Below are 555,968 nucleotides of genomic sequence, written 5' to 3'. Positions count from 1 at the left end.
CAGAGCAGCTCCTCTCTTGGGTGGAGGCCTCTCACGCCCTCCACCCAAGGTCATCGCCTTCCATAATGCACCCTGCTCTTCCCAGCACTGGCCTGGCCCGAGGACCACGCCCTCCTGCTTGAGAAAGGCAGAGATCTGCACCCCCGCCGAGTCTGTCCCCAAGCTGCACCCCCCAAGGCCGTGGATCTGCGACACGTTTCTACAATAGGGACGTCCCCTCCAAGCCACGGGCCGCTTTGGTGGAGCTGGAGTTTCCTCCCCTCAGCTTGCCACTGAAGCCGGCACAGGTCTCGAGAGCCCCCCGGGCCTGAAACCTAACTGTCCGGGGAACTGAACAGCCAGCGGGCCGAAGACAACAACCGCAGGAAAATCAGAAAATACTAAAATGAATGATAAAACATGCCCGAATCACGGCCCCGAGAGAAATCGTAGCCGGGACTGCGTACGTTGAAGATGGAAAGACCTTGAACTAGTCTAGCTTCACGCCGTGGGGAGCTAGAGAGCAGACGCGCAAAACGGACTCCAGCTGCAGCGGACGGGAGCGGCGGGCGCTGCGGCAGGCGTCGTAAGACACGGAAGAGCAAAAGCACGCGGGGGTGGGCGAACCCCACGCGGGCTCTTTACAACTGTCCACAAAACCGGTTGTGACTGCCAGCCAGACTGACTCAGAGAGAGAAGGTGAGAGACGGAGAGAGAGAGGGGGAGAGAGAGGGGGAGACAGGGTCCTGTTGTGCTGGAGGTCCCCGCCTCCAGTGGGGAGTGATTAGGCAGGAAGAGTTAAAATTAAAAGCGGTCTGGACAGGACATGTGTCCCTGTGTGCCGATGACGGGAGCACACACACGCCTGCACACGATCCTAAGGCACCCACAGGAAAGCTCCCGGCTCTGGGAACAAATCCAGCCGGTCTTCGGGACGTAAGACCAACACACAAAGTTCAGTTGTGCCCGTGCATGTACGCGATGACCGACCCAAAGGCAGAGAAGACGTGCAGCATAAAGCGTTCCTGAGGAAAGAGACCGAACCCAGGCCGTGTGGAATGTGCGTGCTGACAGCGGTCCGTGTCCCCAGCAGAGGTCTCGTGGACCCGAGGACACAGACAGCCGAGCTGTGTTTACGGATCGGAAGCCGTAAAGTCCTCGTGTCAACCTCTCAGCTCCCAGGGCTCTGTTGGGGACGGCGGGCTCCACCAAAACCGCAGGGACCAGTTTTACAGAAATGGAGAAACGGATCCTAATGTCCACACGGAATTGCGAGGGACCCTGAATGGAGGAAACGGGCCTGAAGCCGAGAGCCTCTGCCCCTCTGCTCCCTGAGCCAGCCTGACTCGAAGGCAGCACGTCTGACCCCAGACCAGGGGTCTCAGCCTGGCAGCGCAGGCCCCTCCCCCAACCGCTGCGGCTGAGCAAGGATCGCCCCCAGGGCTCAGGTGGGGGGTGGGGGCCAGTCAGGCCCGAAATGCTCTTCCAATCCAGAATCTTGCAGTGTTACATGAATGGGAATGGGAATCTCTGAATGGGCTTGGTTCCCCCAAAGCAGCGCGGAGAGGGCCTGTGCAGCGAGCGAGCTGACCTGGTGCCAGAGCGGGGAACACAGGGCCCTCCCCCGCAGCAGACCCCTTCCCGCATCTCTGCGGCCACCTGGCCACGTGAGCAGTGAGACAGCTGGCCTGTTTCTCGAGCAGCTGCTCTGAGTTCACACAGGAGGCCCGAACGCAAACGACTTCCGTTCCTATTTCCCATCGGAAGACGGCAGAGCAGGGAGGACACAGGGGTGCCTGCTGCCTGCAGACGGTGCACCCCGGGCCCGCCACGGGTCAGCGGGACCTGCTGTGCAGCTCTGCCCAGCATAGCGAGAGGCTGGGACAGCACGAGTTCTGGGGTCACTTCCCTCCCCGGGGACTCAGGAGCTATGGGCCTGCAGAGGCTGCGCCCAGGCTACCTGCTGCCCTGGGAATGGGATCAGGGACGCAGATGAAAGGATGGTCCCTGGGGGCCAGTCGGAAGAGCCATGGCAGGTAAGGGTGCCTCTGGCTGGGGAGGTGTCTGGGAAGACTCTGGCCCCCAACCTTTGGGGTCCCCATGACCACCCCCAGGCCAGGCCTGGCCGCAGAAGGCAGTGGAGGTTTCAGGCCCTCTGCAGAGCCCAGAGCCAGCACCCAACCCTTCCGAGTCTCCTCCTGCAAGAGGGGTCCTCACCTAGGGAGCTGCCGGAATCATGCCCCCCGCACCCTGCCCCCAACGTCGAGCATTTGCGCCAGGGAAGGGGACATGGAGGGAGAGGTACAGTGGTTTCCAGATCGCACAGCAGGAACAGCAAGTGTCCCAGAGTGACCCGCAGGTGCGACACGCCAGCTTAGGGCACAGCTGCCGAGCCCGTGCCCCTCTTGTCTAGGCCCCCTGAGCCCACAGCCCATGGATGCCCGGGGCCCTCTGCCCCCGGAAGCAGCCGGGAGTCTGGTTCATTATGTGTGTGTGACCATCAGAGAAAGGCTCTGGAATATTCTGAGGCTCCATGTTTTCCTTCAAAAATCCGGGCAGGTTTTCAATCGAGGACAGACCAGGACGTTCCTTCTCAGATTCTTAAACCACAATGAGCAGGGCCTCCCTGGAAGGAGGAACAGGGAAGGACACGCGGGCCCTGCCAGCTGTGTGGCAACGGGCATGCGAGCTCCGGAAACTCCGCGTCAGAAAACCTAGCGAGGTCACCGTTGTTTATTAAACAGCACAGGGCGCTGTTTAATCTGCCTCGAGATGAGTCGCTCGGCCGAGTTTAGGTCACTGAGGCCCTCCCAGCTTAGACGTGGACAGAGTTCAGTCCGAGAGGCTGCGTGTCCACGCCCCTGGGTCCCGCCACGGCCTGGCAGCAGAGGCATCCGCCGTCCCTCACGGGGACCACCTGCCCGTCCCGAACCCTCCCAGCCCCACCGAGTCCTATAGGCCCCCGAGCCACCTGCCACCCAGCCTTGAAAGGCCCAGGCCGCGTGGCCACCTCGGGATTGGTAACTGAGCTCAGTTTCTCCCAGCTGAGGAGCCGGTGCCTCAGCCCACGGAAGCCCTTGGACGGGCTGGAGCCCAGACTGGAGAACTGACCCCACCCCGGAGCTCTCTCCACCACAGCCCCTCGTGGCCTGGAGCTCAGTAGCACAGAGACATGCCCACAGGCCCCAGGCCCCCTGCCTCTGGCTCCAGCCCCGGCACCCCGACATCCCATCTCTGACACCCCACCTGCCCCCGGTGCCCCGCCCGCCCCTGGCCGCCTGTGCAGACTGGCTTGTCCTTGGAACCCAAGTTTCCCCGTGAGCCCGTTTGCCGAGACCCCCGGAAGGGAGCCCAGAGCCGGGGCCCGCGGCCGCCGGCGTCAGACAGGGCAGGGCACGCGTGCGCTCGGGTACCTGAGCAGGGGCTGCTTGGGGTACGGCGGCTGGTCTGCGGCCGGGCATGGGGGTGCTTTCTTGGTCACCTGCTCGTAGATGTTCCTGGCGGCCACCCCGATCCACAGCATGCTGGCGAGCGTGGAGTAGTGCAGCAGGACGCCCACCTGCCGGGAGGGGCCGCTCAGCCACGCCGCCCGCCCAGCATGCTGCCCGGAGACCCTGTGCTGCCCTCAGAGACCGTGTGCTCCCCAAGCTCTGGGTCCGGCCCTCCCGCTCCCTGTGCTTTCTTAGGGGCCAACTCAGTAGTGGCAGGGAGTGACCAGCAGGAGGGCACGTGGGGTCCCCAGTGAAGGCCAATGTCCCCTTCACGGGGAGGTGCGTGGGCTGCTGAGGCTCTGGCACGGGTTGGCTCTGCTGTCCTGAGGGGAGACGGGGCTGGGAGCTCATGGGCCTATAAACACGGGCCCAGGGTGTGTGGCCAGGACGTGGGACCCCGAGGGCTCCAGGAGGGCAGGTGCCCCCAAGTCCCGCGGCAGGGATCTCCTCGGCAGGATGGCCTTGTGGGGTGAGTTGACAATTCATGGTCAGATGTTCAAGTCCACTCCCCACAAGGCCAAGTTGCTTGTGGCTCTCAGCCGCTGCCCTGGCTGTCCCCCCGCTGTCCCCCGGCTGTCCCCCGTCTGTCCCCTGGCCGCACACACTTCCCTAGCGGACTGTGCGTTCCCCTGCTCGGTCCCTGCCTGCTTACCTGTGAAGCGGTAAGCTGACATTTCGCAATGACAAGTAAATTATGGCTGTCGTTGGAAAGGGCACAGGTGTGTAAGGAATACGGAGACTCCGACTAACGCTAACGCTGTGTCGCAATGACTTATCAAATCCAGATTCCTTTTTCACTTAGTGGAAAGCTCTAGAAGGATCGATGAGAATGGGACGGGTGGAGTGGGACCCCAGAGCTGTCTGCGGTTTCGGGGGGGCTCCCCGCGCGTACCTGGCAAGTCCAACCTTCTCCTTGGCCTGGCCGGGGACCTGGGGGGTGAGCGCTCTGCACCCGAACCAGAGGGAGAAAGAGGCCCGTCTGCCTGGTCCTTGACTGAAGTGCAGTGAGTCTCTCTATTCAGGGGACAACGTGGCTGTCGACACACATGAACAGCAATGGCCACGAGTCCCCGGAGGAGGCTGGGGGTCCAGAGGAGAGCAGGAGGGGCTGGCTTCCAGCCTCGCGAGGATCCAGACCGCGCGCCCACGGGGGCTGCGGGAAGGAGTCAGCCCCAGGACCCTGCCTCCCAGCGCCTGCTTCAGGCTGGACACAAGGGGAGGTCCTAGGGACCCCGCCCTGGCTTCCGGACAAGGCTGCCGCCACTCCGGGAAGGAGGCAGCCACGCGCCATCCCACCGCCGAGCCCGGGCCCGCGTGGACGCTGACGCACGCTGTCGCGTGGGACCGCCGGAGGCCAGCTGTCTGTGCTCATGATGTCACTTGGGACTGCAGTCAGACTCCCGGTCATCTTGTTGCCATGGCAACCGTCTGTCCTCCCGCCGACCAGCGCTTCAGGCCGCGTGCCGGGCGTCATCTTAGCCTGGGTCCGAGCCACACCGGGACAGGGGAGGGGGTCCAGGGCGCCCCGTGTTCAGGCGCAAAGGTGGAGGCGAGCTGTCCCTTGTCAGGGTGGGGAAGGCCTGGCTGTGCACAGGGGAGGGGAAGCACGTTTGCTCGGGTGAACTGGTTCACGGACACGTGGAGGCTGAGACGTCCCATATCCGAGGGGGGCAAGTCGGAGCCAGGAGAGCCGAGTCCAGGGGCTGGGCAGCGATGTCGCAGCTGGACAGGCGCACGGAGAATCCCTCCCTCCCTCTGCCCTTGTCCCCAGGCCCCCAGGGGAGTGGATGAGCCCCGAACGGGGCAGGCTCCCGCACACATGCCCGGAGTGACATCTGACCCAGTGTGGGCCCCGCACAGAGTCCCATCGACACAGTGACGCGAACTATCCCGTCTTCAGACACCCCGTGTTTCGGCTGCGTCTCCTTGGGCCTGCCCCAGCCCCGCACGCAGTGGGCATATCTGGGCCAGGCGTGGCTTCCATAATAGTGACTGACACTCCACGCGTGTCTGCTGGTCACACGCCTGTGTTCCGGAAACGTCGGGGGACAGCAGGGAGAGTGGCACCCTGAGGGCTGGCCGCCCCCCATTCCCTCACCCGGGGCCCAGCTCTGCTCTCTCGATTGCACCAAGCTCTTGGTCCCTCCTCGCCTGCCGGAGAGCTGGGCAGCCCAGCCAGGCCTCGCGTGGCTTCATTCCCGAACGTGGGCCAGGTCCCGATGCATGTTCGCAAATGAATGACGCATGACTCACTGTCCTGCTCACTTGTGGGAATGTAGTCAGGAGGTCGGGGGGTACCCACTGCTGAGCTGGTTGGCTGCCTCCCTCTGGCGGGGGGGCCTGGGGCCTGTCACCACAAGGCAATCGACAGTTTCTCACACACGTCCTCTCTGCAGACCACGGTTCTCTGGACCCGACCAGGCCTGCGCCGTCCCGAGGCTGTCCACCCGGCTGACCGGCCGGGCCTCAGGTGCTGTGAGGACACCAGCATCCGGGAGTCCCCATCGGGGCTGGTGCGTAGACACCGTTCCCAGGTTTTGGGGAGGGAATGGGCTCCCCAGTGGGGCCGGGGAGCCTGGGGGGCGGGCTGCGGGGCCCGGGAGCGGCAGGCTGCTTATCGCCAGGTCCCGGCACGGGGCGCGCTTGAGTGGCCGAGTGAGGCCTGAAGACGGAGCCCATTCCGTGGCTCGCCGCCGACATCGCTCCTCCACAGGCGCTCATAGGTGGAACGTAGGTCGGATTTTGCTGAGCCCCGACTGCCTCCATGCCGCTAAGGAAACGGCTCTGCCCCTCGCTGTGCTCTCCACATGTGCGTCGGCAGCTTTTCTGCAGGGGCCCGTGCGCGGGGTCTGAATCCGACCTCTGATGGGGCAGACAGCCTGGGCGGGGGTTCTCAGGCCAGCGTGCCGACCTGCAGGTGCCAGGGCTCCGGAGCGGGAGCTCAGCGACCCATCCTTCCCCAGGGCCCCCCGCGGGAGCAGACCCTCACCGCCTCTGTGCAGGGGCCAGGCCACCTCGTGTGCACAGACCATCATCAAGGTTGGCACTGTGGCCCCTGGCTGTCAGGTAATCAGGCCCCAGCGGCTCCCACAGCCGTCAGGAAGTGCCGAATGCACAGAACAAAGGCTGTAAGGGCAGCGGCCTGACGGTCCGCGGACGCCAGGCCGAGAGCTTCCCTCTATGTGGCCTAGGCGGGTGACAGAAACCCAAGAGGGGAGTCCTCGGTAAGACTCTCTTCAGTCCATGGGTCAGCCCCCATCTGACTCCTGCCTGGGCACTGGAGGGGACCATCCATCTGGAGGTCACTGTCCACCTGGAAGTCACTGTCCATGTGGCGGTCACTGTCCACCTGGAGGGGACCGTCCACGTGGAGGTCACTGTCCACCTGGAAGTCACTGTCCATCTGGAGGGAACTATTTACCTAGAGGTCACTGTCCACCTGGACGTCACTGTCCATGTGGCGGTCACTGTCCACCTGGAAGTCACTGTCCATCTGGAGGGAACTATTTACCTAGAGGTCACTGTCCATCTGCAGGAGACGGTCCAGCATGGAGGCCACTGTCTGCATTGGAGGAAGCTCTACCTGGAGTTCACTGTCCACACAGAGGTCACTGTTCAGCTGGGCTTAGCCGGGGCTATGAGCAGGGGGCCTAGGCAAGGAGCTGGAGAGAGGAGCACGGAGAAACCTGGGTTTGGGGCCGCCTCTCCTGGGCCTGCGTCACACTTGGCCGCACAGGGAACCAGGCTGACTGCTGGGGGAAGGGTCTCTTCTGAGCTCTGACCAAGGGGTATTTCCCTCCTTTTTAAAGAAAAGCCGGGTGAGGCCACAGGGAGGGAAGAAGACCGTTTGGTGACTTGTTCTCAAGGCTGCGATGCTCTGAAGCCCTTTTACCTCAGAGGTAAAACCTTCCAGGGCGAGGTTGGGAGGTCTGCCACGGTTCCACATGGGGGCTGTGCCTCTGTGGCCCACACTCCCTGGCCAGTGGCTGGTGCCGGGGCTCCTCCTGCACGACCAGAGCCGTGCGTCAGCACCTGTGGACTCTCATCTGGCCGGGGGCCCCTTCCCTGTGCTCCTGCCCCACCAGGCCGTGGGAGGGCAGCTCCCGTCTCTAACCCTGCGACCAGCATCCGGGGCTGGACCGTGAACGTCCAGTTCGCTGGTCACGTGGAAAACACATTCTCTGACGTGATCTGGTGCTGAGCGGAACAACGGGCGTCGCTGGGGGAGAGGCCGCGATACGGGCACACGGGGCGCCCGACGGTGCCCTCCGGGAGACGCACCTGGGCAAACCCTCGAGCGTTAGCTCATAAACAAGACCACGATCACAGCTTTCCCCGTTGGTAGCAGGGCGGACACACACGAGGACGAGGAAACACTCACCGCCTGGCACAGGACTGGGAACTTGCTGCGGTTGACGCCGCCGGCAAACGCCGTGAAGGTCAGAGCCGCGTGGAAGCAGAAGTTCAGGAGCGTGTGCCGGCCTCTCCGGCTGATCCGGATGGCGCTACGGGCAATGGAGAGGTCCCGTCAGGCCCCCCATGAGGGCGAAGCGGCAGGCCAGGCCCCCGCAAGCGCTCAGCTGCCCCTCCCCCACCAGGCTGAAGGGCACAGGCGAAGGTGTGCGAGGGTCCTGGCGGCTGCTACGACCTCCCCAGGACGTGGGCTCTTGGAGCCCGTGACCTGACCTGGGCCATTGGAGGAAGAACCTATTTATCTGATTGATAAGAACAGGGAGGCCCCGGGGGAAGACCTAGACGGAGGCCTAGAGTGGGAGGGCATGGCGGTCCCTGAGCCCTCGGCCACCCTCGGCTGCGGTCAGGGCCACCCCCGGTGCTAGGCCGGTCCCCTTCCAGGGACGGTCGCCACGCGAGGCTGCGCTCACTGCAGGGCTTGCGTGCGCCCCGGAGGCGGGGGCCTTACTTCTGGTGCACGACGTAGGTGAGGACGCAGGCCAGGAGGCAGAGAAGCATGACGGCGGTGCAGGCGTACACCACGGGGTGCAGGAACTCCCCTGGGTGCTGGGGCAGGGAGAGGACAGTCTTCAGATCCTGGGAAGAGCACAGAGCAGAGCGTGTGAGCAGGAGCCAGGCACCCGCGGAGCCGCCTGGACCCCCCCGTCCGGCCTGCGCCCTACGAACCATCGAGGATGTCTGCGTTGGGGACAGGGGCCCTGCTTCCTGGGAATGCGCTGTCTGAGGGCCCTAGACCCGCAGGCCACGAGCGCCCGACGGAGCCCCCCAGAGAGGCAGCGATTCAGGGCAGGTGGCCGAGCCCCACTTCCCATCCTCGGGCACCCGACATCCTACTCTCTAGAGTCTCCCAGGAGAATTCCGGGTCACGTCCGGGGAGCCGACACCAGTCCCGGAGAAAGAGCAGTTGCTGGGCCGGGATGGTGTGACAGGAGGGAGCTGTCCTGAGGCCCTCTGGACAGTGCTGCAGCCCCGGGTCGAAGGCTGGAGGGCAGGGGGCACGTGAAGCTGGGGGGCGAGGGCCCTGGCCAGACATGGGGGCTGACGACTCTGCTTTTTTGTCCGTCAGACTGGTGAGGTGAGCTCTCGTGATGTCGGCATAGGCAGCCCCGAGGTTTACCGGCCCCGGGGCCAGGTTCCCAAGCCACCAAGAGAAAACGTGGCCGCCAAGCAGAGGGTCACGTGGGCAGGCCTCGCACACCCCGCCGGGCACGCGGCAACCAAGCCCCAGGATCATGTGAGGGAGGAGAGGGCCCCGGGGCACAGACCCTCCTCTGCGGCGCAGGCCCTAGAGGTGCCGGCGGGGACCCTGACCTCGTGCGCCTCTGACCTCTGACCTCTGACCCGCACCGAGCAATGTTCCAGACCCTTCACGTGCTGTACCTCGCCGAGTCACGAGGACACCCGGCTGTGGACCGAAACCTTTCCCTACGATTCAGGGGTCGGAGTCCTCGTGCCCCATGTGCCTGCAGAGGAGGTGGTGAGCCTTTATGGGGGTGACCAAGGTCACAAGAGGTCACAGGGTGAGAACTGGTTCAATAGGACCCGCATCCTCACGAGACGGAGACGAGGACACAACCTGCCCAGAAGGAAGGCCGTTGGAGGCCACGGTGAGAAGGTGGCGGTCCACGTGTTTAGGAGGGCGGCCTCCGGAGAAACCGCCCCGTGACACCTCGACCGTGGGCTTCCAGGCTCCGGGACTGAGGCACAGTGTATACATTAACTGGCTCTGCCTGGGGGGTTGGTTAGGCCTGCCCCCCGCCCCGGGCTGCTGGTCGCGGCCCCCAGAGCAGACGGACGCAGACCACGGGTGCTTATTCCGGTGCTCACTGTCGGGCCGGAGGGTGAGACGCTTCCTTCGCCTCTCCGCTGTGCTCTGAGCCGCACGCTTCCACAGCCCCGGGGCCGGGCCGGCTTGGGGGGGCAGGTGGGGGCTGGTGTGCACAGGGGACTGCCCAGGCGTCCTCTGTGAGACGACGTGGAGCTGACCAGGCGCGGCAGCAGGTGGTCGGGGTGGGGGTGTACGCGGCCAGCAGGTCCCGTGGCAGACGCGCCCCCCAGGCTGACACGGGCTCTGGGTGGGGGCTGGGCCCCTCCCTGCTCGGTCAGGGCAGCGGGAAGCAGCTGGCGCTCCTCCAGGATGATGCCCAGCCCTCGTCACGCAGGAAAGGATGGAAATGCCCTTGAAGGACCCTTGGCCTCGCCTGGTCTGGGAAGGCAGCGTGTCCACGAGCTACGACAAGGCCCTGGCCCATCAGGGAAGGTCAGACTCAGACGGATTTCCAGGGACAGCCAAGGATCACCCAGAGTCCAGCTGTGGCCTCTGCATCCTGATCGTGCTCTGCCCAGGGACCTTTCCGAGACCTCTCTGATGTCATGGCAACAGCAGACGGAACCCTGTCACCATGGAAAAGGTGTCGAGCGACCTGGACACCAAAGGGACTCCTCCCAGTCTGACTGCGAATGACCTGGCTGACCACCGAAGCCTGAATTACGGCCCCCAACCCAGCAGCTGGCCTGGGGTAACCAAAGGAGGAGCGCGTGTCACGTGCCGGACCATAGGCTGGATGCGATGGTGGCCCTCCCACTGTCCTGACTGTTCACGGGCCAGAAAGCTGGAAGGGCACATACGGACACAGAACACTCACGACTCCCCTCCAGATGACTGGGGTTTCAGCAGGACCCACACTGCGGCCGTGGCCTCAGTTCCTGTGAAGTCATGGGCTCAGGACCAAGGACAGTGGAAGGATGCCGGCTGCAAGGTGACAGGGACGCCACTGCTGCTGCGGGGCCCCCTGGGGACAAGGGCTGCGGCTGGCTGTGGCCAGGAGCCCCGCTGGCACGGCCCGTCCTGGTCCCCACGCCCACGGCCAACAGAGGTTTCTCCAGAAGGCACCCAGGTCGCCGCAGGCCTTGACGGCCCTGGCCGGCCCCCGCCGGGCGCTCCGTCCTGCAACGTGGAACTTGGTCTGCAAGCACAGGTTTCCGAGATTGTCGCTGAGGTGCTGGGAAGTCGCGGCCCAGCTCGTCTGTCTCCCCGGGGCTCGCTCGGCTCCCCAGGACGTGCCGGCTGCCGGAAGTCTCACGTCTCCTTGCCTGCCACCCCGGCTTCGGGCGTGCTCCCTGTGGCGCTGCAGAGGTCCGAGGTTTTTGGCACCTGCGACCGTCCGCCCGCGCCAGCCTCCTGACGACTGTAAACCACGGCGAAAGTCGAGGAAAGTGAGTTTTCCTGGTCACATCCTGGTTTGTGATTATCTCCTCCCCGCCGTTTCTTCTGAGACTGTCTGCTGACGACGGGTGGCCAGCGGCCCAGCCGGCAGTCAGTCAGCGCCCGGAGGCCACCCAGGCCCCCGCGTATGCCGTTAGCTCTCTTCAGAGCCGAGGGCTTTGAACCTGGGGTCTGAGGGCCCTGATACTCGTGACCTGAAGGCCCGGGCTGCAGGGACGGCGTCCTGTGCACAGAGCCCCGGCCGAGTTGAGGCCAGGGGTGGGCCTACGCCTCCGGGGACTCCCAGTCCCTTCTTGGCCTTTCGTGGGGTGCTGTGACCTTCCTGCTGGGGGCGGGGGGGGTGCTGTGACCTTCCTGCTGGCCGGGGCAGGGTGGCTGGCGGAGAGGGGCTGAGGAGTGACCGATGCCCGTCCTGGAGCAGAGCGTGCTGCGATACCCGGAGCCCGTGGCCAGGCCTAGCACCCAGGGCTGGTGCCCGGGACCTGCCTCAGAGAACTCCCGCTCAAGGGCATCCTACCTGCCAAGTTGAGTCCCCACACCCCAACCCCTTTCTGCTAAGCCAGTGGGAGATCCATCCTCCCTCCCGTCCCAGGCAAAGGCTTGAGTGCGTCAGCTCAAGACTCAGTGTGTCCCGAGCACACGCCCCGTCTGGCGCACTCAGCCGAGGTCACCCTGCTGCGGGGGCCCTTTCTCGTCCAAGGGCCCGGTTTTGAGGCTGCAAGGGTGTGGGGGGGCTCCTGAGCCCAGAGCAGCTGCACCAACAACGTGTGTTTTATTCAGTTCCATTCGGGCTCCTATTTTTTGTCTCCAAGTTAGTTATCAACTGTGCCTTTCTACATTTTTAGAGGTGACATTTAAAATTCAAAGTAGGTAATGCAGAAAGGAGATATTATTCTATATTTTAAAGTTCATACGTATGCGAGTTCTCCTGGAGGAATCACTTTGCTAGTGTCCCGCAGAGAAGATCCTTGAGGCGTGTGGGGCTGAAGCCCCGGGACGGGTCCCTCGGGCGCCGTTGGGACCGGCATGGACTTCCCATCGGAGAGTCTGGGCTCCGTTGAGAACCCGTCCCTCGGCTGTGGCCCGCAGTCCGCGATCTCCGCTCACGGCTCTGCCTTTAGAAACCTCGCGAAGATGCCGCTCCTCCCAGGAAATCCAGCCCCGTCTTCCCACGGGCCACCCGTGTTCTCTGTGGAGCCTGGAGGCCGGGAGCTCTTGCCCGTGGTCCGTGGATTTTCACCTTCCTTTTCTGTGTTAGTATTATTTCAGTTGGCTGTGTCCTTTTTGGTATGTTCTGCAAATAAATCAACTTGAATGTTAAGACACAAGAAGAAAGAGGAAGGAGGTTTTACGTGGGTGTCAGTCGTCTGATCAAGACGGGACCATTTTGCCAGAAGGGGGAGGGTGTGGAGGAAAGAGGCCTCTTCTACCCCAGAGTGCAGACCGTCCTCGGCGTCTCCCCGCCCTGCCGGGACCGGGGTGGGGGGATGGGTCTCATCACTGGTGCCCGCTGTCCCTTGTCTGTGTTTTTGATGATCGTCGCCTCCCATCGGTCTGTCAGCCGGGCATGAGCGAGTCCCAGGGGAAAGGCGGAGGCAAAAGGTAAGTAATTTACTCATTCAGCGCACAAATTACCCTAACTGGCCATCACGTTTGTACAGTTTGTTACAGTTTTGCCTTGGCGGGGTGTGTGGAAAATAGCGCAGGGACTCCCACCGGCCTGGGTTGCCGGCTGCAGGGTTTGCGTTCAGACAATGTTGGGGTCACACAGTCTCCGTTTCTGGGGTGAGGGTAAGTTCGCACGTTTCAGAAACTTAGATCCGAAGCCGAATGCAAAGCAGCACTGGGGAGAATGCGTGGGATTCTGGGTGCGTGCAGGTGCGGGCAGGTGCCTACGGATGCGTGCAGGTGCGTGCAGGTGCGTGCAGGTGCCTACGGATGTGTGCAGGTGCGTGCAGGTGCGTGCAGGTGCGTGCAGGTGCCTACGGATGTGTGCAGGTGCGTGCAGGTGCGTGCAGGTGCCAGCCGGTGGGGCTGGCTGGAGGTTGTCAGGTGCAGCCCGGCTGAGCGGCGGCATATACACAGGTCAGGCTGGGTCCTGCCCTGCCCAGGTGCGGCCTCCCTGACCCCCGCCCGCTCAGCAGTGTGGCCGGCACCAACCCAACTTCCACGTCTCCATCCTGCATCCGCCCCTGGTCTTTTCAGGGTTTTAATTCCACTGTTGCCTTTTCAAATGTGGGTCCTTATGTGCAGAAAAGGGGTGTCCTGAGCATGCGGTGTCTTTGGGATTCTGTGCTGCAAGCACAGCCGGGGAAGGCCTTGCTTTTTCCCTGTCCCGGCTTCTAGCCCCTGCTGGACATGCCACAGGAGAGTCTGGTGACACAGGTTAGCCCCGAGTTCAGAGCGAGTCGGGCTCTGGGGTGTTCTCGACGGCTGCTGGCTCCTGCTGGGCCTGGGGCACATCACAGAGAAGCCGCCGACGTGGGGTCTCTTCCTCTCGGTTCGACATCAGTGAGCGGCCGTCTTGTCCTCTCAGACCTGCTTGATGTCCCCGTGATCAGAGGAGTCCCGCCACGCCTCGCCCGCCACCGGAGGTGTGGCTGGGAAGACGGGCTTGTGCAGAACGAACGTGGCCTCCCTCACAGAGACCACAGTGCTCCTCGGGGATCCACCAGACCTACGCTCTGAAAGGAAATGGGGGGAATGTGCACCACTTTGGACAACTTCTTACTCGCTTCCAACGCCTGTCACTGCGTTCCCTTGGGGAGGTAAGTGTGAAAACCACAGATCACGGAGTGCGAAGGACACAGGTTTTGGTCGCTGCTTGAATCTGAGCAGGAGCAGGGCCACTGTACACACGGCCTCTTCTGTTTGCTCACAGCTATGGTGGCCGCCTGGGTCCCGCAGGCCCTGCAGGGGAGGGCTCTGCCCGAGCATCGAGGGCAGGTGGGCGCACGTCCTGAAGGGAGGACAGGGACCTCCATACAACAGGGCTCCAGCGTGGCGCCAGGTGCCTGCAGAGACCGTGTGTCATCATGCTCCGGAGCCACAAGGCTGACTGCCGACCTCAGGTGTCGGGGAAGCTGGCGGCCTTGTGGGGCTTGCAGGTGTCATGAGTGTGGCCGTGTGGCGAGGCCAGGGTCGGGCCACCCTGCTGGCCACAGCCTCTGGTCTTCGTCCTCGTACCGCCTGGGCCCCTGGGGTGCAGTCTCCCAGCGTCCACACCCCAGACTCAGGGACGCGTGCGGAGACGTGCTGGCTGCTGCCCCGCAGGGCCTGCTCTGCGTTTCTTTAGGGGATCTCCGGGGAACATGTTGTTTGTTAGGAATAAAAAACCAACAAACTGCTGAGACTCTAAATAAACCCTCCCGGCAAGTGTGACCCATTGGCTTCACGGTCCTGGACTGGGCCAGTGTCCAGGGCCAGGCCGGGGCAGGGCCGCACGTGGGTGCAGCCACGGGAGGTGGGACGCAGGGCAGACCCGCTCGGTGGGGCCAGGGTCAGCCCGGAGGAGGCTGTAGGGCTGCTGCTTAGGCCGAGGCTCCCGCCTTGCCCCCAGGCTTCTGCCGCGGCTCCTGGCTCGCCCCCCCCCCCCCCCCCCCCCCCCCGTCTGCTGACAACAGGTTCCACTTTGCAAGTAAGGCTCTAACCTGAGGATGAAAACCTGAGAACGGGCCGACCTAGAGGCCCCAGCCATGCTGGCAGGGCGCCGCGCGGCCACAGGCGGTCCCTTAAGGAGCCGGGCATCTGGCCAGGCCGGCCTCCCGAGGAGCAGGGGAGTCGGGACGCCCTCCCGGCCGGCGGGGCTCGGAGCAGCCCCCGCAGACCACGCGGAGTCTTGGCAACGAGCGCCGACCTTACTTGGGCGTCTCGAACGAACAGGAGGGAAACGGACAAGCCGCTCAGACGGACGCCGCTCTGGGAGCAGACACTCGGGGGTGCGATGGACTCAGCGCTGGCACCCGAGCCGCGGCTGCTGCCGGCCACGTGTCCCCGGGCCATCGGCATTCCCCGCACGTGCCGGGGCTTCCGCTGCGCCCGACCCTCCCAGACACACACAATGCGTTACTGACTCGCCGCCGGCCTTCCCGGAAGCGGAGCCGGCAGGGGCCGCACGGAAGCCGCACCAGCCCGCTTGCCGGGTCCCTGACGCTCGCGCAAGCGCGGCCCCTGCCCTGCTCTGGGGAGAGGACAGTGTCCTCCCCGTGATTGCTGCACGCGCCGCCGAAGCCCACCCACGTCCCCCCACCATCCGGCCAACTTTCTGAGGGTGGGGGAGGGCCCTGCGATGGCCTCGCCTTGGGCAGGAGGGGCGGGGACCCCCGCCGGGGCCAGGGGGGCTCTCACGGGTCCTGGGCGGGAGCCCCGGGGAGGGTCGCATCTCCCCTCCTCATTACGTGACCTCACACTGCGGCACCCCTGCCTGCCGCTAATTAGTGTGATAGACAGCAGCGTGGCCGGCTGGCAGCCCGGGAGCCCGGGGACTGGGGGACCCGAGGCCGCTGACGGGCCACGCGGTAACGGACACCCACAGACAGGGGTGGCCGCCCTCGGGATGGCTGGGCGCTGCCGCCCGGTGGTGGCTCGTACTCACCATGAGCCCTGCCAAGCTCCTGCAGCGCGAGCCGGACGGAGGGGGGGTGCCGCCGAGCCGATTATGTGGCTCCTTCTTCCCCGCCGGCCTCCATGGCCGTCCCGAAGGTCAAGGTCCCACACAGTGGCTGTGGGGTCGAGCCCTGGGCCAGCTGTCTCAGGGCGATGGCGGGGCAGGTGAGGGTGAACAGGCCGTCCCCGTCTGTGAACACAGGCCATGGTCAGCGCAGGGCGGAGGGGCCCCTGGCCTCGGCGCAGGGCTGGCCCCACCCGGCCGGTCTGATGGAGCACCTGGCTTGGGGCTTGGGGCTTGGTGGCCCGGGGCACACGGAGTCTGCGTGCCGGCTTGGGACCTCGGGCGGGACGCGCAGAGCCAGACGCTGCCCCTGGGAGTGCTGCCATGTCCCCCGGCACCAGCGTCTGCTGGCCACCCTGCCTGGCGAGCTGCTCTGCCTGCAACGTGTCTGTCGGGTTCCAGGGCAGCCCTGGGCCAACCCTGGGTCCCCCCTGAGGAGCAGCCCGCCCCGGGGTCCGGCGTGGCCCCCCAGACGATCCCCTCGGCCGTGGAACCCAAAGTTATTCAGCGTTTGCCTGGGGAACAGCACCGGGGACGGCAGGAACCACCCCGGCGGGATCGGACCTGGGGCGAGCAGCGGCCGGGGGGGTGGGGGGCTCCCATCTCCCTCCTCGACCCACCACGTTCTGCAGGCCCCCGCCCCCCCATCACCACCTTGCGGGGGGCCCCCCCAACCCCCGCCCAGAGCCGCAGCTCAACTTCTCACCTATTTTGGCAAAAGGCACCGTGGGGGCCCCGCTGCGCTCCTCCGAGCTGACCCGCTGCGGCGCGAGCTCCGTGCCCGGGGACGGGTTTCCATGCTGAGGGGCCGCAGGCGGGAGCCGGCGCGTGGACTTATCAACAGATTGCAGGACCGCAGCCCAACCGGCGCCGCGGGCTCCGCACGGGGGGATGAGTCAGAGCCGGGACCGCAGACGTTCCGCGATTCTCAGCAGGCGGCTTCCAGAACTCGGCTTGGGGACTGCCAGCCACCTCTGCGCCTGCTTGGAGGGCGGGCGACAGCCGGGGGACGAGGACCGGCCGGGAAGCAGGAGCCGTAACCATGGGGATGGGGGAGCGCGGATGGCGGCAGGGCGGGCTCCCTGCGGCAGGCAGGAATGGTTCTTCCCAGCCGGCCAGCCGCCCGGCACACTGCAGAGCCGATTTAAAGAGACAACCGGCCAGGTTTGGCCTTCGCTTCCAACAGACTCAGACAACTCGCATTAAACATCTCCCTGAAAGGAGGCAGGAGGAGGGCCGAATGGTGTTCGTTTATTTATTTTTAAAGGGAATCCGTGTCTGTTGAGGGCTCCAGGCACAGAAATGGGAGCAAGATAATTGATTTCAGAGGAATTTTCACGGGTCTTATGTTAAAATACTCTCGAATCCTAATTGCCCACCCCAAGCTGAGCTCACATGCATCTGTCCCACGAGCCAGCAGGGTGATCCAGGGGTCGGGATGGGCTGCAGCCCTGCAGAGAGAGCCCCTGCCCCAACCCAGGGTCCTGGTCCCAGCAGGTGACCGGCCAGGTGCTGAGAGGGGCGGCGAGGGGTGGAGGACAGCAGTGAGACCAGGCACAGGGGTGGGCTACCCGCCCAGCACGACCCCTACCAGGCAGGTGTGGCTGGAGGCCTGGGGACCGCTCTTGGCACAGGCAAGCCCCGGGGAGCCCAGAGCTCCTCCTTCTAGGCTGAAAGGTCCGGATACCGGTGCCTGCTTGGGAGAGTCACCATGTTCTGGAGGGCCTGGGCCCGGACTAGGGGGGGCATCGTTAAGAATGAAGCGCCACCGGGGGTCCTGCAGGCCTGGCTTTCTCAGCCCGCGGCACCTCGCCTCTGAGGGGCTGTTCCCGGCTCTCTTCCGGGGGCCCCCGGGAGCCCTGGGCTTCAGACGGCCGCTGTGAGACCGGACAGGCTGTCTGCCGGACTGCCCGAGAGTCGGTGTTCGTGTGCGTCCACCCGTGGTCCCCGACCACCCCGGCGTCCTGGGGTCACTCTCCGGGGAGGGCCCGGGCTGCTGGCTCTGGAGGGCACGGCGAGGAGGCGGCGGGAAGGCTCACGGTGAACTCGGGGTTCTGCCTAGACTCCTCCAAGCTGGGGCTTGTCCGCCTGCAGCTCCCTCCACAGACTCTGTCCACACGAACACAGGCCTCCGCCCGCGGGCTCACAGCGCGGACGTGGGTCTGCCCGCTGTCCACGGCGGAGGCGGCGCCGGCCGGTGCACGTTCAGCCCTGACCACCTGTCGGACGCCTGAGCTGCTTTCCGGCAGAGGGTGGTTCCTTCCGTCTGGGAGAGCTGCTTCTGACGCAGAGGTGGGCGGCGGGACGGCCTGCCAGGCTCCGCGTGGGGCAGGCCGTGTGGGCTCTGCCTCGTCAGGGAAGGAGGCCTGCGGGGGCCGAGCCCACTCTGCTGCTCCTGCCCTGCTGAGCGGCCAGTGTCCTGGGGCCCCTCGCCAGGCTCCATTTGGGGGCCGGGGTTTCTCTGTAGCTGCTGGGAACCCACAGGCCTTCGTGGGCGAGGAGGAAACGTCCTGGGGGAGGATGGTGGGATGGATCCAGGTCGGCCTCACAGTGGCTGCAATCGAGGCCTGACTGGTGGTCTGAGGAGGTCAGCGAGGACAGAGCCGGCACGGTGGGGCATAGGGAACGCAGGGGCCGGCTTCCCTCTCTCCGAAGTGAGCGTCTAGCCCCCACCCTGACACTTACTAAAAATATGAGGTCGCTGGGATGAGAAAGGTCCCGGGGGCTGACGTCGCCAGCCAGACTCGCCTCTCCTCAGAGCAGGCGCCTGTTTCCAGCCCCCGCAAGGGCCCCGGGAACGCACAGGCAGAGACCCTGGGACGCTGGTGCTAGCGTCTCTGGGCATGAGGGCAGCCGGGCCCTGGAGGGTGCGGGACACTCTGGCAGCCCCCCGCTCAGTGCGCTCGGGAGCCGAGGCTCGCAGAGCGGAACGGAAACGGGCTCTCCCGTTGCCGTGGCAACCAGCCCCCACCCCAGGCATCGGTCGGACGCATGCAGGCGGTGTCTAACCAAGATCGGCCTCAGCAGATTAACTCTGTCCTGAAGTGGAGCCTCATCTCAGACCTAACCGTGAAACGAGCAAACGTGTTGGGCCCCAGGAGGACCCAGGCCGCCATCCAAGGCCACGGGGAGGCCACGGGGAGGCCACAGGGCATGTGTCGTCGGCAGGCCCCAGAGGAAGGAGGGCCTCGGCGGGCTCCAGCTCTGAAAGGTGCCCTGAGAGTTGGTGCTCACGGGTGTCTGGGCCTGAGGGCTGGGCGGGGGCGTGAGCAGCCCACCCTGGCCTCCTTGGGCCATGGGCAGGTGCAGCCTTTGGTGTCCGGGTGCCGGTGGGCAGAGGCCCTCCCCTGGGTGCGTCCTGACGGCCCCTCTGCAGACACTGGGGGTGGCGGGGGGGTGTGGTGCTGGTGTCCACAATTAGTCTTTTCTCCCTCGAATCACATTTTTCTCTTCCTCCTTAGACTCCAGACCCCCAGGAGTGTCCTTCAGGGTGCATCCCAGGACTGACACGCTGGGGCAGGGGGTCTGTGGGGGGCACAGGGCTCCTGGAGGGCCAGGCTCAGGAGGGCGGTGCGGGGGGATGCTGCGGCCCTGCTGGGGGCACGCGGGCCCGAGGAGGTTCGCATCGGGAGGAAGAACGGCTGCGATGCTATTTGGAGCCGGGTGGAGAGGGCAGGTGCGCGAGGAATCCTTGCCGGTTCTGTAGGCCTGGGGAGCCACGGTGGGTGTTGGCGGAGAGCAGCCCTTAGCCGCACGGGGGTGTTGGCTGTGCCGGGACCTCGCTCCAGCTCCTAGGGCAGGGGTGCTGCCTCTCAGCTCCTCCCCATTCTCCTCTGAGGCCCTCCTGTCCGTGTCTGCTGACCTGTGTGCACTGCGATGGCCGTCCCCGTCCCTGTCGCCTGTCCACATGGTCCACCGACTAGCCCGTTGGAGAAGGACCGAGCTTCCCTCGGGAACAGGGGGCGGCCTCAAGGCACAGACCAGCATGCAATGTGCTCGCCCTAAGCTCTCTGTGACCGGTGACCCAGCCACCCCCTCTCACCCCGCGGACCCGCACCACACGGACCGGTGCGCGGTCAGTCCTGGGCCAGCACAGCGAGGTCGGACGCTCCACACGGAGCAGGTTCAACAAACCGGAGCGACCCGTTGGTGCCCGGAGCAGAGCACGTGGCATGGGCCGCTCGCAGCACAGTGCCACGCTGGGCCCCTTGCAGGTGCTGTTAGTGACGGGGCCACGAGGAAGTCAAGGTGACTCCAAAGCGCGTGCAGTCCACACATCCTGGGGCTGGAAGGGAGCCAGGAGCCCCACAGGCCCGGGGTGAGGCAGCATCTCCCACGCTCTGCGGAGGACGTGTTCGTGGCGGGAATGCGGCTCCTCTCGCGGCCGGTGTCCAGCGGCAGAGCAGGCACCGCTGTGGAGAGGAGGGGGCGTGTCTCCTGCAGACCCAGAAGCTCACGCGAGTCTCGGGAGGAGGGGCAGCACGCAGCCCCCGTAACCAGGCCTTCTGCCCGACCTTCCCTTGTCCGGATCCCTGCTTCTCGCCCAGCCGGCGGCCAGGCTGTGCTCGGGTCGAGACTGAAGTGTAGACACCCAGCGGTTCGATGGTTTTGTAGTAGGTCTAGTCCGGTTTCTAGACCTGAACCACTAACCAGTAGTTGATGTTTCCTGAAGGGTTAGGGCCTGCTGGGACGGGAGCCTGTGTCCTAGGGCCTGGATCCCAGGTGGGGCCCCCGCAGGTGGGGTAGCTCCGGGGAGTCCCCTTCTATGGGGGCCGTTCTCTGCCCATCCCCATCGGTAAGGGCCGGACACCTGCCCCGCAGCCCCGTCCAGGGTGGTGGGTACAGGCAGAGCTGGTCCTAGCCCACGTCACGGCATAGGGTCCGCTCGGTGGGGGAGACCGGGGCCCTGGGAACTCTGCCCTTGCACACACCACCCTCCAGCACCCTCTTCTGGCTCTGGTGACCCTGACCACTCCCTGATACTCGCTCAGCACCTGCCCTGACCTCGTCGGCAAGGCCCTAGCGCAGAGCAGTGCGTGATCTAAGGATCTAAGGCTGTGGCCCCTTCCTGGCAGCCGGCCCAGGAGACCCGCCGCTCTGGAGCCCCCGGCCCAACTCTTGGTCCTCTTGGTCCCCCATGCACCCACTTGGCCTGTCTGCGTCCCAGGGCACGTGGCCTGGCCAGGGCCACCCGTCCAGCTGGGCTGTGGCCGGGAGGCTTCCTGCCAGAGCTCTGGGTACTTGAGCCAAAGCAATTTCACCAGATTCGATGTGCTCAGAAGCACGTCTCTCCACCCAGCAATTCTGTTAGGATCGTGGTTTGTGTGAAGATTAATGTCCCGCACTGGCCGCCGGGCGGCCCCGAGGCTGTCTCCCAGGGCTTCGCATCCCGAAACGGCTCCTCCGCGCCTTTTAGAACATCTGTAAGCATAAAAGTCATCTTTAATTTCTAACCGTTCGTCAGCCGTTCCTCCTTGAGCTGCTGGAACAGCTGTGGTTCAGAACCGACGCGTGTGAGAGCCAGTGTGTGCGAGCGCCCGGGCCGGCCGACGAGAGCCCGGGCGGCGGGGCTGGTGCCCAGGGCCGGGCCGGAGGGCGAGTGTGGGCGACATGTCTTTGCGTCCCTGCTTCAGCCGTTACTTTCTTGAGCATATAAGGTTTCTTTTGTTTGGTTTTTGTAAAAAAAAAAAAAAAAGAACAATAAAATCAGCTTAAACAGTAAGAACGTGAGAGTTTCACGGCAGGGACGGTCGGTGTTTTCACGAGCTCCCCCGTGGGGCCGTTCCGTTGGCTCCGCTGTCTGCCGGGATCATGAAGCAGGACGGGAAAGATAACGAAGACGGATTCCGAGCGGAAACAAGTCGAGCAGCGGGGAACCGGAGACCCGCTGAGTCCCGAGGAAGAACTCGTGAGGATGAGTGCACGTTGGCCCAAATACGGTCCCACAGGAAGCTGGCGCGGTGCCCTCGGATGCCCCACCGCCTGGGGTCTCCTGTGATGCGAGCACCAGACAGACGGTGTGCAGGACCGCGGGGAGGAAACTTGAGGCTTCGAGGGAAGCTCGTCTGCAGGGAGACGAGCCGCAGAGCCGATGCCAAGCCCCGGGGCCTACCCCTCGCGGCCAGATGCCCACAGCTCCGGCCACGCCGCGCGGAGCTGCCTCCCCCCAGGCTTCGACTTTGCTCCCGGGCCGGCCCACGGATCCAGCCTGCAAGTCCATGAAAGCTAAGATCCTCATTAATTTCAAAACACAGCTCACAGACTCCAAATATTTGACCAGGACACCCATATGTTCTGCAGCTTCTTCCCGCTGACGTGGCAGGCGGAGGAGAGACTCAGGGAAATGTAGGTGAGTGGGAGGCGGACGGAAGGGCTGGGAAGTCGGGAACCCATGGCCGTCCGTGGCGGGAGGACCTACCAGCGCCTCACACGGGCTGCCAGCCGTGCCCAGCCGTGGCCAGCTCCCCGCTGCCCTGAACTCGCCTTTCTGTTTGTGGGACCAAGGTGCCACCTGGCCTGTGGCCTTCCCTGCCCTCCCTGACCTCCCCAGGCCGAGCTCACAGGCCCACGCTGGCCTCTTCCCTCCTCACCCCTCACGCTGCCCCTGCCCATCAGCCTGGACCTGCCCAAGCCCCAGCCTCACGGCACCCCAAGGGGCTGGGACTTCCGCCCCTGCCAGGCCTCCTCAGAGCTGCCCCGAGACCCTGAGGACAGCCCACTGGGCATCCTTGCTGGCCAGGCTATCGGCCTTCTCCTGGGCGGGCAGAACCGGTCTGTGGGGCGGCCTGCACACGTTGCCCCTGCTCAGATGGTCCAGCCCCGCTGCAAAGAGCAGGGTGCCTGCGCCTGTGCATGCGGGATGTGGGGAAGCAGGTGTGTGCAGCGTCTCGCGGGCATGACACCCCTCGGCCTGGCCTCCGGGTGGGACACCCCTGCTCCCTGGGTTTGTGGGGTGCCTCCCGCAGGGACAGCATGTGAGGGAGGAGGGCCTGGGCCTCCCAGCCATCCGGGGCCATGTCCCCCCTCGTCCTGACCATGCAGCGCCTGTCTGCAACCGGTGGTACGGGAAACGACGGTCAAGAACGCGTGCGGACACGTACTGGGTGGGGAGAGGGCTGCACAGGCCCCGAGGCTAGGCCTGACCGTCTCCCTGGGCAGAACGCCCCCCTGGGGATCTGGCTGAGACCCCCGAGCCTCGGGTCCCTGGTGCCGGAGCGTGAGGGTGCAGCTTTGCGGAGAGGTCCTGTTCCTCTTTGGAATCTCTGTGGGGCAGCTTTAATCCTGTCGCTCCGGAAACGCGATAAAACAAGCCTTCTTAATCCCTGGTTTAATAAAAGATTTTCCATCAAGCAATTTTCTCCAAATGCAGCCAGATCCGTCAAGTCGGCCTTTCCAGATGACTTTCAGAATCTCCGCTGTGTCCAGCCCTCCTCCCGGTCCCGCGTCCACCGCACGGACACCCTGCGCGCACACACCCCATAGCCTGGAGCGCCTGGGTGCTGGGGAAGGAGAGGCCCGGGAACGTGGCCCCACAGGCAGGTCCTGGACCCAAACCCTGCCCGCCACAGGTCACCGCTGCAAGGACACGGTGCTTGGTGCCTGGGTGAGGCCAGACCACGTCCGCTGCTGGTGTTTCCTGACCGGGGGCTCCGATGGGGCCGCAGGGTGTGGTCGGGAACAGCGACCACATCCTCGACCCCACCCTGGAGGCCACAGAGCCCCCGCTCCCGCCGTTCCCACAGATGTGCGTGGCCGCTCCCTGACCTGGCCGTGCCGGCAGCGGGGAGGAGAGGGACCTGGAAGGAGGAAAATGATCGCCTTCCCGGCCGGTGGCTAGCCCCTGGCTGTTCCTCGTTTTCTGAGCGTCTGCGCTTCCGTCCGCGCGGCTCTGAGCTGCCATCCGGGGGGTCGTACACCCCTGCGCTGGGACCCCGGGTGCGGCAGGACGAGCGTCCTGGCAGACGGGAGAGGAGGACACTGCAGAGAGGGTGTTACACTCGACCCTGATGCTCGAATCCTGCGAACGGGAAACGGGGCCTCCTAAGTTCTCGAGGCCTGAGCAGCGCGTGTGAGTCTGATGCTGCGGAGAAGCCGGTGAGGCGCCCTCGAGTGCACGGCGCCCAGGGCCCCCTTGTCCCCGGCAGGCGCCTCCCCCTGGGGCCCCAGCAACATGTCGGGCTGCTCTGCCACCGGAGGGGGTGCCGGCTCCTCACAGCCCCTCGGGCACTGCTGCCCGGAGCTCGGTGGCTGCTCTCGGTGGAGCTCACCGTCCCTGCAGTGACGGCCCAGCTGCGTCGGCCGCTGTCCCCCAGACTGACTCCCCGAGACCAGCCGCCCCCAGGGAGGAGGCTCCCGTGCTCTCGCGTCTCTGGGTTGCCAGGAACCCCGGTGCCCACCCGTAAGCTCCTCCTCCCCTCACTGAGCGCTCGCGCCACTGGCCTCCTCTGGAATGGTCTCCTCCGCTGGTCCCGAACCCGTCCTGCCTGACAGCCGCCCTGCCGCACCTGGACGTCCCAGCTTGGGAGGCGTCCCCAGGGGGAGGCCGGCCCTGATGCCTCTGAGGCCGGCATAAGCCCGGGAGTGGCCGAGGGAGCCTGCTTCCAGGAGCACGTCACCTCTCAGTTGGTGGCCACGGGCCGTCCCTTCCCTGTTCCCACCTGTCCTGGACCAGCTGCTCGGGGTTCTGCCTTTCATCCCACGTGGCCTCGTCAGAGGCACGGGGCTCCCAGGTCAAAGCTGTGGACGCCGGGTCGGGGGGCTGACTTTGATTCTTTCATAGGGCATGTTCCCTCTGGAAACCTCTCCTCGCTCTCCTGGCCACGGGCTCCGCCCCCCAGGGCCCCGCTTCGCCAGCTGTTCTGCTCCCCACGACGTCCACTCCCTCCTCTTGGGCCTCTGAGAGAACCTTTGGGGCCAGGACCAGGGCTGCTGTCCTCCCTGCTGGGACTCTGGATGCCAGGCCCAGGCCAGACCCTGCCAGACTCCACAGGCAAAGACCTCAGTGGTCATGAGAGAGAGAGGGACAGAGAGACAGGGGACACAGAGGGACAGAGAGACAGAGAGAGGGAGACAGAGGGACAGAGGGACAAAGGGGGAGGCAGAGGGACAGAGGGGGAGAAAATGGAGAGAAGGACCAACCCTCTGGGTCTCTCTGGGGAGGCCCCATGGGGAGGAAACTCTTGGGGAGGTTGTGCCCTGGAGAGGCTGGGGGGCAGTTGGATGGAGGGTCGCAGAAGCCACTTGTGTGCGGACCCCTCCTTCCTTCCCCCTTCGGTGAGCGGCTGGTGTCAGAGCCGCGTTCCGGGGCCCTGGGCTCTGGTCTCTCAGGAGCACTGGCCCTGGGCGAGCTGATGTCACTGTGCTTGTCTGGGTGGCGCCCAGGAGGCACCGGCCGCCTGGCCCTGGGCGTCCCCACCGTGGCTGGCCTGTGTCCCTGCTGCCCAGGCAACTGTCAAGTCCCGTGCCCCCAGTGACAGAACTCACGTGCCGTGTGTTTGCTTCACAGCACAGCAAGCATCTGGTTCACGGCAAGTGGTTTCCGTGGTGATGCTTCCCTCCTGGCAGGTGGTCCCCCCTCGCGGAGAGGGCAGACTTCCCTGAGAGATAGGGGGGCCCTCCGCTTGGGTCTGGAGAGCCTGGAGCCGATGGAGGAAACGACTGCTGTCTATGGTGTGAGGGACAGCATTGAGCCTGAGTCAAAGGGCCGGCCAGTCTGACTATCCAGGAGGAGCAAGCAGGGATGGCTTCCTGGAGGAGGCAGCCTCTGAGCTGCACTCTGAGGGATGACTAGGAGCCCACCGAGTGGAGAGAGACCGCTTTGGCAGGCGGGGAGCCGGCCTGGTGGGCGGAGTGTCCGAGGCAAGAGGAAGCGGCCGGCATCTCAGCAGGGGAGTGGAGATGATCCTAACCCCCCAGCGTGGGCCCGGAGAGCCGGGCCGGGCCGAGAGCTGCACAGCAAGGGTCCGGCAGGAAGGGCCCAGAACACGTGTTTTCGGCCTCTGCTCCCGGACCGCACCCCTCAGCAGCTTGTCCTGTCGAGGCTTGATCCCAACAGAGGTGCCTGATCTTGCGCTCTGCATGGGGTGACTCGAATGCTCTCAGGCAGACACAGAGGCATTGAGTCCTCTCTAAGTGAGCACCGGATCCTTTTCCGTCCCTTCATTTGGGTTCAACACACATCTGTGGAGGGCTCCGGCGGCCGGAGGCGGGCTGGACCCCGGTCAGGGTGTCTCTATGGGAGTCGCTGCCCCAGACGTTCCAGGACGGCCGCCGGCCGCCTCACCAGCCTGCTTCCCGGCTTTGGGGCCAAAGGAGCCAGGGGTGGGGCGAGCAGGGGCAGGGAGCCGGCCAGCCCGAGGCCGGGGCCGCTGCGCCTTCTCTCCGCAGGAACTTGGCCCTGGCAGGACGCGGCCTGTGAGGGACGAGGCTGCGCCTTCGGGACCGCCTGGAGCCCTGCGGCCGAGCCCTCACGCAGCGCCGGGCTCACTTGTCGGGTTCGGTCCGAGTAGACGAGAAGTCGCTGGAGGGTTTGCCGCAATCGAACACCGGTCACGCTGGCCAGAGCGGCCGTTCGAGAGGTCGCCCCTGCAGACAGAAACCTCCCCTGTCTCCCCCTGGAGCCCCAACGCGGGCTTCAGAGAAGAGCCGAGCCTTACTGGAGACCGGAGGGTCTGGAGACGCGGAAACGGCCCCGTCGAGGGATTACGTGGGGGTCTTCATGGTCCGCCTGTGTGGAGGGGTCTTCTGGAGGGGTCTGTGGGGGATATTCTGTGTCAGGGTCTGTGTTAGGGTCCATGGGGCGGGGTCGGTGCGGGGAGGCATCGGGCGCGGGGCGGGCACAGGCGTGCGGGGATGCGGCAGGCACGGCCCCCACGTGCCAGGAGGAGCCCCTCTGAGGGTCTGACTCTGCAGGAGGCCTTTTTCCAGGGGCCTGGAGTGTCAGGCGGTCACCACGGCCAGGTCAGTGAGGTCCGGGGTGCCCCCAGCCTCAGACAGTGGCCCTCTGCCTGAGGTCACCGCATACCACAGGGCGGGGTGGGCTGAGCCTGCAGGCAGCTCTGCAGCCCAAGTTAACCCTTGACAGGGGTCCCAGGGGATGTGGGACAAAATCCCACCAGGCTGTTCCCAGGGACAACGAAAACCAACAGCCTCAGCCCGGGGTGGGGTTCGGGGGCCTGGAGACCCCTGGAGCCCCGATGTCCGCTCCTGTTGCGCAGAGGGAGGGAGACAAGGCCTCCGGGGCTCTCAGTGGACCCCCGACAGAAGGCAGACTCGCGCTGGTTCGGAGCCAGAGCCCCCGCCCCGGGCAACGCTGCGCACGGCTCTCTCGCACACGGTGCTCCGGAGCCCCTGCCCACCGGCTTGAGACCGCCCACCTCCACCTCGTGCCCACCCAGTGGCCCCCACAGCCGCTGGGGAGAAGACATTCCTCCAGCCTGTCCTGTCCGAGGCCTGCTGGACGGCCCTCCCACGGCACGAGTGACTCCTTCCACTAAGCCTCCTGCGGTCTCCTATTGGTCGCGCACGGGCCGAATCCTGACGTTTCAGGAAAAGGCTCGTCTGGGCATCCCTGACCCCTGGGGGGACACTGAGGCCCAAGGCCATGCTCTGGCCACAAGTCCAGGCTGGAGATGGGTGAGTGCTGAGTCCGAGCCCTCCCGCCTCACGCTGGGTGCCAGCCGTGCCCTGCATGCACAGGATTTCTCCAGAAGCCCACGGTGTACCCCTTCCGCCGGCGTCCACACGACAACCCTCCGCGTGAGGACTCCAACCTCCGGCAGACGGCACCAGTCACGTGGCTGCTTCACCTGAAGAAGCCCTCCAGTGACCTCCGGCCCCCTCCTGGGGGACAGAACAGCCCCCAACAGACCTGTGAGGCCTCGGGGGTCAGACAGCCCCTCCCCCAGCAGGGAATAGCCGTCCCCGGCCTGGCGGTGTGCGCACTCAGGTGCCAGATCCGTGGTCCGCACCTCTGCTCTGGGGTCCAGGCATCACCAGGAACCCATTCGCCAGTCCCCGCCGTAAGCGCCCCACACCTTCCTGGTCTTCAGGCGCTCGGGCTGCCAGGACCCCTGGAAGAAATCAGTACTCAGGAGAGACTGACAGACGCGTCCCCTTCTGCCCTGTGCCCGTACCTCCCGGCGCCAGGGCCCTGCAGCATCGCCCCATCCTCCCGCCTCCCGCCTGAGTCACCTTCTTGTCCCCTGGGCCAGCAGAGGGTGAGGCAGGGCAGACAGCCGGCGGCCAGGTCCTGCTCTCCGTGACCCAGCCCACTGATCTTGGGAATGACCCAGAGAAACTGGGGCTGCGTCTTAAAGCCAGGCTGGGTGCGCTCCCTGCGCTGTCGCTCCTGATACGCCCGCTGGGGGGCATGGGTGCCCTGTGGGTCTTCCCAGGAGGAGCCACACTAGAAGGGGGTGTGGGTGGCCCGCGGCGCATCTCACCGCACCCAGGAAGTGAGCCGGACAATTCCATCTGTGGGTTCAAGGGCATCCCCAAGACAGGCCCGACGGGGATGTATCCACAGGCCAGGCTTACGCCCTGCCTGCCCTGGGTCACGCCCCGGAGAAGGAACGCCATTGTGGGCAGGTTACCCCCCAACTCAGGGCCGACTCACCCCTCCAGAAAGTTCCTGGAGCAGAGAGGGCCCCTCCAGCGAGACGGAGGAGAGGTGCCACGAGGCAGAGAGGAGGTCGGCCTTCCTGGTGGGCGGGTGCGGCCACCGGCTGTGCTGGACGGGCGGGGGACGGGGATGCCGGGTCCCTGCCCTACACTTGGAGGCTGAAGGTGGCCCAGAGCATCGGACTCTCTGCGGAGGGAACGCGACCCGCCTGGAGCCAGAGAGCCTTCTCCGGCGGAGCTCTTCTCCGTTCCCGGATTCCCACGATTCACACTCGTTTCACTGCCGTCACGCTTCACCTTTAGAAGACCCGGCTGCTGGGGGCATGTCTGCAGGGAACGCAGGGCCATGCGGTGACTTTCGAAGGCCGTCTGCTTCTCTTGCGCGTGACGTGCCGCCTCGGCAGAGCGGGGGTGTCCTCCCGGCCCGGGGACGTCCCCTGACTCTGGATGTCCCCGTAGCTCCTGCTCCCTGTGCTGGGACGTCTCCGCAGAGGCCGCAGGCCTGCAGCACGGGTCCCAGGGCCGAGGGAAGGCACTAGGGGAAGTGCGGAGGCCACCGGTAGCCCCGGTGGAGGCCCCAGGCTCGGGCGGCGAGCGGATGGGCAGCTGCGTGGTGGGCTGTGCTACCCGCTGGGCTGGGAGCCTCCGGGAGGCGGTCCTGCTCCACCGCAGACTCCACAGGAAGCCCAAGTCGCCTCCATTCTGTCACCTGTGACCTCCATCGCTTATCCCTGAGCCGTCCTTGGGGCCTGGGCCAGGGCAGGCGGAAGGCACAAGCCCGGTTGGGCCGAGGACGCCTGCCAGGCTCTCCTCGTCTGGCTGCACAGTGCCCGAGGGCCAGGCCACCAGATGGCCGCTCAACCATCCCGCGAGGACACTCCTCTTGGAGACAGCACTGCAGCCGGTGGCCCTGACTGCCTCTTCGGATGACGCACGTCCTGGTCAGCCAGGACCACTGAGGACAGGCAGCTGGTGTGACGCTCCGGACTTAGTCCCAGTGGCCGGCCACCCGGCCACTCCTCGGACCCCAGCCTGGGACTGCCCCACCCTGGGCAGCTCGGGACGTGCACGTGTGGGTGGGGCACTCCACAAGGAGCAAACCCCAAGAGACAGGCATCCGCAGCAAATGGGAGCAAACGTGCATCTCTGAGGGCGCGGGGGTGCAGTCCAGGGAAACCCGCTCGGCACCACGGGGCGGCGGAGGTCAGGCCTGCCCCGGCCCTCCTCCCCGGGAGGTTCCTGCAGGACCTCACCTTCCTGCCAGCACCCACTGTCCACCGCAAGCCCTCGTCCCCCCTTGGGGAGCCGCAGGGAGCGTCTGGTGAACTGGACACTTTAAATATCCCACCTGACATTCTCGGCACCGGGCACTTGGCTAACTTGGGGGCTGGAGCCAGGAAGCCTGTCTGGAGGGGAAGGAGCCCCCCCGATGCTGTAGGTGAGAAGGGGCAGCTCAGCCCTGGCCATGCTGTACAGGACCCCGGTTCCTCCTGGAGGCCCAGTGTCCTCGTCTGTGTCTGCCTTCCTTGCTCCACAGGGGACACCTCGCTGGCTGGGGGCTGGTCGCCCCCAGGGTTCCTGCTCTGCCCTCCCACCCCCACCCCTGCTGGCACCGATCAGGCCTGCCGGGCACAGGGAACGCATCGTGGCCGAGGGTCGAGGTCCACGGCCCGTGCGATGACACAGCCATCGGGAGACGGGGAGTGCTCATCCTACCTGCTCCCGGGTCTGCTCCCTGTCCTGTCCCCCAGACAGCTGCCCGCACAGCGTGGCAGAGAGACAGACCTCAGCCAAGTGGGCCCTGCCCTCACCGCGGGTCCCAGGGTCTCCCAGGGCCATGAGCCGGGAAGGTTATTCTCTGCCAGGTTTTCACCAAGTCCGTGTCATTCATTTCACTCTCTCTGACTCTCCCCAGGGAGCCTTCGCGAGAACGGTCTGGAAGCCGTGGCCTGGGGCTCTGATGGGCTCTGCACAGCCACTGTCCCCACTCGTTGCTGCCACCTTGCCGGCTGCCCAGCGTGGCATGGACGGCTCCCGTGTGCACAGTGGGTGTGCACAGTGGGTCTGCCCAGTGCCGTCCTCCAAGGTCACATTCAGCCAGCTCTGAGCGAGCCCCGGCCTGGGGGGTTGGTGCTCAGTGTGACTGGTCCCTGCTCTGACTTGGAGCCACTGGAGCGGGACAGAGCTCGCTGCCAGCCTGCGGTTGGAGCCCGTGCCAGGCGGCCCCGTCTGGTCTGTGACCTGTGGCGGTGCCCAGCACTCCTCACCTCCGACAAAACCCTGTGTGTCCCCTCCGAGGCCCGGGAAGGTTGGGAAGGCCATAGCATGACCCAGAGGAGCCGTCTTTTGGCTTGTCACGGAAACCAGGGTCCCTGTGGTCCTCCTGAGGCAGGGTCCCCGAGACCTCCTGGAAGGGGCCTGGCGCGGAGGGCCGAGCCTTGCCCTCTTACGTCCTTGGCCGCCATAGAGCCTGCAGTGCCGAGCCCCCCAAGCCACGGAACATCCGTCCCGGGTCCCCTCTCTCCTTCTCTCCAATGCGCCGCAGAATGACGTGACTCCGCGCTCGTGTCCCCTCTGGCCCCGGAGGCCGCGTCTGTGTCACTCAGCCCACATCACCGGCAGGTGTGTCTGGTTTTGGGGGGACGGGGTCGCCCCAGTGGAAATCCTGTCTGTGTGTCCGTGATGGCCTCGTTCTGCGAGAAGCGATGCCCACAGAAGTCCTGCAGGGATGGACAGGTGGCCAATGCAGACAGGAGCACCTGTCTTGGGGACACGTTGGGGACAAGGAAGGGGACAAAGCGATGTCTGCAAACCGGAGGCCCCAGCCTCAGACACCCCAGGGGTGAGGGTCCCTGTCCTCCCCGACTTGGGACCCCCAGAGACGGCTCCCGGGATCCCGTCCCAGAGGGGACGTCAGAACTGCCAGGGTCCCCCCTCGGCCACATGATGGCAGGCGCTGGACCTTACCTGGGGCCCACGCCCAAGCCTGCCTGCTGGCTGGAACCAGGCTGGCCACAGCCGGTGGGCTGCAAAGAACCATCCGGCTCATGTGGACCAACCACGGGTCACAGGTCAGACCCGCAGTGTGGGCTCCCTCTGCCCTCTTGGCTCCGGCCCGGCGAGCTCGTGAAGATCTCAGCCCGGCGTGGAGCACGACTTTCCCGGGCGGGCCAGCATGGGGCCGCTTCTGTCTGGGACGGTCGAGCCCACCGTGGGCAGAGGATGCCCGCTGTGGGCTCGGCCCTCGGGGTCACAAGGGCCGGGCCAGGGGCAGGGGGGACGGGCACGGGGCCAGAATCCCAGCTCCCGCCGGGTCCCCAGAGCTCGTCCAGGCCCACCCATGCCTGCGCCGCTCACCCGGCCCACCCGCCGGCCGCGGATCCCAACCCATCCCCTACTGCCCCCCCCCTTGGCCTGGCTACTTCACGGCCCACGACAGCCTCTAGGTGGTGCTCCCAGGGCCAGTGGGCACGAGGGGTGGGCACAGTCCCCTGCGTGACGCGCCCCTGAGACCCGGACGTGGGTGAGCTGCTGCGGGGGCGGCTGGACTTCCACAGCCCCGAGGGGCCTCCGCCGGGGGAGCTTGCCCAGGTTCAGCCGCGAGTCCTTCGGCCCCGAGCGCCCATGAGGTCTGAGCTGGGCAGGTACGTGCTTCCGCGGGGACCCGCACTGGAAGCCGGTTTCCGAGTCCGTCCCGTCAGCCCCGCAGTTCGGCACACGCTCTCACTCGGGCACTTTCTTTAGAGGAAAGTGCTCTGGTTTTGTCTCCAAATCTGCACTTCGGCGAAGACAGAACTCACCTGACCTTGGCACCAGAGCCGGCCCTCGGGGCAGAGCGGGGCTGAGAGGGGTCCGACCTCTGCCCCACCCGGGACGCCCGGCGGGACGCGTGCCTGTGCCTGGGCTTCCGCCACGACGGATGGCGGGGGGCGTCCTCCCGGCTTCGAGAACGTCGCGCAGGCGAGCGGCCTGTGCACAGGTGCCACGTGCTCTGAGAAGGACGATGCCGCTTTCTGCCACGGAAGCTACCGCCAAGCTAGGGCCATCTCAGGGACCCGGGGACACGGGGCTGCGTGAGGTGGATGGGTCGCCCAAGCCCTCCCCTGGTCCAGGCCCAAGTGCTGCCCCTGTGTCCCCGCCAGCGGTGGGTGGGCTCCCAGAGGGGCAGGTGGCGGACCCCGTGCCGTGTGGGGCTGGGGAGGGGGACTTCCCAGCAGGCCTGCCTGAGCCCCACCCGCCTTCCCATAGGGAGCCCCACAGCCCTCCAGAGCCGACCCCCGGGGCTCCCAGCTGGGCAGGTGTGTCTCCCGGGGGTGGGGGTGGGCTTGGCACCAAGGCCGGGAACGTCGCCTTCTCCATGTGCTCCGTGAAGCTCTTCCCGGCTCTTCCTGGGGGCGGCGACGGGGAGGCAGCCCGCCGGCTGCCCTCCCAGTGTCCCAGTTCGTGGTCGTCGGGGCTGGGAGAGGTCCGGCCCGCCTCATCCGCCCCCTCCCACAAGGCTTGGGGTGGACGTGAGGGAAGGCCTTCCCCCAGGGTCCTCGCCTCCACCCGGGCCAGGAGAGGGGCCCCATGGTCATCTCTGGGTGGGGGACCGTGGAGAGTTCTGGAAGGGCCGGCAAGGCCCAGGCAGGGTCTGCAGAGTGGGGCGGACGGAGGACGAGGGGCTGGCCGGTCAGCACGCCCTGGGCTGGGACGCACGATGGGTGAAGAGCTCTCCAGAGGCCTGAGCGAGGAGGGAAGGCATTTTCGTCGGCAGGACAATGTCAGATTTGTTCGAGCCGGAAGCCAGGCCCGCGAGGCCAAGCTGCTGGTGAGCGAGCGGCCTGTGGGAACCCGTCCTGTCGCCGCCCCTCCCTGCACTCCTTTACTACAGAACCCGCGGGTGCTGCCCCGTGCTCATCTGTGACGTCCGACGGGACAACCCAGGGGTGCTCGCTCCCCGAGTCTCCGGGAACCCGGCCTTCCCCGGCAGCTGTCCTTGCCCGGGCGCGAGGAGAACCCATCCCCACTCCCGGAGACTCGGAAACGCTCGTTCCCCGTCCGCACACGGGAGGATCCGGAAGTTCTGAGAGGCGTCCTCCCGGCCGCTGTGACCCCAGTTGGCCGATCCCAAGCGTCGCTCATAGGAGAAGGGGTGCGTCCGTCTGTCCCCTCACCGAGCCTTCTGGGTTGTGTCACCGCAGGTGTAAGTCCCGCCCCCCTTCCCGCGGGACGTCCGCAGAGATGCACGTTCACTGCTTCTCCATAAGCTCAGGAAACAGGACCAGGTGCTGGGGCCTGAGACAGCCGATAAGCCGTTCGGGAAGTGACCTCTGACCTCACGCTTGTCCTGGCTCAGGCCCACAGGAGGGACCCAGAGCCCTGGGTGCCGGCTCGGTGTGGACGTGGCGGTGCAGAGGCCTCCTGGCTCGCCACCGTTGCCCTCCTGCCCCAAGGGGTTGCCACTGCCCCGGGGCCTGCGTCTCCTGGTGCCCCACGCCTGTCCCCAGACGGGAAGGACGAGCCACGCCCCGCTCCACACGAGGCCCACAAATTCCAGTTCAGCAGATTTTGTTCTCTGGGGACAGAGACCAAACCTAGCAGATCGCAGGCCGCTCTCCCCCACGTGCGTCACGCACGGCCGCCAGCTGCCAGACACCTGAAGGCAGAGGGTACGTTCGTGACTTCCGAGCCGATCGGTGGGCTGGGTCGGGCCTGAGGGTCCCCCACGAGGGTCAGCGAGCTGGGCGCTCTCATGAGTGGGCCCGAAGCAGTCCCTGCTTTCCCCCAGGGCAGGCACCCGCTCTCCATGTTGCCCCAGCAGCCCGCGCGGTCGGCCTCCAGGCTGGAGGACGCCGGCAGACATGGGACGCTTTCGGCTCTGCCGGTGGCCCGAGTGCTCAAGCCCCGTGGGTGGGATGTGGGGACTGCGGCGGCTTCGGACGCAGGAGCTCGGGGGCCCAGGTGTGGCGGAAGCCAGGGGTGTGGAGGCTGGCTGTGGGTGCCGCAGGGTCTGTGGCAGAGCCCAGGGCGTGTGCGTCTGTCCCAGGCCACGTGTGGCCCCCTCGACCACTGTCCCCAAGCCGCATGACTGTGGGAGCCCGGTGCCCCTCTGACTGGCTGTACCCTGCTGTCCCCCGCCTCCCAGAGCCCTGCTGTCCCCGGTGTGTGGGGTCAGGCCCCCGGATGGCGACTATGCCCTGGCAGGTAGGACGCCCCCCTGGAGGGGTCCCTCTGGGATGCCAGACAGAAGTGCACGTTGGCAAACGGAAAACAGGCGAGAAAGTGTTTTTCAGGGAGTGAGCTGGTGTGGAGGGGGCGCATTAGCAGCAGACCTGGGTGTGTCGGGTGACTCCCAACGTGACCGGGACAGAGTCAGAGAAAAAGTGCCAATGGACACAGTTAGGGGCCACGCGAGGGTTACTGACGCGGCAGGACCCGTCCCCTCGCCCTGGCCCCCATCTCGCTGCGGGGGTCACACGCTGGGCAGCCGGGATGGGCTGTGAGGGGCCCTCGACTCAGATCCCAGGAATCTGGGGTCTTAGGGGCACTTGTGGGAGGCCCAGGGAAGCAGGATGGGGTCTCGGGCCCGGGTGCAGGGTATGTGAGGTGCAGGTCATGGTGCACCCCTGAGTCCCCACCCGGTGCACCTGGGGGCCCGACGGGTGTTAACAGGGACGGGCCGGGCTCCGAGCTGTGCGTGGCGGTGCGGCCCGCGTCGTGAGCAGCCCCGGGCTGCTGGTTTGGGGTCACTTCCGGAGGTTGGGTGAGAAAATGCACAGCTCTGACCCGACGGACGGCGCTTTATCTCTCCCTCAACACTCCCCCAGCAGCCTCTGCATTGTCTCCTGGAGAAGAAATCCCTAGACAGAGCCGGCGGCTCGGGTGACCTGGCCGAGCCCTGTGGAGCGGCGCAGGAGGAGTGGACTGACCCTGGGGCCCCGAGACGCCCGAGAATCCCAGCTCCGCAGCGAGCATCGGGCTCTCGTCCGCACACCGGGTGCGCACATCAGAGCGCTCTCGGATCCCGAAGGAACCAGCAGGTACAAACGAGGCCGTGGCCCGGTGGGCAGCCTCCGCCTGCGTGGGGAGCTCGGTGGGGCGGCCTGCGGGAGCCCGGGCGGAGGCGGACCAGTGGGCATCTGGCCACGGCTCAGACCATGGGAACGTAGCCGGCAGAGCTTGGGGGGAGCACAGCCAGATGGAGTGTGGAGAACGTGCCCCGGAGGGGGTCACCTGCGGGTCACCTGGCGGGAGAAACCTGGGGGTCACCTGGGGGGTTCCTGCAGGGGGACTCCCAGGGCTCTCCTGACTCTCCCAAGGACGGCTCCGTGCTGCCCAGGGAGCTCTGCTCAGACCTCTGCGGACAGGTGTCCCCAGGAGGAAGCCACCTTGGTGCTCCGACACATGAAACAGTTGGCTCTCTGTCGTGACTGCGTCCTTGGACACCCCATCCGCGCTCACCCTGAGCGGGGTCTCTCCGGGGCTGGCTGGCTCCGTGCTCCTTCCTGCCGGCTCGTTCACGCGCCGTCGGCACCCATGACCCGACCGTATGGCTGCAAATTCCATTAGTCTGGGTACCGAACAGTGACACACAGAAGACTTCAAAAAATTAATTCCAAGTTTTCCCCTTGATTCATACTTAATTCACTAAAGCGGCTTTCTTCTCATCAAAAAAGCAAAACCAAAAAAAGAAAAAAGGCTCAATTTGTCTGTGTGATGTGAATATTTTCGTGGCAAGGCCGCACACCCCGCGGGTGAGCAGAAGGAAGAAAGTGGTGGGCAGCCCTTGGGGGGACGCGGCCAGGCCCCCCCACGAGGGTCCCCTCAGAGTCCCTTTTCCGGGCGGACGGCAGGTGTAATGAGCGTACACGTTGCCGGCGGCTCCGCAGCAAAACCATTCCCAGTTGCCGGCAGCTCCGGGGTGTCTCCCCACGGGCCAGATCAGGTGCGGCAGCGTCTCCTCAGCACAGAGGGCCTCACCACGGGCCGCCGGCGTGTGCCAGGCCGTGGGGTCACAGGCTGTCCCCAGGTGCACCTGTGGAAGGCCCCATGGGGGTGCCCTGGGGTCACGGCATGCAGCTTGGCCGCTGCGCCCTCTGACATTAGCAAGCCTGTCTGGGCGGCCGGGGTGGCCGGGGACGTGCGCACAGACAGGCTCAGCTGCAGCTGCCGCCCCGCACCTGCCGTCCTGCTCAGGCCGTTCTGAAAAATACCAGCCTTCCTGAGCAAGTGGAGCCCTCCGGCCCCCGCAGCCCTTTTGGAGCTGGTGGCTCGCGCGGGCGGCAGCGGTCCCTGGAGAGGAGGACTCTGCCCCCACCGGGTGCGGCCCCACCCACGGCCCCACAAGGAGGACGCTGCACCCACCTGACAGGGCCCGGTATGCCCAGGAGCTGCAGTCCCGGAGACCCGAGTCACGTGGCTGTCGACCGCAGGCCCCCGGTTTGGGGCCTCCCTGATGGTATCCTCGCCCGGAAGTGGGGCCGCGGCTCCTGAAAACACTTGGTTGGAACTGCCAGGGGCAGAGCCTGGACCACACCGGGCCTGAGTGGCTCCCGACAGCAGCGTGGTCAGAGTTTGGACAGCGGCAGGCTACGTGGTTTGAGGGGCGGTCGGGTGCATCGGCCAGCGAGGGGGGAGAGACAGAAGGTCCAGTGAGCCACAGCCCAGGTGGACACACGTGCACGGTGGGGATGAATCTTTCCATAAAAATACTTCCCACTTAAGAGCAGCTAACGTGGGGCGCCAGGGGCTCAGTGGGTCGATCCTCTGCCTTCGGCTCAGGTCATGATCCCAGGGTCCTGGGATCGAGTCCCGCATCGGGCTCTCTGCTCAGCAGGGAGCCTGCTTCCCCCTCTCTGCCTGCCTCTCTGCCTACTTGTGATCTCTCTCTCTCTCTCTGTCAAATAAATAAATAAATAAATAAATAAATAAATAAATAAAATCTTAAAAAATAAATAAATAAATAAATAAATAAAAAATAAATAAATAAAATCTTAAAAAAAGAAAAGTGACTAATAGTCTGCTTTGTCCTGGGGTTTTTTCTTTCTCTTAGTTTCTATGGGGAATGTGCTCCCGGGGGCGTCGTCCCAGCGCCCGGATCAGGGATGGCCCCTGTGGACTCCAGCTGCCATCAGAGTGGCTTCTGCTTGGTGCGTGAGTGGGCCTGGCACGCTGCTGGAAGGGCGAGGCCCTGGGCGGGTGACCCGGAGCCACGAGGCGGAGGCCGTGGTCGGGACACCGGGGACCGCCCCAAGGCCAGGATGGGCGTCTACTGTGTGCACCTGTGGTGTCTGGGTGTCCCCCCCACCTTCTCGAGCCCTAAAGACGTTCACTGCCTCAGTACGGGGTCACTCGGCGGGCAGTGGTAGAGGACGTTTGAATGCGGATTTGACCCCAAAGCTGTGCGCTCGTCACTGCCCGTGTGAGAATTTGGGGGGCAGATGGCAGGAGAGGGTGATGGTCACCGGCAGGCCAGGCCCAGGTGCGTCCGGACGGCAGTGATCAGGCCGTAAGCTGGGCCCGCGGTCAGAGCGAGCGCCACCGAAGTGGGAGAAGCTCTAGAAACAGGCCTGGGACTCACACATGACAAAGGCCAAGCTCAGGTCAGCTCCGAGCGGAGGGCGCGGCGGGCAGTCGGGCTGCGGTCCCGGCCTCGGGCGCTGGGCAGGGTGACGGCGCGGACAAGGCGGCCTCTGCGGTGTCCAGTGAGTGGACCTGACGGCGTCCCAGGGCAAAGGGCCCAAGAGTCGTGGGCGAGGAGTGTCTTCCGTCCCGGGCCTCGGCGGGCTCAGGGGGCATCTGTGCCCCAGACACGGAGCGGGCAGCTCGGCCACAGCCGGCTCTCCCTGGGGCCAAGACCACCCTGTCCGGCCGAGGTCCGTGTGGCCCCCTGGCCCTGGGCTTGGACGGGGGTGGTCCAGGGACAGACAAGCTGATGTCCAGGGAGCGGGGGTCTGTTGGAACAGTGTCCTGGATGGCCGTGGGTAGTGGCCATGGGCCTGCCATGGCCTGCAGAGGACACGTCCGAGTCCGTCCAGCTCCTGTCTAGTCACATCCCGACATGGCTTGATGACGTCGGGGCTGGCGACAGGGGTCACTGAGGCCCCGGGGTGACTGAGTGACCTTCAGTGGGTGGACACAGTGATGGGGGTGATGGCATGAGTCCTCTGTCCCCGAGGCCCGGCGAGGGGAGGCTTGGGGCCCTCCCTACTGCCCTACGTTCCCAAGGACACCCTGTCGCGGCCACCCCAGGCGCATCTGCCGTCCCGGCCCTCAGACCCCTTGGTTCTCCCGCAGAGCCCTGCCCTCCCTTAGCCACACAGGTCCCAGCTTTCTGTTCCACCACTGGAGGCCCCGCAGGCAGGCGGGGGCTCAGCTGCCCCCAGGACACGCTCGGCAGATGTGTGCACAGGAGACTGTTGTCCCTGCCCGCTCCTGGGCTCAGGACCAGACGCCCAGGGGCCTCTTCAACGCGTCCTCCCGGCTCGGGACCAGAGCCCCTGGCACGGACGGTCAGAACCCCGCAGACACGCCCACGATGGACGCCCCGCGAGCCTGAGCCGTCCTCACACAGGGCAGTGTCAGGGCTGGTCTCCCGATGGGTGTGGGCTCTGCACACGGAACACGGGTGTGGGCTCTGCTCACGGAACACGGGTGTGGGCTCTGCACACGGAACAGTCCTTTCGGTCCCAGAGAATCCCACTGAGCCACAGGCCCTTGCGAGCTCCTCTCGGAGCGAAAGGCCCCGCGGTCGCCCCTGGAACGTGCGGGGCTGGCGTCTCCGGCCTGCGTCCCTTAAATCAGGGCCTCCTGGGGTGTGACCTGCCTTCCCCTGCGAGGCTGCGGATTAGCGACGTGCTCCGTGGAAGGGAGAATTAGGCTTGCGAGGAGTGTCACTGTGTGCGGCTTTGATCAGCGTTTCAAGCCGGGATGTCTATTTGGGTGTCTCTGCTGAGGGGCTTCTCGGGACCCTGTGATGCGGTTTCACCCACGGGACAGCACCCGGGGCCCCCGGCGAGCAGGACAGGGCCGGGCAGGGCTGCTGGGAAGGAGGCGCCTTCCCAGTGGCCACGCTCTGCTAGGACTCCGACCCAGTCATGAAGGGGGGCTGGTCCGGGGGCGAGGGCCTGGGCAGCAGGGCCTGGGCCCCCTTTCCCTAACACTTGCCCCACTTACGGCCAGTCTCCCTCCTGTCCCGAGCGTTTGGACTCCGTCCACGTCTTGGGGACAACTGTCCACTGTCAGCTGCTTGAAGGTGAACGTGGTCTCCGGGCGGGGGGGGGGGGGGGCGCCTGCTGGGTGTAGTTGCCGTCAGCCCTGCCCCGCGGAGCCACATCCGTCTCGGGGTGCTGTGTCCTTCCAGGGAGGTGCCTGGGGGCAGCCGGGCTCGGGTTCCAGAGGCCAGCGCCAGCCTGGGGCCGGGAAGAGAGCGGAGTCTTTCCTCTAGGAGGTGCGGGGGCTGCGAGAGGCCTTGGAGGATGCCCGTCCCCACGGAAGGATGCCCAGAGGGAGGAATGGCGGCGCAGCGGGCAGCCGTCACGGCCGTGCCCCGGCTCCCCCGTCCGTCCGCCCGGGCCCTAGAGCCCCAGTCCAGCAGCCGCCCTGGGCCGGCTATTGCCCCGGGGGTGCGTTTGCTTCCTTGACCCCAGGGCTGAGCAGAGGACACAGAGCCTCTGACCTGCACGGCCCCTCCTGCTCCAGCCCCAAGGGACAGCGTGATTAATCACAAGAGGCAAACGGTCTATTTAAAATTCCACCACGCCAGGATGGTTTGATTCATTATTCAGGGTGGGAGGGAGTGCGGAATTCCCAATGATCCACCAAGTCGAGGGCCCGGACAGTCGCTTTGGGAGAAGACACCCGCGGCTTTGGGGACCGCCCTGTGCCCCAGGCCCTGCTCCCACCCCACGGGCACGGTATCGGAGCTCTGCCCTGTCTCCCACAGATCCGCCAGGCTCCTGGGCCCAGAGCCTGACTCGGGCGGCTGGTCGGCCGGCCAGGACACAGGCTCTCAGCTGGTCCATCCAGAAGGCACAGGGGGTTCTGGCATCTGTACCACCCGAGCCCACTGGCCGCCTCTGCCCGCACGGTCCCCGCCTGATCCTGCAATCCTGGCGGTGTGCCGAGTCCCACGGGAGGCATCCTGCCAGGGCGGCGTGTGCACATTCGGCCACCACGGCTCCCATCTGCAGGTTTCCCGCGGAGACGAGAGCGTGCCTTTTTTGAGCCCACGCGCACTCCGGCAGGCTCCGGGTGGACGGGGCCGCCTCCAGACCCCAGTGCTGTCCTGGCTTCACTCTGGGGCCAGCCTGGGCCTCCTGATGGGCCAGACGCGAGGGGCGGTTGCCCCAGGGTTGGAGGGGAACCGGGGCAGGAGGGCAGGAGGGAGAGCGAGCGACCCCGTCCCTGTGTCCCCTTCTTCCCCATCCCCGTCCCCGTCTTCCCACCGGACTCCGCAGGGCGTGGCTCACTCAGGCCCACGGGGCCACCCGGGCCTTCAGGTGGCTCTTCTACATGGTCAGTGGTCGCAGCAGGGTTGGAAGGAGAAAGAGACGATACCCCCTCGCTCAGGGCCCCCCGTTCTTCCCCACCCTGCGTGGGCACGTGCGGCCGGATCCCCAGGGCCTCCTCCCAACAGGGGCACGAGGGTGCTCGCAGGACATGTGCCGCCCCCCAGGCCCCCCAGCCTGCCGCCCAGATGCCCCAGCCCGGCCTGGAGAACTGTGGGCTCTGGCGGCGTCGGCTGGAGCACAAAGCGGGGCTGCCCGGTCCCGCCCACACTCCGTCCCTCCGTCCCCGGTCCGGCTGCCCCGGGAGCTTCCGTCGCTGCACTTTGCTCATAACTGATGGCCCGTGTTCCCTGGGAGGACAGGTGCCCTGTGACCCCCGCACCCGCCACCCGCTTGAGCAGGGCCCGGCCACAGAGCTGCGTGGGAGCAGGACGTGGGCCAGTGTGTTTGGGCAGGGCGAGCCCGGCTGCCGAGACCCGCTGGCTCCGGGTCTGCAGATGAGAGCCGCTTCACAGACTGAGGTGGTTTTCTGACGCTTCTCTGCCACGGTGCCTCGTCCCCGTGGGCCAGCGGGACATGGCCTCTGAGATCGCTGGGCCGGGCCGCGGGAGGTGGGGGTGGCCACGGGGCTATGGGGTGAAGGACAACTGTGTTCACAGGGTCGGAGGCTGTCGTTCTGACGACCGATGGAGCACAGGGTTGACAGAGGCCCCGTCCCTAGCGACGACGGGCTCCCGGCGCCCTTGGCCTCCTTTGACCGTCCAGGCTGCCAGTCCAGAGCAGCCCCGAGCCCAGGGCTCTGGCGCAGGACCTCCCTCGCCCGCTGTGGTGGGTCGTGTGTGGAAACAGCCGCGTGCTTGCCTGCTCGGTGTCTCTCCGCTCTTCCTCTCACCCTTGACTCTGCTCCTCTGTGGCCAGCCGTGGCCAAGGGGCTGCGGTGGTGCGATGTAGCCCCTGCTGGCTGTCCGGAGCCTGGGACACTGTGCGCTCAGGTGAGCTGGTCCCCAGGGGACAGGAGCCGGCGTGGTGGGCACGAGCCGTCCCGGCCGGGGCTGGACGCAGACGCCTGTGTGAGCCCAGCGGAGACAGGAGAGCCTCCGGCCGAGCCCCTGGGAACCACGGGCTGTGGACACGGTGTTGGCTTCAGTGTGGTGGGTGTGGGGACGCTCACGGGGGACGCGTTCACTCCCTGAGAAACCTCATGCCAGACTGAGATGTGCCCCAGCCTGGTCCTGACTTCACTCTGGCCTCCGTCCCGCATCTGCTGCCCTTCCAGGAGCCTCGGCCGAGAGGTCCTGACAGGTTCCCGCAGCACGTTGTCGGCTCGGCCCGGCCCTCAGGCTGTGGGCTGTGCTGGGCCACGGCGCGGGCGCCTCCGTCCTGGGTTCCAGACGCCGTGTGGGCGCCCCCCACCCGGGGACTTGTGCAGGAGCCCGCGGGGGACAGGGACCAAACGAGGTTTGAGGTGATGGCGCGCCTGGGCCTTCACACGGCCAGAGCCCCCCGCGGGCACGTTCTGCCCCCCCAGACCCTCAAAGCTGAGAACGTGCTATCACCTAATCGCTTGTCACGGTCACGCGCGTTTCCCTGCGGGTGGGACAGAGCCGCAGCGCTCGGGAGCCGTGGAGCCGAGATACTCCGTGGCGCGTGGAGGGCAGAGCCAGGTCAGGAGAACCGTCCCTGAGAGATGCTCAGAGCAGCACACAGTGACCCGCGCACGGCCTCTCTCAGGAGTCCCGCTTGCCTCCGCCAAGGCAGCCCATGGCCGCCAGCACCGGCACCAGAACCAGAACCAGCACCAGCACCCGTTTCCAAACATCACCGAGGGGCCAGGGCTCACGGCCCACGCGATGGCTGAGGGGCCGGCCACACGGACGTGTCCAGGGCTTGCCTCCCAGGGTCGCTGGTGCCGTGAGCGGAGACCCACTGGTCTCAGCGGGACCGAGCGGCTCCGGCATCTTCACAAAGTGCCCCTCGCTGGGGGAGGCGCAGGAAGCCACAGGCGGGCTCCGTGGAGGCTGAGCAGGACTGCACGGTGGCGGGTGTGCAGCGGGGCCAGGCTCGCCGGCATAGGAGTGCGGCTTCGGGCGGAGTTAGAGCTGGCTGAGGCCCGGGTGCTGAGGGCCGACACCGCCCCACCGAGCTGCCGGGGGAGAGGGACGGTGTCCAGACGGGGCCCCTGACGCACCACGGCTGCCCTGAGGTCTCGTCTCGGCTGAATGAAAGCAATCGTGCTCGCTCACTGTGCTCGTGTTTGAGAAGCGGCTCGTTCGCCTGAGACACGCGGGTCCAGAAACGGCTGGGACCAGCCCAGGACGAAGGTTTTTGTATTAGTTGTCTAGGCTTGGCCCTAACCAGTCACCATGAACGTGGGACTCAAAACCACAGAAATGCCGTCTCTCACAACTCGGGAGGCCAGGACGCCAAAGTCGAGGTGCTCCCTCCAGAGGCTCGGGGGGAGATTCTGGGTTTTGCCTGCCTTCGACAGCCCCGTGCCTGTCGGCTTCCCTGACTTGCTGGCTGCACGACCCGCCTCTGCCTCACTCAGGGTCCACCTGGACGAGCGAGGACCATCTCACGTCGGGACCGTCATCCTTTTCCAAAGGCGGCCGCATGCACAGGTGTCGGGAGACACGGCCATGACATTTGGGGGCCGCCACACTCCACCACACTCTTCGGTCCTGGGGACCCACTGCCTGGGTCGTCGGGGTGAGGGGGACGAGTTGGCAGGCGAGGGCACGGCAGCAGCGGGAGCAGGACAGCCTCCCTGGGGATCCTGCCCGGTGGACAAGACAACCCACTTGGGGTAATGCAGGCTGCAGTCAGCATGGGCCCCGAAGACGGAGCGCACAGAACCCACAAAGCGTTGACATTCTCCTTGGGATCCAGCTCCGGGGACAGCGGGCGAGACGCGGGCAGGCCTGGAGCGGGCGAGGTCCCCTGAGCTTGAAACCCGAGATGCGGACTTTCGGACCCATCCCACAGCGCCCGGGTTTTGGTGCTCCCCCGGGGGCAGGTGCACGGCGCTGGGGCTCTGCTCAGCCCGTCCAGGCGGCATGCGTCTGTCCTCGGGGCACCTGCTTCAGGGCATCCGTAACGCTGCACTGACAACCAGGGAAGGCTTTGCTTGACTAACCTTCTGGACAGGCGGTCTGCTGGGGGAGGGGACTCCGCCGGCCCACGACTCCGTGGGGCGCCAGTACACGAGGTGCTCCGCACGCAGGAGCCGAGTCAACACATGGCCCCAGCGGGGACGCCCTGGGAGGACTTAGGCAGAGCCGTGCTCCTGACCCCTGCTGGCTCCTGACCCCTGCTGACTCCTGACCCCTGCTGGCTCCTGACCCGCGTCGGAGGCAACCACTTACTCGTCCTCACCCCGAAGAGAAGGAAGTACTTCTGACAAGATACTTAAGACGACCTCCGGATTTCTCCCGGAGCGGTGTCGGAGAGCCGTTCTGCAGAGGACGCTCCGCCTCCATGTCGACGGGCAATCTTGGGGACGTCCACACGGACATGACGGACCCCGAGCCGGGCACACCGGCACTTGCTGGCTGTCCGCGATGCACTGATGGCCCGATCTGGGACGTCCACTCCTCACAGTGTTTTCCGTGGACCCCGGCAGAGCCCATGTGTGGAGACCCGGGCGGAACCCACCGTCCTGGGCCCTCATGACAATCAGGGATCCGGGTGAGGGTCCCTTGGCTCAGAAATATAAATGCCCCCGAAAGGAAGGACAGCAGCCCCATTTCCCCCGAAGGTTTGGGTTTAGCATTTCCGCCATAAATTTCTTGGTCACAACTTCACTATTTATTTGGCATTATTTTGGACCTGAAAATTTGAGGTTTTTCTTGGGAAAGGAAAATGTTCCTTATTACTTCAAAATTTTTTTCTTACTTTCCCAATTTTGGAACGGGACATATGAATTAAATCTATAATGTGGCATCATCTTTTTATACTAAATATAATTTTAAATGTTACATGTTGGCAGAAGTGGAAAGTTTATCATAAAAGGTTTCCCTAAAATATTCCAAAACTGCACTTCCTTGAGACCAGATTGATTAAAAATGTATTAACTTTCATCTGAGACGCTCCAGCATTTCAGTGCCGTTACACCGGGTAAAGGATTCTCTTCCCTCGTCTCCACATATTTTAAACATTAATGTGTTTCTTAAAATGATGTTTTCTCTGCAACACAAAAATGTTTACCCTTTTCAACATGTATATCCTAAGGAATTCTTAACACGCCCTTCTCGGATGCTCACCCTGGCTGTCCTCCCGTGCAGACGTGAAGGTTTGTGGAAGGAACACATTCATTCCAAAGCCCCGTGGCCGCCGCCGGGCCCCGTGAAGAAAGCAGGGATGGTGGATGGTGGCCGCGTCTCTTTGCCAGAACCGTCATCTCATTCGACTGAAACCGCCGGGAAGGGGAGGCCGTCGTCACTTCTCTTCATGGAGGAAAGGGGTCCTCAGCCCACCAGGGTCACCGGGCGCCAAGGTGAGGACCCCGACCTCCCCCGTGCCCGCTCCCTGGGTGGACACTGAGCGGACCCGGAGCAGGGCTCAGCCCGCCAGGAGCCCAGGTGTGTCAGCAGGACACGTGGTGTGCTTTCGTGGGATGTTCTCAGCCCACGGTAAGTTTCCTTCAGCGGTGAGGATTTAATGATTTCTGCAAAATACGATACATGCTCTTAATCAAACTACACAAAAAAACACCAAGAAAGTAAAAAAATCCCCAAAATCCAACCACGCACATACTCATAGCTAGAAAGACATCATTTTTAAAAATTGGGCTAATACATAAAACATACAATTAATTTTACTGGAAATTAACCGGAGAGGAATCAGCTGAAGCAAACCGGAAGCAGCGGAAACGCCAGAGAAACGGCGCTTTCCGGTAAGAGGGGTTTCGGGGACCCGGCCGTCCCGGGGCTCACCTCGAGAGGCACACGGGTCCTGAGGGCTTGTGCAACCACTGATCCTGGGGCCACAGCCGCGGAGCCCTGACGTTCGCTCCTGTTGTTTTCCTGCTTCTCTGTCAGCCGCCTTGAATCCTGTCCCGAGCCAGGAGGCTCCGGTAAGCCCGCGGCGCCGCGTGCTTGTGAGCCTGCCCTGCTTCCTGCCGCGCGGGCTGAGCGCTTCACAAACGTTCACGCGCCTCGCACACAAGTGTGCACACGCATTTGCGGGGACCCCGTCGGCGACTCTGCGCTCTGACCCCGTCCCGCGGTGTCTGCCCTCGGCCAAGCAGAGCCACGGCCGCCCGTTCCAGGCAAACGAGGATCTGGGGGGTCCAGAGATGCCCCAGGCAGGCGTCTCGGGCCGATGCCTTCGGGGGCTCGGCGGAGCTCCCGGCGGCTGGTCGGCGCACGTGCGGTGCGGAAGCTCCCGGCCAGTGACAAGGCTTCCGAGGGAGAAGCCACGGGAAGGCATGAGTGTCACCACAGCGGGAACCAGTCTGGTTTGCTGAATAATTCATTTTCTTGAGCTAAAGCCGTGCAGGAAGGATCAGGGAATTTGGCTGAGAAGTTTATCGCAACGGCCCCTTGGAGGTCACGGGGTGCGGGCACGGTCGCCTGGGTCCTCCCCACCTGAAGCCACAGCTCCCACAGCACGCGGACCAGCCATGGTCACTTCTCGGGTTTTCTTCGGTGTCAGAAATCTCCGCCAGTTGGAGATTCTTGACCCCTACTTCCCTCCCCCCGGAGCTGCCCTGGTCCTGGTGCCAAGGGCAGGAGGGGCCGTCCCCTGGAGGAGGGGCTGTGTCGCTCTGAGAGGAAGGGCCCCCCAATACAGACTTGGCCCAGAGACATGCCCGATGGCACCGTGCCCTGCCTTGGGGACCCCTGTGACTTGGGCAGACACACGGGGCCCCCGCGCACAAGGACCCCACATTTCCATCTTGCGCTGGACCTTGAAAATCAGGTCACCAGCCCTACCTGCGGGCCACGAGGGCCTGTCCTCTGGCCAGTAAGGCAGCTGCTGAAGGGACATCCAGAAGACCTGGTGGGGGCGGGCACGCGGGCACGACAGGCCTCACGCGTCCTCGATGGGCCTTGCTCCCACTCTGTCACTAGCCTGAAGAATGCCAGGCAGGACCAGGAGAGAGGATGCCTGAGGCCCCTACCCTGCCAGACACATGGCTGGGGTCCTGTCGCTCAGGGGGACATTCCCTGCTCCCCAGGGGGAGGGTGGGTGACCTTGTACCCTGGCTGCTCTCACTGTCCCAATGCCAGGAGGGGCGGCCGCACCTGTCGTGGTGCTGCGTGATCAGGGCCCTGATCGTGGGACAGGGCCAGCCCCTTCTCTGTCACGGGGGACCTCGGGATATGACTGCGAGATTCGGGGACAGTGAAGTCTGAGCCCGGGTGCAGGGGTCGGAGGGGGTGGCCCCAGCCCTCATGGCCCCCCAATGTCCCCACCCCTTGCCCACGCCAAATGCACTGGAAAATGTCCGGTTGTCACAGCTACTTTCCACGTACAAATAGTTTAGGCCTAATTGTCAACAATGATTCCTACGTCTCGGCTGTTAAAATCCATTAACCATGGAACATTCTCAGTGTGAGTCAATACGTCTATTCTCTTGGCACTTTTTAACAGGAGTTTTCTTTGTTTTTGCTCCAAGGCAAAACGGATCCTTTTAAAAAACCTCCTTTAAAAGTGTTTTGAGAGCATACAAAATGTGCATCTAGAGAAAACCACAAACAAAACACAAATCAAGACTGTAAAACCCCCCGGCACTGTGTTCTTTTCCGGACTTGGCCCTGGGACAGATGTCAGTAGGGGCACAATGTCTCGGGCGACTGCAACAGAATTAACGCTCACAGACACTTGAGTCGGGAGGTCCAAGCCAGGCTCCCGCTCACCGTGTCAGTCAGTCACTCCTTGGCCATCTGGACACCGGCGAGCAGCAGGCAAGTTGCAGGGGACGCGCGCCGACGCGTACGCTGTGGAGACTGAACTGGGCCCGGTATTAAACTCTGAAAGAGCAGGAAAATGGAGACAGGACCTCCGTGTCACTTAGTGTCACGGGAAAAATAATCTCCCGTTCAATCAGCCTGGATACACGGGCAAAGCAGACAGACCCGGACGGCGTGGACTGGGGGTCTCGGGTCGGTGGCAGCATGTGGGCGGTCACATTGGTCTGCAGAGCTGTCCTTCCTTTAGTGGCTCGTCAAGGCCACGCTCAGGGGCTCCTCTGAAGGGGGCTCAGTGCCCTTAGGTCACTGCCTGCGGCCAGAGCGGCGCGCATCCTACTGCCGTCAGCTCTGGCCCGGGCCCAACTGCATTTTGTCCTGAGGCTCGAGGCAGGGACACAGGACTTGTCCCTATACCAAAGCTTCTGGCCATTCTGCCCCCGGATTGGATGGCAAAGTGGAGGGGTTGTAAGGGCTCTGTATCCGTACATGAGGCTGGTTAGAAAAGAACATTGAAACCCACCTGGTTGAGCGAGCCGCGTTTACTCAGCCGTCGGCATGAGGGCCGGCCCCACCGTGTGCTCTTGGGCCTGTCGCACCGGCACTGACGTAGACGCTGCGATTTTCACCAGTTGCCAAAGCACCCCAGTTGGAGGACCAAGCCCAGAGGACGAGGGCCAGATCCTGGCATGGACGAGCAGCGGGACCCAGTTTCCAGGGGCCACTCAACCGCCTGGGCCGGAACCACGCGCACCCGAGCCGTGGGCTGGCAGACGCAGAGCCGGGCAAAGTACAGACACTAGAAGTGAAAAAGCAGCAGATTCTCCAGAAACTGGCAAAGTCATCCTGTTACACGGAGATGCCATTCTTGGAGAAGAACAAAGTCGGGGACTCACGCGACCTGGTTGCAAAGGCTGCTACCGTGTGGCGGTCGTCACGGCTCTGTGGCTCTGGCGTGGACCGACGCGTGGATCACTGCCACGGGATCGAGAGCCAGAGGTCCGCCCTCACACTTAGGGCCAATGGACTTTCAGCAAAGGCACAAAAGCAATTAAAAGGGGGAAAGGATCACCTCAACTCACAAGGCAAGGAGCACCGGGCGGCCCTTGTAAAAAGAGGGATTTATATGAAAGGGACAAATCTGATCAAAATGGATAAAGGACCTAAATGAACAAATGAGAATTATAAAACTCTTCAAAGAAGGCACGTGAGAAGCTCTCGGTGACCTCGGCTCAGGCAGGGACTTCTGGGATGTGACGCACAACACACGAGGGATGACGGACCAACACCGGCCCCCAGAGCCTCAGCGGCCACCTTGCCGGGAGGGAGAGCCGCGTGCCAGCCCCGCACCTGCTGGGGGCTCGTGTCCGGACACCGGAAGAACCGCGGCTCTGATGACCCAGTACCGAGAGCAAATACCGGAGCAGAGACGTCAGCGGCAGGGGGGCTGGTCTGTCCCCGTGACACCCGCGCCCACATTTCCTCAGCTGTCCCTGCGGAACCCCCAGACGCGTGCTCGGCGTGGCCCTCGGGTCCCGTGTCTGGGAGAACGGCCTCCCTCCTCGGGCTCCTCGGCCGCCCTTCTCCGGCGTGACCCCCGTGTCCCATTCCGCTCAGACTCCTGAGCACAGGGGCCCCTCCCGCCTCTGTCAGAATGTGGTCGGTCCTCCCTTCCTGCACCGGTCAGCTTCGGGGCTGACCTGCCCCTCGGCGGAGGCCTCTGCCGCGGTGGCCGGCGGCCACGCCCCATGCTGTCCAGCAAGAGCAGGGCTGGGGGCCTCTCTCCTGGGCCTCTTGGCATCTCCGAGAGACGAAGCCAGCTTGGTGCCCTCGCCAGTTTCTGGGCCCTGAGGTGGGGGGAGGGCTGGCCACTGTCCTGGTCACGTGGTCCTCACGCCTCCACCATGGCTGCCGTCCTGCAGGCCAAGTCCCCTCTGCACGATTCCTCTCCGGACGAAGGTCCTTCCCAGGCCGGGAGGCACCCGAGCCCCGCACACGCCCATCGCTGAGACGTTCTCTCTCCTGTGCCGCAAAGCCTTGGATAAAGATCTCGTCCCCCTTGGGTTTACTTTGTTCGGAGTAATTAAAGCCAAATTTAGCCCTGCACGTTATCACGCGTCTCGCTGCTTCTTGAGGTGCGCTGAAGCGTCGGTTCATCCTGCCTGAGACGTGGGAGGGAGCACACCTGCTTGCGGGGGCCCGGCGGGACAGCTGGCAGCGCGGCGTCCTGGGGTGCGTCTGTGTGTGGGCACAGCTGTCCCCAGCGCGCGCTGGTCCTGGAGGAAGGACCCAAGGTCGTGAGTTCAACGCAGACGTGTGGGTCCTGGGGGAGGGGGCGTCCCTTGGAGCGGTGGCCCGAGGAGAGTCTGCTCTGTGGTCATGAGCGTCCACCTGGCTGGTGAGAGAGCTCCCAGAGCACAGAGGGGCTAGTTAGGACCCTTTAGTGCCCCCGGGCAAGCAGCCCGTCAAGTGCAGAGCTGGCCCCGCCGGGCTCAGGGGCAGCTGGGGACGGACGCTGGCCCAGGGTTGTTGTGTCTCTCCCGGGCCTGCCCGGGCTCCTGTGTCCTGCCTGGAGCAGCAGCCCGGAGCCCACAGTTAGAGTGATTTCCTGCCCACTCCTCCCGGGACTGGGGGCTGCTGCCCCAGCTGGGGCCCTTCTGAGACCCTCCTGTTGGGGCCCTAGGACCCACTTGCCTCCTGCCCACTGTGGAAGGCCCTCGGCCGCGAGGGGCTTGGCCTGGTGGGGACGGGTCTGCGAGCACGAGCCATCAGCCGCTGCCCCTCGAACGTTCCAGGCGTGAAGGGCACATGGAAAGCAGCGTCCGAGGACAGTCTCCAGAGGAGAAAGCCGGGGTGAGGACAGAGCCCTTTAGAGCGAAGGCAAAACACACCCGTGATGTATTTCCTAAATGTGAACGCTCTTCCTTTTTAAGCCAGTTTTTTTCCATTTTCTCTGTTTTGATGACAAGTGCTAAGTTGTCCATCTCCCCCCACAAGTCCTATTCTGGGAGACTTCACCGCAGCTTCCCCGCGACTATGAGCAGTCTTTCGTCCTGATCACAGTCTGCATCTGCGAGCTGCTCGCCACACGCGCGCGGCCGGGCCGGGTGCCCTGCGTGTGGGGACCTGCCGTGCCTACGCTGGGCAAGCGGCAGGCGCCGCTCCTGTCAGAGCCCCACTCAGGCCAGCGGAGCTGCCGCAACCTGCCCGAACCCTGTGCCCGTCTCCGAGTTCATCTTGTGAGGCTCTCGTCCGCCTCTGCCCTGCACTCTGGGCCTCTGGGCAGCTTCCTGGCCAGGCCACCTCGGCCCCGTCCTCCCAAGGGACGGGGGTCACCATGGCCAGGCAAGTCCTGGGTCGGGGGGAGCTCAGGGGAAAGGCAGGGGCCCGGGTCTCTGTCTGCTCACGGGCGCACCTGCGGCGGCTCAGGGCAGCGGCTGGGAGGACTGAAGCCTGCGTTTAGCGTAACGGAACCTGCCCAGGGGAGGGACAGTCTTGTTTCCAGACCAGCGGGGAAGGCAGACTCGTAAACTGGACCTGCCGTCCCACTGGAGCCTGCAGGACACGTACTCTCAGGACAGTGACGGCTCATCAGGAACCTGGCTGTGTCCTTGCCACACGCAGCCTTCTCGCCGGGGCCCGCGTGCTGGGCGGACGGACTGCCGACGGCCGCCGGTCCCCCACACCCACGGCTCCCACGTGCGGCCCCCAACGGGCCGACGCAGGATGTCCGGGGTGGGGTAGAATCGGGGGCTTGGCGGAGGGTCAGAGCCCAGTCATCTCAGGCCGGCAACCCGAGATCTCACTCTAGTTAGCACGGACGAGACACACGCCCTCCAACAGGCCAGATCCCGTTGTGAAAACCGCAGGAGCGACCCGGAGGACAGGGGCCTCCGGGAGACCAAATAGACAGGCCGGGCGGTGGGCCGTGGGGGCCGCCTCTCTTCTCCTCACCTTCTCTAGTTACCAGAGTCCCCAGGAAGAAACGCCTCGTAGAACAGAGAGGCTCTGGCCCTGAGGGGGTGGGTGGCAGGATGGGGGGCGTGAGTGGGATGGCCCCGGGGTTCCCGCTCCTCTGGCGTCTGCTCGTACAGCACACAGGCCGGGCCCCAGACGCCGGGGAGCCCCTCTCCAGGGGTCCTTCGGGGAAGCTGGCCGTGGGCTCCGGGAGACGTGGAGATGTGCGGGCAGGAGGGGCGGACGCCAGGACAGGCCGGAGGAAGCAGGACCAGGGCGGGAGCAGGTGGAGGGTTCCCGGAGCTGTGGGGTGGGGGAGGAGCTCCGTGTTCTTGTCGGACAGAGGCGGTTCGGGGCGCGAGGGGCGAGGAAGGAGGGGCTTGGAACCTCGCTCAGAGCACGTGGCCCTCAGCCGTGTGGACCAGGGTTTCGAGGTGGGAGCTGGTGCCCACACTGGACACTGTGGTCGTCCTGCTGGCACGTCCGCATTTCCCACCCGTCAGAAACCGCTGCGGAGGTTGTGCAAGTGCTCGGGTCTGAGAGCGGCCAGCCCTGCCCCCGTGAGAGGCGGGCATCCACCAGCAGCGCCTGGCAGAGAAACGCAGGCGGGTCCCGGCGTCCGCGGACCTCACGCACAGTTTCCAAGCAGACGGAGCCACCGTTTCCATTTGAGAGGAAAGCGTTGCGAGTGCTCCCCTGGGTCTCAGAGAAGGGTCGAGCCTGGGCGAGCACTTGCGACTGTGGCCCCATCTGAGAGCGGCCGGGTCGGCGTGGCCGCGACTGCAGGGACGTGGCTGCGGTGTTCCGTCAGCTCATCGCGGGTCCCATCCCAGGGTCCCTCTCCCACGGCCGTGTTCCCAAGACGTAGGCAAGGCGCCGTCTAAAACCCAGACCCCTTGGCAGACAAAGCCATCTCGGCACATAGGCCAGAGGGCTGGACCCCCGAATGCCCGGTGCCTCCCCAGCCGGCGAGGTCGCTGTCGGTCAGCTGTCCTGGGTCCCCGGGAGCCCCTACTGTAGGGTGCGCGGGGGCTGCACTCTGTCATCCCTGGGTTCGGGGCAAACCACTGTGGGTCTGAAAACTGCCCGGGACCCTCTATCGTCCGGGTGCCCGTGCCCGGGGCAGCCCCGAGCAGGCAGGGGGTCCCCTCAAGGCCCAGACAGGACAAGATGCCCCCCCAACAGGATTGCCGGCCCCCGGGGGGCGGGGCTGCTCCTCTGTCTGCTTCTCCCTGCAGTCAGCACCGTCCAGTCCCCAGGGACGCTCTGTCGCCGCCGTGGCTCAGCCACACAAAGGGCGCTCGGGAGCAGGTCCCCCGGGGGGAAGCAGACGGGCTCCACCTGCCGGCCCTTCATGAGCACCGCAGGGGCGGGGGCACATGGCACGTGCGACCCACGCTCCCTGCACCCCTGGGGATGACGGGAGTCGGCCCCCCTCACCCTGCCACTCCTCCCGAGGCCCCCAGGGGCCAGACGCTTGGGAAGTGCGCGCCGAGTGCAGCGGTGTGACGACCTAACAGCTCGTCTCTGTGCCGAGGCCTGGCCTCCACCCACCCTGAAGCCGGCAGGCCCCGCACGGCCCCACGTGCCCACGTGGACCCGGTCTGTCTGTGCCAGGGTCCTCAGCAAGGGAGAGGCCGGCCTTTGCTTGTGTTGGCTGCGGCCTGGTGGGCGGGCCGGGGCCAGGGGCATGGTGACCATCCCCCACTTTCACAGGTCAGGGTTTCCTTCTGCAACTTTGCAAAGAGCAGAAATGCCCCCTGTCCTCGTCGGGAGGCCTCCAAGGCTGCCAGGAAGGAACCCAGAAAGAGCCAGGCTGACCTGGGGACAGGGTGACAAGGCCTGCATGGGGACAGTAGCTCCCGGCTGAGACACGTGCAGCCACGAGTGGATGAACCACGTGGATGGACCCCGTCCGCCCAGTGACCAGCTGCGGGGGTGACCAGCCCGGAGGGACACACGCAGCCCGGGACGGGCCGGTGCTCACAGGGGAAGGGCACCCCCAGCAGCTCCTGGCCTGTCCGTGTGCCGCCTCACAGCAGCCTTGACGGCCTCCGCGTCCGCAGGGCCGGTGAGGGCTACGGTCTCACCTGAGCCCCCGGGGAAGGAGCTGTTTCCCACTCCCAGGGCTGGAGGCAGCAAACGGGGCGCTTTGGGGCTGGGGCCTCCGTTTCCCACCGACAATCTGCAGGTGACTGCGACCCCCGCCTGTGGGCGTCCTGGCACCATCACTTATTACGTCCGCGTCGGCGGGGGGGCGGACAGAGTCTCCCTGCAAAGTCGGCATCGCGATCCGATGTAGCCTAAACCACATGCGACACGCCATCCGTCTTGTCCTATTTCACCGCTTACGAGCAAGTCGCGGGCCCCTCAGGTCAGCCGGAGGCGGAGGCCGTCGTGTGCCGAGCGTGCCCGCCACACTCTGCCCGAGATCGCGAGGCAGGGGACGACAGAGCCTGGAGCTGGCGTCTCCCCACATGGCAGTCCCCGACCCAAGAACCTCCTCCGGGGGGGCGGGCGCTGGTGCTGCCGGCGCTGGGGGGTCTTGCTTTCCGTCTGCGTAGCCCAGGCCACCAGAGCACTGGCCACCGCCCTGAGGCTCAGGCCAGGACCACGGGGGCGGCCATGACCTTTCACACATAACACCAAAGACACCAGCCACGCAAGAAAGGCCCGGTCAGCAGGACTTCATTCAAATTAGACTTCTGCTCCCGAAAGACAGTTTGAAGAAAACAGAAGAAGAAGCCACAGAGAGGGAGAAAAAAATTGCAAAGCACACATAACGTAAGGGGCCGTTTTCCAAAATATGCAAAGATCTCTTAAAATTCAAGAGTCAGGAAATAAGCTGCTGATTAAATGGCCGAAGACCTTCACAGACAGTCACCAAAGGAGATGCATGCGTCGTCAAGAACACAGGCAAGGTGCCCCACATCGCTGGTCGTCACGAGTTACGGCAACGAGGGGTCACCACTGCACCCCTGTTCCAGGGCTCGGCGCGCGCCAGCCGCCCGCGGGGGTGACGCAGCAGGACTCCTGCCACGGCCGAGGGCAGCAGCAGGGCACAGCCCCCGCAGACAGCCCTGCTGCCGTTTCTTGCAGAATCCAACATACGACCCAGAAGTCGTGCTCCTTGGGGTTTACCCAGAGAAGGGGACCCTGGCGTCCACGCGGGAATCTGCACGCGGATGTTTACAGCAGCTGCCGAAACCCGAGTGCTGCCCAGATGTCCTGCTGCGGGCGAGCGGGAGATGCACCGCGGTCTGTCAGGCCGTGGGGTGTGATCAGGGATAAAGGGAACGAGTGCTCCGGCAGGAACGAGCCCGGAGGGCCCTGACGTGCACGGGACGAGGCGAAAGAAGCCAGAAGGACCCGACCTGCCGTGGATTCCACACCCGCGACGCTCCGCAGGGGGCCGGCTCCGCATTTGGGAGAGGGTCCGCGGTCGCCAGGGCTGGGGGAGCCAAGCGCCCACGGGGTGCAGGCCATGAGGCGGGGGCCCATGGCTGGAGCGCTGTTGGCGGCATGTGCAGAAGCGGTCAGTTCCGCCCCGAGAGCCCCTGGCCTGGCTGCGGCCCTGCGTGGGCCCAGGTCGTGCGGCGGGCACGGGGCTCCCGGCCCCCATCCCCGGCATGGGCCAAGAACATATGTAGCCGCAAAAGGTGAGAAAAGCATTTGTTTCTTCTCGTGATGGGATTTTGCCGTTTTCCTCTATAAGGTCCGGAGACACCCTTGCTCTCCGTTTGTGTGCGCGACGCCTGCTCTCGCTGCGATTCTGATAAAAACACCGAAGAGCTTCCGACCCCTCGGGTCCGCCAGGAAGACTTCCCTGCCCCGGCGTGGACAGCGACTCGCCTCCCGTTCTGCAGTGTGGACACACAGACAGAGCTCACCACCGCGCCTTTCCAGAAGGTTGTCTGTTCCCAATCCTTCCCCAGATGCGCTGTAATCCCCTCCAGGATCACGATGGAGTCAGGTGGTCTACCATCGCTTCGAGGGCCCTGCTCCTTTGGTCGAGCTCTGAGCACACCCACGCATGCCCAAGCAAGCTAAGAGGAGGATGAAGGCCCGTGCGGGTCGGGGGCAGCCTCTGGTGGGCATCCGAGGGCCACCCCGACCCAGCCGTGCCCAGACCCCTGCTCCTGCCACAGAGATCACAGCGGCTTCTTTCCTGCGACATTTAATCTGACAAGAGTCCCAGTCACGGCCTGCCGTTCGGACGTCGGCAGCGGCATCACTGGCTCCTGGAGAATGCGTCCTCCTGGCCTTCCCGCCCCGGGGACCACTGCGGGTCGACAGGCACGCAGGACACGGGAGAGAAGCCAAGCCCCACGTCTTTGCACAATGACGGCAGCGCCGACCACGAGGGCGTCCGCCTGGGGGACAAGGCCTCAGGGCCGCCCCATCATGGGGAATGGCGAGGCCCAGGGCCCCTGCCCATGGCCACACGGTAGCAGGCTGGGAAGCGTGGCTAGTTCTGGGCGACCACGGGCTTCCCATGCGGGCCCCTTGCCCGGTCTGGACCAATTGTCCTCCCAGGGTTAGAGGGTCTTCCTGGCTCAGGATCTCGGAACCATGTTGTCAGGCGCTGGTTCCCACCTTTGCTCCCTCAGCCCCTGGACAAATCCATCTCGATCACTCAGGGCAATGCTTCCCCGTAGAAGTGGTGGCATCTTGCCCATCACCTGCCCGTTCCTCTCTACAGTTAGAAGGAGGTTCCAGAACGCGGAACAGCCCGGCCACTCGGGGCTCCCACCGCAAGTCATCCAGGCTCAGGCGGCTGGCTGCTGCCTCTGTCTGCCCACCCACCCTCCAAGGTTTGGGACTGGCTCATCCTTTGTGCAATTAATCACAGTCCCAAATTTTGAACGATGCTCCTTCACGCAGAATCCCAGTCCCTCACAATCTACCTCAAAGTGGGTCCACGCTGACCCAGGAACAGGCTGGGATTCAGCGGTGGACACCGTGGAGACCGTGCCAGCCCTCCCGTCCCTGGGCTCAGTTCACCAGGGAACTGCCATGAGGTTCCCAGGCCCCCCGAGAAGGCGTCCTCTGGGTGGGAGGCCTCTGGGGGACCCACCATGGGGCAGTACAGCCTCCACAGGAGACTCTCCCCTAAGTCTTGCGCTGAGCCTCTCGCCTTCAACGAAAGTTAAGTCCAGATGCGTCAGGGGCATAGATGTGAAGCGGATCCGAAGCCCACATCTGACAGTGGGGCTGGTACCGAGACAAAGAACTCCCAAAAGTCCGCGTAAAAACCGACAACCCAATTAGATGAGCAGGGGCACGGCGAGGCTCTCGGCGAAGGCGTGTCAGCGCGTGGCCGGCGGCCGGCGTTGGGAGCCACCAGGAAAACGCACATTAAAACCGCAGCCGGTCGGCAGGGCTGGAGCGGGATGTGCCTGGGCCGGCGGGTGCCGAGAAACCGGCTGCTGGCGCGGCCGTGGCGTGGCTGGGCGCTGGGAGGCGCGGAGCTTCCTAAAGCACTGAACACGCGGTTAGTACGACCCACAGCGGCACCCGGGACTTTATCCCGGAGAGACGGTTTCCTTCACAGAAAAATCCCTGCATGGATATTATAACACTTCTATTTCGGAGACGTTATTTATGTATTTGACAGAGAGGGGGGAGCATGTGCACGAGCAGGGCGAGGGGCAGATGGAGACGCGGGGTCCCCGCCGAGCAGGGAGCCCGATGCGGGACTCGATCCCAGGACCTGAGATCATGACCTGAGCCAAAGGCAGAGGCTTGACTGACTGAGCTCCCGGGCGTCCCCGATATAAACTTTTATCCAGAATCGCCCAAATGTGGGACGGCCCGGTGCTCTTCAGCCAGCTCAACAAGCCGAGACCCCCGCACCGCGGGCCGCAGCTGCACAGCGGGTCCCCAGGTGACTGTGCCGGGGACCGTGCTGAGGGATAAAGTCCCCGGAGGCTGCACAGAGGCCCCACGTATGGGACGGCCTTGAAACGGGAAAACGTAGAAACTGAAAAACATAGAAACTGACAGACTCAGAAACGCCAGGGGCTGGGGACGCGTGGGCGAGCGTGAGTGTACAAACATGGCTCTGAGTGTGCGCGTGAGTGTGAACACGTCTCCGAGTGTGCGCGTGTGAGTGTGAACACGTCACTGAGAGTGCGCGGGGGTGGCTCGGGTCATGCGAGTGTGTCTCGAGGAAGCCCGCTGCGAGCGTATGTGTGTGCGTGAGTGTGCGCGCACCTGGACGTGCCGGTGTGTACGCTTGCGCGGGTGTTCCCCTCTGTGCACACGCGTGTCCACCTCAGTCCAGGTGCCTGGCCTGGGACGGGCGACCTCATCATGTTCTGGGGTCAGAGTGCCGTCCGGTTGAGAGCGTGACTGGCACCGGGAAACGGGACCCTGGTCCGAAAGCGTCCGTTTCACTCAGTGTCCCTGGCCCCGCCCTGTCGCAGGCTGGAGGGCGCCGTGCAGGCCTGGAGTGCCCCTGTGGGTCACCGCGGAAGCCGGGTCCCGGCCACGCTCTCGCGACCTCCTGCCGTGAAGACCGCAGGCTCCTTGTAAATGGAAGGTTCCCGAGAACACACGCGGCACGTCACTCGACTAACCAAAACCAAGTCATGCGCAACCTGTCCGAACTGCAGCCACCGCGTCGAGCAAAGCCCAAGCCAACCGGGCTCGCGTCCCGGGCTGCGGCTCGCACAGCTTTATGAGCTGTGACGGTGTCCCCACCACCGCCGGATGGCGGGGGCCCCGTCTGGAAAGCGGCTTGGGAAGGAAAAGACCGCCCTGCCACATCAGAGCTGGACTGTGTCGTGTGTCTCTCTTTCGTGCATGAAGACAAACCGTTCACGACAACGGAGCTGAGTCACGTGAATCCTGGAACTTCGGGGCGTTCCCGAAGGACGTGGAGTCCCTCACGTCTCTCTGTGTGCGTCCCTGGTCTGCCCCACGTGGGACCACGCTGCCACACGCTGCCACATACGTGACCTGCCCCGCCCCACAGGCTGCGCGCCTCTGCACCTGCGGGGGCGAGTCGGGGAGACAGAGCCGGACGGCACGGGCTGCGGGGCTTTGGGGGAGAGTGTCTCCTGGGCTGGGGGCGTCCCGTGGACAGAGCAGCAGTGACAGGGTCCAGGGAAGATGCAGCTCCGCCAGCCGTGGCCCGGAGTGCTCAAAGACAACGGAGGACGGCGATGCTGCAGACATCCGAGAGCCACACCAGGGGACAGAATCGCAGGTCAGAGCCGTCTCTGCCGGACGAGCTCGTGGCCGGAAAGTGCTCCTCGGACGCCGGCGGCTGCCGGGAGAAGCTGCTACGGGGCGTGACCCCGAGCACCACCAGCCACCGAGCGGCAGTGGCCATTCCTCCGGAGGACAGAAACGTGGCGCGAGCTGGCTCGTCCCCTCTGCTGCCCACTCCTCCCCGCCTCTGCCTCACAGCCAGCCCCGGCTGCCGGCTCCCGCCTGGCCCCGCGGGCAGCAGCCGTGCCAAGGGTGTGAAGACGACCCTGGATGAGGGCTGTGGGGCAGGGCAGCCTCTACCCAATGTGTTGGCAGCCGCCCTGACCCTGAACCTCGGGTCCTCCCGGGGCTGCCAGGAGCCTGCGGGTCTCACGGTCGTGGTTCTGCTTTGACCGACTTTGAAGGCAGCTCAGTTCCGGAGGCTGAGCGGGGCCCGGCTGGTTTCTCACACAGCGCGACAGAGTAGCCCGGGAAAGCCCCGTGGGCCACGGACAGCCACGCGCCCCCGCTGAGGGGCTGGCATTGGGGTCAGGTGCCGGAGAGCTGGGACCGGGGCTCAGAGCCGCTGGCACCTTCCCTCAGGCTTTGGCGGCTCATTTTATCCTCAGGAGTTCTGAAGACACTTCCGAGCACACGTTCGCACCAACGGCCCATCATACAGAAAACGAACACCCAGAGCCTGGCCCTTCAGAGTTCCTGGGACGGCGGCTCCGTCCCTGACCTGCAGACCCCTCGCAGGAGGCCCCGGCCCAGAGGCCTGCTGCCCTCCCTGTCCCTGAGCCTGCACCGCCCGGTCCTTTCCCGGGAGCCGCGTCTCGGGCCTGGGGCCTCCTCTCAACGCCAGTCCCCGGCGCAACAGGCCGGCCCGGGAGAGCGGGGTCCCCGCTGATGACAGTCAGCGATGACGTCCCGGTGAGTCATGACTGAACACTGTCCTCGCTCCTCCCGTGACCCCCGCCCCCCCGCACGCCGTCCGCACCTGTGCCTTCCCGCAGGCAGGCGCTCCTCGAGCGTGGACAGCAGCGCCCACACCGGCCGCTGGTCTCGCACTCACCACCCCGGCGGTGCTGGCTTCGTCCCGGTTTTACAGATGTGGAAATGGAGGCACCGAGCGCCGCGGGGCCCCCGAGGTCACACAGCTGCCGCGTGAGAGCAGCCGGTCGGGCTCCGCGGTGGACGGTCAGTGTGGACAGCACCACCGGCTCTGAGAGCTGCGGTGACAGCGAGACTCTCCCCCAACGTGGGGCGGGTACGGGCCAGACTGCAGTGAACAGAGCTCCCCGCGTCCCAGAGGCCTGGAGCCGCCACTCGCTCGTCCTGGGGCTTCTCATGGGCTCCCTCGGGGCCCAGATGCGGGGACGGCCCCGAGCAGCCCTGCCGGCGTCACGACATGCCCGGGAGGACCGGTGGCTGCCGTTCACGCTTCGATGGCCCAGGCAGGTCAGGTGGGCCCAGGAAGGAAGTGTGCAGGGACAGCTGTTCCCTTCGGTCTGTCTGTCTGCCACCGTCCCATCCGTCTGTCTGCCACCCGTCCCCGCTGCACCCGCACACGTGCACACTCACGCGCAGACGCATCGCACGCACACACTCACAAGCACACCCACCTGCGCAGACCCCCACGCGCACACATTCACACCCGCACACGCACGCACAGACCCCATTCACACTCACCTGTGACACACTCATCCGCACACCCACACGCACACCCATCCACGTCCACACACACGGACACTCACCCCCACATGCACACACTCACACCCACGCGCACACCCACCCGCGCACACACGCGTCTTATTTCTTCACGACTGCGGTTGAGGTCAGAATGCACCGAACCCCGCCGCCGCGTGGCCGGCAGCAGGACAAGTCCCAGACGCGGCGAGGCAGCGGCCGCGGCGGAGGCACCAGCAGAGGGAACCGGGAGCCGCCGACTCACCTCCCCCGACCGGGCCTTCTTCCTTGCTGGGAAACGGGAACCCACCGTCGATCGGGAAAGCATTCCTTTCTCGGTTTCACAAGTGCTCGCCTGTGAAGCATCACAGGCAAGAATTCCTAAAATCCTGCGTGGTTCTCTGCGCCGGCCCCCACGCGGGTGAGAAGACACGTTTCCACGCCGGCGACGCGAAGGTGCAGTTCTGGACACTCACATCCTCCCATGGAAAGCACGGCCCCGTGTCGGTCTGCAGACTCTGGGCTCTTCACCGCTCAACGAGAACCACTCTGGAACAGGGGTCCTGTGCTCAGGGCAGTGGAGACCGCGGCCCCCGACAGGCCTGGCCACAGCTCGGTCGGGAAGCGGGTGCTCCCGGCCCCACAGTGAACCCCACATGGGCAGGTGTGGCTGCGGTGGGGGCCGCCGACCCACCGTCAACAGGGTGCGAGGCTGCCGTGGCCCAGGGTCCTCACAGGACGGGGAGGAGTGGGCTCACGTGTGGCCCCAGACACCCCTGCACTCCGCCCCACGCCGGGGCTCGTGGTGTCCCTGATTAGACCCCCTGAACTCAGGAAGCTCCCAGAAGCTTCCGCCTAACTACTGACTTTATGCTTCGGAAGCAGACTAGGCACGTGCTGGAGCAGGACAGAAAGGCTTGAGCCCCTGCGCAGCCGCGCCGGCCCCGTCAGGACGTTAGAATTCCCAGCCTGGGAGGGGCGCGAGCTTGGCCAGCCTCACGCCTGCCCACTGGGACGCGGAGGCCTCTGCTCTGACGATCCGTCCCGAGTCCTCATCGAAGCAGCTTATCCGTTCGGGGGCCGGCGGCTTTGGAAATTCTCGCCTGTGGTCTCCCGTTCTGCACAAATGAAGCCGACCTTGCAGACGACTCCTCTGCTGTGGCCTCTGGGGTAGCTCGCCCAGGAGCAGGCCTGTCGCAGGCCAGAAACAAGGGCTCTTTTATCTTGGCTGCAGGATGTATCCACGGGGCGTCCACGGCGTGCCATGCCCACGGTTCTTGCCGGGCTCTGCTGGTGGGGACAGTGGGGACGCCATTCCCACCCCTCGCTTCACAGGGCCAGGAGCATGGACACCTTCCCAGGGCAGGGGCTGACGAGACAGCCGCTGTGCTGGACAACGTGGGGTCTGAGCTTTGTCCCTCCTGCAAGTGATACGGAGAGTCCCCGGGGTCCTGGGAGGTAGTGCCCTCAGGGACAGAGCCTGGCGGGGCCGGCCTGGGGGCGGCTGCTGTGTCCACAGGGTGCCCAGAGTGGGCGGTGCAGCCAGCCTCCTGCCACGTGGCGGATCTGGGTTCTGCAGAAGCCGCCCGGGTTGTACAGCCCCCGGGTCTGCGTGTCGTCTGCCTCCTTGTTAACCGTCAGCGGCCAGACCCAGGGCCTCCCCAGCCCCTCACCGTCTCCTCCTTCAGCCCGACCTGCAGCAGCACCGGGGTGGGGACACCTTCCTCACAGCATGTCGGGGGTTCCGGACCGTGGAAAGCAGCGTCTCACCACCCGGCAGCTGCTCGTCGGTCAGGGCTTTGCAGGAGCTCAGAAGGCAGCCGGCGAGAACGCTCCGGGTCCTGACTGTGCTGAGTGCGGAGGACGGAAGCCCGTAAAGCTCGTCAAGAGAGCCCGGGCTGAGCGTCCCTCTCCCTGTGCACGCTCAGCGTGGCAGACGGTAGTTGCCAACTTCTTAACAAGCGAGTGCCTGGGGCCTGCAGGGGCCGTGCCCATGGTCACAGGCGTCAGGGTCTCCGGCAGCTGCGCGTACCCCTGGGGAAGGCCCTCCTTTATCCTGTGTGTTCTTAGTGGACAGACCTTCACCAAGCAGCTGGGAGTTCAGGGCACAGATGCCGCGAGTCTGGAGTCCATGGTCACCGCGGACCTGGTGTGGGCCGGGTCAGAGGGCTGGTCACCGTGGGACCCTGATGTCTTGGGGCCTCGCACGTGAGCAGGTCTCCCTGCTGGGGGAGCTCGGGGAGGGCTTCCTGGAGGAGTCCTTTGCAGAGGCCACCGCCTGAAGGAGGTCAGTAGAACCTACATAATCTGCACTGATGTACGTGAAAAATGAACCAGCACCAAACACGCCACAGCCTGTCCCACGTGGCCGTGCCTCCCTCCCGGGCTGGCTGGCCCCGTGCCCTCTGCCCTCTTCAGCTCGGTGCCCACCCCCCCCCCACCACAGAAAGGAGAAATTCGGGTCTCAGGCCATAAGGCCTCCCCACCCCCTGGGGACGTCGTCGTGGGGAAGGGGGAGGCCCTGGTTTCCCATGTGTTCTCATATATGAAGTCCCACCAGGGCCAACTGCAAGCTGCCGGCGGAAAACCATGTGCGAAATTCCTGAAAGTGCGACAGCACCCCTCTGCTGCCGGTGCTGCCCGATATGAGCTACCGTGAGCCAGCGAGAGTGGACCCGGCTTACCGGCTGTGGCCAGGCCTCACACGAGCTCTTCACGGCCCTGCTCTCTCTGCAACACCCCCAAACTGCCTCAACCTGGCCCTAGCCCTGGGGTCTGCCCCTGCCCCTGGGGTCTGGCTCTATTCCTGGGGTCTAACCCTACCCTCGAGGGTCTGGCTTCACTCCCAGAATCTGGCTCTGCTCCTGGGATCTGACTCCTCCCCTGGGGCTAGTCCTTCCGCCTGGTCAGTCGTCAAAGGGCCGGACAACCAGTCAGGCCACAACCCCCACGGTTTCCTTTATCAGAGGCTCACTGGGCACGACTTGGAGCCAGGCCCGCTCTGGGAGGGGGCATGGCCCCTGGGCCTCGGAGGCAGGTGGCAAAGTCCAGCAGGGAGACCCCCATCTGAGAAGGTGGGCACGGAGGAGTCTGGTGCCAGGAAGGCCCGAGTAGGCATCCAGGACAGTGTCCCCAGGGAGCAAAGCCCACGTCCTTGGACCCTCTGCCCCACGTTTATGGGCTTAGGGAGCATCCAAACCGCACCAGTGATTGTTTCATTAATGGTGGGAATTGGATGTAATTGGATAAGATGCTTTTGGAAATGTGTTTATTCAACCGACGACACAATCTGGGCCACGTGCCATCTGCTCCGTCTGCCTTGGGGACACGTGTGTGGGAGTGGCCAGGCTGGCGAAACAAATCACCTGAAGCCGGGAGGCTTAGACAACACACACTTGTCATCCCGGAAGTGTGACATCGAGGTGTCTGCGCACTGTGCTCCCTCCAGAGACCCCAGAGGACACTCCCCGTTCCTTCCAGCTTCCCCTGTCCTGGGTGCTCCTCCCCCTGGCCCCCAGCCACCTGCTTCTCCCTCTGCCTCTCTCAGGGACACTCGTCACTGGGCTTGGGACTCCCCTAATCCCGTAACTCGACCACATCTTTACAGAACTTTGCCAAGCAAGATCCCATTCACAGGAGCCGAGTAAGGGTGAGGCCTTGGACATATCTTTTGGGAGACATTATTTAACTGACTACAATGTGCCTTAACTGTATTTTGCTATAATAAAACAAAGAAAACATCAAACCCGCAGGACACCACCTGGTGAGATTCCAGCCTCTGCAAGCCCCCTCTGGCCTCCTGCCCTGCCCTGTCCAAGAGCGATTCCCAACCAACAGAGCGGGTGTCCTCATGGCACACAGGCCCGTCGGCGGGCCCCAAGGATGGAGCGAGGCCCTTGCAGACGTCCGGCTTGGTGCCCATCACTCAGAGCGGCCTGCAAAGTGACGGCCTTTCTCTGAGTGAGTTTGATCGATCTCCATGGGAACATGGTATGAAATCTCAGAAATGCCACTGGCTTCCCAACTCAGGGAAACAGGCTGCTGTGGAAACACCTACAGAACACGGAGCTGATTTGCAGTGCCCAGTAACGGGAGGAAATCTGTCGCTGTGGCTCAGCATCCAGGGAAGCTGGGCCTGCTCAGCCCTGAGCTCTGCCCCTGAGGCAGCGTGGGGCGCCGGGGGTGTTGTTCACACCGCCTCATCCCGGTCCACTGAGCCCAGTGCTCCCCAGAGCTGGAAACCCACGGCGGGCAGTCCAGGGGCAGGGAGGGCAAGGTGCCCACGGGACCGAGGCCGCTACATGCCTCTCTGGCCGTCCCACCCTCAGTCCCCAGACCTGCGACAATCCCAGGGCAGGGCTGCCTCCAAGATGCCCCAGTCCGTCACAAACCAGCTGTGCTGGTCAAACTCTGCCCCTTCTCGCCACCTGCAGAGGAACGAAGCTGTACTCTTAGCTCATGCCGCACAGAAATTAATTCAAAATGGGTCAGGACCGAAACGTGACAGCTAAAGCTCTTGGAAGACAACCCGGGGTGAGGTCTCCATGACACGGGCCATGACGGTGATTTCGTGGACATGGTAGCAAAGGCAAATCTGACCTCATAAAAATGTCAAATTTGTGCATCAAAAGACACTATCCACAGAGCAAACAGGCAACCCACGGAGTGGGAGAAAGTATTTGCAAATCATGTATCTGGTGAGAGGCTAGTATCCAGGATATGCAGCAAGTTCCTGGAATTCAACAACAAAACCCAGTGAAAATACAAGCAAAGGCTTTGAACAGACACCCCTCCAGAGAAGAGGTGCGGATGGCCAATAAGGCCGTGAAAAGATGGTCAGCATCACTAGTTGCCAGGGAAACGCAGATCCAGACCACAGTGAGATGCCACCTCAGTCAGGAGGACAGCTCGTTTCAAAGAAGCTGGAAGATATCAAATGTTGGGAGGAGGTGGAGAGAACGGTGGGAACGAAACAGCGCAGTCACTGGTAGACAGAATCGCCACGTGGCCCGGGGTTCTACGTCTGGGCGTGCACCCAAGAGTGGAAAGTAGGATTAGGGGAGATACCTGCACGTTCACGTTCACTGCGGCTTGGTTCCCAAGAGCTAAGCCGTGGAAACAAAATAAGCATCCGTCAACTGACTATGGACAAGCAAATGTGGTGTGGGCATGCCCTGGAACGTTATCCAGCCTTAAGAGGACATGGATTCTGCAACAACGTGGCTGGACCTTGAGGACACTATGCTGTGTGACAAAGACACAGACACGTGACTGCACTTCTAGGAGGTCCTCAGAGTGGTCAGAGCCATGCAGACAGCATGAGAGAAGTGGGGCCAGGGGCTGGGAGAGGGGAGAAGTCCGGGTGTAGTAGGCCAAAATTTCGTCTTTACAACATGAAAGGTGTTTCAAAGAACGGTTTGTGATGGCTGCACAAGCTAATGTACTGAGTATCAAGGAATCATACACTTAAGAACTGTTAAGATGGTAAATTTTACTTTTTTAAAAAATTAACATATAATGTATTATTTGCCCCAGGGGTACAGATCTGTGAATCATCAATCTTATACAATTCACAGCACTCGCCATAGCACATACCCTCCCCAGTGTCCATCACCCAGCCACCCCTTCTCTCCCTCCCACCAGCAACCCTCACTTTGTTTCCTGAGATTAAGAGTCTCTTATGGTTTGTCTCCCTTCCGATCCCATCTTGTTTCATTTTTCCCTCCTTTCCCCCATGACCCCCCACCCTGCCTTTCAAATTCCTCATATCAGAGAGATCATATGATAATTGTCTTTCTCTGATTGACTTATTTCGCTCAGCATATTACCCTGTAGTTCCGACCACGTCATTGCAAATGTCAAGATTTTGGTTTTTGATGGCTGCATAGTATTCCACTGTGTATATATACCACGTCTTCTTCATCCACTCAACTGTCGACGGACAGGATGGAAACTTTGATGCTATGTGTATTATAGCATAGTATTAAAAAGTTGGGAAAAAATCCAAACACCTAGTAAGACATTTGAAATGGGTCTTCAATAAGTGATATAAACATTTTTTAAAAAGACAGTCACGAACAAATAACAACACGACATATAAATCCTATCAGTAATTACATTAAATGCAAATGGGTTAAACACATACTCAAAAGGCAGAGATCAATCAAATGGATTTTTCAAGTGATGCAACTCTGTGCCGTCTGCAGGAGACACACTTCAGCTTCAAAGACACGGACAGATTGAACGCAGAAGCGTGGAAGGTGTGCACCCTGCAGATGGTGACCTGGAGCAGTCACACTAACGTGAAATGAGACTGAGTTTAAGACAAAAATTGTTACTAGACACAGAGAAAGACATGTTTAGGTGACAAAAGCCTCAATCCTTCAAGGAGGTAGAAGAATCATAAATGCACACACACCCCACAACATGGCTCTGAAGACAGGGGCAACGAATGGCAGAGTCAGGGGTCAGCATGTGGTGCAGTGCTCCTGCGCCTGGCCCCCACCATCTATGCTGCATAGAATGGCCGGACAGAGGATCAGCTGGAAAAGTGTGGATGGACAGTATAGGGAGCTGCCTAACAGACACCCAGAAACCCCACCCAACAATGGAAGCCATGTTCTTCCCACGTGTTCCTGGCACGTCCTTGGGATCTCTCCAGATTAGGTAGTAAGTTGGGCTCATAATCGTTCCAGGACGTTGGAAAGGACCGAACTTGTACAGGCTCTGTTTCTGACTTGGTGACGGAGTGAAAATCGAAACTGATAACAGAAGGAATTCCAAATGTCTGGCCGTTGAACAGGACCCTCCTGATAACTTGGGTCAGGGAGGACAGCACATGACAAAGGCCACGAGATACCACGAAAGCCGCGCTCTGGGGAATGCAGGTCTTAACAAGGGGAGGGTGTGCAAACCAGTCATTCCATCTTTTGCCTTTAGAAGCTAGAAAAAGAAGAGGAAGGTCAGTGTGGAGTGAGCAGAGGGCAGGCGGGGTGTCTGCCTTCAAAGATGAGAGCACAGAAATCCAAGTGGGGAGCAGGAGAACAACGGAGAAAATTAGCAAAGCCAAAAACAGTTTCCCTGAGAAGATCAATGATGCTGACAGCCTTTAGCTGGAAAGAGAGGACTCCAGTGACTGGCGGAGCCTTACGGGAATGAAAAGGATGATAAGGAAACAAGAAGAACAACCACACACAAAAATAACCCAGGTGAGGACAGACATGGCCCTGGGAAGGCAGCCCCTGAAATGGGCTCGAAGGGGACAGAGGATCTGGACTACACTACAGCCCAAGGGGATGGGAGGAACAGCGTGCAAACCTCCGGACAGAAGCCCAGCCCAGGTGGCTTCTGGGGAGTTCTACCAAACAGTCAAAGGAGAGTTAATTCCAGAATAAATAGGCAGGTCTGAGTCTCACCATTGTCCAGCCGACACCCGCAGAGCTCCCCCAACGGCGGAGGGCGCGCTCCTTTCCAGAACACGTGGGTGTTCGTGGAAAGAGCAGCCTCTGGGCCAGAAGGAAGTCTCAGGAAATCCAAACTGGGCGGCGTGTTCTCCAACTGCTGCGCCGTAAGACCAGATGTTAGTAACAGGAAGGGCTCCGGAAAGTCTGCAAGTGTTCGGACGCCATATAACCTGGAGTCAAAGAGGAAATCAGAAAGGAAATTAAGAAATATTTGGAACTGAATAAAACATTTCAAAATTTGTGGGATGCCACTAACCTCACCCCTGGGGGTGCATGGATCACAGTAAATGCTTCTATTAGAAAGTAAAGAGTCTTAAATCAATGAGTTCAGCTTTTACTGCAAGAAACACACACACACACACACAAAGGAGAAAATCAAATGCCGAGGAAGCAGAAGGTAGATCATGAAGATCAGAGCCGACGTCAATGAAACAGAAAAACAAGAAAGCAATAGAGAAATCAGTTTAAGAATATCAATAAAATTGATAAACTCTTGCTAAATTGACCAGAAGGGGGGCAGAAAACACCAATTCAGGAATGAGAAAATTATTTAAAATAAAACATTGGAAAATCAGAGTTGATTCAATAAAACTTTCGCTCTTTGAAAAATTCCGTAAGTGGCAAAACGGCGAGTAAGAGTGTGAGTGGTGTGTTTGTGACATTGTGGCCAGGGTTCCGGGAGTGGAGCAAGCCCTTGGCAGTCCCCTGGCCGTGGCCATGCACACAAACCTATGGTCCTCCCGTCCCACCTCTCAGTGTCCACTCAGGACAAATGACGGCACGTCCCCCACAGACTTGAACAGGAGCGCTTGGAGCAGCTTCTCCATCCTGGCTGGAGCTGGGAACAAGCCAGCTGTCGCCGGGCAGCGGAGCTCAGGCTGCGGTGCGTCCGGAGGCTGCGGTGTGTCCGTGTCCAGAGCAGCAGGAGTGGGAGCTCCAGCTGCTGGCTCTCATGCAGGACGGTCCCCGAGATCCACCCTGGGTGCTCCACACACAGCAAGTCCACGCAGGCAAGACTCCGCTACAGGTCAGGAGGGGGTCCGCGGCGGCCCGGGGCTCAGCATGGGGCTGACGGGGCGTGAGCACACCGGGGTGACAGTAGACGGGATCCCGGTTGTGACGCCGACGCCCGGCGGACTGTGTCCTGGCGCGTGTGCATTTTATTCTGTGTAGATTGTGCCGCAATGACGCTGCCGCAAGGTGAGTATTGGCCGTGACCAGCTCCTCGCCACGGGCTACCCGCGGTGCCGAGGATGCCGCTAGGATGCCCTGATTTAGCCTCTTTGCCTAAGGCCCTCCTTCCCGACCTGCTCTGCACCCCAACACCGACACGCTTCCGTCTGGGGACAGCCCTCCCTGAAGACCTCAGGTCACACTGTCCATGCATGTCCATTACCTCCTCTCGTGTCCCCGCCCCGTGGGTGAGTGACGGGTCCCGCACCCCCAGAGGTCCCAGTGAAGAGGAGCCAGCCTCCCGCCCACTGTGACCTGCGTCGGCTGGGAAAACCTCACAGCAGGTGCAGAGTGACTCCCAGGACAGGGACACAGGGGTCTCTGCAGCGGGGACTAAGGATCTGTGCCCGACGGTGACCAGCTCGCCCTGCAGTGGCCAGCACCCGAGGAGACGGTTTCTACACGGACCCCAGCCCATCCTCTCAAGCAGGAAAACTGGTCCCAGTGCTGCCCAGAACGCCACCCCACGGGCTGTCCCCAGGACCGTCCGGGGAAGGGTGGCCCATGCGGAAGCCTTCATATGAGCACTGTGTGTCCCTATGTGGGCAATGCCGTGCCCTCGGCGGGGTGAATCAGGGCCGCCGTGGCCTGTCCTCGAGGTGTCCGGGGTCAGAGCATCGGCGAGGAGGAGCAGCGGCCGGGGAAACGCACAGCCCCCACAGGTTCCACACTCAGGGCTCAGGTGAACGAAGGACAAGAGCAGGTTGGGCCTGACCCGAACTGCCTTCATGAAATGAAACGCCGTCTAGCAGAGAGAGAGCTCCGTGTCCGTCTTCAGGTTTAAGCCTACGGTGTGACTAGAAGAGTGAGTTTTAATATTTAATGCTCTAGGATTTGGAAAATCTCTTACTGTGTAATGTTGGGAGATACTTCCTTGGGTTGAATAAATGTAACAGCCGTGTGCACGGTGCCAAGCGTCCCTCTGAATAAACCCATGTTTGAGGGCGCTCTGGGAGCGCACAGCTGGCCGACAGACAGGGCCTGAGACTTCTACCCCCAAGACGGTGCGTGACTCCAGAGCCCGAGCGAAACGGAGTTGTGGGTTTCAGAATCACGTCTGGGCAGAAGCTATTTTATCAGATACACAAACACACACACGTGCCACACACGGCCATGTATGCACGTGGGTACACATGTGTATATCCTTCGTCATGTTTGAATTTTCAATCTAAGAAAACGTACACACAATACCTGCCAGAAATCTGCCCCGGGGTCTGCCTGCATCTTAATCTGCTTGAAAATGCAAAATGAAACCCTGATGAGGACATCAGCTGGGAGTGTCCCAGGGAAAAAGGAGCAGCTTAGGTTTAACAAGAGAAATGTCTGTTTCTTTTTCACGTAAGGCCATCCAGGACCGAGCAGCTGCCCCACAGCCAGGAGACCCAGACTTCTTCATCCACGTGTGGAAGTCATTGTCTCACGGCACAAAATAGCTGCTCAAGCTCCAGCCTTCACGGCCACATTTCCACCAGCAAGCAAGAGGAGGACCCACCGAGGGGTTGCTTTCCCTGTGAGAATTCTCCCCTAAAATCGCTTTCAAGTGACCAGAACTTGGTCACTTGACCACACTGGCTACAAGGGAGGTGGGAAGTGAGGTAGACTTCTGCTTGCCAAGAATCGGAGCCTATTCCTGGGAAAGAAGAAGAGACAAACAGAACGTGGAGCAGCACGGAATTCCACACAGTCTGGGAGGCGAGGCAGGGGGGAAAGCTAGCACTTGAACAGCGCTCAACATTCTCTTCTGTCTGCCCTCCCGGGCTCATCCAGACAGCACCCCGACTCCTCCAGGTGCCAGCGGCTCACAGCTACCCCGTCCTGGTGCCCCAGGCCGGTGCTCCTCCCCACGCAGCCGGGTCACAGCTCGGTCCCACTGGCCCTGGGACCAGACGCCTCCACGACCGCCCGTGGGTGTTCCGCTGGCTCTCTGCTGTGAACGGCGACTGCAGGGAGTCTGGAAGGGAGTACGACCATGTGCCTGATGCTCCAGGAAAGAGGAGGGCCCTGCCTGCCCCCTCTTCCCTCTGAGCCGCACCCTGCTCTCCCCGGCCTTTGGTTCCCTCTGGCCCAGAACCGGGTGGACACAGACTCGCAGAGAGGGCTTCTGCATGCCGGGTGCCGCTGTCCTCCCTCGTTCTCGTGCCTGCATGTTGCTGGTTGGTGCCCCGGCTCAGTCCTCCTGCCCGCGGGGAGGCAGCCCATCGTGTGCCCACACCACACCGGGCTCCCCGCTGGCTACGTGCGCTGTTTCCACTTCAGGGCTAACAGGAACTGAGCTGCTACGGACATCCTTGAGCACGGCTCTCTGCGGACACGTCATCCGACTTGGGTAAACCCCTAAAAGTAGATTGTGGGGCTTTAGGGTAGCAGCTTGTCTAACTTTATTAAAAACCTTCTGTTTCTCAGTGACTGTACCTTGTTTCATTCCACTGGCCGTGGGTGAGGGTCCCCGTAGTGTATCTCACTGATACTCATCACGGTCAGTCTCTCCCGTCTCAGCAGGTCGCCCGGGCTCACAGCAGAATCTCGTTGCGAGTTAGATCTGCATTTCCCGATGACTTGGGGTGCCAAGTGTCATTCCGTGTTGCTCACTCGGTGATCTTTGCTCTTCCGCCATCCAGTGCCTGTCCACATCTTCCGCCCAGTTTTTGGCGTGTTGTCTTTCCTTACAGAGTATTGGCTTTTAAAACTATGCCCTGGGGCGCCTGGGGGGCTCAGTGGGTTAAGCCTCTGCCTTCAGCTCGGGTCATGATCTCAGGGTCCTGGGATCGAGCCCCGCATCGGGCTCTCTGCTCAGCGGGGAGTCTGCTTCCTCCTCTCTCTGCCTGCCTCTCTGCCTACTTGTGATCTCTCTCTCTGTCAAATAAATAAGTAAAATCTTTTAAAAAAAAATTAAAACTTTAAAAACAACAACAACAACAACAAAAACCTGTGCCCTGGGTGCAGTTTGCACGTCAGGTTTATTTGTTGTGAACATTTTCTCCCGGTCTGTTCATTTTCTTTGCAGTCTTTCGAAGAGCAGGGATTTTATTTTTGACGAGGACAGCTCTATTGTTTTCCTTGATGGCTTCTCTCTGTGTGCCCTAGCCAGGATGCTTCCGTCTGCTCCAGGATGGTGCACTATTTCCTTTCTGTCCCACATACACGGCCTGCGACCTGGCTCTGACGAGGGCTGCCTGACGGGGCGGGGGGCTGCGTGTCCCGGTGCCCACCCACCTCCAAGGTGTTCTGGCAGCATGGTGGGAAAGACCGTCCTTTTCCCTGCATCAGCATGTCGGCCAGATCAGCAGACTGCGGACATGGGATCTGGTTCTGAACTCTGTTCTGCTCCGCTGGTCTACACTGTCTTCTGCACTGTGACGGCCTTACTGTCCGTCTTGAAATGACGGAGTGTGAGTCCCCCAACGCTGCTGTCCCCCTCGCGGGCGTCTCGGCCACTCCAGGTCCTTTGTGTTTCCGTGGATGGGTTAGGGTCAGCTGTCGATTTCCAGGAAAAGTCTGCTGGGCTTGCAGCGGGGCTTGCGCTGAGCGAGAAGTGCGCCTCCACGGGAAGGGCCGCTGGCAAACCCCACTCGGGCCCTCGCTGTCGCCCTCTCCGCACGCTCTCCCCTTCTGTCCACCTTCTGTCCACCGGCTTCGCAGCTGCAGTGCCCGGAGAGTCCCCTCTTTCCTTAACTCATTGCACACCGGTGTGTGTTCGGTGCTCTCCTCGGCGGGGCTCGGCGCTCTCTGCTCCGGCGGCACTTACCGCTCGGGTCCGCACCCCGGCTGGTGCCGGCCGTTCCTGGCCACTTCACTTGGGCCGCGCGGGTCTGGAGATGCGCAGGACTGGCTCCCGCGCCGGTTCACCAACAGAACCATCAACCTGGAGGGGGTCGACTCTCCCCTCTAGAGACGTCCCTCCCGGACCGAGTCCCTGCCTGGCGCTGGCCCTCCGTGGGGAGCCCGTTTCCGGGGAAGGGCGTGCGCTCCGGTCTCTACTGCGGGCCGGCGCTGCCCTCAGAAAAGCGGCTGTCCCGGTCGCTCCAGGCCTCCCCGGGGCTTCTCGGGGCTCATCGCAGCGGCGCCTCCCCCACCCCTCGGCTCCGCGGTCCTGCCCGGCTCGGCCTCCGGCTCCGCGCACCGCCCCGGCCCTTCCCGCCGCTCGCGGCCCAGGCGTCTCCGAGGCCCGGGTCCCGCTCGGGCCGCAACTGGGCTCCGCCGGCGCGCGCGACGCTCTCAGGACCCGAGCCCCGACCCGAGCCCCGACCCGAGCCCCCGACCCGAGCCCCGACCCGAGCCCCGACCCGAGCCCACGGTCGCGGCCGCTGCGCCGCGGCGTCTCCGGGTCGCTCAGCCCCGCCAGGCCGGCCGAGCCACGGCCGCCGGACCCCGGGGCTGCAGGACGCGCGACGACGGACGCGAGCGGCCCCGGGCGGGCGTCGGGGCGCGAACGGTCGGGTCAGACCCAGGGGCGTGCCCGGCCTGGGGGCTGCTCGGGCGCGGGCAGGGCGGCCGGGCGGGCGTGGGGTCCAGACGCGAGCGCGCCCAGCCCTGGCCCCGCCCCCGACGCGAGCGCGCCCAGCCCTGGCCCCGCCCCCCGACGCGAGCGCGCCCTGCCCTCCCCCACGGCGCCTGCGGGAAGCGGCGGGAGCGAGCGCTCAGGGCGGTGCCGGACGGCGGTTCCCTCCGCCCCGTGCGGCCCCGTCGCCGACCCGTAGCCCCGGCCGCGTCCCCCGGTCGCTAGGCAACCAGCCGCCGTGCGCTCGGTGCGGCGCCATGGACCTGGTCATCACGCAGGAGCTGGCCCGCGCCCAGAGCCAGCAGGGTGGGCCCCGACCCCCGGCCGGACCCTGCCCCCGGGGAGGCGACCCCCCGTCCCAGCGGACCGCAGAGCCGGGCGGCCGGGTCCCGCCGGGGGTTCCCGCTGGGGGTCCGGCCCGCGCCCCACCCCCACCGCAGGACCCCGCGGCCCGCGTCCTGGTCGTCCTCGGGGGCTCGGGATCCGCCGCGGCCGGTGGAGCCTGGGGGTGCGGCCGCGGGGGGCGGAGGCCGGAGGCCGGATGGCGGGGGGGGGGGGGGGGGGGTTGCGGGCGGAGGCCGGGCCGGGCGGCTGCGGCGTGTAAGCAGCCGGGCCTCGCGCAGTGATGCCCCCGTCGCAGTGATGCCCCGGTCGTGCCCTAGATGAGGCCTCCCTGCAGCGGGCCTATGCGCTGATCAAGTCGGCCAGCCTGGGCCGGTCGGAGTTCGACCCCATGGAAAGCTTCAGCCCGGATCTGTTTGTTTTGTGTGCGGAGCAAGCCCTGAAGGTCCTGAGCCCTGGGGCGGGTCGGTGTCCTAGGAGGGCCACTGTTTCTGGGAGCAGGAGGCCAGCGGAGAGAGCAGGAGCACCCAGGTGGGGGTGGGGGATGCGGTCCTCAGTCTGTCTTCCGAGCTGTGCCTGCCAGGGGCTCTGCAGACTCCCCTCCTGGGGTGCGCATGGCCCCGACTTGCGGTGTCTTGCAGATGGGGCACCCCGAGATGAGCGACGAGTGCCTTCAGATGTACTTCAAGGTGAAGGGGCCCGTCACCCAGTTCCTGGGCCGAGCGCACCTGTGCAGGGCCCAGCTCTGTGCCCCCAAGTCCACCGAAAACCTGGTGAGAGACGCCCCAGAGGGCAGGCCTCTGTTTGAGGGCGAAGCTTTTCGGGGCACAGCCAATCCCCCACTGCACAGACCTGCCCCCGTGCTAGGTCCCCGTTCCCAAACAAATACCTAAGGGTTGGTGCCATCCAGGTTTTCCCTGAGGCTGCCTTGATTCTCCTCAAAATTTTGCGTCTCCTGTCAAAAGACTTAGAGTCTCACCCTGCTTCCGAAATTGCAGTCGAGTCAGACAAGCCCTAAAGAACTGTAGGGGAAGGTCAGTGAGCGATTCCTCGTCAGTGGTGGGAAACTGGCCTGTCCCCCACCTGTGCTTTCCCCAACTTCCCATTTGACCTTGGGCATCTGCATGCTCGTGCTCTGGTCGTGTCCGGACAGCTGCCCTGGACCTGAGCCGGGTGTGCGTGTGGACTCACGAGGTACCCCGGCTCCGGCTGCTCACACACAGGCTCCCAGGCCAGTCCGCAGGCGGCTTAATGTCCACGGACGTGGCCACGACCAATGACTGATGTTTCAGTGGCAAATTCAATATAATGATGCATTTTTATGTTGTTTTAGGAGGAATTTGAAAATTGTGTGACTCAGTATATGAAGGCAATAAACTTTGCAAAAGGGGAACCCAGGTAGGCATAATAGAATGGGCCGTTTCTGACTGGGATTGGGTAAAAGGTCTGGACCAGGATTTACCATGTGCTTCTGCCTGTTGAGACTGTGGGACTTGTCCTTGCGGTGCCCTCGCGGAATGCTCTGTCGCTAACGCATAGGGCTGGGCCACGCTCACGAGTCCCTTTTGTCTGTCCTGCGGTTCCTGTGATCACATGGCTTTTGTCTGTGGGAGCTTCTCCCTTGGCCGGTCTCCAGGGCCCCCTTACTTTCTGGGCCTCTGTGAGGTTCAGCATTAGGGTCCCTCCCTCCCCAGCCCCAGTGGCCCACATCCCCTCTGGCAGACGGGCGATTCAGCAGCAAGTCCCGCACACTTTCCTTCATCAAAGGGAAATGTTACTGAAACCGTTACGTTTGCGTGCAAAGTCGTAGTAGCATGGCCTGTCGGAGTCGGATGCCCCATTGCGGGAGGTGCAGGTGTGAACCTGACTCGCTCCCTGGGTCTCCGGATCAGTGCTCTGAGAGTCTCCTCCCCAGGCACCTGGGGCCTTACAAGGCAGCGCTGGCCTCTCAGAGGGGCCGGGAGCAAGGAAGACTGATGGGCCCCTGTGGGACCCCCACTCAGATTCCTCCAGGCTCTGCCCAGCCTTCAGGAAAAGCCACCATCTGAGGGGTGTCCCTGCTCCCCTCCTCACCCCTCCTCCTGCCCGCTTTGCACTTCATGCTCAGGCACGGGGACTTTGGTCCCCAAAGTTTCTGCTCTCCTTTTTTATTTTTTTAAACCTGCCAGACCCTTTCCCTATGCTGCTCTCTAGGCCGATTTCTCGTCACATTTCCGGTCTTAGCAGGATGTTCCTTCCTCCAGGAATCCTTCCTTGATTCCCTCTGCACTTGCCTGTTCTAGTGTGTCTCTTGGGAACCAAAGGAGACCTTGCCGGCTGGTGTGTTTTCACAGGGAGCCGATCACTTTTGGAATGACTGAATGGGTGAAGGGATCTCAGGTCCGGCCTCAGGACTCGCGTGGCCGGGTCATCGTGGCCGGACTTGACCTGCAGCCTCCACGCCCTTCTGCATGGGCAGTGTGGATGTGACTGGCCTAGAGTGGCTCAGATCGTGCTGTGGCCATCTGCTGGAGACAGAGGACTCGGGGACGCAGGACTGGCTCGGGATGGGCTCCTGGCGGGCCGGGGACCTGCTCTCAGGTGACCCTCGCGTGCCCTGCAGGTACTCCTTCCTGGTGTACAATGCGTCGGTCCTCTACTGGCAAATGGTGAGGCCGTTTCTCAAGCCGGGCTATCACCACCATCTGGTCCCCAGCCTCGCCCAGATCGTCAGTGTGTTAAACCAGACGGAGGAGGAAGACAAGGAGTGGCAGGCAGAGCTGATGCTGTGAGTCGAAGGCCCAGCCGCGGGCGGGTCCCCAACCAGCGCACCGGCAGCCTCCGACCCCTGCCCCTCCCGCTCGCTCCTGGCAGGACGGTCATGTCACAGGGCAGGGCGGGTATCACTGCTTTCCAATCTGTTGCTACAGTTACGTTCTGTGTGGGTCTTGCCTGATGGGGCCTGCAGACGAAATGACAGGGTCCTGATCACAGGGGTTATAACAGGACGAGTGCTTGGACTCAGAACACAGGACATGTGAGCTTGGGTCATGATCCTGGCTTGTGGTTTTTACTTGGTTCAGTAAATTGTTAATGGGGTAGACACTTAGCAACGTAAAGCGCGGCCAGGACGGCCCCGTTTAGGGAGGGGTGGGGTAGCGCCTCACCGGAGAGAAGCCCCGAGAAGCCCCAGCGGGGTATGTCAGCGTGTGGTCCTTGTGCTGAGGGGCCCCGGGGCGAGCAGCCAGACTTTGCCTTCCTTTGGGGAGCACGACATGCGGGCCAGAGCCTGGGGGAGTGTCTGCAAGCGGGACCCAGAGGATGTGCCCTGAACTTGAACCCAGAATCTATAGGCTATTTTTACCTGCTTTCTGGCTATTTAGGGAGCTTCTAACAGAAAATAAGTATAAATACAGTCTTTCTGAAAAATGCTGTTTGACGTGTTCGAGGTAGTTACGGTGCAGACGTTTCCTTTCCCCACGGCCGAGGGCGGCGGAGCTACAGGCGCTGCCCGGCCACCTGCCGCGGGTGTGCGGTGAGGAGCCGGCTGAGCCCCGTCTTTCTGAAGTTTGCGAGACGTGGTAAACGCATAACAACCTGCGGTGGGAAACGATTTCGTCGGGTCTTACTATCCCGTCGGTTTCCGTTTCCCAGGGAGCTCCTGGACTGTCACCTCCAAGCCGGAAAGAAGGAAGAGGCTACAAAGTTTTGTGTCACCGCAGCGCCGTTTATAAAGGCTAACGTGCCGCACCGATACCGACACGTCTACTCCGTCATGGTGAGTCGGCGTAGGAGAGACGGCGGCAGAAGTGCCGTTCTTAAATGTCGCCTCTGGGAGCTGCGTTCAACAACAGCCAGGTCCCTCACCCAGAGAAAAGCACACGGGCGTCGTGCATCCACTGACAAAAACCCCAAATCTTTGCCTTCGTTGTGATCTTTGAACATTCACTCGTGACGGCATCGAATGAAGAACAGGCGGAAGGTTTGTTAAGATTAAGGAGTCATAAACCCCAGAGCGTGTACGAGGAGCGCATCGTTGGCTGACTTTGCTTACCGGAAACCGACTTAGGTTCTCCGTGAAAACTAAATATAAAACATAATTAAGGAAGAGGTACTTGTTCATTATAAATATTGTTTTAAAGGAGAAATAGTTGTAAAATAATAACTCATGTCTGGATTTCTACGTAATTATTTGTTTAAATCAATTCTCTTCCCTTTTGTAACAGGTGCGACACGGACTCGCGGACGAGCTTCAGTTAGAGGAAGAGACGAAAACCTCCACCAGCCTGGCCGTCACTTACCACATTAATATGCTGAAAGCGTAAGTGGTTTAGGAGTTTTAGGTGCTGACTCAGGGTCTGGGTGGTACCTAGAGGGGATATGGCTGTGCCAGGGGTGGGTGACGGTGGAACCTAGGGAGAGGCCTGGGCCCAGAGGATGGGGCTCTGCCTCCCTTTACTTAGAAGTGGCCAGAGAAGCTGCCGGCGGGGGAGTGTAGCTTCTAAACCAGCGAGGAAAGGGCAGAGGAGGAGAGGCGGGGACGGGGCGAGGTCCGTCTGACAGGCCCTTCCAGACGAGCCTTCACACTCGACCTTGACGTTGAGCGAAACAGGAGGAGCTGACTCGGACGGCACCTGACGGTAGTGGTCTGAAGTGGGGAAGAACGGACCCGGGTGCGGGCAGACACCTGCCGGAGCGGCAAGAGGGATGAAGCGGGTGCAGAGCCGCCCTGTGCGAGGAAAGAGCCGTGGGGGGGTCCAGAGCGCGGGCGGCGAGGGCCGTGGGGAGATCGTCGTGGTCTGAGTAAGGGAAGCAGTTTGCTGCCCGGGGTCCTGAGCGCGGGAGGCACGAAGGGCCCAGGCAGCCTACAGGTTTGCCCTCCCGTGGCTCCGGTTCCGGCACAGGCCTGTGCGGGGCGTGAGGGGCGTGAGGAGGTATGAGAAGTCACCTCGGACGGTGAAGGAACGCGGGGGGAGGCTCTCCAAGGCCTCTGTTCGGTGGGAAACACAGGTTCCTAGACGTGGTCTCTCTCAGGATAATTGGAACAAATCTGACAGGATATTTTGGTTTTATTTAACGTTTGAATAAATTCTAGGAAACTGGATAGGAACGAGTTACCTGAAGATGTGGACGCAGTCCTGAAGAAGGCCTACGGGCTTCTAAGTTCTTACAAGCACCAGCGCTCCGCTGCGGTCAGAGAGGAGAAGTGAGTGTTGGCGCCGTTCCGCCGTCTTGCCTGCGCGGTCATCGTGCCGGAGCAAGCGTCGGCCCGGCCCAGAGTCTGCCCCTTGGTCTGGCCTGGAGGTCTGTGCCGCGGGGGGAGCATTTGGGATATGTAACTGCACGTCGCACTTTTAAAACCAAATTCAGCTTCCCAGCAGAGGCACGTTTCAAGGGATCGAAACGTCTCACAGCTTTCTGGGCAGCAGTGGAAGGCGTCAGCGGCTAGACCGCTCTGCCCGCGGACTGCCGCTCTTCAGTCCCGCGCCTTCCTCCGTGCCCTGGTGCCGCTGGCGTTTGCAGACACCCCGGGGGACCGGTCCCGGCAGCGGAGAGCTGCGCCAGCGGCTGTCGGCAGGAGCGGGAGTGCGCGCTCTGTGTCCTGCAGGGAGGACGGGCCGGCTTCCCGGTCGGGCCGCTGTCCGGTCACGCGCTGGCGAGCGCTGACTCAGAGGAAAGAGCACCAGCCCTACCCTCGGGCGTGGTGGCTGAAGTGACCTCCCTGCTCTGGTCCCCTCTGTGTGCCCCGATTACCGGGCGGTGTACGCTCTGCCGTGGGGGCCCTGAACGCCGGCTTTCGAGTCCTCAGTGATGGTCTCACCCACTTCTCCACACTCCCAGCACAGGAAACATTGTGGCCACGGTCTGTAGTCATTAATTGGGTATCTTTTCGCGCTGTCGCTCATTCGTTAATTTTGGGGTGTTATGGGTGGAATTGTGTCCCCCAAAAGACCATTCAAGTCCCAACCCTTGCTTCCTGTGAATGTGATTTTGTTTGGAAACAGGGTTTTTACAGGGTCGTCAGGCTCGGGTGAGGTCGTACTGGACTGGGACGGGCCCTCACGGACGGCTCACGTCCGCGGGAGAAGAGGGAGGTCTGGGGTGCAGGTGCTCACGGGGCAGACGGCCAGATGACGCCGCAGGCAGAGAGCGGAGCACTGTAGCTCCAGGCTGGTGAGCACGAGGCCGCCGGCGGCCGGCAGAAGCTGGCAGAGCAGGACGCGTCTTGCCCTGGACCTCAGGCTCCTGACCTCCCGAACCGTACGAGATGGAATTCTGTGGTTTAAGCCAATGGGTGGCTGGTAGCCCATCACTGCCGCCTCCGGAAACTCGTCTGGGGGTGTGATACCAATCGCCGCGTCACAAGTCACCCCAGAGCCAGCGGCGTACGACACGCGCGCTCATTGTCTCATGCGGCCTGCGGGACGGGCATCCGGGCGCAGCTGCCGTCTGGGAGTTGGCGGGCGCGGGTGCTGTGTCCGAGCCAGCTGGGGACCGCTGACCTGTGCACGGGGAGTCAGGATTGTGCGGGACGTGGTCAGGCCCCAGGCTGCGCTTTCCTAGAGGGACGGGGTCACACAGGCTGTGAGCACCAGGGAGCAGGGGCCCCGGGCCTCTGGACGGTTAGATGGGACGAAAGGGGCCCCAGATGTCTCCTGTCCATGTTGTCACTTCCTGGAGGAGCTCCTCCACGGCTCTTGGATTTATACAGACTTCGTGGGCCGGAGTGGTGTCTGTACATATTTGTAAAATGATTTTTATCATTGCGGTGCCTGGGGACACAGTTGGCTAAACATCTGACGCGCAGGTTTCGGCGCAGGTCACGATGTCAGGGTTGTGAGACCGAACCCCTCGTTGGGCTTCCCGCTCAGTGCCAGGTCCGTTGGCGACTTTCTCTCCTGTGCCTCACCCCGTGCTCACGCTCTCTAGAATAAATACATCTTTAAATGGATGGATTCCATCATTTTTCTCTTATTTCAGATTGAATATGCGATAACTGTAGGGAGTTTGGAAACGGGTCAGTGTGTAGTTTTCCAGCATTGACGCCTCACAGGTCGTTCGCCTACTTTTCTCACAGAAATCGTGAGCCTGTTCCCAATCACACTCTCTGCAGCTAAGTTCTTAACACGGGCTTTCAGGCCCTCTGGGGGGTCGGCCAGAGCACTTCGGGTTGTGAGAGGCCACGCACACGCATGGCACGTGTCTGCACGACTGCCGCGTCCCCTCCGGCCGCCGTGTTACGGCCGGGCCCTCCCCTGCGGTCTTGCTCCTGAGACGGGCAGCTCCAGGACGTTTCGAGACCTGGGACTCTGGGGTCCTTGAGACAGGCTGCAGAAGCCCTGTGGAGCCCACCTGTGGAGCCCCTGGCTTCTGACCTCTCTGTCGCCTCAGGGCAAGCCGGAGGAGGGGGCGAGCCGCTGCTCCTTCCCCGCCCTCTGACTGCGGCTGTTTGGTCCTGTGTTTCCTGGCGTCTTCCCCTTTATTAGTTTCCTACACACTTATTTTGCCCATTTTTTCATAAGGGTATAAACCGTTTCGTTACTGACTCGCAGAAGCTTTTTCTGTTTTAAAATTTGAGCCTCCGGCTCCCATGTATGTATCCCTTGTCCCAGTTTGTGTACCTTTTAGGTTTTTAACCTTAATTTTTGATGTGCAGAAACGTTTCCTTTAATGTGAGACTAATTCGAACTCACGTTGATCCCCGCCAGTCCGGGGCCTGTTGCGGGGTCCTTCCCTACAGCGGCGTGAGTCGAGGCTGACCTGGGTCCCCCAGAAGCCCAGGGCAGTGAGCTCCCCGCAGCGTGCGCCAGTCTCGGCCTGGCGTCCCCACCTCCCTCTGTGCCCTGCAAGGCCCTCCCACCCTCCAGGTTGACAGACGGTTCTCGTCCCGCGGTGTCGCTCTGGCTTTCCGTTCCCAGGTACTTCTGTTTTTCCCGTGTGTGGCCAGAGGGGCTGCGCCGCGGCTTCTGACGCGGACAGCTGTTCCTTGGCTTCCCGCTCCGGGGGCCTTCGCCAGAGGTGCTGCTGGGGCTGGAGGAGAGGGCGCGTCCGTGCGGGCTGGGCTCCTGTCCCACCGGCCGCAGCTGCCTTCCGGGCGTTCGCTTGGGGTCCTTCCTTGCCTGGCAGCCCGCGGCTCCAGCTCTGAGGGAGGGTCTCTGCTGACCGCCTTCCACCCCGGCTCTGCGCCCAGAATTCTGGGCGGGAAAAATGTTGTGTTTAAAACTAAAAGAAAAAAAAGGACTGAAACTCTGTGATTTGTACCTTTTCGGGTTCTCCCTCTTAACCTGTGCAGTGGGTCCAGGCGGCGAGAGGTCCGGGAGCGCGGACGGGCTGGATGTCAGGAGGCGAGGTCTGCCGGGGCCCTTGGGGCTCCGGGGCTAAGCAGGTGGAGGAGCGGCGGGCCGGGACAGCGGGAGCACAGCGGGGAGGGTGGCGAAACCGCGGTCGGTTATTACAGCAGACGATCCACTTGGGGTCCTGAGTAAGACGGCGATGGTTCGCTAGCAAAGGGCAGAAGGGGCACCGGCTTGTCCCAGGGGACGTTTGGCATGTCTGGAGGCCGCTGGGGGCCACGGCGGGGGGCTGCTGGGGTCCCGGGTGTGCAGGTCTCCCGTGCCCAGCGAAGAACTGCCTGGGCTGGGATGTCAGATCAAGGCGGGGGACCCGGGCCCGTCCTGCTCCAGGCCTGCGCCCCTGAGGTCTTCCCCGGTCTCAGATCACGCCGTCTGGTCTCTGGCTCGTTCCCCAAGTTGCCCTGGCGTCACGGTCCCTTGCACTCCCAGGTGACGTTAGGTCAGCCTGCCGCCTTCTGCCGAGACGGCGAACAGCGGTGCCCCTGGATGCGTGTCCCGCGGCCGGAGAAGAGGCTTTGAGGCAGGCAGTTTGTGTCTGGTCCCTGTGTTGCTCCCACAGAGCTGCTGAGTCAGACAGTGACACTGAGGTGCTGATGGGTGCGGGGCTGCTTGTCCCCGTCCCCTCCCTGCGCTTGTACCCGCCGAGCGCGCGGGAGGAGGAGCGTCGCCCGAGCCGACCGCGTCTTCCTTTCCGCCAAGCGTGGCGTCAGGGCCTGGCGGGGGCCGGGCTTGGGGACCGTGGCCGTAGGAGGTTTGTTTGGTGTTTATCTCCCGCGTGGGGTTAACCAGCGTCGGGTAGAGGAGCACGTGGCCGTGCCCCCCGGTGCCCGTACCGATGCAGGCTCCTCTGTTTCTTCACTCCCAGAATTCTTCTGCTCTTCGAACTGGCCCGGCTTTCTCTGGCCTTGAAGTGCGAGGAGATGGCGTCCGCCTGCCTCTCCGACCTGCAGAGTGTCGACAGCAGGGTAAGCGGCGGGCGGCTGTGGGCAGGGAGGACAGGGGGAGGGAGAGCCGGTCGGAAGCCCACAGCTGGGGGTGTGGTGGCCAAGAGGCCAGGTCGTGCAGGGGTGCGGCCCCGGCGAGAGGGTGCGGCTCGTGCCCCCAATCTCGCCGCCCTTGAGGCCGCGGCCCAGGTGACCGCCGGCTGCCCCACGGCTCACCTGAGGGGCTGCCCCGTGTCTCATAATGTTCCCGACCCACACTTCATTGCCAGCCCCATGACTGGACGCTTAAATCCCGTCCCTCTGCTTTCACAGAAAGGGCTGAAATCAGCATTTTGTACCTAAAGCTCTACCCACACTTAACGTTTGTTTCCTAAAGTAAGTCCGCGGACACAAAAGTACTCGGGAATTGCACTTCCAAGGTTTAAAAATACGTATTAAAATACCGCCTCCAACGCAAGATTCACCTCCTGCCCGGGGTTCCCGGGGTGCGCGCCTCGGCGTGTGCCTTGACTGCGGGGCTGCGAGGGCTCTTGGCGGAACAGACGCTCCTTGGCTGCCCGCGCCGTGGAACGCAGCTCCCCGACACCAGCAGGCGCCGCGGTGGGCGCCGCTGCCCGTGAGGGCGCGAGAGGGGAGGGAGGGTCGCCGGACGCTGGGGCCTTTTCAGCTCCGCCGCGTCCTGCGCTGTCCCCTGAGCACCTGCCTTGCTTGGTCCCAGAGTCTCAGATCTCGGCTGCTTCTCCGACGTCTGCCTCCGAATACAGCCCCAGCACGGCGTCCCCTCCGCGGTGCGGGTCATGAGACAGCTCAGCAGGGAGAGCAGTCACGTCCGTGGTTCTGTTGGTCTGGAAGTTGTTCCGAAAAGGGAAGGAAAACTTCACCCGGACCTGGACAGTCGCTGGTACTTGGACGGCTCTGCGGGCAGGGAGGGCGGGACGTGGCAGGGCTGCGAGCCGCTGAGGCTGGACAGCAGCGCGGCCAGAGAGCGCAGGGGCCGGGACCAGCAGAGGCCCATTTTGGAAGGACTTCGGAGTTCTTTACGGAGCCGTTCCCATCTTCTGTTTCCACACACGGTGGCCCAGCCTTACCACTGGGGTCTCCCCCTGCTCAGGCCACCCGCAGACAGTGACCTCCCACGACAGGGCCGCTCCCCCGGGCAGTGCTGCTGCGTGGCCTGTGGGGTCCGTGGAGTGGCCCAGGCCCGCCTCTTTCTTCAACGCGGAGCGCCAGTGCGGACGGCCCGTGAATCGCGCCTCTGGGACCACAGCCCCCTCTCCTCACTGGCCCTTTGCAACGTACTCGGTGTTTCTTGCTCTTGGAGTTTGTAAATATTGTGCAGACGGGGAGAGGAGGTAGTGAAGGGTTCTGTATGTATCCGCTAAACAGCCTCAGCGTTACTTGCTTCAGATTTTTACAGCCACGCTCGTTTTCATCTGTGTGCTGAGAAGTGTGTTAGGTCTCTTCCCACAAATACGAGTATCTCAGTTTTACGTCGTACGTGTGTCCTTTCGCACGGGTACCGGTTCTCCTAGGTTTGGAATCGCGCTGTTTTCCTGGTAAGTCGTTAGTCACGTTATTACATCTTGACCTTTATGTGTGATGGTGACGTCTATGTGTTACTTGGTGATCGTCCATTTTCCCTGTGAGGACGCAGTCTCTTGGAGGACAGGGACCTGTCTGACCTGTTTGCTGCTGTGACCCCCCCTTCCCAGCATAATGTCTGGCACTCATATTATTACATATTATCGTATATGTGCGCACACACACCACACGGCACACAGAGGCGATCCTGCCATTTGTGACAGCGGGCACGCGTCTAGAGGTGTCGGGCCAAGTGCAAGAAGCCAGACGGGGACACGATAAAACGGGCCTTGCGAGGGCCTGGCGTGCAGGGAGAAGGAGATGTTGGTCCCGGGGCGCTGTTAGCTGTGAGGTGAACGAGTTCGGAGGTGCTGGTGGTCAGCCTGACGACTGGTTAGTAACACTGTGCTGTGTACTGGGAAGTTGCCCCAAGAGGAGATCTTAGGCATTCTCGCCAAAAGGGAAAAGTAAAACAAAACATGTGAAGTGATTGATTTGTTAATTTATCTCATTACGGTAATAAAATCCGAACGTGTACATAAATCATCACATCCACTCCACATGTACGAATTTGTCAGTTATACCTCAATAAAAACTTTTAAAAAATAAAGCAGAACTGACCTTTCAGAGGAAAAGATTAGCACTACCAGAATGAAGAGGAGAAACACGGAAATAGCCGAGCTCCCGCGAGTCGCGGGGCAACTTTGGGCAGCTAACGTGTGCGTAACCGGAGTCCCCGAGGAGAGGAGAGAGAAGGGCGGAGAAGAAAGGACACCGGGTAGCGATGGGTCAGAATTCCAAACGAGGTCATCTTTAAAGAGGGGCAACATTGGGTACTAAGGAGCCCTGGTAAGAACAGCAGCTAACTGGTTGTTGGAAACGATGCAAGCCAAGACATGTAAGATCAACAGCTTTACAATATGAAAAACAGAAAAACTATCCGCCTAAAAATCTACGCTCGGAAAGTATCTTTAAAAACCAGATGTCAGGGGCGCCTGGGGGGCTCAGTCAGGGAAATGTCTGCCTTAGCCCAGGTCATGATCCTGGGGTCCTGGGGTTGAGCCCCTCGTCGGGCTCCCTGCCCGGTGGGGAGTCTGCTTCTCCCTCTCCTTCTGAAGGCTCATGCTCTCTCACTCTCAAATAAATTTTTAAAAATTTAAAAAAGAGCTAAATATTTATTAAAATATACAAAATCTGAAAGCTCTGACTCAGACTACAGGAAACGGAGGGGAAGACAGTGGCGCGGGAGGGAAGTCCGGGTCGGCAGAAAATAGGGAGGGGCCGGAAAGGGCCACGGCGGGAGCAAGAGTGAAAGACTCGCCACACACTTAAATCTCCTCAAAAGGTCATGGCCTGCTTAGAGGGAGGATACAGATGTGAATCCCCAGACCCTGTCCAGGTCGACGGCGGCGCTGGTGCTGTCCCAAGCAGAGGCCCAGCAGGAGAGCTCTGGAGACGGGCACGCGGGTCACAAAACCTGTGCGGAGACACGATGGCACCAAGATCGCCACGCGCAGCGCCGGAACTGCAGCAGGGTGTCGAGGACGGCCACTGCCTCGCCCGTGGGGGGACGGCGAAGGCGCCCACGTCCACTGCAGTGGCGCTGCCCTGAAGGACGCGATGTCCCCGGGACAATCCAGCGTTAGACCTGCGAACGTACGGCCAGTTGCCTTTTGACAGAGGCGTGACGGCGTTCGGTGGGTGCAGAAGTTGTCCCTTACACGGAAGGCGCTGGAGCAGCCCGCGTCCGAGCCGGAACCGGAGTGGAGCAAGCGAGTGCACCGGCCCCCGCTTCCCACCGCACATGGACACGAGACCTAATGGGAGACGTGAGAGTCGGGAGACAACTCGAGAGCAACAACAGCAAATCTTTGTGATTTGGGGTTAGGCAAAGACTTCTTAGATTTGATGTCAAGAGCGTAATTCATATAAGAAATTGATACATTCTGTCAAATAAATAAATCTTTTTAAAAAAATGATACATTTTGTTACAATGAAGAATCTTTGTTCTTTGGTACTGTTCAGAAAATGAAATGCCAAGTAGGTCCTGAGTGAAGATGTCTGCGAGTCCGAGTCCGACCAAGGGCTGCGCACCGGAATGTGCGGGGAGCTCTCAGTGCTCGAGAAAACAGCCGAAAAAAAGAAAGAAAGAAAGAAGGAAAGAAAAGAAAAGAGAAAAGAAAATGGAAAGCTCTGGATAGGCATTTTCCCCAGAGAAGACCGTGGACGGACCAAAGAACGGACTCTCAGAAGCGCTGGTTTCCCGGTCCTCAGGGCTCCTCTCCACTCTCCCCCCGAACGGTGCGCTTCCCGCACCCCGCGTCTCTGAGACACCTGCTGCGTGTGCTCCCGTTGTAGACAATTCTCATGCTCTCACTGGGGACAGCACCAGATCCCAAGCTGAAGGACTGTGTCCCACAGAACTGCTCTCCCACTTTGGTGCCAATGGCAAGTACAAGGCCCCCAGGGTTCCCACAACTTCTGTCCTTTTGGTCTACAAATGAGGGGCTCCCACAACCCCCTCCTTGGGTTTGATCAGTTCTCCAGAGCAACTCACAGAACTCAGGGAAACACGTTTACCGATTTATTCTAGGATAAAGGTGCGGATGAGCGGCAAGATAGAGGTGTAGGGTCGAGCTCGGGGGGGGGGGGGGTCCCAAGCAGGGGCAGGAGCTTCTGTCCCCGTGGAGCTGGGAGGGCCACCCTCCCAGTGTGTGGACGTGTTTACCAACCTGGAGGCTCCCTGGACCCTGTACTATTGGGGTTTTATGGGGGTTTCCTCACGTGGGCACGATCCAATTAGTGATGTGTTTCTGGAGGGTGGGGTGGGGCTGAGGGCCCCAAGCTTGTCATCAGGGCTTGGCCTTTGTGGGACCAGCCCCCAGGCTTCGGAAGGAAAGATGACCCCCCGTGCTCTGATGCTCAGAGCATCACAAGCGTTTCAGGAGCGCTGTGCCGGGAACCGAGGTGGAGTCCCGTGTGCGTTCTGGACTAACTCACGCCGACACGCGTCCTAGATGGCTGCACACACCGACCGACCACACTCAGTGTGGGAGAGGATCGGGGACGCCACAGCTCTCCGGCCAGCGGGAATGCAGAATGGCACAGCGCCTTTGGAAGAGCTTAGCAGTTTCATAGAAGCAAAATGAGGCCGCGAGACAAATCCTGGGTTCCTACTGCCCACGCCTCTGCCCCTGCCAAGCAGGTGCTCTCATCCCAACCCCGCCAGCGAGGAAGTGAAAGGAAACCTGTTTGCCAAGTGTTACAAGAGTTTATCTGAAGTTGGTGTAATTATGTAAAAATTCAATGTCCAGTGAAATTATCTTTTTTCCCCCCACGATTAAAAAGGTATCAAAAATGTTGTTTGCTTTCTCACTTAAAGCTTTGCATTTTGGGGACGCCTGGGTGGCTCAGTCGTTAAGCCTCTGCCTTCAGCTCAGGTCATGGTCTCAGGGTCCTGGGAGCGCGTCCCACGTCGAAGCCCACTTCTCGCTGTGTCTCTGTCTGTCAAATAAATAAATAAAATCTTAAAAAAAAAAAAAAAGAAAGCTTTGCATTTTGGGGGAATATTTAACATTTTTGTTACATGTCTTTGTATTCTCTTGTTTTTGTTGTTGAATTTCTACCTAGTACGTTAGTAGTATTTTAAAATGGTCTTTGAGGTTAACGAATGTGTGTGATTGCTTCCTTTAAAAATCTCCTATACATGCAGAAACTCTGTGTGTCCCGCAGGATCCTGGGAAGCTGATTGAAATCGAGTGCCTGGAGTGTGAACTAGAAGCTTTAAGTCTCGAAAGTAAACTTAAAGTCTATGTCCGAGCGGCTGTTGAGGTAAATCCCTGAACAGGAGGTGGCGTCACTCAGCAGTTTTGTGCATTTCCTGGAAGCTGCCGGCCCCTCGGGCGACAGGGACACAGGGCATCTGCTGTTCGATGCAGTAGGTTTGGACCGGCAGCCCCGGCCAGGAAAGGAATCCAGACATTGTTTTAGACGACTCGCTAATGAGAGTTTTGCAGCTTAGAAGGAAAAACAAGCGGTTGGCACTGAGTAGTGGTGGCTAGTGGAGCTGAGGTGGGAGCTCCTGGGGTTTGCTCGGGGCGCCCCAGAGAGCCTTCGGGCCAGAGAGCAGCAGCCGGCCGTGGGGCTCCGTCCTCCACGCCTGCAGCAGGCTCCGCGCCTTCACTGCTGCCTGGCGGACGTCCGTCTTCCTCTCGGACTTGCTCATGGGGCTCCTCTAGCCCTGAGCTCACCTGGCACCTGGCAGGAGCCTGACCAGGGCAGCATCGGGGGGGGGGGGGGCAGCGTCGGGCGTGGTTTCCCGAGCGCCCCGGCCCCACGTCTGGTCGCGGGCTGCAGCGGCACGGGTGGCCCGAGGGGCTGCGGCGGGCGGCTGTGTCAAGCTCAGTCCCTCTGCTGCTGCCGACTGGTACCGGTCAGGGCGCATTGGCTGCCAGCTCGGGAGGCAGAGTGAGGGGAGGCCCTGAGGCTGGCGGCAGCCAGAGGCCGTGGGACCAAGCTTCGGGTCAGCGGGCAGCCCCAGGGGACTCTGAGGACGCGTGGGCCGTAAGCCGGTTCCCCACGTCCTCAGAGGTGAGACCCGAGCCTGTCTGGTGGGAAGGGCGCATGTAGCACAGGGCAGAGGAGATGGTCTCTGGGCCGTAGACAGCCGGCCGCAGGCCACAATGGTCGCTGTACGAGCCCGAGAAACACACACCCTTGAACGGAAGCAGCTCGTGGGAGAGAAGCGCCGCGTGGGTGTGCAGGGCCCGTTCTGGGCTTTCAGGGAAGCTTCATACAGACAAGCAGCCCCTTGTAGGAGCCGTGAGCCGGGCCCCAGCCAGAGACAGCCTCAGACACCGGCCCCCGCAGCCACCCGAGCCTCCACTCCCTGGGGGGGGCTCGGGACTTGCTTCCCGTCGGCACAGGCGGCCCGTGTGTCGCGCAGATGCAGCTGAGCACGGTGCAGAGACTCGACGTGGCCCTGCGGCGAGCCGTGCGCCTGGGCGAGCCTGGGCTCCTCCACGTGGTGTGCGCTACGCAGTGGAACACGTGTCTCCCTCTGCTGCAGCACAACCTGCGGCGCCGGCTGCGGAAACCGCTGAGCAACGTCGCCGACGTCCTGGAGAAGGCGGACAGGTAGTCTGTGCCCCCGAGAGGTGGGTGCTCGCGCGGGGAGGCCTGGGGCGGATCCCTCAACCCCGGGAGGAAGCTGAGGGCCCACTCACGTCCCCCCAAAGTGGTGCCAGCAGGAAGCTCTACCTGCATCAGAAAGGGCTTGGCCGGTGGCGACGGGGTCACGAGTGTGCCCTGGGCAGAACAGGGTGGCCCTCCCCACTGGCTGGCATAAAGTTAGGGCCAGCCCGCGTCCCGGCACCGAAGCTCTGACCGCCTGCAGCCACACGCCGACGGCAGGATTCAGGGCCGGTCCGACCTCCTCCGCAGACCGGTGCCGGTGCCCTGTTGCCTCCGTCCCACGGGCTCTGATGGAAGAGCCCGCCACGGCCATGGTGCCCGCTGGCCATGACACCAGGTGCATCATCCGGTGTCTGACGAACGGGTCAGTGCTGAGGTGTGGGACTCCAAGTCTTCCGTCCACACTGGGTTGGACACACGTGTCACACACTTGCTGAGCACCTGTCCTGGGCCAGGCACAACAGTAGGCCCTCAGGATACGCTGTGAGGGTGTACGGCCGAGCACCTGCACCTGCTCCCACGACTGCACCTGCTCCCGCACCTGCACCTGCTCCCGCACCTGCACCTGCTCCCACACCTGCACCTGCTCCCGCGCCTGCACCCGCTCCCATGCCTGCACACGTACCCACGCCTGCATCCATACCCACACCTGCACCTGCTCCCGCGCCTGCACCTGCTCCCACACCTGTACCCGTACCCACACCTGCACCTGCTCCCACACCTGCACCCGCACCTGCACCTGCTCCCGTGCCTGCACCTGCTCCCACGCCTGCACCCACACCTGCACCCGCACCCACACCTCCGTCTGCACCTGCACGCACATCTGCACCTGCACACCTTCAGCAGGCCGGCTGTGTTCGGTGCCGGGAAGATAGAAAAGCAGGGTGAAGAGGGGCAGGAGATGCTGTTTCAGGCTGCGAGGCACACGTCCGCTGGGCAGTCCACCCATCTTCCTTTCGTCTACTGGGACCATCTGTGGTGCCTGGAGCTCCAGCCCCTCTGTGTTGGGTGTTGCATTGAGCTTGTCTTGACCTCATTTCTTCCTGCTCATCCCTTTGGCTTTTGGCTGCTCCTTCCCTGCCTTCCTTGAGGTTAATTTTTAGAATTCTGCTCCACTTCCTCCCCTGGCTCGTTTCTCCACCCTCCCTCCCAGGGCAGAGGGCTGTTCAAGGGCCAGTAATGCAGGTCCTCAGGCAGCAAGGTCCGTGTGGGCCACTCGCGCACCGCACCCCTCCGCACGTCCTGACCGTAGAGCTCTGCAGCGCCCCTCCCGGCTCCCTGCACCCTGCCCTTGCGTCTGGACGTAGCGCGATGTGGCTCACGCATAAACAGATCCCCCTCCCCTCACAGAGCTGCCATCTGGTCTCACAGCCCATGGATTTGTTTGTTTGCTTGGTTGGTTTTAAGAAAATTACAGAGGAAAGTGGTAGTTTCTCATGTTTACCTACTTCGCTGATCCCACTGGCTCTTTCCTTCCTACACATCCCGGTTCCCACCTGCTTTGTTCCAACCCGAAGACCTTCCTGCCCGCGAGGTGCCCGTGTTGGTTGAAATGACTTTCCCGTACTCTCGTCTGTGACGGCTGCCGTCGTCGCTGTCGGACTCCGGGCTTCCAGGCATTTTTCTTCTTTAAATACGTTGAAGAGTGTGTTCTGGTTCTTCTGGCGTCCGGATTCCTGATAAACATGTGCACTGTTTGCAGCGGGGTCGGGCCATTCGCCGTCCGTCCCTCTGCTCCTTTCCGTTTTCAGAGTTCTGACTGCAGTACCCCTGGAGCCTTTAACGCTCCTTGCTGGGTCCGCTGAGATGCGCAGACACGGGACCGGGCCTCTCAGCGGAAAGTATTCGCTGTTACCATTCATCCTCTCTCTCTGCCTCCTGGGACTCGAGCTTCGCACGTGCCCTGGACATGGCCGCCCCCAAGTCCCAAGCCTCTGCCCATTTTAAAGATCTAGTTCAGTCTGTCCCTCCGATGCGTGATTTCTAGGCTGTGGCTGGCTCGTTTCCAGCCTGCTGTGAGCCGCAACAGGAGCTTTCCAATGTCGCATGTTCCGGTTCCGAGCTCTGGTGTCTCGGTTCCTGTGGGTTCTCCCCTCCTGAGCGTCCGTATCTGTTCCGTCCTTAGTATTGTCTTCCTTCGGGTCTTTAAAATACATTCATATTTGCATTTTAATATCTGCACTGAAGGATTTATCTGGCAAACCCAATGCCTGGCCCTTGCCATATCCGGACTGTGGGTCACATTCTTCCCCTTTCCTCGCAGTCTCGAGTTACTTGTGTGCCGGACACTGGGGGGATGTGCCATCAGGCGCTGCCTTCTGCCATCCTGTCCGGAGACGCGCTCTTTCTTGCTGAGTTAACTGTGGCGGGGACACAGGCTGCTGCACGTCCAGTCTCCGGCCCCGCGGAGCCCCTCACCCCGTCCCGCCTGCGGCTGCGGTGCCACCTCCTTGGCTCCGTGGCCCCGTGCTCTGCCGGACTGTTCCCGACTGTCCCTCTGCGTAGCCCCCCGTGCCGTGTGTGTGCCGGCGGCTTGCTCAGTCAGCGCCTCGGCGCAGTCCGCCCTGGACGGGTCTCCCGCTGTGGGGCCCGGGCTCCTGCTGCCCAGAGGAGCACAATTCAGGGCAGGGCCTGCCCCAAACTGTGGCGCGTTCTGGGCAGAACCTGGTTCTCTGACGAAGAGCAGGGACCTCAGTCTGGCACCACCCAGGGACCCCTCACGGGCGTGGGTGAAGCCACAGGCATTCCTTGCCTCCGTGTCCCCAAGGTCACAGCCGTGTCACACGGCATTTACACCTCTGTCTGCGCTCGGTCAGCTCATGGGTCCTGCAGAGCTTGTGTTCGGCCGAAGCTGTTGGATTTGTTGATGCTGGTGTCCCAGGGCGGTGGCTGTGATGTGGGTCTCTGCCTCTTGTTGATGGAAAAGCTCCGAGGACACTTCTGTGACACGTGCAGACACCGGCAGAGGCAGCAGCCGGAGCAGCAGCCAGACAGGGGGCAGGGCCCTTGGGGGGTGTCCCTGAGCTGCTGAGACCAGAGCAGGGCCCCATCCCAGGGGGCAAAGAGCAGGCATCTGTCCCAGGCAGCAGGCAGCAGCGGGCACGCAGCTGGGAGGGTTCCGACGACCAGAGGCGGCCGCGGCAACGTCGCCTCCCGTGTCTGCTGAGCCCCTACCCCGCAGGTCCCACCGCACCGCTCCCCGTCCGCTGGCCTGCTGCTCCGAAGCCCCGGAGCCCAGGCGCCGCAGCTGCCCTGCAGGGGCCTCCCTGCTTGTCCCCGAACGAGGCCTCCAGGCAAAGCCGGCGGGAGCCGAAGCACGCTGGGAAGCCCAGGCTCCGGGGGGTCTCACGGCAGGTCAGCGCACCCAGGCCTGCGTCACACCGTGCTGTCCTCCCCAGCCTCATGGTCCTGCTGCGCTGCCAAGTGCACATGGAGATGGCGCACATCGAGGAGGACGAGGACCGGCTGGAGCCGGCCATCCAGCACCTGCAGAAGGCCGTGCTCCTGGACAGCCTTGGCCTCTACCAGGACAAGCTCAGCAGGGCCTTGAACCGGCTGCGCCTGTGCACCATGCTGTACCAGTCCCCCGAGCGTGCCGAGGACAAGGCCATCATGGCCATTGAGCAGGTGCCGACCCGGGCTCCGTGGGGCTGCCCAGGGAGGGGGCCGGCCGAGCAGCCCGGGACAGGGTCCGTGCAGGTGACGTAGTAGCCCGCCACACCGTGCCTTCCTGCTGCAGGCGAAGAAGGCTATCCCCAAAGACAGCGTCAGGAAGAAGCGGGCTCTCCTGGTGAACGCGGGCCTGGCGCTGGCCCCTGACACCTTCCAAATTGTGCTCGACAGCGAGAATGAGGCCAAAGGTACGCCCGCCTCACCCCTGGAGCCCAGCGAGTTTCTGCTCAGGAGCAGCCCTGAGCCTCCTGCCGTCCGCAGGCCGACCCCCCAGCCCGGCACGTGGGGCCCACGCTGTGCCCCGCCCAAGGTCTGAACCCCCCCGTCCAGGCCTTGATATGCGTGCAGTCTGGGTCTCAGCTCGGCCGCTGTCCCCCAGGACCTTCTGCACAGCTGGACGAACCATCGTGCGCTGGAGGCCAGGGCTCCTGATGAAGGGTTGGCAGGGCTAGGAGCTCCCCCCGGGCCAGGCAAGGGTGGCTTCAGCCCCCTTTGGCGTGCAGACGGCAGTCTTCTCCGAGTCTCCACACCATCTTCCCTCTGTACCTGCTTCACTGGCGCCAGAGAATGTCCGGATTAAGGATGTTGTGTCGTAACAGATTAGGGCCTGACGATCTCATCTGAACTCGATTGCCCCTGTAAAGACACAAATAAGGTCACTAGGGTCCTGGGGTGAGGGCTTCATCGTACCTTTCTGGAGGCACAGTTCGGTCCACGTCACTGACGTGCCCAGCGCCTCATATCCTGTGGATGGCAGGGCGTGACTGACTGGGGAGCCCACCCAAGGCTCTGCCTGCCCCGGCCAGCACGCCCCGGCACTGGGGAGAGGACTGCTCTGGGACGTGGCCTTCTGTCGGCCTCAGGCTTCTCGGGGCCTGGGGGTGCCACCTTGGGTTTCCACCTTGCCCCGGCACGTGTGGGGCTGTGCTGACCCTGACAGCCCCACTGAGCCAGCGACCCGGCCGGAGAGGGCCCCATGGCTCAGCCTGGTGAGGCCTTCAAAGGGCTCCTAGGGCCGGCTGCCAGCGGTGGCTGGAGTGTCGGCTGCGAGGGGGCAGCTCGTGCACACGCCCTGAGCCACTGGGCACGTCCACCACCCAGCAGACCGCGGGGTTGGGCGGGTTGTGGGCCGGGGCCGGTGTGAGGGAGACCCAGGCCTGTCCCCGAACGTTGCGACGCGAGCCTGGCATCTCCACGTCCACCCTCAGTGTCCATGGGGAAAGTCAGGGGCCGGTTCACCTACCTGTTTGCGAAGGCGCGGCACCACATGGTCAGTGTGGACAAAGCCGCCGGGCACCTGCGGCGTCTGGGGACCGAGAACGACAAGGAGAGGTGGGTGATGTGGCGCCGGCTGGGCTGGGCTGTCGGGACGCACCTGTGGGGCGGACGGTCCTGCGGGAAGCTCGTGGGGCAGCCGCCACCCCATCGCGGCTCCACCAGGTGCCCCCGCGCTGGGGGATTCCTGGTGTCCTCCCTCCTCCCATCTGGCGAGCAGAATCCAGATCTGGGCGGAGCTCGCCAAAGTGGCCCGCAAGCAAGGCGTGTGGGACGTGTGCCGGGCAGCCAGCCGCTTCTGCCTCCTGTACGACCACGTCAAGGTGAAGAAGCTGGCGCGGCTGAAGAAAGGTACCCGGGCCGGGCCTCGGAGCCGCGGGCAGTGGCGGGGCCGGGCCGTCTGCACGGTGCTCGGTGGGCCGGGCTCCCGCCAGAGGCTGGGGTCCAGGTCGGTGCGCCCGTGCTGGAGCCCAGCTCCGTCGGGCCGGAGGGCAGGGGCGACGAGAAGGTGGGGCCGAGTGTGGGCCGGTGGGCTTCTCGGGAGTGCGGGGGCAGCTCCCTGCAGCAGCTCTGGTCTAGGGGACACGAAGGACACAGGGACGTGCCAGGTCCCACATGGCAGGGGGGTGTGTGTACCGCCTCCCCGGGGAGCCCCGCCCGCTGTGGGGTTTCCCCGCCCCTTCCCGGCCGGGAATGCCCGTACGTTGTTCGCTAGTAGAGACGAGCGTGTCGGACCAGAGCTCGAGCGTCACTCTCCCCCCAGGAAAGAAGAAGGGCGGAGAGAGCCCGGCCCAGGACGCGGGGGGCCCGTCGGAGGTCACCCTGCAGAGGCAGGCGAGCCCCAGCCTGCTGCGCACGTTTGCGGAAGTGGGCTTCATCAGCGCAGAGGTGCGCCCCTGCCCCGTGGCTCAGGATGCGCACTCACCCGCTCTCGGCCCCCGTGCAGAGGAGGGGCGCCTCCCTGGGTTCACAGACGGGTCACGATCTTGCGTCAGTCACGTCCTTCTGTGGAAGCCTTTCTGTGTCTGCGGCCGGTTCGCAGGCACGGAGGTGACGGCTGGGCTCTGGGGCGTCCCCCCAACGGCGCTGACTGAGCTGTGCGGTTCCTTCTGCTCGTGCCTGCCCCTCTGGGGTCCACCGGTGCCTCCCGCAGTGAGCACAGGCAGACCCCAGGGTCGGCGCCGGGCCTGGGACCGCGGTCTCCACCGCACCACCTGCCCCTCCTCCCAGGGCGGTGTCCCTGCTGACGTCTCATGGTGTCATCGTTCTCGGGGCCACCTTGGCCTGTTTGTCTTGGGGTCAGTGGGGACGTGGCTAGAGCCCTCACTGGGTGACTGAGTCTGGGCCGTGAGCTGGGGCCACGGTGGTGCCTGGGGCAGAGCCCGGTGCAGGGGAGGCGACAGCCGGTGGGGGCAGGAGCGTCCCACCCGACCCGTGTGTGCAGCCCCTCCGCCCGCGCCGGTGCCCTCAGCAGCCACAGTGTCTGTGCACACTCGCAGGGTGACGGGGGCAGACGCTCAGACGTGACGTCCGAGGGATGTCGTGACCGGGACGGTGGTCCTAGAACGGGGCCTCCTCTCCCTGAGACGCCGTGGGGGGAGGGGCGTGGGGCAGGTAGGGGTGGGGAGGACCCTCTAGAAGACCAGGGGCCCATCGCAGGGTCCGCCCCCTCAGGCCCGGCTGTGCGTCCCCACCTGGTGCCCGGTGCCCGCGCCTGTGACCGCCTGCGCCCCACGCTTCCTTCGCAGGCCACGGTGCACTTGCTGCGCTCGGAGGGTGTGGAGCTGAACAACCGTCCCCGCCCCCCGGAGGACCTGAGCCAGCACTCGGCCGGCTACGCGGTCGAGTCCCCAGAGGACAGCGCGCAGTGGGTCACGTACCGGTAGGTGACCCGACGGGGCCCAGGCGACCCTGCAGCTGCGGGCACGGCCTGGCCGCGGGGCGCGGGCTGGGTGGCGGGGGGGCGGCAGGGCCCAGACTCAGGGTGTCAGCGCCCGGACCAGGGCCGTGGCTTGTGTCGCGTGTGACACACGTGGTCCCTCCCAGTTAGCGTGTTACCAGAGACGGGTAGGAGTGTAGGGAGAGGCTCTGCCCGCGGCGTCTGGGCCTCAGTCAGGGTGCGTGTGGACGGGAAGGAGCACTCGTGTTCAACAGCCCAGAAGACGCGCCACGTGAGCCGCCGCCACGGAAGCACTCATGAGTTCGCGGGGCTGGTTTCATGGTGGTGGGTTGTAGCCATCTTCAGTCTGAAGCGGAGTATTCCTGCAAGAGAACGTGGCACGCACGGGCGTCCTCGCATCTCGCAGGAGCCGCGACCCTTCTCCCTCACTGGGAGGGGGTGAGCCTCTCCCCTGCGGGATGCACGCAGTGAACAGGCTCCCGTGGGGGGCGGAACCCGCGTTCAGCACTCAGAACGTTTGTCTCGGTGTTTGTTACGTGGACGGCGGTCTGCCTCAGTCCTCAGGGTGTCCCACGGAGCACAGCCCAGGGCCCCGTCCCCGGGAGCCTGCTGCCACGTGGCAGGGGCCTGCCCGTGGTGGAGGAGGGTCAGTAGTCACGGCCCGGGCCACGCCTGACCCACGAATGCTTCTGTACAGCCTACGTGCTGAGTGGCTTTGATGTATTAAAAGTCTGTGAAGTAAAATAGAGAAAAATGGGCAACAGAGACTCCCACAGCCCACAAAGCCTAGGATACTTGTCATCTGGCCCCTTACCCTGAGGCGTTGGGCCCATAGGTCTAAGAGAACGGGCCTCCCGCAGAGGGCGAGGGGCGGCTGGTGGCCCGGAGGGAGGTTTGCGGGTGAGGCAGAGTAGGGGATGGGATTTGGGAATTCAGTGCCGAGGGAGGACGTCCAGCTGGGGGACGGGATACGCCAGGCAGGGCTGCGCCCCGGCAGGGGCCCCTTTGTGACCCCAGATGCCGCGGAGAGCTGGGCCGTTGGCAGGTGTCGTGTTTGCGTCTGTGACGCCCGTCTGAGCAGGGGCTCGGTGGGGTGCGCTGTCCGCAGGACCTGGATCGAGGGTCTGTCGCAGAGCGCCATGAACAGCTGGCTGCGGTCCGCCGAGATCGGGCGAGAGCTCCGGGAGGGCTGGATCGTGCATAACGCGGCGGTCTACGTCCTCAACCACAACTTCCACCTCATTGTGGCCGGGAGGCAGAGGGAGCTCGTGGACACCTTGGACCACCTCCTGAGCATCGTCAAGACCACGGGCCACAGCGGGTAGGTGTGGCCTGTGGATGCTTCGTGCACTCCTGACCTCCAGGGCTGTCTCCCTCCTGATGCCCCGAGACTCCGATTCGGACCTGGCAACTGTGGGTCACACATGGGTCTCTTGTGGGGGCGGGTGCCCCGAGACCCGCCCCCATGGTCCGTGCCATCCTTCCAGTGAGCGGCGGGGCCGCTGTTGGCTGGTGTGTGGCGGTGATGGGGACACAGAGGGCTCTCACGCACCACCGCAGGCTCTGTTTCCGAGCTGTGCACCCCGAGCAGAGGCTCACCCCTGCCCCCACAGCGCCCCGTGCAGAATCCCGCCGGCCTCACCGTTTTCCAAACTCAAGGATTTTAAGCAACATTTGCTGAGACCTGAGTCCCCTGGGAGAAGGGACGGAAAGAGCAACCCCACTAGGAGCCTCGTGCTGGTTTCGGAGAGGGTCAGAGAGGGTTAGGATCTGGGCCTGTGATTTCTTGTCCAGCTGGACGTGAGTGAGGCACTAAAACGAGACGCTGGGAAGCATCAGGTCTGGTCCAAGTTTTCTGACACGGATGACGCTTCCAAACTCTCTTTTCTTGTTGTTGGTTTGGCTTTTGGTCGGAGTAATAACTTCATAGTTTCGCATCGGAGGCTGAGGTAGCGCCGTTGTCGTGGGTTGGGACACGGCGGCGTGTGTGGGTTTTTGTAAGCGACGAAAGTGGATCCTGAGGCCCAGAGCTGCTCAGCAGGCCCCAGCACGCCCCTCCGACTCGAGCGCCCACTGGGACCCCGTGCACAACCCCCTCCCCTCTCGTCGCTCTCCTGCGGACCACCGCCGTGGACGGGAGCAGACTGAGTCCTTGACTCGACACGTGGAGGCCATTTCAGCAATTCTAACCTGAGCCTCGATGGGGCCGGATGGACAGATGCCCCAGCCCTGAGGAGCCCGCCCACCTGGCCTGGGGGGGACCCTCTCAGTGCGAAGGCTACCTGCGGTGGGGGACTGAAGTGTCCCCAGTGTGGCCCTCGTCATAGCCAGTGTCCCCTGGAAGGTCTGAGAACAGCCCCATGACCTAGGGCTGGAACCATGAGCGCCTGTCGTGGGTCCCCGTGAGATGGGAGCCGCGTCTCCTGAGGCCCCGCGTCTGCCTCTGTGCGAGCGGCCGCGCCCTCACTGCCGGCACGTTGCTTTCCAGACCCCCCACCGTGCTGGCAATGCTCTGTAACACGCTGGCCCGGGGCTTGATCATCAAGTGGATTCCAGCCCAAGTGCCAGAGAAATCGAAAAGACCCGCGCGCGCAAACCTGCTCCATGCCCCGCTGGACCCGGTGGCCAGCTCCGAAGTCAGGACCGCCGTGGAGGTAGACGTGAGGCCGGGGACCCCCACCCGCAGCGGAGGGACCGACGGCAGAGCAGCTGGGGGCTGGAAGCAGGGTGCAGGCACGGAGGGGTGGGAAGCGTGCGGAGCCCGGACGTGCTGGGGACGCTGGGGCCCCGGGGGGAGGGGGGTCGGGCCGCCAGCATCGGGACTGGTGTCTGCTTCGGCCACCGATGTGGCCACTGATGGGGCCACGTTCTCTTTTTGTCATCATTTGGGTCTTGGCTCGGGCTTCCCTGTAACGTTCGGGCCACGGGAGCAAGGACCTGTCCGCTTTAGGTGTGCGAGTTTGCCCTGAGCCTGACGGACGGGTCTGTGCCCGCGGAGGTGGTGCCCACCAGCGCCCGGCAGCAGCTCGTCGCCACCTGGGTGAAGGGCAAGCAGCTGCTGCAGCAGCAGGTCGGGCCGAGGCTGGGCGTGGACGAGCAGGTGCGGCCGCCACGGGGTGCGGGCCAGGGTCGGGGCCCGGGGGCTTGAAGACGCTGGTCCCCGCGCGTCCAGACCTGCTGGGTAGGAGCCTCCTGCTGGAGTCTCCCCCACAGGACAGTGGCGCGCGTGGGGGAGGGCTCCCTCAGCCTCTAGAGGAGCGCTGCCCTCTGGGAAGGTCCGTCCCCGGTGCGGTCACTGCCGTGGGCCACAGCATCCTCTCCTTAGTTCTGTGGCCTTACCTAGAGGTGCACCCAGGCCAGAGGGAGCCCCCCGAGCTGTGAACCTGAGACTGTGGGAGTGGGGCGGGGGCCTGCAGCCTCTGCCGTGGGCCATCAGAGCCCTACCCGGGCCACGGCCCAGCCCCCAGCCCTCCTGCGTGCTGGCGGCTGAACACGGATCTCGGAGAGACCCTCCGGTGGCTCTGGTCGTTGCCGCTGTGCTGCTGTGTCCCAGCGTGACGGCACCCCTGGGCGGAAGATGCTTATGCTTCCTTCCCCTAGAGTCCCAACGAGGACATCAACTCGGTGACGCGGGTCCTCGTCGCTCTGGAGATGTACTCCTGCAACGGGCTGGGCCTGATGGACTTCGCCGTGCCCCCCCTGGCCCAGGTAGGAGTCCCCTGACGCGGGGCCGCTCATCGGAACCTGCGACTCCAACGTGGAGCCAGGGTCAGGGGGCCTCGCCTGAGGGGACAGACTTGCGCCCCGTGGAGTGACCCCGTCCTTGCCACAGCACTCCGCACCCGGGTGCGGGGCCGTGGTTTGGGCCCGTGTGGGAGCTCCCCCGAGTGCCTCTTCCGCGCTCGGCGCCGGGCACCGTAGCCACGCTCACGGACGCACCTTTCCGCCCTGAAGCTGGTGAGGACGGCGTCCGAGGGCAGCTGGGCCGAGCCGCTGGCGCAGCTGCAGGCCCTGACGCGGCTGACGCACTTCGCCCACGCGGCGCACGACCACGAGCTCACCATGCTCTGCTCGCAGAAGGCCACCCAGATGGGCATCAGACACCTGCGCGTGTGCGACCCGTGAGTGCCCTCCCGACCCAACGCGCTGTCCCAGTGACGCTCGTTTCCCGGCGGCCGGGGTGGGGGCATGTCCCGTGGAGCCTCCGTGTCGCACGTCGGTGTGCGGGGCCGAGGAGCGCGGCTGGCGGGGGTCACCGAGCGAGACGACCAACCCCCTCCGGCCCCACCAGCTGCGACGTGAGGGGCACAGAGGCAGGAAGGGGCTCCCGGCTCCGTCATCTGCCGCTCCCGAGGGACCCAGAGCTCTGACTTGGTCCCCGAGGAGGCCACAGGCTGACGGCGGTGCCCGCCTGGCGCCGGCCGCAGGCAAGCAGAGGCCTTCCCTCCCCTGAGTGCGAGGCTGCTTCACGCCGGCTGCTCTGGCGAGTTTCTGAGGCGAGGACGGGTTTCCTTGAGGTTCTTTTCAGGCTCTTTCCTGGAAACGATGAAATCACTAACCCAAGGGTATGAAGACACTCGTGGCGGCCAAGCAGCCGAGCCTGACAGCTACGTGTCCCCAGGCTTGGACCGTGTCCCCATCACAGGCTGCCCGCTGCCGCAGCGTGACTGGCCGTTGGGGGGGATCTGTCCCACACGCCGAATCCCGGGGACGGGGACGCGTCTGCCATAGGTCAGCCGCTCCACGGCCCTCGTCAGACACGCCTGATGTACGTTTGGGGCCCCGGGTGAAGGCCACCCGAGAGGTCTGCACACCGCCAGCCCACGGCCAGGGCCTCAGTGCGGGGGCCGGCACAGTGCGCTTGAGGGCCCTGCGGCGCTGCCTCATTCCCTCCCCGGAGCAGCTCGCTGCTAGGCACCGTGGCTCCCGCGATGATGGGAGAAACTGAGGCAGGTTGAGGGTGATTCAGTGGCCCTGCCGGCAGGCGCACAGCTGGGATGGGGCCCCAGCGTCTGGCTCTACAAACCCACGCTCCTAGAGACCACCAGACGCTGCCTCTCGGACGTGAGCACAGCACCCTCTCTGTCAGCAGGAGCACGCTGGAAAGTTCCAGAAGAAGTCAGCCACGGTCCCTGTGAGTGTGCGTCCCCAAGACGGGCGCCGCACAGGGTGACTGACGGGACTTCTCGGAATGCGGGGCAGCTGGGGGCAGGAGAGGTCCCCCTCCCATGAGGCAACTCCAAGGGCCTGGGCCCAAGGAGCAAGGTCCGATTCTGGAAGGTCCTGGGAAAACCATCTGCACTGGAGCAGGAACCCCGCAAACAGAAGACAGGCTCACGCACCCCAGCCGCCGACTGTCCATTCAACCCCTTCCCTGGGGGTGCCACAGCCTTGGCACCTGGGACAGCCTCAGCCCCCAGGACCCGCCCTCCTCAGACAGCCAGCAGAGGCCTGGTGTGGGGAAGGGGCGGGTCGAGGCAGGAGACCCAACACAAAGAGGAGCTCTGACCACACGGGGGCACAGAAAGCTCGCTCCTGGGGCGGCCAGGGTGGGGACAGGGTAGACACACGGGGACGGAGGGCCGGTCTCAGGCCGAAAGGCTTGAGGGCTGCAAGAAGACTCCACCCGCCGTGGCTCCTGGGCGGCCTCCCCGAGCACCTGACTGCCTGCAGGATGTGGGGCCCCAGGAGCGCCCATCCGGCAGTAGGTGGGCCAAAGCCCTGTCCCGAGAGCTCTCCAGCAGCATCTTAGACACACGCTTAAATAGGGAGTTACTGGGATGCACAGTTGCACGATGATTCGAGAACATGGAGAAAACCCTTTTGGCGTACCGGGAAAGATGCAGCCCCCGGACTAGCGCACAGCATTGCTGTGGGACGGGAGCCGCACGGGACCGAGCTCTGCGGGGCGCATACTCCGTGAGGACGTGTCATGGGAAATGCGTGAAAAAGGACAGACATACAGAAAATGTGACAGAAGCCGGAAGACACGTGGGGAGTTTAACTTTCGGAACCGGAGCAGGAGCAGAGAGTGCCCTTGAGAAAGAAGTTTGAGTGGGGCAGACGCCAGCATCGTGAGCGGCCCTGCCTCCCACGAGCAACAGGGCAGGGGAGACCCGCACGTGTGGACCTGCCAACGGTGTCCAGCAGGGTCGCAGGAGACAGAAGGGCAGCAGGCTTCTGAGAACCCATCGCTGGAAGGTGGAGGAAAAATGGAGCTTTCTGGGTGGAAATAATTTTGAACCTAGACTTCTAACTCGTCCGAACTTGCAGTCGAGTCTGGGTATGGAAAGCCATTTTTAGACGGGCAGAGACCTAGAATATACTGTACCACACACCTGCTTTTGGAAAGTTCCTTGAAGGATATGCTCCAGAAAAACAAGGGAATAAACCAAAAAAAGAAAAATGTGGGATGTTGGAAATAATAGATTCAACCCAGAAAAGTTGTCAGGCTGTGCTGGCAGCTGAGGGCCACCTGCGTAAAGGACAGCGGGACGGAGGCGGCCCGGCGAGTCAGGGCAGGGAAGACGCGGACCCGACGTGTCGTGCCACAGGAAAATAACACAATGGAGAAAAGCCAGTTGGAAACTCCAGAAGACACAAGAGTCAACACAGCTTGAGTCCTCGGTGGAAAACATTTGCCTTATCACAGTGTTCACTGGTCTTTTAGTTTTAGGACTAACATTTTGACAAAGGAAGCCTCTTTGGTTATCAGGTCTGACAATACGAAAGTCGACGTCCTGACGATGCACTTTAGCAGGGCAGGGGAGTGTCTAGAAGGAAGGAGAATGGTAACGTCCTTGCTGAGAAGGGGAGCAGTCGGGGGTCACCGGCTCAGGGTCCACGAGACCTGGAGCTGGTGTAACCTTTTAAGGTACAAAGATGATGAATAGGGAATTAAAGTCATGCTATAATCAACCATACTCCTAAGTTGGGAAGAGGGCAAAGGGGGAGTCTGAGTGACGTAAGCTTCCGTGGATGGCCCTCAGAGCCCCACGGCTAACGTGTGACGTCGGTCCGCTGGGCAGCGAGTGAGAGGCGAGGGTCCGGAGACCAGCACATGCCTGCTGGCGGCCAGGGCTGTATGTCGCAGTCATTCCCTCCGGGGAGCGGCCCTGGGGGCCAGGTAGGAGGCCTGTCTTCCCAGCCTCGTGCAGGTGCCACCGGGATAGAAATTCAGAAGTTGTCTTGAAAAGAGACACCGCAGAGACGTTGTAGGAGTTGGTGTGGGCGGGCTGCTGCCTTGGTCCTCCTGCCGTGGGGCTAAAACGTCCTTCACTGCCGGCTGCAGGCTGGTCAGGAGGACATTGCGGCCAGGTAATGAAGGACGTGGGCCCTGGCTTTGCCATTCCGCATCAGTGATTCTTAAATCGAGTTTTATCTTAAAATGACAAATCTTATATGAAGATAACAATTAGCTTCCCAAAACTCATTTGTAGGACGTCGCTGCCCTCTAGTGGTAACGGGTGTCACTGCACCCCATGGACTTGCCTACCCAGCGGCTGGGTTTGACGGCGGTTCTGACCGCTTGTCCAAGCCCACGTGGGTGCTCGCCGTGTCTGGGCGTGGTACTGGGTGCTAGGCGGCTGGAGAGAGTCGGGAGCGCTTCGGTTCTGTAAGAGGTGCCACACTTGTGGTGATCTTGCTGGTCGCTCAGAGCGCTGGACCCTGAACCTGGGCAGGATCCGTGGTCACACTCAGCCACACGGCGTGCTCTGCTGATGGCTCATTTGTTTTAATGACACATATTTCAAATTTTTGTGCTAGTTTTTCCATTCTGCTAGTTATTTAGAAACTTATGTGGGATTGGTCACAGTAATTTTATAACAGCCCTTGTATTAAAGAGTAAATGTAATTTTTAGTTCTTAATGAAAAATTTCTGTTGCTAATCAACTCCACCTCCAAGAGTTCAATTACTAGAATAATTTTCACATTCACACTATCAGTGTAAACGAATACACATTAATGAGAAATTTCATGTGGATCCCTAAAATAGACAGAAAATAGATTAAAAGGATGTAGTCTAAGAACATTTGGGAAATTTCTACTTTGTTCAGCATTTTTATTTAACATTATCATCAATGTTGGGTCTTTATATAAATTTGAAAGTCCCTTTTCTACCATTTCTGGCCATGGTATAATAACAGATATTATAGTCTTATTCTGGGGGGGGGGGGACTGTAAGGCTTAACAAAATACATGAAGTAATCATTTTGGGGCATTGGACAACAGATGGTCCAAAGCAGAAAGTTTTGCAGGAGGGAACATCAAAAGTGGGCTGGCTCCACGTTCACGCTCACGCTCTGCCAGGTGGGGTTGCAGGGCTGTCCTAACACCAGCGCTGAGGAGTGGAGCCCAGACAGAAGACACACTGCGGTGAAACAGGGATCCTTGCAGGGGCTGCCCAGGCAGCAGGCTTTTGCAGGCTGTGATGTGAGAGAGGAGGTTCCTGGACAGAGCACGTGTGCTCACAGGCACTGACGTGTGGTCTCTAAGATCAAGAGAGATGATGGAATTGACCAACGCGGGTCAGAGGGGCTTCACTGAACTTGCCAGGCATTCCTAGAGATCACACATTAAGAATAGGGCTATAAGGGCTTCTGTAGACTTGCCCTAAAAAGCCCCCCTCAGGTCTTGAGAAGATAAGCTGAACCACCACTAGATTGACTGCCTGTCAGAAGAAGTCCCAGCCCTCCTTTCAAGGAAGGCCACACCACCCACACTCTCACCAGTGTTCTCTCAACAATATAGCCCTTAAGTGTCCAACATCAGATAAAAAATTACTAGACACGTGGGAAAATGAAAAAATGTCCTTCCATACCAGGAGAAAACACAGTCAATAGAATAGAAACAGATGCCTGTGTGGCTCAGTGGGGTTAAGCATCTGTTTTCAGGGCGCGGGACTGAGCCCCGCATTGGGCTACCTGCTCAGTGGGAAGTCTCCGCCCCTCTCCCCTGTTCTTGCCCACACGTTCTCTCTCTGAAATAAAAATAGATCTTTACAAAATTGACTAGAAACAGTCCACAGACCCAGATATGACACAAATTTTGGAATTAGCAGACAACAAATTTAAAATTTAAATTAAAACTATTATAAATATAAGAATGTATTTTTAGTGGAAAAACTAGTGTACAAGTGGGGAATTTCAACAAAGAAATGAAAAATGTCATGAACTAAGTGGAAACTCTAGGACTGACAAATGTAGTCTCTGCAAACATTACCGGGAGAGCTTAGTGTCCAAACACTGAGAAAGTGGTGAGTAGCCCTGACGGCAGGTCAACACAGCAGTGAAGACGAAGCTCAGGGAGAAAAGACAGAAAAGCAAAATGAACATCACTTCAGCAGCATGCGGGTCAGAACTGTGGCCGAACACACACGTAATGGGAGTCTCAGGACAGAGGCAAGAAAGGGAGGCAGAAATAGACATACTTACATTTTCTCAAATTCAGTTAAAAACATCAACCCAGAGATCCAAGACTTTCTCTTTTTTTTTTAAATTTTATTTATTTATTTGACAGAGAGAGATCACAAGTAGGCAGAGAGGCAGGCAGAGAGAGAGGGAAGCGGGCTCACTGCTGAGCAGAGAGCCTGATGCGGGACTCGATCCCAGGACCCTGAGATCATGACCTGAACCTAAGGCAGTGGCCTAACCCACTGAGCCACCCAGGCGCCCGAGATCCAAGACTTTCAATGACCCCAGGCAGGATCAGCACACAGAAAACCACATCATGTTCACTGTAGTCAGACTGTTGCAGACCAAAGGTAACGAGAAATCATTAGAAAGGAGTCAGGAGGCAAACAGATGCACTACGTACAGGAATGCAAGGTCAAAACTGCAGACTTTTCTGCAGAAACAATGCAGACTGCCTGACGCATTAAGTGCTAAAAAAGAAAAACCTGTCAATCTAGAATTCCATGTCCAAGAATAGCCTTCAGGAAATGAACTCAAAATCAAGATGTTTTAAGATAAACTAAAGGTAAAACAATCCATTCCTAGAAGAGATGCCAAAAGAAATTCTTCGGGCTAAAGGAAGACGATAGCAGGTGAAAGTTGGTCTAAGGAGCCACGGAGAGGACCGCAGTGGAGAATGTGTGGGCAAACAGAAAAGGCTCCCATCTTCATTTCGTGGGTCCCTTAAAGGACACTTGCCTGTTTGAAACCAAAGTACATTGAATTGTGGGATCACTAATAAATGTAGGAGTAAAATGCATGACCGACCACGACAACACAAACGATAGGAATGAAACTTCCACAGAAGTTTGCTGTGCAGAGTTCTGACGTCACCGTGAAATGATAAAACGTCAATTCAGGATAGACTGTGACTAGTTAAGGATGTACGTTGTGATCTCTAGAGCAAGTCCCTAAAAATAATAAAACAAAAAGTGTACCTAAAATCCAATAGAGGAGATAAAATGGAATGCTAAAAAATATTCAATTAACCCAAGAAAGTGGAGGAAAGGAACAACATATGGGACGAAAGGACAGCAAAACAAAGTGGAAGATTCCACCCCAACCGCATCCATGTGTCCACTAAATGCAAGCGGACCAGCACTCTAGTTAAACGTGCAGGGTTTATCCCACTGGATACAATAAGTAAGACCCAACTAGAAGCTGTTTTCAGAGACACTTCAAAAATAGACTCAGGTGGCCCTGGAGGGAGTCCCCGGGAGCCAGTGTATTTCTCTCAGAGTAAATCCAGTGCCCCTAAGTGGAGTTTCAGGGATTTGCTCCCCTCCAGCACTGGACAGGGGGTGACCTCTTAGTGTATGTGGTGTTGTATGTGCACAAGCCGCAGTGTGTCTAAGATAGGAAACCTTGAGGAAGAAGGGATCACACAGCATTCTCGACGTTGCTTTGAGTTGAAACCGTATAGGACTGGGCTCTCAGCACACAGTGGACGGCCCCTGGGACCAGACACACTGGGGCACAGGGGATGGGGCCCATGACTCCGGGTGGCGCTTGGCCATCCTGCAGGGGGAGGTCCCAGCAGATGGGCTTGTAGTGCTTACTCACTGCTGCTGCACCACAGAAACACGAGTGAGTCATTTCCACACCAGTTCATGATTCGGTGTCACGGTCCCGTGGGTTGACCCGATTCGGCCAGTTAGCTGTGGCTGAGGGACTTTCATGAGGTTCCTGTGGATGCCCCCAAGACTCATTCACCTTCCTGCAGAGCACCTGTCTCCCCCGAAGGCCATCCTGCATTTGAGGCCCGTCTCTGTCTCCAGGGTCGACACAGAACTGGTGGCGGAGATGCTGAGCACCACAGCCTGCATCCAGGGCAGGAGCATCATGGAGAACCTGAAGGGGAGGGAGCAGCTGCGCCTGGCGGCCGCCAAGGCCTTCATAGACAGTGCCAGGTACGCCGCGCCGTGCTCCTGGCCGGGGGTGTGGGGCGCGGCGCTGTGCGCGATGAGTGGCGGCTGCAGTACCACGAGCTGGCGGGCACGATGCTCAGTGGGGACGGCCGCTGAGGCTCTCCCTCGGTGGCCCCATGGCCAGGGCTATCTCACCTTCGTGGTGACACCTACCCCAGCCCGCCCGCTTGGGCACGGGCAGGTCACCAAGGCCGCATGGCCATCGGAGGGAGGGAGCGCCCGTGCGGAGGGCGATTCCAGGGCACCCAGCCCCACCTCCGCCCCTGTAAGCCTCACGTGTTGCTGCTGCGTTGTCCATCCCTGTCTACACCTGTCCCGGCCAGCAACTCCCTTTCAGGTTTGGGGGCATTGCAAGGAGCAGTGCGCTGGTGATGGTGGCCGCAAGGCAGTACTGGAACACCTGGCTTCCGTTGCTGTCCTCGGCGGCCACCAGGAGGAGAACCAAGAACGTCCTGCAGCGGATCATCCGCATCATCAACAAGACAGAAGCGAAAAAGCAGGTGTGCTGCGGGGGGCCACGGCGGGGCAGGACTCTCCCAGAAAGGGTGGGCAAGATCCCAAGGAAAGGCAGACCCTTGCAACCAGGAACGTGAAGGCCAGCAGAGTGGGGGGCCCGGAGGACGGGGCATTTCCAAAATCCCAGCTGGGCAAACCCCACCCCTTCCTCCCTTCCTCCCCTAGAGAACATTGACCCATACCCAGAAAAGCCCAGCAGGAGAGGGGAAGGGACAGGGGAGGTGGGAGCAGAACAGAAGGCTCCGACTGCTGAGGAAAACTGTAGAAGAGCCAGCGTCCGGGCCTGGCTCTACCCCGTGCCCACCCCTTCACCAGCATGGGCGGCCTTGGTGAAGGCATCGTCCCTGTGTGGCTCCCTCTGTCCACCAGTCCCCGAAGCTGGCAGAGCTGGGCCCAGACCCAGCTCGAGAGGGTGTGTGCAGGTCAGTGAGGACTGTCCCAATCCCCTGCTGACCACGTGTGTCCTCTGCCCATCCTGGAGACTCCCAGCCCCGGGCCTCGGCTCCCCACAGGGCTTCCGGCACCTTGCCTGTCTGCCAGGGACGGCCACACTCCTACTGTAAACCTGCAGTTTGCAGCGGGATCCTTCCCAAACAACGGCCCGCAGGTCGGAGTCGTTGCAGACAGGTCCGTGCTCAGACCGTGCAGGAGCCCGTGGACAGAGCTTCTTGAGCCGGCAGCCCAGGGCCCAGTGACACCGCCGAGGCCGGCGGACAGACAGGCTCTGGGAGGTTTGGCGGGGACCGGACGAGATAGGGAGCTACCCTCTGTGCTGATTCCAGAGCTGCGCCTTCCCAAGGCTGTCCCTGGCCTGGGAGACTGCTGTTCAAGAAAAAGCAAGAGGAAATTGAGAATCATGGCCTCATAGAAGAAACTGGTCGGTGCTTCCTGTTTTCTTACTAACAACTTACGACCTCTGATGGTCTAAGCGAGGTGTGGGCAAAGCACACCCACAAGCCGAATCTAGCCTGGCTCCTGTTTTTGTCAATAAAGTTTTATTGGGACACAGCCATGCCCATTCATTACATGGCGTCTGAGGCTTGGCTAGAGCACAGCGCGGAGTCCCTGTGACAGAGGCCCTGTGACCTGCAGACCTCGAGCACTCACTGTCTGGCACTTTACAGAAAAGTTTGCCAAGCCTGGGTCCAGACATTTATAAAACTTAACCTAAAGTTCAGTTTTTGCCAATTTGCTTTTTAAAGTGGTGGTAAATTACATAATTATTTCCCATTTTAACCATTGGAAAGTATACAATTCAGGGACCTTAATTATATTCCGACTGTCGTGTGGCCGTCACGTGTCTGTGCCTGAAACTTTTTCGTCAGCCCCAACAGACGCCCCCGCCCTGTCCCCATTTGCCAGCAGCCCTACGTTCTGTGTTCGTGAACGGGACCACGCTGGGTCACGTGCGGGATTTGTCCGGCCGGGTCTGGCTTATCTCACTCAGCACAGCGTCCTCCGGTTCATCCGTGTGGCGGCAGGTGTCAGGACTCCCTCCCTTCTTAGGACCGAGAAACAGTCCGCTCCGCGGTTGGACCTCGTTCTGTCCGTCCGTCCGTCTGCTGGCGGGCATGACTGCTGCAACCGTTTCACTGCTCGAACGTGCGGCCGAGAGCACGCAGGTGTCTGTGCCTGAGGTCGGTTCTTTCCGCGTCACAGTCGGGAGTGGAGTTCCCGGGTAAATGGTAGCTCTGTGTTCAACCTTCGGAAGAAATGCAAAACTGCTTCCCAAGCCGTGGCACCGTGTACATTCCCGCCAGCACGTCCTGGTTTCTGCACCTCTGCGTCAGCACGTGTTCATTCCCATGAAAAACGCTGTATCCATCCCAGCAGGCGTGAAGTGGTCCTCATTGTAGTGTGGGGTTTTTTTAAAGATTTTATTTATTTGTTGGAGAGGGAGAGCGAGCGAGCAGACAAGTGGGGAGAGGGTCAGAGGGAGAAGCAGGATCCCCGCTGCGCAGGGAGTCCAACATGGGGCTCAGTCCCAGGACCCTGATCCTGACCTGAACCCACGTCAGATGTTTAACTGACTGAGCCCCGGGGCTCCTGGACCTGTCTTGGTTTTGATCTGCATTTCTCTTAGGACTAGGATAGAGATCTTTTCATGTGCTTATTTAGCTCTTTGCATATTTTCTTTGGGAAACCTCTTTTCAGCTCCTTGCCTGCGGGTCTTTGAACTGGTTTGTGTTTGTGGAGTTGTGAGGGTTGTCTGCACGCTCCGGATGTTCACCCTCCCCAGACCCAAGACTTGCAGATTGTTTTCTCCATTTGTTGACTGCCTTTTCGCTCCCTTGCTGGTGTCTTTTGGTGCACAGAGTTTCTTCATTTTGACGAAATTCAACGATTTTTGTTCTTTTGCCGGTTTTGGTGTCATATCCAATATCACGAAGAACTTTCCAGCGTTTTCTTCTAAGTTTTATAGCTTCGCCCCTTCTGTTCAGGATTTCCCCACTTGAGTTGATTCCGGCACCAGCTGTAGAGCAGGGGACAGCTTTGTTCCGTCGCGCGTGAAGATGCCGTGTCCCAGCGCCCGTTGTTGAAAACGTGGCTCTTTTCCCATAGAATGAACTTGGCGTCCTCGTCAAATCGCACTTCACCATTTACGGGAGGGCTTCCTTCCGGGGTCTGTCTTCTGTTCCACGGGTCTGTATGTCGAAATGCCAGGGCCGCACCCACTGGCCGACTGCAGCTCTGTGACAAATTTCGGAGTCAGGAACAGGAGGCTTGCAAGTCGATTAACCCTTTTGAGATTGTTGTGGCTCCTTGGGCCTCCTTGCAATTCTACATGAGTTTGGGGATTGGCTTTTCCATTTCCTCTAAAACCGGTGTTGGGGTTTTGAGGCGGGCGTGTTGAACCTTCAGATCACTTTGGGTAATGCGCACAGTTGAACATATCAAGCCTTTCTATGCACGAACATGGATGTTTTTCCATTCATATTGGTCTTCCTTAATTTCTTTCAGGGATGTTTTCAAGGTTTTCGGCAGATACGTCTTTTACCTCTTTGGAAGCATTTAATTCCTTTAGGTGCTAGTATAAATGAATTCGCTTTCTGTCTCAGCTCTGGCTGCTGTATGAACGTGCCGCATGACTGGGCGGCTTACCTGACCGGAAACGTGTCACGTTCTTCTGGGGTCTGGAATTCTGAGACCAGGGAATCAGCGTGGCCCGGTTCTGACGAAGGCGCTTCTGTCTTGCGTCCATCTGCCTCCCTGCTGTGCCCTCCTCTGGGGCAGTGTGGGGCAGAGCAAGACCTCTCCTGTCTCATCTGATGGTCTTACGAAGGACCCTTCCCCCTCGTGACCTCACCTAACCCTAATTACCCCCCAAATAGCAGCACACTGCAGACAAAGACTTCTACACGTGAATTTGGTGGTGGGGGGGACACAAATAAGTCCACAGCACATTCCTAGTTTCCTTTCTGGATTGTTCGTTGCTGATATATAGAAAAACCACGGGTTATTGTGTCCTACAGGTTTTCTAAATTGATTTATTAGCTCTAATGATTTTCTTGGGAACTTTTTGGGATTCTTCTATATATAGGGCCATATCATCTGTGAATGGAGAGAGTTTCACCTCTTTTTGTCTTCACCTCTTGTCTTGTTCCAGCTCTGGCTGGAATTTCCAGTAGAATTTTGGACAGCAGCAGGGAAGCATCTTCATCTCATTCCTGATCGTGGGGGAGCTTCAGTTGCTCACACTGAGTGCACTGTCAGCTGTGGGGTGTTGATAAATACCTTCATGTGTTGAGAAATGTTCCATTTTTCCCAGTTTCCTGAGATTTTATGAAAAGCTGTTGGATTTTGTCTAATGCCTTTCTCCATCAGTTGAGATGATTGTGGAGCTTTTCTCCTTCATTCTATTAACGTGATGTTACGTTGATTGATGGTGTGTGGAAGGACTCTCGTACTCCTGGGATGAACCCCATGTGGTCATGGATTTGATTTGCTAAATTTTGTTGAGAATTTTTCCCTCATCTAAATTCCTAATGGGGATTGGCCCATGATTTTTCTTGTTGTGTGTTTGTCTAGATTGCTTTCAAGGTAATGGTGTCCGAATCAGTTTGGAAGTATTCCTTCCACTTCAGTGTTTCAGAAGTTGAGGAGGGTTAGTGTCGATTGTGGAGACATTGGGTAGAATCCAACCACGAGCCATTGGGTCCAGGACTTTTCTTCGGGTGGTTTCTGATTATTGGTTCAGTTGTTGCTTGCGCACATTTGCTGAGATTTTCCACTTCCTGTTGAGTCAGTGCAGGCAGCGGGCATGTTTCAAGGTATTTGCCATTTCTTCCAGGTGATCCCAGGACCCCGAGATCAAGACTGAGCCAAAATCCAACAGTCAGACTCTTAACTGACTGAGCCACCCAGGCATCCTTCTTCTTTTTTTTTTTTTTTAATATTTTTTATTTATTTGACAGAGAGAAATCACAACTAGGCAGAGAGGCAGGCAGAGAGAGAGGAGGAAGCAGGCTCCCTGCAGAGCAGAGAGCCTGATGTGGGGCTCGATCCCAGGACTCTGGGATCATGACCTGAGCCGAAGGCAGAGGCTTTAACCCACTGAGCCACCCAGGCGCCCCCCAGGCATCCTTCTTAATAAGCTTTTTCTAATGTGCTTTTGATCGCATTGATTTCAACCTCTAAAATGGATTTGGACACTTCATGTCATTGAAAAAGCTGCTGTCTACGTTGGGGGTGGCCTCTGTGTACAGGCTCTCACAGGCCCTGGGGAGATTCTTCTCCTGGGTGAAATATGACTTCACTTTTTATGACTTAGTATTTCAGAAATTTAGTTGCAATTTCTGTACTTAGGTACTGAGCCAAAAAAACCTCAAAGCGGTGAAAGAGTAATTCACGACGTCCTGTGTCTCCTTGTTTCGCCGCAGGCAAAGGGGAAAGTGCTCCCTCTTCACCAGTGGCCTACGGCGGACTCCCACAGCGGAGGGGTGACAGAAGGTCACTTTCGCCCAGGTTTGTAGACACAGGACAGACACGGCCACAGGCATGAGAAGAGGCGAGTGCTCCGCGCTATGAATTCCGGCAGCTGCGTGAAGCCTGCTTAATCCGGACGGAGACCACAGGGAGGGTCGGCTCGTCACTTGGGGTGTGATGGGCAACAACCTCATGGAACCCCCATGGTGTGCACAAGGACACCAACTAGGGGCCCTGTCCCAGACGCCCTGGGGTCAGGGACCGCTCGCTCAGCCTAGTAGCTGCTGTGGAACCCAGTCCCCGGATACCCAGCAACAGGTCACAGTCGTGCACTTCCGCACAACAAGGCGGAGATGTAGTCTTGCAAAACCAAACCAAAACAAACTGAACTAGGACGTAAAACCATATTTAAGAATTCAAGTTTAATTCTGCTAAGAAAAATACTCATCCCCACATCTGCTGGGGAGTGTGAATGCCGGGGACGGCCTCCGGTCCCCGAGAACTTCAGCTCTGTCGGAGAGAGAAACTTGATTTAAAATAATGCACGAGAAGTAGGACCACGTGTCACTGACTTGGGAGCACTGAGCCCCAACAGTTCCCAGTCTCCCGCTGCAGAGCGCGCCGCGGCTCCTGGCAGGACGGAAGCGACGCGGGGCACAGGGCAGGACCCCCAGCCGGTCAGGCCTGAAACAACAGCCAGGAGCGGCCCTTGCGGCCCAGTCCCAGAGGCTGACCAGCGTCTCGGTCCCGCTGCTGGGCGTGGGTGGCGAGGACCCCGTATACTGAGGGCCCCACGCTGGCCGTGCAGAGGTCACGGGGGCGCACAGGCCCTACGCAGCGGGGGCTGGTGCCAGTAGGGTCCTGGCCATGGCCTTCTCTGCTCTGGGGTCCACCATGCAAACAGAGCCCCCGCGGGTCCTGTGCCCATCGCAGGGCCTCTGCTCAGGCGCGACCCCGGGGCGGAAGCTCGGGCGTGCCCTGGGGTGTGCGGTGGCGAGTCCACAGGACGGCTTGGTCTCCATCTCTCTGCAGGCCGCTTCCACACCCAAGGGCGCAGGCCCGGCCGCCCGATCTTAAAGCCGCAGAGGAGGGACAGCGCAGGACCTGGGGTGGGTGGGGGGGGGGGGGCGCAAAGTCCGAGCTCAGCGAGGGCGGGCGGTGCGCGGGAGGCACCTACGGGCGGAGGAAGCTCCGGGGGACTCGGCGAGGCCGACTGGGCTTGGGTGGTGGGGCCCTGGGCAGCCCAGCCTCGCCCCCGCACACCGGCTGCTCCCACCCGCAGGTGCCGAGGACGACCTGACGCTGCGGGCCGCGCTCTACGGGCTGCTGTTCCACTGCCACGCAGACTGCGGGGACTGGGAGGGCGGCCTCAAGGTGCTGGGCGAGGCCGTGCAGGTGCTGCCGAGGACCGCCCACCGCCTGTGAGCGCTGCCCCCTCCCCCTTCCCCTCTCCTTTTCCTCCCCCCCACCCTCCCCTCTCCCCTCCCTGCTCCCTTCCCCCTCCCCACCCCTTCCCCACCGTCTCCCCTCCCCCAGGACACCCTCCCCGACTCTGGCTCTGCAGCCTTCCCAGGTCCGCTCTCTCCCCACCCGCAGGGAGTTCAAGGCAAGGAGCAGGAGCACACACAGATGCCGAGGACCTGGGGCTCCTTTGTCTTTTGTCTTTGTCATTAGGAAAAGGGACACGAATTCCTTAGTTTTAGATACATCATCTACACTTAATTGTTTTCCTTTCAAGCACTAATTTCTCTCTTTTGCTTTTTTAAGCTTGATTTTTAAACATATGGTCATTGTGAAAGCCAAACTGGGCCAGAATTTCACCATGGAAATCCGGAAGTTCAAGGACGAGAGGGAGGATTACCTGGCCCACCTGTGGCACCAGCTGGCCTGGAACTCGAGCAGCGCGTCCGGGCAGCTGGTCTGCCGCTACCACGCCATCCGCGCCCTGCAGGTCTGACCGGGACTTCGGGTGGTGTGACTCAGCTTCGTGACCTGTGGAGGGAGGCTGAGCCCCTCCTCGCCTAGCAGAGGAGCGGAGGGAGGGCATGTGCCCTTCTGATGAGTCAAGGACACTTGACAGACCGCTGTCCGCTGTCGCACCTCCCCCGCGTGGAGGGACGCACCTGCGGGCCGGCCATCCTGTTCTGCAGGGGAGCCCACCCGAGGAGGGGACGCCCGAGGCTGGTCTGGGCTGCGGAGGGAGCAGGGTTCTGCAGCCTTCTGAGACTGCCCGCCCCACAGGAACCGAGCAGACTGGGAGCCACACGGGGGCAGAATCGGGGGAGGGGAGGTGCCTGGCGCAGAGCAGGTGGGACTCAGGGAAGGACAGGGAAACCCGTGGAGGCAGGGGGCACTGCGGTTGTCCTGAAGATGCTCCCCGGCCCCCAATACCTGTTCCAGAGAGCACCTCTCGTCTGTCGTGGAGCATGTCCTGCTGGGAGGGTTCTCGACTGAGCCAGGGTCCCAGGGGTGGGGCGTCTCTCGGGAAGGAGTTAACTGGGACGGGTCAGGACACTGCTTGTGTGGTCAGTGCTGAGTGGACGGTGAAGACCAAGGTCCCCGTCAGGTTCACCGGGACCAGGAGCGCGGCCCCCCCTGCTTCAGACAAAGGCACTGGGCTTCTTGCAAAGGCTCTCCATCGCCACTGACCCCACGTGCCCTCCTCCCTTGCTCCCTGTTTCTCAGGGGTACAAGGTGTTTGTAGAAAGCACACACGGCCACACGGCCGTCACCACAGTCAGCGGTACAATATTCCCTCACCGCCCGCACGTCTGTTCTCACTGTCCTGCCACCGCCAGCCCGTGAGACACCAGTCCACTCTCTGTCCGTAAGGGTTTTTCTGTCCGGACATGTCATGCACGTGCAGTCGCGCACGGTGTGTCCCTGTGACCGGCTTCTTCCATGTAGTGAAGGTGTCCAGACGTCGTGTGTGAGGCCGTGTGTGCCTCTGCCTGCTGGGGCTGCTGGTCTCCCGTCAGACGGGTGTTTGTGTTCTTTCCGTGGGGGGCTGCTTCCGTGTGGACACACGGCCACGTTTCTCTTGGGCTCTGCCCAAGCAGCGTAACTGTGGGACCCTGTGGGGTCTCCCCACAGAACCTTCCGGGAGTGCTTTCCTACCAGCTGGGTGAGGGCTCCGGTCTCTCCACCCCCCGGGCGACACTGTCACCTGGCCGCCTGGTTCTAGCATCCTGGTGGCCACGGCGCCATCTCGCTTCCCGGGCGACTGACGCATGTATTTTCATGCACGTATGGGCCGTTTGTCTATCTTTTTTGGGAAAATGTCTATTCTGATGCTTTGCCCAATTTTTCATTTGGTTACCTTTTTATCGTTGAGCTGTAGGACTTCCTCGTGCATCCTGGGCACGACCCCTTGTCAGATAAAAGATTTGTACATTTTTTCTCTCCTTCTGCCTCCCTCCCCCACCCCTCACTGAGGTGGGGGGGGTCTCAGGGCTCGGCTCCCCGCCCTCCACAAGCCTTCCTCCCTGACGATCCGGCTAGGCTCCTGGGCTGAACGCCCCCTGCCCCTGAGTCGCCTCGCAGCTTAGTGTCTAGCCTGGACCCATTTCCTCTCGCCCCGCACGCCCCGCTGCCCGCACCCCTTCCGTCTCTGGATGTGTCCACCCAACACCCGGAGTCGAACTCCCCCTCCTCGGCGCCCCCTCCTCCTTCTTGCCTTTCCCGCCCCACGGATGGCGGCCTCCCCTCCCCGTGCTGGGGCCAGGCATGGGGCAGTTTGGGGTTCGGGGCGTGGGACGCAGCAGGTGGAAGCAGAGGGACCATGGGCCAGGCTGGCTCTGCTCTGGGCAGGCGGGGGAGGCTCCACTGCGGTGTGGGACCTCGTCTGTGCGCGGGCCGGGCCTCGGGCTGGGCTCTGGGGCTGCCGGAGGGATCGAGCGGCGTCTCCCCTGACCCTGGCGCTCCGCTGAACCGCAGAACCATCCAGAGCCTCCCGTACGGGTCTGGAAGCCCGTCTGAGGAAACAAAGCTGTGCACGGACCAAAGACAGCCCGGCTGAGGAGGCCGGGGGCCGGGAGGGGCAGGCGGGCACAGGCCGGGGACTGGAGGACCCGGAGAGACCGTGCCAGGCTTTGGTCTTGGGATAGTAGTGTGAGCGACAGGAAGGTTCTAACGAGTGTGGGCAGCAGATGTCCGCTAGCGGGTCCGCCGCGTGGAGGCGGGGTGAGGGCCCACCACGGGCTTCCAGAAAGGAAGCAGCGGCCGCCGTCTGTCTCAGCGTTTGGGGTGCTGAGCGGTAAGCGCGTCTCTTCTGTCCTCTTTTGCTTCGTCCCGAAGAAACCAGAGAACGAGTGGCAGAAGGTTGAGTACATCCTGGAGCTCAGCGAATGGCTGTACTACGAGCAGTTTCCCATGGAAGACGTGACTTTCCACCTGAAGTGGGCGGTGGACATCCTGATGCTGATCAGCCCGGCCGGGGACGCACCGGAGGGGGCAGGTGCGGGTGCCGTCTGCTCTGCCCGGGGCCGGCCTGGCGTGGACGTGACCTCGCGGCCGCCGCTGCAACCTGCAGCCGGGGCAGGAACCCTGGGGTACTACCCCAGAGGCCAGCCTGGCCCCTGACGGCAGGGACGCCTTCTAGAAGGGCCCGGTCAGGACAGCTCATGGCTGGGGCCCCCCTTGTGTTACAGAGGAGCCACTGTCCGCCCAGGAAGCCCCGGAAAGCACGGTGTCCAAGGACGTGGGGACAGTGTCTGTGGAGAAGCTCTGGAACGTGCGACAGCTGGAGATGCTGGCCCGGGCCCACACCCTGCTGGCGCTGATGGTGTCCCCGAGCGCCGCCGACCACCAGGACCACTGCCTCCTGGCCTATGCATGCCTCAGGCGCATCTGGCAGGTGAGGCACCGGGCTGCTCGCTGCCCCGTCCCCAGCTCTGGGCCAGAGCTGCCACCCCCCGTGCAGCTCACGGGCTTCGCCGGCTGGCGCAGCCCTCGGACAACAGCCCTGACCCCCGCAGTGGCCGAGGACACTCTTCTCTGAAACACACCCCCACCCCGGCCCGTCCACCAGGAAGTACCCCAGGGCAACGGTGTGTGGAGGGGACGGCCAGCCCACGCTTGCCTCTGCCTGCCCCGCTGCACCCTGGCACTCAGCTTCCAGAACCTTATTCCGTGCATCCCCCCTCCCCACCATCTCTTTAGGGCCCTCCCAGGGGAGCTCTTGGAGCCTCTGGTTCTCGAGGACATTTGAGGGCAGTGCCCCTGACCCTCCCAGCAATGTGCCTGGGGACAGTGGGACCGTCACCCCTTGGCAGTGGGAAGAGTGAGACAGACTGGGAAGGCATCCTCGGTCTTCAAGATGCGCCAGCCCACTCTCCCCCCGTCCCAGGACAAGGGTTCCTTAGCCCTTCCGTTAGGAGAACAGCGAAAATGTCTACGTGTTCTTACTTAGAGACACGCACTCACTTCGTGGAGGTGACCGGCACTCCTTGGAGGTCAGCTGTGTCCCCGCTGGTCCAGCATCCTGGAGACTGCGGTGTCCCACCCACTGAGGGACACTACAGTCCCTGTGCTTGGGGCCGGCTCACTGGTGTGGCCCTGGTGCCCGAGGAGACACAAGGTTGCCCCTCAGAGCCGCAGGACCCCCACCACCCCTCGGATCTGGCGGGTGCAGGAGCGTGTGCTCGGCGGCTCCTCAGGCTGTGCCGCGGTCTCGTTTTCTGCAGGTGTCTTTAGTTACAGCAGGAAAAGCAATTTCCGAAAGTGAGATTCCAGAGGCAACAACTGGCTCACACTTGTTATTGCCTAAAAAAGAGAAGGAGAAGAAGAAGGGGAAGGAAAAAGAGAAGGAGAAGGAGAAGGACAGAGAGAAGGACAGAGAGAAGGGCAAAGACCCCAAGCAGGTACCGTGTGCACGTTCGAATGTGGGACTGTGTCTGGGCCCCCCCAACAGCGGAAGGCCAGGGCCACAGCCTGCGTCCACGGGGGTGGGCCTGGACACACCCAGGCCGTGGGGCCTGATGGACCCCTTGTCCCTCAGTGTCCTCTTCCGTAAAGTGGAGGACACCCCCGGACTGTTAGGAGGGTGACCCAGGATGCGTGTCTCCTCTCTGGCCGCAGGCGTGTGGGTGAGAGGCCGGCTCTCTGGAGCAGAGGGGAAAGCGCCGGCATCCCGGGGTGGCCATGCAGAGCGGGCCTTCCCCCTGGGCTCCGGCACCGCGTCCTCCGAGCGCCGGGTGGCCGGTGCTGGGGGCACTGCGAGCCGGGCTCCCTGGGAAGACTCAGCGTCCGCATTGCGCTCTCGCAAGTGACGTCAGAGCGCGTTCGGCTGTGGCAGTGAACATGGCTATGGTGTGGGTCACAGGGAGGGCGGCCACGGGCAGGGGCCCCGTCGGGGCTGGGGAGGGGCCCAGATCCAGGCAGCGCTGGGCCCCCGAAGGCAGTGCCGTCTCCGGGTCCAGCCCCCACCGGCTCAGGCTGTGCGGGATTCCGAAGCGAGTCCCACCTTCCTGCTTCGCCGCAGCAAACCGCCGCCGCGGGCAAGCGGCTCCAAGACGTGCCGGCCAGCGTGGAAGAATGGGGCTCCTACTCCTGCCCGGAAGGAGTGACGGCGCTGTTCAGACGCGATGACGGCGACTTTACCATTAACCCGTCGAGCATCCGGAGGCCGGTAAGCGACTTCGAGGGGCGCGTGCGGGCCAGCGTCCCGAACCCCGACTCCCCGCCCCGTGGCCGTGGTGCCGTGAAGTACATCCGGAAAGAGGGCACGTACGCAGGGCCCGGCTCGGTGCCTCATTGAGGACGCACCTGTGTGCGGCCGCCCAGGCCTCTGCCGTCCCGGCCGCCCCCGTCCCCAGGCGACCGCCCGTGTCGGGGGGAAGCACGTGCTCCCTGTCGTCGTGCAGTCCCCTCCCCGCCGGGAGCGCGGCCCGTTGCGGAAACGCCGCCGGGTGGCCCTGTCTGTGGCTGCTGTGGCGCCGAGCCGTGGCCGTCCCCCCGGCTCCGGCTCCGACACCAGGGCCCACCTGGGTGACCCACGGAAATGCTCCCTCTCTGGACTTTTGCCGACCGCGCTGGCAAGGAAGCCATTTGCTGTTAGGTCGCAGGGGTCAGACCTGATGACAGGGACCTTCATCCTGTCTTTGGTGCTCAACCACGTGGAGATCGTCCTCGTGCCCCTCCTGCGTTTGGGCTCGCTCGCCCCGTCTTGCCCGTGTCTCCGTCACCTCTTGGCTCTCACGGCTGTGGAGCCGTCCCACGGTCCCCGGACCAGACCACAGTCCGCTCGGCCGTGCGGCTCTGGGTGACCCTGTGTTGTCTCAGTCGGTGGCTTCACACGCGAAGCTGCTTTGAGCATTCCTGACCTAACCCGCGGTCGTGGAGCGTGGGTTTGGCCGACCAGGTCACCTCTGGCCAAACGGCCTTCCGAAGCGGCTGTGCCAGCGCCGTGGGCCCTGCAGCGGGCGGGAGGGCCGTCGTCCACAGCGTGCCGGCCTCACGCGGTTCGCCGTCCTGCCTGGGCCGTTCAGTGGCCGCACCTCACTGTGCCCTCTGGCCCTCGGATGTCGTCTCTGTGGCCTTTCCAGTCTGTTGCCCACATTTTACTAAGGTTTCTGTTTCTTTCTTACCAACGTGAAGGAATCCAACCTTCTGTGGCAACCACGCTCCGGCAGGGTACGAAGGCCCATCGCCTTCCCCTCTCCGCGGGCTGTCCTGGGGTCTGCGCGGGACTCGCGGGTGCGCGTGCTCTCCTGGGGACTGGGGACTCGCGGGCGCGCTCACGTGACAACTAGAGACCTGCTCCTTTGTCACCAGGACGTCGTGGAGCTGGTTGACAGGACCGCTTCCCTCTCCAGAGGCCGTGAAGATGCGCGCTTACAGCGTCTTCCCGAAGCTTTCTGGGGTCTGCGCCAGAGTCACACAGGCCGCCGCCTGAGCTGGCGGGTGTGGTGTAGGGCGAGGTCGGCGCAGGCTTTCCAATCTGGGGATCAGAATGTTCCAGCCCACCTGTGGGAGGAGCATGAGCCCATCTTCTCCGCGGAGCCACGTTGGCCCTATGGCCGTGTCCACACGCACGCGTCCGCCCCTCACGGCCGGGATGCCTGAGCCTCGCGTGACCTCACACTGGTCTTCGAGAAGATCCTGGACGTTCCTTCCGTTCCGCTCGCATCTCTGCGTGCACGCTAGGGTCCGTGGCTGGCGCCCGGCTCGTGACTGCTCAGAGTCTCGGTGTCGGCAGCCGGCTCGGGAGTGTGACGCCCTCGGCCCTCCAGTGCGCGAACGGTCCGCCCCCCCCCCCCTCAGGCCTTCCTTCGACACGTGGCAGGGGGTGCGTTTCCTGGGCGGGGCGTGTGCACGTGTCCAGTGGGTTTCCGCGTATTCGACGTCTTTGATCCTGTTGCAAATAGCCCTTCTGGGTCATGCTTGAACGCCACGGTAAATACAGAAATAACAGTTTTGTTAACTTTTAGTAATTGTGGTGACTTATCTGTCACGTCTTCTGGATGTCCTGTGGGCCCGTCGCTCCGTCTGCTGCTCGTCTCCGGACTCCGTCTCCGCTCTCGCCACTCCTGCACCGGGCTCCGCGGGTCCAGGCCCGGGCAGGTGTGGGAGAGACGCCGGGCATGGCACACTGCCTTAGCGCTGCCGGCTCTGACGGGAGGGTTGGCGACTCTTGCTAGGGGTGCGGTGGCTCTTTGTTGGGGGTTCAGGGAGATTCTCAACCCGCTAGAAAGTTTCCCGTTTCTCGCTGCTCAGCTTAATCGTGAGCGGCTGCAGACGACGACCACGTGTTTCCTCCCACCTGTTCGCGCGACGGCGCTGCTTCCCTTCGTTCTTTCAGCGGGTCACGTGGGTCTTCTGCCGACGATTATCCGGAGACGGTCAATGTGGCCAAAACCTATGATTCGTTCCTGCATCATCGCGTTTCCACTTTGCGGTGCTGGTGACCACAGTCGCGTCCCATTCGTCCAGCGTCAGGATCCGGTGAAACGTTATCCAGATTCTGGGCCGTTTCCTGTTCCCAGCCGGCCCCAGACGTGCGGCTTTTCCACACCAACGTCCAGCTCTCCTGCTGCCCGTGGACGCCTGCTGGGTGTCCCGTGAATTCACCCAGTCCCGGCACGGAACACCCAGGGTTGGTGGGTGTGGGCTCCTCGGCCGCAGAGCTCAGGCTCTCAAGGCGGCCCCCGCGTCCACAGTGTCGGGTCCCTAGGCCACCGCATCGCCATCTGATGTGGCCGCGGGCTGGAGGTTCCCGTGACGCCCCCTGCAGGGGTGACGATGTGCTAGGACAGCTCACGGAGCTCAGGGCGACGCCGTGTTCTCTAGATCACCGGGTTATTAGAAAGGACGCAGTGAGCAGCCGGGTGAAGAGGTCGGCGGGTGGAGGTCTGGGCGGGGCCGAGCCGGGGAGCTCCTAGCGCCTGGCCCCGGGGGCACCGCCCGCGTGTGGGTGTGTTCACCACCCTGGACGCGCGCCTCGCTGCTCCGTTTAGCGTTTTAGGGAGGTTCCGCGACGCAGGCGCGAGTGAGGGAATCTGGCCGTCCGGTGACTTTTCCGCCTCCGGCCCCTCCCCGTCCCCGGCAGTAGGGACCGGGACCAGACCTCCAGCCTCTGGTCACAGGGTTGGGTCCCCGGCACGCAGCCCCCATCCCGAGCTGTCCGGGGGCCGCCCGGGGTCACCTCGCGGGGGCAAACTCAGCTGCTCGGAAGGGCCTCCTGGGTCTCGAGGTCCCAAGGGTTGTCGGAGCTCGGTGCCAGCAGCAGGGACAGAGGCCAAGGGTCTGTGTCCTTGTGGGTCCCAATGTGACACTGACCTTTCGTCGGTTAGGAAGTGTCTCCTTACCCCTCCTTTTTCTTGAACGGCTTCGTGTTTCTACTGATGCTTATTTTTTTAAAAAGTCTGGAATGTGGCAAAATGCCAGTGGTTCTTTACTTATTCTGTCTGTTAATAACTAATAATTGAAACATTTTAATGTTAATGGAACACGATCTAAGAAAAGTTAATTTTTTTTAACATTTCAATATTAGGGTATTAACAAGAGATAATAAAAATAATTATGATCAAAATTACTACGTCACAACAAACAACAAATGCTTGATATTAGTCTACATACAGTTTAGTGTTTGGCGTGAAGTTTTTTGTAAGCGAGAACACGAGAGTCACGTCGCTGGGGGGACGCCTCCCGCTGCCGGGGCGGCCGCTTCACGGTGTCCCCGTGCGGCGGCTCTCAGCATGCTTGTCTGCGGTTGTGGGAGTGGAGGGCGGTGGAGGGGCTCTCGCCACCCCGTTCTGAGTAAGAGCACGTCACCGGGCACCGTGGGAACGGGGAGGCAGACAGGAGCGCAGCTGCCCCGTGTGTTTGAGGCCCATCGGTCAAACCGAGGAGTTCGGTCAAGGCTCGGGTGTAACCGTCCCACGAGAGAGAGCGCGAAGCCAGCCTGGGGGCCCGAGAAAAGAACAAACCATAAGTCACTCTTCCCGGCAACGGTGACAGTGTCCTCTCTGCCATTTTCCCTGTGACCTTCATCTCTGCTGACCTGCGGGTGCGAGGGGTGCGTGGGGCCACCGCCGATGGCCCCCACCTTTATTTTCGTTCCTGGGGAGGTTTGTAAAAGATTGTTCTTCCCTCCTCAAGTTTGGGAGAGTTCCCTGGTGGGAACTTCTGGACCTTTTCTTCTTTGCGGGAAGGTCCTAAGTTATGATTCAGTTTACTTTGTAGTTCAAGAGCTTTTCTGATTTTCTGTTTCTCTTATAATTTGGTGGATTGTGTTTTCCTAGGATATTTCCACGTAATATGAAATTTCAAGTTTGTAAAGTGATGTTGTTCTTAATGTCCTTTTATTAGCTTGTAGTGTCTGTAGGGTCTGTAGGCTGTGTGCCTCCTTCCCACCCCTGCTTCCTGACCGGCCTCACCAGGAGTTATCGGTATTAATCTCTCAAAGAAAACGCATGTTCTCCAGGCCACCCAAAGCCACTGGCTTTTGGGAAGTCCCTGAGACGGCTGCTTTGCATGTACATCACCCTGAACCCTAAGGTGCAGGCCTTTGGGGACCCAGGCGGGCGCGTAGCTTACAGTGGGCCCTCCACGCGGCTGGTTGTCTCCTCCCTACAGGAAAAACCCCAAACAAGCAAACAAAAACCAGAAGCTCCACCCAAACTCCCAGCCGCCTCTTAAATCCTCACAAAGCCCCAGACAAGTGCACCCCAATATGGTTCACTTCTTGAGGTCCCCATTGTCTTCTGGCCCAGTAACTCACCGCCCCTGTCCTGCGCTTCAGGCACGTTGCCGAAACACTTGATCCAGCTTCTCAAATTTTCCACCGCATATAGTAATTATGTCAAACCCAGTCTGTCTTGACGAGCGTGACTTGTTCTCTCCCTGTACTCGGTTTTAAGGCCGTTATATGTGTTCCTAGAGAGATTCTGTCTGCAATGGATCGGCAGTTTCTGTGGAAGAAATCCAACAAACACATTAATTTGAGTAAATGTGTGGATGGGTTGTTTCTTGTGAGGCCTTACAACTGCGTTGGGTGGGGACGATCAAGGGTGATCGCACGTGACAAGACGAAAGCTGTGCGTGAGGGAGAGAAGGGGGAGGGCACAGCGTCCGTTCACTCAGCAAACACGGCTTGGTACCAGGTGCGCGTCGGGACCTGTGTGTGGCGTGGGGAAGGGGGAGGTTGCGACCTTATGAGCCGGCGGCTGCCGTCCCTCCCGTCCTCGACCTTACACGTCTGTTGTGTGTTTACGTAGACGTACACTTTGTACTATCTGGACCATTTGGTCAGAGCCCTGCAGAAGCTGTCCCTCCACGAGCTCACGGTCCCGCTCCTGCAGCTGGGCGCAGCCATCGCGGCCGCCGTGGTGGACAGCAGGAGCCTCGGAGACCTCTACCACCTGCGGTCAGTACGGCCCGCGCGTTCCGGGAAGCTGGGGAGCACTTGGGAGGCTAAGGGGAAAGCTCCAAAGCAATGTAAGAGAAAGAGCCTTTCCAAATACTAACTCTGCGGTTGGCTAATTCCGTCAGCAAGAGCCCAGTGATTTGTAGAACCCAGTAAGTCCACATACTTGAGCATGAAAATACTCTTTTTGTTTTGAAGTTTCGACCTGGTCCTTAAGGGAAGGTGGTTGTTCTAAGGACATGTACGCTGGTGTAGTAGAACGAAGGGCCGCCGTGTGGCCTACTCTCCAGTCATCCAGAGAAAATGTTTACAGGGTGGCGGGGGGCAGGGAGACACCCCGTGAGGCGGGTGCGGTGAGCGCTTGTGCCCAGGGCTCTGGGCGCGGGACGTGCTGTCGGGCTCTGAAGCGCTCGGACAGCTCTCCTGTAAGCTTGACGCCCCTTTCCCACGACACCGTTTCACGCCGGAGCCGAAGCAGACCTTGCCCTGCTCGCGGAGCTCGGGGCCCCACGCGGGGCCACATTTTCCCTCTGAGGGTGACCTAGACGGTGAGTCCGGACGGAGTCCGGTGTCTGAGTGTGAACGTTCCTGCGTCATTTTGCTTAGGTCTGAATGTTACTGAAAACATCACTAAATTACACGTTCCTTCCTCGTTTACCAGTTCTTATGAGGCGCACTGAGCCCAGTGCAGCCTGACCCTTACCCACACGTCCCGTGTGACCATGCGCTCGCTCTGCCGCCCCGTCCCCAGACTTGCCCTTGCGTGTTCCGATTTGAGACTGGGAGCAGCAGCCACTTACCACGAGGAGCAGGCCGGGCAGACGTACATCTACGATCTGGAGCAGGCGAGGTGCCCCCCCAGCCCCCGCGGTCCCATCCCGCCCAGGGGACACCAGCTCGCCTGAAAACAAGGAAGGATTTGGCCAACACGGAGCTGCTCCCGGCTGTGTCCTCTGCAACCCCAGGCCCATCCTGCATGACACACAGCCAGACAGTGGGGGTGGGAAGACCCTCGGCCTGGGGGGGCAGCGCCGGGGGCAGTCATGGGAGTTTTGTGTCATCTCCGTGACCATGCGAGTGGTTGGTGGCCGTGTTAATTTGCATTTCTGGGTCACTAATGACACGAGCATTTCAGATGTTTGCTTCTTGGCCATTGCATCTCTTTGGCACGCCCCCGTGTTGCTTACGTTAGCTGCAGGAAGGACATCGCCCTGAGAAAGGAGAAGAGCAAGGAAGCGGTCTTGGATGACGGTGCGTCAGCTCCGGCTGAGCCCGTACCTGCAGTGTTGCCCCCGGAGACGAAGCCCCTCGTGGCCCAAGACAAGGTACCCTCACTCTGCCAGCGGCACCGTGTCCCTAGTCCCGCGGGGCAGCGCCGAGGCCACAGCTCGGCCCCTAGTGGGATAAGACTTCACCGCGAGCTGTGTGCAGACCCTCATGCCGGGTTCCCTGGGAAAGCCGAGGTGTGTCCCCTCCCCGTGCGCCCTGGGTGTCTCTGGGAAATCGGGGCTACAGGTCACCTCGGAGTGCGCCCACCAGGGGCCCGGGCAGGATTCAGAGAAGACGGCCGGGGGGCAGCGCAGAGGGATTCCCAGGAAGGGTGGCCAAGGCCGGGGTGGAGAGTTGTCCCAGAGGCTGACCACGGCCCACACAGCGGGTCACTGGTGCAGGCTTGCGCCTCAAGAAGAGCAGCCGTCTGGCCACCACGCTCCAGACACCGGTCATCCCGCGGCCGCTGGCCTTGGGCCTTGTTTGCGAGCCCCCAGCGTCAACCATCTGGGAGGCGCGGTAGGAAGGTGCCAGGCCCCGTGTGTCTTGAAGAATTCAGGGGCTCACTAACACCTCCCATGCCGGTCCGGGTGCCGCCTGGTACCGGAGACCGGGGTCACAGAGCACGGGGCAGCAGCCGGAGCAGGGGCGGCACAGGACCTGCTCTGACACCCTGGGGGTGGGCTGGCAGGTAAGCAGAGGCGCCGTCCCAGGAGACCGCTCGCGGCAGGGGCCCGGGGCCCGGCCTGGCAGGAAACATGGACGGCGGGCGCCTTCCGCCAGCCTCCGGCGCAGACCTGCCTCCCTGCCTTCCAGCTCCTGAAGGTGAACGGAGACACCGGGAGGGGCCTGGAAGGGACGTCCTTCCCCCAGCTGTGGATGCTCAAAGCCGACGTGCTGCTGGAGATGGACCTGTACCAGCCCGCGAGGCTGCTGCTGGCGGAGGCCTGCCTGGCCTTCCAGGTGAGGGGCCACTGGGCCCCGGGTCAGGACGGGGGGCGCCTGCGCAGCACGACGGCTGTCTGGGACGCAGGCTGTCTGCTCGGAAGCTGGCTGGCCTCTCGCCATTCTGCAACGTCCATCCTAAGTCTCTGCCCTTTGCCTGTCGTTTCTCTGGTTTTCGTTCAGTCTGTGGAGAGTTTGCCGAAGCCCTTGCTTCCCGCAGCGGCTGTGGGTCTGACCCCGCGGGTGCTTCCTGTTGTCGTGTGCAGGGGCTGGGAGACCGGAGGGCGCCTCCTCAGCCATGGGCCCAGCCCAGATGTCCGTGGTCTCTCGGGGGCCTCGCTGGAAGCCTGAGGTTTTCTGAGCCCCCGAAGGGCTCGCACTCCAGCCTGGCTGTTCACAGCTTCACTCAGCCCCCAGCCCCCGTCATCCCGTCTGCTCCTTGGACCTGCCCTACCCCAGGCACACATCTTCAGGTGTCCCCATGACTGGCGTCTAGTGCCAGCAGCTGGAGGCCCCAAAGCCCCAGCTGGGTCCTCCTGAGCTCCGTCCCCCATGAGAAAGGTTGCCCGTGTGTGCGTCCCTCCCCGCAGAGAAGGGGGTGCCCGGGATAGGCGGTTCTGTCTGCGTCCGGCTCGGAGAACCGCATTTGCTGGGGGTCGAGGCAACGCTACAGGACCAGACGGGCTGTCACTGGTTTTAAAGGACTCTAGAGAGAAGGATCTATTCACAGCACAGAATTCAAGGCCATGGGAGTTTCAGGCCGTGGGCAGGGCGCTTGTCCAGCACAGATCGCTGCGTGCGGGCCAGACAGCGGAGGGGTGAGGTGGGGGGCAGGAGGGGGAGCGCCCGGGTGGGACTGAAAGGCCACACCTGCTGGTGACGGCCGCTTCTGAGCCCGGCGGGCGGAGGAGGCGGCCGTCAGAGAGCTCCTGGGGAGCGTCCGTGCCCAGATGGTGGCTGGGGCACCTTTGCGTCCTCCAGACGCCACACTGCCCCTCCTGAGCCTTCTGTCACGTGTCCCACACACGTGGACGGCGCCTTGCCCGCGGGCTTTTCCTTCCTGCCCCGAACCACGTCTCCGTGGGGCCGTAGCGGTTGGAGCCTGGTGACGTCTCCCTGGGGCGTCTGCCTGCCCCGGCCGCTGTGTCCATCCACAGCCGCCCGCAGTCCGCCGTCCGCCGTCCGCCTCCCTGCTGCGGCTGCCCCCACCGCCCCCACCAGCGCGTCTGCCTCCTGTGTGCGTCTTTCTCTCCTCGCCTCCAGCCTGCAATGGCTTCTGGGGCTCTCGGGACCACGGGCCCCAGGCCCAGCAGGCCCTTCGGTGTCTTGGAGCCGCGCTCGCTGCTCTGTCCGGAGCCAGCCACCGCGGACTCCCGCCCTTCCTGCCTGAGCACCCAGCGTTGTCCTGCCCGGGAGGGGTTCAGAGGCCAACCGCACGCCCAGGCCGCCTGCGACCACGTGTGACGGACGGGGGATGAGGCAGCCCCGGCTGGCTTGGGTACAAATGTCCGCCGTCCGTGGCCAGCGTCTGGACGGTGGCTCCCAGGAGCGCACAGGGGACCGCTGCCAAGGGTGGGCTCAGGGGCCCTGGACATGGACATTAGCACATGCACAGGCCTCAAGCCTCCCAGCCCCGGGCCCTGAGGGCCCTTCAGAGGGGGAGCCGCCCAGCGGCCACTGTGCGGGGCGAGGCCTGGTGCCCCGAGCTGCCGTCCCGCTCCCGCACCCGCACCGTCTCCTTGCACGTGTCTGTGTTCCAGGAGCTTGGTGACCCTCATGCGGAGGCAAAGTGCCTGCACCTTCTCGCACGGCTGGCGAACAAGGAGAAAAACCACGCGCAAGCCCTGAAGCTGCTGGAGCAGGCCCGGCGTCTGGGGGGCGACGAGGAGTTCTGGCACAGCTCAGCACTGACCCTGGCAGACGCGCTCCTGGCCAGGGGAGGCGAAGGCGGCAACGCGATGGTAGGGCCGCCCGGCCCGGGGGGTGGTGTGGCGGGTCCCCGTGGCCCGGAGCCGCCCGCGGACGTCAGCGCCCGCCCTCCTCAGGCCTGCCGCGAGTTCCAGAGCCTCACGGACGTCTTCAGGGCCCTGCAGAGGGAGAGACCGAACCGAGCGCCCGTCTTGGAGTTGATGAGCACAGACCTGGAGGCCAGGTAGTTCTGTGTGCGGAAAACTGTGAATTCACACCAAGTCGGGGCTGACGGTCCCTCACGCGGCTTTCCAGACCTCTGAGGCGCAGAGAGTCACCAACACCCCTGACCCAGCCGGCCTTCTCCGAAGCGGAGCCTTCCACCTGGGGACCCTTGTCCGCAGCCCATGGCCCCGGGGTGGGGGGGGGGGTCGCCAGAGCCTGACCTTCAGCCTTCTGGCTCCCGGGGACAGTGTCTCTTCCTTTCCAATGCGCCTTTTTCTTGGGACAAGGATGCAGGTGGCTCCTTTGGTTCCTGCATTCTCTGGGGACACGTCTGAGCTCCCCCAGGTGTGTGTGGACCCCGCGGGGTGAGGGCAGGCACAGCCCCAGCAGGGGTCTGGCCGCAGAGTTTTCCCCTCCTCCTCCCCCCCGTGATGGTGTGGATCTTTGTCCTGTGAGCACGTGCCTCTATGGCGTCTGTCCTGTCGGGGCCGATGGCAGGCTCTTTGGGTAAACACCTTCAGAGACCGACACTCGTCTCCTGGGCTTAAGGGTCGTTCAGATGTTCGCCTTCTCTGTGGCAATTTGTATTCTTCTAGAAAATTGTGAACTCTGGGTTTGGGGTCGTGTTGGTGTGTCTGTTTCTGGACTCTTTTCCTGTAACGTTACAGTCTTTGTCACAGGTCCGTCCCCTGCCCCTGCCCCTGCCCTTGCCCTTGCCCACTCTTCTCCTCGGTCAGACTCGTGCTTCGCCTCCCGCTGACCTTAACAAAGTAGCAGCCGAGGCTTGTCCTCCTCGTCTCCCCTTGTTTTCCACCTTGTGTTTGTTCAGTTCTGGGTTCTCCGTCCACTGGTTCGGGCTCCCAGGGCTCCAGCCGGCCGCACCCGCGCGTCGTCCTGGGTGCCCGCGTGCGTTCCTGCCCCTGCGCCACAGGAGGGCGGTGCCGGGGCAGGACAGTCTCGCGGTGGAAGCACGTGGCCCACGTGCTTTCTGGTCCGCGGGAAGCGCGCCCCGTGTCGGGGTGACACAGACCAGACTGCGGTGGCCGCATGGGACGGTCCACGCCGCCCGCAGATGTGTGAGCCTCCGGATCAGGGCCGTCGAGGAACTCACTGGCTGTGATCCTCCCGAATGCTTGGTTCTGCTGACTGAGCTGCACGAGCGCTTGGCGGAGATCGAGGAAAAGCTCACCGCCTGGGGCTGCAAAGAGAAGTGTGTGGACATAAAGCTAGAGCGCGCAGAGATAAAGAGGTGAGCATCCCTGCGGGCAGCCCTGGGCGGCGGCTGAGGGTCTGCCCTGAGCTTCTGCCCCCTAGCCCCCGCCCCCCGCCCCATGTCCTGACCCCGAGCCCGGCTCTCCTCCTGGCTCAGGACTCCTCGGGGCCCCTTGTGTCCCAGCAGAGCCTCCTCCTGGCCCTGTGGCCGGCTGCACATCCCTCCAGGACAGCGGCACGGGGGGAGGGGGCGTCTGCACTTTGTCCCGCCCCCTCGCTGTCCCCCCCCCCGCCCCCCGCGGCGTCTCAGCAAACACAGCGGACGTCGTGTGCCGCCCCGCTCCCCACACACCCCCGCACAGTGTTCACACTCTAGTCACGCTCATGCAGACACACATCACACCCGTGTGTGCACTTTACTTGTGGTCACTCACAGCCACACACGGCCCCGTGTGCCCCTGCAAGTGCTCGCCCTCGCTGGCCCTGCAGCAGCCCGCTGTCAACCTCCCTTGTGCAACCGCTCAGCGTCCCCTCTGTCTCCGAGGGCAGGGCCGACCCAGAGCCAGAGGAAGGAGGCCAAGCCTCAGCGAACGGCCTCCCTCTCCCACATCCCCTCCGTCCCCCCGGCCCTGGCTGCCCACCTGCTTGGGGTGCGCGCGGGCATTTCGAAGCGCAACAAGCAAACCTTGTGTGAAGGTGTTAAACCAGCCTGTGTGAGGACGGAGCCCCGACACGCGGGGTGAGACTTCGATCCGGTAATGACAGTCGCTGTGTGGTCATTGTCGGACTTTAGAACGTGCAAAAGGCACGAGCAGGAAAACAAGGCCGTTAAATCAGCACAATTAACGTCATGGCGTTGGTTCGTTGGATAGATTTGATTTTACAAAAATAGAATAAAGCGCGTACGTATTTTTGGGCCGAGATATAGTGACGGTATCTTTCCGTACAGAACGTCTAATCATGAAACTTGAAGTACTAATAAAGATACAATAGGATTATTTGAAATTTATACACTGTGCACTTCGTTGTGCACTACGGATGGTTAGTGCTGGAGATTTTTGCTCTAAAACCACCCTTCCCTTCTCCAAAGATTATGTGCCCGAAACGAGAGAGGGGAAGAGCAGAGAATGGCGTATCACCTGGAGGCGTACGACCTGGTCCAGAGAGCCGTGGCCGAGGCAGAGGCGCTGTTCCTCAGCGTGCGGGGCTTAACGTCCTCGCAGGAGGTGAGTCTGGGTCCCGGGTCCCTCCCTGGAACCCCGAGCACCCCTCGGCCTGCACACGCCCCGCACTTGCCCTAAACAGGCAGCCTGCCTCCTTGCCGCTTGGCTGGATGCAGCATCGCAACAAGATTCGCCCTCCCTTCCGAAGTAACCAAAGAGTAGACAAAAGTGTGAAACGGATTTTCAACACACTAGAGGCCCACATGGGCATCATCGTCCCTGAGCAGCGGCTCAGGGCCGCACTCCCCGCGGAAGCAGGGCCCTCAGGAAGGTGTCGGGCCCCCACTCAGGTTTGGAGCAGCACCTGCTCCCGCCAGCCAGACGGGACAACCTCATGACCCAGGCGCTGCGCCAAGCAGAGGGAAGGTCTTGTCTCGGTTGGGGATGCTCCGTCCGGGATGAGCTCTGCCCTGGGTCGTCCTGCACAGTCGGAGACCTGGGAGGACCACAGTGTCTGCAGACGGCTGTCCCAGAGGGAAGGCAAACCAGCAGCTCAAGTGTCCCCTGCCAGACGAGGAGGACGCACAATGTCTGGCAAGCCGTGAGAAGCACCACGCCAGGAAGCAGGGAAAATTTACTTCCCCACACGCAGAACAGTCCGTCCGGACCGACCGGAGCCAGCGCGGGTGTCAGAGTGCGAGGATGAGGACAGGGACAGGGACAAGGGTGCAGGTGACTCAGAAGTCACTCTTGGGGACAATGTGTGTCGAGAGCAGGATGCAATTAGAGTAGAAATCAGAAGGCTGATTAGTGGTGGCTGGGGTGGGCGTCTGCTTTGGGAAGGACGAGGTCATTGTGGAAGTACCCGAGGGCGAGGCCGTACAAGGTGCTGAGAGCACGAAGGGCCGCTGCGCCGCTCGCTCAGAGCACGAAGGGCCACGGCGTCGCTCACTCAAACATGGTTTTATGTCATGTGAGTTTTACCTCGATTGAAAAACCCAGAAAGCTATGGGTGAAATACCCAAATATTTGGAAAGCAAATAGCGTCCATCGGAATAACTACGAGCCAGAGAACAAATCAAAAGGGAAAGTATTTCTGAACTGAAGGTGGAAAAAGCTCAGGTTAGAATTTTCATGACGTCTCTAACTGCAATGCTTAGGGGAAAATTTGCAGCGCTGTTTAACCACACAACAGGAGAAGAAAGATCCCGGACTAGCGACCTTAGCCCTCGCCGTAAGGATGCAGGAGAGCCAACTGCAAATGAGCGGAAGGAAGGGGCTGAGGATCCAGGCAGCAGGCAGTGAAATCGGAGACATAAAGATGAAAGGTAAAATCAATAAAGCCACAGGTTATCATTTGAGATAAAAAAGTTCCTACACTTCTGTCCAGACTGATGGGGGAAAAAAGGACATAAATGCTCGGCATCTGAAATAAGAGTTGTAGCATCACCAGGGAGCCTACGTGTGTTAAAAGGATAAGAGGGAGTATTCTGAGCAACTTTGTGATGCTATAGAACGATTCCTCAACAGACACAAACAACCAGAACTCATTCAAAAAGAAAGAGATGACCTGAACCGCCCTTCCTCTGTTAAAGAAAGGGATTTTTAGTTTAAAGTCTTTCCACAAAGAAACATTCAGAGCCAGACTGTTTTACTGGTGATTCCTAGCAAACATAACACCAATTCAACGCAGAGTCTTCTAGAAAATTGAGAAGGAGGGAACCCATCCCCATCTGTAAGGCTAGTACGACTGGGACACCAAAACAAAACCTGCAGATTCATGAGCACAGATGCAGAAGTTCTAAACAAAAACTTCAGCAAATTAAATCCAATAGTATGCCAAAAAGATAACATATCAATGCCACGTTGGGGTTATCCTGGGATTGTTGTAACTTTCAAGAATCAATTTGGCTCACCGTATTTTCCTAAAAATCAAAAAACATAGGATCACCTCAGTAGACAAAACCCAACACTCATTCCTGATTGCAGGGGGGTGGGGGAGACTCTTAGCAAACAGTTACCAGAAGGAAAGCTCTTCCAGCCGGTGGACTGCCTCTGAGAACACGCTAGGACGCACGTCACACTTGGGGGAAAGCAGAGCACTATGATGGCAGTGCCCCTCCCCCACCTTCATCTGACTCCTACTTGAGTCGCAGTCAACTCAGTAAGTAAGAGGAAGAAACCAAAAATGCCTGGTCTAGAAAGGAAGGAGTAAAACTGTCTTTGCGTACCGAGGGCATGATCGTCTGTGTAGAAAATCTCATGCAGGGACACCTGGGTGGCTTGGTTGGTTGAGCGTCCGACTCTTGCTTTTCGGCTCCAGTCCTGACCTTAGGGTCGTGAGACGGAGCCCTGAGTTGGGCCCCACGCTGGGTGAGAAGCCTATTGAAGATTCTCTTTTCTTCTCCCTCCGCTCCTCCCCTACTTGCTCGCACGTTTGAGCGCTCTTAGAAAAGAAAGAGAAGAAAGACTCTCATGCAGTCTACAAAAATGGTAATGTACTAGGAATAACACGTTATTACAGCCAAGCTTAGGACACAAGAACCATATGAAAAATTAGTTTTATATTTCTATATACTCACAACAATCGATCAGGTATTAAAAATTCAAAAACAAAAAACCACTGGACAGCATGAAAATGAAATTTGACAAAAAGGGGAAATTTACCCCTGAGAACTAGAAAACATCCCTGAGAGAAGATGACTCAAGTAGATCGGACCGAGGCTCGCCACGTTCACGGACCGAGGCTCGCCACGTTCACGGACAGGAAGACTTGCTGTAATCCTGACCAAGAAGCTGCAGGCTTTCCATAAAAATTTGAAAAAAAAATTTTTAATTCAATTAAAACTGCAAAAGATGTAGCATAGCAAACATAGCAAAAAAAAAAAAAAAATAGTAAGCAAGCAAACTTAAATAAGAAAAACTGAGTTGGAGACCTGACACTACCTGCTTGTAAGACTTACTGTAAAGTGACAGGGACCAAAGCCGGGTGGTTTTAGTGTGGAAGTAAGACAAGCGGACCAACGGCACACAGCAGTGAGTCCAGAAACAGAGAGAGGAGCGGGCAGCTCAGTGAGGACAGGCCCCTGTGTACCGCGGTGGTGTCGGAGCCGCTGGAGACCCAGACGGCAGGCTTCAGTGCATTCCTCACACCAGACTCGGATTCAACCCGAGAGCACCAGAGACCCGAAGCCAAGAGCTGAGACGGTAAGGCTTCTGGAGGAAAACACCTCGGGGACCTTGGGTTCAGCAAAGATTCCTTACGCGGGGCTCGAGGGGAGAGAATAAACGGAGAGACTGGCACCCGCTCTTCAAGAGACACTGTTCAGGGCATGGAGAGACCAGGCACGAGCCGGTGGAAAATAGTTGCAAACCGTGTGATGGACGAGGTCTTGTCTCCAGAGTCGAAAACCCTCTCAAAACTGAGTGATAAGAGAAACACCCCCATAAGAAGTGGGCAAAGAGTTGAGCAGACATTTCTCCAAAGAAGACATGGGGCTGATGAATTCCATGAGGGACGATGACCTCACCAGCGCGTCAGGGAGACCACCGCGCACCGCCTAAACGCCTGCAGCTTGGAAGACCGGGCGCGGCAGTTATTAGCAAGGACACAGGGACCGAGCTCTCGTCAGGGCTGCGGGGGCTGAAGCACGGACAGCAGCCTGGCCGTTAAACAGGGCCCCGGAGGAGCCGGCACCCCACACCCGGGAATTTGCCTGCAAAAGGTGAAAGCCCTCGCCCATGCAGAAGCCCGTGCACACGTGTTCACGGCCGTTGTGTTTGCAGCAGCCGCGTGTGAGCGGGTCCTCACGCTGGGCCCACCTGGACTACAGGGGCTCCGTGTCCGTGGACGGGTGTGAGCACAGCAGCCGCGTGGGCGGGTCTGAGTAGTCACGCGAGAGGCATCGGCCAGAGAGCACGCACCGTGTGACGGTCCCTGTGCGGACCCCAGAACCCGCGAACCGGCTCGTGGGGCTGTAGTGTGGCCCTGGGCTGCGTGGGCGGGAGGGACCAGCTAGAAAGGGGGCCGAGGATGTGGGGCACGGGGACACAGGCGTGGCCTTGCCTGTGGCGCTCTGACCGCGTGTGTCCGCCCGCCCAGGTGCAGAGCGTCAGCACGCCCCTGAGGAGGAAGCTGGCGGGGCTGAGGCTCCGCCTGGCCGAGGCGTCCCTGGACCTGCTGCAGCTCACGTGGGCGGAGGCGCAGGCCCGGCGGCTGGAGCAGGGCTCGGCGGACCAGCTGCTGGCCGACTACCTGCAGAGTCTGAGCGACGGCACCTCCGTGGGCCTGGTAACCGGCCCGAGAGCCAGCGTCCCGGGGCTCTGGGTCCCACCTGCGGGGCACCGGGGGCGTTGGGGAGGCCCGGCAGGACCGACCAGGGGATGGCTGGCGTGGAGCCTCCGACGCGGGTGTGTGTCCTCAGCCCCCTGGCTCCCGGGCCCCCCCACCCTGGTCGGACGGCCTTGGGGGGCTCCTGGGGGCTGTTCCCGAACGCACTGCTCTCTCCTACCCGGGCATGCGTTTGCTTGGGCCGATTATCTCCGCACACGGAAGGGCTCGGCAGGGGTGAGTTCATTCTAAAGAGGCTGAGGTTGAAAATCTCCGAAGGGAGCTCCTTGCCGTTTCGGATATTTGCTCAGGCGTCACACACTGTGAACCAGTGTAACTCGACGTCACCGTAAATACATCAAAGATAGCCCTAAAATTGAACTCGACGTGACCTTATCTATTTGTCAGTGAGCCCCAAGCCAAGGATCTCCAAGCAGATTTTAGTGACTCCCCAATACCTAAGCCCTGGAGACTCCCCCCCGCCCCCCGCAGAGGCCAGAGGGTGCATTTCTCACCCGGGATGTCGCCACTCCTGGGGTGTCAGACCAGGGAGCTCAGGGACGGGCGGGTGGTGGGGAAGGTCGGGGTGTCGGGTAGCCTCTGGTGTTGCTCAGGGCAACCCCAAGGCGCTCCTGTCCCCACAGAAATGGTTCACGCTGCGGCGGACCCTGGCGCACACGGCGCTGGCGCAGCTGGGTAGCCTGCACTCGCTGTCCGCCGGCTGCGTGGAGACCCGGGCGCAGGTCCTGGGCCTGGCGGGGAAGGCCGTCCGCCTGCTGGCTGTGCACACAGACCCCGAGCGCCCCACCTGCTACTGGGAGGACGGCCTCTCGGTACGTGCTCACCCGCAGCCCCTCAGGAAGGAGAGCGATATGAGACAGGCCTCGAACTGTCCCTGGCTGAGAAGGGTCGTGTAGCCTGAGAAAGCAAGAAAAAGGCGAGTAGTCTGTTCGGCGTGACCAGTGGGTGGGAAAGAAACACGGACTTCTGGGCACAGACTGGAGAGAAGGGGGAGCGAGCACACGCAGAGTCCAAGGGCAGGACGCCCCAGCCCCCAGTGCAGGTGTCCCGTCTGCATCTCGGCAGCTTTCCTCCAGGAGTCTGGGGTCTGCCCGAGTGCTGGGTGCAGAGAACCCCCCTCCTCACGTGCTACAGGGGACCCCAAGCCCCCTTCCAGCACCCACAGCGGCTGGTGTCCTGCGCTTCTCCAGAGCCCTCGGCAAGGCTGCCCAGGCAGGCCTGGTGGTCCCAGGCCGGCACCGCAGCCAGGAAGGAAGGCTGGGGACAGCTGGGCTGGGGAGAGCTGCTGGCCACCGTCCTAAACGCCTTCTTCCGCCTGGAAGGCACCTGCTCAGATGCAAAGTCAGGCTCGTCCCCCGGACTCTGCCCTTTTAGGAAGACCCCAGCCCCGAGCAGCTGGGCTCCACACCCCTGTGTGAGCGCCAGTCCCAACGCCTCACCGGTCTGGATCCCAGGACCTGGGACTGGGCCACATGCAGGTGACATGATGGAGCTCCGGCCCCTCCCTCCGTCTGTGTCCCTTGAGCGCCTGCGCAGGCGGCTCCGAGGCAGGCGGACGTTGGCCAGCGATGCCGGCAGCCCCCTCCCCTCGGGGCTGGTCATTGCCTACGGAACGGCCCTGGGGACGCTCCCTCTCAGAGGCCATCAGGGGAACACATGCAGGCGGCTCCCAGGAAGGGTGCCCCCGCAGCCCCGGCCCTGTCCCCCAGCCAGGCTTCCCCCTGCTGCTCCCGGCCATGACCACACAGACCCAGGGGCTCCCCTGTGCCCGCTGCCGCCCCCCGGCAGAGTCCCCTGGCACTCCGAAGGACCTCGTCTGCGTGGCTGGTCCTGCGGTCCCCGGAGTAGTGGGCTCCGGACATGCTCAGTCCGGGCTGCACGGTGCTGGCCGCGGCCCATGCCCAGGAAGGTGATTTTGAAGGACTGAGGGAAGGTCGGCACAGAATTCGATTGTTCTGAGACCAGGGACACTCAGGCATCTCTAGAGCTGCTTCCCCACACACGCTGCACCTGCCCACCACCGGGGGTTCTGGGCCAGGGCCTCGGGGGTCACCCTGGCTGGCGAGAGGCCTGACCGCTACCTGCGGCATGCCTCACCGAGAGGTCCCACGGAGACGCCCCAAGGGCGACAGGCACACCCAGGCTCGGCGGTGGGACGGGCGCCGGTGACAGGAGGTACCTTCTCCACAGGCCACCGCTGAGCTGAGCGGCCTTAAGCATCTGGAACCCATCCCCGAGTTCGCGGCCGGCAGGGGTCACGACGACGAGCACAGCGGGAAGGGTTCGGAGCAGCAGGTACGGCCCTCGCCCCCACCCCGTGGTTCCGGGCCCGCGGAGCCCGCCTGAGCCCGAGCCCTGCGCCCCGCAGAGGCGGCTGGTGCTGGCCCGGCGGTTCCTGGCCCAGGCCTCGGAGCTGCTGCTACAGTGCCTGGGGCTCGCCCTGGGCAGCCGCCTCCTGGACGCTGCCGCTGCCGCCAGCCTGGAGATGGTGGAGTGTACCGGCACCCTGGACCCCGCCGCCACCTGTCAGTTCCTGGCGCTGTCTCAGGTACGGTCTGCTCGGGGCCCTGCCTGAGGCCTTCTCGGCTGCCTGGGGAGGGGGAGTTCCCGGAACACTCCCTCCTACTGGTGGGCTGGCCAGCCCGGCCGCGGCCGGCCTCTCTGCCTCGGGAGCGCGGTGCAGGCTGGAAGCGGAAGCCTCCGGCGTCCGGAGGATGTAGGGAAGGCTGCCCCCTCCTCCGGAGGGTCCCCTGGCCCGTCCCCTGTTACTGACATCCTGCAGATCTACCGAGCCTCATGCTCTGGAGGCTCAGAGTAGAGAAGTGGGCGGGTGCTGGGGGCACCATGGGGCAGGGCCTGGTGACAGCCAGTGGCCAGGAGAAGCACAGCGTCCCAGGGAGCTGGTGCCGGGAGACCCTGAGCAGCCCCCCACCCCCCACCCTCAACAGGGGCGCCCATAGGGCCCTGGCAGGGCTCAGCTCCTTAGCCCCGTCCCGTGTCTATTTTAGAGCTGCTCGGCTTCAGAGATGATGCGGGATGTCCTGTCCACGGCCACGGCCAACACCAGCAGCTCGCAGCTGGCCGCCCTCCTGCAACTCGAGCACCAGCTGAAGGAGAAGGGGAGGACGTCCACCAGCTTGTCTGCGAGGGTGGAGCAGAGGCTGGAAGTCATCTCCAAGGTGAGTGGCGAGCCGTCCACGCCTGCCCTGGCCACGCAGCCCTCTGGGGTCACTGCGTCACCAGCCCGAAGATAGCATGCACCAGCGCGGCCTCTCGCCAGCTGTGTGGTTCTGGGGGTGTCCCTCGCCCTCCCTGACCTCCGCCTCCTCGAGGGCCTCCTGGTGACCGTAAGTGCCCAGGCCTGCAGCAGGTCAGGGGGGCACAGGGCCCCCGAGGGTCTTCTGGAGGGGACGCACTTCCTCCAGCCACAGCAGAACACCGTGGACGCCAGCACGTCCTCCTTTGCTGGGAGGAGCAGGTGTGAGGGGGAGTGTTTAGAGAAACGGACCTCGGTGAAATGCGACGGATCAAGACGGCGGCCTGGGCGCTCTGAGGGGTCCCCCGCTGCCCCCTGCTGCTCTGGGTGCACCTGGTGGGTCTGACCTCGGCCCTTCCTCCAGAGCTGGTCTCTTCCCTCTGATGCTTGGGGTCGGGCCGTCCTTTGTGGCGGAGCGTCCCGGGCACCGTGGGTGCTCTCCACGTGCTGGCGGCCCCTCCCCAGCTGCGACCGCTCTCAGGTCCCCAGAATCACCGCAGCTGAGACCAGTGCCCTGAAGAGCCGTCAAGCTGTCACAGGCGCAGGGACGAGCAGGCCAGGCCACCAGGAGAAGCAGCACAGCCCAGGCCCCACCCCCGGAGGACACATCCACGTGTATCCACTAAAGCGGGGGTGGGTCTAGCCCAGCGCTCATCTCCCAGGGGAAATGAGGGACCAGACACACGGACGCACGTGCAGTGCTGAGGAGGAGGCCGGATGCGGGGGCATAGGATGGGTCCGTGGCAGGACGGGACCGAGGCTGACTCCGTCCCGGGTGTTGTGACAGCTCCGCTGCCTCCTGCTGCTTCAAGAATCCTCGTGGAAGACCTGCGTTGACTCAGTCGGGGGCACAGTCCCGTCAGGGACTCGGGGGTCGGCTGCCCAGGGGGGTGGGGGCGCACACCACAGCCAGGCCCCCATGGGCAGGCACGGCAGGAGCCCGACGACCAGCAGAAAGTGCTTTCATTACAGCCTCTGCTGTGGATGGGGGGGCAGGCTGAGCTATAGCCCCTGAGAGGGGAAGCTGTCCACAGTGACCTGTCCCCACTGCCCCCACCCCGTATCACGGCGGAGCTGCTGGGACACGCAGCCGGCCTGTGACGACCCACCTGGGGTCACAACTACGTCCCGGGCTGCAGGGAGTTGGCCTGAAAGCTCGTGAACGGCGGTGAGATCCCTCGTGGTTCTCGTGGCACCTGGGAAATAAGGACTGTCCTGGGAGGAGGTGGCCTCAAGGACACTGGGTCTGGAGAGATACCACATGAGGGCTCCTCAGAGAGCATGAGCCCGCGTGCCCACCAAACCTGTCTCCCAGGGCCGGGAGAGCATGACACGGAGCTGAGACAACAGTGACATGACACGATGACTGCAGTTTCCCCAGACTTAAGAGGCCAAAGGCTCAGGAGTGCTGGCCTCCCCACACAGGAGAAACGTGAGAAAGCAGCAGCGCCCCACGAGCCCGGGACAGACACCCCGAGGACAGCCAGCAAGCAGCCATGGGCACCTGCGCGCGTCCAGGAGACTGCTACCCACCACGGCCACCCAGAGACACATTTGGATGCGCAGACACCGAGGGTGTGGACCACCAGGCAGCCTGCAGCGCAAGAAGCTGGGGGAGGGGCCAGGCAGAAACAGTGAGTGCACGAGACAGCCAGGAACAGCACAGAGCAAACAGGTGCAAGGAACAAATTCTAAGAATGTAAAACCGTCATTTTAACACCTTGTGGAATTGAGCTTATTTTGTGGAAGACGATACAAAAAGCAGGAAGGATTAGAGCTTACAAAGTATGGGTTCTGTCACTCCTAGGGAAGGGTAAAATTACGTTTTTATTAGATCACAGTAAGCCAAAGATGAATGTCATGGTTCCTTAGGGTAACCACTAAAATAATGTGTAACAAAGGTAATAAAAAGAGAAAAATCAAATGATAGCATTTCATTATCCCAAAGATAGGCAAAAAGAGTGGGGGGGAGAGAATATAAAAAATAATAGTCCCAGTAGGAAAAAAGCAGGAAGAAAGCAGTTAGAAACCCAAATATAAATATAGAATTACAATAAATGTAAATTGACCAAACCCTATAGGTCAAAAACCAAGACTGTCAGGTTGGCTGAGAAGAAAAACAAAATCCAATTAAATGCCACTTAAGAGAGACCTGCTTCACATATAAGGACACAGAAATGTCGGAAGGAAAAGCTGGCTAGGTCACGAAGATCCTCGTCCGATGAAAGCCAGGTGACCCGAGGATCAGCCAGCAGGGAATCCGCGTCCTTGGTCCGTACGTACCGTCATCAAGCTTCACAGGCACGAAGCAGAAGTAACGGGAATCAAGGAGTGCCAGACAGGAGGTCCATGCAGCTTCGGCTTCCCATGGAAGCCACAGACCCTATATAGATGAGTAAGCACGCAGGGACGTGTAGGAGAGCCGTTCGCATTCGGGTCTGCCTGGACAGTCACAGAGACATCCCCTGAGCACAGCGCTGACTATGACTGGCTTCTCTTCTTTCCAAGCTTGCAGGGAGCGTGCACGCAATGGACCAGTACTGGCCATAGCAAAGCCTGAAGCCTCTCCAACCGAGGGAAATCGCTCCCTTTGTCGTCCTGCCACAATGCAATTAAGTTAGAAATCAACAACTGAAAGATACAATTAATTTGAAATTAAACAATATCCTTACCATCATCAAGCAGTCAAAGAAGAGATTACAATGAAATTTAGAAAATATTTTAAGCTGACTTAAGAGAGTGAAAATATCATATGTCAAAACCTATGAGACTTGTCTAAAGCAGGGCTTAGAGGAAAAATACACTGTTGAATACAGGGAGAAAATCTTACGAACAGTAATTTAGGTTTTGACTTCTAGAAGCTAGAATGAGAACACCTCTAAGAAAAAGAAACGGTAGTAAGAACTACAATAGAAACAGTGGGATTAAAATGGTAGAGGACACCAGCAGCGGTAGAAGGGTTCCAAAGAGAAGACTAGTGAAATTGATGAAAATGTAGAAGATCTGAAAAGGAAAAAAAAGAAAGAAAGAAAACCCCAAATTCCACTATCAGTAATAAAAAGACATCACGGAGCACCTTCAGACTTCCCAAAGCCATTAGGAAATAGTCTATATAACCATACTCCAGCCAAGTTTGACAATCTGGATGGAATAGAGAAATTTCTCAAAAAATACAAATTACCAAAGCTGACAGAACAGAAACGCTGAGTAATTTATTATCTGTTAAAGAAATTGAATCTTTTATTAAAAACCCCGCAAAGAAAAATCCCAGCCCACTTGGTGAGGATGTGGAGAAAGGGGACTCTCTTATTATGCTGTTGGTAGAATGCAAGCTGGTGTCCACTCTGGAAAACTGTATGGAGGTTCCTCAAACCTCAAATACCACTTCCATATGACCCAGGGCTTGCATGATGGGGTATTTACCCAAGAGATACGGAAACACCAACTCAAAGGGACACATGAACCCCGATGTCTACGGCAGTATTATTTACAGTAGACAAGATACGGAAGCCACCCAAGTGTCCACTAACTGTTGAACGGAGAAAGGAGAGGGGGTCTGTGTATACGATGGAGAATTATTAAGCCATAAGAATGAAATCTCGCCATTTACAACCACAAGGGTGGGGCTAGACAGTGTTGTGCTAAGCAAAGGAAGTCAGAGAAAAACCATATGATTTCACCCACATGTGCAATTTAAGAAACAAAATGACCCGACAGAAAAAGACAAGCCAAGGGACAGACTGTTACTCTAAAGAATGGGCTGATGGTCACCAGCGGGGAGTGGGGGGGACGGATAGGTGACGGGATGGAGGCGTGCCCTTGTGCTGAGCTCGGGTGACGAGCGCGAGTGTTGGATCACGACGCTGTGCGCCCGAGACAAGGACAACACGGTGTCAGCCGCACTGGAGCAAAAATAACCTAAACAGTGAGCGAGCGCCCGGGCAGACCCCCGGAGCACGTGTTCTGTGCTCCCTTTGATAAGAGACAGACGGCCGCGCCCACAGACGGGAATGTCACGAAGGATAGCAAAAGGCCCCCAAACATTCTGAATGGCGCCAGCTCCGTTAGTTACCGGGGAAGTGCCCCAACGGAGGCGGCCTCAGTCACTGCCACACCACCAGACAGCTGCCGCAGGGTTGGAAGAGCCTCAGCACCCCGGTGGGCGGCCTGCCCCCGGCACAGGTGCTCCCCGGTCCCCAGGGCCCGTCCAGTGGCTTCGGCCAAAGCAGACACGGCCCGGAGCGGACACAGGCCACAGGCGCGCACGGACAGCCCAGGACTCCGCGCCTGCGACCCCGACTTCTCATTGGCGCTGACGGGCGCCGCCCGCTGAGGGTTTGGGGCGAGGCCGAGGCCGGAGTGCGCTTGCAAACGCAAAGCTGGTTTCATCAGCAAGTGGGGAGCTGTGCTTGGGGCGCGGTGGCTGCTCTGGGAGGGCTGCGGGCAGCGGCGCAGAAGGCAGGGGGACTCGGGCATGTCGCCTGTGGCGCTCGGGGCACAGCGGAGGGTGGGGGGAGGCCGCGAGCTGGCCGGGACGGGCTCCCCGCTGCTCCTCGCTGGGATTCTGGGCTCGCCGGTGCCGCGGGTAGGCTTTGTGCGGGACACCCTGGGGGATCCCGCGGGATTCCTCGCGCGCCCTCTGCCCCCTTGTGGCGGCCGCGAGTCCTGCAGGGGTCGCGCCCCAGCCCGGCCGTGGGGCACCCGGTCTGAGCGCCCCACCCCCTGCACAAAGCCTCTGCGGACGTCTCGGCGCGGTCAATGATTGCTGCCGTTGCCCACAGGCTTGGCAAAATCTCAGGGTCACGGAGCAGCACTTGAACCTCCTGAACGAAATCCCACCCAGCTTTCGGGTCCTCACTCTGCAGCACTCGCCGGACAGGTGCGCCTTCCCACCCCGCTGTGGGGCCGCGTCCCACCCTGCTAGCAAGTCCGGCGCGGCGGCCGAACCCAGCACGGGGCTGCCAGGCTGGAGGGCATGCTGGGGTGGACCGAAGGCCCCCAGGCTGGCCGAGGCTCCCAGCTGAGATGGGCGGGGCAGCACGCCGCTGGGGGCCCTGCTGCATCTGCTGTCCGCAGCTTGGCGCCCCTGCGGCGGCTGAAGGCCACCCTCACCGCGGAGCAGGAGCTCGCGGGGCGCAGCCTGAGTGGGCCTGTGTCAGTTCTGGCTCCCGACTTGGCCAGGGCGATCCTGGGGAGGGGCCCCGGCCGGGATGGGGGTGTGCGGTTCACCGAGTCTGATTCTCCGGGGCCTCGTCTGGGACCCCACGGTCTGGTGACCCCGCCCTGCGTCCCGCCACAGGGCGCTTCTGTACTGCGCTGCCTATGAGAGACCCAGGCCTGTTCCCGCGGCCAAAGGGAAGTTGCTCCAAGTGGGAGGTGAGTTCCGCGGCCTCATCTGCAGCCCAGGGGCGAGCACACGGCCCGCGGACACCGGCTGCAGGCGGGTTCACGACCCACACTCGGGGCCCAGCCCTTCGTATGCTTGCACAGGTTGTCGAGCTCGTGAGAGACAGGGAAGGAGGTGGGGGGGGTGCTTCCTGGACCCCCGCAGCCCTTGGGGCCAGTGATGCACAGAGATGGACCAGCTGCCCCCGCCCCCCTCCAGGATTTCTGCTCCCCAAAACACTACATTCCCACTTTCTTCCTTACATCTCAGGCGTGTAATTCCACTTAACATTTCATGGAAGGCAGGGGAGGCTGTGGGACGGGGACCTCTGTCTGTGTCCGCTTCTGCCGGCCTCATGAGCCGCCGAGCAGGCTGTGTCCACACCAGGACCTCCTGCTCACGTGGGGAAGCCCTGCGCCCGCCCTCTGCTCATGTGTACCCACTCCCCGTGCTCATGCATGCCCCATGCTGTCCTCTGCCCCAGAGGGCGGTCTGTTGGGCCGTGTGGTGGGGACAGGCGGGGTGTCGCTCTCCGCAGGCTCCTGCAAGGTGGCACGGGCGGCCACGAATCCAGACGCCCTCTCCTGCCTACTGGCCAGTGCCCGGCGGTGCAGGGAGATGGCCGAGGTCAACAGTGACGACGCGGCCCACAGCTCAGGCATGGTGAGGTCCCTGAGCCCAGCTCCCGGGGTGTGCGGCCACAGTGCAGGGGGCCGGTCCCGGTCCGGCTGCAGCAGGGTGGGGCAGGGAGGGCGAGGTGAGTGGCACCATCCAGACCCCAGCACTGCTGGACGCCCAGGTGGGGGTTCCCACAGGGCAGCTGGTTCTCGGAATCCTTGAGCTTGGCTTCGTCCCGGTGTCAGCAGAGACACTGCCCGGTGGGGGGCGGGTGGCCTCGTGGAGGAGCACTGTCTGCGGGGGCTCGGGCGGGCCCTGGTCCTGGAGCAGGTGGGGGGGTGCGGGAAGCCCAAGTTTTGGGGGGAAGGGCAGGTTCGAGGGCTCTGCAGGGCCCTTCCCACTCTTTGCTCTACCTGGGGCGGGGGGCAGTTATGAGCCCCCCCAGACGCCCCTGATCCTGGCATGACGTCTGGGTTGGCACAGGAATTGGAAAGTGCGTGCCCAGAAAGGGAAGGACGGTCTCTGCAGCGGTTCAGTGACGTCCTCGCGTCCACGGAGGATTACCTGAGGCCGCTCTTCCCAGTGCTCGGCTGCCCTGAGACCAGGTGCCTGCTGTGGGCTGCCGGCTGCCAGCTCCGAGGGCAGAGGCTGCGGAGGGGGAGGGGGGTCCGGCCATATCTCCTGGTGGGGGTGGGCTTCAGGCCCCCAGTTGGCATCCTTCTTAGGACAGACAGGAGGGTCACCATCTCTCTGTCCCCAGCAGGGCCTTGAAATGCTGGGAACAGTCAGGGATAAGGTCCCTGGGAGCCGGGGCGGACAGGATGGGGGGCTCAGCCTGCAGGCCCCCTCTGCTGCCTCCCTGAATCCTGGAAGGAGCCGGCTGTGGGATGGGGATGCTGTTCCCACGTGGACGTCCGAGCCTCGGACGCCGTGAAGCTGAGTCCGGCCGTGCGGAATTCGCATCCACAATGCCCGACTTGGGACCCTCTCTTGTAGGGATCAAGCCCTCGTGCTGCTCCAAGTCTTCTCTGGGGGTGCGTCCTGGCCACTCTGGTCCCCTCTGCTGCTGCCGCCGGCGGCAGTGGGGGGGGGGCGCGGCCCAGGTCCCGAGCCCTGCGATTCAGGCTCGGTAGAGAAGGAGTTGGAGGGCTTGGGCACGTGGTAGTTTTGAGACTTGCCAGGATGTCGGAGACAACCCTGAGCCCCATTTGTTCCTGTGTGTGCTGTGATCGGTCCCCAAGAGTGAGCCACGGAAGGGCCTCGTGGCCCTCGCTGCCCTGCTGTTCCTCCTGTTCTTAGCACGTGTGACGTTCCCGTGTTTGTAAGAGCCTGAGGACATGCCTTTGACTTCCAGAGCGCAGACCGCCACGGCCGCTGCAGATTCCCACGGGAAATCAAAGGGCAAAGACAAGGGAAGGAAAGGGTCCCTGCCCCATGGTGAGTGGGGGGTCTGAGGGGAGCTTCTGCTGGAGAACTCAGGCTGGGATTTGCCCACCCCTCTGGGAGAGCCCAGGCGGGATGGGAACAGGCCTCCCCAGAGGGGCTCCCCGAGAGGTGGGAGGTCCCGTGTGGGGGTTTGGGGCCGCTGCAGACAGCCCCGCCGATGCCAGCGTGTTCGCCCTTCCCGGAGACGGGGCGGCCTGGGGTGCGCGTGGCAGCGACCATGTGTGCTGGTCGTTTGCCGCCCCACTGCCCGCCTCCGTCCTGAGTGCACGCACCCCAGACGACACGAGGGGCAGAGAGCTTCTGTGTGTGATCCGCTGACCTTGAAGGAGGGGTGACGTGCCCCGTGCCGCCGCTGCTGGGCTGTGGCCTGTCTGCGCGGGTTCCGCCACTCAACCCGGCACCTGCCATTTTATAAATCACCTTCTCGAGCGCATTTTCATTGGTCGACTTTTCTGTCGCCCCACGGAGTTATTCAATAGAAGGGGAGACCGGCTGCTCCATCCAAGGGTGTTTTGATTCCCAAAAGCGCCCGGCGGTGGCTTCGGGCCAGCAGCCTCAGACGCGGCCGCTCTGCTCCCACGCCGGGGCCCCAGCCCCCTGGGCCCAGGCCTGAGGGCGAGGGGCCAGAGTTCGCCCACCTGAGATCACTTTTGTGAATGAGATTCTGCCCTAAAAATTCCCCAGATTAAGGCCTTTGATCACTTTCAAGTGATTTGCTTTTACTTCGTGCGCACAGTGAATTCAACTCAAGTGCGGTGCCCTTTCCCCTTGCACCTGCCACAAAGAGCAGGTTTCCGCCCAGGCCAGGCGGGTCTTATAGCTCCTCCGAGGGCTGCCTGGCCCCTGGAGAACCTGCCTTCGTTCTTTGAAAGGGGGGCTCCGAGGTTGGGAGGGGTCATGACATTCCTGCCCTGGGAACTGGCTGCCCCAGTGGGGGCAGGTCCTCGAAACACGGAGGACCCGATGGCCCTGTGACCTGGGCCCTGCCTGGGTCTGAGCTGTGACTCAGCCTGAACCAGCGTCCGCCCCCCCAGGGAGGCCTGGCACGCCCCAGGCCCCACTCCTCACACGCCGAGCCCAGCCCAGACTTCTGCCTGTGAGTGCGACCCAGCGGCCGCCCCGCGGACAGATGGACCCAGACAGACCCACCCAGGGGTTTGCTCGTCCGCGGGAGCGTGTCTCCTGCTGCCTCCGTAGCTGGTGTCCCCCCGGTCCACAGTTCAGCTCGACGCTGCAGACAACGTCGTCCTCCTTGTGGACAAGCATCTCCTGGAGCTGCCCCTGGAAGGTCTTCCCGTGTTCGAGGAGGGGACGGTCTCTGCGCTGTCCCGAGACTTCTCCCTGCAGATGCTGTGCAACCGCCTCCGAAAGGAGGAGACCGGTAAGGGGCGCCCCGGGCCATGCTCACACTGACCCCGTCCGGGCCCGGCTGAAGTACCTCGCGTGCGCCCCGGCAGACGCCGCTTGTCCCGCCGCTCTTTTCCAGGCCCTGGTCTGCTCGGAGGTGGTCAGAGAGCCCCTGCCGTGCGCCCGGTGTCCGCGAGGGCTGAAGGGGAATGACACGTTGTTCTTGCCTCACAAACCTCCGTTGGAAAGGCGGGGATGGGTGTCACCCACCGCAGGGCTCCTCCTTTCCTAGGTGGTGGGCTGCGGTGAGGGAGGGCCAGGAGGACGGAGGGCACTCAGGCCAGGGCAGCCGCGCACTCGGGCTGGCCGTGCGTGTCCCGGAGGCTGTTCGCGCCCACGTGCCCAGCGCTGGACGCCTGTGCTCTGTGCGGGCTGCTGCTCAATGAAAGACGACTCGCTTGGACTTAGGCTTCCATCAGGAGGAGGTAACAGGGACCGAATTTGCCCTCCAGCGGAACAAGTGAAGACCAGAATAGAAAGAGCGTGGGTTCGGACAGCGGAGGACAGGCTGCGTGGAGCCCGGTGCCTGAGAACACGGCCGACCCACAGAGGATGGGCCGTGCGCCCGGAGAAGCTGACCACCTGGCGTCAGAGCCCTCGGAGGGGACACAGGAATTAGTAAGGGCCAGTGTCCCCCTTCCCCCCAGATCTGATGAAAACCATAAGCCCATGTGTCCAGAAGTTTCCATAAACCCCAGACACAGGAAGCGGAGAGGAGACTCCAGGGAAGGTGTTCAGAGGGACGAGAACTCAGCAGCAGCCACAGGCCACGCAGAAGCGAGGGCAGGAGAAACCCCGACTTCCGACGGAGACAGCCCAGCGGCGAGCGACAGCTCCCTGTCCCCCACACACCAGTGAAGACGAGGGGAGCACAAAGCCCAGGAGAATGTGGAAAAGGCAGGAAAAGGGACTGGGGGAGACGGACGGCAGTACTTGCCCTCCTTGCACGGCGCCGGCCGCGACCAGCAGCGAGGGCCCTCCGTGGTCGAGCGCGCGGTGTCCGAGACCCTCAGGCGACAGGACGGGGAGCACGGCGCCCCACGTTCCGGGCTACGTTGTGGACTTGCTCGTGTCCGTGTCGAGGGCCAATTTGGCCGGTTATCTGGTTTTTCTTTACGGTTTGTGGGGTTCCTTGGGTTTCCATATGGATCTTCTTCTTTGAGTGAGGGACAGGGGCCGCCTCCCGCTCTGTAGCTTGTCCGTTCACGGGCCTGTACGGTCCCTTTCCAGCACGATGTTCTAGAGGACCCGAACGTATCAATCTTCTCAGTTGCTGGTGCTTTGGGTCTTTCTTAAAACTTGTTTTACCTCACGACCATGAGGCTCCCATGACACGGCGAACGCATATCTGTTTTCCCTCCCTGCCCCGCAGCGGGAGGTGCGGCTCCCTTTCTCCCCGTGCGCACCCTCCACGGCAGTGTCCTTTCTCCTCGGCTCCGCGTGGCCAGGGTCGGCGGCAGCGGCCGAGAAGAGCCACCCCAGGGTGGCGGGGGGAGCGGAGGCCTGGACATGTGCACGGCCTGCTTGCTGGAATCTGGGAGTGGGACCGGGGGCCGAGCGGACACGGGAGAGTGTCCTGGACGAGCCGGGAGGCCCGAGGACAGCACCGGCTCCTCCCAAGACGGAGGCAGGAGGGGCGCAGAGACTCGGGAGGAGGCCAGCTGCTGCCTCTGAGGACAGGGAGGCCGCGCCATGGCCACCAGAGGCTGCAGGAGACCGGACCCGATTCTCCCCAGCGTGCCGCCCACACCCCGAATGTCACCCAGGGGGGCCCCGTTCGACCCTGACCTCCAGGTCTGTGAGACACCACACGTGCCGGGTGTCTGTTGCAACAGCCACGGGAAGTGCCGGCCAAGCGTGAGCTCAGGGTCTGCTCGCGTTGCCGAGCGCTGAGTGCCAGGGCCCTGCACACCCCGAGGCCGGGTGCTGCTCTGGCCGCAGGCACGTTTGAGGGTGAACCGTTCCTGGTACGTGTTTCAGGAGAACCACCAGAAACAGAATCGGTGTTTGAACTCCAGACCGACAGAGGAAACCGGCAGTGAAAACAAACGATGCGGACACCTCGCCCGAGCGGCAAGCAACTGGCAAGAGGACGAGCGGGAAGAATACAAATCAAAGGGCAACGTGGTGGGAATTAGTCCACGCGGGTCATAAGGAAGTGGCCACACCAGCCAGCTCCATGACCGCGCGCGTGACGAGGTCGTCATGCGGAACAGACCCAACCACGGGTTCACGGTCAGGGCTGGGCTCATTCCCGGGTGACAGCGGTCGGGTCACCAGCAGGATAAACTCTCTGCACCTCACAGCATCTGAAGCAAGGGGCAGCCCACGCCCAGGGCAGGACCCCGGGATCATGATGTGAGCCGAGGGCAGATGCTTAACGACTGAGCCCCCCAGGCACCTGGAAATAAAAATTTTTAAAAACTTGTAAAATAGACACATTCTGGTAAGAACGACCAAGAAAAAAAGCGGATGGGGATGTATGTGTTCCTAATACACAAAGTTAGGAATGAAAAGACACCAACTCAAAGACGCATCAGAGACTTAAGAGGTCCTAGGAGCCCTGAGGACAGCGTATTCGAACCCTCAGGCAAAGCGGACCAAGCCCTGGGAAAAAGAGGTCCCAGACTCAACAAGGAAAAGCCGGCGTTTGGAACCAGCCCGGAAAGGAGAGGACAGAGCTGCTCCTCTGAGATCATCAGACTTTCCAGACACAGTTCACATCAGTCTCAACAGGCCTCCCTGAGAGGAGGGAAAGGGGCCAACCGTCCTAGGCTTCTGTCGGTCCCTGACACCCAAATGGCCAAGAACAGCACAAGAGAGAAAAACAGAACTCGCGTCGCCCAGCCTGCCCTCAAGAGCTCACCGGGGTCGTCACATCGGGTTCCGGGAAAACAGACGTCTACGCGGGTCCGTCGCTGCAGGGAGAGCGCGCCGGGTAGACGTGTGCATTGGTGACAGGTGTTCTCCACCAGCGGGACAGAGGGAACATCGCGTGCCCCGGGGAAGCCGTGCAGACCTGGGGCGGACGGCACAGCCGGGGCGCTGGCCCGGCACAAAGGAGCAGCACCGGGGCGGGAAGAGGGGAAGGGAACTGTCCTGGGTTTTGGGCCGACCGCGGTCCTGCCGCCGAATCCGGCAGCTGCTGGAACAGAGACGAGCCACCCGCGGCAGGCCCGGGAGCCACGGTGCCCCGGCCTCGGACGGAGCCGCCGCGGGCGTGCTGGGCGAACGGACAGCCAGGTCGGCCACGGGCCTCCGGTGACGGTTCCCGCCCCGGGGCGTCGCGCCTTCACGTTCCAGAAACTCTGGCTCTTTCGGCTTCACGAACCTGGAAGTCAGTTGTTCTCACCACTTTATGCATTTTTCTATTAAGGTGAAAAAACTAACCATTTTAAAGTGAACCGTTCGGGGCGTTTCGTGTGTTCAGAAGGCTGGTGCCGTCACCGGAGCCAGCCCCAAACACCCCTTCTTCTGCTGTCCACAGCCGAGGGGGCCGCGAAGAAGGAAGCCCGAGGCAAGAGGAGGAGCCCCGTGAAGAAGGGACAGAAGGTGGCAGGTGGGCGTGGGGGGCAGGGGGCGGGGCCCTACCCCAGGACGCAGGCCCCCCGACGACCCTTGTCTCTGGTGCAGGACGCCCCGCCCCGGCTCCTCCCCCAGGACTGCATCGTTGTGGACGCGGACAACTTCAAGTGTATCCTTGACCGCCCCGCTGCCCAGGACACCCTGGGGGCCAGCGTTGTTTCTCCTTAACCCAGACCTAGTCGTCGTGGACCCCTACGGGGAGGCGCAGGGCATCGGTGAGCACCTCCCGCGGGCCCTCGACGCGCACACAGGTGCACACACACGCCACACGCCACCCTCCGGGCTCTGCCCTCGGCTGCCTCCCGTTCCACGGGCCACGGGACGTGGGGGCAGTGGGGTCCTGTGGCCCGTGGCCATCACAGCCATGTCAGGACGATACGGCAGGAAGAGTGAGCCCTGAAGTGAGGTCCGCTGCCCTCTGCCCGGAGCCGGAAACCCCTGCCTCCGCAGCCGAAGTGTCTGATTCCTGCGGTTCTTCTTTCCTAAACGTGGTTTTAAAGTTTCTTTCCATCACTTGTCAGCCTTTTGGCCAAGATCAAGTGTAAAATCTCTTTACAAAGGAGGGAAGGAGCACGGGCATTTCCACAAGCACCAAACACCAACTCCAGCACATCTGGTATCTCGGGCCATGCCAGGGGCCACGCCAGGGGCCACACCAGGGGTCATGCCAGGGGCCACACCAGGACCACACCAGGGGCTGCCTGCTGCCCACCCCCCTCAGAGTCCCACCTGTGGGACAAGCTCCGTGTTTTGTGTCCGTTCAACTCCTGCTGCAGAAAAGCTGACTCCCGTCTTCGTCACCCGGGACATCTTGGAAAGATACCGAGACTCCTTCACTGCTTTCTGGGCGGGACATCTGGGAAACAAGCACGTCCCCAGGTTGGTGTCGGGGTGTCCGGGGACACTGCCCTGCAGCCAGCGGGTCGACGCGAGCTAGCTGGGGGTGCTGCACACATGGGGGGAGGGACTGCTGTCCTCCGTCCCCCTCCCGTCCCTCTTTCCTCTTTCCCTCATCTCCTCCTCACCCTGACCCCCCCATTCTGTCCTGTCAACCCCCCCTCCCCGCCACCCCACCCGCAGAGGATCCCAGTGTCTGGCCTTCCTTCACCACACAGTAGGCTCCTTGGTCCTCATGGCGCCTGCACGGAGGCCTCATTGTCCCTGTCCCCACTTCACAGACGAGGACCTGTCCCCTGGGAGGGTGCTGCTGCCCGGGGTCCCCCAGCCAGTCCAGTGCAGGGCGTGCGCGGGCTCCGGAACTTGAGACTTGCAGAGGGGGGTGGGGGGGTGGGGAGGTGGGAGGTGGGAGGGGTGTGTGTGAGCGAGAACCTGCGAGTGAGGGACGGACTGCCCCACTGTGGACTGCGAGAGAGAAGGTGGGGCCCCATGGGGCGGGGCTGCGGGAGGGAAGGGCGGGGTCCGGGGGGGCGGGGCCTGAGTGGGCGGGGCCTGTGAGTGGAGGAGGGGCAGCATTGCAGAGGGGCCTGCTGGAGAAGGGCGGGCCTGCGGGGGCGGGGCCTGCTGGAGAAGGGCGGGGCCTGCTGGAGAAGGGCGGGCCTGCTGGGGGCGGGGCCTGTGAGTGGAGGAGGGGCAGCATTGCAGAGGGGCCTGCTGGAGAAGGGCGGGCCTGCGGGGGCGGGGCCTGCTGGAGAAGGGCGGGGCCTGCTGGAGAAGGGCGGGCCTGCTGGGGGCGGGGCCTGTGAGTGGAGGAGGGGCAGCATTGCAGAGGGGCCTGCTGGAGAAGGGCAGGCCTGCTGGGGGCGGGGCCTGCGGGGGCGGGGCCTGCGGGGGCGGGGCCTGCGGGGGCGGGGCCGCTCCCCGCGTGCGCTCTGGGAAACCCGGGGTGGATGGCCGTCAGGGAAGAGCCCTTCCAGCGCCCCCAGAGCCACCGCAGAGGAGAGAGCGGCGGTGCCCGAGGTCCGTTCCCGGGAGAGCCGGCGGCTAGAACCCAAGACGGCGGTGGAAGCTGCTCCAGGAGGGCGGACGTTAGCCTTGTCCTGGCAGGGGTGGGACGGGGAGAGCGCAGGGCAGGCTGTGCTTTCAGAACACGTGCTGAGCTGCGGGGGCGATGCGGTCCAGCACCCGAGCCCTGACTCCCGCTGCCTGCCTCGGCCCGCCCGCCGGCACCCTCTTCCCTCCGCAGCCAGGCCGAGTGGGAGCAGCTCCTGGGCAGCTGCAGCGGCTTCTTCTTCTACGGGATGGAGAGCTTCCTGTCCCACGTCCTGGTGGAGCGCCTGGCTGCCATGAACCTACGAGGTGAGACGGTCCCTCGGGGCCCCCAGAAGCCCCCGAAGTGCGTGAGATGCGTCCACTCAGGGACAGGGCAAGGCCCCCGTGTCCCCATCGGTCACTGTCTGAAGAAGGGCTCAGGGGGCCCCGGCAGGCACAACGCGGCTCTGGGGGACGTCCCCTCCTACTCTCGTCCCCCTCCTCAGGATTCCGGAGCTGGCCGGTGCAGCCAGAGGCAGGAGCTGGGAGGGTCACCCCCAGAGCTGGGCCTGCAGAGCCCGGGAGGGCTACGGTGGGCATTTCCAGACACACTGACCAGAGCCCCCCCCCCACTGTAAACAGGGGCACTCTAGGCCTTGCAGTCCCTCTGGCTGCCCCTGAGGACTTCTGAGTGGGCGGTCTGGCTGGCTCTTGAGTGACCTTGTCCCGAGGCAGGGGCTGACCGGCCGCACCACGCCGTCGCTAGGAGAGACTTTTCAGGGACCCTCGAGAGGCACGTAGCCCGGTGGCGACAGCATAACGAGCACGTGGACATGTGTCCCACAGTCAGGACACCTGACCACCCTCACGTCACTGCCGTCTAGCTCCCTCCCAGCCCCCGGGAGACGGGCCATGCAACAGCCTGCCTGGCCCTGGAAGCCTGCCAGCGGCACGTTCCTTGCCCCAGGTGCAGGTAGAAACAAGGCCTTCTCAGATGTGGAGGTCAGAGCAATTCTTAGGCCCGGCAGGCTCGTGCGGGAGCGACCACTCTCCTGGACCCCCTGTTCCCCACCGAGGCGGATCCTGGTGCCTGCCCTCAGCCAGGCCGCTGCAGGCATCGGGGCGTCGACTGCGCACACGGGGCTCCCGGCGTGCCCACGGCCGGATGTGGTTCTCTCATTGCGCACACGGGGCAGTGTGCCTGAGCCCATCCCCGGCAGGTTGGGGTGCCGGAGCTGAGCCAATTGCATGAGACGACTGGAGGGGTGTGGGGTTCCCGAGGCGGATAATGTCCCCGTGTGCTGATGCAGCCGGTGGGTCTTGGGAAAGGGTGTCAGGTCTGAGCCTCAGACATATTGGGCTGCGTTTCCCTGAGGCTCCCACACCCCGGGCAACACCCCGGGCTGCACTGGCCTCCTGCTCCTGGGCATGCCACTGCAGGGCTGTCCCTCCTGTGCCCGCAGAGTGCCAGATGATGATCCTGCTGGGCCTGACGCGGTCCTCTGAGAGCATGCAGCGGCACACGGAGAACTCCGAGAAGAAGAGGTGCCTGCCGCCCCCCACGCCAGCCGGAGCCGGCAGCCTGGCCTCCACACGCCGAATGGGGGTGTCCAGGGCCTACGACTGATGACGTGCTTCCCGGGGGTGGGGGGCAGAGTGTCCCTGTGTCTCATGGGCAGAGCCATTCGCCCCCACTCTCTTTCCTGGAAGAGTCTGGTTGTGGGGGGGGGTGCAGAGGAGGAGGGAGGGAGCTCCAGCGGCAAACCGAGGCCTGTGGGGACTGGGCCGGAGGGCAGAGGGCTGGCAGCTGGGAGGACGTCCTGGCTTCCAAGCTCCCCACATCCCACGTACCCCAGGGCCTATGTGGACTGCCGAGGTGGCGGAGCCGGAGCCCGTCTCACCGTGATATTTTGTCTTCTGATCCCAGCGCAAGGCTGGGGCCCGAAACCTTGTTTTGTTAAAGGGCACTTCAAGCGGGCAGGGGGCGGGGGGTGGTTCTTGAGTCTTTTAAGAACGGGAAGAGTTGTCAGTCTGATACTTGGTGCCAGTTGGGCTGTGGCCTGGGGTTGGCTCAGGCCGTCCCACTGGACCTCGATCCCCCCCAGTGTGGCCCAGCTGTCCTTGGAGGACCCCATCAAGACCGCCATCCTTCTGAGTCTGGTGGGGGTCAGGAGCATCCTGGCAAACCAGTGGCCGACATTCCTGCAGGACAACGCGCTGCGGGCCAGCTTCCTGTGGGAAAGTGAGTGGGCGCTGGTGTCCCAGGCCCGTCCCCAGCCCTGTGGGCCTCTTTCGAGACCTGCCAGCAACACCCGCCAGTCTGAGGGATGTTTCCTTCCTAGACCTGCTGACCGGCGGCCGGCCAGTCGGGAGAGCCGTCCGTCTCCTTCAGAGAATGGGAGCTGGTGACCCGAGGAACCACGGTAACGGGAGCTGACCCCGTCCCCCATCCCCGCTGCTGCTCGGGCTGTGCAGGGCCACCTCCCAGCCACGTCCCCACGGCGCTGCAGGGCTGGGGTGCCCTCCCTTTCCAGGCCACTTCTGGGGCTCAGCGCGTGCTGCCCGAGAGCACAGCCCCCCAGTGAGTGCGGGCAGCACAGGTCCTCAGGGCCAGACGCAGCGGGCGCTGGAAGGGCTCAAGGTGCCCACGTTCTGGAAGGCCAGGCGTGCTCTCTGGGGCGGGAGCCTGAAACCTTCAAAACGCTCCGTGCAAAAGGAGCTGAAAACAGACGTGCCGTGGACCACGGAGCCCAGAACGTGGCCACCAGACAGTAGAGGCTGTTGAACGCGTGTGGGAGGGAAGGAGGGCGGGCCTGGCGCTGGCCGGTGCCTGAGCAGGGGGCGGCAGGAAGAATCCATGGGGTGAGGAGCTGCTAGGGAGTCGCTTTGGAGACAGAGGAAGGGGAAGCCACGGCGCCCGTGTGGCCTGTGTTGTCCCACGTGGACGTGCGCTGAGAGGAAGAGACGAAATCTTGACTGTCACGCGGGACCCCCCACGGTCGGGGCGGCCGTCAGGTGGTGGCCGGAGCGGCCCAGAGTGGGTGGGATCTTCCGGCCCCGGCCTGCAGCGCCGGGAGTGGTGTGGAGGGGCAGGCGGGCCCGGGCCTGGTGAGGTCCCTCCCTGGCTGGGTGCCACAACCCGTGGGCCTCCGTGTCCGTGGTGTCGACATGTGGCAGGTCCCCAGGGGGGCTGCGTCTGGAGGCAAGCGCGGGAGCTTGTCCACGGTGAGCCCCGCCCCCAGTGAGCCGCGCTGCCCCACTCTCCCGCAGGCGAGCCTCCGTGGGCCTCCAGGGACAAGCAACTGTCCCTCCCGCCGCAGCTCAGCGACGCCGAGCGGCTGCCCGTCGTCCTCAACTTGGTCCTGTACGGGCTGCCGCACCTGGCCATCGGGTGACTCCCCCAGGGAAGGACTTGGACTGCCCCTCCCAGGACCCCCCACCGGCCCTGCCCACCTCTAGGTGCCCCTCCTGTTCAGTCACGCCAGGGCCCTCCGAGTCTGACCTGCTCTGGCGCTTCCTCCTCAGCTTCCCCCTGCCTGGCTCGCACGGGGCCCTTGGGGGGCGAGGAGCGTCTCATGGGGGCTGACCACACAGCAGCCAGGACCCCCAGGACCCTCCCCTGCCCTGTGCGTTCCCTCGGGTCCCAGTGGTGGGGGAGCCGCTTGTATTTGGGGGAGGGGCTGGCCCTGGGGCCGAGGCCCCCGGTGGTCCCCGGACAAGGAACGCTGTCGTGTTTGGTGTAAGCGCTTTAGTAAATGACGATGTCAAGTGTCTGCATCATGTCCGTGCTGTGGTCTGTGACCCTGGGTGCGCGGCAAGGCTTGAGTCCCCGGAAGGGGACACTCTCTGTCCAGTGCTGTGCCAGGTGGGCTCAGCCAGTGTTTGCGGGATGAGCGAAGGCGTGAAATCCAGCCCGTGGATGCCCCCCAGCAGGGGACCAGAAGCTCCATGGAGAGCCACAGCGTGTCTGCTAGAGGCCGGAAGCGGGTCTCAGAGGCCCCCAGGGTGCAGCGTGCCGCAGCTGCCTGTGGGCACCGCGGCGGACCAGGGAGCCTGGGGAGAAGCCGCTGTCCGCAGAGCTGGACGCTCAGCCAGACTGGAGGGTGGCCGTGGGAAGAAGACATGCCCTGGTCCCCAGGAAGTTTCTCCCACTGGGCCCCAAGCCGTCCTCGCCCACTGGGAGACCAGGGCGAGGTACTAGGAGCCTGGGTCCCAAGAGTGTCCTGGGCTGGTGGCCAAGGGACAGGGAGAGTCGGCTCCAGGTCTCTGTCCGGCGGAGCCGTGCTGTCAGAGTCCGCGGGCTGCGGGGCAAGAGGGTCGAAGTGTCTTCGGGCACTGGGTCCTGGCAAGCAGCCCCTCAATCATCGGCCAAGGCCAGGCCACAGAATGCCCTGGGCCCCAGGAAGCCTGTGGCAAGGCCTGGGGACGCTGGCCCTGGGGGCTGCTAGGGCTGCTCCTCCCAGGCCCCCGAGCACGGCACGGTGTCCGCCCAGAGGTCATGCCTTCTGCCTGCCTCACCTGGAGACTCTGGCCTCGAAGCACCAGCTCTGGGGCCCCCGGGGAGCCAGAGACAGTGACCCACAGGCCAGAGGGTGTCAGGCCTCAGGCCAGGTGCCCACTGGTCCCCTCTGGGCTGTGAGAACCAGGAGCGAAGCGGACGGGAGAAGCACACGTCCGTGAGGTGCACGTGAGGGGTCCGATGTGTCCCGGACGCGGTGGGCGGCGGGGAGCCCACACTGCAGCCTCCCTGGCTGCCCTGGGCCATCCCGGGTCGGAGCGCGGGCCAGGCCACGTGGTGAGAAATCGGACTGCAACGTCCATCTCCGCGGGAGGAGTTTAAAAGCAGCTCGTCACTGACGACGTCCAAGCACGGTGAGTCCCTCCTCCTCGTTTCGTTTTCTCCCTTTTGTCAAGCATGTGCACATACCTCTTCCAGTTGAAAAAAAGAGCTAACTAATGATCAGGGAATAAATTCAAGTCCGAGCCGCCGCAGGCAGACGAGCCGTGCTGGCTCTCCCCCAAACAGTGAGAATAAAAGCCTCCGGGAATATTTCATCTGCACAACCCACATTTTTTACCTCACGCCGTGTCTGCTCGTGTGAGAAATACGAAACGTGAGTGCTGGTCCGCGTATCGGAGGCTTTGAAATAACTTTCTGAATTATGCCCTGGCCACATGACGAATCACATCATCCATTAGCTTCTGAGACAGACGTGGCATTCCTAATATATTCAAGCACGGAAGATTGCATGGGGGGATTTATGGAACCCTAAAAACTGTAAGGAGGAAAAAGATCGCTTGGAATTTATTGGTAATAATAGGCAGAACGTAATTGGCACGGTGGCGGCCCTCCGAGGAGGGGTGGTCAGATCTGCAGTGTCCCGAGGGCCGGGGGCTCCAGGAGACCGCCCTCCCCGCACCGGTGACCCTTGTGTGTGTGCAGTGGCCGTGGGAGCCCTTGGCTGGAGCCAGGCTTCCTGACCTGAACCCCTCGCTCGCGAGCCCCGGCCTCAGCTGCTCAGGGCTGGGGCCTGCAGGGGACCCGGAGGGGCCTGACTGCCTGTGTGGGCCCAGCCCGGCGTGGCGAGGCCCCTCGAAACTGCGCTGCTCTCTGCGTCCGGGTCGTTGCCTTTTCACAAGTGGCGTCCGTTTTACTAACTGAAGTCTTGAAAACAGTGATTTCTGGGGCGCCTGGGTGGGACCACGGGTGAAGCCTCTGCCTTCCGCTCAGGTCATGATCTCAGGGTCCTGGGATCGAGTCCGGCATCGGGCTCTCTGCTCAGCGGGGAGCCTGCTTCCTCCTCTCTCTCTGCCTACCTCTCTGCCTGCTCCTGATCTCTGTCTGCCAAATAAATAAAATCTTAAAAAAAGAAAATAGCGATTTCCATATTTTCAAGACTCGCGTGTCGTAGAGAGGTGGGGGGGGCAGAGGGCGTGAGACTCCCCAGCAGACTTGCCGCTGCGTGCAGGACCCCGAGGTCACGACCTCAGCTGAACCGGAGTCCCACGCTCAACCTGCTGAGGCGCCCAGGCGCCCCATGATTTCCATATTTTTTAAAAAAGGACTTTTTTTTTTAGCTCTATGTTTTCTTGTAGGAAATTTGGAGAATCAAAGCAAAGGGGGAAAATGTAGTCCCAGCCCACACCCAAGGTCAGTGTTTTGATGATTTCTGGGTTTCTTGGCCGCGTCCCTAACTCAGCCGCCTCCCCTGCGGTCACCCAGCAGGACCCGATTCCAGATGTTGGGGTCTTGACAGCACCTCTGGTCCCCAGGGGCCACTTGCCCACGTGGGAGCCCAGTGCGCCGGCATCGAGGGTCCTCTGGGCCTGGAGGGCGGCCCCTGTGGATCGGGCAGGCAGTATGGGGGGGGTCCCCCTCCTCCCTGGGGAGGGGAGCCTGCGGATGAGTGGGCTGGGGGCTCGGGTCACGTGGGCTCGGAGCCAGGCCAGCCGGGGTCAGTACCTCGCTCTGGCCAGGACCCTGTCGGGGGTCACAGTCACGTGGCCCGTAAGGTGGGTTGCTGCAGCTTAACACTTCACGTCCGGCCTCGGTCCCCGTGGAGTGGCATCACCCGGCCACACCCGAGGTCCCCCCTCTGTGACGTGGCCCTCGCGTGCCCCACTGCCTCCGCCCGTCCCGGCCGGCAAACGCGCCTCCTGGCGCAGGTGCTCTGGGCTCCTGGATACCTCCCCGCCCCCGGCGGCTCCCAGCAGGTGCTCCCGGGACAGCGAGTGTGGGGTCGGCAGGCGCCCGTGCACCAGGCCCTCCGCAAGCAATAAGTCCAGCCACGGCTGGAGCAGGCTCCCCGATGGATCCGGGTGAAGAAATTAGGCTGTTAATAAAGCTAAAACGTTCACAGAGGCTCGTGTATACATTTCTATTAAGTTCGGTCGTCCAGCACCCGTCTCCAATAGTCTAATTTCTATATTAAATAATTAAAACTCTATTTTCAATTGCTGTGAACAATTGTTTTCCTTAATGATCTTCCCAGAGGAGCCAGTAATTTTCTATCTTGTAAAAATGATTAACTGGCATCATTATCCCGTTTCTCTGAAATATAACCGAGCCGCTCCTGGGAAGGCCATCTGTATTCAATTAATGCTCCCTTGCATTAAGACGGACAATATTACTTCACGCCATGCGCAACCCTGCTGTCCCCTCGTTTTATTATGACGATGATGGAGATAGAAACAACCAGTTTAATTATCCCATTTCCAGCAGAAATCAATTTTCAACACGTCTTCACCCTTAAGCGGAGGAAGAAGCCGGCAGGGCCGCTCTAGGGCAGGGCTGGCCGCCCGGGCGCTCAACAGGGCCGCCGCACGCCGTCTCGGCTCACAGCCCAGGGTGGGGTGCTCGGGGCCCGGACCCCGCAGGCTGGGGACGCCCATCAGGGGGAAGGGTCTGCGCACTGGGCGAATGTGCTGCCCCTCCCTCGGGTCAGTCCCGGGTGCTGCCCGCTCCCATCGCCCTCAGCATCGCTGAGGCCGTCCCCCAGGCCCCAGTCTGGGGCTGCTGAGACCTGTGCCCGCTGCAAAGTGGGGGGTCCCGGGGGACCTGTCACCCTGAGCCGCGGCTGCCTTTGTCAGGGTGATTCAGGGGACGTGCCCTGCCTCGCCACTCAATCACGCTGCGCTGCTGGCCGGCGTAATCTAATTGTTTGACATTTTTATCACAATTCATCGAGGCCGGAGGGAGAGAACGAGATGAATGCCCCCCCGCTTGGCTAAGGGCCGGGACGAAGTTGATGGGCCAAATGACGTGGGGCTCGGAGATCTTGTTAAAGATTTAAGTCTTTGTGACAAGTGGCAGGAAGTGGTGCTGGGACAATTGTGGAGGCGCCTGCCCCTTTCTCCCCCATCCCTTACGCCCCCAAGTGGTCCCTGGGGCAGTCCCAGGAGCCCTCGCTGAAACCCGTCTCTGAAATGAGTCCTCGAACAAGAACACACGAGATGTGGGCCTCTCAGGCCCAGACACGAGGTTCAGCTCTGTCCAGGCAAGGGGACCACCGTGTCTGGGCACAGGTGAGGTGTCCTGCACTCGGGCCCAGGGTGGGGGTCACCCCTGTAATGCTGCTCCGAACCGCCCACCACCCCCCTGCATGCACCACACTGCCCTCGGCCCCGGGGTGGGGGGTCCCGCAGCCCCCAGCACCGCGGTCTGTCTGTGCCGTGGGATAGAGGATCAAGGTGACTGTGACCCTGAGGGACTCAGTGAGAGGCTCTGGAGCCACATGCCTCCTGCAGCTGAAGCCCACTCTCCCAACAACCAAGCCGGCCCTTCTCCTTGCTCCTGGCTCAGCTGCGGGGATACCCGTCCTTGGGGACACCCTGACAAGAAGTGTCTGTCCAGCTGGCCAGAGCTCGCTGCACCGTAGCAGGAGCTGGACGCTGACCAGCTGACCTACGGCCTCCCGAGTGGAGGCTGGGTCCCCCTCCTGCCTGCGGTCTCATAGAGCCACTTTTCAGGGCTCACTCCTGGCCGGCGCTTTCCAGACGCTTCTCAGGGACTGGACTGACCAGGGCTGAGCAACAAAGAGCCCTGGGCCTTCCATGGCCAGGCCCGACGGTGGAGGCCAGCCCCACGCGACCCTCGCCACCCGTTCCCGTACTGCTTGTGAGCCACTGGGACCTCAGGCCTCGTCTTCCTAGGTGCGTCCAGCCTGGAGTCCCAGGAACAGTGGCAGTGCTTGCGAGGCAGGCTGCCCAGCCCGAGTCCCCGGGAACGTCCTGCCTCGCCGGGTGCAGGACTGGCCAGATCAGACTCCTCCATGGAGGACGTTTAGAAAGTCACGTAATGAGGCTGTTAAAGAAAAAAGTGACCCTAGAGATGCCCACGCCAGGATGTAGTGGTCCTTCCGTCTGCCTCGTGCCGGACGCGTGTTCTAAGCCAAAACTGCTCGGGGCTGTAGTCTGTCTTGGCAGTCACCCTGCTCGAGACGCCACGAGGCCTTCGGCGGGACAGTCCGGCTCGCCTCCGTTCTTGTGACCTGGCACTCGTGGCCGTCAGCCCGAATCGCAGGGACACCGTTTTCTGAGCAAGAAAGCAAATCCACAGAGCCGCCACATTCACAGCACAAGGAAGACCAGATTGGGTTTGTATTTTCTTTTTCACTTTTCCAAATTTTTCTTACTTCTACAGGTGTATGAGCAGTTAATAGATCAACACTGTTTCTGCAAGCCAGCTGGAAAGAGATCTCACGCGAATAAAATTTTAATAGACCTTATAATCAGCTTAATTCCCCCCAGAGGCAGACGAGCTCTGTCAGTTTGCTTGGTCTGGAATGCATTTATGCAACGGAGCCCGCCCTCAGCTCCTGCAGAAGCCGGAGCGCAAGACAAGCCGCAGTGAAGGTCTCATCGGGACGGGGTCAGCAGCAGAAATGAAGACAGGAGAGTCCACGGGAAAGCCCTGAGCGGGACCCTGAGTGCCCTGAATTCCCAGGACGCTCGTTGAGCGCCACTCTCACAGCCAGGGTGGAAACCCTGTCTTCATTCTCCTTTTAAAATCCCGAAGGGGCATAATCTGGAGGAATTTCGCCATCCGGAGCCCTGAACATGACCACTGCTGGCTGGGGATTTGACTGCGTTGTGTCCTGGCATTTCCCTTGGGAAGAGTTAGCCAGACCAGAAAAGGCCAGGCTGCCCCCTGCGACCCCATCAACCGCTCCCTGAGACCTGCCACCGGCCGCGGTCATGAGGGGTCAGGCCGCACGGTTCCACCCCAGGGCCCCATGCCCCAGCCCCAGCGTGGACATGGGCTGCGTGGTCAGAACCACAACCGGAACTTGCTGGCCAAGGGGTTGGGGCCCGGGCTGGGCGTTCCCTGCGAGGTCCCAGGGAGAGGCGCGTGGAGCCCCCGACGACCCGTGTGGTACACGCAGGTGCGCACGCGGACGACCACGGGGCTGCTCCGGGCAGGACGGTCATCGTCTGCGAGTCACCAGCCCTCGGAGCAGCGCTCGGCAGTGAGACCCCCGGCTCTGCTCTGTGGGGATCATCACTGGTCGGGGTGCTGCTGGCTGAGCTCAGGTGTGCGGAGCCTTCTTGGTCGTTTTGTTTCATTTCTGGAGCTGTGGGTTAAGGGCCGTCGTTCTGGAAGCAGGACCCAGTCGGGATGCTCGGTTGGTCCCCCAGTGGACGCTGCCCACGCAGGCAATGCCTTTGGTTGGTGGATCCTGCCACACCGGATCCCAGACCCCGGACCCCTCGAACAGGTGGAGCACGACAGGTATGGGGACAAGCGCAGACAGAGGGCCAGGTGCGCGCCCAGGCTGTCCAGCCGCGCGGTGGGAGGAACGCATCAGGGTCCTGCGAAGTGCTGGGGCCCCGAGCCCCCCAGCGCACCCCTTCCGCAAGAGCCCCGCTCACAATGCCAGAGTCCGCATCTCCCAGAGAGCTGAGCGTGGGCACTGTCCTCAGAGCCTAAATCCTGGCATTTAGTGAGAAGCAGAGACTCATTGACACCCTGAACCGCCGTCGGCCCAGTGACCACGAAGCCTCGGGGCCCTCCGGGGGCAGAGACTCTCTTTCCAAACACCCCGATGGGTCAGGTGCCGGAGCCCCTCCTCCGCCTGCGTGTGCTCATTCTTGGGAAGCCACAGACTCACACGCGACCTGCTGGCTCTGGTCTGCGGGCGCCAAGTCAGCGGGAAACCAGGCGATGCGAGGAGCCGAGGGCCGGTCAGGAGGAGTCCTCGGCCCGCTTCTGGTCTGGGACTTCCTGCCGACTGCTCAGGGAGGGGCCCCGTCCTGCCAGGGCTGCTCCTGCTCCGGTGTGGCCCCCGACTGACCCCCGTGTCCCTGTGCTCTCCGGCTGGCTGTGCTGGTCCTGCCGTAGCCCCGAGCAGCTCATTTCCATACGATGCCACCTTCAAGGTACACATCAGGATGGCCAGGAGCTGGGGGAGGGGGCGTTGGCCGGTTGGTTTCCTACGCCAAAGCCTGTACCGGCCAGCCGCCGGGGTCTCAGGAGACGCCCCCAGGAGCAAGGGCCCCCGCAGGCCAGGCCCGATGGCGGTCGCACACTGCCTCTGCCTGGTCACACGTGGCCGGAGCTGGTGTGTGTGGACGTGAATCCCAACTGCGAGGCTGCTCCATGGGTCCACCCCTGTGACATCAACAGTTAGGGCCCAGGCACATGGGGCCCGAGTGGGGCTGGCCCCAAGTCGGGCAGATGCCAGACTCTGTTACCGCCTCTGGGCCCCTAACGGTTTACAACCAGACACCCTGTTTGCCGGCACCGAAGCCAGTGTTTGCACGTCCCCTGGCTTTCAGCTCAGCCCAGTGCAGCACAGCTTGGCCACTGAGGCTCAGCCTGTCCCCCCCAACACCCCACAGAAGTGCCCCCGACATCTACCCGTGGACAGAGCCCAGGCCCGCCTCCTGCCCTTCTCCCCTCCAGGTGGCTGTCCCGCAGGACCCCCCACCCCCTATCAGATCAGCCTGGAAAGTCTGGCCGGCCCTTGAGGCTCTCTGCCATAAACACCGGAGCTGGGGGTGGCCCGAGAGGGCCTGCAGCCCCCCGACTGCGCAGACGCAGAAACTGAGGAAAACTGCAGCGGGAGGCGGAAGGCAGGGCTGCGGAGACGCGGCGGCCGTGGGACCCAGGGGGTTTTCTTGGTGCCGCGGTAGGAACCCAGACACAGAGGACAGCTCCATAACCTACTTAGAGGACCGGCAGGGCGGAGGTGTGTCCTGGGCGCCCAGTTCGGGTTGGAACCACCTGAGTGATGTCTCCCCACCGCCCGCTCCCAGGGCAGGGCCTGATCAGCTACGGCTGCCAGGCCTGACCCCCTGACATGGTCCCCCTCCCGCCATGTCGCTGACTCCAGGACAGACCCGGAGTCGTCTTCGGGATTCTATCAGGTTCGTGTCCCTGCCCCACTCTGCCCTGGCCGCGCGGGACCTGCCGCGACAGCAGCCGCGGGCGTGCTGAACCTGCTTCACGGCCGAGAAGCTGGGCTCCGAGCGCCAGCGGGACGCCAGCCTGGCCGGTCCCGGGCACTCGCCCTGCACTGGGCCCCAGACGCATGGGCGTTGGTGGCGTTTTTATAAATGTAATGAAAGGAACGCGTGCTCGTGGGAAGACAAGCCACAACACAGCAGAGACTACAACAGAGACGCTGTGGGACTTGACCTCGCCACCGTCCCTCTCCAGAGCGTCTGGCGCCCGAGGGTCCGGCCAGGCTCCTTCTCTGGGTAAGGGTTCACAGACTGAATGATGAGGCGACCTCCGTGTTTGACAAAACAAAGTGCGCAGGATGCCAGGACGCTAGAGACACCCTCGGGGCGGGGAGTCCCCACGCACACCTCCATGGGCCCTCGCAGTCTGGACGCTGCCCCACAGCAGGAGCGGGGACCCCGCGGCCCTAAGCATTGCGTCGGCGAACCCCCCAGCGCTCCCTCCCGTGACCCCGGGGGCCCTGTTTTCAGGACGGAGAACCCCGCGTGTTTACCAGGTCACGTGTTCCTCCCTCCCTGCCCGCGTGGGGAGCGTGAACGGAAGTGCGTGGCCACACGTGGGTTTCTTTCCGTGTCCTCGTGCCCTTCTGTCACTTCCAGCTCCAAGGGTCTGGCACCAGGTGCGTCTCCAAGCCACTGGCAGCGCCCGCCGCTGGGAACTGTGACGTTGACTTGGGCCAAACCTACAGATCTGGGTCACTTTTCCAACTCGCGGCTCTGCACGTCGGGCAAGAATCGTGCTTGTCAGGGGCACGCCTGTCCCCTTCTCCCGCTCGTCCCTGAGTTCCCGGGGAGATAGCTCCGGCGCCGTCCCCGGTGCGCCCAAGGGAAGGACGAAGAGTGTAAGTGCTGAAAACCGTAAGGACCACGGAACCGGGCAGAGAAAGGAGCGAAGCACCAAGGAGAGGGCGGCGGGTCCCAGATGCTGGCGTGGCCACCGCGCCTGCAGGGGCGAGGCCGTCAGGAAGGCCCTCGCGCCAGGCCCCTCGGAACTTGCTCCAGGTCCTCAGGGGTGTCACGTATGAGGGGCCCGACCTCCGGGGAACAACAATCACTTCACCAAAGACGTCAAGAATGCTGCGTGGACGCAGGGCCGGTGAGGGCACCCCTGATGGGCAGGATCCTCACCCAGCCCCTGCGGTCAGCCAGCCTCGGCTACCGCTGGAGCCGTGAGCCCCCTGCCTGCCCTCTGCCTGCCCCCTGCCTGCCCCCTGCCTGCTCCCTGCCTGCCCAGCCCCAGGCAGGCTGTGGGCTCCCTTCTGGCCGGGGGAGGGGCAGGCTGCAGAGGAGAATCCCAGAAGCCCCCAGCGCAGCATCTAGGAGCGGGGGCCGTTCTGAGCACCCCACGCCCCTTCCCCATGGGCCCTCCTCACACAGACACCCCCCGGCTGCCCGTGTCCTCCGGATGCCGCTGTCCACAGGCCGCCCTGCAGGACGGGATCTGGCCACCCTGCCCTGCCCCCACCACGCCTGCCCAGAGGCAGAAGCCCCTGCCCAGCCCCACGCGGCGTGGCCTTTCCATCTGGGTTCTGCTTGTCTCACTCTGGGGCCTTGGGCATCCTCAAGGACCGTCCTGGTTCTGCTCCCGGGTGTGCCAGGCCCCGCGGTCGTGGGCAGCCTCTGGTGTGCCGCACACAGAGTGAGTCGGGGACCTACGCAGTCGGCCTCCGCGGTGGGTCTGAACCTCCTCTGATGACGCCTTCCAGGACCCGCCCCTGCCCTGGCCTCTGATCCCTGGGCAGCTGGCGATGTTTCTAGACCCGTATCCGCTGCTCTGTCTGGGAGTTCCTGGAGTCCTCTGCGGGGATGGATACACCAGGGTACCAGGTGCTGGCTGCGGGGTGGGCTCCCAGAGACCCCGGAGGCCTGGGTCCGGGGCGCCTGTCCTTGGAATCCCTGGGTTTGCAAAATCTTTGGGAGCAGGAGAGACCTCCCAGAACCCCAACCCTCCTGTGGCCTCAGCTCTAGGTCCTCTAGGCTCTTCACGGAGCTTCCAGGATCCCCTGGCCCAACCTGTCCATGGCTCCTGAGTCAGCTGCCCACAGGTCCCTTCCCGTTGCACTGTGCCCGCCACCGGGGGGGGGGGGGGGGACTGCCATCAGATGTCTCCAGTGTCCAGGGAGAGCGACAAGGAGGAAGTCACGAGGAACCCTTCAAGGTTACCCCAATGCTGGTCACAACTGGAGACTCCGAAACATAGATCATCCCATTCCTTTGGGCTCTGGGACGCTCCAGTCGCGCATCAGCCAGCCCCTCCTCAGTAACGCTGCGTAAAAAACATCCCCACAACCAAAGCCCCGTGGCTGGCTTCCCAGGGTCGCCCGCCCTGTTCCTTGGGTCTTCTTGCCTTGGGCTGGGTCTGAGCCGTGCCATTTTCCTCCAGAGGGAAAGAGCCAGAAAAGTGGTGGACGCACAGGGTCTCTGAAATATTCTGCTTGGGTCAACAGTCACCGCCTCTGCTCACCTCTCCTTGGCCACAGCGATCCCATGGCCGCATCATCAAGAAGGCAAGCACAGTCCTCCCAGGAGGAGCAAAGCAAGTCACCGGCTTGGCAGCAGGACTCTGGCTGGTGTGGTGGGTCAAGTTCCCTGGAAAAATTTCACCAGATGCGACCGCTCCTGGGCCCTTTGTCATCAGGCGGAGAGAGCTCACTGGGCCTCTGCAGTCCAAGCCGCATGCTGACGCCGCAGGCCGCCAGCACCTGGGGGAGTGCCCGCACCCCGGACCCCACGGCAGGCAGGGGCTGGTGGGCCTGGGCACTGCACACAGCCTCTGAGCCCCTGGGGCTCCCGTGGCCAAACCAGAGCACTGGGCCTAGCTCCCTCCCCTCCCCAGCCATGCTGAGCCCATTGCCCAGGCAGGTGGACGGCCAGGCAGCAGGCAGCACTGGCCAGGGGTCCACAGACCCCCACACATTACAAGGAGCCTGGGGGAGGGGGTGCATAGGGCCTCACACGGCAGGTGCATCCCCCGGAGTCAGAGCAGCTGTTCTCCGCAGCCTGGGTGTCCCCGCTTATTGGACCTTACGGGACAGCACACCCCCCAGGCTAGGGCAAACACTAGGGTCTCCTAGACCAAGGCCCCTGCACGCCCCATCACTGGGGGAAATGGGACAGGCCCCAGCGCTCTTGCCTGAGACCCTCTCCTGGCTGGGGTCCAGCCCTCCCCACCCTCGGTGCTTGGTAACCCCTAGAAAGCAAATTGGCTCTCATCAGAGATGTTCCTTCCCCGGAGGCAGAACCCTGACTCCCTCCTCCGGAACTCTGGGGGCCCCCAGCTTCCTCCAAACTGTCCTGTCTCCTGGGAAGCAGGCCCCTTCCCCAGCCAAGTGCCTCAGTCACTCTGTGACCCCAGGGGCCTGGGGGCCTCCCATTACAGGCAACCAGCGGCTGCGTCCACTCAAGCGACAGGCAGGTCCAGGGCCTACGACAGCGGACAAGGCGGTTCAAGTCAGGGAGCGCGGGCCCTGTGCGCAGGGAGGGGCAGAGACAGCCCCACGACAAGGGCAGCCCCTTCCACGTGGCCAAGGCCTGCTGGACACACAGGGTGAGGAAGGGGCACCTGAGGGGTAGATGCCGGCTCTGGGCTGGGACCGGGCCTGGATGGTAGCCAAGAGCCCTTCCGGAAGCCTCCACCTGGCCAGTCCCGTCCTGCCCGGGGAGCACCGTGACGGCCGCGGAGCAGAGGCCCGAACACAAATCTTCCGCTCGGGGCTCAATTAGCAGTTTGGCTCGCGGTCAGACCCCCCCGGGAGAGCTCATTACCCACGATTGCACATCTGGGGCCCGCGCGGCCCTGCGGAATGAGCTCTGAGCTGTGATTTACGGCCACTTCCCTTTGTCCTTTCCTCAAGGATACAAGATTCTTGGGACCCGGAAGAGGGCTTCTGAGACGCGGTGTGACAGCCGCCCTGAGGACTGGCCTCTGCGGTCCTGATGTGGGGCGGCCCCTCCTGGGGGGCCCTCCTGTGACTGGGACCTGGGCAGCGTTGCAGAGCTCCCCTGGCCTGGACCCCCTGTCCACACGGCACAGGGGAGGGGGTGGTTTCCAGCACGGCCCAGGTCCCTCTCGCTGGGTGCTGGGCGTGGAGAGGGAGCTGCAGCCTGACCCATTCTGGAACGTGGCGCACGGGTGTGGGGGTGGGGGCACGGGGCTCCGGGAGAGTGGGGTCCGGCGCCTCTCAGAAGCACAACCCACCGCCAGACAAAGCGGCAGGGCGGGCCTGAGGGCTCAGGTTTCCTGCGACTTCGGCATGGACCAGCCGCCGGGAATCCCGTCTCTGGCTCCAAGCTCCCTCTATAGGGGAGCTCACGCCAGCTGTTGGCTGCAGGGGTCCGCTGGGCCGGAGCCTGTGGGGTGTGTCTGTGGAGCGTGTGAGTCCCAAGGGAGGGACTCTGGAAGCGGAGGAGGAAGACTGACCACCGGGACTGCAGAGGTCAGGAAGCCACGAGGGAGCCAAGGCGCTCTGCCCAAGGAGGGTGGGGGAGCCCCCCTCGCAAGATGCTCTCGGGAGAGGCTGGTGACGGTGGCCATAGCTGGTTGTGTGCCAGCAGAGGAAGGACCCACCTGTATGTGGGCACCTGCAGCCACGAGACGTCTGTGGACTCGCACGTCCCCAAAGCAGAGGGTGACCCTGTGTTGTATGGCCGGTCACAGGTCACAGCCTTCACGCAGCCCGTACCCCCACTGCGTGGGGGCGCAGGTGCAGACGTGAACCCCTCCTGTCGAGCCCTTTGGGGCTGCGCACACTTCCAGAGGAGGGAGTGAAGCCCGCGGTGTAGGACGACACGAGGAACGCGGGCCTCACGGCCAGGAATAGGCGGGTCATTCTGTGGATGTGACGTTTTTCTGGTCTGGAGCTTTTAAACAAGGGAAGGCCCTGGAGTGAGGAGAGGCGCTGGGGCGCGGGGAGGGGCGAGGCAGGGGAGCTGGGGGTCTGCAGAGGGCGGGCAGGCAGGGCCCTGGGAGCGACGGGGAGACGTCCCCTGGCCATCTAGGTCCCATCCCCCCTTACTGCTGCCCAGATCCCCGGCCAAGAAGGAGAGGGCGCCTGGGGCTCCCCGGCACCCCAAGCCTGCTCCCAGCCTCTCGCCCCTTCCTTAGCACGCATTTGGGACCCTTCCAAGGGCCCCTCCTAGCTGCCGAAGGTCGCCCGGGCCTCACCAGCCTCTTCCTGCCCATCTCTCCGTGCCCAAGATGCCCTGCAGATCAGGGTACCCGGAGGACCCCCGCTGGCGTCTATCCCTGGGGGAGCACAGAGTCCCCCAGGACCCTGACACCAGGTTCCCAGGACCCAGACGTATGTCCAGCCCTTCATCCAGAGCACTTTTCCAGCTCCCGGAACACCTGAGCGTGCAGAGTCCTTGCGGACCTGGACGCGGACCGGCCGCCGCACCCAGAGCTGGTCACTCAGCAGATGTTGTTGGGCAGAGGGGCCTTGGGTGTTCCTGGGACTGGGCCAGGGGCCCCTGCTCAGCAGCGTGGGTGGGGTGGTGGGGGAGGGGGGCAGCTCGCTCCTCCTCACGCCTGCCCCGCCCAACCCAGGGCCTTTGGGGCAGCCCCGGTCACTCTTCCATCAAGGGAAGGGGCAGGGTAGGCGAGGTCTGCCAGCAGAGGCTCCTCAAATGTGGTGCTGGGGGGCGGGGAGTGGGGGCGTTTTGTGGGGGGAGGGGCGGGATTTGCTCCAGCTCCTCCTTCCTGAGCAGCCACAACCCTGTGGCCTCCTGGGCCTGGGCTCTGCGGTCCTGGGGGCTCCATGTCTTCCCCTACCCTGTGAGCCCTGTGGCTGCAAGGTTACATCTGGGTCACCTCAGTGGTCCCTTTCCCTCTTTGGGCTCCCAGACCCCGGGGTTAGCAATCCCCAACTCAGACCCCACTGGGGGGCCTCATCACACAGGTGGTTGAGAGCCATGGGAACAAAGCACGGCCCTCTGCCAGGTGGGGGGGCGTGTGGGGTGGGGGGAGGTGGCCCCCAGAATGCCCAGCCCAGAGCGGTCATGGTTGGGACAGGTGGCAGCTCAGGGACCTGTGAGGTCCCCTTCACTGACAGTGTCTTAGAGGATGCACTGCTTCTTCGCCGGTGGAACCAGAATCCAACCTCCGGTCCGGGGTCCCACCTGCCCCTCCCGCCTTCCCGCAAGGCACCGCTCTGTGAGGACACCTGGGACTGCCGTGCTGACCCCACCTCCCCAACAGCGGTCCCTCCTGCAGGCTCTGGCTGAAGCTTCTCCTCCAAGGTTTGTTGCCCACCCGCCCCCCGCACGCCTGCACTGCCCACCGGGGCACTCCCAGGGCGCGCCACGCACACAGTAGGTGCAGAGTGCATAAATGTCTGTACCAGGCAGCCCTCCTCCTTCAGACCACCCGGCTCTCCTCCTTCAGGCCACGCGGCTCTCCTCCTTCAGACCACTTGGAAGCTTGCAGGGAAAGCCCGGTCTTCCTTTGTAGGACCTTTCCAAGACCAGGAGGTGGCCTTCTCCAACCTCTCCGCTCCAGGGAGCACCAACGCGGGGAACCCCCAGGCCTTTCTTCCCCACAGGCCGCCTCCAGACCTTCCCCGGAGGGAAGGAGGAACTGAAGGGGGTGCGGGTAGGAGCCCCAGGAGCGGGCGGAGGGGGCGCAGGTCAGAGGCCGTGGGCAGGGAGCCTTCACACCCGGGACAGGGGCACTGCAGGGAGTGGGTCCCGAGACGAGGGTCCAGGAGAGTGGAAACCGCCCCGGTGGCCAGCTTGGGAACCCTGGAGCGCCTGGCAAGGTTCGGTGGCGGGTGAGCGCACGGAGACCCGCACCTCGCACCTCACTCTCCCAGCGCGCACTCTCTCTCCGGCCCCTGTCCTACAGCCGCCGCCACTGGCTCCCCCCGGGCCGTGCTCGCTGACGCTGGAAGAGACGCCACCGCACTCGCGACCCCAAGCGTTCCCGCCGGAGCCCAGGGAGGGTGCAACGACGTGGACAGACCCAGGGTCGCTGAACCGCAGGACAGCAACTCGGGGGCTCTTTTTCCTCCGCGGTAAAACAAACAAACAAAGAAGGGGCTGGGAGGCTCCTGCCTAGAGCGCGGCGCCGGGATCTGCTCCCAGCCGCCAGCACCCTTTGGAAGGAGAGTGCGCCCCTGTCGCCCCGCCCCGCTGCAGCCTCTGGTCGCCCGCGCCCATCCACGGGTTAGTAGAGCAAAGACGGGGACCTGAGGGGGGACGCGATCCCGCCCCCACTCGGCTCCGCCCCCACTGGAGCCCCAGCCTGGGCCACCAAGCGTCTGCCGGCGGTAGGGGGTTTGGGGAGCCCAGAGCGGCCCCAGTCCTGCGGGGAGAGTGTCCAGAGCCCAGGCTGTCCGGGCGCACACAGGCTGTTGCTTGCTCTGAGGAAGTGGGGCGTGTTCTAAGCGAGACGGAGCGGGTCTCGCGGCGGGGGCGTGGGGGGGCTGCCTCCAGAAGCTGCGCGGGAATCCGGGAATCCCAGAGGGGCACTGCCAGTGTCCTGGGGGTCAGCCTCCGCCGGGACAGAGCACCTGCGGGGCGGCCACACCGGGATTGGGCAGGTGCGGCCGGGGGAGGACACGGGGAGAGAGGAACCGCAGGGCACGCCAAGCTGAGTGGCCCCACGGCGCCCGCAGCCTCACTCCGCAGCACGGACGCCCCACCCAGGGGTGAGCACCGAAGGCCCGCCCAGCCCCACAGGCCCGTGGCTCTCCCAGCGGATGTGGCGCAGGGACCCTCAGAGCCAAGACCCCACCACTAACTGCCCCAAACGAAAACAGAGCCCCAAAGGACAGCGTGGGAGCGGACGCTGGGTCCCTGCACGGAGCCGGGAGGCTCGCTTTCATTCACACCATCCACACCCCCGCGGCCTCCGTGAAAGCGGAAAGTCGTTGCGGAAGAACCGCCGGAGGCCCCAGAGAGGCCGGCCCGGCGCGCTCTGCCCACCCCTGGCCAAGCAATGCCGTCTGTTCGCTGGCCTTCGGGTCATGTCTCAAAGCAGGCAGTGAGTAACAGGAAGAGCCGGCAGGGCGCAAGGTGACACCCCGCGCGGAGGACGAAGGCGCCACGCGCAGCATTTTACTCCGTGCCTGCTCTCTGCGGGCGCCCAGGGTCCACCGCCATCCAATTTGAATCCCACAGCCATGCGACGGGCTGGGGGGCTTTTCCTACCGGAAGGGGACACCTGCCCCCCCCCCCAGCCCCTGTGAAGGCCCCGCTCTGCCCAGTGCACTTGCAGAGCGCATCCGTCCAGGCCCTGCACGTGGCCGCCGCCCGCCCTGCGCCCTGGGCTCTGAGCCCGGTTGGTCCTTGCTCTGCCGGCTCGGGCGGCGCTTCACGAGACCGCGGCCTGTGGGCTCGGTCGGGGGGTCCGGGTCGAAGCTTGAGGCTCAGGCTGTCTCCCTGGAGCCAAGCTGCGAATTCGCGACAGGGAAATGCTGCTCCCGGAGGCGCGCCCCGACCCGGCAGAGGGCAGTGCCTCGGGCTGGGAGGGGACCGGGAACTGTCCGCCTGGCAGCGCCCGCGAGTCGCCGGCCTCGCGCGTGCCCCGGGACGGGTCCCAGCTGCGCGCCGCCGGGGTGCTGGTGACAGCCGGGCAGGTTCGCGCTGGCCCTTCGGCACGTGGACTACCGCGGACTACGCGGTCCAGCGTCCCCGGCGCGTCCGCGTCCCACAGAAAGTTGCCCCCAAATGTTCGCGGCACTCGGTGACACCTGAGCCCGGGGCGGCTGGGAAGCGGCGGGGGCGGGTTTGGAGGCTCCGGCCGTGCCCCCACGACGGCGCCGGCTGGCTCCCCGCGCCGCGCGCCTGGGGCTCTTCACTGAGTGGGGCGCACAGAGCGTGCCGAGCCGATCCTCAAATCTGCATTCTTTCGGGCGATAAAATATGTTCTCGTATTTTTTCCCGATTTCCCATTAAAACCTTTGCCTAACTAAACTCCCATCCAACGGGATTTATTTCGTCCCGGGGGAGATAAATCAGGGGGCAAATTTACAGCCGGGGAGGCACCTGCCTCGCTAATGGGCCCTTCATGGAGTGCGCGGCCGGCGGGGGCGCGCAGACGGGCGGGGCGCTGGCCAATGGCCGGGCCGCGGGCGCCCGCAGCCAATCAGCGCGCGCGCCGCGCGGGGGCCCCCGCGGTTATCAGCGCGTCCGGCCCGCGCGGCACCGCTCCGATCGGCCCCGGAGCCGCCGCCGCCGCCGCCGCTACCCCTCTGACCCCGCGGCCGCCGCCCAGCCCGCGCCGGAGCCGCCGCCCTCGCGCCTCCCCGGGCCGTCGGCGCCCGCGCCCCGAGCGCCCCGCTGCAGCCGGCGCCCCGGGCCGCGCGCAAACTTCCTGGGCCGGCGGGCGCGGGCGGCGGCGGCGGGGCCCGGATGGGCGCCCGGGCCGGAGGCGGCGGCGCCCATGGACGCTAACCGCCCGGGCGCGTTCGTGCTGAGCAGCGCGCCGCTGGCCGCGCTGCACAACATGGCCGAGATGAAGACGTCGCTGTTCCCGTACGCGCTGCAGGGCCCGGCCGGCTTCAAGGCGCCCGCGCTGGGCGGCCTGGGCGCGCAGCTGCCGCTCGGCACCCCCCACGGCATCAGCGACATCCTGGGGCGGCCGGTGGGCGCGGCGGGCGGCGGCCTCCTGGGCGGCCTGCCCCGTCTCAACGGGCTCGCCTCGTCGGCCGGCGTCTACTTCGGGCCCGCGGCCGTGGCGCGCGGCTATCCCAAGCCGCTGGCAGAGCTGCCCGGGCGCCCGCCCATCTTCTGGCCCGGCGTGGTGCAGGGCTCGCCCTGGAGGGACCCGCGCCTGGCTGGCCCGGGTAGGTGGCGCGCGCGGGGAGCGGCGCGGGGCGCGGGGCGCGGGGCGCGGGGCGCGGGGCGGCCGGCCGAGCTCACCCGCCCTCCTCTGCAGCCCAGGCCGGCGGGGTCCTGGACAAGGACGGCAAGAAGAAGCACTCACGGCCGACCTTCTCGGGCCAGCAGATCTTCGCGCTGGAGAAGACCTTCGAGCAGACCAAGTACCTGGCGGGCCCGGAGCGCGCGCGCCTCGCCTACTCCCTGGGCATGACCGAGAGCCAGGTCAAGGTGAGCGGCTGGTGCGGGGCGGCCTCCCGCGGGCCCCGCTGCGCCAAGTCGCCTCGGCGCCCGCGTCCAGCGAACGGTGTGCGCTCGGCCGCCAGCCCGCCCCGGGCCCAGCCCCGGGGGCGCTGCTGCTCTGCGGCTGGGCCAGGCTGCTGGCCTCCGCGGCCCCTGCAGGTCCACGCGGGCGGCGGGCTCTCGCGTTGCACGGGCCGGGGCGGCCGCGGTGCCGTCTGACGTTCCCCCTCCGCCGCAGGTGTGGTTCCAGAACCGCCGGACCAAGTGGCGCAAGCGGCACGCGGCCGAGATGGCGTCGGCCAAGAAGAAGCAGGACTCGGACGCCGAGAAGCTGAAGGTGGGCGGCTCGGACGCGGAGGACGACGATGAGTACAACCGGCCCCTGGACCCCAACTCGGACGACGAGAAGATCACGCGGCTGCTCAAGAAGCACAAACCCGCGAACTTGGCGCTGGTCAGCCCGTGCGGCGGCGGCGCGGGGGACGCCTTGTGAGCACGGGCGCGGCTGGAGCAACCAGGGTCGGGGCGGGCGGCGCCCCTCGCCGCCGCCCGCCCGTGTGTATATATATTTTTACAGAATAAGTTATAAAGCGGCCGGCGCGGGCTCGGGAGGGCGCGGGGCCGCGCGTCCCGGGGCGGAATCACTTTGTATAATCAATAAATTATTTAACACGTCCCCGGCGGAGCCGCGGCTCCGGAGGCTGCACCGCGTGTGTCTTCCTTCTCGAAAACCCCGTTCCACCTCCCCCGCGGGTCCCTGCCCACCTCTGCACCAGCCCAAGTCCCCGCGGAGCCGGGCTGGCGGCGAGGCGCGCGGTGCGACCCCGGCCCGCGTGTCTGCAGGCATGGGCGGCGGCAGCTCGCAGGAGCCAGGGGACAGCGAAGGCCCAGAACGGGGAAGGGCGACCGCGGCCCCGAGACCCCCTCCGTCGCCCGCGGAGCGCCGGAGGAGCCGTGAGGGCAGCGAGCGCCCAGCGGAGCCGAGGGCCGCGGACGGAAACAGCGGGCCAGGGGCGCAGCGCCGGCTGGTGCGCGCGCGGCGACAGGTGAGGCGTCCTCTCCTACCTGCGCCCTCCCCGGGGCTGCGGGACCGGAAAGTGGCGGAGGTCCGCGGCAGGTGAGCACCGACCGGCGCGTCTCTCTTTTCGGAAACCCCGGGGCGGGCGAGGGGCGGGTCCTAGGCTGCCCTGGCCGGGCGCCGCGACTCGCCGAGGTGTTGGATTTGATTACGCAGACCTTAAAACGCCTTGGCAGCTAAAGGTTTCCAAGTGCGGGCCAAGCGCGAAGCTCCCAGATTTTAATCTCCGCAGCCCGGTTCCGTAGTCTTTGATCTGTAGAAATTGCTGTTTGACTCAGACTGGGGCACCGGAGAGAAATCCCCAGTAATCCGGCGGCCCTGGGAGGGACAGCGCGCACTCCCTCTCCCTCCGCAGCCCTGCACCCCGCGCAGGGATGGGCCAGCAGCTCTTCTCCACACTCTGGCCCCCGTGGAGCTCGTGCTCTGAATGGTTGCACCGACTGTGCCCAACTCGAGCTTTAATTTTAAGAATTAAAAAGAAGGGATTACATTACTATAAGGTTTCTCCTTGAAGGCAGTTTTGAAATTGTTAGAGAAACAGAAAAGCCTGACGTTTTCTCTTCTATGCCACGTGGCCGCAGCATCAGTTTTTAAAGACCTTTCTTTTGAGCCACGGGCTGGTCTTTTTCATGGAGCAATATTGAAATGTATTTTATTTCTGTCACTGAACCATTCTCTCAGCTCAAGTTAAGGGCAAAGGCATTTCCAGTTTTAGTTTTGAGGAAGGCAGTGCATTTTTATAATCTCATCTTTAAATGCTGAGGGGCATTTCCCATTAGTTACTGCGACAGGGAAAAATCCAAAAGATTATTTTTCTGCACTTAACTACTGGCTTGGTTTTGTGTAGCGACATCGGATGGAATGGCATTCCGGGATTTCTGGGGAGCCTGATCTGAAGTCACAGCCCACAAAGGAGGGCCCTCCCGTTACTTAGCATTTCAAAGGAGACGGGCCGGGAAGGCAGAGAAACAGAGCAGACACAGAACTGTCTTCACCATGATCAATTTTATTGCTTAGGAACCGGAGCGGCCATTTCTACAGGCCTCCACAGTGACCAACAGCTGACACCCCGTTACACAGAAGCTGTGGGGCGGGCCTGCTGTGGGGCGTGGACAGAGCAGAGCGGCCACAGCCCCAGCTGGCCGCACCGGCCAGAACGGATTCGGCGAGCGGACGCCCGATCGCTCGTGACGGTAGTGATCCACTCGAAAACGAGCATCCAAGGCCTTCCCCAGTCCGGGAGTAGTGTAGTGTTCTAAAGCAGATCAATAAAACACACGCTGTGTCCCGCCCGCAGGCTCCACATGAGCTAGGAACGCTGTGCTTCGTGCTGGGGGACAGGGTCGCAGCGGGGTGTCCCGGAGGCTGGCCGCGGGCGGCGGCCACGGAAACTCACGGTTTCGCTTCTCTTAAGAGATCTACAGACAGCCTGTGTTAAAAGCGGTTTCTATCGGAAGCAGACTAGCCTATTTTGTTTCTCCCACGATATTATTGTTTTATGTAGAACACTTGGCACCATAGAACAGTAACAAAAGACGAACAGTTTACAAAGTTCTTCAAAGGTACACCCGAGCTAGCTATACACTTCACATTCGGTTCTTACCATTACACAGAAGGAAAGGCAGAGGAGTAAGACCTGCAGGTGTAGCTGTGCTGTGGTCCACCGCCCCCAGGACGGCGCCGCGCGGCCACCCGGCCCGACGGGTCTGTGCCGACGTGCGCGTCCCTGAACTCCTAGCCTCCACCCACCTGCCGACAGGACCCTCGCAAGCATCCATCCTGGAAAGTATATTTAGCATAAGTTTTGGTAAGATTTATAAATTATTTTTAAAAAGTATATATTTATAGATATTTATAGATATAAAAACGGAAAGCAGCCGCAGTGTGATTCTAAAACCATGTAACACGGCAGTAAATAACACGAAGGGGGCCACCGGAGGCGAAGACCAGGGCCCCTTGCTCTCCTCACAGTGGCCACACTGCCTGAGTCGCAAAGAGCCCTGCCTGTCGCCTCGCCCCCGGGCACTCCTCCAGCTGGCAGAGGGGGACCGGGGACACCTGTGGGGTTTCCACGCCAGAGAAGCTCTTCCCACGCTGACAGTGACTAGAAATGGAAACTCTGAACTCTGAGACTCCCTCTCCGGTCTATGGAGTTTGGCAACAGGACGGTGACTTGTTACAAAAACCCAATGTTTCTACTTAATGTCACATGAACAGACAAGACAGTGAGGTATGTGAGGCTGCTCCGGAACGGTCCGGAGGCTGAAGCGAAGTGTGGGGCCGGCCGTCTAGCGGGCGGGTTTGCCGACGCAGCTGTTAGGAGGACGGGTTTCAATGGACAGGACTTCCACCGGCTCCTCGCGCTACAGGGGGGTCTCGCGAAGGGCCCTCTGGTGTCGCAGGCATCGCTTCCCTGCCGTGGAATTGGTCACTCGTTAAAGGAACAAACACACCAGGAAAAGCTGAGAAAAGGTGAAGCCAAGGGAAGGAGTCATATTTACCACACGTCACTGCACGACACAACACTTGTGCACATGGGCGTGAGGTTTACCTGCCCCAGGCGCGATGCGGAAGGCCAGGAACACGGGCTGCGGCGGGAGAAGACGGGAGTCAGACCCCACAGCCACGCGCCGGCCCCGACCCCCGCCTCCAGATCCTGCCCTCCCCCTGCCTTGTGTGCGGGACCCCGGCGCCCTCCGACTGGAGCTGTGGCTGGACTTCTGTGAAGGGCGGGATTCCAGGCGGACGCTCACGCGGACGACTGTGCAAACCCCAGACCCGGGGAAGGACAGAGTCGCCGGCCTGGTGCGATCCCACTGGGTGCCCTTGCGGGGGGCCCCGCGTCAGGACGAGGCACCCAGGGGTCATGGCCCAGAGGCCCTGCACACGGGACAGCGTGGACATCTCCCATTTGCCTGGAGGTAAGACGGGCGGGCATTGGCCTCCGTGAGGCTGCGGGGCGCCCCTGCGGACAAAGTGCGTCCCCACACAAACACTCGGTGTCTGCCTCTAAAGGGTGGCACCCACGCTCGCCGCCGTGAGAAGGCCGTCACGGGGTCCCACGTGCACACTGGAAAAATGTCCTTCGGAAATTGCCGGCTGTAGACGGTATTTTGTTACAAATAGTAAAATTCTGTATTTTATTGTACTGTGACTAGTCTTTTCTGCCTTCTTTACCTACCTACCTACCTTGCGGTATTTCACTGCAACTGAGTAGACACAAACCGCTCGGGAGAGCTGTGTGGCCTTAGGAGGAGCCCCAGCCCGGCCCCGCCCCCACCTTCCAGCCCTACAGGACACGGACATGTCACCTTGTGGTCTCCCATGCAGACGTTGGGCCCGATGTGGTCGTAGGTGACAACCTTCTCCTCGCTCTCCGACTGGAAGAGGAAGCAGAGAGACCGTGTGGGAAGGCGGGAGTGGCGGGGCTTCCTCAGGGAGCCAGCCCCCACCCACCGCTGCCCCCTGCCAGTAGGTGTCCGGCCAGGCCCTCAGAGGGAGCCCCCAGCCAGCAGGCACAGAGTTCTGGAAGTCCTGGGAGCCCCTGGCTCTTCCTGCTTCTGGACAGGAGTTGGGCGGGGGCCCCCCCAAGCTCTCCTCTGGCACGTGTCCCTGGCAGAGGGCCGGCACTCGGGCGACGAGAGCAGCCGTGAGCCTTCTTCCCGGGTGCGCCCTGCAGAGCCGAGTGGCACACGGCGCCCGTTGGCCCTGTTCATGCTTGTTTCGACAGCCGGTTCTATCCGCCCGAACTGTGTTCACTCGAGAGCAGACGCCTCTGCGCCGAGCACTGTGCACGTTAATTAACGGCCGTGCATGGGCCCCCCCTCCCGGCGGCTCCGTCCCCCGCTCCGTGCAGACGCCAGCTTTATTGGGTGCGACTGCGAAGGGCTCGTTCCCGGCCATCGGTCAGCTCCGACTGGGCCGGATGGTTCCATCCGCAGCGGGAGCTTGAGACCATAAAGTTGAAACTGAATTAGCTTTAGTGCAATAGGAAGGTCAGTTCTACTTTCCAGCACGGTCGCCTGCCGGAAGGTGCAACCCAACCTCCGGCACCGCCTGCGCGAGCGTTTCCCATCCCTCGCGATCGCAGGCCGCCTCGCGGAAGTGGGGGACATTCATCAAACGCAGCACGGTAATTTACAAAGGCAGCATAAAATTGTGGGTTTCCAGCTGCATGATCTTGAGACATAAACAAACGACAGCCACCGCCACCGCTGGTGTCTCAGGGCCGGGGAAGCAGAACGGAACATGAGGACAAAGCAGCGGAGCGAGCCATGATGGATGAGGCCTGGCGGCCGCTCCCGAAACATCGGCTCCGCCCGCTGCCCCCGGGGAGGGCCTGGGGGACATGGGGGGGAGGCCCTCACCTCCAGCTCCGGCCCCATCGCGTCTGAAGCTCCAAGACGTGAATGAGCACGAGAGGGTCCCTGGGGAACCACCCCCACCCCCGGGCTGCGCCGTGGACACCGCACGAGTTCAACTCGGCCACCTGCGCTCAAGAACTTCCTGCAAATGCCGTTTCCTCGGTGCGGCGCGTCCCCTGCTCGTGAGACTTGTCTCTTCTCCGCCCCGGGGGCCCCATCCTGGCTACGGCTGTGCACCCAGCACCCCGCGTGTGCTCAGGCCGCAGGCGTGCGAGGCTGAGCCACTGTGGGACCGCACGCGGCCGTGTCCAGAGCGCCAGCGAGCGGGTCCCGCAGAGCGGGCAGGGCTGTGTCCAAGGCCGGCTGCCGGGCAGGCTCCCGGGGTCTGTGCACTCGTGGCCCACGCCCAGTGTAGCGTCAGCCAGGGAGGCCCACGGGGAAGCGGCTCCGGGGGCTGTTCCAACAGTGGGTCCTGGGTGCAAGGGTGTCCCAGGCGGGGGCGGGCCCTACTCACCGTGCAGGGGCAGGAGCGCTGACGACTGGGCTTGTGTGGACCCGGGGAAGGCTCCATCTCCAGCCCAGGCCCCCGCTGGCTCCTCCCCACGCGCCCACAGCGTTCTGGGCTCGGGAAGGAACACGGCTGGCTGGGCCCTCACTGAGGCGGCCAGCGGGTGCCCAGTGAGGATGGGGCAAAGGGTGTGCATGGCGGGGCTAGGAGCTGGGGCGGCACGCGGTGGGGCTCGGCCCTCCTGGCTGTGAACCCTCTTGCCCACTGCGCTCCGAGTCCCTGGCTGAGGACTCAGGGTGTGGCCCAAGGCCAGCCAAGGGGTCCTGGTGGGGGGTGGGGACTGGAACCTAACACAGAGCTCAGGTCAGTTATGGTCCCCCGAGCGCACACATCTTCTCTGAGCACTGAGCACCAGCCTGTGACCCGCCTCCGGATCGATGCACTTGCACGCGGTTCCTCATTGACCAATTCAGACACTGATTCTTCCGAACACACTCCTTTTGTATTAAAACGTGGGCACTGAAATTCTGGAAAGTGAGCAGCCACGGGAGACCTGAGTGTCCCAAGCCCCAATGCAGGGTGAATGTCCCTGTTCGTTTTTACCACGTTGTGCCCAGATGTGAATCAGGCTCTTGATTTACAACTCGGGCAAATAAGGACCCGTGTGTTCACACGCGTTACATCAGCGCGTTCGTGGACAAGAGCACACTCAGTTCCCGAGGACACAATGAACCGTGACAGTCCTGGAGGCACGAGCTGGTGACCGCGAACGCATGTCGTGGGTTCAGAAGGGCAGCGGGTGTCCCGGGGGCCCTCAGGCCCGGGCGCTGGGTCTCAAGCGGCTGAGGACCCACTGCAGGACGGCGTCTGGGCCCATCCCGGGGCCCCTTGTGGGTGGCTGGCTCTGGGGCGACTGTGGCCCTTACCTTCAGAATCAGCTCCCTGGCAGACGGGGACATGAGGACGCGGTCGCACCAGGCGGGGCATCGGGTGTTCATGTACCGCTGGCCCTGGCCGGAGTCCTCGCTGTACGGGTAGCTGCGGGGACACAAGGCGCCTGGTTAGCGGCCGGCGGTGGCCCCACCTCCCACTGTGCCCTGAGGCCCCGGGGAGGGCCGTGTGTCTCTTCCCATGACGTGGAGTGGCCAGCGCCACGCAGGCAAAGAGACCACGTAGATGTTTCCAGAACACAAAGTCAAACCCGTGATCCCAGTTCTCACTTGAATTTTAGCTACAATGGATCTTGGGACAAACCAGTGGCATCATCTAGGACGTTGTGGTTTTAGTTTTGGACGTGGTCAGCGGACAGCGGAAACCTGCGTGCGGAAGACGGGCCTCCTTCCCCCCTGTGTCCGGGGCTGGCCGAGCGTGTGGCCTGAGAACGCAGGGGTGCGGCTGTGGGACTCTCACCCACGCATCCCCGCATGGCTCTGGGGGAGCCTCTGGCAGCGGGGTCGGGTGCAGGTGCCCCCCCGCGCCCCGACCCAAGCCTGTTCCACCACAGCATCTGGTCTCGGCAAGTGCCTGGTGCCCGGGCCGTGGGTTCATCGCTGTGGCCTGTGACTGGCCACACAGGTGCCCCTTCCCACCCCTCAGCCTGGCGCAGCCCCGGGAGAGGCCCTGATGGTCGCCTGGGGACAGAGTCACCACGGCGAACCCCCAATAGGCAAGTGACACAGGCGTGGGCGAGAAGCGTGTGGGGTGCCGCGGCAGACCCCCTCTGTGTTCCTCGGCCTCCAGGCAGCTCCCTCCTGTCTCCGCAACGCCCTGGGACCACCCTGTGGGCCGGCGGGCCTCCGGGGTCACTGAGAACCGCTGGCCTCGCCCCAAGTGCACGCAAGCCGGGGGTGGGGTGGGGTGGGGTGGGGGAGGCGCGTCGCGGCGGCTGCGGCGTCCACGCCAGCGTGACGCGTCTGCTGTCCGGGCGGCGTCTCGCACGGCCATCCTAGGGTCTACACTGCTCCTTGCAAAAATCTGCTTCCAGGTCCGCTCCGGATTATATAATTATATCATTATAGCAAGCTTGTTCCCCGTCGCTCGCTGCTGGGGAGAGAGGGGCCGTGTAGCGCCTGGTCTGCGGGGGACCTGGCCCGTCCCGCTGCTCTGTGGCCTCAAGACCCACATCCTGGCGCAACTGTTAGGCTCCGTAGAACATGACGCTGCCCAGAGCGAACGGCTCCCGGCCTGGCCCCGTCCCACCGGGGGTCCCCCACACGTTCACCAGAAGCAGGGGCCGAAGGCTCCCGCCTCTCAGGGAGTCACCGCTGCACTTGATGAAAGACTCAAAGCAGCAAATATGCTTAAAAACAAACCCAACGCAGCCCCCGGCTGATGGCATCCTGCGCGGACGGAGGAGTCCTCTGCAGGGAACGTGGGGCCCCCGGCTCGGCTGTGACCGTGGGGGAGTGACACCGGCCGTGGGACTGCTCGTCTCGCACGCGCAACCTCGCCTGGGAAGCATGCCCAGGGCGGCGGCAGGCTCTCTCCGCAACGTGCTGCCCGTGAGCCGGGGGCCGGGGGTCCACACGGATCAACCCCAGTTTCCAGACAACGTGCTGAGTCATGGGACGAGAGCCCTGGCTAGGGGCAGAGGTCAGGGGTGAGGGCGGCCGTGGGCAGGCAGCTGCTAGGTGCGGGCCCTCTGCCAGGAGACAGCCAGTCGTCCAGGCTCAGGGGTAGCCTGGGAATGGGACAAATGCCACGTGCTCAGACGCCACCTGCAACGCTCAGTGATGCCCCTGATGCTGCAGAGAGGACAGGAAGACCCCTCGGGGGACCCCAGCCCATCGTGCTGGCAGGACCCACTGCCACAGTCCAGTGTGAACACAGCTGACTCAGGAGGAGAAAGCGGCTGGTCCCCAGAGATAGCCCCACAGCCGGAGGAGGGGGCCAGGCCCCTGTCCCTCCTCCCACAGTAGACGCGTGGGCCCCATTGGCGAGCACAGGGCACCGGGCCCGACGCTGCGAGCCTGCACACCTCCAGATCAAACAGTGATGGGCGCTCGCCATGCACACCTGAAAGCAAACCCCGGCGGGCTGGGGACACAGGACCAGCACCCAGCCCGTGCTCCCACGTGGGGACAGCTGTAGCCGCCGGTGGTTAAGTAGCGACTGCCCACCGGTGCTCAAGCATGCGGCCCTCCCTTCCCCTCCACCCTCAAGCTCCTTCCATCAGGATGTGGGCGCTGGCCCCTTGGCCGTGGCCGGGCGATTGGCCCTGAGGAGCAGGCTCAGGCCTCCACGCGAGCCGGCGGGCCCGGCGGGTTGAGTGTCCAAGGCCCCGAGCCTGACACACAGTCTGGAAGGCACAAAGCCCAGCCGTGTGTGCCAGCCTGCGTCCACAGGGCTGGCCGCGGGTGGGGCCGCCGGGCGCAGGAGGAAACGGAAGGTGAACCACCGGCCAGACCGGTTCACCGTGCACCTGCTCTGCCCAGCGTGGCTGGCGTGGCAGGGGTACTGCCCCGGGGACGGAAGCCCCTCCTTGGAGCCCTGCTGGAGGACAGCAGCTGCGTGAGTGGCCGCAGACACAGGGCGGGGCGGTGTAGACAGGACGCGGCAGTGTAGACGGGCCTGTCAGAGCAAAAGCAGCTCGGGACCCTGGTGTCCCCAGACGCCGCCCGTTACCGACATTCCTGGAAGAGAGAGGGGAGGAGCCCAAAGGTTGTCTGGGCCAAATGAGCGGCGCCGCGGCAGCACTGAGCCGTCCGGGGGACGCGTCCGCGGCAAGGACCTACACGGCCCTCCGCCCCGCGGCTCTCCCGAGTAGCTCACCTCTGGCTGTGCCCACCCTCCGATGCCCACCCGCGCCCCTGTGTGGGCCACGTCCAACCAGGACCCCGCGGCCAGCGGGACACAGATGTCGTGGCTCCTTCCCAACCACCAGGCCTGGCAGATGGCAGACTGTACCCCTTCTCGTCCTAACGTCACGACCCAACACGTCGCGGCAGACGGGAACCACGGGCGGCGGGACTTGGGGTAAGTTGACAAGAGCCTCTTAACCCTTAATGGAAACTGAAGGCCCCCACGGGGACAGCCGGCCCCGCCGCAGGCCCCACGGCATGTTTAACTTTCATCCTTTCCGTCTTACCCTGTAATCAGTTTGCTTGGTAAAAACGTCTCCTTCCCGCTGTGGGTTTTGTCCGCCTTGGGAAACATGGGACTGTGACTGTCCGCATCCAACTTTCACTCCTGTGAAAGCTTTGAGGAGCAGATTCCGTTTTCCTCTGCTCGCGATCGACCTCACAGGGTCGCACACACGGGGCGGGGCCCACGTACCTCCCGCACGACCCCTACGGACCCTGCCGGCCCTCCCGCCACTGCCTGGAAAGTGAAGGGTCGTGACCCCAGAGCCGCCAACTGGTCCCAGGAATGCGGGAGCGTGGGCGGCACCCACGCACGGCTCCCCTCGGGCATGGCGTGACTTCAGATCTGCTCGCAGGACGCAGCCTGTGGCGCGCTCCTTCAGCAGCGAGAACCCATCCCGCCATCGTGCGCGCTCTGGCTCCTTCCAGCTTCTGGCTGGTCTTGGAGGGTGCCGTGCAGAGCCCCGGGGTCCCTGGCTCCCTTCCGGGCGGGGCAGGAAGGTACAATCCCCCTGACATGAGGTCTGCCCCCTCCCGGCGCTGCAGCCGCGCGGGCGGACGGAAACAGTGGCCTGCGGCATGGGGGACCGTGGTGGGCATCACACTAAGAAACCCATGGCCACTGAACGGACTGCCCAGCCTGGGAGGCAGGCCGTTCCGAGGCGCGGCGGGATGAGACGGACGCACACCGCGCATGGCCGTTCCAGCTCCTTTCCGAGGAGTATCTTTGTTTTGCTAGAAAAGCGGAGACTGTTGTCACTCAGACATGAACATCGGAGGGGAGTTTTCTCAAGAAGTGAAGAAATGAGTCATTTTCCCTCTCCAGGTAGATATCCACGGATATTTGTTGTCAATGACAAAATTCAAGTTTTCAAGGAAAACCCAGAGCTTTGGAGGACGTGCCTGGGCCCCGGGTGCCTGTGGGCCACGGTCAATGGTGCTCTGCTCGGTGGTCCCGAGGGATGCGCCGTCCGGCACCTGCCAACGCCTGGGCCATGGGCACCCTCTGGCGTGTTCTGAGACTGGGGACGTGGCCAGTTGCGCACGTGGACGAAAGGCCCCTTCCGGCAGCCGGGGCCAGCGGGCCATGGACACGCAGCAGCTCGCGCTCATGGTGAGCCGCTGGGGGCCCGGGGACACCCCATCTGGCATCACAGAGCAGCATCTGGGGGGGAGGTGCTGTCCCCGGCCTGCCAGTGGGGACAGTGCCCCCACGGAGCGCAGGGTCGGGCCCTCCAGTTGGGCCCGCTCCAGCCTGGCCGGCGGCACTCTGCTCCCGGACCGCCACCCCTGGCTGGTCACTCTCACGAAGGTGCCGTCACGCTCAGCCCTCAGTGGAGAAGAACAGAGCTGACGGCTCCGTAAACATGGGAAGTATTAGCACCGTTTCTAGCAAATTATGGCGTTAAGTTCTGGTCCGCCGGGAGTGAGGTTCTGTTGGCTGGTGAGAAACGTGGCAGATGTCTCTGTGAAGCGTCGCTCTCTCCCGACAAGGCCCGTCCGCTGACGAAACTGTCGGCTCGCAGCTGTGCTGTGCTGACGCGCACCGAGACCCACTGCCTGGGCCAGCTCCGGCCACGGCGTGCCACCCCAGGGGGGCGTCTCGCTCTGTGCCGTGCTGTGGGCGGGGCCTTCAGGGAGAGCCCAGCCCGCGCCATCTGTGCGCGAGGCACTCACCTCGTGGATGGGGGCAGAAAGGCCGTGAAAACCAGGAGCGGCCGCCCCGGGCCCGCGTTCCCACCGTGCCCCCCATGCCCCCGGACGACAAGCCCCGCCGTCCCGGTTTCCGAGGCCTCACCGAGACCAGATGCAGGACAGCCTGAGGCAGCCACGGCCCCACGGGCTCAGCCCCCTTCCAGAAAGTCCTGGGAGCCTGGCAGCGAGAAGGGAGCGGAAGTCTGTCCCAACACACCCCCGAGTGGCGCCGGGGCACGGAGAACCCACTGGGTGCCTTGTCGGGCCTCATGGCCGACGCGGAGCAGCCCCCGAAGCGAAAAGCCGTTCTCTCGGAATGGAAAGGTGGGGGGTGAGATCTGGGCTGTCCACACACCCCTGTGCGCACACCAAGGCCACATATGTCCAAGTACCCGCCCGCACATGCGTGCCCGGAGTACACACTCCCTACCCACACGCACAAACTCTGCACGAACACACGCCCCGTGTACGTACACCCAGGCCCACGCAGACCCTATACACATGCGCGTGACTCACACCCTCGTGCTCACAGCACACGGGGCTGCACGGGGTGAACATACCCAGGTCCACGGTCCCCCGGACACATGCCCGTACACACGCGCACACACGTATGTGCGCACACAGCACGCCTGGCCACTCGCGTCACGGCACCACCAGCAAACACCAGGCAGGTACCAGCCCCTGCTCATCACCCGTCACTCGTCCTTTTCCTGGACTTCGCTGCTGTGCAAACTCCTCCCACGGCCTGGGGCAGCTCTCCAAACCCCACAGGACCGCCCCTGGGGCTCTGGTTTCCAAAGACAAGAGAGTCAAAGGAGGGGGCCTGGTGTGACCCAGGCAGTGGGGGAGGGGGTGACCCGAACTGCAGGGGAGGGGTGGGTGACTGGGATGGCAGGCTTGGAGGGGGAGGGTTGGTGGCCCGGGCGGCGGAGGAGGGGTGGGTGACCCGGCAGCTCACCAGGGTCTCTGGAAGCGGGGCTCTGGTGGTCGAGCGATGCTGGTTCAGCTGCAAAGCTTCCACCTTTCCTCCGAGGAGTTACAATCTTATTTCCTCATAAAGGTAAAGTATTTGATGACTTAACCAGGCGGTAGTGCTTGACCCGTGAAGCCAGGACTGGTGAGACCTCGGCGTCCCCTCCTGTCATCGCTCCTGTCCCCAGCCAGGGTGAGGGCTCTGCTCCTACGGGCTCCTAGGACTCCTGGGTCTTGCCGGGGCGACCTGCACAGCCCAGGACAGCGCCCTGCCGCGGGTTGCTGTGGCCAGGGCACGCAGGACGGGGCAGGCACAGGTCTGGGCCATTCTCCCACCGCCCGAGCCAAGCGATCCCCGAGGAGATCTGTGCGCAACAGCTGTGTCCGGCACCTCACGGACCTCGAGGAGGGCAGGCGACGCCCCCGTGCGTACAGCCCACCAGGGCGTCCTGGGGAACATGGTCGGAGGGACCCTGATGCCCAACACACACAGGCTCTCTCGAGTGTCTCCCCCATGGCACCGGGTCACCCCCTTCTCTTCTCTGGGGGCGCAAAGGACCTGACAAGTAGGCAGGGTTTCACGGCCGTGGCTAAGTCACCGCCACCACCCCAGGGAGGCCCGTGCTTTCTTCAGCAGGTAACATCAGTCCAGGGACGCCCAAGCCAGGACCGCATTACCCGACGTGGGTGAGGGCTGACTTGTCCTTCCAGACTCTTGCCGGGATACCCATAGGTCGGCGGGTCTCTCTGCTGCCCGTGTTGGTGGCAGGCTTGCTGCTCTCACCCCCTGGGGCACTGGCCAGCAGGTCCCGCGGGCTCTGGCCTTGACCACGTCCTGCTGGATCTTCCGTGGTCTGTGCCCAAGGGACATGCGAGGTGGCGGGTTTAAGAGAGACTCGAGAAGCAGTTGCCAGTGCAGGGTCCCTGTGTCCACAGGGTCGGAGCCTCTGCCCAAGAGGGTCCCCAGGCCTCCGTCCTCTCCAGCTCAGCAAAGCCCGAAAAGGAGATGCTCGAGTTTTTCCAATAGGGGCTGCCATTCAGGACATCCGGCCTACCACACCCAGGGAGAGGCAGTCTCACAAACCCTCAGAACCTCTTTGGACCTCAGGCAGACCCGACATGCGTCTGACTGCAGGCGACGACCCGTGAAGCAGGGCTGAGGCTCCGAGAGGGACACCCTGGTCAGTCCCTGGATGGGAACCACTGGGGATGCGCCTCTGGCCCTGCGGTGTTCCTGGCTGTCCCAGACTCACAGTCCCTACCAGTCTTCCCCCCTGCAACTCACGCTGCAGCCCCTCGGCCAGAGCCTGGACCCTGAGGTCAGAGGGGCACCAGCCCATGCCCATGAGCAGCTGGAAGTCCCATGTGCACTGGACTGGGCGGTCCTCTGCCAGCCTTCACACGTGTGACTGCTGGACTGTGGCCCAGGGATGGGGGCCTCTCACGGAGCATGCAGGAAAAAAACCATCTGGGTTTTGAGCCTGTTCTAGGAGCAGAGCTATTCTGTCTGATGACAGGGTGCCACGTGTCCCCTCAGACACTCCCATGCCTGTGTTACGTTTCCCGGACATGCCGGAGTGATGAGAATTTCCACCCAGGATCTAAAAAAGGACAGAGGAGTGGGGAGGCATCCTGTGATAGGGCCTCCGGGTCCTTGAGGTGCCCTCCCCGGAATGCCTGGCATGGCCGCCCCAGTGACGGAGGCTGGCTAAGCCCCTGGTCCAGCTGCAGCTCCCAAGGCCCCCTCTGCCGGCTCCTCTCTGCCCCCGGCCCTCTAAGACCCTGGGCGCCGGTGGGGCTGCGTCCGCCAGGCTGCTCTGAGGGAACGGGCTGTCATTTCCGCAGATCTCAAGATTCTGTCAAACCATAGGAAAGCCCAGAAAAGCTTCCATGCCTGAGAAAAGCCATCCAGAGCCCGCCCCCGACAGAGACTGCCCAAGATCCTGACATTCCCAGAGAGACCCAGGGCCCAGAGTTCTCGGAGCCCGGGTGCTAAACTGAGAAGGTAGTACTTTGCATATTTAAAAAAATTTTTTTTTAAGAGAATTGCTTATTGCTTCGGGTGGTGGTCTCTGGGTCGTGGAAAGAGTGGGAGGAGGCGTGGTTTGCACAGGTGTGCACACGCGAAAGGAGAAAAGTTACCTGCTCATCTAGCAAGTGGGCGTTTCTTACCTGGGAGGGAACGAGATGTCCAGTTCATACAGTCTGTCCTTAAAAACAGACAGCTCTTTGTCGAATTCTAAGAGCTAAAGAAAGAGAAGAAAACAAGGTCACTTTGGTCTGCTCACCGGGGACATGGAAAGTCTCTGGTGGTCTACGTGCAGCAGAGACCCCCACAACTTCCAGCAAACACACCGGCTGGGCCATGTGTGGGCAGCCCTGCCAACAGCTGCCCGTGCGTGTCCCTGGGGAGATCCGTGGGCACCCAGCACGCCCTTCTGCCTGGGAGGCCACACGGGGACTCCAGCCCCACTGCCCATGGCTGACTGGCCACACAGGGCCACCTTCCTCTGCCCAAACCACAGGGGCCGCAGACACAGCAGCACCCTCCCACCAAGGCACTGACCTCCAGAACGGACGTGGCTCCCACTTCTGCCCACGCTAAGAAGGTGAGCAAGGACAACCTCGCAGGGCACTGTGACTAAAACCGGCCTCCAGGACTCCAGCAGGAAGCCTGGTGTGAAGCCTCAGCAGCTCAGTGCACACGGGAGTGACCTGCGTGCCCGGCTGCCATGTGAACCGCCCGCACACCGCACACCCCACCCCGGAGCCCCGGTGCTCCCCTGGCGTGGCTCGGAGGGAAAACAGCTCAAGTGTGCAACAGAAGGACGGTCTGTGGGTTGGGTGGGTAAATGAATTCTCTTGTATACACACTAGATGGGACCTCACACATGTTCCTGCACAATCCTGGACACTCACAGACACGAATTACAAAGAGCCTCAGACCCCACTGTGGCACTCGTGAGCTCACGTCCACTGGCGTGAAGCTGCTTGGTGCTGCCCCGATGGGCACGGGACTGGGGGACGCCGGGGGGTGCAGGGTGGGTAGGGGACACATGGGGTGGAGGGCCTGCACGGGGAGGGCAGGCACAGGAGGGCGCACCGGGGCTTGGCTTTCATGCCACCAAATGGCCTTGTTGCCCCCAGGGGAGCCTCTAGCTCCTCCGGAGTCCAGGGAGGGCTCCAGGCCTAACTGCTTCCGGCAAGTTCTGGAGTCAGGTCTTCAGCTGGGGCTGGGGACGGAGAGGAAATCTCTAGGAGGAGAGATGCACCCGAGTGTGTGTGGGGACCTGAGCAGGTCCCGCAGCGATGTGTACATTTACACGTGCACACCCGTGCCGATGTGTTTCTTATCTAGACCACCCTGGGGCTCGAATTCTCAGCCTTCCCAGATGGGAGACAGGCTCCGACCGGGCACTGTGGACGCGGGGACTGCTGCACCGTGTGGCTGTGACCAACAAGGGCGGAGAAGAGGAACCCACCTGCTCGAGGTCAGGGGCCAGGGCTTCCGGGAAGGAGCCCTGAGAGCATCGGGAGGAAAAGTGTGGCCGTGGTGACCGGCGGCTCAGCGGAAACGCGGAGGGCCCCTTCCTCCGGCAGGATCCCAGAACGGGGCTTCACTCGTGGCAGTCAGCGCACCTCCCGCCTCTCCCAAATCCAGCTCGGACGCCCAAACAAACGCAGTGTCACAGAGACCAATATGCCGCAAGGCCCCCTCTGTCCCATGGCGGCCTGCGTGTGCATGCGCCTGCCCCCTCCACACACTACGGCGGCCACCCGAGAGGTCCCTGGACCGCTCTGGGTGGGGGAGGGGGGGCCGGTGCGGCACGGCTGGCCATACATCCATCCTCGTGGCTTTTCCCTAGGGTCACTGTGTTGCCGCCTGGCGCCAGCGTCCCACTGGCACGGTGACCTGTCACGGGCCTCCGCTGCTCTGGGTCACATCCTTTCTTTCCATCTGGTGTCCTGCTGTCCCGCGTGGACACATCCTGGTCCTGAGGACTTGTCTCCGGTGGTTCCAACATCAGCTTGCCAAATGTGGCCTCTCCCGCGAGGCCTACGCGCCATCCCATCCCCGCCTCCTGCTCCGGGTGCCGCCCCGGGCACACTGGGCGCCTGCGGTGGGCCCGCCCCTAATCCACCCACCAGGACTTCACCTGTGCGGCAATGTTTCTGGAGGTTCCGTGTGCTTCGATCTGCTCGTTTCTTTCTGGGCGTGTTGTTTGCTTCTGATTCTTCTGTGTTTTTAATCCTTGGAAACATACTTGGTTTACGTTTCCTACCAATTATTCCAGCACTCGCTCAGCGTTCTCAAGGGCACACCCTCTCTGTTGGCTCTGGACTGCAGGCCTGCCTCCCAGGACCTCCACTTGGGGGACAGGGAACGTGCTGCCCTCCATGACTGCCTCTGGGTACAAGAAACACAGGCGAGGGGCCAGGCACTCAAGTACAAATCCTCAGAACGTACCCCACACGCTGTGAGGTGCTAGGACTTAACTCTCTTCCTTACACCTGGAAGGACACTGGGGACAACCTGGGGTATCTCCCAGGCCCCAGCTCCACGGCGACTGCAGTGTGCCTCCCGGAGCCTGGGCTGGAGAGGACGGTCCCTGCACCTCGGGCGCCCCTCCTGTGGGGCTCGGCCTCTAGACTCACTTGCATCGGACCCTCTCCTGTCCCCAAGAGCCTGGGAGCCCCACTGGGCATGTGTCCATCTGGCACCCAGAAGGGGGCCTGGCTCCGAGCAGCACCCAGTTAACAGCCCAGAACTCTGAGAGAAACCCCAACATGGTTTATAAAGTCCCCTCGGGAAACGAGACCCTGCCTGTGCCCGCCGGAAAGGGCTTCCTCCGTCCTCATGGCGGGATGCCACCTGCTGCCCACAGCACCACACGCCTCCCGGCTGCGGGCCAAGCCTTCCGCGGCTCTGCACGCGCTGCGCGAGGCCGGGGGCCCACCGTCCTCACTGCCACGGGTGTCGTTCACCCACATGCACGTGTGTGCTCTTGTGTGGACACATTTCTGACCACGAGGATGCTGTCCACCTTCACTCCGCTATGTATCTGACCCAAGGGGCAACCGTGGGGGGTTCCCGGGTCCCCACAATCAGCCCTGGGGACACTGAGAGGGGCTGGAGGAGGACGTGACCGCGCACGGACGTCGGCTCTGTGTGCGCGCCTCGGTGCTCGTGAGAACACCATGTGAGCACAAGGCTTTCACTGCTCACCTACTGACCGATCCTGTGTCCTGTGCAGCCTCAGAAAGGGACTGTTAGCCTCCCTGGGCCCCGTGCCACCTCGCGGCCAGCCTGCCACAGGGCATCCACATGGGTGGCATCCACGTGACGTGGTTTTGGAATACAGGTGAGGCTTGGTGTGGTCTGGAGCCGCTCATCACAGAAGCTGCTGGCTGGGGTCGTGAGGAACCTGCACTACCGTGCCCGCACACGCTCCGGCGAGCACGGCCTCGCGGCCACGAGAGAAGCTGGAGAATCTGGCAGGAGCCATCGGAGCGGCTGAGAGCGGGAGGGACTGCTCTGCCAGTGAGACAAGGACGGCCCGTCTGACCAGCCAGCCTGGCCCCGAGCAGCAGCAGCACCTGCGGAGGGGGCCATCTGGACCCCATCATGCTTCTGCTTGCAACGGGTGTAAAGGAAAATTAAAGCCAGTAAATATCTGGTTTGGAATGGGTGCGAATGTTCCAGCTGCTACAACAGTAACGGAGCCCCTCTGGTGAGGACCCAGGCGGCCGGGGTAGGTCTCTGTCAGTAAGGGCCCTGCCCCTGGGCTTGGCCGGCTGCACACCCACACCCCAGCCCACATTCCCACGGCCCCAAGGCCCTGCCTGGAAACAGAGATACTGCTCAGGAGGCCCGGCCTGGAAACACGTGCGCACCCCCTCCCCCCGAGCTGACCCATTGGGTCCCAGGCCCGGTGGCCAGTGTGCGAGGGGACGGCACCCTGAGTTCCGTGAGAACTGTGAGGGTCTGGCGGGGGGTGCAGCCCCTGGGGCCAACTCCAGCTAAGAGAAGTTCCTGATTAGAAATTATGTTGCATTTCTCTTGAAACGATAATTTGTTTCTGTTTGAGATTTTTCAGAAACATGATAACCAATTTCCCATGTATCTTAAACATTCTTCTTGATTACAAAGTGAAAAACAGCGCGGGGCGTGTGTAGACAATGACAAAGCGCCGCGCTGATCGTATGTATCTGTCAGGAGCTGTCCCAGCTGCACGGATTCCACCGTTGCCGCAGAGACACCACGCTGAGAAAGAAAAAGCAGCCCAGAAAATCAATGTGCCTTGAGCTAGAGCAGTTGCTAAACACACAGAAAACATCTCTATCCAACAGGCCAAGCGCTGTGAAGATCCCCGAGCCCTGCCCTGGGACAGCCAAGGAAAATTTAATCTCTCCAAATCCTCACCAGGGCACTCCATCCTGCCGCCCTGACAACCACACTTGTAATTAATTATACAATTTCGATGGGAATATCGACTAAACAAAGCTATAAATCATAGAAAAAGTCAATAGGCATGGACACATTCAATCATGTCCCGGCCAATGATTACTACTTTTAAAATACAATAATTATTTCCAGAAGCCAGCTTGAATTAAATTTCTGTCAGACGGGTACAAGACCGGGGCGTGATGAAGGGCGCGATGGATTTCGGGGCTGCGTCTGGCGCGGACACATCCATCCTGCGGATGGGCACTTTGTTCCGGTGGCCGTGGGCTGCGCGTCTCACCACTGAGGTGACACGGCTCGTCACACCATTTATCTTGTCCCCGTGGCCGCCGCGGACGACCCCGCTTCCTGTGTGTGACGGACGTGGAGGCAGCTTTTCAACGTGTGAGGTCGCGGCCAGGGGCGCGGAGCGCGCACCAGCATGACCCTGTGAGGCGTCCCGGGACCTGCAGCGCCCGTAGCAGCAGGAGCTGAGAAACCGCAACAGACCCCCTGGGAAGGCACCAGGCCGGGCACAACGCCGCCACGTGAGGTTCTGGACACACAGCAAAGGGGCACGTGGGTCTTTCCAAAACAGCCACGCGGGAATCTACTCTAACTCTGTACCGTGTTTCTCCGTCTCTGAACGAAGCTCCAGCGGCCTCCTGAGCATTCAGGCTAATTTTCCTCCATCTTAAAAAACTTCATGTGCTAGATAAGCACAGAAATAAGAAGCGCCATGTCCAGCAGCGACGGCTCTGTTCTCTCTGACGGTAACACACGCTTCGTCCCGACGCTGACAGACGGACTGTGACTGCGGGTCCGTGTGCCCTGGCTCCCCGTTTCCAGAACGTACAACTTCTCCCTGGCCGCCCTGTACCTCCCTGGCTCAGACCCCACGGCATGCCCGGCTCCCCCGTGTTCTGCTCCTTCTGGAACATTCCAGGCCCTGGCTGCCCAGTGTCACTCCCGTGTGCACTGCTCTCCCCCTTTGTTATAGTACTGGCGGCCTCACTGCGCCTCCAGGTCAGGGAGCTGCGTCTGTACCAGGGGCCCAGGGTGCCCACTCTGCCTCCCAGTTCAGAAAGTCACGCAGCTGCGCAGAGACAGTCTCCCGGGCACTTTGCCTGCAGCCAGTGCCCCCCGAACAGTCCTGTCCCCAAACCGGTCCCTTGGGCTCGCCCGGACCGAGTGCTCAGGCCCTGAAATCACCAGACCGCTGCGCTCCTTGGCATGGACAGCAGGTAGGACAAGTCCTTGTGCCAGTGCCTCCCGCGAGGGAAGTGGACGGGGCTGTAAGCACCCGCACGCGGAGCTGGGCGCTGCCGGGGACATAGGCCGAGCGTCAGCCTTGCCAGGGTCTGAGGCCTCGAGGACGTGAGATGTGAACTGGCCAGGGCCAAAAGGCAGTGCCCACCGGGACAGGATGGTGGGACGGGCAGGTAAGGCAGCTCAAAGCATCTGCCGGGGCGGAGTTAGCCCAGCGCCCTGACCAGGGCTGAGGGGTGGGCAGGGAGAGCCGAGCAGCGAGCGAGGCCCAGGAGCCCAGAGCAGGCTCCGGGCCCGCCTGAGGTCCGTGGGAAGTGGCTAAGGGCTCGGGGTGGAGGCCTGACCCTCTGTGCACATGACAAGCCCCAGGCTGGGCTCCAGGCTTGGGGTACACTGATGGGGCGCGTGCGGCAAGGGAGATGCAGTGGCCCCGGGGTAGCCGACACCAACTCGTGAGGACACAGGGCCGTGGAGGAAGGAGCAGACATGTGCGTGGAGGCAGGAATGCAGGTCCTGGCCATTGGTTTGAAGGAGGGACATGGAGTGACAGAGTCTGCCACCCGGGGGGACACCTGCCAGCGCCCCTGCCCTCGGACCGGAGGGATCCTCCGGCACACGGACTGGAAACTGAGGTACAAGTTCAGAGCTCTCGGCACGGCCCGGCCTCAGGGCAGGGGTGACAAGACCGAGCTGGGGCTCCCCGAGGCAAAGAGGTGGGCACAGGGACAGCAGGGGCGGGGCACGAAGACCAGGCTGTGGAATAAAGTGTCCTGGAGGCGGTGACAGGAGCGTTGGGGACTTGGAGACCAGCTGTAGGGCGTGAGCTGACAGGAAGAGGGAAGGGGCCCAGCAGTGCACAAACCCCCCAGGGCGGGGCTGGGCACAGGCACGCTCAGGGTCTCCACCGCCGGACTGCCTCCCGCGTTCGGCAGGTGCCACCTAGGACCCGCCTCTGTACCCTGCGGTCCGGGGCCTTGGGGTCAGGAGCCGTCCCCTCGCAGCCTGGGACTGGCCACAGCAGGGACATCACACGGGAACTGTTCAGCCACTGGTATGCTGGGCTAGACACCCCAGAAACACACGCAAACAGGCCCAAATCCACGGCGAATGCGGCGGCCCCACGCTGTGTCTCCGGATTCCTAAGGGCCGGCCCAGCAGTTGTTCCGGAGAAGCGGCTCCCGCAGGACCAGGCCACAACCAGCACACGGTTCCCTTGGCACACGGTAACACACACACGTGCACACGGAGCCCAGGCCCGTGTCGCGTGGCAGAGCTCACCGCGGTGCCGTTGTTGTCGTGGAAAACCTCCTGGTTGAAGTAGTCAAAAAGCTTCTTTTCCAGCTGAAGCATCACCTGCAAAGTGAACGTGGCCGTCAGCGTGGGCGGAACGGGCCACTCCTCAAGTGGTGTCCCTTCCCCCTCCGCCGACGCCAGATGGCCACAGTGGCCTGCTGCGGTCACAGCCCACAGCTCGGGGTTCGCTTACCTTCCGGTCATTGTCCGACTCACGGAATATCAGCTTCACGACCTCGTTGGTGTCGGCGGCCCGCACCGTCTGCATCGTGGCCTTCGTGCAGAGAGTCTGCGGACGACACAGACAAGCCTCAGTCCCGGGAGAGGCACCCACAGCCTGCGTCTCCTAAACGCGACCCGCACTCTTCCGGGTTTCCCTCCCGGACGCCTCCATATAACGGACCGCGGACCTGCCTGCACGGCTGCAGGAGCGTGACGGGCACACCGGCCCAGGCAGGCCCGTGAGCAGGGGCTGCACAACCGAGCGGGCCCTGGCCTCCGCGCGCACCTCTCCTTCCCGAACAGCCCGGCAACTCAGCTCCCACCATGGACCGTCTGCTGGGGTGGCCCCGAGGACAGCCCTGTGCAGGGGAGGGGCGGGGAAGTCAGAGCTGCCTCATGCCATCCCCGGGGCAGGCTGGGGACACACTGCCATGAGATCTGCCCCAGGTGGGGAGCGGGACAGGACCGGGAAGGCCACACCAGGGAGGACAGAGGTCACACTGGGTCCCAGGGGTCAAGACCCTAACCAGCTGAGGGAGGGAGCAGCTGGACAGGCAGGGAGAGGGACGAGGGGGCAGGACAGCCGGACGGCCAGGGTGGCCCACACGGCCCAGTTCATGGCGAGCAGGACTACAAGCTACATTCAGTCCTGGTTTGTTGAGAAAATTCCTCCCGTCGGAACTGGGCGTGAGGCGGGAAAGGCTGGGGCAGGAGCCAACAGGCGGGGCAACCCGGAGCCCCCCTGGCAGCAAGCCGCCCCCGGCTCTGGGGAGGAAGCACGAAGGGGTCCCCGGATGACAACAGGGCCGGGAGAAGGCAGGCGGGACCGGAGAGGATGGACCCGCGAAGGGGGGCCCCACCCCTGTTGCTGACAAAACTCTTTCCTTAAGGAAAGGCCACACGGGACCGGGGTGGACGCACACGAAACGCTGAGAAAGAGCAGGCAGAGGCCGCCGGGGACTGAGGCTGGTGCAAACCTCGACGAGCTCTTCTGCAAGGACGACGGCATGAGTTGAGCAAACGAATTCTGACTTTTCAAAACCTCCTCTCAGGGCCCTTGTGAAGTTGTGAGGAGCCCCTGACCCCGGGGAGGGTGGGTGGGCAGGCCGGGTGCGGTGGAGACCCCCCCCTGCGCAGGGACCGGCGGGGCCACAGGCCGGGTTCGCTGGGGTCGGCTCCGCCCAGCGTGGGACAGGGGAGGCAGCAGCCGCTGTCCCCGTCCCCGAGGCGTCCCCTACGACAGGCCATTGACATTCAGAGCACAGAGGAGCTAAGCGGGTCAAGCCCCCGACGTGGCTTTTGGACTCATGTGTCACAAATCAGTCTGGCCGCCCTCAGGCAGCGCGGATTAGAACAAGCACCGGGACAATCCGGGGCAGAGGCGCCAGCCCTGCCCACCCCTGCGCCCGCGGGGCCAAGCCATCCAGATGCTAATACGCTAAGTGGCTTAAGCGCTTCCGTGAATGGGGGAGGGCCGGGCAGCAGACGGCATTGTGGCCGCTGCGGACCGATTCACCAGACTCTTGCTGCTTCTCCTAAGGCGTCTGCTAGAAGTTTTTAAAAAATTGCTCTATTTAGCCGTTTCAGGCCAGCTCCCAAAGGACAAACAGGCGCTCAGCCCGGGGGCCGGGAGAGGGGCCCGCGCGGCGGCTCGGTCTGCGCAGCCCCCAGAGCCCCCCGCTCCCGAGGGAAGACGAGATCAGGCCCCAGCGGCCTCCGCCCGGCTCCGCTTTCAGCCCGGCCATGCCCAGTCATGCAGAAACTCGCGGGCCGGGCCTTTCCGCTCGCCTACTTATCGAAGGGATTTTTCTTTTGAAAGGAGAGAAAAATACCCAAAACGCTATTTTTTAAGAGCCATCGGAGATGTGTTTCATTACCAGAACCACACGGAGGGGCAGCGGCTAGGACGGCCCCCACCTCATCTGGGCACCCGGGAGCGCCAGGTTTTTGTCCTGGAATTTCGCAGGACCGCTGTCCCCACGGCTGTCCGCCTGCTGTGTGGACCCTGAAATTACTGGGTTTCTTCTCAGGCCGGGTGGGCTCTGAGGCTGGTGGACGAGGCGCCCCAGGACCAGGGCCCCAGGGTCGGCCCAGACGGCTACTTCCGGGGTTTTCTGCGGACCTGAGGTTTACAGTCACAGCGTGACGGCCACAAAGCCACCGCGGGCCCTGCCCATCCAGCAGCGAAGTCTGTCCCAGTGCTCCCCCCGAACTGCCACCGCGGCCCCCCCCAGCAGCCGGCTCTTCGAGGTGCGCTCTCCCAGAGCCCACCGCGTATCCTCCGCGGCAGAGAGAGGGACCGTGGACCCCAGCAGCGTGGAGGCGAGCCGGCGGAGCCACTGCGGAGCACCTGGCCTCCCGGGGAAGCTGGTGCCGGGTCAGACGGGTCCAGAGAGTCCTGGGTTTGAGTTTCCTTCCAGGCCTTACTGAACAAAGCCTGATTTGGGGGCAGCCAGGGAAGACGTGTCTGTCAGGAGGCCCGTCCCAGTGTTCCCCACGGTGTGGTCTAGTCTGCGCTGGTGACAGGCACACAGAGCAAACACACGTGAACGTCCACGTGAAAGACCCCACCAGGGACAGGTCCCGGTAAGGCAGCTTAAACCAGAGTCTGAAAGTGTCCTTGTCTGAACGGCGCCCAGGAATGGGGAGTCCGCCTCCGTCCACGAGGCCCGTGTGGGCTGGGAACCCGCGTTTGGCTGCGCTGTCCGGCCAGAGTCAGGAGAAGCCCCCACGGGAGCAGGTAGGGTCTGGTCTCCTCAGGCTTGGAAGAAGCCCACCCCCCAGGCCCACACATGCTCTGCAAGTTCGGACGCACTCGGGGTCACGGCATGGGTAAGGACCGTTCTGGATGCAGTAAGGGCTGAGTCGGGGTGAGCCTGGGGTCAGCAGGCTCTTCATCGGGGCCCGTGACACCCCCTCCCTGGAGCCTGGGCAGAGCCATGGCGGCTGCCGTGGCCGCAGAAACAGAGTGAGCGAAGCCCCGGGCACGTGGGTGCTCAGGCCGGGAATGCACCCTTCGGCTCCTGGGACACCTCTCACTGCCCACGTCCCAGGTCCCGGCGGTCTGTACATCCGTCTCTCTGCTTTGATGCACAGTCGCCTGTTTGTGCAGCGTGAACCCCTTCCCGCAACTGAGCCCACCTGCCAGTGATGGCCTGGTCCCCACTAAGGGCTACAGGCACCCAGAAGGTTCTTAGCAGACGGTCTACGTGACTTGACCTTCCAGAAGCATTCTGAGGAGGTCCTGCTCATCTGGGAACAGGATCAGAAGGTCTGGAAGACAGTGCCCTCCCGCCCAGAGCACAAGGAGCAACCAGGGATGCACAAGCAAATTCATCCCTGCGGCCTCCGGACCTGGCCACTGGCTCCAGCAAAGCCGTCCCAAATCCGCACCCGGGGAAGGGGCTCCTGACGCACGGCCGGCGCCTCGAGGACACCAGACGCTCCCTGTCTGGCCCGGAGCAGAGCCTTCTGGAGGGGTGAGCGGGGCCATCGTCTCGGGGTCGCTGTCCCTCCCCCAGGGCTGCACAAAGAGGTGGGGCAGGGTCTAGTCCCAACTTCACTCAGCAGCGAAAACCAGTCGGCCGGACGTCCACAGCCTCTTTACCGTGCAGGGAGCGGATGAGGGAGCCTGGCCCGGGTCGTCCTCGGGACGGCCTCTGCTTTCCTTCCCTCCACGCAGGGCCGCATTCAACAGGTCGGAAGCGAGCCCCCAAGCCAGCCTGGGCCCCACGTGCAGACACAGCAGAGGCAGCCCGGGTAAAATACCAGCGCGAATTCTTAAGGACTCAGGGCTACAGCGCAGGAATCAGACTTTCCTGCTTTCACACCCGGACCCCTGGGGGCAGCCCTGGGGCCCCGAGAGCCACGCAGCCCCTATGGCGCGGACACGTGGACACGGGATGCCCTCATCTGACCTCTCCCGCCAGGCCGCCCGTGGGCACACTCCGGACGTCAGAGCTAACCCCGGGCTCTAGCTGTTCCCGTGCCTCCCGCTCCCGGAGAGGCAGAAGCCCATCTGGAGATGCCGGACTGCCGAGCAACGTGTGTCTGCATGCCCCAGACATCAACCCAGGGAGGGAAGGAGGAAGAGGAAGGAGGAAGCTTCTCTTCACTGTCCACCCGCAACACTCCCTAGGCCACAAGTGTCTCAGGCGGACGAGTGAAGGCGGCCCAGGGAGGATAGAGGAGACAGGAGGACGCAGGAGGGATGAGGGCAGGGGAGAAGCCCTGAGCCCCGCCCCTCGCCTCGTGCCCAGGGACTCCAGAGGAGATCGGGCGCGTTCAGGGTGGTATGGCCGTAGACTGCCCAGGGACTCCAGAGGATGGGCCCCTACGGACTCGTGGTCTGGCCTCCGCGAACTGGTGGGTGGGCTTGAGGACACATTTCCCCATCGTTCATGCCCTTCCCGGGAGGCAGGACCCTGCTGCGGGCTTTCGTCCCCGACAGCTCCGCAGAACGACGTGCAGGCCCTCCGAGAGCGTGAGATTGCAAACAAAGGCTCCCGCTGAATTTCAGCCACAGATGCTTGTGGGGCCGACTCCGGAAAGGCCGGCGGGAGAAGCTTGCAGAAGAAATGGCCCTTAAAACAACAAGTGCAGGCTTAAACAGGGGGGCCAAGGAAGCAGTGAGCCCAGCAGAGGGCCCGAGGGCGTGGGGAGGCTGAGGGACGTGCCTCCTTGATCCCAGACTTGGGAGGAGGACCAGAGCCATCCGACCACGAGCACCACGGGTGCCGCCCGGGTGCTGCCCAGGACCAGCTGCGGGCCCTGTGCCGCGCTCCCGGGACCTTCCTGACGAACCACTACATCAAAGTGGGAGCAACACCATGCTTTCGGGGGCCCCGGAATAAAGGGACGCAGCCAGCCCGTGACTGGCTGTCCAGGGAAGGGCTGCAGACACCGCCGGAAGCAGGGAGGCCGGCACTCTGGCCATAGCAGAGCACAGAGCGGGGAGCTGGGGCCACGGTGAGAAGCTGGACTCTGCCGTCCAAGGGGGAGCAGGGCCACGAGCCGGGAGACAGGCAGGTGCCCTGTGCGGCTTTCTCAGGTGGCCCTGAACTCTGTGTGCTCCGCGGACTTCCCGCCCAGGAAACAGCACCACTATCTCCGCCCCGTCCAAGAGCAGGTCCCACGCGCGAGCCCAGGCGCCATGCATCTGCCAGGAGCTTCGCGACGGACAAGAGACCCGACCCCGAGCGGCCTGCGCGGCTCCGCCTGCTGGCTTCACCCAGGCCTGGCGGGGATTCCCAGCCTCTCCCCAGGACGGAGCACACTCGGGACGGAGCACACTCGGGACGGAGCACACTCGGGAGGGAGCACACTTGGGAGGGAGCAGCCGTGGTGCAGGCACCCATCAGCCACGGGGTCGAGCCCCCTTCGGACCAGCTTCTCCTTCCCGTCGGGGTGAGACGTGCACGCAGCTCCCAAGGAGAGCTCACGGGTCTGTGCTGCGCGTCCAGCAGGAGCCAGACCGGGGCCGGCGGCTGGCACCCGGGTCACAGCCGTGAGCTGCCCCCCAGCCCTGGGACACTCCGCGGCCCATCCCCACAAGGGGATCCTTGGGGTTCCTCATCCCGTCTTTCAGCTGCGAGTGCCGTGAGGCCCCTGCAAACTGCACCAGCAGCCCCGACCTGGAAACCATCGACGGACCACGGGCCAGTCGGAAGCTCCCCCCTCCCGCTGTTCTTGCTGTTCCGGCTAACTCCCTCGCGCACAAGTTCCCGCAGACGCCTTCATGCGGCAGTGACCAGAGAGGAGGAAGCGTTCCTAACAGGGTCTCCTTCACGCAAGTTAGTGGAAAATCATTACCTTTTAGAATTAAAGGTTTTGAACTGGCTCGAGTGGGACGGCACCTGCCAGCCACAGACAAGCTTGTAGACGCCGGCCGGAAGGCCCTCGCCGCGCCCGGGGGAGCCCTGCGCCCGGCCGCGCTGCCCAGAGTGCAGGGGTGGCTCTTTGGAGGCCACTGCTGGGCCCACGGGTGGTTCCCTGTGAGTCGGAGTGAAGTGCCCGGTTTTGAGCAGCAGACGCCCAGCACCCTGGTCACCCCCTGGCCAGGGACACAAGCGAAGCACCGTCGGTCCCACGTGACCAACGCTCCCTAACGACCAGTGGCCGCACGCACCACTCCGATCCTGATCATCTGCAAAGGCCCTACCAGGGAACCGCTGCTCCACGGAAGCCACCGGAGGGGACGCCATCGGCTTTAAAGCTCTCCTTGGTCCCTAACCTGTGTGTCCGAGGGACAGTGCTGGGACAGGAGCATCTCAGCCGCCGCCGCTTCTCTGCCCCACGGCCAGTGTGGCCGCAGCCCTGTGGGCCTGGGATCCTGGCGCCCAAAATGGGACACTGCCATGCACACCCGGCCTGCGACAGAAGCCCTCTTCCCTGTCCCGCACGCACGCACGCAGACACGTACGCACGCAGACACGCACGCAGACACGCACGGACGGACACGCACGCAGACACGCACGGACGCACGCACGCAGCAGACGCACACGCGGCCACGCACACAGACACGCACACAGACACGCACACACGCATGCAGACATGCACGCACGCAGACATGCACGCACGCACGCACACAGACACGCACGGATGGACACGCATGCAGACACGCACGGACGGACACGCACGCAGACACGCAGACACGCACGCACGCAGACACGCACGCACGCACGCACACAGCAGACGCACACGCGGCCACGCACACAGACATGCACACACGCACGCACACAGACACGCACGGATGGACACGCACGCAGACATGCACGGACGGACACGCACGCAGACACGCACACAGACACGCACGCAGACACGCAGACACGCAGACACACAGCAGACGCACACGCGGCCATGCAGGTGGGCACGCAGGACACACACGTGCACACATAGGCAGCCCGTGTACGTGTACCCACGTGTGACCCACACTCGGGCGCACACCCAGTGCACACAGCTCCTGGGACGTGTGAAGGGGTGCGGGCCTGCGGGTCACGGACGGGTGTCCTGGTGGGGAGCCCCCGGTTGGGGGTCGGGCTGCGCTCACAGACCAGTCCTGAATGGGGCCGGGGCCGGAAGGCCGAGGAGCGCAGCCCCTACCGGGGTCTTGTCCTTCCTCTGGAAAGGCGCCCGCTGCTCCAGCAGGCACTGCCCCGGGGTCCCCTGGCCCGTTCACGCTGACCCGCAAAGACCTTCCCACAAGCTCTAGCTCTTTCAGTTTCCCCAAACCCTGTCCCGTCAGGGGAAAGAGACCTGTTAGCATGCGCTGGGGAACACCACCACTGAGGACCCCAGCGTGCGAAGCCACCGGAGGTCGGGCCCTGGCCGGCGCGCTGGGGGCCTGCGGGGGCCGCGGCGGGTCAGGAGGTCACCGTGGCGGCGGCCAGGTCCGTTTCCACCTGTGCACTGTGCGTCCACAACCCTTCCGTCTGCTCTCCCAGGACGGCTCCAGCCAGGCCACAAGGGCAAGCGCTCAGGGTATGTGGGGCGAAGCCCGCAGTGGTGGTGAGACCCATGGGACCACACAGCTGGTGTTCCGGAAGGAAGCCGCGTGTCCCCTCAGACCGGCGTCCAACAGGCGTGTGCATGCCCACAGCTCGGGCCAGGATGAGGCCCTGCCCGGGGAGACTGCACGTGCTCTCGGTTTAGTCTCCTGAGAACACCCCAGGCTTCCACAGACGCGCCGGGTCCCGATCTGGGAGGAGTGGGGGCAGGGGGCAGCCTCCCCACTGAGCCTGGGCACCAGCCTGCGGTCCTAAAATCCCCACGAGCCGTGTTGGCACGGAGAGCAGGGCAGAGGGAGCACAGGCGAGCGGACACGGACCTGACCCGGATAAGCCAGTCAAGCTCCCACGGCAGGGCGCCGGCGAGAGGAATGTCTTCTCGTCTTTTTGCTGCCATCGTGGGAATAACCATTTTGACGCCAATCTACCAACTGGAAGCACGAGCTCTCGTTTGTAAGGCAAATTTGCTGGGAGGATATACCCTACATGTGAAACCCGGAATTGTCATAATTAAGAACATCTTAAATTCTTACTGAAGAACAACAATTAAGACTAACAGTTTGCGGGCGCCTGGGTGGCTCAGTGGGTTGAGCCTCTGCCTTCGGCTCAGGTCATGATCTCAGGGTCCTGGGATGAAGTCCCGCATCGGGCTCTCTGCTCAGCATGGAGCCTGCTTCCCCCTCTCTCCGCCTGCCTCTCTGCCTACTTGTGATCTCTTCAAATAAATAAAACCTTTAAAAAAAGAACAACAGTTTGCTTCAGCTTGATGCCACAGGCCCTAAGCAGACCAGAGAGAGGTCTCTTCCCTTCTGAAACGATAATGAAATAAATGTAATGATTTGGATGACAAAACTGGTTGTTTTCAAACCAGACTCTCGAAGAGCCCCACAGAGAAGCTCATGCCCCGCACGAGCCCCGCCTAGGCCATCGCAGACCTAAGCCTCCCGGACACGCAGCCTGGACACAGGCTCCCAGTTCAGAAGAGAAACCCTCACGACCAGCAGAGTCGACAGAGACGTTGGGGCTCGGGTCTGCGGCCGCTCCGCGCCCAACGAGGCTTTCTCCGGGTGCCTCTCGGGACGTGCGCTGGCATGACCCGTCCACCTGTCCCACGAACACCAGGTTGCCCAGAGCTCCTGGGCCGCTCCCACCCGCCACTCCCACCGCAGCAGAAACACCATCTCCCTGCTAGGGGCTGTCACGGGCTGCTGGGGGCTGTCACGGCTGCGGCACCGTGGGGGGGCTGCCGGGGTGTGGCTGGTGCAGCAGGCTATGCGGACACCAGAGGCCACCAGGGTTTCCTCCTGCACTCAGTGGTGGCACAGTGACCTTTCTGGCCAGCTGGGTCCTAGGGGGCACCCGGAGAGGCTGGGCCAGGCCGTGATGGGGCAACACCCCTTCCGGGCCGAGTGGGAGCGCCCTCCCCAGGACACAGGAGCACCCTGTGGGCCGCAGCGAGGTCTGGCCCCTGGGGAGCTGGCCGCACCCCTCCTCTTGGCTGGGGTCTTCGGTGGTACGTGATGCAGGGGGCGTGCCCTGCCGAGGGTCCTTCTGGTCCGTTCCAAGGCTGGCGCAGTCAGTGCGGGGGGTGCCCCTCCCAGACAGGTCCCCACGGGCCCACCTGGCACCACCTGAGCACGGGCACGGTTCCGTCCCTGGCAACTGGCTTTCAGAACGGCCACCAGCCTCCAAAAACACATTCATCACCATCGCTGTCAGGGACGAAGGATGGCAGGTGGGCGTGTGGCCGGGCCTCGCGGAGACGGGAGTGCCTGGCACGGCCGTCACTCTTTGTCCCTGCAGCAGCCAGCTGAGAGCCCCAGCTGCCAACTGCCACCGCACAAGGCATGAAACACACCCTTGGAGCGGAGCCGCCCGCAGGGCCGAGCCGGAGGCTGCGTTAGTGATCAGCTGCGTGACGCGCGGCCCGTCAGCCGGCACGTGATGGTCATGTCCGCTTTAATTAAACTACGGCTCTGGTGCAGACAAGTCTGTCCCGGGCCGTCTCCCCGCTTCTGCTCTGCGAGCATACGGGCTTCCGTGCCTCTGAAACAGGAAGCTGCCGGCTCCCTGGGACGGGGTCGCCTCTCCACGCGCAGCAGGCCCTGCTCCCGGCCCCTCGGCCATGACACGGTCTCCCCGTCCTGCTCGGGCCCGGCTGACCCCCACGCCGGGAGACGCCTCGCCCCATCCCGCTCCGGCTGCCGGACGGACAATCGCTGCCTGTCCTTCACAGCGGCCGCGAGCCGCTCACTGGCCCCTCATTGTTCTGGAGGCAGATCGAATTAACCTCTGATGACTCCCGCCAGGAATCCGGCAGGCTGACCTGCCGCTCTAGCTGGGGGAAGCGGCAACCAGACCCAGAGCCAAGTCAGGCAGCGGCTTCTCAGGGCAGCGCTCATGGGAAGAGACCCAAGTCGCCGTCAGGCAAGAGGCACGTGCTCACCCCGATGCCCCCTTCAGCCGTCTTCCCACACGCACGCTGTCCACGGCACTCCTGGTCACCAGCTACGCGCAGCCCCTTCTCCGGAACCAAGGGGAGAGGTTGGCACGGCGTCTCCTCCCACCCCCAGGACCCAGTCTGCAAGCACTGAATGTGGGCGTCCACAAGTGGCTTTGCCAAGAGGAGTCAGGGCTCAGGGCGATCTGCCTGTCCACTCAGGTGGTGAGGTGGAGGCCGAGGCCAGCCGGTGGTGGGCAATGTGGGTCCAGTCCCACTGCCTTCTTCTGGACCGCGTCTCTCCTGGGCCATGCCGTGGTTCAGGAGGAGAGGTCGGGCACCCACTCACCTCCCTGGCCCTGCGGAGGGACAGAGAGCACCCCGGGCCCCGTGGAGGATGGAGAGCGGCCCCCTCCCCCGGCTGCCCACACCCCAGTGCCCGTCCAGGGCTGCACCTCCTACCCTGTCCGCATGCCAACCTCACGGATGCCCCCAGACTACACCTGAGAACCCGACAGGACCCACAGCTCCCAGCGGTGCCTTCCCACAGGAGACCCCACCCCAAAACAGGCTCTGCTGGCCTCTGGCCCACAGACTCGGCAGCGTCCGAGTCAGGGCTCTCCTGCAAAGAGCACGCGGTGCCAGCGAGCACGGGCGCAGGGAACGGACATCATCAGGAAGAGCAGACGCTGTGCGGGACTCCACTGTCCCCAGGCCGTCCCACCACGAGGCAGACCCACCCCCACGGCCCTGCAGGCACCAGGCCGTCACCACGGGGCCAGGCCCCACGTTCAGCCCAGACATACAGCAGGCACACAGGAAAGTCTCGCGGAGCAAACGAGGAGGGGACGCCGGTCAGGAGCAGCCAGAATCGGAGGCTCCGACCTGCCATGGGCGTCTGTGGCCCAGAACCACCCACGCAGGCCAGAGAAAGCCATGTAGCCCGACAGCACCCAGGATGGCCTCCCACGAGGGTTCTGGAAACACGGCAGCAGGAACGGGGCCACCACGTCTGTGTCCCGTGGGAGCCATGGCTCAGCAGCGCCAGCTCGGCGGGCATCCTGGTCACGTACTTGCGGGAGCCCGTCCCCCGACCCTGCGCCGCCCGTGGCACCCGGGGGACATGGAGATGCACGAGGTTCAACCTAATGCTTCTCAGCACAGGGGCCTAGGGTCTGGGGACCCGCGGACACGCGCTTCTAACCCGCTCCCGGGGACGCCGCCCGGCAGGAGGTGGTGTCCGACGGTCCCTGCACGTTCTCACTGGGCAGTTAATTTGGAAGACAAGCAAAAGCGAAGTGAAGGGGGTCAGAGGCCCGATGGAGAGCCTGCCCTGCCTCGTGCTGGGCCCTGAACCCGCATTCACCAGGGCTGGACTCAGGGTGCCCAGGTTTCTGGAACGCCGCTCCTCAACCGTCTTCTCACGGGCCTGCCTGTGGGGACCTCAGGCTGACTCAGACTCTCAGGGTTCCCACAAAATCTCTATCAGTCGTTTTTATAGTTACAGCTCCTTTAAGGGGTGCCTGGGGGGCTCACTCAGTTAAGCCTCTGCCTTCGGCTCAGGTCCTGGGATCAAGCCCCGTGTCGGGCTCCCTGCTCGGCGGGAGCCTGCGTCTCCCTCTGCCTGTGCCTCCTGCTTGTGCTCTTCCTCCCTCTGACGAATAAATAAACTCTATAAAAAAAAACCCTTTCCGAAAGCCAAGCCGTGCTGAGAGTAGATCTTGATTTTCTAATCCTAACGACGCCGTACCTAGTACCACCGAACTCAACCACCAGCGCAAGAAACTCGTTCTTTTCCAGGTTAACTTACGTTTAGAGAAACCTTTGCCAACGAGCGTGTTTACTGTTCAGCATTTGGCCTTTCGAGGGTTGTTCTGGCATTACGGGCTGTCATGGGGTGAAGCAACCCCCAAAATCCGTGTCCACCCAGACCTCAGAGCAAGACCTTATTCTGAGGGAAGGTCTTTGTAGACGTAATTAGTGAAGGATCTTGAGAGGAAACCAGGCTGGCTTTCGGATGGGCCCCAAGGCGAGGGGACAACAAGGACGGAGGGCCTGTGAAGCCGGGGGCTGGGAGAGGCCACGTCGTGACAACGAGCTCGGAGACAGTGTCCCGCTGGTCCCACGCTACCATCAGAGGCGCCTTCTGTGACCTTTCGAGGCCTCCCTGCCCCTTCCCTGTCCGTGCCAGGAGCCCTCAGCCTCCCTACGACACACCCTGGGTGACCCCGCCCTCGGCCTGCTGTGGCTCGGGCCTCGGGTTCCTGGGACCTCCAGCCACCGACGGTCCCGTGCCTCCCCAGCACCGCCACCGCGGGGCCTCCCAGCAGGGCAGTCAGCAGAGACCTGGAGGGACACCTGGCAATGTTTAAGAGAGGTGCACCGGGACTGCATTTACTACTTGACCTCAACGGAGGGACCACACCGACAGAAGACAGTTACCATCTTTCCAGGGACTTAAAACCGTACTCGGTGCCTGACGTCACACGGATGCATGGGGGTGGGGAGGGGTGGGCGCTGTGGGAACGCAGCTTCTCACCATCTGAGCCCCGGACAGGCTCAGCCTGACCTCCCCGCGTCCCCTCGCCCCCTGGCTGGCGGTGGGGTGCGACCGACGGCCCTGGGGTGGGGGGTGCGGCCAGGACCCCGAGCTGCTGGGCCAGGGCCAGTCGGGCTGACGGGAGATGGGGGCCGGGCTCGGGGAGGAGCAGGCAGGTGCGTGCTGTTCCACTTCGTCTGACAGTCTGAGCATTTCAGTCACTCCTTCTCTGGATCCGTAAACTCTGACGGGAAAATCATCAGAACCAAGACCCTCCTCCGCTTTCCTGCAGGAGAGGGAGGAGGACGTGGACAGACTTTTGGACCTGCTGGCCCTTCAGATACTGACGCTCATGGAGCCCGGAACCGTCCGGGCTACGGCAGCTCGAGGACTCTTGAAGCTCCTCAGGGACCTGCAGAAGCACGTCAGCCGTGAGGAGAACCCGCCCCGGTTTGCCACAGGCCCTTCTGCCTGCTGGGACCCCCATGCGCAGGAGCCCCTTGTTGCGGGACACAGGCCGAGCCGCTGAAGGCCACGGAGCAGGGGAGAGGCATCCGCGAAGGCACCGTGAGCCTGAGGGCCATGTTACGTGACAAACGGCCCGCGGCGTCCTTTGTCAACCCTTTGAGCGCTGCCAGCCCTCAGCCGTCCGAGGAGGAGCCCAGCTCCACAGGTCTCAGCCCGGGGGCGGGCAGGTGTGGTTCCCGGGCGGGAGGCACCCGCTCCCGCCCTCCACCGTGCGCCACGCACCCCCAGGGCAGCCCTGGCCGCCAGGAGCAGAAGCCCCCTGCTGGGGTCTCTGTTCCACAGGGAAGAAAAGGCCACGTTCGACTGTCCTCCGGCTTCCCCGAGCACACAGTCTGCTGGGTTAGGCCGGAGGGGCGAGGAAGGGCTGTCTGCCCTGCGGGCTCGCTGTCCTGAGCACCCGTCAGGAAGGACCCCTGCGGGGAGGGTCACGATCTCACAAAAGTGCGGCTTTTCCACCCCCAGTGGCCTGAAATTAACGCGGCTGGCGGCCCTTGGGGAAGGACCCCGGGGCCCTCACAGCATCAGAAAAGGGGGCACGTTTCCACGAGACTGACGAGCTCCCGGGCTCGCTGGAGGGCCTGGGCCCTGACGGACTTGCTCTCCACCCCCCACGGGGGGAGACGAGCAGCACCGCGAGCAGGACTTCAGAGTCCCGGTGGCACTCACTGGCCCGTCCTGGCGGGCAGCCCCGCCCACAGCACCGGTCTGCCAGCACCCAAGTGCGCCTGAGTGTGCCCAGCGGGTGCCATCGGATCAGCTGCACCGCGAGAGGACTCCCACACCCTCATCTCTGTGGCCCACAGGGAGCTAGAACGACGGACAGCCTGTCCCCTCTGACTTCCAGGAACAACTTCTGCAGAGGACGGACGACGGACGCGCAGTAGGGTCTGCGCCCCCGGATCCTGACCAGAAGGCGAACGCTTGAACAGCCCCCGTGTCTCCATCGGGGTGTGCTGTGCACCTGCCGTGGGCTGCCGGCCTCCCCGTGCAGGCCTGCTGGCAGGGTCTGGGCGGACTCCCCTGGACTGCAGCTGGCACTGGGCACACGGTGGACCCTCAGCCCCGAGCCAGAGCCCCAGGCCCCCCTCCCCGGCTTCGGAGGTGATGATCTGAGGTCCCACGGCTGGGGCAGTGCAGGGCCGAGGCCTTCTGTCTGTACCTGTTCTTAGTGGCGCATCCGGCCAGGGGCCCGTGGGTGCACCCAGGAGACACACGGCCTCCACGCCCCAGGCACCGAGGGACATCCACGAATCCTGCACTTGCAGCAAGGAAGCCGAGGGAGCAGCCCTTCCGGCCACGTCTCCCACCGGCCTGTCCGCTTTTCAACAGCAGACAACAGAACCGTCACAGCGGGACAGGACAGCACGTCGTTGGCAATGACCACCTGAGCACTGCGGGGTCGGCAGGACTCTGTCCCTTTCTAGTTCCGGTAACGGCCCCTCTCAACTCGAAAACCTCCTTATGAGGAACGTTTGCCTTAAATACCAGCAGCGAGAACGGCAGGGCTCATCCTGCCCGTGAGGAGCCTGACCGCGGGCTCCCGACGAGGCGGGGCAGGCGCCTACCTCCACCACGGACTTGGAGTCCAGCCGGAAGTTGAAATCACCAAACACAAAGTAGGACACTTTCTCAAATCGCTGGTCGATGATTCTGGGAGGAGAGAAGGAGACAACGTTACGGTCACACCAGGCGATCAGCCTCCGTCTGCCACACGTCCCATGCACGCACCTTCCACGCGCTCCCGAGCGGCAGTGACCACGACGCACGCCCACCAGAACACGCGGCCCTCTCCACACGGACGTGCACGAGCCACCGCGTGTCCTGCCCCGTGGGCCTGTGCAGCGTGGGAACCGCGTCTGGTGGGATGTGCAGCCTGCGCGCGTAGAGATCGAGGGCCGGGCTGGGGGCACTTGCGGGGGCGCTGGGTGGGGACGCAGGGGCAGGACTCCTGGCCGGGCCTCGGCCTGGCGCTTCCACGACCCCTCCCAGCAGGACGGACGACTGCACCGGCTCTGACGCGTTCAGGTATTGGCCCGTTTCCACGCTGCCGAGGCACAAAAGCACCCTGAGGCGCGAGGTAAGGGAGGCACTGGAAATATCTTTTCCACCTTTTTTCAATCGACCCCGGTCCTGTCCCTACTCTCGGACTGACACTCCCACACACGACGTGTGACAGCCTCCGCGCCACCCAGCCACCTCCTTCTGTCACCTCCCTGCTCACAGCCGCCTCCTCCTGTCACCTCCCTGCTCACAGCCGCCTCCTCCTGTCACCTCCCTGCTCACGGCGTGGCACGAAGACGGCTCCCTCCACCCGCTCCAGCCTTACCCAGGCCATTAATGACCACCGTCTGCCTCTGGCGGCAAAGCCAAACGCTGGTTCCTCCCACCAGACGGCAGAACGCGGAAGAGACCCCCGCGGAGCAGAGCGCGTGCTCGGAGCAGGGGGACGGTCGGGGACACTGCTCCATTCCCACCTTCCCGGCAGAGCCCCCGGCCGCCTCCCGCCTGCCGGAATCGCGGTGTGACGCTGAGAGTCTCCAGGTGTCGGTCTTCCCGGAGGCCGGCTGAGCGCTCCGTGTGTCCCACGTTCCATCCTCTTCCCTGTCGGTTCACGAAGCACAAAATCCCCCCAGTCACACAGCCTTTCGAGGCCCTGCGCTTCTCCTGTGCAGACTGACACCGACCCCGCAGGCTGGCAGGCGGCGAGACTCTCCACAGGGACACCCGTCCTGAGGACGATTCCTTCAAGGACGTCTCAGCTGTTTTCACATTTCTCTCCTACTTTAATCACTGTGTCATCGAGTCACAGTCCACAAATACCCTATTTTTCTTCTTAATTGGAAAAACTTTCAACTCATACGTGGATTTGGGAAGGAAAGGCGTGTTTAACAGATCACCGGTGACTGCAAGCAGCAATTTCCTTTACTTGTCATAAACTTTCCACCGAGGAAACACTGTTCAGAAATATGGGGGCGTCTGGGGGGCTCAGTGGGTTAAAGCCTCTGCCTCCTGCTCAGGTCATGATCCGAGCATCCTGGGATCGAGCCCCACATCGGGCTCTCTGCTCGGTGGGGAGCCTGCTTCTCCCTCTCCCACTCCCCCTGCTTGTGTTCCCTCTCGCTGTGCCTCTGTCAAATAAATAAAATCTTTTAAAAAAAGAAAGACAGCGTCAGGGGTGCTGGTGGGGCGCCTGCCGCCCCAGCCCAGGGTCGGCCCTCCACCCGGTCCCGTGTGGACTCTGGGCCTGGGCAGGAAGTTCGCCCCCTCTCCTGTCCTGAAGGGATGGAAGCTGCTTCTGCCATTAAACAGCTTCAGAAGAAAAAACTCTTCAGAGAACGAGCGTAGGGCACCTGGAAAGGTCTCCGAGCGTCCCATCAGGACAATTGAGCACGGGCCTCCCGCTCCCTGGCCTCACGGGCACAGGGTGCAGGTCGGGTGCACAGATGCCCCCGCAGCACGGGAGGCGGCCTCCGCCCTGAGAACTCGGGGCCTTCACACGGTCCTGGTGCTGTACCAGCAGGCCCTCCAGGACCGGGTCACAGGGACAGAATACAACCGTTGGGGTTTAGTCACATGATTTTAAGCACCCAAACCAGCATCATTCACAGCTTTTCACGGGGACTGATTTCTGTTTTCTGAGGTCACACCTGTTGCCCCCAAGGGCACCTGTCCCCAGGGGCTCCCAGAGGAGGCACAGGGTCACCTCGGCAAACAGCTGCTCCAGCGATCTGGCCTGCCCTGCCCCGTCTCAGGACCCCGTTGCTCCCTCCACGCCGCTCCCCTCCCCCGTAGCCCACTCCCGGCCGGGCTTCCTGACCTGGCCAGGGTGGCTCCTTGTGCTTCATTCCACCAAGGCCTGGACACACAAAGGCCGGGTGGGTGCCGTCCGGGCCAAGGGGTCTCCGAGGTCGGGACAGCTGTGCCGGGGGCGGTTTCCTAACGCTCATCCACTGCTGACCCCCAGCGCGGGCCGGTCGCTGGGGGCAGGCGAGCACGTGGTAAGCAGAACGTCGGCATGGCGTCTGGACCCCCGGGGGCCGCGCCCCTGCCTCCCCACCAGCGTCCACGGCCTCGTGTCTCGCAGACGCATTTCTGTTTTCTTTCTTTTTTTGATTTTTACTTTTTTGAGAAAAACCAAACCAAAGCACATTCCGGCTTGTGCTGCTCCCTCTGCGTGTCGGAGAATCTGCGTTTCTGACGGTGTGTCAGCTTCTGTCCGCCAAGAAGCACCGAGCGGTGGCGCTCCCGGGGGCAGCTCCCGGGTCACACTCCTGACCCCACTCTCTGCACACGTGTTCCTCCTGGGACAGGAGCACGGAGCTTGAGATGACGTGTGACGCAGAAACGTGACGCAGGAGACGTGGGTGTGCCGCGTGTGGGTGTGCGTGCACGTCCGGCGTAAGTGTTGCACGTGTGGGCGTGTGTACACATGGCTCGTACGTGCAGAGTCTGTTTCCTACCGAGGATTCTTCCTCCGTCCCCACAGCTCTCGGAGACGAATCAGGGTGGGAAAGAGAGTGAACACGCGCCCGTCAACTCCCGTGTGCTGAGCCCACACCGTCTCATAAAATCTCCATCTTAAGAAATGCCGTCTGTCCTGTGCGATTTGCGGGATGTCCCCGTCAAGCCCCGGGCTGGAACAAGGCAAGCACCTCACGTTTTCTGGGACCAATGAATATTCAGAAGGTGGGTGAAGCCACTGGATTTGCCGGGTCGTTCCGGGTCTCCGGGACACATGGAGGCCGTGGTGGGAGAGGGAACTGCCCACAGACAGAGGGACGACGGGAACCACAGGTCAGGTCCGAGCCTGGGGTTCCAGCGAGAGGGAGACAGCACCAGCGAGAGGGTGTTCGCGGGACCGCAGAGAGCCCGGGCTCTTGCACACACAGGCCATGGGCCGCCCATGTCCTCACCGGTCCCGGCCTGACGGGCCGGACGGCAGCAGAGGGACGCAGCCAGTGGCGCTGTGGGATGGGGCCACGGAAGCAAACAACTATCGGGTCATCAGACGGTATCGGGCTGAATAGACTCTGCAAAGCTCCCAGGCGTGCAGCGAGAGGAACGCTCGCTGCCGCAGGCTCTCCCGGATGGCGGGCCCTTCCTGCCCGCACGGCGCTCGGGATGCCCACAGCCGCGTCTGCCCTGGCCCCGAGGGAGCCACGTCGACTACAGGGAATCGGTCAGCAGGGCCAGATTCTTGTAATACTATCATTAAAAACCTAAATTTTATCACATTTCCATGCTCTGCTCCTCTTGATGTAATGGCCTGTGCTCATTAATAATGAGCGCCGTCCGCGGAGCTGGCGAGACGGAGAGGCTGTCACGGCCGAGGCAATCACCTGAGTGCCGGGCCCGCGGCCCTCACGGCACTCACGGCTCATTTCAATATAGTGCCGTTTGGACCAGGAGAAAAAAGTTGTTTTAAAATGAATTACCTTGTCAGACGCTATTATGATTAAAAAGTGGCCCACATCAATATCCTGTGCCTAATTCAAAAAGAGAATTACAAGAAAAGCCATAAAAATCCATTTTTTAGGCCTTGAAAACAGAGTCTCGTTCTGCTTTGACAGGCGACTTCATCACGGGACGAGGCACGCTGACATGCGTCAGGAAGGGGCCGTGCACTCGTGTCTTGAGGACGAGTTGTTCCCTGAGCGGAGTCGGACACTCCGGCGTTCCCGGCTGGTGGCCTTGGCCTTGGGCTTGGCCACCGCAGCACGGACAGCACAGGAGCGCACAGGCTGCTCGTCGCCCCCGGGAACCTGGCGTGGCTCGGAAACAAGCGGGCGCGGGCCGGACGGTCACCGCGCGCGACAGCCGCCAGCACCAGGGGGCCGGGGGACGGTTTGTGTATGATGCGTCTGAAGCGGGGACAGGGAAAGGATCTCAGGAGAGCACCAAGGGAACAATCTGTTCGCAGGGTCTGGGCCAGCGTCGGGCAGGACAGACACCTGACTGTCCCTCTGGTGTCAGGCAACGTCCCCACCAGCCGCCGAGGGCCTGAGTGATGGCCCACTGACCGGCCAGCTGTGAGTGCTCAGTGCACAACGCACTCCCCGGGGCCAGGCGTCTCGCGGGCCTAGTGACAGAAGGTGTGACTCCTGAGGCGCCCGAGGTGGGAGCAGTGTGGCTTGGCAGTGGGGCAGTGGCAGGCCTGGCGGGCACCCCTGGGGCGGTGGGAAGTGTGTGCTGGGACCTTGGCGCGTCCCTCGCTCGGGGGCGCTTCGCTGTTGGTGCTGGGGGCAGGCGGCGCGCAAACCGTCGGCCACAGGCGTGGCCTAGCTGGAGAGGCCGCAGCAGAACCCGGCAGCCCCGGGCTGGGCAGAGCTCTCGTCGCCACGGCAGGAGTCACGAAGTCCACCGTCTGCCCGGGCCCCGCTGTAGACCACTGCCTCGTTTCCAACACCTGCATCTTGTCTTCGCAGCTGGAGGCCGTGAGGCCCTGCTGAGCCCCGAGCGTGTCCCTGTCCCCAGATTCTCAGGTCAAGGCCCCAACCCCCGTGTGGCTGGCCACAGGCCTGACACGCCCCTGGGAGCGATGAAGGCGAGATGGGTGCGGAGGGGCAGCGTGCTCAGCGGCAGACCCCCCGCGTGCTCTTGGCCGCGTGCGGACACAGCGGCCAGGCCGAGGCTTCTGAGCAGGACCCGGTGAGCCGGCACGGGGTCTTGCGCTGCGAGGAGCAAGCGTGTGCTGTGTGAGCCACGGGTCTACGGCACTTTGCACCGTGAGGACACAAGACAACTCGAGTCCGTGGGGGAGTCCCCGCCTGGGCCTCCGTGTCCTTGTCGTGCGCCATGACGGGGCTGTGCGCCCGGGACTTCCCAGTGACCAAGGCCCTGCTCCTGCCACCCACCGCCCTCCCGCGGAAGCGGGGGGGGGGCAGCCCAGGATGGCAGCTCCCGGCCCCAGGCCTGGCCTCGGCCCGCAGACAGCAGGAGGGGAGTAAGCACGTGTTTTCTGCACCGAGAGCCGCTCTCAGACGGCTCCGACGCCACCACGAGCCGCACGGTCACAGAAGCTCCTCCAGCGTCAGGCAGGAGACACGAGAGCTCATCTCCTGGAAAGCCGAGGGCACCTTCCAAGCCTCCGTGACCAGCAGGCACAGGACACATGTGGGACGCGCGCCACCTACGGTCCCGGGAGCAGCGTGAGCTTGGACGCTGGCCAGGCCGAGGACGCCGGCGGGCTGCCCGTCCAGAGTGCAGAGTGGCCAGACCACAGCTCGCCACGTCGTCCCGTCAGCAAAACAAAACAGCCAGATGCCAACAAAGTAGCGGTCGGTGGTCAAGACGCGATGGGACGGGCCAGACGTCGACGCCGTGGACTGAGGCGCTCAGCAGGGATGCTCAGGAACGCGCGGTGACGGGGCATCCACGACGTGCTCCCACGAGTGACGGCGCGACCCTGTGAGCATGGGCCTGCGTGGGCCGCAGACAAAGGCCGCCCACGGAGGCCACTGGGACGGGGGTGGTGGCAGACACGAGAGTCGGGAAAGAAGGATGAGCTCGAGGATGCCGTTTTATGTCCTAACAGAAGGACACACGAGATAAACATGGACACATGGCCGTGACCAGCAACTGCAGGGCACACAGTCTGGACACTTTTTGGACGCTTGAACTTGTTTTCAGTGAAATAAAGGCTGTTTCACAGACACCGTCCATCGTGAGACATAAGGAAAAATGAGCTCATGTTGTCGGGACAGCAACTGGGCTTCCCACGTCCTCACAGCGCGCTCCCACCTGGTGCCGGGAACACGCTGGAGGCCCAGGGCCTGCAGGCTGAGCGGGGGTGAGGACACGGGCCCGTGTTGCCCCCGAGTCCTCGCCACACAAGATGCACACGACAGTGTTGCCCTCGGACACCCCAGAGGACATGTGCACGTCCGGCAGCCCACGGACACTTGGAGCAGCAGCTCTGTGGCTGGCCACGCGGAGGGAGTGTCCCGAACGACCCAAGTCTTTAGCGCTGTGCTCGCCTCTGCCTAGAGACGCAGCGGCTTTTCTTCTGCCCGCTGAACAGCCCGGCGAGCTCTGGGAACGGCCTGAAGAGAAACGTTTAGGTTGGAGGGTCTTTGAGCAGCTGACAGCTGACTGATGGCCGCCCGGGAGGCCACAAAGGGGAGCGGTGCGGCGGCCGCATCACATCGCCTCTCCCTGGGAAACTAATTGCTCCCAATTGTTCCGAGCAACATTATTTTTCTGGCCATCATTTCCTTTGAATGTCCAAAATGAGCATGAAACAGCTCTTTTGCCCGGACATAAAAGTTAAATGTCCCAATGTTGATCAAATTAACTTGAGCGCCAGGACAATGGACTGTACTTCTGAGAAAATAATGGGGGACAACGGGGCGCTTCATGCCAAGATTTCACAGCTGTAGCGTAGAGTGTTTTGTCGGATTGAGCCAGGCCACGCTCCAGAGGCACAGAAGGGACCTGTCACTTCTGCAAAAAAATCCCATTTCACGGCCCAAAGCTTGGGGAGCCGTCAGGAAGCTGTGGCGCTGGTGGCGCGGAGGGACGGTGCTCCGAGCTCCCGCCCCGTTTTGGCCACAGAGCGCGCCCCGAGTGCTCAACCGTGCGCAGCCGTCGGCACTGGGGGCAGGCCCTCCCGCGGGAGGACAGGTCCCCAGGGGCACCCAGGGCCCTGGTGCAACCCGCCTCCCAGGCTGACGCTCTTTGTTAATCACGCACAAAGAGTAAAACATTCATGAACTGCACAAAAGACGTTAAGATTATTATTTGTACAGAACCCAAAGGGCCCGCGGCCTGTGCTTTCTTAACGCTGACGTCTCAGCCAGGAGTCCTGTCCAGGTGAGCCCGGCCGGCTCAGCGTCAGCACGGCGGCCACGTCCTCTGCAAGGCGCCCTGTGGCCCTCACAATCGGCACCGCCGGGGGGGCAAACGCTTCCCAGGAGTCTGCACGCTGCAGACAAACGCTTTGCCTCTTGGGTTTCTGTACACTACGTTTTCATTTTGGAACAATCTCAGATTTACAGGAAAGTTGCCCCCATAGTGCTTGGTGCCTCCGGGTTTCCCCGGGCCTCCATCCAGGGACGGGTGTGCCATGCCGCTGGGCCACCGCTGGCTGGGTCTGACACCACGGGGAGATGAATCCGGGAGCAGGCAGGCTCCCCTCGCAGGAGCCTCCTTGCTGTCTCCCGCGTCCCCCCGGAGCGCGGCGGACAATGCTGCCTCGGGTTCCCAACGCCGTGAATGGGACACCGTTGGTGGCAAAGTCCATTCACAGGGCCAGCGCGGCATTGTCCTCCCGGGCAGCGGAGCAGAATGCAGTCTGCTGGTGGCTGCCAGAAGGTTAGGCGCCCCGATGAAAGGATGGCCCGTCACTCAGCGCCCGTACAGAGCTGCCCTTTGTGCGGGGCGGCCCGGCCCTGCTCCGTGGAGGTCCGGCTCTGCGGCGGGCTGAGCTCCGCACAGAAGCAATTCATGGGAACACACAGTCGCAAAAAAGTGCCCCGAGACCCAACGGCTGCTTTCCCGGAGGCCGCGAGGAGCAGCAGTGTGGGGCAACGACACGCATAGCAGCCGACGCCCCGGGCAGCCTGGCTGCGGTCCCCCAGACCAGACCGTTCGGGGGACAGTCCTGACCCCCGACTCTGCGGGAGGTGCTGGCGGGCGGGCGCACAGAGTCCGGCTGGCCCGAAGGCCCACACAGGGGTCCCGGCTCCCACCCACAGCACCCATCAGAGCAGCTCAGGCTGGGGAGCCGGCCCACGGTTCTCCCGAGGTACGCCCTCCCCGGAAGGCTGCTCCCTCGCACATCCCTGCCTTCCTGGCCCCTCCGGGAGATGGCTGGCCAGGGCCCGCCCAATGCTGGTGTTCCCCCCGCACAGATGTGGGGCTGCGGAGCCCTGCACGTTGGGGGCCCTCCAGGATGGGCGTGGGTGAGAACAGGACGGGGGGGGAGCCCCGCGTGGGTGGCCACGGGCCGGCCTGCTGTGATGCAGCGCCAGGACTCAGCTGCCCATGCCCCGGCGGCAGGCTGGGGATGAGGAGACCCGGTCCAGCAGTGACAGCTCTCCCAAGGCCAAGAGGGTCACCGACATCTTTGGGCCATGGAAGCTGGCAGGGGAAGGGCTGACCTGAGGACTAGGCAGAACCGGACAGCCCTACGGACTCGGGCCCCACGGACTCGGGCCCCACGGACCTGGGCCCCAAGGACCTGGGCTGTGAGGCTGAGCTTCAGCAAGCCAAGAGGGATGCTGGCCCAGGACCAAAAAACCCCCACCGCTGGTCGCAGGGCAAGGGGCTGCCTTCCCTTCCCAGGTGCTCACCAGTCCTGACCGCCAGCACGGTCGCAACGAGACCACAGAAACACAGTGTGGGCACGCGCGGGCGGCCGGCCACGTGGGGTCCAGCCCAGTGGGAGCACGAGGAGTGGACGGAACGGAGACAGGCCTGCGGGAGCCAGGGCAGTGGGCTGCAAGGCCTCCGGGCCCATAAACTCGGGATCCTGAGCCACGCGGCGCCATGGGAAGGTCCGCCTGCAGCCAGCAGAACACGCAGCAGCGTCCCCGTGCCCTCGGCCAAAGCGTGGGCGCTCCAGACACCTCCGTACGCCTGCCTCGCTTTCCCAACACGGAGGGAGGCAGGCCCCCCCCCGCCTCCGGGTCTGTCTGGCCGAGCCTGCTCAAGCCTCAGGACTGGGGCCGGGATTTGGGGCAACATCTGCAGGTTTCGTACTCTGGCAAACAGGAAACAACCCACGGGCAGCTGGGGCCTTGAGAGGGCCGAACTGCCGGCCTCGGAGGAGGTGCGGCGGGAGGGCAGCGCAGCACCTACCTGTCGAGCACGTAGCCCAGGGCCTTGTGCCGGATCCCCGAGTACACCGAGGGGCTCGTCTCCCAGGCGACCAGATTGGAAGCGTCGTGAAAAAGATGGATGTTGACCAAGTCAAAGGCGCTGTGGGGACAGAATGACACACGGTGACAAAGGGTGGGTGCCACAGGGCACCCGATGTGGCCCAGCTCCCCCGGGCGTCTTGGGGTCTGGGCCCGAGGGTCACAGAGGGCAGCACCCCCTGCGCCCAGCCCTGTCCTCCTCGGCCGCTTCGTGTCCACCCAGATCACATCCCCTACCTAGTCAGAGCAGGACCCACGTGACCTCAGTCTTTCAGTGCACCCGGCCAACAGGGAAGGGGCTGTTTCAACTCTCCTCCACCAGCAGGGAGCAGGAAGGGTGAGAGCAGGACGCAGAGGGAAGCAGAGGGAGGGAGGGGGGAAGAAAGACGGGGGTGGGGAGGAGAAACAAGGGGATGGGGGGGAGGGAAGAGGAGGAGGCAGCAGGGGCCGGGGCCTAGAGCCCAGGCACGGGCAGCGGGCAGTGTGGCCGGTGCCGCACGGAGCTGTGGGCCACTCCCCTGAGGCTGTGACCCCGCAGGAAGGACACGACGCGGTTCCTTCCATGTGAGAAGCCCCCAGGCTCACAGCGGCAAGAAGGCCCCAGGGAGACCCCGCGGCAGGGAGTCCCCGTGGCAGGGAGTCCCCGTGGCAGAGTCCCCGTGGCGGGGACATGCGCGGTGAGGCCAGATTCCGGCCTTCAGCCCTCCCACTGCACGCAGACCCCGGGCATCACAGGAGACGTGTGGTCTCAGAGGGAGGTCAGCCCACACGTACGCCACGGCTGTCACGTGCTGGACCGCAGGGCCGAGGACCCCGTGAGACGCACGTGCCGAGCTCACAGCCATATCCCGGGGCGGCAGGCGGCCGGGGGAGGCAAATCCTCTCGCCCGCACGGGGACCCCAGGACACCCTGCCGGTGCCCACGCTGTGCCGCGGCAGCCAGTGGGGCGTGAGCGAGGGCAAAGGGCACTGGCTGGACCGTCACAGTCTGCGGCTCCCCGTCCCCCCTCCCTGCCCCCGCCCCAGGGAGAGCCGCCTGAGGGCCCCAGGGAGGGCACTGTGCCAATCACAGGGGTGGCTGAGGGCCTGCCTGGAACGGGACATCTGGCAGAGCCCCCACCCGTCTGGAAGTGCCCTCAGCTGACAGAAGGCCGCCGACAGCTGCTTATGGGACACACGCGGCTCTCGGACCTCAAGACCCGTGGTCCCAGGGGGCTTCCAGGAGGAGACAGGTGTGGGGTTTCCGAAGATTCTACTGCGGCAGCAGACACGTGGCTGCTGTGGACAGAGAGCAGCCGCGGGCAGGCCGGGCCGGAAGGTCGGCCTGCCCCGTGCTCTGAGCCATGGCCGCTGACCGTGGCCTGCGCAGCACTTGGACACCGGCGCCCACGGGAGGGAGCTCTGGGGCCTGCTTTGGGCCTGCAGCGGGACCCCGGACTCGGGACCAGGGGATGGCACTGTGTCACACGAGTCTCCGGAAGCAAAGCGGGCGGGAGAGGGGCGGGTGGCCTGTGACGGGACCTGCGGTCACACCACGGGTGCGGCACGCAAAGCCGGGGAAAGCGTCCCGAAGTTTCTGAAGGAGGCAACGGGGACCGCGACAAACGTACCAGTCTGCGACACACCACCGTGTCCGAATGAAGCCTTTTCTCGACCACTTGCACTGAAAAACAGACAGGTTGCACAAATAAGCCAGCTGAAAAGAGGAAGGGGACGGACACAACTCACAAGCGGCGGGGGCGGGGGGCACCCAGATGCTTTTCAGTCAGGAAAAGCAATGCCCATCCTTCCACTGAAGGCTTCCGCGCCGCAGCGGAGGGCAAGCGTCCCGCACGAGGCTCGCCACAGCGTCTCACGCTCTGCGCCCGGGAGGCCAGGTTCGGAACCACCGGCCAGCGCGACCTTCCTGGTGAGGACGGCCCGGCTGAGCAGAGGACGGCCCGCACGTGCCCACCGCCAGTGCCGACATCACCCTTGTCCGGCGCAGGTGACCATCTCGCGCACCGCGTTCACGCCGGCAGGGAAGTGGGCGTCGCACCGCCATCTGCTGCCCCACATGGGAGCCGCGGCCAGCGGGGCCATGGAGCGCGGCACACGGTCCGTGCTGTCTGGATTCATCCCAACAGCCACGCTGGATGGGGCAGCTCACGGCCCAGGCCGTGAGAGTGGGGCTCCAGCTCCCACGCCCTGTGAGCCGCAGGAGGCACTGAGGAGACCCCCTGAAGCCCCAGTTTGCCAACACTTTGGAAAGCTGGATGGAAACGTGCAGTCCCCCCAAGCCCCAGGGGCACGTCCCTCTGCTGTGTGGGCCGGAGCAACTGGGGGGGGGGGCAGGGAAGGAGGGGGGAGGAGGGGGAGGACAGGAGGGGGGAGGGCAGGAGGATGGCCCTGGTGATGCATGTGACCTCGAGGCCCTGGGCCCGCGGTCCCCGTGGTAACCGCGTACATCCGCGGTGGAACGCTGGCGGAAAGCGCTCCCCGTGAGTCCAGAATCAGAGGCTCTAGACACCTCAGTGACGATTCTTTATTTAATCGAATAATTCGGCAGCTGAAACCCCCGGCTTGACCCCACATTCCCCTCAGCCACTGTCCTGCTCCCTCCCTTGGGACCAGCTTCACAAGGTGCCTGGCTTGGTGATGCCCTGCTTGGGGGTGTGCCGTCTTCAAGGTCACGATGACCTCCAAGTACAAATCCCGAAGCTCTGGAGTCTCCCACGGCCAAGCGTCCACTGCACCCCCCCGGCCCCTGCCAAGCTCACCAGGCCGAGCCCAACAGCCCTTCCTGGCTCTGGCCTGGGCTCTCCCTCCTCTCTCGCACAATCATGGACACTCTGCCGGCACGCGTGCTCCGTGACGCTGCGGTCCTTGCTCTCCCAATGCACCCACAGGACCCGGTGTGGGTGTGGGAGGGGAAGACAGGGTGCCCCACCCCGTTTCCACAGGAGCAGCGTGGCCGTGGCCGGGACATGTGAGACCCCACGCCCCAGCCCGATGCCGAGCTGTGCCGCTGAGCCCCCAAGCGGGACCTGACCCGACCACCACGGGTCTTGCCCATTAAAACTGGAAGGCATTTGTGAGTTTAATGTAAGGAGCCAAGAGTTAATGATTCTCAGTTGTCAATTCTGTTAACTTAGGTCTCCGTATGCGCACCCCACGTGAGTACCTTCGATAGACGCCACGTGTGTACCTTTTTTAGACTTTTTGTCCACAATAAGGGAACACTGCTCGACGTTACTAGAAGACGTGCAAACACACAAGCTGGTTTAACGTAGTAAGATCTGTAATAGCTCTAAGTTTGGAATTTTAACTACGTTTAAGGTTTTTAATTACATTGCAAATAAGTCTCAAAGGAGTTTGACAGTATAACAATACACCCAAATATTTTAAGTTTGTAGAAAATACTTTTCTACAAAGTTTGTAGAAAATACTTCACTTTGAGGTAAGTTCATCATCGCAATCACAAATGTGCTCAGGCTGCATTTCTGAGCGATTTCCCAGGACGAAACGTGGGGCAACTACCCATGCCTGTGACGTTCTGACCTGCTGGTGCCTGGGCTCCACGGGCAATCGCAAGTCCTCGGACGTCACCGGGGCCCTTCCAGAAACGGCCTTCCTCACCCGCAGTGTGTCCCCGCCCCTCCTCCTGAGGGCCACCGGTGGTCACGACAAGCATCACGACGGTCACTACGACGATCACTGCTGACCGGCGGAGCAGAACCAGAGCCGAACGCGGTCCCCCGCCCGACGCTGCCGGCTCCTTGCAGGGAGAACCAGAACTGGGATTCCCCTCATGCCCCTGCCAGGACATCCCTTTCCTGCTGTGGCTGAGCACTGAACCAGGGACGCTCGCCTGGGCAACGCAGGGGCAGGGCGGGGCCGGAACACACCCTGTCATCAGAGGGTACAAGTGCCTGCCTGGTGAGGCTTCCCTGCACAGCGTCCTACGGAAACGCACACGCACGCACACACACGCGCGCGCACACTGCTGTCCTGCACCCACCAGGACCTGCACCGGGGAAACCGGTGCCTCCGTCAGAGGCTGGGGGTTCCCTCAAACGTCGACTGATCTGTTTCATTCCATCCACGTGCAGAAACTTTCTGGTCACCAGGCACCTTCCGAAACCGCCCGGCGGGTGACCACGCACGGGCAGCAGGGGCCGGGTGCCCACCCTGCTTGCTGAGAGGCCGTCGCCACGGAATGAAACCACGTCACGCCGGGCAGGGGGGGGCTGTGCCACATCGCTCACCTTGCAGTATGAAGTCCCCGCTCAGACCCTGTTAATAGGATTCCTTTAGCCGGCAGATGGATGGTGAGTGCAGGACGGTTCATCCACTAAAGGACGGCATAAATCAGCGTGGAGAAAAGGGAGGCTGTGGGGAGGTTATCAGCACGCAGCCTTGCTGGTGAAAGCCCCGCTTTGGAGCATTAGTGAAATTAATCCATCTTTCATAAGAGCTCGGAGCAGTCCCTGTGATCTATGGTAACAACCAATTTCTCACTACGGGCGAGAGGGAAAAAATGCCTCGGCCCTGATCGACTACACAAATCTGCTTTTTAAAAATGGTCTCACATTATCTGGAGTGCTGCTCCCAGAGGCAGCATTTGAAATTCATGCCGAGCCAAACGCACCCATAAATCAGCACAGAAAGTTTTGTTAGTTTTACGCGCAGCGGGCTGTGATTATTTGGAATCGCGTTTGCCTCCATCATGGTAATTACACTTAGATTATCCTTACGTGAGGGTAATAAAAGGAGAGAAATCAGGCTGACTAATTCTCTCCCCCAAAATGTGCTCCAATAAAGCTAAAGGACTGGCTCAGAGGCTGGAGAGCAGGGCCGGCGCCGGGCAGACACACGCCCTCCAGCCCCGCCCGCACGGCACCCCTGTGGCACCCCCAGCCGCGGCCTCAGGGAACCCACGGGCCGCTGCACGCGGAGAAGCGCGGTACGGACATGACGCTCGAAGCCTCGGTATTTTTGTGAAGACGTTTCTCCTGTGCACTGAGCCTCGCTCGCTTCCGCCTCACGCGCGCGTCGGCAGTCCGCACACCCCAGACGCAACTTCTCACGCGGCAGTATCCCCTCACACCAAGGAAGGACGGTGACCCCAGGAGGTCGGGGCCGCTGCTCCGGGGCTCGCCGGAGTCCCAGCAACACGCTGCTCTCCAGTGGAGAGACTGGGGTCTGCCCAGTAACACCCCAGCTTTCCTTCCAGAAAATGTTCTCTTGCCTGCGGAGGGGGCCGTGGTCACCCGAGACCCCCCCACTTCTCTCACGGGAGAGAGGCGGCCGCTGGCTGTCAGCGCCCCCCACGGAGCCACCAGCACCTCACGGACACAGAGGCCCCTGGGGGCGTCTGCCTCTGGAAGGTGTGTAGGACGTGGCACGCCGCACCTGAAGTCTGAGACGACGGCTAAGCCACCCGCACGCCAGCCCCAAGCCTCCTCCCCCACAGGGCCTGGGCCAGCGGAGGGAAGAGTCGGGATGGGGGCCAGGCCACAGGGTCCCCATGTGCCACTGTCTAGGAAGCCGGTGTTTGCAGACGCCGAGCCCAGAAAACAGCCTGAGGGCCAGGGAGCAGGGAGCCCCTCAGGAGGAGGCCTGCTGTCCTGCAGGGACGGACAGAACTTCGGGGGCCGGGGGCTCCGCAGGCGTCCGACTCGGCTGTGGACCATCCTGTGTGGGGGCACCACCTGGCTCTCTCCTTCCTCTGGCGCCCAGAGGGACGTGGCACCAGCCATGCAGTCCTCTTCTCTGCTGGCATCGCAGCTCTCGGCTGACCTCAGGGGCCTCTAGGGACCTGGGCTCTGAGCATGAGGGGGCCCAGTGCTGGGAGGAAGACGGACCTGGCAAGTGAGCCCCACATACGAGGAGTCACGCATAGAGTAACCGGTGCGTGCCCTGCCCTCAGGGAGTGCGTGCGAGCCCTGTGGCAGATGCCGCGCGCCCCACTACACGGAGCTCGGCCTGGAGAAGCCGCGTCCGGGTGCCTGTGAGCCCCTGCACTCACAGAGGCACTGCTCAGCTCTTCTGCGTAGAGGCTGGGAACTGCGGGCCACTCACGCCCCAGCAAGCGCCGGTCCACAGCCTCCAGGCAGCCGGACACCACCGACAGACAGACATCCTCAGAGGCCCCCCCACCTGTCCCCGGGTCATCACACCCGTGGGTCCCCCCCGGGTCCTGCCTCTCCCAGGTGCACGGCCCCTTGTGTCTTAGCCTTCGGGGGTATACCCCAGCCAGCCGCCAGGCACAAGTGAGAGCCATCCTGGGCCAGTCGGGCTCTGGGCTAAGGACGGAGGAGCCAGGCGACCCCGAGTCCCAGTGCGGTCACTCGGGCTGCTGGAACAGAGCGGGCGAGGCAGCTGAGAGGAGCCTGGGGGCTTCTCAGCCACTGTGAGCCGTGCAACACCCCTGTGGCAAAGACACAGGGACACCTGCTCCCAGACCGCCCCGAGCCCGTCAGAGCAGCTCTCCCCGCTGCAGAGGGCCGGCTCTCTCCAGCCGCCGTCTCCACCTGGGCCTGTGGTCACTCTCAGTGGCCCCGCTCAGCTCTGAAGCCGACTCTGTGACCCCCGGCGTCTCAAGGGGACAGCAGCCCCGGACAGATGTGTGAGGAAGACTGCTGGGATTCACTCCACGGCTTCCAGAGCTTTCCAGCCACATCACAACATCGAGAGGGGAGGGGGCCACGGGGGCCGGGACAGAGGCCAGCCCCCGACACTGCGTCCTTGGCTCAGGGACAAGCGACGAGGGAGCTGCATCCGTCCTTCATGGCAGCGGCCGCAACGCCGCCGCCCCGGACCATAAGCACATTAACACAGCTGTGGCCTTGCGTGGGTGGGTGTCTCCGCGGACGGTGGGCAGGCCTCGCGCGGGACGGGCCTGGTGGGGCAATCCTTGCACCAAGCCGACCTCCGCTGAGCCGGGGAGCCCCCCACCCCGATGCTCCCATCACAGGCGCACACGCCCCGTGATTTCAGGTGATGGGAGGACGGGGAGCAGCTGCGGGTCAGCGCGTGAGTCACCCGGCTTGGCAGACCCCAGACCAGGAACACCGGAGTCTGAGACGCCCCGCGCCGTGTGATGACTGCGTGCGAGTAATGACCCCCAAAAGGATGCACCGAACCCGATGGAAACAGACGAGCACCGCGGGGAACAGTGTCTGAGGCCCCACGCAGCCTTCCCGGGGCACCCCTGCGCCCCAGCGGCCCCACGCGGCGGCATCACTGGCCAGCTGCACCTGCTCCCTCGGCAGGCCCCACAACCGGCGGAGGGTGACTGTCCCACCGCACGCGGGGAGCATTCCTCTGCCTGGAAACGAAGGTCACAGAACGTGGTGACTCGTGTAGACGCGGTGGTTCGCCCCACGGCCCCGGAAAGACGGCTGGAGCGCGTGGCCAGCCGCGGACGGGACCCTCCCCGGACCCACGAGGCCTGCGGCGCCCACGCTTCCTCACGGAGGCGCGTGCTCAGAGGGCGAGCGGGCCGGGGCGGCGGCCGGGACGCACCTCGGGGAAGTAGTCCTGCGGGAACTTCTCCTTCTCCAGCATGGGCGTGCTCTCCAGCGTGTCGGAGTAGATCTCTTTGCCCGTGACTTTTTTATACTTCTTGGCTGGAAAAGAGCAGAGGGGTGACATGAATGACCTCACGGCCGCATCCCACCCAACCCGTGCTGCCCCACAGGGAGCGCAGGGGGCACCCGGGGAGGGGAGGGTCCGCTGCCCGGGGGACGCCGGTGGCTCGTGAATTCCCGCTCCACGACCCGGAGCCCGACACGCCGCTTCATTCTCCTCTCAGACCTCCGGCCGCAGATTTACAAGGGCTCGTTGGCCTCCTCTGTGGAAACTGCGACTGTGCTCAGGACAGCGGCAGATACCCCTTCGCTCACACCCTCATACGGATTTACTTAGTGACACCAATTTCCTCCTCACGCGCAGCCGACATCACTCACGTCCGGGAGGAGCGGTTTTTCTTGAGGCGGACACGGGGGCAGGACGGCGTGGGGTCCCCGGACTGCGTGCCCGGCCGACACCCCCGTGGACAGGGCGTGGTCTATCCTCTCACACCCAGGCCAGGCCCCTTCTTTCCACCGATGGGTCACCGCACGCCCACAGTGGGGTCTCACAAGGGGCCCCCACGAGATGCCGTGCCGGGGGCGTGGCAGCAGCTGCCCCTGTGCCGGGAACATCTGGGACCACGTGACATTCCCGGCCATTAAGGGGCTGCCGGGGGACAAGGGATGAGGCGTGCTGTCCATTTCTGTGGGGTCACGTCCTTGTCCCCTGGCAGCCCACACCTGCCGCTCTCAGGCACACAGGCCCCATGGAGCCACTCATGGGGGCCGAGAGCGGGAATGACATCCATGTGCAGCATCTGGGGACAAAGCTCTGGCCACTGCGCGTTTGGGGGGAGAGTGAATCCCAGGTCAAAGCAAAACACCGGCAGGCAGGGACTCCGACAGTCAGCCCCACCGGTACGGGGTGGGATGAGACAGGATGGTGAAGGAGGGAACTCAGGACAGAGCAGTGACATGGAGCCGTCCCCAAACGCAGAGCTGCACACTCACTGGTCTTGTTCCCGAACATGGGACGATCACGGAGGTTCTGTCTGCTCACCAATCACCATGGTCTCCGGAGGCCCGTGGGGGGACACAGGACAGACCCCATTAGCCAGGAGGCTGGGGCCAGGGGGCAGGTGGGCACGGCTTGTGTCAAGGATCAAGTGACCACCACGTGGCCGTGCTCCCGTTCCCGACACCCACCGCCACCGGAAACGCTGCAGACACACGTCCAACGCGGGAGGCCCTTCCTGGATCCGCCCATCCGTGTCTGCGCGTGGACGGCAGTGACCGCCGTCGGCACCCTGGGACCTGGCAGTGTAAGCGTCCACGTGAGGAGGCCGGGGCCACACGGCCCGGCACCGGGGAGCTCCGCGGGGGCACGAACCACGCCTGGCCCGCCGCGGTGTGATGCTTCTCCCATGGCCTCAGCTCTCCGTGTGGGCTCCTGACCTGCCTCGCCCTCCTCCCTTCCCACCCGGGCCTTTCTCGCTCCCTCCCGGCACCGAGCCCCCAGCAAAGGCCCAGCTCTGCCTGGTCCCTCCTGGGCTCTTCCTCCAGCGGTCGGCTCCTGCAGCCAAGTCCGGGTCATGACACCAGGCTGCAGGCGGTGGACGCCCCCAGGACCGACGCCCACGGCCCCCAGCGAGGCACACAGTCCACAGCGCTCCGTGTCAACCGGGACGGGGAGAGGAGACTGTCGCGGGGAGGCAATTCTGCTTCGGACAAAAACCCTCCTTGCCTTAAAGAGGACGAGACGGGGGCAGTGAGAGTGGACGGAGGCCACCGTGCTTTGTGACAGAACAGACTGTACTTTCAGAGCAGTTTCGGCAGCAAGAACACCTGAGCGGGAAGCACGCCGCCCCCCACGTCTGTCCCGCGGCGCGGCCGCTCGCTGCAGTCCGCACGGGCGCTCAGCACTGCAGCGTGAGCTGTGTGTTCCCGGGGCTCCCCAGGGCTGCGCCCACTCACCCTGCCTCCCCACCCCTGCCACAGGGACTCTACACCACGTCTCCCGCCTTCCCGTAAACGTCCTCTTGTCGCCTACGCGCCGTCGGGAGCCTTTTCCCACCGGCCTCTTCCCCTCAGAAATACTCCTCTGAGGCTCTTCCGTGTCTCTCCAGGGCTGGTCGGCTCCTTGCGGCTTGCTGCTTTGCAGGGCGGCACCGGGTGCACCGAGCCCAGCTTGCTCCACCATCTGCCTAGGAAGGACACACCCTGGTTCCTTCGGTGCTCGGCAGTTACGGGGAAAGACGCCGGAGCTGCCGCTGCAGGTTTCTGTGTGGAGCGAAGGCGTCCGCTGCTGCGGGTGGCGGCCGCGCCGTCCGGGACCCGGGGCCGCACGGCCTCCGCGTCTGCGCCGCGTGCGCTCCGGCCGTCGGCCGCTCCGGCGGGTGCTGGTGGTGCCGCCGTACGCGCGACGCGGAGCCCCTTTTCACAGCTTTCTCTGCCGTCGTCACCTTGAGTCAGACGTCTGCTGACATTTGGGCTCATCTTTAGATCGGGCTGTTTTCTCACTGCTGAGTTTTAAGAGTTCTTTGCGAATCGTTGGTTAACACGTGTCTCTCGCAAATATCTTCTCCCGGTCCGTGGCTTCTCTCTCCATCCCTTAGCTGTGTCTTGAGCCGGATCTCTGAGGAAGCCCGGCACGTCCAGTGTCCTCGCGGACCACGGTGCTGCATTTAAAAAGTCGTCACCAAACCCCAAGTCACGTACTGTTTCTGCAACACCTTCCGGGCATTTCACACTTTCACGCTTTACACGTCAGTCTCTGTCCGCTTTCAGTTAATGTCGTGCGGCGTGAGGTCCGGCTCCGGACTCACTGCTCCGCGGCGGACGTCGGGTGTTCCAGCCCCGCTGGCAAAAGACGCCGTCTTTGCGGCACCACGTTGCCTTCGCTCCTTCTTCGACGGCAGCCGCCCGCGCTCATGGGGGCCTGTTTCTGGGCTCTGCTTTGTGCCGTTGGCCTTTTTGTCTTTTCGACAGAACGACACTGTCTTAAGGCTGTAGCGTGTGTAGGGAGTCTCACGGCGGGTGGCGTCAGCCTACAGCGTTGCCCTTCCCTTTCGACCTGGGTCTTCTCTCTCCGCGTCAACGTCAGAATCGATGTGCTGATGCCCACCACGCAACCTGCCGGAATTCGATGACGACGGCGGCGCCTCAGTGGGCCGCAGGGAAGAACCACAGGCTGACAGGGCTGCGTCCTCCTGTCCACGAACATGGGCCAGCGCTCGGCTGGCTCCGATCGTCTGATTTCGGCGGAGTTCTGCAGTTTTCCTCAGAGTAACCTTGTCCATATTTTGCTCGGTTTATTTCTAAGTCTGTCTTTTGTGCGTGTGCTAATTTCTGTGTTTAATTTCAAACTCCATGTCTTTGTTGCTGGGACAGAAAAGCCACCGGCTCTTGCACATGAACCTCGTACCCCGCAACCGCGCTTCTTTGTCCGGTTTCTGTCGGGGATGAGTCTCTCGAACGCCCGACATAACCACGTCATTGAGGACTAAGGCCGTTTTGTTCCTCGCCACCCCCATCAGCACACCCTCCATCTCCTCCTCTCTTCAGCGCATCCACGATCTCCATGCGGCACGGAAGGGACACGGGGAGGGTGCACGCCCGTGCTGTGGACCGTAAGCATCCAGGCTCTCTCCGTGACGTGTGACGTGTGACGTGAGATGTGGGTTTCCCCAGCGGCTCCTTACCAAGCTCTCCCCCGTTCGCAGAGACCCGGTGCGGGCAGGCGGAGACTCACGCAGCCGAGCGCTGTTCTGCGTCCGCTGCCGTGGCCGCGCGGCTCCCTTCCTCGGCTTGCTGACGCGATGTGTTACATGAACTGACTTTGAGACGCGGGGCCGGCCTCGCAGACCTGCGTGAACTCGGGTGTCACGGTGCGCGCTTCTCCTGACACGCTGCTGGACTCAAGCTGCTGACACTACGTGGAGGGTTCCTACACTTCATGTTCAGGAGAGACACTGGCCTATGGTTCTGCTTTTCTGGAGTCTCTGGTTGGTTCTGGATCAGGGAATGTTGGCTCACAGAGTGAGTCGGAATGTTCTCTCTGCTTCTGTTTTCTGGACGACGTGACAGAGAACTGGTGTGATTTCTTCCTTTAGTGTTTGGTAGAATTCACAGTGAACCCATCAGACCTGGTGCTTTCTTTTTTAGGAGTTTATTAATAATTGATTCAATTTCCTTAACAGATAAAGGCCTATTCAGATCACGAGTGCTCCAGGTGGGACTCTGGCCAACTGCACTTTCCCAGAACTGCCTCGTCCGCATCATCAAGCTACAGGCCCGACCCGTCCCTACACCGTCATCACCTTCAACGTCCACGGCCGGTATGGACGGCCCCTCTCTCACCCCTCCTGTCAGTAATTTGTGTTTTCTTTCTTTTCTTGGTCAGCCTGACTAGAAGAATATCAATTTTATTGATCTTTTCAAAGAATCAGCTTCGGGTTTTGCTAATTTTCTCTACTGAGTTCCTGCTTTCAATTTCATTGATTTATGCTCTAACTTTTATTATTTCTTTTCTTATGATTTGGATTTATTTTGCTCTTCTTCTGGCTTCCTAAGGCAGAAGCTTAGATTAGCAATTGTAAGTCTTATCTCTTCTCTAACACACACGTTTGGTGCCACGAACGCACTTTCCCTACGTCCCACAAACGCTGATAAGCTCTATTTCATTTTCATTTAGTTCAAAATTGTTTCAGAATTTCTTGAGATGTATTCTGACTCATGTGCTATTCTGGAAGTGTGTCGTTTCTTTTTTTTTTTTTTTAGGATTTTATTTATTTATTTGACAGACAGAGATCACAGGTAGGCAGAGAAACAGGCAGAGAGAGAGGAGGAAGCAGGCTCCCCACTGAGCAGAGAGTCCGATGCAGGGCTCGATCCCAGGACCCTGAGACCATGACCTGAGCCGAAGGCAGAGGCTTTAACCCACTGAGCCACCCAGGCGCCCAAGTGTGTTGTTTCTCATCTAAGTGTTAAAGTAAAAAACAAAGAGAGACCAGCCTTTAAAGTTCCCTGAACAAAGCCAGTTTGGTCGTAGAAACTAGGCTGAAATTAGCTTATTCTGCAAGACTAACTTAAAGTGGGTCATTCCTTGCTTATCTAAAAATCATGACGAACACTTACACTGTCTCCCGGTGTTGGTACGAGGTAACCACGAACCTATTCTCGTCATTTAGGACAGTTCTAATACCATAACCAATCACTGCTACGAATCAAGTCCCTGCCTCCACGCGGCATGAGCGGTCTTACACCAAAACACACCCAGAGCCCCAGTCCGTGCTTTGGTTTGAATGCTTGAGTGTGCAAACCGTCTTGATGTGGGCACGACACACTTCCACTAATTATTACTTCAGTGATTCACTGGTTTTACTTCTGTTATCTCTGAACTTCGGACACAAGTGTTTGGGGTTTTCTCGCCGTCTCTCTGTTGCTGGTTTCGTGTGAAAGTCCACGGGGTCCGGGAGCGTCCTTTGACCCTTAACTTGTGGAGCAGCACGTAGTGGCCCAGTCGTGGTCTACCCCGCAGCCGTTCCGGTGAGCCTGAGGACAGTGTGTGCTGCTCTCGCTGGGGAGAATATTCTACAAACGTCGGCCGGACCCCGCCACCCGACGGTGCCGTTGAGCTGAGCTACGTCCTTGGCCGTCCCGCCTGCTGGAGCTGCCCGTCTTTGGCAGAGGGGCCCTGAGGGCTTCACCTGCGACCCTGGATTCATGCATTTCTCCCGGAAGCTGTGAGTCCCCCCGTGTGCTGTGAGGCTCCGCTATCAGGTGCGTACACGGTGAGACCTGTTCCGTCTCAGAGAACCGACCCCTTTGGGGTTGTGCAATAAACAGCCTTCTCGATCCCTGGTCACTCCTCACGCCGGAGCCTGCTGTGTCTGGAAGGGCCGCCGCTCCTCTGGTGCTCTGACTCGCGTCCGTGCGGTCCCTCTCCCTCCGTCCCTTGACCTTTCGTCTTCGTGGGTCTGCGGCTCTTACGTGGGCTGCCGGCAAACAACGTGTAGCGGGGTCCTACCGTCTTGACCGCTCAGACCGTTTCCGCCTCGCAGCTGGTGTACTTGCCGCGCCTGCAGGGAGCCCCGCGGGGGCTGCGCTGAGAAGCTCGTCGGCACCTTCTCCACCTGCTGCCTTTGTCAGCCCTTTCTCCGCAGACGGCTCTGGTCTCACTGAGCATTTCACGGGATTCCGTTCTCTCTCCTCTATTGGTAACGTGCCAGCTGGATTCCGTTTTAACGATTTTTCGTGGTTGCAGGAGTCTGCGATATACGCTTACCACCGTCCAAGTCCACGCTCACGCCGCGCCACATCCCTGCACGGAGTGCGGGTCTCCAGCTCCCCTCTCCCGCCTGCCCAACGTCACGGTTACTCGTCTCACTGACACACAAGCTACGGTCACGCCCTCAGTGTTGCTAGTGACACTCGGAACAGAAGCTACGTCAGATAAAGGATGATAAGAAGTGAAATGCTCTGCCTTCGTTTATTCCTTCCTTACACTCTTCCTCTTTCTTTTAAGATTTTATTTATTTGACAGACAGAGATCACAAGCAGGCAGAGAGGCAGGCAGAGGGAGAGGAGGAAGGCGGCTCCCTCCTGAGCAGAGAGCCCGGGGGGCTGGATCCCAGGACCCTGAGATCATGACCTGAGCCGAAGGCAGAGGCTTTACCCACGGGCCCACCCAAGCGCCCACACTCTTTCTTTCTTCACGTAGATGTACGCATCTGACCTGATCATTTTCCTTTGTCAAATAACTTTCAACCTTCTCTGCACGACGCGTCTGCCAGAAACAAGTTCCTGCGGCTTTTGCTTGGTTGCTCACTTCTGAAGGGTAACTTTGCTGCACACAGAATTGCAGGTATTTTCTTCTACCAACAGAAAAACTCCACACCCCTCTCTTCACCTCCATGGTTTCTGAAGAAAAGTTCAATGTTTTCTTATCTTGTTCCTTTCTAGGTCACCTCCCCACTCCCAGCCCTGGCCTCTCACGGTCTCTCTCCGTCTCGGATGTCCCGCAGCTCGTGTAGACGCGCTTCCGTGCAGGTTGTGGGCATCTGCCTGCTCAGTCACCGATGAGCTTTCTGGGTCTACGGCTGGGTGTCCATGATTAATTCTGCAAAATTCCGGGCCATGACTTCAAATTTGTCTTGTTCCTGTCTCTCTCGGTTTCCCGGCTGCCGTCCCCTCGCGCACACACCCCTTCTGTGTGTGTCCCATGGGGCTGGGAATCTTGTTCTCCTTTTGTGTCTTGTTTTTTCTCTTTAATTTTTAGTTTGGAAAGTTTTCAAAGACGCCCTTCTGGCCCCCTGCCTCTGCCTTCAGCCACGTCCAGGCTGGCAAGCCCATCGGCGGTCAGGTGCGTTTCTGTGTTTTGAGCTTTACCTTTCAGTTCACGAGCATCTGTCCCGACTCTGGTTGCGCACCTGGTCTGTGAGCTTCCGCTTTTCTGTCCATACCCTCATCACATTCCTCACGGTTCTCTCAAACGCCCCGTCTGGCAGCTCCAAATCGAGGCCACATCCCACCCGGGCTCCGACATGCTCCTGCTCTCTTCACACTGTGTCTCCTACTTTTCAGCCTGGCTTGTAACTGTTGGTTGAAAGCAAAACACGAGTCATGGGGAAAAAGAACGGAGGTCGAAGTGACTTTCCTGCGAGGCTCTGCTTGTCTGCTGAGGAGCTGCGCTGTATTTCCGGGGGGGACTCGGGGGCTCACATGTCCCCCACGTTCTGTTCTTGTCTCCTCCGCTGTCTTTGTGCTCCCGTGAGACGCTTTCAGAAACAGACGGTGAGTTTGGCAGGCTCTGCCGTGACGCCTGGTGTGGTGACAGGCGCTGCGGCCGGGGCAGGACACGGCTCTATCGTCCGGTGACCCTGTGTGGTCCTCCCGCCAGCAGGAGCCCAGCCTGTGGCCTTCTGGCGCGCTCGCAGCCCTGCAGCTCCTCGAGCAGCGCAGAAGGCCGGGGAGGCTGCAGTCACCCCTCCCCCAGGCCTGCTGGCAGCCTGGTGACACGGTTGTCCTCAAGGGCAGGCCTTTCGGGAAGAACGAAGGACCCTGGGGACACTTCCAAATGGCTCCTTCCCTCTTCGCCGCCAGAAGCACGAGGGGGTTTTTCTCTGATCTTCCCCAGGACAACACGGGGGGCTCCTGCAGCCGATGCTCACCAAAGTAGGGGGGCGGCCTGGGGGGGAGTTTCTCTCTCCAGCCTCCGGCCCTCCACGCCGCCCCCAGCAGCTCCCACCAGCTCCAGCTCCTGGGGGCTCTCAGGGCCTGCCCGCCTGTCCCTCCAGTGTGGGGACGGTACAAGCCCCGGGGCCTCGCTTTTCTGAGGGATCGGAGAGACTTGGCCCCTCCAGTCCCGCAGCACCGTCCGCACTCTCCAGGCGTCAGACCAGAAACGCACATCCCTTTCTTCCACACCTCTGGGGAGTCCTCAACTTTCTAACTAAGTACTAGATTCAAGCCGTTTCTTCTTAAAAAGTTTATTCAAGCTTTTCACAGATGTAAGACCGTTTCTGCTGTAACTTAAGTCAAAGCACGAGAGTGAGCCTTGGCGACCCGGGGCCACAGTGCAAGGGGCGGGCGTTCCCGCTCCCGAGACCCGGTGTCCCTGGGCCCCGCACCTGCGCTGTGGGCCATCGGAGCACTGCCGAAGCAACACATACACCGGCCACAGACGTGCTCGGGGCACAGTCACCACCACCGTGTCCGCCCCCATCACCGACATCAGCGACATCGCCCTCGTCATCGTGGGGGCCGCTCGGGAGGCTCGGGGAGTCGAATGTACATCTCACAGTTTCCGAGAAACATGGGACCAGCCGGGTGTGTCACAGCTGATCTGATCTAGTGACACAATGTGGAGGGGAATGGTGACTCCCAGGAAGGGAGAAGTTCAGGGGCCAGGCTACGTGCCAGAGCTTGGAGCAGCGGAACACCTGGGGGCACGTGTCGTCTGGAGACCTCCCCTCTGCTCACTGTCACCCACAGCCCCGCTGCTGGAGAACACAGCCCGGGTGCCCAGTGTCTAGCAACATCGCGGGGACAATGCCTCTGGCCCGTCTCCCATCGGGTTTGCAAGACCACCCCAGCAAGTTCCTCGGTGGGAAAGCCACGTGCTTGGTCCCAAACCGCGCAAAGAACCCTCAGGCGATAGGACCAATGAAAAATCGTCCTGCTGGCTGGGATCCTGTTCCTAACGTCGATGAAATCACTGCCCGAGCAACTTAGGGACGACTCTGCGTCTCCCTTTCAGAAGAGGCGATCGGTCTCCTAAGTGAGCGGAGATAATGAATCTGAGCGACTGACATAATTAGTCGCTCTCCACGGTTATTACAATGTCGGTGACACCTCGGACTAACGGGATCTCCCTCAGGGGCCAAGCTGGAGGCCGAGGACTGGCGTTCGGCGTGAAGAGGGGGTGTCGCCCAAACGCCCCAGCCGGGTGGGAGGACACGGGGGCTGCGGGGCTCAGGGCTGCGGGGACACGGGGACCAAGGCCGGCTTCAGGAGCCCAGGAGCCCCACAGCCCCGCACCGCACGCACGCCGGCTCGTGTAAGAGATGCCACCCAAGCAGGCCCTCATTTTCTCCCATTTGATTTGGACACAAGGCCGTTCCCTCCCCCACTGCGTGGCTCTGCAGGAGACCCAGCGTCACTGGCCGGCCCTGCCCTGGGAGCAGGAGGGGCGCGGGCTGGGGGTCCAGGTCTGGGTTAGGGTTAGAGGGTCCAGGGCGGGGTCTGGGGTGTGATCAGGGTTAGGGTAGGGGGTCTGGGGCAGGAGTCGGGGGCAGGGGTCCAGGGCAGGGGTCTGGGGCAGGGGTCCAGGGCGGGGGTCTAGGGCAGGAGTCGGGGGCAGGGGTCCAGGGCAGGGGTCTGGGGCAGGAATGGCACGTGGATTCCAGGGGACCAGAGCGCCAGGTTTGCACAGGAGCCCCGGTCAGCAGCTGCGACCCCCACGGGGGCGCTGGGTGGGGCGGGGGAGCCCAGCCAGGGAATCCAGGAAGAGTCTTACCTTTAAAGTCAAACTGGTAGATGTTTTTTAAGGATTCATGAAGGAAATAAAAGCTTCCTAATGCCTGCAGAGCAAACAGAGAAACCGGGTGAGAGCAGAACAGCTTGGAGCGGGCTGCAGTACCGACCTAAGCCCTCGTGAGCCAGGACGGAGCTGCCTGCTCGGGGCTTAACCCCGGCCGCTGGGACGAGACGTCAGCCACACTCAGCGGCACACGCGAGGCCCCTGCCCCGACACGGGCGCCCACTCTAGCGCGGTCTCCCCTCGGCTGGAGGCGCCCAGGGCCCACAGGAAGGGCTCTGACCCCAGCGCCGTCCTCACCAGGTGCCGCACCCGCCCGGGGCTACACCCGCACCGGCTTCTCTGCCCCCTCGTCCTCCTTCTGCACGCGGGACCCCCACCCACTCCCCGCAGCGCCACCGGGCCCGCGGTCCAGTCCTGCTCTGGACCCCAGACTGCAGAGGCCAGGCTGGGGTGGGGTGACCACCAAAGGAGGGCTGCAGGGGACACCTGACCCTAACGCGACCTGTTCATCTGAAATTCAAACTTGGTGTCTTGTATGTGCCTGTGCACGCATGTATGGTCACGTGTATTCCTCTGTGCGGCCGTGGAACGCGTGTGCGCGAGCCTGCGTGTGTACAGACGCAGGCCTGTGCGTACGCACCCATGTGCATGTAACACGCGCGTGGTCCGCGTGTGCGTCCGTGTATGCATGTGGCTGCTCACAGCCGTGCAGATGTACATGTGAGCGTCCGTGTTTCACGTGTGTGCACACACATTTATGTGGACACACGCGCACACACGAGTGTGTAACCCTGTACACCTGCACAGACGCATACCCTGTACCTACGTTTTACTCCTCCGCGGAACCCGGCCACCCAGCAAGGTGCCCGGGGAGAGGGGCTGCAGCGGGGGCCGCTCTGCAGACTTGAGCCCCGGCAGGCTGTGCGGCCCCGAGAAGGCGCCCGGAGGTGAACGTGGCCAACCTTCAAGTCTGCCTCGCCAGGCGTGACCGCGCTGAAATTCACGAAGGACACGGAGAAGAGACTGTAATTCACAGAGCGGAAGATCCGGAATCGGCTCTAAAGGATACTGAAGTCAAGTTGAAGCTAACTTTCTCCCTGTTTAACCTGCTCGGTCAGTACGTTGGGGCCACGCTTTGGTCACAGGACACGGCGGCGTCTGCACAGAAGCACGCAGGCCCGTGGACGGGAGCCAGGCACTCGCCGGTCCACTCTGTGCTCGTCGCACCTGAGAATACTGACTGCTTGCCTGTTTTACTAACAACAATTAAAATACTCTCTACATACTTATAAACCGGACTGCCGAGGGCGGCAATTAATTCTCCATTAGTGACAGGCAACCTGGTCGATGCCGGACTTTTGCCAGAAGAGCAAATGCAAGGTGGGGCCTGGCCCTGCCCGCGTGGGGCCGGCCTCGAGGCGCGGCCTGATATGTGGCGTGCGCGTTGGGGAGCCGGTGTTTTCCCGCACAGAGCCGGGCCCCTGGGGCTCTGCAGCACGGGTCGGGGCGGACCAGGAATGGACACCCCAGCTCCTGTGCTCCGTGGAACGTGGCAGACGACGTGCCTCTGAGACTGGCTATGGCCTGACGCTCGCCGCCGCCATCCACCTGGGCACCTGCTGAGCCACTGCCTGCGGGGGGTGAGACCCTCCTCCCCCACGGCTCAGCCACTGGCTCAGGGCACACACGCCGCACACCCAGCTCTCGGCTCGACTGGCGGAGGCTAAGGTGACGGTTGTACCTGGTACTCCTGTGCTGTCTGGAGTTGAGCTCCGATGCCAGGAAGCCCCCCACCCCCCAAACACTCGGGCCGACGACAGGAGCGGACGGCCCCCACACATCGTGTCACTGCAGACACCGCGGGCTCGGAGAAGACGTGTATTTGTCGAGAGCTCCCCCTTCTCCCGTGGAGCGGCCTGCGCAGGGCTGGGTGACCGGGGCCGGGGCAGGAGCCGACCGGGAAAGAACACGAGGCAGCTCGTTAGAAAGGCCCCATCACTTTTCATTTGCAAACAAACCAGAGGGCCAGTAACTTATCCCTGCAATCAGGTCAGCAGCCAAAGTACGCATTGTCCACCTGGGCCTGCGTCCAGCTCGCCCTTCCACAAAACTACGCTCAAGCCAGAGCAGCAGCAGCGAAAAGATTTTTCCGGAGACCCCTGTCCTCAGCACATGCACAACTTCCCTATTATCACCCTCCCTCAACAGGGTGAAGTACGTTTGTTACAGTCAATGAACCTGCATTGACCCATCATTGTCACCCAAAGTACATAGTTGACATCAAGATTCTTTCTTGGTGCCGTACGTTCTATGGGTCTGGACAAATTATGACACGTATCCACCATTACAATGTTACCCAAAGAGTTTCATTGCCCTAAACGTCCTCTGTGCTTCCCCTACTCACCTTCCTGCCCTCACAGCCTCTGGCAACCACTGATCATTTTACCGTCTGCACAGATTCGCCTTTTCTAGAATGTCACATATATAGTTGCAATCCCACAGTACGCAGCCTTTTCAGAACAGCGTCTTTTGCTCGGTAATACGCATTTCAGTTTCCTTCGTATCTCTCTATAGCTTCTTAATGCATTCTATTTTAGAGCTGAATAGTATTCTATTGTCTGTATGTACAACAGTTTATTTTTCCAAGGTTCTCGGGGACACCTTCTTCTGCAGACACCATGGAACAGCACCTGCGTGTGATGCCGAGGGTAACAGTGTCCCACGTCCTCATCCGTGTCGGCGGCCACCTCCCTCCCGAAAGCCTCTGGAAAGCCCCAGGACCACACCCATGCCCGCCTCTCCTGGGGATCCTGCCTCTCCCAAGGGATGGGACTGGCTGTGGGGGTGGGGAGGGCCCAGGAAGCCAGCTGCAGGGTCTGGGGGGTGCGGGGTCCCAGCCCAGCGCAGCTTGGGAGTCCGACCCGCCGCAGAGGGCAGCTCCACGACAGAGGTGCCACGGGGGCCCCCGGGAGTCTGCTCCCCCAGGACGGCACACGAAAGTATCCTCGACTTGTTAGTTTTTCAAAAAAAAAAAAAAAAAGTGGGCACCTGGGTGGCCCAGTCAGGGAAGTGTCTGTCTTCAGCTCAGGTCATGATCCCGGGGTCCTGGGATCGAGCCCCGCATCGAGCTCCCTGCTCAGTGGGGAGCCTGCTTCTCCCTCTGCCCCTCCCCCACTTGTGTGCTCGTTTTCTCTCAAATCAACCAATCAATCAATACACAAAGTATTTTTTAAAAAGCAGAAAAAATAAACAGATCTAAGAACAGGAGAAAGAATTTCATGAGATTTTGTCGATAAGTTTATAACAGAGAAACTTAGTTGCTCTAAGTTAGAACCATCAGCCTTGAACGAATGATGGCTGGAGAGTGCGATGAAGCCCCTGGACGGTGGCCCACTCTGTCCCGGCGCGGGCGGGCAGCGTGGAGGACGCCGTGGGACCGGGGCCTCCCCCATGCAGTGGGGTGCGCACTGAGCAGAAGAAGCTCTTGGAGGACAGCGGCTGCACACACGCCGTCTGAGGTCCCTGCTGAGACCGGAGAGCGGCTCTGCGTGTGCAGCCCAAGACACACACCGGACACGCAGGCGGCCCCGAGTGCCGCTCTGGACACGACCCCTTGGCCAGATCTGCAGCGACTCCTGCGCACGGGGACACACGCGACGAGACGGGCGTGTGCTACGACTCCCCACAGCTCACACGCGCGGGACACGTGGCGCTCACTCAGGGGCGCTGGAGCCCCCAGAAGACAACACTTGTGCGCGGCCCTTCCAGACCCGTGACAACCGCACGCTTCACTACGCGGAGGCGGGTCGGCGACACCTGAAATCCTCCCGGAGGGCGCCCTGTGCGGCAGGGAAACCCGTCACACGCACACCAGGCGGGCCTCGCAAGGCTGAGAAAGGAGGCTCCTAAAACTTCACAAAAAGCTAACCAAAGCAGCTGAAAACCAAGAAAGGTGACATTTCCCCGCGGTTCTCTCCCCACGAGTCTCTCCCCGCGGTTCTCTCCCCGCGAGTCTCTCCCCGCGAGTCTCTCCCCGCGCGTCTCTCCCTGGTGTTGGTGCAGGTGCCATCAGGCCGCGCGATGACCCTCCCATCCCTGGCGCTTCGCGTACGCCCGGGACTGCACCCCGCCCCCCCGCACACGCCCGGGCTCAGGCGGCCGCGGTCTTTGCCGCTCGGGTGGGCGGACACGAGCACACGGCACGTCCCGGGTGCTCTCGTCTCGGCTCCATCGCAACCCCCTGAGCATCTGTGCCGAAGACCGCGGGCAACTTGGTTTTCGCCTGTGAACTCCTCACTCGAATCCTTTTCCTATGTGTCTTTTTCTCATTTTATAAGATCAGGGCCTCTAGCTGCCCTGCCTTCCCCGTTTCAGCTTCTGCTCACGCGACGCCCTGGCGGCCCCAACACAGCCTCACCCCGTCGCAGGGTGGCTCACTCCGGCCGCGGGCTTGTCTCCTTCGCACACCTGCCTTCTCCACCAGAAGGGGTGGGAATCTCCCGGCTGGTGTCTTGTTGCCTCTGATCCCCAGCTCAGCACCTGGTCACACCCGGCACCCGACAACGCCTGGTCAAGGAGACGGACGTGGTGACGTGCCTGAGGACAGACTGGTCAGCAGTTCAAGACCCAGCGTACAGGACGGCTGACTCGGGTTCCAGGGGACGAGCCAACACATCGATTCCACCGCATGGCCGCGAAAATCACGCTTTCTAGCAACACGGGGCACCGGCCTCTCGAGAGCAAGCCCACGGCTTTAAAACAATTTAGTAGAAGCAGTAATCAATCAGGGTAAAACTACTGTAACGCTCATTAGATTATCAACAATAATAAATGAAACGAAGCTTTAGAGCCTCGCCGATCCATCCCCGTATAACGAACTCGCGGGCAGCCCATCGAATCGGACGAGGCAGCCTCACCCGGCAGGCAGCCGTGGGAAAGGCCGTCACACCACGGTCACCAGCACAGCCCTCTCTCAAGGCGGCTCTGTAACCCGCTAAGATGAGAGCCGCCGTAGGTACAAAGTCCCAACTTTCCGATTTCAGCTCCGGGGGCGAACCGGGAACTGACGGCACAAGGTCCCCCATCTGACCCTCACCGCAGCCCTCCCCACGCGGCCGCCGGCTCGAGAGACGCACGGGTAATTCCATTTTGTCTGCCGTCCCACAGCCAGCAGCAGAAGTTAATTAAATTGGTTTTCCATTGTGTTCATCTCCTTACAAAGTGAATGCGATTCTGCTCCTGAATTAACGAGCATTTCATAAAGCCTGTGTGGTGGGGGCCGGCATGCTGTGTGTGCACCAGGGACCGGGGTGCTGAGCCCTGTCACGGTCCCTGCTTGTAGTGTCCCCAATTAGGCCATCTCGCGAGGGGCCGGGCGAAACACAAGTCGAGCTGACGGGGCGGGCGAGCACTCCACGCGCTCTCCCGTGCGGCACACACAGCCCCAGGGTAGGGCGCCTGTTAGCGTCTCCTATCACCGCAGCGAGGAGCGACTCACACGCAACGAGACGGACTTCAGCAACAGCCCGGTGGACGGGCTGCCCGGCAAGGGCACAGCGTGGGGGCACGGAAGGCAGAGTGAGGGTCATGCCAGACCCCCGCAGGCAAGGTCACCAGCTGGCACAGGGAGCAGCCGCCGCAAGGAATCCCACGCCCACTTGGGCACCCAGTCCCTGAGTAGATGGTGTCGGGCACCTTCTCCACGGTCTTGGGCTTCTGAAAGGTCCCGAGGGGAAACGGCCCGGTGCTTCACACAAAGGCCAGCTCCTGACCACAGGCTCCGTCCACGGGAAGTCCTCACACAGCAGCGTGAGCGTGGGGGCTGCCCCAGGACAAGGCTGGGGAGGCGGGGCACGCGCCTGACATGGGGTCTCTGGAGAGAAGGGGTCCAGCTCAAAATGGCTGTAAGACCCCCCAGCAGACAGCAGCAGACGGCTGGACGCTCGGGTCTGGGGTCCGGGACAGAGGTCTGGGAGCAGATGTAAAGGGGGGGGCATGTGACCGGGGGTGGTCGATGCCACAGACGCTGCTGAGCTTGCCGAGGGGGACGAGAGCCAGAGCAAAGGAAGGGATGGCGACTGGACCCAGGAGCACTCTTAGGGAGAACAGATGAAAGGGCTAACACAGAGACTGCCAGAAGCTGGGGTCAGTGAGGACAAGGGGCAGTCGTGGGGACAGGGAGAGGTCAGTGGGGACAGGGTGTGGACAGAGTGGTCAGTGTGGGCACCAGCGGCAGGGGCCGTCTCAGGTACGGGGGAGGAGGCAGCAGCCACGGGGCCAGGTCTGCCGGTGCACGGTGTGCACGGGGACCGACCCCCAGCCTCTGCACTCAGAGGTCGGAGGTCAGAGGTGATGTGCGCGGCCACATCTGGACGGGTGACATGGAAGGAGTTCTGGCTCTCGAGGTTCCTCTTCTCACAGGCGGGAGAGGGGGGCCCAGCCCTCAGCAGAGGAGCCGGAGAGTGGCTGTAGGGAGACGTGGGAAAGGCCGCCACACCCTGCCTGTCCGCCCTGCTGCCCACACCCGGCGGGCCATGCTGATGGGGACGCGCCGCCCACTCTGGACACGGGAAGGGCGCGCCGAGGGCACACGCAGACCGTCCTTCACTGGCGAATCCTGCCGCCTCTCCCGACGGAACAGCTCTCACAAGCTCCTGCCCCGCGCCACGCAGGAAAAGCCAGCCAGGTCCTCACGCGGTATCTTCTGGGGGACAGCAGATGGGCAGCGACGGAACCGCCACCGTGAGCCCCGCGGCCGCCACGAGCACCCCGGGTGCGCTTCGGTTCCACTCACCTCCGCGTTTCTCTCTCAAAACGAGATTTGTTTGTAATACGGATACATTTCTCGATAATACGTCATTTGCAAACTGGAAGTTTCAATAACGAGCAAAGAAAAACATCAGTGTTAAAAGAACCAGCTTTAATTACAAAATTTATTAAGTCATTTTTTCATGTCTAAGTGATTAGAAATATAATCAATAAACTTTTATGCCAATTAAGTTACAGGGAGCATTTGCATCATAATCAAACCAGCTCTGACTTTTACCTTTTCTCTTCCAAAAATCATTAGCTTTGCTGTTACGATCTCTCCCTCACATGCATTCTGGAGACATCGGTGCATTACGGACAGTCAGATGCACTTTACGGCTCACACACAAGCTGTTCACAAAATACCTTCTGCCATTAGGGAAGCTTGGGACATATAAAATGCTACGGAAAAGACTTAATTGATTTTGACATTTCAGTGATATTGCAAATGCCATCTACTGCTGTTTCAAATAACTTAACTCAGTCCCTGTGGCACAGATACGCTGAGCAGTTGTGTTCCGCGAAGAACATGTCTTCCCACCAGGCCGAGGCTCCGAGCCTCATCACCTTTCCTGTCCCCTGGGCGCACGGGATCCCGCAGAGTCGTGCCACGCTGGCCGAGTGTCGACCTCCTCCCTTCCCGGCGCTCGGTGCCCGCGTGGGTCTCCGTCTCCCCAGGCTGCGCTGGGCTCTGACCTGCAGGCCTGCTGCCTTCTGCGCGGGTCTCACAGATCCGTCTGAACCCCCCGCGCAGGCATGCGTTCCCAGCGGGCAGGAGGGCGGGACGCAGAACTCGGGGTGGCGGTCGCCCTCCATGGCCTCCGGGGCGGCCGCGTCTGCCGTCTAACTGCCATCTGTCTTGCTTCCCCGCTTCCCCGGCACAGCCTGTAAAAGTCCTGTGCGTCTCTAGCCGGGCTCAGGGTTCTCTCGTCTTTCTGGGCCATCGGGCTCTTGAATCTGTGTGCTGAGATCTTTCTCACACTGGAAAACTGTCATTTATTATCTCTTCAAAAATGACACCTTGAAACAAACCAGACCTCTGCGTCGTCGCTCAGGTCCGACCTCCCGTGCGTCAGGCCTTGCTCTCCACGTCCAATCACCTCGCACCCCATCCTTCCGTCGCCGCTCATTTCAGTGCTTCTTCCTGGCCCACGTGTGGTTCGCAGGTCAGCGTCTCAGCTCGCCCTTCCGCACTGTGGGGCTGAGGATCCGGTTCTCTTGCATGAAGGCCGCGGGGAACAAGACCACCAGTGTCCGTCAGAGAAGCCTCCGGCACACGTGGCTGTCCTACGTCCCTCCCCGGGCTAGGATCGGCTCCCAGTGAGGACGCTGTGGTTACGCAATCTCCCTCTGGATCGGCACACGCGGCCCTCATGGTCCCTCCGTCTTCCGACCCTGGGTCCTCTCCTGGCTGAGCAGTTCCCGGGGCCGCAGCGTGGGGCTCCCCACCCCGGCGATGGCCTCTTCCCGGTCTGGGGGCCTCCGTCCGTCCCGGGACTGCTGCGCACGTGACACGGGAAGCCAGTCGTGGTTCCCAGGGTCACTCGGAGCACCCGGGACGGAGATCCCAGCTCCATGGCAACGATCATTCCTAACAGGTGACGCCTCGACCGTTTCCTCTTGCCCCCAATGCTCTCAGCGCGCCGCAGGAGGGGAGGACGGCTTCTAGGGGGCCCAGGCTGACGCCAGACGGAAAGGCACAGTCGGGAGGGGCCTGCCAGCCGCCAGAGGCTTTCTGCTTCCACGGAAGGGAGGCCGAAGCCTCAGTGTTCAAACACTGTTCGGTGCCCTCCCTGGTGAGTCTGATGCCCCTCCTTTGGCCGGGCAGAGGCCACGACACGCCAAGAGCCCTAAGTGAGCCCCAGCCGCCGTGCACCCCTGCGGCCCCAGCAGAACAGGCGGGAGAAGGGCCGGACACTTCACATCGGGGGCGGCCAGCTGGCCACTCACGTGTCCCACGGTTGGAAAGACAGACCTTTACTCCCTCCCTCTCTGCTGAGGCCAAATCACGGAGGCCCTTACGGGAAAAGCTATCCCCCACTAAGAGGCCTGCGGACAAAGCCCGTGGAGCCGGGACGCCCCCCCCCCCTCCGCCCGCCCGTGTGCACTTCCTCCCGCTGGTGCTGCTGCCTGGCCACGGGAAAGAGCCATTACTTTCCTTCAAACGGGAAAGGAGAGACCAGGGTCTCCTCGGGACAGTGAGTCCAATGGCAGGCGTGGTGTCCAGAGTCTCCTCCGTAAAAAGAGGGCCACGCTCGCATGTGTGTCTGCTGTAGGGAGGATCTGCGCCCCCCACGGCTGGGGACACACCTGACGGAACCCTCTAGAAGGCCAGGGAGCCTGGAAAAGGTGTGAGTCAGACACAGCTGCCAGTGTGAGGTCCTCCCTGTACGGCCGTCTTCCCTGACCACAGACCCACAGCACCGAGCTGTGCTGGGAAACGACGGCCAGCCCAGCGGGACTGACACAACCCCACAGGGTGGGCCAGCAGGGGACACAGAGCTCCGTGCCCAGGGCCAGCAGAAGACAGATTAGAGAGGAACGGGGTTTTCCAGGAAGGATTCGTGAGCCAGGGGGTTAGCTGACGGAGGTCCAGAGACCCAGCAGGGGTCAGGGGTCAGGGCCGGAGAGGCTGCAGAGGCGGCAGGCACCACGGGACGGAAACGGGCTCAGCACAGGTGCTGGGCTGTGCAGACAGGAAGGGGGGCACGGCACTCAGGGACACGGAGGGCAGAGCTTCCTGTGCAGGAAGGAGCCACACGTCGTTCAGCACACGCAGGGGCCATGTCGGGAACCACATCTGACGAGGAGCGGGGCAGGGGTTGGCGCCAGACCCAGGTGAAAGAGGAAACGCCGCTGTGCACAGCGTGCCGGCTGAGAGCACAGGGAGGAGACGGCACCAGGCCAAAGACCCAGGCCCTAACCTCCCTGTCCCGACTGTCCCAAGTGCCGGAGGCCCACAATCGCACGCTGGCCACTCCAGATGCCGGCCACACGGGCCAGGCCGCACGCCTCACGCTGCTTGAGTCCCTGCACGGCAACGACGCTATCCCTGCAGCCCACCAGCACCTGACAGTGGAGGCCGCTCACTGTCCCCCGGCTTCCAAGGAAGAGGCCAAGCCAGACCGGCACGGCCACCTGTCCTCAGGGGTGTCCTCCTTTCTACTTCAAACAACAGCAGTCACTAAGGCTCCCCCTCGCTCTCTGTGAAGACGCGCCGGCAGGTCTAGAAGGCCAAGGTCAAGAAAAAATTCAAGTCCATTTCCCCTCTCGTCCACCCGCCAGGGCAGCAGACAGCCAGCCCCGGGAGCGCGGCACCCACTCCTCTGCCCGCCGGATGCCGCCGCCCAGGACCGCGCATCTCAGGCTCCCTGGCCGCCACCCGGGCGATCGTGGTCAGGTGTGCAGAACGATCCAAGTGCCCTGGAAAAGGGAGTCGTGCTGGGGACACGCCAGAGCCCAGCTGCTCTGAAAGGAGAAACGGACATCGCCAAGGCCCGGAGAGCACGGAGCCGCTGGAAGGAGGAAGGGGACACCAGACTTCGAAGTCTCGGGGAAGAGAAGCGGCGGGACCCGGCGCAGACCCGCGTTCCAGTCCAGGAGCAACACCAGCTGGGTCCCTTCTCCCGATCAGGTCTTAATTGAATCTCCAGCCTCCGCGCACAATGAAGCCATTGTGGACGGTGATCAGGAATTTCATCATTCCCCACTGAGCGGTAAAATCAATCACCTCAGCTTTTATCCTGTCCACTCCACGGACGCAACGGTCTGAGGGGAAGAGACCGAACGCGCTGCGACAGGAGCCAGGAGCGCCGCCCCCAGTCCAGCAACTCACCGGCACGGTCCACCCGCGGCCGGCTGGGAGGCTGAACGGGAGCCCCGGGAGGCGGAAAGGCGAGCTCGCGTGTCGCTCTGTCTAAGGAAGGGCCCGGTCATGCGTTAGCCCGGGATGTGCCTCTGGAATTTTTCAGGAGTGAAGTGAGGCGTGGCCGGACCCCTGCCTCTCGCTCCCCGTGCACGGCCGCCCCGAAGGGCCCACCGACGTCAGTGCGTTAGGAAAACTGAAAAGTTTTGTTTGATGATACCTAGAAATAAGGAAAATAAACACTTACAGAAGTTACACCTGAAAAACGCACTCGAACTTCTGCTCAATGTACTGAGCAAAAAGGTCAGCGCTCGGAATTTGCTGGATAAATAAACGTTAGTTCGGCAAACGAGTCGCCGGAGAGCCGGCGCATGGCAGCGAATGAATGAGCCGCAAGCGCTTCCCAAACCCCATTATTTCCCCTTTTCCAGGAGCCCGAGATTCATGTCCCCGCATGCCGCCAGTTCATTACCGAGAAATGCCATCCCTCTTCCGGCTCTCGCTGGGCGGCACGCGGCCCCTCGAGGACCCTTAATGTTTAATTCCCCATCATCCGCTCCGCTGAACAGCTTAATCTCTGCTTGTGTGATCAATACTAGATCAGTGTAAATTAAAATGACCATTTTGAAGTAATTAAGCCTGTTAATGCTCGATTCAAATGTCATTATTTGCACAAGGGATTGAGGAGAAATTACACGGCGTTCGAGGTGACAGGAAGTGCTCTGTGCCCCGGTGCTACTGCTGTGCGGGGCCACGCGGGGCCGCCGGAGGCTTCAGCAAAGCGGATTAGCTTCGGCCTCACCCCGCCGGGGCAACTATCCAATTTCTAAAGAGGATAACGCAATTTGATAAATTTAATTCCAGCTACAAACTCGGTTACCGGGATAACACATGAAAACGGGGAGACTCGGAAAGAGGCCCCATTTCTAAAAATACACTCAGCTCCGGAAGGACGTACAACTGGTACAGTCTGATTCGATTTGCTCTCTCTCTTTCGAAAACCCTTTAAATAATTACGGTGGCTGGAAGAGCAGCCGATATTACTAAACAGACCCGCGTCAACCCGAGAGGGGCTAGGCTCAGCCGCCACGGCTCACCGTGGCAACGCCTGCCGTGCCGAGCCAGAGACGCACACCATTACACCGCTGCAGCCCCGGGTCTCACAAGCAGACCCTAACCCAGCACGACCTCAGCCTTGGCAGCACCGGTGGGTCAGCACCCTGCGAAAGCCGCATCGGCAGTTGTGTTCCAAGCTGCGGGGCTGGGTGGGGGTGAAGACAGAGACAAGGAAGCGCCCATGATGGCCCCGGACCCTCCCACGCCCCAGGCGCCACCGCTGCACGCGGGCTGGCAGGCCATGGGACTGGTGCTCCCACCCAGGTGCCCGTCACCTGAGCCCCCTGCACGGAGCACGCTCTACACCATGGCACGTGTGGGACCGAGGGGCAGCGGCGGCGGCAGGACCTCGTCCATTAGATGCGCAATAAAAATTGACGACCCAACATTAATTTCAAGACGAAGACCAAAGTGTAACAATTTCCGTTTGAAAGATGTTTCAGGCTGTGTGGCCAATCCTTTGGGGTTTTCTGGACCATCGGAGACCTCGCCCCCCTGCAGAAGGCCAGAGGGAGCAGGACAGCCGCCCCGAGGGCCGGGGCCCAACAGCCTCCTACGGACTGGCTCTGGGGGACCCGAGCAGTTTTCGGTCTGCTTCCGTGGCTCAGACTTCATGTCTCCTGCAGAGGAGGGCAGCTGGGGGCTGACGGGGCTGCCCACGTCACGTGTGCACGAGCAGGCCGTACCCGCTGCCCCTCCCCAGGGTCGCCGTGTCCACGCACTGGAGACCACCAGCAGCGGCGCGTCCAGACCGCAGGTCAGGGCGGCCGACGGCACCCCTGGGCCCCGGAGACCACACACGCGTGAACACAAGCCACGTCCCACGCTCACAGACGAGCTACAGACAAGGACGAACGCTGTGTTAACGGCTCATCACAACGTGGCAGAGAACAGGGAACAAAACCAGGCGCACGAGGTTAGGGAAGGACACAGTCGTGACGTTCTGCTCTCCCAACCAGGAAAATACTCGCCCATGATGCAAGAAACCCCAAATCCCAATAGTAGTTTTCCTGGTAATAATTAAAAATCAGATCTTCTCCTAAAAGGTGACAGACACGAAATGGGGAAATGCGGCTGAGCCGACCGGGACAGCTGGAGACGCAGATGCCGCCAAGACGTGGGCTCTCTGGGAGCTGTCCCCGGTGACAGGAGCCCAGGTCTGCTTGTCAGCCCTTCTGAGAAACACTGGAATATGTGTCTACACCTGGCTTTTCGTTTCCTCCTGTCTGAGGGGCCTCGTGCTCACGGGGCCATCGTGGGGACTCGTGGGAGGCCACGTGGCCCCAAGCCACTGGCCGCGGCCACCCGGGGGAGCGGCGGGCAGAGACCGGGCACTGTGGGGACTGTGGGGCCCTTGACCGGCACCGGCCGGAGAGCGACAGCCCCGCCCCATGGAGAGGGACGCGGACCCGCGCGGGCCCCAGCACTGTCCCCGTGAGTCGGTGCGTCCCCCCTTCATGCCGACACGGGTGTTTCACGCAGCAAACAGGAAGCAGCGCGGCCGGACGGAGCTGGCGTAGCAAATCCAAAAGGGACATGGTCCAAACAGACCACCTGTCCGGCTTATCCCCTGCGGATGGAAATCCCGCAGCCACTAAGTGTTTGCACGTGTGGGCGCTGGATTCAGCAAGAGGCCCTGCACAGGCCACCGGCTCCCAGGACCGAGTGCCAGTGACACCTGCCGTCAGGGGCCAAATGCACCCGTGTGCGAGCGGCCAGGAGAGAGGGGCCGTGAGTGAAGCTGAGCCATCGTATAGGACCCAGCGTCCCGCTGACCCTGCCCTCGACTGTCCACCCGAAGGCTGGCCGGGGTGTCCATCAGCCTGAGCGTAACCGGTCAGTGCCGTCCTCGGGGAAGGCCTCGCCGGGCGTTGCTGCCGGCCTCCGAGCGAAGGAAGTCAAGCCCCTTTCTCCTCCCTGAGCCCTGGGACTCCCCCGGGGTGCGACCCTTGGGACCTGCCTCCTGGCCGCCAGGTCCATCCTAGCTCTGGGCAGCCTGGGCTTCTGGGAAAACCCGCATGCAGGATGCCCCTCCCGTCCCCGCTGGCAGCGAACACACACCCGTGGGGAGGCCCGGGCCGCCGCGAGCAGAGACGAGGCACCGAGGAACCCACGGACGTGCGGGAGACGAAGCCGCTCACGGGCGCCCGGAGGGAAGCACTACTGGAGGCCAAGCGAGCGGGACGAGCCAGACTGTGAATTACTGTGACTCTTTGGTTATGTTCGCTGCTCCACTGATTTTCTGTCAAAAAATGCTAACGAGCAGCAAAGTCCTTAAGAGCTTCACAATTTTTCAGTTTGTCCAGCGGCACATTTCGTATTTGTTTCTTGGGCTGCGCGTGACACGGCCCTTCATCACGCCTGTCGGAGCCTGATGGATCGGCCGGCCACGAGGCGCCTGTGCCGGGTTCCCACGGGGGAAGGCCAGACACGCTCGGAGGAAGGGGCCGCTTAGACGGGCAGGGGACCCCAGGGTTCGTACTGCCTGGGTCCCACGGGAGCCACACTGGCGAGAGGGAGGGGAGCCAGATGCCCTGGCCACCACGCTCAGAGGGACCCTGGCCGGGCTCCGGGAGAAGGATAAGGGACCGCCCCAGTGCTCCGAGGCCCTTCACCAGAGATCAGCGGCGTCCTGCCGTGACACCGGCGTGTACAGGCATCTCGGACCAGGGGGCGGCTGTGCGACCCGCCTTGGGGGTGAGGGAGCCCTGCCTGCAGTGTCCCTGCCCCTTCCCTGTCCCTTCCCACACCCTGCCCCCAAGCAGACCCCGTGCCCGCTGCTCCCGGAGAGAAGGCCACGGCAGGCGGCCGTGTGCACAGACGGGCAGAGCAGCAGGTCGGGGCTCACACAGGCCCCACGGGACTGCCCATGGAAGAACGGGTGCCCCGGCCCAGCCACGAGTCCCGATCCCAGATGTGGGGGGTGCTCTCGCGGCACCCGCCCCACAGCACGCCGGAACCACCTGCCGGCACTGCTTCAGGCTCCCAGAGAGCTGCTCTGGGTACTGGCAGGCTGCTGGCCGGGAGGCGGGGCTCCCAGACGCACAGGCAAGGCCAAGGCCATCACCGGGACCATGCACTCAGAGCGGGACGCACGAAGGCAGGAATCGGGCCAGAGACATGCACACTGTGTGCCCAGCTGGGCCCCGAGGGACACCTGCTACACACAGTGCCCCCACCAGGCCCCAGATTCATGGTTTGGCAGGGCAGAAAGACACAGAACAAGACGGCGGCAGGAGGTGTGGGTGGGATGGGGGAAGGCGCCCACAGAAAGCCAGGGGCTACTCACTCAGAACAGGAAGCGAGGGGTGTAACCGACCCCCGTGCAGGCACATGGCCCATCTGTGAGCTGACTGGCCGGCCGTGAGCTGGGAGACCGCTCCTGCCCCATGTGCCTGCCCCCAGCACACAGAAGGGCGCTGACGTCACCCTTCCATCCACAATCAACAGGGCCTTATTTCAGCGGAAGAAGGCCTTTCGAACTTCACACGGATGCTGGCTGCACGGCTCGTGTAAGACCCGGAGCCTGCGGCTGCCTCTCCCGGAACGACCTGTTTCCTTAAGCGTCAGATGCGCGGAGCGTCTGCTCACGGCTTCCAGAGGAAGTCAGCCCGTGATGCAGACACTTCCCTTTCCAGTCAAAGCCTCCGAAGTCCGGCCCCCCAGCTGCGCCCCACACGACCGGTTTGCGGCAGTGTTCCTGGTGCGCGGCTGGCGTTCTCGGGACCGCGCAGGTTGTGCGTGTGCACGTCTGCGGGGCATCGCCCGTCAGGGGTGCCAGCACTTCCAGGGCTCCTGGAGTCCCCGTCCGGGAAAGCGCTGGTCCGCTTTCGGCCAGCCCAGGTCGGTTTGCATTTTCAAGGCCATCACGTCAATGGCTTCCTGCAGAAGGATCGCTGACTCTTCAGCCTGTCCCTGACGGCTGAGCAGGACCGCGATGTGCCCACAGGCCCGTGGGTGCGGGTTCTCGGCCGAGACGCCCTCTGCACGGGAGGACTCGTCTTTGTGGGACGGGTTCCCTCACTCCTCTCGGTCAGGCTCTTGGGAGCAGACGGGCCGGCTCATGAGGTCGGTGTCTCTTAACTTTCCAAGAAAGCACAGCAGCGTCTCCCCATGTGTCTGGGATCCCCCCCCCCCCCGCGGCCCCACGCGAGGCCCGGAGCTTCCTGGCCCTCCCCAGCACGGCACGGTCCACATGTTCTGTGACGGCCCTCCGCCGTCCTGCTGACAGCCAGCGGCGCTGCGGACCTTTTCATGTGCCTGTTTGCAGCTTCTGTGTCTTACATGGTCGAGTGTCTGTTCCTTCAAAAACTCAGTTGTTCGTCTGGTTAGTGCTAGGTCGCAAGAGTTCTCGTACGCAGTGACCCGACAAAACCCCTTCGGCAGATATAATTGGCAAACATGTTCTCTCGGGCTGTGAACTGCCTGGTTTTGGGTCTTTGGAAGAACACGTTTTTTCGTTTTGCTGAATTGCGACAGATTAACGGTCTTCCGTAACAGTCGCACGTTCTGTGTCGTATCCACAGCAGCGCTGAGGTCACGGAGGTCGCCTACGTGTTCTGCTAGAGTTTATGGTTTTCGCTCTCACGCTGGGTCCATCATCTGTTTACAACAGGTGCTCATAACCTGTGACATGGGGCTGACTTTCTAGTCGCCATAGTTCCCCTTGCGAAAGGGTCGCGCCCTCCCTCCGACACCCCGGCTGCCTGACACCTCGTCAGATCCAGTCCCGGGCCTGCTCCCGGCTCCCACTCTGGCCCACGGTCTGGTTATGTGGCTTTAAATCAGGGCTCCTCTGTCCTGACGACTACAGACTTACTGCAAGTCTCCATCGGACAGCGTAAGCCCTCGTGTGCCCGATCGAAGGCCTTTCTGTGTCCACCTGAGCTTAGAACCGGTGTGTCAACGTCCACCAAGAAGTTCTCAGACTTCCACTTCCACTTCCACTTCACAGCAATGTGGGAAGAGACAACATCTGAATGGTGCCAAGTCCCCGACCCTTGAACGCGGGAAAGCTCTCCGTGTCCTCAGATTTCCTTTGGTCCCTCTCAGTGATGGGTCGTAGTGCTCACGACACAGGTCTTGCCTATCTCTGGCCTAATTTATTCCTAAATACTTCACATTTTGAAGCTACTGTAAATGGCAGTTACTCAAATCCCAACTGAATCCTTCCCAAGCCGACAGCATTAAGCCCTCACTGCAGGCCCACGCTGCCCTGGCAGAAACGGGCCGCTCCTGCGTGAGCCGACGCCTCCGACGCCGCGGAAGCACCTCACTCGCGTTCTTCTTCCCGAAGACGACTCCGTCTTCATTACTTTCAGCGTAGTCCATTCCGTAAAGCTGACCCGCAGCTTCCAACAATTCGTACTAGGCTCTGGGCTGTGTTTTTAAAAGGGACAGCACAGAGGGGCGCCGACGCGCATCGGGGGCACGGCGTGGTCTGGCTAGAGGGAAAGGGTACACGGAGGGGAGAAATGCATACTCTCCTCTAGGACGGTCCGTCCTGCTGAGATACAGAAATCCTCACTGTCTTGCGGCGTCTGGGTTTGGACCCACTTCTCTCTAGTGGTCACGGGCTACACCGCCAGGCGGCAGAGTGCGGTCGGCACCACAAGAAGACGTCAGAGCCAGATCGGACCTGAGGGGGCTTTTAAATCTGGAGCAACCGTCTGCCCTTCTCTGTCTTTCCACAGCCCTGATAAACTCACCTCTTTTCCCCAAACCACAATGGCTCCCCAATGACCAACTAATCCTCTGTAAGTCCTTTGCCTGGTGCTCGAATTTCATCAGGTTCCAGCCTCTGTCGCTGCGCATCTGTCCGACAGCCTGGGCCCCGATGGCTGAACCAGCCCTGCTGCGGCCGCGGCTGCGTCAACACTGGGGCACAGATCCACGCGGCACCGCGCTCTCGCCGCCACCTCCGCTCCCCGAAGGTCTTCTTTAAGGTACCACGAAGACAAGGAATCTTGACTTCTAGGGTTTTTTCTTTTTAAGTTGGTAAAAAAAAAAAAAAAAAAAATCACAGTTCTGCAAGTCGTCTGTGAAAACCAGCAACTCCCTGATCACTTCAATCTTCTACAAAGAGAAAATTACTTTCTTTTACCTGTTTTCTTTCGGTGTTAACGTCCATATCACTCAAACTCACTACGTCAATTCCTGACTTTCTAGTTTTCAACGTTAGCTACTGACTTTCCTGCTGGGGAAGATAAAGATCCACTGTCCTCAGCCTGGCTTTCCTCTTCTCGCACACGTCACTCACGCAGCCCCGACCCCCATCCTGGAGACGCAGACCCGTTTTACCGGAATCAGGAATCGGCACAGCACCGTAACGTCAGAAACGTGCCTTTCCTTCGGCAGCAGCTTCTGTGTTCCCTGCAGTCGCACCGCCGTCTTCCCACGTAGCCTCCATGTGTGACCTGGCTTCACCCCACACCCCCTCAGCTCACCTCAGGACCCGCAGCACATCAGAAAACCCACCAAGTACAGCTTCTTGGGAATCCTCTTAGAAGCCGAACCAGCTTCAGCATCTGCTCCCCTGCCTGGTACACAGTCCCCCTCCGGGGCTCTGTCTTTGCTACCCATCTGGAGACTCGCTTGAGACTTGGAGCTCAGGCCTCACACACCGGAGCACACTCGTGTGTTCAGAGCCGGACGGGAAGGACATCGTGTCCAAGAAGCAGAGTAAATCCCTCTGCACACTCTGGCCGCGGTGGAGACGACCCCCGCGCATGCGCGAACGGTGCCGCGCACGTCAAGGGAATCCCCTCCGCCTTCTGTGCTTCCCGGATTCGGTGCCCACTGTTTTGGATGTGGCACCTCACGACACAGCTTCTGGACACAGGGGACATAATTTTTCTCAGATCGTACGTACCTGATAGACGTCTTTGCGTCTGTGCACTTACAGACTGGCCCGATGGGAGTCTCCCGCGGTCATTTCTGGATGCCAGATGTCGAGGACACACTGTTCCCGTCTGGCATCGGCTTTGCAGTGTAGCCCTGGAAAGGGGGTCCCCAGGGTTCGCACTCCTTTGGCTAGAACTTGCCTTTCCCTGTCTTCCTTCCGAGTTGCCCTGCGGCTGGGTCTTTGTGCCCCTACCGAATAGGCCATGGCCTTGGGGGCGGCAGGGGAGGGGGTGTCGAGAACCGTGTGCTCGCGGTTGGCAGCCGGCCATCCACAAAGAGGCCCCGAGGTGCAGATCCGTGTCTACCGCGGCCTCTGCGCACACACACGTGCCCAACCGGGAATGCCCTCTCCTCCTTCCTTCCGTGGCTCGCTCCCACTCACCCTGCAGGTTCAGGTGAGACATCACCAGCCCCAAGCAGCCCGTCCGCGACTCCCACATCCGTGAGGCCCCGGGGTCCTCCTCACGCTTGGACACGACACACTCAGGGACTTGTGCCCCGAGTCTGCGTGCTCCGCGTGGGCAGAGAACTTGAAGGTGCGTCCCGTCACGTGTGGCGTGGTCACGGTCGCGTGTCGTGTGTGAGCACTGGTCCCCGGAGTCCGTCCGCTCAAGGACCAAGGGCACGAGGGCGCCGTGAGTGGTGTGTGGGGAGTCACGCACCACGTGTCGTGTTGTGTGGAGCCCAGATGCGGCGCAGGACGACTGCACTTCCCTCCTCCTGCTTCCCCCGATTCAATGGATCTAAGGACAGGCCGGCCCACTGGGAGCGGAGTCTGGGTACCCCACGTGGGCACAGAGTTGACCACGTGGCCTGATTTCTCGATGTCCCAGCTTCTGCCTCATGCTTGCCCGTAGGCGTCCTCTCTCAGGAGAACACAGGCTCCTGCCCCGTTTCGGCAACGTCCCACTGCAGTGCAGAACACGTGTGCCCGCGGCAGGGCCTGACCAGGGCGTGCGGACGGAGTGAGCCTGTGTCTCCGCTCACTGCTGCCGTGGGGCTGCAGTTCCAGTTTGGCCAAATCTGAGCACGGCCGTCCTTCAGAACTCAGGGGACACGCTGCGTGTGGACGGTCAGCTTGCTGCTGCCCAGTGCCCGGCCTTCCCCACGGGGGAAGGGAACCTCGCACACGGTCCACAGCGGCACCACGGCAGCTCTCCACCTCTCCAGTTCCGATTCTTCTAAGGGGACGCTTTTTCTTTATTCATTATTTGTTTATTTGAGAGCGTACATGCGCACACGGGAGTCGGGGGAGGGGCAGAGGAAGATGGAGCGCAGCGACTCCCTGCTGAGCACAGAACCCAACCCGGGGCTTGATCTCATGACCCTGAGATAATGACCTGAGCTGAAAACCAAGAACCAGATGCTTCACCGAATGAGCCACCCAAGTGCCCCTAAGGGAACCCTCTTTGTTAGAATTGTGTGTACCTAATGCGTCAGGTGGGAGGATCTGGGGTGCCCTTCTCAGCACCTCCCTCTCCTGCCCAAGGGCCCAGGCCTTAATGGAGACCCTCTCTGTGTCCATCAGCCTAAAGCGCGGGCTCCCAGGGCAGAGGTCGTGCGAGCACCCACGGGCGCCGGCCCCGCACAGAGAGCACAGCGCCCACGTTCCTGCAGCCAAACGGAAAGGCTGTGGGTCACCCGCACGCCGGGGAAGCCGGACCAAGCGTCGGCGAAGAGCAGACCCCGGTTCATAAGACGGAGGCCAACTCGCGGCCTCAAGTCCCCGTATCAGCTGAGGCACGAGCAGGACCCTGGCCTGGTTTCCCCCAGCGGCCCTGGGTCCCCGGGGAGGAAACGGGTTGGCCACAGCCGCAGACCACTTCCTGCTGGCAGCAAGCCCCCTGTGCACGTTTGGGGGGACACATCATCCTTCCACCGTCCGTGTCCGTGTCCGAGACGCCGTTCCTAGAAGCAGACGCAGTGCCCAGAGCAGAGAGAAACGCCAGGAAATGGCATCCCGGTCAGAAAACGGGACTCTGGGAAGGGACACGCGGGGACATCTGACAGTCAGAGACGAGCTCTCTGCTGGGGAGCGGTCGCCTTCGCCTGGGGGAGCTGGCCATGAGCACGGGGCTCCTCCTACCTCCTGCCACAAACCCTAGAGTGGGTGACCGTCCCAACAGGGCCGGCACGCTACACAGGGGGTCCCCCACATGAGCATCCCGCCAGCGTGGTCGGCCCTTACCACATCACCTCCCTCCACCCCTGCTCCCGAATCAGGCTGGAGAAGAGCAGCCCTTCCTCCACATCCCCCATCCCTCCCAGACAGGCCCGTCTGGGCCCCGCTGGTGGCCTTCCTTCTTCGCTGTCACATACCAGCCACCCTCAGAAGTGTCCGTCAGCTGCCAGACCTGTTCGGACTCTAGTTGGTCAGAACCCCAGGCCCTCGTGTGAGGCACTGGGTTCCCTCTGCCTCTGCGTGCCTCTGTGCCCTCCAGCCGCTGGGGAGCACGGGTCACCCGCAGGTCCCGAGGGGTGCCTCCCACTGAGCGCTGACCACAGCCGGCCCAGGCCCTGCAAGCCTCTGGCTATGACCTCGCAGCATTAACGACAGACACGGCATGCGTGGAAAACGCTGCGCCGCTGTTTCTCGCGGTTCAGGAGCAGGACACCAAGCAGGTGCACGCCGGGTCCCCCCCAGAAGAGGACGTGGGGAACACAGGGTGCAGACCCGGGCAGGGAGGGCTGGCGTCCCCCGAGAGGCCCAGGAACAGAACCCCCTCTTCCTGCCACCTCCGGGGTCTAGCCTGGGGGCCTCTGTGCCTGGCCGCCCCTCACTCCGGACACCAGTGAGTGGGAAATGGTCCTGGGGAGCCCGGACTCCCAGGGCAGCAAGATGTGCTATCGGCCGTGAGCCCTGTTTTAAGTCCTAAGTCTTCCCACAGACAGAGGTGGCCATCCCCCCATTTCCTGCATCCCTGCCAGGCTGCCCCAGGCACCCACAGCTTCCGTCCCCCGGCGTGGCCACAGGGACCGGCGCAGAGCTCTGGGATCTCCCCCATCCCCACCAAGAGCCACGGCATCTGCGACTCCGGCTGCCCGGCATGCCTGACTCGGCCGCGGGCCGCCGGCGCAGCCCGGGCCACGGCCCTGTGGGTATGGGGCTTGCAGAGGCCCGGGGGTCTGCTGTGGCCGGACACAGCCGCGGTGCACACACACGGAGCCCGATGAAGTGAACCTGTGGCGGCCGCCCGCCCCCGCTCGATACCCCGCGTCACCTCATCTGTTAGAGGCAAATAAAAAAGTCGAGCCTAAATGTATAAAAAATTATGATAGAAGCCCTAAGTAAGGCAGGGACTGCAGGCTGATTGAGTCAAAAATCAATCAATCAATGAGCGAGTGGGTCAGGAGCAGCTCATAAGCCCCAAAGAAATAATTTGCCCAAACACTGGGATTTAACAGTGGAAGACCAAATTCCAACACTTTTAGGAAGTAAATAATGAAAAATCAATTCAGAGGAAAAACAGATCGAGAACCCTGAGCCTGACGCACCGACACATTTATTGCCGAGACGGCCCCGCGGCTGACCCGAAAACTTCGGAGGCGCGTATTTACTTCCAGCACCTTCCAGAGATCAATATTTTTAATTTGGATCCGAGTTATTATTTTTCACATCACAGCAGCGGGGAGTGGAGTAAAGTGGCTCATATTTTAGTGCTAAAAAGATCGATATGACAGCTTCACCTTCGCCGCGGGCCCCGCCGCCGGCCGGCCGCCCATCACCGCGTCCCGCGGGGCTGCAGGTGCCGCCGAGGGGAGCCGGTCGTTACACCAGCAGAGCGGACAGTGTGATTTAGCTGAGCGCGGAGGGCCCGGCGCCCTCGGAAAACCAATCTTGCTTCTCGCACTCCATCAGGTCTGTCTGGCCCCAGCGGCAGGGCGCGGAGGCCGGGCACAGCCGCGGGAGGGGGTCTCTCCCGGAACAGAGCAGCTCCCTCATCAGAAACGCATTTCCTTCCTTCCCCTTCCTCGGATCAAAGAACATCGGTAAACTCCATTAATTTTCCATAAATTTCCCCTAAAATCTTGCTCAGGGGAGCAGAGACGGGATGAGGGGCTGACCGTGGGGGGACACCTCCTCCAGGAGCACACCTTCCAGCCTCCCCTGTCTGGCAGGCACCAGGGCCACTGAGGGGGCAGGGAGGGGCCCGGACTGGAGGGAAGGAACACAGCAGTGGCCACCTGCCCCCCGGAGCCCTCCAGCAGATCCAGGTCGGATGGGAGGCAGGCCCCACATGAGGGGGACCCAGACCCTCCCAGAAAAGCAAGTCCAAGGCCAGCACAGGGCCCCTGGGGCCTGTGCTCCCGTGAGAACACCCTCCGCTTGGCAGGGCACACATAGTACAGGGCTGGACGTGAGCACGGGTGCCCCAGAACGGGGCACGGCGGACAGAGGGAGAGGCGAAGTCTGGGGGGACCAGCAATCCAGGTGTCCCGGGACCAGGAGCCCCGAGCACGGGCACCAGAGTGGGAGTGGGGATGTACCACGAGGTCAGGGGCCAGCCCCTCCTAGGTGCAGAGAGAGCCCTCCTGGGGTGAAGCCAGTGCCCCAGGGTAGGTTGGGCCCTCCCGGGGTGGACGGAGCCCTCCAGGCCCCAGGGCCTGCCCCCAGGATACATGGTCTGAGGACAGGGGGACGGAGAGAGCGGCCTCTGCACATCCCTCGGACAGGGTGGGTTTGTGAAGCAAAGCTTTTAGGCCAGGGGCAGGGGAGGGGCCCCTGGAGGGGAGGCTTCGGGGGCACCTGACGGTCTCCGGGGTCCTCCCAGCCTCCCCTGTACACACACGAAGCCAGGCTCCCGGGATGCCACGGCGTCCTCGCAGAAAAGCAGCTTCCCCGGGCTCCTCTTTCCAAAAACCGGATCAGCCAAGGGCGGAAGGCGCTGGCCAGGACACCGCGGGCTGTGGAGGCGTCCGGTCTCCCCGCTGCAGGCTTTCCCTGGGGTCTCCCCGCTGCAGGCAAGAGCCCACACGCTTTCCCTGGGGCCTCCAGGTGCCGCCAAGTTCCCGGTGCTCAAGGACACCGACATGGCTCTGGCTTCAGACCCCTCCGCCCAGAAGGAGCCCGGCTCTGAGAGCTCCGAGAAGTCAGTGCGCGTGCGTGAAAGCAGGCCTGTGGTCACAAAAGTGCTCTCCCCTGACCCCACGTGCTCTCAGTGTGGCCCCAAGGACGAGTGTTGGCTCTGGCCGGCCGCTGCCTGGGAGCGCTCAGTCTCTCAGACCCTCGAGGGCCCACGGCGAGGGCCTCACAAGACGGCCTCCCTCCCGGGCCATCAACGGTGCAAACACCAGCCCAGCGCCAACGAGCACGGCCCCTGCCCGTCCCGCAGGACACGACACCTGGGCTGGGTCCGGCTGCCGTGCACACATCTGAGGTCGCCGGCCACACGTCAGGGACTGGCTAAGGGGCCATCGTGGGCGGCCTTCCTGCGGCGGACGTGGCCAAGCCATCCACACTCTGAGTCAAGGGCCGGCCCCGCTCCCTCTTCCCTGCCTGGCCATCCGCATATCCGGGCTCTAGAGGCCCCGCGGGGTCCTGCCCCGTGGCATGCAGGCTAGAACGGGGCACCCGGTCCTCCGGCTCCCTACCACACACACGGCCCAGCCGGTGTCTGCCGCTGACTGGGAGATGCAGGGAGGAAGCCACCGGATGAGCCCGTATGTCCCACAGCCTTCTGTTCCAGGGCACCGCTGTCCCAGAACCCCGAGGGCTCCCCAGGTACCTGGCACCGGCCTGTAGCGTGTCAGAGCGGCCTCGCCACGGCGTGTGGGGTGCCCAGGCTGGCTGGCATGTCCTGCTTCGGGAGCCGGGTGCCTCCATCCTCCTCCTCCTCGTAGGTCACCCAGTGGGGGCAGGACGGGGTTGCTGGGGCAGGGGAGGGACTGTGGGGGTGGCCTCTGGCCCGAGGAGCCTGGAATTCACCTGGATAAACGAGCCTGCCCACCCCCCTGGGCCTGCCCATCACGCAAACGAGCAGCAGGACAGAGACACTCACTCGTGCACTGAAGCAAGACGAGGAATTTATACCAAAATAAATTTGCAATTTCTTTCTCATTTGCCACTTCTGAAGCCAGAGTATAGGAAAGCCGTTACCTTCACACGCCCTATCGACGTTCAGGCTTTTCGTGTGGTAAGTGACGTGTTTTCTACGTCCCTCCCGTGCTGAGACACAACTCCTGTGCTCTCGGGTCTCCCATTGATAGACACACGGAAGGCCTGGGAAACGTCCCGGGCCACGTCCTCAGTGTCGAGGCCTGCGTGGCGGTGCCCTGCTGCCGTCAACAGCGACGGATGCAGGACGCCTGAGAACGCAGGCGGAGATTCCCGGTAGGCCAATCCTGGAAGGCTTCCTGGGGGAAGCACTTCAGAGCCTTTCAGGCATCCAAGCACACCCTGCGGGGGGGGGGGGGGGGGCGCTCGCCACAGTCCAGACGGGAGCAGCTCCCTCCGCGCAGGTGCAGAGCTCCACGTGTCCTCTCGAGACCCTCCTCCCCGAGCCTGGATGCCTGGACAGCCCCGCACGCCTCCTGGGCTGCCGGGCCCAGCACACACGGCGGTCGGGGAACCCAGGTCCAGGAAGCCCGCACCGCCTGGAGAGCCCCGCCTGCCTTGGAACCCGTCCCTGTACCCGAGCAGGTGTGCGAATCACCGTCACACGTCACGTGCCTGATGCCAACTGCTACTCCCCACGGACCCGGTCACTGAGCCGGTGACATGAGGACAGGGCAAGGGCCTCGGGGGCGAGCAGGACAGCAGGGGCGGGGGCACGGGCAAAGAGCAGGTGTGTTCGTGAACAGGAGAAGGGGGGGCCCCACGGGAGAGGCGGAGACTGTGCAGTGGGGGCGGGAGTGCGTCCAGAAGGCAGGGCTGGGGGTGCCAGTGAGCGAGGAGCGGACAGGCAGGACGTGTGGCAAGGTGGCCGCCGGCTCCTCCCAGAAGACGGGCGCCGCTGGGCCTCCGTCTGCGGGGAGCGACCACCCGATGGCCGCGATGCCTGCCTCCACCTGCCGGTCCCTGGTTTATGTGTGTTTTAGGAGGCGGGGGCGTCCCACGGATCCCGGGGATGCTGGGGATCAGCCCAGGGTGCCAGCGGTGGCCACTGGCTTCTCCACCAGATGCCGCAGCGTCCCCAGCGACCTCCGGTCTGTCCCCAGCATGAACTGCAGGTCACGTGGCATCCCACCACACAGGGCCTGGGAGGGACCCGGGAGCAGGCCGTAGGTGGAGGGCCAGGGGGACGGGGAGGGGGTGCCCGGGGTCCAGCCCCACGTGGAGGGGTGTCTCCTGCTCTCCTCTGCGGCCAGTCCTGCTGCAGCACCGGCAACACTAAGCTCCGTCCCACCACCTGGCGCTCTTTGTCCACGTGGCAAGAACAGGACAAGAGGGCCTTCGGGCCTGCCACAGGTTGACTCTGGAATGTCTGTTCTTCGTGGAAGTCTTCACAGGGGTTATGAGCTCAGAGCCTGCCAGGATGCGGGAAGACTCAGCACTGAGTCGCGGAGAACACGCCCCTCGTGGAGAGGGCAGCCGGGCTGTCCACCTGCTTCGGGCGCAATCAAGCAGCGGCTGGCAGGGTCTGGTCCTCTCGGAGTCTCTCCAAATGTGGGGCCCCAGGCCCGACCCGTGGTCTTAAACACATCGAAACCCGGTCAGGCCCCCATCCTGAGCTCACACCAGCACAGCCACAGCCCTGCACGCGACGGGGAGGGACGAAGGGCAGCCACGTCACGCACAACGGAGCCTCGGCTCTCCCGTCGCTCTCTCAGACTCGGAGCAGGCCTACTGGGCACCCAGGGTGGTGGCCGGACCCAGGCCCTGGGCCAGAGCAGGAGGGCGACCCTGGGGTTCAGGGGTGCAGGGCAGTGAGGGGCCAGCAGGGCAGCTGCCGCAGGAGGCAAGGGCCTGAGGGCACCCAGGGGCCCCCACCGCGGACGCAGATCCCGAGTCCCGGCCCACCCACCCGGCTCACACGTGGCAGTGCGGACGCCTGGGGCCAGGGTCGCCAGTCGGCCGGGAGGGACCGTGGACAGGACCCGGCCCCGCCCTCCGTGCTGAGGTCCCGGGAGAAACGGGAGCGGGCACCGACCGGGCCGCAGCCAGGTCTCCGCGCGGGGACAGCCGGTCTCGGGGAACGGCCCACGTGACTCTTCGGAGCACACGAAATCTGACGATCCTTGTTTTAAGTCACAGAAGCCTCCGGAGCGTCTCGGGGACCAAGTGCGGCTCTGGCGCCACCTCCTGGTGACGGGAGGCATCGACGGGCTCCTGCCTAGGCCGCGGGATGCCCCACCCAGCCCCCCAGGGCAAGTGCCCCAGGGCGAGTCCCCCCAGCTCAGACTTCCTCCAGTCCACAGCGCCCCCCCCAGGCAGACCCCCGCGGTCCGGCCCCCAGGCTTCGGCAGCACGGCAGACCCCCACCTGGGGTCACGCTCACAGACCAGGTGCTTCGGGTTGCCCTCTTTCTGGGAACAGACCACTATTTTCTGATCCCTATTAATACCTGTGACAGCATTTATGTACGAGACAAATTCATTTCAATTTCCTTTTTCAATTAATGGCCTATTATTTGAACCACACTCAGCGAAAAATACTGCTCCAGTCCTATTAATCTTGTAAAAATTAAATTCTTGTCCGTCCGACAGCCAGTGCAGCCCGGCCCTGCCCAGGACTCCGGGGGGGGGCAGTCCCCGCACCAGGCCGTGCGGAGAACCCCGGCCCACGGAGAGATGTACGCCACGGGCCCGGTCAAGCCCCGGGTCACCCCGTGGGGAGCCATCGGCATCTCGGTCACAAGCTGGGACGGCACACGTGCATGGACCTCTATGCCCACTCTGGGAGGAGCTCTGCTGGCGTCTGGAGCCCAGGCGACCCTTTCCCACCTGCCCAACACGGCTGTCCAGTTACCTAGTGGCCATTAACGTGCCTCACACGGGACTGCGGCTGCAGGAGGGGACCCCCCACCCCCGCCGGAGGATGGGGACCCTGGAAGGAGAGACAAGCCACAGCACGGCAGGGCCGGAGAGTGTCCATCCCCGCGGCCGGCAGGCCAAGCCCTCCAGCCTGTCCCCTGACACCGTGCAGCACCCCCCCCCACCTGCAACTGCAGCCACAGCCACAGGGGCTCAGACCTGTCGTCCCCGTGACCCCATGCCAGGTCAGCCCAGCAGAGCGAGGGGCCGCCCCCAAGCACGGTCTCAGGCTCGAACCAAGCGCCACGGCCGAGATTGTTGCTGATGCGTCATCTCTATTTCCGACCAGAAGAGGAACGTGCTGCCAATGTTAACAGAAATGCCATGGATCTTGGGGGCACCTGGTCTCAGATGCTTTAAATTTGGAAGCGTGTGGGCTAAAGAACAGACCAGGTGCAGCCTCACTGTGAAATACCTCCACGTGCCAACTGGACGGCCAGATGCCATCGGGGGAGCATCGCCGTGGGCTCTGTGCTCTCTCAGGCCGTGGGCTCTGCGCCCCCTCAGCGGCTGCAGGCGGGTCCCCCAGACACGGTCTGCCAGGCCACCCGCCACACGGCTGTCCCTCAGTGGGAAATGCTCCGGTATCTAAGGCTATTCCCAGCTTTCGTCATCACGTAATCTTTGAGGATTCAGACACGCTTTCTGCGAAAAAGGTTAACTTTTCAAGGAAACTGCTGAGTTATGGGACGGCCTCGTTCCAGGTGTCTGTTTTCCACCACAAACTGCAGAACGACGTTTTGAGATAAATCTCGGGTCGGTGGGAAACCGAAACAGCGGCTCCTGGGCCGACAGCCGCCGACCTCCTGCCCTTCCCCTTCTTACCAAGCGAGCACTTCTGCGGGAGAGAAAGGCAGCTGTGCGAGCACGGCAGTGACGCGCGGCAGAGGGCGGAGAGCGCCACAGCGAGCATTTCAAGAAAATTCGGGAAACTTCCAGAGGCCAGTGTGAGTGAGAAGGACGGACAGACGGACAGCAGCAGCACCAGGCCTTTCCGGGAGGCCCCGTGTCTTCTCACAAGACGGCAGCCCATCTGCTGAGAACCGCGAACTCCCTCGGCCCCAAGTGGCCTCTGGCGGGTCCCGGCGTGGCCCAGGGGAGCCTCCTGACCCGATGGCCGCAGCCTCATTCCCCAAACACCGTGGCTCTGACCTGCGGGGTGAGGCTCCCTGGCCGCGCTGTCCTGCTACGGCACCATCTGGTCTCGCTGGTTTTCCCTGCCCTGTTTTCTCTGTTGCATGTTTCTGCTCTAATAAGAGATAATAGTGTCATTTCTTTCCTTCTGCTTGCGTTGGGCTAATTCACTCTTACTTTCAAAACTGTCCACACTAAGCACTTAACGCTACAGAGTCCCCTCTGTGGACCCCTTTGGGAGCATCCTGACGGCTTCCGTTTGCCTTCCAGGTCACCGGACCCATAGTTCAAACTGCTCAGTGGCATTCTCTGGCCCCGTGTGCGGTTTGTTTCCAATACCTGGGAGTCTTCCAGACGCCGTCTGTTTCCTTCTCGTCTATCGGCTCCGTGCTTAGACGCCAGGTGTGTGATCCTGGCCTCACGCCAGATTCCCACGTGCATGTGAGCAGCTCACGTGGACGCGATCCGAGGCTGGGATGGGAGCAGAGGGAGCACACGGGCAGAGTCCTGGGAGAGGTGGCCTTGGGGCGCCCGAACCCCCGCGGGGCTGCTCTGCACCGTCGTCCGGAGCAGCTCCTGGCGAGCCTGCCCGGGAGTCTTCTTCCAAGTCTCCTTGACCCTCACGTCGAAAGACCTTTCTGGGGAAACGCAAGGGAAGTGGACCGCGCCCCGCCCCGTCCCGCAGCAGCTGACCGGGCCACGGTCTGTGACAGCCATTTCTGGGGCCTCTGCTCTAGTCGGCGTCCGCCATGGCGGCGGGTCGCACGGGCGGGCAGCGGGCCTCAGCCCACCGGTCCGTGAGGGGAGGCGTCGGAGCCCGCACCGCCGCCCAGCTGGTCTCCGGGCCATGGCCGGTCTCGTCCGCGACCGCAAGTCTGACACGGGCCACGCGTGCCCCGCCCACGGCGTCCTCTTGAGGACGGACCCCCGTGTCCTACGACGGTCCGGCCGCCCGCGGCCTGACACACTCTTGCCTCCGTGCGTGCGTTGGCGGGGCGCGCCCTCCTGCTCGGCTCACTTTAAACACCGAGTCTCCCGCCAAAAGGAGGCGGCGCAGACGCGGGGACGCGCCCAGCGAGGAGCGGGCGAGCAGGGACGGCCGTGCGACGTGGTGGCTTCGCGGCACAGCAGAGCGCACCGGCACAGGCCAGCGCCTGAGGGGGACGGGGACGCGGCCTGTTCGCAGGGACGTCGTGAGGATGAGCCTCGGCGGGGAATGCCACCGCCGCCGCCGAGACCTGCGACGGGAACGCACCTGCGCCATCCGCGCGGCTCGTCCAGTTTAGTAAAAGCCTCGGCCCCTCCTCTCCGGTGTCTGCAACTTCCTGTTCCCGCCCCTCCTGGGGTCCCCGGGACGCACAGGCCAGCAGCCCGACGCGCCGTCCCAGCCAGGGACACCCCGGGACGTCCTTCCGCGCTCTGTTCTGAGGGTACCCCCGCCGGGCCCACGGGCACCTGCCCCTCCTCCCGCCCCCGCCGTTCATCCAGACCACGTCGTGGGCCGCTGGCTGCGGAGCTTTTCACCAGAACACGTCCCAACGGGACACGGAACTCAGTCCCGGCACGGGGGACCATGAGGGTCGAGAGTGTCTCTGTGTCGAGGACCGGCTGAGAGCAGTGGCCAGCGGGCAGAGGCAGGAAGGCAGGGGGTGTGGGCAGCACGGGGCCCACGCGGCGTGGCTGACACGGCGGGCCAGCAGGCTGCGCTGAGCGTGGCGGAGGGTGGCTGTGCGCGAGGACAGCGGCAGAGGCTGGGGCAGCCGTGCGACGACCACTCAGCCACAGGAGCACCCCCAGATGGGCACGGACGCCCCAGATTTAAAGGCTGAGAACCAAGCGACGCCTTCCTGACCGCAGGGCGATTCCCCCTGATGCTCCCCACTCGGACGTGGTCCCAGTCCCACCCGCCCCCCGCACAGGCACCCGCGGCAGCACACAAGGGCCGAGCGCCTGCTCTGCACCAGGCTCTTGGCGACAGGACAGACGTGAGGCGACGGACTCTGGGAACAGAACGCGGAGGAAACCAAGCTAACCGAGCAGCGCTGACGCTCCCCTGAAGATGGGGACCGTGAGGCCACAGTCCTCTGAACCAACAGCTCCTCCAAACCTCCCGACAGCTGCTCCTCCCAGAAGCCTCAGCCCTCTCCATCACCGGGTTCCTCCCGGTGCACCCCAGCCGCTGCACCCCAGCAGGGCACCCTTTCCAGGTGTCCACTGCGCCCCGGACCAAGGACTCGTGCAGAGAAGGGGCAGGTCTCTGTCCCGCTCCCCTGCCGGGGAGGGCGGCTTGCACCAAGGGACCGGCCTGAGCCCTATGAGCAACTGTTTGGAGCAGACCCGGGAACAGGAGGGACCCTCATCTCTGTGAAGAGCCCCGACCTGCCCTCCTCAGCCCACAGGTTGAGCCCTGGTCCCCCTGCTGGTGGCCCCGCCCGTGGACCCCATCCGAGGTGCTGACATTCCAACTCGGGCACGGCTGCCTGTGCGGCCCCATGGGCAGGGCAGCAGCCTGTGGGCGCACGGTCAGCCCGGCACCGACCCCGACCCGGGACACGGACGCGCACTCACCGTGAAGTGCTCCTGGGACCGGAAGTTCTCGTCCAGGTAGACGCGGGCGCGGCTGTACTCCTTCATGGCGTCACTGGACAGCAGCTCTCTGGGAGGGAAGAGGGGTCCTTTAGTGCACAAGCCACATGGGACGTGGCTTCCGAGGCTGCTGGCTGGGACGCCAAGTCGCACGTCGCCCCATCAAGGCCCCGACCAGCAGTGGGGAGGGGCACGGAGTCTGAGGCCCACCACGTGCCCCGGGGATGCGCGGGACCCAGCAGCGTCTCAGGGACGGGGACGCAGAGGCGCGGGGACCCTGGGGGCTCGGCCTGGGCCACACACCACCACAGCACCACCCCAGGGTCTGTGGGGCCTCCCAGCTGTTTGTGCCCGGCTGGCACGGGCAGGAAACCACACTCCCAAGTGCCCCTGGGCCCAGGCAGCTGCAGCGCGCCCGTCCCTCTCTGGGCAGGGGACGCGCATCACAGACTGACTCCTGGTGCTTCACGACACGGACGGGGGAGGGTCTCTGAACACCGGGGACAGGGGCTCCACAGAAGAACACCCGTTCTTCTCACCATCGCCTTCCATGCCAGAACAAGCCCGTCCAGCGGCAAATGTGGCTGGGAGGGGAACCCCTGCGCCCGTAGCCCCGGGAGCGCACCAGAGCCGCGACGGGAAGGGGCCCACGGAAGCGGGGCTCTGGCTCTAGGACGTGAACCGGGGCGCACGCGGGAAAAGGGAAGAGGATTAGAGCGACCCTCACCGCCCGCAGGAAACCACCTCGGCCACGTCCGCAGCAGGACGCCAGGTTCAGACGACGGTTGTTACGTCTGGCGCCACGTCAAAAACTGACTCGGCCCGCAAAGTGGCAAAATACGACCCACCATCGGTGAAAGAGCGGTCAACGGGGACGGGCAGAGAAGGGCAAAAAGTAGCGAAAAGCGCCCGGAAGCAGGCGTCGTAAATATGGTCAAAGACGTCAAGACGCGCGGGAACGGGAGGGACGGCAGAACCAACGCCACACGTTCGACGTCCCCGGCTGGGAGGGCGTAAACGCAGCTGAAAACCTAAGGAAACAAATGAGGTCGGTGACGACAGGCCACAGCGACAGAAATGACCCAAATAGAGGAAAACGAGCCGCGAGAGCCGCGGGGACATGGGTGCCGCACGGGACGCCCTTGAGGCCAGGGTTGGGCACGAGAGAAGGGGGAGGAAAAGGGTTAAGGACATGGTGGGCAAACTGTGTCCACGTCTGATCAGAACCAGGACCCCACGCGAGGGAAACCAAACTGACACGGGATACCAAGTCGCCGCAAACCGGCCAGGAAGACGGCGTCCCGCGGGCAGGGAAGAGACGCGTCAGACCCAGAAATGAGGACGAGCCCCTGGCCTGGTCCCCTCAGAAACCACACGACAGGGGACAGCACGATGACGTCCTCTAAGGACCAGCACAGAAACGCTGGCAGCCCGGGGTTCTGTTCGCAACAAAACATCTTTCAAACCTGAGGACAAAGACGCTCTTCAGACAGACAAAGGCTGAGAGAATTCGTCACCCCTGACTTGTGTGGACATGAGCGTCACGGACAGCTCAGGCTGCAGGAACGCGGTCCCAGACAGAAACGGAGCCTGCGAGGGAACCGCGAGCACTGGGAGCGGCAGGGCAAGTTCACAGTAAATGGCGTCTTCTCTCACGCGGTCGTCTTTCGGAAAGGACAGTTTGAAGCGCGTCCCACATGGCGCAGGCAGGAGCACCAAGAACCGAGGCAGCAGCCGGACGGCAGAACCCGCACGTCTGCACCTGCCGGGGTGGGGGGACACGCACACAGGGTGGGGACACGGGGTGGGGACAAAGGGACAGGGGTCGGGACAAAGTCAGGAGGCGGGGACAAAGGGATGCTAGGTGGGGCCGCGGGGACCAGGACTTGAGGAGGGGACACACGACACAGGACACGGGACACGGGGTAGGGACGCGGGGACCAGGATGTGGGGCAGGGACGTGGGATGCGGATGTGGGGACCTGGACGTGGGGACGGGGGAGCACGGTGAGGACGTGGGATGCGAACGAGGGGCGTGGGGTCAGGATGGGGACGGCACACAGGGCAGCCTCCCGCCACGAGCCCGCAGGGCCCCCTCCGCGAAAAGCCTGGCTCTTCCCCCGCGATCCTTCTCATGGCTCCCCGGGGCCCTTTGTGCTCTCAAGCGCTGGATCTCGTCACTCGGCCGTGTGGCAGCTGTCCCTCCCACTTTGTGTCTTCTGACAATTTTCACATCATCATTCACCATTTGACATTGGAGTTTCTCAATCTTCTTTGTAGGTGACGCTTCTGCACCTCCTTGAGGACCCTCCCCTGCCCCAGAGCCACGACACGGGTCCTTCCTTTATCTCAGTGCTGAGTGACCCCATGTTTGACACCGACGCAGTGACACGGCTGAGACGCGTCCCCGTGTGCAAGGCGGGGGTCGGCGTCACCTTCTCACGCAGCAACACCAGCCACGTGGCTCACGGCCGTCCGCACACGGCCCGGCGAAGGGGGGGTCCTCCTGCAGCCCGCCCCTACCCTGCACCCCTCCCGTGACCTCACTGCGCCCCAAGGTCCTGTAGCCCAGGCCGGGGGACGCCCATCTCGTGCGTCGTCAGGGTTACTCTGGCTACTCTGGTGCTGAGCCACGCTCCCCTGCTCTCCCACAGTAATCTTAGTATTACAGTGAAATACATTTTTTTGATTAAAATTCCTTAAAATTATATTATTTGGGGAAAATTTGGCCATACTTTTAAAAAAATGTGCTCTTTAGCAAATTACCCCCCGTTTAACAACTGAAAACATGAGTGGCTTGTGTCCGTCCACGATGTCAGGGACACAAGCAGGACGGAGCATGGTGACGGCCGCTGAAACACCCCTCGGGCCACGCGGCAGGTGCCAGGGCTCTGAGCACCGACCCAGGGGCCTCTGCGGGCGCGGTGGCCTTCAGGGACCAGCCTTGGGAGACGGAAGCATCGCCTCACACTGCCGGCGGGAGCGGTCTTGGTGCCCGGAGTCCACGGCTGGGGCGCAGACAAGGCCACGGCTAGGATACCCGGAGGGCAGGCGCGGTGCTGCCCAAGGGCAGAGAGGGCGTCCTGGGCACTCGGGCCGGGCCAGAGCAGCAGGAAGGCAGGTCCCGCAGCCGCTCCTGCGACCCACAGCCACACAGGGACCCACCTCTCAGCGGGGGCCTCCCAGGCTTGCTTCTGCCCCCCCTGGGTCCACCTCCCAGGCCCGAGCAGACAAGTTGGTGCCACTCCCAGCAGCACCGGGAAGGCCTGTCCTGCACGCGGCTGCCCATGCCTGTGGCTACTTATTCCCAGTGACAAAGATTTCACTCCCCACGGACGTCATCCCCTCCCACTGCGACAAACACAGCTGAGAGCTGCAGAGCGTCCATGTGGCCATCCACCAAGGCCAGGCCGCAGCCACCAGACCACAAAGATGGGAGGGACACCCCGCCTGGAGGCCGGGCTGAAGTCTTGAGGCCCACGGGATCGCGGTCACCTCACAGGTACACCCCAGGGCCGCGCCGTCACGCTCTGCGCCGCCCCCTCCCCCGGGGTCTGCTTTTACCCCTGTCCCCGCCCCCGCCCCCGCCCCCAGCACGGGCACACCGTCACCTCCGCTCCCCCACGGGCACACATCACCCCCCGGAGCACCGTGTTCCGGGAACGGCACGGCACACCCCGCTGGGACTTACTTGACGAACTTGTCCACGTGGGACATGGAGGCCTCGTAGTTCTTCCCCCCGAACTCCTGGCAGTGCAGCGCCATGAAGTGCGGCTTGTGCGCATGCACGACCTGCGGAGGAAGCGGGACAGGCCGTCAGAGGTGGGCCGCGCGGACACCCCGAGTGGGAGGCGGCTGCGGGACAGAACGTCCCCCCGTGCCCAGTGAGTGACGGGACCCATCTGGAGGAATCAAACCCCTCCATGCGTCCGACCGTTTGGGTTCCAGCATCCTCTGCTCTCCCAATCCCCAGGACTTGAAATTTCTCCGAAACGTCTTCAATAAGTCAGAGCTGTTTCCCCCAGTTAAGAAAACTCCTGTGTCTCGCATGGAGCACCCGTTTCGACCCAAGGAACAAGCAGCCCGGCGCCATCTCACTGCCTACACGCGGGAACGTCCTCCACGAAGGCCGCTAGCCCGGTGGGCACCCACGTAGGAGGGTGCGTGCACACATGTGTGAGCACGTGTAAGCCAGCATGTGGGCACGCGCACACTTCTCCCCGGCCTGGGAGTCAGCAGAGCCCACGGCGCGCTCAGCAGGGGCTGCCTCTGCCCGGCCCACAATCAGCTCCGGACCGCCTGATGCCACGCCCGGCACCCATGTCCCCGCAGGCCCCGCAGGCCGTGTGGCCCCCGCTACAGCCGGAGGATCTGGGCCCTGGGAAGGCCCGTCCTCCGCGGGCACGGCATGCTCCGTCCCCAAGGCCGCTGCGAGCCGCAGGGCCTCCCTGAACTCTTGTTCCGGAAGACACGAGGGACGCTCCCAGCGACATCGTTGGGCAGCGAGGTCCCGTCCGGGAGCCCTCCAGCCGCCCCACGCCCCACACGGCCCAGTACCACAGTCCTCACAACCGCCTGCGTCTTCACTCTCTGTCAGCAAACCACACTGGGCATCCCAGGGTGACCCACAGGTCACTGAATCTATGTTGACCGGCACCTGCTCACAGAAAGGACAAGCCCTTGTTGGTCCCACCGCACGGGCAGAGAGGATAGCACGTCACCACTGGGCCGATGAGGCAGCCCAGCCACTACAGCCCGGGGTTGAGGCAAGGACAGGGGCTGCCTGGGAGCCATGGGGACCAGAGGGCCAAGGGCAGGGTGCAGACATGCAGGGGCCTGTCCCCACGTCCCCAGCTGCCTGTTACACAAACTGCACCCACCCGTGGCCACCACGCACCCTCTCCCAAGCACCTCTTGACTCAGAGAAGGGTTTGCCAGAAACCTGCAAAATGACCTTCCCCCTTCCCCAAATGCACCATCGCAGAGGCAGGTCTCCCGCACAAGCACTCTGATGTCACCGGCAACTCAGCCGCAAACACCGCTTCCTGCTGGGACCCGGCGGCCGGCGAGCCATCCACGGCCTCAGGGACGTGGGCTGCTCTCTGCAGACCTGACGGAAAGCAGCTGCTTCTAGGACCCAGCCAGGCGGAGCCCACGGAGCAGCTGGACGGCCGGCCACAGGGGCCGAGGACGCGGGAGCCGGGCCTGCGTGCCGTGCATCGGGCTGAATGGCCCGCAGAGCGGCCAGGGGGCAGCGGTGGCAGCCGCCCCAAACTCACGAGGGTGCGGGGCCCTCAGGGATCAGTACCGTGGGGTTGGGGACGTAGGCCTTCCAGGCTTTGTCACGGCACCTCCCAGCGGGTCCCAACGCGCCTCAGCCTGCCGCACGCAGAACACCATGCCCTCCATTTCTGCCTCCTACCTCTCCGCTTCATTCCAGGTCTTAAAGGCCAGCCCAGACGCTGGGTGACCTGCCCTGGGACGGCTCACCTGGCCCACGCCGTCCCACAGCGCCACTCAGACAGGCCACGCTGTGGTCCGCTGTGCTCCGCCGGGCCTCCAGTCGCTGAACCGGCCCCACACGCAACACTGCGCCCCGAGCTGGACTAGAGGTCAGGAAAGACCTGTGTTCAATATGTTTTAGGTGGAAAACACAACGATTTTCCAGATTAAATTTATCGCATTTGAATCTAAGTTTTAACTGATCACACAGCCAAAAAAGGGACTCCCGTGATTTTATCTCTGGGACCCTGGTTGACCGACAGCTCTGAGCAGTGACCCAACGACGCTTCGGACGACGAGCTCGACTCGGCTCTGACAACGCACCCCTGCACCGCGTCTCCACAGCGGGCCCCGCTCCGGGCAGCGACTGCGAACCGATCCCCGCTGGGCTTCGTCGCTGGGCGTGATCGGCCCCTGCGCGTGCTGAGACGCACGTCTGAGCCGTAAACACACTGTTCAGCCACTACACGAGGTCGCGTCTGTTCAAACCGGGGCCTGGACTCCCTCGGAGACGCCCCAGGCTCCAGACACGCACCCCGAGAGGACGCCCGCGGGATGCGCCAGGCCGGCAGGGGGCGGGCATGGGACGGGCAGGGAGGCCTGGACACACGGCACGGTGGCAGGGCAGCAGGGAGCGCGCTCACAGGGGCATGAGGGCCCCGCAGGTACCGGGCACCCCCGGGAGCCACCCCCGAGGCCCAGCTCGGCTCTGGTTCCAGGGCTTCCGGATGTGGCCCACGGCCTCCGCCCTGTGTTCCCAGACGGCTCTGTACCCTGCACCCCTGCACCCCGACCCACTGGCCCAGGCCTCCAGGGGCAGCCCCTCCTGCACACGTGCCCCGCGATGTCCCCAGGAGGCCACCGATCCCCTGCCGGACTCCCAGCTTCTCCGACCTCCTGCCCCTCTGGGCTCACTGGCCACACCACGTCTCCCGGGACTATAAGCCCCGCACCCCACATCTCACGCCCCGCACGCTGGAGGAGCCCCACGTCGCTCACCAAGCCCTGGACGTGCCTGGCCACACGTCGGGATGGACCAGGCCCCTGGGGGCTGCCTCCGGCGCTGGCGATGCCCGAGGGAACACAGTGGCCCCTACAGTCAGAAAAAGTTACGTGGAATCCGGACGTACCCAAATGAAGCATTGTGCGTCATCTGAAAGCAGCTATTAAAATGATGAGACCATGAAAAGTTCTAGAAGAGAAGTAACGAACGACCTCGCAAAGAGGCCGCTGTGAGTGGCGTACCTCTCGACAGCGCAGTCGCGCCCCGGGCCCAGCAGGCCGGCTCTCTGTACTCAGACCCGAAAGAGACGTGTCGCCGCGGGCAGGGAGCTCGCCGTGAGACACGGTGCCCTGCCTTCTGGTCGCCGCAGGCGTGGTGGCCTTGAGGAGCCCGACTGCTCACCTGGGCTGTGTGCGGGTCCCCTCCCTGCCGTGAGCAGCTGCGGCCTCAGCCCACAGCAGACCGCGGCCAGGAGAGGCCACTGGCGCCTGGCAGGGACTCAGACAAGCACGTCCATGTCTGGGGCTCACGATGACACGAAAACATCCATGCGGTGGCCGTCGCGGGCTCCAGATACTCCCCCAAAAGGGAGATTTTTTTTCATTCAAAATCGGCAAAAATCACATTGAATCGTGCGCTGCAGCTGTGGGCAGTCTGTCCTCCCGTGGGAGTGACCAGCGGCCTCCAGAGGGAAAACGCCCCCGTTCTTCCTGCACACGGGCTCCCGCAGGACCCCGAAGGCGGCCACTCGGGGTGGAGGGCACACCCCGCGGGAGGGGGCTGCTTCCGAAGCAGGGAGGTGTGTGGAGTGTGCAGACCCCTGGTACTTTCCAGAGGCCATGCGGCCCCCTTCTTGCCGCCACAGCTGGCTCCGACTCAAGGACAGCCAGGAGCTTCCTTCAGTCCTCAGTGCGTGAGGACACGGACGCGAGAACCCTCATGGCTTTCTCGGGTTGGGAGGGTCTTCAGAGAGACCGAGAAGGACAAGTCTGTCCTCCCGGGAACGTCTCTGTGGGCAGATGAGGGAGACATGATGGCACCGGGACAGAGGCTGCACCATGAGGGCATCCCGCCGAGTGGGATGCCAGAGATGAGCACCGTGGTCTCAGCCGTGTGTGCTGTCTGCGGTCGCCAAACTGAAACACAGAGTGGAAGGAGGCCGCCAGGGGCTGGGGCGGGGACACCTCGGGGCAAACGACACGCGGTCCGGGGACCCGGCAGCCAGCAGCCCGCAGCATGCCGCATGCCCGTGGACCCTGGGCCGGGCCAAGGCAGGGCTGAGATGCGGCCGGGGACCAGTCTGCAAGTACTGAAAAAGCAGCAGCTGGTCAGAGCCCACGGCCAGGAAGCGACAGGGCTTGTGGAGAAAAAAGGGGACAGAAAGGAGGGGAGGCGGCCTTGGGGAGCTGCTGACGAAGGAGGAAGGGAAGGAAAGGGAAACAGGTGTGCGGACAGGAGAGAGCCAGGAGAGCGTGCGATCACCATCGCTGATCACCAGATCACCGGGGGCAGAGATCGCCAGGGACGGGATCACCAGGGACTGGATGACCAGGGGCAGAGATCACCGGGGACAGGATCACCAGGGGCAGAGATCACCGGGGACAGGATCACCAGGGACCGGATCACCGGGGGCAGAGATCACCGGGGACGGACTGGGGTAGCCTGTGCCGCACTTTGCCGGGAGGACAGAAGGGGGTGCTGTGGGGCTGGGATCCTGCACAAGCCTCCTCCCACTGGCTCCCAGCAGCGGTCGCTGCAGAACCGCACAAGGTCCAGCCCAGCCCCCGCACAGGACCACCGGGCACAGCGGGCCGGCCCACGCTGCAGCGGAGTTAAATGTACTCAAACCACCCTCGAGAGCAGGAGTCAGAAGCGCAAAACTCCACCAGAAATGGACCAAAAACAAAAAGAGAAAGAAATGACATTAACCTCAAGGAAGAAATGGAAGAAGACAAAATCCCTCACAAAGAGAAGCCCACGACAAAGCACCAAGGAAGGGCTGAGTGACAGGAGAAGGGGAGCAGAGAGGGGCCGGGCGGAGAGGGGCCGGGCGGAGGACCAGGGAGGGGGCAGGGGAGGGGGGAGAAGATATGGGCAGGGGAGGGGGGAGAGGACACAGGCAGGGCACTGGCAGGGGCAATGGGCAAGGGAGGAGGGGAGAGGCTGGGCGGGGTTGCGGGGGTGGTGAGCAGGGGATAGGGGGGCTGGCAGGGGAGGGGGGAGGGCTGCCGGGCAGGACAGCCACCATCCCTGCAGGACGAAACATCAGATCAGGACTAATGTTGAAACTCGTCATCCAGGGAAACGTCCCCAGAGTAGAAAGAGCTGAACTTGTGCCTGGGAGGGCGTCCTGAGCCCGAGAAAGCTCACGCACACGGCCCGGCCGCCACAGGCGCCGGCAGGTCCGGGAGACCCCACAGGTGCAGACCCAGGGACAAAGGTCCACAAGGAAAACCAAGAGGTCACGGTGCACTGGCCACAACCAACACGCGAACCAGGCCGCACGGGCACAGCCTCTCTGAACACATCGGCGAGCTCAGGCGTGAGCCAAGCACTTACACAGCCAGTGAGCGTCCTTCACACGTCGCAGGCGCAAGAAAACAGGTTTCAGTGGACAGGACTCGAGGGAGTTCGACCGGAGCGCGTGTGCCAAGGTCTTCCGTGGAGAGCCGCGTAGCGCGTACGGCTCTGCAGGCCACGCCGTCTACGCAGCAACGGCTCCAGCACACCAGTGTGGGGAGGAGCACACGCACGTACACTCACGCCCCCCCAGACGAGCACACGCACGTGCAGTCCCACACGTGCACAGAACCGCACGCGCGTGCACAGGGACACAGCGTGACACCGCCAAGCGCCCTGACGGAACCGCGTGACGCCCGAGTCCGGGCAGGCCGCAGAGCACACACGGCCCTGGGCGCGGTCCGAGAGCGGCCAGCGCTGGGCCCCCGCGGCGCCCCAGACAGAAGCGCACAGAGCCGAGTGAAGGAAACTAGAAAATGCCGACCGACGGACCACGAGGGGCAGAGAGCAAACCAGTGGGCGCCCAGCACAGGGGCCGCAGCGCAGCTGCGTGGACACGCGAGCCTCCCCGGGCGCTCAGAACCCGCCTCACCGCCCACCTCGAGCATGCCGAGTCCACTGTGTGCCAACCACAGCCCCGCGGAGTTATGAAAACATCGTAATTTCCACCAAGTTACTGATCCACTGCAGTCCACAAACCGTACCCAGAGACGGCGGGAACATCGGAAGGCAGACCCCATACCCAGGGCCGTGCCGGGGTTCCCGGCCCTCTTCGCAGGTGTCACAGTGACACGGGCAACACTTTCAGTTCCAGAGACTCAGGCTGACACGCTGATGCGCAACGTCACGCTGCCTGGATTTCGCTCCAGTGACCGGGGGCGGACGCGGGGCACGTGACAGGCCTGGCTGTGAGCTGGAAACTGAGCGAGGGTAGCGGACACCGAGGGACAGCGTCCTGTTGGCCCTGCTTCACGCACGTTTTCAATTCACGTGATACTTTGCTCACCGTGCTCGCTGTCTAACTCGGTGGGAGCAAGCCCAGAAACCGCCCACCGGCCAGGGCCCCGGAGCTGGACAGGGAGCCCGTCGGGAGGACGGGAAATATGTCCATCCGTCTTGGGTCTTCTGTGGTTCCTTAACGGCAGGGCAAGGGGGAAACAGGCCCCAGGCCTCTTGCTTGCCAGCTCTGGGGGAGGGCCGGTGCCTGCGCTCTCTGCCCGAGCGCCCGTCAACCTATCACTCAAAGACCCAAGAACTTCATTTTAAGACAGATGTAATTACGGCACATGGTGAGAAACTCAAAATAGCTCGTTAGGAATCCTAATTTTAGTGACACGCTGTGAAAACTTCACCAACAGAAAAACAGTATTTCCTTGGCGAGTGAGCGAGCTGTGGGTCTTCAGGAGGCAAACGTGAGGGTTCCGGAGAGCCGCGAGTGGCCCTGGCTGGGAGGCAGGCGGACGCCAGGGGACAGGCTCTGCTCACCCGCGGGGACGATGCCGGAACACGCCCTCCATCGTGAGCTCTTACCAATCCACATCCCAGGGCCACGGCCACTTCTGCTGCCGTGTCCTCGTGTGACAACACATATCCCAGGAGCTGGTGCCCTGGGGGACGCGTGTGTCCTCGGGGTTGGGCCAGCAGCTGCCCCGTGCTCACAGCTGGCTCTCTGGGGGCAAAGCCCCGACTGGTTGAACGTACCCGTTTCCACGGCATAAAGGCCCCCCGTGGCCCGAGCTGAGCTCCTGATGTGACGGCACTGAACGTGGGCTCCGGGCGATGCTTGGTGACAGGTTACGTCCCCTCCCCTCCTGGACAGCAGCACGTGTCATGCAATTATGAGGATGTGGGGACTGGGGGCGGCTGCTGTCTGTGGTTGGGAGCCACTGGCTTGGTCACGGGGTTTCTGGTCATGCCGCATGGGGCAGCTGGGGCCCAAAAGCAGCGGGTTTGCCACGGCGTGTGGGGCGCGGGCGCGGTGGCGGCGTGGGCTCTCCAGAAGTCACACCTGCCCGCACGGAGACCTGCTCCGTCCTTCCTGGCACAGACCCCGGGCCTGGTGCCCTGAGCTGCCTGAGCATCCACTTCCTGGACGGCCTGCCTTGGACAGTCGCTCGCGGTCAGTGAGGGCACCGGGAGTGGGCACCAAGCATAAGCCAGACAGAGGTGACAGGTGGCGTGGGCTCAACACCACCACACGGGCTGTGGGTACAGAGCTCTGGCCCTTCCCCCCCTGGCAAGGAGCTTGGGGCCCTGGTGATCTCGGGCAGGGATCCCTTCAGGGCCGATGACACGGGCACCTTGAGGAGACAGACAGGAAGAGCCTCCCCACGGGGCGGGACAGAGAGCTGTGTTACTCTGGGTGGAAACACGTCTCGGTCAACAACCTGGGGGCAGCTGGTCTCCAGGCCCCAGGCAGGTCTGTGTAAGCAGACACACGCCTCTGCCCACAGGGCCTCCACTCAGCTGGGTCCATCCCACCTGACGGTGACCCTGGCGTGTCCTCACCTGGGACAGCAAGCAAGTCATTGCCTCAAGTGCATACCTGCTTCGCCAAAATTGTACCAAAAAAAAAAGTAGCTTCTGATAAAGACACACGCATTCTTTCATCGGAAGGATCAAGAAAAACATTTTGGAAAAGAGTGAGTTAGAAACGTGAGCAAGAAAGCACCTAAGGTCACATGCCCGCGCGCACAGCCCCGTCCAGCCCTCCTGACGCCGCGCAGGTGGCCCATCAGGAAGGCGGCCTCGGGCCCAGGAAAGCTGCCAGGCGGCCGCGCCCAGCCCACCAGCCCCTTGTGGGCCAGGAGTCAGCGCCAGAAATAGCAGCAGCCGGCCGCGTTGGGCTTTCTGTGGAGAGAGCATCTGAGTGACCTAAAAAGGAATTACGTCCTGCACACGGCCGCTGGAAGCCCGATGGCCGAGATAAGAGAGGAAAGGGGACGAAAGAACGTCTTCAGAGAAAAGTTACTGCTATTCACCAAGTCTACCTGCACAACACGCTCCTCCTGAAGACCGTCTGCCCACCCCTGGCCAGGGCGGCGGGGGCTCGGCCTCGCCCCGGGCTCGGGGGCTGCGCTGGGCGGGCGCAGGGGGAGGCCAGGGGCCGGCTCCCCGGAGGAAGCCCAGACTCAGCTGCCCGCGCCCTGACCAGCTGCCTTCCCACGGTCCACACCCCGCACACGGCCACCGGCAGGCTCTTCTCCCCACGGGCCGCACTCAGAGGGCCACACTCCATGGCCCCACCGGTCGACCGCCAAGGGGTCTCCTGGAGCCTGTGTGGGGCCGGACCCGGGCTCCGCGCCCGTGATGGGTGTGGCCCGGCTGCCGACCCAGAGCTCGGGGCTGGAGTTCCCTCCGTGCCTGGCACCGGCCGGACCACGCCCACAGTGGACCACAGCGCCGAGCTGTGGCTCTGGGAGGCTGGACCGGCTGCCGTGCCGCACGCGAGCGTGCCTGGGTCTGCGCAGCGGGGCAGGAGACCACTCCTGCCACAGACCCAGAACGGGGACCCTGCTTCGATTTTAACAGAACTTGTTGCTTTAGGACATCGAAGCTCTACTGGTCGGTTTTCACTTGGAAAGCGCTTTCACCCACCTGAGGCGGGAGCAGCAGCAAACCGGGTCCCTGGCAGACACGGTGAGGACTCCCGCCTGCTTCCCACACACCCGCTTGCTTCGCACTGGCCAGCAGTGGACACAGCCCCGTGGTCACCGTTCGAGACACCTCAGTAGCCCTCCTGGAAACCCCCTTCCCAACGCCCACCCACCACGTCCACGAGGCCCCTTCTTTGAGCCATTTCTGCTTGCAGAAGACTGGGATCCCAGACCTAAAAGACCCCCCTCGCTCTGGCCTTCCCAGCGAACTGCCCTCCTCCCCTGCCCGGCCCCCTAACGATCGTCTCCCCTCCCCCCTCAGCCTCCCCGGTGCCCCCATGCAAACGGTGTGCCCAGAACACAAGTCCGGACCCTCCAGAGCCCACCCAGGCGCCAGCAGACTCTGCCTCCTTTCCTGCCAGGGTCCCAAGGACTCACGTCGCACCCGGAGCTCCACAGGTGTCGGTAGTGACACAGCTAGGATCGCTGGTCCCAGATCCAGGCAGCTGAGGACCCCCTCCTGACAGCTGCAGGCCCCACCCCCGCCCACTGGTCCAACAACTTCCTCCTTCCTCCTGTGCCCTAATCTGCCCCCGTCCCTGTGGCAGGTGACTGGCCCTCGACCCGCACGGCCCAGTTCCCTCCTCAGCCTCCCTGCCTCCTGCCTCCTCCTTCCCCTGCCTCCTGCCAGGAAGCCACACCCCAGCCTCTTCCAACGGCTGCCCTGCGTCGTGGACCCCTGCCCATCCGTCCCTAGCACCCTGCTTCCTGCCCCTGTGGGCTGCCGTGCCCCTCACCCCAGGCCTCGCAACGCAGCGGCCAGCTTGGCCTTCAGCACCGAGGGGCTGGGCTCCTGTCCTGCAGCTGTCTAGCCTTGGGCACAGGTCCTGACCCTGCACACCTCAGTTTTCTCATCTGCAGAGCGGGCCTCAGGGGAATAAGGGCCCAGCCCGACTCTGGGCAAGCCTCTGAGACGGAAGAAAACGGAGGTGCGTGAGGAATACGAACTTACAGGTCACCCGGGATCCCGCAGCCACCTGTCATCCACATGTGGGCACTGAACACAGCTGCGGAGGCCGGCAAGGGCCTGACATCATGCGCTCCTTCCCAGGCCCCCACAAGCTGAGGTGGGCCAGGCCACGTTCTGTGGGCCTGAGGCCAAGAGGTGGGCCTGGCAGTGCCAAATGCGCCCCCAAGGCTGTAAGTGAAGGTCTGCAGTCCCTGGGCCCCCAGGCAGGGGAGGGCACCAGAGTCGGGGGTTAGAGCAGCTCTGAGATCCCCACATCCACGGCCAACTTGCAGCTGCGTCCACGGGCGGCGGCAGCCAGACGGGTCCTCAGTCGCCGCAGTGGCAGCCAGGACGCAGAAGCACGGCTCTGCCGGAGAGCGACGGGGGCGGCTCACCGTATCTCTCCCCTCCCGTCTGCCACGGAGTCGCTCAAAGTGCACCGGGGCAAACTGCAACGGGCCGAGGGGGTCCAACCCGTCAGGACGGCACGCGGGGCCAGGCGGGGGGAGTCCCCTGACAGCTCGGGCCACGGGCCAGACCCGACTGCGGCGACACGCAGGTTCCCTGACGTGCGACCGAACCTAACTTCGCCGCTTCCTTCCTCCTGTTCCAACGTGGCTCCCAGGAAACTGGGACCTCGTGCTCTCAGCACATTTCTGGCGGTGCAGGCTCGATCCCTCGAGATGGACGCTGGCTGCCTCCTGATGGCGTCCTACAGACTCTCCCTCATTTGTAAGAAACCCTAAAATCTGCAGAACCTGCAGCTTTGCACAGTCTTTCCACAGCGATTCCTTCAACGGCTTGGAACTTTGAAGAGCCATCCCGTGTAGCGCTCTGTCCCCAGTCCCAGCCCACGCAGGACTGGCTTGGGGGGTGGGCAGGGCCACTGCTCAGGGCACAGGGGTCCAGGCGACACGTCAGTCCACGGGTCATGGCAGCCGGCACCGCACATCCCCAGCAGTAACCCCGTCGTCCCTCCCGAGATCTTGGGGCACAGCTGCTCCAGGCTGTGTCTGCAGACGAGGCACCGTCATCGGCCCTGCTTCCGAGCTTCTATTTGAGAGTAACTTGTAGAAAAGCACCGTCCTCGCTCCCGGAGAGCGCACTGGGAAGCGCGGTGACCCGCGGGAGTGTCAATCAGCACCAGCAACAAAGCCCCCGGGTCACACAGAGGACCGCGCGGACAGTCCCTCCTCCTTTCCTTCTCTTGTGAACGTGCTTTAAGTGCACCTAAGAAATCTGCCCGACTCGAGGTCACGAGGACTTTCTCCTAAGACTTCTTCTAGGACTTTTATAGTTTTAAGTTTTATGTTTCGGTCCACAGCCTATTTTCATCTTCATGAACGGGGCAGAGTACGGGCAACATGCGTCCATGCGGGGGACGACATGGCTGCTCTCCAGGCCCCGTCCGCCGAGCGCGCTTCTCTCGTGAGCCGCGGCCAGCCCGTGTCGGTCGCTTGGCCGTACTCCTGGTTTATTTCTGCATCTGTCTTCCGTGCCACTGTCCTGCCGCTGTCCTTCTGCCCTGCTGTCCTGCTGCAACTTTACATCTTGGAATGAGAAAGCGGGAGCCCTAAACCTCTGGCTACCCTAGCTCATTTCCCCATATAAAATTTTAGGTGTATTTCGCAGACTTCTACCAAAATGACATGCAGAGATTTTGAGGGGAACATCGGTGTGCGGGGTCCCCGTCGGTGGGGAGCAGCGCGCCCGTGTCAGGGAGTCTCCGTGCCACGAGCAGGGCGCGCCTCTCCGTCTCCTCCTGTCGTGGCCGCGGGTCACGGGGCTCAGCGCTCGGCTGCTCCCACGCGCGGCATCTGCACACCCCACTCCAGCGTGACCGTCCTGTCCCGTGTGACACGTCCAGCTGGTCCCGGCGAATAGGAAGATGTTTGTGCATAGCCGCGGACGCTGTTGTCCACGTTGGCCAAGTCTCTGGTTTCCTCACGGCCCCGGCAGCAGGGGTGCGTCACCTGCACGCGGAGTCTCACCCCTTCCTTCCAGTCTTCAGGGCTTCCGCACCCTCGCCTCGCCCCCCTGCCCCTGCCAGGACCCTTGGGACCACACTGGGCGGGAGAGGGGACGCCAGGCGCCCCTCCCTCCCCGGTGGGTGTGTGGTCAACCGTGGGCTCCGAAGACACTCTTCGCAGGCTGGGGAGGGCGCGGCGGTCCTGGTTCGCGGACGGCCTCCATCAGAAGCAGCTCCAGGATCGGGCCCGATGCCTCGTCGGCACATACGGATGTGACCGGACGGCTCTTCCCCTGAGTCTGCTCATACACGGATCTTTCCGACCGACTCTGACTTCTTCCGCGGGGACGGCGCGCTAAGGCTGTGACGTGTGTGCGTGCGCACTGCTCGACATGGCGATGTCAGCGCTCTCTGTCCTGTTGCCGTCCCACGGAGACACGCGCAGGTACCCACGCCTCCACCTGCCGTGGTCTCGGGCGAGGGAGCGTCACCTGAGCTAGCTGCAAGTTTCTGAACAACCGTGACTGTTTCTTGCTTAAATGTTGGACAGAACCTGCCAGGGAAACCACACGGTCCTGGAGGTTTTGTCGGAAAGTGTTGGCAAATGTTAGTGGAGCGGAGAGTTCACTTATCTCCTCTCGACTGTAAGCTCCGATGCTTCATTTTTCCCAAAATATGTTCCTTTCATGTAAGTTTTCAAACGTATCAGCATACAGCTGCCCGCCATGGTGGCTGCTTATCTAACACCGGCCAGGGTTTTAGTGATGATGCCCCCCCATCAGACTTCTGAAAGGGGTGCTTTTGTCTTCCACCTTCAGAAATTAGATGGAGAAAAGCAAGTTAAACCCAGAATAACCAACGTAAGGGAAAACTTAAAAAGCAGAAGTCAGTGAGTGAGAAAACAGAAACACAACAGACGTCCTAAAACCCAGAGCAGGTTCTCTGTGATCCATAAAACTGATAATCCTGCAGCCACACTCCTGTCCGGTTTTCTCCTCCGCAGGGTCCTGTTTTCCTGTGTCCTTGCCCGCCTGGTGGTCTCTGATCGGTGAAACAGTGACCCTGCGGCCACCTTGCTAGGCACCCCCCGCCAGGACACCCCCTCGGGCAGCAGGTGGGGTGGCCGCAGGGCAGCTCTGACCCTCTCCGGCCTCACGGCACAGCCCAGCCAGGGGTCTGACGCTCGAAGACCACAGTCTCACAGGTGTTCCCCAGTTTTCATCTGCGTAAGGTGCAGGTGTGGCGCCCGTTCCTTCAAGTTGCCTGAAGAAGGCGCTGTCCGTCACATCACTTTTACCGCCGTTGCCGAGAAAACTCCAACGGCAAACAGACAACACGTCTGGGTGAGGCCGCTGACCCTTCGTATCACTGGGCTGCTCGACAGTTCCGTGAATTCTAAAGGCTGACGACAACACGAATACGCCGCGAGAACCCCGTGTCTGGTGGGAAGAACGGATTCCTGTCGTCTGTGTTCCTTCCTTGGGCCAAGTCCCTGGGCGCTTGGAGAACCCGGCTTTGCTCTGGGGAGTCTTGTCTGAATCAGGTCTAAGGTCTTCCTTTTCCTCCTCCTCTCACTAATACTTACTACGTGATTCCAACACTTGCTCGATTTAGGTTTGCAGCAGAGACGTGTAACCGCCGTAGAATTTATCCACAGCTTCACAGCAGACTCGAAACAACCCAGGAGCCCGTCAACAGAACGACGGCTTCAATGACGGCCTATCCAGCTAATGACACCCTCTGAAGCCAATGAAACAGGTCGTGTGCACTCGTTTGCACGGATGTCCCAGCTTGCCGAGAAGAGTAAGCCGTGAACATCCCCGTATCTGTGACCTGCTAGGGGCTGTCCCCCTTCCCCAGGCACATGCCAGTGAGATGCACCCAGGGGCAGGGGCATCCAGCCAGGGGCAGGACAGGGAGCAGGGTGCTGAGCTGTGCTATCTGCCTTGTGCAACGGAGAAAGCAGCGCTGACCACACACCATGCGCCACACGCACTCGCAGGTCTCAGGGAAGAGCGAGCAGGACGGCCTGCGGCCAGGAGCGCACCTGCGAGCGGGCCACCGCCCCAGCGGGAGAGGAGGTCACACGGACGGCCCGGAAGGCTCACCTGCAGTCCCGGGAGTTCAGGGCAGAGCCGGCCCGCAGGACGGCCGCTCCACCAAGAGCCTTCCTGAGAACCCCAGCCCCGGGGGCCTCCTCCTTCCCAGCATCGCCCCTGGGCCGCCCGTGGGGCCTCCGGGGGTCCCTCCCGTGTGGTGGACACTCCCAGGACAGGGAATCTGGCCTCTCCTGCTCCTCGCAGGGCTGGTGGTGCCCTCACGACCTCGTCCAACCCTACTCACCCCCGAGAGGCCCTGCCTCACACCCGTGGGCGCAGAAAGTGGCGGGACACAAAGCTGGAGGCCCAGGCAGATGTGGAGCCCGTGTTTCTAGAGGGGGACAAACACCTCAGTACCCGACAGACACAGACCGCGAGTCCGGACGGCCTGGACGAGCCCACGGAGCACAGGGAGAGTGCGGGGGAGGCCAAGAGAGGGACCAGGAGGGGCCTCTGTTGCGGGGGGTGGCAAGGACAAGACCAAGAGTGGGGGGCGGGGCCAGGGAGTAGGAAGGCGGGACCGCCAGGTTAGAGCGAGCACAGAGAGACCTCCGACCTGGCGCGTCGGAGACGGAGCAGACAAGACCCGGGGGGCAGAAGCAGGAGACCCCCCGACCGGAGCGGCGATCTCGGGGAGCACTCTGCCGCTCACAGGGCATAGGATGGGGATGTGGCCGGGCCCTGGGGGAGGTTCTGGGTGGACCGAGAAGGGGGCACAGGAGGGCCGGCTGGCATGGAGGTGGGCGAACACAGGGACTGGCTCCTGGACCGGGAGCCCGTGCTCCCCAGCAAAGGGGAGAGTCATGTCACCGGCCACAGGCCCAGGGGTCTCTCAGGGAGACGGGACAGGGAGGGGCGTGGGCAGGTCCGCTAGGTGACACTAGGCTGGGACCCTCTCTATGCCGCAGCCGCACTCTGGACCGAGTCTGGGAGGGGCCTGGTCGTCAGCAGCGCCCGAGGCTCATCAGAACTAAGGGTGGAAATCCCAGCAATACTTTCTCCCGTTCCCTGCACTTTTACGGTGGTCAGGGGTCACAGAAAAAGCAACAATTAATCCATGGGTTCTAAACGCAGGAATGATGGGTTCGGCTCCCGCATCTACGAAAGCATCAGACGCCGTGTCGGAAACAACGTAACTGCGTAACGGGGGCTCTAGGGTTAAACATTCTCTTTGAGAAGGCAGTGACCGGCCTTGGCCCCGGGCAGACCCGCTCCCTCTCTGCTCCGGCCAGCCCCACAGCTGGGATCAGCTGGCTGATCTCCCCAGGGGTCCGGTCGGCCCCAAACGTGTCAGGGGACTTGCGGTAAATTCTTAACTTACAAGAATCATCCCTGAATATTCTCTGCCACTGAGAGGTCTTCCCTCCGAAGAGACTTCTGCTTATAAACCAGGACAAGCTGCCCCTCCAACCGGCACACCGCCACGCACGGTCCTTTCTCTCTGCAAAGGCTCCACACGCCAGGAAGGCCTCCGGGAAGGACACGTGGGGCTCGGGATCAGAGCCTGAGGGAAACAGCAGCCCGTGTGCCCCTCTGGGTTCCGGACACAGCCTGACATGGCTCGTGTGAGCTCGAGAAGGCTCAGGAAGGGGGACACCTGTGGCCTGCAGTTTTCCAGGGGTCAGAGTCACAGAAAGCCCAGCTGTCCAGCCTGGACTCACTCGTGACCACGGGTGGCCTGGCTGTCTCTGCACGCCCCAGGGACCTCGATGTCAGCAGAAGCAGCAAAAAGCTTGCAAATGTGTACTGATCTTCAGCTCGGGCTGTCGGGCACTCCGCACCCCTCCCGGCGCAGGCCCACTCACTCGCCTCCAAGACACGCACCTAACGGAGATCTCAGACTCCGCGCCGGGCTCAGCTTCATGGGCAGCTGCTCCAGCCCAAACCGACACAGGCCCAGGGAGTCCGGAGAGCAGGATGGAGGGCGCCACAGGCAGAGGGGCCCCTGAGCCTGTCCAGAGCCCAAGGCTGGTGCTTGGCCAGGGAAGGCCTTTGTCTTCACCCACTGGACCAGCTTCCTGCCTGGAGCTGAGCCACCTGGGGTGGGGAACCCTGGGCAGGGCAGAAGGCTAGCGGAGGGAGGGCTGAGAGCCCACCAGGCTCCGCCACGAGCCCAACAGCCTTCCGCGTGCCCATCCCAGGTCCGCGTGCCCATCCCAGGTCCACGTGCCCATCCCAGGAGACGCTCCTCCGAGGGCTTCCCTCACGAGCAGATTATCTGCCTTCTGTCCCCACCAAGAACCGAGCACCACACCTGGCGGACAGTAGGTGTGGGACGGGGGAGGGAGAGGCCCCACCTCCAGACACCCCTGGACGACACACCTCGCTGGGCACAAGGGATGGAAACGTTGCCCGAGGCTCTGTCCCCTAGGTGCCTGCTGTCCCCCCGCAGAGCGGGACCCGCGTCTGCCCCCACCCGCCCTGCACTCTGAGCCCGTAGCAAGTGGGTCCCACGGCCGCCCCGGACCCCCGGCAGGGACGGTAGGCCCCGGAGCAGCCCACTGCCTGCGTTCGTGGGCCCAGAGCCCGGACGTTGCCAGGAGCAGGCAGGACACAGTCCGTGCCCCAGGGGACCGCTGCTATGCCGGCCACGCCGCCCCTCAGACTCAGCCGGCCGGACCCCGAGTCCCGCGGGAAGGGAGGCCCAGGCCTTCCCGAGTCCCGCCTGCTGTGTCCTGCTCACAAAACGTGCCCACGGGCTCGGCAGAGCTGCCGGAGGGCAGGGGACCTCCCCGCCGCCCCGCCCCCACCGCCCCAGCCGTGCCGCCCTCCGCCCGGCCGCCCTCCCAGCTACGGAGCCCTGAGCTCCCGGCAGATGCAGGCACCCCTGTCCCAGCCACACCGGACACCAGGCCACCAGGCTCCTCTCACCCGCAGGTCTGCCCACGCACCCCAACCCGGCTCAGAGCGGGGGCCAATGCCCCACCGAGGGTCCCAAACACACGCACGTCACGTGCCCAGCCCCACCCGCCGGTCGCCGTGACCGTCCCACAAACACATGACGGCCCTTGGCTGGGCCCATGCTCCGGAGCACGGCCGTCCGGCCACGGCCCTCCACGTGGCTTTGCCGCCTTTAACACGCATCCACAGGACCGTCCAGAGAGGCGTCCTCGGTCTCCAGAAGCTTTCAGCGGCCTCCCCCTCCAACAGTGCAGCACCCCTGCCCGGGGCTCGGAATCCTGGCTGGAGGAGGGGGATCCGGCAGGAGCCGCGGAGGAGGAACGGGACGCCCACCACCGTCAGCCCCGGGGCAGGGCAAGCCGGCACGTCTGGACCAAACACGGCTCCCACAGAAACAGAGTACTCACCGCACAAACACGGTCTAAGCGCGGTCACAGGTACTCCTTACCTGATAGAACTCCCGAAGCCAGTTCTTCTGGAGGGTTTCTGGCTGTAAACCAAGATGGAAAAGAGATAGTCAGGCCACCGGACAGCCCCAAGGAGCCACGAGCAGAAGCTAACGGTCTTCACGAGACCTGCCACAGGCCTCACGGTGCGGCACGCCCCACGGGGGGACCTCCCACCCCCGGAGGGAACCAGCTCAACAGGGCAGGTGCTCCCAGGCACAAAGCTGTCCAGGCACCAGGCAGGCTCCGCAGCACATGCCCCTTCACCCTGCTCTATCCCCGCGGGGGGCACAGGAGGGAGGGACAGCCCACCACCAGGTCGGGGTCTGCCACGGGACGGCACAGCACGTACTGGCCCGAGGGGAGCCTCCGTCCTTACGGGGCAGGGTTCCAGCCGCAACCCCTGGGCCAGCTTCCAGGACGAGGCAGACAGCAGCAGGGCCCCGGGGGGTGGGCTCCAAGCCCCGGGTGCTCTGGGGAAAGAGCTGCCCAGAGCGTCCAGTCTCTTCTGGTGGCCATCCCCGCTGTGGGTCACGGACGAGTGGCCACCGGCCGAGAGGGCACGACCCCACCCCACCCCAACCGCAGACAAGGCATGGAGACGAAGCGTGGGGCGAGGCCAGGCAGGAGGGGGTCCGGCGGTCTGCAGGACGCCTGCTCTCTGAGACCCGGTGCACAGGACGCGGGTACGCCGACGCCACAGAACCCCACGCTCCTGGTCATGACCATGAGCTCTCACACCCCATGCTCTCACCACAGCTCGACACAGGGCCAGACCCAGCCGAGGCCTCTGCCCGGAGCCCAGAGCCCCCCACAGCCCAGAGCGCAGCTCCCGCGGCCTGAAGCGCAGGAGGACGGCACTGCAGACCAAGTCACGAGGGGAAGGAGCCCGGCCGCGGGACGGGAGCCTGTAGGCCACAGGAGGGGACTGCGGAGGCTCGCCCGCCAGTGCGGGCCCGGGGTCCAGGCAGGCGTGGGGCCTGCTGGCTCGGCAAGCCCCCCAGACTCCGCCGCCTTCCCTGCAGAGGGGCAAGGAGGAAGCTGCCCCCAGAAGACAAAAACTGGGCAGGTTCCAACAGAATGAGCAACGAGCACATGGAAAGGGGTTTTACATCGCCCGCCGTCAGGGACGCACAGAGGCACCCACGGAGGCCACGGCACACCCCCCGGGGCTGAAATCAAGAGGGACAGTGGCAGTGTGGGGCGGACGCGGAGGAACGGGAGTCCACAGACGCTGTGGGGTCCGGCAGTCCCTCAAGGGCAGAACAGAGTCACGCGGACACAGGCACCCCCACGCTTGCAGCCACAGGCTGTGGTCGCCGAAAGGTGGGAATGGCCCGGACACCCACCCACGGACGAAGGGATGAAGTGAGCATCGTCCATCCACACAAAGCATGATGACGGGACCCTAAAAAGGAACGAAGCCCTGACTCCGGCTACACCGTGGGTGAGAACAGCCGGACACAGAGAGGACTGGGGGTCCCCGCTACGGACAGTACACGCAGACAGAACGCAGACTGCTGCAGGCCGCCAGCATTCCTCGGCAGCGACCGAAATGAAAGAAGGACCATGGTGGCCGCACAGCTCCCCCACGGGCAGCGCCGGGCCACAGCCTGGAGAGGAGCAGCCCCTGTCCAAGCCCAGCCCAGTCCTGGCGAGGACATGCCAGGGGGACAGCGACCTTTCACGGCCTCGAGACGCAGGAGACGACGCAGCTGCGGGACTGGCGGACCAGGACTCAGCTCCCGCGGAAGAGCGGCGGCTCCTACAGCGCTCCTGGGACTGAGGACAGACGCCAACGCGCCTCTTGCTCCTCACAGGCTTGTCGTCACCGCACCCTGGGCGCACACTTTTACACGGAGCGTTCAAAGCTCAAGCCAGAGATCAACGACAACGCTCCGTCCACGGTGACTCTAACCACCGGTCACGATGTGCCCTGGGAAGGGAGCATGACGAGCACGGAAAACTGCGTGTGGGCTGTGTGACGGCTGCAGAGAAGCCAGAAAGAGAGCCACAGTTCGCACGTGCCCCGCCGCACACACGCCCTCGCTCGCACGCGCGCGTGAGCACACGCTCACATACGCGCACACACTCACGTGCAGACACGCCCTCGCACGCACGCACACACACACACAGGCACACACACCTGTCCGGAAGCCCCGAGGCCCAGGGCTGGACAGTGCGGATTTCAGAGCGCTTCCGCGGACACGAGGCTCAGCACGGTCGAACACGGCCTCCGTGAGGACAGAAACGTGCCAGATCTGCACCGGCCAAGCCTGGACTTGCGGAGCGGCCAGTGTGTCTGAAGAGCCGCGTTTCCAAAGCGACTTAATTTTAAGCCGTGACCTACAGTCGCCGACATTCCGGCAGCAGCTCTGGGGAAGAAGGGAAGCTTCGAGGTCCCTGTCGTGAAGTGAACGTGACGCTGGTCACAAACACGGCGAAGACCGCACCCACGAAAGGGAGACACGTCACAGCGATGCCACGGACGGGCGTCGGCACGAACACGGCGCGTGAAAGACGACACGCCTCAGCCGGGCGGGCTGTTCCACGAAGGCACGGACGGCTCGACGCCAGGGCAGCCGCTGACGCAGTGGCCATCCTGGTTATGGCTACAGGTCACTGAGAAGGTCAGGACTCCGGTTACAGCTCCAACGGCGACGGGGTGCGAGTCGCACTCCCGCCCTCTCACGGCTTCTCTCAGCTCTGCCGGGGAGCGGGAGCGGCTGGCAAACGACCCCCAAGTCCAGAGACACAGAACGCGAGACTGGCAGCCCAGACCTGCTCTCCTGGAGAAGACGCTGAGCCAACCCGGCGGGAAGACACCACCGGTCACTTGACCTGCCGGGAGCTGAGTGCGGACAAGGGGGCGAGAGGCTCCCGGGGCCGCGGTTTCCAGGACGGCCCCACGCGTCGGTGGGTTTTACCTGCAGGCATCTCAGCAGGAACTCACTGTCCAGGTCAGACAAGGATCCCCGGAGAAAACCCTCTCGTGGCTCCGGCAGGGGGGTGGGAGGAGGAGCCACGGGGAGACACACCCGGGGGCTCTGCCTCGTGGGGGAAGGGGCTTCGCCAGCACCTTAGCCCGCCCCGGAAAGGGTGCTTCCCCCCAAGCTGCCTGCCTGGCACGTGGAAGGGATGGACGGGGAGGAGCCACGTGTGGGGGGCCCGTGGGGGGGCCAGAACAGGGCCCAGGCGCGCCAACCGTCCAAGACTTGGTCACAGACGGTAGAGCACTCCCCTCCCCCTACCGACCCCCGCCAACAGGGCATTGGCGCAGTGAGGGCACGACACAGACCACCCCCGAGAAGTCGGAGGGAACAGGTCCAAAGGCGGACACGAGGACCCCAACACCGCAGCCGTAGCGCACACCGAACGCGGCCCACAGCCGCGCCGCATTAACAGAAGGCCTCCCACGGCCTCAGCAACTCTGACCCGACTCTTTGGGTCCAGCTTTCAGCAAGAAATTACAAGGCAGACGAAAAGTCAAGGAGCAAGTCACAGTGTAAAGACAAATGCATCGGTTAGGACCCAGATTTGGGACTGTCAGAGGGGACTTAGAGCAGACTACAGGCTCCGATGGAAACGGTGGCGAGCACGAAGGACCGGGAGTCACACGGGCGGTGCGACAGAATCTCTGAGAGTCCAAAGCAACCACTAACAGCAAAACCACGCAGCGAGAGTGCCGCTGACGGGCTCATTAGCACGCGGGACATGGCCCAGGGAACAACCAGCTTAAAGACACGTCAACAGAAACTTCCAGGACAAAAACATAAAGAGAAAAACACTGAAAAAGCTACAGAACATCCAAGAACCTAGAGACAACCTCACGTAACGCAGGCTTCAGAAGAAGACAGAACAGACTGGAAAACACTGCTGAGGTACTAACGGCTGAGAACTTTTCAAAATTTATGGCAAAGACAAACCACGGATACAGGAAAGCTGGGAAAACACTCAGGGGCACAAATTCCAGCAAAGCTCCTTGAGGCACACAGCACCCAACCTGAGGAACGACGACGACAAGGTGCGTCTGGGAAGGAGGAAAAACAGAAGCACACCGAGTCCACAAGGAACAGGGACCGGTGTTCCAGCACCTTCCGCAAGCCACGCGAAGAGGCAGAGAGTCACAGGGGATGCGGAGGAAGCCCACCAACCCCGGATCTCGCGTCCAGCAGAACTGTCTCCCCAAAACTAAGGAAAACTAAAGACATCCTCAGATGAGCAAAACTAAGGAAATCCATCACAGTAGACCTGCCCTAAAAGTAATGTTTTAAAAAGTTCTTTGGAGAGGAGGAAAACTATACAGGTCAAAACTAGATGTGCATGGAGAAAAATGGAGAAGAAATAAATGCAAGTTCTCCAGGAAAAGTCCGCAACCATGAACGACCAAGTTTCAACGAACCGGGAAGTGGCTGTCAGGTCCCGGGCACCCGCACACGCCCCATCCCGTGTGCACAGAGAACCCCTCCCCGGGGTGCGGGCGCCCGTGACAGTGATAAGATGTCCCTCCCTTGATCAGGTCACGTCTGTGGCAAAGGTAAAAGGATTCTGCAGAAGTAATTAAACCCTGAGAATAGCTGATCTTAAGTTAATCAAACGGGGTGTTGTCCTGGGTTGATTTGACCTTATCGGACATGAGCAGGCACCTTACAGGAGACTCTAAAGGTCGCGGATGAGCAGGAGACCGGTTCTCGCCTGCGGAAATGGCTGTCCTCCGTCCCACTGCGGCACGGAAATGACGTGTGCTAAACCCAGGGGCGCTCAGGGGCTCATGGCCCTCCTGAGATCGCAGCCGGGAGGGCCCAGACGTCCCCCCCCCAGAGATGAGAGAGACACAGTGCTGTGCCGAACCACAGCTTGCGGGGCTCGGTCACACGCGCAGAAAACGAGCACATGTCCTCGGCCGTGTACGCAGGTGCAGAACGGGCGCAACGGAAGAAAATGTCACGAAAGAAACTATCACAGTGAAACGTTTTGCCCCTCGGACTTCCCCGTGGCGTGAGGTCTACGGGGAGGTCCAGTTCAAAACCGTGCCGTCCGACAGGCTGTGGAAGGCCTGGGACGAAGGCCCCACACTGCACGCCTGCTGGGAGGTCCCCCAAGCTCGGCACAGCCCCTCCAAAGTTCACACGGGCAGACCAGGACTCGGAGTCCACACTGCATGACTGAGGAGGACAACACACTCAGCCGCAGTGGGGACGCCATGCAGAAAGGAAGGACAGACGTCACACCGACCAAGAACACGTGTGCGCTCAGCCTCACGACGAACTGATCTTCCGAACACCAGACAAGTCCGGAAAGATCTGACCGAACACAGCAGGAGAAAAGATCTCCAAGTTCACTGACACGTGTGAGAAGATGTTCACCTTCTTTCCAGACCGGAGCCGGGCAGCTGGGTGTCCTGGGTGGGGCAGCGAGCGCCCGGCATATTCGCAGGGCACAGCCGCCCACCCCCAACAAGACAGGCGGGCAGAGCTCTGGGCACCCTACAGGCAGGTGGTCTCGGCAGCCACCAGGGCCCGTGGAGGCAACTGGGCGCTGTGACTGCAGCCGGAGGCAGGCGCCTTCGTTCCCAGGGAGACGCCGCCCCGGTGACAGCGGCAAGCGCTCGGGTGGGAAATCGACCTGCTGTGTGACGCCTTCATGGCTGTCAGGATGCGCCAGTGACCTGCTAAGGACATCTCCCCTGCCGCTGGCCCTGCCCTGTGGGGGGACGGGGTGGTGCGGGGCCCCAGCAGGACGCGAGCAGGAACCGCGGTGCAGCCTCGGGGTGAGGCCCTGGACCCCAGCAGCCGCCCGGCCTCTCGGCAAGCTCGCCACTGCTCACCTCTCTCCGCACCCGGCTGGGGCCGTCCCCACAGACCCTGCGGGGGCTCCCCAAGGGTGTCAGTGTCACAGACCCCGCAGCACTGGGTCTGGGGCGCATCCCGCCCACCCCCCAGCCGTCCCAGCCACCGCCCGTCCTGGCGTCCCCCTGGAGCAAGGCCTCTCTCTGCTCTGGCTGAAACCAAGCCCCTGCGCCCGCACAGCCAGGCTCTCCACCGCCAGCCCCAGCCGCACCCTGGCCTGAGGGCACCTGCTGCTGCCCCCGGGCCCCCAATCATCGTCCGACGGGCTACAGAGAACTCAGCTCGCTGTGCTGCAGGGAGGCCCAGAGTCCAAACCCCAGCGCCCCGCGGGGGGCAAGGCCCGGCTCTTCCAGCCCAGGGCGCTGGCAGCGGCAGAGATGACGACGGGCTCTTCCGGCAGGACAGACGGACTGGCTCTGGGAGTCCCTCCCCACAGCACGCCTTCCCGGGACAACCACCACAGGTCACGAGCCCGCACGGACGCCTGCCGGCCACGCCGCAAGTTTCCGAACTTCGAACGTCTCAACTCCGAGAACCTGCGAAGTGAATGCTGCGCCTCCCAGAACCCACGAAATAAGGCAAAAGTGTGTGCTCAAATCCACGGAATACGGCAAACGCGCACCTGACTGCTGAGTGCGTGACCCGCGGGGCGCCGGGAGAGCGTTGTGGTGGCGCATGACATCAGTCTCAGCCCTCGACCGTCACTCTGCACCCCGCCCCCGCCCCCCCACAGGTACACCTTCCTGTCCTGGGCGTGCCCCGCCGCCGTCCTGGCCGTCCTCTCACGGCCTCACGGCAGAGACCGGCGTGTGAAGGAAGGACACGGGGCCCCTCCCCCATCTCTCTCTCTACCTCCGTGTCTCCCACTGTCTCTGTCTCTGCCCGTCTCGCTCACATCTTCCCCGCCGGACCCTGGCAGGCAACAAACGCCGCGGGTGCTCACGACCGTCCTGACACCAGGGTGTAGAGCTGGACCCGCAGCGACGTCTGGACGGAGGACGTCCTTAGGAAGGAAGCCAAGCCCTGGGCCGTGAGGGCAAGAACGTGGTGGAAGCAGGAGCCGCCGTCACAGGAGGGAGACCCCCACCCACGGCGAGGCCAGAGGGTGGGGAGCAGCCCCTTGCAGGGCTCACCTCGGGGGGAGGCAGGGCCATCGGGCCAGACTTTCCGGCGGAAGGAGTGGCGGGGCAGCAGGACCCTGGGAGCCCCATGCTGAGCCCCGTCCAGGCGGTGGTGTCCACGCTGCCGGCTGGCTCGTGTGGCTCGGGCATGGCCACCGTGAGTAAAAGGGCTGCTTGGCTCTCAAAGGACAGGGCTCAGGGCAGGCGTGACCCACGCTGGTCCTGCAGGCGGCTTCCCCGACCAGCTAGTGCGACCCTGGCCAGTGGCGGCGGCGGCTCCCGTGTTCCCAGACCAGGCCTGCCAGGCCAGAAACTCATCTTTCTCAAATACTGCCTTAAAACTTTCAAACACGAGTCATTTAAAATAAACGAGTGCTAGGAGCTCCTAAACCCTGTACACAGCAGCCAAACCCTCCTGGGGACGCACCCAGGGATGGGCTCTGGTCTGTGCCGCCCGATTCCCGGGAAATCCTGCCCCATGCCGCACGCTTATCCCTGTAGAAAACCGTTTCCTTTCACAAGAGAGGAAATCTTGTCTGTGCATTCACAAACACTCTGAGGCTAAAAATAGTTTGGTGAAAGGAAGCAACGGTGGGCCTTCCCCCGGAGTGAGGAGCGCACAGGGCGGGGCGCTCTGGGAGGCCCTGGAGAGCAGCAAGAAGGAGGGCCGCCTGCGGCCAGCTCACGCGGCCTGAGCCTCCTCTGGGGCCCGCTCCTTCCACTGAGGCCGATGGGGCGGGACCGTCCACAGGACCGACGGAGACAGCACGACTTGCAGACACTCCCTCTCCAGTTAGACGACAGCCGGCTCGGGGCTCTACGAGTCACAGGGAGCTTCTCACACACACGTGTGCCCTCGAACTCACCCGCTGGGAGCAAGAGGTCCATTAATCTGACCACGAAGTAAGCATTTCCCCCCAAGGGTGGCCTGGAACATAATATATTTAAAACGAAAACTTACGTTCACTCAGGGTCAGCTTCTAAGGAATAAAGCAGGTTTAATCCGGAATGATGGTCCGCACAGACCGAGAGGCCTGCCTTGTAGGTGCCGGCCACAACGGCCACACCGGGGCCATGTCTCAGCAGAGACCCGCCCAGCTAGGCCTGCCCACCGGATGCAGGACGAGAGGGTCGGTGGGAGACCGCGGGGCACCGCTGCACGTCAGCACAGGGACGTGCCTGGTCCTGGCCCCGCACGCCCGCCCACAGACAACGGCTCCCCTCGCCCGCTGTACTCGCCTCCGTCGGGACACCGGTCGGGACACCCCACGGGCAGGCAGGTGGGCGCCGAGGAGGCCTGGGGCCCTCGCCCCACAGTCCGCATCCCTCCCTAGGCCCCGGCCCTGCCGCCCTCATGCCGACTGGGACCTCGGCGGGCAGAGGACTCGGGCACTGACGTCTTGCCATCCTCTCCTGTCCCCTCCTCCACAGCCGCCAGCAGCCCACGGACCGCTGCATTCACGCGGCCTCTCCGCGTTCTTTCGCAGCTGGTTAACAACTGAGAAGTGAGGACGGTTAAGGTGCCCACGGCCCCATGATGTCACACCTGGAGGCCGAAGCCAGACCTGTGTGAGACCTTCCTACTGGATGCTGACGGGCTCCCTGGTGAACACTGGCCACTTCAGAAATGCCACCAACCCCACACGGCTCGTTCCGGCGTGCTGCAAGAAGCCGGCTCCGTGCGAACCCCAAACTCCGGCCAAGACGGAACATTCCAGACCCATGTGTGTGCAAACCATGCGCGAAAGCACAAATAAGAAACAGCCCCACGGGACCAAGGGAGTCCTGGTTCCGTCTGACGCTGGAGAAATCAATGTATTCCCAAATTTGCAGACTAGCGAGAAGGCGACGTGGTCATTTCCATAGACGCAGAACGTGCATTTGACAGTGTTCAACCTCCCCGGACACGTGGACACGTGGACACGAACAACCAAATCTGTGGCAAAGTAAGAAGGAGAAGGAAACCTCCTCCGCGGACAGGAGAGATCCACACAAAGCAGACAGACTCCAGCCAGCGGCTCTGGCCCCGCCGCGTCCCTGCGAGGGGAGCACACACTGCCCACCAGGCCGCGCGGCATCCAAGGCCCTGGCCGGGATGTGCCAGGACGCGCAGGCAGAGGGCCGAGACCCCAGAGCACCGGCGGCCCTGTGCCGTCCGACTGGAGACGTGCAGGCCCTGGGGACCCCGCCGGCCGTGTCACAGGCGACAAGATCAATACAGGAATCTCACTTGCATGTCCGTACAATAGCAGACACGTAGAAAGTGAAATGTTTAAAAACAGTATTTACGACGGCATAAAGAACACAAACTACGTAGGAATGTCCTTCACAGAAGACACGCAGACCTCCAGGCTGACCCCACAGGAGGGCCAGGTAAGCACAGGGACCCGTGGCCTTCGTAAGTGGGACACCCGGCACCGCAGGACGTCCACTCCCCGCACTCACCCATGGATCCTGTGCAGCCCCGGCCCCAAGTGCAGCTTTCTGCGGGACGGACCAATGGATAGCCCGTGCGGACACATAGCCGGCAGAGGATACAAGGCAGGGTGAAGACTGAGGCAGAGACCAGGCCTCCCTAAAAGCCATCACGGTCAGGGAGGCGGTCCTGGGGTTACCGTCGGTGAGCACAGCCGACTTCAGCAGCGGTACCACGCGGCCCACGGTGGCAGGCTGGCAGGTGCCCACGGGGAAAACACACCCACCGCTACCTTGCGTCATACACAAAACTGAACCTGAGATGAACGAAAAGCCTAACGATAAAGGAACCACAAAGCTACAGGAAGCAAAGGGGAGAATGTCCTCACAGCTCGGCAGCAGCATGTTTCTGGGCGTAGAAAGCAACAATCATTAAAAAAATGACCATCAAAGGCTGCCGGTCAGGGAAACCAGCACCAGGAAAACGCGCAGGGAGGCCACGGTCCGGGAGAGAGCATCTGTGAAACAGACGGCTGTCCGAGGACTACCCAGGACACACAGACAGTCTGCTAACTCACACAGTTCCATAAAAAGTGGGCAGAAGACAGGAACAGACAAGTTCACACAAAAAAAGAGATGCAAATGGCCAACAAGCACTTGAAAGCAGCTCCGTATCCCCAGGCGTCAAGCAGACGCTTGTCCAAACCTCCGTGAGACGCCCCGGCGCCCCCACCAGCGCAGCTAAAATCTCCGCCAGCAGTGAGGGGCTGTCAGGGCTCCGGACACTGGGGGCGGCTCACAGGACAGCGTCCGTCGCTTCGGAAAACTTTCCACCCCTGACGCACCAATTCCAGCCCGGTGGAATTAACAAGAGACACGGAAACCGGCCGGCACACGGATGTGCACGGGAACGTTCATGAGCCTTTGCTCACAACAACCAAAACGTGGAAAGACCCAGCGTGTGTGCGCCGGCGGGAGAAAAGAGAGACGACCCGCGGTGCCGCCGGAAACACGGACGCGCACCGGTCCCCAGCGTGAAGAAGGAACAAACGCTGGCAATGGCGGCAGGACCCACGTCCAAACCCGCAGGACGGATGGACAGGACACAGCAGAGCCCACAAGGGACCCGCGGGCGGGACGGGACACCCCCAGACGGCTAACCTGGGCTGGAGGGAAATGGGGCCCTGACTCCCCTGGCAGGGACGTGTGCGGGGAACCGTCCGGGACAACAGTCGCCCTCTGCCCTTCGATCAAGGTTTGGGTCACACACAAGCACTTGTCCAAACTCAGCAAATGTACATTTAAACCTGTAGATGTTCTATCAAAGGAAAAATCTAAACCAAGACTGACTCTGCGTACGTGGGGGGAGGGTGCGGGCATCCGCGGTCTACTCGGAGCGCCTGAAAATGAGGGTGCGTGATGGCCGGAAAGACAGATCAGCGTCCCAGAACGAATGCGGGAGAGCATTAGCGACAGAACCCAGGTGGCTGATACAGAGTATTAGTGGAAAAATTCTTGCAACTTCACCGTATGCTGGAAACTTTGTAATAAATGTTGGGAAAGACTAAAAATAAACAAAGGCTGAAGCTGACCGTCTGGGAGGCCCTCCCAGTGACTCTCTCCACGGAGCACGGCCAGCTCGAGGAGGCAACAGGTTTTGCGTTTCTCTTCTTCAGCCAGAATCCCGGCAGGCGGCCACGGACCCGGCTCTCAGAGCCACCAGACGCAGCCCGCCAACCTCAGGAAAAGCTGATCCAACCCAACTCACAGCTGCCAGTGAGCCCCACCAGCCGGAGACTGTGGCCAGGGGGTCTGGTCTCTGCTGGCAGGGGACCCTCCCCCGCAGCCTGTGCTGGGGACGGAGGGAGCTGCTCCCTGTCACCCGGGATAGCTACAGGGCCAACGGGGGAGACCAAGAGTCAGGAAGCACAGAGAGTCAGGGTCATGAAGCAGTAAAGCCCCAAAGATCCTTTCCCCGACAATCAGACACGCTAATTCTGACTCTCGGATTTTTTTAAATCTTAAAATTCGAGTCCAAAATAACGTAAGTCTAAAAATAGAGCCCCTAGAAAATAAACACATGCGAAATGCTTCCGGCTCCTTCCCTTTCCACCGGCAAGCACGACAGGGCCACACCCTGAGCCCGCCCGGTGTCACCCCCCCACCCAGCCTCGCAGGATCCCGGCGCTGGAGGAGAGGGGCAGCGCTGGGCACTGGGGATGTGTGCTCAGCCCCCCAGCTGCGGGCAAGCCCGACTCACACCCAGAGCCAGCCCCGAAGCCCCACGCTTCCCAGCAGGGCACGACAGGCTGGACTCGGGAGGCAGAGCTGGGGGCTCACATGCTGCAAACACCCAGGCCGGCGAGCAGCGGGCAGTGCAGAGACAGCATTTCCCGGGGCACAAACTCTCCCTCCCCATGCACCCCTGGCCGTCACCCCGGCCCTCACCCCGGCCCTCACCTAAGTCAGGGGCCCAAGTGCCTCACCCCGTGCGGTGGGGAACATCCCGCTGGCCTTCAGCCACACTCGTGGGCACAGGAAACGGGTCACCACTGAGCTGCAGTGGTGGCCCGGAGGGAGGGAGAGGCGGCTGCCGTGCGGTGGGAGAGGAAGGCAGGCAGACTGCACATAGGGTCCTGCCGGGCTGAGCCCACCCCTGGGTCCTGGGGCTGCTCTGGACCAGCTGGGGGCCTCAGATACCTTGAGCCCGGGCTGGGAGCTGGAGGTATGAACACAGGGTTCTCAGCACATGGGGTCACCACACCCGGCCCGTGGAGTACAGGGTCGCTGGCAGCCATGGCTGTAGGGCACGGGGTCACAGACACTGGGCCTGTAAGTCACGGGGTCATGGGGCCACTACGCCTGGGCTGCAGAGCACGGGGTCGCCGGCACTGGCCCGACAGCATGAGCTCGAGGCCAGAGTTGAGAGGCACGATGACTGCGCGCCCCCCTCTCCAGTGCAGGGGGCACCGCTGCGATGGGGTAGAGGAAGCAGGACAGGGCCTGGGCAGGGACAAGGCAGCACGGGGACAGTGGGAACAGAGACACGGGGGCCAGAGGAGGGCTGAACCTGTACCACACGCTGTGTGCCAACGAGATACCCAAAGCAAAAACTAAAAAATGTTTTCCTGGGAAGAAATTACACGTGAACTCGTAAAACCCGCCCTTTTCCAAAATGCCTGTTAAGGAAAAAGAAGGAATGGCAGGAACGCACGCATGGGCGCAGACAGGTGCCGGGGACCTCGCGAGGAGCGCAGCGACCTGGGTCACGCAGGACAGGCCCCATGCTGAGCGACCCCGGCGGCAGAAGCGTCCCAGACAGAGAACGGCTGAAGCCGTAGAAACGTGGCCCCACGCTGGACGGGCGGCAGGCGGGAGAGAAGCCCCGAGCAGCTTCCTGAAACGAAGCTGTCACTCAAGACAGGAAACCCGTTCCCGCCCCCGCTTCTGTCACGAGTCCGGCCGCCGTGACCCCGTGAGGCCGTGGCTTCTCTGGTGTCCATCAAGATACGTAGGCCCCGTGGGCACCCAGCTCTCACGGGGCCCCGGGACCCAGGAAAGAAAGGACACTTCTGACAACCCTGCCACGGAAGCGAATCCACTGAACGTGGCTGCGCTTCCCTGCTCAGAACAGTGGGTGCAGAGCGGCCCCCGGCGCCCTTCACCATGGCGGCGTCGGAAAACCTCTCGGGACGGGGCGGTTAGGAAGACGGTCATGCGGACTGTGGATTCTGCCTCCTCGCCCTGCCCCGTACACAGAGGACTCTGGAAGCCAAGCCAGGGCAACCCGCAGCCTGGGGAACCCACAGCCCGGAAAGCACAGGACCACGAGAGGTCACCTGGGCAGGTCCTGACGGTCCACAGGAGCCACTCTTGCCGGAGAGCACAGGCTCAGGTCACTGGACCCGGGGCCGGGGCACCTGCCTCTGCTCCAGCCGCTCCTCACGTCCAGGCCCTCCTCCCACTCCATCCCAGCATCCCCACGGCTTCCACGGGACTCATACCACTGGAGCCACTTTCAAACTTCCCTCCAGCAGGCACTCCCCGGTCGGGGCGCCGACTGCCACAGCTGCCCCTCACACCCTGAGGACGTCCGCCAGCCGTCCGTCACTAGCCACGTCTGCAGCACGTCCTCCTGCAGCGTCCACCGCCGGGGGAGCCCCAAGCAGTGGCTCACAGCTACCTGAGGGGGCAGGCCCTGGGGTCAGCTCCCGGTCCCCAGGAGGGACAGGCATGGGGACAAGTGGCTTGCCCCAGGTCACAGAGCCAGTAAGACATGGCGGCAACACACCGTGGCCAGAGGCGGGCCCCGGCTCCTCAGCAGGCCTCGAGAGACCCTTCCCACAACCAGTGGCCTCAAACGCAGCCGTCCTGCACCAGGTCTCACCCGCGGTACGTTCTCCCAGGTGTCAGTCACACCCATCCCTGCCCCTGGCCAGGGCTCTCTCCTCCTCCAGCGCCCAAGACCAGGAGGGGGACAGTCATTGTGCACATGGACAAGCAGCCGGAGGGCTCGTGGGCACGTGCAGCTTTTGTTCTCACTACGGACCCCTGTAACCAGGTGACGCACACATCACAGCACACCCCACTCCAGAGGGGGATGAAGCTCCCCGATTTGGTTCCTGTACAGGGCCACGTGTCACAGCGTCAGAAACAGACATGACGTGAGGGTCCTGTCCATCTCCAGTGATGTGGGATCACCGTCGGGAGACAGGTGCGGGTACGACCCTCTGTCTGCCTCTGTCAGGGTCAGAACCCTGTTCTCTTCTTTACATTTAAGTTCAACACCGAGCCAGTCTCGGGACATTCTGAGCGATGTCTGCCGAACTGCGGACATCCGGCCAACGAACCCAGAAAACTCGCGGTCACGGCTCCTCGGAACTCGGCCTGAGTGCAGCCACTGAGCCCCCTCAAGGACAGGGAGCCAACGTGGCTGGCCCAAGACGCAGCGGTAACGCAGGAGGACACAGAGTGCGGCCCCGTGTCCGGACGCGCTCAGGAAACCACCCCACCCCTTCCTGCAGGCGCCGGACTGTCTTCCAGACAGAAACGGCTGCGCTGGGCCATCGCGGGTCCTCGGTGTGTCCGTTCCTGCCCACTAGCCACACCGCCACGGTGCTGCGGCCCCTCCCTTGGGTCACTACGCTCCAGCCGAGGCCCTGAGGCCAGCCCCCAGGTGAGATGCACTCTTGCCACAGAAGCGCAGGCTTCTCGTGGTCACAGGCACCCGGGGGCTCAGGCCCCAGACAACATGTGATGGGCAAAGCCACAGACCCAGAGAAAACACCGGCCAGAAGTCAGGCTCCCGGCGCCTCCGGGACCCCGGGTCCCTCACACGTTTCGGCTTCGGTGCAAACATGAGGAAGGCGAGCGAGCTCGCAGGACGGCCCGAAGGCGGCAAGCAGGCTGCCGAGGCCCAGCTCCAGCAGCGGCTCCGGGGCCACCGCGGGCAAAAGGGGCCCACAGAGCGGCTCCCCTCAGCTTTCTGCCCTGTCTGGAACGCCCTCGCACCTTCCGCCGTGCCGCTGGGCTCCCGCCTCGGCCAGAGCCCCGCACACACTCTTCAACGCCCTTCCGAACCTCGAGGACCACCCCCCGGGGCCCAGAGCCCCACGGGGCCTGCGCTTTGCGTGACGGAGTGTCTACCCCGACTGCACACCCGGGGCCCGCTGGCGAGCTCACGGCCCTTCGGCGGGGTGCGGGCAGCCGGCAGAAGACAGCGGCACGGGAGAGCCCAGCCCGACAGCGCGGGGAGACTCGGGGGCTGGCCACGGTGGCAGGCCGGGCCCCCTCAGCCTCAAGACAGAACCCACGCTCGGAGCGCGTGCTCCCGCTGGCGCTGGCGAGATGTGCCATCGAGAGGGCGACTTGGTTTGGAAGGCAAACGCTTAACGCTGAAAATAGCCCGTACGAGTTTGTGCTCCAGGAGAATCCAGAACGCGCTCACGTACACGCGGCCAGTCGAGTGGAGAGGCGCACAGCCGCGCCGCGTGCACTTCAGGCCCCTAGAGCGGGGACGGTGTGGGCGGGAGAGCGACAGAGGGGCAGGAAGACGGGCCCTGGGGAGCCACCACGGCCGGGGGACTGAAGCAAGAGTTCTCTCCCCTCTTCATTCTGAACCGGCCCCTCGCCTGCAAAGCCTACACCCCTGGACCCACCACGGACAGCACAGGACACGCGCTGGTCCTCACCGGGAAGGGGCAGGACCCTGGGCCCACCTCGGCCTGCAGCCTGCTGCTGTCCTCAGCCGTGCACACGCCTCCGCGGTCATGGCCGAGGGCGTGCGGAGGACAGACCCGGAGTGCTGCGGGGGGCAGCGCGGCAGCTGGGGAGCGCCGCGCGTCTGCGGCCCGGGGGAGCTGGGCCCGGGCGGCTGGGAGGAAGCGTCTCCCTAGGAAGCCCCGCGCGCGCACAGAGAGAGCAGCACCGGCTCTCAAAGCCACAAGGGCCCCCACAGGAGTCACGTCAGAGGCTCCTCTGCAGCAAGTACGAGAAGCAAGCGGTCGCACGAGAAAAGCCGCAAAGAGGCAGCACTGTGGGGCCCTCAGAACCCCGACCACCCAGGGCCGCAGCCACGCAACCCCAGAGGCTTGAGGCCGCTGGACATGAGCAAGGCCGGCCGGAAAGGCTGCTCCAGGGGCCGACAGCCGAGGCGTCCAGGGGCCGACTGTTTCAGTTCATACTTGATTCTCCTCGCCAGTGTAAACACGGCTTACAGAATTTCAAATAAACGGATTTCTACCCAGGAAAGAGCCGAGAAGTAGACGCGTTCAAGTGCTTGTGGTCTGGCTGGGGGGAGTGCGGACGCTGCCTGCCCCCTCATCGCTTTCCAAGTGACTGTGGGTGTGGTTAGACGGCCGCTTACTAATTTTACCATTTCTAGCCCGACGGATGCTCTCCTGCGGGCAACAGCCACTGGGCACCTCCTTCCTGTGGGCTCCCCGGCGTCCAGTCCGTGCGGCCCCTCCCCCCGGGCTCCGAGCAGAGGGAGCGCCTGGGGGTGAGAACCGGACCCGGGACAGGGCCACCCACCGTCCGCTCCAGGACCATGCGCGTGTTGGGTAGAAAGTACCAACGTCCGGGTGGAAAGCAGGCGCTGTCCTAACACCAGAGGCAGGCTGGGGTCCGGGCACCTTCAGAGAGGCGCGAACAGCACACCGCCGGTGGAGAGCCCGGGTTTATACGGCGCAGACAAGTCCGAGCTTCCATCATGAGCCCAGAACCCTAGCCCCGCCGGGACCGCACGCCTCCACTCCGTGCTCCTATAGTCAGTTTAAACGTGCCTAATGGGCTTTTAAAATCCCAGCGCGCAGAACCACTCCCACACACGTGTCCCCGGGAGCTTTGCTGTCACAGTGCAGATCGAACGAGGCCTCCCCCTCTCGGAGGCCCCCGAAGGCCAGACGGTAGGGCAGGCCCTGGAAGCCCAGAAGAGAGCATCAGGGCCCCATGAATCCGCCGGCCCAGGCCCCCCAGCTCCCCAGGGGGACAAAGCTGGAAAGGGAGGAAGGACAGCCTCTGGGAGCCCCAGCAGCATGGGACCACGTGCAGCTCCAGCCCCGTGGGAACCGCACACACAGCAGTAAGGAAGTAGCCCAGTGCCCAGAGCTGGGCTCGAACCTCCACCTCCCTCACTGTCTGCTGTCCTGTGGAAGCGGGATCGACGCAGCACGCGCTCCCCAGGGCTGCTGGGAGGGGGACGCTCAACGCACTCCAAGCTCTCCAAGGGCACGCGGCACCTCGGCTGCTTCCGAGGTGCCAGCTGCGCTCCCTGACAGCTCTGCTCAGGTCCACGTGGGTCACGGTCTCAGGACCGCCAGTCCTGCTCCCCACAACCACACGTGGTGGCTGTGGGTGGGGAACAGGCCACCAGCAGGCAGTCAAGGGGCAGCACCCAGGAAGCCAGTGATGGGGGCTGGCCAGGCAGGCCTCCCCCCCTTCCCCTCCACACACACCTTCAGACCCACTGGGCAGGAGCCCAGTCCAGCCTCCGCCGTCCACCCTCCGCTCTCTCCCTCACCCCATCCCACCTGTCTCCCTACACTCCCGGGGCTGAGCCTACGGCCGGCGGGCTGAGTAGATGCGTGGCGGGACACGGACAGGCCCGCGTCCCCCACGTGGTGCTATCTGGTCTCTGCTCCTCGGCCAGCCCGGCGAGGACAGCAGCAGCCAGAATGCTGACACGCTCCCTCTGCAGTGGGGGACAGCCCAGCGCACCAGCACCAAGGAGGGCCTCCCACCTGCACGTGAGGATGTGAGGCCAACGGACGCCCCTGCCATCAGGCACGGCGCTGGGGGCTGTCGGCTTCCCGCTGTCCTGAAGGCTGACAAACACCCAGGGTCGGTCAGCCGCCCTGCCCCTCCAGAATCACCACTGCCCAGGCTACAGTGACGGACCCCCCCCCCATATCAGTGCAGCTGGTTCCTTGGTCCACCGTCGGTGCGCTGGAGTCCGTGGAGAAATGCACGCGCGAGAGCTGGTACTCGAAAACGCAAGAATGTGGAACGGAGTGTGGGAAACAACACGTAAGATGAAGAGAGACCGAAGGCTATTCCATGTGAGGACACAGGTGAGTCCTCCCCTGCAGAGCGAGGCGGGGGCATCAGGGCCGGAGAGAAAACCCGAGCTTCTGTCCCGTGCCCGTGGCCTCAGGCGCTGCAGGCTAACAGGACGGAAAACCCTCCGACCTCCCCAAGGGATGCCGGGGCACCATCACGTACTTGCCGTGGAGGCGATGCTGAGTGACTCCCCCAGGTGAGCCACGGAATAAGACATTTTACGTGAAACTTCAATTGTTACCAGGGAGAAGTGATGACGGTCCTAGAGAGCGAGAGGGGCTGGGGCCGGGGTCTGACGCCGTCTTTTGTGAGATCAGATCTGGGCACAGGCCTGATGTCCCAAATTTAAGGGAATTTCAAAAAAATACAAATATAATTATTGCAATCTATATTTACTGCCTCAGTCCTTCCAAACACATGTAAAGAAGTTACATGGTTCTGGCAACAAAATTTCAATCCGTATGAAGACTAAGTTTCAGCTGCCTCCCGAAGCTCGTCACAGGGTGCTTGGAACGGGAACGAAGAACTTCAGTAAACACAGTCAGTAACGCTGTTGCTCTCAGGACCAGCCGGAAACCAGGGCTGAAGTACCAGAACAGACTTCGCCATCAGAGCCCGCGAGCAAGGTTTCGTCGAGAAGTCGGTGCGCGAGCTCCTCGCCGGACCCTGCACGGACGGTCCCGGGTGGACACTGGGAGGAGCCGCCGCCGTTCAGCCCGAACCTCTGCCGTTTTCCAGACGTGCTCACAGACGTGCTGACAGCGCCAAGTTCTCGCGCGCAGATTTAAACCGTAGAAGAACGATTCACGCTGTAGAGCGCTTCCCGATAAACTTCGTGCTGACAGTTAGTTTCGTTACTTAAATGCCCAGGGACATTAGTAGCGAAGCTGGGAGGTCAGCGGGGCCCCGGGCACACGAGCAGCGGGAGGGACACGCCGCACCCCGCGCCGCTCCCCCCACGGCCACGGCCGCTGCCACGCGCAAACGCGCGCTTCAGAAAGGAACGCACGTCCCGGGAGGCCAGGCGGAAGGGAAGCCACCGCGTCCTGCTCCATCGGCAGCGCCGCCGCAGAGCCGGCTCGGACTCTGGATCCGTGCGTGCGTGGCCGTGGGCACGTGCGCGTGAGGATGTGGACTCTTCTCTAATGCCCACGGCGCCGTGTCTGTTTCTTTTCTATTTTCACGTGGAGACCTTCTGCGTTTCTGGAACCAGGACCCGCCTCACCACAGAAGGCTTCCTGCTTCTGCGCTGGGCTGGCTCCTCCGTCTTTTCTACGGGTACAGACGACAATCGTGTGTCCTACAGAGATGCGCCCAGACCTGATGAGACGCGGCAACACGCTGACCCGTTGTGAGCCCACCTGCTGTGGGGCCGGAGGGGAGCTGGGGGGGATCCGGCCGCGCTTCTCTGCGGGCTGTCAGGCCGTCCACGTCGCTCCACCAACACCAAGCTGCCGGGCTCCCCTGACGGGACGCCACCCTCGTCCTATGCCACGTGGTCGGAGGCTTCCAGGCCTGGCCCGTGCTTCTCCCAGGTCCCGCCGAGCTCTGCTCTTCCCCAGCCTGAGACGGAACCGCTACCGACTACTGCAGAAGGGGAAGGGGTGCGGCGTGACCTGAAATGTCGCATAAGGCTGGCGGACACCCGGCACCTCCCAGGTGCACACACTTCCCTCGTGGTAAGAATTTTCAAGACCCCCTCTCTCGGCGACCTTCAAGGGCACCGCACAGCGCTGGCGCCCCACGCCCGACCGCTCCATGTGTCACCTCCAAGCCACTCTGCCTCCCCGCCTCACGATCCGTCCAGAGTCCCTGCCGAAGCAGCCCCCCGTGTCACTTTTCTCTCTCAGAGTTTTCCTGGCTGCCACTCACGTGTTCCCTCACCTGTCAAACTCCAAAGCAGCACAAATGGTCTGGGGCAGAGACGCAGGTGTCTGTGGCTGTGAACGTCCCCCTCCCCCCGGAGTGACCGAGGCCTTGTGGGAGCCGCACAGCCGTCCTGCCTTCCTCCGCGTCTGGCCAGGGCAGGCAGAGAGCTCAGCCCAGACACACCCCGGGGGGCCCTGCCAAGCCTCCCGGGACGATGCCATCCCTGACAGGAAAGGTGTGTGGGAGCCCCCAAGGGATGATAAGCACGCACGCACCCAGATCCTGTCTAAATACCATCGTCCCGTCAAAGAACCAGACTCCGAGAGAACCTGTGGACCCGGGACGGGGGGGGGGGGGGTAGCAACAGGAGTCGGTGCTCAAGAAGCCGGCAGGACACGGCAGGACAGGTGTGTGCCAGGAGCCCAGCGTGGGGCCATCGGAGCCCCTACACGCAACAGCGCAGGACTGCCCCAGGAACGGAACACCCGCGAGTCCCCTGAACAGGAAGAATTACAGGAGATTCCCGAACAACACACGTACGTGTCCCCCCCAAGTGCGGCCTGGTGACCCGGGGGTGGGGCGCCCCTGGTGACTGGCCGCAGCTGCAGGGCAGGAGGGAAGTGGAGAGAGGCACTGCTTGGACTCCTGGGTCTTCTTCCCAAAAGCCCATAACCCCGGGCTAATCATGAGAAGGCACCTGACAAACCCAACTAGAGGGACACCCGTAAAGCACCTAACAGTGTCCTGGAGGTGTCAAGAACGCGGAAGAAGAGTGAGCTGCTGCCCGGGGCCGGAGGGGACAAAGGAGGCAGGACGACCAAACGCAGAGCAGTACCCAAGACCAGGTCTGGGGCAGGAAGGACATGTCTGCGAAACCCGGGGAACCCTGGAAAAACCCAAATGCAGTCTGCGGCTCAGCCGATGGTGCCGTGCCCACGAGCTTCTCAGCTTGACAAAGGTGCCGTGGTCCCAGGGGACACTCATTGTAAGGGACGCCTCCTCCCCACCTGTAAATCTAAAACTGTCCCAAATTTTAAAATATCCCCAATTATAAAAGTGGTATAAAAGCTGCCCCAGGGGGCCGCCTGGCGGCTCAGTCGGTTAAGCGACTGCCTTCAGTTCAGGTCATGACCCTGAGTCCCAGGATCGAGTCCTGCAGGGCTCCCCGCTCAGCGGGCGTCTGCTTCTCCGTCTGACCCTCCCCCCTCCCGTGTTCTCTCTCAAAAAAAAAAAAAAAATCTTTAAAAAATATTTTTAAAAGTTGCCCAGGAAATGTTGGGGCAGGGGTCCTTCCTGGCTCCCCCGGCCCCTCAGGCTCCTTCCCCCAGCGACCAGCGTCTGTTCTCTGTGCCCGAGTCAGCTCTGTTGTGGCCATTTGTTTGATTGTAGATTCCACGCGCAGATGAGATCACAGGGCATTTGTCTCCGACTTATCTCACTTCGCTTAATGCCCCCCAGCTCGATCCGCGTTGCGCAAGGCAAGATCTCCTTCTCGTTCACGGCTGAGTGAGACTCAGTCTTCATGGCTCATCTACCCACGGGCAACGCTGGGGGTGCTTCCGTGTCTCGGCTGCTGCGAACGGTGCTGCAGGGAACGTGGGGTTGCAGGTCATTTTCTTTGACCAAAAAATGGGCTTTTGTTGGGTTTTTGGAGGGATATGCTCCCCCCCCCCAGTGTCTCTCCTTCCTGCTTGGGCAGAACGTGCCATGAGCATCTGATGTCGGCAGCCAGTCCCTGCTGGAGGTACAGGGAGGCGGCGGAACGGAGACGGGGAGCTGCTGCCCAGCCCTGCCCAGCCCTGCCCGGCTGGCTTCCTGCTACGTGTGCGATCCCACAGCAGCCTGTCGCAAGGGATTCTGCTCCGTGCAACCCCCAGCATCCCAAGCAGCACAGTGTGCTTCCCAGGAGATGAGCGAGCTTCAAAGATTAGCAGAAGTTACTAGTTCTGCAAGGTTAAATCTTCCTAAATCTTCGCAGTTATAACAGGTCACGTTGTTTCCAGTGACTCCCTGGAGACACGCCAGCACTGGTCCTCACACAGAGATCCTGGCTCCTAAGTTCATGCCCCCGTGTTTCCTTCTTATCAGTGGGATGTCTTCTGTTTACTGTCTGGATGAGTAAGAATGTTATTGACCTTTATGTATTAATTTCTTTACTAAATGCTTTTATTCCATACCACAGGTTTTCAGTAAACTCATTTTCCCAAGTGCATAACCACATTTATAAATAATTCTCTTTCCATTCTAACAGTTCAGTATTTATAGTCTTTTCTTATTTAATTACTGATTACACTAGCTAAAGCTTCTGAAACTATTTAAGTAATCATCTTTATGTCAAGTATTTTTGTCTTGTCCCTGACTTTAACAGAAATGTTTTATTTCCATGTTTTAAAACAACATTAAGGAAATATTTACCTATTTGAATTTTATTAAGAGTAACCACTGCTTAATCAAAAGGTATTCGATTTTATCAAACATATTTTTAGGATCCATACAGATGGATCCTATTGATAAATTATTCGCTCATTAACACGCTGAATCATGTTAACCAATTTTTCCAAAAGCAAACCTACGCTTACATGCCTAATACAATACTCTCTGAAAGCTGATCTAACTGTGGTCGGTTCCCATGGAGAACCAGGGGCGCAGCGCCGATGGCCAGCTGACAGTCGCACCCTGAGGTCACCCGTGCGGCCTGAGCCCGAGGCCTCACTGTCCCCTGCCCACGTGCCGCAGCCCCTGGTCCGTCGATGCACCAGGCCACGCTGTGGAGGAAAGTCCACACTAGGCTCTTCTCCAGGGTGGAAGTCCCAATTCAGAGGCTGAAGCAGGAGGGGACGGCCACACACGTGCCCACATGGCAAAGGCTGCTGCTCCGGCCCCAGCCTCCTGCTCTGACTCCTGATCCAGGCCACGGGGTCTGACGTGTCGTCCACACCGCAGGCCGCACTCCCACTGTGCTAGGCTCAAGGTGAGGAATGGAGGGGGCTTTAGACAGTTTGGGGCTTCTTCCTTTTCTTTCTTTCTTCTTTTGGCTTGTTTCGTACGTGGTTCAGGTCTGGAATTCAATTCCCAGCTGTGCGCCCCTGCAGTCTAGGACAAGCAGCGCCGTCTCCGCTCAGCAGCGAGCTGGAAAGCGGCGCCGCGGAAACGGCTCGCTGCTGTCTTTACCGGCCGGCCAGACGGCTCCTGGCAAGGGGGGCGCCCACAGGGACGGGCTCCAGCGTGGGTGCTGAAGGGGCCCCCATCTCCGGGTCAGCGGCGGCCAGTTCCTGTCCCCATGAGGCTCACACCGGGCTTCTCCAGCTTCTCCCACCACAGCTCAGAGCCCAGAGGTATATTCCCACACCCAGCATGGGGCCAGGCATACAGCAAACACTCAATAAACTCTTGCTGCGTGAAAAGGAAACCCCAAATGTAGCCACCGAAAAGACTAGAACGCTTAGACCACATGGAAAGTCCCAGCACTGCCAGGAACTCTAAATGTGCCCAGAGTCGCACAGACGTTTCCCCATTGCCTTCATCCCACTAATTTTTAATCTGAAGTTCTTGACCACTTAAAAAACACTCCTGAGATACACATTCTCCTCCAAGTAAGACTAGAGCATTTGGATCCGGCTCTGCGTTACCAGGACGACTTCCACACCCACTGGCTCAGGGGGAGCAGAGTCAGACACTGGGCGTGGCTGCGGCCGTCATGGAAACCCTGGGTCGCACACCCACGGAGACGGGGTCAAAGCCTCGGACACGTCCAACACTTCGCAACACGCAGTGGCAGAACTGGGCCCAGGAGGAAGCCCAGGGGCTTTCGGGACAAATCACGTTCCCCGGCGGCCAAGCACTTCCAGGGCCCACTACAGGCTTCCCGAGGACGGCAGCCACAGTCCCGGGAGTCTCCACAGCTTCCAGCCACGCCAAGAGGACAGCACCAGGTGGGAAGAAGTCAGAAGCAAGGAGACACGAGAGGGAACTCCAGATCCACGCCGAGAGGTCAGGGCACGAAGGTGGGTGGTGGCGGATGGCCAGATGGTGAAAGCGGCTCTTCTGGCCCAGAGACGGGTCCCAGGAACTTTCCTTCCTCCAGTTTGCTGGCCTCGGGACATCGGCCGGTGGTGGGGATGGCTCCTACCTCCCCACACGAGCATCACCCTGACGACTGGCCCCAAACACAGAGCACTAAATGCCAGTTACTAACTCCCAACTAGCCTGCGCCGGCGGCAACTCAGGACAACCGGCAAAGCTGCTCATGTGTCGGGGACGCAGATACTGTTTTCCCTGCTTTCCCCTCATTTTTCTGCTTTGTTGCTGCTGTGGGAGACCCACTCAACACCTCATCTTCAACAGCAGTCCTGACAGAAGGACTGCCTCCATCGGGAAGTTACTCGGAACGGCAACCCGTAATTACGATCTCCGTAAACACATGCGTTCCGCTCGCCGGCCCCACGTGCGCTCCGTGCTCGCGACAGCACGGACCGCTGCCACATCTGAGAAGCCCGCGGTCGGGGGCGAATGCAGAGCCCTGTCCTCACCTGGAGCCACACGGTCATCCTGGAAAGGGCTGGGACGGCTCCAGGCGATGCAGACTCACTCACAGCCACACAGGCTCCGGCCAGACCGCCCTCCGGGGGCCGCCTAAACCCCCGAGAAAGGCCAGAGCCAGACGGGGGGGCGGCACCGCTCTGTGCCGGGTGTGACCCTCGCATGCGCTGGGGAGGCCGCTCCCGGCACCCTCCGCCTTCACAGCCTAGACTCCCGACCAGATACCAGGCTGCCTTCCAGTCCGCCCGATTCCCCAATTCAGCCACTCTGAAGCCAACATGAAGGTCTGGTGAAAGTCTTAGATAGAAAAATCATAGAAGGGGCGCCTGGGTGGCTCAGTGGGTTAAAGCCTCTGCCTTCGGCTCAGGTCATGGTCTCAGGGTCCTGGGATCGAGCTCCGCATTGGGCTCTCTGCTCAGCGGGGAGCCTGCTTCCCCCCTCCCTGCCTGCCTCTCTGCCTGCTTGTGATCTCTGTCTGTCAAATGAATAAATAAAATCTTAAAAAAAAGAAAGAAAGAAAGAAAGAAAAGAAAAATCAGAAAATGAAAGGACGAGGGCTCCAGGATCATGTGCACCCTCCCCTCCACACACCCCCCCCCCCCCCGCGACGGCATGGGGCCCTGGAATCAGCGGGTCGCCCAAACCCAGCTGGAGCCCCGGGCCCCCTTCCAAAGCCCCCTCCCCACACCCAGGATGCAAAGAAGCCCTCAGCCCTGGCATGCTGGTGGCCCAGTCCCCTCTCCCTGGGGCCAGTGCGGCCCTCACACTCCAGCATCGCGCACCCTGAAGGCCTGCCCCCGGCACAGTCTGGTCTGACCTGCGTGTCCCTGGCACCCTCCTGTCCCCTCCTGTCTCCCGCTCTTGTGGCCCTCCCGCCTCCGGCAGGGGACTCTCACCAGGCCCTCGCTCGGCTCCTGCGCCCCAGCAGACCCCGCCGCACGGCAGGTCCCACCACTTTCCTGACCTGGGATCGAGTTCAGCTGGCTGGATGTGAGCGTGCCAGACGGCAGACTTGTCGCGACCCCGCTCGGTCCAGTGTGGCCAGCACCACACACTTAAAACACACAGACAGCTTCAAGAACTACAGTGTTCGAGTCGGACGACTGCTCCTTCTGCTTCATGTCAGTGGGTCTGGGCAGAGGGCAGCATGGGACAGAGGATGAGGAGGGCCCTGGCTGAGCTGGGGCCCATGCCACACGGAATTAAGAAGCCCTGGGGTACCCTACCTGGGGCGATCGGGGAGGATCCGCGGGAAGGCCAGGACCCTGAAGACAGGCTGCGAAGCAGGCCCTCGGGGTGCACAGGCCAAGGAGCGGGCAGTGAAGGACAGAGTGGAGGAGTCCAACAGCTCTCTGCCAGGACCTCCCTCCCTCTCAGCTCCTCAGAGCATGGTCCTCACACATGCTCTCCTGTGCTGGGCCTCAACCCCCTTCCCATGTGCCCACAGCGCTGAGAAGTCAGCCACGAGCCAGCAGTCCCTAACCTGCCGTCTGCCGTCTCTGACTTGAATTTCTCTTCTCATGGACGGAGACAAGACAGAGGGACAATGCGGCCAACCTCTGAGGCCTTCCCTCTTACAAGGTGAACTCTAAGACGGGTCCCCAGGCCCCCGGTCCCAGGTTTGCCTGTGAGCTCCTGGGGACAGTGACGTAGGAGGCAGGCGGTGCATGGCCAGCCCTGATTTCACCGGGGTTCCCTTCTGCAAGGGACACACTGGACCAGCCGAGACACTGACACCAGGTCCCACGCCGTCCTGGGAGGGAAGCCACAGTCACAGCAGGAGGGGCTCACGGACCCTGCGTCCCGGTAGGTCTGCGGAGAAGAGGGCCTACCTGACTGCCTCAGACAGTGGCCCCGGTGGCCCAGGGTCCCAGGCACAAGACGGCTCTGAGGCCTCCAGTAAGAAGCGGGCTCTGGGGTGAGAGCCGCGGACCACGTGCCTTCCAGTCCTCTGGGCGGGAGTCGCGGGGACGGCACAGGCTACGTGCTGCCGGCCCAAGACCTCCAGTGTGGGTGCGCAGAGGTGCCCCCAGAGGCAAGGGACCGTCCAGCCGGAGCCTGTGAGGAGGTCAGGACGGGGTCAGGTGGCAGGGCAGCCGTCCCAGGCACTGCTCCACGGGCCTGCCCTCCCGTCTCCCCAGGAGCCCGCCATCGGGAGAAGGGAATGAGGAACAAGACGTGGGTCGGGGTGGGGAGAGGCACTGACCACTGGGCTGAGGCCACATTCGGGAGGCAAGGGGCAGCAAGACCAGGGCATAGGGGACAGTCTCCTGGCCCCAGGTCAGCGGGACTGGCCTGGGGGACAGCCAGCTCTGCTGAACTTAGAAACGGAGATGCAAAGCACTCGAACGTGCAATCTGTTCTCTAAAGAAAAAAGCAGCTGCGACCAGCAGAGCTGGGAGTCACTCTCGAGTCCCCACAGCCCCAAAACCAGCCAGCGGAGCATCAGCATCAGCAACCTGATGGGAAGGACGGCAGCCGAAGCCCCAGACCGGCCCCTCCCGGCCTGGACAGCCGGTCCCCGGATGGAGCTAAGTGCACGGCTGTCCACGGTGTGAGAGCTGGTCACATCGCGAGTGCAAGTTCCTCCCTGCCGCGCGCTACCACAATCCACGTCCACCTCAGAAGTCAGAGCTCCCGTCCTCACAATACCGGGCAAAACTCCCCCTCGGCCTCTACCCGCAGGTCCCCCAACAGTGTCTCTGGGAAAACCCGAGGGCTCCCCAACTGCTCTCGTGCCCGCCAGCCAGCCACCCCCAGAAACTGGGGCGCTGGTCCCGCCGGATACGGCCCCCAGGCCGGAGCTCTCACAGCTGAGTGGCACGTGGGAAGAAAGGCCCAAGGCCACCCCGCGGTGGTGTGACTGCCATGAGGGCTGCTGGGAGCGCCCTCCCTCCCTGCGGACACCACTCCTCGACCCCTCCCTCGTCCACGGGTATCAACGCCCTTTACCTGGAGTGGGGAGTGGACGAGCCAGGCCAGCCAGCCTATGTGCCCTTTTCCACAGCCCCCTGATGAGGACAGGATCCCCAACAGGCAAGCACTGATGGGCGTCCTGGTGCCCTGGGTGGGGACAGGCTGGGATGCGTCAGGTGGGGGAGGAGGGGGGCCACGTGGGCAAGGTCTCCTGGCGTGCGAGCAGGAGGGCACAGGGGTGGTGCGGAGGAGCAGAAAGACAGGCACGGGAGCCGAGCTCCAGGGCAGTCTCTGGGACGAGCTCAAAACGGAAAAAGTGGGGCCACGGGGAGCGGCGGCTCCTCAAGACAGACAGCCGATGGGCGGGGCTCTGCACCTGCATCCTGGGAGCAGGGGGCCCTGCGTCCCTCTCCTGGGCCACTGCCAGTGAGAACAAGTCCCAGGCCTTGTCCCCTGGACAAGACAGAAGCCAGAAACGACGGCCCCGTGAGGCCTGCAACGTGGCTCCCTCCTGGGGCGCAGACTCGAAGTGGGGGGCGCGAGGTGAGAGGATGACGCTTCCCACCGTCTCGGCCCCGTTTAGCCGCAGGCGCCCCTGACCACCAGCACGACGCTCCATGTCCTTTCTAAAGAGAACCTCACGGGGTCTGCCCGTCTGGAGCACCCACAGCACGCACGGCCGAGCCGTGGGTGACGCGGCTTCGAACACGCGGTTTCTCCCGGCAAGTGCAGCGCGGCACCACACACGCTCTTCCCGCTTCCCGAGGGCGCTGCCGCCTCACCTGGACCCGTCGGAGCACGGCACGTGACACGTGCACGCTGACGTCGCTTCCGACCGGCGGCACGCTGTGAGCGGCAAGTGTGGGGGTCCGAAGTCACCAGGGCCTTCTGACCGCGTGGGGTCACGCCCCTCGCCCCGGGCCTGCTCAAAGGCCGACGGTGTCCTAGAGTGACGGCGGGAAAGCGGCTTGTGTTAAAACAGAGACGTACACAGGACGTGTGAGATTTACAGGCCAGCTCACCCAGACACGCACACACTCACCAGGTGTTCATCCTGGAGCGACCAAAATGCTACCAGATGCGTTTCTAAAAACCGCAAGGCACACACACACGCTGCGTTCCATCGCAGACCCACAGCGAGTCAGGCCGGGGCAGGGGACGCGCTCGGGACCCACCGCGCCACTCCCGCCCCACGCAGGGCGTCTCACCCGAGTCACGGCAATCAGTCTGCACGCTCTCGTCCTGTTCCTTCCAGGCCAGGCTGAGATGTCTGTTCTCAGGCTGCTAGTGCAGCTGCTCGAAGGCTACACGCAGAGCTAAGACTGTCCTTGACAGTTGTCAGACTTACAACGGGGGCACTTCAAAACCTGGGGGTGCCTGGGGGGTGCCGTGGGGGAAGCGTCTGCCTCCGGCTCAGGTCATGGTCCCACGGTCCTGGGATTGAGCCCCGCGCCGGGCTCCCTGCTCAGCGGGGAGCCTGCTTCTCTCTGGCCGGGCCCTGCTTCCACACGCGGGCGGGCTCTCCCCTCCCTCCCTCTCTCTGTCTGTCTCTCAAATAAATAAATAAAATCTTTAAAACACAACAAAACAAAGACATCCGACTGGAAACACTGAGCTGGGGGGAGGGCGCAGTCTCAGGCCTGGCGCCTCTCGGCCCCTCCCAGCGCTGCCTCCCGGCAGCAGGACCCGCGTCACCCTTGTCCTACTACTGTGAGTTCCCTGGGCTCCAATTCCAATCCACATGCATGCTGGAGCCCTAGACCCCAGGGCAGCAAGAGGCCGTCGGGACACTCTTCCTGGCAGGGGCAGGGGAGGTGGAGAGACGCTGTCAGAAGCCCCTGGGCAGGTCCTCGGCCCAGCAACAGCAGCGAGGGCCCCTGAGGCGCGATGCACGCGGCCACCCCCACCCCTGGGTCCACCAAGCCTGACTTCCAGCCCTTCCCAGGGGCCACCTGGGGTGTGTTTTTTGTTAAAGATTTATTTATTTATTTATGGGGGAGGGGCAATACACAAGAGCCAGGGGAGGGCAGAGGAAGAGAATCTCAAGCAGTCTCCTGGCTGAGCCCAGAGTCCGACACGGGGCTCGATCTCACAACCCTGAGATCATGATCCGAACCAAAATCAAGAGTCAGACACTTAACGGACCGTGCCACCCAGACGCCCAGGAGCACCTCTTTTTAAAGACCTTGTTTTCTGCTTCAACCAGCAAGGGACATTCTGTCTACCTGGAGTGCTGAGGCTGACGAGTAAGATACGGCTGTAATCTCGCCGTCCCCTTCCACACCCAGCGGAAACATCCCCGAGGGCGCGGCTCGCCCAGGACCTGGTTCCATAGGGACCGTGTCACCCCCTGGAATGATCATCCCTGAGGCGAAACTGGCAGGTCCTGAAGAACATTTCTTCCCAACCCCACTTCTGAAGACATTCTAAGTACTCGCCGCTTCTTCCTGTCGGCCACAAGTGGTCGGAGAGAAGGGGGCACGCCGGGGCGGTGAGCACGTCCCTCTGGCTCTCGGAGCTGCGGGCCACAGCGCCCAGCGATGTCAGTGTGCTCGCAGGGGCGCCTGGCTGGAGGCACGCGCGTGCCCGCTCTGCGTTTGTTCAAGCCAGAGGTCAACTGAGGAGCCGCAAGGACCCCTCTCCTGGGACCCGGGGTGTGGCCGCGGGGGAAGGTGGTCCCAAAGCTTGGTCATCCGGAGACAGGACCCTAAATCAGGGCCAGCACCCGGGTCCCCAGCACAGGTGACTCAGAAGGCCGTGGAGGCTTGCCTCAGAAATGCTGTCTCTGCTCCGGAAACAGCAGGAGGACGGCTCGGCGTCAGCCAGAAACAGACCCGGTAGAGGCAGAGAACCAGAGTCTACCACCAGCAAAGTGAACCTCAGGAAACGTTCCTGTGGGATTCCGTGCTAAACGCAGCCAACACTGAAAACAGGAAACAGAAAAATCAATGAACCGAAAAGTTGGTCCTTTGAAAAAAGTCAACAGACTGACAAACGCGTAAGACTCCAAGCGCTCAAACGGGGCAGAAAGAGACGGTTCCTGCCAACGCGACAGACACGGAAAGACCCAGGCAGAGGGCGAGCGGCGGAGGATAACCTGCGCGGAAGACGTTCCTGAAGACTCCGGCCGAGGGACAGGAAGCCCCGCGGGAGCGACCGGACCCGACGAGCTAAACTGAAGAGCGCCGGCCCCGCCCGGAAACCTGCGGATCGTGGCCGGGAGAAACCGCAGCGGCCCGAGTACAGCACCCGGAGCGCGAGAGACCAGACGGACACACGGACTCCATCGAAGCCGGAGACGTCTGTGCTTCAAAGAACGCCGGCAAGAACGTGAGAAGGCAACACCCGGGACAGGAGAAAATGTTTGCAGACTGCAAATCTGGTAAGAACCTAGGACCCAGAACAAAAACCTCAACAATTTAAAAAAAATTTTTTAGTGGGCAAAGGACATGAATGAAGTTTCTGCAAAGCAGACCTACAGCGGCCCGGCAAGCGTGAGGACAGACGTGCGCTGTCGGCCGTCAGGCCACACAAATGGAAACCACTTGCTGCCCACCAGGAAGTCAGAATCAAGAAGATGGACCACACGCATTTTTAGACGTGGAGAACGTGGGGCCCTCGTGCATGGCCGGTGGGGACACAAAACGGCACAGCCACCCCGGAGACGATATGGCGGGTCCTGGGAAAGTCAAACTCAGTCACCGTGTGACCCAGCAATTACTCCCAGGGGTGCGCCCAGGGGAATTAAAAGCAAACATTCACACAACCTACACACAAATGTTCCAGCGGCACCGCCAATATTGGCCAAGTGTCCATCAACGCACAAGGGGAGAAAGCACAGGCCAGTCCCACAACAGGACAGCATCCAGTCGTCAGAAAGGACGGAGCTCTGACACGCGCCGCCAAGCAGACGAGCCTTGAAGCCAGACCAAAAACAACACGTATGGTCTGATTCCATTTCTAGAAAACCCCCAGAACAGGCAAATTCACAGATACAGAAGATAAGCGGCTGCCGGGATCTGGGGTGCCTGCGGCTGGGAACCTGGTCTCCTGCAGGGATGAAGATGTTCTAGGACGGCGTGGCCCTGGCGCATACCCGTGCACACGGGGCCATACAGACAAAGAGCGAGTCTCAGGGTACGGGACTTCTGTCTCCCTCATCCAGTAACCGGCGCTGCGACCAACGCAGCCAGCGCTCACCTCCGGACGTGAGTAACTGTACGGCGGCGCTCCGGCAACGCACGGCTGCGGTCAGGGGCGCCCAGGCCGCTGCAAGCCTGGCCCTGAGGGAAGACGCAGGGGAGCCACCGGCCCACCACCCACCCCCTGGGTACGAAGGCCGGGACACACCGTGCACGTGGCCAAGCGACCCTCCTCCGAGGCCACAGTACTTCTCCCGACACTCGGCAGCACCCTGTCCACTGGTCACCAGGAATCCACAAGACGGCAGGTCCCCGCTCAGGCAGAAGCAAGGGGACTTGCGTCCCAGTGACCCTCCCTGCTCACGGTCACACCAACGCAGACAAGAGGTGAGAAAAACCTACGTGATCCTCCACAAAAAGTACTAAGTGACCCTCCTCAGACGCCTGCACACAGGATCCCTTGTTCCAACCACGTTGCTTACAGGGGCTCCAGGAGCCCGGGGCCACCCACTGCCAGCGCTTCGCTGGAGCAAAATGCTGCCAGGAGAGACCCGCGGCCCCACGCCCACGTGGCTCCACGCACGCTCACGTGGCTCCACGCACGCTCAGGTGCCACCCAACCGGAGGCAGAGACCCCGTCCATCGCTGAGTGCCCGCGCCTTACCCAAGGCCCCCAGGCCTGGCCTGGCCTGTCTCGGGAGCAGTGGGGTGCAGACCACGAGCGTGCTGGGGGGAGCGCCGGTGCGTCTGTGACGTCAGCGGAGGAGGTCGGCTTGTGTGACAAGGCGGGGCCAGCCCAGGCTCCGTCTGCCCTGGGCCCTGCCCCCTGCACACGCACCCAGGCCTGACAGCCCCACGGCACGGGCAACACAGACCCCCAGTCGGCCCCACCCGGGAACTGGATTTTCCCCATGGACAGTGCTGGAGCCCCGCATCCGCCCAGCAGGGAAGGGCGCGTCCACTCTTACAAAACGGTACGACTTTGTCCCCGTGCGTAGCGGCGATTCCTAGCGCAGCCGTCCCCACAGAGCACTGAAACCAGCCACGGTCTGTCCGTGCCGCTGGCGTGGAAGACCATTCCAAACGGCACACAGGATACGGACCACGCGTGGCAGGAAGCTTTTTGGGTCACGCACGTGAACTTTTTCCTCACAGAAAACTAAAGCTACCCAGGTTATCCAGGCTCACGGACGTCCATTTTCTCCCAGAATCTAGGCCACGTCCCTGAGTCCCTGGTAGAATTTTCTGACCCTGAAAACAGATGTGGGAAGCTCCCTCGTGCGTGCCTCTCCGCCTGTCCTCCCCGGCTCCTCAGGAGCACCGGCCACAACCCCCGTCCTCGAGGGGCTCACCTCCAAGGGCACGGACTGTCCCCACTGCACTTCCCCGGGCTATCCGGAGCTCCTGGCCCGTCCAGCCCAGCCCCGAGCACCCCCTTCCTCCCCTTCCGGACTGACTCACTTATCAGCAGTGTGAACGCGGACTGAGCACAGGCAGCTCCGTTGGCCCCGGCGACCAGACCTCTTCAAGGCCAGACTCCAGGGGATGACCGTGGGGCCAAGGCACCTGCCCTATGGGTCTTCCCACCCGGCCGCGGAGGGAGAGTCATCAGCCACAGCCCTGTGCGCTGAAGGAGCAGGGCTCAGCACATTCAGAGCCAGGCCACCTCTCGGCCCACAGCGCCTGGTTTCTGCTACTCCGCACCATGCTGACCACACCGCCCACGCCGGCCCCACGGCTTCCCCAACAGGCCTGGCTCCCCATTTCCTGCGTCTGCTCCCGCCCTGCAGAGGCCCCAGAGGCCAACTCTCCCTACTTCTCCAACTGGCTCCCGTGCCCAAAGTGCTCGGGTCCAGGCCCTGGCCACCTGCCTGAGAGGAGGTCTGTGGTCTCTGGGCCCAGGGCCTCTCTGGGCCTCCTAAGCCACCCTCGAGTCCATCCCCTTCCACAACAGGCGGCGGGGCAGCTGGGGTCCCCGAGGGTGAGCTGTGAGCCAGGCTGCCCCGGCGTAAGGCCCCTCTGCCCCGAAGGTGGCGTCATCCCAGTAAAACGTGAGCAGTAACGCCTGCCTTGGGGCGGGGAAAGCCCCAACCAAGTGCAAAGGCGGCCTCGGACAATGAACCCCAGCTCCTGCCTGCTGGCTCCCCCCACCCAGCACACCTGTCCCAAAATGCTCCTCCCCCACTCCCAGGCCCCGGCCCCGGCCCCCTCTAGCCTCCTCAGCCCGAGGACCCTCGCTTCTCTGTCTGTGCTCACCCACGACCCACGGCTCTCCGGGCGTTATCCTCCAGTTCCCTACGTCCTGGACGTGAGCGGGTGAGATGGATGTGGCACAGGGGCAGGGAAGGCTGAGGGACGGCCCCCAGGTGCCCTCGAGATGCCCTGACCTGCAGCCACCGTGCCCCGCCAACGCGAGAGCTGCCCCCAGAGGCAGGCAGGGGAGAGTGCTGCCGGGAGCACCGGTGTGGGCAGGGCTGAGGCGCCCCAGGTGCTCCCTGCCAAGGCCCCAGCCCCTGGACAAGAGCCCAGCCCTGAGGATGCCCTCACTAAGCCCGGGGCCGCCGGAACCATGCTTTGAACAGCCCCTAAAAATGAGCTCCAGGCCCTCACAGTCACACACCTGTGAGCACGGCCAAGGCTGAACCCGGACATCAGAGCAGAATCACCCAGAACCCGGGAGCCCAGACCTCCTGCCCAAAAACCGTTCTCTAACAGCACCAAGCATGCCCAGGCTGAGCAGGGGGACACGGCCCCGGGCCTTCAAGAATGCAGGCGACACCGCACCTGGCCGCCGTCCCGGACAGTCCCCGAATCGGCCACTGGGGCGCCGCTCTGGTCTCCGTGGCCGGTCAGCCCCAGCCGCTCACCCACACCCAGCGGGCGGCACCGACAAGCACCCCCCGCAAAGCAGCCCAGCCTCCTGCCTCCCACCTGCACGGTGTGTGCGGCGCGAGCTGCCCGAGACAGCGCGGAGGGAGGCAACGGCGTTACAGCAAAAACAGGAAGTTACAAAAGATCTGAAAAACCGTAAGTGATGAAGGAGAAAAAAGCAAGACACGCGTCCCCACAAATTTGTCTTTCTTAACAGAATGACTCCAGCGGGACGTAAGTCCCCCGTCACCGCGAGTTCCAGCTCAGCGTGGGCACGGGCTGCACGCAGGCGCCGGGCAACCGCTGGCTGAGCTGGACAGAGGACGTGCTCGCCGACGCGCCCCAATTAAGCCCGGGGCCCAGAACTGGTCCAGGACCCCGAGAGCACGTGGAGGGCACCCAAAGGCTAACTGGGACGGGCGGCTCCGTCCATTCAGCCCCTGGTGGCCGCCTCTCGGGGCCACGGCTCCCGCAGGCTCTGCACGAGCATGTCTCACCAGGGTTTCAAAGCACCGACCCTCCACCCGGACCTCAGCCGCCGCCCAGCGCGCCAGGGCCGTCCCCAGCCCCAATTCGCCCTCCTCTTCCGGAGCCGGCAGAAGCCCACCGACCACACAAGAGCCACGTGCTCAGAGCTGGGGTCAGGCTGCTTCTGCTGTCCCCTCTGCTCCGCGGACCCCTGGCAGGATCCTGGACGGAGGAGGAATGTAGCTGACGAAAGCCCCTCATCTGGACGGACCCAGTGCAGCCCCTCCTGGGCGGGCCACAGGCCCTGAGCACAGGACGGGCCTCACGTGAAGCTGGCCAGGCCCCGCCACGGGCTAGCGTTCTGGGCAACTTCGGAAACACAGCCGCAGTCCCCGAAGCCGTCCACCGGAGAGCGTCCCGGCTGAGCAGCGGTGCGCCATGGGGAAAATGACACCCTCGCCTCAGAGCTGCAGGAGAGCCCGACACCCCGGAGAGAAAGGAAAACAGGGCAGGGACTGCGTCTAAGGGGCCATCACGGCCCGAGGCTGGCGGAAGGGAGTTCACCTGCAAGAAGCACGGTCTGTCCCCCACAGGGGCCGGTGTCCTCAACATCCAAGGCAGCGGGAGGGGAGGCCGCGGAGGCCACCACCGCCAACCTCTTCCAGACTGACCCCTGACCCCAGGACTCAGCACCAGCCCCACACGAACGCTCCGCCCACCACCTGCACCGAGCTGTGGGCAGAGAGGCTGAGTCCCAGTAGCCACGGGCGGCCCAGGAGGCCCCAGCGCAGCTGTCCATGCTCCGCACCCACCGACCACACTCAAGGGCACGACACCAGCCCACGGACCATCTGCCCTCTTGGGAGGTCCCAGCATCCCTTGTGCCTGACCCGGGGAGGGCAAAGTGCAGCCACAGTCCCGGGGGTCCCCTCCACCGGCAGCCCATGGCCACCTGGATACCCTCACCGGCGGATACCAGCTGCCACGGTCGCGGTGCCGCAGCCACGGACCACCGGCGGCCACCTGTTCTTTAAAGGCAGAAGCCAGAAAACACACAAGGCGAGCACAGAAGACTCCACCACACCCCCGCAGTGGAAGGCGTCCCGCCCCGTGTCCCCCAGCCACCGTGGCCCCACGTGGCCCCGGGACGTGCATGGGGCCACGGCTGCGGAGCAGGGAGGCAGGGTGCGCGGAGGCTAAAAGCTCCCGGCCATGCGACCAGCGGTGCGGACGAGGGTTCACAGTGGCTCAAACCGGAAAGGACGCCGCATCCATCCACCGGTGGGGGGACAGCGTGGGGCACGCGCCTCATGGCACTGCGCTCAGCCCCACGAGGGGACAGAAGTGCCCACGCGAACAGCAGCGCGGGCGGAAAACTGAGGCCAGGCACGAGGTCCGCCGCGAGACCCCGCCAGACGAGATCCGCTGGAGGGAACATTCTGGAGATGGGAGGCAGAGACCGGGGGCCACGAGGGACGTGCCCAGAGAGGAGCGTGGGGTGGGCCGAGCCACCGCCGATGCCCCCCAGAGTCACTGAGCCACACGCATGCGCGGCGTGAACTGTGTGACATGCAGACGGTCCCTCGGCAAAACAGCGGAGAGGAGAGCACACCTGCGCCCCGCCCCGGCCTGCACCCTCTCCGGAGCCGGCGGAACGCTCTGACGCAGCCGGGGAGCCCGCAGCCCTCGCGATCCCTCCAGCCACCCACAGAGCCCCACAGCCCACCCTGCGGCGCTGCGGCCCGATGGGATGGGAGGACAGCCACGCGGGCGCGAAAACAGCGCGTGACGCAAGGGGAAGGAGGGACAGTGGGGCACAGAGCCGGTCACAGTGCGCTGGTCCCAGCAGGGCCAGTAAAGTCCTGCGGGCCTGCACTGGGAGCCCAAAGGGCCTGCTCAGAGCAGCGGCCTCCACAGAAGCAGAAGCGGGAAAGCTCGTCCTGTCGGGGCATCGGAGCCCCAAGCTGCCACAGGCGCTCGGCGGGGAAAGGGGGCTCAGGAAGGCCAGTAGGGATGGTGAAGGGGCAGCGGGCACGTGCGCTGGACCGCGAGCGGCAGCGGGAGCGGCACGTCACAGGCGAGAGCAGGAAGCTCCTGTGGGATGACACCGGCCGCACAACCCCGCCATCCTGTCGGCCAGACACAGGAGCCCATGCTCAGGGGACAGCGGACAGACCAACCCGCCAGCACGGGCACAAGTAAGGAAGCCTATGGTGGGCAGGAGGGGACAGAGACCTCGGAGGCAGGGGCCCCGGCCCGGCTGACAGCACCCACGCCTCCCCCTGCCGGGCTCCCTCCCCACCTGCCACAGCCCCGCGCCCTGGCATGCCGTCCTGATGTGCCGGTGGCAGCGGGGAAGCCGACGCACCCTCAGTCACACGTGACGCACGGTGCACTCCAGCCCCACACCTCCCCGTCACCCCATTCCCCCGCAGACCCCGACGCATGGCCTCACAACAGCACCGAGGGCGGGATCCCTCCCACCGAGCCCCAGGCCCGGCGGTGCCTCCCGCTGAGAACGCCCGGTTCCTAGAATAACAGCGAGTTGCTCGGGGACCCTGAAACGTGGGCAGAAAAGGAGGGCGCCCAAGCCCAGGCCGGCGAGCCCTGGACCAGAGCCAGGCCTGGACTCTGCCCTGGGGAAGAGAGGCCGCGGCCCCCAGGGTGCAGTCCCAGGCCAGTTCCGGTGCTCGCGGCCCAGAGCAAGGGCAGGGCGGGACGGAAGGCCCAACGTCGTGCTCGGGGTGCAGAGGACACAGACGCCTCATGGCTCCAAGGCTCCGGGGCAGCTCACTCAGGGCGGGGACGCGGAGAAAGTCCCCAACACGACCATGTTCTGCCGCCCCCCAGCCTCCCTGTCCCCACCAGCCCCCAGCCCCAAAGAAGGGCCTCGGCCCCCGTCGGAGCAAAGTGGGGAGAAGACAAGGGCCCTGAGCTCCCAACGACCCGCCCGAGGGCCCGGATTCGAGTGATGGCTGTGGGATGAGGGTGACTGAGTCACCAAAGGGAAAACCCAAACCCGGGCCGGCGTCCTCCCCGAGCCTGCGTGTCACTGGCATCCTTACCTGTGAGCCCAGAAAAGCCTCTTCTGTGTGGGGCACTGAGACCAGCCGCCGGGCAGAGCCCCCATCATCCCTGACCTGCTTCCATCGTCCCCACCCCGAGCCGCCGTCTGGGGCCGGGCCAGCTCCCGCAGGGCCCCAGGTCGCTCACACGTGCTGTTCCAGCACATGGACGGCACACCTCCCCAGACACGGCCGCCCCAGCCCTGCCCGTCCCGCCATACAGGTGTCAGCCCTCCTGCACGCGGCCGGTCCCAGGGGACACCCTGGCCCAGTGTCTTCTCTACGTCCCGAAACAGACCTGGAAAACTCGAAGTGACGTCGTGGACAACAGCACAGGCACCCTCTCCAGTCCCATCGTCCAGAGGCCATGCAGAGGCAGGGACGGGGAGGAGAGCGTGCAAGAGGGCAGAGTCCCAAGGTGCTCCCCAAACACAGGCCCGCGCACGCAGCCCGGCCTTCCGGGCCCACATAGGCTACCCCAAACCCACCCGCCCTGGGTCTGTGGGAGTCGTCATATGGTCACATCTCTGGACAAACATTTTCACCCCCTGAAAAAGCCAATGGCTGTCCTGGTCCACTTTCAGTGTAACTGGACAAGCCGCTGCTTTATCCTTTCCTCACTAACGGTCAGAAACCCCGCAGCTTCCTCGTCGGCGTCTCCATCAGCGCGTGCACGGCCGTCTGAGCTCTCCCTCGTGCCCGCGCTCACGCCTGGAGCGGACCGGCTCAGCACCCGCCCCTGCTTCCGAAGAGTCCAGTACCTGGACACTTCTCAGACTCCGACACCCAGAAACACCAACTGCTCCCCTGAAAGGGAGGCTCCAGGGAGGGGCCGCGGCTCCACAGGGAGGATACGGGGCTGCAGAGCAGAGACCGCCCCCGAGAAGGAAGCGTGCCACGGGCAGCCCTTCCGGGCCTGGCCAGGCAGGAACTGGGCTCAAGCCTACAGAGCAGCTACTACCCCAGCACCGAGGTGGGACGGTCTCCCATGCCCCAATTAACGAGGCGGCAACAGAAGATAGAAGTCACAGTCTGTGCTCACCGTGGGAACGTCCTCTCTGCCGCCCCTCTTCCCCAGCCCCCACGACCCCACGCTATAAGCTCACTCACGTGGGAGGGCCTGGGGAGACATGGGGAAAACAGGGCTGCGTCCCCAGAAGCGACGACAGACGGATGACAAAGACACCACCCAGACCCTCCAATGCCCTTCTGACCAGCCGCCTGGCCCCATGCCCACCCCAGCGACTGGACCGCATTCTAGACACAGCGCACCTCCCGACAGGGGACCCTCCTGCCCACTCCCCACTCCGCTGCCCGCAGGAGCGGGTGCACATGTCCGCCGGCCCTTAGCAAGACGCCTGCACTGCGCCTGCCCACCACCCTTCCGGGTCGAACGGGAGGCCCCAGAAGGGCAATCCGCGGGGAGGCAGGCCTGGGTCCGACTTCTGTAACTTCCAACCTGGACCCAGCGCATCACGGGACCGCACCTCCGCACAGGTCTCTCCCTAAAACCCACGTACCACCAGTGACGGACCCCCTGCCTCCCGCCCTCTCGCTTCCAGAAGGGCATGCGGGGGACACTGTGTGCGATGCGGGCTCTGGACTCAGGCGCAGGGCCTCTCCCAGGGACGTCCCGCCGCAGGGCAACTTCTCGGGGCCACCCAGGCCAGGAGGCACCCAGGCGTCCGTCGGTATAAACGCCAGCGAGCCTCCCGGCCGCGCTCCCTGCACTGGACTCGAAGCACGCGGAACACTGGCCGCTCACCGGAAGACGCGCCACCCTGCGCAGCGGACAGCAGCCCTCAGCAGCCTCGCAGACACCGGAAACGCGAGGACGCCCGCGAGTGCAGAGGACACCGCGTCACCGCGAGCTCAGAGGCTGCGGGACCCAGCCGGGAACCCCGTGTCGGCAAGAGGGACGGGACGCAGCTGTCGCCCGCGCACAGGTCGTCGGCGTGTCCGAGACCGTCCAAGGCCGGCACGGCATGCTGTTCGTCCAGGGTGCGGGAGGTGCCTGGGTGCCAACGCCCTTTCCTGAGCAGCAGCAGCAGCACCAAAGCCGGGCCGGGCTCCGGACCCCCGCCCCACTTGTGGGAATGGGTGGATCCGCGACCACAAAGTGGCCCATGCTCTGGCAAACAGACCAAATTCCTACAGGGAAAGTACACTGACATCTCAGGTCACAGGCAACCATGCAAAAAAAAGAGAAAGAAAGAAATTGCTGAGCCCCTGCCTTCTTGGGCTGTCCCTGTGGGACACGGGGGCTGGGGGAGCCCAAGGAGGCCGGCTGGGAGGCCCGGCCCGGCCCCCACCCCTGCGCCTCACACACCAGAGCCTGCTTCGGGGCTGTGACATCGCGCCAACACCACGACTCGGAAACCGACAGCCGCAAGCTCATTGATGAAAACCCCCACCGCGTCCCTGCGCCGGTGGCGAGCACGGGGCTTTCCCAGGAGCTGATCCCACCACGCTACAGGCTGAGCCCCGGGCCTGGGTCTCCCTCCTGCCTCCTGCGACCCGCATGGACACGGCCCTTCAAGGCCTGAGTCCAGACAAGCACCACCAAAGTGAGTGTGGCCACAGAGAGGCAGCCAGGGCCGGGAGGTGGTGATGGGGACAGCCCAAAGCAGGGGCGCCCACGCAGCCCAAGAAAAAGCCTCTGAAGAAGATGTCAAGGCCGGGAGGACGGGAAGCAACGAAAACCTTGGAACGCGGCTACGGGAAGGTGAAACGGTACGGACGCTGGGCCGCGATGGGCAGTTCCTCCAAGAGTTAAACACAGAGTCACCAAAACCCAAGCAGCTCCCCTCTGGGGCACGCGCCTGTGAGAAACGAAAACGCGTGCACCGAGCTCAGGGCAGCGCCCTCCGCGACGGGCAGGACGTGGGAACGGCCCCACGTCCAGCCGCGGACAGCGGTCAGCCGACTGCGCTGAGTCCTGGGGGGCAGTGCTCAGGCCGACGACGGAAAGCAGCACCAACACCCGCTACGCTGTCTCCTCTGGAAACTTCATGCCCAACAAGGGGAGCCAGACACAAAGGGCCACATACGGGACAAGGACGTGAGACGCCCCGAATAAGGAAATCCCCGGAGGCCAGAGGAGCCCGCTGACTTCAGGGCCGGGGGGCTGCCGAGGCACCTTTTTGGTTCGAACACAAAACGGCTCCAGACGGACTGGCGACAGCGGCACGGTGTGCAGACGCCGAAAACCGCTTCCTCGGAGCCGCCGCTTCGTGGGGTGACGTGTGGGACCCCGGAATGGTGTCTCGGTGAAGCCGTCGCCGAAGGGCCTGCGCGAGCAGAGACCCTGCTGTCAGAGGCCACCCGGAGCCGGGGGACGGCGGGGACCAGACAGCAGCCCTCCAGCTCAGGGCCCCCGCGGACTCCAGCAGCTCGCGTGACCACGGGCCGGGCCAGGAGCGGGGAGGAGACGGCGAGAGGCAGGCAGTAGCGATGGCCCCACACGCGGCACGAGCGGGGGGACGTGGAGTTCGGGGAGCTTTCAGGGTGGGATGGGAGCAAGGGCAAAGAGAGCCGAACTGATGGTACAGGACAGAGAGGGGCACCATGGGGCCCAGGAGAGGGTCCCCCGGAAACCTCCTGTGGGAAAGGCCCCGGAGGGTGCGGCCAGCTCGCTGGCTCCCCAGGACTTATGGCACAACGGTTCAGCAGGCCCTGGGGAGACCAGCGAAAAGGGGAAACCAGCTCAGAACGGACACAACTCTGACTATGCGCGGGACAAAGGCCCCGCAGGCAGACCCCCAAGGGCAAGCCATGCGCTCAGCACCCTGCAGCACCCTGCCGCTCAGCTAAGTGCCTTTCCCGGGGAAATAGCTTTGCCACCTCAGGCCAGGGCGGGGACAGGGGGCAGGGGGGCTGGACCCAGCTCTCAAACCTCAGCAGCAAGAATTCACCTTCTGGGTTCATTTCTAGCAATAACATTAAGAACAAAAATCTAGAAACCTCCCTTGTCAAAAATCCAGCCACCTTGGGGCGCCTGGGGGGCTCAGTGTTAAAGCCTCTGCCTTCAGCTCAGGTCGTGATCCCGGGGTCCTGGGATGGAGCCCCGCATCGGGCTCTCTGCTCAGCAGGGAGCCTGCTTCCCTTCCTCTCTGCCTCTCTGCCTGGTTGTGATTTCTGTCTGTCAAATAAATAAATAAAATCTTTAAAAAAAAAAAAAAATCCAGCCACCTCAAGGCAAACAGTGAGGCAGGCAGCCCCGGCCACCCCGTTCTAGGAGACCAGTAGTGACATCGGGGTCTAGCCCGGCTATCAAGAGGCGACCTGGCGTTGATGCAAACCTGGAGAAGCCGCCCCTCGGCCCCCCAGCCAGGGAGATGCTCATGTACGTTCAGGAAGGGCCACCAGCGAGGACTGAGGGCCTCAGAGTCAAGCCCAGGAGGCCTGGCCTGGAGTCCACCAGGTCCCGGCCATGCTTTCAGTAACACAACACAACAGTCTCCTCTTCCCAGCCTCAGTGTCCTGAGTGACCAGCAGAACTGTCCAGAGCGAGCATGACGTGTGATGACATCACCGTTCTGACGACTAAAGCGATGAGCTCGGTTTCTGCCTCTCTCGGGACCCACCTCACGACGTGGTGTAAACACTGGCGGCCAAAACCCCGTAACCTGGAGCTCTTCGGGGGTTCCCCACCACTGTCCATCCTCCGAGGGTGAGAACCACTGTGAGAACCACTGTGGGGCAGCTGTTCTCAGCCCCTCCCGGGTAACATCGCAAGGGCGGGGCAACCAGAGGGCCCTCGGGAAGAACCACACGCCAGCCACGCACAGGGGGAACATGAGCCACGGGCAATGATGAGAAAAGAGCCTCTAGAGGGTCACCTGCTGACAGGCAAGGCTGCCCGACTTCAGAAGCACCGACGCGTGTGGCCTTCACGGTGCACCGTGCCTGTGTCTCCCTCAGATGTCCCTCCCCACGACGACGGAGCCGGGCCAGAAAGCGCTCCTTCCCGGGCCCAGCACCTTCTGCTGGAGGCTCGTCGTGCGCAGAGTCACTAGGCGGATCTTCTGAAACCTGCTCCACACCAAGGAATCAACACCCCTGCACTCAAGATTGCTCTCCCCAGCCAGGCCCACGCCAAACGCAGCAGCACACCGCTCCCAGCCACAGTGGGCGCCCCAGATCGTGGGGGAGCCTGGCTAGCGCCCCCCTGCTGCCCCCGTGCCACGGAGGGAGGACGCCTGCCACCCCCAAGGCTGAGCTCCGCAGGCGAGAAACCTACGGGGTCCAGGCAGGTCCTCGTCCGCGGGCCCGCACATCGAACGGCTCTGCAGAATCACCCCGAGTGCTGTTAACCAAAACGAACGTCCCGCCCAGAGGCAAACGTGATGCGAAACTCCATACAGCCTTCAGGAAAAACGAAAATTCAGAGAACGTGTTGACAAACAGAAGTACATTAAGTGGTCCGTGTTAACGCCAGCAGAGACAAGCGTGTGCGTGCAGCTGAAACGCAACAAACACGCTAGAACTCGGAATCAAAGATTACTGGAAAGAATGTTTGCACAGCAAAATTCCCAATGCCCCACCATGCTTAATTTCCCTGACATTTCTGAGGCTTTGAAGCCTCAGCTAACGGATCTGAATCATCTGAGCAAACCCATGTCACAGCGGCGTGTTACTGGAAAGCCGAGAATAGACGGCTAAATATACAGACAAGCGCCCGGGCGGGACCCTTCTGCAGAAGACGGTCAAACGAGGAACTGCGTGAAGCTGTCCAAGGGACACAGGGAAGACAGTTCACCTCCAGCCGGGAAGCAGATACATGGACGCCTGGAAGTTAAAATAAGAAAAACACAAAAACAGCACCGGCTCCGTGTCAAGGAAAGCAAGCCGAGCCCGCCCATGACCTTAGAGCTTACTGAAACACTTCACTCGTGCCTGCTGCCGGCAAAGGAAGGCTCGGCAGGACGCCAGACCTTCTCCCGGAATCCAAGTCATGCCTGTATCACTGGACCGGCCCACGCCCACTGCTCACCTAGCGCGGCCGCCACAGGCTGCATCTGTGCCCTTTCTTCCTAAACAAGCCCGCCACTTGGAGCCGCAGCCTGCGGTATTTGGGTTGGCAGCGCGAGCACCAACAGCGGTGGCACAGCGGCTCCGGCAGCGAACTAGGTCAGCCTGGGCCTGCCTCGAGAGCTCCAGAAGCCCCAGCCCCAGCTCCCGCGGCGCCCCGCAGCCCACCAGAGGCTGCCCTGGGAGCCTGGGCGGGAGGCCCCCAGAGGTAAAGGCCCTGGACAGTCACATCCCTTCTTTGGCCTTGAAAAGCTCGCAGGCATCTTTCTCTCCCATAAACAAGAAACAGAGCGTTCTCGGGCTTCCCACAGCCGCCCTGGTTGGAGAACTAGACAGATACTAAGTTACGAGGTAAAACCGGGGCGCCAAGCCCGGAGCCAGCCTGGGTGAGCCACACACAGCCGGCCAAGCCCAGCCCAGGGGACTAGCCCACCGGCCAGGGGCGGGGTCAGGAGGCCAGAACTCGGGGGTCAGGGTTCTGGGCTCAACAGGCCGGGACAAGAGTTGGGGCCAGGGTCATGCTTTGGGGCCAGTGCACAAGGGTCCTCAGATCAGGATTTGGGGACCTTGGACAGGGATTAGAATCCAAGTTTTGGGCCCTGGGTTCCCGCGGGGCTCTGAGGTCAGGGTTCAGCCTATGCAGTCCGGAGGCCAGGGATGGGGGACCGGGATTCCAAGGTTTGGGGCAGGGCTCAGGGCTCAGGGCTCAGGGCCCAGGGCACTGGGGGTCCAGGGTCTCAGGACTTGGGGGTACCAGGATCGGAAGGGCCCAGAGTCAGCGTCCAGGTCCTGGGGTCTGAGACTCAGGGTTTCCATCGAGAAGCTGGGGGTCGGGGGCTCCGGGATGGGGGCCGGGACCCGGGGGCCAGGTGCCGGGGGCTCGCGGCTCAGAGCTGGGGCCCGGGTCCGGATCGCGGGGGCCCGGGGGCCCCAGGGCGCGGGGCCGGCGCGGGGTCGGCGTCCGGCCGCCGGGCACTTACGTCGTCGAAGAGGGAGCCCACGTTGGCCGTGACCAGCAGCACCGCGGTGCCCGGGGCGGCCGCCTTCCCCGCCATCGTGGCCTGGGCCGGCGGCGGCCGCTCGCGCGGGGCCGGCCGGTTGGGGTCTCCGCGGGCCGCGGCGTCAGCTGCGCCGGGGGGCGGCCCCGGGGCGCATCGCGGGCTCGGCGGGTCGGTCCGGGCCTGGCCGGGGTCCGGCCGCGCGCGCGCTCTCGCTCGCCCTCGCTGCTCCGCGGCCCCGCGCCCGTCGCTCTCCGCCCGCGCCTCACCGCGGCCCGCGCGCAGCCATTAGGATCGCCGCCGCCGAAGTTCCCGCAGCCGCCGCCGCCGCCGAGGCCAGTCCCGCCCGGAGCCGGGGGGCGGGGCGTGCGCGGGGCGGGGCGTGCGCGGGGCGGGGCGTGCGCGGGGCGGGGCGTGCGCGGGGCGGGGCGTGCGCGGGGCGGGGCGTGCGCGGGAGGGGCGGGACCTCGGGCGGGCTGCCCGGGAGGGACCGGGAGGGGCGGTGCGGCTGGAGGAGGCGGGGCCTGAGTCGGGGCGTGGACGGAAGGGGCGGGGCCACTGGGAGCGGGTCCCGGACCGCGGAGGGGCGGAGGGGCCGAGGGCGGGGGCGGGACCTGCGCGGGGCTCTCCGGTGTCGGCCCGGCCTTCTCCTCGGCCGCCCTCCCGTCACTCAGCGGCCGCCCCGCCCCGCCCCGCGCGGAGGCCGCGCACGGGCTCCGCCCCCGCACCCCTGTGACGTCACGGTCCGGCCGCCGCCGTGCTTCTTAAAGGGGCCGCGCGGACCCGCAGTCAGCGGTGCGGGCGCAGAGGGCCGCGGGGGGTGGTCATGTGGCCCGCGCCTGAGCCAGGGACACTCTGTTGACTCACAGGCCGCGTGGGCCCCCGCCCAAGGTGGGCTTCAGAGGGGCGCGGAGCCGGACAGCCAGCGGCGCAGGCGGGAGGCGGGCGGGGGTCCTCGGGCGGGGGCGCGGGCTGCAGCCGGGGCTCCCGGGGAGGGGGGCGTGGTCGGTTCGGGGCCCGCGGGGGCCGGGTTCCCAAGGCGGGGTCGCGGGGTTCGGGGCGAGGGTCTCGGCGGGTCCCGGACGGGTCTCGTCAGTGTCACCAGGGAAGCGTTTCGGGCAGAGGCTGTCCCCAGGCGCCTGGGCGCGCAGCAGGCCCCCGGGGAGCGGTGTCGCTGGCTGGGACGGGGTGGCCGCCCGGCTGGCCTGCGCGCCCCGACCCTGCCCACACCGCCTGCGCGCCCCGACCCTGCGGTCAGTGGGGACGGCCGGCAGCTGGGCCTCCCGGAAGGCGTCCGGTCTGCAGGTAGCTGCGGGATTTTGCTATTGCGACAACCCAGGGCCTGTAGCCAACGCATCTGACTTAGAAACCCACGTTGGCTCCGCGGCGTGGTTGGCCGGTGGGTTCGTTCCCCAGCCGGACACTGAGATGAAGCCGCAGCCTCCAAGGTGGGGATGGCGTCTACAGGGTAGTTCAGGTTGACGGAGGCCATAAAGGTGTGTCTCTTTCCCAAGACTCAGTGTCCTTGCAAGAAGAGCCCCGGAGCACTCGCTGCCCCCCCCACACACACACCCTGCCAATCCCAACAGAAATCAAAGAAGAGGCCATGCGAGTGGACAGAAGGTGGCCCTGGACAAGCCAGGAAGAGGGAACTTTCACCAGAAACCAGACCTTGTGGGAACCAGTTGTGGGGCGTCCAGACCTGCTGATTAAAGGCACCTACTGTGTGTCATTCTGTGGTAACAGGCCAACCCTACGAGTACGGCATCTCCTGCTGACCTTCCTGTGAAACCAGCCGCTGCTAAGGACCCCAGTCATAGAGAGCAAATGGAGACGCGTCCCCAACGTCCAGGGCCGCTTCCTAGGAAGCAGGGTCGCCTCCTGCCCTGTCCTCAGGCTGTGTCTCGTCTCACACCTCTGCATTGCCCGGCCCAGGGGGACTGACACGCACGAGCTTGCTTCCCCGGCGCCTGTGCCTGAGTGAGAGAGCACCCAGCCCCGTGCCCCATCCTTGGCCAGCGCCCACCCTCCTGGCTGCCCTGTCGGACCCCTCCCTCCATCTCCAGACCACCAACAGCCCTTCCCATCTGGTGGACATGCTTGCACTTCACCATCCCGAAGAAAAGTTTGCGGCCCACCCGCCTCTGCCCATGCCCTGCTCCGTCGCGCCCTCCGCTCACAATCACGCTGCTGCGTCTCAGACCCTATGGAGTCCCCCTTTGTCCTAGGCCCCTCCTCGCCCTCCCATCTCTGCTCCATTTACTGCAAACCTTCTACAAGTGACCAGCCTGCCCCAAGCCCCAATGGACCACCCTTCCAGGCTCTCGACTGCTGCTTGTGCCCACACCCCAACGGGGCCATCCGTAGGGCTCACACTGGCTTCCTAATTCAGCAGCCAGTCCCCACCCCTGGCTTCCACCCACCTGACTTACCCCCCAGAAACGGGTTCTGCCCTCAAGGCCGTGACATTTGCCATCTTGGTCCCCCTGGCTGCCTGTCCCGCAGCCTCTTTTGCTCGCTCTTCCTGACGCTCCGCCTGGGCCTGGGCTTCTCAGCTGTGGTCCTGGCTTCTCCTCTCCTGCACACTGTGCAGTCTCCTCAGACTTTCTCCAGGTGCCTGCGGCTGCGCTGGGAAGGGCTATCTCGAGGCCAGCAGACGGCAACAGATTCCAGAAGCACTCCTTCCTTCGGAGGCTCACACTCCAAAGTGTCCAGTCACTCTGCGTGCGGCCCTTGGCAGCCTGGTTTGACTCTGTGCCCCAGAGGCGATGTCACTGGCTTCTTCTGGCCCACCCGACCTCTCAGATGCTCCTTCCTCCTTCAGACCGCCCCCCTCCACCCCGACCCGCCCACCCAACGCCCTGCATGCCATCACACCAGCTTTCCCCTCTGCCTATGGATCCCTGCCTCCCTGCCACACAGGTGCAGCCAGCCACAGAGAAATAACAAATGTGCACCCTGTGAATCAGCGCCGTGTCGGAGCCATGCCCGTGCCTGGATCCAGGGCTACCCGACTTTCAGAGAGATACTGAACCCTAATCTCACTTAAGTTAAAAGCCACATTCATAAAATCATGGGTGAAGGGGAGGCTTACTTTTTCTAGCATGTCCTTTTTTGCCTTTGAAACACTGTTCCATCTCTGGATGTCTCCTTTGCTGAGTCATACCATCTTTTAAGTTCTGCAACTTATTATAAGTTTTGCAAAGCCCACTTATCCAGCCTCAGGAGAGACCTGGCCCCCCTGGCCTTGGGGTCTGAATCTGTCCCCCAGTGAGCAGGGCAGAGAGGGGAGGTGGAGGCCGCCAGAGCGTGACATTGGTTCTTCCGCAAAGCCCGCGCACTCCAATCCGGCCTGCTTGGCCAGGTGCTCGCGGGGCTCCCAGACACAGTTTGGCCAAGACTCTCGTTAAACAGTAATACGCTGTCAGCTGTCCTGGAAAGCACAGTAGTCACTAATCTCTATTGTGACTTAGTTTAAGACAGTGACCAACTTATTCATGGATTCATCCCATCCGATGTTTGAGAAGTTCACGGCTGGGGTTCATTACGCACAAGCGTGCTTAAAAGTCCCCCTTCCGCCCACAGGTGGAGAGACAGATGGCACTCTGTGGTTGCAAGGTGTGTTTCAATCATGTGGTCATCTACTTCCAACACCCCTGCTTGGGGTCACCCTTGATCCGTTGTGACGGCACCCCGTGTCCAAGGTCCCACTCCAGATGCTTTTCTGCATAGAGCCCAGCCGGACCCCCATGGAGGAATCCAGGGCTCTGTCCTCGGTGAGGGGCCAGACTAGGTTGCTTTAGCCAGAAGCATGTTTGCCGTTAGTGAGCTCAAGGGCAGCTTGTGATCTCACAGTCCCCTGGGAAAGGGAGGTTTCTGTGCTTCTGAGTCACTTGGATTCCTCCATCATTCACCAGCTCTCTCTGGGAACAGCCAGCACGCTGCAGGCACCCCGGCTGTGTGGGGTGCTTCACAATTCTTACTCCCAGTCCTCTGAAGCAGCCATACGAGGTTTGTATCTGCGTTTGGGAGGTAAGAAAACCACGCTTTGGGAGTAGAAAGCGGGCCAACTCCCCACAGGCAGCAGGGGCCGAGCCAGGACGCCGAGCCTGGCGGGTCCTCGACAGCAGGTGTGGCCTTACCCAGTGTCCGGCCTTTCCCTCGTCCCTTAGCTCCTTCACTTACCCGTTCGGTGAGTCTTTGTCGGTGCCTTCCCCGCGCGGCGCCTCACCCCAGACGCCCGTGAAGACTGGTAACTGCCCAGGGAGCTGAGATCCTGCGGGAGCGCCGTCGGGAAACGCACGCGGGCCCCGCGTCGAGGCGGCACGCTGCCTGCCGACAGTGCCCTTAGGACAGGCACCCGCTCACCGCCAATAACCGAGGTCTGTCGACCGGCTCCGTCCGCCCAGCAGGAGCAGTGGCTCCTCAACTCCTGCGAAGGCGCCCAGCGCTGCGGCTCTTGCAACGAGACCTCCCGCGAGTCCCGTACACGCTTCGCTCCTCACCCAGCTCGGACCATACACGCGGTCCCGGCTCCTCTGGCTCAAGCCCGGCTCTGTAATGTCGGTGCTTTTGGGTGCAACGGAGGGCTCTCCCTGGAGGCTTTCCGTCCGGGAGTGGCCGAGGCAAGACGACACATCGCGCGGCGAGGCCGGGCTGTTTCTCTTCCTGCCCATCGGGTCAGTGCGCTCAGAGAAAGCCCTCGACAGAAGTCTAGCGTCTATTTGTGATTAAAACCTCTTGGCAAACGAAAGATCAAGAGGACTTCCTGAACCTCCTAAAACGCAGCTGTGAGAAATGGGCGCGAGCACCACGGGGTGCGGACAGACGCCGCTTTTGCCGCCCGAGCTGTGGGACGGGGCAGAGCTGTCCTCCCGCGCTCCTGCTACTCAACACTAAACTAAGGATCGGTCTGCACAAGAAAATAAGAAAAAGAAAGAAAATGCACACAGATGGGAAAGCAGGATGTGAGACTCCCGTTGGTTTCAGGCAACATGATCACTGACATGGAAAATCCTTAACGAATCCACAAAAAATACTTCCAGATAAGTGGATTGACCAAGGCATGGCACGTGGGTCAGTATTCAGAAATCAGCTGCATTGCTGGATATTAGAAACGAGCACTGGAAAACAAAACTCTAGATCATTTCCGTTTAAACAGCTTGGAAGGTGACGTGTTTATGCGTAAATGTAACAGCCCGAGAAGTCCGCGTGAGAAACCGCAGAACACGGAGGCCTGACGCTCGAGGGGGCGACGGAAACGGGGCGCCTTGCTGGGTTGAGAGGTTCAGTGATGTTACGATGTCTTCTCCTCCGTGGAGCCTTAATGCAATCCCACTCTTGTCTCAGCTGGCTTTGGCTTTTTTGTTTTAGAAACCCCAGGATCATTCTGAAATATATATGGAAATGCAAAGTACCTAGAACCGCGGAAAGAGTTTCGAAAAGAACAAAACCGGGGTCCTCACGCTGCCTGATTTCCAGACGTAGAGAGCCGTCATCGTCGAGATAGTGCTTTCCTGGCATAAGGGTGGACACGCTGATCGGGGAAGAGAAGGGAGAATCCAAAAGCAGACCCACACCGGTGCGGGCCAATGGTTCAGACAAAGACGGTAATTGCGGGGAGAGAATTGTCTATCAATGGACAGTGCTGGGAGCGACCAGTTCTGTGCAGCACAAAGCAAACCCTGACTGACCCTAACACCTCTCACACACACACATACACATACACACGGCACCTAAGTTAACTAAAAATGGCTCACAAACCCACAGCCAAAAGCGAAAGCTATAATACTTGCAGAAACACGGGAGAATATTTTTGAGACCTTGGAGCAGGAACAGATGTCTCAGAGAGGAGGACCCCAAAACCACTACCTGCAATGAAAAAAAGGAGGAAGATTAAGTTGCAGTTTATCAAAATTTTAAAGCTACGCTTTTTGGCGCTGAACTCCGTCATGAGGATGGAGAGCACGCGAGGGCACCACGCAGCAGGACAGACAGCCGGGCCCAGTCTCAGAAGCTCCAGGCAAATGAAAGCCGGACGCAAAGAGCAGGTACCACCCGATTCCATGCCTTCGACGTGCGAGGAACGACAACAGTGCCCCACAGGGACGGGGCCGGCGGCCGGCCCCCACTGGCAGGGGAGGACCAGGTGCGAGGGGGCAACGGGTTCGTGTGTTTGGGTGAGAGATACCCCCAGCTTGACGGTGGAGGGCCCCACGGTGCATACAGTCGTCAAAACCCATGGAGCGGCCCGTGCAACACAGACTGATTTCACTGACGAAAGTGGCACCTCGAGGCTGACCTTCCGTGCCTGGAAAAGGAAACCAAAGAGTGGTTATGTTTACGGACATCTATTTCTCGTGTGTGATGACATAAACCCAAATCCTCTAAAATCAGAGAGTGGGTTTTAAACTCGTTTGTTGGCATACCCTGAACTAACATCAGACAAATTAGGGGCCTTGGGAGCCGGCTTATTGTGAAAATCCTTGCGTGTCGTTCCCGAAACTTGGAAACGTGTGGATACAGGACCCTCTCCCAGGACTACCATCTGCGGCCCATCCTACACGGGCGTGCAGCCTATCATTGTCCTACAAATCCAGGGGGGAACTCTGAATTCTAAATTATATCTGGTCCCAAGGGTTTCGGTAAGAGGTGGTGGAGCTTTAGTTGGACCCACACATGAGAAAGCAGACCCCATTCAGGTCCACGCGTTTTATCCCTTAGAAGAGGCGCTGTGAGCCTCACGCATCTCGGAACTGAACAGCGACGCAGGACGCGCTTCCACTTCCTCGGACCTGTAGGGCTGTCTGTCCTGGGGCCGTGCGTGGCCTGCCACAGGCTCTCCGTCCTAACCCACCCGGGAAGGAGCTGGGGAGGGGCTTGGAGGGCGCCTGCTGGGGAGAGGCCTTGGCCCCCGGAGCAGAAGCCCTGCTCCAGAGAGCATCAGGCATCGTCTCCCAGGCACAGCGTGGGGCGCTGACTGCGAGTGACTCACGTCCCGGCCCCCTGCTCCACCAGATGAGGTGTAACCCTCCACGGAGGCGGGTCCCTGGTCGGGAGGACTGGGCACACGGCCACGGCACCAGCCCCTGTCCTTGACCGCCAGGATGCCCAGCTCTGGGAGAGGAAGCCCGAATCCACGGCCAGGACACGGCGGGACTCCCGTTCTGCTCCACAGACCTTCGATGTCTCCTGTTTCGCCCGTCCACGGGCTCCATGAGATGAACGGCTCCGTCGCCGTTTCTGACGGCTGAGCCGTCCCGGCTGGGCCTTGCAGTCTGGGACCTGCGATCACTGTCTCCGGGAGCGCTGGCCAGTCCTCACCTGTGCTTGGGGCCCTAGCGGGGAGCGAGCCACTGCCCTCCGGAGGAAATTCAAGAGTGGTTGTTGGTCTCCGTTGGGCCTGCAGGGAGATGCGTGTGTGAGCGTGCAAGCCTGCCCCTCTGGGAGGGCACTGAGCGCCTCTCCGTCGGCAGAAACAGGGCGTTGACAAGGCCGAGTTATCTTCATAAAATTACACAGGCAGAAAATGCTGCCATGTCCTGGGATTCAGACAAGCAAGTGCCCACCAGATGGTCTGGGGCTGCCTGCGGTGGACCCGCCGAGGGACACGTCCCCAGCCAGGAGCTCGCCCTTTGTGCGGAAACACACACAGTTTCCAGAGTCCCACGAACCCCCAGCAGCGACTAAAACACAGTCAGGAAAATTATACAGAGTCCGCCTCTGAGTTTTGAAGCGGTCAGGGCTTCCGCCCTGGTGCCTGTTCCGCCCTGAGGGTAAAGCCGGTGGCCCCCGGGTCCTGCCTGCGGACGCACGTTTGGGTCATCAGCGTCACAGGCGCTGGCAGCGGCTCGCAGCTCGGCTGTGACCTCTACTTTGTCATTTCGTATTTATGAAATCAGCTTTGTAAAGATTCGTGTCTGTCGTCCGTTGTCTGAATCTTCAGAAGACCAAACGCGTCCCAGCGGTATTCTAGAGAACCGCCCCCGGCGCCGAAGCCCTGGATCGTGGCATTTTGTGCGCGTGTCTCTTTCCCCTTCGCTCAGAGCCGCGCGCAGAGCAGGTCCCCGCAGCCGCGTGCGCCGGCGCCCCCCGGACATGAGCAGCCGGGAGCAGACGGCCAGACGGGCGAGCGAGCACAGGAAGGAATGGTCTCACCAAGTCGAGATGACGTCTATGTCCTTGAGAGCAGTGGCCCCTCAGAGTCGAGCCCCACGAAGACACACACAGCACATTTCTGCTAAAGCTGGTTTCCCAGGGATGGGGCTTGCCAACAACCACGTTTGCTTTGGTGGCCCCTCGTCGACCGCGTCCCATCAGCGGGCCAGTGGCAGAAGCTGCGCTGTGCGGTGCTCCGTGGCCTCCGACGACCGAGGGCTCCAGGGGCCACGCACAGTCCTAGAGCACAGGACGAGACTGTCTGACTCTGGCTCTGACGCGGGTTCTCTTCGCAGTGAGAGCAGCTCCTGCAACAGCTTGGGGTGAACGGGAAGCAGGCCCCAAGGCCAGGACGCCCCCCGGACCCATCCCTGGACTTTGGGAGTGAGGGTGGTGGGAGGCCACGGGTAGGGAGCAGGGAGAGGCAAGCCTGGGCTGGCCAGCTAGCCGGGGTAGCGTGGGGACACAGGGGCAGCAGGAGGCTTGGAGGGCCTTCCTCCCTGCAGGGTTGGAAATCGGAGCCTGGAGGGGTTCAGGGCCACATGGAGGCCACAGGATCCTTGGGCCGGCACGGTGACAGGGTCCGTCCGTGATGGGAGACAGGAGTCCTGCGCCGCCTCGGGGAGCCGATGTGACTTGACACCAGCAGCCGTTCCCGGCAACGTGCAGGCAGAGCCCCCGAAGGTCAAGTCACAGAGGGGAAAGCTGCTGGCCTTGAAACGGCCCGTCCGCGCACGGAGCGCATCCCGTCTGCTGAACAAGGGGGGCGCCCCGTGTTCAGGCTAAAGTCCCTTGACCGTATTTTCGAGCTAGTTTTTCTGAGTTTAAGAAAGAGAAAAGGGAAAGAAAAGCCGGTCGCTACAGCCTCTGAAATCGTTTCTCGTACACGGGAGGACGACGGGGTTTGCTCCTCAAACCCCGTCTGCAAGTGGCTGGAGGTCAGCCTGACTGCGTCCTGGTCCAGGTGGCCCTTTGGGGCGATCCGGGATGCCAGGCCTCACCCTTATTACACACACACGGTGTTTTCAAATCTCTTTCTTTAAAGTGTTTACTTATTTCTAGCCAGTGATACCTTATGAAACAGGTTCGCGCATGAAAACAGTAATGACTCCGTGTAATCACCATCACCGCAGCCGGAAATGCCTCCTCACTGGCTTCCACGAGCCGCCGTGGTCCCCCGTGTGGGACTGAGGCTAATTCGAGTCTAATGAGAACAACTGGGGACAACCCAATATGTCATTTTCCAATTGTATCTATTTATGTTTCTCTTGCCTCCTCGATTAAGCAGGACTCTATCTTTAGTGATACTAAGAGAACTCTGTAGTATATGATACATTCTTTCGTCTGGGAGGAATTATTGATGACTCTCAATGATAAAATACATTCGTCTCAGAACAGGCCTTTCTACGAATGCAGAGATTCTTATGTGCCCTTCAGTGCAATTTCCTTTTCTCAGAAAATGTCATACATATCTTTCAAGTGTATTTCTGGGCATTTTAGTGTCTCGTCCTATCATTAGGACCGATGACTGTCTCCTTCCATACATTTCAAACGAGCACTTTGTACGCAGAAACGCAACTTAATCTGAATTGCATTAAACACTTAAAAACTCTCCCTCCTGGTTTTCTCTCTATAATAGTGCTCTAGACGTGCTCGCGACTTTTCAAGCAGGCAGTCACATTAACAGGCTTCATATTAAGATTTGAATGCTATTTAAAGCTAAGTTAAGATGCACCCGAAAATCAAAAATATAAGACAGATTTTTTTTCAAACCACAAATAGATTTAATTAAACTATTTGTCTTTTGAAATATGAGTCAAATAAAATATTTACTTTAAGATGTATCCTATCATGATTTTTAAAATGATGTACCTTTTTAAGAAGATTTTATTTAGTTGAGAGAGAGAGAGAGCGAGTGAGCACAAGCAGGGGGAGCAGCAGAGGGAGAGGGGGAAGCAGACTCTCTGTCACGCAGGGAGCCCCATGCGGGGCTCGACCCCAGGACCCTGAGATCATGACCTGAGCTGAGGGCAGACACTTGACTGACTGAGCCAGCCAGGCGCCCCTTGATGAAGTGTGTTGAAGGGTGAACCATTTCAAGCACCCATGAGAGGAAGGGCCGCCTGGCCGCGTGGGGCCCCAAGGACAGAGGCTCCTCAGCATTTGCTGCTCACGGTCGCAGTCGCGGGTTCCTTGTCCCTGTGCGGTCGGGGCCGGCGGCAGCACTGGCCCGAAATCCAGCTGCGGAACGGCCCGTGGTTCCCGCTCAGCCCCCGGCACCCGACCCCTCGACCTTGAAGTGACTCTGGACCAATTAGTGCAACAGTTGCCTTAATCAACAGATTCAGTCGGAACTCAGAGCTTAGAAACTGCAGATGACCCCTCTTCCAGCCAAGGTCCAAGAAACAGATCAGACGGGAGTGCCTGGAATTGCAGGAAGTTAGAAGCACGGTAGCCCCAGCACCCTGGCCCCTGGCACGGACTGACCTCTCTCTGCAGTCCCTCTCCGGGCTGCGATGCCAGACCCACCCCGGAGAGGGCACGCTGCCCCTGCCCCCCTACCTGGGCTCCTCCACCCAGACATTCCAGCAGGGCCTCGGTGAGGACGCGGGAGGGGGGCCACCCCAGATGGCAGATGACAGAGACACGGCCTGGGGCCGACTGGGGAAGCCAATGGCAGAACCGGGTTGGGCCGCTGTGGGGTCCACACCACTTGCAGAGACGGACCCTGCAGAAACACACACAGCTCAGAAAGGAGCACGGTCCAGGCCACGGAAGCCACTGTCCCTTCCGCGACACCCTCTTCCCACGTTCTTCCCCCAAGTCCCCAAGCGCACACAGCGGGTCCCACGACAGTTCCCTGCTTTCTCGGAGAGGGTATGTCCCGCCCTGGGGCTTCCGGGGAAGGGGGCGTCGTAGGACCACAGACACACGGGGCTGTACTCTCCTGCCCACCTGGGGAGCCGGGGGGACACAGACCTGGGCTCTTGCCCGTCTGTGCTCCGTCCTTCAGAGTCCCCTGGGCTCCTCCCGGACATGCAGCATGGCCAGAGCGCAGGGATGGCTGTGAGGGCCACGGTCACCCAGCCCAGGGCAGGAAGGATGGGAAGACAGGCCCCAGCCGTCCTCTCCCTGGACCTCCCTGCCTGGACCCAAACAGACGTCTGTAGGCAAGCCTGGGCTCAGCCTCTGGGCTCGAGCAGAGGGAATTGGGGTGCAGGGTGGGAACCAGCAGCATTCCCAGCCCCGACACCCTCAAGTTGTTTGCCTAAGACTGGGCAGGGGAGGGGCTCCCGCTCACCTCCCCCAGGCTCACTGCACACCCGCACAGGGTGAGGTGGGCCGTGGGCTCATCTGGCTCCGCGGGGGGTGGGCGGGTGGGCAGTTGGCCAGGCTGTACCCTTGCCGGGGAGGCCCTCCCTTCCCCCCAGGGGTCACTGGGGTCAGCAGCCCCCATGTGGTGGCTTTTCTCGTAGAATCAGTGGAGCGGCTCCTTCTCTCGGCCCACAACAATGACGAACTTCCTCTAAACCAATGTCAGTGCTCATCCCCTGCAGACCAAAGAGAGTTGGGACCTTGCCCTAGAATTGACCTAGGAGAGTGCTCAAGACATGGGGTATGGGACGGCCTGGCATCGGCCGAGCCTCGCTCAGCTCCTTGCAGAAGCCCCCCAGCCCTAACCCTGCCCTGGCTCAGGGGGGAGCATGGAACGTTTCCTCCACTTTCCTGCTCTCCTGGCGGAAACCCACTCCCAGGCCAGGCTGCTTCTGCATGGATCCCGCTCCTCCTCACCCGATGCCACCCCTCCTGCTGTGATCCGGGTCTGCCTGGCACTGCCCTCTCCGTGGGGCTCCCTGACGATGCTCTGACGTCCTGGTTCCAGGAGTCCCGCTTGGCAGCCCCAGGCCCCTGCCCAGAGCTCCTGCTATGGCCTTTCTCTCCTTCCCGGCAGGCGCAGGCTCAGCCCCTCTGTGGGGGTCCTGGGGCTGCAGGGTCCCGCAGCCAGCTGTGTTCACAAGAGCCAGGGAGGGCGGCCTGGGCCAGAGCAGACAGTGCAGGATGGGCTCCAGGGGCCTCTGGCTCTGCCTGGGGCTCGGGGAGACCAGGCTCCGCAGATGAGCTGGTGAGGGCCTGGCTGCGGTCAGCCCCAGAGCCGCAGAGTGGGGAGGGGAGGAAGAGGAAGTGGACTGGGGGAGGGGCTGAGGCGTGTTCTGGCACAGACCACGGACTCTTGCCTCCAGCCCTCATCCTGGGGGGGGGGAGTGCCCAGGGCAGGAGGAGGACAAGGAGGGAGGGAGGTCGGGCCAGGCCCCCGGGGCCTTGTGAGTCACGGGCCTGCGGACACCCGGCCCCCCTGGTGAGACTCTAAGCCACGTGCGGCTGGTGTCATGAGAGCCTCCGGGCAGGTGTGCACAGACCCTCGTGGGTGCCCCCGCCCCCCCCTGCCCTTAGACGGCGGGAGTGTGCTCGGACTGAGCCCACCCGCTCTAAACTGGCTCTGGGGGTCACCACTTCCCCACAGTCCGGGGGCCACCCTGGTGCCGTCCAGGCACTGCGCTGACCAGCATGGTCAGGGGCCCGTGCTCACTGCAGGCCCGGGGAAGCAGCCCCCCTGTTGCCTGCACCTACCCATACCGGCCAGATTCGAGCAGCCTGAGGGGCACCACCCCGAGGCCCAAACGTGGTCTTGTCCACATTCCGGCAGACAGGAAGGCCGCGCTGGCCCCGGACACCGCCCTCAGGAAAAGTGGGCCCTGGGGGTGGCAGGGGACACAGAGGACCCCTGGGGCAGCCCGGCTGTCCCCTTCGGGCGTGACTCGGAGAGGTGGCAGCCAGTCGGAGGGGCGGTTCAGAAGCGTGGCGGTCCGGGCCTGACGGGGGGAGCACGGGGCTCCAGAGGTCACCCTCAGCTCTGCAGTGACCTTGGGCAAAGCACCGTACTTTCTGGCCTCAGTCTCCCCACTGGTGGAGGGATGCACAACAGGAGGGTGCTTTGCCCTGTGTGGGGACAGCAGCAAGCTGGGAAGGCCCACAGCCAGTTCCTGGCCCGGGACCCCGGGGTCTGTGGGTTCAGCCCCCGGTCTGGGTTAACTGGTATGCAGGTCGTGAGGGTAATGGGCCCGGCTCACACACAGCCCTCCAGACCGAGAACTGCGGCGCAACTTCGTGACGGAGCCTGTCAGTCACCTAACGTTCAGAACAGGAGCATTGCAGCCCCAAGTGACAGAAAGAGGAGAAGTGCTTTCCGGCTGAGCCTGTCCTCCCGCGGGCCTCCCGCCGGCCTCCCGAGCCCCAGCCAAGCGTCTCCAACCTCGGCAAAGGCAAACCAGAGAGGCCCGCTCCAGGCTATTTTAAGCACGGACTTATAAAGTAAAAGCAGCTGTGAAGTGAAAATTTTAGGAACATTTCCGTTTCCTGGAGGGACGGGACGGAGAGCCCGGGCCCCGCTACAGGGTCCTCCGCCGGCCAGACCCAGCTCTGGGCACGGCACGTCCTGGCCTTGGGCAGGCAGCCCGGTCTGGCGGTCTGGCAGGCCCTGTAGATGCCGAGTTTCGGTGATTCATGGGGCGGGGTGCTGGGCAAAGGCCGAGGCAGGCTGGGCGAACAGGGCCCCAGCGTAGGGCGGGACGGGGGCAGGGGATGCCCCGCCCCGCCCCGCCCCTCCCACAGCCACCCACAGTCAGCCCTGCAGGGCGCCCCCAGCTTCCCCCAGGACTGCCTCCAGGGCCCAGGCCACAGACCCTCCCGCACTTCTCTGTTGCCTAAGGCGCCCGGATGCCTCTGACCAGATTCCAGAGCAGTTGGGGAGCCGATGCCCGGGGCTGAGCACAACCCCCCCCCTCCCCCACTGCTCTCAGCAGCCCCTGCCCGAAAGGCTGAGCCACCCAGCAGCCCTGGGCTGGGGGCTCTGCCCAGAGACTGAGCCGGGATCCCCCAAACACCACCCCAACAACAGGGCCGCAGTCACGACGGAGGTTCCTTCCAGTCCAGTGACCAGGAGCCGGGGCCGCCCACCAGTTGCTGCCCCGCCTGGCCGTCCCCCGCGCTGGCACAGAGTGCGTCCAGGCCCCGAAGGCGGGTCACCCACACATTGGCTCTTCGACGTTCCTGGGGAGCAGCTCTTGTCCCGCCCCGGCCCAGAGTGCCCACAGGGGCCCGGACGCTGTCTGCTCCTGGACTTGCGCCCTGTCCTGGGGAGACACACACGGCACTCGTTGGCCGGTGGCAGCTGGTCCATCTCCTGGGGAGTCCCAGCACCTACCACCAGCGGATGGAGGGTTCCCTCTAAGGACAGGAGGGAAGGGAGGCTCCCAGGCTTGGGAAGGGGGAGGGTGGGGGAGGAGGAAGGAAAGGGATGAGGGAGAAGGGGAGAGAAGCGCGGGCTCTGCTCCGAAGTGGGGTTTCTGGAGATATTCCGGCCCTGGCAGGAAGCTCAGCCTGCGACCCCCAGTGAATGGCATCATCTTGTCTATGTCCTTCCTGCTCCCCAGGCCGCTGGGCAAAGCCCCTCTCCCCACAGTTCTGGGGGAGCCCGATGCCAGGGCAGCCCAGCAGCCCACTCGCTGTCTTCCCTGGAGGCCCATGGCACCCGCGCTCAGCTGGCCCCAGGTCTGGCCAACAGGGTAGCGGGTCCGTACCCCCACCAGCACAGGGCAGGGGCTGGCCGCGGCGGGTGTTGCTGATCGTGCCCTGGTGCAGAGAGCACGTGGACGACCCCGGGCGCTGGCCCCAGCACCTTCCCTCCAAGGCTGTCACCGGCCTGGGGCGTGCGGAGGTGAGACCTGGCCTGGGCTGCGTAAATGCCCCTTTGTCTCTCGTTACCCCAAATCAGATGTCGCCTCTTAAAGGTCGGCTTTTACTTTGAGCAAAAAGAAAAATACGGAGTTTTGTCTTCTCAGTCGGACGGTGAAGGCAAGGAGGTCTGACCCCCGTGCCCCCGTACCCGCCCAGGCCTCCTCGCTGCTGACTCCCACCAGCATTCCCTCTGGGCCAGGGCTTGGCCAGCTCACCGGTGCACCCCTGCGTCCCCTGCAGTGTGGGCCTGGGCAGGCGATGTCCTGACCTGCACTCTGGCACCAAGAGGCCGTCCATCAGCCTGGGAGGCTGGCTTCACTCGATCCCGTGCCGGGACACTCACGTGGGGTGGCCTCTCTTTCAGGGTCACCTTCCCCGTGGGCCGAGTTCACGGGCCCCAGTGAGGGGGCCGTGTCCGTTCCCCGGGCCTCAGCTGCAGGCCAGATCCCAGCCAGGGCGGCGAGGGACCCAGGACTCTGGGCGTGGAGCAGGACACCTGGGAGGGTGGTACAGAATTCCTGCCTCTTCCTTGGCTTCTTGGGAGAGTCGGCCATCTTCGTGACATACGTCGAGGGCATGTGGAGGAGATATCTGCACGGGGCTGTGCGGGCACGAGACTCCTGTGCGTGGGATGCTTCAGGAGGGCCTGTGGTCACCGGGGAGCGACCGGTATCCTGGCGGCTCAGGTCCGTAGCACGGCGCCCACGGGATCCAGACGTTCCAGCCCACAGTCTCTCAGGCCCGCGGCTCGTCAGCACCCTTCTCCCCGCAGCACCCTGCCCTGCGCGCCGCCGGGCCCCTGGGCAGCGGTCACTGCTGACCACGTGGTGCCGCATTCTTCCCCACGCGCCCAGCCCCAGGAAGCGGGGGCACAGGAAAGTGGCCATGAGGCCTCATGAGGGCTCTGCGCCCCCGAGGCAGACAGGTTGAGCCTGGCCTTTCAGCCCACGAGTTATTTTCCAGGAGGAAAAGGCTCATCTTTGCCAAGAGGTCTGGGAGGCAAGCATGGAAATGGTTTCCTATGGCCCGGGAGGGTCATCTGGAGAGGCGGGGTCAGGGGTGAGCACGTGAACCCCCCAGGCCTGGCTGGCCTTGTTCTCGCCTCTGGAAACCCTGAGAGGCCAGGCCCAAGCCGTAGCTGTGCAGTTACCCGGCGCTCGCGGTCCTGGGGTGGGGAACATCACAACGACATGGTCTGTGCGCCCCGGAACATGCACCTCTCTGGGTCTCATGGAACATTCACCGCCTGACGGGCACTTTGGCTCCCTGGCTTGGGCGCCGTCCTCTTTAGTGTTTGGTGGGTCACAGCTCCCCCCTCCCCCCAGCCCAGGGTCATTCCAGCACAGGGCGCCTTGTGGAAGTTCCTGTTTCCCTGGGGGCTTCCTGAGGAGCCTGGGCTGGGCCCCCGCCTCCCGCGTTGCACTCCGTTTCTGTGCAGAGGGCGTGGGTGGCTCTGGCCCGGGTGCCCGGGGCGTCCCGCTCACTTTCTCTGAGTCCTGAGTTAGCTCGTTCCGGGGCCCCAGCGCTGTCTCTCCCAGAAGCCGCGTGGCGCAGCTTTAACAGTGGACGTGACCCCACAGAAATGGGACGGGCACCGGGGCTCCGCGGTGAGGCTGGCGTCCAGCGCTGGGGCCAGGCTCTCCTCCAAGTGCTCTCTGGCCTTGGAGGACGCTGGTCTGAGGCCAAGGCTGGAGACCGTGCTGGCTGAGCTGGAAGCCCTGAGCCGGGGGAGCAGGGACGGGAGTGGGCGGAGGACCCTGCGTGCATGCCCTGGGGTCAGTGTCCTGCGTGGGGGCACAGGGTTCACGGCAGGCTCCTTGGCTGGGGTCTGGCTCCCCAGAGCAGCATCTACTGCCGCATGCATCTTCACCAGCAGAACGACCGTCCCGGGGGCCGTGACATTACGTGAATGGCTCAGGGCACCCCGGAGAGCTGCTGGCCTGACCGCGTCTTTCCCGTGGAAACAGATGACAGGCTGGGCATTCAGGGACCCCTGGACCCCGGGGCGGCTCAAGGTCCCACAGGCTCTGGGGCTCTGACTTCTTTCCTTGGGAAACGAGGACGACCTCTGGGCACTTTGCGGACCGGCTCCCCCCAGGTGCGGGCTGGACGTCCCACAGGACCCCGGGCTTCGGAGGCCCCACTTGTCTGGAAATCCCGGATCCGTTTCCAACCAGGGACCACGTTTTCACTCGAACCCCACATCCACGGGGTCTTCAGGGGGGGCGCTCTGGCCTCTGTGGAGGGCCCTGAGCTGCCACAGGGGTGTCAGTGGGGTGCCCAGGAAAGGGTATCAGGTGGGAGGGAGGCGGGGGGGGATCCAAGCCCGGGCCCAGGAAGAGCTTGAGGGGGCAGGGCTGGGGGTCAGGTAGCCCTGCCGTCCCCACCTTGTGCCTTGCTTTTCCAGGGGCTCTGCGCTCCCCCAGGAGGGGCTCTGTCCCAGCCTAATAATAACTCCCAGCCTGGCCCCAGCGACCAGCTATTTTTAGAGTCCCTAACCCAGCCCCCACGTGACTCAGCAAGACCTCAAGCCGGGATGAGAAAGTTGCTGGGTGGCCCGCGGCCAGGATGCTGCAGGCAACCCGGCAGTCCGGCGTGGGCAGCAGGGGCTCAGCAGCAGGCCAGGCCGGCCCAGGAGCCCCCCCCCCCACCTCTGGCCTCCTGGGAGCCTCAGGCCCTTTGCCACCCCACCCCTGCCGGCCCCACTCGCTCCGCCTGCCGGCTCCTCCCCCCAACCGGAGCATGGAAAATCTGATGTCAGAATTCCAGTGTTGGCAGAGAATGCCACTGACCTTCACCTCCAGGGGAGCCATGAGGCCCAAGGGGCTGGGCCTGGATCCCTCCCGGCTCTCCGTGTCCCTAAGTGCCCTGGGACCACGGCCCCCTTCCCCTCTCTGACACCCCCTGCCCCAGTGTGGCCCTGGTCCTCAGCTCGGCGGGTCTCGCCCGGGCTCTGAGCACCTGATGGCCGGGTGTATCCCAGGCCGCGCTGCCCCCAGTGGCCCCGGTTGCTCGGGCGGCCGGCCAGGCCGTTTGTTACTCAGAGGGTTTCCAGAGCAGGTCAGTCAGGCCGAGTGGAGCTGGGATGGCGAATCCCTTGGCCAGCTCCGAGCACAGCCCTGCCTGGCGGGCCGGAGCCCCTGATCCTGTCCACTGCCTGAGGCAGTGTCTGCAGGATGTGGGGAGGGCAGTGGGGTCAGCAAGAGGGCCGCGCACGCGCATGTGAGCACGCTCGTGCGTCGCGTGTGAGTGCCCACCCCCGCATGACACGTGTAACACGTGTTCCCGCGTCACGGTGTGCGCCTGTGTCCGCGCCTCGCACTGTGTGGTACCCGTGCGCACGCACAGTGTGTCCATGTGTTGTGTGCGTGTGAGCGCACGTCTGCGCGTGTGCGTACACGTGTGCCCGCGTGCTGCTGGGAGTGCACACGCGTGTGCACATATACGTACCACGTGCTCCTGTGATGCTTTGTGGGCACATGCATACACGGGCGGTGCTCGTGTGTCTGCACGTGTGTTCACATGTGTGTAAACGTGTGGGGCAGCTTTTCTCCCTTGGAAGGACACAAGGTTGTGCAGCGTCTCTGGTCTCGTGCAGGCACCGTGACAGATGTCCCCGCTGGCTGCCCGGCCCCTTCCCGCGAGCAGGAGCGATGCCGGCGCCTGGAGCTGGGAGTTGTGCGCGGACTTGATGGGGATCCCGGCCGGAACGGGCAGGTCTTAGAGCCCCGCCCCCCTTTCCTGGCAGGTCCCGGGGCTTCGGGCTGGGGCCCTCACTTGGGCGAATGTAGGTGCCGACAGCAGGGAAGGGTGGCGGCCGGGAGCACCCCCGCTTCCCACGCCTGGGGGCCTGGCTCACGCCCCGGTCCCTTCCGCCTGGTCTTCCAAGCACCACCAGGTGTCCCGGTGCCGTCCGGCTGCCCGTCGTCATCTGTTCGGCAGAAGGTGGCGATTCAGAGGAGCGGCTCTGCCCAGGGTCACCCGGACTCGCAGCCTTCGGACCGGCTCTCATTTGTTTTCTCTGCTTCGAGCGTCAGGACGCTGCTCTATTGAGGGAGAACATTGCTTCCCAAAGGTGGACAATGACAGTAATTATGCCCAACCAGTCCGGCCTCTTTTTCCTATTCCTAGGTTTATCGTCCACTGAAGTAAGGAAAAATGAAAAGCCGTTTTCTGGAATGAAAGTATTATGCTGTTTTTTCATTAACTTCAAAATCCCTTACAAAAAGTTTTTCATTTAAATTATCTGGCTGCTGGCCCTTGTCACTGCTTCTTAAACTTCCCTCTGAGACACCCCTGACACAGACACACGGACACCCACCACACCTGGGGAGCCTGGGCAGGGATTTCTGCTGGCTGGTGGACATCGACCGATGTCCCCGTCCTCTGCTGCCCACATGCCAGACCCCGCAACCTCCCTTTCAGAAACCCTAGCCTATGCCCACCAAAACCCTGAGGGGCCCTCTTGGCTGTGGGGGCCACTTTCTGAGGCAGCTCTGCTGTTTCCCAAGAACCCCTCGAAGCCCCCGCCCTTCTGAATCCCCGCGGGCTGGCAGAGGGCAGCGGACCTCCCCTCGGTGAGTGGGAGCCTGCCTGGAGGGCTCCCCATGGGGACTGAGGGCCAGGGGAGCGGGAGCCGTGGACCCAGGGCTCAGGACAAAGGTGGCTGGAGGACAGACTAGGCATGGGCCCCCCGGGGGGCTCCGTGCAGCAGACCTTGTGGGCGGGGGTGGAGCTCCCCCCAGGGAAGGAGGAAAAACAGTCCCCAGTCCTGCCATTGGCAACACGGAATGGAACCCTGTGTGCACACACGTGTACCTGCACACACACACCGCACAGCACACACACAGCACACGTCACGGAGCCCGTCGGCTAGTCCTGCGGAAAGGAAGTGAAATGGCGTCCTGTCCGATAACATCAGGAAGAACAAGTCTTTGGGCAGGAAGGAAACTGAGGCAGCGCGGGAGTCTGAGCTGGAGGAGGAGGGGGGCTTCCGCGAGACGCGAGCGGGGAGCTGCCGAGGGGCGCGCACGGGCGGAGGGCACAGGAAGGGAGCAGCGGCCGCAGCCCCCCGGCTCCGCGCCCCGGACCCCGCGGGACCGGCCGTGGGAGCCTGTGTGCGGGCACTCGAGATCCCCTAGCCACGTCTGCAGAAGGGTGGCTGTCTGTGCTGAGGGACACCGCGTACTTCTGCTCACTTTCGACACGGGAAGGGAATTCAAAGCTTGGGGGAACGGCTGAAATAATTGTTTTACAAAATGCTGTGTGTTGTGGAAAGAACGCACCTGTTGGCAGGTGTGGGTTAGGGCGTCCTCATGTTCATACACGAGACCTCAGGACCCCAAGAAAGCGCTTCTGTAGAGACCACACTGGCTAACCTCGATGAAGACACTGGAAAGGACGAGAAGGGCCCTACGAAGGGTCAGGCTGCGCATGGCACCTGCACCAGCCCCTCGCTTCCTCGGCAGGGGCCGACGGCAGAGCTCGCAGGTGGGACACGGGACAGCCCGTCCTCTTGCTGGACTGGGCCAGCCTTCCTGGTTTGCACGGAGACCCCCGGCCACTAGGAATGAAAGCAAACCCCTCAAAGAACAGAGCCCACTCACCTCATGGAATTGCGGATACCACCTGTCACACTTCTGGGACGGGTCACCCGCTCTGCTCGGAGGTAGACCAGGGGTCTTCAATGTCCTTGGGAGTAAGAATGAAGATCTGGGGGTTTCAACTACATTGACTGAAGAGCACACTGGGGGAGGAACTGAGTTTCTTGCAAGCAAAAACTAAAAAGTTAGAAAAACAATCAGAACGGATCAATATATCCACTTTCTGGTCCACGGACAAAATGGCAACAAAAAGAGATCCATGACAAACGGAATCCAGAAACAGAACAAAAATACGAATAAGCAAAATCATATAATATGACATGCAGTTAAAATATGAAAATCCCAATAAAATAATTTTATAAAAAATAAGTTAACAAAATGGCCTCAAGAAACTTAAGAAAATAGCACAGTCATGAACGAAACTGAGGAAGACACAAGGAAATGGAAAAACATTCCAGGCTCATGGATTGGAAGAACAAATATTGTGAAAACGTCTGTGCTGCCCAGAGTAATCGACACATTCGAGGCAATCCCTATCAAAATACCATCCACTTTTTCCACAGAGCTGGAACAGATAATCCTAAAATTTATATAGAAAGGACCCCAAATAGTCAGAGGAATGTTGAAAAAGAAAACCAAAATTGGCAGCATCACAATTCCGGACTTCAAGCTCTATTACAAAGCTGTCATCATCAAGACAGCATGGTACTGGCACAAAAACAGACACATAGATCAGTGGAACAGAATAGAGAGCCCAGAAATCGACCCTCAACTCTATGGTCAACTAATCTTCGACAAAGCAGGAAAGAATGTCCAATGGAAAAAAGACAGCCTCGTCAATAAATGGTGCTGGGAAAATTGGACAGCCACATGCAGAAAAATGAAATTGGACCATTTCCTTACACCACACACGAAAATAGACTCCAAATGGATGAAGGACCTCAATGTGAGAAAGGAATCCATCAAAATCCTTGAGGAGAATGCAGGCAGCAACCTCTTCGACCTCAGCCGTAGCAACATCTTCCTAGGAACATCGGCAAAGGCAAGGGAAGCAAGGGAAAAAGGAACTATTGGGATTTCATCAAGATCAAAAGCTTTTGCACAGCAAAGGAAACAGTTAACAAAACCAAAAGACAACTGACAGAATGGGAGAAGATATTTGCAAACGACATATCAGATAAAGGGGTAGTATCCAAAATCTATAAGGAACTTAGCAAACTCAACACCCAAAGAACAAACAATCCAATCAAGAAATGGGCAGAGGACATGAACAGACATTTCTGCAAAGAAGACATCCAGATGGCCAACAGACACATGAAAAAGTGCTCCACGTCACTCGGCATCAGGGAAATACAAATCAAAACCACACTGAGCTATCACCTCACACCAGTCAGAATGGCTAAAATTAACAAGTCAGGAAATGACAGATGCTGGCGAGGATGCAGAGAAAGGGGAACCCTCCTACACTGCTGGTGGGAATGCAAGCTGGTGCAACCACTCTGGAAAACAGCATGGAGGTTTGCACTACTGGGTATTTACCCTAAAGATACAAACGCAGTGATCCGAAGGGGCACGTGTACCCGAATGTTTATAGCAGCAATGTCCACAATAGCTAAACTATGGAAAGAGCCCAGATGTCCACTGACAGATGAATGGATAAAGAAGACGTGGTATGTATATGTAATAGAATATTACTCAGCCACCAAAAGAAATGAAATCTGCCATTTATAATGATGTGGATGGAACTAGAGGGTGTTATGCTGCGAAAATAAGTCAATTAGAAAAGGACAATTATACGATCTCGTTCACATGTGGAATTTAGGAAACAAGACAGAGGGTCATAGAGGAAGGGAGGGAAAAATAAAATAAAAGGAAATCAAAGAGGGAGACAAACCATAAGAGACTCCTAACTCTCGGGACAAAACTGAGTTGCTGGAAGGAAAGGGCCGGGGGAGGGTGACTGGGGGACGGGCACCACAGAGCACACGCGATGTGACGAGCATGGGGTGTGATATAAGACTGGTGAATGAAAACTACCTCCGAAGCCAATAGTACGCTGTATGTTGATTACCTGAATTTAAATTAAAAACATTTTTTTAAAACAAACTTGAGAAAAACTGCACAGGCAGTTTTTTTTTAATAACTATAGAAGATTTTTGAACATTGTTATCTAACAATCACCTGTAAATAAAGGTTGCTTGGGGAATCCCTTCCAACATTTAAAGAACAAGCAATTCCCAAGCTACAGATCTTTCTGGTAAAGACTAGATGCGTCCTAGCTCAGTTGATGAGACCAGCGTAACTTCGATCAAGAAACTGAAACTGATTCCAAAACACGTATCAGCCGCCCAGATGCAGAGTTGAAGCTGGAACACCGGCACATCAGGATCACAGCGGCGAGGAAGGCGTTCCCTCCCGTGTTCAGGTACGGTTTGCTCCAGGAATCCAAGAGCAAGTAACGGGTAAGCTCAGTCCAGGACAAAGGTCAACGAAGAGAAAGTTCATCCTCTCCACCAAAGCCACAGGGCGTTCGATCAACTCCCAAACCCACCCCAACAGCCTGAAGAAACTGTGACCCGAATACTATGGAATGGCGCGGTAGTTACCCCGGGAAATGCTGGAACCCAGGCTGAGGTCCGCATGCTGGCCGTCAGGTTGTGTGGGTGGCTTGGGTCGGAGCAGGGACTTACCAGGCGACCCCGGCATCTCACACTCAGGGGAGGAGCACGGGGTTGTCTGGCCACGGGGGTCACGGTTGTTCCAGTGAACAGCCCCAGCCCCCATCCATGTCTCAAAGCCCAGATTCTGGTCTGCTGGCCCGAAGCAGGGCTGGGCAGTCAAAGTGCTGCTGTGAGGGGCCGTCCTGGGAGAGACGGGGGTGGACCTCTGTTGCTTGGGCTCAGCCAGCCCGGTATTCTGCTGCTCTCCCCTTCCCACCCACACTGAGCTGGGCACGCGATCCAGGCATGGCAACCGTCAAAGCATCATCTCTTCCTGGTCAGAGGTGGGCAAGTGCCCCCATGACGGCCAATGAAGAATAATGAAAATTCTGCTGGGAATTCCAAACAAATATGGTCATTCCTCCCTCAGGTATGTCCCTGTGGGAGAGGTCTGGAGCTGCTGCAGCCATCCTGCGACAAAGAAGAGAGCGGTGCCAGAACAGGCATACACACTTAGAAACCAGCCTGGGGTGCTTGATCAAGCCATACCTGAATATTAAGCCATGTGAGTGAGTAAGTGCCCTTGAAGTTAATTTGGTTGTTTTGTGTCTTGTATAATTAAGAGGCTTCAGTCACAGCAGAATCCACACACTCAGCCCTATCCTGATGTTCTGAAAATCCAGCCACCCCATCCCTACGAGATGGCCCTGTCCCCAGGCGGAAGTGCTGGACTCCCCAGATCCGGAACCATGGCAAACCCTGGCTGGAGTCCCGTGAGCCCTCCCTGTGTGCCCTGACCAGGGCTCTGGGGGTGGCCCGATCATTCTATGGGCTCGGGGCCCCTGAGAAGCGCACCAGCCCCAGCAGGCAAGACGGCTGCCCGGGGTGGTCTCTGCCGGGGGCAACTGGGGGCGGAGCCCGAAGTCCCTGGGAGAAGCAGCAGCTTTCCTCCTTTCTGGGAAATGCACTCAGCGCCCCAGGTTCGCCCCCACGCCCCAGCGCGGCCCGTCTGCTTCTGCACCCCAGAGGAGAAACACGAGAAGTGCTTTCAAGAGGGTTTTGTTGCACGCGTGACACTTGGGTGAAAAATGACTTTTTTCCGTTGCTCCGTCCAGAACACGGCCACTTCCTGTCCCCCGGAAGGGCCCCATCTGTCCCTGGCGCAGCCGCGGCCTTGTTTGGCCCGCCTGCTGGCCAGCGCTTGCGCGCTTTCCTACGAGCTGCGTTCACACGGGCCTGCGCCGGGAGCCTCGCGCCTCCCATCCCACGGTCGAGGAAACCAGGGCTCCGGAGGCAGCAGCTGGCGGACGTCAGGGGCGGGGGACGCCGAGGGCCTCCCTTATGTCACTTCAAACCCCAGTTTGGACCCTCCGCTCCCCGAGGGTCCTCAGGGAATGGCACCTGCACGGAAATCCCCTGGGACCGAAGCTCCGCGGGGCGCTGTGCGGGGGCGGCCGGCAGTCTCCGTGCCAAGCCGTCCTGCGGGTGCTGCGCTGGGAGCGTGTCTGAGCCCCTGCCCGGAGACAGGAACCTGAAGCCGAGTCAGCCCAGACTCAGGGCGCCGCCGCGCTCGGCCAGCGTGTCGCGCTCCGTGGCCTCTTTCTGAGCGTTTCCGCGGGCGCCCGTGCTCCTCTGCCCAGCGTCTGACGGCCCCTCCGGGACGGGTTTTAATCTTCTTGCCAAACTGAAATGTGAGCCACCAGCCGTCTACTTACAGGAGGAGACGAGCTCCCTCGATCTTGGGAAGGACGGGTCCCTGTCACTCACTTGCAGCCACGTCTGTGTCTGCACCAGGAAGGGCCCCAAGCTCTTGTGAGTGGGATGTTCGGTGCTGAGGCCCCGGGTCCCGCCCGAGGGCAGGCGGAGGCTCACGCAGAGGCTCTGTGCCTCGTGTCCTCCTGGACTTCTGTCCTTCCCAGGCCCTGGGGGCAGGGGGAAGCCATAAGTCAGGCTCCCTCCAGAAAGCGCCTGGACAGAACCCAGGACTCAGCTCTGTCAAAGCACCAAGTGCCCTTGTCTCTCCCCAGCCCCCGTTCACGGACGCTGGCCCCTCCTCGGTCTGGTGGGGGCACCGGGTCTGGGGGTTTTCTCCGGGCCACTCCCTCTAGGTAGGAGCTCAAGGTGGGGATGACACCCCCCACCCATGCAGGGCACGGGTGTCACAGGGCCAAGCCACGTTGGGAGGGCCGCCACGGTCATCTCCGGGGGCACAGGTCACCACTGCCCGCACTTCTCCATGGCCGCTGTTCTCGTCTGGCCTGGGCTCTCTCGGCTCACGCGTCCTGCTCAAGGCCTCCATGGAGCCTCATGGGCCACCAGGGTTTTGGGAGGAAACAAGGTGGTGTGTTAGGTGAGTGGCAGGGACTGAACCTGGGGCCTCTGTGGGACTCTATCGAGGGACCTGAGCTGCCCTGCGGGACCCTCTGTTCCATCTCCTACACTAACCACCCTAAACACAATGGCTACCTTCAGGATTTGGGGGCCAAGCCCCGGAAAATCGGACCACTCGTTACTTTTATCGGAGATTCAGAGAACAAGTTCCCGCTGCCTCTGAAGGCTGGGAATGCTCCCAGAAGGGTCACGGACCTGTGCTCCCTCAGCCACCTGCCAGCAGGGAGGGGAAGAGCCCCGTCCCCCCCCGGAAGGCCCTCCTGGGAGGTGGAACTGGGGTCTGCAGGATGGCTTCTGGGCCCTCCAGGTCCGAGGGAGGGGACAGCCCCAGGCAGAGGAGCACTGACATACCATGGGGGGCCTCAGGGCCTCCGTGGGCCCGTGGGGAGCTCTGGGCTGCCAGGGTCTCAGCCAGGCCTGGGCCTGTAGCCTGCACTGACCGGAGTAGGGGGCCGGCCAGGGACTCTGGGCAGCACCTCTCCCCCGAAACGTCTGCTGGTTGGCAGGGGCTGCCTTTGAACCTCGTGCGTGGCTCCCACTCACCCGGGCACAAGGCTGGGGCGCTCCCCTCCCTGCACCCGCAGACACCTTTGGCCCGAGCCGCTCCTGGTGCTTGGCAGCCGACATGTGTGACGTGCTTTCTGTCACCCCAGCTGGGCCGGTCTGGGCCTTCCCCGGGGAAGCTAGAGCCCGCAGGACCCCGGGGTGGGCCTCGGCCAGGGGTCAGGGGTGGAGGAATGGCAGCCCACTTCAAAGGTCATGGCAAGGGTGCTCCGGGGACTGGGGAGGAACGCAGTGGGAGCCCCTGCTGTGGGTCCCGGGGTCTCGGAACCCCTGTGCCCTCCGCCCCGGGTGTCGGTCCTGTGCCTCTCGGTGAGGCCGCAGACCGTCCAGCAGCCTGTGTCAGAGAAGCCACCTTCTGGACGCGCCCTGTGGCTGGCGGTGAGGTGCGCGACATTCCCGGCAGGAGGCGCGGAGGCCTCAGGGTGGTTAGTGACGCCTCTTCCTTAATCGGAGGCGGGGTGAAGGCCAGGCTACCGACTCTGGCGCAACCGCGTGCGGACACCGGGAGCCGGTCTCCTCTGGCGGAGAGACTCACCAACACATGGTCTGGCAGATCCTTAAGAACCGACCTTACAAGTCACCGTCACCAGAGATAAACCTAGAAAGAGATTTCCTTCGTCACTGACTCATCTTGGCCTACCCACTGTGGGAAATTCCCACGGCCGCTCGCGTCTCACACAGGCGCGCCCCTGGAGGCCCGCGCTGGGTGGGGGCGCGCCCGCGTTTGGACCCGTCTCCCAGAGCACGGGCAGGCGGCGGCGGGGACCCTGGGCGGCGGGGCTCCGGGGCGGGTGGGAGACGGGTCCCACGTGGGGCCCAGCCCCTGCGCACACCTGCCTGCGGAGCCGCCGGCGGGACGCGCTCCCTTCGCGGGGCGTTCTCGTCTCCCCAGCTTTCCCGGGACAGGTTCCCGCACGAGCGCCTCAAGCGCGGAGGGACCGTGCAGCGGCCCAGGGGTGCCCGCAGAGACTCCGAAGCGTTTCCGTTGCCTGCAGGAGAAGCCCGCTGCCCGGACCCTCACCCCGTATCCCCGTCGCCCTGCCTGAACGGCCACATGGCCACTTCTGTGCCCCGCGCCCCGTGCAGGGTGCTTCGCGGGACTGGAGTCTCGATGTGCGGTTCGCGTTCTCTCTGCCCCCTGAGTGTGGGCGGCCCCTGCCTCTGGGTGACTTTCGCTCGGTGAGGCTTCCTTTGAGTTCCAAGAACTCAAAGTTCACCTTAAGGATGTGAGAAGACCTGCTTCCCCGTTCAAGTTCAGACACCAGGGCGGCAGGGAACGCGGGTCGCGGGTGTCCGGGCCCTGCGGAGCCTTGACTCTCTGCAGGACCTCGCCTTTGGGGACACGCTGGCTGCCCAGTCGCACCTGTGACCCCGTTCCTGGAGTAGGCAGCACTGCGTCCCCGTCCCCTTGGGGAGCAAACAGTCCCCGCTGTCGGTGGCTCTCCCAGGCTCTGAAGCCCCCCCCCGGCGGCCCCGCCCCAGCCCACACTCCGCCGCCATTCCCACCGGCCTCCCATGCTCCACTCTGCTCCCCCAGAGGAAAAGCTGGAGGGGCCACCCAGGGTAGGAGCCCCACGTCAGGCCTCGCTGACAGGTCCCGCTGCCTCCCTGCAGATGGGCTGGGCCTCCTCAGTGGCGGGAGAGGCGCCGCTGAGTGCAGGAAGGTGCTCAGAGAATCAAACCCAAAGTGTTCATTACATCTGTTCTTCTTCCGTGACTTGCTGGTTGCAGGTAAAAATCTTCGGAGAACAGATGGAAAGATGCGCTGCTCCCCACTGCTACCAGCTCCCGGATTTGAGGAAATCATGGCCCAAAGGAACGGGCCACTCCCCAGGGGCACATGTGCTCTGAGCAGGGGACAGGGCCGCTCAGGACCTTCACTACCAAAATGGATGTGGCCTGGCCAAGGCTGGAAAGACCGGTCCTGGGACAAAAGAGACGTCCCAAAGCTAGTTCCTGGGGACTTTGACTTAAACGTGATCCTCTACAGTGACTCAGACTGAAAGACAAGAACGGCGAGGGAGTAGGGCGTGGGCTGCGGGGACAGGGCCCGGGGCACGGCCGGCCGTGGAGGGGGGAACCGAGCAGGCCTGACACGTGGCCGTGGCTACGAGCAGAGACCCGAAGGGACCCTGTCTCCCAGAGTACACCCAGACGAAGCCCGTGGCGGACCCAGGACCAGCCTAAGAGGACTGAGGCTCAGCCCAGGCTGGACCCAGGCCCAGCGTACGAGGAACAAAACTCAGCCCACAGTGGAGCCAGACTTAGGCCAGGCTGGACCCGGGATCCACCAGCAGCTTCTGGAAGAGGAATCTGGGTCACAGGAGATGCACCTGTGTGGACGTGGGACATCGGAGAGGCGCTTGCCCGCCCACACTTCCCCTTAACTTGTAGCGCCTCTGACCTGTCTTGACGCTGTTGAGAGACGTATGTGCTGCCCTTCCTGAGACCACTGGAAACGTCCCAGGCCCACGCGGGGGTCAGCAGGCGGAGCCACAGGTGGAGTCGTCCCGGCCACAGGCGCCACACACGGCCGGAGTCCTCAGAATGCGCGAGCCGCGGGAGGAAGTTCGATCAACTTCCCTTCGGTCAGCGCCGGGAGGGACACTGTCCACCGCCAGGCCACTCCCTGTGGCATGACCCCTGTGGCCTGCGGAGCCCCGCCCTAGCCGTGAAGTGCCCGCCCACATCCCCTGTGCGGCGGGCCTCCGGCTTCCTGCCGGCACGACCCCCAGACTCGGGTGGAGGGTCTGAGCGGGGCAAAGAGCACGGGGTTGGGGAACGGCCGAGTCTCCGTGCATGGCTCGGCTCCGCGGTGCTCTCGGGGTGGGGGGGTGGCTGGGTCCAGGCCTTCCCCGCCCGCGTCCTGCCTTCTTGTCCGGTCTCAGCAGAGGCTGCGGCTCCGGCTCCACAGGGGCTGTTTACTCTGCCTCTAAAGCCCGTCTTGGGTCCCGGTTCCCCTCTGTGAAATCGGAATTTCTGGAAGAGACTGTTTGTCCTTGTGGCTGTGTGTGTATGACTGTGTGTCCCCATGGCTGTGTCTGTGCCCCGAGTGAAGCACGTCACCTGCATGAAACGCAGACTCGGGCCCCAGGGGAGGGTGAGTTTGCACATCCGTGTGTGTGTGTGTGTGTGTGTGTGTGTGTGTGTGTGACCGGGCAGGACGTGTACGTGCACACGCAGTGACCAGGCTCGTAGAACTTTCTGGTGGGCTAATCTCCAGGTGGCCCTGAACAGTTCCAGCCTGGGGCGCTTCCCAAGAGGGACCCCGAACAGCAGCGGGGGGATCCTAGCCACTGCTCGCCGGGGCACCTCCAAGAGTGGGCAGCCCCCATGGCTCTGTCCGGGGGCGGAGGCTGTGATCTTTACGAGGCTTCCCACGGGGAGAAGGCGGGGGGCACGGGGTGCACGTGAAGCCCTTGGGGAGAACCTACCTGGGCAGAGGGACCCATGGCCAGCAGCGTCCCGCAGCTCCGGACCCAGGGGCCCTGGGAGCGTGCAGGAAGGCGGAGGGGAGGTCTCCAATCAGTGGGAGGGTCTGGCGCCCTGCGTCTCATCAGCGTAAGAGCCTGGGGCTCAGAGAGGTTAAGAAGCGGCCTAAGGGCCCCCAGGTGGTGAGTATCGCAGCCAGGATCTTCAGCCAAGCTGACTTACCTTCAAAGGGTGAACCACAGGGGCGGCCCGACTGGAAAGAGGATGGACATCCGTCTACTTCAGGGAAAGACTTGAGGTCTGGGGGCCTCGTGGCGGACCTGGGACGGACTTCTAAGCTGAGGGCCAGGACCTGGCGGACCTGCGGCCTGCCCTCCCACCCTCATCCAGGACTCCGCACAGCACCCTGGAACCAACGCTCCCCCGGGCGGCACGTTGGTGGAGGGGCCGTGGGGCTGGGGTTGGAGAAGCCAAGGACCAAGGGAGAGATGGGGTGGGATGTGCCACCCGGCGAGTTCTAGAAACGGAAGCCGTGATGACTTTCCCTGGAAGGAAGTGAGGGGTCCAGCGTCCCTCCAGCCAGGACCAGCCAAAAAGAGCCCTGGGCAGGGACGTAGGATGCTGGACATCACTCGGCAGGCCCGAGGCCCGGCCAGCACTCCCGGCAGGAAATCATGCATCCCTGGGGAACAAGGCCCCATCCTGGGGCTCCCCCCGCACCCAGTCAGGTCCTGACTGCACTCTTCTGGGATGGCTTGTGCCTGCCTGCCAAGGGAGACGGACTGGGAGAGCCCCGCAGTTCACCCTGCGCCGCAGATTTCCTGCCCTCCTGCCCCTCCCCAGGGCCTGGAAGCCAGCGGGGAGGACGGGCTCAGCCCCTACCCCCTCCCTCTCCTGGATGGCCGCAGGGCTGGCTTCTCCTTTGGCCAGAGGATGGCTGCTCGTCCAGGGGCCTTCTGCCCTCCCAGCGAGAGTCCTGGAATGGCCCAGCGCGTCCCAGGCCTGCGTCCGAAGGGTGGTGCCTGGGGAGTGGACCTGACAGGCTCCAGCCAGCCTGGAGCTGGGTGGGGTGAGCCTCCGATGACCCCAATGGCGGCAGGGGCAGACAAGCAGGGGCTGGCGGAGAGGAGCGTCCACAGACGCTGACAGGGGCCCCCGGACAGTCTGGACCCTGCTCCCCTGCTCCCCACTGACAAGGGCTCTGCAAACAGGCAGACAGAGAGACAGGGGCGGGGGAGAGGGGCGTGGAGCCGGGGGGTGGGTAGATTAGGGTGCGGCCCAGCTCTGGGGGGACGTCCCAGGCTGTGGCTTCTGCCCATCCTTGGAGGCTGATATGTGAGGCCCGGGAGCCCGAGGGTGGAGGGGAGCCCCGGAGAGACCGCAGGCTTCCCGCTCGGCCAGGCTGACACAGGTGGTTTGGGTGCAGAGAGGCCCACCCCTCCCCCCCGGGGACACCGGCCAAACAGACCTGGGGTCCCGCGGCTCCTGGTTTTCCACCCCACCTCCAGGGAGGCCCTCGCGCAGGACCCTCACATGAGGATGCAGGAATCCACGACGGGGTGCGCACCCCACATCCGGAGCCTGGGGGGCCCTGGGAGGCCGGACCGGGTGTCACCACGAGCTTTGTGTCTTTCCTGCAGAAGAGCCTGTTTACACGGGGAGCCCCATGTCCCTCGCGCACCTGCATGGACCGGGGACGTCGTTGGCCAGGGTGGCGGGGCCTGGTGCGGGGAGAGCACCGTGCGTCTCTGGCCCAGCTCACCAGGCTCTGGGCACTTCCACTTTGTCAGAAAGCCCACGTGGCCTCCCAGACAGGCCGTGACCACGTCCTCGTGCAGCCGTGGCACCAAAGATGTCTTCGCAGAACCCGTCATCCCACGGGTTCTCGTCAGACTTGCTCGTTCTGTCCAGCCGGTCAGGTCTCTGATTCACTGTCCTGCAAGATGAAAGAGGGGCGTCCCCCTGCGGTCCCCGCTCTCCGCGACCCGCTGTGCGTCTTAACTGTTCACTGCCTTCGCTCCCTTTCTCTTGGGCTGTCTGGGTTTTCTTACACTTCCAGAAATCACATAGTCATAAAACACCGCGTGACGGTCATTTGGAATTCGTGTCCGTTACAAACATCTTTATCGCTAAGAACACCATCCTGTGTATCTGACAAGGAGAAAGGTCGGTGACTCTGCGCAGTGACAGACACGGATTAAACTCATGGTGATATTCGTGTATAAATGCCCGAACGGAACCGTCGAGTCGCCCGCCGTCAACAGTGTCCTGTCAATTCGATCACAAGCAAACGTGTCCCCAGGGAGCGGCCTGCATTTCCGCACGGTGGTTTTAATGAATGTAAGTTTTCTTTTTTGGTCCATCTTTTTATGCCTTGCTTAAATCCTCTCTTATGACAAGATCACAAAATAAGTATCAGATATTTTCATCCAGAAATTCCACTGTCTATATTTCTGCTCAGATCTGTGTCTGCTCTTATTTTCATTGGTTTCAGCCTCTCGCTTTCTCTAAGTGGGACACTTGCCTCCTTAATTTTCCTTCTTTTCTTCTGTTAAGGCCCCATGCTGCCCTCCTGACTCCGGCCAGGCCCTGGGACTCCATGCCCCACAAGCCGCAGTCCTTGCCCTCAGGGGCCTTGGGGGGGCCCTTGAAGGCGTGTGGGGCCAGGCTGCCACTCATGGCTGCTGCTGGAGTCAGGTGGTGGGACTCTCAGGCGTCGTCCCATAGGGTGCCGGTCAGATGCGCCCGTGCCCGCCTGCCGTGTCCCGGGTTCCTGGCCTCCCACCCCAGAGGCTGGGCTGTCTCTGGCCCCACACCCCTACCTTGTAGACAAAGCAGTTTCCTGAAGCAAGCATCTGGAGCAATTCCTTGCTGTGCTCCAAACGGGGTTTCCAGAATCTTCTGGGCTTGCTGGTGGGCTCCCAGGAGGACTTTCTCTGACACGTGACGCTGTAGCGCGTGGTTCTCCGGTGTCTCTGAGGAGCACGAGAAGGTCCTCTGCGCCCCAGGGACCAGGTCGCTCTGCCAGGTTCTGTGTCGGAGGAAGCCTGGGAGCGGGTCCGCCCTGAAGGGCCCGTCTTTGTCCGTGGGCCTCGCTGCAGCGCCGAAGCATGAGGCCCCGTCCCAGTCTCGGGACCCAGGTGGACACGCGGGCCTCCAGAGGGGACCGCGATGCGGCTCAGGAAAGGACTCATGTGGGCTCCCATACAGCTGCCGGGCCGCACCTGCCTTCCTCACTGGCCAGCGCGGGTTCAGAATGCAAGTCTGAAAAGCCACGTCGGGGCACGGAGTGTGGAGCTTTCTGTCTCAGGGTCACCGACAGAAGAAACAGCTCTGGGAGGGCACGTCCGGGAAACAGGCTGTCGGCCCTTGTTCACTCATTCATTCACTCATGAGTGAGTGAGCGAGCGAGCGAGGGGATGGATGAAGGAGGCAAGGACGCACTCTCCTGTCCCCACGCTTGGTGGCCAGCGTCCATGGGCCAGTGGCCACTGTCCGTGTGTCCCACACGCTGGGAAAGCCGTGTGAGCAGAGGCTTTTATGTGTCCACGTGGACCCCAACGCGTGTGTCTCACGAGGGGTGGCAGCTCTGTCCTGGGGGCCCGCGACCAGGAGCCGGCACGTGGTGAGGACTGGACGTGGCTGGATGACAGGCCTGTGGACTGAGGGGCCCAAGGCAGTATGAGAACCACTTGGACTGGGCGGGCAGCAAGATGGGGACAGCAGATTCCCAGTGGGACCCCTCCCCAGGATGGGGGGCACGGCGAGGTGCCCTCTGCTCGTTGGCGATCAGGGCCCAGATCAGGAGGCCCCTCTGGACATGGCAGGGCTCTCGGACCTCCTTCCCAGACCCTGGGATCCATGCCTGGGTCAGGCTCGTCAGCCCAAATTCCTCTCCCCCTGGAACCACAGAGTGTGACCTGACCTGGAACAGGAGGGAGCCCCAGGAGCTGTGGGAGGCTGGGAGGACCCATGGCCCTGCCACACCCAGATTCACTCTGTCTCTGGGGCTGGGAGCCAGCTGGGTCGGCGTGGAAGGCCCCAGCCTGGGACACTTTGTGGCCATGGGCCTAGAGGTGGTGCCGGCGGGCTTCGGACCACACAGCCTGGATTTGTGCTGACCCACCAGCCGCCCCCCGTGGGACCTCCCTGGGCCCTCACGGTGCTTCGCTGCTCCCTGCAGACCCCCCTGTGGACTTGGGGCACCCTCAGCACAGGCCTGTGGGTCCGAGGCTGGGCACACAGTTCCAGGAGGGTGTACGGGGTTTCCGCGAAGAAGCCGGTGCCTGGCGTCTGCGGCGGGAGGGTCACGCCCCTTCCTGAGGTTTGCGTCATGGCGCCCTGGCCTCTTCAGCAACACCTCTATGTCCAGCCGGCAGGGGGCTGACCCCTGTGGGCCCCGGGTCCCAGGGAGTGGAGGGTGTCATGGGAGTGTCCGCCAGGGCTCTCCCCTGGGCCTCCTCAGTGGCCACACGGGATAGGGCCACAAGGCCCAGGAGGCCAGAGGTGGTTGGGGGGTCTCTGGGACCACGCAGGGGTCAGCCTAAGGCACCCCGCCCCTTCTGAGCCCCGCGGGGGATGCTCGGGACCCAGACGCAAAGTCAGGGATCAGAGTCCGGGGGGCTCCACGGGAGCTCTCCTAGACCCTCGCTGCGCAGCCTGAGAAGCCTTCTCCGTCCGGGAGCCTGTTCTCAGCGCCTCCCCGGCCTCCCGCGAGGCCAAGTGGGGACGCGGGCAGAGGACGGGTCTTCTCAGTCAGGCTCACTTGCCTCCCCCTTGCTCGGCCTCTGCTTGTCCCCGCCCCACAGTGTACTGCCACGGCCCCTTGTCGCCCCTACTCGCAGACCTGGAGGCTGGGGAGAACCCCGTGTAGGTGCCCCCAGGCCCTGCACACCGCACCGGGAGAGGCGTCTTCTTGCCCTGGCACCCCCAGGCCTAAACAGAGCCAGGGCCCCGTGGAGTCACCAGGGCCCCGTGGAGTCACCAGGGCCCCGTGGAGTCACCAGGCCGGCCTTCCGTGCTCTCCAGCCAGGCATTCTGAGCCACAGTTCTGTGGGCCGCGGCCCCCCGGCCCAGGGCGTTAGTGAGCTAGCCTGCCCGGGACACGGCCCTGGGCCACACGGCCCCACACACCCTGTGGCGGCTGTGGTCAGGAGACTCTCCGGGCAGCAGGTAGCTCTGACTCCTTCCCAGGCTCGTGGTCTTTCTCTTGACCCCTTGGAGGACCAGGGTCCCAGAAAGGGCAGGGGTGTCCCAGGCCACCTCTGCGGGAGCAGCACACAGCAGCAGATGGTCACAGAGCACAGGAGCCCAGGCTGGCGGCCGCCAGCTCCCCACAGCTCCACTGACTGGCCCCGTGCTGGAGGGCAGGTGAGCAGTGCGGGCCCTGGGCGCCCTGGGCTTCCTGGGAAAGGCTTTCTGGGACAGGTGAGGCCTGAGGCCCATGACCCCCGAGGAGTGAGCTTAGGGCAAGGGGCACAGGGACCGCACAATCAGGCACGTGTGTCATGAGGAGGCCGGTGGAGGGCTGACGTGGGGTCAGACTTCCAGGCAGAATTCAGGCCGGATGGGGAGGGCCCAGGCCTTGGAAATGGGGTCTGGCGGGCAGAAGGACAAGGAACAGAAGCTCGGGGTGGGGGGGCGGCTGCCTGCACGGGGGTGCCCTGGCTCCTCGTGGGCAGTGGGCCCACCGTGTGCTCCGAGCTGGACGGGAGTGGACGGGGGGGCCTGCCTGGGGGGTGGGAGTCTCAGGCAGCCGTCCCTGAGCCTACAGGCTGCTCGGACGAGGGTTAGGGCCCTGGCATTTGGGACGCGCAGGCAAGCCAGGTGGCCGGCAGATGCAGAGGTTGCTGCTGATGAGCACCGAGCTGCCAAAACGCCACAGGGCCACGAGGCGCAGGAGTTCAGCTCACCTGAGCGCGAATGGCTCGTTGACTGCTGGGGGAGCACCCCGGGAGCTAGAGAGCTCAGAGCAGACGCCGGACACATGCTCCCCCGGAAGGTCAGATCCCCGGCCGGTGGATAGCCCGGGCAGACCTGAGGGGGAGCCCTGAGGAGCCCCACGTGGTCCCTCGGGACTTGGGTTCCCAGGACACAGCCCAGCTGGAGACAGCCGTGACCCTGGGGCTGAGACCAGAGCAGTGAGGGCCAGGTCATCCCGGAGCGGTGGCCCTCAGTGGCTCTCTGGAGGGACAGAGCAGTATTGGGTCACCAGGGGGGACGAGGGCAGCACACATCAGGGGCGGCCAGAGACCGGGTGCTTCAACCCGCTTTGGCTACGTCAGAAAGCAAACGGGCATGAGGGAAGCGGGAAGCTTCCGCTCACAGAGGTCCACACCCCCAGGTCTGAGAGGCCTCTGACCACCCGGATGATGCACGGGAAACACAGCCGTGCGTGTCCACGCACGTCCACAAACACACGAGTGTCCACGCACATACACGGCCCTTCCACGTGAGAGCGCGTGAACACGCACGCACCCGGAAGAAAGCCCACTCGGGCCTGTCAAAGTCCCTCATCCCGAAGAAGAGCGCGTGGTTCCGGCGGCCCGGTCCACGGAACGTCCATCCTTGGCGCAGGTCGGGGTCCTGGGGTCCTGGGGTCGAGCCCCGCCGAGCAGGGAGCGGCTTCTCCCTCTCCCCTGCCTCACTTTTGCTCCCTGGATCTCTCTTTCACACAAATAAATAAAATGGAAAAAAATTAATAAAAGTCATGAAAATCTAGAATGCAACAGTCAAGATGAAGAGAGAAGACGTATTTTCCTAAAGATTTTCTAGCAGCGAAGTGCGAACGTGGAAGCGTCTGCTCCGAGCTCTCACTCAAGGTCAAGCATCGACGCGTGGGAGAAGCGAGAGAGGGAGACGTCTGAGTAGAGCAAGACGAGATTCTCGAAGGCCAGCGGCCGCCTCACCGTCAGGGGGATAAAGAGATTCTGATATAAAGAAAACAAAGGATGGATCCCAGAGAAACTGGAAGTAAACCGGAGGAGGGGAATCTGCTTCAGAGGTGGCGGAGAACGTGTGTCCCTGCTTCCCAGCGCAGCCCCGAGCGGGCACCCGACCGAGGACACAGAGATGATGGATTTAAATTTAAATTTAAAAAAATCGTAGTGAGTTTTAAAACCAATTACATGTGGAATGAGTCCAAATAATTGTGTTTTGTGATAGAGCAGAATCGTGTATCAAAGACAATTCTTAAAAAAAAATCACATAACATAAAATTACAAGTGAAAAATACAGCATTAAACCGAATCTGGAGGAAAGGGCTCATGTTCTAAGAAAAGGGCTTTTCCAACATTGCCTTAAGAGGAAATTTGAAAAAGTTTAATAAGTGAACAACCACGGAACGAGTGTGGAAGTTTGCAAGAGACTCTCCCGTAAGCGGTGGCGGCCGAGTGACAGAGTCTTGCCTCAAGATTCTAAACAGCGGACGCTCTCAACGCCATACGAGATGAAAACTGATATAAATCTATATAGATAAATGAAAAAACATATATGTGAAAAAACATATATATGTATATGAGTATTTTCTCAGCGGTGCCCGGCTGGCTCAGTGGACGGAGTATGGGACTCTTGATCTCCAGATCTTGAGTGCAAGCCCCATGTTGGGCATGGAGCCAACTTAAGAAAAAAAAGATCCTCGTTAGTACAGTGGTGAGTATCCTTGCCTGTTACACGGGAAACCGGGGCTTGATTCCCCGACAGGGAGCACGCTTGTTGTTTTGGGGCACCTGGGTGGCTCAGTGGGTTAAGCCTCTGCCTTCGGCTCAGGTCATGGTCTCAGGGTCCTGGGATGGAGCCCCGCATCGGGCTCTCTGCTCCGCGGGGAGCCTGCTTCCCTCTCTCTCTCTGCCTGCCTCTCTGCCTGCTTGTGATCTCTGTCTGTGTCAAATATATAAATAAAATCTTTCAAGAAAGAAAGAAAGAGAGAGAGAGAGAAAGAAAGAAAATCTTCCAAATTAATTTTATGAATCTAGTTTAACCCTGACGCTAAAATTTGGCAAAGAGAGCATTAAAAGTAAAACAATGGTGGAGTGCCTGGGTACCTCAGCTGGCTAAGGGTCTGACTCTTGATTTTACCTCAAATCATGATCTCAGGGTCATGAGATCGAGCCCCACATCGGGCTCCTGCTTAAGATTCTCTCTCTCCCTCTCCCTCTGCTCCTTCCCTTCACCTCATTCTCTAAAAAAATAAAATAAGGAAAAGAAAAGAAAAAAAGAAAAATTATGGTACAGTTTCAATTACAAACACAGAGCTAAGACTTACAAAAACATTTCTAGAAGTTGAATGCGGTCAGTATCTTAAATTAACAATATGTTGAGTGCATGGGATTTATCTCTTGAAGACAATGATTGGTTAAAATGATAAAATCTAAGCTATATCAATAATTTTATTGTATTTACAGGTTAATGAAAAATAGGACAATTTATTAATGAATACCACAAAAGGCATTTGATAATATCCATTCACTTTAATTTTAATCCCAGTAATACATGCTTAATTTTAAAAGTCAGAATTGTTTGTCAAGGTTTATAACATAAGATCTGGTCCCTTCATTCCTATGACTTCTAGAAATTTTTGGCAACCTCCTAGGTCACCACTTTCAGTTCTTTTAAAAAATTTCTTCATATCTCATAAAATTCTAAATAACACATTTTTCCTATCATTGCTTGATTTTTTTTTTCGATTTTAGATATTATCTATTGGCTTCCTAGTTTGGAAGTTTTCGAACTCTCTCACATTGTCTCCACCATTATACAGACTCATGGATCCCCCCCCTCCATTTTTTTATGGACTAAATCACAATTTTTATTAAATCAAAATTAGTGTATGTGTTATTAGATTAGGTAAATGTCATTCGGATCTGAGCTATGAAACGTAATTTGATTATATTTCCTTTGTTATGTAACTTTATATTTTCCCAGAGTTAGTAATTGCCTTACTGTTCATTAGCTTGATTTTTCTGCCTACAGTTTGCAAAGCTTCTTGAGTCCGTGGGCTGATGTTCTTCCTCTGTTCCAGGAAATCCTAGTCACTATCTTTTTGCATGCTGCTTGTGCCCCATTTCTCTCCTCTCTCTCTGGAACTTGAATTATTAGGATTTCTGAGCATGCTCCATATGTCTTACATGTTTCTCTCTATATTCTTTTTTCTTTCCCTATCTGCCTTTACTCTTGGTGCTTCAGTTTGGGTATTTTCCATTAATCTGTTGTCTAGATCCTCAGTCCTGTGTTCTGCTGCTAAGGGCATTGATTGAGTTTTTAATTTCAGACACTGGATATATGGTTATAAAGTATCCATGTGATCTTTTTATAATTTTTATAATTTTTAAAGTAGGCTTCACATTCAACGTGGTGCCCAATGTGGGGCTTGAACTCAACGACTCTGAGATCAAGACCTGAGCTGAGATGAAGGGTTGGGACACTCGACCAAAACCGACTGAGCCACCCGGGTGCCTCTCATAATTTAAATTATAGTTTTGAAGAAAAAAAAAGATTTCGATTCTCTGGTAAAATTTTCCATCTTTTCCTCAGTTTTCTATAACGTATTTTAAAGTCCTTGCCTGCTAACTCTGATGTTCAGATCATCTTTGGGTCTAATTCCATTGCCTAGTTCTCCCCTTAGTGACGGGTTATACTTTCTTGCCTCTTCCATGTTTGATAAGTGTCCACTATAGGCTTCACATTGTGAGTAAAAAGACCAGTGAGGTCCGGATAAGTCTATCTTCCACTGGTCCTACCTTGTAGGTTTGGTGGTCAGGGCTGAAGCTATCTGGGCTGACTCGCAGCATAAGGGAGACCCCGTCCCAGGCAGGGCTACATGCCTCTGGTCTGAGGCCATGAGGGGCCTGACTGCCTTTCTGGCCGACTTTCCAGCCTCCTGATTCCTGGCTCCCACCCAGAGAACACGTTGAGAGGCCGGGGTGTGCTTGCAGAGCTCCCTGCCTGGGGGAGGGGTGGCCAGGGATTTCCCTGTGTGTCTCAGAACTGCTCAGTCTGGCTCCCGGCCTCCCCTGTGGCCACCGAACTCAGCAACACCCTGGGGTGTGTCTGAGGCCCCTCCAGGGTCCAGTCTGGCCTTTACTCCAAGCAAGACTGCGTGTTTCCCGGTTTCTCTCTTCTCAGCAGTGGCCTCTCATCTGGGCCCAAACATGCTCGGCCAGAGCCCTGGTGGGGAATGTCTCTGGGGCATCCCCTGCCTTCAGTGCCTTGACTTTTGTGCTTTCTCTGGCTTTTTCTGCTTGCTGCAGAAGCGTGGACCAGTAGTGACCCGCGACCTCCTGCCTGGACACGGGGGCCCACTTGCCTGGCTTTCTGCGTCCTATGGTTATGCCCCGAGGCCCTGCAGCAGATCAGTCCCGGGGTCCTCTCCTCAGGGGCTCGGGGAAAAGGCAGGCGCACCTCCATGGCCCTCCCGCTCACCACGATCGCGCAGTGAAGGACTCTGGCTCAGAGCGTCAGGGGTTCCACCAACTTCGGGTCCCGTTGCTTCGAGTTGTTAGAGTTGGACGGCATCTTGTCACGCCAGGTACAGCCCCCGGTCACCTGCCTGCCCTGAGCTCCCCACCACGGCGTGAGGTTCGGCCGAGGGAGCAGGGCCAGGAGGTGACATGTAGGAGCAGGGGGGCCGGGCGCGCTCTCTACCGTCTCCGGCTGCGGGCAGGCTGCGTTGCGGGCAGGCTGCGTCATCGGCCGGGGGTGCGGCCTCTAGCGGTCTCTCGGCAGACAGCTCCCCGTGGGGTCTCTCGGCCCAGACTGCCACAGGCCACAGCCACAGGCCTCCCGGGTTTGCCCTGAGCCCGCCAGGACCAGACCAGGAACACGGCCACGGTTAAGTGTCCTGAGTCTCCAGCCAGCACAGCTGGGAAAATCGGTCAATTACTTGGAGAAGAAAATCAAGTTCTATCCCTGGCCAAGCATCCATATAAATTAATTCCAGATGGATTAGAGAAGCATGGAAAAAAGGAGGAAAAAATCATGCTGTAAATAAAAGGTATGTAAGTATTGCGCCAGTTTTGAATTTGAGAAGCACTTTCTAAGCATAAATCCCAAGAAGAGTCATCGAAGGACGATATGGCTGGCTCGGGTGCGCACGGCCCACGCTCCCGCGTGTGACGGTCTCTGTGGAGCGAGCCGAGGGACACACAGGGAAAACATCGGCCACAGAAGAAGACTTCCAAAACTAACAAAAAGCAGAAAATGGGAAAGATTAAGACCCAAGGGTTTCAATAGAATAAATCCAGTATCTACAGTGAACATGCCTAGAGCCTCCAGGCACCAGAGAAATTAGACGAAAACCAGGTAGGATTTACCCCGCACCAAACCGCCCAGTCCTGGTTCGGGGCCCATCTGCCCCCACAGGCCCCGCCAGGCGGGCGCCGAGCTCTTCCTGCAAGGGGACCCCCCCGCCACATCCACTGGTTCAGATTCGGGCTCAGCCCCTGCCCTGGGATTTTCCCTTCAGACCTGAATGGGTCATGAACATATTTTCCTCAACAAATAAGCGGTTTTCCCCGGGGACAAAGTGTCGCAGCTCCCCCCACCTCCCTGCCCCCCCATGGGAAGGAGGGCTGAGGAGAACCGGGTAAGCAGGGCTCGCGCCTCCCCCAGACCCGCAGGTGCCCCGCCCTCGCCGTGGAAACACCTGCTCTCCTTGCCCCTGCTCGTGCCTGCCTCTCCCACCGCGTTCCTGCCTGCCCCCGGCCCCTCTCCACCCGCATAGAGGGCTACGAGGACCCCGCCTGGCGTGAGCATCAGGGTGCCGGGCCGTGGGCCCAGCTGTAGGGTCCCCAGATGCGGGGGGCGGCTGTCTGCCGCGTGACGGGCTTGTGCAGCCCTGACACCCGCCGCACCCGCTGTGAAGGGAAGGCAAACCCAGGGGAGCCCACGGCATGTTTGTGCGGCCTATGCCCAGCGCGGGAGCCATGGAGCTGGCCCTGGCGGGGCTCCTCCCAGCCAAGGGGCCGTAAACACCTCCAGGTCCAGCAGGTCCTGTTGCCCAGAGCCTGCGGCCAGTGCTCGGCTCAGCCTGTGTCTGGGCTGCCCGCCCTAGGTGCACCCGGCCCTTCCCAGCCATCAGGGGAGCCACGGGGCGCGTGGGGGGTCAGCAGGCCCTGGGAGCCCCCCCCGGGGCCGGGACAGAGCTGGTGCGGCTGCCATCCCTCAGGTCCCCTGCCAGGACAGAGCGTGCTGGGCCCTGCGCGCCCCATGGCCTCCCTGCCCCGCCTTGTGCCTTCCAGCCGGCAGGGAGCCATCCTCACCCGGGAAGCCGGGACCAGGCGTGCGGCGGGCGGTGGCAGGCGCAGGCGTGGCCCCTGGGCCCCTGGGAGCCGCTGGTAACGAGGTGTTGTGTAACCCCCGTTTTCTCTCTGGGCTTTCTGATTTAATTGGGAGTGTATTTCCAGAAGCAGAATCTGGGCCACGGTGCCAGGAGCAGGTCCGAGGGGAGAGACCGAGGCTGGGGTCTCTCCCTTCACAGTTGCCACCGTGCTCCTCCAAACTCCGGCCGGCGGGGCGCTGGTGCGTCCGGGGGAGGCCGGGCCCCCCTGCTGAAAGCCTCCTGTGGACCACTGTCCGCTTCGAACCCCTCCTGCCCTCCTTCTTCCAGATGGTTCCTTCACAAGCAAGTGGCCAGAGCTGGGCACTGTGGTGACTGCCGCAGTCTGGATCTGCAGGCCACCCTCCCCAGTCGTCACTCGGGCTGTCACCTGCTGGGTGCCCTGCCCTGTCCCTGCCTGTAGGTAGCCCCCAGCTCAGCGGTAGACACCACAGGACCTCAGCCAGTGGTGGCCGGGTGAGGGGGGCCTTTCCTTGCCTCCCTAGGCCGGGTTTTTCCCGTGGCCCTGTGTCCTCCGGCAGGGCTGACCTCTCCGGGCCTCAGTGCGCCCGATGCAACAGGAAGGGCTGCTCAGAAGAGGCCTGGTGCTGCCCGGGGCCCTGCCCCCCCATAGGTGGACTGGGGCCCTGCCCCCCCATGCGGACCGGGGCCCTCCCCCCCCATAGGTGGACCGGGACCTGCCCCGCATGTGGAGTGCACAGTGCAGACTACCGTCCACCTCCAGGACGGGCTGCTGGGGGGACGTGCGACCTTGAGGCTGACAGCAACCGAGGGCCTCTCCTGCTTGCCCAGGAGGGGGGCCCTCTTTCCTGCGGGGCCTGCTCTGGGTGGGCCTGGCCCTCGCCTTCCTGGTGCAGGGTGGGTGGGTGGGTGGCCCAGTTCTGGCTCGGGGAGGGCTGAGCCCGAGCAGGACACTCAAGGAAAGCGTCGTCCTCGCGGTGTCCAGCCAGGATAGGGCGGGACCTTCCGGGGCTGCCTCTCCAGTCCGGGAGGGCGCTGCGCCCTGGAGCCACCCGGCCTGGAGCGGCCTCGGGCTTCCTGGGGAGAAGCACACGCGGCCGAGCTCTTGGCAGTGGCTTTTCTCCCGGCGGATGACGGCGGCCGGCGGCCAGGAGTAGGTGCAGGGCGGGCGCTGGGGGTTGCCCGCAGCTGGGCCAGGCCTGCGGTGACATATTTAGGAAGGATTTGGTATTTGTTATTTCCAAACCGGCGTCCAAGGAGTCTCTGTGGGAAAGAGCAGAACCTTGACCTCCTTCCCCGTACTTCACAGCTTGGTGCTGTTCCCATTCGGAATAGGCCGTGCTGGCGGGTGGCGGGCACCCTAATTCTTGGGCGCTGGGGTCTCCAAGGGTCTCGGTGGCCGCCCTGAAGGGAGCCCGGGGGGACCTCCAGACCCAGGCCCCGGCGGGGGCCGGCCAATGTCCGCGTCAGGTCCACGAGAGGGAGCAGGCAGCTCCACGTCGGGCAGAGCCTGGCAGCCGGCGAGCCCAGCGCAGACTGTGGCCTCCGACCTGGCCCCATCTGTGGGTGACTCGTGTTGGCGTGTCTGCCGGGGCCACGGCCGGCCCCGCTCCTGTGACAGCCTGGCTCTGCGTCTGGGGTCAGGAGTGGCCCAGTGCCCTCCACCCGCCCCAGCCCCCCCTTGCCCCGCAGCTCCTCCTCCTGCAGGGGCCGGCGGGTGGGGCCTGGCCTGGCCCCCAGGGTGTTCTGGAAGGAAGCTTCCGGGTTGGGTTGGGACAGGCCTGGCTCTCTGGAGCCCAGCCAGAGAAGAAAACCAGATGGGCTTGTTGGGAGCCGGACCCGGGCCTGCGGCACTTCTCCCAGAGAAGGAGCAGCCGCCATCCTGTCCCCAGAGGCCCGGGAAGGAGCGGGGACCCCGTGTCCACCAGCGGCCACACCCCAGCCCCCCTGTTCCTCCAGCTCTGGGGGGCGGGGAGGCACCGCCATAGACTGCAGGTCCCAGGACAGGAGGGGGCTTGTCTGCAGCGGCGAGGTCCACAGGCCTGACGCCCGGGGCAGCTGCACCAGAAGGACAGGAACCCCCTCAGGGCCGTTTCCCTTCACCCCAGCCCAGCACGGCACGCTGCCCAGTGCGCTGGACGGGCCGGGCCTCACACCCACGGCACAGCAGAGCGCTTGGAGGATTCCCGGAGAAGAAGGCCTCCCCTCGGGCTTGGCCCCTCGGGAGGCTGGGGCCAGGGCCAGGCTGGGACACGGCAAGCCAGAAAACATGAGGCTCCGGCAGAAGGCAGAGCCCGTGGCCCTTCCAGGACCAGTGGGCAGGGTTCCTGCTTAGCCTGCCGGGGCACAGGCGCCGAGTGCTGGCCGCCCACCAGGCGTATGTTGCAGCGCCTGCTGGGAGAAGGGGGGGGGGCAGGGTGCTCTGGCTACAGGAGACTGGGGGCCCTCGGAGTCCAGCCTGCTGTTGAAGGCAGGGTGACCTTGGCACGGGACCCGGCCCTTTTGGCCTCTGTCCCCCGTCTGTGGTCTGGACACCCTACACGTGCCCGGAGAGACAGTGAGATGGCAGTAGGGGCTGACAACCCTCTGCTGGGACCCCGTACCCCCTCCTCAGCCCCAGCTCGCGCTGCGCTTGCTTCTCGGGGAGACAGCCCTCTTCCTGCCAGGCCGCGGCCTGCTTCCTGACCGCTGCGCTCTCCCCAGCTTCACTCTGACCGCCGGCCTCCTGTCTGGGCCGTGCTGGGGGCCGAGGACCACCCCCCTCGGGGAGCACCGAGTCCATCCGAGGAGAGAGGCCGGAGCCGACAGGTGAGGGTGTTGGGAAGGAGGTCTCGCTGGGGGCCGGGGAAGGTGGCCCGAGCGTGGATGTCTGCCCGTGCTTTCGTGCTGCTCCCTGGGCATTGTGGGTGGACACATCAACCTCGTGGTGTGCAGGGACCACGAAAGGGTCCTTCCTGGGGCCTGTTTAGAAGCAAGGACACCAAGGCCCAAGGGGCAAGGCCTCTGCCGAGTCTGAATGGAGAGCTGGGCCTGGACGCCAGGCGTCGTCCCCAGCAGACTCAGGAGGCCGTTCTCAGGGGATCATCCTCCCCCAGACACTCATTCTGATGCCTGGTGATCAGACCTTGCGGTCCCAAAGCCCATCCCCGTCCTGAATGCTCCGCATCTGCAGCCGGAACGCACGACCCCCTCTCTTGTTCCACGTCCCAGGCCTCGTCCCTGGCCCTGGACCCCAGACTCAGGCCTCTCCCACCGTGCTGGGTGCCTGGGGCTGGACCCCCCAAGCACTAAGTGTCCCTGTGGGCTCTGGCCCTGCCTGCCTCCGAGTCACCCCGGACCGGCCTGGCTGCCGCTCTGTCCGCCCCCACCCGCCCCTCACTCTCGAAGAGGAGGCCTGGCACCACCCCGAGCCATGGAGTGGAGGCTGGGGTGCTGCCCCCCTGGTCCCAGCCAGGGCGTGTCCACCAGGCTCAGCCTGACGCCCAGGAGCCAGGCAGGCTCTCCTCTCCCAGACATTTCCAGAAGCTGCCGAGGTCCGCTGAGGGAGCAGGAGATGGTGAAGGGGTCTCAGGGTCCCCCCCAGTGCGAGTCCTTGCTCTGGCCGGCTGCGAGGAGGCAGGGGAGGCCACCCTGCCCCGTTCCCGCGATGCCAGCAGGGACCGTCCGTCGGCCGTGGCTTCCTGAGTCACTGTCCCCAGAGGGGCCTGGAGAGGCCTGCAGACACAGTTGGCTTCCTGCTGGCTTCCTTCCGGCGAGCGAGTTCCCAGATGAAGGTCTGGGCTCTGTCGTGGGTCCCAAAGGCCACCGTGCTTGGGAGGAGCACGGGGCAGATCCGTGGGCTCCCTTCGGCTTCACCGCTGGCTGGAGGGTCTCGTCAGGGCACTCTGCCGTATCACTGGGGAGCCGGGCCCCGGGGCAGCCTCTCCCGCCCGGCCCGCATCTCCGCCGCCCTGTCTTCCTCGGCCGAGGGCCCACCCGCCTTCCCCATCGTCTCTGGCCCCACGCGGCCACCATCAGTTTCCAAGGTGGCCGAGGCTCCGAGGTGGCCGCGGCCTCCCTGTGTGGGCTGGAGTGGGACTCTGTGGGTTCCCAGGACCCCGCCAAGTCCCCCGGTCCCTCGGTCTAATTTAGAAACAACTAATGAGTCCACTCCCCCGGGGAGGCCCTGCCATCTGTCCTGGTTTTCCGAGCTCCTCCTCCCGCTAGCACACGCAGCCGGTAACCTGATTTACCCGCAGCCGGAGCAGGAGGAGCCCACGAAGCTGGCAGCGGAGGGCAGCAGGGGCCTGGTGATGGGGCAGGCAGGCTGGGCCTCCCGGGGCTCTGTCCCAGGGAACCCACGGGTGCACCGCTCTAGGCCGTGCAGATCAATGCATCCAGGTGACATTCCTGGGAGGCCCCTGGTCTCTGCTGCCCGGACCCCCGCCCAGGAGGCCGGGACGCATACAGCCTCCCTTCAACAGCAAGAGACAACCCTTCTGAGAAGGCTCCGAGCCAAGCCACCCGCCTGGAGACGCTCCTGTGTGCAGACAGCCCTCCCCCAAGCCTGTCCCCTGCAGGGCGACATCGTCTCTGGGCCCCGAGTGCCCATCGACAAGGCCAGGGAGGTTCTGTCCCCTCACGTGCAGCTCATTCATTCGTGCATTCATTCGTCCCCTCAGCCGCGCAGCCCCATGGGAGTAGCACAGGGGTGCAGGGACGTGGAGCACAGGGACCCCAGAGCAGGCGGGGAGAGAGGCCTGCGGGCCGGATGGGAGCGACGGGGAGACGCTTCAGGGGGGAGGCGAGCCCTGAGCAGCAGTGGGGGAGAAACACAGGGTCTCAGAACGGGACAGCGACAGGCAGGGCTGGCCGGACAGGGCAGAGGCCATTCCTGGGTGTGCCCCATGCCCCCCGACCCCAGTTGGGCCCAGCCCTAACCCTAACCCTAACTCCGGTCAGGTTCAGGCTGAAAAGGAAGACAGGAGGGTCCTTCTTGACCTTGGGGAACGGGGAGCCTGCCAGACAGTGTGACAGTCACCTGACCTGCGGCTGCCCCCAGGTTCACGGGGAAGGGGGGTGGAGGGGAAAGGCGGTGCCTGCTCCCCTCCCCAGCAAGGCCGGGTCAGGCCCAGGACAGGCCCTCGTATGGCTATCACCCTGCGTCCCGTCCTCCTGAGGCTGCCGGGCAGACATGGCCAGCATCGTGGACGACCCATCGTTGGGCTGAGCTTAATCGTTACGGTTTTCCTGAACCACAAAGCAAACAGGAGCCCTTTCTCACTGTCCCTTGCGGGACATCTGAACAGTTTGAACCAGGGCCCAAACCACTGAGCCGGCCTCTGGTGCTGGGGTGCCCTGTCCCTTGTCCATTCTGTGCAGCCCTCGTTCCTCCAGGAAGCCCTCCACTCTGGGGGAGGGGGCCTGGCAAGGAGAGGGACCTACAGGAGAGGGACCCAGCTCCACTGCGGGCCGTGAGAGAGGAGCTGGGGCTGAGTCAGGCCATCACACCCCTCAGAGAACGTTCTTCCCGCCTGACAAGCAGGTTTGGCCCCAAGCCTGTTCCCGGCCCCCCAGCTGCCCCTGATGGGGGCTGAGTGCTCCAAGTGCTGCACGGGGCGCCTGCCTCCACTCGGGGCATGTGGCTCGGCTGCCCGGGAGGAGGTCCTGCACAGTGCGGACATAAAGCCCCCAGATGTCCATGTCCTGCCCCCAGGATCTGTGTGTCGCCCTGCCCGGCCATGGGGATTTGGGTTAGATAAAGGCTGATAAACGGCCCGAGTTCGGACACAGAAGGCGTCCACGGTGAGCAGACTCTGTGTAATCTCAAGGGTCCTCGCAGGGAGGCGGGGGGCAGGAGAGTCCCAACGGCAGAGAGAAGCCCCTACCGGCTTGAAGATGGAGGGAGGGGCCATGAGCCAAGGACCGCAGGCACCTCGGGAACCTGGGAGGGGCAAGGCACCCATCCTTCCCCAGAGAAACCCCCGGCTCACACCTGGGCTTGGCCCATTTCTGGCTTCTGAACTTTAGAGCTGTGAGATGGTAAATTTATGTTTTTAAGCCACGAAGCTGTGGTCATTTGTTACAGTGGCCACGAGAAATTCATAAACCCTCCCTCTGGGAGGCCAGAGTCCTGCTTGAGAGAACAGCCTGCGTGCACAGGAACACACACGAGACGACACATGAAAGCACCTGTGGTCTCTGCATGTCCACACCCAGCCCGGGGCTTGTACAGACAGGAAGTCCCCATGTGGTTCCAACTCCAGCCACAAGGACCGCCAAGTGAGATGCCCACGGGAGCCATGGTGCAGCCCCCAACAGCCCTGACCCTGAGCTCCAGCCTTGGCTCCTGGACTTCCTGGTCAGAGATATGGATGGTCAGCCTGGGAGACCTTCAGAGGCCCGATGGCCTTACAGGAGGGGACTGTCTGTGGTCACAGTCACATGGGGAGCCTGGCTGGGTCAAAGGTCACTGCACCGCTTCCTGGGGCACCCCGCAGCAGTCAAAACCTCCTGGGCTCAGAGCTAGGAACCCAGTTATTTCCAAATCAGGGAGGAGAAGCCCCCTGTGCTGCCTAAAAACTCCCGCTGCCTAGAGTCACAGCTTGGGTTTCAGACTCGACGATGAGGGACTACAATGGCGAACATAGAGATGAAGATGGTGGAGAGGATGGTGAAGACGGAGACAGTGATGGAGATGATGATGGTGATGGAGATGATGATGATAGAGATAATAATGATGATGGTGATGATGGTGATGGAGATGATGATGGAGATGATGATGATGGAGATGATGGTGACAGAGACGATGATGATGATGATGGAGATAATAGAGATGATGGAGAGATGATGATGATGGAGATGATGATGATAGAGATGATGATGATGGAGATGATGGTGACAGAGATGATGATGAAGATGATGGAGATGATGATGATAGAGATAATAATGATGGAGATGATGATGATGATGGAGATGATGATGATGGAGATGATGGTGACAGAGACGATGATGATGATGATGGAGATAATAGAGATGATGGAGAGATGATGATGATGGAGATGATGATGATAGAGATGATGATGGAGATGATCATGATGATGGAGATGATGGTGACAGAGACAATGATGAAGATGATGATGGCGATGAAGGTGACGGAGATGCTGCTGCTGCTGGGGACATGGACGCTCACACACACACGCCCAGCAAGGTGTCACTGCAGGATTCTTGGGGAGAGTTTGGTGGTGTTCGGGTGCTCACAAGGGCCCTAGTAAAATCGGGGTGCAGGTAAGGAAGGTGAGAGATGTGGGGAAACAGCAGCTGCCTTTTGGGGAGACCACCCGGGAGGAAAGCCCGGGAGGATGAGGGGTGTCTGGTGTCTCGATTTGGGGGGTGGAGGGGGACACTCATTTTGTTCTTTGAACTTTTAAGTCTTCTGCGGTGGCTCCGCAGGTTTGTAGCTGGAGGGTCTCTGGGGCAATGTTCGTGCGGCGCCTGGGGCAGTCTCTAGGCCTTGTGACACGGGCGGGGTCACAGTAGAGCCCAGTACTGGGTGAGTCCTGGGCATGCAGGGCCCCAACGCATGCGTGCAGGGTGCCCTCTGCTGGCACAGGTGGGCACTGTTGTGGGTCCGGTGGGATGGGGCTGCCTTGGGGCCAGGCCTGCCCTTGATGACCCCCTGGAGCAGCCCCGGGAAGGTGGGGGCGGGCAATGGTCTGGCTACACCTGCTTGGGCTCACCTCCCGCTGCCCCCAGGGTGCCCCTCACCCAGCTGCTCCTGGGAAGTCACTCTGAGTGTCACAGGAGGACCTTCCCCCAGAGACAGTCTCGGCCGCGATGGCAGGGGCAGCGTCTCTTGGGAGAATGTTTCCGCCAGTCCTTCTTCCCCCCTGCAGCCCCGCACCAGCACCTGCCGGCACCGGCGTGCCACTCCCAGGAAAGGGCAGGATCGGAGCCACACTCCTGTCCACCCAGCACGAGGCCACGTTGATGGCTCCGCATGGGTGCAGGGCCCCCTGGACTTGGGTTTGCATGGTTGGAGCCAGTCTTTGTGGGGTTGAATTTTTAATAATAGAGGGGTCCGCAGGGTGTCTCTGAGACCCCCGTAGCGCCATAATTGCCGACGCGGGGTCCCACCGCACACCGGACACCTGAGTGTGCCTTCGCTCTAGGACCCCGGCCGTCGCGGCTCTCCAGGCTCCAGTCCAGGCCCGAGAGTGACCACATCTGATGAGACGGCATTTTGGTCTGTGGCAGGACCTCCTGGTGGACGCTGAAGGGGCTACACCCCTCCCCGCTGCCCCCAGCTCTCAGTCAGCCGAGTGTAGGCAGGCGACGGCCTTGCCGGCACGGGGCAGCTCCACGGGCGGTGTGCAACGCCACCCAGGGAATCTGTCTGAAACACAAAGGCACAGCCGTGAAGCCCACCGAGGTCCTCGCTGTCTGGGGCTGGCCGGCTGCCCCGCTGGAGCTTTGTCCCACGTGGAAAGCTAGCAGGCTAGGGCAGGCTTCCCCGAGAGCGAGGCCCTGAGTGCTGGCTGCCACGGACCCACTGAGCGGACTCTCGCAGAAGGCTCTGGGCTCAGGAAGGCTCTGCGATCTGTAGACCCCAGGACAGCAGGTCTGGAAGCCCCGGGACCAGACTCCGAGTTGCACGGGAGGGTTCCAGACCCTAGGCCCCTGGTCTGATGCAGGCTCACGTGTGAGCAGACGCGGCGCGCCAGGCAGGGTGTGAGCACACGTCCGCCAGCGCTGGGAGAGCACGGCTGCGAGCTTCATGGTTGCTGTGGAGACGACCTGTCCCCTCACCGGGAGACGGAGAGCGGAGGACTGTGTCCTCACTCCATCCCGGCTTCCGCGCTGCCCCCTCCCTCCCCGTGCTGGGCTGCGCGGATGCGACCGGCTCCCGTCTGCAGCCTCGGGAAGCAGCGGCTCGAGGGAGGACGCCCCAGGCCTCGCTTGTTCCGAGGCTGCGGCTGCTGCTGCCCGGACGGATGCGGTTCCCGCTCTCCGGAAGGGTGGTGACTGCAGGTAGGGCCAGGACCAGCAGGTGACTCAGACTGTGTCCTGCTGGGGGGGGGGCAGGCGGAGGCTGGGGCCACCACCTGCGTGAGCCGTCGCCAGAGGGCTTGGGCCCTGCTCCAGGGGCTTCCCGCAAGGGCGCCCGGCACAGAGGGGCCGGCGTCTGTCCTGGGACCTCCACCCGGGCCCCCGAGGGGGCTGCGCTCCTAGAAGCCCAGCCAGAGGCCAGCCTCCTTCCACGTACTTCCTTTCCTCCCCGGCAAATGTCTGTGCAGGTAAATGTGTTTTTAAGGCCTCACGTAGGGGAGAAGGGATTGTGTCTGGTCTCGGGGAGCCTCCGGACTGTTGTGAGCCGCGTCTGGGAGCATCGCACCACCCCTGGGACCGGGCGGGGTGCTGGGCCACTCAGGACGCAATGCCTGGAAGCGCCAGCAGGTGGCACCACGGGCCCGCGAAGGCGCTTCCCCCGCTGCGGCCTGACCCCTGCCCTCCGTGGGCCTGGGCCGGGGCGGAGCGGGGGCCGGAGCGGCCGGAGCGGCCCAGGGACGCGTGCCGGGCTCTGCTGTTGGCCGGAGCTTCACGCACCCGGACTCCCCTGCACACCCTAGGAAGGGGTCGCACGGTCCTGGGGTTCCGAAGTGGAAACCGAGGCACGGAGTGGTTGAAACCCAGCGCTCCAGCCGGCGCCTTCCACTCAGGCCGGCTGGGCAGTGTGGACGTCTGAGCAAGGGCCACCGTGCTGGCGGGTCTGTGTCTTCGGCAGAGTGGCCAGAAGAGGGCGCCCGTGCCCTGCGTGGCTGTGCCCACCCCCTGCCCGACCGCACCCGCCCCAGCCGCGACCCCCACAGGCTTCGGGCCAGGTTGCGGGGTGCTCAGCGGGCAGCAGGGGGCCCCAGGGCTGGGCTGGCTCATCCCAGGGACCTCCCTCAGGGGCTGGAGCCCTGCCGGCCGCCGGCTGTGTGGGCAGCTCCACGGGCGTCCAGGGACCAGGCGGTCACTCTGGGGCGTCCCCAAGCACGGGGGCCTCAGGGTCATCGTCCCCACGGCTGCCCCATCGGGCTCATGGTTTTCTGCCCACGGCTGCAGCTCATCATCCCCCCCAATGACGACACCACAGTCCCCTCCTCAACCAAGGTGGACCCCCAAACCCCTCCTTGGCCAGCGGTGCCCGCCCACCATGAGCTCCAGGCCCGGGCCTGCCTGCTCCGCTGTGCCCTGAGCGACACGTCCCTCCCTCTGCCAGGCCCCGGCTGCCCCCGCTGACGGCCTCGCGGAGGCGGCTCCTTTCGAAGGCCTGTGAGCTCCCCACCCGTCCGGGCTGTGCGACAGGCAGGCCGGGGACAGTCGCCCAGGTCTGTAGGTCAGTCCCAGGGGTCGGCGTTTGGCCAGGGTCCCCTTGTCTGGTGAAGGGCAGGCCGCGCTGTTTTGGGACGAGCCCTGCGTGACCCTCACAGAGCTCCCCGCCCAGACGCTGGTTTCCGTGGAGCTCCCGCTCTCCGTCCGAAGCACAAGGCCTCCCTGACCCACAGTGTCCTGCCTCTGCTGGGTGGTGGGGCTCGGCCGTTCTCACAGCTTCTAGCAGGAGAGCGAAGAGAACTTCGAGGCATTCACACACACACACAGGCTTGTGCACGCACACGCACACACGCACGCGTACTCTCTGGCACACGCACACGTCTGTTTGCGTACTTGCTGCATGTCGCCGGCTAATGTGTGTTCTAGTGGCTTCCACGGCAGTGGCCTCTGAGAAACCCGTCACAGATCTGGAGGGCACAAACTGGAAGGACAGCCCTACCATGTCCCAGCAAGGGCACACGTGGGTGGGACGCCCCAGGGGGTCCCACCAGCAGCTCTGCTGGGAGGGACGGCAGAGGGCACCAGAGAGGGGGGATCTGCTTGTGAGTCAGCCTCCCGGCCCCGGTGCATTCCCAGGAAACTTGGGGGCACCATTTCTGGGGTCTGCACGTACGTTCTCATCGTCCTCGCTGCACCCGAGGAAATATCGTGGCCCCAGGGGGAGCTGAGGAACCAGGCTCAGGGTGGAGGCCCGTGCACTCGGGCTGGCTCTGTCCGACCCCCGAACTCGCCCGCGCCCTCCACCGTGGGCACGCTGGCAGCCCTGTGCCCACACTCGTGCCTGGCTGGAGCTGGGCTGGCACGCCGGCCTGCAGCAGGCTGTCCTCCGCAGGTGCTCCTTCCCTGCGGAACGATGCCCTCTCCTGCCCCGCTCAGCAGTCCTGGCCTGCTGTGGGTCAGAGAGACCCCCACGCGGGGAGGGGGCTGGCCCCGAGGGCCTGGATCTGTTCTGTGCCCCGTAGACACCAGACAGGGTGTGGCAAGCCAGGTCCCTGGTGGGGGGTGGGTTGTGTCTCCTGCCCACAGTGTCAGCACCCCAGGCCCCGAGGTAGACGTCCATGGGGACAGGACTCGCCTCCCTCCCCGACCGCCTGTGCCAGTGCCCTCTGGCCCCCAGGAAGGCCAGCCCGTCCGCCCTCAGTAGCGTCTGGCCTGCTGGCTGGTCAGGACCCCTCTGAACCCCAGGGCTCGTTGGGAGGCGCTAGAAATCACACGCGGACGCAGAAAGACAGTGTGAATGTTTCCTACACTGAAGCGCGGCTGCATGTCGGGGGGAGGGGGTCCACGCTGGGAAGGAGACACCCACTCCGTCCCCCTCCCTCCCCCACGGCAGCGCCCCCCTAGCTGCGCCTGGCTCACCCACCCATCCTCAGTCCTCACCGTGAGTCCACGGGGCCCTGGGGAGACGGTCCTGGGCCCTGCCAGGCAGCCAGGGCAGCGCCCCAGCCTGGACCACGCCCCGGCCTTGCGAGACGCACGTTAGGTGGGCTCCACGGCCTTACCCCTCCGTCCACCCCGTGATCTCTTACCCACTTCTTCCCTAAAAGGAAACTTCTTTTTGTATTTTTACCTTTTCTATAATTGCAGGGTTTTGAACCTCATTTCATTAAAGTGGTCGGAAAAACAGAACGTGCGAGACGAAACCCTTCGTTGCTGGAAGAGCTTGGGCGCTGGGGCAGCGCGGGGGGGCCGGGTCCCCGGGGAGGACGGGCGGACCTAGTTCTGCAGGGCTGGGGGCTCTCCCCTGTGGTTGAAGACCCCGATTGGGAATTTCCTGTCTCTGCAGGGCTGGGGCCGTTCGCCTCTCCCAAACATGAGGGGATGCTCCGGCCTCCCCAAGGACCCCCGGGACCGCGGGCCTCCCCTCCCCCGCCCTTCCTTCCTCCAGGTTCTGCGGAGTCCGTGGGAGCCCGTCCTGCCAGGAAGGCTGCGGGGGCCCAGTGCCCTCGGTCCCTTGGGAGTCATGAGGGTGCGGGAGGCCACTTCTCCCTCCCTGAGGTGGACCGAGCCTCCCCCAGGCTCACGGTGGCCTGTGCTGAGTTCGGGGCAGCGGCCCCACAGAACCAGCGTTTCTGGCAGCCCCGGGCCCCCGGGGGAGCAGCGCCTCAGGCTGGGGGTGGGCGGGCTGCCGGGGAGAAGAGGAGGCCCTTCCCTGGCCGTCTGGACCTTGACCGGAACCAGGGGACAACTGAGTTCTTGTCTGCGGTCCACGTGAGCAGTGCGCGTTGGGCCCTGGGCGACCCGCGGGAGAAAGACGGGGGGTGGGGGAGGTTGGCTGAGGGGGAGGAGGGGGCACCAGCGAGACCCCCTCTTTCTCACGCTCACACTCGCTCCTGGCACTCCCCTCATGTCCGGGCCTCCTGAGCACCCCTCGCCTGCCCAGGACCCCCTCCGGGCCCTGCCCCAGGCACCAGAGCCCAGGCCCAGACCCGTCTCCTTCATGGGACCACAGGGCGGGGGCACCACTAGGCTCCCTCAGCCCCACCCGCCTCCACCAGCGGCTCCTAGACCCCCGTCTGCGCCCCCTGCGCCGAGGCCCCTCAGCCCAGCCAAGGAGGGCCAGGCCCTGGGGCCCAGCCGGCAAACCCGCAGGCCCCTTCCCGAGGCTGGAAGTTCTCTCAGGAGGTCCCCGCCTCACGGGACCCCATGGCCCCCCGCAGGCTCCCACGGGACTCCCCGCAGCGCCGAGCCCCGCCCCCGCCCGGGGGACCCTCCCCTGGGCCAGGGCCATCCCTGCCGCAGAGCGCTGGAGCCCAGACCCCTGGGAAGCAGGCCAGGAGGGCCCTGTTGGAGGCTCAGGGAGGCCCTTGGCGCCCTCCCTGCCTCCCCCTCCCTCTCCCCTCCCCCAGCTCCCCTGCACTTCCTCTGGTCTGTGGGTGAGTCAGCAGGAGCCCGAGGCCCTCATCGTCTGGTCTGTCCACGCCCTCCCCAGACTTCCGGACTTCTGGAATGCTCTGCACCTGAGGTTCCCGCAGCCCAGCGTTAGCCCGCACCCCTCCCCACCCTCCCCACTCCACCCCTCCCCACCCCGCCCCACCTTCCCCGCCCCACCCCTGACTCAGCCAGGCTCTGCCCAGGAGGAGGCAGGATCAGAAGGCAGAGAGTTGAGCCTGGGGCCCATCTCCTCGCTCTGGCCTAACTCCTGCGCCGTGGCCACGGGGACTAGGCCTTTCCCTCCCTCTGAGAGAGGCTCCCTGGTGGGGGTGAGGGTGGGTGCTGCGGGTGAGGCAGGAGGGGCTGCGACTCACTGGGCCTTACAGCTCAGGCTGGACTTCATGCCGTGGACACAGCCGTGGGGGTCCCAGCGCGCGATGCTGTGGGGCAGAGCGGGGCAGGCAGAGCTGGGGCGCATCTGCTGTCCCCTCCTCACTCGCAGGGAAGACGCTCCCCGGCTTGGAGAGGGCAGAGCAGACCAAGGGGCCAAAGGGAGCAGGACCGGCGTGACCCGGAGGAGGGGGCGGGTTGCCTCCTCCCCGCCCACCTGTAGCCGAGTCCCGGGGGGCCTGGGTGAGCCTGGGCAGGACCCGGGGTGGGGAGCGAGTGGGTTGTGGCTGCTTCTACCCACGATGCATATCCACGGGTCCTTGTGGCACCGGCAAGACAGATGTCCTCAACGCGCCCAGCGCTGTGGCCCCCAGGCCTGCCCCTCCTGCCTGGCTGTGGCCCCCGGAGGTCCAACATCCTACAGGCTCCCAGGGTGGGCGCCTGTGTGCCTGGCCCTCGGACAATGCCCCTGCTCTCGGAGGCGACATCGTCTCGGGTCAGACGCAGACAGAAACCCCAGCGTGGTCTGGAGAGGTGCTGGGACTTGGGACTGGGGCGTGTCCTTCGGTGCTCGGGGACACGGGAGGCACCGTCCTTTCCCTAAACGCCAACATGAAGACAGGCTGGAGGCCCACGGCCTGTCCACTGTTGGCCAGGACTCTGAGGGGCTTTGGGCACATCCGCATGGAAAGAAACCCCAAATCCCAGCGTTACTCAGAGACATCAGCCCACGGGCTGACTCTGCGCCTTCCCTTTCAAACCAAAGGGCTCCTTCTCCTGCCCTGGGCTTCCCTGCAAACAACCGGGCAGAAGCGTTGACGTCAGGGTCTGTCTTCAGTGTGTCCCCAACAGCACCGAGAAGGGGGTCTGGGCTTCATGTCCCTGCCGGAAAACACGCTAGCCAAGCCCGGGTGGCAGAGCAGCCCACGGCAGAGTGGATCCCTCCTCCAGGCGTGGGGGTTGGGGCTGGGATGGGAGCCCAGACCGGGGCAGGCCCTTTAGGAGCCCTGCGAGGGGTCCCCCGCCTGTCATGGTTCAGCTCAGGAACTTCCAGGGTCCCACACTCGCTCAGCAACAGCTCATAAACATCCATTTAGAAACGAAAGCCTCGTTAAAGAGCTAACTGGTTGCCGATACTTAAATTACTTTGGTATTAAAAAGATTTAGCTGTGAGGGAACACGTGGGCAGGACGGATCGGAGATGGGGATGGCACCGTGCCCTGCCTGAGTCTCCCATGGGATCTGGGTCCCCTCTCCTCCCTGCCCCGTGGACCTGTAGCCAGCTCTGGTGACTCTGGGGGGTGCCGTGGGGGCACGGGCTGGCCGGGAGGAGTGGGTTGAACTGAACAACCCCGCCCCGCCTGCGGGGCCTGCGCAACCAGAGCGCGCTCCCTTCCCGTTTTTCAGCGGAGTCTGATCCCTACCCCGCTTGGTAAACACGGCCTTATGGGCGTGTCCCGCTGAACAAAGTGGAGAGGAGGCCCACGGTGACCGCCCTTCCTCTGGGGCCCGTCACCAGCCGGTGGGTGTTTCCCTTTGTCTCCACAAGATGCCTGGTTCGGGCTTTCCCGCCGTCCCTCTCCTCCTCCACCTCCTGCTTTGGAGAAGGGAGACACTTGGGAAGAGCCCAGCCGGGCAGCCTTGGGGGCCGGTCACATACCGTTACAGTGCAGTGGTTTGCTAAGAACTCGCTCTGCTGAATAATGCGCGCCTGCGGCAGCTCGACACACATGCACCCACAGGCCGCGGGGAGGAGAGCAGGACGGGGTTGGCGGTTGGGGGATTTCGGCTTCATTTTGAATTCTGTTTCTACCCCAAGTTTTAGGGGATCCACAGTCTTTGACTTTATTAAGACTTGCTTACTTATTTGAGGGAGAGCGAGAGCGTGCGCCCGGGCACGCGTGAGCAGAGGGAAGGGCAGAGGGAGAGGGAGCGTCTCCCGCAGACATGGGGCTCGATCCCACGACCCTGAGATCACCACCCGAGCCGAAACCAGAGTCAGACGCTCCACTGCGCGCCCCCGGGCGCCCTGAGCTCCGCGGTGGTTTACTCCGCTCACACGAGTGTTTCCGAGCAGCTCGCGTTTCCGAGCACCTTCACTGGGCACGTGCCGCCTGTGCCCACCTTGATTTATCGAGGGGGCGTGCTCTCATGGACAATGACCTGCACCCACGGTTCACAGGCTCGCTTCACACCCACCCAAGACGTGGGGCGGAAGAGACGGGCGACCGTGAGCGCGGGAGGAGGCGGGAAAAGCGGACCCTCGCTCTGGGTGGGTGGGGACGCGGCCCGAGAGCAACCGGGACGCACAGCCTCACGAGGTTAAGTGAGAGTCCCCGTGACCCAGCAGCTCCGCTCCTAGACGTGTGCCCGAGAGAAACGGAAGCTTCTACAGGGGCACGCGGGCACGCACGTTCCCAGCAGCCGTGGTCACAGCGGCCAGAAGGGGGGCGCACGCCGCACGTGTGCTGGGGGATGGGCGGACACATGGAACGAGGCTCAGCCCCACGGCAAAGCACCACTCAGCCAAGAGGAACGTGGGGTGAACACACGCCACGCTGCGCCGTGCCGCAGAGGGACCTTGAGAGAGTGAGGACAGAAGCCACGTGTGGTCGATCGCACTCACGTGACAAGGTGGATGGCGGGTGATGGGAAGCGAGGCAGGGGCAAGGGGCCTGGGGCGAGCGCTTGGCGTGGAGGGGCCGACCTTGTTCCTAGCGGGCTGTGCCGACGGCTGTACCTCCCCACGAGCGACCCCCGATGAGCACAGTTCAAATGGCGGCACGTTCAGCACGTGACTTAACGGCTCCATGAAGCTGTTTTTTTAAGGGAGTTAAAAACAGAGCCACCTCCACAACTGAAAAAATGGACGGACGCTCTGGAAGGTGCATGAAAGGTCATCCCCGGCCCTCCAGAGCGCCCGGCTGCTGGCGGGTCTCCGCTTCCAGGCAGGTGCCTCTAGCGACCGCTGGCCGTGGCCACGACGGGCCACATCCTGTCGGGTCTGCCATGTGCCGTCTGGTCTGGCTCTCTGGGGCCCCACGGCTCCGCACAGACGGTCCGCACGGCAGATTTCAGGAGACTGGATGTTGAGCGTGAGCAGGGCCAGGCCCTGAGCCGCCCTAAGGCCCTTGGCCCTTTGCACCCACAGCCTTGAAATTGTCCTCGTAGTTGGACCGAGGAAGCTCTCCCCTGGGACCTCTCCCAGGAGACTGACCTCTTCCGACAAGGACAGACAAGCTCATCAAAGCTTGTTCATAAACACAAAACCATGGCAACCAGTCACGTGTCCCAAAGTCAGGAACAGCGAACTCCTTCGAGTCCTGCTCCGGGACGTTGGGCAGCCGTCAGAGTCCTTTCAGTTTGGGACACACTTTCATGCATGAGAAAGTGTGTCGGAGACGGTGTTGTGTGCAGACCGATGGCACCTGCGCTCTCCGTATCCGTGCGCACAGCCCTCCCGGGAGGGAGGACCCGACCTGACCGTGATCGTCTCTGCTGGGTGTGATGACGGGTAATTCCAAGTTTCTTCTTTATGTATTTGTCTCCATTTCCTAATCACGTATGATAAACAGCTATCGCGTTTGTAACCGGAGCAGGACAGGACGGGAACGCGCACGACCGTCGGAGCAGGTGGTCCCGACGGGCTCCGGGCCCGTGTTTGAGGAGCCACGGCTGGTTGGTCGGCGCGCGCACACGGGCTGCGCTCGGCTCGAGGCGGAGATCGCTGCTGAGCGAGTTCTCGGCATGGCCGAGGTGCCGACCTGCCACGGTGAGGCTGGGGTTGAGCCGAGCCTAGGGCAACCAGAAGCCCACAGTTCCCAGTCCCAAAGCCCACGTCATCCTGAGCATGAGTGTCCGAGAGGGGAGTGGGCGGGGCTGATCGGGGGCCGTGTTCCTGCTGCTCTTCCCGGGGCTCAGTGGGCCCTGGACCCGTGTCCCGGATTCGTGGTGAGTGGGACGCACGGGAGGTCGTCAGCAGTCTCTCCTTCTCTGGGGTGTCCCATGGGGCCCAAACCCCAAGGACCCCTCAAAGGGCAGGAGCGGCTTTGGCTTCCCAGTGCTCTGCTGGGGCTCGTGTGAACGAGGGGCTTTCCCCACACGCTGATTTCCCTGTCAATGTCAAGGACGAGGAGAGGGAGGCAGAGACAGGGAAGGAAAGAGAGAAGGAGGGATGCTGTACGGAACGGGCTCCTGCGGGGGGCAGATCCCCTCCCCCTCAGGGACTTTAGTCTTCCTGACTTGGTGTCTTCAACTGATTGGATGAGGCCCACCACGTAATGGAGGGTATTCAGTCATAGAAAAATTATAGATTGGCCTCCGTCCCTGTTCCTGACAAAGAGGTCCTAAGTCCCTCGGAATTTCCTGCTGACAGGGGTGTCTTTTGTTCTAATGAGGTGACTCTGGGTAGGTTCCCGGATGGGGGCCGCTCACCAGAAAGACCACGCTGTGGTTAGAAGCTGGGATCTTCATCCTTACAGCCTGGCCATCCTCTGGGAAGGAGAGAGGACCGAGACCGAGGGAATGCGCAGTCGTGCTCGCTGTACAAGTCTGCGACGCAGGCGGCTCTGAGAGCTTCCGGGAAGGCGGGCGCACCCGTCCACTCGGGGCAGCACGGCCCGGCCCCACCCGGACAGAAGCTCCTGTTCTGTAGAAGGAAGAGGTCCCCGAACGTGGGGGTTCCCCGTGTTCTCTGAGCTCTTGGAGCAGAGGAGTCAATCCGGGGCTGGCGGTGGTCCAGGGAACCTCCGATTCGCCGCGGCGGGGCGGGAGCGGTGGGGACTGGGGCACCAGCAGCATCTGGCAAGGGGCCACCTCGGGGACCAAGCCGCTAACCTGGGGGTCTGCCCCCTCCGGAGGAGTGCTGGGCGGCCGGGATCCTGGACACCAGCTGGTGGTCAGGGAGAGGCTCACACGGCTGGTGTCGGAGAGTGACGCGTGTGTGCCAAGGAGGGTGGGGCGGGGCGATGCGTGGACGGGAGGGCGGGGAGGGAGGGGCGAGGAGTGTGCACAAGGCAGAGTCGGCCGGTTCTCCTGGGCCGGGCGCTCTGCCACGCTCGGTCCTGCCTGAACCCCTCACGTGACAGCTGGACTGACCAAAGACCCAGGGGTGCGTCTCCCCAGCGCAGCAGCCCAGGCTCCAGCGGGCCTAGAGGGCCACAGTGCCCCCCCGGACCACATGTGACGGGGTTCCACGTACCAGCCGAGAAGGACCGGGGCCTCCGGTCTCTGGCGGCAGCCCTGTCCCTCCCGCCAGACACAGGCCACAGGCTGAGCCCCCATCCCCGCCCCCCAGGCACCCGCAGGCACCCAGCCCTGGGCCACCCTGGCCTGTGGCTCCGTTGTGCCCAGGCTGCTGCCCAAGGTCCGTACACTAATCTGAACTAGGACCACGGTCCTGCTGCTGCTTCCGGAACTGGCAGAGCCCACGTGGATTTCCACCAGGGGACGGAAGAAGGGCCCCTCCCTGTCTCTTCCCCCAGGCCCTGTGGCCGTGACCGCAGGTGACCAGAGCCCGAGGGCCTCCAGGCCTGCAGACAGGTTTCCAGCGGAAAGGGATTTCCCGGGGGGGGGGGGCCTTAGGCATGGGCAGGGGAGAGGGGGTGAGGGTCGGCAGCCCCGTGCGGGGGTGGCTGACACCCTGCTTGTCTTTATCCAGCGTGAGCGCACAGGGGACGCCAACGTGCCTGTTGGGAATGTTCGCATGACCCACGTGCTTGTCCCGCATGCACACGCCCTGGAGCACAGCGGAACATCTGTGCGTGACTCCGGCGTCTCTTCCGGGTCAGGGTCCACAGCGGGAGGCCGGCCCCCGTGGGCCGTGGGGAGCACAGCCGCGGTGGGGGAGTGCAGGGAGGCCCCCACCCCGAACAGAAGCACCGTTTCCCGCCCAGGCCGCCTCCCCTCTTGTCCCTCCCTGTCCCCGGATCCCTTCTTCCTGGGGGCCAGGGCGTCGGCTGTGGCCACATCTGCTGCCGATCACAGGCCCCCCGTGTTGGAGCACCCCAGCCCTGGCCCCGGAGGTGGCTCCCACCCAGCCCTTGGTGGGTCCAGGCTCTGCTGGCTGGAGCTCCCCCCTGACCAGGCCTCCCTGCTCTGCGCCACGGGCCTGCGGGATGCGGTGGCTTCTCCTGGTGCCGGGCATGGACAGGGGCAGAGGCCCCGGCCACAGAGTGAGATGCCGACGCTGTTTTAGTGAGTGCTCAGCTCCCGTCTGGTGTCCAGCCCACTCCTGAACGCAGCACCCGCAGGCAGGGCCCAGGATTGGGCAGGGACTCCCCTGGGTTCCTGTGAGGCTGGAACCCGAGCGTCCTGCCAGGGACCTCCAGGCCTGTAACCACGGATTCCCAGACGGTCTGCCACAGTCCACCCTGCACACTGGGCAGGGACCTCCCCCAGACCCCCAGGGGAGGGGCCGCACACACACACCCACAGACACAGAACAGGGTCCTTCCAGGGGATGGTCCTGGGTCTTCCGGGACCAGGAGGATCGACCTGTTTGCCTTGGTGGCCCCATCATTGACATGCAAATGGGGGGTCCCGGGGCCAGGGGAGGGCCTGAGGGGTATGACCTCAAGTACATCCCGAGGGGGGCCTCTGACCTGCACCCCACCCCTGTGACCCCCCGCATGCCCCAAAGCCACTCCTCAGAGCCCGTGGGCCAGGGTGTGGTACCCCCTGGGGACTCGAACTGGTGGGGGCCACCTGGCTTGGGGAGGTAAGGGAGTGGGGAGGGAGAGGCTGGGCAGGGCCGGGAGGAACCGAGGGGAAGCGGGGTGCCGGGCGTTGCGGACCACCCAGGAACTGAAGGACCCTGCCCCGCCCCTCAGGGATCGCACCGCCCACCAGGCCCAGCCGGGGCTCAGCCCCAGTGACCGCACAGGCCAACCCTGCCGTCGCTGGCCAGCGGGAGTCGGCCGAAGGCCCGGGGCAGGCAGGAGCTGCGAGAACCTTCCCAGGTGGACCTCAGTGCTCCGTAGGCCCGGCCGTCCCTCCCGAATCCCCGGGCATGAAGGGACACAGTCCACAGCCCCACGAGCCCAGACAGAGCCAGGGCTCTCAGACACAGCCACAGACGCTCCCTACGCAGACGCCCTTGGTGACCCACACCCCCTCTCTCGCTCACACAGGGACACGCACACCTGCCCACGTGGCATCTGGGCTGCACCACCCCCAGCAGCAGGCAGGCCTGGCAGCCGGCTACGGTTTCCTAGAAACCATGTCCCCATGATGGTCGCAGAGTCTCCGGCGCCCCACCGCGTGAGCCGGAGAAGCCCCTTGAAGCCCGCCAGGGCCTCAGGCTGCAGGTGGACACAGGCTGGAGGCAGAAGAGATGACACGTGGGCAGAGGGAGCCCGGGGGCCTGCAGCCGGGCCCCGAGAGACTGCCCGGAGTCCCCATGAACCCCCGGCTCTGATGGCCCAGAGCCCAGTCCTGCCCTTGTCCAGCCATGGGGCCGCAGCCCCCGCCAGCACTGTGCCGGGCAGGACCCCCGTTCTCCGATGCCAGCTCTTCTGGAGGCAAAGCCATTTCCTAGAGAAGCAGGAGAGCAGGAAGAAAGCCACGAAGTCCTGCTCCCCCTGGAGAAGGGATGAGGACAGCCAAGCTGGGCTGGGGTCAGGGACACCTCTAGGAAAGGGGGGTCTGGATGGGAGCCTCATTACCCAGGCATCCCGTGGGCCTGCACCTGTGCTGGGCCAGAGGAAAGACCGCTGCCGAGACTGTGTCCACATGCTCGTGGAGGCCAGACAGGGCAGGAGGGACAGTCCTGCTGTCCACAGGCCCCGGGCTTCCAGGGTGAGGCTTTGTGGGCTCGCAGCTGGAGTTCCCCGCAGACGCAGCCGAGCTCAGCTGACCCACACCTCATTCCAGGCACGAGGCTGGGGGCTGTGGGCAGCAGAGGCAGCGGCTGCCACCCAAGGTCGGGAGCCAGAATCGACGGGACTCCAGGGCAGCCCTAACCACTCCCCCACCTGGCAGCGCCGCATCGCCGTCGAGCGCGTCCCAGAGACCTGCGCAGAGCACAGGGCCTGTCTGCGGCCTGCGTTTCCCAGGCCCTGCCCCCGGCCCGCCTCCCACCCCAACCCTCCCCACCCGTGCAGGCAGCACCGCGGACCACGCCGTCCAGGCCGCCAGCTCAGGGAGACAAGGCTGTGGAGCCGGGGAGACCTGAATTCAAATCCTGGGGCTACAGCGGAGTCTCTGGGGGGCTGCTCTGAGCCGCCGCTTCCCCACCTGTGAGAGGGGCCGGCCTGGGGACCGGCGATGGTGTGTGTCACCACGTGAGGTCACACGCAGGGAGCGGGCGGTGTTCGCAGCGGCTCACTGAGCGGAGCTGCGCGCCCAAGTGCCCAGGGATGACAGGCCCCTCGGCCCCCGCCGCGCTGGGAGTGTTAACCCCAGGGAACCAGGCAGTTGCTGTAAACCAGCGTCTTTCCCGCCCCCAGGAGTCAGCCTCTGGAGCAGACCACCGGTCCGCCTCTGCTCTGCTGTGGTCCTCCTGCTCGACACAGGCCGTGCGGCAGACGTGGCAGGGAAGTCCCCCGGCGGGTCCGAAGTAGGCTGCCTGGCTCGAGCAGCTTCGCCAGATCATCCTGGAGCTCGACTCTGGGGAGAGGTGGGCGCCCGGTGGGGCGGGGACCTGCCGGCGCTCTCGTGCCTGCTGGCGAAGATCTGCCCAGTCCCGAGCCCAGGAGTGCCCCGACGCGGACAGGCCCCTCTGCCAGAGGCCGGGCCCGCTTCGGCGCCTGCCTGCGGTAGGACTGAGTGTGCCCCGGCCTCCCTCTGGGGCTCTCTGTGGGCCCAGGGGCCCAGGTGTGGATACAGGGGCAGGCGGGTGCCCGGCTGGGAGCTGGGGCAGGCTCAGCAGACCGATGTCCTTCCCGCCGGGAGGCGTCAACACACGCTGCCCGGCTCACCCCTTGGCTCAGAACCAGGCCCCATGCGGGGGTGCAGGCAGCGCGGAAGGGACAGGGATGGCCAGAGGCTGAGCCCCCCGGGTACGAGAGGACACTCAAAGCCACTCTCCCTGCGGCCCCCGGAGTGAGGTTCTCCCCTCCTCCGGGACTGAGCGTCCCTCAGGGCAGCACACAGGTCCCAAGCCCTGGGGCAAGGCGGAGGCCGGACCCCACCTGCTCAGCGGGGCTCGTCCCAGACCCCGCACTCCGGTTTGCGCAGCATTGTTCGCTCCGGGCGTCTCAGCACACGACTCAGAAGGAGTCTCGCGGGGACGGCCCGGGGCAGGTGCACGGCGGTCTCAGGCTCCCCCGGGGACCCCTGTAGGCGTGCGTGCGGCTCCCCCGGCGCTCAGGGAGCTCCCGCAGCCCCGGGAAGACGTCGCTGAAGTGCGGCCTCCACGCCTGTTGTGAGCAGGGCCGTTCGTCACGCGCCTGCAAAGCCCGGCAGCTCCCCCGAGGGCACGTCTCGCTCACGTGAGGTCTGGAGGCCTCTCGGAGCCGCGGGGCGGAGCCCGCTTGGCGGCCTGGGATGGTGCAGAGTTTCGAAAACCCGTTTTCTCTTCCTGTTGGCGTGTGTTCTGACTTCACACGTGTTCGGTGCCTTATTTCAGGGGGTCCGTGAACCTGGACCGAAGAAAATGACACCTTTACTTGCACTAACCTCCAACTGAAATTTAACATTTCCTTCCACTGGGAATGTCCACGGTCCGGTTTTTGTCCCTCGCCAGAAGTGCAGAAGCATCCGCGCAGCCGTGCACGCTGTCCCCTTCGAACGTCCGTGCGCACCGCCGCGGCGCCTCTCGCATGGGGGAGCGCGCACGGCACCGCGGCGCAGTCTGCTTCTAGCGTCGGACGATTGTTTCAGAATAACGGCTCTCGGGTATTCGTTTAAAACATTAATGAATGGAGGAGCAGGGATTTGCAGGGCAGTGAAACCATTCCATGGGACACCGTCACGGTGCACGTAGGTCACGGGCATTTGTCCAAACCCACGGGTCGGATGGGTTCGCACAGTGAGCCTAGTGTGAACCGTGGGCGTCATTCACGATAACGTCTCAGCGCTGGGTCGTCGACCACCACCGAGCAGCACATTCACGGAAGGCGTGAAAAACAGGGAGGCCCGTGTCCTGGGAGGGGGGAGCTCTACTGTTTGGCCAACTTTTCTATAAACGCAGAACTGCTCTCAAATAGAAGGTTCATTAATTTTTTAAAAATTTACTAATTATGAAAACAATTGTCCCCAGGCTGCCAAAGCCTCCCCCGCCCCAGGCACTGCAGGACCTGGGGACTGCCAAACCCTCGCCGGCTCCTTGCCTCCTCGCTAGAGAGTGGGGCGGGACGTCCCGGGGCCACTGCAGGCCTGGGACCCATGGCAGGACTACCATGGGACAGCCACGGGACAGCCACAGGACAGCAGACCCCGGAAGCGGGGATGGCGGAGAAGGTGCAGTCTGTGTTGATGTGGGCATGTGGCCCCTGGTGTCCGGCCACAGCCCCCCAAGACATGCCCAGAACCTTCCAGTCCCAGCTTTGCAGATCTGAAATTCTTGGTTAATGCTTTCCGTTCTGAATGCACACGTGGTTTCATCTCAGCGTTGCACTCGGGGTAATTAAACCAGAAAGCTCGTTTCTGAAAAGAGACAAGGTGTGTGCGTTTCTGCAGCGCCGTTTCCCATCTGCGCATAGTCTGGACACCGCGCTGGCGGGTGAGCATTGCCACTCCCGGCAAGGACCGACCCAGCACGGAGCCCGGAGAAAGAGATCACCCTCCTGCGGAAGGCCATCCGCGGTTTGGATGTATAGCTCTGGCAGGATTTCTTTTTCCATTTTAAATCTCGGAGCCAAATTCAGTTTCACAAGCTAAATGATTAGCCTACTTCGGAGCTGATGTGTTTAAAGTTGGAAGGTAACACATTAAATATTTCAAGGAAAAAGAGGCACAATACGTGAATCCGAAAGCAAGGATTCCTCTTGAACTAAGCCCAGAGTGACGGTGTCTGTAGGGAGTGCCGTCGGCCGGCAGAGGCTCGCTCCCGGTGTGAGCCATCTGGACAGAGCTCTGGGGCCCCAGTTCATGGCCCCGAGAACACAGCCTTCCTGCAGAAGCCAAGCCCCCGTAGTAAGACCCCAGGCCAGGGAGCACATGTCCGGCTGGGCACGCCCTCCACGTCCCCAACGTCACATGCCAGATCCTGCCAATGTCACATGTCAGGTCCCGGAGGGTTTGACGTCTGCTGCAAGACGGCACTGGGGACATGGACAGGCCCGGAAACACAGCGGGCTCAACCAGGGAGACTGGTGACAGGAAGGACCCATCAGGGGAACAGGCACCCGTGGGGGACCCATCCGGTGCCTGCAGGATGGGGGAGGGGCGGCGGGAGAGGCGGGCACATCTGCGGGATCCCAAGTGTGTAGGGTTTCGGGGTCCTTCGGTCAGCGGACGGGGGATGAGAACCAGCGTGATGGCCCAGGGGCCTCCATCTCTCCAGCTAGAAGATGTGGGCTCTGTGGTCACTGGCAGGTCCCTTGCGTGGCAAAGCCCCCCAGCCAAGGTGAGGACGTGAAGTGTGTTTGCTCTTCCCCCCCACTCCCACGGCCCCCAAGAGCACCGGAGCAGGACTCACAGGATGGATCCTGCGATCCACAGGGGAGAAGCCGGCTGTCCCAGGGCGCAGGGCCCCACCTTCCCACCGCGTCTGGGGCACAGCACCCTGTGCCCATCGTGGAGCCCGGGCTGCCCCAGGGTCCGACCCCTGTGCAGCCTCACACGGCCCCATGTGGCCAGGTCACAGAGCCTGTGGGGTCCGAGGGCTGGGGGGAGGGGTCGGCCTCCAGGATGAGCCTTAGCCTTGGTGCCGAGTCCCATCGGCACCGCCCTGAGCGAGTCATGCCCTCCGGGCCTTGGTTCACCAACTGAACGACGGGGCAGCACCCCAGGTTGCCATGGGGACCAGAGAGGGGACGTCTTCGCAGAGGACCCACACAGGAGGCTGGTTCTGGGGGCTACTCCGCAAGTCCGGGTCTCCCGCCTCCATCCACGGGCCCTGTCTGTCCCAGCAGCAGCCGCTCCGGCCCGAAACCCACCTCCCGCCCCTCCGCAGACTCCCCACAGTCCCGACAGCCGGTCTGGAGAGACACCGAAAGTGCAGCCGTCCCCCCGCCGTGTCAGGTGGGAGCCAAGCGGCCGCGAGCTGGGAGCTGCGGACCCCGCCGTCCTTCTCCTCACACCGGTTCAACCCGGAGGTGCCCGTGCTATGGAGACCCCAGGCCCGGGCCCCGAGAGCCCACGTGGGCTCAGCGGTGCTGGTGACTGCAACACGTTCAGGCCGAGGGGGACACCGGGGACTAGGCCGCTGGCAGCCAGGGGATGGGCAGAAACGGTCCCCTGGCTGGAGGCCCTCACGCAGGCGGTAGGACGGTGGCCCCGGAGAGCAGAGTGAGCCTGTCCCTGATCCTCGGCCCTCCCCAGGCCAGCCCGCCCCAGCAGAAGCAATGGCAGCTGGCCATGGGGCCAGGGATGACCACTGTGGCAAGGGAGGACGCTGGTGACTTATGGGGGGGCAGCGCTGGCTTCTCCTCCCGGGACCTGAAGGAGCCCGTGGGGCTGGGGGCTGGGGGCTCTGGGGAGGCTTCCGGCCCAGGAGCTTTCAGGCTGGGTCTGGCTGCTCCAGGGAACACACTCACCTTGTACTCTCCAACAGTCCACTTGAAGGCTAACTGGACAGACTCCATCCATAGGGGTCAGGGAAGACAGGCTAAGGAGGCCCCGCCGGCCTTGTCCTCAGAGCAGACCAGCTCCCACAGGCAGGTGCACGAGAAGCCAGGACCCAGAGGGAAGGCTCCCTCTGACCTCCCCGATTCCAGCAGCCTCGCACCCAGGACCTCATCACATGGAGCAGGCCAGCCCCTCTGGCCCACGCATGCTCCTGGGCAGGGTCCTGCTGCGGAGAGGACACCCCCCCTTCTACAAGCTGGCGGGGCTTTCCTCCTCCCCTGAACCTTTCCTAGAAAGCCCCCAGCGCCTGTCCCCAAGACAGCTCCCCCTCCCCTGGGATGCCCACCCGCTTCCTGCTGCCTTTGTGCTGGGCCCCATCCAGGTGTGGGACGGCTGGGGGAGCAGGGCACCTGGATGTCACCAGGGACCAGCCCCCTCCCCAGCTCGGGGGGCCGGCGCCGGGGGTGGGCCCTTGCCCCCCAGTCCCCGGGAAGAACAGCTGTCGTACAGCCTGTGGCTGCCGTGAAATCGAATGGACAAGAAACCGTGATTAATTTGCTGCTTAGAGAAACAGCCTCAAAGACTGAAAAAAAAAAAAGCTGCCTTCCCTTTTAATTAGAACCGCTGTCTGCCCCTGCACGCCAGCGGCCAGTGTCCGCCCCCCGCCCCCCACCCCGCCGGCAATGCTCCTGGCTGGGGAGGGGAGTGAGGCTGGCTCTCTCATCCACCGCTTCGGCGGGGCCACGGGGGGCCACGCAGGGCTGGCACTGAGCCAGCAGGCCGCTGGAGGCCCCAGGCCACGGGCAGGACTGAGTGACATCGGCCGTGGGGCACAGGGCACACTGAGGGACCAGGAGTCAGGCCTGTAGGCTGTCCGGGGCCAGGCTGCATCCTGTAGGGTCCCCGCCAGGAGGGGGCAGGGACCGGGGACAGGGCCCGGGGACCGCTGGCCTGTGTCCTGCAGCAGTTCTCACAGGGCTCTGGGGTTGTGGGCCAGGGTGCCCGCGAGCAAACCTCCACATGCTGGTGGCCGGGGGCTGGCTGTGCCGCACTGACCTGCAGGCGCCGGGCTGGGAGCCGGGCCAGGCGGGGTGTGGAAACGCCCAGTCCTGGGCTGCCTGACGGCCTCCGGCTCAGGGACCCTGAGTCCCCAGCACCGCAGCTGAGACGCGTGTTTCTCCCAGGAGCCGTGCCCAGCTCTTCAAGACGTGCCCCTGGCCCCAACCCAGCTGCCGCTTCCCAGTGGGCACGGCAGCCCTGGGCACCCAGGGTCTGGGCTCAGCCGGCGGGGAAGACCTTTGGGCAGCTGTGAGCACAGAGGGTCTGGGTTCCGCTGGACCCGTGGAGCAAGGGCAGGGAGGGGGCTTCTTGGGAGGGGAGGGCAAGGGGAAGATGGTACCGACTCTCCGTCCCCAAAGCACACCCCGCCGCGGCCTGCGGGACCCACGTGAGGGCTTCCCCAGTGGGGGCCCTGGGGTGAAGGGCAGGAGGGACCTGGACAGAACGGCTCCTTCCGAGGGTCTCGTTCCAGGGGGATCGCGGCTCTGCGCGCCCCCCCCCAACTTGGAAGAGTCAAGGCCAGAACCACAGGAGCCAGGAGGAAAGGCGCCCCCCCGCCAACACACACTCCCAGCCTGGCCTCGAGCCGGGCAGCGGGGCCCTCAGTGTGTCCGGTAAAGCCAGGGACAGGCCAAGCTGTCACAGTCCTCCCCTGGGGTGCCCCTTGGCTGGAATAAGCCGGCGGGGAAGCCGGAGACGGCAGGCGTCCCTGGAGAGACGGAGAACGAGGCTGCCCTACCCAGGGAGCTGCGGGGAGCAGGCAGGGAAGGGTGCACCCCCACCCCCCAGCCCGCCCACCAGCTCTTCGAAGCTGCCATGTCCCTCCGCAGGCGTCCTCCCCGACCCCCGGACGCCCCCGGGAGGGCCCGGAGCAGCCTCTGCGCAGACCGTCCTTTATTCTCGCTCATGTTTCAACAAAGAGCAGAAGCCATTTTCCGTTTCTCTTTTTGGTCTTTAAAGTGACAGAAGGGAGAGAGGAGCCTGTTCGTACACACGTGGGGATAGGTGGCTTTCCTGGGGGCATCTGAGCAGTCCCCGAGCGGCAGCTGCCCCAGGCCCACAGCGGGGGCCGGGGTGGGGGGCACAGCGGCCCCCGAGGGCAGGAGCTGGGTGCCGGGCAGGACCCCAGCTTTGGGAGGGACGTAGGGGAGGCAGGCTGCCCGGTTCTCAAGGGCACAGAGACCCCGCACTGGGCCTGGCCCCGAGGCCTGACCCTGGGGTGCCGCTCCCCACTCTGCAGGCGAGGTGGCCACAGCGGGGCTGTTGCTGGGCTCCCGGAACTTCACGGCCCAGAAGACCCGGAGTCTGACGAGGGGAACGAACACATCCACAGAGGAGCCCGTGCCCCAGGGGCGCCGTCCTTCGCGCAGGACACGCCTGCTTCTCTCTGGGGAAGCGCAGGCAGGCGGACCCCCTGGGCCGGGCACGTTTCTGCACGCAGCTGGCCGGAAGGCACGCGGGTCCCTTAGACGGAATGGGGGACGTGGAGGGCACCCCAAAGTCGGAAGTTCCAGAACAGCCCAGCCGTGCTCTCATCGTCCATGACCTTGAGGGAAGCAGAAAAGGAGAGAGCTCATCTCGGGGTCAAGTGCTGGGGGACAGGCCCCCGAGGTTCGCAGCACCGGGTCACAGCACCACCGCGGGCCTTGTGAGCCATGTTCCGAGGCTCTGTGTCTCCCAGGGATCCCCAAGGACCCGCAGCTGCCAGTGGCCCTCACCACCCCAGGACTCCCTGGTGCCTGCTGTGCCTCCTGGCCGGGCCCCCCAGCCCTGCACCCCACCTGAGTCCGTCCCCCCTCCCAGGGGCCCTGAATTTCCCAGAAAAAGGGGCAGGATCATTGACTAATCGAAAGCCCAGACCACGGGGCTCCCTGTGCAGCACACGGGGTACGGGGGGCCCCCTGTTCCAGCTCCTTCCTGCTGCTCACGGCCTGGGAGGGGAAGACCATGGCTGTGCGCACGGCCCTGGGGCTCACAGCTTCGGAGGACCCCAGCCTGCTATGTCAGGGCGTGCGACCGACGTCCCTGGCGAGACACGCCCTCCCGGGTCGGGGAGCTCTCTAGGGCTGGGGGCAGACGGCGCTGCGATCGAAACACCACAGAATGAGAAATGGCAGGAAAGCGCATCGTTCCGGACTGCGGACACGAATTCTCATCACACACCGTCTGCCACTGGGGGACTTTCCGGTCTGCGAGCACGAAACACCGACACAAACAAAACTCCAAGGACAAGAGCTTCCGCTCGGGCCTTCCGCTCACGCACAACCAGGGCCAGAGCCTTCGTCCGTTCTCGCGGAACAGACCCCGGAGACGGAGCTGCGCGGAGAAACCCTCGTGCCCTCCCCCCACTCTGCCGTGGCCCTGGGCTACCCCACGGTGCTGGGCTCCCCCACGCCGGCCCAGGGCAGCAGGGGTCAGGTCCCCCGGCCAGCCCTGCGCCCTCGTTGTGTCCCCCACCCAGCGTCGCTGGGCCACAGGCTGAGCAGAAGCAGTGAGGGGCCCCCAGGTGACAGGTGCCCCCCCAAGGCCAGGCCCGACCCCACCCCAGAGCACCCCAGCCCCCGCTGTCCCTCCTACCCCACCCAACTCGGAAACAACGGGCAAGGTGAGGTCACTGCACGGGCCCCAGCGGGCAGCTGGCCACCGCACCGAGAAGAGCTCGTTTTTCCTGGGACCTCCTGGGCAGGGCCGCCCCACCAGCCAGCAGGCCGCCCCACCTGCTCTGGGGGGCACAGGCTGCGCTGGGGGCTCTGGGCAGGGATCGGCTCCTGCGTGCCCCACGCAAGTGCTCCCACCCCTCCCCCCGCCTGCCCCTCATGGCCCCAGCGGACCGCACAGGAGCTGCGTCCCCCACAGGGCCCTGAGGCTACCACCACGGGCCCCACGGTTAAGGTCGGCTCAGGCCGCTCTGTCTGCCTGGCTGGGTCCTCAGGTGGGGCTCGCCGAGAAGACGGGAGTCACCAGGAGGGCTCTCCCATGGGGGCACAGGGCAGGAAGCACGGTGCCAGCCGGCCGGCGCCCAGGCCCCAGGACGATGACCAGACCTGCTGCTCTCCACGCTGAAGACCAGACTGAAGGCGACCTGCATCCCCGACCACCGCCTTCTGCCCACAACGGCACGGGAGCCGCGGCCACGCTAGGAGCGTGAACCCCCAGGCACCACAGACAGAGCAAGACACAGGCCCACGGCCGCAGGCCGGCATTGACCGCGTCCACCATCCTTACCGTGTGTGCGCAGAGTCCCCAGGAGCCAGACGGGCACCCAGCACGTGTGACTGTCCCTCGTGTCCGCCACACATCTTGGACCTGCGACCGCATGCGCCCCACGAGCCCCAGCACGTGGCCTTCCACGAGCCACACACAGGAGCTCTGTCACTCGGCCCCGTCCCTCCAGCTTGGCTCTTGGCCCAAGCACGGCCACACCCTCAACTCTGCTGAGACCTTGGCCGTGGCCCGAGCACCCCTCTCTACAGGACCAGGCCCTGCACTCCCTGCCGGGGCCCCATGGTTCTTGCAGCCACATACGCCCGTGCCATGTCGCAGACCCGGGCCCAGGCAGGGGGTCCCCAGGCCAGGAAGTGGGGTGCAGCCCTGTCTCCTCTCGGAAATTCAGAGACCGCAACAGGAGGCCTTCAGACTCAGGGCCAGTCCCGCCCAGCGGAAGTGGACGATTCGCGGGAGCACCAGGTGCTCTGGGATGGGGGGCTGGAAGGTTGTTGTTGAAGGTCAACTTTCCCCAGGACATCCAGAAGGTTGACACGCACCAAACCTTGTTTGGGCCCAGAGGCCCAGGCGCCCGGGAGCCTCCGGCTCGATGTTCTCAGTCCAGAGATGCCACAGGGAGAGGCCAGCCTGCCTCCCTGCCCCTGCCCCTGTTCCCAGGCTGCTCCCCCCTCCAGCCATAGCTCGGAACATCTCCCGGGGTCCCCGTGCTGAGGGCGCGTGGACACGTCGGGCAACTGGCTCTCATCTCCAAGGCCCAGCGCGGCCCCCCAGCCGCCCTGGCATGTGTGGTGCACCGTACAGGGCGTGGCCCAGGAGGAACCTGCGTCCCCATCTGTGGTGCCAGTGCCCCTCCCCCAGGGCCATGGACCCCTGCTGCCAGGGTCTGAGCTCACAGGAATTTACTCACCTGATGGGGAGGCCCCACACAGAACAGGGTGCGGGGGGGTGAGTGCACCGAGCGGGGCTTGTCCGGCACAGCTGTGCGTGGGGAGCTCCGCGAGAGCCTTCCCAAGGAGGGGACACACAGCCATGACCTTGAGGGACAGGTGATGGCCAGCAAGTGTGGGGTGAGGCGAGCAGTACAGCTTTGCGACCCTGGGCCACGAGCCAGGACCCAGGGCAAAACCGGGTTCTCGGGGCCTCCCTGCCTTGGAGCCTGCAGCCCCACCACTGGGTCCGGTCAGAGTCTCGGGTCCCCGGAAGCCTGCAGGACGCAGGCACCTCCCTGCCTGGTGACCTGCTCCTGCCCCCGCTCACAGCCTGCCAAGTCTCAGGAGAGTGTGGAAAGCCCAGAGTCCGGAAGGACGCGGATGAGAGGCTTCGGAGGGCCGGGGGCTCTGCCGGGACGAGGATGGGGTCTCCGCACACGGCCACTCGCATCTTCTCCGTGCGGGTCAGGGAAATCGAGGCGCGGGGGCCTTGGATACGTTCCCACCTCGGTGGGGAGAGGGGCCACACCTGTGTGTCTGCTTCTGTCGAAGACGTGGGAGCACCAGCCGCCCAGACCCGACACGCAGCCCCTGGGGGTGCTCCAAATGGGCCTGGTCGCATCGATTTGACGCGGGACCCTCAGAAATGTGCACGGAATGACGGAACACACACCTAAATGTAAGAAGACAGGAATATAGAAGGGAAAAGCACCTTGACACCGGTGACCCTGTTTTGAGGTCCCAGCCAGCAGAGGATCCGTCCCAATGACTTTGGAAGAGGCATCGGACAGAGCCCTCAGCCCGCGAGGGCCAGACCCCAGAGACAAGAAGATCCACAGGAAAGCCTCCCGTGTCCCCACTCATCGCCCCCGGTGACACGAGCAGGAGGGCTGTTCTGACACGATGGAGTGTGACAGGTTGCACGGAGGTGGCTGGCGTCCTACGCGTCAAACCTACACGAACGCTCACCTAATCCTGGCAACCCACACAGCTGACCCTCGAATGGGGATGAGGGTGCGACCCTCCCCACGCTCAAAATTCCACGCACAACTTTGACGGCCCCAAACGTAACCACCACAGCCGCCGTGGACCAGAGCAGCCGCGGCCACGGGCACGTGTGCTGTGGTTGTGCGTACGACACGCTGTATCCTCACAAGTCAGCTAGATGAAAGGAAAACCAGAAGGGAGAGAAAAATTTACTTTTATACACATTCACGGTCCCGGCGTGTATTTCTTGAAACAACCCGCGTACACGTGGACCCGCGCAGGTCAAACCCATGTTGTTCAGAGGTCAACTGTGATTACGTGAGTTTCATGAAGAACCAAGATTTCCAGCGTAAGAGGAAGAAACGCAGATGTAGACGTTACAGAAGTAAAAATTCTGAATGAGAAGAATCGGTCACACAGTCACGATCTCTGCTCTCAGGAGACTCCCAGATCGGCTGCCGGCAAAGCCGACACACGGCCCGGAAACAGCGGGGACGCTTGGGGCCCCCCGGGGGAGGCCCGACCCCAGGTCAGGGCCGGGAAGCCCAGCGCGAGCTGGAATCCCGTCGCGCAGAGAGCACGGCCCCTGCGGAGACGACCCGGGAGCCACGGAGCTCCCTGCCAGGGATGGGACAGCGCCGGCGCCGGGCATGGCAGGGCTCGCGCGGGTGGGGGGTCGCGAGCTGTGTGACATGACACACACCCATGACTCAGCTCACGGGTCCCTCTGGCGAGCGCGAGGCGCAGCTCGGACACTGGTCCAGCCTCCATCCTGCAGGATGGCACGGAAGTTACTGGGCGGCCAGAGCGTCCCCACAGGCTGGCTGAGGAGCAGACAGGCCGCGGTGGGAAGGAGGGGGCCGCCTGCAGGGTCCCTCCGCAGGGGTGCCGTGGGGGTCCTTCCCCGAGCGCCCTGGGGCTCTGGATTCAGGTCCGGACCCGGGGGTGGGGGGTGTTGCGGGCCAAGTATACGGCGGTGGGGGGCATAGAAGCAACGAAGACCAGGGCAAACGGGCCCTTCTGCCAGACTGGGCACCTCGCCATGGGAGGGGCAGCACCTGCCTGGGCACCCCGGCCCCCTCCGCCCAGAGAAGTCCCCCGGCCCCCTCCGCCCAGAGAAGTCCCCCGGCCCCACTCCAGCCCAGAGAAGTCCCCCGGCCCCCTCCGCCCAGAGAAGTCCCCCGGCCCCCTCCGCCCAGAGAAGTCCCCCGGCCCCACTCCAGCCCGGGCCACCCCTGACGCCTGGAGGAGCCGCTGCCAAGCGCCCCGTGAGTCTCCGGGCACCGCGCTGCCGTCGCTCCTGCCTCACCAGCCTGTACCCCGCCGGGATGCCCGGCCGTCCCAGGCACTCAGGACCCTGCCCGGAGGCAGCGGCAGGGACGGCACCGGTGGCCGGGAGGTGGGACAGGGCCTGATCTCCCACAGCAGTCCCGGAATTACAGGCCTTTGTCTCCTTCGGAAACAAAATAATTACAACCTTCACCGAGGTTTCCTGAAAGCAGCGCTGCGAGTCAGCGGAACCACCAGCTTCGGAAGCAAAAGTACCTTTTCCTTTAGGGCTGGGAAAGAGAAAAGCCAGTTTGGGGCCTGCCGCTCAAGGACCCCGTTCCACCTGGTTTGGGGTCGGGTCTCCAGACCCGAGAGGATGAACTCCTGGCCACCGTGTGGCCATTTGGAACGGCAGCCACAGGAGGCGAACACAGGGGTGAGGCTGAGCCCAAGGATGCTCAGCGACACTCAGTGAGGCACGAAGTCGAGTCCTGGAGTGGCCCGCCGGCACCGCGAAGGGGACAGCCATGTCACCCCAAAAGGCACCTGCCCCCCCAAAACCCTAGCCCAAGAGGCCGGGAGGGCCCAAGGTGCCATCCTGACCCCACCCCGGGCAGGTGCCCCGGCTCCATCCCAGGCCGCAGCAGAGCCCCGCAAACAGCTGCCTGCCACCGGCTCTGCCCAGGAAGGGCCCCAGGCTCCAAGGGCCATACAGACGGGGCCGTCGGCGCTCCCAGGATACTGAGCCCCTTGGGGCGCTCCCGGTGACGGCAGGAACGGTTCCACCACTGCCCACCCTTCCCTGCACAAGGCCCCTCCTGGCCAAGTGCACCCACTGCCCCCTCGAGTCCTTGACCCACGTGCCTTTCTGCCCAGGCCCCATCTCTGGGCCCCCCCAGGACTTACGTCTTGGCCACCTCTCTTGGCCTCTGCCCACAGCCTCCCTCGTTCTAGTGGCCCCTCTGTGGGGCCTAGATCTTTCCTTGGATCCCTGACCCCAGCCCCACACTCCTCCAAGCCTTGGGCCTGGAGTCTCCTCCCAGCCAGGACTCAGGTGCTCGGACACCAGCCGGCGGTACCCCCTGGTCCGCAGTGGCCCCTCCGTTCCGGGAGCCGACACCTAGCACTGCCGGCTCGGCTGTTCTGGGCCTCAGACCCCGGTTCCTCACCGCGTCCCTGGCCGGCCATCCGGTTCATATCCTGGCCTCAGTTACTGTCCTCCGGCTGTCCCTCACCTCCTGACTCCACCTAGGATCTTTTCAGCCCAAATAAGGCCATTCTACCCCGGCCTAACCTGCCCCATGGTGCCCTTAGCTCTTAGGACGAGGTCACCGTTGGGGTCTCAGCCTCTCCACACCCACCTGCCTCTCCCACGCCCACCCCAGAACGTGCAGTCTTCCTCCGGCCACAGGCCTTGGGCACGCGCCCTGCTCCTGTCTGAGACACTCGCCCGTAGCCTATTGGCTCACGATTGGCTCACCGTTCGCGCTCAGCCACATGTCACCTCTTCCAGGAAGCCTTCCCGGATCCCCAGTCCAGGTCAGCTTCCTCGCCAGATGCTCGCTGGGGGGCCCTCGTCCCTTCTCAGCACGTTCCTGTGTGTGATTATGCACAAATTTGGGGGCTGTGACTCACAGGGGGAGGCCCACAGCGGTGCCGTCCCCTCCGTCCCCATCTGTGAGCTCCCAGCCCACAGGGCAGGCCGCCACCTTTCACGTCGGCCCCACGCTCTTGGCTGTCTCTGTCCTGCCTATAGGACCAGGTCCTCAGACCAGCCGAGCCCCTCAAGGTCCAAGTTGGGGGAGGGGTCCCGCCCCCTCCAGCCCGGAGCAGGAGCCTGTCCCCACCCCGGAAATGTGGTCTGGGACTCTCCGTCCTTCCCTCCCTGTGGGGGACGCAGGAGGAGCCTCTGTGAAAACAGCCCCCACTGAGCCAGAAAGGACACAGTGGCCTCCAAAGGCCACCACCAACAGGTCCCCCTCACTCAGCACCCAACCTGTCCCTTCCCAGACAAGGGAAACGAGGCTCAGAGACGCCGGGCTGCCGGGGTGAGAACAGCCAGCGACCAGCCAGGCCAGTGCCGGTCTGCCCCGTGTCTGTCCCCAGAGGTCAGGGCCTTCCTCAGGGGAAGGTCTATGTCTCCCCAGGGTGGACTGGAGCTCAGGGGCAGTCCCTGCTGAGAGCCACTGTGCCCTGTCACCAGAGCCCAGCTAGGCTCTCGGCTGACCTCTCACTAGTGCCCTGGCCACCAAGTCCTGGGCCAGCTTGGCACATCTCCAGAAAGTCCTTGTGGACACCCCGGTCAGCTGAGCTTCCGGCCCCCCTGCAAGGTGGGATGGAGGAATCTCTCGGAACATGGTGCTGAGCACAATGTCCCTGGGAGGGCCCTAGGCCCATGGGGTCCCTGGGATTCCCCCAAGGGATGCCGGAGGACACTGCAGATACCCCCACGGCCGAGCAGCTCCGGGCGCCTGTCCTCTGCTGCTTGTGACCCCAGTTGGGCTGGACACGGCCCGAAGTCCAAGCTTCCCCAACTGGTCTCCCTGCCCTAGCTGCAGGCCCACGCAGCCCTCCTCCCGGGGGGAAGCCCAGGGGCCAGCGACCACGAAACGCCCCTCGGCATCGCACACAAGGTCTGCGGAGCAGCCTCCCGCACTGGACCCCGGAGGCCTGATCCGGCCCAGGGAAAACCCTGTCCCCACCAAAGGCAGGTCCCAGCTTCCCTTTCAAGGAGCAGGCCAGAGGGCCTGGCCCCAGACGGTGTCACGGACCCTTGAAAGCAAACCTGTCACCAGGCTTGGTGACACCCCAATCACCAATACCAGCGGATTAAACGCCCTGGTGTGGCCCTCAGCACAGTCTTCCACCCAAAACACACAAGTAAAAAGCCAATCAGGCAAAACCACTTTGTGCTTTGGAGCTAAAAAGATTCAGCATCCTACGCGCCCAGAGCTCCATGCCCTGCTGGGGAAGCCGGGGAGCAGCCACCGCGGCTGGAGACAGAGAGAGATGTGCAGAGACAGAGACAGAAACAGAGGGAGGGAGAGCCAGAGACAGCCAGAGGAGGAGGGAGGCAGGGAGGGAGGGAGGGAGGCGGGGGGCAAGCCGGGAGGGAATGGAGGAGAGGCCGGTCTGTGGGCACAGCCCTGCAGCCGTGAAACCTGTCTGGCCAGATGCTTCCCTCTGCTTCCCAGTCAGCACAGCCAGGCCTGAGCACACTGGGCCACCTTCTCCATGGGCGGGTGGGGGCTCCCTGCCCTCCAGGCCACACTGGGGCCCTGCCTGGCCGGGGGGCGGGGGGGGGAGCTCGCTGTCCCTAGGAAGCGCCGACTGCGACCAGGGACCTGAAGGTCCGTCTTGGGGCCTGACGGCTCACCTCGCCCACTGGGACCTGCACCTACCAGGAGAGGGGCGAGCGGGAGAGGAACCCAGGCTCCACACGGACCCCAGACCAAGGCAAAAGCAGGACGGGTCTGGTGGGCAGCGAGGCTGGTCAGGCACGGCAGAGGGCACGCAGACGGGCAGGACCCCACAGAGGGCCCCCAGCCCCCCAGGCCGTGCCTGCAGAAGGGAGACGCATCTGACCTTTCCTGGACCCGTCGCCCCATGTGAGGTGCCCGCCGCACAGTGTGGCCGACTTCAGACCCTCGCTGGCACGACGCAAACAGGTGGCTGCCGTGCCCCTGCCCCAGCATGAGGACCCAGAGCTCCAAGGGCTGTGCCCGGCTCCGGAGAGGGCAGGTTTGTGTCCGGACCCTGGAGAGTCATTCAGGGCGGTGACTGCCCCGGACACAGGGAGCGGGTGGGGGAGGGGTGGGAATAAAGCTCTCGGAGTCCCGGACCTGATCCCGCCCAGGTGCCCCCCCCACCCCCCGTCGTCGTTGCTTCCTCAAGCCCGGGGCCCCGTCCATGTGTCACAGCAGCAAGGGTCACTCCAGGTGCCTCCCAAAGGTCTCCCAGCCACACATCCGCCAGTCCCGCTGAGGCCTGAGGGCTCGAGCTGGGAACTGCAGAGCAAGCCGGGGAGGATGGGCGTGGGGACCAGACGGGGCAAGGTCAGCTGAAGGTCACAGAAATCAAAGCAGAGGCCCAGCCGTGGTGGAGGACCCCTGCTCTGGGCACAGCCCCGCCTCTGCCCCACCTCTGTTTCTGTGGGCGTTAGAGGACACGGAGTCAGCAAGAGGGCAGCGGCCCGACCTCCACGGGGAACCCCACCACACGCCCTCTGGCCCAGCCCAGGCCACCGACACAGGACCTACGTCCTGTCATGGCGAGGCCAGGGAAGGGAGGGGCACTGGGACACCCCCACAGCGCGGGCCCCAGAGCGGGTGACCCGGCACTTCCCCGTCTTGGGGCCCCGGGGCCGCCCACAGCAGGCCGCCTCTGCCCCACGGCCGCTTCCCAACCCCCACGTGGTGCCATAGACAGGCTGCCTGGCCTGCTGACTGCCCCAAGGAGGACCCTCCTAAGGCCTGTGGCCAAAGATCCTACAAAGTTCTCCTGGAGGGGAGTCGGAGGGCACGACCCCGGCCCAGGGGCAGAGCCCGGAGCCTCCTTGGGGAGTCCAGAGCCCCCAGCCGCCCCGGCCCGGGAACCAGGGGCCGACGGAGCAGCGCCCAGGCCGGCCGGCAGGGTTGGGGGCTGCGGCCCCACGGCAGTGGCGTCCTGGGGCCCGCGGCTCAGGACCTTCCTTCGTCCTGAGTCAGGACCCAGCTGGGACCCGGAGGGAGAGGGGACACGGCTCCAGTGTGTCCTCTCAGAGTGAGGGCCGGCGAGGAAGCCGCCCCGGCCCCCCGGCCCCTCCGTCTAGACCACCGTCTAGACCAGCTCCTTTCTCCGGGGGCGGACACGAGGGCAAGCGGATCTTTGAGGCCACGCTCGCCGCTCTGGGCACAGGCTCGGACCCAGCTGCTTCGGACGCCGCCCTCCCGTGCCCCGCGAGTCTGAGCGACACCGGCCTCTGGCAGGACTTCTGTCACCGGAGGGCACAGGCCGGCGCACACTCACCTGGCCGCCCGACCTAGGTCTCAAACTGGGTCAGGAGCTCCCTTATTTCCGGGGCCACGTGCTGCGCGGCGTTGGCGGCCTCCGTGATGGCCTTCCGGTACATCCCCTTCTTCTTGCGGTTAAATCGCAGTTTGAAAAACTCCGAGAACGGAGAGAGTTTCGAAGTTGACAAGAACGAGGTCGTTGGGGAACCAAACCACGAGACTTTGGCTTCTTGCCAGGAGGGCTCCCCGTCCTCCTTCTGGCTGAGACTGAGGTCAAGCACGCGTGCTGGCCACCAGGGGAAACCGTGAATCTTACCCCACACGATGTCCCCCACGGCCACCGTCCTTCCGTCCTCGGTAACGCACTTGGAGACACTCTGCGTGTGCAGCCTGACCGTGAGCGGCGGGACGGTCGGCCTCGAGTCCTTGGACGAGGACCGCACGGACGCGCCGTCGCCCGCCGAGAGGTCGTATGTGTCCGGCCACGTGACTTCAGAGCTGGACGATTTGGACTCGTCCAGACTGTCGCTGCTCCACACCGACTCCCCAGCACACCCTGGCCCCCTCCCGGGACAGGTGGCGAGGAAAGCCAGGCCCCCTCGCCCGCGCGGAGCCTGGGCACACGGCTTGAAGTCCTCGTCCTCGCCAGAGCTTCCGGAGGAAGAGTCCACGGGCCCACGACCGGCAGAGCCGTGGCCGAGGAGAGTGGGGGAGCCGGCCCGGGGGCCCCTCCCGTGGCCGTTGAGCGCCTCCACGAGCTCGGCCCTGTAGACGGGCTCCCGCTCCCCAGCACCCCGGGGCCGGGGCTTCAAGCGGATCTTGGGGGGCGGCAGGCCGGTGCCGGGGGGCCCGGGACGCGTCAGCTTTAGCTTGGGGATGGAGGCGGGGGGCCCGATGGGGTCCTGGCCGCCCCCGTGCGGGGCCTGGGAGGGGCAGAAGGGCTCCAGGGACCCGTGCACGCGGGAGGGGATCTCCACCACCTCGCCTGTGCCCTGCGGTGTGCTGTAGGAGATCTTGATGGCTGGGCTCCGGGGCACCCGGGCCTTGTCCTCCTCCTCCCTCTTCTCTCTCTTGCTCCTCCTCGAGGCGGTGGCCACGCCGTCCCCTCCACCATCAGGGTCCGCGAGCTTGCGGGGCTCTGGGTCGGGGCCGGGGCCGCCGCCTGCCCTGCGGCGCGGTGGAGGGGCAGCTGGGGGGCCGGGGCCGGCCTCGGGGGGGCTCAGGGTGCTCTTGCACTTCTCGCAGAGTACTTGGCGTGGCCGCAGGCGGATGGGGCTCAGGGCCAGCCGGCCGGGCTCACGGTTCCGGGACAGGCGCCGGCGGGTCCTCTTGATGGCCCGGGGCGGCGGCTGTGGCACCCACTGCCGGTAGGTGCTTCTCAGCCAGAGTGGGGGAGGGAAGGGGACGCCCTCAAAGTACGGCGGGAACGGTGGCGCGAGAGGTGGGGGTGGCTTGGGGCCCGTGGTCTCGGGGGCCTGGTCCCCGCAGGGTGGTGGCTTGGGGCCCGTGGTCTCGGGGGCCTGGTCCCCGCAGGGTGGTGGCGGGGGGCCCGTGGTCTCGGGGGCCTGGTCCCCGCAGGGTGGTGGCGGGGGGCCCGTCCCCAGCTGCATCGCCTCTCCGTCCTGCTCCGGGGGGGCCGGACCGTCGCAGCCGTTGACGGGGGGGTCCTCGGGCTGTGGCAGACGAGCCGACAGGGGCAGGCCGAAGAGCCCGGACCTGGCAGTGGGAGACAGAAGGGCACGGTCAGGACCCCGAGGACGCCGCTGTGCACAGGCCCCACCCCCGGGGCCCAGCGGGATCTGGGGGCCGAGCACCTGCAGCTGCCTCCAGGCTCTGGACAGGGACAAACACCCCCGCTTCCCTGCGTGGGGCATCCTAGGGCAAGGCCTGTCTTCTAAGAAGTCTGGGAGCCAACATGGAGGCCACCCCTCGGGCTCGTCAGGCCCTGACGTCCACACCTTGGCTCCTGCGGGCTTGTGGCTGGAGGCCTCCCAAGACCCGGTGCCCGCACGCGGGCCCCGGAAGGCTAAGAACGGGGTCTGGGGAGTCCGGGTGCTGACATGGCCTGATTGCGCCCTGGGTCACGGGCCTCGTGCACCCACTTCCTTCCTCCCTGAGGGAAGACCCCAAGCTCCGTACGGGCCCAGGTGGCTGCCGTGGGGCAGGTGGGCGTGTGTGTGTCTGGGGTTGGAGGCTGCAATGGTGGCCGTGGAGAGAGGACAGGAGTCAGAGCCCCAGGTCTAGGAGAGGCCTCGTTCCCTCCTAAATGCTGAGTTGGTCCCAGCGGTCTGCACTGCCCACAGGTGACGGGGGCATCCACCCCACCCCTGCCCAGCACAACCTCAAAGGTCCACCCCTCCCCCCTGGCACCCCCAGGCCCTTCCCGCAGGACCTCCAGCTCCAGGAGGGGAGTAGACAAGACCACGTGATCCACGGGAAGGGACGAGAGAGGGCAGGGGAGCCACGTCCCTCCCATGAAGACCCACAGCCAAGGCCAAGGGCAGGGGAGCTGCCCCAGGGCTCCCCAGCCGGGACCTGCCCGGTGAGAGGCCTGCTCTCGCCCCCAGGACATGCTGGACCACGCAGGGTCCCCCGTGCAGACCGCTGGGCACCTGGGGGGGTGGGGTCGTCGTTGACCGTCAGTGGGCGGAGCCCCTCCCAGAGCAGAGGGCCAGCCTGGGGGCCTCGTGCTGGGAGTGGCGCAGCATCTCATCTCCCAACGACCCACGCTGCCGCACGAAAACATCCAAATAGTGAGAAAGCAGCCCAAACGGCAGCGAGTGAGCACGCGTGACTTTCCCACAAATGCGATGTCGGTGAGATGGCTTCAGCCACAAGCTCTTACGTGGGGAGCACGAAAGCGGACTTCCGCCAGGCCGCGGGAAACGAGGCTCAGAGCACGGCTTCAGCCCTCACCGGGCACTTGATCTGACCGGGTGGGATCGACGGAGCGACGCTGCCCGGGTTCAGTCTCCAGACGGTGTCCCCATCCACTGCTCCCCAGGAGAGCAAGCTGGGAGGGGCCGACCGCCCATGCCATCACGGCCCCAGCACCGTCCCCAAGCGCCAGGGCTCGAAGCCCGGAGCCCCGCCTGCCCACGGTCCTCACAGCCACGGGGTCGGCGCACGAACAAATGTGGGGGCCCATGGCAGGCGAATGCCGCCCCGTTGTTGTTTGATTCAAGCTCACAGCGAAAGTCCGGAGCCACACTTTTCTTCTTTCCCATCAGGTTCCCGTTTACTGGTGACCGTACCCTGAATCTAAAGTCTTCACAGGGGCAAGGGGTTCATGTCTTCTCTTCATGACCAGAGAGTCTGGCAAGCACAGGCCCTGGGCAGCCTGCTCCTGCCCTTCGTGTGGCCAGAGGTGACCTGTAACCTGTAGCCACGAGGGAGGGGAACGCGGGGAAGCAGCAGGGTCCTGTGGGGAGGGGACGTCCCAGCTCCCGCTGTCCCCTCCCCACCCTTCTCTGGGCACATGGCCCTTCACCCGCCCTGTGGCCTGGGACGACTAGGTGGTCCCAGAGGGACCTGGTGTCCATGCCGCGTCCCAGGTGACCCCACGGCCCAGCCGCCACCACGGGTTTTCTAAGTCAGGATTTGCCCTTGTTCGTGTTGGATCACCCCGGCGGCTGGAACAGACGCCGCACAGACGCCAGGCCCGGAGCAGCTGCTGTGTGGCCCACGAAGGAGAGCCCGCCCCAGTCCAGCTGGGGGAGCTAAGCCCCCGCCCAAAGCTGCCCCCGCCCACCTGCGAGTCCCCAGCCCCAGAACGGCAACGGGACTCCGCACCCAATAGCCCCAGCTCTGCCGCCGGGTGTCCAAGAGCAGCTAAGAACTCCGCGCTCACACCAAGGCACGTGTGCACACACACAGGCGTTCACTCCCCGAGCTCCTGGGCCAGCAGGCTCACTGCCCCTTGCTGTTAGGGTGTCGGATCCCCTCCGTGTAACCCACAGCCCCCTAAGAAGGGCTTCCAAGGGGAGAAGGGAGGGCGGCCGCAGTGCCCTGCCAGAGGGTGACACTGAGAGGACACGCAGTGCAGGAGGCCCCACGGGAGCCCCTCACGGGACAGTGTCGGCCCTGCGGGGAGCGTCCGGATTGCACACTGGGCCCTAGGCCCATTGGGCACCCCAGCGGAAGCTGAGAACGGAGCACCCCAACGGCCACCCTGTTCGCTGAGAGAAGGGCTGCAGGGGAGGCCGCGGGACCTCCGAGAGGACACCCTGTCAGCAGGTCTAGACCAAGGGGGTCCCACGGACAAGGAGGGGTCCATGTGCCCGGCAGGATCCACACTGCTCAGACCTGGACAGCTGTTCCCAAGACCCCCGAAGCCCACTTCCTGCCCATCTTTGCAGGCGCGCAGACCACGAGCAGGACGTCAGCTCACCCTGTCCCTTCTTCTGTGTCCCCACGGACCCCAAGGCTTCTTTGCTGTCGTCCTGCTCAGAACCAGCCCATACCCACTCGTGAGACTCCCCTGCCCCAGCACAAGCCTGTGCGGGTACAGACCCCCTCCTGCCAGGCTGGGGTCCAGGGCACCCCAGGAGCAAAATCCCTGGGCAGCCCCTTTCCCATCACCCCCTACCCAAACCAACGTATCATCCCCCCAGGACCCTCCTCTGTAGGACCTAGCCCACCCTGGGGGCTCTGCCGTCCTCTCCCCCTGCAGGTAGGCTGGGGCAGGAGGGGGGCAGGGGGTGGAAAGTCACCTTATCCCTGAAGGCCCCAAAGCTGGTGTCCAGGGAGGTTTTTGCCCCCCGTTTATGGCACACACACACCCCTCAGGGAGTCCCTGAATGTTTAGGACAGAGATCCTGACCTGAGCCAGAGTGCTAAGGCATGGCCCCTGGGAACAGGCCAGGTCAGGCAGTGACCCCTCCCTGCCCTAGCAGGTCAAACTGGGTACCAGGTTTGGCTTCACAGAGTACTGGAGAGCAGGCGAGTCCATGCCCTTGTATGCAGGGCCCCTCAGCCTATGGGGGGCTCCTGTTTTGGGTAGGGTGCGGCTGGGGGGGAGGGCTTCCAGAGGTCAGCTACAGCTGTGGGACAGCACCCCTGCTGAGGACGGAGGGGCAGGCCCCATGCCTGCACTGCACGAAGCCACACTTCCTTCCCGGAGCGGCCTGGCCCAGGCCACGCCCACAGCCCCGGTGTGTAAACAGCGGCCCAGCAACGGCTCCCTCCCCACGCTGCCCGTGGAACCCTGCACAGCGCCCGGAGACAGACAGACACACGCACACACGCACGGCATGGCCATTCCCTATTTACGGACGGACAGGGGGCAGAGGGACGCCAGGGGAGGCCGTGGGCCCCGAGACCATCGGGGTCTGAGCTCACGTCCAGGCACACAGACAGGACAAGCCACTCGTCCTGGGGCCGCAGCACCCAGCCCAGTGGGGTGACCTCCACTGCATTCCGGAGCAACAGGCGTGGCACCGCCCGGCGGTTCGCCCTCAGAGCCCAACCCCTCAGTGAGGCCAGGCTGTGCGGACGTGGGCTGTGCCAGGGGAAGGAGGCCCAGTCAGCCTGGCAGCGGCCCACAGGCGACGCCGCAGGCCCTTGGCCGGAGCGAGCCGGAGAGACGGCCTGCCAGGCCCCCCCACGGTCCTGCCCTCCACCTTGCTGAGGGTCCCCCCGGCCCCCACTGGCTCCCTGCCCAAGACCAGAGAGGTGTGGGGGAGGGGCCCCCGGGGCTGGGGGGCCCGGCTGGCCAAGGTCTCCGTGCAGGCAACTGGCGGACCCTGAAACAGAGCTCAGCACGACGTCCTTGGGAGCTGGGGGAAGGGCAGACAGCCTCAGCTCCTAGGAAAGCCTGGCGACACCCAGAGCTCAGCAGACGCTGGCGAACAGGGGTCAGATGCAAAAGCAGAGTGGATCTTCCCCGGAGGGCCCGCACTCGGCTGAGACTAAGGCATGGCCCTTCGCAGGGACACAGGGCAGAGAAGCAGCCTGGCACGCAGTCCTTGGCAGGAGACCCATGGCCCGCCTCAGCTCACCCCCCCGCCGAGGTCTCACCCATGCAACCAGCTCAGCAAAGCCCCAGAGCAGCCCAGGCCTGAGCTGGCCTGCGGCCAGGAGGAGCCGGCCCGGCCGCCCGCCAGAGCTCCCGGCCTCCCCCGCGGCCTCCCGGCTCTGCAGACTTGGGACGCCTCTGACCCCAGCCGGCTCCGCGTTTACCCTGGACCTCCCTTCCTCATGCTCCCATGGGGAGAGGCTGCCCTGGCGCCCAGTAAAGAGGTGAAGAAATGTGGCTTTAGCACCAGAAACACCCCAGGGGGCTGTCCCAGGTGCCGGCAGGGGCAGCTGGAGCCAGGAGCCTGCGGCCTCGGGCAGGCCTGAGCCCGGACGGCAAGACCCACTCTGCGGCCAGGCTCCCTGGTTCCACATGTTGGTTTAGAAAATACACCGCGGTCTCTCTCCCCCTTGCAGCCCGACGGACGGCAGCAGCGGCCTCGGTGGGAAAGGAAGGGCAGCCTTGCGGGGCCTCTGGGTGCCCCTTTGCTCAGGGAGTTGGGGAAAACGGGTTAGCTGGGGAACTCACGGCCTGGACACCAGCATGGCCCCTCGTCTAGGTAGAGCCAGCGTCTCTGGGGCAAGCTAGGGGCCAGGCTAGCACATCTCCCCACACCCCACCCCCCGCCCCGGTGTCCTGGACTCAAAAGGTTAGCCACCACCAGCCGCCGCCTCCGTCCCTTCTCTGCCCTCCGGCGGCTCCCCTGGTCCACACCCCCTCATCACCTTCATACTGGCAGGTCCCCTGGGTGGCGGCTGCTTGCCTGCTGCAGATAGGGCCACCCTCTGCCATCCCGGGCACCTTGCTCTCCATCCCCCTGGCTCCCTGAGGACAGGGAAGCTATGCCCAGTGTCCGTCCACATCTGTCCAGTGACCCATCCCAGGACCGGCCACCAGTGGGAGTGTGCCCAGGATGGAGTGAGTGTGCTGTGCTGCCCAGGGACCGGCCTGCTGGGACTCTTCACTGGCTGCCCACAGACAGCCACGCGGGTGGGGTGTGGGTCACAGAGGCCCAGGAGCGCCGCACGCTAACAGCACCCTAGGTGACTCACAGCAGGCGCTTCTGACAAACACCAGCCCCCACACGAAGGCTGGGGCCTCGGGGCTGGCCAGGCCTGATGGGCGGCTCGTCCTCACTCCTGCTGTCCGGGCGACCTTCCTCACCACTCTGGGCCTCTGCCTCGGCCACAGCCACCTCCCCCGGGGAGGGTCCTGCACCAGAGGCGCTCCCCCAAGCCACCCACAAAATGATGCCCATACCCACCCTGCCCCCGGCCTGGAAGTCGGAGCCTGTGGGGCCCAGGCAGGCCTGGGTCACCTGTACCCTTCCTGCCCCAGAAAGAATCACAGCCCATGGGGAGCCTGTAGGGACCGTGCCAAGCGGGATGCCCGGCACTCAGCCCGGGTGCCCAGTGGGGAGTCGGTGAGCACGGCGGGATGCAGGAGGTGGGCACAAAGCTGTGGGGGGTCGTCCTTCAGATCACAGAGCAGCTTGGCCGCAGGGTCGAGCCTCAGGGGGGAGAAGGCTGGCCCCCGGCACAGAAACTCCACACGCTTGCCGACGCCTCGGGGGCCTCTGGGAGCTCTTCTCCTCTGTGAACACTTGGGGAGGAGAACCCACCTCTCACGGTGCCAAGGGAGGGGACGCCACGTCCCAAAGGCCCGTGAGTCACCCTGCTTGCTGGGCCCTGCTCCAGGAGAGAGAACGGGACCTGCGTGAAGGGCCTTCCCTTGGGACTGCTCCGTCCCTGCCGGGGACGCTGGCAATGATTTACCACCCTGTGGGGCTCCCCGTTCCCCAGGTCTGCACACCAGCCTCTGGAGGCCGCTGATAAACGAGTTACTGGCACGTGCCTGGCCGTGCACCATGGGGACACCGACAGCTGCGGCTGGGCCGTCCTGAACACACTCGGCCCAACCCCACTGCCCCGGGACCCGCAGGCTCCCAGCCGCGGCGCCCACACCTGGGATGGGGCCCCCCCCAAGGGACTGTCCTGCCACTGTCACAGATGGGGGGGCACTGAGGAGAAACTGGCCTTGGGAGGGCGAGGACCCTGCAGCTCGAGGCCCCCACCTCCCAGCACGGCCAGGCCAGGCCGCAAGCTGCCGAAGGACCCCGCGGGATGAATGTGCTGGAAACAGAAGCCTCGAGCTCTAATGCCGTGTCCCGGGATCAGAAGCTGGGGGAAGCCAGCATGCTGAGTGGAGGGGAGACGAGGGCAGCCGGGGGCAGCGTGGGGACCGAGGCGCGGTGGGCTGGGGCTGCCAGGGCCACAGCGGGAGGCTGCAGGGAGCAGAACGGCACCCGGCAAGGCCCGGGTTCTGTGGGTGGCTCCCGGTACCGCTGAGCGTGGCCATGGCAGGGCTGACGCCCATGAGTCTGGCTGCCCGTTCCCCTGCTGGGGATCCCAGCCTGGTGGACTTCCTCCCACCAGGGGAGCGCTGCTCTCCCAACCAGGTTGGCCCCAGCCTGGGCAGGGGGCGGCAGCCGGAGGCAGACGGAAAGGGAGGCCAGGCTGCCTCCTCTACGCATGGTCCCCCCCACAAGTCAGAGGGGCTCACGGCCTTCCTTTCCCAAGTCCGGGAGCCCAGAAAACGGAGGGGGTCCTCTGGCGCAGCTACCCCTCTCCGAGGAGAAGGAAAGGCCCAGCCGGGCACAGCCCCGCACAGACCCAGTAGTGGGAACAGGCCCAGGCTGGCCGTCCTGCCTGAGGGGGGAAGAGGTGGCCGTCAGGGGCAGCAGACCTTGGCCACCGCAGGGCACAGGCTGGGCAGCTTTCAGGTGGCTCCGCTGCAGCCCCCCACTCCCGTCCCTCGGGCCCCCAAGCACTCTCGGTGGCAGCCAGGGCCGAGCGGGGCCAAAGTCGCCCAGGGAGGCCATATGTTAAATCACATGACTTTGGCATAAACGGCCTCTGGCCCATCTAACGAAGAGCTCACGCCAGCAGCCTAACCGGTGAAGAGCGAGGGTCTTCCTGCCACCGCCACGCGACTGCAACCAGATCTGGGCCCACCGAGGGAAAAGTTGGGCCTCTGCAAGGGAACCCATTTATTCCTCGCAGCCTGGAGACAGGGCCCAGCAGGAGCGCCAAGACATTAGCGTCTGATGAATGCCTAATCATTTATCTGTGCGACAGCCCGCTACCATGCGACACTGTATCCAGGAGACTCTCCTGCGGCTCAGTCCCTGCAGCGGGCGCACAGGTGCGAGCCGGGGTGGTGTGCACCCAGGCCTGCGGGGGACCCCTCCGGCCCCAGAAAGCGGGGCTCCCGCCGCCGCCCCCTGCCCAGCACCCCCGCCGGCGTGTTTTCACTCCTCCACGGCCAGGGGCTCCCCCCAGCACTGTTTTCAAATCGCACCGCCGGACGCAACTGCTCGCCAGCAACCCAGAGCCCCGGGTGCCTCCCAGGAGCCCCGGGGGTGGGGCGGCGGGGCACTGGGCAGGGCACCCCGCTCGCGAGGGGCTGGCAGGGCAGGTCCGGCGCGCAGCGGCGCCCACTCCCCCGCCGCCCCCGAGCCGGTGACAATTCTGAGAACAGCCGGATTCAACAGTGCGTCTGAACAAAGAAAAGTGCGTTAATTATGGCAGACGTGCGGAGTTCGGGGCCGGCGGCACGCGGCGGCGGCGCGGGGACACGGGCTGCGCGCCCCGCGCCAGGCCCCCCTCGGCGCCCACCGCCGCTCCCGCCCGCGAGTCGCGCGACTTTGAGAGCCACTTTGCCCCCCGAGTGGCGGCCGCGCTCGCGCGCCCCGGGGCCCGCGCTCGGGAAACCGAAAGCGGGCGCCGGCGCCGCGCCGCCCCCGCCCTGGAGCCGGGCCGGGCGCTGGGCCCCGCCGGCGGGGCGGGGGCGGCGGCGTCCCGGGAGACTCGGGGCGCCCCGGGGCCCGCGCCCCCGCCCCCGCTCACTTTTTCGTGCAGTCCAGCAGGATCCCGGCGAAGCTGCGCCCGCCGCAGCTCACGGTGACCAGCAGCGCGCCGTTGACGACCTGCTCCACCCGCACCGGCAGCCGGCAGCCGGCCCGCGGCTCCATGCTCCCGCCGCGTCCCGGCCCGCGCGCCCCCGCCCCCGCCCCGCCGCCGCCGCCGGGTCAGCCCGCGCGTGACGCCGCCCGCCGGCCGCCTGACGTCACAAAGCTCCGCTCGGGGCGGCCACCGCGAGCGGGCCGGGGCGGCGGGAGGGGCGCGCGGGGCACCGCCGCCCGCGGACGCGGGCCGCAGCCGGGCACCTCGGGGGCGGCGCGGAAGCGCACTGCGGACCCCTGGGTCGGGGCCGGGCTGCGCCCTCCCCGGGGCCCCGCGGCCGCGAGCGCCCGCCCACAGGACGTGCGGGCCGGAGCTCAGGACCCCTGCTCCGGGACCAGCCCCCACCCCCACTCCCGGCCCTGCCCGGCCCTCCGCCCCCCGCGGCCCCGCGCCCCCCGCCTCAGGTCAGGCGCCCGGTGGCCACCCGGCACGGCGGGGAGGAAGTCCCGGCGACGCCAGCAGGAAGCCGGTCGGGCCGGGCCGAAGAGACGCGGGCGCCCAGGGGACACGGGCGGGCGCCCTGCGGAGGGGCACCTGGCGACCCTCGCGTGCTCGGCGCCGCCCCTGGTGCCCAGAGGGCGCGTGCCTGGCTCAGGGCTGCCTGTGCGCCCGAGGGCGACCCGCGACGGCGCTGGGGAGGGGGATACGTCCGCAGGTCTCCGTCGCGCGCCCCCGGGTCGCTGGGGAAACAGCGGGTTCTCTGCGACCCCGCCGCGCCCAGAGAGGCAGGGGCCCCACGGGGCGTTCCCAGCGGAAAGGACCGTCTTTCCCGGGCGACAGCGCGGCCCCCAAGCGCGCAGCTGGCCGGCTGGGGGAATGGGAGGTGCAGGCGCCCAGGGACGTGGGCCCCACCCGGGACCCCTCCCGCGGCCCTGTGCGCCCGCTCGCCTCCAGCCGGGCAGAACTCGACCGTGCCGAGCCTTTGCGCATCCCGCACCTGGCTCGGGACCCCGTAACTGGCAGAGTCCCCAGGGCGGGCCTGTTGCGGTGACCCCGCCCGGGCCCGACCCCACCCGGCAGGACCAGCAGGTCCCCTGAGCCGGGCTCGCTGCGCCTGGCTGGGCACAGGAGATGGGCGGGTGGTTGGGTTGTCCTGACGACCCGGACGCCGCCAGGCCCCGCCTCCCCCGCCTCCCCCCTCCCGCCCGGAGCCCGTGCACCGCCCCGCCCCGCTCGGACCTGTGCCGCGGCCGCCACCCCTGGCGCCGCCGGGGACTGTCGGGGCGGCAGTGGCGCCACTCCTCCTCGCCCTCCAGCGGCGGCCTCCCAGCGCGGGGAGCAGGCAGAGGGGAGCCCGGGCGGAGTCAGGCAGCCGCCGGGAGCTCGCCGCGCCTCATCGCCCCCGCTTGGACCGGAATAAGGATCCAGGCCCCGGGAGCCCTAGGGGAGGCCTAGAGTCCAGGGAGCACCTGTTCCCTGTATGGCTGGGGCTTCCAGCAGACCCCAACCCTCCTTTGGAGAGTGAGGGACGTAACAGGGAGGCTTCCGGGATCTCAACATGACCCCCCCCCTCAGGGTCAGCAGGGGCCCCCCTGTCACTGTGGGGGCCCCCACAGGGAGCCTCTGCACCCGCAGGCCTGTGCAGCCTCCCCACTCCAGAGACGGGCAGGGCAGGGCTGACGGGGTGGGGGGGGGGCAGAAATGCCAGGCCACCCCTGCGGGCACCAGGAGGGGGCACCAGGAGGCTGCATCCCTGCTCCACACAGGTGCCTGGCATGCCCCAAATGCCTTCTGGGCCCCGGGGACGCCACGGGGGACCAGCTTGCTGGGGTTTGAGTCAGCTCCAGGACTGCTGGGGACATTCCAGGTGTGAGCATGTCCCCGTGTGCCCAGGGGGCTCCATGTGGACAGGAGGGAGGCCTCTGGAAGAGGTGCCCTGAGGAGATGCCTGAGCAGGCAGCCACCCGGGGAGAAGGGGCCCCACAGGGCAGCCTGGGGAGCGGCACTGGGCGCTGAGGTGCACAGAAGGGGACCTGCTGAAGGGCAGGCCATATTGGGACGTGGGGTCTTCTGGGGTCACTCCCAGGCATTGGCAGGAGGAGCCGCCTGGGCTGGAGCCTGCTGGGACCATGCGTGTATGTGGGGCGGGGAGGGGGCCACGGAGGGCGTGGAGAGCGAGTCAGGGAGCGCAGGTGAGAAAGGGGGCCCTCCGCCCCGTCTGCTCCCAGCCTCGCCCCCCTGGGCTGTGTGCTCTGTTCTTTCTATGTGGAGCTGGAAGCCGCTTTCGGAAACGCGAGGCAGAACGAAGGCTCTGCAGCAGGACTGTGATTTGGAATTTAAAGGGGGACAGTTTGGGGGTCCCGCTCCTCGCAGACCTTCCCTCCCAGCCCAGCCAGCTCACCCGCTCCGGACCACAGAGCCGCTGATGGAGACGGATTTCCTCAGGAGGGGGTGAACGGGCTCTGCGGGCCTGCGAGCCGACCCCATGCGCTGATTCCGTCCGGACCCAGGGCTCTCCCTCTCAGTGCCCCCTGCAAAGACACACACAGGTTCCAGACAGACCGGCCCCAGGCAGCAGGGACCGAGGGCGGCTTGCCCACCGTGAGCTGCCTCACAGGGCCAGGGAGAGCTATGGAGCCACCCCGGCTGAGGGAAAACAGGGCTGCAGCGTCCTCCCTCGGTCCCTGGACTTTGTTCCCAAAACCTCTGCTTTCTGCCCCTCGCACTGGGGCCTGCCCAGTGCCAAGCCCTTGGCCTGGCCTGCCCAGGGCCCCAGCAGAGTCACCAGGGCTGGCCAGAGGTGTAGGGGAGTGGTGTGAAGGGGGACAGGAGACCATCCATCACCCTCGCTGGACTGAGCTGAGTGACCAGGGAGGGGGGCTCCAGGCTAATCTCTGTGTCCCTGTCCCTGTCCCCTCCGGTGCACACCCATAGCCCAGCCCCTCCTCCTGCAGGCCCCAGGGCTGGTGTCCTCCTCCCGGCCCCTCCCCCACAGGACAGCCCCCTGAGGACCCCAGCCCTGTCCCTTGTCTCACCAGCTGCCGCACTTGTCCACACCTGAGTCATTCTGTCTCTCCCCAGTGCCCCTCAGGGTTTGCTTGTCCAGGCAGCACCCCCCCCCCGAGAAACAGCCCCCAGAGCACAATGTGCAGGAGAGTGGCTAGCCCCTGGGGTGGGGGGTTGGCAGGCGGAGTGACAAGCCGGGGCTGTTGGCCTAGTGTCCCGCCAGGTGGGATTGTGCCCTCAGAGGGCGCAGAAACCGGGACTCTCAAGGACAGTGGGGTCCAGGCCTGGGGGCGGCTTAGCATCTGGAAGCCGCCGGCACCCAGACCCAGACCCAGACGTTGGAACGTGGCCCAGCGTTCTGGACACACAGCAGGGAGACAGTGAGTTGAGTTGTGCGGGGCGTCTCCTGGGGTGTCCTGACGGCTGGGGCACCGCCCCCTGCTGCGTCTTCTCACCAGTGACGACCACATAACCCCTGTGAGAGGCCCATGGAAGTTCAACTTGCCCCAGGCGGCCTCCTGGGGCCTCATTCTCCTGACACCCATCGCCCTCGTCAGACGGGTTCTGTGCTGCGGTCCGCGGCAGCCCCACCGGAAAGCGGGGCGTCCGGCCGCCGGAGCATCTGCTCTTCCCCATGGAACTAGCTGTGACTCACCCCGAGTTACAGCTCTCCCAGCCCACAGCCCACCTGGCCGCGGGCTCCGCGTGCCCTCTGCTCTCAGCCCCCGGGCCTCCCGAGGTCCTCTCCAGGACAGGTACCCCCTCACCCACGCCCAGAAGGTCAGTGGGGCGGGCAGTATCGCAGGGAGGGGCCCGTGCTGGTCCTTCGGAGCCAAGTCCGGGGTACAGCATTCCCGGGCGCACACCCAACCTTGCTGCGGGGACTGCGGAAAACCTCCAGCCGGCCCTGGACGCCCTGTCCCAGCACGTCACCCCCACGCCTGCACCGCGCTCCACACAGCAACACAGCGATGGGGCCCCGCCGGGAGCACGGGGATGGGGCACGGCAGCCCTCCACCCCCGGCGTTCCCAGCCAGGAAGAAACGGAGGTTATGGTCTCATGCCGGGGGGTAGGGGGTGTTTCCCAGTGAGCTCCGCTTCCCATGATCCTCTGGCTCCCCGAGGACGTGGCCAGCTGTTCTCAGCCCCACAACATGCCTTTCTGTGTGCTGGGAAACATGCAGCCAAGCCCTGAGACTGTCCTGGCGTTCTGCCCTGTGGGGATGGTGCAAAGAGCCAGCCTCGGTCTGGACACCCGAGAGGACAGACGCCAGGAGCCCCGGCGGCCCGTGCACCCCACGGCCACCCCGACCCAGTCCACAGCACCACAAGCTCCTGCTGACGTGGCACGACCTCCGTTGGACCCGGCGCGGGGGCCCACCCTGACCCTCACACCGCAGAGAGCCGAGGTCTGGTCCTGCTCCTCTCAGCAGGCCAGCCGTGCCCCCACCCTGATGACCACCTGTGGTCGCCTGAAAGTACCCCTGCCCACGAGGCCTCAGGCCATGTCTTGGCCACACTGTGGGCTTATGAGACCCAGGTGCGGGGGCAGGAGCTTTTCTCCTGGGCTGGCTGGTGGCCACGTGGGGGACAGCGAAGGGCACCTGCCCCTGACGGCATGGGCGGCTGGTGGGACGAGAGGGGCCACAGCCAGCCGTGGGCCAGGCATGACCCTCCCCCGAGGCCCTGGCCTCTGAGGAAGCCTCGGAGATCACGATGCAGGTGCCTGGTCAAGGTGGACGGGCAGACGCCCCCAACGTCAGCCTGTGGGGGGCCCTACCCCAGCCTTGGGGGCAGGCAGTTGCCCTCCTTGGTGTGTGCCCCAGGGGAGCCCAGCCTCTGCTCTGCCAGCCGCCGAGCCCCAGAACTAAGCCAAGGCCTGCTGGGCACATGTGCGGGGCCATGGCCCTGCTCTGGGAGCAGGCCCGGGGTGGGGACAGCTGGCCATGGGCCCCACCGTCCCACCTCCTGGCACAATCTCTGCTCCCTGCCCGGGGGCCTCCTGGCCCTTCCTTCAGCTCTTCCTTCCTCCCCCTGCCCCCAGGGCTGCTGGGCAGAGGAGTGGGTCCTAGGACACACGGTCCAGGCCATCAGGCACAGGAACTGGGGGGGGGCAGAGGATGTCGGTCAGGGGCCAGGAAAGGCTCCCCCACCCCAGGCCAAGTCTACAAGGCCTGTCAGGAGCAGGGCCAAGCTAGGACGGGCCTCTAGTCTGACCCCTACTAGCCCGAGCACTTACAGCCTCGCAAGGCATGCGGCCCGACTCTGCGCGCCACCAGGGCGGACCGTCATCCCAACGGGGCCGGGGCCGGGACGATCTTAGGAGGAGGGAGAAGGAAACCACTGGCTAAGCCAAGGGAGGGGTAAGAATGAGGGGTGGGGAGCGTCCCGGGAAGATGGCCTCTGCCCCAGGCTCCCTCCCCTCTAGGCCAATCCACCTACCTCCCCTGCCTGGAGCTTGGGGCTGGGGAAGCTCTGGAGGCTGTGTGGGGTCCCCAGGTGAGACTGGTCGTGCTGGTCCCCTCGCGGGCAGTGGCATGACAACAGCACCCCAGGGTCTGGTGGGGGTCACTGGACCCAAGGCCTGGTCTAACCACCTCCCTCCCACCCAGAGGTCAAGGAGCTGAGAAGTCAGATGAAGGACATTTTCAAGGGTGAGGCCTGGAATTTATTTAACACTCAGCCAGCCGGCCATGCGGTGAGGAAGCCCCGGGGGCTGGGTGAGGCGGCCACGCAGGGCTGGGGCAGGGGTCGCCGACAGGAGGGGGCGGGGGTGGCAGGCAGGGCGCTCACGGACTTCCAACCGCCCCCCCCCCACGGAAACGCAGGAGTCAGGGGACACGAGGTCGCATGGGTGTCCAGGGCGGCAGGGGTGCGGGGAGCAGGGGCTGACACGCAGACACGCCGCCGCCCGACGGGCAGAGACACGGCAGAGACAGGGCAGAGACAGGGAAGCCCGCATGGCCGGTGCCCGGACTCTCTCCTTTAATCCAGCTAAACCCTGCCCAGCCTTCCAGGAGCCGCAGACGAGGCCGTGGGAGGCGTCGGACCTGGTGGCGTCAGACCCCCAGATGCACGTGGAAGGGGCCTGGCGGCTCCGGAGCGGCTCGACCAGCTCCTCGGGACTGAAGATTCCGGCACAAGCCGCCTGGCTCCGCAGCGTCTGTCTGCGTCCTCGGACTCACGCTACTTCAGGTCACACCACGGACCGCGAGGCCGGGAGGCAGGTGGCCGGAGTGGCCGGTGTCTGGCGAGAGCACTCATCCGGCCACTTCGCACCCAGGTGGGCCCCAGGCTCACGTGCCTCGCTTCGTCCCGCAGCTTCTAGCCTTTGGGGAGAAAAGGAGGGGGAGAGTGAGCGAGGCTGGGGTCCAGACGCACGGCCCCGTGCACAGGCCAGCAGCACTCTGGCCCGGGGCCGGAGTCCGCCTTCCCCGGGGCCCTACTCGTCCTGGGGCTGCAGGGCAGTGGGGCCAGCTGAGCGGAGGACAGCGGTCTCCTCAGTCAGCCATGAGCTGCTCCTCTCGGGGTCCCCGGCAGGGCCCTGCCCGGCCCCTTGGCCTGCAGCTGTCGGAGTAAGCGCCCGGCGACGGACGGAGGGAGGCTCTGTTGCTCACACGGCCAGGGTCGGCCCCCTCCCTGCCCACAATGCCCCCCCCCCCCCGACTCACGCCTGACCCGGGAGGGCAGGGCTGCAACTGCCCCCTCGCCCCACAGACATAGCCAGGACCAGGGGTCCCTGACCGCGGAGGGAGATCCCATGTTCCTCGCCAGTCCTCTGGGCCCTTGGGGGGACAGAGTGGCCAGAATCGAGGAGCCGCTCTTTCCTGCCTCTGCCCTGAGACACACCAGCCAGTGGGAACCTGTGTTTGCGGCACTGAACCTGTCCCATCCCCCAAGGAGGGGCCCGTCCTCCCTGCTCCCCTGGGTTCCTTTGTTCGGCCTCCCTGGGCTGTGACCTGGACCCCGCCCGCAGCCCAGGCACCGGAGGTCCCTGCGTAGAGAGCCATCACAGCCGGCGGTGACGGGAACGTTCAGGAAACGTCACAAAGACTAGGAGAACTCTCCGCCTGCCCACTGCAGCATGTGGGATTCGGGCCGCCAGCCCTGCACGGCCCAAAATTCCCCAAACTTTGCGAAGAGCCCCCTACTGGCCAGAGCCACGGTCCACTAGCACGTGCTGTGTATGCCCTGTGGGTTCTCCCAGGAAACGTGACCCTTACTGTGCCGTCCCAGAGACGACACGCCCCGGCGAGGGCGCACCGGGGCTGCCCCCCGGGCGACTGTAGTTGCTGCCCATCCAGCAAGTGTCCACCGCGGACAGCTTCTTCCCTGTAGAAATCTGCGTTCTTTGTGGGTTAAGAACTGCTCCTTTGAAAGGCTTCCCTCGTCTTCGACACATTCGTCATGGGGTCCTCACTGTCCTCTGCCCTTGGTCGGGGGCTCAGCCTCCTCTGCCTGCCCAGGAGACACCCTGCAGGCTCCTCGCCACACTCTGGCCCGGTGACCTGCACAGTGGGCGGCCTGGGGGCTCCCTGCGCTCTCTTGGTCAGCGTCCTTTGTTCTGGAACACCTACTCCTGTTTCCCGCTCTGCTGCCTTGTTTGGAGAAATGCGTTCCGCGGTGACTTCCCGAGGAAGGCTGCGTGGAACGTGCTGTGTCTGAGACCCTACCTGCGAATGCCCCAGTCCTCTGCAGGCCCCTGGCCTGGCCCCTGGAGCACAGCACGCCCCCCGCCCCCTGGGGAGGAGTCCACGCCCGTTCCTCTCTCCTGGCCCTTCCCGTGCATCCGACTCCCTCCCAGCAATCTCAGGTCTCGGTTTCCAGTCGGGCTGCTCAGAAAACAGAGAGGCTTCGTTCCTGTAGAGCCATCTTCACGGCCCGCCAGCCGGGACGCTGGCCGCAATCTGGGAACTGACAGGGTGTGTCATCATCCGTGGTCCGCAGTGCCCGCCAGGGTCCCTCTTGTGTTGTACAGTGACAGGTGTCCGTCGCTGTGCAGTCACAGCGGCTCCACTGCCCGAGCGTCCTGCCTGCTCCGACTGACCTCCCTCCTGGCAACCGCCGGTCCTCCTACGTCTGCAGAGTTTTGCCTTTTCCAGAACGTCATACAGCTGTCACCTTCCCAGCTTGGCTCTCTCACCTGGTAACGTGCATCTGCGGTTCCCTCGGGTCTCTCTATGGCACGGTAGCTCATTCGTTTCTGACGCCAGATGATGTTCCGTAGGACCCGTAGACAGGGCATCTCGATTGCTCCTGGTGACGGAGTGACGCCGCTGCAGACCTCCGTGGGCAGCTTCAGCGTGGACCGGGGTCTCAGCTCCTCCAGGTAGCTGCCAAGGTGAGAGAACATTCGGTTCTGTAATAAGCCACCAAACTGTCGTCCCAAGTGCCGGCACCGTCCCGCGTCCCCGCCAGCGGTGAACGGGAGCTCCTGCTGCTCGTACCCGCACAGGCCTCTGGTGGGTCGGTGACTAGGGTTAGAGCCGTCCGCATGCGTGCGGTCCCCTAATGAGTGCACTAGCAGCATCGTGTCCAGCGCTTCACGCCTCTGCTCTTTTTTGGTGAGGCGTCTGCTCAGGCCGGATGCTTGAACTCTGTTGTTTCTTTCTACAGTCTGGGGCCCTTTATCCAGTGGTGTGTTTTGCAGGTATTTTCTCCAAGTTTCTGGCTTGTCTTATTCTTTTCACAGCATCTTTCGTAGAGAAAACATTTTATGTTTTTAAAGAAGTCAAGTTATCAATGTTTCGTGGATACCTTTGGTGTTGTTCTATGTAAAAACTCCCTGCCAACCCGAGGTCACCGCCCTTTCTCCTGTGTCACGTCTTACAGTTCGGTCTGTGTTGCACTTTGGGTCAGCTTCCGTGGAGGCGCGGTCTGGCTCTCGACTCCTTATCTCGCGCGTGTCCCAGCACCATCTGCTGAAGACGCCGCCTTCACTCCTGTCGGACCTCAGTCACTGCACTCAGCGGGTCTGTTTCTCCGATCCACTGGCCCGTCTGTCCACTTTTTCGCCAACGCCACACCGTCCTGATTACCGCACTTCACAGGGAGCCTTGAGGCCGGGTCATGCCAGTCTCCGACCTGTGCTTCCCCTTCGGTGTCCGTGGGATTCTGAGCCCGTGTGTCCTCTCCCTCCAGACGTGAGCACGGGGTTGTCGACAGACGCAGCACAGCCTGCTGGGACCTTGAGTGGGACGTGTTGAATCTCTGGTCTCCCCATCCATGGACATGGGATTCCTCTCCATTCACTTGGTTCTTTGATTTTGGCATCAGAGTTTTGTCTTCTCAGATGGATCCCGACGTGTTTTGTTAGATTTGTATCTAGCACCAGATGCTAAGGAAAATGTTCTTAAGTTCAAATCCCACTCACTTGCGGATGCACTGGTAAGCAATCGGCTATTATATATTAACCTCGGACCCCGCAACGTTGCCATGACCACTTCTCACTTGCAGGAATTTTTTGTCAATTCTTTTGGGTTTTCTACATAGACAATGATGTCATTTGAAAACAAAAACAGTTTTAGCTTTTGCTTCTTAATCTGTATATCTTTTTCCTTTCTTGTCTTGTTGCAAAAGCTAGGACTTCTGTAGGATGCTGGAGCGAGATGTTCAGAAGCGATGTCCCTGCCTTGTTCCTGACCTTCAGGGGAAAGGGTGGTTTCTAGTTTCTCACCACACGATGATGTTCACTGTAGCTGTATGTTCCTTATTAAGTTGAGGAAGTTCCACTGGTTTCCTAGTTTGCTAAAAGCTGTTATCACAAATAGGTGTTGGTTTTGTCAAATGTTTCCTTTTGCATCCACCGACATGACCCTGTTATTTTTCTTCTTTAATGTTACATAAATTCACCTTCAAACGCTGAATCCCCCTTGCACACCTGGGATAAACTGCCCTTGGTCATGGTGTCTAATTCTTGTTATATATTGTTAAGTTTCATTTGCTAATTTTTTTGAGGATTTTTGCAGCAACGTTCAGGAGAGAACTGTGGTTCTCCTCTCATGTGACACCTTTGTTCTGATATCGGGGAAATGCTGGCTTCATGGAATGAATTATGATTTTCTTCCCTCTGTCCGTGTTTTCTGGAAGAGATTATAGAGAGTAGGTATAATTTCTTCCTTAAATGTTTGATAGAATTCACCAGTGAACCCAGCGGAAAATTATTACTGCTTCAATTTCTTTAGTGGCTAGCCATCCATTCAGATCATCTGCTCCTTCCCGTGGGGGCTCTGGCAGGTGGTGTCTTTCTGGGAACTGGTCCATTTCATGTTCGGTTATCAGGCTCGTGAGCACAGAGCTGCTCCTGACACCAAACAGACTTTCGCTGCACAACGTGAAGCTTGAGACACAGACGTGTAGAAGCCGCAGGCCGGGTTCGGGGCATTTGAGGAGGAGGGCACAGCGGCAGACGCAGACCTGGAGAGAACAAAGCTGACCCGAGGGCAGGAACAGTTCTCTGGGCTGGAAGGAAAAGATTCTGAGAGGAGGCGAGAGTCCGACGGGGGGTCCCCATGGCATGGCCCAGGCCCTCTGCCTGCACTCCCTCGTCCCCGGTCCCACCCCAGGCCCATGGAGTCAGGTGACAGGAGGCCTCCGACTGGCTATGGGGACGGCTCTGTGGCAGCTTCGATGCGGAGCCGCTGCATCTGGGCAGAGCAGGGCGGCCGGGGAGAGCAGGCCGGCTCTCCTGCACCCGTGGGCAGCAAGGGCACGGAAGCATCGGGGTCAGCCCACACAGACTCTCTGAGTCGGTCACTCTAGCGAGGGAGCATTGGGTGGGTAACTGCATCGTTCGGGGCGGGAAGCTGCCGTCACTCTCCTGACCCTGACCCCTTCTGCACACACAGCAGGCGCCTACCAGGACCTGCGGACGGATGCACACGGCCAGCGGCTGCGTGAGAAGAGGCCAGCCTCCGCATCACACCAACACCGGCGAGCCTGCGGCCTGGCCGCAGCCTCTCACGGCCCCTCCAGGCTCTGCTGGGCACGAAGCGTCGGCGAGGACCCCACAGGCACGTCCCTATCATCTCCACTGATCACGTGGTGGCACAACGCATCTGTGGGCTCGGCTGCCGTGGAAACACTCCCCCGTCCTCTAACCGGGATCCCGGGCGCGCTGGCAAACGGTCCTGCGATCGGAGAGAACACGTGCTCTGAAAAGGTGTGCCACGTTCCCAGCAGTTTATTTTTACACACAGCCGACAAATACTCACAACCTCCCAGTCCCGTGCGGGCGGCCCGATTTCCTCGAGGGGCTCTATCCCCTGAAGCCCTCCTCTGCACGCGTGTGCTTCCTGAGTCTGCTGTTTCGGGTTTTCCTCCCGACCGACACCGCTCTTGGAGGGCGCTGGGGACACAAAGGTGAAGGAGAAGATTTTACACGTTGCGTCAAGTCTCAGCGACTCGACAACAAAAGCATTTTGCTTACCCCTCCAGGCCACACTGTGGTCCCGGGGCGCAGGAGCGGTCATGGCGCACGACGGTGCAGCGACGGTGGGGCTACGAGAGGCCACGAGAGGTCACCTGCTCCCGCTCCAGGCAGCAGCTCGGACAGACCTCGGTGTGGAGAAGCGGCGAGAACACACACTGTTGTCAGCTTCAGGTCCGGGTACGAAACGGCACAGTCAGCACAGAAAGCCACACGGAGGGGAAGGTCTCTGTTTTCGCAGGAAACACAGAGTTGTAGCAGATCCTTCAACAGGACGCGTTAGACCAGGATCTTAGACACACTTGCTCTGCCAACATCAGGGACTTGGGTGATACATATTCTTGTCTTTCAATACGAGGACGCTGAGAGGGCAGAGCATTCTGGAAGGGCGTGTGGGCGGGGCAGCCGTGCCGGGCGTGCACCTGGCCAGCAGCCCGGAGTCTGCTGGGAATGCAACCAGCTCCCCCTCGGCGGGGCCTGCCCTGAAGGCCCGGCCCCACCCCTGCAGCAGGGTCTGCGCTGGCTTGGCAAGCTCCTCCCAGCAGCCCCCAACCCTGCCCCACAGAGACCCCGAGTGTCCACACCTCTGACCCTGACTACAGGGTGGTCGGAGGCCGGGGCTCTCTGACAGTGACACTCATGAGCTGTGAGGGGACATTTGCTGTGCGTGTTCGTCTAAATCATTCCATGTGGCTGGAGGTTCATCCCGTGTGCGGACCGGCAAGACTGTCCCCAGGTGCTCTAGGCACGAAGGAGGCATAACTCCCCAGAAAAGAACAGCCCTTCGCCGTCGACGTGTCACAGGCCTCTCGCGTCACACCCAGTCTGCAGAGCACTGGAACACACCGCGGGGGTGGTGACGGCACGTGCAGGCCAGGCGGTCAGGCCCGTCCCCTGGCAAGCCCCCCAACGCCCACAGCTCCCTTCCACTTGGGCTTTTGGCGCCCAGAGCGGGGCTGGTGCGGGTCAGACGGGAGCAGCTGGGGGAGTGAGAGGGGCCCAGGAGACGGTGCCGAAGCCCCAGGGTCTCCCAGCAGTGGCCCCGGCTGCCCATGGTCCCCAGAGCCTGGGGGTGGTGCTGGGTGCCGAGCGGTGGAATCACAGCTCAGTGCCTTGTGTGCAGAGGCAAGAAGTGAGCGGTTACTCGGCAAAATGCACACGCACGCACACACACATTTAGCAGATTTAGTTCGGGTGGGTCACCATGCCAACAGCGCCTCGCAGCAGCTGAGGACGGGTGAGGGGCTCGGCGGGCATTCCCGGGGGCCAGACGCTAGGTCGGCATCGGGGCTGAGCGAGCGTGCCCCTGAAGCGTGAACACAGGCGACGACAGGGATGCAGTCCCCCCAGCAGCTGCTGGTCCTTGCGGGGGTGCATAGGGGCCGCCCCCACTCCCCGGAGCAGGCAGGTGGCCGGGGCCCTCGGCAGCTGCCCATGATCACTGCACGGCGGGGGCGTCTGCGTAACTTGGACCCCGGGTACCAACCTTTTGTCTTTACTTGCTTTTGACGACTTCTCTTTGCTTGACCTCATTTTTCCAGACGGATTTGCTGGCATTTTCTCATTATCAAATCCACGGCCAAGGCAATCTTTGAGCCCACCTGGGAAAACAGCAGACGTTTTCAGGAATCTGAGGGAGCACTGCCGCCCACGCAGAGCCGGTGCCCGGCGGTGCCCGTCCTTCCTCCACTGGCAGCTGCCCTCGAGGAAGCCACGTGCCACCCACTCCTGCCCCAGGTCGGCCAGACGCGGGCTGTGGGAGCGCAAGGTGGCAGGCGCAGGGATGCCGGGAGGGTCAGGAAGTGGATTCCTGCCCGAAGTTCGGTCACATGTACGACAGGCCCCAAGTCTCTCCCGTGGACGCAGCTGTTTTCGGCTGCTGAGTTTCAAGGTAGTGCAAACGCTCGCCCACTGCTGACAGGTGGAGAGAGGGGAAGCCGCGTCCTTGCAGGGCCCTTGTCACGAGTTCACAGCTCTTAGGTCCGACGTCAGGCCCCACACAAACCAACGCTGGAAACCCCAGAGCAGCGCTTCAGTGCCGGCCTTTCTGGGACGCCCGACGATTCCAAGGGAGACCCTGCAGCGTCCATGGGACACAGGCGGAGAGAGAGATCGAAGATTCCCCCCACTCCCGGGGGCCAAGTCTGAGAGCAAGACTGATCTCTCCCCACCACAGGGGCTCAGACCTGTGTGTGTGTGTGTGTGTGTACGTGTGCACTCGTGTGTGCGCACCTGTGTGCACCCCTGCCTGCGTAGCTCTGTGCGTGCCTGACTGCGCCTGTGTGCGCCCCTGTGCCCGGGGATCTGCGTGTGTGCGTGCACCTGCGTGTTTGTGCTTCTGTCTGCGTGCCTGCCTTGAGGAGCACCCAACTCAGAAAGTTGGGCAGGGGAAGGACAGGGCAAGTGCAGGGGTGTGGGGAAGGGCAGGGTAGGCTCTGGCCTTACTGGGTCCGCCTTCAGTAGGCGTCTAAGCGGGATCAGTGTAGCGCTTACCCAGACCGTGCCCGCAGCGGTCTCACGAGCGCGGCACCTCTAAGTGGATTACGGGCACCTGGTCTGTCTGGTCGTCACATGCCTGACCCTTAGAAGACGCTTAACCCCCCCGGGGCGGGGGCAGAGTGAGAGGAGAGCAGGAGCCGACCCACTTTCACATTATAAGGACTTTCTGAAACCTTATTCCAACAGGAAGAAAAGAACAAACGTGAATTCACTAAGCGCTTTTCAAAGTCTGACACACGACTTCATTTTGTTGAACGTAAAAGTGCATTACTCAGAAAGAAGCCCCAGCCACGTCTTCCGACCTGTAAAGTCTGGAAAAGGCTGCCCCTTGCCCACTTTTCTACCAGATTCTTTAACTCAAAAGTCTCTTTGTAGTCACTCTTCATAGACACTAACTTTGTCTCAAAACATGTTACAAATATGTTCCTCTATCTTTTGACTTTGTGGTATTTCAGTCCATCCAGAAGTTTCATTTTAATGAACCTAACATTTTCCATCGTTAGTCCCAGAGCTTCTGTATTTCCGATTTACAAAACTTCATGTCGTCCCAGGTGGTACAAACACTCCTCAGTTCCCAGGCTAGGAAACGCGGCGATGATTGTGTTCAGTAGCTCCGCAGGGCTCCCGGTTCTGCGGCACAGGGTGACCTTCTCGCAGAGCATCACAGGCGTCGTATTCCCAACTAGAGTTAACCTGCAAGAAGTCAGCTCCAGCAATCCCCCCTGTGGGCACGCGCCCCCAAGGGCCAAGAGCAGGGACCCCAACAGGTGTCTGCACCCCCGTGTCCATAGCAGCCACAGGGGCAGGGACCCGAGCGCCCAGCACGGATGAAAGGATGGGGTGTCGGGTGTCCCACAGCCTTGAGAGGAGGGACAGGCTGGCACCTTGGGGACGCCCGACCTGAGCGGAACAAAAACAGCTGCGTCTCGCTGGGCCTGACAACGAGGTGGTCAGGGGAGAATCCGGGAGAGAGGGGTGAGTAGGGGCAGAGGGCACGGCTCCCTCCAGGAGTTGGGGGCACCACGGGGGGGCCTGGGCGGTGAGGCTCCCTGCAGAATGCTGCCCGGCCTGGACCCCGGCCTTGGGTCTCAGGGGAAGCTGGTGGAAGGAAGGGGGTCTGTGTGCCACAGCGAAGTGCCTAGGAGGCTAGGAGCAGCAGACGGGGGGCACAAAGGGGGCAGAAAGGGGGCAGCTGGCGGAGCCCCTGCTCCTCCGGTGGAGGACACAACCAGGGCAAGTGTGGGCGTTACTGGCCCACCTGGTGGTCTCTCTCTTCTCAAGGTCACCTGCTAAGTGAATGGTAAAGCGGGAGCAGCCAGGCCCGGCAAGCTCGGGGTAGGAAAGGGTGCGTGGGAGGGCGAGGGGGAGGCCAGGATGCTCCCAGTCCACAGCTAGCAGGCCCCCCCGCCACCAGCAGAGCCGGGGAGCCCTGGGTGGGGCCGAGAAGGGACAGCAGGGCATGGGCAGAGTCCTATTTCCGGGCAGGACCTGGGGGACAGTGGGGCGCAGGCACTGGGCTGGGAGTGGTCTCGGGGCACGGGGAGGGCAGGGCAGGAGCTAAGACTGGCCGGGCGGCACACAGCAGCACTGTGCACGGACCGGCTGGTGGTCTGAAAGCATTTATTTACTAGTGGCTCTTGGCAGCGGTCCTGTGTCGTGGTCGTGCTGAGAGTCCTGGTCCCTGAAGGACACATACTAAGTGTCTGCGGGGCAAGGACAGGACGCGTGGGTCTAACTCTCGGCTGCGGGGTACGGGGAGAGGGTCTGCAGAACCCCACGAGGCACCTGGCCCTTGCGTCACCCTACTCTGTCCCACATGCTTGGAAATTCCCATCAACGCGGTCAAGTGTGTTGTAGCCTCGGCAAGGTGAGGGCCTCCTGTGAGGGCAAGGACGCAGCGGCGCAGCAGCCCCTTGGGCAGGTGCTGGTCGGTTCAGACAAGAGCATGCCCTGTGCTGAGACCAGCGGCTGGGCGCTTTCTCCGGGCTCGGCTCCCGGAACTCTTACCTCCATGCCCACCGTGGGCTGGCTTCCAGCTCGCGGGGTAACACTCCAGCCAGCAGCCCACAGCCCGGCTCCATCCAGACTCCGGCCCCGGACGGCGGCGCAGGCCCCCCGGGAGCAGGGCTCCGTCCCTCAGGCTGGGCTGCCCCCATGCTGCCGACTGACCACCGGCCAGGCGGGGCTCCCACCATCCCATGGGGTCAAGAACTCGCCAGAGTGGCTTATGGAACTCGGACACACCCGCTCACGCACACTGACCCATCCCAGAGGCTCTAACTGAGGAACAGCTTCTGGACGCACCGCACAGAGCGAGGCCCTGGGACAGGCGCAGAGCCGCAGCCCCACTCCGGTGACCAGTGCGGGGCCAGGCCACTAGGGCCCCGCCCTGAGACCCCCGCGTGCAGAGACTCAGCTGTGCTCCCCGGGTCTCGTTATGAATAAGGAGACACGCCAGCAGCCCTAGTCCCACGGGTGTCACACACAGCCTTGTGATGACAAGGAACACACGTGTCCTCGTCAGGCCACAGCATGCGCTCTCACAGGCCAGCTTGAGTCTCCGCTGTCTCCACCTGGGCTGTTTAAACTGGTAGGAACTTGGAGAAACGCCAGTCAGTAGGTACCAGGCCAACTCGTCCTTCCCAGCGGCCACAGGGGTAACCCGTACCTGGGGTACTTAGGGCCACCCCCATCTCCTGCTTTCCCAAGTGTCCAACTTTTTGCAATAACGAAGCTCTGAAGATGTTCTTAAGAGCGTCTGCCTGCGTGAGTCTGTTCTGAAGATGACGAAACACGGGTTTTGAATGTTTATGGGACAGAGGGGACAGGACGTGGACCACGAAGACCCCGCGACGGCAGCAGGCGTGTGCGCCAGGCAGGAGCAGAGGGCAGCCCGCCCCCAGCGCGGGGACAGGTGAAGGGTGGGAAGCGTGGTCTCCTTCGAAGTTGCTCTGGCTTTGCCGTCACTCTGACAGTTTCCAGAGACGACAGGTTTGGGTCCAGGACGAGTCTGAGAACCAAAGGCTCTGCTGTCCCCCGGGAAAGGTCCCCTGCGCACGAGTGCAGGTAATGGACCGAGCAAGCGGATTCTGTGGGAAAGGCCGCAGGCCCAGCCCCACCTGGCGCTCTGAGGACGTGGGGCCCGGGCCACGCAGGCAGGATCCAGGACCCCGACCACACCGGCTTCCGAAACATGCCTGTCCTCCTGTTACCCAGCTTGAGGGTCAAACCACTGCTTTGTTTAAACAGACAAAGGCCACAGGCAAGTTGAGGTGGCGTCACTCGGCACAGACGTTCCTGGCAGGAAGGCGCGAGCCGGTGCGCCTGCCGCAGACCAGAGCCCACCCGGAGGACAGCGGGAGGAGGGGCGCAGGGACGCCTCTGCACGCCGCTAGGGGGACGCAGACCCGCAAACGGGGAACAGGTGGATGGGCACTGTGAGCCCCGGTGCGCCGTGCGGAGAGAAAGGACGGCCCCTCTGTGGTATTCTCGGCGAGACGCGAAGCCTCAGCCCAGCCATAGAAACCACCCGACGACACAGCCGGTCTGTGCCCGGAACGGCAAGGCGGGCGGACCCGGGGCCGGGGCAGGCTGTCCCGGAAAACCCAGCGGCCCTCCCGTGGACGGTCTGTGTGGGAGCGGGAGCCGGGGTGGGGGTGGCTGCGTGGACAAAACAACTTTGCCGAACACCACAGCGACCTCCACCCAGAGGACGACAGCGCAGACGTGGGCCGGTCGCGAGCAGGTGCCGTCTCCTACAGGACAGGGTTGAAGCCACCCCGGGGGCTCACGGGGGAGGGAGCTAGCTGGGTGCCCCCGCTGCCTGCGTTCAGACCCGTGCGGGGTCTGGGCAGACACGGGGAGACATGCGCACTCAAGGTGGACTGTGCCCCATATGACCTGGGAGCTGGCGTGCAGGCAGAGGGGACAGCCGTGCAGCCCCCTGCCTGGACCCCCAGGCTGAGACCCCAGCCCAGGATCCCCAGAAGGACACTGCTGTGTGCCTCCGCCTTAGAGTGGGGGTAGTCGTCCCCTCCCCTCCGCCGGCCAGAGACCCGACTCCTCACAGGGGAAGGACACGGTCCGGTCAGAGGCCAGCGGGAGGGGCTGGGCTGCGGGGGGTCTACTTGTTCTCTGGCCTCAGGCTCCGTCTGCATAGCAGGGACCACCATGCCCCGCGGCTGGACAGGCCCCGTCCCCCGAGCCCCCCGTACCAGACTCCGCCATGGAGGCAGGGGCTCGCTGGGCGCCTCCTCCGCCGTCCTCCTGGTCGGGGCGTGCTCCCGCAACTCCCGCAGCTCGTCTCTGGGGGGGGGGGGCACGCAGCACCTCAGCGGCAGAGCCCGAAACAGCCCCAGCAGTGCTCCGCCCCAAACCCGTTCCGTCCCTCCACCCAGACACACGGGAGGAGCTCATCTGCTCCTGTCCTGCGGCTTCGTGCAAGGGGACAAGCAGTACCCCGGCCCCTGCCAGCAGACAACAGGCTGGGTTCTGGCTACCAGCTCAGGTGTCAAAGGCCTTCAGGGTCCCCTCCCTGCCCCTGCACCGTCACCCCCTGCCCCCGCACCAGACCCTCCGGCAACAGCACCCCCTGCCTTACTGCCCGCAGTACAGAGGTGAGGCTGAGCACCAGACATCTGCGAAATTTCTGAACTGAACGTCAAAGCCAAGCCCTGGCTCGGCTGTGGAGGCTGCTGTGGGGACGGGACGGGGTCCCAGTAAGTCCTCGCTGGCCCCGGGCTTCACCCAAAGCAGTCGGGGGTCCCCGCCTTCCTCTCCTGCAAGCACGCTGCTGCGCCCTCCCGGGGGCTCCTGAGCCCCTGCCGCAGCCGAGCCGGGCCCTCCGCTGCTCCAGATCCAGGCGCGGCCCTGCACGGCCACACCCCTCGCGGTGCCCCTGGACACAAGGCCTCCATCTGAGCGTCTTGGTGAAATGAGATGGGAGGGACCCAGCCTTCGCGAGGCCCCGGGGTGAGGTTCTTAGGTAGTGTGACGGTGGCCTGCAGGCCGTGCTGAGTCGAACAGAGCCACAGCACAGCACTCTGCCCGCGGCCACCAAGGAGGCCACGGAACATCATCTCAGGCTGACGCCAGGGAAACCAAGAAGAGAGCGTTCCCCTGCCCTTGATTTCAAGAGTTTCTTTCCACAGAGGAGCGCAGCGCTGCGGGCAGCGCCCGAGCCGGCCATGCTGTTGGGCAAGCGGACTCCCTGCCCCCTGCATCCCGCCGTGGCCAGTGTTTCCGCAAGCGCCAGCGCCCTGCACACTGTCCCGTGTGCCGTCCGGACCACAGGCTGGGCCGGGAGGGGCAGAGATGCCACACGGGCAGGTGCTGGGGCGGCCACTGTCCCGAAATGCCATGAAGAAAGGGGGCACAGTGAGGGAGGAGGGGGACGCACCTGCACCACGGAGAGGGCGCAGCGCAGTGAGGCGAGGGCCGGCACTCCGGCGGTCAGGGTCAAGCCCACGCATTTGCTCTAGGAGGGCTCGATCACGAGCCCAGACACGGGCGTGCCCGCTCTGCAGACCTGCCCTGCAAAGCCCTGTGAGCTTGGAGTGAAGCAGCAGGACCTGCCTGCCCGGGAGCCCGGACTCCTGCCAAGGGCCTCTTTGGGTGTTCTCCGGGGGCTGGCCTGAGCTCAGGCCGGGTGGCGGCCTGGCACCTGTGGCCTGGTGTGACCCTGCCGGGGTGGCGAGGACTCCCAGTGCGGCATAGACACACCCCTGAGGGTCACCCCCCATGGGATGCATCCCCGCCACAAGGACGACAGCCCGGGGCGGGGAGCCCGGGAGCCCTGCAGCTCTGAGGGCCCGAGTGCTCCCTCCTGCCACGGAAGGGACTGGATGCCCTGGACAGCATGTCTTCTGGGGTGGGGACCAGGCAGGTGCGCCGCTGACACACTGCATTTGCCAGCAAGTCTGTCCCCGTCAGGGTCCTGAGAGAAAATATGCTCACACGGGACGATTTTAGGGCTGAGGAAGGTCTGTTCACAAGGGCAGTGGTGGGCTGCCCTCAGGGCCAGAGCAGGAGCCCAGGGCTGGAATGGGGGCCGCAGCCACACCAAGGCCCAGGAGGAGGGACTCAGGTGGGCTCACGGGGAGGCGCCGGGGGAGAAAGACCCTGCCCTCCCTCTCTCCCTCCTCTCCAGTCTCCTGTTGGGGCCCCCACTGGCCAGACCCAGCCAGGAGAGGGGCACTGGGCTGCTACGGACGCAGTCCACACTGGACGGCCTCCCGGGGCCCGGCGCTCAGGGGAGATGGGTGGTCGGCGGAGCTGGAGGACAGAGGCGGCTGTGAGGACAAGCCCCAGCTGGGCTCCCACAGGGCAGACCGGATCGCCGCAGCCAGCGACATGGCCCACGAGGCGGGACAAGAGTGGGCTGTCTGAGCGCACGTCTGTAGCGCGGACCTTTCCTCAGAACAGACCCGTGAGCCAGGCGACTGGCAGGAGGGAGGAGGGGCTGAGAAAGTAAGAGGCCAGAGCAGAAGACGGCAGGCGGGCTGGACAGGACAGGGAGCAAGGACGGCCCGAGGCCTGTGTCCACGGCGGCCCGAGACCAAGCCAGACAAAGAGCAGAAGCCGACCCTTGCCCAGAGGAGTCGCCGCCAGCAGGCCTGGCCCCAGACCCCCGTGGGAGCAGGGCCACAGCCGCGCGGACAAGCACTCACCGTCTCCGCTGCCCCGTCGCGGCCTGCTTCTCGCGGTGCTCACGGATGGCCGCGGCCCTGGTCTCCTGGGGCCTCCTGGTGGGAAGCCCGGCGCGCTGCAGGGCTGGCAGGACACTCCTGACGGAGGGCGGTTTCTCCCCGCGGTCCCGGCCCCAGCGACGTACACTCGCCCTCGGAGGGCCCGTGCTAGAACACAACATGCACCGTGTACACGCAGGGCCAGCGGGGACAGACGGCACAACGGGGCTGCCCTCCCGGGGCCCCACAGCCTGGGCGCCCTGCTCCAGGGGCTGCGGGCCGGCTCCGAGTCTGAAACACCCACAGAATCCTGGAGCGCTGGGGCTGGGCAGCTGGGACTCAGCAGGATGAGCTCCGGCTTTGTTCAGAAGCAGATCCGTGACCGGGGGAGACGGGGAGGGAGAGGTTTCTCCGCGGCAGGCGTGGGACCGTCAAGGCCGAGTCACAGCCGGGCGCCCACGTCACACGCTTCCACTGCTGCAGAGATGGTCACCCGTTAATCTGACGCGACAGAATTTTCAAGCCCCAGAACCGGGGAAAGAACAGTCTGATAAACCCCGAACACCTCCTGCACAGTAAATACGAGGTTTCCCACCGCTTCTCCATGCGGCTCGGCCCCTGACTGCGCACGCTCACCTGTCCAAACAGCCTGTCCACAAAGCTGGACCCCCACAGACACGCCGACACGTGTCCTTGTGTCCACAGAGCTCAGCTGTGCGGCGCCGTGAGCCAGAGCAAGCACGAGGGTTCTGCGGCCCCCGCCCCTGCCCCCAATCCCTGTCCCCACGGAGAGGCTCCCCCCACACCGGGAACACAAGGTCTACATTCACCGGTAAATAGTCCCTTTACATTTATGTCCACACTTGCATGCACACGGACACACACACAAGGGATTCTCTTGCAAAATCCCCACTGTGGGGTCCACGTGCTGGGTAACCACAATCCCAAGTCAGGCTTGGCATGCACTGCACGATAAATGCTGGCCGGACGCGGCCTGGCGTCCGAGAAGTTAACCGCAAAATCGCATTACAACTCTGGAAAGATCCAAAACCACGCCACAGCTTCTAAATTCTACCTGAACGCGTGTCTCGGGCTGGAACGCTCTTTCTCCTTCGCGTGTAATGCTGCCCTGAGGTTTGGGGGCAGCTCCTGCGGTAAGAGCTGGTTTTCAAGCAGGTCTGCTCGCTCCTGCTCGACGATCTCCTGCGTCAGCTTCCAGAAGCGCTTGACCTCCTCCTCGCCCCGCCAGTCTTCCGAGGAGTCGGCGGACCTCCTCAGCTCACTCAGGTCTAGCTTCTTGACGGGCAGGGAAAAGGACGCCTCCCGGGAGCGAACGGCGTCTTCGTCGGGCACAGTCTCCTCCTCAGATAAATATAGCGCGGGCTGCGGCAGCTCACTCAGGTTCGCCGTCGTACCTGGCGGGGTCACTAAGAGGACCCAACGTTCTTGGAGTAGACTGGACTTGGACCCCAGCTCCCCAGAACCAAACAGACCCAGTGACCAGCTCCCTCTGCTGAGAAGCGTGGGGGGTTCAGGCTCCGTCTGCAGAGGAGGTCTGGGGGGGGGTAGGCTCTCTCTGCAGGGAAGGCCTGGGAGGGGCGGGGAAGGCTCCCCCTGTCCCATGGCCTTCACACTCCATATAAATCTACACGAATAGACAAACTTTTATTTCCCTCCCACCCTAGATCTTCTAATACATCTTTATTTCTTACCAATTTTTAGCCCATATGCCCATTGTTTCTCTTTGGAATACTTTTGGTGACTTTAAACACTTTTATCTCCAGATAAATTACCTGAAAGAAAATTCGCCAGGAATCCTCCTGCCTTTAGGACTAGGCTCACAGGCCCCTTGCAAACGGACCAGCTCCGGACTAGCTCCGGACCAGTCACCCCAGCCTCCCACGGCGGCTCCCCCACCCTTGCGGGAGAGAATTACAACAGGCCACACTGACATAGACTCCTTCCTGGCTTTGGGTTTCTGAGTGATGGCAGCGGGTTCCGATCTGCAGTTGAGAGGTCAGGCTCGTATACTCTCTGGGAAACGACGAGATGTGTGATTCCTAGTAACAGGTCAGCGGCAGACGAAACAGAGGCAGGAGCTGACCGCTGGTGCCGCCACTTGCCCTTGGCCTTCACCATTCCAGAGCCTGCTGGCCTCACTTCCCGCAGGGCTGGAGACCTGGGCGCCCGCCCCCAGGGGAAGGCCGCGACTCAACCAAGTGTTGCGGGTCCCGCGGCACAAGCGCCCTACTCCCTCGGTCTGCTGGGAGGAACTCCTGGACCTGAGTTCAGCAGTGGCCCTCGACAGGCATCCCCTGGTAGATCACCAGTCCTGACCCGGTCAACGACGGCGGCACCCAAGAGGCTGCGTGTGACCGTGGAGGCCCAGTGGGGCTTCTGCTCCACGTGGCAGCCAGCAGGACCAAGCCCTGGTCCAGGCCACATCCGCCCCACTCCCCGCCATGCTGGCTTCCTCCCCTCCCCATCTCCCTGTCTCAACCTCCATGCTGCCCCCTGGGATCTCCTCCCCGGTCGCTACTGGCCCTTGACTCCTGACTCGGGAGCAGCTTCCGGGGGACACAAACCAAGACACTTTGCAAATGCAATCAGTGTTTAAAAAGGAGGCATGTGGGAGCCATTTGTTTGGATTTTGGATGAAGATGATTTGAGCAAGTCTAATCACTTTGGGCGTTCCTGACGGTACCGAGGTGGACTCACTATTTACATGGTTTGACTAGATCACATATGTAACTACCGTGGCTGTTCCAAATGTCTGCATTTTCTTCGTTCTAGAAGTCGGGTTTTAAGTAGCAAATATTTATTTAGATATTCCGAAGTAAACCTTTGGAATACTTCCTTTCTCGTAAGCATTCAGTTAAAATTCTTTCTGGTCTCTACTTCATCTAAGTGTGACTGCGGTGCTCGCACGTCCCCCAACAGGCTCGATCGTGGGCACTGAGATGCAAACCCAGGAACACAGAACCAAGAAAGACACCGCTCTGGCAGGACAGCGCACACACCTGAACACAGTGTGAGTCCCGAGAGGACACACGAGGCCCCTGTGTACGCCTTGTGACATCATTAGGGACGAGACAGCCTCCCTAGTCCTGGCTTTAAAAAGCACTAACTTCAGTGTTCTCGCTGTTTGTCGCAGTACTTGTCCCACAAACCTTGAGAAGTTAAATCTTGGAGGGCAGTGTGCTGGGCGGCACAGACCCGCAGGAGGCCAGGATGGCACGCAGTCCCTTCTGCACCACGAGCGGAGCGGGGAACTCCAGCGGGCAGTGTCTCAGGTTCAGTGCTTTCAGCGAGGTCACATTCCCTGCACGCAAGAGGAAAGCCCAGAAGTTCATACTCTCTTCCGTGGAATCGATGGGCAGAGAAAATTGTTTGCATATTAAAGAAAAAAATAAAGACTTATTGAGGATTTGGGGCAGATGGACAGGTGTCTGCAATTTACTCTGGAAAAAGCCTGCAGGGAAGGCAGATCGCACAGACGAAGCTCAGGCCACAAAAGTGAGTGAACAAACGAGGGGACACAGGAAAACCGGCCGAAGTGGGGGCACAAAGCCACTGTGTCACCTAAAGTGCCTGCTCGCAGTGACAAAACCCCTCAAAGGGATATAAAGGAAAGGCACCTGTGACCCATACTCAGGAAACAAGCAGTCACTAGAAACTGTCCTCACATCAGTTCAGATATCGGAGGAAGCAGACAACTTTGAAGGAGCCACAAGTATATTCAAAGGAACGCAGAAAACCACGTTTAAATAACTAGAGGAAAACATGGTAAAATGACTCAACAAGTCTAGAATGTCAACAAAAACAGAAATTCTAAGAAAGAACCAAATAGCAGTACTAGAGTTGAAAATACGAAGCCCGGGAAGAAAAGTACACCAGAGGGACCAACAGCAGACACGGATGACAGAGGAGACAAGCGAACCCGAGATAAAAAGCATCCGTGCCGGCGATCAGAGAGAATGGTGAAACCCGTGGCCCGTGGAGGCCAGTGGGGCAGCAGCGCGCGTGCTGACTGGTGGGAGCGCGTCGAGCCCCAGAGGACAAGGGGGACGAGCAGAGTGCTACATGAGGACCCTGGGCAAGGCTTGGGTGACAGACATCAGTGTAACTTCCAGGACATTCAACAATCAAGTAAGATAAGCCAAAGGCAATCACACTTAGAAACATCAAAACCACTGAAATGCAAAGAAAAGTAAACGAACTTGAAAACAGCGCAAGAGAAACACACATACAAGGGGACAGCGAAAGTAACTTCCAGCTGAAGAGTGGAGGCCAGAGGACAGGGGACAACATATTCGGAGGGCCGGAAAGTCCTGCAGATCAAGTGCCCGAATCCACCAAAACCGTCCTGCTGCAGGAACAGTGGCTCACCGGAGCCGGCCTGCAGCAATTACTGAAGTGAACTCACAACCTCAGAACTCCCCTGGCATGCACACAATCTCACGGCCAGCTCACCACCACTGCACTATACAAATGAGCTTAACGGCAGAAGACAGAATCTGGGAACACAAAGACAAGTAAGGAGGAAGTAGTAAAACCGGAACAAAGAGAGAAAGGGATGGGAGAAGAAGAGTGTGTCTGAGGCACGCGGGCCAGAATCAAAATCCCGACATCCATGTGACTGGAGGCCCAGGAGGAGAGGAGAATGAGAAAGAAGCCAGATCTACAGAAATAATGTTGACAGCCAGGGATTTTCCAAATCTGATTAAAGACATCAATAAACAGATTCCAGAAGCTCAGGGAGCCCCAGATAAAGTAAATACAAAGAAAGCCACACCCAGGCACATCACAGGTGAACTGCTGAAGATGAAACACGAGGAGAGGCATTCTCAGCAGCCAGACAAAAGAGATGCTTCCCTTTGAGAAGAAAAGCAGCAAGACTGACAGCTGACTTCTCAACAGAGGTTAGAAGCCAGAAGACAATAAAGACACTTTAAAATGAAATCTGGGTTCTTATACTCTGTCAAATAATCTTCAAAAATGATGGGAAAGTCAAGATGCCTTTTTAGAAAATCAAACTTGAATAATTCATTACCAAAAGACTAAATGACAATAGCAAAGAGAGATCTTCATGCTAAGATGGTCATCCCAGGTGGAAACAGGGAACTTTGAGAAATGAAGGGTAAACATGTAAGAAAATATAAACAAATACGGACAGTTTAAGATGTGTCTGCTGGATTTACAGCAAGACAAAAGCAAAATCTACAACAACGACAGGACAGAGGAGGGAGGAGGCCATGGGAAGAGCACTGGTTTCTGCAGATGGTCGTCGGTCCTAGAGAACCACTCAGCAACGCTGCACGTGGTACATTGAGGGGATCCTACTTCCAGCAGCGCCGGAGCAGCTCCAATCAGATCAACTCGGCAGCGGATCGTTTGTGGAAAGTGGGCAAGACAGAAATGAAAAGCAGGCAGAAACTAGAGGGGCACAACAGCTCCAAGAAGAGAAAGACACAAAAGAGTGTGGTATCTGTACAGCTTTCCGCCCACACAGGGCAGCTGCAGCAGAAACCCTTAAGGTCATGAGGACCTGCAGTGGCCGAGGACAGCCTGCAGAACTAACACAGCCGCTAAAGAGTGAAGGGCTGGACTCCAGAGAGGGGGCTGCCAAGGGGAGCCTTCGTCTCCATGTACATGGTCTTCACAGTCCTGAACGTCCCACGTGTAGGACGGCACGGCCACAGCTACGGCCTCTGCCGGACAGAGTTTGCCGTCTGCCTCAGCCCTTGCAACACCACTACCTATCAAAAAAAAACAACACTCTAAAGAGAAATATAACAGAATCCAGAATCTCTGCAATGTAGCTACCACAATATCCGAGATAAAATCCAAAAAATTATTAAAGGAAAAATATGCTCATATCAAATGAAAAAATAAGAACTCTCAGTAGAAAATAGTAACTAATAAAATACGCAAATTCTAAGATTGACAATACAGTATCTGAAAAAAGATTACTAGGCAAGGCTCACAGCCAGCTGGAGATGACAGGAAAGGCTCATAAACTTGAAGATATTATCTTCTCTGAAGAGCAGAAAGATGGACTTTAAAATGAACAAAAGGTTAGTGATCTGTGGAACAATAACAAAAATTCCAACAAATAGGTAAAAAGAGAGACCAGGAGCAGAAAAATATTTGAAGGCTTACTGACCAAAATATCTCCCAAATTTGGCAAGAGATGTGAATTTAAAAATGAATAAATTCAATGAACTCCGAGGGGCTAAATACAAAGAAAAGCACAACTAGGTACCTCATAGTCAAACTGCTGAAAAGCGAAGACACAGAAAACCTTGAAAGTAACCGAAACCAATCATCACAGTTGATAAAGGAGAACCGAGAATGAAGGACCTCCAAGGCCTGGAGTCAGTACAACCTCTTTAAAGTCCTCGATTAAAAGAATCCAACCGGGGCACCTGGGTGGCTCAGTGGGTTAGGCGACTGCCTTCAGCTCAGGTCATGATCCCAGAGTCCTGGGATCGAGTCCCACATCGGGCTCCCTGCTCCATGGGGAGTCTGCTTCTCCGTCTGACCTTCTCCTCTCTCTGCTCTTTCTCATTGTCTCTCTCTCAAATAAATAAATAAAATCTTAAAAAAAAAAAAAGAATCCAACCATATTTCTAGATCAACAATGTCCTTTAAGAATTAAGGCAAAATAGGGGGGCGCCTGGGTGGCTCAGTGGTTAAAGCCTCTGCCTTCAGCTCAGGTCATGATCTCAGGGTCCTGGGATCGAGCCCCACATCAGGCTCTCTGCTCAGCGGGGAACCTGCTTCCCTTCCTCTCTCTCTCCGCCTGCCTCTCTGCCTACTTGTGATCTCTCTGTCAAATAAATAAATAAAATCTTAAAAAAAAAAAAGAATTACGGCAAAATAAGGGCACCTGGGCGGCTCAGTTGGTCGGGCAGCCAACTCTCGTTTCAGCTCCGGTCATGGCCGCAGGCTCCCTGCTCATTAGAGACTCTGCTTGTCAACCTCTCCCTCTGCCCCTCCCCGTTTGTTCATACACACGTGCGTGCTTTCTGTCTCTTAATAAATAAACAAATCTTTAAAAATAACACACCGGGGCGCCTGGGTGGCTCAGTGGTTTAAGCCTCTGCCTTCGGCTCAGGACATGATCTCAGGGTCCTGGGATCGAGCCCTGCATCGGGCTCTCTGCTTGGTGGGGAGCCTGTTTCTCCCTCTCTCTCTGCCTGCCTCTCTGCCTGCTTGTGACCTCTCTCTCTGTCAAATAAATGAATAAAATATTTAAAAAAAAAAAACCACCATGAAAATGAAAAAGGCAGAGATTGTCTGACTGGATGAAAGAGTGAATCTAACCATATCCTACAACACGAGCACTGTATTGTAAATACAGACAAGTTGGAAGCAAAAGAATGAAAACCAAGAGCCATACAAGCAGTAAGCAGAAGGTTGGAGGACCCACACTGATGATGGGGGAGCGAAAGGCTAGCTAAGGACAAGACAGAAGCTGGCGGCTACCCCCGCCCCCCTTGTGACATCTGTAACATTCCCCGGGGACTGCCGGCTGCCCTACATTGAGAGCAGATGGTTAAGGAGCAGAGATCACAGTCCTGCAGGACAGGAGTCTCCCTCAGTTTAGTGTCCTCATGACTGACAATAGCTGAACTTCCAGGAGACTCCACCTGTCTTCATGTTGGTACCTCATTAGAAAAACAAAACAAAACTTAGCTTGGCTTGACAATAACCAGGCCTCCAGCATCCTGATGGTCTTCTTTACCGTACATCAGTCCTTCTGAGCTCCTTTGTCCTCACCACCCCAACTCCCGAGTACATAACCAGCTAGTCCTCGGGGTCACAGGGCAGCAGCGCTTCCTGCCCACGGGTCCTGGCCCTGCGCCTTAATAAACCACCTATCTGCACCAAAGATGTCTCAAGAATTCGTTCTTGGTGGTCGGCTCCAGACTCCACCGCACTGAACCTCACCCATATCTAAAACTTCATCACTAATACATACCGAATGGCCAATAAGCATATGACAGTTTCCACATCACCGGCCAACAGAGCAACGCATATGAAAACCACAGTGCAGTAACACCACACACACCAGAGTAACAAAACTAACAATAGAAAACTCCCAAATTTCTACTCAACCAATAACATGGTGTCAAAATATATAAAGGAAAAGCTGACATCTAAAATGAAAGGCAGACAGACGCACAACATAGTTCACGACTTCAACACAGTCCTCAGGCACTGACAAAATAAACAGACACGAATGGATGTAGAGAGCGCGAACGCCGGGATCAAGCACTTGACCTGACCCAATGCGTGGGATGTCGCATCCCGTGGCAGCGTGAGCACACACGCTTCTCTCGTGCACCAGGTGGTGCCTGCCGCACCGAATGCCTCCTGGCCGGAAAGCGCACCTGCACGAGCTTCGAATAACCAAAATTACACAGCACATGTGGCACTGAATTAGAATTCAGCCCAAGGAAGAGAATTAGAAAGTCTCCATCGTGTGGAAATGAAGCAAAACAGGAAGTGCCCACGGGTCACGGTCTGTTGGAGGACATCGTGAGCTGAATGACCGTGGAGATGCGCAATGGGGAGGCTTGTGGGACAGCTAAGGCAGCGTAGGGGGGAAATCACCGGTTGTGACTGCACGGATTAGGACAGAAAGATTTAAAATTGGTGATTTGGCTCAGTTGGTGAAGCGTCTGCCTTCGGCTCAGGTCACGATCCCGGGGTCCTGGGATCGAGCCCCGTGTCGGGCTCTGGCTCAGCGGGGAGCCTGCTTCTCCCTCTGCTTCTTCTCCCACCTGGACTCCCTCCCTCTCTCTCTCCCTCAAATAAAATCTTTAAAAAAATCAGTGATCTAAGCCTCCAACTCAGTTGGTTAGGAAAAGAGCAGCGAATCAAACCTAACGAAACAGAGTGAAGAGCAGAAGAATGGGAGACGGACAGACGCAGACCAGAGAACAGCATCTCCTGCGTCCTCCTCACTATTCACAGCCGGGAGACGGAATGAAAATGCAGGCACTACACTTACACACGTCCCCATGCATACACCCCAGCAGCTCGGCGCTGGGCCCAAACCGCGCATCCCCAGCACCCCGTACCGATCTGAGTCAACTTACAGAACGTCCAAGAGGAGGGCCCTTTAGACAGGCACTGTCAGGGAGACGCCAGTGGCCCAGCTCGCCAGGGAAGCAAGGACAGGCTGTAGGACCCGCGGGCTCCCGGGAGGGAGGGACAGAGGGGGATGGCCACTGCGCAGGGCAGTGCTGGGGCCGGCTTTCCTGAAGGTGTGCTCCGGCTACGCAGCCCTCCGTGGTTATCACTTCTCCCCTCTGCCTCTGAGTCGTACCTTCCGTGTGGATCTACGCTCCAACACGACAGCTCTGTAGAGCAGCGCTGTTCGCGATCCGGGAAGGACGGGAGGCGATGGTTAAAGCAGGAGCTGCTTGCCGCCGGGACTCACCTTGTGTCTCCATTCCAGGCTCCCCGAGCTTAAGAAGGCAGCTAAAGCCAGCTTTTATCTCATTGTCTGAACACTTACCCAGCTCCACAGGCAACATCTTGATAGGATTCCTTTCCAAAAGCAAAGTTTTCAAATGCCTTTAAAACAAAATAAAAAATATATAATTTAAAAAGCAAAAATGACATGACCATCCCCAAAACACACCATCAAATTTCTTCCTTCGCCGCCTCTTTAAGGAGACAACGTCGCTGCAGGTGTACACACTCACTGCATTCCACACGCGTGGCCCACGGCTGTCCGCCCCGGCTCCCGGTCTTAGCAGCAGGCCAGGCGACTGTCTGCTGGGGGGCTGCCCTGCCCCTGTGGGATGTCCGGCAGCATCCTGCTCTCTACCCACCGATCCAAGGGGACTCCCTCCCCGACACCGTGACAACCAGGAAATCTCCCGGCATTGTCGGTGCTCAGACTGCCAATCTCGGCGTTCCCCGCGGTGTGCGGGAAGGATCCTCGCCCTTGGAGATGCTCCGTGAGCAAGTTTTCCCAGTCGAAATACTGGGGAGCCTCCTGCCACACTGCACACCACCGCCTGCGGGGTCACTCGCAGTGAAGGGCCCAGGGCAGTCTCAGAACAAGGGGGTTGAGGGGCGTTTCTCCAGGCCTTTGACTCCAGATCCCTTCCCTAGTACCTAGTAACATCTCCTAGAAAATCTTGCACAAAATGTACCCCGGAGAGATAGGATACAAGGTCCCCACTGAAAAGTTACTCAGTGATGGGGAAATACAAATATCTCATGTCAAACTCGATCTTGCCCCTTTTACCCCACTATGCTGCTTTTGGTTTTCACATTTAATTCTTATTTTAAAGATTTATTTATTTATTTGACAGAGATCACAAGTAGGCAGAGAGGCAGGCAGAGAGAGGGGGAAGCAGGCTCCCCGCTGAGCAGACAGCCCAATGCGGGACTTGATCCCAGGACCCTGAGATCATGACCTGAGCCGAAGGCAGAGGCTTTAACCCACTGAGCCCCCCGGCCCCCAAGCGCCCTGTTTGCACATTTTTAAAAAAAAAATATTTTATTTATTTGACAGAGAGAAATCACAACTAGGCAGAGAGGCAGGCAGAGAGAGAGGAGGAAGCAGGCTCCCCGCGGAGCAGAGAGCCCGATGTGGGGCTCGATCCCAGGACCCCGGGATCATGACCTGAGGCGAAGGCAGAGGCTTTAACCCACTGAGCCACCCAGGCGCCCCTGTTTGCACATTTAATTCTCAAGACTGCATCATACACTAAGGATTAGTTTCTTTTTCTCCTTCCCTTTTTAGGGAACCCCAGCTGAAATCTGACATAAAAAGGCCACAAAAGCCTCAAGCTCATGTCTCCAGCCCGGGGGGGGGGGTGTCCAGGTGGGGGGCAGGACCCCCAGCCCCAGACGCCCTGTATGCACGTCACCCTGCGCTTCCCAGGGCTCTGGGGGGGAATGTTGAACCCACTGCACTACCCCATCTCCAGGGACAGCCTACCAGCCAGCACACCACCCGCCCCACAGCACAGAGTGGCTCCTCGGCGCTCCAGGTGCATAGGGCCGCCAACCTGTGTGGTACCGGCCGCCTGCCCCGGTGGAGAAGACCTCACGAGCCCCTGGAGAAGAGCCCCTGCCGCCTTCTCCTCTATCGCTGACCTCAGCAGCCCCAGGATGCCACCAGGTGGGTCGAGTGACTGGAGGGGGTCCCTGTGGCCCCCGGCTTCAGTCCTCCTTTCCCAAAGGGAAACAGAGGAGCAGCTGGGCACACCTACAAATCCCATTACCGTATCCGCACTGCGAGTGGGAGGAGCCTTCTCAAGCCTCATTTCACCTCGGAGGGTGAATGAAACTAAACTCCAACATTACACCAGACCAGAGTCCGCAGGACTTGAAGGGAAAAGGCCATTTTACAGACATACAATTCAGAGTTCTAGTATTCCAGTTAAATTAAGCTTAATTTTTGGATCAGCATCCCCGAAGGTAAATCAGATTACTTGAAGATTAGGCAATTTTCTTTCCATTTGCTCTCTTGGCTTTCCCTTCTTATTTGAAGTTTTAAAGGAACAGACTTCACCCTTTGAACTTTTGTTGATGTACACAAAGGTGCATTCAACTACTTGTTTTGGGTTCGGCCCCTTTTAGTTGTGGAACACAGAAAGCAGGCAGAGGATGGCGGGTGCTTGCTCTGCGCAGGACGGACAGACCTGCAGACCGGGGGCCGCAGGTGGGCGGGCGCCCTGGGCTCCCCAGCAGCAGGTCCTGTCCGTCAAGGCGCCCCTGCGCCCTGCGCTGCAGGCCTGGGGGTCGGCGGTGGTGGGCGGAGGCCATGGGAACCTGCCATCCCCCAGCAAGTGTGCCTGGGCAATGATCTGCGTGGATATTCTCGTGCGCCTTGAGCAATGAACTCACACACTGCTGACCCCGTACATTCTATCAGCAGTCACCGCCCGTGATGCCGGCGATGTCCCGTGGAGCGCACGTACGACGTGTGCACGTCCTCGCTCCCTCTCTAGAGGCGCACAAGCTCACGTGTCCAACACAATGAGAGGGAGAGCATTACCACTGGCTCTGCTTTAATTAGGCTTTTCAGAAACGTTAAGATTTTAATAAGCCCATAATTACTTAACGTTTCTGATTAACATGTTCCAGCACTTCGGCAAGCTGATCTAATTTTAATGACATAATGGGCTATAAATCACATGCAAAACTGTGTCTTAAACAACAGTAAGCAGCTGGCTTTGACTGGCAAAATCAAAGAACTCCGAAGCTGGGGGACTCGGGCTTACTTTCTCGGAAAGAACAGTGCTTAGGGAACGGGCTTTTGCTTATTTGCCCTTGGAGTAACATCTGTCTCCTCGCGGTGTGGGCACCACAGCTGCTGGACAGAAAGCACTGAGTGACCCCAGCACCAAAGATGAGGACCTTGGGAAGAACAACGCCGTCCCGGCCCACCTGCGACCGCAAGCTGGGAAGACGCACAAGGCCGCCAGGCTGGAGGGGACACGGTGGGCGCAGGCCCCGGAAAGCCTCGGCCACCTGCTGGCGGTCAAGGCCAGGGTTCTGTGTGTCCAGTGGCACAACTCACAGCAGGCGATCTGCAGACCCGACTAGTCCACGAGCTCCAGGAAGGCGGCTCCTGGCTCTGACTCCCCCGGCCAGAGACCCCAGCTCAGCGTCAGAAATCTGCTGCTTCCTTGCAGAGCTGGCAAAGGCACGAATGATTCACAGGGATTTTCTCTCACTGCGACGCGTGACAAAATACTCACTTCCTCAAAGTCACTCTGAGCAACAGTGAGCTACAGCTCAGGCCCGCGAAGGGTCTCATACAGACCTTTGGTCTGCTGCTTCACGGCGGCTGCATGGCTGTCTGCGGACACGGTCACGCACATAGGAAGGGGGGTCGCCCCAGCATACCTGTCTTCCTCCAACGCCCTACGGCCATCTCAAACCCCACAGGCTCTCAAGTGCCCCGCAGCTCTGTGTAGTCAGCCTGACTCAGGCCACTGCTTCCGCACCAGCTGCCTGCCACCCCCCTCCATAGAGAGTGACCTCAAAGCCAAGTCCAGTCCCACCTTCTCCACTCAAATCCTCCAGGACTCCGCCATTCAGTTCAGAATGAAACCCAACATGGCAAGCCCAGCCTGCAAGGGTGGCCCCTCTCCCTCTTGTGTCCTGGCACACGGGTCGCCTGGCCATCCTCCACATCACCCCACGCACACACACCCACGGCCTATGCGTGTGCTCTCCTCTGCCCAGGAGGCACTCACATTAAAGATTCTACAGTGTTTACCGGAAGGTTCTCACAAGGTCAGGAAACATGGACAGGGAGGGAAGCGGTAGCTGGAGGCGTTGAGGTCAGGACAGGAGGTGGAGCGCGCCGTGAGCCCGGCTCCCGGGGGCCTAAAGCGGCGGCAGACACAGGGCTGCTGGCCGGGGCTACGTGAGGACGAGGCAGGCGCAGCATCTGTTCCAGGCGTGGGGGTGCTAGGAAGCCCCGGGATCAGAGCGGCAGGAACGTGGCAGGATGACAGGCCTTGCTTACGTTGGGGTTTCCAATTCCCCCAAACGGGAAGGATTTCTTGTTATTTATCAGAAACTAGTAGGTACCCGCAGGCCTCGGGAGCTGAGAGGCTGGTTGCAGTTCACGGGCCCAGCTCCCGACCCTTCTGGCAGCTTCGCGGGAGGACAGTCAGAGCCGGAACCAGACGGTGCAAACAGCTCACTGCTGGGCCAGCAAAGGCACTGTGGCTACCAGCATTCTTCGTGCTGTCAAACACCGTGCACTGGGACGACAGTTATGTGCGTTTGGTCCATCCAGCGCTGCGCCTTTTAGCTGGCTTTAACAAGAGCGCGAGACGCTTCTGCACTGAAATCAGATTCCATCAGGGGCAGGAGCTAAGCAGCAGAAGGGCCGGCACTCGACATTTTCACGCATGATGGTCTCAGCATCTGGAAATACAAACACACGACTTACTTGTGAGACCCAATCCCTTTAATTCTGTTACAGCGGAGGTCCGGCCAAGTGAGGTTGGGCAGCAACTGGAAGAAATCTTTAGGGAGCTCGCAGAGGGCATTCCTTTGAAGATGCAATTGCTTCCGGGAAGAGGAAACGAGAACGTCTTGTCAACTAACTGCATTTTAAAACACGATGCATCCTAGAGCGTTTCCAGAACCCCAGGCTCTTGCACTCACACATACCAAGTGAAAGGAAAACCCAGATCTTACTCTTAGACAGTTTCAACAGCAGATGAGAGTCAGAAAGGAAAGCACCAGGGTCCCCTGCCCAGGTTTTGGGTGTGGAGAGTGACTCCTGGGCCGGCCCCGTGGCTCCCTCACGGCTGACAGCTCAGCCACGGCCGCTGCGCACACCACGCGTTCTCTGCAAACACCCTTGAACACCAGACTGACTCTCCAAGTGTTTCAGTCCCTCTCCTCGTTCCTGGGCCGCACACATGACGCCTCTTGGGCTCTGCTGTCCCTGCCCCTTCCCTAGTGCCCGTCACAGGCAGCCCGCGGTAACTGTGGTCAGTGGACAAATGGCATGAGCCGAGTCTGGTCCCAGGGACTCGGCGCAAGCCAAGTGTTCACAGGAAACTAAAGGAGCCGTGCACAAAGCTGTCTGCCTCGGCCGCAGGGCCGCTGTGTCCGGTTACCACCAGCAGCTCCGCAGAAGCCAGCCACTGTCGCAGGACGTGAGAGGGAGGGCAGGGCCACGTCAGCCACGTGGCACTCACTGCAGCGTGTAAATGGCACACGTGAGAGTCTGCAGTCACAGCGTGGCACGATTATGGGGAATTTTAAAGTAGGCTCCATGCCAGGCGTGGAGTCCAATGCAGGGCCTGCATCCACCACCGTCAGGTCAAGAGCTGAGCGGACATCAGGAACCAGAAGCTCACTGGCGGAGCGCCTAGGTGCCCCCGTCTCTGGTGCCGCTGCGGCATGTGGTGCGCCCCTCACTGCTCTGCACGTCCCATGAGGATCTCTAACGCTTGTTGAGCGCGCGGGCCCAGAAGCCAGACCCTGTGTGACTCTGAGGGGGCTCCCAAACCTCTCTGTGCTCTGGTGTTGCCCCTGTGAAGGGGTCACATGACCCACCTGCCCGGTCCACGGAGTGAGCAGCGCCTGGCACAGAGTGGGGCCAGGAAGCAGCGGCCACCGCGACTGAGGAGCCCTAAGTGCAGCCTGTGTGCCCAGCCACCCCCTTTGGCCACAGCATCACGATGCCCAGCTCTGCCTCCAACACCGAGCACCACGTGTCTTCACGGGTAGGGCAGGGGCTTTACCAGCGCATGGAATGGGAGCTCTCCAGCCCGCCGAGGCATGGCCAGACAGCATGCTGGCCACGGCCAGTCTCTGGGGCACGGCCAGGCCGTCACGCCCGCACAGCATGTGTCCCTCGACGTGAGCCCGCTCCAGCCTCAGCGGCAGCGCGGCCTCCAAGCTTCTCAGGCCCGCTCTCTCTTGGGCCGAGCTGGCTCTGGGGCTCAGGTCTGAACCCACACATCCTCCCGAAGGCCAGAAGAGGCGGGAAGACACGGCGCTGCTCTTTGCAAAGGGCTGTTCCAGCCACCAGCAAGATGACAGTGCCGCAGAAGCCTACCCTTCCCTTGGGGCCGGTGGGACCCACAAAGACCACCTCCTTGTGCTCCGTGGGTGCGGGCATCTCTGGACGCGAGACTGGTGACCCCAGAGATCACTGCTTTGCCCGCACACGGACCGAGAACCCACAGAGCAGAGCAGCTGCCTCACGCCGCGATTGGTTGTCATGGTAACCATCTCTGTTTTCTGAGAGGCATGAAGAGTTACAATGTTTCTTTATTGAGCCTAAAGAACAGCTCAGAATTTCCTCTTCTTCCCTCCTGCACCGAGGTCCTGTAAAGCTCACGACATGCTGGAGCCCTCGTTCACGGTCAGGAGCGTTTGCGCTCAGACACAGCGGCCCTGACGACCCAGGAATTGATTCACTGCAAGAGGTCGGCGCTCAGGGAAGAGAGAGCGGGGCAGGGCCGGCCGTGACCGCAAACGCATGGCACGTGACACGCAATAGCAGGGCACCTGACCCCCCAGCAGGCAGCTCTGTCCAAGTGCTCCAAACGGCAGCCGACACCTCATGGGCGCGATGTGTCCGCGGGCGGTGGGCGCTGCACTTCACACTCCTTACAGCCGAATTCTCGTAGTGACCCACAGGCGGTCTCCTTCTCGTGTTCCAGATGAAGACAAACCAGGTTTAAGGAAATCACGTGAGTCCGAGGCAGCAGGAGCCCAAGCCCTGCACTCCTGCCCCATTCCCGTCAACACTGTGCTCTGACGGAACCTTGTTCTAGAAACCCTGCGGGATGAGACGGTACCCGCTTGGTCAGCAGCTGGCGGGGGCCCGGCGAGGCACTGGGCACAGGGGAAAGTCAGCATGTGACGCCAGCAAGGCAGGGGTGAGAGACGTGTTTACCTGTTTGAATACTGCATGGGAGCTCTTGGGGGGTTTCAACAGGAGACCAAGGGTGCTTTCCGCTGTGCTTTCTACCCCGGGCTTTTGGTGCTTAAGACTTTCCCAAGAAGAGAGGCATCACAGTGTGATCCATGAGGGGTTTCCACTGGTGGGTCCCCGTGCTGGAATTTCTCTTCTGTGACGTGCTCACCACATGAGGCCCTGAGTTAACCCTCTGCCACCCCTCCTCCTAGAAACACTCTCTTAAGCAGAGGACTGCGAGTAAAGGCCCCTCACGTCCACGCGGCAGAGGCACAAACACCCTACGGAACGCCCACTTACTTCAAGGCTGGGACTTTTAAAGATCTCTCCTAAGTGGTGAAGACCGCTCTGACTCAAGTCTAGATTCGACGAGGAAGAAAAGATGACCCCTGAGCTCCCTTGTGGACGTCTCTGGAGCGGGGAGCAGGGGTGCTCCTAGCTGGAGCAGCGCCGCTCTCCGGACCAGCGGCCGGGGTGGGGGGGGGGGGACCTCGCAGGAGCTGCTTCCTTCCATGCTCAGCCGGGAGCCCGCAGTGCTCCGGGCCCTCTGCCCATCCCCCTGGGTCTGCAGGCACCTGGAGACGGGGAGGGGAGGCACGGCGACATGCAGGTGACCTGACGCGGGCCGGGGGGGGGGCGCAGGGTAGCAGACGCTGGACCGGCTCCCTTGCTTACGGAACCATCACCTTAATAAGCTGCAGCGTAAATCGGACAATGAAGTTGCAGGAAGAAGGGAGCGGGAGGTGGAGAAGGTTGGGCTGAGCGCCCGCTTCTCCCTCAACCATGCACCGCGGGGCCCCACGGCTGCGCCTCCGCTCGGGGAAGACACGGATGACAACAAGAAAGGCTACTTCAGGGAACAAGCGGGCCGGGAGGCTGCCCCCTCGGCCAGCCGGGATGCTCCTCCCGCCACAGTGGAGGGCGCCGCGCTCTCCGCACGGACGCGGGCCCGGAGCCGCAGCCGCTCGGCCACGGGGTCGGGGGGCACAAGGCCGGGCGCTGGGACATGTGTCCAGATGGAATCGGAACTCCGGACCGACCCCGGGCGGACCCCGGGCGCCCACCAGCGCTTCGGAAGCAGCTCCGCAGCCGGGGCGCGGGCGCTGGACGCGGTGCCGGAGCCGGACCGGAGCCCGCGCGCCGACACCCTCCGCGGCGGGGCTGCTGCAGCTGGGGCGACCGCGTCCTCGGCGGGGGGCGACGCGCGCGGGGACGGGGCCAGGGAAGGGCCGGCCGGACCGCCGGGCCCCGCGCCCAGGGGCGACCCCAGGACACGCGCGCGCCCTTCCCGGCGGGGCGGCCCCGAGAGCCCGTGGGATCCGCAGCCCCTGAAGCAGGGCGGAGCCGGCTCCTCGCGGGGGCCGCTCCGGGGTCCCCATCCCCCCGCGCCCGGCGGCTCGGCCCCGGGCCTCAAGTTCCGCACGGAGAGGCCTTCGCCAGGGCCGCGGGACAAGGCGGGGACCCCGCGGGGCACGGCCTGCCCTCGGCCCGCGGCGCCCGCCCCGCACCCGCACCCCCGCCTCACCTGCGGCGCCGGCCCGGGCTCCCGGCACAGCCCGCCCCGGAGAGCCGCAGCCGCACAGCGCGACAGCGCCGGCTGCCGGCCCACGCGGTCGCCATGGAGACGCCGGTACGGAGTCCCGCAGGCGCCAAGCCCCGCGGTGCGCGCGCAGCCGCGGGGGGGGGGAGAGAGAGAGAGAGAGAGAGAGAGAGAGAGAGGTGCGCATGCGTACGCGGCCACTGGGCCGGCGTGGGGGGGGGGCTCCCTTCTCCACCAGCCTTGGCGTCGCGGTGGCCGCCCGTGCGAGCCAGTGCGTGACCCTCACAGCGAACACGCGCGCCCTAGTCCGGGGACACGCACGCACGAGGAGGGCACTTTCCCGCCGCCCGAGCGAGCAGGTTCTGGGCGGGGCGCCCTCCAGGCTGATCCCGGCCTGGGGGTCAGCGGACCTGGGGGCTCGGAGGGGCCCCGGCTTCGCTGCGGCCCGCGGACACCGGTCCACGCCCACCCGCACCGCACCGCACGGCACCGCACCGCACCGCACCGCACCGCACCGCCGCCCGACAGCAGGGGCCCCGCCCCTCGCCCGAGGCAACGTCCTCCCAGGAGCCCGCCAGGCCCCCTTCGGGCTCTCCTGGGCCAGAGCTTCCAGGCGCCAGGGAGGAATCGGCGGCCACTCGGCGGGCCCAGGCCAAGCAGGACTCCCTCTGCCACCGGCCCCTTCGCCACCCGCCCGGGTGGCGGGAGGTGGACCCCAGGCCGTGGTGGAACCTCCGGGGAGGACGTCCTTCAGGAGCTAGCAGGGAAGGAGGTGGCCGCCCCACGGCCTCTGAAGGCTGTCCCTCCAGGGCCCGAGCCGCCGCTGCCCAGCGAAGCCCCAGGGGATGCGGGCAGTGAAGGCAGGCAGGGACCCGCGAGCCTGGCCGGCCGGTGGCCCTCCTGCAGAAGTTGGCAGCGGTCGTGGGAGAGCCGCATGCACGCCTGCCAGAGCTGGGCAAGCGAACAGCCGCGGGCTGGGGAGCAGCTGCCCACCTGCCTCCCGCCACCAGCTGCTGCCACAGCTGGGGCTCCACCCCGACCTTCACTGACCCGGCCACTTCACCGCCCACCGAGCACCACGTCTCACCCCAAACGCTTCTAGTGGCCCAGTTAGGAAACCCTGTGGGGAAGGGAGATGGCCTGGCGGCGGGCGGTCGTTGAGGCCAGCCAAGTTGGCGCGCACAAAACCACCACAGTCCCGGGAACTGGGCAGGCGGCCGAAAGGGGCAGCTACAAGGGCCACTGAAGAGCTTTACACGGGTTCTAGGGTTAGGTCACTGTCGGCTTCTGTGGCGCGGTGGCTCGCCGGGTCATGAGGACCAGCGCTTCCGCTCATAAGGGACTGAAGAGTTCCTGAACGGTGGACTCTTCCCCGAACAGCTCCTTTCTGCTCGGGGCTGAGAGCTCAGCCGCTGAGCAAAGCTCCCGACCGACCAAAGACGAAGGCACGGGTCGTTCTTCTGAGAGCGCGACAGACAGGGAGGGTCCAGTCAGCACCAAGACTTCGGGCTGGGAAGAGGGAACCTGAAAAACACCAGGCCCCGGGGAGCCGGACCGCATTCGGGAGACCTGGGGTGCTCGGTGTGTCTGGCTCCTTGCCAGGAGCAGACGTCTGTCCTTTTGAGAGGGGAAGACCCCACCATCCTCGGTCTCGGGTTGTCTGCGTGGTTTTAGAGCGTGTAACGTGCGTCACGCAGAAGGCAACAGGTCCACAGAATCAGATCCCAGGAAGAACAAGGACGACAGAAGGCGTCCTGCAGGCGGCCCGGATAACGTGGTCGGCAAGCGTGCACCTTTGAAATCCACATGGAGCCGGCGGGGCCCAGGTCCGTCCTCTCCGCCCTCCTCGGGTGTTGCTGTCGAAGGCGATCTTCCTTCTCACCTTCCTGCCGTCGCCGTGGGCGCCTTGTCCCAGCTCCGAGGCCAGCGGATGCTCCGGCTGTCGTGCCCCACTTCCGGTGGACAACTGTAGACCCTTCACTCCTCGGGGACAACATTCACAGCCACGCGCTCCTTTCTGGGCCCGGAGCCCGCAGGCCCGTCTCCATCACGCGCTCTGTCTTGGGTCTCCCTTCCACTTTCGGTGTAGGGAATCGGTGCCGTTCTTCATGGTTTTCTTTTAAAGGCGATCTGTCGTGGCTGGGGGTGGAGGGACGCGGGGAAGGGGCTCTGAGTGGGAACAACGGTGCCTTCTTACCTGGAGGACGTAAGTGTTTTTCGGACAAAGGACGTAGGAGAGTTTTGCTGTTTCCTTTGTTCCCATTTAGTTCCTCGGTATGAAACTGCTGTGATGACGTCTGATAGGTTCCCCGTGACTGACGTGCTTCCTCATCAAAAGAAGAGCAAAAAAATCGTTTTTTTTTTAAACTTGAAATCTGCTCTGCAGAAAGTCAGAAACGAAACCGGCGTGTCTAGGTGCGCCTCACAGGTGCCGCAGCGGCTGAAGGGACTCGGCGGACGACCTCCAGGCCCTCTCCGGCCGCTGCCTCCGTCTCTGCTCTGCCTGCTGCGCCGTCGTTCTGAAATGCAGCAGGCGAGACGCATCCTTCTTCCTGGGAAAGAAGTAGGGTCGCAAAGGGAAGGTGACCTTGGTTTTCGGGTGCTGCCTGCCCCCTGAGAGCGCACGTGGTGCAGGCCGCGGGGTTGTTGCAGGAAGGCAAGAGGACTGCGGTGGAAAGGCTGGTTCTCCGGCACCTCAGGAGGGACGGGAGATGACCCCTTGGTGAGTATTCCAGGTCAGCCTGGGTGGTCACCTCGACCTTGAGATTTGGGTACAAGCTGTCTATCTCCATAGAGCGGCTGTGCCAGCCCCATGGCCTGGGGGTACCTGTCACCTTCCTTGGGCCCCTGTGAGTTCAGGCTGTCGGGCTGGGGGGGAAACGTGGCAGGGAGAGAGGGCTGGCTCTGCATGGCCTCTGGCATTCTGCGTCAACCCACCCTTGAAATCCAGGCATCTGCAAGTTCCTCAAAGATCCCGCTCACCCAAAGCCCTCGATAGAGCAGCAGGACTTTTTGCGTGGTTGGGGACAAGGCTTCAAAACCCGGCAAAGCAGCCACTCTCCACCCCCAACCCGCTGTGGCGCGGGGGGCAGTCCTGCCCTTCAGATCCCCCCGTCCCCCACAGACAGAGAGGGTCCCTGCCCCTCGCCACCTTCCCAGATCCCAGCCCTCCCTTCTTCCCTGTTCCTCTCTGGGGATGAAGCCGCCTCCTCCAGACACACTAGGCTTTGAGTCACTTTCTTGTCCCCTGGTGACGTCCTTCACTCCCTGCGAGCCCCTCAGTGCATGAAAATGTGGGTTCGTGGTACCTTCCTGTTCTGTGGTTTGGGGCCCCCTTGGAGCATCCGCACAGAGGCCAGGCCCAGCAGTATGGGAGCCCGGTCAGATGTGAGCAAACAAAGGTGTGTCCTGTGTTTCCCATCAGCGTGTTGTTCCCCTCCAGGTGCGTGGTGTGCAGTCCCGTTTCAGGGGTTCTGGTGAGCGGGGACAGCAGCAGCGGGACAGATGACGCGGTCCTGTTGGAGGGGACGCCACAGGCGCAGAAGGGAAGCTTTGCTGTCGGCATTGGGCTGAAGGCTGTCGTCTGCACGGACTGCGCTGTGACGTGAGTACTCCTGGGTCCGCGTCGGCCGGGCTCTCAGCACTTGGCTGTTCATACCCGAGAGGGGGAACAGGTGGTCTTAAGCCTATTTCCTGCTGCCGCCGCGGCGAACTCCCAGAGCCTTAGTGTCCTGGAGCACGCCCACTGACTCTCTGCGGCTCCGGAGGTCAGAGGTGTGGACGCATTTCCCTGGGTGACAGTCAGGGTCTGCAGGGCTCTGGGAGGACCTGTTGCCCTCTCTTTCCAGCTTCTAGAGGCGCCTGCATCCCTTGCTGCATGCCCGGCCCCACCAGAGTCCTCACTCCTTCTTCGTCCCGCCTCCTGCTCCCCCTGGACAGACCCTGGGACGATGTTTGTCGTCCGATGACTCCGAATGGCCTCCCCCTCTCGATATCTTTAGCTCATGCACGTGGACAACATCCCTTTGGTCCCGAGTGTACCGTGTTCACAGGTTTTAGGATTAGGATGTGGACATGTTTGGGGCCGTCGTGCCATCTGCACAGCGGGCACACCTCTTGGAAAGGAGCGGTTCTCCCCGGAGGGAAGGCAGTGACAAGCTGACATGGCGGCCCACAGCCTGTGGCCATGAGTATTGGCCGCTGGGGGTGAAGCCCCGGGCTGGGCACACGACGCGCACACCGGGAGAAGCTGGGACGGAGGAAGCAAGCAGCAGGACACCCGGCCCATCCGCAGACCCAAGCCGGGTTTGGATGCACGACGTGTGGATCCGTGGAGAAACCAGGCTCCAAGAAAGAGGGCTGCCCCTCCCCACACCGGCGGTGGCCCCCAGTGCTTCCCTAGGACACTGTGATCATGTGCACTGGGCTGTTGCGAGGACCGCTGGACACAGGCAGGGCCGATAGTCCGACCTGAAGGTCTGAGGTGTCACCACGGCCCCCCGATTGAGCGAAGTATGTGGCGATCTGGTAGTAAGTATGTCCTGGTCCAGGCGTGGCTTGTGGTGGGCATGGGGGGTGCCCGGGCCCCCAGCTCCTGAGGAGGTCACTGGAGTGGACATGGCGCAGTCAGACTCAGCCCGTACTAACTACGCTGTCTTCGTATCTTCACGCTGGGACCTCTGGGGTCTCGCTGTCTGGGTGGCAGGAGCCGGTCCTCGGGGACAGCAGGACACCAGCCTGGGAGTTGCTTTCCTAATGGCACGAAGCAATCTGGAGCCCTCCTCTGAGCCCCTCCTCCATCTGGCATGGACCCCCCAGCAGGCAGTGACCGGGCCCTGGACAACCGGGGGCCACCACCACTCTAGCCCAGAGCCACCAAAATTGTTCCGTCCCCTCTGTCCAAAGCCCGTTCAGCAGCTCACCTGTTCCTTCCCCGGAAACCACAACACACACGCTTGTCCACGTTTCCCTCTGCCTCCGGACCGACCCTGGCGCTCCCTGCATGGCCTGCGGGGTGTGCCCTGCCCCCCGCTCCTCTGGAACCCTGCCGTCACAGACATCGTCCCTTCACAACGGCCATTTCCATGCTGGCACGTCTTACAGTGCCGTATCAGAACAAGTCCCGGGTTCATTTTGGAACAACCCCCTTAGCTTCTTGGCCTGTGGATTAAGGATGGTCACAGCGAGAAGGCCCAGGGGGGTCTTTGAGGCTGCCCCCACCAGCCAGGACCCTGTCCCGAGGGCATGGCAGACGCAGCTGCCGTTAGACCTAAACAATGCAGCAGTGGCCTCTCACCTGCCCCTTCAGCGACAACAGGAGACGTTTTTGGTCATCAGAGCTTGCAGTGGGCGGACGAGGAAGGAGGAACCCCTGCCTCTAGCGAGTGGAGGCTAGGGACCCTGCCAAACCCCTTTCGATGCCCAGGACGGCGCTTCTGAACAGGGTTGTCTGGCACCAGAGGGTCAACCGTGGTGAGCTAGAGAAACTGGATTAGATGATGCATTTCAGGTGATCTCCCAGAACCCAGGGCAAACCAAAAAGACGGAAAATCAGAGAGAACACGTATGAAAACTACAGGGTCAGTGCAAGGGTTTCACGATTCAAACTGGAAAGAGAAAGCAGAAGGGAAAGGATGAGCTATGCAGTAATTTTCAATGTTTCTGGGAGTTGAAGGGCAGGCTTCTGGAGCAGAAGGCTCCTCGGGGACCTAGTGCCAAGAACGGAAAGAGACCCTCGGCACGGCTCACGTGGTGTTTGAAAGCACTGCTTTCAACGAGAAAAGCCTGCAAGACCCAAGAGTAGAAGCAGGCCACACCAGCTCAGCTGCCAAGGGTCCCAAGTCTTTGTCTTTCTCAACGGCAGCAGCCCCTCCGGATGGCAGTGAAAGCAGACGACGGGGTCCCCGCTGTGCGCCCAGAATAGGGCCAGCGGTGTAGACACAGAGCGTCGTCCGTCAAACTGGGGGGCGTCGCCAAGACAATCGGGGACAGGGGGAGTGTCCGAGATGGCAACAAAGGCGGCCTGGCCAGCAGGAGAACGTGTGGAGAAGGACGCCTCTGCTGTGACCAGTTGGGGCCCAGAGACGCTTCTGGTGGAGCTAGAGACCACCCAGAGACGGTGGCTGGAATGACACCTCGGGAATGTCTCGAGGGGCTGGAAAATGCCCACGACGCTCAAAGAAAACCAAGCATCTGAAGAAATCGTGATTTACTTCAGGAAGGACACAAGGTGGGGGAGGAAACAGGGCACAGAGGGTGAGGGGGCGGTCAGCCTTGCTTGGGGCAACCCTTGGGCGCGACAAGAGGGTCCTGTCTTGTCCCGGGTGCTGGGACGGGGAGGCTCTCGGTTCCAGAGACACAGAACCACACCAGGGGCCTGTGGGGTTCAGAGGAGGCTCTTGGAAAGCTAGTAACTGCTGGAGTATGTCCAGGAGAGGGACGCACTGGCAGGCCGGTCCCCAGGCCCAGGAGAGCAGGGCTGCGAGGCACGGGTTTGACGGGAGAGGAGAGACCCCGCCTCTCCCTGGGGGACTGGAGAAAGGCCAGAGCTGGCCACCATGGGTAGCTCCAGACCGTAGACTGGGGCTTCCCAGTCACTCCCTCCCCTGCTGGGGTATCAGGACCCGTGGATGCTGGAATGTTCTGTTTCCTGGGCTGACGGGTGGTTACGCAGGTGGAAGTCTGCTGAGCTGCGCCCGGGCCCCTGCTCCAGCTTCGGGATGCGCGCTGCCTGTGGAGAGATGAGTTTGTCCTTTGGGCATTCTTACAGGAAAATACGATGAGTTTTACTTTTTCTCAGGCAAAGGAAGGATTTCTTAAAAGAAATATAGAAGCACTAACCACAAAAGCAAATGTTGGTAAACGTACTACATTAGAAGTACTTTTTCTTATCAAAAAGACACCATTAAGGAAAATTAAAAGCTGAACCAAAAGCAAGAGAAGATACTGGTAATTCTTGCTTTCAGTAGATTCGTGTGCAGAATACTCAAAGAACTGCTGTAATTCAATTTGGGATGATAAAACAGTAGGTTTTTTGGGATTAATAGGCAAAAGAGAGGCACCAAGAGCTCACTGCAGAGGGAAAGCAAACGCCCCTGCTCGCCGTGGCCAGCTAGCGGGTAACGACGTTATCCTGAACGAGATCACGTTCAGTGGGCGGGACAGGTCTCCCCGCTGTGGGCTGTGCGTCCGTCCGTCCGTTGGGAGCGTCTGGGAAAGCTTTGCACCTGGAAGGGCTGAGTCCACTGGTGGTGACCCCACTGCCCCCCCAGAGGCTTCAGGGAAGCAAATGGAGAGGCACCGGGACACCTGGGCAGGGTTGCTCATGACACCCCCCTCCCTGCCCTTTTGCGTTCAGCAAAGCCTGGGGAGGACCCCAGCCCGGGACAAGGGAAAGCCATGGGGAGCATGAACAGTCGCTTCCTGTCTCAACGCTGGGGACGAGTCCACTCAGTGGCTTTTGACGGAAGAAAGCAAATGGTGGGAGACCTCTCGCCGCAGGAGCGTTTCTCTCCGCGCAGCCCCGGACGGGGCGGTGCGAGTGGGGATGAGGAGATTCTGGGAAGGGGAGGTCAGGAGGTGGGCTGGCCACAGTCCGGGCGGGGGGCAGGCAGGACACGGGGGTGCACGCTGGGAGGCGTCACGGGCAGAGTCGTGGTGCCCCGAAATTCATACGTGGTCGCCCTCTTCCCAGTGCCTCAGAGGATGACAGGATTTGGAGATGGAGCTTTGAAGAGGTGACGAAGGTCTCATGAGGTCACGGGGGGTCTGACCCATTCTGACTGTGTCCCCATGAGAAGGGGAGGTGAGGACACGGTCACAGAGGGATGGCCCTGTGTGGACACGGGCCAGGACGGCCGTCCACACTCTGATGGCTGGGAGGGCAGCCGCCCCTCTGCGGTGTCTGTTGCTGCAGCTTCAGGAAGCTGGTGGGGGCAGGTGCTGGGGCGTCGACGGGTGGTGGACGGGGACAGCTCCCGGGGACCTCACGGGCGCTCTCCGGAGCGCTGGGATTTCCGCACGTCACGTTGTTGCACAGCAAGGAAGAAGGGCAAGTGCTTGTCCAGCTGCAGGGGGCGCGGGGGGCCTGCCCCATCCGCGCTTGTGCCGGGCCCGGCAGGTCCTTTCAAGTTGTCACTCCCGAGCGCCGTCACCCACCTGTAAAGCAGGGTGGTCGTGGAAGGTGTTTTGTAGGGTGGCCGCGAGGTCTGAGTGCAGCTTGTAGTGAGACCCTAGCATGGTGCTTGTCTCGATGAAGCTGGAGGGCGTCACCCTGAGCTCACATGGGAGAAACCAAGGCACAGGGTGGTGCCTGAGGGCTGGACATGGCCTGCGGAGAAGCAGGGGGCCAGGACGCCCACCCAGCTCTGGACCACCTCCCTCCTTCCGGCTGCATCTAAGGGGGGCATGAAAAGTGCGACCCCCTCCCTCAGAGTCTTGCTGCGATTTCTCCATGGGGGACTTTCTGGGCCCCAGAAGCCACACATGCCCCCCCCCCCCCAGGGAGGCCCCACCAGTAACCACGGCGCAGCTGCCGGGCCCGGGTCTGACATCCGCAGGGCACGGAGGTGCCGCAGGAGGCTGGGCAATGTCACCGCGACCCTTGCCTGCATCCCCAGCAGGTGCCCGGGGCCTGGCCAGAGCCGAGCTGAGCACGCTGACCCAGCCTCTCCGCCGCAGGGCCTGGCACCTTCCCGGCAATGCCGGCAGCCCCCACAGCGGCTGACCCCCAGCCCTGACCTGGGGAGCGCAGCAGCACCCCCTCTCCCGGGGAGCTGATGACGGCAGACAGCCGGTGCGTAAGAGCCGAGGCTCCTGTGCGGCCTGTGCGGGGCGCCCCCAGCCTGGGTGCACAGCCGTGCCCGGACCAACCTGACGACTTGTGCCTGACCCGCGGAGAAGCCTGACTTCGGCCCAACGTGTGCGTCCACTCCGTAGCTTCGAAACCAGACGCGGGAGCCACGGCGGTAACAAGGCCGCCTCGACCCAAATGAACAGCACGACTCAAGCCTGTGAAGACAGTTTTGTCGGAGCCCAGGGAGGACGGCAGCCCGATGGCGTCTTCACGGAGGGCGGGCTCGGGGAGGGGCCTTTGGGGCAGGGGTGCTTTCGCAGGAAGACAGCATCACGATGGAGGACGTTCCAGAAGGTTACGGACTTCCTCCTGTTGTAGCGTGTGCGAGGCTGCGTGACTTGAACCTTACGGGAACCAGGGAGGATTTCTGGCTTATCTGTATGTTTGGAATGTTCCTTTTGGGGTATGTTTTCAACAAAGCAGATGGACACCGTGTCCTGGGGCAGAAATAGAGCCGTGCTTTGAGGTTGGCGAGTCATTCTGACCTCGGTAAACGTCAGCCTGTGGCTTCCCTCGGAGCCGGGAGCAGGGCCACGGAAGTCGAAACTCCTTTGCTGTTCACCTGTTTTGAAGAGGATTGAGGACGGTGCCGAGAAGTGGCGCTTTCCCCGAAGATTTCGGGAGCATTTGTGCAGAAGTGCAGCAGGAGGTGGGCGCTCGCCCCCAGGTCTGTCCTCCCGCGAGGTCGCTTCCTCAGCGAGCCCCTGGGGCAGGTCCTGAGGCTGAGCTTTACTTAGTGCCGGTGGGTACCTCCAAGGGGACAGTGGACGTCACAGCGTCTGGGTGGGGACACTGGCCTGGCCCACTGGAGTCCAGCTGGCAGAAGCCACTAGCTCCAGGCTCAGAGGGAGGCACGGCCCGGTGACGGCCGCTCACCCTCGGGCCCCGGAGTGACGGAACCTGGAAAGGGTGAAACTGGCGACTACAAAGACCTCGGAATCCTGTGCTCGCCCCGCAAACAAGCTGCGGACGCGTGAGTTGGAACAGTGTGTGCCTGCTGGGGGCACCCCCGATGGAGTGACGGGACCGGGGGGAGCCCGTCTGTCTCACCCCCAGACAAGCCCGTGTGACTTTGCGGAATTCCCTGGAGGACACGGGCTCTGCCCTCCAGGAGACCTGCGTTTGCCTGCCTTGCTACACGTGCCTGGGACGCTCCTGTGGGGGGACCACAGCAGCCAGGCAGAGGGGGAGTGAGGCCACGGCCGGAAGCTACCTCTGAGCTCTCTTGTTACTAGCAGGGGCCGAGTAGTTCAGAGTAAACGAGACAGATCTGATTTAGGGCGACAGGAATTTTAAAAAGCAGAAACAGAAAATGTCAGACAAATAGGGTGCCCACTGTCCTCATAACGAGGCAGTTTGAAGCCATTTCTGCCACGTGGGGCTGCTGCCCTGCTGCACACTCTGCTTGTTACAGGTGAGGACCCTCGAGATCAGGGAGGGTAAGGACTTGCCAGGGCTGCGGAGCTCCCAGTGAGGGAGCTGGGCTGTCTCTCGATCGTCAGCCACCAAGGTACTGAGGTTCTGACAATGCAGGTGATTTTTCAAGTATGGAAGAGAAAAAAAGAAAGGACGAGAAATTCAGCCAGTCACGGAGGACAAGAATGCAGGAATTCAACAGCAAGTGAGACGGCCCATGGCCATTGGCCACTGGCCACGGACCACGGCCACGGGGAGCCTGTGTGGTGTGCAGTTGGAGCGTGTCACGTTGTGGTTCTGACTCGGGCAGCCTGAGAGTGTGTGGCTGCTGAGATGGTCGTGGACTGGGGCTGTCATGGGCCGTGGTGATCAGCTGTCGCCAACCTGCCCTGTGGGGCCACAGCTGCCTGTGCCGATCGAGCCCTCCTCTCGTGCCCCATGTTTCCAGCTGGCCAGCACCCCCAGGCCCTTAGGCCTGACACTGTGCCTCTGCCGTTCCTTGTCGGGGAACGGCGCTGTTCCCGACCACCCCCACTGCACGAGCAGACGCGGTGCAGGCAGAATCCCGAAGGCCCTTGCAGAGTCGGCCTCTTGCTCCCTCGTGTCCATGTGGGGAACACTCGGGGGCCTGCTGGTCCCAGAAGAACAGAGGCCCGCAGGACAGACCTGCCTGAATCCGTGGCCCAGAGCCAAGCCCGGCGAGAGCTGCCGAACCACGGCCAGCCATAGATACCAGGTCAGATGCCCATTCCCGTGACGAAGCGAAGTTTGGGGGGTTCTGATGCGGAATCATCGCAGACTAGCCAGCTGGTCCAGGGTCATTTCATCCCTCTGTGTAGCCCTCAGGGACGGTGTCCAAGATGGCCGTAGGCCAGCTCTGTCTGGCGGGCAGCTCCGTCCAGCGTGGACCTCTGTCCTGCCCAAGGAGCCACGTCCCCCAGCCCCTTGTCTAAGGTCTCTTAAAACACGCCTGCCGAGGTGCCGTGGGCCCATTTGGCACGTGTTATTATACATTCATAAAAACGGCAAGACAGCAAGCAGAAGGACCCCGGCCACAGCCCACTGCACAGACACAACTCAGTGATTTCTGGAGGGTGTGTGGGGTTGCGGGGCCCGCACCACCATCTGGTTTCAGAACACATCTGTGCAGCCTTCGGAAAGCCCTGCTGGGCCTCCAGGATCGGAGCCGCACACCGTGCAGTCGTCCCTCTGCTGCGGAATCGCACGTCAGTGCGTGACCCTTCCTGCGGCTGAGTGGTCTCCCGTCGCGGGGACGGCCTGCTTCTCCGCTCGGCACTGTGAGCCCTGTGCACACGTGGGGACATTGGGAACAACACTGTTAGGGAACGGGCGCGCGCTGGAGCACACAGGTTGTGTGTCCCCGTGCGGGAACGACTCGCTGGCTCGTCTGTGCCCGACCCATCACGGAACGGCAGCTCCAAGGCGGCCGTGCCACTGTGGCTTGTGCCAGCACGGCGCGGGTGCCAGTGTTCCGCCGCACCCTTGAAGACACAAGGAATCTGAAGGGGGTAAGAGCCCCGCTGAGCCGGTGGCCCTGGCGTGAGCGCTATCTTCGGGGAGCACTGCTGAGACACGGTGCGAACCCCGAGTCAGGGCGCCGAGTCCCTCCCCGAGGGCACGCTCCGCTTCCCCATCTGCTCTCGGCTCTGCGCTTTCTGGCCTCCGTGAAAATGGTGCGTAAGCCCCGGCCTGACAGCTCTCGGGGTCTTTCGACCTCTTTGGTGATGCCTCCCTTGTGCACAGGAAATAAACATCTCCCACGGTCACTCCATCTCCTGCGGTCACTGCGTCTCCTGCGGTCACTGCGTCTCCTGTGGTCACTCCGCCGCCAGTGGTCACTGCGTCTCCCGTGGTCACTCCGTCTCCTGCAGTCACTGCGTCTCCTGCGGTCACTCCATCACGAGCCCCAGAAAGCGGGTCTAAGAAGCTGCGGGGATGCACCCGCTGCGGGGGTGCCTGTGGGGCTCGTGGCCGCGCGGAGGCCGTGCTCGCATGTACCGGCCGTTGCTGGGATCCGCCACATGGCAGCCTGCGTCTTTCCGCCGTGTCACCGGGTTGCGCGGTTCCGAGCCCGTTTTGTTCTCGCAGACCCGCAGTGGGGCTGCTTCCCAGGCGGTGCGCGTCTCTTGCTTTTATTGACGGTGACTTTTTAGGTTTCCTGAAGACAGATTTTCGGGTTTTTTTATGGCCCAAGCCTTCGGTGTCCATCTGATCGCTCTTTGCCGTGGCTTCCCCGGGTTTTTCCACAGAACTTCTGTGGTGTCGGCTCCCGCTGAGGCCTCTGACCCGGCCCGAGCGAGGGTTCGCGGAGGGTCAGATTTCGTGTGATATGTGGCCGTCTCAGCAATGCGGGTCTCTTTGCGGGGATGTTTGTGGTTATAAATTCATGCTCGTGCGCCCAGATGGGCCTGCTCTATTCTCTCCTCCATCCGTCTTGACACATTGCGCTTTTAAAGGACTGCTCCATTTTATTTGAGTTGTGAATTTATGGCACAAATTTTCTGCAATATTTCCCTGATCATTATTTTTTTATTATTTTGGTTTTTAAAAAGCTTTTATTTATTTATTTGAAAGAAAGCAAGAGACCATGAGTAGGGGGAGGGGCAGAAGGAGAAGGAGAAGCAAACTCCCCACTGAGCAGGGACCCCCGACATGGGACTTGATCCCAGGGCCCCCGGACCATGACCCCAGCGGAAGGCAGACGCTTCACTGGCGGAGCCACCCAGGCATCCCGTGCTGATTATTCTTTTAATCTCGTTAGGCTCTGTCGTGATAGCCCCTTTCCCATTTCTGATACGGCGATTTTTTTGCTCTTTTTTTCCTTATTCAGTAATGCTAGGGTTTTACAAATTTTATTGTTTTTAAAGGAACAGTGATTGGCTTTGTTGACTTTTTCCTCTCACTCACCGTGTTGTTTCGTAGATTTCTGCTCTCATGTCTTTTCCTTCCTCTACTCACACTGAACTTAAATTACTCTCCCGTTTTAGCCCCTTAAGATAGGACTTAGATCATTGATTTTAAACTTGTCTGTTTTTTTCTTATAAGCATTTTAAAACGGCTGAATCCCCCAAATTTTGTGATGTTGGTTTTCAGAGTCATTCAGTTTTAAATATGTCCTAATCTCCTTCACGAGTTATCGTTTGATCTGCGGATTATTTCCAGTTTGTTGCTTAATTTCCAAATGTGCGTAGACTTTAGGACATCTGTTACCACTGACGCTCTCTTTAATTTGTCGTGTTCAGACAACATACTCTCTAGGATTTCAAAGCTTTGAAATTTACTGAAACTTTTTCTCCGTCCTGGGCTGTGGCTCGTCTCCACAAACGCCCCTTGCACACTTGAGAGTGATGTGTTCTCAGCGGAGGGTTTTACAATGTTCTCTGGATGCCGGTTAGGGCAAGGTGGGTAACGGTTTTCCCAAACTTCTGCCTCCTTAGTAATTTTGCACGTGTGTCCTTATTCTGTCAATTACTGAGGAAGGGGGATTTGAGGCTCCTTCCATGACTGGGGCTTGTCTGGTTTTTTCTTGGGCTGTTGTATGAGTCAGGGTTTTCCAGAGAAACAGAATAGGATCCTTAGAGATACACATTCGCGGATTTATTATAGAAATTAGGTCCTGTGCCTATGGAGACTGAGCAGGGCCAGGGTCTGCCATCTGCAAGCTGGAGAACCAGGGGAGCTGAGGGCTAACTCCCAGCCTGAAGGCTAAAGGCCTGATAAGCAGGAAGGGGCTCTGGGGCTCTGGGAGCACCGGGGGTAGCTGGTGTGACCTCCATCCAATGTCTGAGAACAGGAAAATGTGGACGGCCTAGCTCCAGAAGAGAGAATTCAGGTCCCCAACAGATCAGATGATGCCCGCCCACTTTGGGGAAGATAGTCTGCTTTATTTGGTCTACCAATTCAGATATTAACCTCTTCCAGATATGCCTGAACAGACACACCAAGAAATAATGTTATGCCAGCTGTCTGGGCTTCCCATAGCACAGTCAGGTGGACACATAGAACAGGCCATCACACGAGTCTATGCCCGGTCAACTTGACACCATACACATCTCCTTAAACTCTGCTTAACCTGCAAACAAAGACATAACGAGGTCATAATTGCACCTACCATGGCTATCTGACATACACCCCAAATGCGCCGAGCCCTTCTGCCGTAGGCAATAACAACAGCGCACGCAGCCCCCACGAGCACGGTGGCGGTTCTGACCAGAATGGAGGACAGAGGCAAGGCAGCCCTCAGAGTTGTCTGACCTGAGCAGCCCTGTGGCGCTGGCTGGCTAGCAGGGTCCTCAGTAGAACAGATGGACGTCAACCAAGTTCTTCCTTGATCCGTGCTAGCAGAGACGCTCCAGGCCAAGTGAACACAGGTCTAGCCTGAGTCACAAAAATAAGAGCCATGGGTGCTCAACAGTTGGCAGAGTAGAGCCAATGTAGATGCCCAGAGCTCCTTGAGTGGAGAGGCCCCTCGAGGAAGGGCTCCAGGACACTCAAGGATGTGTATGTTACTCTGTCCCCCAGATTTCCCTCAAAGGACTGGTGGCCTTTGACCAGGGGAACTGAGCGCTGGGGGGAAGGAAGTCATCAGACATTTTAGGACTCTTGGACACTGGCTCTGCATGGACGTCAATCCTAGGAGACCCAAAACCTCAACTGGACGCCCCTCTCCAGCTGGTTGTCATAACTGTGTTTGCCAAGATCTTGAGTGCCTTTCCCTTCCACATGATCCCACACTGGCCCATTACACTGCTGAGTTGATGCTGCTTGGACCCAGGGAACAGGAAGCACGAATACTCTACACTTGTTGATGGTCACATGTCAGAGGGTGGGAAGTAAATCCGACCAAAATTCAAGGGCCTTCTGGGGAATTTCTAGGGACAGTGGTATGGGGCATGCCAAGATATCCCATCTAAGATGAAGGTGCATTGCTCCATCTGCCCCTCCCAACCAAAAAGAGGCACGGCACCTAGTTTTGCTTAATTTTGCTTTATGAACTTTGACATTTTCTTATTAGATGCATACACAGGATTGTGATGTCTTCTTAAGAATTGGTCCTTTTATTGTTATGAAATGTTTCTCTGTATTTCTGGTAATGTTTTTGTCTTGAGGTCTACTTCGCCAAATATGAATAAAGTTGCATCACCTTTTTTTTTTTTAAGATTTTTATTTATTTATTTGACAGACAGAGATCACAAGTAGGCAGAGAGGCAGGCAGAGATAGAGGAGGAAGCAGGATCCCTGCGGAGCAGAGAGCCCGATGCGGGGCTGGATCCCAGGACCCTGGGATCATGACCTGAGCCAAAGGCAGAGGCTTAACCCACTGAGCCCCCCAGGTGCCCCTGCATCACCTTTCTTATGATTGTATTCTTACAATGTATTTTTCCATCTGTTTAATCTCTTCTTCTGTAAATTTGATATCATTTTTATATTTAAGATACATCTTTTAAAAATATTTTATTTATTTGAAAGAGAGATTGCGTGTGCGTGTGAGCAGGAGGAGGGGCAGAGGGCAAAACAGACTCCCCACTGAGCAGGAAGCCCTCTGTGGGGTTCAATCCCAGGACCCTGAGATCATGACCTGAGCTGAAAGCTGACTGAGCCCCCCCGGCACCCGAAGATGCATCTTTTAAAAACTATAAATTTGGGTCTTGCTTTGGTGTCCGGTCTGACACTCTCCACCTGTTAATTGAAATTATTAGTCCATTTACATTTATTGTAATTGTTGAAATGGTTATCTCCTCTGTTATTTGCTCGGATTAATTGAGTATTTTTAGTATCCAATTTTCTCTCTCTCTAGCCATACTACTTTTAAAAGTGATTGCTCTGCATTATAACATACATCCTTAATTTATCAGTAGTCCTTGAATTGTTTTAATTATACAACTTCCAGCACATAAGAAACTTTCAGGGGTGTAATCACTTTGCCTTCCCTTATTCGTGCTCCGGTCATATATTTCTATACATTACAGGCTCTGTCTATAGTGATGATGGTTTTGGTTCAATCAATCTGTTGTCTCGTTTTATTGAAGTGTAACTCACAGGTATCTTAGTTCCTGGCGTGCGTCACAGTGATCTGATCCTTTAAACATGACAAAATGATCCCCATGATGGGTCTAGCTACTCTCTGTCCTCTCACAAAGTTATCACAGTATCACTGACTACATTTGTTCTGTTGTACGTTACATCCCATGACCCACGGCCTCCTTCTCTAGGCCATACTTCTCAAACTTTAATGAGAAGATGTTCACACTTAAAATGCCGATTTTTAAAGTGTGTACTCTGACTCAGCGGGTTTGGGGTGGGGCCTGAGAGTCTCCATTTTTGGAGCCCTCCAGGGGGCCACCGCTGCTGCCCTCCCGGGGTGCCCTGAGGGTGGAGGACCTGCGGAAGGCCCGCCACCCAGCCTTGGCAGCGATCAGAGCTGCCTCCCGGGCCTCAGCCCAACGTGTTAAACCCTGGTGGGTGTGGCCGGGTCAGTGGGTTTGGCCCTCCTGAGCCATACTTCCTCTTCCTTGGGCCCAGGCCTCTAGACTCCGTTCTGACGCTGCTCCTGGCTGCGGAGGGGGGCTTTGCTCTCTCTCTGCGTGAAGGGTCTGTCTCCTTGGAGCGGTCTTTGTACTCATCCGTCGGTGCTCTGGGGTCTCCTGACCATCTGACCGTCTGACTCTTAGGGGCCTTTGGGCAATGGGCGGTGTGAAGGGGGTTCTTGAAAACAGTTGGCGTCAGCTCAAGACACATCTGTCTCAGGGCAACCACCCAGTAGCTTTTGTGCACAGGGGGAGGGAAGGGTTGCGCCTGCCAGTAAGGGAGGGTCGGGGACATTTTGGGGTCAGCGTTCTCCATGCCAGCCATGTCTGCCAGGATGTCCCCATCGGACTCTCACGGTCCCTCTTCCTCCCACCGCACTCTAACACAGCTGTCAGGGTTCATTTTAGGTGTCAGCTAGGCTTGGGGCTATGTGCGGGTGCTAAGCCAGGTACTACTGTGAAGATGCGCGGCGACCTGTGCTACGAGAGGTGGCCGGCATCTGCCATCGGTTGAGTTTAAACCAAGCGGGTCCCCCTGCGTGATCTGGCGGGTTTCAGCAACCAGCTGGAAGGCGTGGGCAGACGGTGGAGATGGGGCTCCTTGAGGTCGGCTGGGGGAACTCGGAAGGAAGTAAGGGCTGTTATCTTAGGGGACACACACTTCACTACGACCACGGTGTGGGCGGATATGTGCGTGTTAAAGGGGGTAAGGCGGCGAGGTCTCAGATGAAAACCAGGAACGTGCTATGGAAACCAGAGGAAAAGCGAACCTGGTTATAAAGTGGCAGAAATCTTGACTGAACTGCGTCCTGACTTTGGGCGATGATGAACTTGGATGCTGGCTGAGGACACCGACAAGCAAATTGTTAGAGGTGTGGGTTGCTTTCGTCTTGCTGCCCAGAGTAAAATGTGAGAGAAAAGAGGTAAGTTGAGGATGTTCTCTCTCTTTTTCCTTAAAGATTTAATTTATTTATTTGAGAGAGAGAATGAGCACGAGTGGGGAGGGGAAGACAGAAGCAGGCTCCCCACTGAGCAAGGAACCGGATGTGGGGCTCAATCCTGGGACCCGGGGATCATGACCAGAGCCGAAGGCAGGTGCTTGAGTGACTGAGCCATGCAGGTGTCCCTGAGGAATGTCTCTTAAGCAAAAATGAACCAGCCCCTAACGATCTGGGAGGTTCCTGGCCTATCCAGATTGCAAAGAATACTCGAATTGGGAAATGGACTGTCGGAAAAGCGTATTCTGAAAAGAGTCTCAGCGGAACCCAGGGGTACGGGTGGGGTTGTGGAGGGGAAGGTCCGCAGGGGGCCCGCCTGTGCGGTGGGACACACACCAGGCCCTTGAGAACACTGGGTCAGCAGAAGCCCGCCAGCTGGGACTGGGAGGAAGAGATCCAGGACGCAGGAGATTGCTACGGGACGCGCACAGCTCTAGAGCCGGACAGGGGCTGCTGGTGCCCCGGAGCGGCGAGGCTGTGTGTGCGGCCTGTCAGGAGGAAGGCAGGTGGCCCCACGGGTGGTGTGTCTGGTGACAGAGGATTCTCCTTGGGCCGCGGAACCTAACCGAAGCTTCCCTGCGGGATCTCGAATTTCCCTGGGAATGGGGACTCCTCCATTCCTTCAGTTCCTTGTTCTGGGACGGAAACGGCTGTCCTGTGTGTGTGCACTGTGGAAGCAGGGACGGGCCTCGCCCAGAGGCTCACCCGCACCTGAGTCAGGTGACGCTTGGGGCTCATGAGCGCTTAGGTGGGCTTGCAGGCCCGGAGCTCAGAACCCTGGTGCTGAGGCCTTGCGGGCTGGGACGCGACGGTTGTGTTCTGCCACGGCATGGACATCGATGTTGGGGGACCAAGGCTAGATCTGGCAGGTTTACTGGTGAGCCCCCCAGAAGGTCCACCCAGAACCTACGAACGGGACCTCGTTTGGAAATGGGGCTTTTGCAGTGAAGAACTGTAATCAAGGTTAGGATCTCAAGCGGCTATCATTCTGCGTCAAGGTGGGCCCTCAATCCTACGGCAAATGTCCTTATAAGGGAAGAAAGGACAAGGACACAGATGTAATGCGATGTCTCGGAGGCGAGACCGGAGGGACACCTCTGCAAGCCAAGGGACACCAGGGTCGCCAGGAGCTGCCAGAAGCCCAGAGGTGGGACGGGCTCTCGCTCAGGACGTCCAGAAGGCGGCAGCCGGTTACGGCCTCCGTCTCTGACTCCCGGCCTCCAGAGCCGCGCGGGAATCCATTTCCGGCCCCGCTTTGTGCTGCTCTGGTCCGGCAGCCCTGGGAACAGACGTGCAGACGGACGCGTTACACTCGGAGTCTCTGCTTCGGACCCAGCACCGCAGCGGAGGGGCCCGGCCGGGATGCCATGCGGCAGCTCCTCCGTCTCATTATTCTCCGGAGTGTCTGGAGCCGGGCAGCCCCGTCAGCAGCAGCCGGTGGTCCCAGCGCTCGAATTCCCAAGGCCCTGCCTTCCTCCGCCGCAGCCCTGGGGCTGATGGCCCCTGGTTTCCACCTCCTGCCAGGGAGGAGGCTCGCCGTGGGCCCCGCACGCAGGTGAGTGCCGGGACTGGAATCTCGTCACGCTTCTGCGCCCGTTTCCCGGGGCCGCTCCGGTATGGACCCCCCGGCCAGAAACCGCACACGCGAGTCAGGCAGTCTGAGCAGAGTCTGAGCAAAGGGATGTTCCGGAAGATGCGGCCACGTGTCTGTGTCACGACGGTGACCTCGGACAAAACCTGCCTGAGAACTGGAGGCGGTGCTGGGTCCCAGCTGTGCGGCCCCTCTCGACTCCGTGCTTTTTTGGACAAATTAGAGACCAAGGCACATTTATGCTTGGGCTTCAGAGACTGAGCCTCGAATACAAAATCGAGCCCCAGCTGTTCTGCGTTTCCTGTCTCAGGGGCACTCACTGTCCCCCAGTGACCCGGGCCCCTCCTTTGCTCACACGCCAGCTTGTTCCTGCCTCGGGGCTAGCGTCCTTGGCTCTGGGCCACAGGCCTTCAGAGGGCTACGGGTGTGCGCTCAAGTCTCAGAAGCCTGCCCGGCCACCCCATGAAGTTATCGTTCGCCACGCACGATCCCGGGTGCGCTCCCGCACGCTCGATGTGGTCGGCATATTGATCTGGTACTGAGGCCTTCGCGGAACCCCGTTCCTGGGACGGGAAGGCTAGCCCTGAGCTAGCTCCTGTTCCTGACCGGTGTTAGCAGCGATGGTACCCAGGGACGCTCTGTTGGCCTCACTGCCCCCTTTCCACTCACAGGTGGCCCCCGTTCCGGCCTCCCCTGAACTCCACAGTCACCTTTGTGGCTGCAGCGACCTGGTCTGCCCGCGGGTGAGGCAGCGCCTAAGCTTTCTGTCTCCTGTCCCCTCTGTGCACCTGCTCCAGCTCGCACATCCAATCCTTGGGCTTCCTGGGACCCTGCGCCGCACAGGGGGCCTCCCGGACAGAGCCGTGGCCTGAGCCCCGAGGCCAGCTACAGGCCCCTGATAAGAGCTGGTTCCTGCTCGTTTCTGCTGGGGCCGGTGAGGGACCCACCACCCTGGGGCACAGGGGTCTCCTGAGAGGCGCTCAGTGTCTCTGAGGGGTTTCTTCCCGTGTCCTGACCCTGGGGCGGGAGGCTGGTTGGCCATTTGGGGTTCCCAGTTCAGTGTGCAGATGTCCCCACTCATCTCTGCTGGTCCCCTCACTGTCTCGTGCTGAGCCTGGTGCCTGTGAGACAAGAGTCCTGGTCACTTCCGGAGAAGGACCTTTCCTGCCCCACGGCCCACTGCTGGAGGTCGTCCTCTGGCTCCACTGGTCCTGCCCCCCACCGCCCCTCAGTGGCTCCTTGTTCTCCCTGTTACCAACAAGCCCTCAGGCTCTCCAATGGCCCCTGAAAATTTTCCAGCCGCTTTCTGAATCCATTAATATATTTTTTCTTTCAGTCTTGTCTTAGAGTGCCTGGGTGGTGAGGTTGGTTGGGCATCTGCCTTCGGCTCCGGTCACAGTCTCTAGGTCCTGTTCAGTGGGGAATCTGCTTCTCTTTCTCTTCCCCCCTTTGCCTCTCCCTATGGTTCGTTCTCTCTCTCTCTCAAATAAAATCTTTTTAAAAAATAAAATCTTGTCTTTTGTTTCCTCCAGGGGGCAAGGGGGGGTGGTTATACCTTTTTATTTGGTTTCTGCCCGTCTAGACAGTCTGGGTAGGAGAGGACATGAAGCGTGGTCAGTCCGCACTGGACAAGCCGAGGCTGCTGTGGGTTTGGGGAATTCTGATGTGCAGCCCTGGGAGACAGCGGCTCCAAGCACGGCCCCCGCCTCACTGCCCCGAACACACTTCTGCTTGGGCTCCGGCAGGATGGATTCCCGCAGGGCTCCTGCTCTGTCGGCACCCGAGACAGGCAAACCGCAACTGTGCACGGGAGCCTGGACCGGAGCTGGGGCTGGAGCTCCCAGGAGGGCGGCTGAGCCCAATCTGGGAGGCCTTCCTGTCCAGACAGGACATGCGCCGGTGTCGGGCCAGGCACTGGGTAGATGGTCAGCGGCACCAACCCAGGTTCTGCTCCCATCGAAGTAACTGCTCCCTCCGATGGCTTACCTTGCTCCTCTGAGGCTGGTCTGCAGGTGGTCCCAAGTGATGCGGGCTCCCTCTGAGCCAGGCCAGCACTGGCCCAGAAATAACAGATCACCTCTGCTCACATCTCACAGATCAAGCAGGTCAAGGGGCCACACGGAATTTCGAAGGTGGGTGAGCATACCTTTCCATGAAAAGAACCTGGAGTGGGGACCACTGGGACTGAGTACCGTGAGCTGGGGTGAGGGGGTCGAGCCAGGAGAGGGGCTGTGAGGTCAGGGCAGAGCCCAGGGTGGCTGAATGGCGTGCATGGAAGGGGGTCCGCGGCGTGGGAGATCCGCAGGGACGGGGATCCGCTGTCGCCGCAGGAGCCCCTTCCAGGATTTCACCAGGCGGCGGGAAGCAACGCGCGGCTCTGGGCCTGCCTGCGGGGCAGAACTGAGGCGTCCACAAGTGAACCCATCACAGAAGAGATTCTTCAGTGACGAGGTCCAGCGCGCAGGGAGCCAGGCCATGCGGAAGGCGTCTCCTGGGGCCTCGGCTGTGCTGAGCGCTTTGCTCCCCCGGTTTCCCGTGGCCTTGCGAGCAGGGGCGGGGGAGGTTCACAGAGGTCAAACCGCACCTCGCGCCCCCCCAGACACGCCGCGAAGGCCGTGGAGGACCCAGCGGTCCGCGCCGAGGCCCCTGTCGGACCCGGGCCGGGCCAGCGGACTCTGGTCAACGCGGACGCACGGTTCCTGGGAGGGCCGGCGGCGTGTACCCGGACCCGGGGCTCCCGTCCCGGCTCGGTGTCCAGCGGCCTCACTGGCAGGACCCGGAGGACCCAGCCAAGGAGACCCCGGGAGCGCGGGTGCACGAGAGCGTGAGTGTGCGCGCGCCCGCAGCCGGGCTCCCCGCGGAGGGCCCGCCCAGTCCCCTCCCTCCCCGCCCCCTCCCTCCCCGGGCGCAGCCGCAGGGCGCGCCGGGCATCCGGCCGGGACTACCCGCCCGCACGCGCCGACCCCAGCCCAGACTCGGCCTCCGCGCGGCCCCTTCCCCGCGCCCCTTCCGCGGCCCGGCGCGCGGCCTCGCGAAGAGCAGAGCCGCAGGATAAAGTTGAAGGCCGCCCCGCACCCGGCTTTGTTCGCGAAGGCCGCGGGCGCGGGGACACCCAAGGAGGGCCCTGAGTCTCCAACGCCCTTCCCATCCCTCGGGGTCCCCAGGATGCCCGGAGGGAACCGTGCCTTTCCGTCCCTCGCTCTTGTCTCCGCCTCCTAGTCGGTGCTGCGGCCCCAGTGTCCGTGCGGACCAGCCCCTCCAGCTGGGAGGTGGGACCCCCGCGCCTTCCCGCAGGGTCTCCGCCCTGCCCCGCCCCCGGCGCGCGGCCCCGCCCCGACTCCGCCCGCGGCCCCGCCCCGGCCCCACCCCCGCGCGCCGGCAGTCAGCGGCCCCGGCCGGGCAGCCAGGACCGGCCAGCGCCGAGGCCGGGCGCACGGCGAGCGCTGCCAGCCGCTCCCGCTCCCGCTCCGCGCACGGCGGGCGGGCCATGTCCCCGGCTCCGGCCGCGGCGCGCACCCAGGCCCGGCCATGAGGAGCGGCGCGGAGCGCAGGGGCAGCAGCGCGGCGGCGCCCCCCGGCTCGCCGCCCCCCAGCCGCGCGCGCCCCTCCGGCCCCGACGCGACCCCGGCCCCGCCGCCGCCCGCCGCCGGCCAGCCCCGGGCCCGGGACGCGGGCGATGCCCGCGCGCAGCCGCGCCCCCTGTTCCCGTGGAGCAAGTGGAAGAAGCGGATGGGCTCGTCCATGTCGGCGGCCGCGGCGCGGAGGCCGGTGTTTGACGACAAGGAGGACGGTGAGTGCGGCCGCAGGCGGGGGCCCCGGGCCGCTCCGGGGACAGCGCGGGGGTGCGCGGCCGCAGGATTTCCTCGCGTCCGGACGCCGCGACCCGCCGGGGTGGGGGTGGGGAGCGTCCCGGGGCGTCTCGGTTTCCGAGGAAACTCGCGGGCGGTGCGCGCGGTGCCCACGCGCGCCGGGGCTCCCGCCTGCGTCCTCCGTGTCCAGCGGCGGTGCAGCGTGCGGGAGTAGGCGGCGGCTCGCCCTGCGGCTGAGGGTCGGTGGCCGGAGCGGTCGGGCCTTCGCTGCCCACCGCGGCCACGGCCGCCTGCGTTCGTGCTCCTGTCGGGGCGCGCGGCCGCTCTGCTCTGCTCCGCGGCGTGCCCGCTTCCGAAGAGAGATGCCTGCCCACAGGTGGCCCGGCGCCGGCCCCGGAGCTCTCGGTCTGCGGAACGCTGTGTCGTGGTCCCCGCACGCACGGACTCAGATGTGCGGTGGAGACGGCTTTGCTTTTGTGCAGGGACCTGCCCTTTGGGAACTCCCTTTGAGAACTTCCTCTCAGGTCCTCTGGCAGGGAGAGCGCCTGACCCAGACCACCCACTCGCACCTCTGGAGTGGCCTGGAGGAGGCCGGCGCCTGCGGAAGACGGTGACAGGCCACCTTGGACGTGGCAAGGACCGGCAGGGAGGGTCCGCCTCTGGGGCCCTGGCATATATTCACACGCAAACACACAGCTCTTTTCTACAGATGTCGTGCAGATAATTTAAATGGTACAAGGATGACACATTTGATGTTTTTTTGACATTTTCTTAAAATAGCTGAAATATGCATTTTTCATCTGTAGGCAGCCTGCAAAGGTATGATGGGTCTTTTATAATTTTAGAGCACAGCTCCACACGGGGCCAAGCTATTTATTCTGATAAATAATTTAAACCTGATAGGAGATCGCAGCAGTATGACCACAGGCTAGTGGGGGCGAATGTGCGGGCCGTGCCCGGGGGTCATTCGAGCAATGGAGAGGCTGCCTTGGGCGGCCCAGGGGTGCTGGGCTGCTCAGCCTGGCCACGGTCAGTAGGGAGGGGCATCTGCGACCCGCCACACCAGTCCGGGGTGTCCTGGGTCTGCCTGTCATTGTGTTCTGAGCTCTGGGGCAGCAGAACTCAGCGCTGTGACTGTTTCCTATGTTATGCATTTTTGTTTGAATATAAATATTCCGAGTAAAGATAGCCCAGGGTGCGTTAGGAACTGACCTGGAAGCAGACTGGTGTCGAGCTTCTCCGGCTGCGCGATGAGAAAATGTCTGAGATGCACATCTGAGTTCAGCGCTTGCTGGCGTCAGCCAAGAGCTGGCCAGTCTTTCCATGTCTTACCCCTGTGCTCTCCGAGGCAGAGAACGTGGAGATAGAGAAATCGATGTCGCACGCGGCTGCCTTCAGCTTTGTAACGTGGGATTTTTCTATTTGCTCACGGTGTGTTATGGCTCAGATTTCACTGATGATTAAAAAGGCAAAGAGAGACAGACTCTGTTGATACTGCTCGCAATCTGATTTGGGAATTCTTTAGCACACCCCCCGCCCCTGTATGGGCCTGGAGTAGGACAGCCGAGGCAGGGACCGCTCCGGCGTGGGGGAGTGGGGGCTGGCTCTGGCTACAGGTGCTCGCTCTCTGGCACACGTGACCATCAGTTACTTGCTCATCCCTTGGCACAGCGGCCACATCCCCAAACTGAGCGCCCCGTTGGGACGCCTCCAGGCTTTGCGTGGTGAGATTGGGCTCTGCAGCCGTGGGCATTGTCAGTCTAGACGGTGCTTTGTCCCACGTGTGGTGTCATGTCGGGGCGCTATGGCTCAAGCATCCCAGCACAGGCTTGCGGAGGGCCGTGGGTTTATTCAGAGGAAAGGAATGGGGTTTGGGGCGGAGGAGGGAGAGTCAGGGAGGCAGGCGGCGTTCCCTGAGCCCCAGCTCCCTTCTGGCCCGGTGTGAAGTCCCCCGCCCAGCCCCTCCAGGCAGGGTTCGCGTTTCTCCTGCCACTGTCCCTGTCGAGCCGGCTTGAGGCTTGAAGAGGCCGCAGCGCGTGCCGGTGCCGGAGAGGAGCATTTACTGGGACTGCACGGTTGCCATGGCGACGGAAGACCTTCTGGTGAATTTTAGGATTAAAACTCCCAATTAATGTATCAAGTTTGGTATGCAGAGAAAAGGGTAAAAGAAGGGCAGTTTCACGGAGCATCAGGTAAATCCCAGCTGAAAAGCGTGGTTGTGATGGACAAGTGTCCTCGTCCCTGTCAGTCCCGCGGGGTCTAGAGCCTCGTGCTTGCTTGGCGGGGCCCGGGCGTGCTGCGGTCTCTACGTCTCTGTCTCACGCTGGAACCAGGGGCACCTTTCCCCGCTTCTCTGACGCCATGCCTCCTCCGCTCCCATCCCTCGTCGACTTCTGGGATCTGTGCCTCCAAGCCTGCCTGGGGACCTGCCCTGCCTCGACGGCCCTGCCCTGGAGCCGCGCTCCTGCGTGAGCCCCTTCGTGTCTCAGGGTCTCGGCGTCCCCGTGCGGCATGAGGCTGGGGCGCCCGCCCTTCTCTGTAGTCGTGATCAGCCCTCAAACCCAAGTGACGCTGGCTTCCTAGTCGGGGGGCGACTAATCACCGCGAGGTTTGCTCCCCGAGAAAGGACTGGGAATAAGGGAGCCCTCGAAGGCCACATATGCCTGACCTGCGTCTGTTGGGTGGGTGGACAGCTCGCCAGGACGGGTGGCCACCAGACTCTCAAGTCACCTTTCTTAAAATGTGAAAATAAATAACTAAATCCTTTGTTTATTCCTAATTTCAGAAGCATGAAGATGTATACACGTGTGTGCTTTCCTGTTTTTCCTAAACTTGTCCTAAATAGGAAAGTCCAGACGCATAGGGTTAGCACCGAGACTCTCTGCAGTGAACGTATCAGTGAGCGTCTTCTGCGGCTTTGCTCTCGGAATGTTCTCACGCTTCCAGCCGTGGAGAAACACACTTTTTTCCTTTGATGCAGAAGTGGATCACGTTCCATACGTGGTTTGGTCGTAACCTGCTTTCTTACTTAGTGGGATGCTGCCGGCCTCTGCTGGATCCGTAGCGTTTGCTGGCTGGGTTCCCACGAGAAGCCTCATACCTGGCTGGGAGCTCCACTCCATGGCGCCCCTAAAACTGTGGCTACCTGGTCCCCGCCCCCAGGAATTCCCGCTGGGGGTGGAGCTCCGCACCCCTATCTTGTCAGGCTGGTGGTTCTGACCGGTGGCTGGGGCTGAGTCCCTGCCCTTCAGCCTTCCTTGGTGTAGACGTGATGTTCTCTGCTTCCTTCCTTTCCTGCCATGGGACACTGGGGAGTTTCTACTTTCTCGAATATTAGAAACAACCAAGCAATGAGCATCTCTGGGTGTTCAGGGTCCTGCAGGTATGGATGACCTTGCCACCCCCGAATTGTGTCCGCGGAAGGCATCTTGACACAGCTGACCCTCTGGCGTCCTTAGGAACGGTCCCTCTGTGCGCTGAGGCCTGTCCTGGGCGTGCCTTCCATGACGGTCCCCGAGGATGTGGCTGCTGCGTGCAGGGTACCCAGACCCAGGGGGACGTGGGGGGACTGGCAGCAGACAGGGAGGGGCCCGGGTGAGGGGCACGGAGGGCAGAGCGCGGAGTGGTGCGGATGCAGAGCCAGCCATCGCTCATTCAGGCTTCCCTGAACCCCACCAGCTCTGGCTGCTAGCGATATTTTAAATTTCGAATGGTCTGGAAGGTAAAAGGATTACACGAACACTTTGAGTTTCTCTGGCTACTGGTGGGACCTAGGGTCTTTGCTTCTCACGTCGGGGGTCTGTCTCTGTGGATTACTGGCGCCCAGCCGAGCCCGTGCTCCCTACAGGGACCGTGGTGCTCCGTGTGTTTGTCCCGTTCTGGGTCTACAAGGCCATACCCAGAAGCCGTACCCGGACGCCCCTCCCACCCCCGCGCGCGTGCGCTGTGTCTTGCACTGCTGTAGGTTTGGGGACGGATGTGTTTAATTTTCGCGCGGTCAGATTCAGCAATAGCTTCCTTTCCGGCAGTTTCCGGCCGGGCGTGCTTTACTACTGGGCCGTTCCCGGTGCCAAGCCTGGGCGTGCCCCTCCTGCGGCGGACGTGGAAGCTTGCAGTGCGTCTGGAACGCCGTCCGGCCAGGCCGCGGGGGTCTTCCTGCCGCGGCCTCGCTTTCCGAGGCTGTTTCCACATTGGAAATGTCCTGTACCGCGCGTCGGTTGCTGGTCTTGCTGGGCCGTGAGCAGGACCCCCTTGTGCGCCGCACGTCACTCGGGTCAGTGCTGGGACGAAGGCGCACCTTCTTCCCGAAACCCCCGTCCGGGAAAGGCCGCCGTGCTGTGACCCTTGCTGTTCCCGGGGTCGAGCCGCTTCGCTCGACCTCGCTCGGCACTCGGTCGTCGGCCGGCAAGGAAGGATGGTCGTCCGGCGTGGTGACGCGTCCCCCTTTCTTGGCGGTCCCGAGAGCTCGCAGGCCCAAGCGGAGCGTCTGGGCGCACGTGTGGCGGGCCCCACGGCGCTGATGGGGCCCTCGTTTCTGGGCCAGTCTGGCCCCTGGTTATTAGGAGCCCGTTTCCTTCCCTCCCAACGCAGTGGCGGTTTTCCGTGGGGCCTAGACTCTGGCTAACAGTGGTTCCCACCCCCTCCCCACCCCGCAGGTCTCCCTTGCTGGTCAGAAGCCTGGTGGCTGCAGAATGTGGGGGTCCTTTCCCAGCCGGCAGGAACGGGGCCGAGGCCCTAGGTGTGGTGGTGGGGACTCGGGCTCTGGCTGGGTAGGAGGGCATGCGGTCCCTTGGGAAAGCCCCCTTGCGTGTCCGTCCCTGGGTTTCTGGGTCCCGGAGGCACTCAAGGTGTTTCTGTCCCCACAGCTGACAAGGCTCGTCCTAGAACGGACTTGGGACCTACTGTCACGTCAGCTCTGCACACCCGTCCATCTGGTCATGCGTTTTAAAGTGCTAAAAATAAGCTGATTTTCTTTTAAAAATTTAACCACCCAGCTTTCCAGTCGAGAAGTCATGTCAGAATGCAATGGGGGTCACTTTCGCTCAGGGCTTCTCTCTGGGGCTGATGGTCCGAGGGAAGCAAAGCCGTGGAGAAGCGCTTGTTCTGCCCAGGGTCAGGGCTGCCCAAGCAGGGTCTCCGGCCATCACGGATCCCCAGGGGACGGGGGGATTCTGATTCAGCAGGTCTGGGTGGGGTCCGGGGTCTGCATGTCCCAGCAGCCCCCGGGCGGCGTCCCCGCTGCCTGTCCTCGGGTCCACTCCGAGTCGGAAGGGCTGAGCAGATGCTAGCAGCTGCGGTTGTGGAGGGCAGGACCCCCGGGGCTCGGTGTGCAGGGCGACGGGCATTGGATGGAAGACCCCCCACGCCCTGGTGGTCCTCTGCGGACGTGCGGGCTCTCGGTGTGAAGCTCCCGGGCAGGGCATGGCACCTTGTCTCTGGTTTGTCCACGAAACCACCGCACGTTCCATGGTCTCCCTTCATTGCCAGCGAGGACTGGCATCTTTCCTCAGACCCCCCCCGCCCCGGGGCTGTGGGTGCGAGCGCGGCCAGAGGCAGGTTGCTGAGGGCTGTGCGGACGCTTGTCCCAGAGCTGGCCGCTTGGAGGGCCCTGGCAGCTGCTCGGGCCCTCCTGAGAACACGTCGGTTCTTATTTCAAGGGCCTGTGCTCAGTTCCCTGACCTCAGGAAGCTCAGTCCAGCTCGACACTCACCTCCGTGAAAGACCGGACCTCCCGCCTGGTGTTGTTCCTCCTTCCTGTCCACACTGTCCTGCCCCCCTTGGAGCTACGTTCCAGCATGTGTCTCTTCATGCCCGCCCTGCTGCAGTCCTTGTGTGACCACAGATAAACGTAAGGTTTTCGTGGCCGCTCTTGCTCCTGGCCGATGCGCCAAGCGATGGCTAGACCTTGCCGTCCTCAGCAGGCAAGTCTCCATCCCGCTCCCCATCCATTAGGGGATCGATATGTCTTCCCCTGATGGCATCGCCGTGCCGAGCTCGTCTTGGGGTGTGCCCTCCCTCGGGCGGCGACCTGGCCGGGTGCCCTGCAGGACATGCTGGGCTCCCTTCCCTTCCCCAGACACCGGCTGGATCCAAATGCTGAATGATTTTAATGACCAGAATTTGAGATGATTTGGGAGAAGCTGTAATTAATAAAATTATTGTTATTTTTAAAATCTGGGATGCCTGCGTCACTAAAAAATGTTCTATCATTGACCTAAAATCTATTATTTTTAAAAAACGAGGCAGCCGGCCGCTGTCGTTGTGGCCGAGGGCAGAGGGCAGCCGGGGCGCTCACCCGGCTCGCCCCGCTCCGCGGAAAGGAGGCCACCCCTCCCGGCCCACGTTCCCCTCGAGGTGCCACGGAGCCCACGGACGGCTCCCCGCGCGGTGGCTCAGGCGCAGGCCCGTGTCGCTCCTGTGAAAACCCTGGGGATGTTATTTAGGTTCCGAAGCCGGGAGAGGGTGTGGGTAGGAGTCACAGTCGCCCCCCATTTATTAAAAATAGGAGCTGAGCGCATTCCCTTTCTCACAGTGGTTTAGAAAGTTGACTTTAGAAAGGTCTCTGCTTTCAGAATTCACATCATGACTCCTCGTGCTTGGTATGCACAAGGCAGAACTTGTGGCAAAAGCAAGAAATAGACGAGTTTGTCATTTCTTTCCGTCAGTGCGGCAGGCTCGGCACGGACGCCCAGGCCCACCCCAGCGCGGGTTTCCTTTGTCCTTGCCGGCGACCCGGTGCAGGCGAGGAGGGGGCTGCCGTGCGCTCGGGGCTCCGCGTCCAGGCTCCTCGCCTCCCCCACACCTGGCTGGCCCGTGTCCTTCCCTCCAGCTTCCCGCGAACCGCCCTGAAACCTAGTGACCCGACCCCTGTTCTAGTCCCTCACGACAGGTGGGAGGCGTGGGGCGGGTCTCCCGGCTGCTCGTGACGCCTGCAGAGCCAGGACCCCGCGACGGCGTCCACGGTCCCCGACGTGCGCCCTCACTCCCGGTGCCCCCGAGTCACACCCCGGGGCTCTCGTTCTCGCTGTCCGCTCTGTGGTGTCCTCCTGTTCTCGGTCACTGATGCCTCACGGCTCCAGTCCCGTCCCCTCCGCCCCTGTGAGCAGTTGGGCCCAGAGCGGCTCTCCCGGCGCCTGGGGCTCAGGGTCCCCTCACGATCCCAATGTGGCTGTCAGCTCTGGCTGCACCGTCCGCAGCTCGGCGATGGTGGGGGGGGGGGGGGGCTGCTCCCAAGCCAGGTCCCCACCACGGGCCTCTCCGTGGAGCGGCTCGCGTGGCCTCACGCCGTGTTGGCCAGCCTATCCACGCACCAGGAGACGGAGGAGGAATCCCCGGTGCCTTCTCGGACCCAGACTCTGTGGTCCCGTGAGGTCACCCCCCACCCCCAGGCCGTGTGTCCCCAGCCAGACACCACGCCCGGCCCACACTCAAGGGAGTCAGGTTCCACCCTTCAAAGCGAATGTCGGAGATTGTGGGGGCTTATTTTAAACCAGCAGCTGTCCTCCGTGGTCTTGGGGCTTCTCCCTGTCCACTGGGCTCCTCGGTGGGGCAGCGGGACTCCCTCCCGCCACGCCAGGTGCGCTGAGGCTGAGGCCCGGGGGAGGCGTGGATGGGCACGTGTCTCTTCCACCACACTCCGTGGGCTGCAGCGGGTCCCTGGCCCAGCTCAGGTTCAGGAGAGGGAACGCACAGCACCACTACTCTGTCCCTGGGGGCGGCTGACCGGGGCTGGCTGTCAGGTGGGGTGGGACAGGGTAGGGGAGGGCAGGGCAGGGGAGGGCCAGGGTGAACCAGCAGCCCCTGGCACCTGGCCGGCCTCTCAGGGCATCAGGACCACTGCCTCACACCGGCCCTCACGCTCGTGCGTGAGTTCCCTCTGGGCCACCTCGACCCTGGGGCCACATGGGACGCCAGTGTGGCGAGAGGAGGACCCAGCATCACCTATGCAGTGCTCGCAGTTTCTGAGCCCCTGAGAACCCGGGGACGCACACAGCTGGCTTCAGGCCTCTGAGGGGAGACACCGGGGGCCCAAGAAGCTGGGAGGCTGTGAACCTCCATCCCCACCTGGTTACAGACACTCTGCCGGTGAGTCAGAGCATCCTGGCTTCCGAGGCCCCTGTGCTGCTGGGGCCGCAGCCACGGCTGTCCGCGGCCGTGTCTGTTGGTGTTGGCCCCATTCCTGTGTTTTCTTTTTCTTCGAGAATCAAGGTCATCTTGGGTTTCTGAAGTTGCATTTTAGTTTCTCAGGCAGAAAGGATGATTTGCAAAGTTAGCACATGACAGAGAGTGGGGTGCAGGGACACGGGAAGGAGACAGGGAGCCCCGTCCCCACGTGTGACCCGCGTGCCGGTGCTAGGGGTTCCTGGGGTGGTGTTGGCAGTTGGAAAACCCAGGGCAGGCCTGCCCGTCCTGTAGGTGCTCGGGGCAGCAGGCAGGTGCTGGTACAGGGCGGGTGGACTACGGCGGGTTTTACAGGGCGACCGTGGCTGAGAAGGGAGACTCCAGGCCTGGGGGGTGAGGGATGTCTCTGTGGTTCTTTCCGAGGGCATGTTGTCGCACTGGGAGTTGGACTGTGGAGTCCCCAGTGATTTGGATCCTGGTGCCCTTTACCCAGAGCCCACGACAATCGGAAGGCCCCAAAGGAAGCAGGGCAGGGCAGGGCAGGGGAGGGCAGGGCAGGGCAGGGCAGGGGAGGGCAGGGGAAGTCGACGGTGCTGACGCCAGGGGCCATGGGGACGGAGCCCGCAGGATGCACTCCGTGGCGGGGCCCAACTCCCGGCCCATGTGGGCCCTAGCTGCCTCTCCCGGCCTGCCTCCCTGCTGACCCGGCTCCTTTCCAGCCCCCCCCCCGCCGTGCTTAGAGGCTTAGGGCGGGCACGACCAGCGATCCTGCCTCCCCGTGCTAACCGCGCATCCCCGTGGCCCCCGTGAGCTGACCGCGCCCCGTGGCCGCCAACCGGGCATGGTGATTAACGGCCTCCCTGTTACCCTCAGACGTGTCCTGCTTCGGCTGATGAATTATGCGCTGCTCATCCAGCCGCCAGGCACTGTTGCCAGGATGATCCTTTCTTTCTTTTTTTTTTTTTTTTTACTTTATAGCTTTTTATTATATAATGAAAAGTGACAAGAAAAAATAGGAGGAAATTCAGTGTCTTATGTAATCTCTGCACTGAGACCACAGCCCCCTGTGTCCGCCCGCCGCCTCCCAGCCGTGCTCCTGTACCCAGAGCATGAGTGGCTTTTTGAAAACTTTCTCCTTATGAACTTATTCTAGAATCTTGTAGGCCTAGAGCCAAGTCGGGAAGGCAGGGCAGCGAGTCCCGGTGCTGTTTCCATGGAGTGACCTGCGCTTCTGTGGCGCGTCAGGCGGCCCGGCCGGCCGAGCCTGCGGTGACAGGTCGCATCCCAGCCGGGGTGCCCGTGTGCATGTGTGTTGGGGCATTTGTTGCGAGGAGTCGGCTGCTCCCACAGCCAGGGAGGCCCGCAGGCATCCGGTCGGCTGTCCGCAGGCCTCGGGTCCAGCAAGGCGAGGGCAGCTCTCCGTCGGCGGGCTGCGCGGAGCCCTCCCCAAGGTGAGACAGGAATGAAGGGAGAAGCCTCCGTCCTCCTCCGGCGGGGCCTCGGTGGATGGCCTGATGCCCACCCTCGCCGGGCGGGGTTTTGCTTGACTGAATCCGCCGATGCCGGTGCCTGCTTCACCTGGAAACACCCCGGATGCACGCAGGATAGTGTACGATGCAGGCGCCCGTGGCCAGTCAAGTTCACACATAGAATTAACGGTCACGACTGAGTGAAGCTCACAGTTGTTTCAGATTTCCAGTGTTTACTTACTATCGCTCTCCTGTTCCAGGCCCCGCATGACACCCCGTGGTCTCTCCTGACGTTCCTTGGGCCACGACGGTGTCTCAGCCTGTCCCTGTTTTTGATGACCTTCACGGTTTTGAGGATGACTGGCCCGGTGCATTGTAGGGTTTGTCTGCGGTTTTCCCGGTGGTTGTGCGGGGTCTCAGAAAAGCACCCGGGGTCCCACCACAGCTGGTCCGTCTGGTCCCTGCATGTGTTGACCTTGACCCCCTGGGCTGAGGCTGCTTTTCAGGAGTCTCCCTGTCGGGGGTCTGTCCTGTCCCCTGCACGCTGACCTTTGGGAAGGACGTCACCGTGCACATCCATCCTCCGCAGGTGGGTGTCAAACTCCACTCTGTGACAGGAGGCCTCTGTGTAAGTGATCTGGAATTCTTCTGCGCAGATCTGTCTTCTCCCCACTCACACACCACTACATTGCCCTTCGGGTCATAGTCCAGTGTGGCTCTGCTCCATTCTCCTCTCTTGTTCCGGCGCGGGCCCCCGGGAGCTCTTCAGGGGCCGCGTCCTCGGCACACCCCTGTGGCTGCAGCCGTCAGAGCGCTTCCTTCCTTCCGGCACAATAGGTAGGTGCCCGACCCAGCCCTTCGCTCAGCCAGCTCTCCGGGGAGCCCCGGTCCTTCTGTCGGGGAAGGACCTATTGAGATCCAGGGCCTGGGCTCCCGGGAAAGCACAGTCTGAGCTCCTCACACACCTGTCAGCCCGTTACCAGCTGTGTTCAGAGTGTACCACTCTGGCGGCCGCAGGCAGAGGGAGCGTGGGTTCATACAACTGCTCTGGAAACGGCTCGCAGGCCCTGTGGGAGCCGCATGCTCACCCGTGCCCCACGGCAGAGAGAGGGCAGCCCTCACGTGCAGAGCCAGTGTGGACCCGCTGCCCCAACCCCTGCGGGTGCCCCCGCCCCCAGCCCGAACCTGTGACCCGTTCTTTTAAGCACCCTCGTGCTGAGATGCCCCCGGCCCCCAGCGGTACGAGACACAGGGACCCCAGCCCGGCCAACCTTGGCCCACGTCCACTGTCTTTGACACGGGGTGGGGGGGTAGCACTGAACCTACGACCTGGCATTGTATTCCTGGGGACAGACCCAGCAGAAGGCCTGCCTCTCGGCCCTCCCCTGCCCAGACGGCTCGAGGCTCTGGGAGGGCCGGAGGAGCTGTCCATGGTGCCGGTGAGGCCGGGAGGACGTGGAGCCTGCAGGTCCAGCTCGGGGGCGCCAGGGCTGAGCCCGAGTGCGTGTTGTGCTCAGTCCATGCTTCATAGCTGTTGGTGGCTTGTGCCACAGGCTCCTGAGGTGGGCCGGGCTGAGCCTTGTGCCCTTGTGTCCCTGGGGGTCCCGTGGGGCCAGGCGTCCTGAGGGCTTTCCACATGTGTCTGTGAGTGAACAAATGGCGGGCGGCGTTTCTCCTGTGCCAAGAATGCTCTGCCGGAGGCCGTGTCTCTGTCGCTCCCATTTCCGGCAAGACCGCTCAGGACTGCTTTGTCCTTGCAGTGTCCAGCCCTCCCGCGAGCCCACGGCCCCACACTCTGGGGAAGGTCCCCTCCACGTGGCTGAGCGTCATATCCAGTCTTCCGCCGTCCTTGTCCCTGGCCCATGGCAGCCCCGGCATGCTGGACCCCTCCTAGGTCCCTCCTAGACCCCTCCCTTCGTGTGGTTTCCCAGACACCGTCCTCCAGGCCTCTTCCCAGCCCTCGGCCGGTCCTTCTTTCTCGACTCCGTCTCGCTACACTCACGCATCGGCCGCCTCAAATGTCATCCATATGCCGACTCCCAAATTTGTATCTGCAGCCGGACCCGCCACCCACGGTCCAGACTTTTCTGTCCAGTCTCTGACCCGACACCACCACTTGTGTGTCTCATACTCTCACTTTCGGCTCCTCCAGACTCAAGCTCTGTTGTCCCAAGGGTTTGACCCCTCCTTGGGGCCACGCGTCCTCCCCGGGCTCCCCATGTTCCCGTGAGTCTGACCATAGCCCCTGCTGCACGGCCCCCTGACCAGGCCCTCCATGCCCGCTGCCCCGGCCCTGCTCCCTGTGGCCACCAGCCCTTCGAACGGCATTTCTGTCTCTGGCCTGCGTGCATCTGAGCGGCAGTACGGCTCCTCTGTTGCTTCTGGAAAGCCTTCCTCCTTAGCTTTGTGTCCGATGAGAAGGTCCTGGCCCTAGGGGACCAGGCACAGGGCGACCCCGGTTCCCCAGCCGGCAGTAGCAGGACCCTCTTGGCGGCCAGACCGTGGCTTCTGCTCTTGGCCACTCTGTCCCATCTTCTCTGGTGGCATGCTTTCTGTTCCGGGCTGTCAGAGCCACTAGGTCAAGTCTCCTGGTCCCTCGGAAGGAAGGCCCAGGAAGCCAGGCTTTAGGATGCATCCCGGCAGGGGCTGCGATGGGCTGGGAACGGGGCGGCTGTCCCAGTTGCTGGAAGGAGACGTAGGGGACTGACTGCACTTGCCTTTGGGCCACGTGTGATGGATGAATTTCGGCAGAGGCAGGTGCAAGTGTCCCCAAAGCACTTTCCCTGAATTAGGCTGGAAACGCTGTGTGGGGGCGGGTTACGAAACGCCCATCTGACAGGAGCTGGGAACCGGCTGATGAGCAGGTGTGAGCCTTGTGTCCAGGCCCCTGGCCGCCGCCCTCCGTGGAGGGTCCTGGCACCTTCTGGGGCCGTCCATGGTACATAGAAGGTTTCAGGGCCTCGGGAGGGTGTGGTTCGGCCCACGGGGTCCCCTGGATGTCCTTAGGCTGAGCCGGGGGGCTGCCCTGCACTGGTGGGGCAGGGGGCCTCTTGAAGCCAGGCCGGCTCTGCATCTCTAGAGGTCCCTGGCGCCGGGGCCGGCAGGACGTACTTCTCATGTGCGAGCACGTGTGAGCCTCGCAAGTCTGGAAGAGGCCCTGCTTGCCGCTCGAGGTTCGGGGCTGTGCCTGCCCTGGCCGTCCACTCCACGGGGACATCACCTCCCTGTGGAGGTCAGAGGCGCTGTGCCTGGCGTGCTGGACTTCGCCGTGGCGGCCTTCGGAGGCAGCTGTCCAGGATGTTCTTGCTCCTTATGTCTTTAAGAAGCAGCTGGAGTGGCTGAGGGCCTGGAGGAGTTTCGTCTCTGCAGGGCCCCGCAGAGGGAGCCTTGGAAAGGCCCAGCGCTGAAGAAGCTGGGACTCTGGGGAGGGCGAGACCCGCCTGCCTGCCGCGGCCACCGCCCGCTTCTGTCCGGGGCGGGAGGTTAGGTAGGCTGTCTCGTGCACACAGGTCTAGCTAGGCGGGGCCGGACCTGCGTGGGCGTGTCGAGTGGGATCCAAAAGACCTTTACAAAATGATCTCAAGTTCCTTTTAATTAAAGAAAGGCAGTACTCCGGAGAGCAAGCGTTGGCTCATCTGCAGACTGAATTAATTGAAAGGTCCCGAGAGGCTCCGTTAATTGCAGGATCTCGCAGTGTCTTCGCTCCTGACACCGTGGCCACTGCTCTCACCTCAGTGAGCACAGAACGCCCCACAGCAGGCAGAGCCGCCCTCGGTGAAGGAGAGGCGTGGGAGGAGGGAGGTGGGAGCCGGTGGTCCAACGCCCACGGAGAGTGGTGCCCCTGTCCCTGGGCCTTGGGGGCGCCTGCCAGCAGCCCAGTGCCTCCTTGGGGCACCGCACGTGGGATGTGAGCATGGCCGTGGGTTCAGGACTCGAGGGGCTCCTGGTTACCTGGGAGCTCGTGGAAGCCAGCCTCTCAGATGGCAGCACCAGCAAACCTGGCTAAGGAGACTGGCTTTCTGTTTAGAGGTGATGCCCGTGCACATGAGTGTGGGTCTGTGTGTGCACATGAGTGGGTCTGTGTGTGCACATGAGTGTGGGTCTGTGTGTGCACATGTGTGGGTCTGTGTGTGCACATGAGTGTGGGTCTGTGTGTGCACATGTGTGGGTCTGTGTGTGCACATGAGTGTGGGTCTGTGTGTGCACATGAGTGGGTCTGTGTGCGCACATGAGTGTGGGTCTGTGTGTGCACATGTGTGGGTCTGTGTGCGCACATGAGTGTGGGTCTGTGTGTGCACATGTGTGGGTCTGTGTGTGCACATGAGTGTGGGTCTGTGTGTGCACATGTGTGGGTCTGTGTGCGCACATGAGTGTGGGTCTGTGTGTGCACATGAGTGGGTCTGTGTGCGCACATGAGTGTGGGTCTGTGTGTGCACATGAGTGTGGGTCTGTGTGTGCACATGTGTGGGTCTGTGCTCGTGCACGAGTGCACACATGCACAGTAGACAGAGACCCTCCACAGGAGGTTCCTGTCAAGGGAGTGTGCATCTTTCTCCAGCTCTCAGAATGCCACGAGGGCAGGGCCACGTTGTCTTCACCCTGGGCTCCCCAGGAATGTGCACATAGTAGGTGCTCAATAAAGGCTCATTGCATTTAACTAAGCTGGGTGGAAAGAGGAAACGAGTTGACATAGAAATGGCTAGACCAGCCCCAGCCGGGGTCTTTCTGACCGGAAGGGCGTCGCACATGCCAGGTTTCCTTTCAGGGAATGTTCTGAAGTAGGCAGGGGCGGTCAGGGCCCAGACCCGTTCTCTCAGGCTGGGCCCTGGGGTGCTCGTGAGGTCCGGGCTGAAGCTGTTTGCTGGCCCGCAGGGCAGCCCGCTGGTATCTTAAAGACCCTGCGGGAACTGTCCCGCAGGCACGGCCAGACCGAACTGTCATGGACGACTGTGCAATTATGAAGAAAATTGTGCTTCTTGCATCGGCAGATGACGGGTGTCCCAAAGTGATGCACAAAGAGAGATTTTGGTGTGAGGAACATTTGCATCCCTCTGATGACTGATGATATGGACGACTTTTCATTTGCTGATTGGCCACTTGGGAGCTCAGTGTGCAAAGTGTCTGTTCGTGCCCTTGCCTTCTCCGGATCGTGTGTGTGCGCGTGTGTGCGTGTGTGTGCACACTACTCACACGGAATTCTGCGTGAACGCCGAGCTCTTTAGTTCTGTAGACGTTCCGGGTTCCAGCTTTCTGATGGGCGCGTTGACACACTTTCTCCTAATCTGTGCTCGGCCTGTTCTTTCTCTCCGTGTTCTGTTTTGACGAGCAGCCCCTTTCTTGATTAGTGATTTCTACATCTGCTCTGAAATCTTTGTCTACCTTAAAGTCAAGCGGAGGTCTAGGACCAATTCCGCGTTCATTTTTGTGCAGAGCACGAGGTAGGATGTTTGATTTTCCCATGTGGATGCCCCGTTATACCAGTGCCATTCCTTGAAAGCCTTTCTTTTCCTCACTGGGTCACTTTGGTGCCTTTGTCAAAAGTCCGCTGATCTCTGTGTATGAGTCGGTTTCTGGGGTCTCGTTTTGTCTTTCCTTATACCAATGATACGCTGTCTTTATTATGATGATGTTACAGTAAATCTTGAAAAGAGATAGTGTACATCTTCCAACTTTGTTCATTTCCCAAAATCATTTTGATGATTCCGTGTCCTTTGTATATCCATATAAATTTTCAATTAGCTTGCTACTTGCTATAAAAAAAAGTCTGCTGAGATTTTGTTGGGGTTAAATCCATGTACCAATTATAGGGAAAATGGGTGTCCCCCGATCCATGAACATGGTATATCTGATCTTGTGTGGTCGCTCCCCATGATGGGTCACCGTTCACAGTCCACACGGTACGTAGTGTGCAGGTCTTGTATATCTTTCACTAATTTTATTTCCAAGCATTTTATGTTTATTTGATGTTATCATAAGTGGCATTATTTTTCATAGTTCTTAGGTTTTCTTTTTATTACTGGCACTTAGAAATACAGTTTATTTTTAAGTTCAGTTTTCTGAATTTATGTAAAGTAAAATTCATCTTTTTAAGGATGTTATTCAATGATTTTTGACAAATACACACAGTCACATAACCACCACTCAGTCCAGTTGTCCCAGAGTTCCTCATTCCTGCGGTTAATCCAGGTGTGTGAGCGGCTGGTGTGTGGGAGCCAGGGCTGTGCGTCTGATTCCTTTCCAGTTCTTAAAGGACATTTTGGAAAATAAGAAGTTTTTAATTTTGATGAAGTCAAAATTTCTTCCTCTGTAGTTTGCTCCTCTTTTTTTAAATGTATTACCTTGTACTTTCTTTTCTTTTCCTTTTTTTTTTTTTTTTTTTTTTAGATTTTATCCAGTCATTTTATTTTGACAGAGAGACAGAGTGAGAGAGGGAACACAAGGAGGGGGAGGGGGAGAGGGAGAAGCAGGCTCCTCGCTGAGCAGGGAGCCAGACGTGGGTCTCGATCCCAGGACCCCGAGAATGTCACCTGAGCTGAAGGCAGACGGTTAATGACTGAGCCCCCCAGGTGCCCTAGTTTCTTCTTCTTTTGTCTTTTCTAGGAAATACATGCCCAATTCCTGGTCACAGAGATTTTTCTCCTGTTTTTTTTTTTTTTTCCTAGAATTTGTAGAGCTCTATCTGTTAATTTTCATTCAAGTTCCATTTCATGTTGATTTTTGGATTGATAGGAAGTAAGGGTCGAGGTTCCCTCCACTCTCTTCCTTCCTTCATTTCTCTCTCCCTTCTCTCTTATCTTTCTTCCTCCCTCCCTCTCTCCACCCTTCCCCCTTTCCCCTCTTCCTCTCCCTCCTCCTCCTCCCCTCCTCCTTCAGCAGTGGGGATGTCTCTCTGGTCTTCTCACCGATGCCAACCGTCCTGGTTGCTGCGGCCTCTGGGAAGCAGATGTGTTTGCCCTCCAGCTTCGTTCTTCTTTCTCGAAATTGTTTTGACTATACTGGATTCTTTGCCTTTCCACATACACGTTAGATCTGTTTGTCAGTTCCTAAAATATGCTGTGACGCTGATTGGGATTGCCCGGAAACCCTCCCTCGGTTGGGAGAGAATGACCTCTTAGACTTCTGAATCTTCCAGACCACGAACACGGCAACTCGCACTGCCCGCCCCGGTCGTGGCTCTCTGCTGTGTTTCGTATGTTCCGTGCAGAACCTCACACGTCGTGCTGAATGTATCCCTGCACACGCACCGGGTAAAACAATGAGGTGTTAGGGGCAGACGCAGCACAGAGGAGTCGGCACTGACCCGGGAGGGCAGCCGCTACCACCGTGAGCCCCCGCAACAAGCCCAAGCGTGAGGGTCCCCTGGGGAGCCAGAGCAGCGGGAGGAGGGTGGGTGGAGCACGGTGCACTCTCCGCGCTCACGCAGTCAAGTCAGAACAACGCCGTAGTGCCCGTCCCCCGCCGCCACGGTAGGAAGCCTCCGGGTCGTGTGCAGACCTCCGACGGCCCCGCAGCCTGGTGCTGGAGGACGGGTTCCGAGTCCCTGCGAGCAGCAAGCACCATTAGCAAGGACCGCCACCTCTCCACAGTGCTCCTGCGCGGGGTCTCGGCTGTCATGGTCCTGCAGAACTCGCTCCCTGCTGAGTTGGACCCTCCTCCCCGCCAGAACCCCCTGCCTCATCCTGCGAAGACCCGCCTTTGTGACGGGAATGGAAAAGTCCTGTTTTTTTCTAATAACAATAATAACAATGATGATAGACTTAAAAAATTATTGCATATCGACTCTACCCTAAAACCTTGCCGACCTCACCATTCTAGTATTTCATCTGTGGATTTCCTCAGACTTTGCGCGTCAGGATCATGTCATCTGTGAACATCTCCATTCCTCTCTTTCTAGAACTTTCTGCCTTAGCACAGGCTCTGGGATCTCAGCACAGAGTCGAGCGGAAGTGGGAGAGCAGACACCCAGCTCCTGACCTTGGGGAGGGCGCTCCGTGCCGCGCCAGCAAGGGCCTGTCCACTGGGCTTTTGCAAAGATGCCCTTAACAGGCTGAGGAAGTCTCTCTTCCTCACGCGGTGGGACTTTTGTTTTAAATCATTGATGATGTTGAATTTTGTCAAGTGCTTTTCCTCCACCTGCGCGGGTGATCGCATGATTTTCCTCCTTTATTTGCCACCGTGCTGACTTCGCTGTGTTTGAGCAGAATCCCAGTCTTGGGTCACTAAGTTGGGTTTCAATTATTACCGAATTCAGTTTGCTAATATGTCTTCAGTGATTCCCATGTCCATACTGGTCCAGATTTTATTTTCCTGAGACGCCATCATCGGGTCCTGGGATTGTGTTTACACAGGATCCGGAAAACGGTTGGAGGGACTTGTTCCTCCTCTGTTTTCCGAGGGAGTTTGCATGCGTTTCTCCAGTGTTTGCTCAAGTTCACCAGCGAGGCCGTCTGAGCCCAGCATTTTCTTTGTGGGACGATCTTAATGACAAACTCTGTTCCTTTAATAGACGTGGGGTACGCAGATTTTCCATTTCTTCCCATGTTAGGTTTAGTGATTTTTGTCTTTCAAGGACTGGCATCTGCCCAGTTGGGCTGAGTTGTTGACTTTATTGGCATAAAGTTGTGATTTTCCTGCAAACGTCTGCAGTGACACATCCCTTCTGTTCCTGATGCTGGTGTTTTCTATTTTCTGTGTGACCAAGAGAGGAATGAGAAAACCTCCAGCCCTGTCCGTCAGTCTCTTCCTGTTGTCCCGTCTGGTTTGGCCTCACAGTTCTCGCTCTGCTGCCCGGCGCATGTGCATCTGTCTGCTCGACGGCTGGACCCTGGCCATGACGAAACGTCTCTATCCCCGGTGATACTGCGTGGCCTAAAGTCTACTTTGATATTAGCTTTCTTTTGGTTACTGTGTGCAGGAGACGTCCTTTTCTGCCTGTCTACTCTCAGCTCATCTAGGAAGTAGGTCTCTCGTAAGTTAACATATCACTGAGTTTTGCTTTTTAAAAATCCAGTTGGAAAAATGTCTGCCTTTTTTTTTTTAAGATTTAATTTATCTGGCACAGAGAGAGCGAGTGAGCACAAGCAGAGGGAGCAGCAGGCAGAGGGAGAGGGAGAAGCAGGCTCCCCATTGAGCAGAGAGCCCAATGCGGGGCTCGATCCCAGGACCCTGGGGATCACCCCTGAGCCCAAGGCAGAGGCTCAACCCACTGAGCCACCCAGGTGCCCCTAATGTCAGTTTTTCAACTGGACTGTTTATCCGTTTACTTTCATGTAAGTGTTGGTATGTTTGGGTTTAAGCCTACAATTGCACTGTTTTTTCTGTTTTTCCTTTCCCCCCCATTAGTTGTTTACACGCTTCTCAATTCCCACGTGTCAGAGGTAAGGGGGGGGGTCTTGTTCACTGCACACCCCGGCACCTCGGGTCTGGGACTGTGCCCTGAAGGCCGCCCTGGTCTCAGGGACGCGGGCCCCGGGCGGCAGCCCTCTAGGACTGTTTATCTGGATGGCGAAGGCCCACGTGGTCAGTGTGGTGTCTGCGGTGAGGGCTCTGAGCCTGCCTCCCCCCCCGTGCTCTCCACCACGGGCTGCCACCTCCTGTTCCCCCAGGCTTCCCTGTAGCCTGCAAACCCCACGTGCGGTCTGGGGGTCTCGGGCCTTGTTGGATCCCCATCTCCTCCTGGAGGCTGCGTGCCTATGCTGGGGGGCGGCCTCCCTTCAGCGGGCCTGCGGAGGCCTCAACAGCACGTCCCAGGATGCGGAGGATCTGTGAGCAGAGGGGCCCAGTCTGCACCCAGCGGGCCCTGCTATGCCCGCGCATTCGCCTGTCCCGGCCCCTTGCCTCCGGCACGCGGGAGATGGCTGCGCCCCTCCTCTCCTCGGGACCCCTGGCCTGTGGATGGGGTGGGGGTCGGGCAGAGCCTGCTAGGACAGCCTTGGAGCGTGCGGGGAGAAGCGGGAGCCGTCCGGGCCCGCAGGGCGAAGGGGTGGGAGGCGGCAGCTGCGCAGTCCATGCGGCCGTCACGGGCTGACCCCACTCCCTGCGGCGCTGGGTCATCTCCACGGCAGCCTCTGCACCCCGCCCCCTGCTCCAGGGCCGCCGGCTCTGCAGCAGACGCTGGGGCCACGAAAGCCAGCCAGATGCTTCCAGCCCTGCAGCGGCTGCGGAGACTGTCGTCCCCCAGACACCACCCGGATCTACTCAGGTGGCAAACTGTGCCCTTGCTTGCTCCTTCCGTGTCTGGCCTCGGCCCCCGGCCCAGGACCTGGGTTTGCGGGCCTTGTGGCAAGGACAGGCCGCCGGTGTGGCAGGTTCACGTGCGGGGTGGGACTCTCACAGCAACACACGGGTGTCCTGGGAACACGCCTGCCAGCGTCTGCTCGGCTCCTGCGTCTCCGCAGCGTCTGCCGCTCCGAGCCCCTGTTGCACTGACTCCGGGAGCCGCCACAGGCCGACAGCCAGGGAGCACAGGGAGGGAAGGCCTTTCCGGGGCGGCCTCGGACGGTGTACAGAGACCGGCTCCAGCAGGAGGACAGGTGCAGCCCCTGGTCCCGGAGGCCTCAGCCAAGCCCGGGTCCTGCCTGCCCTGCACCTGCCCCGCACCTGCCCCGTCTCCACTGTGCCTCCCTGTGCCCTGGGCACCCGCACCTGGGGGCTACACGGCGGGCTCTCTGTGTTGGTGGTGGGCCTTTGCGGGGGAGCAGGGGACTCAGGGCAGGGCCTCCCCCTCAGCCCCTCAGGCCTCAGTCTCTGAGGGGCTAGGAACAGCCGGCCCTCCTCTCCTGGACCAGCTGAGTCGTCACCTGACCAGTCCTGTGGGACCCCCGGGCACTGTGCCCTCCCTTCCCTCGGCTGACAAACAGGGTGTACAAAGCCGCCTCCGCTGGCTCAGCTCTGGGAGGGGTGGCCGCCGGTGGCCAAGGCATTTAACTGATGGCTCCAGGCTGAGGAGCACAGCTGAGAGGTGAGCACGCCCTTTGCTGTGTCTTCCTAACTGTCGCTAATTTCTTTCTCAAGTGGGGGCTTCCCTGATGGAGCCAAGGGCCAGTGTGGCCAGCCATGAAAGGGGCAGCGTGGGTTCACCGTCAGGGAACACCCAGCACCAGAAGGAAACCACAGTGGCCACTGTAGGGAGGACGCTGTGCGGCAGGCATCTGGGGCCACGATTGCTGGTGCTCCGGGAGCCTCCAGGAGTCCCGGTGCTCTGGCTGTGCCGGACGCACGGCCCGGGCGGGGGCGACGTGCGGCAGCTGCTTTCTCGAGAACGGTGGCGAGTGGTTCTCCCAAGCCTGTGGGGTCCGCGTCATCAGCGGCTCTCCAGCTCTGCACCGTTTTCTTTTTTTTAAAGATTGTTTTCAAAGATCACGAGTAGGCAGAGAGGCAGGCAGAGAGAGAGGAGGAAGCAGGCTCCCCACGGAGCAGAGAGCCCGATGTGGGGCTCGATCCCAGGACCCTGAGATCATGACCTGAGCCGAAGGCAGAGGCTTTAACCTCTGAGTCACCCAGGGGCCCCTCTGCACCATTTTCGGGGTGGCCCGGGCTCATTCCAGGCACAGCGTGGCCGGCCTGCCGTGCGGTTCAGGGCCCGAGCCTGCTCATACGGGGCGGGCTGCCCGTGCCTGGGGCCAGAGCCCAGCACCCACTTCTCGGTGCGATGCAGACGCGTGGGCACAGGATTGTGCTGCCGGCAGCTCCCGACTCGGCGCGGAGGGCCTGACCCGCCCGGCTGCTGACTCGCGTGGGAGGAGCCCCGCCTAACACCCGCTTCCTGCCCTGGTCTGTGGGCCCCTGAGCCTCCTGCACCAGGTCGCAGTTCCGGCTGCCCCCGAGCTCGTCCCCCGACCTCGGCCCGACTCTGGGCCCGTTCAGCTGAGTTCGTCTACCCTGTGGGGGGGGCTGGCAGCCAAGTTGGGAATAGCTGTGGACTGACTGTTTTTATGTCACGTTGAACAGGGTTTTCTTTTTCTTTTTTTTAATAAACAGAGGAGCATAGAGAAGAAAAGAAACCCATAATCTCACACCCAGATAATCCTTATTGGCGCAGAAATGGACTTGGGGAGCAGGGTGTAGACGTGAAAGCCGTGCAGGGAAGTAGGAAGGGCGCAGCCTCCGTCATGGGCTCTGCGTCTACACCCGCGTGCCTCTGAGGCGGGGGGAGGGGGCGCATTCACACGGCAGGAGCCGCCAACGCAGGGCTCTCACACCGCCGTAGAGAGCGAGCGCCGTCCTTTGGGGTAGCGCTGTCTTGTACGGAAATCTACCCGGTTTTCGCGTCCTCATGACCGTCCGCTCTGATCTTGGGCGCCTGGGCTGTTGGGACCGTTGGGTGTTGAACGTCTCTGAGACCTCGATGTGCCCCTGTGGGCTTCGCGGCTGGGGGACCTGACGGTGGTGGCGTCGTCGCCTGGAGGGGTGGGAGCGCCCCGGGTCTGGGTCTGTGCTGACGATCCCCGAAGGCCTGGACCTCTCTCCCGCCGCCGGGAGCACGAGGGCCCCCAGCCCCGCCGCACCGTCTCCAGCCCGTGAGGAACCCAGACCCTCCCTTGGGCGAGTCACGCGCCATCCCCTTGTCTTGTTGACAGACACTGGTACCTGAGAACAGGTGGGCACGGCCTCAGTCTGACCTGCGCATCCGGCCTCCCCCTGGCCAGCTGGGTTTCTCACTGACCTGTCGAGGAAATGCTCACTAAACCGTAGAGGTGCGTTGTGCGGCAGGGAGATTCGCCCTGATTTGTCGTCCTCGTTGCAAATGTCCTTTCCCGGCCTGCAGCCCACTTACACGGCGCTCGTGTGTCGTGCACTGAGTCTTTACCGTTCTGCATGTGGTTAAACCAACGGTAGAGCCTTTCGGGTGGTTTCTGGAGTCGGCCTCTCGTGCTGCAGAATTACAGACGAATTCACCGTCGTGGAGTCCTCCTAGGTTCAGTGTGTGCGTGCATGTGCCTGTCTGTGCGAGCACACGCCTGCGTGCATGTCTGTGTGTGCACGTGTGTGCGCGTGTGTGCACGCGGGCGTGCCTGTCCGTGCGAGCACACGCGTGACCCGTATGCATGCATACGTGTGTGTACGCCTGTCCGTGTGCGCACACACATGCACACTGGTGCCCACCATGCTGTGTTTGGATTTCGTTTGGTCGTAAGGTCTGAGGGAGGCTCAGACATCCTGTCTCTCCTCCTCACGTGCTGACCAGGTGGCCTTTTTGTCCCGCTGGAGCTCCCGAGGCCGGCGTCTCCCTCCACCAGCCATGTGCAGTCGTCTGTCTCTGGTTCTGTCTGGTTCAGTAGGAAGTCGTATCAGAGGGTAAGGTCCCTGTGGAAGGGGTCTGCCCCCCGGGGGACCCCTGCCGCCGTCTCTCCCTGGAGGGATCTGGGGCAGCCTCCCGCCGTCTGCACCATCAACATGCATGATTACGTGGTGAGCAGGAGAAGGACGCTCATCCCCGCTGGCCCGAGCACGGGCGGCCCTGCTGACAGGGCTGAGGGCAGATGGGGCAGACGGTCAGGCAGGTGTGTGTTGAGGCCCAGGTAAGCCAGCTGAGAGGAATGTGTGTGTGCATAAACGTGTGCAAGGGACAGGGGGGAGAAACCTGTTCCATCCGAAGTGTAGCCCCGTACCGTCCCCTCCGGGTCAGGACCGGTGCCTGTGGGGTCATCCCGGGGGTCCCAGCCAGCAAGGAACTCAGGGTCTCGGGTCCCCATTTGGCGTCCAGCACAGGCTGTGGGCACAGAGCCGAGGCCGGGTCTCCAACACCTGCTCGCCCGGAGAAGCCCGCTCGGCTGTTGGGGAGGCAGGAGGCCGATGTTTCCGATGGACCGGGCCCCGCTGCCGGCCACCTCGCTGCTCCCGGAACCGCAGGAGGCGGACACTGCGCCAGGCTCTTTCCCTCGAGGCTCCGGGCAGCACCACGCAGCCCCGGCCACCCATATCCCACCTTCGCACGGTTTCGGATCCCGGCCAAGACTCCCATCCTGGAAACCTCAAGCTGGGGCTCCCACGAGGAGGCGGACTCCCGGCGCCACTCAGTTCTTCTGGTTCTTATTTTTAGAAACATGAAGGAGAACAGAAGTCTTGTGCTCTGTCTCGAAATAATGCCTTTCTTTAATTCTACTCAATTGAGCCAAAAATAGACCCACCCTTCCTTTCCGAGGATGACCGTCCGAGCTCTTGAGCCAGAGTGGGGAGCTGCGTCTTGGGCACGGGGGTGCGGCGTGGCCGGCTGGGCAGACCAGGCCAGTCGTCCAGACCAGCCCAGAGCAGAAGCCGGGGATGCCCCTGCCTGTGGCCGCACTCCAGGATTTCAACACACACAGGCCCCAGCTAAAGGCCCTGGGACAGCCCAGTGCGGCAGTCCTGACCTCGTCCCCAGCCAGGGGTCCACGGAGGGCTGTCGTGGGGCTGGCCCCAGGCTGCTCGGCCCTGTGACTCTCCTCACGGTTCATCATTTTGTGTCTTTCCATGCACACCTTCCCTGCTGACTTGTACTCTGCCCTCTGGTTTCCTGTGGACTGAAAGTGGGGGCCCACACTTAGGGCGGGCTAGGGGAGACCCCAGGACAGGGCCTGCTGCCTGCCCAGCGCGTGTCGGGGTCCCTCCTGGCAGCTCCTAGCTTCTTCCCGTGCTCGCGGGGTCTCCGTCTTCCTGGCTTCCCCCCATGCAGGGAGGCACCCAAGAGGGGCTGGCATCTGGATTTTCCAGACAGATGGGACTTCCCGTAACCTCCCCGGTCCCCACAAATCAGCGCATCTTTGCTTCCTCCCCGAGGAGCTGGGCTGGGGGGAGGCGATGGGCCTCCAATGGAGATGGATCGTGTGAGGGGACGTCTGTGCCAGAGGAAGACAAGTTGGGTGAGCTCCAGGGGGCAGGTGTGGGGGTCCCGTGGCCCCGAAACCCCTAGCTGTCGAATTTAAAATCAGGGATGCAGGGCACGTGGCTCAGTCGGTTGAGCATCTGACTCTTGATTTCAGCTCAGGTCATGATCTCAGGCTCGGGCTCTGTGCTCCGTGCAAAGTCTGTTTGTGATTCCCTCCCCCTCCGCCCCCCCCAAATTAATAAATACATCTTTAAAATCGCAGATGTGGACGATTAGCTCTGGGGTGCAGGCCTGGCCGCACAGGGTCTGCTGGTGTGTGCACGCTCGCGGCTGGAGGTGTGTTTGGGGAAACAGGTGGAGCTACAAGGAGGGACGCCGGACTCTGAGGTGGGGCTCACAGGTCACGGGGGCTCTCCTCGGTGTGCGAGCCTGTGCCCACACCGCCGGGTTGACTTCTCCAGCAGGGATGCGTCTCCTTCACGGTTGCCCACCTCCCTCTTGGCCGTGGGCACCGGTGCTCACTCTGGGGCCGGAGAGGACATTGCTGTGGGGAGGTCCGAGGGCCCCTCCTGCTCTGGGCCATGATGCTCTGGTTTGCATGTGCTCAGGTTCCTTCTGCAGACAGGCCGGTGCCTGGGGATTGAAGTGGCCTGAGGACCTGGTGAGCGTTCGCCTGGGCAAGGGGCAGGGGACGGCTCCACGGCCAGGCTCCATCAGTTCCCCAAGCCTTGGGTAAATGTCAGCCTGGCGTGTCAGCCCCTGGAGCCTGCTAAAAGGCTTTGTCAACACTCATTTCCTGCACAACAAATAGCCATGTGGCTTATTAATCTTTAAATCTCAACTTTCCATCAAAACCATGTGCAAATTTCTTTTCAAAGAAAAGGTCTGACATAAAACTGCACTTACCGGGAGACAGAATTTAAAATAGCAGCTTTTCCTTGACGATGCTGCATTGCTTCTGTTTATGGGAACGCCGCGTGGGCTCCGCTCGGCTGAGAGGCCAGGCTGCCCTCTGCCGAGCGCTGGGCCGGGGCTGGCCGTCAGCCACTCCCCGGGGCCGGCGGGGCCCCCAGACCAGTCCCTCCGCCCCAGACACTCAGACCCTGGGAGGTGTCCAGGTCCCAGCATGGCCACACTCGGGGGCGGACTGGCTGGTGGTGGCCAGACGGGCCATGCTGGGGAAGCCGGCCCTGGGACCCCAGGCAGAAACGTGCCTCCCACTCACTCATTCCCTGGTTCCTTCAGTCATTCACTCAACAGGATCCCGGGCGCATGGGGCCGCGTGGGGCCCTGTAGGATAACTTGGCCTGCGGCACCAGATTCACCCCCTACTGGACCCAGCAGGGTCACGAGCTGAACCTCGGAGCACCTTATGGGACAAGCAGCTCCTGTCTTGGTTGGAGGCTGCCCTCTGGGTGAGGCAAGGGGCTGGGGACACGGAAGGCGCCATCCGACCCCCTTCCATCTGGGAGCTGTCAGAAGGCTGGGAGGCCACGGATTCTCAGTGGCGCGGAGGCGACTATGTAGGATATTAACTGACGGTTGATGCTGGGGCCGTGGGAGCTGACAGGGACCCAGGGCAGCCCCAACCCTGCCTGGGGACGGCTCGTGCACCCTGGGTGGGTGGGGCTCCGTGGCAGTCTGGGGCCTGGCAGCTCTTGCGGAGTGAGCTGAGCCGTGGGGGGGCGGCTCTCAGCTCGGCGCGCGGCCGTCTTGCCGTGGGCATAAATCGGTCCTGCTGCCAGCCCGAGGCCCAGCAGCAGCTCTCGCGGGTGATAAACGGCTGCGAGGCCTCGCGCTCCCTAGACAGCTTTCCCGGCTCCCCCACCGCCAGCGGCTCTGCGCGCTGCACTTCCCGCTCTCCGCCGGGGGCCTGTCTGGCTCCGCCGGCCTCTGCCTCCTGCCTCTCCTTCCCACGGTGGATGTGTTGCCGGGACCCCCGAGCAGCTGCCGTGTGTGAGACCGGGGCCAGCTGCTCAGTGAAGCAACAGCCTGAGAGCTTGTCGGGCCCCCGTGCACACACATGTGCCACGCACACCCACGCACGGGCGCACGCACGCACAGACAGGTGCATGCACACAGACGCGCGTGCGTGAACACACACGAGCACAGGACGCACATGCACGCACGTGCCCAGAGAGTCGGCCCACAGGCGCACGCACGCACGCCGGACACAAGCACACACCACACACACCTGTGAGTGCTGCACCCGCAGGCACACACGAGCATGCGCACGCGTGCACACAGACCCCCGTACACACGCACACGCTTGCACAGGCAGGGGGCTGCACTCAGGTGTCGTCGGCGGTGCGTCATCACGCTCCAGAATAATGACTTTGGCGCTGCGCAAACTTCTCCCTTCTGGCCGGGTTTCAGAGAACCTCCGAAGGAGACAGGCCAGCACCCAGCACCCTGCTACTGCAGAGGGACGGCCCCGGGTGCGGCTGCTGAGTTCTGTCCACGCTGAGCCCGGAGCACACAGCGTGGGCACAGCCCCTGGAGTGGAGTGGGGGAGGCCCGTGGTTCTGTGCACCCAGGCTGGTCCCAGGGTTGAGCGCCGGGCTGTGCGGTTACCCCCGCCGCTGCTGATGGAGCCGTCTCCGAGCTCCCACCGGGGTCTGTGGCCGCTGGTGCAGCGGCAGGGCTGCTCCTGGCTACCCCCTCCGCTCCAGGCCCCAAGACTGGCAGTCAGGCCTGCTGGTTCCGCCTCTGGGTGCCCCCCCCACCAGCCCTGCCCCCAAGACATGGGCTTCATGTGGGCCCCCTCCACGGAGCCCCTTCCCGACCGCTGGGCCCAAATACCCGCATCCTCCAGAAAGCCTTTCTGACCTGCGCCCCCACCACGAATGAGCGGCTCTGTACACCACCCTCCCCCCAGCTCCATGTCCTGGGTTTGGCCCATCCCGTAGGCCCCTGAGCACAGGTGCGCATGGATCCAGGGACTGGTTCTGACCCAGTGCTCTGTCTGCTGGTGGCCGTGGCCAGTCACCGAGCGGCTCTGAACCCCCGTTTCCAGCGCTCGTGCGGGGAGAAGCTCTGTCCTGTAGTGTCGCTGTCGGGACACGTGACCCCCTGCGCACCAGCCGGCATCTCTTTTGGATGTATTTGTACGGCGAGGGGTGTGATTATGGTAAGACGCAGAGACCTGACGTCTGGAGACACATGGTTGCCCCTGGAACCAGGACCCCCACAGGACAGGACCCGATGCGCTCTCCCAGGACGCTGCCTCTGGCCCTGCTCTGGGCAGCCCCTCCACCCCGGGTGCCAAGCTGCTTCCGTCGGCCTGGACTAGTTTTGCCCGTCCTCGGACCTGTGGTGGAGCCGTACGGTGCGTGCGCCTTTAAAGCCGGCTTTCGTTGAACGCAGTGTTCTGGGGTTCGTCTGTGTCCGTACAGGTCAGCAGTTGCCTCTTTGTACAAGAATGCTGCTGAGGAGCCTTGGGTGGTGATACAACAGAGGCCCATCTGCTCTCCTGTGGGGGACCTTTGGTTGGCTCCGGTATGTGGCGCTTACGGATGAGGTTGCCGAGAGCGGCGCTGCGGACACGTCTGTTTGGCTTCTCCTGGGAAACGGCTGGGAAGGCAGCGTCAGCCGCGCGTGGGAAGTGCGCCTGTGCGTCCGTGGGAGGCGGCCGGCCGGACGGCGGGTTCCATCCGCACAGCAGCAGGGCGCTGCGCCGCACGTGCCGACAGCTGGGGTTGTCAGTCTAGCGCGCCGGCTGTGCTTGGGCCTTGATGGACCCTGTTGGGCTGGAGACCCCCGGTGAGTGCTGTCGCTGGGCTTCTCCTGTCTCGCTGGCCTCTCCTCTGTCCCCCTCGGAACATCCATCCGGGGCTTCTCATTTTCACGCCAGCAGTCCTTCTCTTACTGGTAGCAGGAGTTGTTTCCACAACCTGGCTGCAGGCCCTTGCTTGGACGTGGGTATGAGCACACGCTGCTCCTGTGTTCCTGTGGTTGACTTAGGCCTTCGCAGTATCTTTCGAAGAGCAGACATCGTTAATTTGGGTGAAGCACGGTTTATTCACGTCTCTGCGGCTGGCGTTTCTGGCATCACGTCTGAGAGATCTTTGCCTTCCTTCAAGTTGCAAAAGTGTTTTCTCTTCCAGGAACTGTTTTATGCGTATGTTTGCGGTCCGCCTAGAATGGGTTGCTGGGCATGGCATGGGGGGTACAGTTAGGAGCTGTCCTCACGGATACTCATGGCGAAAGGCCCCCATTGCTGCACAGACTTCGTCGGCGCCTTTGGGAAAACCGGTATGTGGCGACCTGTCTCTCGCATGGCTTTGCACCTGTCCCCATATTGCACCCCACTGTCCTGATTACTGTACCTTTACGTTAAGACTTAAAACCAGGGGTGCCTGTGTGGCTCAGTGGGTTAAGCCTCCGCCTTCGACTCAGGTCATGATCTCAGGGTCCTGAGATCGAGCCCTGCATCGGGCTCTCTGCTCAGCAGGGAGCCTGCTTCCCCCGCCCCCCGCCTACTTGTGATCTCTGTCTGTCAAATAGGATAGGACCTAGTCTGTCAAATAAATAGGACCTTTAAAAAAAAAAAGAAAGAAAAAAAAAGACTTAAAATCAGGTAGTGCAAGTCCTCCAACTTTGCTCTTTTTTTAAGGATTTTCTTAAACTATTCTAGGTCATTTCCGTTTCCATCTAAATTTTCGTGTCTGCCCACCCATTTCTAACAAAGAAAACCTAACTAGGGCTTTGGAATCCCACTGACTCTGTAGACACCTTCGGAAAGAAGGAGCCGCCTCCTGCCCACTGTTCCAACCCAGACCTGGGGCGCCTCTCCGCTTACTTGGGTTGCCCTGTGTTTCTGGGTTTCATGTGTGGGTCTTGCACATCCTTCTTAGTCATATTCCTGCATTTGTAATGACTTTGGTACAAGTGCGATTTCGAAAATCTCATTTTTCAGTGGTTTGTTGATACTATATTAGAAATGCAAAAAACTTTAGGTATAGACCACATATCACATGACCTTGTTAATTCATGTGTTAGCTCGGGAAGTGGCCTGTGGAGTCCTCAGGACCTTCTCCATGGACCGCTATGCAGTCTTTTCCATTCTTTATTTTTACCTGCTTCTCCTATGTCTTTGGCCAGGGCAGCACAGCACTAGACAAAATGATGAGTGTGGACAGCCTCACCCTGTTCCCCGCTTGGAGGAAGCGTTCCCTTGCCGCAGTTAAATGTGTCTCAGCTGCAGACGGTCGGGTGTCCCGTCTGACCATTGGAAGGTTCTGTTCTTGTTCGCAGGAGCCCTCATCACAAATGCACGTGTGTTTTGTCAAGTGCATCTCCCACATCTACTGAGGGGGTCCTGGGTTCCGTCTTCATCTCTTAGTGCAAGGACTGTGAGCCATTACTTTCTAGAGTTGAACCAACCTTGCATTCCTGGCACGGACCTCATCAGTCGCAATGTGTTACATTTTTTTATACTGCTGCTAATTGGCTGATATTTTGTTAAGGGATTTTGCATGCATGGTCTGTAACTTTCTTCTGTAATAGCCTTATCAGGCCTTGCTGTCAGGAAGACATTGATCTCATAAAACAAGTCAGAAGGTGCTTAATTTCTCTGTTTTCTAAATGAGTTTGTGTGAGATCGGTATTGTTTCTTCCTTAAAAAGTTGATAGAATTCACCAGTGAAGCCATCTGGGCTGGAGACCTTTTCTGGAGGGTGGATTTTGATTATGAATACTTTATTTCAGAAAAAAGAGACCCGAGACTGCTCAGGTGGTCTGTTCTGTCTGTATTAGTTTCATAAATTGTGTATTTCAAGGAATCTCTCCATTTTGTCCATGTAATATGATCTGTTGACATAAAGTTAGTTGTTCATGATCTTTCTAAATTATGCTTTAGATGCGTGTGGGATCCATAATGACATGATCTTTGTAAAATTCTTAATGTTTGTATTTTCTCTCTTTAAAAAAAAAAACAACTGGTCTTGGGCAACTGGGTGCCGCAGTTAGTTAAGCAACTGACTCTTGGTTTTGGGTCAGGTCATGATGTCAGTGTCGTGGGATCGAGCCCCACATCGGGCTCACAGCTTAGTGTGGGGTCTGCTTGTGGTTCTCTCTCCCTGTGCCTCTCCCCACTTTGCTTTCTCTCTCTCTTTTTTAAAATAATAGATAAATAAATCTTAAGAGAATTAGTCTTCCAAAGGTTTGTCAATGTTACAAATCACAAAAATAACTTGCGGTTTTGTTGATATTCCTATTGTCTGTCTCTATGATTTCCTTCCTCCTACTCTAGACACACTTCATTCTCTTCATCGTTGTCTCTTGACACGGGCACGTCGAGCTGAAAACTGCTGATGCTGTGGCTTCTTCACCCTTGGTAGGTCTTGTTTTCAGATGTGAATGTGCACAGCAGCATGGCCCCAGGGCCATGGAGGACCGCAGAGAGCAGTAGGTAAACCCAGCCATAACAGATTTCCGTCTGTCTGTCCCTGTCGGGCCAGGTGGGCCCCGCCCCGCCAGGGAAGAGGACAGATGGACGTGACTGTGAGCAGTGGACATGTACTTAGTTCTGCTGCCAGTAACTGGGAAATGCATGTTTTTCTACAACAAGAAATTTTTATTAGAATTGACTTTCCAAAGTGAAGTCAGAGAGCCTCCGTGGTTGGTCTGTGCAGTGGGAACCCTCGCGTCGTCTTTGTGCCTGCGGTTCTTATGTGGACAGATCACCCTGTTACCCAATCTGCAGGGTCGAGCATGTGGGGAATTTCCCGTTCGTGACTGTTCCACATTTCCTGAGCGTGCTGGCTGGTGGGCGTGTGTCTGTATTTGTGGGTGTGTCCCAGCCGGGCCCTGGGGTGCCCAGAGCTCGGCTTTACTCCCTTAGCAGCGTAGCCGAACTCCGGCGGCTCACGTCTTGCCAGCTTGCGTGGCCGGCTTCCCTGGCTTAGGTTGGTCTCTCGGACGTGGGGTGGTCCCACTCTCTGAGCCTCTTCTGGTCCCTGAGACGTCGCGCTTGCATCCGTGTTGAGCTGGCACGTGGGCATCTTTTGTGAGGTGCCTGTTCGTGAAGGTGACTGTTTTCTGTCTTTTTCTTACTGCCTCATGGAGTCGTTAAGACGCTCTGGGGTTGGTCAGAGACCTGCTGGGCTCTTGGGCTTCCCCACCTTCTGGCTGCCTCGTGGGTCACCTTGACCGCGGTGCATCTCTCACGGTGGACGCCTCCCCGGGCCGCCTCCTCCCTCCTCTCCCTCCTTCTTCGCTTGCTCCCTCGGGCCCTGCCCAGTGTCACCGCGTCCAGTAGGGCCCCGGCCCGCATGCCTTTCCTCGGGCGAAGTCCTGAACCTCATCTCAAGTCTCCCACATGCAGTTCTCATCCCCGTCCTGGACCAGCCCCCGCCCCAGCTGCCACGCTGCCGACTGCCCCATCCTCGTGCTCCCTGCAGGGCACCCGCCAGCTGCATTTTGGGGCCATCGTTCCCCTCCCTTTTGAAAATCCTTCTCGGTAAGCAAGCCAGAACAGAGTAGTACTTGGCCTCGCTGTACTTGAACTTCATAGCGAGACCACAGGCACAGCCTCCTGGCGCTCGCTGCGGGTTTCTGCGTGTCCGCCGACTTGTCCGGTGCGCCCGGCCATCTGGCCTATGGCTCAGGGAGTGTGAGCTGGGCCCGGTCAGACCAGCCCCCGGGTGCTCCCCTCCAGGGCCCACAGGTGAGCCCATCCTCCTGCAGGACCAGCGGCCGGCCTCAACATAGGCTGTGGGGCAGGGAGGGATGCGCCGGGCCAGGGGTTTCCAGGGGGGCTGGCTGCAGAGGGGGCTTCCGCGGCTCAGGCCTCTGTGGCCGGGGGTTCCACGTGGGCTTCTCAGGCAAGGCTGGGATCGCGTGGCCGTGTTTGCGCGGCCGGTGTTTGACTTGGCAGCTCCAGGTACCGCCGGATGCCGCAGGGTCAGCAGCCGCTAGCCGCCGAGCTCCCACCCTGCGCCGGCGACCTGGGCTCCAAGTCCTCGGGGCAGCTGACAGGTACCCCAGGGCCTGGGGGCCTCGACCCTGCGGCCTCTCCTGGAGCCAGAAGAGAGGCTGTGTTGGTGACAGGGTGGTCTCCCTTCTGGGCACCGCTGCCTGGTGGCCTGGGGACCCTGGCGCTCACTTGCTCCAGCCTCTGAGGCCTCTTCCCGCAAGGCCTCTCTGTGGGGAAGGTGGGCAAGAGCAAGGCAGGGCCATGACCAAGCCCAGAGGCACACACGGGCTGACGGAAAGACAGACGGAGGCCTGGGCTTTCTCCGGCCCATGGCCTAGCCAAGCATCTCCCACCAAGTGATGATCTCTAACTTCTCTCCATGGAATTCCTCTGTTCCCCTGGGGACTTGGTACCCCCGATCTCTCCGTGGGCAGCCAGCCTCCTGGGGGACTCCCAGTATGTGGCCAGAGCCCCTCTGGAGGGTGGCTGCAGCCCCATCGTGGGGCCAGCTCTCACTGTCTGCCCCCGGGTCAGACCTCCCTGGGACAGTCTGCTCCCTGGCTGGGCTGGGTTGTTGCTGCCACAGGCCCGGGGGCTGCTGGTCCTGGCTTCACTCTGCCCCTTCCTTGGCCCGAGTCTCTGTTGGAGCACCGGGGAGGCACCTGCATGCCAACCCCTGGGCACACCCAGGCTGGGGTCTCCTGGCGGTGCCACACAGTGAGAGGACAGGGCAGGGTCCAGTCAGCAGCTGGGCCGGGGGCCAGTTTGCTTGGCTGCACAGAGCTGCCTCAGGGTTCAAGGTCCAGTTGCCTGTTTGTCCCCTTCCTTGCCCACCCCCCCCCAGCAGCCTCCAGCCAGCTCCTGAGTCCTGAGGCTGAACTGGGGGCCCCCAGGGTGTTACTGGGGGCTTAAGGCCATCCCTGATGGCAGACCTGGGGCTGAGCACCTGGGCCAGGGCGCGGCCAGGGGTGGGGGCCTTGAGCAGCAGGACCCCACTCGGTACCCCCAGGGAGGCAGGTCCCCCACAGCCATGGGAGGGGGCGGGAGCCTGTGCAGCCTCCCTCCCCTGCCGGCCCTGGAGGGACGGGACCCCAGCCGGCGGAGATGCTCTGCTGATCTGGTCATTGCCCTGAGCTCCCATTCACGAAGGCTGAGGATGCCGTTGTCAAAGAGCTCCAGACGCGGGAGCTGGCCAGACCCAGGATCGACGTGTCGGTCTGGGAAGCCATCGCTGGAGGTGGTATGGGCTGAGGGTTTCCTGTAGGCAGATGAGTGGGCGGTCTCCCCTGCGGTCCAGCCTGGGGGTGGGAAGGCACCAGGACCGCCTGGCTTCTGGCCTCCAGTCACTCGGGTCCCCAGGCACATTCCTGGGCATGAGCAGAGGGACTGTTCGGGAACGTGAGCCCCCGAGGCCTCAGCACGGTCCCTGGGCTGGCGCCCCGCCCTCACCGAGTCTGTTCCTGAAGAGACAGTGTGAGCGTGTTGCCCCCCCCCACCTTGGGCTGGGCACTGAGCTGGTGTCCCATGGTGGGGGGATGGGGACGAGCGGGCACGGGCTGGACGGTGAGAGCTCAGAGGGCCCCGCGCAGGCTTCCTGGAGACGGGCCTGCGGGCTGAGCAGGTTCCTGGGAGGCCGTGGGGTACAGAAGTGTCCCAGGAGGGAGGAAGGGTAGGTTCTGAGGCCCGGGTCTTGGGGTTGGGGTGCTGGCTCCCCACAGTCCCGTCTCTTGTGTCCCCAGGAGCCCGTGGTCCTTCCGCTGGAGTTGGCCGAGGCTCCCCAGCTCTTTCCTCGCCTGTAAGAAGGTGCGTCTCTTGCTGCGTGCCTCTGAGAACTGGCAGGGGTCGGGACATGGAGGGCCGGGCGCGGTGTCCAGCTTGCGGTGCGAGCCGCTTGTGGGGCGAGCCGGTGGCCGTGGGGGGCCCGTGGTAGCCACAGGTTAGGGCCTGGGTGGTGTGTGGGAGGAGACCGTCTGGTGACCACCCGCACAGCGGCAGGCGCTTGTGTCCTGCAGAGGCAGGGAGGGGACCGGTGCCGGCCTCAGCTGGACTGGATGATTTTCTTTGGGAGTTTTCTGGGTTATAGTTTGTTTGACAAAGTGTCCTCAACTTCTGAATGAATTTCCGCTTCTGGTGACATTTGACTTATGACGGCAGCTGTCCAGGGGGATCCCAGCTTCCAGTGCGGAATCACCAGGACGCCGAGAGGGCGGGGCCTGTCCTGGGGACGGGAGGCAAGGGGGAAGGGACTTGTCCCGTGGCCATGGGCCCGTCGCCTTCCCCACGGGGCCTACTGCCCAGGCCCTGACAGCATGAGGATGTGGGCCGGGGGAGTCAGGAGCGAGCTGGCCCCCGGGCGGGCGCGGCGCCGTGTCCCCCGTAAGAGCAGCGGCGACTCACGTGGCAGCGGCTCTATTTCTGCGTCCCCGGGCGCCCCTTCCGTCTTGCCTTCCTCGCTGGGGGCACCGGCTTTTGAAAGGGCTGAATTCCAAACCCGGAATGTCACGGGGACCCATGGCGCCCCTAAGACCTTGCTGCTGGGTCACCCCTCTGCCCACTGAGGGCGAGCCCTGAGCGCGGGCCGGCAGTGCTCAGACGTTACCTAGCACTGTCTTTGGGCTCCGGGGCGTCTGCACAAGGCCCAACTCTTGGCTTTGTCCGCCGCTGCGTATGGCGTGAGGCCAGCTTCGTGCTCGGGGGCGCCCTCCCCTCTCTCCCTCCAGACACCCGGGTCCCAGCGGCCAGGCCAGAGGGTCAAGCCGGGTCGGGACTTGGGGAAACCAGAATGATTTGCATGAGTCCCACTGGAACACGGCCGTGGGAGAGTTGACCGCACTCCCGGGAAAGCTCCTGGCCTTCTCCCTGGGGGTGCTCTGTCCCCCCACGAAGCCCGGTGGCAGCAAAGAACCTCGGAAATCACACGAGAGTCCCTGTGGAGTTCTGTGTGGGCGCCGGACCTCACAGCAGCGTGCGGAGAGATGGTGCCAGGATTGCTGGGCTTGGAGGGGATCCTGGGGCACGCCAGCCGTCCTCGCGAGGGACCCAGCGGCCGCCCCTCTACCTGGTCAGAGAGAATCAGGACCTCCCTCCGCTCCCCATCATTCGGCATCAAGATGACCTCTTTTCTTTTTCTTAAAAAAACAATTTTTTAAGGACTTTATTCACTTGAGACAGATACAGAGAAAGAGAGCGCGAGCGCGAGCAGGGAGAGAGGCAGAGGAAGAGGGAGAAGCAGGCCTCCCGCTGAGCCGGGACTCAGTGTGGGGCTGGATCCCAGGATGCCGGGACCATGACCCATGCGGAAGGCAGACGCTTCACCCTCTGAGCCCCCGGGCGCCCCAAGGTGACCTATTTTCATAGCAACGCCATGCCTTGTGATTGCCAACCAGGCAACATAAAAGCCTTCCTTGAAGAATAAATATTCTTAGACCTTTGTGTTTTAAATACTCATCTGTCCCCGGAGAGCCAGCGCCGCACGGCAGGAGGGCTCTGGTGGGTGCCGAGCGCAGAGCCCACCGCCTCCTGGCAGGCAGGGCTCCCTCCTGCGGCGCTTGGGTTCCTGGCAAGGAGGCGTAGAAGCCACAGGACCGTGGGGACCACATTCCCTTCTTCCACCTGTGACGTCAGAGGCGTGCTGCAGCGGCGGGGGGAGGGGAGCGTGTCCACAGCTCGCAGGCCAACGCGGGTCAGCGCAGGAGCAAGTGGGCTCTCTCCGCCAGCCACAGTCCGGGCGCCCCTGCTCCCCTCCTCATCTCTGTGCCCCGGCCTCGTGGGAAATAGACCCCCGCCGCTTTATTTCCTCCCGGGCGCCGTGTTTGTGTGCTGGTTCCCCGCAATAGAGGGCCCGCTCTGGGAGGACCCCTCGCCGCCCTCCCCCGGGTCAGGCCCGGCCTGTGCTTGTCGCAGTGGCCTCCGACCTTGGCGCACGTGGCGGGGCCCCGCGTCCCGTGCAGACCTATGGCCAGAGCCCTCCGTCAGGCGGCGCCGAGGCCTGGGCCCAAGAGAAGCAGAGCCTCGTCTGTAAGATGGGGTGTCCGGGGGCACCCCAGGAGCCATGTGCAGGGCAGCAGGGCCCCGTGAGCCTGCAGGTCTGCCTGGGACGGACAGATGGTCGGTGGACAGGAGGGTGGATGCGTGCAGGACCCCGGGGTGCTGACCTCCGTCTGTGAGGAGCACCGGGTGAGCGGGCCGGGTGTGTGGGCCAGATGGCGGCTTGACTCCCAGGACTTGGGCTCAAGGTCACACGGAGCTGGACCCAAGGTGTTGCGCCCAACTTGTGTCCACAGGCCCCCGGACACACGCCCTCCGGCCTCAGAGCTGGTCACTGTGTGTGTCCGGGAGAGCCTCGCTCACAGCTTCCGGCCGCCGTGGGACTCACACGCTGCCCAGTCCTGGGCCTGCCCGGGGCTCCTCCCGGCTCACTGGTCTCCCAGTGCCCAGCAGCTACGTGTGGGATTTCCATCCCGCCCAGGTCTCCCCTGTGAAGCTTCCAGGTGGCCGACACAGTGCCCTGACAGCCGTCCGGGAGGGAGTCCTGTTGTGTACCTTCTCCCGCCCTGGGGTCCAAGGAAGTGGGGATGGTTGCGCCCCAAGCCACAGGCTCCATGCAGTGGGGTGCACGCTCTCCCTTCCCACACCTGGAAGCAGGCGCAGGAGAGGCCACAGGGCCGGCCGGCACGGACCACGTCCGTGCCTGGCAGACCTCCACCCACCTCCTTCCCCGGATTCCCTGTGCTAACCTCACTGTCCAGGGAGTGGAGCGGAGTGGGGGGCCCAGTGTGGATCCCTCTGCTCCTGACCTGCTGCCGAACACACGCTCCGCTCCTGCCCTCTCCACCCCCCGGGAGGTCCCGAGTCCCGCGTCTGCCTTTTCCTGAGCTCTGTGATTGCCGGGGCCGAGCCCCGCTAACCTCAGCCCTGGGGCGTGTGGCTGGCCCAGCGCTGTGCCGGCATCTGGGGGAGGGTGCCTGACGCTAACCTCCTCCCTTCCACTCCCGGGCAGGTCCTCCCACGCCACGTGCTGGGCCACGCTCTGGGCCACGCACACCAGTGTACCCTGCAGGCTCCACGCGCCGTTCTCCGAGTGGGCACGCCAGGGCCCTCGTCGCGCCTCCCCCCCACCCCCCGGGGGCGGCCCAGACTGCACTGGGCGACCGGGGCCCGGGGCGTCTCACGAGTGCCCGGGGCCCGCATCTGGAAGCGGAGCCGGGCTCAACGGGTGCTGCAAAGCCTAAAGCGAGAGAGCGAGAGCTGTGAGCCATGGAGCAGCCTGTCATGGGGGTCGCTCTGACCTGGGGGGGCACAGACCTGAGGACAGGGACTTGGGGAGGGTTCAGACCTGGGGCACAGGTGGGGTCATCTGGCGGCGTGACAGTCAGCTGGGGGAGCCACATGCTGGGGGGCGGGCAGGTGTGGGAAGCAAGGCTGGTCCGAGCTGCCTGGGGCACTGAGATGCCCATGGGAAGGAAACCAGTGGAGGGCAGCTCACAGGTGAGGTTCAGAGTGAAGCGGGAGTCCTAGAGCCCGTCCGAACTGCTCTCACTCAGAGGTAACCACCCCCCGGGCACTGCGTGTGCGTGGCCTGTGTGTGTGGCGGGGAGCATCTTCCTTGAGGACCATGACAGTTAGTAAAGCTGAAATTTCCAACGACCCCTTTCTCCAGGAGGGGCTTATGTCTGGGGGAGTTCATGGGAGTCAGGATTTGGGTGGTTTCCCACTTTCTGCCCTTCAGAAAGTGCCCATTATTCGTCCCGGGGCCGTGGCAGGCTCCCCCGTAGCTCACCCTGTGAACCCCACGGGAGACTCAGCGGGAGGGTGGGGACAGGCTCCGGGCTTCCTGCGTGGGGGGGCAGCTCAGGCTGGGGGTGTCTAGGTGCCTAGGACTGAAGGGCACACCCTGTCCTCCATGTGGCCTATGGGCAGGGTGGCCTGGCCTCGCAAGGAGCCCGGGAAGAGGGACGGCATGGCCGCCAGGACCCACCTCTCAGCCTTGGCTCAGGCCATCCCTGCTTTACACACAAGCCTGAGCTGACCTCCCGCCGGCACCAGGACCCCTTTCTGGGGTGCAGGGGGGCTCCCTGCAGTGGTGGGGGGCAGCCCCTGGACGGCGGCCCCACTGGGGGCTGGTGCAGGGCCCTGGGCCTTTCTGCCAGCTCACCTGGTGTCTCTGTTTTCCACAGTGAACTTCGACCACTTCCAGATCCTTCGGGCCATCGGAAAGGGCAGCTTCGGCAAGGTAAGGCAGAGCCGGCAAGGAGGTCACGGTAGGAACATCCCCGCAGCCCACCGGCTCTGAGAGGCCAGGGCCCCCGCGTCTGTCAGTGGGGGATGTGGACAGGCTGGAAATGGGGGGCATCAGAGTGGGGTATCAGCCTTGCTCAGGAGCACTGGGGTCTTCCGTCCAGCTCTTTGCGGGTCTCTAACGCGGCTGGGAGCAGACGGTGCAGATGGCACAGCTGTGGGGCTTTGTGGAACCAAGACCCCGACGCCCCCGCACTTGAGACTCCGACGCCCGCTCCGCGGTGGGGCCACTGTCCTCAGAGGCGGGAGCCCACTCAGGGCCACAAAGGAAGTGCCTTAGAAGCCCCTGGGGGGGAGTGGCCACGGATATTCGGTGTCCAGGAGCCGCTGTGACCCTCTGACGCCAGGCTGCTCCTGCAGGGGTGCGGGAGGCAGGGCGGACAGTGCAGCTGAGCCGGTGTCCTCGTCCTGGCCGCTGCGCCGTCGGAGACGTCTCCCTGCTCCTTTCGTTCTCTCTTGTCCACATCTAACTTCCTGATTGCTGCCTTGCAACGTCTCGAGATTGGGGGTAATTATAACTCAAAGAGGCTTAACGAGCACACTGAGAAGGTTAAAATTAGCTCTCGGGACTTGGCCTTGTGGGCCTGCCGGAGACGGATCACTTCTGGGAGGAGAGTGTCTTCGCAGCAGCGCAGGAGCCTTGGCAGAGGAGCCTTGGCTCCTTTCTCCGTGCAGCTGCGTCTGGACGCCGAGCCTTGGGTCCTCCAGGCCTGGGAAATTATAAAGCGAAGCAATGACCTCCTTCGCAGAAAACCATTCGAACACTCTTGTTGAGGAGAGTATTTTTAAGATCTGCTGGTTGGGTTGCCCCCTGACCTCCCTGCGTCTCCCAACCGACTGCAAATTCTGTCTGCTGGGGTTCCAGAGGGCGTGGGGAAGGTCGAGGGGCAGACAGGGTGGGCCTTAGGTTAAGGTCAGGCGTTGGAGGGCACCAGCCCTCACCAGGTTTCGGGATGAGGGGCGTGTATGGGGAGACACGGAGGAGAGCAAGATGAGGGCTGACCTGGGGCAGCCACTTCTCTGTCCCCTGCCTCCTCCCATCCCTGTCGTCCCCTCAGGCTCCTTCTGCACTGCTGGGTGGTACACACGCCCCTCTGCTGCGTCTGCAGAACCCCAGGATTCTGGCTCCTCTGAGCAGTTCTAGCTTTGAAAAGCCAGCTGGCCACAGGGTCCGGGAGACGGGGCTCTGCAGAGCGGTGGCGTGCCGGCAAGGTCCTGCTGAGACCTCAGCCTCGGACGCGAGCTGCCTTGGAATGGCTCCCTAACGAGGCCGCCTAATGAGGCCCGCAGGGTCTCGGGGCTGTAGTCCCAGGGCGCCCTGCCCTCGATGGCTTTCTGGAATGTGGAGAAGCCAAGGGCCTGTCACTGACCTGGGCTCTGGGCCTTCCAGCTGCTCTCGGTGGCTAGAGCAGTGACCCCGATGCAGAAGCTCCCCAGGACTCAGAAGGCCAGCTCCGTGTGTGCGGCCGAGACTGTAAGTGCCCGTTTGTGGCCTTGAGATGTGTGTGCGCAGGCCCCCCATGCCAGACAGCTCAGTGAACCCTGGCTCTCTAGGGACGTAAACACCCCTAGTTTGCTGATGTCCCCACTTCACGATGGGAGGCAGCGTGGCACGTGGGGCAGGACCAGCTCTTCCCAGCAAGGGCTGCTCCCAGGTGGCTGCCCCACCGTTTGGGAGGACGGCTCCCCGACAGCCACTCCCAAGCTTGCTGTTTCTGGCCCTTGGGTACAAAGTCTGCTCAGTGTTTTTGGTTTTTCTGGGTGGTTGTTGCTGTGAACTCACACACGGGTGTAATCACCTGGAGGGGCGCAGCTTGGGATTGCTGAGCGACCGCAGGTCCTTGTCTCCAGACTCCCTTGTCTTGCAAAACCGGAGCTCTGCCCCGTTAAACGCCGCTCCCCTCCCCGCCGAGTCCCCCATGCCTGAGAAACCGCGGCCGGGTGGATGGCTTTGTTTAGCAGAGCGGAGTGGAAGCCGGTGCGGGAAGTTCGCGGCGTCTGTGCCAGAACCCAGTCCCCACTGCTTGCAGGTGGAGGGGCCTTGTGCCTGGTTCTTCCGACCAGGCCGGGAGTGGGGGGTTCTCAGGGCAGGAGGCTCCGCCCCGCTCCCGTGCCTGGGCTGCGGGCTGGTGTGGGGGATTGTTCCCGAGACGCCTGAGCCCAGTAAACCCAGCAGGGGGCCTCACTCCTGTGGGGCAGGTGAGCGGCAGGAGCAGGTGAGCGGCAGGAGCAGGTGAGCGGCAGGAGCAGGTGAGCGGCAGGAGCAAGTGGAAGCCTCCGCGGTGACGACTGTGACCGCCCTTGGCAGGCGCCGTACGCCGCTGCCTGGTGCCCCGGGTCGCAAGCGACACTCGGCCCCGGTGAGCCGCGGAGGGTGACGGGCGGATGTGCGCGAACAGCGCCGGGAGGGGAAGGGCTGGGGCCGCTTCTCCGCGGGTCTGGCCGCCGCGGGTCTCGGCCCCGCACGTCGCTGTCTGATTGGCCGGCTGCGACCACGTGCTCCGGCCCCGCCCAGTCACGCAGGAAGCTGCACTGGGATTGGCGAGCGGGTCACGTGACCAGGATCTAGGCCGGCCGGGAGGGCGGTGCCCGGGCTGCTGCCGGCGCAGGCACCGGCGTTTCGGTCCGTGCGGGGTGGAGGAGCCGCTGCGTCCTCTGGTCCTGCGGGGCTCGGGGCCTCCGGGCGAGGGGAGGTCCTGCTTCCCCACTGCCCTTTCCGGGAGGCGCGGCGCCCTCCCCGGGGGAGCCTGCGGGGTGCGCCCCGGACCGACCTGTCCGCTCCCGCCCCGGCCTCCCCCTTCCTGCCCCTCCGTGTCCCCAGCCGCCTCCTCCGTGTCCCCTTTGTCCGCAGCCGCCTCCTCCGTGTCCCCTCTGTCCCCAGCCGCCCCCTCCGTGTCCCCTCTGTCCCCAGCCACCCCCTCCGTGTCCCCTCTGTCCCCAGCCGCCTCCTCCGTGTCCCCTTTGTCCGCAGCCGCCCCCTCCGTGTCCCCTCTGTCCCCAGCCGCCCCCTCCGTGTCCCCTCTGTCCCCAGCCGCCCCCTCCGTGTCCCCTCTGTCCGCAGCCGTCTCCTCACCAGCAGCCCAGTCCCGGCGCCCTTGTCCCCCGTGTCAGTAACCGCGACCGCAGCCAGCAGGGGACACTGTCCAGAAAGCACCTTCCCCGCCAGACTCTGACTCCGACTCGCAAGCCCGACCCGGCCACCCCGTCCCGCTGTGCTCCTTCCGCGTCTTCCGAGATGCCACCGTCCCCACGCCAGTGTCTGCACGCGCTTGTCGCGGGCCGGAGGACACGAGTGCACGTGGGTCGGAGTTAGGTTGAGGGTTGGGAGAAGCGGCCAGCGTCCCACCTGGGGCTGCTGCTTCCCTGAGACGCTCACTTGGGTCAGTCTCCAGCATTCCTTCCGTTTGTGACCTGGTTCTCGGAGAGCCGGCTGGTCAGGCTCTGCTGCTCGCTCTCTGTCACTTCGACAGGACATTTATTTTCTAGCGTTCCAGTTTGTTGGAAAATGGTGGTGTCTGTCACCCTGCCAACCCCCGAGGCCGCTGTGGCTGCGGTGGGCCGGGGACCTGGGTGGTCACTGGCCGTGGCTGATGCTCCCAGCCCGGGCAGCCCTGTGGCAGGTGGGGCCAGTGGGTGGGGTTCTGGCTTTGCCAACCTGAATGTCCTTCTTGCTGGAAGATACGGGCTCCCGGTGATGCTATCCACGGGGCAGGGTCTGGGTCTCCATTCGGGACAGGGGTGTGCAGAGCCTCCTCACGGGGGCACCTGGTCAGGCTGCACCATCAGGAAGCGAAGATTAAGGCAGTAGAAGGACGCAGCCCTTTAGGAAGCAAAGGCTCCTCTCTTGGGGGTGGGTCTCCCCTTGAGAGTCCAGAGTCCCTGACCTGGATGCCTTTTCCAGAGACGTGACAGGCTTTTGCGCAGTGGGCACAGTTGGGTGTTTGAGTGGGAAGGTCCTGGCCCTCGTTGTGCGCCCCAGCCCCTCTCTGCCCCTATGGCCTGGTCCTGCCTCGGCAGGTTTCTGCCCTTCCTAGGCCAGGCCTCCTCCCTCTAGCTGCCGTGAGTGCCCTGTACCCCAGGGCACCCCCTTCCTCTCTGTGCCGACAGAAAGTGGGCTCTTGCTCACACGGAGGCTTCTGGGAGTGCCTGCTGCTGTGCATTTGCGGTGGGTGGGCCTGGCCGCCTTCTGTTCCCCACCCAGCTCACACCTGTCAGGAGGCCATGGGTTCCAAGTTAGGGCGCTTACTGCGAGATCCGGCAGATATGGGGGCTCTTATCCAGCTGTGAGGCCTGGGGACCCTTTTCCCTTCCCGCAGGTCTGGCTCTTGTAGGGGCACTGGCCGAGCTGTTATTTGGGTGGGGGGTTCGGACCACATGTCTTGTTTCTCTCCAGTGTATGGGGGGAAAGCTAAGATAATTGGGGTACAGTGTGCCTTGGCCGCAGACCCCAACAACTGAGGAAGCTCCTGAGCTCCTTGTGACCACCAGGTCTCAGAAGGACCTTGAGATGAGGTGGGAGGGAGTGGCGGGGGCCGGTGCGGCAAGTGCAGTCCTGGGGCTCAGGGCCTCGCTTCCTTCCTGGTGGACCCTGCTTGTTGAGGACGCCCAGCCGTTGCCGTGGAAACACTCAGAGGCAGCCAAGGGCGACCTGCCCAGCGCCTGGCGGCAGCGTCTACACTCAATGGGAGCTCTTCTGGGGTCTCGCCCTCAGTAGAGGCAGGAACGCGGTCCGGGTGGGGACGGCGCAGCTGTGGCCGAGGGCTCAGAGCTGTTGTGTCCTGCCGGCTCCTGGAGCAGGCTCGCAGCCCCCGAGACGTCCGGACGTCCGGTCTGCACTCTGGACCTTACAGGCCCGTGCCTCCGTGCCCTCGTTCCCATCACGTGCTTGACTGTGGCCTGACCACGCCAGTTGCCTTGGGGAACCCTGGGAAGGAACATTGCTGAAGGCGGGCTAGCAACAGTCAACAGAATTCGTGGTGTCCAGTCATGTCAGCAGGGGCCCGCGGCTGGTGGCTTGGTGCCGGTCACCCTTAGGCAGGGCAGCCTGTGGGCCCGCACACACCCAGGCCCTGGGTTTTCCCACAAGGCTCCATCCTTGTAGCCACACAAATGGTGCAGATGACCCTTGGCAGGGAAGAACCTCCCCCCATCCCAGGGAAGCCCACGCGTGTACAAACACACACACACACACACCTGCCTGAATCAGCAAAACCCCAAAAAGCCAAGCAAAGTAGAAAATTACTCGAACTGATGATAGAAGTTGAAATCTTGACAAGGCCAGCGCACAGAAGAGGTTTAAAAACAAGTTAAAACTTTGCTGTTTAAAATACCACCAGGCCCACCAGGGCCACCTGTGGGCGCGCACCCCCAAGGCCGAGAGCAGGGACTCCAACAGGTGTCTGCACCCCTGTGTTCACAGCAGTGTGGGTCACGGCAGCCACGGGGGGCAGGGACACGGGCGCCCAGCACGGACGAAGGGATGAGGTGACGCGTGTCCTGCAGCCTTGAGAGGAGGGACGGGCCAGCACCTGCTCCCGCATGGAGGGTCCCCGAGTGTCCCCAGGCAAGGCTGGCGAGGTCCCGGTGTTCTCACGCTCCAGGCTCAGAGCTCCCAGCACTGTCGGAGGGGCTTGGCGTCAACCCCCGTCCGCAGAAGCCGGGCGGCTCGCAGGTTTCCCGCAGCCCCAGCGCCCAGGGCTCCCCGTGCTGCCCCTCCCTCTCCATCTGGCTCCATGGAGTCCGTGTTCAGACTTAAGTTTCGTACCTGACCTTACAAGCAGCTCCTACTTGGGGCCCCTGATGGGAAGGGTTTGGCCCCAGAGCCAGCAGTCATCTGAGGGACCCTGCCCAGCTGGCCTGTGTCCATCAGGCCTCCCAGAAGGGGCCCTGCTGGGCAGGCTGGGGTGCGGGCTGAGGGCTCTCCAGGGGTGAGGGACGCTGAGACCCAAACAAGCCACACCCGAGGGACGAGGAGTGCGGGGTGGGGGGCGCAGGCGCTGGTCAGCGAGCCGGAGGAACACGGCGCGTGCATGCCGTGGGAGGACTTGTGAGGGCCAGCGGAGGTCCGTGCCCAGCTAGAAGGGGCTGGACGGGGCAGCAGGGAGGGCAGGTCTGAGGGCACAGCCTCCTTCCTCTCCTGACACCAGGGAGCTCCCTCGGGGGTGGGGTCCGCTCCGGACGCTGCCCAGGCCGAGAGCTGACGCTGTCCGCGACCTGCAGGTGCCCAGCCCTCTCCCGGCGTCACCGTCTCCTCAGACTTGCAATCCCAAAGAGAGCCAGCGTGGTGGCCTCCCCTGGGGGCGGCGTCTAACAGACCGCCCGTCACGTGCTCCGAAGTGGGCCAGACACAACGGGAACTTGCCGGCTTGGTCTCTGGGTCACCCGGCCTTGCTGTGCCTTAAAATAGCCGTCTCCCTGGAGACCGCTTCCGGAGAGGGAGGACGCTCGCACCCACTTTCTCGGTCTTGTCCCCGGTCAGCACGCGCGGTCGTCATCTCGGTTGGGCGCTGCTGGGGGCCGAGGCCAGAGAGGTGCACCGGTGGGTGGACGCCGAGGGCGAGCCCACGGTCCCCCAGGAACCGCGGGAGACGGACGCTTCCTTTGCCGGGCCTGCTGCGTGCACGGCTGGCGGCTGGGCTGTTCTTCGGGACGGGGAGGTGGTGGGCACCCTTGGCCCAGGCTGCTGACGGTGGGAGCCCAGAGGGCCCATCTCCGGTGAGCGCGTCCGGACACCGTCGCCTCTGCTACCTCCGGTGGCCCAGGCTGTGCCGTTTGTCAGGGCAGGGACCCCTGGGCCCCCGGGACCCCGAGTTCCAGGCCTCCCCACACACCCTCGCTGAGCTAGGCCCCACGTCCCTCGCCAGCCCGCCTGGCCTGTGGGTTCTGCCTCTTGGGGAAGCAGGCCGGGCCCATGTTGGGCTGCGGAGGCCCCGGCTCGGGACCCACAGCCGCACGGTGCGGCCGCACATCTCCTTTCCTTTTCCCTTTTGGGAAACCTCAAGCCTGAACACAACAGGGAGGAGGAGCAAAGCCAGCAGCCCACTCCTGCCGGCAGCTCGGGTCATCTTGTTCCAGCCGCTTCCCGTCCCCCGCCTCCTGCCCACACTCAGGGTAGGTGGACCGGACCCCGAAAGGGTCCCACTTTATCTTTGAGCCTTTCAGCGGGCGCTTCTGCTCGCATGGTCACGGTCCCTCGGGCACCCGGGGTGACCCGTGCCGGTCGGTCCCACAGATGCGTTGTGGTGGTTTATTCGATGACTCAGACCCACACGAGGCCCATCCCCTGTCCCCCTTCTCGCTGCGCTTTCTTCGTGGACAATCCAGGTCAGTGTGTGTGCTGGTCCCCGACGTGCTCCCATCCAGCCCCGCCCTTGTGTGAGCGCTCACGTCTACACCGGCGGGGGGTCCGGTGTGACTTGCCACCAGGCTCCGTCCGAGTTAGGCCGCCGGGGATCGTCCCCCTCGCGCACGGCTTCCTGAGCAGCGCTGAGAAGTGACTGAGTCACTGAGAAGTGAGAAGTCCCGGCTGCCAGGGGATCGTCTCCAGCTCGCTGCTGTGCCGACAAAGAAACGTTCTCTGTCCCTGAGGTGGAGAACAGCTCGTCCAGAAGGACATGTGCCTTCTTCTCCTCATTCAGTGCTTTTTTTTTTTTTTTTAAGATTTTATTTATTTGACAGAGATCACAAGTAGACAGAGAGGCAGGCAGAGAGAGAGAGAGAAGGAAGCAGGCTTGCTGCCGAGCAGAGAACCCGATGCGGGGCTCGATCCCAGGACCCTGGGATCATGACCTGAGCCGAAGGCAGCGGCTTAACCCACTGAGCCACCCAGGCGCCCCTACCTTCTTCTCCTCAGTGGATAGCTGTCAGGGACAGAGCTGGTCCCCGGGTGTCCTCTGGCGGCCAGCAGAGCGGTGCTCCGTGGCCACGCTGACGCTGTGGACGGGACGCCTTACTGTCCCCTGGTCCATGCGCTGTGACGCTGTTGGCATCATCGCTCGCTGGGGGGACTGGACACTCTGGCCCCAAGGAGCAGAGCCTTGGTTTCCCTGTGGGTCCTGAGCCCTCCTGGTGGGGCGTGACACCGACCACAGTCTGGGCACCGGGGCAGCTCGCTGCTCCTGGACGTGGCCACTTTTTACAGGCGTCTGTCATGGCCAGAGCCAGGAGGTGCACGGGGCATCCCCCAGGGGCCGGGCACTCATGGTCCCTGGAAGTCATTCCTCTCTGATGACCCGCCTCCTAGACACACCCCATCTTGGTCGTATTTTGCTCTCAACTCTTCGGTTTCGCCCTTGGCGTTGAACGTGCTGTTTGTGTAGGACACGTGCGTGGTGCCGCGTGGAGATCTGTCCGGCCAGGTCACTCAGGAACGCACAGCCCATCCCGCCCTTCCATCCCGTTTCTTCCTCCGGGAAACATCCCTTGTGGAAACCACACGGTTTACACGTCCGTTCGTTTCTTTTTCATATTTTCCTATGAAATCCGTGGTGGCCTCCCACGCGGCGCTCCTCTAGGCGTGGCTTTTTGCGCAGCAGGATTTCTGGGCCTGACGCGCCACCCGCCCGCTCCGGCAACCCTCTGCTCTGTGGCAGCGTGACACGGGGCAGGCGTGCGGACGGGGTCCCGTGGCTGGTGGACAAAGACCACAGATACAGGGGCTCCGGCCCCGCGGATGTGTTCTGTGGCAGTGCTGGGGGTCGGAGGCCGGCTGTGGGCGAGCCGTGGGCTGACGTCAGGCTGTGGGCGGGCTGGCTCCTTCCGGAGGCTCCAGGGGCACCGTCTACTTCCTGGAGGAGCCTGCGCATCCTGGTTTCCTGGCCCGTGGTCCCGCATCCCTCAGACCCTGCTTCTCTCTGACCCTTCCGTCTCCCTCTTTGTCCCGTATGGACCCCTGTGATGACCCCAGGTGGGGGACGGTCCCCATCCCAGGATCCTTCACACGATCACATCTGCAAAGCCCCTGTGCCACACGTGGCGACAAGCCCACGGGTCGCTGGGATTCGCGCAGACATGTGGGGGCCAGTGTCCACCGACCGCAGCCGCCGGGGGGTGAGGGGCTGTCCCCGGTGGCGCTGTCCAGGCAGGGCCACAGTGACCTGCGCGAGCCGCCGCACAGCGTCTCCAGCACCTCCGTGGGCTCGTTCCTGGACGCGGACGCGTGGGCTGGGGGGTAAACGCGCTCGTGAGTGTCCTCCCGGGCCGGCCACGCCACATGTCGCCGGGGCTTGGACGTTCGCCAGTCTGACGGGAGAGAAATGGCAGCTCCTAGTTTTTGCTCTGCCTTCCGTGACAGCAAGGCCGTGCCTCTCCCTCGCTGTGTGGAGGCCCCTCGTGTGTCTGTGCCGGTTCTCCTGTCGGGCTGACCCTTCTCTTTTACTTCCAGAGGCTCGTTAGGTCAGGGACCCGCACGCTTTGTTTCTGGTGCAGATTACAGATCTTTCCCCGTGTTGTCTTTCAGACTGGCGTGTTTTCCCCGCGTGGAAGATGTTCCGTTTTCAGATCCTGTTTGTTGGCCTTTCCCCTTGTGGGGGGGCCTCGCGTCACGGGAGTGCTGTCCTGTGTCGGGTCGCAGAGCTCTCCGGGCGCGCTTTCGTGCGTCACGTCTACGGTTCAGCTGCACATTAGCGCTCACGCAGCCGGAATCCATCCCGGCTCTCGGGGTCACGAACGGACGCGTCGGATCCGTTCCAGACGGCCACTCCCGCCCCCGGCTCAGCCCACTCTTGAGTCTTCCCGGGGAGAGCACAGACGCCCTCGGCCCTGTGCTCACTTTGAGCCTGTCAAACCCGACGCAGAACCACGTCATCTGCAAGCAGAGGTGGTTTTACATCTTTTGTTGGGTTTTGGCTTGACTCCAGGCGCTGCGTTTGCTGGCTGGGGTGGGGGTCCCTTGGGAGCCCACTGCACTCTCGTCCCATTTCTCTGTCCACATTCCTCGTCTGTAGGAGGGACAGTCGCAGGTCCTGACCCTGGGGAGCCGTGGGGATGAGACGGGATGAGAACAGGAACATGGCCCCCCGCAGGGTGCACGGGGTACTGGGTCGAGGGTCCGTGTGGATGACGGTCCTGTGTGGCCAGCCGGCCTGGGTTGGAAGAGGGGAGCCAGGAGGCTGGGCTCTCTGAGGAGGGGGCTACATGGGAGGGCGCCTGGCGTGTGGCCAGGTGGCAGCTCAAGCGGTCAGACCGGGGCTCAGGTTAGAGGTCAGAGTGGGGGGTTCGGGTAGAGGTCAGTGAGGGGCTTAGGTTAGGGGTCAAATTAGGGGCTTGGGTAGAGGTCAGAGAGGGGCTCGGATTACAGGTCAAAACTGGGGCTTGGGGTCGAGGACAGAGCAGAGTTTCAGGGTAGAGTCAGAGCTGGGCCTTGGGTTAGAGGTCTGGGTGGGTTTTTTTTTTTTGTTTGTTTGTTTTTTTAAGATTTTATTTATTTATTTGACAGACAGAGATCACAAGGAAGCCGAGAGGCAGGCAGAGAGGGAGGAGGAAGCAGGCTCCCCACTGGGCAGAGAGCCCGACACGGGGCTCGATCCCAAGACCCTGAGATCATGACCCGAGCCGAAGACAGAGGCTTTAACCCACTGAGCCACCCAGGTGCCCCAGAGGGTGGGGGTTTGTGTTAGAAGTCAGAGCAGGGGTTCCGGCAGAGGTCAAATCGGGCTTGGGTTAGAGGTCAGAGCAGGGGCTGGTTGGAGGCCGTCAGGGTGACGGACACCGGATGGAAGCGGGTGTTCATAGATGGGCACCCTCGGAGGGCCTGGAGACTGTGTTATGTCCTGAGGCCGCGGTAACGCGGCACCGCCGTTGGGGACCTAAGACAGCAGAGGCACGTTCCGCCACAGCTCTGGATGCCAGAACGCCAAAGTCAAGGTGGGGCTGGGCTGGGCCCTTCTGAGGCTCGGGAGAGGCGAATTTCCCACTGGACTGGAGTACTAGTGGACCTAGGACAGACAAAGAGAACAGCACGCGTGTGTTTAGGGGAGTTTTATGGGACCCAGGAGCCCTTGTAAGGAAAGAGACAAAGAGGTGTCCATCTGGGTTTGGACAAAGAGGCCGGTGTGGAGGAGTGACTGGACTTGGGGAGCAGAAGGGGAGAGTCGCGTGAACAAGGTCTGTCCAGAATTCTCTTGACGTCGACTTCCCATCCTCGGGGCACGCGGTTCTCCTGGTGCAGGGAGTACCCCGTCCACCGTCTTCCACATGGGGCTTCTTTCAGGAGGAACACGGGATGGTCAGGGCGCCTGTCCTGCACCTGCTGGTGTTTAGATGTCTTATAGCTCATGGTGTGTGAGCCCGGGGGCCGGCCTTTAGTGGCCATCCTACTCCTCTCCACACCACCCAGAGCGTCCCCGTTCAGATGTGATACCGGCAGCTTGCTCCTTCTCTCTCTGAGCCTGTCTCTCAGTCCGGAGAAGAGGTCAGGTTAGCGACATGGGTCTCCTTTGACGAGGCGGGGTGGCATGTGGACCCCCCACCTCAAGGCCAGGTTCTGAGTCCGCAGAGGCCTCCGTTGACAGGAGGTCAGGTGGTGGGCGCCTCTGGTGGGTGGCGAGGAGGGGCAGGGGCAGCCCGGGGCATCTCCTGGTTTGCGGCCCGCTTGTCCCGGGTGAGGGTCTGGGGAGCTCCGGGGAGCTTCCCGAGGGGCCCACGCCGCGGCCGGCACGAAGGCCGTGCACGCGAGGCCTCTGCGGCGCTTTCTCAGAAAGTGTCTGTCGAGTCGTCCGGCTGCCGTGGGGGGTGCTGGGGAAGGGCAGTTCTCTTGTTTCAAGGCAGAAGGCTGGGGGAAAAGGCTGGTTTTCCACAGAAAGCACAGAATGGCGGGCCCCGGCTGACGCAGAGGAAGCCCGGCGGGGCCCCCGGGCACCATCGCGGCCACTGAAACTCAGACTCTCCGGCAGGGATGCGAGACCCGGCGGGAGTCACACTACGTGTTTGCAAAGAGGTCGCGTCTCGTGGAGCTCGGCCTGACGTCTGCGTGCGTGTTGAAGTCGGCTTCGCTGGAACTTTCCCACAGGGTCCCAGACCCGACATCGCCTCTCGAGGCGGAGAAGCCGGGTCACCAGGCTCTGCCTTCAGGCCCTCCAAATTTGGGTGAACTCCTGTCTTCCAGGTTCCCAAGATATCCCCAATTCCTGGGCCTGTCGCGAAGTGACCTTCTTTACTTGCCTGTAGGGCCAGGAGCCCCGCGTGCGCACCAGGCTGGTGCGTCCCTTACCTCAGTCTGGTCCAGCGTCCCCTGTACCGCTTTAAATACGACCTCCCCGTCCAAGTCTTGGTGGCATCACCGTGAGTTTAATTATGTCCCCCGACAAGGAGAACAGACTCCCCCTGTGTGTAGACAGGCCGGCGTGAAAGTCCGCGTCTCGAATAACAGTCGCCGAGTTTCGGAGGAGTCGGGTGGGGAGAAAGGGTAAAGGTCTCAGTCCTGCTTGTAAAGGTGTGATTTCCCAGATGGGCCCTGAACTACGGACAGCTTGAGAGAAAAGAGAGATGGGATTTCTTTCTTTTCTTTTCTTTCTTTTGAGTAAGAGTGACGGGGGCCTGGGGGACTCGGTCATTGAGGCGTCTGCCTTCAGCTCTGGTCATGATCCCAGGGTCCTGGGGTCGAGCCCGGTGGCGGGCTCCCTGCTCAGCGGGGCATCTGAGAGAAACGGGATTTCTTAAGTCTGGAGACCCAAACATCAGAGAACCGCAATGCTTCAAACCAGAGGTCGTAGAAGAGGTCACCATCCTCATGAGGTCAGCCAGGGCCGCGCAATTAAATTAGTTTCCTGAAGCCACAAGCTTCTCCACTAGAGTTTTGGAAGGTCTCCGGCTCCGCAGCGTGATTTCAGAGTTTCCAGAAACCTCCTCCAGGGTCCCGGCGGAAGCCCTTCCCGAGGACTTTCTGAATGAAGACGGAGGACACCGGTGTGCGCGCGACTGTAAGACGGCGACCCTCTCCGAATGGGGAGACACGGAAAGCAGCCATGGTTCGAGATCTGACGAGAGTTTTTTGCAAAATGATGCAGCTGACAAGGATATTGGGTTATTTCCATGGCTGTGCCATTTATAACTATAACTGGAATTATCAGCGATTCCACAGACAGTAGGGGCGCAGGCGGGCAAGCTTCGGCCACTCCGCATAGTTTCTGAAACTCGGGTGTTAGCGCGTGCCGACGGCATAACGCAAGGGTTAGCGACGCTTCTGGTCTGACAGCCTCCCGGTGACCGAACGCGTCGTGTAAGCCTCACTGGGTAATGTCTGTATTTTTCTAAGGACAAATAACAAATCAATAACAAATCATAACAAACCAAAAAGACTGTGTTAAATTTGATTTGGAGAAGTTTGTAAAAATAGGCAGAAGTTTTAAAATAGTTGATTCGATGAGATCACGGATCACAAGGAGTGCTAACCAATTTCACCAAAGTGACAAAGACTTTAAAAGCAAATGCGGGAAGTAACATGCTTGGGGGAAAAGACCACTTTGTTCTTCGCTGGCCGCTGGGAGGGCGGCGCTCGCGGCTGTGCGACAGGAGCGCGGGGAGCCAGGGCCGCCCGGCTGGGCGCAGGCAGCGGCCATCAGAGCTCCCGGGCTCTCAGCTCGCCAGGAGCCGCCGAATGTGCCTCCCTGGACGGAGGTGGAGACGCTTCGGAAGCTCCGGGATTCTCTTCCCGCGACCTCGGTCAGGAGACCCGGGGCTGGAGGTGGGGGGTGTCCGCCTGCCGCTCCAGGTCTCTTGGGTATGCGGCGCGGGGAGAGCCCAGAGGCCGTCCCCCGTCCGCACAGTCTCAGAAATCCTGAGGAAGAGCATGGGGAGTGGCGGGGACAAGTGGGGGACTGGGCTTTAATGGCTGTGGTCACAGCCGACCGAACACACTCAGATGGTCGCCGGGAGCCCCGGGGCCCCGGAGCTCCTCTTTGTCCGTCTGTGTCTCCCGGGACAGCCCCAGATCGGGGCCGGGCTCGCGGCGGGAGGGGAAGCAGGACAGCCCAGGAAGCCCGGCGGTCTGTGACTCACTGGGAGATGCTTGGGCTGTCCCTCCTGCAGATGACTTTTGGGTTGTTTTGCGGAAATGAGAGAGTCGAATCCAGGAAGACATGGTTCTCGCCCTAGTGGCCTCGCACGTGGCCACCTCGGGGGTGGCCTCACCTCCTCCCGGTCTCCGTCCAGCAGCCCCAACAGCTGGGAAAGTGCACAGAGGTGGACCACGCTGTCCAGGGACACTGATCACCCTGTCCCCCAAGGCTCCCAGGACAGCAGGTGGCCAGCCACGTTGGCTTCCTGGGGCCACGGTGACAAATGACCACACACTGAGGACCCTCCCTCTGGTTATCACGTTTCCTCTTGCCGTGGACCTGCGTCCCCCCAGCCCGTGTGGAGGCCCGCCCCCCAGTGTGCAGGGGTTCATGGCGGGGTCTGTGGGAGGAGCTTGGGTTCGGGGGAGCAGCGAGGGCGGGGGCCGGATTCACGTCCAGACATGCGGGACGGGGGGGGGGGGAGTGGGCAGAGACCAGAAGGTCTCCGTGCGCGCCCTGAGGACCGGCCGCGGGAGGACAGTGCGAGCAGAAGCCATCTGCGAGCCGTGCGGTCCTCACCGACAACGGGCTCTGCCGGCGCCTTGCGCTTTGAGTCCCACCTCCAGACCGGGAGAGGGAACCGTCTGCTACTTGCGCCACGGGCTCTGCTCTGTTCAGGCACCACCGCGAGCCCGGGTGCTTTCCCGGGACTCTCCCCTCCCACTGCCTCCTGCTCGTGAGGACCCTGCCGGGCAGTCTGGGACGATCTCCCGGGAAAGTCACGCAACACAGGGCAGGGGGACTAGGATGTGGGTGTCCCTGGGGCCATCGTTCTGCTGACCACGGTAGAGACACAGCCGTGGTCGGTGGACACGTGGGCACGACAAAGCCATGGGGGACGTCGGACTGCGCACAGGCACCCGAGGGCTCCTGGATGGGGGTCTCTCAGCTGCGTGTGGCCGCAGTGGGCAGAACCACCCCAGGGGGCTTTGGGGTGTGAGCTGTTCTCTGGCCTGTCCTCTCTGGTGGCCTCCTCAGCCCCGGCCGGCGTCCTGCTGCTCCAGGCCAGCAGGGGTCCCCACGGGTGTGATGTTCCCGCAGCGGAGCCACCGGCACAGTGGTCGCTGCCCCTGTCCCACCAGCAGAGCTCTGTCCCTCCCGACGCCCCGTGGGGACCACGTTTTCAGGACTGTGCTCCTTTCAGAGAGCAGACACCCCGTCCCCTGTTCACTGCGGGGGAGAGTCAGGGAAGACGGGAACCGCTCCCAGCCTTCATCTGCGTCGGAAGGCCTGGGTGGCACAGACCGGCAGGACTTCGGCTGTGGCCTCCCTTCCCTGCCGCCCTCCTCCCCACCTCAGGAACAGGGCTCCCGTGTGTCTGCGAAGGGCATCAAGACCACGTGGGGGGTCTTTGGAAGTACGAAGCGACGCAGGTCTGAGCCCGGCCCGTGGGTCCCTGGCTGCGCGCTTCCTGGCAGTCAGCCCAGCTGGAGGACGTTGTAGGCAGGGCTTTGCGGGGGCCTGGGTGGCCTGCACGGGTTCCCGGGGCGCTTTGAGGTGGGAGCTGGCCAGGCTCAGAGCTCCACGTAGTCAGCCTGGCAGAACCCCCCATTCACGCCCGGGGACGTCACGCCGGCAAGCTTTGCCTCCCCGGGGGCCGGCAGGGAGGTGTGTGGGTGTCGCCTTGGAAACTGTCTCTGCAGCTCACAAAGGTCCTGCACTGGGTGACGTGGGCGCTCGGCTGACGGCGCTTCGTGGTTGTGTCCAGCGCCTCACAGCCAGTGGCCACCCACCACCTGCCTGCCGGACACCCTCAGGGGAACCGAGCAGACGCCAGAGCGGCGGGGGTTGGGGTGCCGCTTGCCCCCCGCTCCAGTCCCGTCTCCGCCGCGCCCGGCACTCGGTCTCCACACCGCGCATTAAACAGCACAGCCTGTGGTTTCCGCTTGGCTTTGTAACAATCGCCACGCGTCATCGAGAGCCTTTATAAATTCCGCTCCAGCGGCGGAACTCACGGAGCTCACGTGCCCGTGTCCGCGAGGTTGTTGGAAGATAAGGTTGCTGGAAAGTCTGTTCTAAGCAGTCTGCTCAACTGTGATGATCATTTCCTGGAAAAAGCACCTTCGTTTCTTAGGACACGTTCCCAGAGAGGGAACCTGGGCTTCCCCCAAGGGCTGGATCCTGCGGGTGTGGCCCGAGACTCTGATGCTCATGGACGCTTCTGGTCCAGGACACCTGCCTTTGGGTGCGGCGCCCGGGACAGTCTCCCACCCACCTGGAGGTCCAGAATCTTCCATTTCCTCTCATTCTTTCCCACCCCCGCCCCACCCCTGCCTCCTGCAGCTTGGAGACCTGAAGCCCGAAGGCGTGGGGCCCCTCGCAGGTGGCTTCGGTCGTCTGTCCATGAGCGGTCTCCCTACGACTTGGACGGGGGACGTGGCATTGCCCCCCCCCCCAGCCTAGGATTCTGTGCATCAGCCCTGCTTCCTTTGGAGACCTTGGTCCCTGGTTCTGATGGATGCCCCCGGCCGCTGGGCTTGCCCCCGCTGAGTCTGGGCCGCTGCTCGACTCCGTACCACACGTGGCAGCGCTGCCGCCGACAGCACCGGTCGGCTGTGTAGTCCAGTGCCCTGGGGGACTGGCGTGGGAGAGCCGTGCGGGACCCTGTCGTCACAGCAGGGTCCCTGTCGCCACGGGGATGGTGGCCCAGGGGTGCTGAGGACAGCAGTTCTCGCACGTGGGGTCCTCCCGGTGCTGGTCTGTGGCTGAGGGGTCTGCCTCGACCTCCCCCAGCAGCCCTCCAAGGCAGCGGCTGCCCCGAGCGCTGGGAAGGGGTGCTGGTCACCCGTGGGGAGGGGCCTGGAGCCCGGGGCCCGGGGCCGTGCTCTTGGCCGGGTCCTGCCCCACCAGAGACGTCCCGTCACTTCTGGTTGCGTCTGGCGCGGCCGGGCGGGGGGGGGGGGGGCGGCGGCATGGACGCGGGCGTCCCCTCCGCCCTGCAGGTGTGCATCGTGCAGAAGCGGGACACCGAGAAGATGTACGCCATGAAGTACATGAACAAACAGCAGTGCATCGAGCGGGACGAGGTGCGCAACGTGTTCCGGGAGCTGGAGATCCTGCAGGAGGTTGAGCACGTCTTCCTGGTGAACCTGTGGTGGGTGACCCGCTGCCACCCTCCCCTGCCCCCGGGCCCTTCCCCGCGCCCTCTCCTCCCCTGCCCCGGGGACTCCCCAAGCACTCAGCTTCCCTGTCCCGGGGCCAGAGCTGTCCAGGTGTGCGGGTCTCCCCACCCACAGGAGGGCCGGGCTTTCCCGCCAAGGGGCCTGTGGCCCACGGAGTCGCTGGCGCTGGAGTCCGTGGGGAGAGTTCCGGGGGCCTGAGCTCCTCCCTAAAATGGGCACCAAGACCAGCTCCTGGGTGGGAAGGAGCCTGTAGGCTGCAGGGAGGTCACCGTCTTCTTTCCCGCGTGGGGGTCCTGCTGCACAAGGGTGCCTCCCCACGCACGGTCCTCCCTGACAGCTCCCATCCTGGGTCCGGGCTCCCTGATGGGCTTACAGACCGGACCGCGTTCCCGGGGGCCCCGGTGGGCGCAGGTGCTCAAGTGGCTGGGAGAGCACAAACGGAGTTCGGGTCCTGGTAGCGCCGCCTTGGGGCGACCGAGCCGAGGGTCCCTCAGCCGACATGGGGGGAGAGGGGGCCCCACCAGCATCTGGGGACAGGAGTGTGGGACAGGGCCTTGTTGAGAGTGACTGGCGCTAGCTGCTCCAGGGGACACACCCAGGGCTGAAGACACCCCATGGGTCATTCCTCTGGGGTCTCCAGCGGTGTGAGAGGTCCTGCAGCACGGCCAGCAGCCCGAGTCGGATCCCGGGGCCCTGCCTGCTCGTGACCAGGAGGCAGGAGCTGGCCGTGCCACAGGGGACGTAGCCTTGCCCGGGAACTAGTGGGGACGGAGTGGGACGCCAGGCCCAGGGGCTGCCCAGGCCTCCTCCAGTTCCTCTTCCCCGACGTGGGCCCGGCCTCCCACGCTGTGGCCGCAGGGCCCTGCGATCGTCTGGTCCCGGTGCTAGCAGAGGGGACGGCGGGGCCCCCCTCCTGGGGAGTGCCCGTGGGAGGTTGCGGGTGCCTGAGCCCTTGGATGGGGGGGCCATCGAGTGCGGCGGGCGCTGGGACCCCAGCTCCCTTGACGCGCGTGTGCCACGCTCTGGCACGGGGCCCGCAGGTACTCCTTCCAGGACGAGGAGGACATGTTCATGGTCGTGGATCTGCTCCTGGGCGGGGACCTGCGTTACCACCTGCAGCAGAACGTCCAGTTCTCCGAGGACACGGTGAGGCTGTACATCTGCGAGATGGCCCTGGCCCTCGACTACCTGCGCAGTCAGCACATCATCCACAGGTGTGTGCCCGCCCGCGGGGTGGCCGCGCTCCAGAGGGACCCAGCCAGGCTCCTGCAGGGTCTGCCCGGCCCGGGCCTACAGACCTGCCCCCCCGTGTGGCTCCCGAGCCCATCAGCGCCCGGCTCCAAGCCAGCTCCACCGCGGTGCACCTGCTGCCCCCGGGGTGGCTGCCATGCACGCAGCCCCAGGTGGGCCGGGATCGGGGTCCCCTTCAGTGGTCTGTCCAGCTGCTGGGTCCCGGCCACCACCTAGCGGAGGCCGTTTGCTCATCGGCCATGCCCCCGGGGGATTGAACAGATTTTAGCAGAAAGCCGATCAGGAAGATGAAGATGGCGTGTTAGAACGTCAGGTAGACGGGGTCTCTGCGCTCCTGCCCCGGAGGACTGTTACCTGGTTACGATCCAGGCGCAGACACGGACTGAGCTCCTGGGGTCAGGCTCGGGGAGGCCCGAGGGCAGCTGGCGGAGGGCATAGACCCAAATCATCAATTCTGTGCAGCCCCAGAGCTCTGGGAGAGGGGCGGCCCTGGGGTCTGGGTGAGGGGGCCCGGCATCTGTCCCCCGGGGCTGCGGCACCCCTGCAGCTGGTGCACGCACCCCTGTCCGTTGGGCCGCAGCAGGTGGCGGCTGGAGGCGCCCCCGGCCCCAGCACCGGAATAGCCAGTGTCACTGGCCGTCAGAATGTCGCCAGGTCCGTCGTCTCGGCCCACTGTGGTCTCTGGGGCATCTGCCTTGAGTGGGGAGGGGCCCAAGGGAGCTCCCTGCCCCGCCAGGGACTGCAAGGCACGCACAAGGCACAACCGTCACCCCGTTTCCTGCTCCCTCAACAGAGACGTCAAACCCGACAACATCCTGCTGGACGAACAAGGTGAGCCGAGGCCGTGTGGGGCCGACACCGGGCGGGGTGGGCGGCGGGCATCTTGCCCACGGGAGGCACCTCCCATCCTGGGGACACCCATCGTCTCCTCTGCCCGCAGGGCACGCGCATCTGACCGACTTCAACATCGCCACCATCATAAAGGACGGGGAACGGGCCACCGCGCTCGCCGGGACCAAGCCGTACATGGGTGAGCCACGGCCACTGGCCTGCTGCGTCCGGCCCAGGCCGGGGGGCACGGCGGGGGTCACTCGGGTCACTTCCCCACAGGCACAGGGCTGTGTGGGACGGGGGCTGCTAAGAACACGTGGGTGGATCCCACCACCCACACCAGGGGGGAGGAGGGACCCCCAGGCGGTCCATGGGGAGGGGGCCGGGGCCTGTGGTTTCGGGGCACTCAGCCGCTTCTCCCTCCTGGAAAGCTCCGGAAATCTTCCAGTCCTTCGTCAGCGGTGGGAGCGGCTACTCCTTCGAGGTGGACTGGTGGTCAGTGGGGGTGCTGGCCTACGAGCTGCTGCGCGGATGGGTACGGAGCAGGCTGTGTCCCCCAGGGGTGGCCCGAGCCCTCGGGGAAGGATGAGGCTGTCCCCCCATCCCCAAGGGTGCTCCGCGTCTGCGTGGAGACACTGAGCAGGCGCAGGAGGGCAGAGACCTGTGCGCGGGGCGGCCGTCTTGGGACTCTCCTGTGGGAGTTTCTGTGGGGGGTCCCTGTGCTCTCACCTTGGTGTCCCCTCCTGGGGACCTCCGGGACCCCCCACCCTGGAGGACGGCAGCCCGTCCTGGCCTCAGGGCCGAGCCACCTGGGCTCAGACCCTCTCGGGGGTGACGTGCTTCCCCCTGGGTTCCCCGGGGAGCTGCAGCTGCGTGGGGGGGGGGGGCCGCTGGCTGTGGGAGGGCTGCCGGCCGTGGCGGGGGCACTTGGTGCAGCGCTGCCTCCCCCGCCCAGAGGCCCTACGACATCCAGTCCAGCAACGCCGTGGAGTCGCTGGTGCAGCTGTTCAGCACGGCGAGCGTGCAGTACGTCCCCAGCTGGTCCAAGGACATGGTGGGACTCCTGCGCAAGGTGAGCCCCCCGCTCGACGAGGGCCGCATGCACCCTGGCCGTGGGCCCCGGCACCCTGGCCGTGGGCCCCGGCACCCCGAGAAGACCCGGCCCCCGTGACCCCTCGAACGGCCTGAGCCCCACCGCTCTCCACGCAGGGAGCCCCACTCGGAGCACATGGTGCCTGTGGGGTCAGGACGGGGTGTGGGAGGGCTCGCTCGACACCCAAGGCCCAGCTGGCTCCTGGCTCCTGGCCCACGGGGCTCTCCTCTGCGTGCACTCACCCCTGCTGGACACCTCCACCCCTGCAATGAGAGCCAAGCAGCCAGAGGCCTCTCCCGGTCCCTGGGGGGCTCTCCACCCGGTCTGCACTGACCACTCTGCCCAGGGGCCTCCCATAGTGGGACCTCGGCCCCCAGAGCCCCAAACAGGGAGTGGGCACCATCCGTACGCCGAGCTTCACACCCCGGGGAAGCCTCGGGTAGGGTCTGCCGCGTTCTCTCTAAGAGGAAGGACAGCACGTGGGGGACACGTAGCCTCCATGACCTGGCCACACAGGGTGCCCTGGGGCTCCCTCGGGGCCCTGTCCACGTCCTTACTGTGGCCCTCCTTGCCACTAGCCAGGCCGAGGCTGCCGCCTGCTGGTGAATTATGGTAGACGGTCTCCGGGGACCTCACGTGGGCCAGGCTGTCGCATCGTCCGTGTTACTGCACTGACCCGAGGTCGGTTCCTTCCTTGCCTGGCCCTTGAGGTCCTTGCGGCGAGAGCTCCCTGGAGTTCTCCCCGGAGAGCTCCCTGGTCAGCCGTGTGCACCAGGGTCATGGGGGCCGGGCACCATCTCACGTGGGCCCCGTTCCAGCTCCTCACGGTGGACCCCAAGCACCGAGCGTCCAGCCTACAGGACATGCAGGCAGCCCCGTCCCTGGCCGGTGTGCTGTGGCAAGACCTGAGCGAGAAGAAGGTGGCGCCGGGCTTCGTGCCCAACGTAAGTCGGGGAGGCGGTGGGCGGTGGCTCTGGGCGGGCGTGGGTGCTCCGCTGGCAGGGCTTAGCTGCCCGTGCCCCCACAGAAAGGCCGCCTTCACTGTGACCCCACCTTCGAGCTGGAGGAGATGATCCTGGAGTCCAGGCCCCTGCACAAGAAGAAGAAGCGGCTGGCCAAGAACCGGTCCCGGGACAGCAGCCGGGACAGCTCGCAGTCGGTGAGGGACGCGCCCCACCCCCCGAGACCTGCTCATCCCCCTCCTGAGCAGATGGGGTCCCTGCTGCTCCGTCCTGTCCCTGGCTGTGGGGCTCCGGGGCTGCGGACCCATCACTCCCAGCTCTGCCCCCGGGGCCTCCCACGCTCTCCCTGCGTGCGCCTCCTCTTAAGGGACAGCCTCACCCCAGACGACCTTCTCCTAACTGACTCTGTCACATTCCAGGGGGCTGACGGGTAGGATGTCACTCTCGGGGGTGGGAACCAGAGTAACCCACAGCAGCCCCTCTCCTGCCCCAGGAGCTTGGGGGCGCCCCTGGGGAGCTCGTGCTGTGAGCCTGGGACCAGCCCTGCCCCCGCCCCCCGGGCGTAGCTGGTCCTCACAAGAGCTTGTGGGGGTACAGGGGTGGAGGGCAGGGTCACAGCGGCGACCCTCTACGCCACCGGTGCCGTCCCACTGCTCGACCCCTCGGAGCCGGCAGAGGCCCCCCGGCCCCAGCGCCACCCCCTACCCCAGCTCCTCCGCACAGGGGTGAGGCGGGCAGTGGGCATGGGGCCCGGCTGCGGGTGCGGCCCCTGGCGAGCGGAGCTGGAATTGCGGGTGCGGCCCCGCCATTTCCCGCTCGGGGCTGTTTTGCTCTGGGTGTGGGGGAGGACGCGGAGCCCCTCAATCCTCCCCCTGCTGGGACGCTAGGAGCCGGGCTGTTCCGAGGCAAGGGGCCCATCAGGGAGGTCGCAAGCGTCGCGCGGTGGGTTTTCTCTTTCTCGTGGGAGGCGTCGTTCTCAGCCGCGCTGGACTCTGGACCGCGGGCGCGTCCGCTCCTCTCGTTCCTCTTCTGGTGCCTGGAAACCGCCGCCTGACGAAGCCCACTGAGGTCCAGTCCTACGGCTTCTTCTGAGTGTCGGCCCGTCTCACCTCTGGGGTCCGCTTTCGGGGGTTTTTTGCGGAGAGCGTCAGGTCGGGGCCCGGGGTCGACCTTCGGCCCGTGGACGCACGCGTTCCGGTGTAGTTCGTTGGACAGACCGTTCTTTTCTCGTCGAATGGCTCGGCGGCGTGTTCAAACGTCAGTCCACCGAAAATTAGGGCTATTCATGGACTCACGATCCCATCCCTTGATCCATGGGTCTCCCTCGTCTGCCCGGTGCCTGCCCCAACTGTCTTGATGGCCGCAGCTTTGGCGTCCGCTTCGAGATCAGGGACCGTGAGTCCCGCTCCTTGTCCTCTTTCCAGATCGCTCGGCGGCTCTAGGACTCTCGCATTTCCGGTGGATTCCCAGAGCTCTGGGAAGTATGTCTGCTCAGTGGGTCTGTTTCTGGCTAGAAGAGGAACCCGTCTCGCAGGCCCCGTCACTCCACAGCGGGGGTTAGGGTTAGGGCGCCCGCAGACGAGGATTCACGCGAAGGGTTTACTCGGGAAATACGCCCGGGGCGGTTGGTGTCAGTCCCGCGGACAGCGGCTTCCGTCTCCCACCCCCCCGCAGCCCTCAGCTAAGGGGCAGGAGGGCTGTGCGTTTCTGCGCTCTTGTGATGCGTGTGTGTGTGGGCCGAGAGCCGAATGGTGCGAGTGTGGGCATCCTGCCCCAGAACAGGACGGACACACGGACACAGCACAGGGCTTCCTGCGGACACGTGCCCCACAGCCGGGGAATAGGGGTCCTCTGTGCACCCTGTGCCCCGCTTCGGCACCACCCACTCCCACGGTGCCCTGGATTGTTCTGGAACCAGTCCTCAGGCTTCCTGGGAAAACCGAGAGGGGCGCGGTTAGCTGGGCGGACCACACCTGTGGCCACTCCCCGTCCTCCCTTCCCCTTCATGTACCTCCCCACGCTCACTTGCCCCCTGGGGTCTGCGCGTCGGCGGCTTCCCTGGTGGTGTGACGCGGACCCTTGCCCAGAGAGCTCGGAGCCCCGGCCGCATCGTTTCTCAGGCGGGAGCGTGGGCTCTTGTCCGTTCGTTATCAGCAGGAAGTCAGGCAAGGCTAAGGCGCGTTCTCGGTCCAGAAGCCCTGTCTCCTCCTGATGGTGGCGGCCGGTCACTCAGCCAGGGTGGTGACTCCTCTGGGAGGCCACGGTGGCAGGACAGTGACTGGCAAGGACAGAGCTGTACACGCCGAGGGCTGGCCTCATCTTCAGGGGACACTAACCTGCTGGTGGGAGGAGCTTCTGGGCTTGGGGTGCCCGGAGCCCACGTGGGACCGGGCACGGTTCACTGGATCCCCCCACCACAGGCGGGTGTGGACAAGGACGTCCGGAGGACGTGCACTTCCCGCTCCTCTCGTCTAGTTGCCGTCGTGGGCAGCGTGGTGCAGGACCGCGGTCGTCCGAGGAGCGAGGCTCTTGCTGGTTCTAATCCCAGCCTTGGGCCAAGACCAGGAAGTGCCACTGGCCACCTCGGGCCACTGCAGAGCGGTCCTCGTCCTTCCTGTGGGGGGCATGGCGAGGACGCCTCTGTCAACCCAGAGGCTGCGTGCCACACCCAGAGCTGTGCGTGATGGTGCCTCCGGCTCAGCCGCTGCGCCCAGCGCTGCCGCGGGGTCACGCGTGCTGGGCCCGCACCGTCTGCCACGATCCAGGGGCCAGGCTTGCCAAGGGAGCAGGAGGAGAATGGGACGCAGCGTCCCTGTGCCCTGAATGTTCGAAGGCAGAGGTACAGACTTAACGTCACTGCCCATGCGGGCTGTGATCTGTTTGGAACCCAGGCTGCTTTGTCGGGACGGGGGCAGGACCTTCTCCGGCTCCTCCACCGTGACCCGGGGACGGCCACGAGGGCTCTACCAGATGCCATTGGAGGGCGTCTTGTCCACGCACTTGGCGGCTGGCAGTGGACTTGGCAGCCGCTGGGTGGGGCTGGGCTGGCTGCCACGAGGTGGGCGCGGCCGGGTGTCTGCTCCGACCTCGCCTCCAAGAGACCGGCGAAGGCCGTCCCCTTCCCCGGTGTGCTCAGGAGAGCGGTCACAGCTGTGCTTGGGAAGTGATGGCGACTTCCCGTCACGGTGGCTGGTGACAGCTTGCTGCTCTTGAAGCCTTGGCCTCCCTGCGTGTCTGCGCGTCTGACGCTCGCCGTCCACCGCTCGGAGCGTCGGGAGCACTGTCTCTGGCACATCAGGTGTCACTAGACCCCGGGCCTCGAGGTGACCTGCTTGCCACCACAACCTCACTACGTGTGACCGTGGTCACTCCCAGCTGGTTAGGTGCGGCTACACTACGTCCAGGCTTCTGCCGTCCGGCATGCCGTCATCACTGTGGACGGCCGGGAGCGCCGTTCCAGAAAACAGGCAGCACAGAGCGGCTCCGGGATGCCCCGGCCCTCGCCAGCTCATTCCTTAGCTCCTTTTGGGCCTCCAGGAGAGCAAGGTCATCTGAAGGTCCTTGGTTCTTGACTCTTGAGTCTGTCGACCCCAGACGGACTCTAGCTGTCTGCTCCTCTTGAGACTGCCCTCGGCACTTGCCCCGGCTGTTCTGGAATCCTCACTGGGCTGTCATGTCTCCCGTGAGTCCGGGAGCCACCCTGCAGCGTACTAGACCCCGCTCCAGGGGTCTTGCCAGAGAATGAGCTCCCCGGGCATGGAAGGATGCCCCAGGCGGCCGCATAGCCCATGCCCCGCCCTCCCACTGCCCTCTGGCCCTCACCCAGCCTGTCCTCCCGCGGCAGGGGGAGCCTTTCCGACCTTAGCAGGTTCTGCACTGGCCGTGCTGCTGGTGACTGTGCTCTTCTGAGGCCGGGAGGGCCGGGGAGGCACATCTGGGGGGAGCTGCCCTGTGCCACCTGCAGGAGCCCGAGTGGGGGTCCCTCTAGCAGGCTCGCAGGACTAATGTGCCCACCTGTATCCACTCAGAGGCCCTCCCAGGTTCCGGGGTCCAGTTCCTTCCTTCCCACGGCCTTGGCTTTGGCGCCGGGAGGGGAGGGCGCTAAGCCAGCTGTGGTTTCTGGCCAAGTTGTGCCGCAGACCCCGCCTCCATGTCCGCATCCGCCCCGAGGCAGGAGCTTCCATCCTGGGCATCCTTTCGCCCCTGGCTAAGGGTCACTCAGGAGACGCAAACCCCCAGATGCTGTGGCTTCTGGGACAGAGTTTCTCCAGCAGCCCAGATCTCCAAAGAAAGCCACAGGCGCCGGCCACAGGAGGAGAGGTGGGGTGGGAGGCATGCTCCGGGGCCCACCGCGGGGATGTGAGAGCCTCAGAGTGTCCACTGCACTCATCCGTATGTTTTTCTGACTAATAGGAGAATGACTACCTTCAGGACTGCCTTGATGCGATCCAGCAAGACTTTGTGATTTTTAACAGAGAAAAGTAAGTTTGTGTTGGGGGGTGGGTAGCAGCAGGCCAAGGGGTTTGAGGCTCTCTGGGCCACACAAGACCTGAGCCCCAGCAGCCATGAGGCACCAGGGAGCCTGGGACGTGGACGGCCACTTCCTAAGGCATCTGGGCAGCAGCCCTGGGGGCAGAGCGTCGGAGTCCCCGGTTCAGGCATGTGCGGGAGGGCTCCTTGGGAATTTTCAGTTCTAAACAGGGGCCTAACAGCCAGAATCTCCTGGGGGAGACCCTCGCTGCACTGCCCAGACAGGCCGACGGCTCGCGGCCCTGCGGAGTCGCATGGACTGCTAGCCGCTGCCCACTCCATAAGCCCTTACTGAGAGCCGGGGCTGTGGGTCGGGGAGATTCGACAAGCCACAACCCGCTGGTACACCTGCTGCAGGGGAGGGAGGAAGCCCGGCCCCGTGGGCTCAGGAGAGGAGGGGCAAGGAGGGCATGGAGGGCTTCCTGGAGGAGGCAGCTCTGAGCCCTGTCCTGCCTCAGTGAGCAGGACGATGTGTGGGCACTGGTTTAAGGCACTGGCTTCTATCGCGGAGGTCAGAGGCCCGAGTTGGAACAGACTCAGTTAAGCTCTCTGCAAAGCTTTGTTCCAAAACAGCTGACCCACCGGAATGCACATACACCAGGGGTCCTCAGCTCTGCTCACCAGCCCAGTGCACGAGCCCGAGGCCACCATGGTCGCACAGGGTGCTGCTGGGCTGGGCGTCGCTCTCAGGTGTCCGCAGTGCCCACAGGGGCACCAGGTCCAGCCGTGTCCCCAGAGGACCCATTCTGCCCATCCTTGGACAAGTGGGGGCGGCCACAAGTGCCCAGGGGCTGCTGGGGAGGCTGCAGAGAGCCCTCGTTGTTTCCCCCACCAGGCTGAAGAGGAGCCAGGACCCTGCGAGCGAGCCCCTGCCCGCCCCCGAGGCTGCGGAGGCTGCGGAGGACCAGGAGGGCGGGCGCCCTGTGCTGCCCATGTGTGGCTCCCTCTGTCCCTCCCGCCTCAGCCAGAGTTAATGCCAGCTGCGTTGGATACTCCGTCTGCCGGGACGACAGGCCAGGCGGCGGGCAGTGGCCCCGCGTGGACGTTCCCAACCAGGCAGCCCCGCTCCTCCCAGCACAGAGCCGGCTGTTGGCCCTGCTCCTCCCTGGTCCGGATCTCCCCGGAGCCCGCCTGCTGGCTCTCGGCGGCACAGGGCACGCGGAGGCTGTCAGTGTGGCCGAGGGCTGGGCGAGGAGGCTGAGCGCCCCCTCCCCGGAGGCTCTGTCCCCTGCAGTTGTGGCCAGTGGCCTCTCCTGGTGGCCCCCGACCCGGTTCCCTGACCCACTCCCCCTGGTGGGCACCAGCCCTGCGGTGGGCGCTGGACACCGTGCGCAGGCCACCAGGGCCCACTCAGGCTTGTGCGTCCGGGGGAGGTGAAGAGTGTTTTATCGATACTCCTGCCGTGCTTCTGTGGATTTTCTCACCTCTGAGCATCACGACCTAAGAGCCATTCGGTGTCTGTGTGGTGTGTGTCGCGTGCCCATGGCTGGGGGTCTGTCCAGGATCTGTCCACAGGCTGGGCGGCGCCCCCAGTCCCGCAGCTGCAGTGGGGGCGCCCTGGGGGCACCGGGCCTGCCCCAGAGCCAGCAGCTGCGCTGCAGGTCGTGCGAGGGACTGGCAGGCCCAGGCAGGGGCGCAGGCTCCCAGCCCTACTCGCCAGGGGCTGGGCAGTGAGACACACGACCTCACGGTCTCACACGGGGACACAGGGCTCCGGTCAGCGGCAGGAAGCCAGGGTCCGGAGGTGGCCAGCTGCAGGATGCCCTGTGGGGGGTACCAAGCTCCCAGGAGCTTCTAGGTGGAGACCTGGTGATGGACTCGAGCAGGAGAAGAGGGTTAAGGG

General features: G+C 62.6%; 8 protein-coding genes across 25 annotated transcripts in view; 4 read left to right on the top strand and 4 right to left on the bottom strand.

Annotated features, from left to right (window-relative positions):
• ADGRA1 (adhesion G protein-coupled receptor A1) overlaps window positions 1-16,832 on the bottom strand; it is a 31,401-nt gene extending 14,569 nt beyond the window's left edge. The window contains exons 1-5 of one of the 5 annotated variants that reach the window (XM_046027600.1): window positions 16,545-16,832; window positions 15,764-15,964; window positions 8,392-8,519; window positions 7,852-7,975; window positions 3,393-3,538 (exon numbers count right to left, since the gene is read on the bottom strand). In XM_046027600.1, coding sequence (XP_045883556.1) covers window positions 3,393-3,538; window positions 7,852-7,975; window positions 8,392-8,519; window positions 15,764-15,766 — 401 coding nt within the window. In that variant the 5' untranslated portion in view covers window positions 15,767-15,964; window positions 16,545-16,832. Of the gene's footprint in view, window positions 1-3,392; window positions 3,539-4,122; window positions 5,211-6,981; window positions 7,976-8,391; window positions 8,884-15,763; window positions 15,965-16,544 lie in introns of those variants that run through there. The other 4 variants (XM_046027601.1, XM_046027599.1, XM_046027602.1 and 1 more) reach the window with 4 other exon arrangements.
• A 57,326-nt stretch (window positions 16,833-74,158) lies between these two features.
• On the top strand, window positions 74,159-158,120 carry CFAP46 (cilia and flagella associated protein 46). The gene is made up of 59 exons (XM_046026236.1): window positions 74,159-74,207; window positions 74,564-74,688; window positions 74,885-75,016; window positions 75,577-75,641; window positions 76,846-77,010; window positions 77,877-78,000; window positions 78,449-78,543; window positions 79,318-79,428; window positions 83,442-83,541; window positions 88,834-88,932; window positions 90,047-90,237; window positions 93,693-93,921; window positions 94,034-94,154; window positions 95,175-95,298; window positions 95,462-95,592; window positions 96,005-96,129; window positions 96,990-97,123; window positions 98,250-98,462; window positions 99,630-99,795; window positions 100,092-100,241; window positions 100,742-100,849; window positions 101,096-101,262; window positions 108,372-108,503; window positions 108,859-109,021; window positions 113,918-114,002; window positions 115,246-115,384; window positions 115,731-115,914; window positions 118,260-118,419; window positions 118,613-118,818; window positions 119,648-119,766; window positions 120,432-120,591; window positions 125,681-125,829; window positions 126,581-126,679; window positions 127,022-127,154; window positions 127,915-128,061; window positions 129,804-130,004; window positions 130,089-130,195; window positions 131,249-131,425; window positions 132,479-132,614; window positions 136,660-136,842; window positions 137,526-137,714; window positions 139,093-139,197; window positions 139,271-139,450; window positions 139,911-140,081; window positions 144,940-145,037; window positions 145,458-145,534; window positions 146,083-146,207; window positions 146,646-146,767; window positions 147,517-147,599; window positions 148,828-148,989; window positions 152,503-152,567; window positions 152,649-152,709; window positions 152,780-152,815; window positions 153,377-153,479; window positions 154,744-154,856; window positions 155,993-156,074; window positions 156,635-156,771; window positions 156,872-156,952; window positions 157,800-158,120. Exons 1-59 carry the CDS (start codon window positions 74,159-74,161, stop codon window positions 157,922-157,924), a joined length of 7,719 nt encoding a protein of 2,572 aa, XP_045882192.1. The 3' UTR covers window positions 157,925-158,120.
• Window positions 158,121-175,827: 17,707 nt separating this feature from the next.
• NKX6-2 (NK6 homeobox 2) lies at window positions 175,828-178,519 on the top strand. The gene is made up of 3 exons (XM_046027582.1): window positions 175,828-176,278; window positions 176,371-176,543; window positions 176,794-178,519. The coding sequence occupies exons 1-3, from the start codon at window positions 175,876-175,878 to the stop codon at window positions 177,046-177,048; spliced, it is 831 nt and encodes a 276-aa protein (XP_045883538.1). The 5' UTR covers window positions 175,828-175,875; the 3' UTR covers window positions 177,049-178,519.
• Window positions 178,520-178,619: 100 nt separating this feature from the next.
• Window positions 178,620-337,549, bottom strand: INPP5A (inositol polyphosphate-5-phosphatase A). Of its 5 annotated transcripts, none has more exons than XM_046027579.1 (16): window positions 337,208-337,549; window positions 292,383-292,424; window positions 275,027-275,127; window positions 271,319-271,406; window positions 239,929-239,992; window positions 229,864-229,967; window positions 223,965-224,017; window positions 222,296-222,415; window positions 213,061-213,145; window positions 198,455-198,550; window positions 198,247-198,321; window positions 191,427-191,500; window positions 183,432-183,543; window positions 180,945-181,013; window positions 180,135-180,221; window positions 178,620-180,046 (listed from the first exon to the last, which is right to left on the bottom strand). In XM_046027579.1, exons 1-15 carry the CDS (start codon window positions 337,280-337,282, stop codon window positions 180,141-180,143), a joined length of 1,239 nt encoding a protein of 412 aa, XP_045883535.1. In that variant the 5' UTR covers window positions 337,283-337,549; the 3' UTR covers window positions 178,620-180,046; window positions 180,135-180,140. The 5 variants fall into 5 exon arrangements, with proteins under 5 accessions (XP_045883535.1, XP_045883533.1, XP_045883534.1 ...); XM_046027577.1 differs by having other exon boundaries at window positions 178,620-180,095; window positions 180,185-180,221; XM_046027578.1 differs by having other exon boundaries at window positions 180,185-180,221.
• Window positions 337,550-407,372: 69,823 nt separating this feature from the next.
• PWWP2B (PWWP domain containing 2B) lies at window positions 407,373-430,421 on the bottom strand. Of its 7 annotated transcripts, XR_006821275.1 has the most exons (5): window positions 427,799-427,972; window positions 417,891-419,590; window positions 414,364-414,478; window positions 410,606-411,300; window positions 407,373-408,019 (listed from the first exon to the last, which is right to left on the bottom strand). XR_006821275.1 is itself a non-coding variant. In XM_046027483.1 (4 exons), exons 1-3 carry the CDS (start codon window positions 427,921-427,923, stop codon window positions 417,904-417,906), a joined length of 1,722 nt encoding a protein of 573 aa, XP_045883439.1. In that variant the 5' UTR covers window positions 427,924-427,972; the 3' UTR covers window positions 407,373-408,019; window positions 417,891-417,903. The 7 variants fall into 7 exon arrangements, 5 of the variants coding, with proteins under 5 accessions (XP_045883439.1, XP_045883438.1, XP_045883436.1 ...); XR_006821274.1 differs by lacking the exon at window positions 410,606-411,300; XM_046027483.1 differs by lacking the exons at window positions 410,606-411,300; window positions 414,364-414,478 and having other exon boundaries at window positions 417,891-419,349; window positions 419,440-419,590.
• Window positions 430,422-433,376: 2,955 nt separating this feature from the next.
• Window positions 433,377-466,545, bottom strand: LRRC27 (leucine rich repeat containing 27). The gene is given in 13 exon segments (XM_046026615.1): window positions 433,377-434,190; window positions 438,720-438,990; window positions 439,075-439,208; window positions 439,418-439,518; window positions 440,776-440,890; window positions 444,908-445,179; window positions 445,545-446,093; window positions 448,457-448,642; window positions 449,550-450,136; window positions 451,607-451,704; window positions 451,707-451,796; window positions 458,007-458,065; window positions 466,441-466,545. Coding segments are annotated over 12 exon segments (2,379 nt in total). The 5' UTR covers window positions 466,536-466,545; the 3' UTR covers window positions 433,377-434,190; window positions 438,720-438,897.
• A 95-nt stretch (window positions 466,546-466,640) lies between these two features.
• Window positions 466,641-467,557, top strand: LOC123955090 (proline-rich protein 2-like). The gene is made up of 2 exons (XM_046026614.1): window positions 466,641-466,644; window positions 466,728-467,557. Exons 1-2 carry the CDS (start codon window positions 466,641-466,643, stop codon window positions 467,555-467,557), a joined length of 834 nt encoding a protein of 277 aa, XP_045882570.1.
• A 21,739-nt stretch (window positions 467,558-489,296) lies between these two features.
• Window positions 489,297-555,569, top strand: STK32C (serine/threonine kinase 32C). 4 transcript variants are annotated; one of them, XM_046027044.1, is made up of 12 exons: window positions 489,297-489,652; window positions 528,162-528,217; window positions 545,279-545,430; window positions 546,499-546,672; window positions 547,503-547,540; window positions 547,650-547,739; window positions 547,972-548,075; window positions 548,496-548,612; window positions 549,452-549,577; window positions 549,661-549,792; window positions 554,009-554,076; window positions 554,961-555,569. In XM_046027044.1, the coding sequence occupies exons 1-12, from the start codon at window positions 489,391-489,393 to the stop codon at window positions 555,097-555,099; spliced, it is 1,458 nt and encodes a 485-aa protein (XP_045883000.1). In that variant the 5' UTR covers window positions 489,297-489,390; the 3' UTR covers window positions 555,100-555,569. The 4 variants fall into 4 exon arrangements, with proteins under 4 accessions (XP_045883000.1, XP_045883003.1, XP_045883001.1 ...); XM_046027047.1 differs by lacking the exons at window positions 489,297-489,652; window positions 528,162-528,217 and adding an exon at window positions 530,348-530,498; XM_046027045.1 differs by lacking the exons at window positions 489,297-489,652; window positions 528,162-528,217 and adding an exon at window positions 530,353-530,481.
• Window positions 555,570-555,968: the final 399 nt, after the last annotated feature.

This window comes from Meles meles, chromosome 13 (assembly GCF_922984935.1).
Source record: "Meles meles chromosome 13, mMelMel3.1 paternal haplotype, whole genome shotgun sequence".
NCBI classification, from domain to species: domain Eukaryota; kingdom Metazoa; phylum Chordata; class Mammalia; order Carnivora; family Mustelidae; genus Meles; species Meles meles.
The sequence above is the reverse complement of the archived record's forward strand: the minus strand, read 5'-3'. Positions and strand labels throughout refer to the sequence as shown.

What these genes read in the sequence shown, in the direction of transcription:
- INPP5A (XM_046027577.1), bottom strand. Translation starts at nt 337,282, where the DNA reads ATGGCGGGGAAGGCGGCCGCCCCGGGCACCGCGGTGCTGCTGGTCACG. An exon ending in ACGACAACAACGGCACCGCG is followed by an intron (nt 191,501 to 198,246) that starts GTGAGCTCTGCC and finishes CTCTTTCTTTAG; the next exon opens with CTCTTAGAATTCGACAAAGA. An exon ending in CCGCATCGCGCCTGGGGCAG is followed by an intron (nt 180,096 to 180,184) that starts GTAAACCTCACG and finishes ACCTTTTCTCAG; the next exon opens with CTTTTCCTGGTGTGTTTGTT.
- NKX6-2 (XM_046027582.1), top strand. Translation starts at nt 175,876, where the DNA reads ATGGACGCTAACCGCCCGGGCGCGTTCGTGCTGAGCAGCGCGCCGCTG. An exon ending in CCCGCGCCTGGCTGGCCCGG is followed by an intron (nt 176,279 to 176,370) that starts GTAGGTGGCGCG and finishes CCTCCTCTGCAG; the next exon opens with CCCAGGCCGGCGGGGTCCTG. An exon ending in TGACCGAGAGCCAGGTCAAG is followed by an intron (nt 176,544 to 176,793) that starts GTGAGCGGCTGG and finishes CCTCCGCCGCAG; the next exon opens with GTGTGGTTCCAGAACCGCCG.
- PWWP2B (XM_046027480.1), bottom strand. Translation starts at nt 427,923, where the DNA reads ATGGAGCCGCGGGCCGGCTGCCGGCTGCCGGTGCGGGTGGAGCAGGTC. An exon ending in CTGCTGGACTGCACGAAAAA is followed by an intron (nt 419,591 to 427,798) that starts GTGAGCGGGGGC and finishes TCCCACTGCCAG; the next exon opens with GTCCGGGCTCTTCGGCCTGC.
- STK32C (XM_046027044.1), top strand. Translation starts at nt 489,391, where the DNA reads ATGAGGAGCGGCGCGGAGCGCAGGGGCAGCAGCGCGGCGGCGCCCCCC. An exon ending in GTCTTCCTGGTGAACCTGTG is followed by an intron (nt 545,431 to 546,498) that starts GTGGGTGACCCG and finishes CGGGGCCCGCAG; the next exon opens with GTACTCCTTCCAGGACGAGG. An exon ending in AGTCAGCACATCATCCACAG is followed by an intron (nt 546,673 to 547,502) that starts GTGTGTGCCCGC and finishes CTCCCTCAACAG; the next exon opens with AGACGTCAAACCCGACAACA.
- CFAP46 (XM_046026236.1), top strand. Translation starts at nt 74,159, where the DNA reads ATGGACCTGGTCATCACGCAGGAGCTGGCCCGCGCCCAGAGCCAGCAG. An exon ending in CCCTCGTGGCCCAAGACAAG is followed by an intron (nt 127,155 to 127,914) that starts GTACCCTCACTC and finishes CCTGCCTTCCAG; the next exon opens with CTCCTGAAGGTGAACGGAGA. An exon ending in GAAAGGGTCCCTGCCCCATG is followed by an intron (nt 147,600 to 148,827) that starts GTGAGTGGGGGG and finishes CCCGGTCCACAG; the next exon opens with TTCAGCTCGACGCTGCAGAC.